The sequence below is a fragment of the Erythrolamprus reginae genome, chromosome 3 (assembly GCF_031021105.1).
Source record: "Erythrolamprus reginae isolate rEryReg1 chromosome 3, rEryReg1.hap1, whole genome shotgun sequence".
In the NCBI taxonomy this organism is placed as follows: domain Eukaryota; kingdom Metazoa; phylum Chordata; class Lepidosauria; order Squamata; family Dipsadidae; genus Erythrolamprus; species Erythrolamprus reginae.
This window is the reverse complement of record NC_091952.1, coordinates 217442596-217919109: the sequence shown is the minus strand read 5'-3', so window position 1 is coordinate 217919109 and position 476514 is coordinate 217442596. Positions and strand designations below refer to the sequence as shown.

Genomic DNA, 476514 nt, shown 5'->3' with positions numbered 1-476514 from the left:
AATTTTAAAAAATCATGATGTCTGATTTTTCCCCCCCTGCACTCAAGTCTACAATTATTTATTATTCGTTTTCTCATTTCCACATGGCTGGTTTTCTGATAATGATTCATAGCTATAGAATTTATTCAGTGCTGGAAGCCACCAAAGAACCATTTATCTTGAGATTTCAGAACTGTCAGATTCTATCTGTTGAAAACTATATGGCCATCAAAGTTGGGCTATTATTATGATATTGATATGGATGTAATGCTTTGTCTAAGAATTTTGTCTCACTTGACAGTTGTACACAGCAAGTCATGTAAAGAACAGAGATTGATAAGTAATAAGTTCCAATTTGAAACTATAGAAATTATAAAAATAAGTATTGAAAGTTTTGCACAATATTTATTTATTGTTTATTTATTTATTTATTGGACTTATATGCCGCCCCTCTCCGTGGACTCGGGACGACTTACAACATTTCGATAAAAAGATACAATATACAAAACATTTCTAAGCCAATTAATATTATAGTTAATTTAAAATTATCTTAAAACTAATCATTTAAAATCAAACAATCACATGCATACTATCACATCCAATACATTTACTGGGCAGAGGCTGGGGTCTAGTGACTGCAGGCCTGACATCATAAGTGCATTTTCAGGTTCTTACGAAAGGCAAGGAGGCTGAGGGCAGTGCGAATCTTTGGGGGTGAGTTGATTCCAGAGGGCCGGAGCCCCACAGAGAAGACTCTTCCCCTAGGGCCCGCCAAATGACATTGTCTAGTTGACGGGACCCAGAGAAGGCCAATTTTGTGGGACCTAACCGGGATTCGTGCGGCAGAAGGAGGTCCCACAGGTAATCTGGCCTTATGTCATGTAGGGCTTTATTTATTTATTTTTATTTATTTATTAGATTTGTATGCCGCCCCTCTCCTCAGACTCGGGGCGGCTCACAATATGGTTATAGGTTATAGGTCATAACCAACACTTTGAATTGGGTCTGGAAACCAATTGGTAGCCAGTGCAGTCCGCGGAGTGGTGGAGAGACATGGGTACATCTTGGTAGGCCCATAATAGCCCCATCTATATAGCTCCATCTATATAATATATGCGTCCATCTATAATCACCAAGCCAATATATTCTAAAACTCTCCAGATCATTTTTAATTTTCTGCTTTCCATATCAATAAAGTTGTGTTTGTAAATTGTGATACCAACAAAGTGCAAAACAGGATGATTGGTTGTACCTTTAAATGAATTCTGATAAAAACAGGAGGAATTTTTGCAGAAACACTTTAGCCAAAATTAGTGGATTATTGGGTTTCTAAATGCTCTGAGAAAAAAGTTCCCCAGATGGTTACATTAAAATTTGGAACATTTTTTTCTGCCAGATGGTCTCTACTGTTTTTTTAATCCAATTCTTTTTTTTTTAATCCGCAACATTGTTAAAAGGACTAGAATCTTTTTAGAAGAATGATTAGTTTTACTATATTTTAAGATACACTCATGCCTTATTATGCTGCAGCTATAAAAATGAATCATCTTAATTGTAATCTACATTAATTGCCAGATCCATGCTTTTAAGCATAAGTGACTTGACACAAATAAAAAATTCCCTTTGATCCACAACCTTTTAAAACTGTATGCACCTGTCACATAGTGTTTGTATCAAAAAAGAAATTTATGTAGTACATTTCTGATAAAGGTAAGTTTATGAACAATATATCACTTTCTGAATTGTGCACAAATATACTTGCAACACCAGAACAAATTATGTAAAGTGTCATGTAAGCAGCACATTTATGCACTTTTAGTTTGGGTATATGGAAGATGCCTGGTTTTGAGTAACAAATAAGGATTAATTAGTTCAACTCATGCTCAAAACTTATAAACAGTGCAGTATCATTAGCTCATGAAGAAAAACAAGTTTCTAGAACTAATCGTTAGAACTACCTCACACATGTATTAACGTTCAATTAGTAACATTATTTTGCATGCACGGCAAAGAAGAGTGAATGCAGAACTTATATGAGAAGAAAATAGACTGGCTTAAGACCATACAGGTAATGTTCGACTTATAACCACAAATTGAGCCAGAAATTTTGGTCATATCCATTGTGGTCATTAGTTGAGTCGTCACATGATCTGACCTGATTTTACAAACATTTTTATAATGTTCATTAAACAATTCACGTGGTTATACATTAAATCCGAATCTAATTTAATAATAATAATAATAATAATAATAATAATAATAATAATAATAATAATAATAATAATAGGAAGAATTGCAGCAGATTGCCAGTGATACCAGCTATAGCTAGATAATTGTGTAAAGCCAAAACACATGATCTCATTTTGGGCACTTGACAAGTGGCCTTTAGGACCATTTACCTATTGAGTGAATGATAAATTGAATGTTTTTAAGTTTTTAGCATGTTTTAAGTCTTTTAACTGGATCATAATAATTTAATTGGATCAAATTATTTTACTATGTATTTACTATGTTTTACTATGTTTGTTGTGAGCCACCCCGAGTTCACGGAGAGGGGCAGCATACAAAGCCAATAAATAAATAAATTTGCAGCATTCCACGCTGAGAGTGACAGTCATGTTCCATTCCTTCGGATCCTTCCATTCCCCACTATCCTGTCAGAGCTGAAGAAGCTTCTTGAATGAGAAGTGAAATGTCTTCAAAGAAAAAAAACCAAAGTCCAATTGCCTACTGAAAATGCGCCTTTGATTAGAACAATATAAATGTAGAACATTTTTTATAGGGCACCTTTTATTGACCATGAGTTGGCTTGCTTTCTATCATTACTACATCATGATAACATTGATTAGCTGGATGTGATTCTTGTCGGTTCATTTCTTAGTCAGATCTCAACAGTGGTAGAAACACCAACACAAATATGGTAAAACAGTAGGAAGACTGGGCATTATGAGCTGATATTCAGGTCATTTCAGGAAGATGACAATCACATCAACAGCTATAGAGAATCACATGTCCAGATCTTTTGGTTTTCCCGTCTCCTGGCCAGAAATAAGAATGAGTGCTGCCAAGTAAAATTTCCTATTTTATTTTGATAGTTGATTTTATGATTTAAGAGCACAATAACTCTGTTGTTTCAGAACTCCAACTGCAGGTCCTGCCAAAGGTAATCTAGGGTTAAATCAAACAATATAATCTCACTGCTGATTATGGAGAAGTGAAAGTTCTCTGAAAAGCAGCTGTGATATCACTCTTACATCAGAAACTGCTCTTATCAGGAGAATACATCCTTTCTTGTGTGTATATATAAGAAAGAGGAACATCTGCCCAAGATGTGGAGATCATGCACTTCAAAGTTATAATCAGGGCAGAGCAGCCACTAAAATGACAGCTATATATTGAGTCCTGCCTCTGTATAACGCTTAGCTTTTGTATGCCTCTCAAATGCAGAGAGGGCAGGGAATTGTACCATCTAATTTCTGCCTGTTTCTACTCTCGACTACTGTTATATTACAATGATTTACATACTAAACCATACCAGCACAATGAAAATAACCATTACTACAAAAACCACTAAAGTGTGGTTAAAATGATTATCTGGTAGCAGCTCTCCTGCAAAGATCTATATAAATAAACTGCTTTTTCTGAGAAAGTTCAGCATAGACTTGCTTGTTTTGACACCTTTTGTTAGGAGATCTGGTCCACCCACAAATGCAGAGAGCAGCTTTAATGTAGGAGGATTATATACAAATACTTGCAATATAGGGAAGCATATAGAATACCGTACATTACATTAAAACAGTGGAAACACATGTTCAAATCCCTCTTTAACCATTGGGCTGAGTCACTAAATCCCACTTTATAGTGTTTTGAGAATAAATTGCAAAACCACAACATCTATACAACGAGCCTGTTAATAAGACTTGAGATAAATGTTTATTATACAACACTGCAATTATTTCCTCCTCTGTTTCTTGCCTATTTAACACATTAATGAAAACATTTACGTTGCTGGACAGCCAGTCTGGTGTACTCATTAAGGCATCAGGCTAGAAACTGGGAGGACATGAGTTCTACTCCTGCCTAATCCTTCCAAAGCAAGCTGGGTGGCTTTGAGCTAGTTCCTCTCTCTCAAGAACCAGACAATGGCAAACCACTTCTGAAAAACTTTGCAAAGAAAAACTACAGGAACTTGTCCAGCCAGTGCTCAGGAGTCAACATTGACTCAAAGCACACACAAGTCACATGTGTGTGTGTGCACACACACATACACACCTTGAGTTGTTTTTGGTCTGATACAACTTGCATGGTGATTTGTGGCGTAACACTGGGGAAATGCTACCTGTATATTCCCTTTAAAATGTTTCTCATATTATGGTAATTATACTGCCTATAATCCATTTGACCACATATAGTGTGTTAAAGAATTAGAGCTGCTAATCCATAGAGTAGAGCTGCACTGGAAACAAAATCCACAACTTTCAGCTCAAGAACATAGCAGATGGCCGAATGCTACAAGAGAAATAATATTGATTCTGCTGATATACAGCATAGATGTTTGCATAAAACCCATTCACAATACATCCTGATTTATGCATGCACAATATAATAACCTGCAAGGGAAAAAGTGATCCATACATAGATCCTTGGCATTTGGAAGTTCTTCACTCTTGCAAGATAGGTATAGTACACCACAAATCTTTTTTCATATTATTGTGGGAAAAAGTTATGGACTCCCATAAATTACTCCCATGTTATTTTTTTTTATATTCCAAATATGCTGTGTCAAAATTTGATTTCAAATAAAGAAAGGGAAAGTTGCCATTCCAAAATAACTGGAAAACAAGACTTTTTTTTTTACTCAGTCATAAAAAGTAATTCAAATTTTCTGCACCTTATTCAGGAGGATCCAATTTTCCTTTTTTCAGCAATTATCTATTGTTCAGTGGTTCGTGTAATCTGAATTCTAATGCTGTGCTTTCAGAAAACCCAGGTCTTGCACATTGCTTTATCAGTGGTCTAATCTTACTGAGGTAATCCTTGACCTAATGACCATTAGTGCAACAATCATTCAAAGTTAAAACAGTGCTGAAAAAAGTGACCTATGGCTGGTCCTCACACTTATAACCCTTGCAGCATCCCTGTACTGTAGTCTTTTGACTAGGGTGGTTGGCAACCTGCATACAGATGAAACTCGAAAAATTAGAATATCTTGCAAAAATTCATTTATTTCAGTAATGCAACTTAAAAGGTGAAACGTAATATATGAGAAAGTCAGCATCCCCATACAGCTCAGCTGAGGAAGGAAGCAGGAAGCGCTTCAAAATCTCCAGGTAGACAGCTACTTTGACCTTGGACTTAATGAAGCATAGTAGACCAACACAAGCAGATGACATGGTCCCCCAAATCAGCACAGACTATGGAAACCTTTGCATCTCATTTGGAAACTAAGGACCCAGTGTATGAAGGAAGAATGGAGAGGCATACGCAGCAAGATGCTTGAAGTCTAGTGTGAAGTTTACACAGTCTGTTGATTTGGGGAGCTATGTCATCTGCTGGTAATGGTCCACTGTGCTGCATTAAGTCCAGGGTCAATGCAGCTATCTACTGGGAGATTTTGAAGCACTTGTGCTTCCTTCCTCATCCGAGCTTTATGGGGATACTGACTTCAATTTTCCAGCAGGACGTGGCACCTGCCCACACTGCCAAAAGCACCAAAACCTGGTTCAATGACCGTAGCATTACTGTGCTTGATTGGCCAGCAAACCTGCCTGACCTGAACCCCATAGAAAATCTATGGGGCATTGCCAAGAGAAAGATGAGAGACATGAGACCGAACAATACAGAAGAGCTGAAGGTTGCTACTGAAGCATCCTGGTCTTATTTATTTATTTATTGGATTTGTATGCCGCCCCTCTCTGGAGACTCGGGGCGGCTAACAGCAATAATAAAACAGCATATAATAATAATCCAATACTAAAAACAGTTTAAAACCCATTATTATAAAAACCAAACATACATACAGATATACCATGCATAAAATTGTGAAGGCCTAGGGGAAAAGAGTATCTCAATTCCCCCATGCCTGGCGGCAGAGGTGGGTTTTAAGCAGCTTAGGTGGGTTTTAAGCAGCTTACGAAAGGCAAGGAGGGTGGGGGCAATTCTAATCTCTGGGGGGAGTTGGTTCCAGAGAGCCAGAGCTGCCAAAGAGAAGGCTCTTCCCCTGGGTCCCGCATAACAACATTGTTTAGTTGACAGGACCCGGAGAAGACCCACTCAGTGGGACCTAACTGGTCGCTGGGATTCGTGCAGCAGAAGGCGGTCCCTGAGATAATCTGGTCCATTGCCATGAAGGGCTTTATAGGTCATAACTAACACTTTGAATTGTGACCGGAAACTGATCTGCAACCAATGCAGACTGCGGAGTGTTGGTATAACATGGGCATATTTGGGAAAGCCCATGATTGCTCTCGCAGCTGCATTCTGCACGATCTGAAGTTTCCGGACACTTTTCAAAGGTAGCCCCATGTAGAGAGCGTTACAGTAGTCAAGTCTCGAGGTGATAAGGGCATGAGTGACTGTGAGCAGTGACTCCCGGTCCAAATAGGGCCGCAACTGGTGCACCAGGCGAACCTGGGCAAACGCCCCCCTCGCCACAGCTGAAAGATGTTTCTCTAATGTGAGCTGTGGATCGAGGAGGACGCCCAAGTTGCGGACCCTCTCTGAGGGGGTCAATGATCCCCCCCCCCCAGGTAATGGGCGAACAGATGGAATTGTCCTTGGGAGGCAAGACCCACAGCCACTCCGTCTTGTCTGGGTTGAGTTTGAGTTTGTTGACACCCATCCAGGCCCAAACAGCCTCCAGGCACCGGCACATCACTTCCACTGCTTCGTTGACTGGACATGGGGTGGAGATGTATAACTAGGTATCATCGGCATATTGATGATACCTCACCCCATGCCCTTGGATGATCTCACTTCCTTATACCTCAGCAGTGCCACAGGCTAATAGCTTCCATGCCACGCTGCATTGAGGCAGTCATTGCAGCAGAAGAAGCCCAAACCAGGTTCTGAGTACATATACATGCTTATACTTTTCAGAGGTCTGATATTGTTCTATGAACAATCCTAGCTTTATTGATCACATGTAATATTCTAATTTTATGAGATGGTAGATTTGGGGTTTTCATGAGCTGTATCCCATAATCACCACAATTATGACAAATCATGGCTTGAACTCTCTTATCCCGCATGTAATGAGTCTCTCTCATATATTATGTTTCACCTTTTAAGTTGCATTACTGAAATAAATGAAGTTTTGCACAATATTCTAATTTTTTGAGTTTCACCTGACAGTTGCAGCATCATAGGATCATGTAATTGTCCTTTGCAATCTTCCCAGCTCCTTCAAATTTGCAAAGTCTGATTCACTTAACAACTATGGCAACAACAAAAAAAGGTTGTAAAATCAGACACAATTCACAGAATGACTAGCTGACATTCTGGTCCCACTTGTGATCACAAGCCAAGAATCACCCGTACCACAAGCTTTCACAATAACAGAAGCACAAGCCAATTATATTAATCAGTGCAATAATCTACCTACCTCTGCACTCTGGCTGCTGTAGCATCAAATATTTACATGCATCTATTGATAAAACAGTACAAAATTGAAATACAATGAGATCTTTCATAGGACTTAATGTAATTCAGTATTACTTCTAACTATTCTACATTGATCCACAGATTGTTTGAATAGACTAAGAGAGCTTAGATTTTCTCTTTATTGCTTTAGCTCTTCAGAGTGAATTTATTAATCATTAGAATAATGCTAATTGATGAAATGAGCTGTTTATCCTAGATTATCCTGCCTCTCTTTTTAATCTACTTCCATATGCCTAGCATATCTTGTCCTTTATGGCGATGCCTTTAATCATTCACTTCATAGCCACCTGTAATGTGAAATCTTTTCATCTGATATCTGAATCTGGGAACATCCTGAGAAGAAGTTCTGCATTGACTAATCTACTTTGGATCCTCTTTTATTAAAATCTGATTGCCAAGCATCACCAACTGTCTACATCAGCTAAGCTATAGCTATTTTTTACCTTCTTATTTCTTGGCATTTTGCTATCTCTGAACTTATTTGAGTCAGCCAGTAGCTGTTGAGGATGAGAAGAACTGTGTTTGTACTACAGGTAGATCAAAATTCTTCCTGTTTAATCTTCCTGTAATAGTATGTGGGAATGACCTGGGGAAATAAAGGAAAGAGATGCTGCCTAGGAAACTATCAAATAAAATAGGGGAGGAACCTGCAGCTGACAAGCAAAGAAAGAAATTTAGAAAGGATCCGCCTAACCTATCAGATGGTTAAAAACATGGCAGGAAATTTGTACTTTCAAATTTGCAAGATAATGCTAATGTAGCTCTACAATAAAGTGGCTCATCTTGTTGTGTTTCCTGTCTGGTTTTCTCGGGAGACTGACACTTCCCCATAATAAAATTTACTCTAGAGATTAAGACAACTTCTGCATGGCCATCTAAGTTGCTTGTCTCTTGTGTGTCACTTGGATGGTTCTGAAACTGATTTAAACAGTGTTGGAACAAATTGCAATGATTTGGAAATGGAGCCAGGTTAGTACAGATTATGATCACTGTCGCCCCTGCCCATTGTCCTACTTCCTTGCCTTGCCCAAAATAGACAAGCTTCATTGAGTTACCATTAGGTTCACCAGTGTCTTTCTACTATAGTCCCTTTAAACCAGCGGTCCCCAAACTACAGCCTGCGGGCCACATCCCTCACTTTTCCACATTATTTTCCTTTGCTTTCTGTTATGAATGCCCCTTGTCCACCTCTGGTAATGTCAGATTCTGAGGAGAATGAGCCAGGCCCTTCTGGATATCTTGGGCCAGTGGGGTTGCCAGCTGATGCAGAGAGTGAGAGTGAAGGAGAAATAAACCTGGATGAACCTGAGGAACCACCAGAGTGGGCAGATATGTCACTAGGGGATTGGTTCCAGTCAGATGATGATGAAGGAGACATTAGAGTTGATGAGCCACTTAGATGCTAGATATAGGAGGTTTCAAAGCAGACAACCACACTTGTATGGTAAAAGGAAGTAATTTGTAGCTTTAACTCTATGAGGTTTGCTGACCACTCCCAGCAAATATAAAAGCAAAGGATTTGGGGAAATTCTGGGTGGAGAGTCAACATTGCTTTCATGGACGCTGTGTTAGATCCAGGGCTTTAGAAAAAGCCTTCTAAAAACCGGATTCCTGCTTTGCAAAACACCCTTTGCAAAAAGCTGCATGCCGGGAAAAATGTGGTTAGCAGATTTATTATATGCTATGACTTTGTCTCTCTTATTTATTTTATTTTATTTATTAAATTTGTATGCCACCCCTCTCCGCAGACTCGAGGCGGCTCACAACAGCAACAGAAAAACAGTGTAAAATGCCAGAAGTTCTGAAACTGGGGCCTTTCTTGCAGCTTATCTGATACTTTTGCAACAGAGAAAAATACTCCCTGAACTTTTTATAATAATAATAATAATAATAATAATAATAATAATAATAATAATAATAATATTTGTATGCCGCCCCTCTCCAAGACTCAGGGTGGCTCACAATAACAATAAACAATGCAATACAAATTCAATACTTAAAACTATAGCTAAAAACCCACTATCATTTAAAAACAGTCAGTACAGCACTACTCAATCATAACCACACCTAAATTTTGCTAGCCAAAAAGGGGGTTCATCAATTACCCCATGCCTGGCGACATAGATAGGTCTTAAGAGTCTTGCAGAAGGCGAGAAGGATGGGGCCAGTTCAAATCTTAAAAGACTGATTCTTGCTTTCAATGTTGCTTTTGCTAATAAAGAGTATAATTCAAAGCTTGAATAGTGGTTTTGAATCAGTTGAGTCAATCTAAAAGCCCAGGAACAGAATACTTTCCTAGACGTTTTCACATCTAGATATCTTCACACACCCTTCTTTTCTTTGACTCTGTGACCCAATTTATACCATTGTCATTCCACATAAACTTTGTGACAATGAAGAATAGAAGACTGAGATTCACAGAAGCAAAGGCATACCATTCAGGGGTGGGTTCCAAGTTACCTCACTGCTAGTTTGCTTCCTCCCGGTACCACGTGGCTGCGTCCACCCGCATGCATAGTGCTGAAAACGTGGCTTCTGTGCATGCGCAGAAGTTTAAAACAAGATGGCGGTGCCTATGGCACTGCTGAAAGAGAGCCAGTTCAGGAATATGGCCAGCTGGCCATCGCTCCCAGTTTGGTGAGCGGGCAAAATTCCCGCTATTGGTTCTAAAAAACCGGTCCAAACCAGGAGGAACATACCTCTGATACCATTTCCTGAAGCTTTCTAGCTTCATGGAATGTTATATAAACATGAGAAACAATAATATATTCAGTAATGTTTGTCAAGTGGCATCTTTTACTTTACTTTTACAGTAGTAGCTGTGAAAATATGGCACTGTAGTGCCATCAAACTATCCAAATTGCTGCCTTTCATTACTATCTGTCACTGTAATAGTGAGATGGACAGCATAGAAATGTAATAAATCATATTTTAACATTCCAAATATTTCATTGTTCTTAATATTTAATATTTCGTAATGTGCTATATCCTAAATTTGTAAGCAAATTTTCAGTATCAGACAATGTAATAGATGCAAAGAAAGCAGGTTTTCAGTCAGTCAGATGGATGTCTATCCCAAGAAGTCAGTCTGTTGATTCACAAGCCTTCAATTTTTGTCCCCATTTCTAATCTAGTATTCAGTTTTTCCCACTCCTAGGCTTAGTGAAATATCAAGCTCACATACCCTCCTGTACTACATCATCAGATAATATTTCACAGCCTGCCAGCGTAGCAGGGCATAATATCTGCACAAGCCTAAGATCTTTAAAGATTTATGGCTCTGTTTTCCAAGCTTTTCATCTTGCTTGATACAAACTACCAAAAAACTGTGCCTACCCATAAAGATGTTATTTTCAGGAAGAAAAGGATTACTTCTCCCCGCATATTAAAGATTTTCCTCCAGCCCAACCAATAATTAAAGTCTGATTACTTTTTCCTAAAGATATAATGGGCATTAATCAAAATAAATCTGTAAAAAAAACATACAATCTAAGATATTTTCAGAAGTTTCTGGGTTATTTTTCACACAGCAAGTGCATAACTTTAATTTGAGCTAAAGAGGATGAAAAAATCCTTGCCCAAATTAGCACTTTTGCATTAAACATAGTAGGAACCTCAAGATTTAAGGCAGATATGGATCTCAATATGTAACTCTAAACTATACATATTAAGGCTTGAAATCATAGTTATGGTAGAAAGACCTAAACTGTATAAGATAAATAGGATTGTTAAGTATTAATACTGCAGGGGCAGGGGAAGCTTCCCATACCCAAATGGAGCTGGGAGGAGTAAAAAGCCTTGCATGCCCAAACAGAGTTGAGGTGGAATCCCTAAATATCTAGGAAAGCACGGGCCACAGAAAGTGAGGAGAAAGCATGAGCTTCTCAGACCTGAAAATCAGCTGGCCAGCGGGAGGCGCTCGCACATGTGCAGTGGAGCTGAGCTGGTCAACGGCTCGTGTGCCTGTAGAGAGGGATCCACGTGCCACTTGTGGCACGCCTGCCACAGGTTCCCCATCACAGCCATAGATCATAGGTGATGGAGAGAAAGATCATAGATCAGACCTGGGCAAGGGGTGGCCCACGGGCTGCATCCGGCCCACCCGCTATCTGTGACCGGCCCGCCCGTTATCTGTGACGGGTCCACAGCGGTCGGGGTCCGCTCCAGTGCGAGGAGGAAAGAGCTCACTGCGTCTGCCGGGACTTCTCCAGTTCCTGCTTTCCTGATGAATCATGAGGAAAGCAGGAACGGGAGGAGTCCCGGCAGATGTGGTGAAGTCTTTCATTCTCACACTGGAACGGACCTCGACCTCCTACCGAGAGCGGCCGAGCACAGAAACCACGCAAATACTCCAGCGCAGTGACTTTGGTGTACCGTATTGCCATAAAGCAAACAATTAGGGTCTGTACAGTGGGCCTGGGGGTTTAGTTCAGGCCAGGGTCTGGGTCTTTACAGTATTGGGTAGAACTGAGTTAATTATATTAGTCTGGCCCTCTAAAATCATCCCAATTTAATTGCCTACCCCTGTCATAGATCATAGAAACTATTCTCATGTAAACTATAATTATGGATTTAAGACCATACTGAATCTTATTTCTTTTTTTAAAAAATGTTTATTAATTTTTCCAAGTTTAAAAAAAAGACATTTCAGTTATTAAATACAGATTTAAACAAATCTTATATTTGTTACATTTCTTATATCACCTCTTTATAGATAAATATATTACTTTACACGTTTCTATAGTCCTTTTAATACATCCTTTCATATTTTATTCCTATCTTTACTTTTGTTACCAATCCAATCATACCAATTACTCCAGATCTCATAATACTCTGAGCTGCTAGTTCCCTTAATCTTATTTCATTACCCTACATCCGTGATGGCGAACCTATGGCACACATGCCACAGGTGGCACGCGGAGCCATTAAGGGAGGCACGTGAGACTTTGTCCTGAGTCAGCTGAGTCCAGTGCATATGTGTGTGCTGGCCAGCTAATTTTAGGCCTTTGAAAAGGCAGTTTCATCCTCTGGATCCTGAAACCCCAGAGGCAAAAAAAACCCCGACAACAAACCCACCAATGGACAACCCAGAAGTTCAGGAAAACACACTTCCAGTTGGTTGGTTGGTTGGTTGGTTTAGTTACTCACTCACTCACTCACTCACTCACTTATTTATTTATTTATTTATTTATGTATTTATTAGATTTGTATGCCGCCCCTCTCCATAGACTCCATTTGGGCATTTTTTTTAACCTACCAGTAGTGGTGGGTTCATGCCGATATGATCCAGAGAGCCTCACCAATATGAACCTACTGATTTTCCACAATCTTTTTCTGATGTCTTCATGTGGAAGAAGACATCAGCTGTGCTTCGGATAAAGAATAAAGGTTAGAATCAAGACAATGGCAGGCTGGAAGGCTTCTTCCACAGAGAGACGCCATTAAAAAAATGACCAAAAATCAGTAGGTTTATATTGGCGTGGCTCTCTGGACCACACTGGCAGGAACCCACCACTGCCCACCAGGCTTCAGAAAGGCCTGTGCGCATGCGGGGGGCAGCGCGGGAGGGGGGGCACATGCGGGGGGATAGGAAGGGATGTGGGCATGTGCACACACACACTTTTGGCCCACAAACCAAATAATAATAATAATAATAATAATTATTATTATTATTATTATTATTATTATTATTTATTAGATTTGTATGCCACCCTTCTCCGAGGACTCGGAGTGGCTCACAACAATAAAACATATACAAATCCAATGTTAAAAACAGTCTTTAAAAAGTTTCGCCATCACTGCCCTAGAGGTATCTTGTCTATAAACCTCCAATCAGGAGAAAGAATTTGGAGGTAAATGGCCTGGAAATATAACAGAGTTTGTAAAGAAACAAAAAAGCTGTTAAAATAAATATTTCCATAATAAAAGCTTGTTTCTTTTAGCAAGAAACCAATCACCCTTTTAGTCTTCCAGACCTGGTACTTTTCCCAGCATGTAAAGTTTATGAGATATCACAGCATTGTGGTTGGGGTTTGTACTGATGTTGGTCGGTTTGGTCAGTTTTATTTATTCTGTTTTATTATTATTGCAAACCACCTAGGATTATCTTATATAAGCGGCCATATATGTTTCTAAATAAATGCTAGCTGTTAGCATTTTGAGAGTCTTTAAGTGAGATCTAAGCATTATGAGACCTTCTGATCTAGCAATTTTTCCACACACACATTTCCAAGAAAAATGAACCATAGCATTGAATAGTTCGTATTTCTGTGTAAATGGGGACACCACTGTGTCAGATATAATATCCACTTGTTTTGTTGGGGTCCCAGTACCAGGGAGATTTATATTTGATGAAGTGAAGGTTATTATAAAACCAAATAATTCTAAATTGGCTAAAGTAATAACGTTATTTGGAAACCCAATTAGACCCACTAAGTGGACTAACCAGAAAAAACTGGTAATTGAGGTATGATCCATGGTTCCGAGGAAAATGAAGCAATAGGAAGCTGGGTTTGAATAACATGCCCAAATATGAGCAATAGAAAAAGGGCGGTCGATGTCATATTCAATACTACAAATATATCATTGTACTCATTTGTAGGGTATCGCAGTTTCAGCTTGCGATCCCATATATGTATACATATCTGGTTAATAGACATACAGTGTTCCCTCGATTTTCGCGGATTCAAAATTCGCGAAAGTCTATACCACGGTTTTTGAAAAAATATTAATTAAAAAATACTTCATGGGTTTTTTCCCTATACCACGGTTTTTTCCCGCCCGATGACATCATATGTCATTGCCAAACTTTTGTTTGCCTTTAATAAATATTTTTTTAATAAACTTTAATAAATAAACAGGGTGAGTAATAATCTAAATGGTTGCTAAGGGAATGGGAAATTGCAATTTAGGGGCTTAAAGTGCTAAGGGAAAGCTTGTGATACTGTTCATAGCCAAAAATACTGTATTTACTTCCGCATCTCTACTTTGCGGAAATTCAACTTTCGCGGGCGGTCTTGGAATGCATCCCCCGCGAAAATCGAGGGAACACTGTACTTTTTGTCTACTGTTTTTTTTTTCTTAAATAAATTTTTTATTATTGTAACAGAGCTCTGTTCGGATCTTGGATTTTTCTATCAATTTTATTGATATCAGACATCCTGTGATAAAATACACTAACTTTCTTTTTGCATGAAGTAGGTAGCCACTTAACCATGAAATAATATGTATGGAATCACACCACTAACAGTCTGAAAACACACTTCCAATGTATCCTGCTTCAGAGTGCTTCTGAATCCTAAATTCAATGCCTTGGAAAGAGCCCAAATTGCTAGGGGATGGTGGCACATGAATGCATAGATTGCATGCCTTTTATCAAGTTTTATTTACTACACCCCTACACTCTATTAAGCTAACCTCCATGATTTCCCAGCACTGGAGAAGCACATGAAAAAAAGAAGAGCAGAACAATTGTGGCTCACTGCTGGGAATGGGTTTTTTTAATGGTGTTCTGTACACTTCAGAAGATATAAAAGGCAACATTTAAAAGACTTCTAAAGCTCCTTTGTGATACAGTACAATTAATTTAGGCAGTGTCAATTGGAATTAGAGTCTAGGCTTTGAGGAGAGCAAAGCCCCCATCTCCTAATTGCTACGTGCCATGGCAACTGAAAGACATGCCTTGTGTTTTTTAAAACAATAATATATACTTTTGTCACTGGTGCAAGAATACATCATGACATGTAGCCAATTGTTCTGTGAGGTTCTTCCTGACTTTTCAGGCTTGTCCATTCAGCAGTTGCATACTTGGCTTTCTTTCTGATTATGGTAGGTAGTTACCACTGCATTATGCAGGTGAATTCAACCTGATAATGTTACTTAAAGCTCCAGCAGCATGGAAGAACTCTTTATTATTCTTTAGTTCACTGCTTTCAAAGAGAATCTCACTATACCCTGTTAAATTGTTCCCGGCAAAATGATGAATAAACATGTTCCAAAAGGGAGGAAGCATAAACCATCTGCAAGGCTAAGATTACTTGCTTAAGGAGAAAGACTACATCCAGGGTTTAGAGCCAATATGGGGAACCTTTAGCTCTCCACATATTGCTTAGGGTAATTACAACGCTTAACATTTGTGTACTGTTGGCTTGCTTAGCCACTGAAAGATTGAGAGGATAACCAACTTTTGTCTTTCCATCCATTTCAGCCATTTCAGCCATTACTTTGCCATCCTTTTGTGTTTATCAATAAAATGACTTCAAACAAAGTTGATGCTTAGGTAGCATATACAGTGATACCTCATCTTACAAACGCCTCGTCATACAAACTTTTCGAGATACAAACCCAGGGTTTAAGATTTTTTTGCCTCTTCTTACAAACTATTTTCACCTTACAAACCCACCGCTGCTGCTGGGATGCCCTGCCTCCAGACTTCTGTTGCCAGCGAACCACCCATTTTTGCGCTGCTGGGATTCCCCTGCAGCATCATAAAAACATGGAAGTCCGGAAGTGGGGTTTCCCAGCGAGGGGAGTCTCAGTGAAATCGCAGCATCGCAAAAACACAGAGGTACGGAGGTGGGATTTCGAGGACTTTGGTGCTTTTGTGATGCTGCGATTTCACTGATGCTCCCTTCACTGGGAAACCCCACCCCCGGACTTCAGTTGCCAGTGAAGTGCTCGTTTTTGCGATGCAGCATCACAAAAACACAGAAGTCCGGAGGTGGGGTTTCCCACGGAGGGGAGCCTCAGGGGAATCCCAGCAGCGCAAAAACGGGGGCTTCGGCTGGCAAAAGGGGTGAATTTTGGGCTTGCACACATTAATCTCTTTTCCATTGATTCCTATGGGAAACATTGTTTCGTCTTACAAACTTTTCACCTTAAGAACCTCATCCCAGAACCAATTAAGTTTGTAATACAAGGTATCACTGTATTCTATTTTACAAAATACTGCCCTCTATATAAAACCTGACTCCATTTGCAGAATAATTAAATGGCCTTGATTCTATCAATTTTTTGTTCCAAATTCAGGAGGAGTACCAAGCCAAGAATTCAAATTTCAATAATTATTCTTAGACCTACAGTATGTCTTATGTTGACACCTGCAAGTATTCAAGTGTATTTCCTCCTTCAGATTGTTTCTGGCTGATAATATTGTTTGGTCAGATGAACCAGGAAAGGATAAAAATATCATGCATCTAGGCCAGGGGTAGGCAAAGTTGGCCCTTCTATGAATTCTGGGAGTTGAGGTCCACATGTCATAGAAGAGCCAACTTTGCCTATCCCTGATTCTAAAGTACAAGATCAAGGAACTCACCAGATGGCAACAAAGGCTTGGAGTTTTCTGCGCTGCTTTGTTGACATTAGATTATTAGTCCTAGATTACTAAAAGGTTAAAAAATGCTATGACTCAACTCTACTTACTATGTTTGCAGTTCTCACTCCAGTCCTTCGCCTAGAGGGCACCACCCTCATTTCTGATTGGTTGTTCTGCTTGACAGTCCAGTATAAAAAGAGCGGGCTTGCTTGAACTCAGCTGTTCTTGACAGCTGAGCAAGCACTTGTTAGCTAACTCATCAGCAACCTTTTGTTAGCATTAAAAGCAGCTAGCTTTATTTTTCCATCATATCTCCATTCTTAAACCCATCATTCCCAGCATGGAACACTATTTTTGCAACCATTCTAACTTGAATGGAAGTTGATAACTGACAAAGATTTCTGAGGGCATAGCTGTGAAAAAATAGTGGTAATCAGGTTGGTATATGTTTCCTTTTTGTTTTGGGAAAACTTCCTTGATTCACAATACATTTCAAGGTGACAATAAACCAGGAGAAATATCAACAGGTTTTTCTCAGTAAGCATACTTGCAGAAATGAATGGTCACTCTTTTGTATGGCAGGGAACTATTCTGTATTTATTAATGGCAATAGGCATTTCTCTGATCCAGAACAGAATGGAAATGTGGATGTGGATATACTTTCATCAGGTAAATTACTCACTTATTTAAAATAGACTTTGAGTAGTGTCTTGGCTTGCAATTTATAATTGCATGAACTATCAATCTGCATTAGTCATAAGAATAAATGTCCCTATGACTATATAGTTTATACGACCTGGGGCAAGAATTTATTTTTATTTATTTGTTTGTTTGTTTGTTTTGGTGGTATACAAAGATATAATAATATACATGATACTAGTAAAAGAGAAACATTAGGACAGTGGACGCAAGGCACTCTGGTGCCCTTATTCACACCCCTTACTGACCTCTTAGGAATCGGGTGAAGTCAACAGTGGATAGTCTAAGGGAAAAGTTTTTGGGGTTATGTGATGATACTACAGAGTTTGGTAGTGAGTTCCATGCATCAACTACTCGGTTACTAAAGTCACATTTCCAGCAGTCGAGTTTAGAGCGGTTTACTTTAAGTTTATATCTGTTTCTATTTCTACTTTCTGCTTAAGAAACTCAAGGTAAATGGCTTGAAATGGATAAGGAATGAATAGACCTTACTCTAAGAATATCTTGAAAATCTTAACATCATGCAATTTCTCAAGTTAAATTTATGGATCTTGAACAAACAGACATGATGACTTCTGCTTCTGTGTTTTCATATCATGCTCTTGATTACTTATGAGAAACAACCATACACTTCTGGTCGCTGAGCAACAATTATGCCTGAGCAGGTTGGATCCAACAAGGTGTGCATAAAAGCCAAATGCTACACACAAAATATAGCATAGAAAAGGTACGGCTGCAAAACAAACAAATTCTATTAGTATTGGGGATAATTCCTATAGACTTTTTAGAACAAGGGGGAAAATATACACTATAATTGTTTTTGATGTCTTGTAGAGTATGGCTTTATCTAGAATATCTGCAAGTTGGAAATATTTTTCTATGGTGCTTCTACTTCTGATGTTTCTTTATTCATGTCAGAAGTGTCTTCAAATTATAATGATGCTTTGAACGACAGGCCAGTAATTGTTCATCGTACAATCCTACTCAAGTTCACTTGGAAGCAGATCCCATTCAATTTAAAAGGACTATGAAACTTTTTTCATGTGATATACTTCTTCAATGCAGTAGCCACATGGCACCAATAGTCCTCATATTTCAATTTTATGCATGGTGCTTCGGAATGTGGTCTGGGATTGTTCCCTTGTTTATTTAAAAAATGGTATACAAAAAGTCATCAGCAACGATTGCTAGTCACAATTGCATGAGAGCCCTTCACTGCTCTGAAGCCTTGCTGGGACTCACAGAGGGACAATGGACTGGTAAGCATCCCTACCTTTTGTTGTGGTTCCGTTTGAGGCCCCTCCGGGAACGGCTGACCTTCTGTCGGTTTCCAGCTCAGAGGGAGAGGCTGAGGAACAGGAGGTGCAGACAGACGAGGAGGAGGAATCCCAGGCTGAAGAAGAGGGAGGACAGCCAGAGTCCCACCAGGGGGAGCTCTCCCCAGCAAGCAGCCTGGATTCCTTAGAGGAAAGTGCACAAGCCATAATTGATCTGCGACAACGAAGAGCTACTCAGAGACGGAATCAATTGGCTAAATACTTTCAGCATTAAAGTGGCAACAGCTGGGTTTGGGTGTGGTGCTCTTGGGAAAGGCTAAAAGGCAGACCCACCCTTCCTGGCTTGTGGAGTTTTATCTTTGAGAGTCGTGGGACCTGACTGTGAACTTTGGCGTCTTGGAATCCTGGTTTGTGCCTTTGACTATTGAAACCTTGGGAGGGGGGTGCCAGCAAGAAGCTTGCTGTATTGTCTGGACATCAGGACCCTGCTGTACCGTATTATATCCTGTCTGTTGGGAAGAACAGGTTTTCCTCTGTGCTTATTTTTTCCAGTTATAAAATACTTTTGGCTTTTACCAGAGTGTCTGGCTGTTTTTTCCAGTTGGTGTTGAGGTCTGGGGGAACCCAGACAGAACACCTTTTAACTAACTTAATACTGATCATTGCCTTTCAAATGTTATACAGTGTGTTTATGCTTGAATATTTTATTTGTACGCTGTAAGGGGGATAGGCGATTTCAAAATTTGATAAATAAATGTGTAGTGTGATTTCAAAGTAGTTTTAGTAGGTGCAATCCACACAAAATTCATTATCCATGACTCCCATGGAATTTAGCGCCATCACATCTTCCAACTACACATCACAGAAACCTGCAGGTTGCATGGTACATGGAAACTGGAAAGATGGGAACGCTGCATTCCCATTCTCTTTCCTGCCTCCCTCTGGACCCTGCATCCAATCAGCTGGCAGAAGGCTGAGTGGCTGCTTTGGAACCAAGGCCAACATTTGAAATTCCTAATAGAAGTAGGCTGCTGATATTATACATGTGGAAAGCAGAGGTGGGTTACTCCTGGTTCGGCCCAGTTCTAAGAACCGCTAGTGCCATTGGTGGGAGGCTCCACCCACTCAACCACGATACTTTCGTGCATGCGCAGTAGTGCCGCACGCTCACATATAGTAAAGGGTTTTAGAACCCACTCCTTGTGGAAAGCCTTTATTATATGTGGATAGAAGAATGACCCTATGAGTCACGGATTGCTAATTGCTAATTTTTTTAGAATAGAAACACAGATCAATAGTAGTATATGTGATGTCATACTGCCATCCTTCAACACACATTTAACTTTTTCTTGAAAGCCCATTTTTCCATAAAAATGTCATTCCTAATGCATATATCAGCCATTATAATGCATAAATCCCAACATTATAATGCATAAATCCCAACATCCTCAATAAAGAGGATGAAATATGTAGACTTCAAATAGCCCAATCTACCTCCTGAAAATCTTAATGATAGCTATTATAGATTAATTATAGATTAGTTGGTGATCTTGTACAACTCTTACAATGCAATACAAAATATCTTCTTTTTTTCTGAACACTACTAAGACACTGAAAATTCTTGGCTAAAGCATCATTGTGACTTTGTGCCAATATGAATATGTTTTAGCATATTCTATCTTCTGAGTGTCAATATAAAAAAAACTATGCCCCTTAGCAAAAACTATTAGTTCAACATGCACTGAATTAATGAAATTCAACTCTCTCTCTCTCCCCCCTCCTCCCGCCTTCCCTTTCCAAATATTGCTGAAACAATAAAACATATGGATTGCTAGCATTTCTGTTTGAAACCAGAAAGTATCACCATAAAATATGCTGTACTTTGAATTCAATACCCCAAAGCATTTCAAAGAGTATCTGTGCACAAATATCACATCTGCCCCACAGCAGCAGCAATTCCATTAAAAGATGCAGCTACTTAAAGTCCTTAAGGTGTTCCCAAATGGTCTAAACCCATGATGGCGAACCTCTGGCACATGTGCCACAGGTGGCACACAGTGCCATATCAGAGGGTGCACAAGACATAGTGAAGGCCATATGTCCCTCCAGACACTTCAGGAAAGCTTCCCTGAAGTCCCGGAGTGCAAAAAAAACTGCTCAATGAGCAAACTAGAAATTTGGAACATGCACTTCTGGATTTGTATGCCACCCCTCTCCGAGGACAGCTCACTATTTGTTTGTTTGTGTGTTTGTTTGTTTGTTTGTTTGTTTGTTGGATTTGTATGCCGCCCCTCTCCGCAGACTCAGGGCGGCTAACAACAGTGACAAAAAACAGCAAGTAACAATCCAATACTAAACAACTAAAAAAAAACCTTATTATAAAACCAAACATACATACAAACATACCATGCGTAAATTGTAAGGCCTAGGTGGAAAGAATATCTCAGTTCCCCCATGCCTGACGGCAGAGGTGGGTTTTAAGAAGCTTACGAAAGGCAAGGAGGGTGGGGGCAATTCTAATCTCTGGGGGGAATTGGTTCCAAAGGGCCGGGACCGCCACACAGAAGGCTCTTCCCCTGGGTCCCACCAAATGACATTGTTTAGTTGACGGGACCCGGAGAAGGCCCACTCTGTGGGACCTAACTGGTCGCTGGGATTCGTGCAGCAGAAGGCGGTCCCTGAGATAATCTGGTCCGGTGCCATGAAGAGCTTTATAGGTCATAACCAACACTTTGAATTGTGACCGGAAACTGATCGTCAACCAATGCAGACTGCGGAGTGTTGGTGTAACATGGGCATATTTGGGAAAGCCCATGACTGCTCTCTAGCAACAATAATACAGTATAATACAAATCCAATATAAAAAAACTACATTAAAAACCCATTACTACTAAAAAAACAATCAATGTAGTAGTAGTAATACTTCAACAACAATGCTTCTACACATGCACAGAGCATTTTTAATGACATCTGGTTAGATGGACGGAGCCTACCACTACCACCGCTACTGATTTGCTCGATCCATGGCGAACTGGTAGCAACCCACCGATGATGCAATGATTACTTGGCATCTATCTTTTCCTTTATGGATCACATCTGAGTTTGATTGCAGGTGGTACAGTACTCTGCCCCATAGTTATAGATTTCTTCTATACATGACCTGTAAGATCACAGAGCATCACTAATGTGAGATTTCTCCCAACAGTGGGATAGTCTGTATGTATGCCAAGTATTAAATCATGATGTCATCTCAGTGCAATTTTGCTTTTGTATTAGACTTCTATATTATTCTTTTTACCTGAATGTTCTGGGGTCTCTCTGGATTTTCTTTAATTAACTCTTACTTTATCTTGCAAGCATCAGATGTAAATTAATAGTTCCTTGGGAGATCATCTTTCCAAGGTTAATTGGCACACCAGCCACCTGTTATTGCCTATCATATTTAAACCTACAAACTGCTGAGTTGTTTGGTAATGTATGCCATTTGCACATGCATTTACACCACAAACCATAGCCTGAATTTTGAACCTGCTTTATACACAGAGTAAGCTGAAAAATGTAAATCACAGCAGCTATCTTTTGTTAAGACATGATATAAATGTATAAACCCCACTTACAAAGATCGTGTTTATAATAGCATTATTATTATTAGTATTACCAAAACTATGTTTCCAGCTACTGAGTTCTTTTTCTAAACAAGGAACAAGTATGAATATAGATGACCAATATTTATAATAATAATTTTATGGATTAAATATCTTTCTCCAATATTATTTCCATCCAAATGTGGATTTTTTTTACCTGCATGGCTTTTGGCATTTTAGGTGGTAATGGGAAATAATTTCTTCTGAATGATACTCACCAGGGTTTTTTTTATGTTTGAATGATTATAACTGTTATACGAAAATATGGGGCTACGTCAGCCAATAACCTTTTTATTTTGTTTAGGAATTAAGTTTGACTGGTCATTGACATGATAAAGGCAGTGGTTATCTTTTATTTATTTATTTATTTATTTATTTATTTATTCATTAATTCATTCATTCATTCAATTTTTATGCCGCCCTTCTCCTTAGACTCAGGACGGCTTACAACATGTTAGCAATAGCACTTCTTAACAGAGCCAGGCTATTGCCCCCACAATCCGGGTCCTCATTTTACCCACCTCGGAAGGATGGAAGGCTGAGTCAACCTTGAGCCGGTGATGAGATTTGAACCGCTAACCTTCAGATCTACAGTCAGCTTCAGTGGCCTGCAGTACAGCACTCTACCTGCTGCGCCACCCCGGCTCTTTTATTCACCATGGACCTGCTTTAAATACCTTTTGTGGCCACGACCCATGGCCATGGATCTCCAAGACTTAACTCGAGATTTAAATCATAACATTTCTTTCAAGCCCTTGCAGACCATATATGATGACACCACAGCCTCCCAGAGTCTATGGACCGCAGGTTGAGAACCCACTGGGTTAAGACAAGGACATCTCAAGAAATCTCAAAAATGATCATAAAAGTGGAATCAGATGACAGTTCAGGGAAATCAACTTTATAGGTCAATTCATTCAACAGCATTTAGCACCATAGTTTTTCCAACTATATTTGACAGCTTGTGAGACAGCACTGGTTGATTCTTTTAAAGCAGAAAATATATTGTCATGATTATCTTGAAAGAGTACCAATGTTCTCGGTTTTCCCCTTTCCTTGACATATAACGTAACCAAGTGAACATCTTACAGATCATGGCATTAAGCAACTATCACAACTTTGCTCATGAGATAATTACTATAATGACTTAATGCACCACACACAGACAGAAAGCAAGAAATATTCTCAGTAGCTGTGCAAACTGATAAGATACTGTAGATGACAACCAGAAAACACCAGGAAAATATTTCTGTGGAGATTCTCAGTCATTAGATCAAAGTTGTCCCAAAGGTGCTTTTTCCCAGAGTCAACTGGATTGTCTAGTTTTTCTCTGAAAACATTTCATTTCTCATCCAAGATGCTTCTTCAGCTCTGGCTGAATGGTAGGGAATGGAATACAGTACAGTGTTCCCTCGCATTTCGCGGGGGATGCGTTCTGAGACTGCCCGCGAAAGTTGAATTTCCGCGAAGTAGAGATGCGGAAGTAAATACACTAATTTTTTGCTATGAACAGTATCACAAGCCTTCCCTTAACACTTTAAACCCCTAAATTGCAATTTTCCATTCCCTTAGCAACCATGTTTCTTTATTAAAGTTTATTAAAAAAAATATTTATTAAAGGCAGACAAAAGTTTGGCAATGACATATGATATCATCAGGTGGGAAAAACCGTGGTATAGGTAAAAAAAACGCAAAGTGTTTTTTAATTAATATTTTTGAAAAACCGTGGTATAGACTTTCCGCGAAGTTCGAACCCGCGAAAATCGAGGGAACACTGTATATTCCTTGCAAGACAGTGGTCATTTGCATTCTTTTAGCGAGTTGTTAAGGCCACCTGGAAGTTTATTTATGACATCAGGGTCATCTGATTAGTGCAAAATGGGTGTGGAGACTTCTTGGAATTGTGAAAAGGACAGTGTAATAAACTGGAGATAGATGATGTCATATTTCCTCCCTCTCTTGAGAAAGTACAAGTTTCCTACATATTGTTAAATTCTTTACCATGTAAAATAAATCAATAGTTCAGTATTTACTATTTTTTATCTGTGCTTCTGATCACCACAGTATAAAATGTGACAGAAGCTTAATAAATTCAACTTCCTCAGTCAGTCAAGCTAAAGTAGGAGCTATTTTCAGAGACAGGATATCTGGAGGAGGCCAGTCTGAAATACCATGTAATTTCCTATTTGTTTCATTAGCCTAAAAGAATTAGTGAGGTCAGTAATGATCTAATTTGTATTTTTTTAAACTCCAAATCCATTATTATCTTTTAGGGAAATGAAATAAATGAAACATAACAAAACAAAATGTACAACTGGAACTTCATGTAAACTATGAAGCTAGAATAGATTATCAAGACAACCATCTCTTCATAAACTCTATTCCCACTTCATTATGATTATTAATCTTTGGTTGCAATTGCAGAATCTTCAGAGAAGGGTGGCATACATGTCTAATAAATTATTATTATTATGTCAATACAACACAGCAAACGAGATCACTATGCTGGATTTCGTATTTCATCACCAGTTGGGTGATACATACAGAACATAGTTTGTTGGCTATGAACAAATAAACTGCCTTGAAATGGCCCTGGGGTAGGGCCTATAGGCAAAAAGGAACTGTGGCATTCCTTCAATATATCAGCGTGATCCAACAGAAAAAACATATAGCTCCTCCCTGGTACAAAGCTGAAGAGATCAGATCCGGTGGCCGAGGGGTTAATTCTCTGCCTTACAAGGCAGAAGCCCCAGGATCAAATTCCAGTATGAGTATGGCTAGCTGATGAGGCCAGAATAAGGCCGAAATAGCACTATCCTAGTCTCCCTTCATTTTAAAAATTTATCAGACACATGTGATATATATTGAGCAGTTGACAATATGTTGAGGAGACATTACATTGAGTAATCAACCAGTGGTGTTCTTTTTACAAAGTGGTGAATATGGAAGATCTTGCCAACTCATAAAACTGCTGACAGCTATAAATATGTAAAGAAATTGCTATTAAAATTATTTGTTCTCATAATACATTTTTGTACTTCTAACACCACTGTTTTTTAAACAATTATTTCAAATGATTTAAGACAGACCATGGGACAAGAGCTTGTCCCTGAAGTATTCTTGGGAAAATTTCCAAAAGTGGCTGCCATTGCTTTCTTGCTAGAGTTGAGATAGAATGACTATCCCATGATTACCCAGCTGACTTTGTGCATAAGGTGGGACTAGAATTCTCCCTGATGCCTTAACTAGTACATCAGACTGATTCCATTTAAGTTTTGTCTTTATTCATAGTACTTTCACTGTCTCTGAGGCATACAAATGAAGATGTTGATTTTAAAAAGTCTCTTCGATTGTATACTCTGATTGTGGAGTATATTCAGCAAAGGTTCTCCTGCAAATCTGAACGTCTGGACTATTTGTAACAGGAGATGCAATTTCTCAGATAGTCAGTTTCATACTAGAGTGAAACCCCATGAATGGTAACATTTTTATAAAAGCTGTGCTTCTAAAGCATCTCAGAATACTTCGGGCCTGAGTGCAAGTGCAGGATTTTTCTGTTGCTCATTAAAGTAGATAGATATTTTTCAGGCTTTTGCATAAGCTAAGAAAAAAGGTGTCACTGCTTTAAAGTTGCATAGAATCATACGCTGCAATATCGTGCCTGTCAATTACTAGTTCAGCTTCAACCACAACAACACAAGAGCACGCAACAGATACAAACTTAATATTAACCACTCCAAACTGGACTGTAAAAAATATGACTTTAGCAATCGAGTTGTCAAAGTGTGGAACTCACTACCGGATTCCATAGCGTCTACCCCAACCCCAAACATTTTTCCCTTAGTCTATCCGCGATTGACCTCTCCAAGTTTCTAAGAGGTCAGTAAGGGGCGTGCATAAGTGCACTAGGGTGCCTTCCGGCCCCTGTCCAATTATCTCGCCTATATCTCATATTTCTTTTCTTCCACTCCTATATCTCTATATCTCCTCCTCTATCCTCCATTGATGTATTGTACTTTATTCTTATATCTTCACTCCTATCCCTTCTTTCTTTCTTTCTTTCTTTCTTTCTTTCTTTCTTTCTTTCTTTCTTCCTTCCTTCCTTCCTTCCTTCCTTCCTTTACTCTCTTTGATATGTATTACCACATGATTAATCTCATTAACCTTCATTATGTATTTGAATCAATCAATCAATCAATCAATCAATCAATAAATGTAAGTAAGTAAGTAAGTAAGTAAGTAAGTAAGTAAGTAAGTAAGTAAGTAAGTAAGTAAGTAAGTAAGTAAGTAAGTAAGTAAGTAAGTAAGTAAAACTCACATTTAGTCTGGGAATAGAGAGCCCAGTGTAGATCGTGCTGAATTTAAACTCCCTAATTCTGTGTCTTCTGTGATTTAGATTTTTGTTTAGGAAGAATATCTGCTTCCTAGTCTTTCATCTTTTTGATGTCTGCTTTGGTTTTTACTTCATTTGAACTCCTGCTCGTTGACAACTGTCTCTGCCATGGGCTCTTTATACACATCACTCATTCATCTCTCCTGCCACCAGATTCTTCTAAAAGTTACATTACTGCCAAAAACCTGTAAATAGGTTACAACAACAACGTATCTCAAATTCATGTATTATTTGGTTTTCTGGGGACCTGGAAAAGAGGGAAGCCAAACTTCAGATTAAAAGTGGAAAAAACAGAATCTAGTTGATTATCGGCAACCGTCTGCGGGTGACAAGAACAACTTATCTAAACTCCAGGCCATGAAAAACAACACGTTCCCTCACTTGCGTTTCTCCTTTGTCTCTTTCTCTTTTTCAAAATGTGCCAGAGATCTCCCTGGATGCAATTCAACTCATTTGATAGTTAATTCTGAGTACCAGCTAGCACTGAGACATAAAGTAATGAAAGCAAAAGATCAATGTGCAAACTATTGATCCTGTCAGAGCTCTTTAAAGGTAATTACAGCATAACACTGGCTCCTGACAGCTCACCACAGACACATAATAAGGTCACTGGGCTATAATAAAGTACAGTCTTTGGCTCATATAATTCCTTGACTGTTTTCAAGCTGACCCACCTCACCTTCAGTTTATAGAACACATAATAGTCTTCATTTAAATACAAAGTAAAAATGCATGGATGGGCTTTACTTAGGCCATTAAAATGTTTAAAATAGAGCAATGGGGAAAATGTGGGGCTATACCACCACAATTTCATATTCTCCCATGAGAACATAGTTGTCGCCTGCATTTTCTGTACTACAGTATTTTGTACCACTGAGCACCATTAAAAATCAGAAAACTTTTGAGCACCATTCTTTACATAAGTAAATCAGCACACACACACACACACACACACACACACACAAAGATTCCATTTGCCAAGCAACAAATAGAGTCTGCCACCACCACCCCTTTCATTTTTAATAGCTTGTCCCCTGGGTTTGCTCCATTTCCAATCTTTGTTGGAGAAATCGTTAAGAAAAAATTAGCAATACATTTTGTGAATATACACACTAAATTCAGAAATCATGATTTGATGATCTGTAGAAATGACCTTGGGAGAGAAGGGAAATATGCTGCCTTAGGAAACAATCCTTAGGAAACAAGATTTGGGAAGGGGTGGGAGCCTGCAGCTGTATAAGGAGCAGAGAAAGAAACTGAGAAAAGACTCTTCCTAATTTATCAGACTGTAAAAAAGGAACAGTGAAAAATTAGTATTTTCAGGCTTGCAAGATTCGACTAATGTAACCTTTCAAATAAAATAGAATTAGTAGAATTAGCTCATCTGGTTATGTTTCCTACCTGGGAAGCAGTGAACGACTGCAAAGATTTTTACTACCACACTGTGGGCATGGCTTATTTTGTGGGTGTGGCTTGCTAATCATGTGACCAGGTGGGACTGGCTTGATGATCATGTGACCAGGGGTGGCTTAAAGGTCGTGTGACTGGCTTACAGGTGGCCAACTTAACATTACTCACGTCAGTGGTTTGCGTTAGGGTTAAGGTGTCTGGCCTCTCCTTGCTTCAAAGAGATACAATTTCCCTATCTACTTACTATTACTGAACATCCAAAATATACTATTTAATTCTATGTATATATGCCATATGTGTACATACATATTACACACATACACACAAAAATATGCATTATCTGCTATATAAACTATATGTGTATGTACACACACACACACACACACGCACCCACAGCTCTTCTAAAATTATACACATTCAACCTCATTTACTGCAATAGGAAAAATATACCCAGAGCCCAGAAGGGAAAAAAATTAAAATAATTTTTTTTCTACCAGTTCTGCGTACCTGACCAAAATTTTTCTACCGATTCTGCATACCTGACCGTACCGTAGAAGCCCATCACTCCTGGGATGACTGACAGATACATTGCAAAATTTAGATATTGGGCCCATTCCCATTTTACTGTCTTTTTTATCATTTGAGAGCCATATTGATAGCCCAAGAGGTACAAGTAATGTTCATCCTTTTTTTATTTTGAATAAAATGTTGGAAGATCTCAAAATGAAAATGTAAATCCATCCATTTATTTATGTATTTAAAATGTGCTGCTCTGATTCAATAATTTGCCATCAAATTTTAGAAAAAGTACCAGGAGTAGCAAGTAGCTAGAATCGATGCAAGTTGCGATCTAGGGGTTGGAAACATATTATAAATGTCTCTAGGATTTAGGAGGCATTTACATTTACATAATGATAAGATGATGATGATGATGATGATGATGATGATGATGATGATGACAACTAAATTATGTACAGTTACTTTATTTACTTTTTTTTCTATGATCCTGTAGAATGGTACCTCTACTTAAGAACTTAATTCGTTCCATGACCAGGTTCTTAAGTAGAAAATTTTGTAAGTAAAAGCAAATAATGTGTGCAAACCCATTAGGAAAGAAATAAAAGCTGAGAATTTGAGTGGGAGGAGGAGGAGGAAGAAGAGGAAGAGGACAGTCGCTTTGAAGGAAGAAGGTGAGGTGAATCAAAAAAATCCAAAACTTTAAGGCTTAAAAAAAAGGAGGGACTCTGAGGTGGCAAGGAGGAGCACACGCCTCCCTTACACCCGGGGCGAGGCTGCCTCCCATACACTGCATCAAAGAGAGAAACCCAGGAAGGTGAGAGGGAGGAACCTCCCTCTCCTTTGACCGAGAGATGGCTGCTGCTGTTGCTGCTACCTGCTTCCCCTTCCTTCACATACTGAAGGGCTCCCCTCTCCTCTCTCTCACTTGCTATGTAGCTGATGCCTTTCCTTCACTGTGGTGACTCCTCAGTTTGGCTGAAGCTGAATTGATCCAGCCTGGGTGAAGCCCCCCCTTTTGCCTTTCCATGCCCAGATGCTCTGGGAGGTAACCTTGTGCCGGGTGTATGGGAGGCAGCACGAGGGACAGTGGTTTATTCCCTCTCTAAGCACCCAGAGAAAGGAAAATGCTTCGTTTGCTCTGGACTGACAAAGCCTCCTTAAGCGCCACTGAAAGGCTCCTCTGGCAGCCCAAAAAAGCCCGAGGTGGCCAGGATTAAAGGGGGAATCGCAGGAAAGTGGCCGGGCCTTCATGCCGCTCTCAAATTTCCTGGGAAATTTTTCCAGACTCGGGTTCTTAAGTAGAAAATGGTTCTTAAGAAGAGGCAAAAAAATCTTGAACACCCGGTTTGTATCTAGAAAAGTTCTTAAGTAGAAGTGTTCTTAGGTAGAGGTACCACTGTATATGGTTTTAGTCAAACTCTGGTTCATCACTAGATTCTGCAACACATTTTCCACTTTCGACATTCTTTTCCTTTTATTTCACTTTTCCATCTTCTGCCCTATCATGCTACCAGGACATGATCATGTCAAATTTATTTCAGTCAATTCATCACTTGACTTGCTAAAATAAATCTCCCATAGACCAGCTTTCCATAGCACTTCCTGTATAATTAATATCTTTGGAAATTCAGATTCCTGTAAATGCTAATAGCCTGTCACATGGTCGGCATTATGTTAAGAAAAACAAACACCCATAGCTAAGATAGGGGAGATCAGTGTTTGGTCTCATTGATACGTAGGACTGTATTACAAGCAAGATACATACAACAATTAAATGCGAATGTAGACAACCATGTTCTAAATGACTATAATTATATTAGAGTTGGATTATTTAAAGCAACAAGCATCAAGAGTTAGGTAATGAATAAATAATCATATGTAGCCAGGCACTTATAGCAGTGATATCATTATATTGGATGCATATCTGAATGTTGAATAGTTTCTTTCTCTTTAATTCATCAATCAGATTTTCAGCTGAGATGAAGAGGCATGAAAGGGGCAAAAGGAAATCCCATTTCATATATAGAAGTACATATGCTTATATAACATTATATGTAGCTCATTGTAAGAGATTGTTGGGGGATGTTATGTAAGAAGAGCAGGTTCAAATGGCACACTATAATGTAGTGAACTATACTGCTCAAAAAAATAAAGGGAACACTCAACACGTCCTAGATCTGAATGAATGAAATATTCTGATTGAATACTTTGTTCTGTACAAAGTTGAATGTGCACAATAGCATGTGAAATTGATTGTCAATCAGTGTTGCTTCCTAAGTGGACAGTTTGATTTCACAGAAGTTTGATTTACTTGGAGTTATATTGTATTGTTTAAGTGTTCCCTTTACTTTTTATATTATTCACATTCACTTAATTATTCTTTCCCCAGAGAAAAAAGTCTTCAGTTCTTTCCTCTCATTTTCAGAATACTCCAGAATTGATTTTGCTGGGGTTTTGAGTTTACAATACAGTGATACCTTGTCTTACAAACTTAATTGGTTCCGGGACGAGGTTCTTAAGGTGAAAAGTTTGTAAGACGAAACAATGTTTCCCATAGGAATCAATGGAAAAGTGATTAATGCGTGCAAGCCCAAAATTCACCCCTTTTGCCAGCACCCGTTTTTGTGCTGCTGGGATTCCCCTGAGGCTCCCCACCATGGGAAACCCCACCTCCAGACTTCCGTGCTTTTGTGATGCTGCAGGGGAATCCTAGCAGCACAAAAATGGGTGCTTCGCTGGCCACAGAAGTCTGGAGATGGGGTTTCCCAGCGAGGGGAGCCTCAGTGAAATCGCAGCATCGCAAAAATACAGAGGTCCGGAGGTGGGGTTGCCAGCGAAGCGCCCGTTTTTGCAAGGCTGGGATTCCCCTGAGGTTCCCCTCATGGGAAACCCCACCTCTGGATTTCTGTGTTTTTGCAATGCTCCAGGGTGAATCCCAGCAGGGGAATCCCAGCATCGCAAAAACGAGTGCTTCGCTGGCAACCCCACCTCCGAACCTCTGTATTTTTGCGATGCTGCAATTTCACTGAGGCTCCCCTCGCTGGGAAACCCCATCTCCAGACTTCCGTGGCCAGCGAAGCATCTGTTTTTGCGCTGCTAGGATTCCCCTGCAGCATCACAAAAGCACGGAAGTCCGGAGGTGGGGTTTCCCATGGTGGGGAGCCTCAGGAGAATCCCAGCAACACAAAAACGGATGCTTCACTGGCAACGGAAGTCCGGGGGGCAGGGCATCCCAGCGGCAGTGGTGGGTTTGTAAGGTGAAAATAGTTTGTAAGAAGAGGCAAAAAAATCTTAAACACCAGGTTTGTATCTCGAAAAGTTTGTATGACGAGGCTTTTGTAAGATGAGGTATCACTGTATTGTTAAGGATGCTGGTATCTGTTTTTCTGATACATCACATGTGAGTGAGTGAGAGAAATCAAATGTTTGATAAAAGGCTGAAATAAATCTACTTGCCAATTAAAATAGGCTGTTTGGTTTCCAAAACCTCAGGATTTCCAAATGTTTAATTCACTTTCCATATTTAGAAATGGCAAGAAAGACAGATTTAATACTTCTTGTCTAATTAAAGTTCCCCCTATCTCCTTCAAGCCGTTCCTCTGGCAACTCAAATCCTACACGACACAATGACAGGATAGCAGCTTGTGTCAGAGGGTGGAAGATGTGTATTGATTTTTGTACTAAAAAAAATGTGTTTAATAAAACAGGTTGGGGTTTTTTGTACACTAGGTTTGTGTGTGTGCCTGTATCTACATTATGTTTCATTTTGGGAAATTCTGACAAAAATCCTGACAAATTAATTGTAATTAAAATGCAACACTGTAAGTATTGTATTACAATATTACATAAAACATAATGGTGACATTATTACATAATGTCACATAATTTAAATGTCTAAGCTGTGGGTTTCTTTCATCACTTAATAATTTAAGACTATTTTTTAAAGTTCACTTAATCTTTCTTAACATTACATATCTTTTTAAAACATTTTTAACATTATTTGTTATAGTTTAATCTGCTGATTACCAGTGTTTATACAGAAGGACTATAAACATTGCATCCGTTGTGGTTTATAGACAATATAATGCTGCACAAATAACATAATAAAACTGGAATTAAATGTATAAAAACTATTCCATGATAATGTGGATACTTAAACATTAAGAATACTAAATACGAGAAGGAAAGATTGTCTTAGTTTGGCACTGAGTAGAGAGCGAGATAGGTGCAGGGAAAGGAGAGAGCATTTCAGAAGTTAAATTCCATAACTGAGAAAGTAGCAGCTGGCCAAACTGATTTCAAAAAGTTAAGCAGAGTCAGACCTGAGTAGTACTTGGGTTCACACCACCACAAGGAAATATCATGATGATAATTCAGACAGAATTTAAAGGAAGAATAATGCTAGTGGCTGTTCTGTCTGGGTTCCCCCAGACCTCAACACCAACTGGAAAAAACAGCCAGACACTCTGGTAAAAGCAAAAGTACGTTATAGCTGGAAAAAATAAACACAGAGGAAAACCTGTTCTTCCCAACAGACAGGCTATAATACTTTACAGCAGAGTCCTGATGTCCAGACAATACAGCAAGCTTCTTGCTGGCACACCCACCCCAAGGTTTCAGTAGTCAAAGGCACAAACCAGGATTCCAAGACGCCAAAGTTCACAGCCAGGTCCCAAGACTCTCAAAGATAAAACTCCACAAGCCAGGAAGGGTGGGTCTGCCTTTTAGCCTTTCCAAAGAGCACCACACCCAAACCCAGCTGTTGCCTCTTTAATGCTGAAAGTACCTAGCCAATTGGTCCCTTCGCTGTGTAGCTCTTCTTTGTCGCAGATCAATTATGGCTTGTGCATTTTCCTCTAAGGAATCCAGGCTGCTTGCTGGGGAGAGTTCCCTCTGGGGGGACTCTGGCTGTCCTCCCTCTTCTTCAGCCTGGGATTCCTCCTCCTCGTCTGCCTGCACCTCCTGTTCCTCATCCTCTCCCTCTGAGCTGGAAACCGACAGAAGATCAGCCGTTCCCTGAGGGGCCTCAGACGGAACCACAACAGTGGCAAGACAGTGGCAAATCATTTCTATGTTGCTGCCAGGAAAACTACAAAGAAGTCAGCAATCTCGTTTAATTATAAAGAGATATAATTTCTGTATTTTATATTATTTCCTGCTAAGATCAAAAGGATTCCTGTAATGGCTAATCTTTATATAGTTTACATGAAATTAATTTTGCAGTCACTTACACAGACTCAGTGAAGGGCTGCAAAAAATTTACTACCACACTGTGGGTATAGCTTATTATATGGGTGTGACCAGGTAGGAGTGGCTTGCCGGCCATGTGACTAGGTGGGAGTGGCTTGACAATCATGTGACTGGGGTTGGCTTAAAGGTCGTGTGACCGGGTGGGAGTGGCTTACTGACCAAGATAAGTTTTCAAATACAGTAGAACCCCGACTTACGAGACTAATTGGTTCCGGAAGGAGGCTCGTAAGTCAGAACGCTCGTATGACGAAACATTGTTTCCCATAGGAAACAATGTAAAGTCAATTAATCCGTGCAACAACAAAAAAACCCGCTGCCGCCAAACGCGGAAGTTAGCGTTCAGAGACAGCTGCGAAGCGGCGCGCGTGTTTTAAAACGTGGCAGCCGGCCTGGGGGGCTCGGGGGCTTCCCCCCGAGCCCCCCAGGCCAGCTCTGACGTTTTAAAACACGCGCGCCGCTTTGCAGCTGTCTCCTGAAGCCGGAACGCTAACTTCCGCGTTCGGCTTCAGAAGACAGCTGCAAAGCGGCACGCGTGTTTTAAAACGTGGCAGCCGGCCTGGGGGTCTCGGGGGCTTCCCCCCGAGCCCCCCAGGCTGGCTCTGACATTTTAAAACACGCGCGCCGCTTTGCAGCTGTCTTCTGAAGCCGGAACGCTAACTTCCGCGTTCGGCTTCAGAAGACAGCTGCAAAGCGGCGCGCGTGTTTTAAAACGTGGCAGCCGGCCTGGGGGGCTCGGGGGTTTCCCCCCGAGCCCCCCAGGCCGGCTCTGATGTTTTAAAACACGTGCGCCGCTTTGCAGCTGTCTTCTGAAGCCGAAACGCTAACTTCCGCGTTCGGCTTCAGAAGACAGCTGCAAAGCGGCACGCGTGTTTTAAAACGTGGCAGCCGGCCTGGGGGGTTCAGGGGCTTCCCCCCGAGCCCCCCAGGCCGGCTCTGACGTTTTAAAACACGCGCGCCGCTTTGCAGCTGTCTTCTGAAGCCGAACGCGGAAGTTAGCGTTCCGGCTTCAGGAGACAGCTGCAAAGCGGCGCGCGTGTTTTAAAAGGTTGCAGCCGGCCTGGGGGGCTTGCCAGCACCCCCCCAGCCCCCCAGGCCGGCTGCAACCTTTTAAAACACGCGGGATACGAGCGCCAAGGAGCTGTCTCCTGAAGCCGAGACAGCTCCTTGGCGCTCGTATCCCGAATGTGAGCTCGGGAGGCAAACAAAAATGTCACTCCCCTCCCAGCTCTTATCTCGAGTAGCTCGTAAGTAGAACTGCTCGTATGTCGAGGTTCCACTGTAGGTGCTTGGACTCTTTTTCAGTTGATTAAGTCACATTATTTGAATAGCCACAAAAAAGACAAATGATAGACAGCATTATTTGCTGAGGGGCACAGTAATGTTTTAAGATTTTATAAAGATTCAATATGATAACAGATTAGGCAAGTAGCTCAAATTTCTTTAATTGCTATAAAAGTTCAAGTCTAGATAATGATTAAAATGATTAAAGCGTTTATAGGTAAAAACATACTATTTAATTATTTCCTATTTTAAAAGTAGTTAAGGATCATACTAAGGTACTAGAGAAGGAAGGACAATAAAAAAACTATTAAGTAAATAGTGCATAAACTTACCACCCCCACTGTGTCTCCCCCCCACACCCCAGTAGTGGCAGCATCCCATCACTGCCCGGACTCCACTATGAGAGTGAAGGTTGCAGGGTCGGATATACATACAGTATTAATAAGAGTTAATATATAGTACGCTTGAACTAGAAGTACTGTAAGTTGTTTGGTTTACTAAAATTTCAGGAAGAATTTGCACTGGTGCTTGCAAGAATTCCTTAATTACGTATTTCATTGCAATCAATTGATAACAATAACCCAACATACTATACTTTGTATAATATATTTTTTTGAAAAGGATGGTAAGCCATACAATCATTTCATATTTTTTTTACTTTAATATGGGTATCATAAACACTAAAATAGAATATATAAAGATACACAGTATATTAAAGAGGTATTGTGCATCATTTATTATAACAGAAATGTACTGATCGTCAAGTTAGATTTCCAGTCTAACCTGTCTTTTAGCACTGGTAAGTAGAAAAATGGTACACGGTATAGAGAGACCAACTTTGGAAAGACAAGGAAAAAGGCTAGGAAATGTGTCCAAACTCTGGATCAACAGTTCAGACTGGATCTTCACATCATGTACAGCCATTCTCCTTCTTAATACATTGGAATATAGCGACATCAGAAACAACATCCAGAAATTAACTTATGGTCATACAAACATCATGCAAACCACATACAAATGCAAAAAAAGTTGGGTGATCCATGGCTTTTCTGCCAACCTAATTCAAGTGAACACAAGAACAAGGGGACACAATCTGAAGTTAGTTGGGGGAAAGATCAAAAGCAACATGAGAAAATATTATTTTACTGAAAGAGTAGTAGATCCTTGGAACAAACTTCCAGCAGACGTGGTAGATAAATCCACAGTAACTGAATTTAAACATGCCTGGGATAAACATAGATCCATCCTAAGATAAAATACAGAAAATAGTATAAGGGCAGACTAGATGGACCATGAGGTCTTTTTCTGCCGTCAGACTTCTATGTTTCTAACTTCAAACTTCCATTTATCAATTGGGAAGTTCAAATCTAGGAAGCCCCTATGGACACTTGCACAACATCTGCTTCACAACTTTAACATTGATTCCCAATGAATGTACCTATCAGTTATTATTTTAAATGTTTTACATCACCTTGAGAAAACATTTATTTTGAAAGATATTAAATATTAATGAACAAAGCTTAACAAATAGAGTATTTCCTTTATTCTGGATCCAAAAACTTAAGAAATCCCTTAAATGTTTGGTATAAAGAATGAAAAATTTAGCAACATATATCTGCAGTCTTGCCTCATCTCACAAAGCAGGACAGGGAACCATTTCAATGTCCATTTAACTCGTTTATCAACAGAATTGTAGTATTGCTTTTAAAGTTATAGGCACATGAGACACTCCCTCTGTTGAACTTTCTTCCTATAAAATACAAGGGAATAGAAGATGCATTCAGCACTTTATTGATTCCCCAGTGCCTGTACATCTATTTGCACTGCTTGGTTAGCAGACAGAAATGGTGACTATGCAGCTGTCTCATAATACAATATGTAAAGTATGTCTGGTATGTTGGATGCTTTGTAGTCTAGCCATCCATGGTAGAAAATATTCCCGATCAGAGGCTGTTATGCTAAGTCTTGCAGGCTAGATTGGGGTCTATAAACAGCGCACAAAACACATACAAATGTAAATTGCATGATATCTAGATAATGGTACATTTTTATTATAAGTGGTGTGGCTATCAAAATCAGATGCACTTGTAATATCACTGAACTTAACAAATTCCTTGTATGAAAAAGATAACCTGCATATATCTTTGCATATAAACATTACATGACAGTACTTAGGCACTGAATGATACCATCTGGGTTTAAGTCAGCTCCAGTAGAGGAAAATATTTCTAGCTCAGGGTTGAATGTGGGATATTTGTTGCTGCTTTGATGCTCTTTGAGTTTGATGGCTTTCTTACCGATGTTTCATTACCAAACTAGATAACATCATCAGAGGAAAGTGGGGTTTGCTCTTATTTTTATATATTACTGTAGTGGCTTACTCTGTCAGTGACAGTAGGAGTGCTCTTGGTGATTTCTTGGTTAGACTATATACATTTAGCTTGTTAATCTGAGTTATTTATTTATATTGATCTTGGTATTATTCTCTCTTCATTTGGGTGTTGATTGCTTGGGTGGAGGTGTTTCGGTATTTTTGTTTTCTTTCAGGCTTTTTTATTGTATCTTTTGTGTGGAATGTAGATCTTGTTTATCTCTATGTGCCCACCAATGACCAATTTGTCTATGTGCCAGGCCTACAGGAATACTGACTTTTTAGCCTTGGCTTAGGCTAGGATTTTCACAATTTCCCAGTTGCAAATATGGTTGAGTCTATCCATTAGTTGTGAAATTAAGTTGTTGTCATCATTTCTTCTGATTGGAAGTTGATAGTCATAAAAGCATTCTGCTAGACCTCTGCCTGTGTATCCTACATAATGGTTGTAGACAGCATCTGCTTTTTCTTCTGGGGCTGCTGGGTCTTTTGGTTTAGGTAGGATGTTTTGGAGAGCTTTAGTTAGTGTGATACTGTAATGTGGTGTGGTTGCAATAGTCTGTTGATGGTTCTGAGTCAACTGCACAGAGGTTTTATCATTTGACACACAGGATCCATGTTAATCTGAGAAGAGAGAAATAGATTTATTGCTTTTATTATTTGGCCTGTCTTTCTTGACATGCTTGGGATGGGGAGTTTCCTTTTGGTTGCATTAGTCATTGTATAGAGGATTCTGTGACGTTTGCAGCTTTGCTTAGCCTGGCTGTGTTGCATCTTCTTCATGATCTTTCTTAATTCCAAAGCATTTGGCATGTGCGAAAGAATTTCCCTTGCCTTACTAACATCCCAGGACAAGAGGAGATTTCAGTAGGTTTAGATTGCTTGAATTCCCCTCTTCTACATGCCTATTAAAGGTACAGAAGCCCTGTCATCTTTTACATCTATCCACCCTATGTTTGGTATGAAGATCTAGTTTCCACAAATATCACAGGCATCTCTTGCTCAAAGATTCTACAGGAACATTTTGATTAGTTCCCCGTGTTCGGAGGCAACCCAGTTTCCCCTCTCCCACTAGCTCCTTGTTCTTATATATGGAACTTCTCAGATGTTCAAATCCAGTCACCTTGAATGACCCACAATTACAGGAGGAGTATTTTTACCCAGGAGCAAAAGGCAGTGAATATATAGCCGACAGTCACATAGCCCCATTAGAACACTGGAGTGACATAAGGTTGAAAGGAACAACTTGCATGTTATGAAATCTGGGGTGGCTGATTTCCTTTGCTTGTTTTTTTGACTGAAACTATTCAGATGTATGAAACCAGCAGGTGTTTCCAATACTCAACGACTCAAGAGAAAAAATGCCTCCCACCAGCATTTAATGAAATCTATGGAACATGTTATGAATCATTTTGGTCCTGGTAACCAATCAAGCCACAAAAATTGGGAATAGTAATTTTCCTTTTGGAGATAAAGCCAGACTAAATTACACATAAAACTCTGGTTCCCAGTTTCTCCACTTCACAGGAGCAGCAACTGTATGTACAGTATATATAAAAGCAGGAATAACTACTGTGATTCTTTAAAAGGTGCAAACATTACCATATAGCCAATACAAGTAGTGAGATAGGCAGCTATATAAATTTAATTATTAAATAAAGTAAGTAAGTAGCCTGTTCACCATTATACTGTGAAGCACTTCTTAATTTTTTTTTTTTTTTAACTATTCTTTCTTGAACAATAAGACAAAGGGATTTATAGAGCATATTCAAGCAACAGATTTCACATTAAGGTCAATTAACACAACTATATCATATATATTATATATCATGGATGAATTTTCAAATTAATTTCCTAAATTGTATTCTTCAGTGCCTACAGAATAATGGTGAGTGAATAACCTTTTTCAAACAGTGAAGTACATCACAGCCTAGTGGCAACAAGTTAAAGTGCAGCTTTAACACTGGGAACATTATGTGATCAGAATCCAAAGAACTACAGTAGTAGCCTTTTCATTTGGTTAGTCACCAATAACCCACCCGACCTAACCGACACATTTAATAAAGACATTCAGATGATCAGATTTCTACATCTGGAACCTTGAAAGATTTTAACTATGCCACCGACAGAGGTCTCTTCCAATCTCTACAGTATACATTATGCAAAACCAAGGTCTGTTTAACTACAATGTGTAAATAGCCTACAATTGTCTGAGTGTACAACACATGCTAAAGTATAAAACTTCTAGCATTTTTAAAACTTAGAAGCGATAAAATTATCAACTGGTGTTGTTTTGACTGTAAGATTTTTACCATAAACTATCTCCAATCCCATATTTTATTTATATAAATTGGTTCTCAAAATGACTCATATGTTCTTATTTTTCCGACATCCATGATAGGGGAAGGGAAATAAAGACAAATGCAATATCTGGCCATCACACAAATGGTATAAATAACATAGTTGAATTAAAAGTCATGATGCCATTATTTAATCAGGTCATTTGAATGATACCATGATGAATAAATCATTATTTTGGTATTATTCCACTAATTACTTGAAAATCCTTACTAAAAACTATTGCTTTTTAAAATTGTTTTGTCTCTTTTTCTATCACAACTTTCTTCTGTTTTATTATCACATTTTATCCATTGGGCATTGTATTATGTATGGAAGGTCCACTAACTGATGTATGTTATAATGCATATATTATTGGAGAAAAATTTCTGAGAAGCACCTGAATCCATGACAGATGTATTAGGTAAGATGGGATAGTGGAATAGAGAGTAAAATCCTCAGAATGACAACTGATGCTGGTGGAATGAGTGAAGATGAAGGGCATAGGAAGATGGAAGGAAATAAAAATTGGGGCTGATCTCTGAGAAGGTGGCAATGGTGATGTAAATCCAAATCTTGATGGGAAATAGAAGTGGGTCCGAGTGCTGAATAGTTTGTTGCAGATGAACAGGGGACTGCATATAGATGCATGGCACAGCTCCTCTTTTCCATAGACAAGAGGTGAGGAACTATGGCCCCTTTACGACATATGCACATGGCTGGCTCAGGAATTCTGGGAGTTGAAGTCCATAAGTCAAAAAAGGGCCATAGTTCCCCACCTCTACTATAGGCAGTAAGGAAGGTGACCTTGACAGAAATGTACAGGTTATTTATTTATTAAATTTATATGCTGCCCATTTCACTCTTGAAGTGACCCTGGGTAATTCACAACGCAATAAAATAATAATAGAGAAAAATTAAAAATGGTAAAAACATTTAAAGTCTTAATGTTGTTTTATGTATAAATATATATTACCACGTAGGGAAAGGAGACCAAAACATTTTTTTTAAGCTCTGGGAAACACAATGATATTTGGAAGCAGCTCTGGCAGATGCTGATTCACTAGTGTATGGGTGTGGGATGAGCTGTGAGTTTAGTACAGTCAGACTTCTAAGATGCTATTACTACAGCCAATGTCAGTAAAGACTTTGTGTGAACTTGATTTCCTGCCCTAGTCTACCTAAGGCCACTGACAGTTGCCCCATCCTGTTTCTAGGTGGCCTAATTAGTGGAAGTCTTGGATTCTGGTTGCTGCTGATTACCATTAGGTATATTTGGAATAAGAGAATGAGAGAATGTCTGTTATATTGTAACACATGGATATGCAGGTATGGCATGTATTTATCACCTCACGGTTAAATTATTCCAACTGTCTACATGGGACTACTCCTGAAGAACATTCGGAGACTACAGCTGGTCCAGAATGTAGCCGCGTGAGCAGTTGTTGGTGCACCTAGGTACACCAATATTACAACCTCTGGAAGCTGCATTGGCTCCCAATTGGTCTCTGTGCGCAATTCAAGGTATTGGTCATTACCTTTAAAGCCTTGCATGGCTTTGGGCCAGACTATCAGCCACCCTGAGTCTACGGAGAGGGGCAGGAATCCCAGCGACCGATTAGGTCCCACAGAGTGGGCCTTCTCCGGGTCCCGTCAACTAAACAATGTCGGTTGGCGGGCCCCAGGGGAAGAGCCTTCTCTGTGGCGGCCCCGACTCTCTGGAACCAACTCCCCCCACAGATTAGAACTGCCCCTACTCTCCCTGCCTTCCGTAAACTCCTTAAAACCCACCTTTGCCGTCAGGTATGGGGGAACTGAAACACCTCCCCCGGGCATGTACAATTTATGCATGGTATGTTTGTGTGTGTGCTTGTTAGTAAATGGGGTTCTTTTTAAACTTTTTAAAATATTTTAAATTTATTTGGATTTGTTACGATTTGCTATATTTTGCTGTGAGCCGCCCCGAGTCCGCAGAGAGGGGCGGCATACAAATCTAAATAATAAATAAATAAATAAATAAATAAATAAATAAATAAATAAATAAATAAATAAATAAATAAATAAATAAATAAATAAATAAATAAATAAATAAATACTAACTAACCAACCAAACAAACAAATCTTTGAAACTGCCTTCTACCACATAGCTCCCAGCGACCGATAAGGGCCACAAAGTTGGTCTTCTTTGGGTCCCATCAGCCAGACAGTATCGGCTAGCGGAGCTGCAGGGGAGAGCCTTCTCTGTAGTGGCTCCGACTCTCTGGAACCAGCAACCTCCTGAGATCCAGATATGCCCTCACCCTACTTGGCCTTACGGCAAGCTGTAAAGACCTGGATTTTCTGGCAGGCCTGGGGCCATTGATTGGCTGGTGTACCATTGAGATTCGGGCATAAATGGCATTTCTTTACAAATTGAATTAAATAAATAAATAAACAAACAAACAAATAAATAAACAAATAAACAAATGCATTATTGAGGTCTGGCTGGGCAACAGTGCTGGGGCTTAGTTGAAAATCTGATACTTTTGAGTGTAAAGCACCTAAGGAAGTGTCCAGAATTCTCGGCGATCCATAGACTTCATCAACAATCCTCTTCTGGCTACTTTGATTGGCTAAGTGAGGCAGCCATTTAGAAGACAAAAAAGGACACTGCATTTGCATACTTCCTATTCTAACCATTTTCAGGAATTGCTTATTAACCCCTTTATTTAAAGTTATTTAAATAAATTTATTTAAATATACTTGGGTAATATAAAAATAAACTTAAAACCACAGTTTTAAAGTGCTATGCAATAACATTTGTGACAATTGGATGAGTCGGTATTAATTAATAGAGTATACAATAATTTACTTATTGTATATAAAATCAGCAAAGATTGATGGGGGAAGGTAAGTCATTGTGCACCAAAAATATGAACTGGAGCTAGTTCAAATATCCTGCTTCTGTGTGAATAGGAGCTTGGCTTCACAAAGGCAAGGTGAGATACACGCAGTTACATCTGAGAGCAAGCTATATTCTAGTCCCATGCTGTACCACATATACATTTTAACACTGTATAGAATATGGTAGATTTGTACTGCTTGTTTTTATGCCCCTTTGACTTCTGCTCATTGTTGTTATGCCATATATCTGTCAGCTGAAGATAACATGTTATTCATCCAACAGACTGGGCTGCAGTCCTGAAAGCTTATGGCCAATAAATCTCTCTGATATCATAGAACTCTTTTTTTTTCTGTCATGGAAAAAAACCACCCTGATAATATTTTTTTAAAGATTATTTAATGGAAACCACCTGGCTGTGAAATAAGAATATGCAAAAATGAGCCCCACCTTGCTCTCTGATACAGCAACCCCTGTGCTGCTGGGAAAAGACACACACAAAGAACATCAGTGCTTTCTTGTACTTTGAGACAATGCCCTTTTGTTCTCAACCTTTTGTGCTGTGACACATGAAACACTGAATAAATGAAATTAATTGCCAAGTTCTGCTTTTTTCCCAAGCGGAACAGGATGGAATGTTGTGATTTTCCATCTGCATGCCTGCAGAAACATGCTTTGCTACAGCTTGTCATCAGTGAAATGTATTGTCTTTTGCTACAAATTAGGATTTCTCACCTACTTTGGGCTAACATGATATTGTTTGGAAAGTGTACGGTAAGAGAATCAAGGGAAGAGAGGCTAAAATCAGAGAAAAATGCCTCTGTTTTTCACATGCCTATCTCCAATCAGGTAGCAAAGGTAAGAGGAATTCATTACTGCCTTAGTTACACACCAAAGTAAGAAATTTAGTCCTGTATAGAGAACAAGAACCTAGAAGTCTTCTAGAAAAACTGAGATTTTCAACCATTCACCCTCTGTGTCATGCCATTTCATCTTTTATGAACCAGATAGTTTACTTTGTAGAGAAGAACTATCTTGTCTTCATTGACTAAGCTTTAATTTTCTGCTTTCACCCTCATTTCTTCTGTTTTCTTTCCAAATAAAAAAGACTATTCATTTTCACGAGTAATATTTTTTTTATTAGGCAGTTCTATGTTGAGAACCTCACAGATTGCTACTTCTGCTCATGGGGAGAGAGAAACATGAAGGGGAGTGCCAATAATTCCTTTTGAAGTACAGTGGTACCTCTACTTAAGAACTTAATTTGTTCCGTGACCAGGTTCTTAAGTAGAAAAGTTTGTAAGTAGAAGCAATTTTCCCCATAGGAATCAATGTAAAAACAAATAATGTGTGCAAACCCATTAGGAAAGAAATAAAAGCTCAGACTTTGGGTGGGAAGAGGAGGAGGAAGAAGAGGAGGAGGACAGTTGCTGCCCAGAGCGAAGGGAGCGTTTCTTTTCTCTAGGCACGGGAAGAGGTTTATTCCCTCTCCAAGCTCCCAGAGGAACGAAAATGCTTTGTTCACTCTGGACTGCCAAAGTCTCCTTAAGCACCACCGAAAGACACCTCTGGCAGCCCAGAAAAGCCTGAGATAGAAACATAGAAACATAGAAGACTGACGGCAGAAAAAGACCCCATGGTCCATCTAGTCTGCCCTTTTACTATTTCCTGTATTTTATCTTAGGATGGATATATGTTTATCCCAGGCAGGTTTAAATTCGGTTACTGTGGATTTACCAACCACGTCTGCTGGAAGTTTGTTCCAAGGATCTACTACTCTTTCAGTAAAATAATACTTTCTCATGTTGCCTTTGATCTTTCCCCCAACTAACTTCAGATTGTGTCCCCTTGTTCTTGTGTTCACTTTCCTGTTAAAAACACTTCCCTCCTGAACCCTATTTAACCCTTTAACATATTTAAATGTTTCGATCATGTCCCCCCTTTTCCTTCTGTCTTCCAGACTATACAGATTGAGTTCATTAAGTCTTTCCTGATACGTTTTATACTTCAGACCTTCCACCATTCTTGTAGCCAGTCTTTGGACCCGTTCAATTTTGTCAATATCTTTTTGTAGGTGAGGTCTCCAGAACTGAACACAGTACTCCAAATGTGGTCTCACCAGCGCTCTATATAAGGGGATCACAATCTCCCTCTTCCTGCTTGTTATACCTCTAGCTATGCAGCCAAGCATCCTACTTGCCTTTCCTACTGCCCGACCACACTGCTCACCCATTTTGAGACTGTCAGAAATCACTACCCCTAAATCCTTCTCTTCTGAAGTTTTTGCTAACACAGAACTGCCAATGCAATACTCAGATTTAGGATTCCTTTTCCCCAAGTGCATTATTTTACATTTGGAAACATTAAACTGCAGTTTCCATTGCTTTGACCATTTATCTAGTAACGCTAAATCATTTACCATATTACAGACCCCTCCAGGAATATCAACCCTATTGCACACTTTAGAGATAGCCGGGATTAAAGGAGAAATGGCAGGAAAGTGGCCGGGCCTTCATGCCGCTCTCAAATTTCCTGGGAATTTTTTCTGGGCTCAGGTTCTTAAGTAGAAAATGGTTCTTAAGAAGAGGCAAAAAAATCTTGAACACCTGGTTCTTATCTAGAAATGTTCTTAAGTAGAGGCGTTCCACCGTATTCCATAAATAGTTGGAAAATGGAACTCCTGATAATATTTGCATTCTCCACTCTTTCAGTGTCACTGTGTTCATGGTGATGAACATTCCTAGAGTCAGTTGGGGTTTTATGTCCAAAGTTTAGTATGCTTGATATATGAATTCTACACCCCACCAAACTGGTGGATATGCAAAGTTCCCCCAGCGATGAGCAAAACCTGCCTGCTTATCTTCTGGGATGAAACATAACTAGAGCATCTTGAAAATTATGTCTTTTTAATTGCTTAATTGCTTAACCACTGTGAAAGACAGGGATTTATCCATCTTATAGCCAGGTTAAAGGAGGATGCAACACACAACTAGAAATGTTGCTTGCAGCAGTGGGGTGGAGGAATCAGGGGAAACAATTTTTAGATACATAATTTCTATTAATATTCACAATGATAATAGTATGTTCGCATACAAACATAAAGAGTAGAAAGCACAAGAAAAAGGATAAAAACAGATTAAAATAATAATATAATAAAGAACAAATATTTAAAGCATATCCAACATTCATCACAACAAATATCAACAAATTTAATGACTCCTTATCCCTTCTAAGGTTCTAAGGTTCTTCATACCGTATCCAATCTCTTATCTAAAGGCAAATCCATAAAATATAATATTTGCAGCAGAAAGTCCATAAAGGGTTGCTAGAAGAAATAACATACAGTATCTTGTTTTAACCTTAATCAAATAATCAACTTTATATTCTTTCTTAATCTTTAGTTCATTCAAATATTGCCCTAGCATTTTATTTTTATTTATTACTTCTGTATCCCACTGCAGTTATTCAAGTCTTTTACGAGCCTCTTTTGTAATTCCATTTTAAAAAATTAACTAGCTCACTTTCTTAATCCTTTGTGTTCCCATTTTAACTTTTATAACCTCAGCCAGTTTCTTTTGTATAGAGACATCTTTTTCCATGTCATTATTTTGTCCTGTCACTTGAAATTCAAATTTTGATACCATCTCTATCTTATCACACAACATTAGTTCCATATCTGTTATTTCTTCAGTAACATCTTTTGAACATACCTATTCATAGAGGCAAGACATCATGACTGACACTATTGATATTTTGGCTACTAATTTTTGACTCAATTCTTCAAATTGGCAGGCCTAGGGGCCATGAATTAACAACTATCATGGCCAAATTGTATGAATGTTACGTATGTATGTTCATTATTTAGTTTATTATGGGTTTTTAATCTGGGTTTTATTGTTAGTTTGTATATTTGACTTCTTTTTAATTGTTTTTTGTATTTTATATTGTTGTAAACCACCCTGAGTCCTTCGGGATTGAGCGGCACAGAAGTTGAATTAAATAAATAAATATATTTCTCCGATACTATTTTCAGACAGTGTTATAATATTTTGCATTATTTTGTAGATCCCATTAATTAATACAAAACGTAGGTTAGTGTTATTCCCTCTACCTAGAATCTTTAACCCCCTCTAGTGTCCAGTTTTTAAAATCATAACATTATGTAGCTTTGCTGTGTTTTGCAAAACCCAAAACATTGTTTTCTGTAAGAAGCTTTTGTTCTTTATAATTAATTTCAAAATATTTTAGTAAATGTTTCTATAGTGTAAATTTATCTAGTACCTTAATCTAGCAGTCTCAACCTTTCCAATTTGGCAGTCTAGCAGAGAGGGGGAGAGGGGATTGTTCCATACAAGTGGCAGACTTGCATGCTTGTGAACACAACTTCATTTGTGGAGGCGCAGCAGGCGCATAGGGCTGCCGCATGTGCAAATCGAGTTTTGTGTTTGAGTGCCCCTGCAAGCACAAATAGAGCTTCACGTGTGAGCACTTGCTACTCACACAAGTGGAGCTGCACAGATACTTGCCCACCGTTTGTATCGCCTGGTTCCGAATGGGATGTAGCCTTGTAGTGGGGGTCTTGGTCCATTTATAGCTTTCTAAAATCTAAATTTTGTTTTAAAAATTTTGTTTATTTTAAATTGTTTAAACTCCTAAGCTTATGATTAACATTTTATTTCATTTAAGACTTAAAGCAAACTCATCTGGCATTTTCAAACTTTTTATTCTGAACAGCTTAAAAATACCAATTTAGTCATTCCTGAAAGTAATTATAAAGTTAGGTTAGGGAACTTAGTGTCCTTTAAAAGGCACCAACTGTGTTTGCAAGCAAGATGGTTATTTCCATCATATCCCTGAGTTCACACCCTTGGGAGATGACTCTCTGGTGATTTCCTCATGAGGAACAGCTATCTGGAACATATGTGGATGAATCTCTTTGACTGAAAAGGTTCTAAACAGTCAGTCTATTCATAAGTTTTTTATTCTTTGCCCATTCCAAACCCAGAAGCCCCAGGAGAAAAAAAATCTTTTGAGGAAGCTGATTATGTCCCTAACTAGTAAGTCAATTCAGCTTTGTAGCAATCGTGTGAGAACATTAAAAGAGCAACTAGTGTCAAATGTGGTATATAATGTTTAATCTAAATATAGTGGCTCACCAATGCAACAGATACATGAATCTCAAAATGTTTCAAAATCCAAACTGCAAATAGGGTCTTTTTTTAATGTTTCTTCATTGCTTATTTGACCTCTATTTCAATCATTGTGTATGTCATAATTCTTGACAAATGTATATTTTTGTTTATGTACACTGAGAGTATATGCACCAAAGACAAATTCTTTGGCCAATAAAGAATCACACTAGGCCAATAAAGAATTCTATTCTATTCTATTCTATTCTATTCTATTCCTATTCTATTTAAAGCAGTAATGAAGCAATGTGCTTGACATAGCGTGGACTTAATTTCCGCTGTGATTTATCTCATTTACATAATGATATTATTCTGCAGATAAATTACAGTATTTGCATTAATTTACAACCTTTGTTGTGACACAATCAGACAAATGATATAAACCCTCACAATACCCGATTCTCTGATTCAGTGGATTTTCTCCAATAACAGACAGCTCATCCTCCTACCAGTGAGTTCATTCCGTAGATGTTCATTTTAGTTCTGAGTAGCTCAGTCTGTTCTTGCAAATATCAAGTTATTGCTGCTTTTAGATCATCTGAAATCCACTGCCTGGCTCACCATCTGCCCCGCATTTAAAACTGTTTCATTAGATAATGTTATGTTAGCCTCAAATGACTTTAAGGCTGACTTTATATTTGACTATAGGCCACTGCACATTTCCTGAAATAATTTAAGGTTTTTTTCAGCAAAGGTTCTGCCCACTGAATCTCCTTCCCTTACTCCTCTCTAATTTTGCTATTATCTTTTGCAAATATTCAGGAGCAATTGTTGGATCATGGGTCCGGCCAAAATATTAAAATAATATTCATCATGCAGCCACATCTGCCATGTTGACTTCTCTGATCTCTACTTTACGTGAATAATAACAAAATAAAAACAGAGTTGGAAAGAATCTTGCAGGTCATCTAGTCCAGTGTTTTTTCAACCAGTGTGCCGTGGCACACTAGTGTGCCGTGAGACATGGTCAGGTGTGCCGCGAAACTCAGAGAGAACGCAAGAGAGAAAGAAAGCAAGAGAGAGAGAAAGCAAGAGAGAAAGAAAGCAAGAGAGAGGGAAAGAGAACAAGAGAAAGAAAGAGAGAGAGAGAGAAAGAGAAAGAAAGCAAGAGAGAGAGAGAAAGAGAGGGAGGGAAGGAGAGAGAGAAAGACATAGAGGGACATAGGGAGGGAGAGAGAAAGAGAGCAAAAAAGAGAAAGAAAGAGGGATGGAGAGAGAGAGAAAGAAAGAGGAAGGAAGGGAGAGAAAGAGAAAGAAATAGAGCGAAGGGAAGGAAGAGAGAGAGAGAATTATTTTGTCCAAACTTTTTTTAGCCCTCTTCCCCCCCCCCCCGGCTCAATGTGCCCCAGGGTTTTGTAAATGTAAAAAATGTTCCGCAGCTCAAAAAAGGTTGAAAATCACTGATCTAGTCCAACCCTCTGTTCAAGCAGGAGACCCATTACCATTTTTGACGAGTGTCCAGTCTCTCCTTGAAAGCCTCCAATGATGAAGCACCCACAACTTCTGAGGGTGTTTTGGAAAATAAGTTGTCCCCCTCCTGTTGTGGTTAGCTCTGCCCCAGCTCCTGCCCCAAGGAATGTGGATGGGGATGTGGGGGAGACATCCACATGCCACAGGCCTGTTTTGCTCCCAGTAGAATCTGCCGACAAAGTCTCTTCTGACCAAGGAAGCGTGAGTGATAGGGAAGAGGGGACTTTGGCAGACAGCCCAGGAGGAGATCAGTCATCTGTATCATCCCTGGATTCTGAACAAGAATTAATAAAACATCCACGCATGCGTAGAGTGATGCATAGGAGACAACAACTGAAGGATTATTACAAGAGAAAATGAGGCCACCTGTGGTTGGGTGGGGCTGCTGTAATTAGTGCTACAGATAAAAGTGCAGCCTGGTGTTTTAGCCTCATGGCAGTTTATCTGATTCATTGTTTCGTCAAGATCGTGGTTTTTGCTCTTCAGGATTGTGTGTGTGGACTCTCCGGACTTTAGAATTGGACTCAATTTTGCAGTTATTGGGGTGAGCAATTGGACTGCATTTAACCTTTGCCTTGTGTGTACCCGAAAATCCCTTTGACATTTAAAGAGGGAGCTGTTTTTGTTTTTCTGTTTATAAAAACTTTTGGGTTTTCCTTTTATTGTGTGGTGTGTATCTTCCTGGACTAATTACCCTGTAATTACGGGTGGTTGAGACACACCGGCAGAACACCTCCTTTCTATGATAACCCCTCAAATATTGGAATACTGATGTCATGTCATCCCCGGTCCTTCTCTTCACTAGATTAGCCGTACTTAGTTCTTCATATGGTTTAACCTCTAAGCCCCTAATCATGTTTGTTGCTCTTCTCTGTACTCTTTCTAAAATCTCTATTTTAGAAACAAATAGCCAATGAAAGTATTTTCCTTTCCATTTTTGAATGGTGTTCGATGTCTTAAGTTGCTTCTGGTAAATTTTGGCCAGGGTGAGTGAGAGGAATTTAAGTAAACCTTGCAGTGCTACAAATTATGCTCTTCCTCACTATTTGATCAACAGAATGAAATACCAAAACAAAACATTGTATGGACAAAATAAAAAAACTAAGCGTTCTATTCTATTACATAGCCATGAAACAGCGTTTCCCAACCGGTGTGCCGCGGCACACTAGTGTGCCGCGAGACACCGTCAGGTGTGCCGCAGCGCCCCTAGGAAGCTCCAGCTGGGCGGGGCGCTGCCGGTGCCGGACCGCCGTATTCGGCGTTCTCCTGCTGGGCCCCAAAGAAGGAAGGCGGGAAAAGGGAGGCAGGGGCAGGGAGGTGCGGCAGTAGGAGTAAAGGGAGCCGCGGCTGCCCCTGCCTCCCCACGGTGCCTCCGGCCAAACGCGCCCCTGGCTTCTCCGCCCTGCCCCATTGCCCGCCCGATCCGCCCACTCTCCTCCTCCGCCGCCGCCGCCTCAAGCCTTGGGGCGTGATCCGCCCCCTCTCCTCCGCCACCGTCTCCTGCCTTGGGGCGAGCGATCCGGGAGTCCGGGACTGTGTGGCTTTGCGCCATGAAGAGAAAACGGCCAACTTTTCCCTGCTGCCGTTTTCTCTTTATGGCGCAAAGCCACACAGTCCCGGACTCCCGGATCGCTCGCTTCTCCGGTCAGCAAAGCCATCTGCCCAGGAAAGCACTGCGCTGGCCGGAGAAGCGAGCGATCCGGGAGTCCGGGACTGTGTGGCTTTGCGCCATGAAGAGAAAACGGCAGCAGGGAAAAGTCGGCCGGGCTAACGGGAGGCGGCGCGAGGCCGGGCGCTGGGGACGTCTGGGAGGGCAAGGAGGCTGATGGCTGCTGCGCACTCCACTCTCTCTCCGGCTCTCTCTCGCTCTTTCTTTTTCTCTCTGTTGCTGGCGTGGTGAACGAGAGAGAAAGAGAGAGAGAGAGAAAGGAGGGGGGAGAGAATGAGAGAGAAAGAAAGCAAGAGAAAGAGAGGGAAAGAAAGCAAGAGAGAGAGAAAGGGGGAAGGAGGGAGAGGGAAAGACATAGAGGGAGGGAAGGAGGGAGAGAGAAAGAGAGCAAAAAAGAGAGTAAGAAAGAAAGAGGGAGGGAGAGAAAGAAGGGAAGGAAGGAAGAGAGAGAAAGAGGGAGGGAGAAATAGAGTGAAATGGAGGAAGAGATATTTTTTTGGTCCAAACTTTTCTTTAGCCCCCCCCCCCCCCCCCCATTCAGTGTTCCCCAGAATTTTGAAAACATGAATAATGTGCCGCGGCTCAAAAAAGGTTGGGAAACACTGCCATGAAGGATAGCTGACATTTATAACTTTATTATCCTTACATTCTAATTGCAACTTTAAATGCATGAGTGTATCTTTCTGATGTGAGGATGATGTTGATGTTGATGTTGATGTTGATGTTGATGTTGATGATGATGATGACGACGACAATAATAATAATAATAATAATAATAATAATAATAATAATTTATTAGATTTGTATGCCATCCCTCTCCGAGGATTCGGAGTGGCTCACAACAACAATACAACATGTACAAATCTAATATTAAAAACAATTTAAAACACTCATTAGCGAAAGAAAAACAATCATACAACCTAACAATCCATACGTAAAACCATAGTAGCTAGGGGAATATTAATTTCCCCATGCCTGGCGACATAGATGGGTCTTCAGAAGCTTTCGAAAGGCAGGGAGAGTGGGGGTGGTTCTAATCTCTGGGGGGAGTTGATCCCAGAGAGCCGGGGCTGCCACAGAGAAGGCTCTTCCCCTGGGTCCCGCCAGACGACATTGCTTTGTCGACGTGACCCAGAGAAGGCCTACTCAGTGGGACCTAATCGGTCACTGGGATTCGTGCGGCAAAAGGTGGTCCCGAAGATATTCCGGTCCGGTGGCATGTAGGGCTTTATAGGTCATAACCAACACTTTGAATTGTGACCAGAAACTGATCGGCAGCCAGTGCAGTCCGCGGAGTGTTGATGAGACATGGGCAAATCTGGGAAAGCCCATGATTGCTCTCGCGGTCGCATTCTGCATGATCTGAAGTTAATCCAGAGGCTAGGTTAAGACTGTTTTCTGTGCTTTATTTAGTACATTAAGGGAAAAAACACCACTTTTTCTTCATGATGGCTCATAATGTCCCTTGGTACACAGGCTTCCCTCAGTGACCTCCTAGAACAAAGTTTGAGGCCTGGAACGGCTCTGAAGCAGAGGAAGTCAAATCAACTAACTTCATTGTTTGAAGCAAAAGAACAACATGATGAATATTTGTCTTCATCTTACATTCATTTTTGGCTAATTATATTGATGGTACAATTCTACAATTTCCAGGACCAGATGCTATGAGGATTTACCAAAGCCTCCTCTTCAAAATAATCCCTATTTAAGGATCACTGTGTAATTCACACAAGTTACCAACTCTTTGAGACCTGTGAATATTTCGAAAATTGCAGTGTATTCCCCCTATAACAAAGAGAAAAAAATTAATTACCAACTGTAGAAAGACATTTAAAAAAAATATTTTCAAGCAACGATTGCCTGTGGTTTCAACTTATATTAAGTTTATACCTTTATAAGATACAGATATTTTGATTCTGCTCCACTGATATTCACAGTTGTGTTGATGGTTTCTGCACAAAAGAAATGTTGATCAAGAGTTTGCAAAAATAAAAGCTATTCTGTTAATTTTCCACATATTAACACATACTATAGGTGTCGTATCAAAAATAAATTTAGAGGCATAACAACTTGATAAGTTATTGCAAATGACAAAGGACAAAAGACAAAAAAAATTGACTGCCAATACTTTAATCATGCAAGAGCATTCAAATTATATTACTTGCTGCACCCCCATGGAAAAGCGATGCCACATGTATCATGATATAATCACACAAATATTGAAAAAAGCTATAATCTGCACGATGATGTAATAAGACACATAACATTATTGCAGTTTGTATGTGATGTCTATAATACCACCTCCTAGGCAGGAGTGCACAACTTTTGGATGGTCATTGCCAGGATTCATAATTCCAAAAGTGAGAGGGTCCTAGAACACAACCTCAATGTGATTTTATTTAAATAATAATAATAATAATAATAATAATAATAATAATAATAATTTATTAGATTTGTATGACGCCCCTCTCTGAAGACTCGTGGCAGCTCACAACAATGATAAAAACAATATTATAGTGGCACAAATCTAATATTAAAAGAAATAACTAAAACCCTATCATATTAAAACCAGACAACACATACATACCAAACATAAATTATAAGGAGCCTGGGGGAAAGATGTCTCAAATCCCCCATGCCTGGCGGTATAGGTGGGTCTTGAGTAGTTTACGGAAGACAAGGAGGGTGGGAGCAGTTCTAATCTCCGGGGGGCAGTTGATTCCAGAGGGCCGGGGCCGCCACAGAGAAGGCTCTTCCCCTGGCGCCCGCCAGACGACATTGTTTAGTTGACAGGACCCGGAGAAGGCCAACTCTGTGGGACCTTATCGGTTGCTGGGATTCGTGCGGTAGCAGGCGGTTCCGGAGGTACTCTGGTCCAATGCCATGTAGGGCTTTAAATGTTATAGTTATTCATTGACTTACAACCACAACTGAACCCAAAATTTCCACTGCTAAGTAAGACAGTTGTTAAGAGAGCTTTGCCTCATTCTACGATCTTTCTTGTTACAATTGTTAAGTGAATCACTGCAATTGTTAAGTTAGTAATGCAGTTATTAAGTGAATCAAGCAAATTCACTTAACAACTGACAACAAAATTGACTTCACCTGTCAAGAGGTTGTAAAAATGTAATCACATGATCCTGGCACATTAAAACCATCATAAAAACAAGCCAGTTGCCAAGCATCTGGATTTTGACCATGGGGATGTTGCAACTATTGTAGGTGTGAAAAACAATTATAGTTAAATGCTGTTGTGACTTCAAATTGTTACTAAACAAATGTATGTAAGTCAAGGACTACATTTACTTTTCTTCAGAGAGAGGCGGCATACAAATCTAATATATAAATAATAATAATAATAATAATAATAATAATAATAATAATAATAATAATATTGAGACCCTCTTCCCCCTAGACCTTTACAATTCTATGCATGGTATGTATGTATGTATGTTTGGTTTTTTATATTAATGGGTTTTTAATTGTTTCTAACATCAGACTACTATTGTACACTGCTTTATTGTTGCTGTTAGCCGCCACGAGTCTCCGGAGAGGGGCGGCATACAAATCCAATAAATAAATAAATAAATAAATAAATAAATAAATAAATGAATGAATGAATGAATGAATGAATGAATGAATGAATAAATAAATAAATAAACCTATTACATTAAAATTATTACAATTAACTTTCAAAAATTTAGTGATTCTCTTTTCTATTACATGCCAAATTATAATTTAATTGTACCTCCCCAATTTCTATCACTTTAAAATTATGTAATCTGGCAACAACGTCTGTGAAAAACTTTTTTAGGATGCACCTAAGGCTTAGTTGAAGCATGTGATTTAATAATCAGACTGTAACTGCGTGTTCACATCCTCAGAATTCAATGGCAGTAGGGACCAGGATTGCTGTCACTAGGTTTTGAGGTCATAAACAGGATACCATGTGTTGTAACCATACGGCAAATCTGTATGAGACATATCCATGGATTACTAACTGTTGTGGTTAGCTCTGGCCCAGCTCCTGCCCCAAGGACTGTGGATGTGGGGGAGACATCCACATGCTGCAGGCCTGTTTTGCCCCCCCCCCCCGGTGGAATCTGCTGATGAAGGCTCCTCTGACCAAGAAGACATGAGTGACAGGGAGGAGGAGAGTATGGCAGACAGCTCAGAAGGAGATCAATTATCTAGTTCCTCCTTGGATTCAGAACAAGAGTTAATGATACAGCCACGCATGTGGAGAGCAATGCATAGGCAACAACAACTGAGAAATTATTATCAAAGAAAATGAGGCTACCTGTAGTTGGGTGGGGCTGTGGTAATTAGTGAGGCTGCTATAAATAGCAGCCTATGAGTTTGGCCATTGTGGAGGATTATCTGATCGTTGTGTTTCATGACTGCTTTACTGACTTTGACCTTTTCTGTGCTGATTTTTCCCGCTTTGAAACTAAACCAGAGCAAAGTGTGTTTCACTTTGTGAAAGAAGAAGGACTGTGAATTGCCTCACAGCTGCAAGTTAAGTATCACAGAACTGATAAGGGACTTGTACAAATTACCAATTTGTTTGGAGACGAGTGCTCTTTGCTATACCAAAAGAAGGCTTAGTTTAACTGAATTTTCATTATAAAGAACATTGTTTTGAAGTTTCAAACGTGTGTGTGTCTGAAATTTGTACCTGTGAATTTTTGGGAGAAGTCTACCAGAGAGCCCGACAGAACAACTAACTTTGCCACAATTCAGTTCCAGGTATGTTTTCTGATGCTGTAACTATCGGGATCATTTTAATACATATATCTTAATTATAAGAATCCTAAGATCTTCCTTTGTGCTTAATTTCTTTGAGGTGTGACCCACAACAACCAAACCAACAATAACAACAACAATAATAGGAATAATAATTTCCTATTACTAATTACTAAGAATTGTTTAGTTAAAATATAGCAGTCTTCAGTTTGCAACAACAATTGGGGCTGGAATTTTTGTCATCAAGTGATGTGATTGTAAAATACCATGTCACATGAATGTTACTTAGTGATTGCAGTTCTGCCATTCCCTAGTTGTCAGCATTAAGCAAAACATCATGGGCATTACTTTTTTGTTTGTATTTTTATTGTGTTTTATTCAGTTTCTCCCTTATTCTGCTTTTTGAAGTTACTATTGCATTGTTTTTGCTGTGTTTGGTCATAGTTTCTTCTTTTTTCTTTTTTCCTTTTACCTTACTAATAATAGATCAAAATTATTTTGTAAGAAATTCAACACAATTTTATACTATAATTTTATCTGTTTGATTCTGAGAACCACCAATTGATAGTATGCATTTTTGTGAACGCAATCCACTTCATAAAATTTAGAAAACAGTATGTTTTCAGTATGATCTTTTCTGTTGCTTTCTTCATAAAAGGATATATTAGAAGTCTGGATAAATAGAATACAAGAATAAGAACAAATTTCATAGGTCCGTAAAAGACTGCACATTCATACTTACCTCCCTTCAGAGTTCCACAAAATGAATAGTCATCATCAACACCATGACAAAGAGTACTCTCCCATTTGAAGGTGTTTATAGGCCCATTTAACAACTGTACGCGCACATCGACAACTGTCAAATCAGCCTCTGCAGAAATATGTTACAAAAAAATCATTGATAACGTCTCTATGTAATTATATAATATAGGTTTATAACATATTCCTTATATCTGTATGAGAAAGAATGGGATTTTTGTCTCCAAGAAGATGGCATCAGTTGAAAACATATTTATGCAGGCATTTATAAATGCTGACAACAAAGCCAGAGGAATGATAAATACTTTATTATAGAGTCCAACTGCGTACCTTTATCAAAAATTTTCTATCAGTTCTGCGTACCTGACCATACCCGTAGAAGCCCATCACTGGCGCTAGGCCCTAATTTATTTGGGGTCTTCCCCCCTGCTGGGCTGTTTTTGGCTTTGAAAATCTTTTTGCTGGTCCTTTATGGACCAGTCTCCCTCACCCAGGAGCTACCCCATGCACATTTGTTTAATGGTGGCATCAGGGAGGGCATGGGTAGGATTGTTAAACAAGACTATCTAACTTAACAGTTGACACTACTTGCAACTGTAATGAGCAGGCTCCATTACTGTTGTATGTTGAGCACCACGTGTATATACAATCCAATGAAACACAATAGATGCAAAGTCTGGTGCTCGATCCTGAATAAGCAGAAGCACTTTCCACTCAAAGGAGGTTACCATAAGATCCAATCCAGCAACAGGAAAAAAATTGAATGGTATAGTTACTATGCAGGTAATCCTTATGAGTGGGTCGGTGTTCTGTCGGGCTCTCTGGTAGACTCCTCCCGAAAATTCACAGGTACAAATTTCAGACACACACACACACGTTTGAAAATTCAAAACAATGTTCTTTATAATGAAAATTCACTTAAACTAAGCCCTCTTTTGGTATAGCAAAGAGCACTCGTCTCCAAACAAACAGGTAATTGGTACAAGTCCCTTATCAGTTCTGTGATACTTAGCTTGCAGCTGTGAGGCAATTCACAGTCCTTCTTCTTTCACAAAGTGAAACACACTTTGCTCTGGTTTAGTTTCAAAGCGGGGGAAAATCAGCACACAAAAAGTCAAACACAGCAAAGCAGGCACGAAACACAATGATCAGATAATCCTCCTCAATGGCCAAACCCACAGGCTGCTATTTATAGCAGCCTTACTAATTACCACAGCCCCACCCAACTACAGGTGGCCTCATTTTCTTTGATAATAATCTCTCAGTTGTTGTTGCCTATGCATCGCTCTCCGCATGCGTGGCTGTATCATTAACTCTTGTTCTGAATCCAAGGAGGAGCTAGATAATTGATCTCCTTCTGAGCTGTCTGCCACACTCTCCTCCTCCCTGTCACTCATGTCTTCTTGGTCAGAGGAACCTTCATCAGCAGATTCCACCAGAGGCAAAACAGGCCTGCAGCATGTGGATGTCTCCCCCACATCCACAGTCCTTGGGGCAGGAGCTGGGCCAGAGCTAACCACAACAGTCGGTAAGCAAAGCACACCTGTAATGGAGAATAATTAAGTCTAGTAGAGTTTCGTAGGCAGTGAACTTACTTGGAATCCAGAAAATGCTAGCCCGCCATTTTCTACGATCCCATAACAAACATGGATCCAATGAAGCTAAAAAATTATCTCTCCCAGGACCTGTGAGGCAAACAAAATCAATTTAAAAATGACATATATCTTTGACCATTCTTGTTGGACTACTAAAATACACAACTGACACACTTTTGAAAATAAGTGTCAACCAATAATTTGAGTCTGTGCCAGGACAGAAGAAACTAGCAAGATAATACTTAATCAGGATAATATAGAGCAATTGCATTTAGAAAAACAGATCATATAGAAAAGAAATGCAGAGTTTAAGAGTTCTTCTAGCTCTGTAGCTAATTGAAGCAGCTAAGCTTGCAAGAGCGATTAGGTAGAGGTAGTATTTTAGAGCTTTCAAATTTACTTGTTTCTCATCTTTGAGAACATGCTATTTGTGGATTGTACTATTTTTGCTACCGAAATATTCTACAAAACATATGACCACTAAGTCATAAGATGTCATCTTGTCATAAATGGGGACATGCCAGAGCTTTCAATGAGTGAATGAAGTATTTATTAAGCCAACTACGGCCATATTCAATGGCTAAACCTTTCTGCTAAATCTCAATTTTCACATGACACCCAAAATAAATTTAATATAGTATTAGTTTCTGTTCCAAAGCAAATATTTTAAAAAGTTCTCTTTTAGCTTTGTAGATTATAAAAAGTGGTAAAATAAATGTAAAGGTATGTCTACTACTTGTAGTTAATAAGGTACTTCAGTCCCCACTGCTTGTTCAAATGTCATAGTAATTCATTAGTTCATTTTATTTAAATTAGAATAAATTGTTATGGTCATTCCACAAGACTTTTGTGCCAGTTCCAAAGAACTCATTAGCAAATGAATGGTACCAAAGGTGTCCATGAAAAAACACAGGCACAAATGAAGGCATAAATATGATCGCATTATCAGACAACCTACATATTTACATCAGATGCAATGATATATTTTAATTAAAATGTGGACTTCTAAAATAATATAGGCATGTTTCTACTAGAACCATGCTTTTTTAAAGTGTGGTCCAAGGATCCTTTGGAGAAACCTGATATTGATGATAATGCAGTTCCAGATATTGATGATATTGTAGTTCATGGAGCCAAGATGTTACCTGTGCGCTTATGTGCACTTATGTGGCCACATTCTACATCAGCTGAAGTTTCAGATATTTTTCAAGGGCTATATTTTTTTATTGCTTTATTTATTGTTTATTTTATTTTACATCGCGTAAAGACCCTCTTTGAGAGACATGGGTGGTTCAGAAATGTGAAATATAAACAAATGAACAAAGAAACAAACCACACACACACACACACACACACAATCTAGGAAGATGATGAGAATAGAATAGAATAGAATAGAATAACAGAGTTGGAAGGGATCTTGGAGGTCTTCTAGTCCAATCCCCTGCTTAGGCAGAAAATCATAGAAACATAGAAACATAGAAGTCTGACGGCAGAAAAAGACCTCCTGGTCCATCGAGTCTGCCCTTATACTATTTTCTGTATTTTATCTTAGGATGGATATACAGTAGAACCCCGACTTACGAGACTAATTGGTTCCGGAAGGAGGCTCGTAAGTCGGAACGCTCGTATGATGAAACATTGTTTCCCATAGGAAACAATGTAAAGTCAATTAATCCGTGCAACAACAAAAAAAACCGCTGCCGCCGAACGTGGAAGTTAGCGTTTGGCTTCAGGAGACAGCTGCGAAGCGGCGCGGGTGTTTTAAAATGTGGCAGCCGGCCTGGGGGGTTCGGGGGCTTCCCCCCGAGCCCCCCAGGCCGGCTGCCACATTTTAAAACACGCGCGCCGCTTCGCAGCTGTCTCCTGAAGCCAGAACGCTAACTTCCGCGTTTGGCTTCAGGAGACAGCTGCGAAGCGGCGCGTGTTTTAAAACGTGGCAGCCGGCCTGGGGGGCTTGCCAGCACCCCCCCGAGCCCCCCAGGCCGGCTGCAACCTTTTAAAACACGCGGGATACGAGCGCCAAGGAGCTGTCTCCTGAAGCCGAACAAGACAGCTCCTTGGCGCTCGTATCCCGAATGTGAGCTCGGGAGGCGAACAAAAATGTCGCTCCCCTCCCAGCTCTTATCTCGAGTAGCTCGTAAGTAGAGCTGCTCGTATGTCGAGGTTCCACTGTATGTTTATCCCAGGCATGTTTAAATTCAGTTACTGTGGATTTATCTACCACGTCTGCTGGAAGTTTGTTCCAAGGATCTACTACTTTTTCAGTAAAATAATATTTTCTCATGTTGCTTTTGATCTTTCCTCCAACTAACTTCAGATTGTCTCCCCTTGTTCTTGTGTTCACTTTCCTATTAAATCCTACATCATCTCATACAGGTAAAAAGCTCTTGGCTGGCTTGCATTTGCGGCGGAGCCGGATGCACTAGGCACCACCGCCGGAAGCTTGTAATGGGCCCATGAAACCTTGCGCTCAGCGTTAGGCATGCTGGGGGTCAGACGGAGAGCTTAAAAGCGACGGGGTGCTGCTATCTGCCCTTTCCATTTTGGACTCGTCAGCCCCCATTGCAGGCGCCCGCCTGCCCTCCCCAAGGTATCAGTGTGATTAATGGTCATCTTCGGGGGCCAAGTAGGAATTTTTGGCGGCCATACCACTGTTTAGGTTATGGCCATTTTTTTGCCTACTCCACACTGGACCTGGGGATAGGAAAGGTTAGAAGGTGCTTAGCATTAGTTCTTTGCAAGAAAGGGTTAATTGGCTTGAATTCTCTTGGTCACTAGGATGGCGGTATGGGGCAGAAAAAGGGGCTAGCAGCAACTGTGTGATCTCCTTTAGGGCATCTTTTGGAGTGTCATGGGCTCCCCTTCACCAGAAGCTCCGGGTAGAATCCAGCTGAGTGGATGGGGTGCCCTTGGGACTCACTTGCCGCAAGTCCACAAACAGGGGTGAGCCTTCCCACATGCCTTGGGCATGGCAGAGGGCAAGGGAAAGTCAAGGCCAAGGTCAAGGGTGACCTTCCCTTGTTCAGCAAGGAGCTTTCACCCTTAAGTTGCCCAAGTATGTTTGGAATGGAAGTTCCGTCCCATTGGTTTCCTCTGCATGTCCAGATTTAAATAAATAAAGTGACCCATAAAACCCAGCTCTGTGGTCCGTATGCTTACGCATCCGACACAAATGGTTATCCAACTTCTTAAAAACTTCCAGTGTTGGAGCATTCACAACTTCTAGAGACAAGCTGTTCCACTGATTAATTGTTCTGTCAGGAAATTTCTCCTTAGTTCTAAGTTGCTTCTCTTCTTGGTTAGTTTCCACCCATTGCTTCTTGTTCTACTCTCAGATGCTTTGGAGAATAGTTTGATTCTTCTTTATGGCAATCCCTGAGATATTGGAACACTGCTGTCATGTCTCCCCTAGTCCTTTTTTTCATTAGACATACCTAGTTCCTGCAACCGTTCTTCATATGTTTTAGCCTCCAGTCCCCCAATCATCTTTGTTGCTCTTCTCTGCACTCTTTCTAGAGTCTCAACATCCTTGAGTCTCAGCATCTAAAGTCTCAACAATAATGGCTGATCACTCCTGAATAGGAAGGATTCAAGGTTACTATGACACTGTCAACCCCTAGAATAGATCTAAAGAGAATTTTATTTTCTGTTTCACAACTACTTGACAGGAATTTCTACAGATGTTATTACACTGATAATGTAATGGAAATTAGATCATGTTAGGATAAAAGACTTGGGATATCTGTTTAAAATCTGAAAAACATTTTGTGAGGCTGTAGTCATAAGACAAGCCTGTAGGTGTAGACTTGACGCTAGTTTAGCCACGATGGACCAAATATTGGACACACATTTTGAAGTAAGGTGGAATTTTGTCATTTTAAGTACTGCATTTTTCTATTTCATTTTTGACTGGTAAAAAGAAAGTAACTTCACTTTTGAAATTTAAAATCTGTTGAGATTAACTAACAATTAATTTCATTTTTCTAACCAATAGCAATGATATTTTTTACTAACAACCTGAAATCACAAAGCATCAGACTATGGTTTTGAGTTTTACAGAAATCTGTTTTGACCTAGACGTTAAATCAGAAGTGAAATGCATGTGACATAGAAATGGCTAATGAAGAGCATAGTGGCAACCAAGTGCAATATACAAGTGTCTTAAAATGAGGAAGTTGTTTGACTCAGAATAATGGATAAATTACCTAAAGAAACAAAAAGGAAAAAAAAATTTTAAAAAAATTTTAATGTAATTAAAAAATTAATTTAAAAATTGGTTGTAAAGTTTTGCAAACTGAAGAGGTTTTCCAGTTCGAAAGCATCACAGGTGTACAATTTTCTAATTAAAATTGTGCACCCTAGATTACAAGTTATCACATTAAGAGTAAAGACCATACCGGTACATGACACTAAAGCTAGTTTTAATGGGATTACTTTATTGCAAAAATAGGGCAACTGGAAAAAGAGAATTCTACTTTCCTGGACATTTTTCAAGTGTCTGTAAGAATGTGTGTCTGTCTCTCTAGGTGAATCAGTGTTAATTGTCTTGTCTGGACCAGACCCAGGCAAAGGTTTGGGGAAGTGGTTTGGCAATGGAGGAACTTGGCTCAAAGTCACCCAGCTAGCTTTGTGCTTGAGGCAGGAATGGAATCTCCTGCCTCCTAGCCTGATGTCCTAAAAGTTATACCAAATTCTCCTGTTTCAAGTTATACCAAACTGACTCTCAACCTAAAGTTACACATGGCCTTTTTGTAAACATATAACAAGAAAAGGAAACAGTGACAGTGTTCCCTCTAATTTTTTTGGGGGGTGGGCAGAAAAGTATAGTGTCTGAGCGGCAGTCCCTTCGGGACTGGGCGGCACAGAAATAATAAATAAATAAATAAATAAATAAGTAAGTAAGTAAGTAAGTAAGTAAGTAAGTAAGTAAGTAAATAAATAAATAAATAAATAAATAAATACTGTGTGTCTCTAACAGTGAGCTCATAATAGGGCAACTCCATCAATATCAAAATGCCACTGAAATAATTGAGCTAGTTTCAAACTAGATTTTGATTTTCTTTCTCTTTTCCTTCCTCTCTTTTTTCTATCTGTTTCTCTCTCTTCCTCTCTTCCTCTCTCTCTCCTTCCCTCTCACTCTTTCCCTCTCGGCTTCTGGGCAGGTTTGGAAAACTCTGAGTTGATGACGATTTTTAAGTGAGCGATTGCTCACTGCTCAGCTTAGAGGGAACTATGGCGACAGTACGCAAAATAACTCTGGGTTAGTGACAAGCAAACACAGGAAGAAATCTAGTTCACCAGAATGAGAGTTCAATGATAACTTCTCCAAAATATTCTCTCACCTTCTGATCTATTTCCAAGTATTATCCAGGGCACAGTTTTCTGGCTATTTTTTTTTTTTTAAAAAACAGAGCAATATAGCCGAAAAAGAGACAAACTAATCTGAAAGGATTTGCAAATTCTGCTAAACAAAGGCATACAGCAGTTGTTCTTTACTTACCACAATAGGAATATGAAATATCAACGTCATTAGATGTACAAAGCAGTTGTTTTTCCAGTGTCACCACAAAGCCATACACAGAAAGAATGACAAAAAATTGGAAAAACTGTAGATATCGCAACACCATCTTGCCAGCAAGAAAGTAATTTCATTTTCAGTAAAAAGAGGAAGAATGTTATGCTTCGTCATCCTCAAACAAGATTTTTTTAAAAGGGGAAATAGCTATGTTGTTTCTTAAACGATACCAAAACAATTATCTGGAAATCTTTTTATTGTTTTGCCCATTGTTACAGAAGACACACAATATATTTTGAATCTCATTTGTGTAAAATGAGAGAGAGGGAGGGAAGATCACTATATTCACAGAAGCTTAATTTGATTAGGGCTGTCAGGAGGCAGACCCTTAAGAAATATTGGCTTCTCAATTCAACTTTATTTTGGGCTTCATTCATAATCATGATCGAAACATTTAAATATATTAAAGGGTTAAATAAGGGAAGTGTTTTTAATAGGAAAGTAAACACAAGAACAAGGGGACACAATCTGAAGTTAGTTGGGTGAAAGATCAAAAGCAACATGAGAAAATATTATTTTACTGAAAGAGTAAAATAGTAAAGAGTAAAGAGTAGTAGATCCTTGGAACAAACTTCCAGCAGACGTGGTAGATAAATCCACAGTAACTGAATTTAAACATGCCTGGGATAAACATATATCCATCCTAAGATAAAATACAGAAAATAGTATAAGGGCAGACTAGATGGACCATGAGGTCTTTTTCTGCCGTCAGACTTCTATGTTTCTATGTTTCTATCTAACCACCAATCTTTTCCTTCATTCACAAGCATGAAGGCACCCTTCTGGGACATACAGTGGTACCTCTACCTAAGAACGCCTCTACTTAAGCAGGTAGCAATAGCAGCTGCCGCCACCTTTCGATCAAAAGAACAGGAGGTTCCCCCTTCTCGCCCGCCTGGGTTTCTCTCTCTGGTGCAGTGTATGGGAGGCAGCCTCGCGCAGGGTGTATGGGAGGCATGTGCTCTTCCACACCGCCTCAGAATCCCTTTTTTTTTTAAAGCCTTAAAGTTTTGGATTTTTTTGGTTCCCCTCACCTCACCTTCTTCCTTCGGCAATTGTCCTCCTCCTCCTCCTCTTCTTCTTCCTCCTCCTCCCACCCAAATTCCAAGCTTTTATTTCTTTCCTAATGGGTTTGCATGCATTATTTGCTTTTACATTGATTCCTATGGGAAAAATTGCTTCTACTTACAAACTTTTCTACTTAAGAACCTGGTCACGGAACGAATTAAGTTCTTAAGTAGAGGTACCACTGTATATGCTGGAATAATCCCAACTACACAAACCTGACCCAGAGCTTAATTAGTTATTCCCATGGTGCCTTCCTTAATATGCTCAAAAATAGCAATTTAATTAAGCAAACCAAGTCTAATCAAAATCTGCCAGTTTAAAAGAAAAAAAGGAATAATTTGGATTGGTAGATTACTGTTGTGTCGTTCCTGTTCACATTTATACACAATAAGATTCTGATCCCAAAAATAATGGGGCTAGATTTTATATCTAGAAATGATATAAATTATGGTATACCTGCAAGAATTTTATCATAGACAAATATTATCTAAGATAACAGTTAAGTCTTATGCTATGCCCGAGTCTGCGGAGAGGGGCGGCATACAAATCTAATAAATAATAATAATAATAATAATAATAATAATAATAATAATAATAATAATATATGTGATGGAGAACCTTTTTTGCTCGGGTGCCAAAAGGTTCCATGTGCATGTGTGCCCAAATCCATAATGCAATGCCCTTCCCTCTGTGCATGTGTGCTGCCCCCCGCGGGCACACAATCCCCCACACTACCACCATCCCACGCACATGCACACGGGCCTCACAGAAGCCTCCGGAATTCCAGTAAGCCTGTATGTCGGGGTTCAGGAAAGCTTCCTGAATCCTGGGGAGAGCAAAAAATGGCCAACCAGAACCTTTCCTGAACCCTGGGGACAGAAACATAGAAACATAGAAGATTGACGACAGAAAAAGATCTCATGGTCCATCTATTTTTTATTTTATTTTGTTATTTCTGCCCTTATACTATTTCCTGTATTTTATCTTAGGATGGATATATGTTTATCCCAGGCATGTTTAAATTCAGTTACTGTGGATTTACCAACCACGTCTGCTGGAAGTTTGCTCCAAGCATCTACTATTCTTCCAGTAAAATAATATTTTATCACATTGCTTCTAATCTTTCCCCTACCTAACCTCAGATTGTGCCCCCTTGTTCTTGTGTTCACTTTCCTATTAAAAACACTTTCCTCCTGAACCTTATTTAACCCTTTAACATATTTAAATGTTTCGATCATGTTCCCCCTTTCCCTTCTGTCCTCCAGACTATACAGATTGAGTTCATTAAGGCTTTCCTGATAGATTTCATACTTAAGACCTTCTACCATTTTTGTAGCCCGTCTTTGGACCAGTTCAATTTTATCAATATCTTTTTGTAGGTGAGGTCTCCAGAACTGAACACAGTATTCCAAATGTGGTCTCACCAGCGCTCTATACAGCGGGATCACAATCTCCCTCTTCCTGCTTGTTATACCTCTGGCTATGCAGCCAAGCATTCTACTTGCTTTCCCTCCCACCTGACTGCACTGTTCACCCATTTTGAGATTGTCAGAAATCACTACCCCTAAATCCTTCTCTTCTGAAGTTTTTGCTAAAACAGAACTGCCAATACAATACTCAGATTGAGGACAGCGAAAAATGGTTGAAAATCAGCTGGCCAACACGCACATGTATGCTGGAGCTGACATAGGGCAACATCTCACGTGCCCTCAGATATTGCTCCACATGCCATCTGTGGCACAAGTGCCATAGGTTCACCATCATTGCTATATATGAACTTTTCAAGAACTCTAGTTTAAGATTAGGTTTATATGCAAGATTTTAACACCAAGGCAATGACCACGGTATCCTTCTCCGCCAGCTGGAGGGGATGGGAATGGGAGGCACCGTTTTACGGTGGTTCTCCTATCACTCTAGTTGGTCACAGTTGGTGTTAGCAGGTGGCCAGAAGTCAACTCGTAGGTCCCTCCCTTGTGAGGTTCCTCATGGGTCGGTCCTCTTGCCCGTTGTTTAATATCTACATGAAACTGCTGGGTGAGATCATCCAAGGGCACGGGATGAGTTACCATCAGTATGCTGGTGACACTCAACTATTCATTTCCACCCCATGTCCACTCAGTGAAGCAGTGGAAGTAACGTGCCGGTGTCTGGAGGCTGTCAGGGTCTGGATGGGTGTTAATAGGTTCAGACTCAACCCCGACAAGATGGAGTGGCTATGGGTTCTGCCTCCCAGGAACAATACCAACTGTCTGTCCTTCACTCTTGGGGGGGGGGTGTCTTTGCCTTCCTCAGAGAGGGTCCACAACTTGGGTGTCCTCCTCGATACACAGCTGAGCACGACTGTGGCGAGGGGGGCGTTTGTATAGGTATGCCTTGTGTACCAGCTGCGGCCCTATCTGGACAGGGAATCACTTCTCACAGTCATTCATGTCCTTATCACCTCGAGGTTCGATTACTGCAATGCTCTCTACATGGGGCTGGCTTTTAAGAGTGTTCCGAGAGTACAAATTATGCAAAATGCAGCCACGCAAGTTATAGTGGGGATATCCAGAATATCTTCCGGACCGCCTTCTGCCGCACGAATCCCAGCGACCGGTTAGGTCCCAGAGTTGGCCTTCTCCGGGTCCCGTCGACTAAACAATGTTGTTTGGCGGGACCCAGAAGAGCCTTCTCTGTGGCGGCCCCAACCCTCTGAAACCAGCTCCCCCCAGATATCAGAGTTGCCCCCACCCTCCTTGCCTTTCGCAAGCTCCTTAAAACCCACCTCTGTCATCAGGCATGGGGGAATTGAAATTTTCCCTTCCCCCTAAGCTTATAGAATTTATACATGGTATGCTTGTATGTATGAGTAGTTCTTTAAATTGGGGTTTTAAAGATTATTTTTAATATTAGATTTGTTCACATTGTCTTTTTATTGTTGTTAGCCACCCCGAGTCTTCGGAGAGGGGCGGCATACAAATCTAATAAATACAAATACCAAGATCTGCCCACATTTCAATATCACTACATGAGCTGCACTGGTTGCCAATTAGTCACCAGGCACAGTTCAAAGTGCTGGTTATGACCTATAAAGCCCTACATGGCTTAGGACCAGATTATCTTTGGGACCGTCTTCTGCCTCATGTATCCCAGAAGCCGGTTAGTTCCCAGTGTCGGCCTTCTTCAGGTCCCATCGGCCAATGTTGGTTGGTGGGGCCTAGGGGGAAAGCCTTCTCTGTGGTGGCCCTGTCCTCTAGAACAAGCTCCCTCCAGAGATATATACCACCCCCTCCCTCCTGGTCTTTCATAAAGCTCTTAAGACCTACCTCTGCCGGCGGGCAGAGGCCGTGAGTGATAAGATTGTCTACAGCAGATAATATGTATGATTGATTTGAATGGATGTGTATAACTGTATATGGGGTTTTTAATACTTTTTAGTAATTTGTATAATTCTTTTATAGTAATTTAGATTTCTTTAGATTAGATTAGATTAGATTCATATGCCACCCCTCTCTGCAGACTCGGGGTGGCTCACAACAATGGCAAAAACAGTACATAGTGACAAATATTTAACAATCTAATTAGTTTTGTTAAAAAAAATTCATAAAAGCAACCCCAATATATATAAAAAACAAGCACACAATCAATCCAAGACCAAAACAACATGGGCAAGGGGGAGATGTTTCAGTTCCCCCATGCCTGACGGCAGAGGTGAGTTTTAAGGAGTTTATGAAAGGCAAGGAGGGTGGGAGCAATCCTAATCTCTGGGGGGAGCTGGTTCCAGAGGGTCAGAGCCACCACAGAGAAGGCTCTTCCCCTGGCTCCCGCCAGACGACATTGTTTAGTCGACGGGACCTGGAGGCCAACTCTGTGGGACCTAACTGGTCGCTGGGATTCGTGCGGCAGAAGGCGGTCCCGGAGATATTCTGGTCCGGTGCCATGAAGGGCTTTATAGGTCATAACCAATACTTTGAATTGTGACCGGAAACTGGTCGGCAACCAATGCAGACTGCGGAGTGTTGGAGTAATATGGGCATACTTAGAGAAGCCCATGATTGCTCTCGCAGCTGCATTCTGCATGATCTGGACATTTTTGAAAGGTAGCCCCATGTGGAGAGCATTACAGTAGTCGAGCCTCGAGGTGATGAGGCCATGAGTGACTGTGAGCAATGACTCCCGGTCCAAATAGGGCCGCAACTGGCACACCAGGTGAACCTGGGCAAACACCCCCCTTGCCACAGCTGAAAGGTGTTTCTCTAATGTGATCTGTAGATCGAGGAGGACGCCCAAGTTGCGGACCCTCTCTGAGGGGGTCAATACTTCTCCCCCAGGGTAATGGACGGACAGATGGAGTTGTCCTTGGGAGGTAGAACCCACAGCCACTCCGTCTTATTCGGGTTGAGTTTGAGTCTGTTGACACCCATCCAGGCCCCAACAGCCTCCAGGCACCGGCACATCACTTCCACTGCTTCGTTGACTGGACATGGGGTGGAGATGTAAAGCATATCCATTACATATTGTTGTATTTAGAATGTTGTACGCCACCGAGTCACCTTGAGAAAGGCGGCATAGAAATCTAATAAATAAATAAATAAATATATTCCTGCTACATAATTAAGCAAAGATGCATATTTGGGTCGCTGCTATGGCACATTTGTTAACTGGCCAGCAGCCATTCTCCAAAACTGAAGGGCAGATAATGGTATATTGCAACCCTTCTATATGTAAATGATGCTGTTACCTCAGTTCCAATCGGCCAAGAGTAAGTTATACATTGCAATTTAGAAGCACTCAAAATTAATACCAAACCTAATGTTTAGGGTTTGCCAAGCAAAGAACCACCTCGTACTGTCTAGATTTAAATGTTATGATCCCACTTCCAAAAAATTAGACAGCTATCTTTCTAGCTATACTTATTAGTTACTTATTACATTACTGTTAAAAGAACTTCAGTCTTTCTTTTTGTGAAAATGATCAGCAAACAAGATTTGACTGTGATTCCAGATGCAGGAAATATGAATATAAACTACTTAACCAGAGATAAAGAGGGCGGGGAAAATATTTACTGACCCCTCACATCCTGGACACAAACTGTTTCAACTCCTACCCTCAAAATGTCGCTACAGAGCACTGCACACCAAGACAACTAGACACAAGAACAGTTTTTTCTGAACGCCATCACTCTACTAAACAAATAATTCCCTCAACACTGTCAGACTTTCTACTAAATCTGCACTTCTATTCTACTAGTTTTTCTCATCATTCCTATCACCCATTTCCACCCATGTTGACTGTATGACTGTAACTTGTTGCTTATATCCTAAGATTTTTATTAATATTGCTTCTTCATTGCTTATTTGACCCCTATGATAATCAAGTGTCATACCACGATTCTTGACAAATGTATATTTTATTTTATGTACGCTGAGAGCATATGCACCAAGACAAATTCCTTGTGTGTCCAATCACACTTGGCCAATAAAATTCTATTCTATAAAAATGTTGGGAATAGCTATGATGTTCTTCAGAGTAAAACTAACCATTCTTTCCATGTAATAGAAATCATTTTGAAGACTAAACTGGATTGATAAATGTACCCTTTTACTTGCTGACCATTTCAGATAAAGACAGTGCTGATGAGACGTTTATTCGGTCTTCTTGTATTCAAAACTTGTGCTTTATTACAAAACTACTGTATATTCCATCTTAAGTATGGCCAAAGGTCATAGAACCTGTATGTGCACTAGAGGAATCTTTGCATGAGTATGTAGAATGGAAGGCATATGATTGTGTAGTTTGTAAAATCCATCCTTCAAAGGATATAATTTTGAATCATTTTTATTAATCAGCCTTACAACGAAACAAATCTTGCCACTGTTGTCACTTATGCCAGAGGTAGTCAACTCTTGTGATATTTTATATGAAGTTGTAAAAAGTATTTACTGAAATCAGTATGTATCAAAATCCCAAAACACTGTAACTCTTAAGAACATTATTTTAAAAGAAAAAAATGTGCATTCCCCACTAAGTTATTTCTTATTAGTAAGCCAATTATGGCTCCATTTATTTAACAATGCATGCTTTTTGAGCACTCCATTAGAGGGACCTGCATTTAAAGGATAGTGGTTCAGGTCCCTCTAGTGGTAAAATATGCTTCCTTTACTGTAGTGAAGTTCATCCATTCTTTAGTTATCCATAATTGTGAATTGAAAGTTCCTCAGTAATATAGTTTTGGGAAAACTGAAGATGATCTCAATAGGCAAAAACTTAAAAATAAATAAACAAACCACATACTCCTTAAAACTGAGCTAGTTCTCAGAAGTGGGCGAGGATTCTCTGAAGATTGTATCGATCCATCTGTGCAATAGATGCTATTGTCACAAAAGTACTTTTTCAACAGGAAGCTGACTTTGTTTCTCCCATTCTTCTCATTCAAAATGGGAATCTGGTCATTAGCACTCTCTGTGGGCAACTTTGGGACGGGTAGATTCTATCAGGATCGTGTGAAATAGAATGGAAATGGTGGTGGAATCTTCTTGGAACTGCTGAAAGGACTGTGTTATAAACAGGAGACAGAGGTGTTGTATCCCTCCCACTTGGGAGTAGGCTGTTCAATTTTGACACAGATGACCTCTCTGACCCCTCTCTGTTCAGAATGTGAACTCTGAAAGAGGGGTCAAAGATGTAACATCTTAAAAGACCATCTTTTTGCTCAGCAGACTAAATGCCCATCCCGGTAAAAGCACTTTTAATCACGTTTATCAATATTTAAAATAACAAAACTATATTGATGAAAAAAAACATTATTAGGTCATATAGAATCCGTGAAAGACTTCTCAACATCAAGCAGAAATTAGGTAACATATAAAGACTTTGACATTTTAGAGTTCTATTTTTCTGAGTCCATAAAATTAAAGGGTTTGTCATAACCCATAAGATGGCTGTAGTCTCGAGCATAACCAAAATTCAGTGGATTAACAAGCATTGCTCTTCTTTTAACATAAAATGTTGTGAACATCTTGCTCATGTCTGGAACCATCACATCTTTCTGATGAAACAATTTTTTCTTTTCTCTCAAAATGCCACTGTATGTAATTGCTGTATATATGTCTGTTTTATCTTTATGGTACAGACGGATAATATACCTTCTAGTTAATAAGTGTAAGAGCATTGGTGTTAGGAAAATGAAGAATAGTGTGGCACTATATAAAGCAATTTCCGAGTAGAGTTTGTCAACATTTAAGCCATACTTGTGTATAACAACAAACACCATGGAAGCAGTAGCTATGCTGCTGGTAAAACAGAATAGTTTCACTCCTGCAAGAAAAGAAAAACATGTTAATAGTTAAGAGGTCCAAATTGGCTCCCAACCACATATTGTTACACACCCAGACAGTAATTCAAGAACTATGCAGTACTAAGAGCCATAGTTCCCTCTAAGCTGAGCAGTGAGCTATGGCTCACTTAAAAATCCTCATCAACTCAGAGTTTTTCAAACCTGCCCAGAAGCCGAGAGGGAAAGAGTGAGAGGGAAGGAGAGAGAGAGGAAGAGAGGAAGAGAGAGAAACAGATAGAAAAAAGAGAGGAAGGAAAAGAGAAAGAAAAAGAATGGGAGTAAGGAAGAGAGAAAGAAAATCAAAATCTAGTTTGAAACTAGCTCAACTATTTAAGTGGCATTTTGATATTGATAGAGTTGCCCTATTATGAGCTCACTGTTATAGACACACAGTACAGTATTTTATTTTGAAATTCTCTGAGGCAAAACAGGGTGGGTTTTTTATTTGTTTGTTTGTTTGCTTGTTTGTTTAGTTATTTATTTATTATTTCTGTGCCGCCCAGTCCCAAAGGAACTGCCGCTCAGACACTATACTTTTCCACCCACCCCCCAAAAAAATTAGAGGGAACACTGCTAAGAGCCATTGACATGCATTTGCTGGGAGGGCCATCTTCCTCAACAAGATTGGCTTCTGAATTGATATAGTTCAGTTAACAGAGCTAAATGAAATATTTAACAATATGTAGCAGTATGAAAAGGAAGGCAAAAGACTGAATGCAGCTGTTACCACTCCTGTAAAGAAAGAAAAGCTTTTCCTAGGCTTCTGTGGCTGCCAGAAAAAGCTGTACAAATAGTTCTTGTTTAGCAATTCCAATTATGACTAGCAGCTCTGCTAAGGGAAACAGTTGCTAAGTGGGAAGTCATGTGACAGGATTGCGTCTTCCTTTTCCCCCAAGCCTTCCCAAGCTTTGAGATGCTTGAATCTGCCAAGACTAATCAGTTTCACATCTTCCACTTTTGCTTCCCTGCTAACTACACCTCTGTAGCTGCCATAGCATAATGTTAGGATAGGATTTGATATCTGGACTTCTGACATAAATGCCTCATACACTCCGACTTCATTAGCCTGAACAGGACTGTACATAAAGGTCACATAGTGAGTCTGCATTTCTGGTAAAATCTGCTTAGGAAGTGACTGGCCATAAAACAGTTCAAAGCAACTCTCCTCGAATAACAAGAATGTAAACAGGACAAAGGCTGTGATAAAAGACCTTGCTTTGTGGTAAACAGGAGATAGCTGTATTAACAACAAAAGGTCCCAAGAAATTGGCCATGAGAGACATTTGTTCAGTGGAAACTAGTTACATGCCATATGGAGATGGAAAGGACTCGGAAGTTGTGTCATGTTTCGAATTATGTTATTGGATGTTTGTATATCACTTGACATGTATGTGTAATCACTCCCATTTGCATATGCTCAATAAAAGGAGGTGCACAGCTCAATACTGTGTCATTTCACCCAGAGAGAAATGTGTCCAAGTTTTCTTTCTAGGATTTGCGTTCGTGAGTGACCCCCCATGGCTGGGGTTGCTCTAAGTCCCTCTGAAGACATCGTTCCCCTCAGGGACTTTGCAGCACCCTCACACCTCCACTTTTAAATGATCACCCTGGCTGGATGCTGGGATGATTAACAGGAAGGAAATTAATAATTGTATTTACGTTTCTTGGAGAGAGATTACAAGAGGATATGAAGGCACACAATAAGGAATATGCATCAAAAGCAATGTGATACACCCGCAGCTATGAACGTACTATGCAACTAGTACAATATATTGCGCATTGTTGTGCCTGCTTAACTTTTTGTAACCTCTTCCATTCTAATTTCCTTCTCTGGGGAAGCCAGCAATTACTAAAGCAATCTCTCCTGGACCTGACAAACACCCAGAGTGAGAAACACTGGAGTAGAAGGGATTATAAGAGAGCACCCCCTTTTTAAATCAAGTTCTACCCTTCTGCTACAAACTGTTACCCTGTCAGGCATCTAAGACATATGGCGTTGATATGAAGAATGTTTTTAAAGTTGCTAGTATACTTCTAGATCCAATTACCACCTTTAAAGCCCTTTCTGGCATGGATCCAGTCTCACCCCAGGGGGATTGGCTGGAGGGAGTATGCTGCAGATCACATTGGCCAAATAATTTCAGCTGGCAGGATTCAGGAGAAAAGCCTTTTCTACCATGACTCCCGCCCTTTGGAACATCACGCTTTCATAGTGAGGTCTGGCCCTCCCCACTTAGCCTTTCAAAAAGCACTGAAAATCTGGCTCTGCAAGCTGACTTGGGCCTTCCACGTTGGAGGTGGTTACTAGATTGAGAGAAGATTCTATTTCTATTCCATTTACATATTAGTCCCTTTTTATCTAGTCCTTGGTTAATTTTAGTATTTTAATCCCTGATGTTTAATGTTCTTAATGTTTTATATCTTTATATTATTGTGAGATAGTTGGTGTATATATATGATAAAAACATAAAAGAATAGACGAAAAACAAACCAAATATTTTGTTTTAAAAAGGACTTTGGAAGGCTATTAAGTGGGCTGGTGTTTCTCATATTGACCCTCAACTACGAATTTGCAGCAGTTCCTGATAGCTATGATCAACAGATAGGGTTGCAGACTGGTATAATTCAGATGAAGACTTGGTTTTCTCTTTGCTTTAAATTTACAATAAGTAATGTAAATTTTAACAAGTTGTATGTTCTACTCAGAATTAAGCCCTTATCAGTTTAATTAAACTTGTTCCTCCAGATAACTGGACACGAATTCTCATAATTTTCAAAAAGCATGGTCATAAAGGCTGAGAGAATGGTAGTTAGTTGAATCAAAAGAGCATCAAGTTGGAATACTAGGCAGTATCTCCAAAACCCAGAGATACTAATGTAGTTGGCTATACTTTGGAGAGGAGTATCAGTTGGCCATTGTTCATTTTTCAGACATAAAACAGAAAACTTTATGGCAACTTATATTCAGAACATTAGAACATCTTACAAAGATGCCAGGAAATTCATTTCCATTTTTTTACTTAGGTTTAATTGAAAGCAGGAGAGAACCTTGTAGAAACCCAAATACTTCCTGGGTTATCCCTCTCCATCCACCAGCATTTTTTCTTTCAGCCACTGTGTTCCCCAATAGACTAAAGGGAGCCACCAAAGTGCTCCAAAAGTATTTTGCAGTTTTAGGAAGTAAAATATGTAATAGAGAAAGAATCTTAACATTTTTCTTTCTAACAATAGTCACAAATGCCTGGGTTAAGCTACTACATTAAGTAGTACTTAGATAAGATATTTCAATGCATAAATTTATAGCTCACACACTTCGGTGCTCACTCATGAAAAAGTTTTTTAAAAATCCCACACTTACCTAATATAGTTTTTGTTAAAGTTCCAGAATAAATTAATCGTCCATATTCTGGATGTTCTTCCGGGAATGAAGTTCCAAAGCGACACAGAGACACTGCCTGGAGAAATGGAACCTAGGAGCCAAACACCATATATAATCAGTATCAATATATCAAGTAGGTTTACTCATATATCAACATATATATGCAGACATGTTTTCTTCTGCAACTAATTTAAATAATAATCCTGAGAACCTGGTTGAGATTGCCAAATTGCTGCTCTATTGCTAACCATACTTCCTTTGGTTGTGTGAATGATGCATAGACCACATAAAACATAGAAGATTGATGGCAGAAAAAGACCTCATGGTCCATCTAATCTGCCCTTATACTATTTCCTGTATTTTATCTTAGATGGATATATGTTTATCCCAGGCATGTTTAAATTCAGTTACTGTGGATTTACCAACCACATCTTCTGGAATTTTGTTCCAAGCATCTACTACTCTTGAAAAATTAAGATTCCCTGTCCAGTATAAGATTCAGATATATTTATTCTGTAAGGCTTATATGGCCACCTATCTTCTGCAATATTGGGCGGCTGACAACTGCAATAAACATAACAAAATTAAAGCAATCACAAGCACCTTTTAGATGTCCCTCCTTAATAACTAGCTATTTCCCCTCTATGCAACACGTTTACTGATATACATGGATTTCAAAGCAACAGCAACAAAAGCATTGTGAAGTATTTCCTATCAAATTATAACTAAACCGTTTGCTTATATCTCCTGGTGGAAAAAGAAAACAAGATACACATCTCAAGATTTTGTTTCCAATTTCCTCCTCCTGCTCGGCTCTGATACCTTGATATCTTTCATCCCAAGCATTCCTCGGCTAAGCACAGGTAGGTAGCATGGATCATTCCACTTGGTGGCTCAGGAATTCTGGACCTGCACTCCACACATCTTAAAACTACCAAGGTCGAGAATCACAGATTCACACATGCAACAACCTGCAGGCCAGGAGACATGGTTTAAGCCTCGTTGCAGGCTTATTACGAGAGTTTATTTCTAGGACCAACACTCTTCATACTCTACATAAATGATCTATTTGATCATATTATAAGCAACTGTGTTCTCTTTGCTGATTATGTTAAACTATTTAATGCTGACAATGCTGCTACCCTTCAAAAAAAACCTTGACCATGTAGCAGAATGGTCAAGAATCAAATAACTGGCAATTTCAAATCTCAACCAACAAATGCTCTGTCTTGCATATTGACAAAAAGAATAAAAAATACAAAATACCCTATTCCACTAGACTTGAAATACTGGGATTAGACCAGTGGTTCTCAACCTTGGGGTCGGGACCCCTTTGGGGGTCGAACGACCATTTCACAGGGGTCGCCTAAGACCATGGGAAAAGACAAATTTCCAATGGTGTTAGCAACTAAAGTTTCTATTCTGGTATCTTGGAACATATTTTTACAATCCAACCAATCAGGCGTTTACAGGGGGGTGTCCCTCTGACCTCTTGCCAATCAGCTTAAAGATCTGTTGGAAGAATTGGCGCTAAACTTATAGTTGGGGGTCACCACAAGATGAGGAACTCGCCTCTGATCTAAATGAAGTTCATAAAATCATATGCCAAAATGTCCTTCCTGTTATAGACTACTTCACCTTCAACCGCAGCAATACGTGAGCACGAAATAGATTCAAACTCAATGTAAACCTCTCCAAACTCGACTGCAGAAAATACGACTTCAGCAATAGAGTGATCAATGCCTGGAATGCACTACCTGACTCTGTGGTTTCTTCCCCAAACCCAAATCTAACCTTAGATTGTCTACAGTCGACCTCTCCCCGTGTCTAAGAGGGGCATAAGCGCACCATTGTGCCTACAGTCCCTGTCCTCTTAATTTAATTTAATTTATTAGATTTGTATGCCACCCCTCTCCAAAGACTCGGGGCTGCTCGGCTTTTTACTTATGTTATATTTATAACATAAATAGGTGGCACAGCAGGTAGAGCGCAGTAGTGCAATCCACTATAACTGATTGTAGATCTGCAGGTCAGCGGTTCAAATCTCATCACCGGCTCAAGGTTGACTCAGCCTTCCATCCTTCCCAGGTGGGTAAAATGAGGACCAGGATTGTGGGGGCAATATGCGGGCTCTGTTAAAAAAAATGTAAGTTGCCCTGAGTCTAAGGAGAAGGGCGGCATAAAAATCGAATGAATGAATGAATGTCGTATTTATCAGTTATTATTTTAAAATGTTTTATATCACTCACCTGCTTGTTTTCTCCCAGCCAAACCCGGGATGCAAACGCCCGGGGATGCAAACCAAGCGGCGTTGGCAGTTTGCAATGGGAAAGAGCGAAGGGCTGGCGCTTCTCGGGGATTCCCGCCAACCTCTTCGCCGGGTCGAGCGCCCTACATCTTCCCGCGCTTTGCTGCCAGAGTTTGAAGCCGTTAGCGTGGAACCTCCTCAACCCGGCCGCCAGCAACATCTCCTCCGGGGGAAGCCGACGCTACTGGGGAAAGCAAACCGAAGGCAGCCGCGGGGCCTCCTCTTCCGGCCTACGAGAAGCCGAAAGCGGCGTTGGGAAAGTTACGGCAACGCGCCGCTGTGGGAGGAGCGCCAGTTTTCAAGTTCAGCGTCTCTGCCTGAAGGTGGGGCTGAAAGGCCTTTGAAGTGAGCGGGATGCCCGAAAATGCGATTTTTCCCAGTCGAGGGAATGGACCCCCGGGGTGAAGTGGTCCTGGCAAAAAGAGAAGCGATGGAAAGATGGTAGAAGAAGCAATTGGGCTATTTTTTTTTTTTAAAATAGCATTGCCAAATGAATAAAAAATACACCCTCAGGAAACTAATATAAATTTTGGGAATTCCCCCCCCCCCTTAGAATATGAGCTACATAAGTAAACGTGCTTCAAAGGATTTCCTGTTCTGTACCTGGAATAAAACGGGGGGGGGGGGTTAGAAGTGTGGGGGGGAATAATAAAGACTAGGAAATAATAATAAAAAAGCATAGCCTTTGAGATGCTTAAACGTTTATTTGAAGCTTACAATGTTTCAATTACAAAACTCAGCTTTCTGATGACAATCTAATCAACTCTGTTAAATCCTGGTACTAAAATTAATGATCGCAACTGAATATAAATGTGTGGAAGGAGGGTGAAGTGTACAAATATACAAGAGTATTACAGGTTACAGAAATTATTCTTATTATTCTTTATTAGATTTGTATGCCGCCCCTCTCCATAGACTCGGGGCGGCTCACAACAATAACAAAGACAAAGACAATGTAAGAACAAATCTAAAAAACACTAAAACCCCCATTATTAAAAGCAAGAAATGCAGGTTTAATTATCCTGTAAGAATAGCTTTTCATAGTCCACAACTCTTCTAATCACACTATGGGAAATCATCAGGTTGAGGAAGGTAGCTCAGAATATTTGCCTAATCAGGATGAAATGTTAATGAGAAATATATTAAATATAACAATTAAAAAAACTAATAGAAAAAGTATTGGCTAATGAATTAATATTCTACACAGCCCTCCTACTTAGTGTAATAAACTAGGAATTCTTGCCATAAGTCTATTTGGAGTTACTTTTTTCATATTTTTAGATTACTGTATATTTTTACTTTAAACTGAAGAATATAGTATGTATCTGGTTTGCTAAATAACTATTGACAAATAGAGGTTTCCTTTAAACTTCCTAGTGCTGCAATAATTTTGTTTAAAATTCAATACAAAAAAATTAATCTATAGCCCCCCCCCAAAAAAAAACCAATCTATGTTAGTAATTTAACATATAATCTTTAAAGATTGGATTGCGCCTCAACCCGTTGCTCCAATGTTTCCACAATGTTTTTCAACCGTTCTTCATCATTGAAGAAGAACACGTAGAGTTTTTCTTTCCATCTCCTGTACTTTATTATTCTCCAGGACGTCCCTCTTAGCTTTTATATCAGCAAGGAAATCTGTAATAAGCTGATTCATTTTATTCAACTGGAATTCCAGCTGCTGAAACTGTTCTGATAGTTGCTAAACAATAGGGGGAAAACAATAGTGAGTTCAATACACTTCTGTTCCACTATATCCTAGAAATATCATCATTTTAACTCTTATATTAATGCAAACACGAGCTTTTTCTGCCCACATCTTTTTGAAATATGGTTCTTTAAAATTAAAACTTGGCATTCTTGGCATTTATACTGTAAATCAGGAATATGAAAATTTTGATGTGATTCTACAGGCCAACTATTACTGGTCGTTGGCAAGAATCTTCTGCTGAATAAAAATCTATGGCTGGCTTCACACAATACATTAGATTGGGAGTCTCAAGCTCAAATAAATAAAAGTGCTGATGTCAACCCAACAGCCACTTCACTTTGGTCATGTAGTTTATTGTATATTTATTTATTAAATGTACATGTCACCCATCCCACTATCCAAACTCTGGGCTGCTAACAATATAATAAAAACACAAATACAAAAACATTATGATTAAGAAGAATTAGATGAAACTAAGAACCAAGTGGACGAGTGGCATGAAGGTGGGCTCTTTTACTAAAACACCAATATCTGGTGTAAGTAAGCGCAGAAGCTGAATCCTGTGCTGCACACATGCAGGCTCCCGGCCTGTTCTAGTTGCACCGGGAATGGTAGCCCGTCACTGGGTAAGAACCTCGGTGGCATAGTGGTTAGAGCACAGTACTGCAAGCTACTTCTGCTGATCACTGGCTGCCAGCAGTTTAGCAGATCGAATCTCAGTAGGCTCAAGGTTGATACAGCTTTCATCCTTTCAAAGTAGGTAAAATGAGGACCAGATTGTTGGGGGCAATATGCTTACTCTCTGTAAACCACTTAGAGAGACCTGTAAAGCACTGTGAAGTGGTATATCAGTCTAAATGCTAAATCTAAGTGCTAAGTGAAAGAAGCTGAGGTCAGAAAGTGTTTTTCCATTGTAGTGTCAATGCACTTGAAAGACTTCTTTTAAACAAGCACAGACCAAACCCTGAGAGAAGAGGGCTTTCAGAAAATTATTATTCACAATTGGTAGTATTTACTGAGTATTGCAATAATTCTTTATGAACCTGAATTGAATTATATTATTTGGAGTTGCAGATTATTTTTACTGTATACCCTCCACATAGCCGAGCCCTGCAATTTTATGTTTGGGTTTTCATTCTCATCCAGTAGTGGAAGTACAAAAAAATAACATTGGAGAGCCAGATAAAACAACTATGCTTGACTTACGACCATAAATTAGGCCCAAATTTATGTTGCTAAGTGAGAAATGTATTAAGAGAGCTTTGCCCCATTTTATGACTTTTCTTACCACATTTGTTAAGTTAATCATTGCAGTTGCTAAGTTAGTAACATGATGGTTAAGTGAATCTGGCTTCCCCATTGATTTCGCTTGTCAGAAGATTGAAAAAGGAATACTGAAACTGTCATAAAAATGAACCAGTTATCAAGCGTCCGAATGTTACTTGGGGATGCTGCAACAGTCATAAGTATGAAAAATGGTCATAAATAACTTTTTTCAGTGTTGTTGTAACTTTAGTCTCTAAATGAATGGTTGTGAGGACTATCTGTATTGTCACAATGAAGCAGGGGCTGCAAGCTTGGCGTTCAACAGATGTCAATATGAACAGCTGATAAGCACTGAGATGGTCAAGAAAAACGAACCAGCCTGAGTCAGAATATTAAGGCTAGGTCCGCAGTGTGTCACAGACTTGGAAGGATTTAATTCTGCCTACCAGCTTTGTGATAGTTTACTAAAGAGTTTAGATTAGACACATCAAAGTTATGTGAATAAGGTACTTCCTTATAATTACAGTATTAACAAATGTACCGCTGAATACACCATGAAACCATCATCTCAGATTATCATAATCCAATTGCTTACCTGATTACTAAGACACACACTTTCTCCTTTGCAGTATATAGAATCATGAAGAATTGTTAAATCAGCATCCATCTTTGACAAAAGAAGATTTTGTTCTTGGTCAGTGAGCGCTAATTGGTCAAGCACTGATACTGAATCCAAATGTAACTTTTCAGCCATCTCCTCAAGTTTTTCGTATGTTCTAAATAATTGCTTTGGATTACTTCCTTCCAGAAGTTCACACATCCTTTAAAATATGTGTAGAGGTGGGATAAAAACACAACAAAGTTAACAATGCCAGTATTTCATTAACAGTAAAGCATAAAATATTAAATTATTTAATAAAATGTGTAAAGTCTGGTGTCAAATCAGCAGTACAAAAGGTATTGGGCCTTTGCATCCATGTTATGCTTAGTTCCAAACTCACTCTTGACACTGTTTTTTGTGCCATCACTGGAATTCATTATTTTAAATACAGTAATCCCTCGCTACTTCAGGATTCATCTTTTGCGGATTTGCTATTACACGGGTTTTTTCAAAGGGTTTTTTCAATGGGAAAAGAACGCAGGGGCAGTGGCGGAGGGACACCGGGGGGGGGGGGAGGGAAACTGCAGCGGCAGCCTCAGTCAGCCCGCGTGGTAGCTGAGAGAAGCTGGTCTCTCTCAGCAGTCACCAGCAGTGCGTTGTTAACAAATACTCATTAAATACATTAAAAAATATCTTTCTTCTACTTTGTGGAAATTCATTTTTCATGGGTGGCCTTGGAACGCATCCCCCGTGAAAAATGAGGGGTTACTGTAAATGAGACTAAACACTGGCAAAGGAAGGCTGACTTGGAATGTATCCAATATCAGGCAGCTATTTTACTATATATATTAATACAAGGAGAATATTAATACAGGGAGAACATTAAACTATCCACTATTCTTAGTTGAAATTTTACCTAAGTTAGATGAAAAAATACACTTAATGTAAACTACAGTATAAACATCCACACACTCTTTTTATTTAAGGTAGGAAGTAAATTATACTTCCAATCCAAACAACAAATCCTAAATATATTATTATGTTATTATTATAATTATTTTTTAGATTTGTATGCCACCCTTCTCCTAAGACTCGGGGCAGCTCACAGGATACAATGTAAACAATATAGCAACAAATCTAATCAATTAAAAATTACAAACTAATCAATTAAAGGGGAACTCAAAAACTGTTTATCTGCAAAGTTTGGATCATGTCCATTTCGGCTTTCTATACCTTTGCAGAAAAATCATTTATTCAATGCAAGTATTCAGGTTAACCACTGTTTAACTAGAAACAACTTAAAATACTGTACAATAATAAGAAAGTAAATGTTTATTATGAGTTCATACAGCCACAGGTAATCCTCAACTGATGACCACAATTGAGCCCCAAATTTCTGTTGCTGAGACATTTGTTAAATGACTTTTTGCTCCACTTTACAATCTTTCTTGCCACAGTTTTTACTTGAATCAGTGCAGGTGTTAGGCTAACAACACAATTGTTAAATGAATCTGGTTTCCACATTGACTCTGCTTGTCAGAAGGTCACAAAAGGTGATCACATGAGTCAGGGACACTGCAGCTGTCATAAATAGGAGTCACTTGCCAAGCATCTCAATTTTGATCACACGGGGATGTAGAAACAGTTATAAATGTGAAAAAAAGTCAAAGTCATTTTCAATGCTGTTGTAACTTTGAAAAGTCATTAAGCATGGTGGATAAAAAATGATTTTTAGAAATATTTTATTTAAATTGGATTTTTTTAAAATTTTATCAAAATTATTTTAAGAAAATGCTTTTGGAGTAAAAATCTATCTAAATATAATTTTTCATTTAAGATACATTAATAGTTCAGTTTATTCAGCATGAAATTGAGCTTAGTTATGTAGCATGAGGCTGTATATTCTGCAATATTAAGATTGTCGGTGAATCAACAGCGGCTAAGAGGAGGAGCCGCTGCGGAACAGAGATGACAATTGCTCTTTAAAAATTATTATTTAAATTGAGTTGATTTAAATTGAGCCTTTTTACTAGTGATTTAAATCGTGATTTAATTCAACTTGATTTAAATCAAAGCCATCCTGTCACTAAGCAAACTGTTGTATGTCAAGGACTACCTATACATAACAATCTATGCTGGTTTAGGACTGTTACCAATAAGGAAGATCCTTTAATTTCAAACGAATGACAACAGGCCTTATGTTTAGTGCTTCAGTAAGTTTGAAATAACTCAGCTTCTTACCTATGTGCTGCAATGTCCTTTGGTTCAATAGTGCTTCTTGGTGTCTTTTGAAGGGCTATAGAAGGCTCAGACATTGTTTCTATTGTCCGTAATAAAATGTCATTGTTTAATTTCAGGTCTTGCACCATATTTTCCAGCAGACGGCTGTTTTCTCTATGTTTTTGAAATTCAATTTCATATGCCAACTGAAGGAATTCAAATGATGCCTTCTGTTTGATCAGCTGGTTACAAATCTGATCCTGCCTCGATGTATAGTAGTCCTGTCGAGCAATTTGTAAATCAAAATCCCCTTTAACCACAGGCATATTCAAGAGCTCTGCATTCTCCTTAATCAGTGAAGGTAGGGTTTCACTGTTTATTTGTGATAAATCTATTTTTATTTTTGCAATGTCATTATTTAAGCTAGAAATTTTAGCTTCGAAGTTTTCTTTTCCATGAACCTGCAAAATAGAAAAATGGTTTCTGAGATTTTGTTTAAGTGAATTTTTATTGGTTAAGTCTTGAATTCCAGTAGTTCTCTAATTATTTTGAGGTAATAAATATATATATTTGTACATATTTACAATACTATACCATTCATTTTCCTTCTCCTTCTTTCTGCCTATCTCACAGCACCCAACAGAGTTGAGGTTCTCTAGGTCAGTGTTTCCCAACCTTGGCAACTTGAAGATATTTGGACTTCAACTCCCAGAATTCCCCAGCCAGCGGATGTTGGCTGGGGAATTCTGGGAGTTGAAGTCCAAATATCTTCAAGATGCCAAAGTTGGGAAACACTGCTCTAGGTCAACAATATGAGCTGGCGTGGCGCAGCAGGTAGAGTGCTGTACTGGAGGCCACTGAAGCTGACTGTAGATCTGAAGGTCAGCAGTTCTAATCTCATCACCGGCTCAAGGTTGACTCGGCCTTCCATCCTTTCGAGGTGGGCAATAGCCTAGCTCTGTTAAAAAGTGCTATTGCTAACATGTTGTAAGCCGCCCTGAGTCTAAGAAGAAGGGCGGCATAAAAATCAAATAAATAAATAAATAAATTGAACAATGTCATCTTGTAAGACACAAGCATACCTTCTCTATCACAATTCCTGGTCTATGGAATACATTCTAACCCAATTCTGGTCTTTATTAAAAAATTCCCAAAGACCTGGCTCTTCCAACATGCTCTGAGCCAGGATAATATATACTGTCAAGTATGTTGCAACTACTTGAATTCTGTGGTTTTCTCTAAGGAAGTGTGTTTTATTTTCATTGCCTTCTTTACATAATGTGATGTGTTTAACCTTTACCAGCTGCCCAGAATCATTTGACAAGTAATCAGCTATATCAATTGAATACATTCTTTATTTTGAAGTATAATTACAACTACCCATCTTTAAAATCTGAGTTGCTGTAGACCTGAGCCAGTGAGAAGTATTTTTCAAAACTTCATTTGTTTATCAATCTCTTTATAATTATTTTATTTACCCTATAATGGACTTTACTATAATGGATTTTTGAAAGGCACCATAATGGATTGCAATGGAGAAACTATTTTATGAAGCAACTTCAGCCATCAATGTTCCATATAAACCTGTAGAAGTCTTTTGTTCTTTTATCAATTATTTTTCACCTCACTTCCAATATTATTGATTGATATGGACCGCACCCAGAGGCTTCATGTAGATGTTGAATAGGAAGGGACACAACATTGAGCCCTGTTGTATCTCACAAATGAGGGGCCTAGGGAGCTATTTCTACCATCCCTGCATCAATTGAACTTGGCCTTAAAGGAAGGAAAATGATCTCTCCAATTCCCAACTGCTAAAACAAGTCCAGGATACCTGGCCAATGTACTAAACCCTAGAGATCAAGGAGCACAAGAATGAATGCATCACCTCCATCCTAGTTCCAGAACAGATCTGTGAGTGTGGCCAAGATTGTCTCTGGCCTGAAATCTCACTGAAACAGGCCTAGAATTCAGGGGTAGGCAAAGTTGGCTCTTCTATGACTTGTGGACTTTAACTCCCAGAATTCTTGAGTTATCATGATTGGCTCAGTAATTCTGGGAGTTGAAGTCCACATGTCATAGAAGAGCCAACTTTTCCTATCCCTGGCCTAGATACGGTAATACACTTTCTCCAAGGTGCTCTACAGCTGCAGTCAGACTTCATTTTCAACAACCTTCCCTGAAAAGGAGTGATAACTACTGAAAGTTTTGGCTCCAGGGATGACTTCTTAAGCAGGGGTCCAACCACTGATTACTGCAAATCTGAAGTTATTATCTCCTCCTTCGAAGACCATTCCCTAGTGGCCAGGGAATCCTATTTACTTCAAAAATCGTTGTTTCAAACTCATTCCAGCTCAAACCTAGTCAAGGTCCAACTCAGCATGGATCGGAGCAACTTTTTCTTCATTTCTTAGGACTAATCTATTCTAAAATGCCAAATGAGTTTGCTCAAAATAATGAACAGCTTATTGAACACTTTAGGATGACATGTTCAAGTCAACTCACTATAAATTCAAAGACCATTTAAAATCATATCTTTAAGATAATAGTATTAAGCTTATGTAAAAAAATCACCTTACCTTTTTTAAAGGGCCGATACTCTTCTCTGCCCACTGAAGACCCGATCTCATACTTAGGTTCTTAGCTTGCTGTTGAATTAATTGATACTGAGCACAAATATATGCCATTTGCAACCTAGCTAGTTCTGATCTTTCATCAGATATATCACTGCTTCTGTCATAGCTGGAGGACTTACTTATATGTACAAGTTGAAAATTTTCTTCATTAGAACTTTCCACCAACTCAGATATACCCTGGAAAAACTGTTTTTTTGTATAGGAAGTAAGAGCTCCAGTGCTTTGTTCTTCTTGATACAAATAATTATCTAAAGGAAGTTGCGTTAGCAGCACAGGAGGAAAATCGAGATTTTGTCCAGCTGCAACAGCAAAAAAAGAAGCAAGTTTCTTAACTCCTTCAGTTAGCGTTTGAAGCTCATTGTTTATCTTTATATTAGTGGGTGTAAAGTTCCCTTGATCATCTTTCAGGATATTAAGTCCTTCCTCACCTCTTTCTTTAACCTTTAAGGACATAAAATTATTAGACGAAGCCATGACTTGAAGTTTGTTACGACGATGGATTTTTAGCTGTTTAATCTTTTTAAGAGCTTCAAATTCATCTTCTAACATTTTAAGGTTTTCCTCTTCTTCCTCACAATTGTTAGTGTTCAAATCAAAAGGCTCGGAAGTCTTGAGAACTTCGTTGAGAGCTTCTTCTCCTAAAATAGGTTTTGATGATTTTACGAGACTATTAAATGACTGCAATTCTTCTTCAGATAATACATTACGTTCATTTAAACTTGTACAGAACCATTCCAGAAATGATTTACTTTCCAAAGTTTCAAATAACCAGTCAAAGTCTTCTCCGTTAAGGGAATTTGCCTTATCATATCCAGTCCGCTTTAGAGTTTCAACAAACCTCGTTCCACCATCCATGACTGACTTCACCGGTTGTGGGATATTGCAGCTGTTCTCTACCACATTTTCAAGTATTTCTTTAAAGAAAAGTATGAGATAGTAAACAATAAATTAAGTTTATTAAGACCTGTATTTTGTCAACCTATTTAGAAAACCATGGCATAGTTTCAAATCAATTATGGAGACTCGGTGGCACAGTGGTTAGAGTGCAGTACTGCAAGCTTCTTCTGCTGATCACCAGCTGCCAGAAGTTTGGCAGATCGAATCTCAGTAGGCTCAATGTTGGCTCAGCCTTCCATCCTTCCAAGATCGGTAAAATCAGGACCCAGATTGTTGGGGACAATATGCTTACTCTCTGTAATGCTTACTGTTTAGAGAGGGATGTAAAGCACTGTGCTAATTAGAATTTTGCACATTGATAACAATGCATTTCAGTAGTCAGTGGCAAAATAATGCAAAAATGAACCTGGGTGAGTTAAGAAAAAAAAGCCACTGACTTTTTTTTGGGGGGGGGGGTAATTTTTTTAAATTTTTCTTCTCTAATCATGTGTACAGAAAAAAAAATACCATTAATTTTAAGTTACATTACAATATATCATTCTTGAAATTTCGGTATACATAGATTAACCAATGCCACCATTTGACATCTGAACAAAAAATAATTATTCAAATTCCTTATATGATAAGAAAGAAAAAAAACCTGTTAGCCAATATACATTTTAGGCTGTTACTATTCTTAGTCACATCAAATTAATTAGATCATAATGCTTCAATTTTCTCAAAATCTCCTCCATATCAATTTTCATATACAATATACTTTAAACCCTCTTCCATAATAAACGTCCTTTAGAATAAAAGAGAAAAGGAAAAAAGGAAAGAAGGGAAACGAAAAGGAGCCAAAAATTTCCAATTACCTCCATCACAGTATTTAAATTAAATCCAACTATTGCTAAAAATAGTTAATATATATATAAAGGGGGCAAAAAAGGAGAACCCACCAAATAGTATACCCCAAATATTGCCAGATTAATAAACCAAATTAAAAAAGAACCTAATTAAAAATAATCCCCTTTAATGAATAAAAACACAAAATAAAAATAGAGATTAAAAAAGATTTAAAAATAGCAAGGAAAAAATAAGAAAGAAGATAAAAAAAGGAAGACTACAAACAGAACTAAGTACTCCACTACAGTATACCCTACTGTGGTTATAAGGCTTTCAATCCATAACACTTTCAATCCAATAGAGTCATCCTACCCTATTCTAAAAGAAAAAAAAGTCACTGTAATTCCAGTGAAATCATCTTCCCTACTCTAATTATAACATTTTCAGTCTATCATCACACCCTATTCTCTGACTCTTTCTAAGAATAAATTGCTTTAAACGTCCTGGAGGAAAAAGTTCCTTTCTACTGGCTTCCTATTAAAGTCACTTTTCTTTGGAAATTAACAAAGTTACTTCTCCCCTTACCTATTTATTTTATTTTATTTATTTATTTTGTTATTACTTGGTAATAATCTGCAGTGTCCTTCCTAGATTTATTACCTAGTGATCACAAGGATCCACCCGCGTACGATTCAAAGGGATCTTGTAGGGCTGAAGAACACTCGCGCACCAATAGGTCCCAAAGTGGAAGAATAACTGCTCTGTTTTGGCGGGTGAGAGTGGAGAGGAATTCAAACTTCCGCCTTTTCAGGATCACGAGCTCTCAAAGCCTCGCGAGAGCCAGCCATATTTTTCTCCCGAGTTCATAGAGTTTGAGTGTAGCGCTGATTTCAGAAGGTAACGATTCAACCTAATTAAAATTCAGACTAATAAAAAATAATAATTAAAAAACTAATTAAAAATGAATTCATTTAATTCATTAAAAAATTAAAAGCGGAGCCTTAAGAACCCGCAGCTTTGTTTACTTTCACGAACCGTCTTTCCCATTAGATCCAGTGCACCCAAAGGTACAGATATGTTCCTCACTTAGTCTAAAACGGCGGTTTTTTGCAAAATACAGTAATTGTCAACTTTAAAACGAGTGAACTTCGACATTTCACGCGGGCTGGGAAATTCAGAGAGTTGAAGTGCACCGGTCCGAGTTTGAAAAAGCGTTGAGGAAAATCGTTAACGGCTACCAATTTGTGCTGATTTTTCTCATGACAAAGATCGAGGTTATTCAAATCGTTTTGCTTCCGATTTTGGTAAAAAGGTCCCTATGTGTGTATATTATGAGGGGAAAGTACCTTTGCTTATATCCATATGAGATTTATACCAGGTTTGTCCAATTTTGGCAGCTTTAAGCCAGGGGTGACTTCAACTCCCAGAATTCCCCAGCCAGCAAAGCTGGCTGGGGAATTCTGGGAGCTGAAGTCCCTCCGGCTTAAAGTTGCCATGGTCGGGGGACCGATTCAAACAACATATACTCATACTGGAATGCAGTGGTGTGAGTGTCTGATAAAGCATCCAATATGTATGGTTTTAACTGTTTTAATGGCTTTTAATTGTTGGTTTTCAAATTGTGTTAATTGTTTTTAAGGGGTTTTAATGTTACATCGTATGTTTTTTATTCTTTGATTGTGAGCCGCCCTTGGGTTGGGTTGGGCAGCATACAAATCCGAATAATAATAATAATAATAACAACAATAATCATCATCACAGTGATTATGATTTTCTTCACAGCAGAATTGAAGAGAAGTAGCTAGAGAAAATTGTGAAATATGAAGATCTGAAAATCGAACTGCAACAACTCTGGCATAAGCCAGTGAAAGTGGTCCCAGTGGTCCTTGGCACACTGGGCACTGTGCCAAAGGATCTCAGCGTACATTTGAAAACTATTGGAATTGACAAATCTGTCAATTGCAAAAGGCCGCTTTACTGGGATCGATCACAGTCCTTGGTGCTTGGGAAGCACCCGACTGGTGATGAAATACAGCATATACCCCTCTTCGGAAAGGGGCGGCATACAAATCTAAGTAATAAATAATAATAAATAATAGTAATCTCGTTTGCTGTGTTGTATTGTTAATGATGATGATGATGATGATAATAATAATAATAATTATTATTTTTTATTTATTCGATTGTTTTATGACACCCTTCTTCTTAGATTCAGGGTAGCTTACAACATATTAGCAATAGCACATTTTAACAGAGCCAGAATATTGCCCCCACAATCGGATCAATAATAATAATAACAACAACAATAATACGCTGCTCTGCTTTCAGCCAGGGAAGGGGTCACTCCAGGGCAAGCTTTGGGCCTCCTAGCTCTAATAATTCAAATGCGTACAGGACTGCTCATCGGCATTTCCTAATACAGTTCGGGAAACGGCTCTCCCTCCAGTCATCGGAGTTACTGAAGAAAAGATCCCCCCCCCCCCCAGTTGCCGCTCTCACAGCGTGTTACTGTACTCCAGTGTTTCCCAACCTTGGCAACTTGAAGATATTTGGACTTCAACTCCCAGAATTCCCCAGCCAGCGAATGCATTGCCAAGATTGGGAAACACTGCTCTATACCATATATCTCTATGGTATTGTCGCCTCCCCCCCTCGCGTTTCGCAAACCGGACGTCGCCATCGGTGACCTACAGGAAGTGGTTTTCGCGAAGGATTGTCCCGGTTGGAGTGGTGTCTTGCCTTGAGAAGCTGCCTCGCGGGTTTATTCTGCGGCTAGGGAGCGGTGAGTTGGTGGGAGTGATCGGCCCAGTAGACGCGTTTGTTTCGTGCGTGGTTCTGTTCGTCACGGAGACTCGAGAGAACCGTGGGAAGGGGGTGGGCGGAAAATGACTGAATACCCGGGCTTGAATCTCTTCAACCAGCCTTCCCCAACGGTGCTTTCGCATTGCATTGGAGAAAGCCGGTCTTGCCTGTGATAGGACTTATTGATCCCCTCTTAAAAGCAGCCCGTGTCTATTTTCCTCCCCGAAAATGACTTCGTTGTTCTCAGAGCTTCCACGTCCCTAGACAACTGCTTGTGAAAAGCAGCCTGTAAGGGTTGCTCCGCCTTCTTCCCTTTTAGATAGAATGGAACAGAATAGAATAGAATTCTTTATTGGCCAAGTGTGATAGGACACACACAAGATTTGTCTTTGGTGCATTTGCTAAGTTATGTATGTATTATGTACGTATGTATTATATATATGTACACTGCTCAAAAAAATAAGGGGATACAATACAATATAACTCCAAATAAATCAAAATTTTATGAAATCAAGCTGTCCACTTAGGAAGAATAGAATAGAATATAGAATAGAATAGAATTCTTTATTAGCCGTGTGATTGGACACACAAGGAATTTGTCTTTGGTTCTTATGCTCTCACATAAAAGAAAATATAGATTTGTCAAGAATCATGTGGTACAACACTTAATGATTGTCATAGGGGTCAACTAAGCAATGAAGAAACAATCAATATTAATAAAAATCTTAGGATACAGGCAACAAGTTACAGACATACAGTCCTAAGTGGGAGGAAATGGGTGATAGGCAGTGATGGGCTCCTACGGGAATGGTCAGGAACGCAGTTCCGGTAGCAAAATTTGGAGCTCCACCCCAGAGCACCCAATTTGCACTGAAAGATGTTGAAAACAAAATGCATAAGCCACGCCCACAGTGTGGCAGCAAAAAATTTGGTAGCCCATCACCGGTGATAGGAATGATGAGAAAAAACCTGTAGAAATAGAAGTTGATTGAAATAGAAATAGAAAACTGTCCACTTAGGAAGCAACACTGATTGACAATCAATTTCACATGCTGTTGTGCACATTCAACTTTTTACAGAACAAAGTATTCAATGAGAATATTTCATTCATTCAGATCTAGGATGTGTTCTTTGAATGTTCCCTTTATTTTTTTTGAGCAGTATATTATATATCTATAGTTAAGGGCTAAGAGGATTTTATGTCAATTTTTTTTTGGTAGGCTCGTCATTTGTGAACTGCTGGATGGATTTTTCTCTTGGGGTGACTTTGTCACACATTTTTTTCACTATCATTTCTTTCCATTATTTTCTAGCATTTTTCTCTGCTTCCCTCCCTGCTCCGTACCCTCTTACGATTAAAATGAAATGAACCACTCTGATAGCAAGATAACTCACATAACACTTGTGTATATTTGAAATCTAAGAAATCTAGCAGGGTATTTATTTATTTACTCATTTTGTAGGCCGCCCAACTCCTTAGGGATTCTGGGCAGCTCATAACCAAAAAATAAAACATAGTGTAATTTAAACCTCTGACAAAACAATTTTAAAACAATTTTAAAACAATGGTTAAAAACCATGCAAGCCGTTTATGGCTGGATCCCTATGCTATACCATCAGATCAACAGGGTAGCTTTGGTAATGCGATACTATTCCATTATTCTTGGAAAAACTATTATTTGCCTACAATTCCCAAGTATTTTTCAACATTATTTAAAATATGATCCATGCAAATAAGACTATAGATTATATTAAACATGTGCTTTCCAGACAGTGTTGACTCCTACTAACTGTCTGGATTTCTGCAGGTGGTGTTTGTTTGTTTTTTGGCAAGATTTAAGAAATACTGTAGCTTGTTATTGCATTCTTCCTAGAACTGAGAGAAAGTGTCTGTGTCATGGTCATCAGCTGTCTTTTTATCCAAGGCAAGACAGTTTTCCAGTTTCTCAGTTTCTAGCCTGGTGCCTTTACCACTGCACCAAACTGACTCTGTTACAGTACATATAATGCTAGAAAATTAGGTACAGTAATAAATTATGTATCATAATCATGAACCGGGGTGGCGCAGCAGGTAGAGTGCTGTACTGCAGGCCACTGAAGCTGACTGTAGATCTGAAGGTCAGCGGTTCAAATCTCATCACCGGCACAAGGTTGACTCAGCCTGCCATCCTTCTGAGGTCGGTAAAATGAGGACCCGGATTGTAGGGGCAATAGGCTGGCTCTGTTAAAAAGTGCTATTGCTAACATGTTGTAAGCCGCCCTGAGTCTAAGGAGAAGGGTGGCATAAAAATTGAATAAATAAACAAACAAATCAACGTGCAATATCAATATCTCAATATCAATCACCTTAAGTATACAATATTAGGACTATAACTGCCCCAAATTCTTCAGCTAATGTAGCCATCTGTCATGCTAGATAAAGAATTATAGATCTGAATGGTACCTTAGGAGGAAGAGCCACCTATGTAGTGTCACTTTGTGTTTGCACAAGCAAGAAAAACAAATCAGTTCAGATCCAGTTTGGTGAAACTGATTTTGATTCCGATTCAATTAGCAACTGTTTACAACCTAAGATTTAAAATGTCAAAAACACAAATCAGTCCAAGTTTATCATTTTGTTTTTCACAATGCCCAGGTCGTGCCTCTAGATTTCTTGCAAACAGGAGACGAGGGAATTACCCTTTTCATCATTGTTCTAAGATTGGTATTTTGGAGGTATGTGAGTCCCAAGATTAAAAGCCCTTAATATGTCTGTCCTTCATGAAATTATCCAAATCCTTTTTAAAACTATCCAGGTTAGTGAGCATTATTACATCTAGTGCTAATTAATTCAAGAATTTCACAGTTCTTGTTGTCTAGGATGAGCAACCCAAAATAACTAAAACTTTTTAAATATTAATCTGATATACTGAAACTAAAGGCAGAATGTCGCTTTCTGATGAGATGAAGCATGTCCACTTTCAGGGAATCTGAGCTTTTTGACCAATACATCTTTAATTTTATATTTTAAAAGATAGCATGTATAACTTTGGATAAAATTAGATTAAATATTCAGGTAGCAGTGCCCCTTCTACAGGAATAATTTCTCCCAAATATTCAAATAAATTGATGAAGGGTGCAAAATTATATTCAAAGTCATTTTCTATGCCCAGTGCCAGTTGTTTGGTATACTGATCAATTGAGTAAGCAGACATTCATACAATATTTAAGTATGGTCAGGCATTTCTTAATCTCAATTGTTTTATTCAATAGGTAAATCATGGAATTAGCTGATAGCAAGCCTTGTTTTTTCTTGATTCCTAGTTTGGCACATCACAGATTTACCAAGTTAAACAATTAAGTCCTGCTCTTGCTATGTGTATTTCAATTTTAAACAAGATTGCTATATCTGTATAGTACAGAGGGCAAGACAGACAATTCTGTCTTCCAAATGAAGACAATATTTATATAATGTACCTTCATTATTTTTAACAGTATTCAGCTGACTACATTACTTCTGGCCATTTCCCAGAAAAAACAAAATGCCTGGATCCACAAAACCTCCTACCAAGTCACATGACACCCCCCCCCCCAGCTATGTATACCCAGGTTTTGTGGTTCTATGTTTTCTTTTCTATGAGAAAAAGGTATCTCTCTTTTCTTTTCTCCATCTCTTTTTCCCTCTCCTATTTCTCTCCCTCCCTCTCATCTTTCTTTCTCTCTTTCCCTCTTACTATCTGTCTGTCTCTCTCTCCCTTTCTCTCCACCCATCTCTCTCTCCCTCTCCCTCCCTCATCTCTCCCTTTCTCCTTCTCTCTCCCCTTCCCCCTCTGTGTGCCGAGGAATGATTGCCACCCCAGTGGGGGCTTCTCTTTGGATGACCTTCCTCCCCCTCTCGTGACTCCCTGGCTGGCTGTGGCGCACGAGGGCAGTCCTTCCTCGAGTTAGTGCCAAAGCGTAGCAAAGGCACATGTGGAGGGTGGGCGGCTGCTTGCTTAAGGAGGTTCTTTGGATGTGGCTTCTCTCCTGCCCTGAGGATCCAGCCATTGCCTTGTCGAGTCCTGTCACGTTCCCCCATCCCGACAGCTCTTATTTGATCTCCAACTCAAAGCAGCAGAAGTGAAGGCTGCCTTACACACAGGTGTGGCATGAAGGAAGCTACAGAGCCGCTTCTCTCCTCTCCTATCCGGCCATTGCTTTGCCGTGCCCCCTCCACCCTGCATGAAAGGAGAAGGAAAGGGAGCAGGGTCGCTGGAGCGAAGGCAGCGTTCGCTTCCTGCTGCTTTGGGTTGGAGCTTATGCCCACCCTGCTCGGCTGAAGAGCTTCCAGGGGACAGGACACGGCAAGGCAATGGCAAGATCCTTAGGGCAGAAGAGAAGCTGCATCCAAAGACCCTCCTTAAACAAGCAGCCGCCCTTCCCTCCATGCACATATGCCACACTTGGGTGTTTGCTTGAGTGTCTCCCTGCACATGCCTCACCACAGCCAGCCAGGTAGTCGGAGTCGCAAGAGGGGGAGGAGGGTCGCCCAGAGGGAAACCACTGCCAGAGATGGTGAAGTTCCTCAGTCACTGCCAGAGAATAAACCCTGGACACCTCTCCATTCCCGCCATTACCTTTACCTTCTCAGGCCAGGTGAGGGAGGGGAAGGTGAGTCCAGGCATTTATGGGACAGGGAGCAACAGCAGGGGGCCCAAAGAGCCGCATGTAGCTCCAGAGCCATGGGTTGCCGACCCCTATTCAAGCAGGGAATTGGACTAGAAGACTTCCAAGGTCCCTTCTAACTCTGATATTTTATGTCCTATGGCAGTGATGGCTAACCTTTTTGTTTTGTGTGACAGAAGTGTGCAGTGCTCCCCATGCTCACTAAAACACCCCATGCAGGTACCCCATTTTGGGCCCAGTAGGCCTCCGTGCAGCCTCCTGAGATCAAAACAGGCCGTGGGGGAGCACATTGCACACACCCCACGTCCCATTTTGGACCTGCAGCCTTCTAGGACCAAAAATGGGCTGTAGGGGCGTATGCCACACACCTCCACATTCTCCCCTGCCCCCACACGATTCCACCCTGCATATGCACGTGCAAACCCCCATGCATGTGTTCATGTCTCCCGCATGTGCCCACCCCCCGCATCCCAAAGTGCGTAGCACACAAGCTGGACGACAGCTTGTGTGCCCACAGAGAAGGTTCTGAGTGCCAACTGTGGCAAGTGTGCTATAGGTTCACCATCATGGTTCTCTAGGCCAGTGTTTCCCAACCTTGGCAACTTGAAGATATTTGGACTTCATCTCCCGGAATTCCCCAGCCAGCTGGCTGGGGAATTCCAGGAGATGAAGTCCAAATATCTTCAAGTTGCCAAGGTTGGGAAACACTGCTGTAGGCTACAGTCACCAAGTAACTTGTATGATTAGAACCCATCCACTCTTAACCCAATTATTTTACGATCTTGGCTCTCTTTGCAAGCAATGCCATAGACATTTAAATAGTAATAGTAATAGCATTTAGATTTATATACCATTTTACAGCCCTCTCTAAGCAGTTTACAGAGTCAGCATATTGCCCCCAATAATTTGGGTCTTCATTTTACCCACGTGGGAAGGATGGAGGAATGAGTCAACCTTTCTAGACCTTTATCCTTGGCCTTTAGATAGTAGGAGGTATAATCCAACATATCTTTTTTATTATTATTATTATTATTGTTATTATTATTATTTATTAGATTTGTATGCCGCCCCTCTCCGCAGACTCGGGGCGGCTCACAGCAATGATTAAATGATATTAAGTTCTGCAAGACTGAATTAAATCATGACATGCTTGTTACTGATGATGTTCTCTAGTTTGCGTAGTGAAACATCTGCAAGGAAACAACCAAATTTAAAGAGCATCAAAGACCCACTCATTTCAATCCTGAACTACGCATATTCTCATTTATTAGTTTGTGTCTCTTATTTTGATAACATTTCCGGTTATAATTTGAATGTCTATTAAAAGTCCTTCAGGAAAAACTTTATTCAGTTAATCAATCTTCATATAACATCATAAAATAATCTATTTAGTATTAAATAGTTCTGGGATTATGACAGCAATTGAGAGTCGGATTGCCATTGCTATGCAGCCATAAAATGCAGTGTCGCATGACCATCCCTTAGCAATGACAATCCTGGCAGGTCCGGTGGCTGTTATGTTAACTGAGGACATGTGGATTGTTGAGGGGGAAGCAGAGGGAGTCCCAGGTAAGGAGTACAGAGTTGCCACAGAGGGTGGGATGGGCTTGGGATGCCTAGCGCATGCTGTGAGTGAGATGAAGGAACTGGGAGAGTTAATTAGTGGAGGTTTGAGAGGGCTGGGAGAGGTTGTGCACAGGCAAGAGTATCCGCTGCAGATGGGAACAACTTACCAGAGCTACTTACACCTTTCTTTGCTGACTTCCCCGTGTGACTCTGGTTGTGTGTGACATTGTAAATGAACTACATTGAAATCTATTGAAAATGTTTCTAGGCATACAATACCTAGATAAGATTTTAGCCAGGCATGTGATTGGACAAATTCATAATTGTACGTTAAGGATCCTTAGATAACCTTGGCCTCAAATTAAGGGGTAGTAATGTAAACACAGTGTTATATATGCAATGTTAATATAGTACGGTAAACATAGCTAAATCATGTTTTTCTTTGAGGTCACAACAATTGTAGGAAAGACTGCAGTTAGTGACCTTGTACTGCCACTAGACAATATTCTTTATTTTTTCATAATGAACTTGAATATGTATGTACTTTTCCATTTGTTTTCAGATCCTGTTTAAAAGCTCCAAAGGCATTTGTTAAGAAGAAATGGGTAAGGATATTGACAGAAATATCCTTTAGAAGTATCTTTGCTTTTTATGCTCATATTCAATATATCATAAAGTGCTAATTTTACTTCCAGTTGTGTTTCAATGAAAACTTGGGTGATATTTCAGAATAGTAATTAATATAATATTTATAATTGCAATTGTTTGTCATGGAGTATCTTTTAAAGTTCATTTTGTTTGCTGAATGACAAAATGACACTTTTCTAATCTAACATTATTTGGGGATATGTATCACTTCCTCAACACCTCCCTCCACCTTTAAAACTTAAAAAAAAATCCTCAAGTTATTTGGAGATAAATCAAGTTTCACAAAATTAAAGTAGGAATAAAATATGAATGAAAGGATATGAGGATTCTAAAAATCTTGAAAAACCGAAGAGGAACAAAGAAGAAAGATGGGCAAGTGACAAACCATCGGAAATATGCTTCCCAGGAAGGAAGTGGCAGTATAAGCAGTTCTGAAACTTGGAAAATGAAGGGAAGTAATTACCATCTCAAAGCCTGCACAATTGAACTTTTCCTACAGCCATTCTCTCTCATGAAGCTAATTTCCATTAACAGTCTGTAGAAAGAATTCTACAAATATGATCTTTTTATAAGCCATGTTGTGAGTACAGTGGTACCTCTACCTAAGAACGTCTCTACTTAAGAACTTTTCTAGATAAGAACCAGGTGTTCAAGATTTTTTTTGCCTCTTCTTAAGAATCATTTCCTACTTAAAAACCTGAGCCCGGAAAAAAATTTCCAGGAAATTTGAGAGCGCTACGAAGGCCCAGCCAGTTTTCTGCCATTCCCCCTTTAATCCCGGCCATCTTGGGCTTTTCTTTTCTTAGGGAGGCCTTGGCAGTCCAGAGTGAATGAAGTATTTTCCTTTCTCTGGGTACTTGGAGGAGGGAATAAACCTCTGCCAGCGCTCAGAGAAAAGGAACGCTCCCTTCGCTCTGGGCAGCGACTGTCCTCCTCCTCTTCCTCCTCTTCCTCCCACCCAAATTCCGAGCTTTTATTGCATGCAAACCCATTTATCCTAATGGGTTTGCACGCATTATTTGATTTTACATTGATTCCTATGGACAAATTGCTTCTACTTACAAACTTTTTTACTTAAGAACCTGGTCGCGGAACAAATTAAGTTCTTAAGTAGAGGTACCACTGTATTGTTATCCTGACAGGTGAATTAAAAAACAAAAAACAAAGATTGCCAGTATTGTAGGAAAGGTGGTTATAACAAAAAAACACTAGAATTCATTCTACAGTACTTCATTGTTGTCTATTGGAATTATACTGTGTTTTCCCAAAAATAAGACCCTGGGCTTTTTTTTTGGACCTGAAATAAGCGCTTGGCCTTATTGTCATGCACTCAAAAGCCCAACTGGCCTTATTATTAGGGGATGTCTAATTTTGTGGAAAACAAGGTATCCATATTTAAATTTTATCTTTTAAAATGTATTTCCTGTTATGAAATATTTTAGATAACTGTATATCAAAATGTTGATAAGGATGCCTTTTTAAAGTTCATCAGACTTGAATATTACCAAGGGATGCTGTAGTATTTTGAAAGATTTCAAGTTAATAGATTAGTGTCCATGTAGCATTAAAGCAACTTGAGATAAAAACTCTTACAGTATTTATCTCAAACAAGATAAGATATATCTCAATATCATATTTACATGTTGGACTTGCTACCATTCTCATATATATATTCTTTATTTTTATCCCACTTTTATTGCTTTAACTCAAGAAAGCAAACATATATAATACCCCTTCTTACTCCTATTTTCTCTCCAATAACAATCCTATCAGGTAGGTTAGATTGCAAGAGAGTGACTTGCCTAAAGTAACCCAATCATCTTTCATGTCCAAAGTGTGAAACTAACAATCTTCTGCTTCTATAGCAACACCTTAGCCACTACACCAAATTTGTTCCCCATACTAAACTATATATGGTATGCTAATCAATTCAGTGTTTTATTGTTTATTATTTAATTGTTAAATCTTCTAATAATCATAAATTGAAATTCTTCATTCATTTCATATTGTAGATGGAGAAGAGAAAACATATGGTGGGTGTGAAGGCCCTGAGGCTATGTATGTGAAGTTGATATCTTCTGATGGCCATGAATTCATTGTTAAACGAGAGCATGCCCTCACATCAGGAACAATAAAGGCAATGTTGAGTGGCCCAGGTTGGTATAATGCTCATTTCTGAAAAACTAGGATTGAGAATTTTGTCTTTGGTTTGTAATACTAGAGTAATCTATGGAACCAGTTTCTCAAAAGGGACAGTACAGTTTTGTAGGATTTAGTATTTCAATTTCAGTCAGAGACTATGTGTCCAAACAAAAGTGAAAATGATTTTGGAATCATAGGGAATTTCCAGTACTGTATTACCAAAGGAAAGATTCTAAGATGTAGATACTTTTTAATAGATCAAGTTTTGTTTTTTGTTTTTAATGGGATCAGTTTGGAAGTTAGCCATAATATCAGTTTGTGTCAATTATATATATCTTGGAAAAGCAATTTCCATATTAATTCTGCTAATTATAATAATTCTACAATTCTCTAGAGACTGAGTATGTATTTGTCAATACAAGGGATATCACTGGTAGGATGAATTTCCCTTCCTCATTGTAGCCATTTCCTAACAATATATTATTCTATCTGCCCACAAAATCCATAAAATAAATTTGTTTCTACAAGCAAGATTTATGGATGAAGGAGCTTATTTTCATATCACATTCATTTATATTTCACTACAATCGTGCTTACTACAATTTTATTCTAGGAATAAAATTCAGGGATAATATTCAGCTATCAATATCAGATTTAATTAAAATTTATGACAAATACATTTATAAGAAATAACATAGCATGGCACAATTCTCAAAATAAAATCTGATTCGTTTAAAATTCAGTTATTTTTAAAATTGCATTTAATATTGCTAAAGGAATAGTTTTTAAGTTTTAGTTTGATAAATATGAGTTTAAGTTTCTCTAAAATGTAGAGGTCTAATCTGCTCTTGGGACAGAAACAAAGTTATAAATGATAGATTCATGCAGCAATATCTGACAGAAAACAGCTCCCTCATACATAGTTATAGATATAATTTGTACAGGGTTTACTGAGAACTTTAAAAGAGATCTGAATGTTGATGTCTTGTTAGTTACCGTACATTTTTTGGATGCTTTCCCATATTCCTAATTTATGATTTAGGATAGCAGTTAACATCAGTCATTATATTTTTACGTCTGCAAGTAAAATAATAATGAAAATATCTAAATAAGATACTTCTCAACTATAAAGAATAGAATAGAATAGAATTCTTTATTGGCCAAGTGTGATTGGACACACAAGGAATTTGTCTTGATGCATATGCTCTCAGTGTATATAAAAGAAAAGATACATTTGTCGAGAATCATGAGGTACAACAGTTATTGATTGTCATAAGGGTCAAATAAGCAACGAGGAAACATTAATAAAAATCTTAAGGATACAAGCAACAAGTTACAGTCATATGTGGGAGGAAATGGGTGATAGGAATGATGAGAAAAAATAGCAATAATACTGCAGACTTAGTAAATAGCTTGACAGTATTGAGAGAATTGTTTAGCAGAGTGATGGCATTTGTGAAAAAAACTGTTCTTGTGTGTAGTTGTCTTGGTGTGCAGTGTTCTGTAATGATGTTTTGAAGGTAGAAGTTGAAACAGGATTAGCTAGCTTGGGTAGGCAAAGTTGGCTCTTCTATGACTTGTGGACTTCAACTCCCAGAATTCCTGAGCCAATCAGGCTAGCTCAGGAATTCTTGGAGTTGAAGTCCTCATGTCATAGAAGAGCCAAATTTGCCTACCCCTGAGCTAGCTGATCAACTAATGGATCAACCATATATCTCAATTTGCTAATTAACATCATAGAATTATGAATCAAAATGGGGCAGCCAAATACGTTTTTGTCAACTCCTTATTGAAAAGCCAGAATAACATAAAAACAACTGCTCAAAATTTTAGTGATGTAATGCAGCAATTATTATTTCTGGAAGCAGATCAACAATAGAAAACAGATTATTTCACATATCTTCTCAAATACCAATCAGCTATGTGGATTTGAGGTGCTTCCACCCCCCCCCCCCCAAACTTTAAGGCCCCCCCCCCCCAAACTTTAAGGGGGTGGTGGTCAATGACTAAATACAAATGCAACACACATACACACACACACTTCTGAATTAAATGTTTGTCAAAAAATATACTCATGAGTTATCTTTGTTTTTTATGTGCACAGGGCAGTTTGCTGAAAATGAAACAAACGAAGTGAATTTCAGAGAGATTCCTTCTCACGTCCTATCTAAAGTATGCATGTATTTCACCTATAAGGTTCGCTACACTAACAGCTCCACAGAGATTCCTGAATTTCCAATTGCACCTGAGATTGCACTGGAACTGCTGATGGCTGCAAACTTCTTAGATTGTTAAATAGAATAAATTATAATAAAAATGTAAACCACCCCCTCCCTTCCAGTATTTAATACATATGTTTAGTTGGCAACTTTTTCGTATAGCATGTTTTATATGTTTGGCCCAGAACTGTACTCATCACTATGGAGGATATTTCTCACAGTGCTTTTACATAGGAATCATTCATGCTCCGGTTTTGTTTTACTGCTTACACAAGTACGGACTTCTTACCAATTGAGAAACATGCCAAGTATTGCATGACTTTCGCCTTATCCTTCAACAAAAAAATAATAATCTTATCAACATTATGAATTTGCTGAAATTACTTCTTTCTGAGAAAAGATCACAGTTAAAGATGGAATCCTCTCTGGGGATGAATCTGACATTGCTCATTTGGAATGCTCAATATTGGGGTATGCTACAAATGTGCTGGGGAGGGGGATGGAATTTTATGTTAGCATATTCTCAGATTGTGCTAATAATAAAATTGATTTATGTTGTAATTGTAAGAATGGTATATAGCTATGCTTACAACACATTTGTTGCAATTCTTTACTGCATTTAGTTTGTATGTTCAAACTATTGATAGGCATTATTACATTTACTTAGTGATCTATCATGGCTTTTCCCATACTTCCAGTTCTTGTTTATTTTTAGTACTCTTTATAAGTTCATCTATAAATTTTATAAAGATGATTCCCAACTATATTGTCAAATGTAAAACAGAGGACTGTGACAGAATGGCATTTTTCAATTTAAAGAGCAGACTTCATTTTGAATAACAAGACTTTCAATCATAAATGGATTTCATTATGTGCACTAAATAATTTATTAAATCCATATGCCTCCTGACTCTCAGCGATGGTTTACAAATTGTTAAAAACACACAATGCAGTAAAAGAAATAAAAATCAAAGAAATTAACATAGCAGAGGAAACAAACTCGGATGGGAACAAGGGAAGGAAAAAACAGACATAAGCTGTCCTCACCAAATCCCCAATGAAGATCAGTATCTTCAAGGCCTTTTGAAATCTCATTAGGGTGGAGGCTTATTTCAGAGTGCAGATGCTGCTACAGAGGAGGCCTGCTTTCAGAGTCCCAAAATGCAGCATTATTTAATCAATGGAACCTGAGGCATGCCAGTCCTGCCAGATTGAACTAGCTGGGCACATATCATGGGACACTATAGCTTAGGGCAGTATTTTGTGTAGCAGTTCATACATAAACTTTAGAAAGTGTAGAGTATGAGAGAAATGCTGTTTTTATCCAGCATTGTTTTTGTTGTGTTTGAGAGCTAGTTACAATAAGCTCTATTAAGGTCATTTTGGATATTACTGTTTGGCAACAGAGGTATGCAAATGTTTCAAGGAATATTCTGCCATCCTGTTCTGACCATGAATCATTTCAACTGCACCAGGGTTAGTTCAGCCTTAACATTTATTTTTTTTTGCAAACCTCTGTTTAACAAGCATTACAGAAAAGACAATGGTTTTGAATAAAATACAATAAATGTATATGCATGGGTATAATGATCAGAGGTAAAAAAACCCTAAAGCTCCACAAATTTGATATGTGTTCAAACTAAGGCATCTGTTCAGTTTTTTAAAAATGGGGTGGGGAATTATGAAAGATTGCCTCAAATACTTGATTTTTTTAGAGTGACCTTACTTGTGAAATAAAGTTTTTATTTTCTTTTAGTTGTCTTTTGAGTCAGTCTTGACTCCTGGTGACTACCTAGACTAGTTGCTGCAATTTTCTTGTAACTATTTCAGAAATGGCTTATCAGTGCTGCCTTCTTAGGGCTAAGATTATATCTGGCCCAGTGTCACCCAACTGACTTGCATCATGCTTAAGGCAAAACTAGAAATTACAATCTCCCTGTTTCTAGTCTGCTGACTTTTATATCAGTTATAACACTAATAGCATGGTCAGTAAAAGATCTTGATAAATATGCCATAATTTTAAATACTTTTAATAATGTACTTAATTCAGGCCAAAAACACAGAGTTGATATTGGGGTGGGGGGGATATCTAGAGATCCAGCTTTTCTAGTTGAGCTTAACATTAAACTGCATACTAGTTCCCCATTTAGAACTATATGTAAACATAACTAAATACAGTACTACTTAAATTCCAAGTAGAAATTTGCAATAACAGTGTCTTCCGGCACAATTTAGTCTAGAACTAATCAATTTGTCCTTGATTTATTGATTTTTCCCTTCTTTCGCAGCTCAATATTCCTGTTCTCTTTGTCATACACAACTCAGTTTTTTTAATCTACTGTATTCTGAATATTGTTCAATTGTGCATGTATTCTGAAAGTATAGTGCAATGTGTTTATTTCAGGGTTATTCTCTTTCTCTTTTTGAAAAATAAGGAAGGAGCTGATATAGAAAAGGAGCATAGTGGAAACAAAAAGTATACCAAGAATTTCAGTTTTGTTTCCAAATGTTCCCACCCTCAGTAGTTTCTAGTTTGGCTGTGAAGATAGGAGAAACTGAAAAAAATCTGTTAAGATATACTGCTCATAGTGAGGTGGCCTCTTGGTACTGCAAATGTTAGTTGCTATGCAACTGGCCCAACAAAAGAATGTGAATATAAATCTTCCATTACATTAGATAAGAGGTATAAACAACTCTGCTGTGATGGAAATACAGAAATCTGTTAATTGTGTAAGATGTTCAAATATTCATTTATTTATCAAATAAATTGTGAAATTGATAGAATTTGAAACATCCAGGTCTATAGCTGATAGGAAACTATCTCTACACATACAAAGCTAAGAGTTATTTCTACATACAGTACTTTATACTGCAAAACTTAAAAGTATTGGTATTTATTCCAATACTGAAGTGGAACCACATATTCCTTTATGAAACAGGCTATTTTCCAATTTTAGTCTATTAGTCTTTGTCCAGTGTGTAGTGACAGTATGTTACTTACTGTACATGCTTACAGGATTAGTTGTACATTAGCATTAAATAGCAATTTTATGGATATTTAAAATTAATTATGCTTCAGAATAGTCTTAAATGTTTCCTTTTTCATATAGACCCCTTTTAGTGTCTCAGTACTGTAAATGGTAATGCTGAGCTGTCTCCCTGGTCTATTCCCTGTAGTTTAATAGTTTTACAAGTTTCTATTTCCCTGGAATTTAAAAAAAAAATTGCAACAAACTACCCATGCAATTTGAAAGAGTAGAATAACTTTTCTTAGTCTTGTCTTTGGAAGCAGTGGAACCCTTATAGCTAATCTAGCTTTGATAAAGCTAGTATTGCAAACGTTCCACAGATATATCAAATTGTTCAGGGACTCACAATGATTATATTTAAATATCTAATTATAAATATAGTTTGACCTATTTTGATTAAAGAACTGCTTTTTCCTTTCTCTGGGTGCTTGGAGAGGGAATAAAACTCTGCCAGCGTCCAGAGAAAAGAAATGGTCCCTTCGCTCTGGGCAGCGACTGTCCTCTTCCTCCTCCTCCCAACCAAATTCTAAGCTTTTATTTCTTTCCTAATGGATTTGCACGCATTATCTGCTTTTACATTGATTCCAATGGGAACAATTCTATTTACAAAATTTCTACTTAAGAACCTGGTCACCAACGAATTAAGTTCTTAAGTAGAGGTACCACTGCATGAACCAAATTATGGTTCATTCAACCAAATCTGGTTAAACAACACAAGGCTAAAGGCAGTTTGTAATGAAGTCACTTGGTAATGCAGTTTTCCCCAGGCAGTTATCCTCCAGGTACAGTAGCATGACCATAGAAATGCCTTTGGGCAACACTGCCTCCCTCACCTGCCCCCTAGGGTTGAACAATACTGGAAAGGGGAAACCTTTGTATTTGGGATTATGCTCATATAGCATTGTTCTTGTTTGCACAACAAAGTAGCCCAATTAAATACATATGCTTTCTTCCTAAGAAAGACAATTAAGCTCCTTAAGCAGCCTATTAACTTGTTCTATTAACAAGGTACCAAACTGAACTGTTGAAATATTAGTAAATTCAAAAACAATTTGAATCCAATCTAGATTTAGTTGGTTTCTTGTCATACTAGATCTATGGAAGTTTATCTATGGAATCTGTTTCTCTACTAGAATCCTGGGGTCTGTTAGCCACAATTAATGGCAAGTTCCAAAATCACGCTCACAGAATCTTTAACCCAAAACTCCAATTCTTGTTTTCCTAATTCAAATGAAAATAATTTAGTAACTGTCAAGACAGTTGGGAGTCAGAAATCCTTGGCAATCTATTCAAAATTGCTCTAATTTTTGTTCACTTCTTTAAAGCACACTAACTAGATTAATTGCTTCCTGATATATCTTAATGTCCATATATCAAAATAAGTTTGAAAATCATCATTTAGTAAGATGTTAGCAATATATTACACCATCATTAATGGCACTTCAGTTCTAAGAAAAACACTCATGAGCTATATGTTATAAATATGTCATTGTTTTACGTAAGAGTTTTAAAAAGGGAATGGATGTTTTGAACATATTATACAGGCTATAAAGTATTTTATTTATAAAAATATAATATCGAACATTTTAAAACAACTTGAAAAGGAAAATGGCATTTAGCAATTCTTGTATTCCAAACCAAACAATGAAGAGAACTTGTACTGATTCCCATATCAAGTCCAAAGTGTGTAATCTTGTGTCCAGTTTGTGTGTGTATTTTTGCCTTTAAGTCAGAGTGGATTCCTGGCAACTTTCTGGATTAGACCCAGCAATTTTCTTAGCATTTTTTCCCCAGAAATTGTTTGCCATTTCCTACTTTCTAGGGCTGAGAATGAGTGACTGACCCAAGATCATCCAGCTAGTTTCATACCTAAGGAGGAACTAGAATCAAGTCTCCCTGATACCTTAATCACTACATAAAATTACTCCATTACGGGAAATGCTTTTTTAAAAGTCAAATTCAAGGCCCATGTTAACCCATGTTTTTGTATATCATTTTCCCTATTAGCAAATGTTCTGTATGACAAAAAAAAACCCCACCATTTGTGGCAGTAATGAGAATTACAGGGTTGTGTGGTTGTGCATGTCACTTGGCTGGATGATAGGAAATATGAAGTGAAGAATCATCTCCCAATTGCTTATGTAAACATTAATTTTCATTATAAATAGACCAGTACTTGCAAACCCTTCCGGAATTGATAAAAATCATGTATTTTATTCCTGACAAAAACATTTAAGATTGCAAATTCCCTGCTCGGAGAGAATCTGCCCAAATATAATTGCACGATTTTACTTACTTTTAGATTATACTTTCCTTGAGTAACAAATATTACCAGAAAATAACCAGTCGTTTATCATGACATGAATGTTGTCGTTTCCTATACATTTCTGTTCTGTGATAATATATTCTGCCTAGAATAAACGAAAAGCTGTTTCTTTTTAATAGCCTGTCCAATGCAAGCACGCATTTTGAAGGCAGGTCTGTCTAAGTCATATGCTGTTATCTGAAGCGTAGGTCCACTTGTGATGTCATTGCCGGCGATATGGACGAGATTCCAGGCGGCAACCCAAATGCGTTTGCTTCTCCTCCAAGCTCACTAAGCCGAGCCCTACAAATGGGTGACCTCACGTCGTCCGTGTGGTTTTCGGGGCACTCCTTCCAGATGCAAAGCGGTAGTCGGAGAAAACCCTTCAAGGGCATGCGACGTCTGTTGCGTCCACGGATATATATGTGTATTTATACAGATATGTACAAGATATATGTGTATATACACACACACACATATATATACACCTATTTTCTTTTTTTAATAAACCGCCTGGCACCTCCCCACACACTCGAGATGCCGGCGTGGCCTACCACCTCACCGAGTCCTGACGCCGTAACGCGAGTTTGCTTTGGACCTTAATTGTTTTGTTTTTTTTAAAGGCAGGCCCGAATTTTCACCCGCCCGCCCGAAAATGTCCCGTGCCCACCTGGCACCGACTGCTCCGGGGCGCATGCGCGCTTTTCACGGGATGGCCGGAGTTCCCACGTGACCCTTAGGGGGGTGGGAGGGGGGAGGAGACCCGAGGAGGAGGTGGAGGAAGAAGAAGAGAAGGAAGCGACCGGGGGAAAGAGTGCCGGCGTTCCTGCCGCCCCCGCCGCCGCCCTGCGTCCTTCCCGGTCCGGTCCGGCGGCGCCGAGAGCGGACAGTGTGGTGGTGGGGGGGTGGGGAGCGGATCCATCATGGCGTCTATGCAGGTGAGCAGCCTGCGGCAGGCTGGAGCGGCGCGTCCCTTCGTCCCCAGGTGACACTCTCTCTGTCTCTCGGGACTACGGAGGAGAAGAGCGGGGCGCAGAGCTGCGCCGCCGTCAGCGGGAGTTGGTTGGACCGGAGGCGCTCTCTGACTTCCTTGAAGCGGCGGCGGTTGGGAACGGCGGCGTTTCCTCCCCGAAAAAAGCGCCGAGAGAAAGAGAGAGAGGGGAACTTCGTCCTGAAGGGGGACGAAGGCGAGAAAGCCGGGCGAGGGAGGGAGGGCGGGCGGGGGGATAGAGACTATGCCACGAAGGAGGGAGCGCCCTCGTCTCCCGTGAGGGAGGGAAGGGGGCAGGCGACGGGAGGGAAAAGCCGGGTTAGTCCTGCCACGATTCGGGAGGCGGCGGGCCAGGTTGGGGCTTCCCCCGGGCGAGAGCAGGTGGCAGTTGTCGCCTAGGTGGGGCTTCCGAAGACTTGAAAGGCTGCCCTCGGCCTGCCTTGGGTCGGCGGCGAAGGTGGGAAGGGGCAGTCAAAAGAAGGGGGGGAAAGGCGTCTCCTGGCTTGTGGCTGCTTCGGGAAAAGGAAATATCATTCCTTCGGAGTCCCGAGTTGCTCTGGAAGTTATGGAGGAGGCGAAGGAGTAGTTTGGATGGAGCGCCTGCGTGTGAAAGAGGGAGAGGTCAGGAAGTCTTGGTGCGCTTTCCTTTTCGCTTGTGCGTGCGTGCGCGCGTTAGTCATGGCACATTTGGTTTTTGTAATAGTGACAGTTAGCCGCTGCACTTAACCATGGGATCTGTCATTCTCTGTATGCAGGAAATGCGACTTTAGTAACCAGGTAGTTGATGCATGGAACTCACTACCGGACTCTGTAGTATCATCACCTAACCCCAAAAACTTTACCCTTAGACCAGTGTTTCCCAACCGTGGCAACTTGAAGATATTTGGACTTCAACTCCCAGAATTCCCCAGCCAGCATTGGTTGGGAAACACTGCCTTAGACTATCCACCGTTGACCTTACTCGATTCCTAAGAGATTAGTAAGGGGCGTGCATAAGTACACCAGAGTGCCTTACGTCCCCAGTCCTAATGTTTCTCTTTTACTAGTATCATGTATATAAATATTGTTATATCTTTGTATACCACCAATGCGTGCATGACAAATATAAATAATGGATGGATGGATGGATGGACGGACGGACGGGCCGATCGATCAATCGATCTTGTGGGACTTCAACTCCCACAATTCCTCCAGAGTCTTAAAAGTTGCCAAGGTTGGAGACCACTGCCATAGACCAATTGCCCTGACTTCAGGGATGCCTGTATAATTTATTTATTTATTATATTTTATTTATTTATTCTATTTTTATGCCGCCCATCTCTCAAGGAATTCTGGGAGTTGAAGTCCACAAGTCTTAAAAGTTGCCAAGGCTAGAGACCCCTGCCACAGACCAATTGCCCTGATTTCAGGGACACCTTTGTAATTTATTTATTTTATTTATTCAATTTTTATGCTGCCCAACTCCCTAGGGATTCTGGGAGGCTTACAACCAAAAATATAACATCCAAGTAGTACTAAAAACCTATAAAGCAGTTTAAAAACAATTAAAATAAAGCAGTGAAACCCGTGCATACCATTTATGGCCGGATTCTCGGGATTTCAGGGTCACCAATGAGCCAAGTTTGAAAAGAGAGGTGGACAGAGGTGAAATAGGTCCAGGATAATTTGTTCTCTCCCACTAAGTAATTCATTATTGTTATCTTAGGCACTTTGATGGCAGGCCTATTCAAAAACAAGTATGTATGAGTTGTGAAACTCTTAACTGACATTTCAGTTTTGCCTTTTATATTGGAATCAGGAAGTCAACCTCCTGCTGGCCAGCTAATTGGTCACTGCAAATCTTCTAATTTCCCATTTGCTTTCTGCCCCTTATCCATTGAAAAATCTCACCATAACAGTTTTCTGTAGTTTGTATTTGTTTTTATTGCTTTTTGAATTAATAAAAAGGACAATACAGTACCGAAAAATAATAGAGATAGTGATACATATATTGCCAAAGAGAAAAGAAAATATAAAAAGTACTCTTAAGTATTCTTAAGTGAAAAACATACAAAAATGTAATTTTTTTTATAACAATAAACAGTTACCATTCTATCTTTCTGATGTAAAGAGTAAAAACATCATTGTGATACATTTATATGATTATTTTTAACTTTATTCTGTATAAATGAATCCCATATTTCATTATACTTGTTCATACAAAGCCTATGTCTATAGGAAATCCACATATACCAGTGTAAAGTGTAAGTGTAATCAGATCTTCAATCCATTGAGTGAAAAGAGGCATGACTTTTATCTTTCCAATATTTCAATATTAGTCTGTGGCCTTCGTAAGAGCATGGAGAATGAATTTATGTTGTCCAGTTCTTACATTTAATGAATTAGATATGAAATTCAATATAATATTACCCTATGAGAATTTTAGTTTTATTCAATCATATTTATATAATCCACTACTTTCTCCCAAAAAATGTAGCTATAGGACATTATAAAAACATCTGTTTTAAAGAAACATTACCATTACTACATCTCCAATAAATACTGTTTTTGACAGTCCTTTCTATACAAATGTAACAGAGTTCAATGAATTCTAAATATTTTTTGTTGTATAAATTGTAATTGGAGATCTAATTCCACTGACATTCTTGCTGCAGAAATTAAGACAACTCTTCAATTATCTAGATCAGGGACCACCAACCTTTCATATCTGAGAGACCACTAAATTCATAATTTTAAATTCTCGGACAACTTAATATGAATGTCTAGACTCCCAGTGACGGGACGGGATCCTTTAGGCACTTATCTTGGCCACCTGTTTCTGCAACATTAGACATTCAAAGAATCATTTGGATCTGTTTCCCACAGAAAATAAAACAGTAGGAGCCATAAACCTGGTTGGGTATGGCCAACTCCAACCCAGTTACATGACCCCTCCCCACAGCCATGCCTACCCATGTTTTGCGGCTCCGGTTGTTTTCTATGGGAACAATAACATCTCTCTCTCTCTCTCTCTCTTTGTCTTGCTCTTTCTCTGACTCTTTCTCTGTCTGTTTCTCTCTTGTGTCTCTTTCATTCTCACATCTCTCATTCCAATTCTCTGGTGCTCTCTGGGTCTCGCGAGTGCTGCTTTGGCCTTTGTTGGATGCTGGATGCACCTCGGTCGCTTGGGGAGATGTACGACCTACTCCATTACCAACCTGGCTATGGCCAATGCTCCACATCATAATGGGGTACTGGAGGAGAAGGGGGCGTTGTCTCTCCCATTGTGAAGTGTGCTAAATTTAGCACATCGCCACCTCATGTTTTTGGCCTCTGTCATATTTTTCGCCTCCAAACATTCCATTTTATACTCGTTCCAGGCTCGTTCCAACACAAGACATTGCCGCCCCTATGCATTGTGTTTTTGGCCTCCATGCATTATGCTTTTGACACGCAGAATACTCTGGAGCGTCTTATACTCTGAAAAATATGATACACCTGATAGATGATTTATTTATCTTTGTACATTAGATATTTTAAAAAATATCCTTATCTATCAGTTGGTCCAAAGACCGTATGCCTGTTTCTAAGCTCTATTATTATTATTATTATTATTATTATTATTATTATTATTATTATTAATTAGATTTGTATGCCGCCCCTCTCCGTAGACTCAATCTTTGATTTCCCCATGCTGTGTTTTTAATAACATTTAAGAATTATTGAAGTTGTATTCTGCTCCTTAAAAATTATTTACGGAATTAGAATAATATACTTTCACACTGAAATCTATGAGCAACAAGGATCTGAAGACATCCTTTAAGTAGTTGATGAAACCAAAGAACTATAAATGCCCAGATTATCTAAATCTTCAGAAAGGCTTAGCAACCATAACTAGAGACTAACCTTAACCCTGTGGATATCTGGGAACATATATAACTTACATTAAATCTATTTTTCCTTTAAATGTATATATGAAGAATTAGTAATTGTGCAAATTATCATAGCAAGTCCATCATCCAATTAAAAATGACTTTGCCTATTAATGTTGGTTGATACATGCATTCAATAGTTTTCAGATTTGCATAGGGTAATTTATTAACTAGTTAGCTGTGTATAATAATTTGATTTCAACTAAAATGTTTACATTTTATACATGTATAATTTTTATTTTAAAGTGTAAACAATATCAACACAAGAACTAATATGAAATAAAGTGAAAGAACAATGAAAAAGAAAAAAAATGCAAACAAAACATGAAGGTGCTGATTTCAGCAAGTATAATTAGAAATAAAAAATAGGTCTTACTCTTTGGTTACAAAAATATTATCTTTATTATATTGCCTATTTCTGTCTAATTATCAAATCTGTAAGTCCTACATTCATTATTTTCTGTCTTTCCTCTTATGAAATAAATCAATTAACCTGTCTTGCAAATTCCATCATCTTCAACCACCATTCCTCTATTGTAGGTAACTTGAGTCTTTCCACTAATATTCTTGCTGCTGTTGTATAAAATAAAGTCCCATGACTTCTTTTCCAGTTCTTTGTCTATTAGTCTCAAAAGAAAACCTCTGGTTTCTGTTGTTAATTATGTTAATCATCAAAAACTTCTGCAGTAGTATATTCATTTGCACCCAAAAGCTTTTTTTTCTACAAATCCACTAAAGATGATAAAATGTCCCTTTATGTTGTTTACATTTCCAACTTTGGAAACTTTAAATTTACATCCTATGCAGTGTTTCTGATGCCATATACCAATGATCCACCACTTTGTAGAAATTCTCTTTAAGGTTGTAACAATGTAAATTTCATCTTGTCAAGAACTTATTTTCCATTTGTAGAGAGCTCTTAGCAATGTCTACTCTTTCACCCAAACTAAACAGTAAGCAGCAAAGTCCTATTTTAGGTCAGGTAAATCCAGTTCAGCTCTTTGTGTAGGAGAAGAAGAGGCAGAGCTGTAGGCAGAGTCAAAAGGGGAATCAACCTGGAGTCGTTATGTTCTCACAGTTGGTCCAAGTCCAGCTCTTCTTGAATTCTGTTAACTCTTATATGGGGCCAATTTAGTGCTGACTATTAGTAGACTTGATTCTTGTTTACAGGCATGAGCAATAAATCAGCTTGGTTCTTCATGCCTGACATTAATCAATTAAGAAGGAGAGGCAGAACTTGGAGGCAGAGTCCTAAATTGGCACTAGATGAAAGTTAATGGAATTCAAGTGTAAGGGCTGCCCTTATACTGCTTTTGTGGATGTAATGACAGGATTATTCCTCTCTTGATTCTGCTTCCAATCTCTGCCTCTCCTTCTCCTACATTTTGCTCTGCATCTTGTAACACATTATATTTAATTAGTGGCTTTCCCCATTTTTATACAAATATGGGTATGTTCTGCTATGACCACAGGAGTGCTTCAACTCTGCCCATCAGCTTATTTTCCCCATCTATTGCCCTTTGGCTTCCAGCATTCCGAGGGCCTTGCCAGGGTAACTTTGCTGTCTTTTTGTTGCTGCTGCTAACCAAGCATACCTGGCTTTTTTTGAGGCAGATGCTAGCCACACAAGGCTTTTTTTTTCTCAGGCAGTTTCTTCATAAGACATGGGGGAGATGGCCTCATATGGCCACCAGCTGCCTTGTGAAAGGCCAGAGTGGGTATGCCTTGTCAGCAGTGAGAGTAAGAAGATGGCAAGTATCAGCTGGGGTGACAGAGCTCAGGACAGTAGGTGTCCTGGAGGGGTGAGGATGACCCACACTGCTGGGCCACACTTTGTGCTGTGAAGGACTTTGTTGTGTGCTGAGCATCATGGTGTAATGGAATGTGGATGACCCTGGGGGACAGTCAGACAAGAGAGGTAGGAGCTTCTAATGGACTAACAGAGGAAGGACCTGCCCTTATGGATAAAGTAGTTAAAATTGGCAGTGGGAAATTTGTTCTTTCAGATTTGCAAGAATCTGTTAATGTTGCGTTACAGTAAGAATTAGCTGATCTGTTGGGACTCATTTCTGATTTACTTGGAAAGATGACATAGTTTTTTTTTTAGCATGCCCAGAGTTGTGCTGTGCCAAGAAACCTCTTTGTGTTGTGCTGCTAGGCTGGCTTGTAGCTCGGCGGCGACTCGGAGGTTTGTTGCACACCTTTGGTGTGTCAAGAAATCCCTGAGCAACAGCATGGCAAGCAGTTTAGAGCCATTTATGTCATATAGGATGTGGGCAAGGGTTTTAACATCAAAGGGTTTTAGTGCTGCCAGTATTCTCCACCCTAATTTAAAAAAAATGATGTTGATGAACATTCTTCAAGCCAACTGTGATAAATTCAAAGCAACTGTATTCCAGGTTCACACAGCTATCTTTTACGATCTAAGGCAGCTATGCTGGCTGGAGAATTTTGGGAGTTGAAGTTCACAAATCTTAAACTTGCCAAGTTTGAAGACCTCTGATCTAAGGAAAATATGTTTGACTTTTTCTGCTTTGAATCTGAAATATTGCATAGCCTTAAAATTACATGTGGAGCCAGTTTGATACAATGGTTATCAGATTAGAAACCAGGAGATCATGAATTCTAATTTCTCCTTAGACAGAACACCACTGGGTGACCTTGAGGCAGTTACTTATTCTCAACCCTAGGAAGGAGGCAATGGCAAATCATTTAAAAAAAAACACCTTTGCTAAGAAAACTGCAGAAACTAGTCCAGGCAGTTAGAACACAAACTTGAAGGCGTATATGTATTTCTTATGACTGCTATACAGAAGCTGCCATATTCACTTCAAAATAACAACACTATTTATTAAGAATTTCTTATTAAATTCTCTGGAAAAAGTATTTCTCAGCAATAAAATGAAGTAGGGAAAAATATAATAAAATATAACAAGAGGACTGCAAAACTCTTTCCATGTGTTTGAAGTTATATTGTACAGACCTATATTGTAAAGACAGAGAGACTTTAACGTTAGTATATAATAAATATTCTCTTTTGATTATCATTTGGTGAGATTGCTGGGATAGACTACAAGGGTGATTTTGAGAAGACTACTCAAAGGCACATGGAAAGCTGTATGAGAAAAGAAAGTAGAAGGGAGTCCTATTGGTCATACAGACATATACTCACATAAAATCTACCCCAAATTTTCCTATGTAGCTACTAGGATACTAAATACATTGTAACATGTCATTATTTTCTGAAATTCTAGAATAGATTTAGGAGTGTTATCCTGTAAATAAATTGGAGCTCACGTTTATTTAATTAACGTGCTTTGCAAAAGCATGTCAATCTTTAATAAACCAAATATAGCTTTATAAAAGTCAGTTATTTATAAGTACGTACATTTATAAATGTATATAATTAGTATTTTAATAAGGTCGGAGTTAAAAGTCACAAAATATTAACTGCTGCAACTCCCTTGCAAAATAACAACATAAGGGAGGGCTAATAGGCGATGAGACAGTGAATAAGCATGCTCATGAATGCAAAAAAATTGAAAGGTCCATTAAAAATGGAAAATAGGAAGTGAGAGTGAAATGAAATATACAGGAGAGAATGAAGTAGGTAGACATCCTGAAAAGAAGGGTTACTGTATTTTATTGGCGCATGCTACAACATTTTTTTTCTGGATGCACTGTTGGTCAGTGATTTCTATATATTTTCCCAATCTTAATTACTATTCTTTTTTAAAGCTTTCTCCTTAAACTTTGATGTTTAACTAAATAAGTAATGGACCATTGGCAACATATCAATCCCCCTATAGATGCCTTAATCTCCATAATGACCAGAGTGGAATCAAATTCTGGGCTCATAGAGTTTCATCATTATATGAATGTTGTGAAAGTTCAGGAGAGTGCATTATGTAGTAATTGCTTTGAATATGAATGTTCATTAAAATACATTTCTCTATAAGCTTTTCATGCATCTGCCTCATGTCTTTCAAGTAAAAGTATACTTTCATTTTTTATCCTCATGCTTATGTCAGCTCCTGTTAATTCCCCCCTCCCCCTCAATTTGACTATGGATTATAAGATTGTTAATCTAACAAAACTGGAAAGCACCAAGTAGTGGAGACCTAATTATCTGAATTTTCTGATGTATTTTTTTAGTCACTGAGTGCAGGGATATAATTTTACCCAGTCATGTACTACTATTATCTAATCAAACATGATCTATTTGATTTAATACTGTGTAAATAATAAAAACCATTTTCTACAATTTCCTTGTGCATTAATTAATTAATGTATTTTCCCCATTGAAATGTGTTTAATTATCAGATAATTGCCTTCACAAATCCCTGCAATTTTTTGACAAGATTTTTCTAAAATGGTTTCCCTTGCCTTCTCAGAGGTCTGAGGAATTGTGTCTGTAACCCCAGGTCAACCAGCTGGTTTTGTGCCTAAGACAGGTCTAGAAATCACAGTCTCTCAATTCACCAAGCTGCCTCTCAATATATAAATAGTATAATGCTATGTACGTTTCCTCTGAATTATCTCTATATATTCAGTTAAGTTCACTGTTAAGTTTCACATATTTTTAGCCTTAATTATGTGAATCAAGTCTAGATCTGTTTTGAAGTCATGCTACACATAGGGACAATTGCTCAGATCTACTGAGAACTCAGAATGACTTAGAACTACTCAGATTAGACTAATAATAAATTTAATTGGTGCTCAAACCAATTTGCTAAGTATTCTTTGAAGAATACCGTATTTTTTGGAGTATAAGACACACATTTAAACCCCCCCCCCCAAAAGAGGGTGAAAACTTGAGTGTATCTTATACACTGAATATATGTCAAGCCGGAGCCAGAATGCCTCGGCCTGCCACATTATGCTATGTTCTTTTGGAATGTTACTTGCTGTGGGAGTTGGGAGGATCAGTTGCATGAGGAGTTAGAGGTGGACAAAATAAATTTCTTTTAGAATTTCAAGATCGTCTTTTGTCAGTACTGGGCCAGAAGAAGATGGGGCTGTACGGATCCGGTGGCAGAAAATTAGTGGTCCATGTGATGAACTTGTGGGTGTGGAAGGGGAGAATGAACTGTAACTTGGAAGTAGAAATCCTTGGGAAATCAGACCCGGGTTTCCCCAGAGATATGCCAAGATGGCTCTAAGAATAAATTGGAACTTTGAGGAAGTCTTTGCCTTGGACTCTGATTTAAACTTATACGTTAATTGGAATGCTGACATTAACCCAGATCTGATTTAAATGCTGACCCAGTTACCCTGATTATGGGACGCTATGCAAAGTCATGAGCCCATCGCCATCCTGGCACCTGGGACAAGCCAGAAGGTGAGCACACTGAAATCCTACATCCTTGACCCTCTGAAAGAACAGTTGCCCAGGAACCTGGGAAAACCCAGCTGGCTTTCTCTCCGCTGGAGCAGACCTTGCAAGGGGGATTGGAGGGGTAAGTTCTCCCGTCAGCTGAGCGTGGGGCCTTCCAAATGTGAACTCCACAAGACTTCACTAGACTACTTAGGATAACGTATCTCCAGTGACAGGATAGAGATTGTTCCAGGGAAAGTGGTGCTCGATTGGCAGCCCCCATGCACCCACAAGCAACTGCAAAGCTTCCTGGCTTTCTCAAATTTCTATATGCAATTCATCCTGGCATTCACAGAAGTGCTGCTGACAGAACTGCTAAAAAAGAGGCCCGACGCCCACCAAACCAAAGACAAACCAAAGGCAAACCAGCTCATTGGATCAAATTTAAAGATCTGTAAAAGTATAATCTGAAATGTAACAGTGTCCTGTATAGTGTTAAGATAAGGCTGCTGAGTTAAACCCTGACTTAGACATATTTGGAGTAGATATATTTAAATAATTGGGAGGGGTTAGTGTGACTACATTTAAGAAAACTTTCTGGCATGAATATACTGCCATATGTATATTTCTCCAATTCTTTGCTATTTCTATGGGTCATACACACATGCACAAAAATACACAGCAAATCATGTACATCATTTATTTATTTATTTATTTATTTACTTACTTACTTACTTACTTACTTACTTACTTACTTACTTACTTACTTATTTAATATGTAACCCAACTCCATAAGGACTCCGAGCGGCTTAACAACACAATAAAATGAAATCATCTGCACTATTTGCTGTGTGGCAAATTGCTGGGAGGCAATTTGTCTTTTTTCTTTGTTTTTCTCCCCCCAAAAGTAAGGTGCATCTTATATTCTGTTGAGCCTTATACTCTAAAAATATGGTATTGGGATAATTTAATTAAAGTTTCTTTAGTTTTCTGATAATTATTGTGCTAAAGAAATATTGAACTTCATCAATAAACATTTTCTGTTGGATATCTGTTTCTTGTGTTGTACTGATTTTCTATATAACATGTTTTGTTATTTGTGATTACCTGTTTTTTTCTGGTTCAGAAATAATAGTTCTCTGGATGATAATCAGTATGATATTTATTTATTTACTTACTCATCTTACTAGGCTTATATGCTATTTGAGTCATTACCAATTCTTAGCAGCTTATGTATCCTTAACCTACCTTTGTAGGTAAGATTAGAACAATATCTAATTAAAAATAAAATGTAAGCTACTGTTGACTTTTACACAAAATGCAAAACAAATAATACACATAATGATTATGGTGTTTAAGGCATAAATAATAAGCTTGGCCATTCAGATTGAGCAATGTCTTATATAGATAACAACTTTAAGGACTATTCAAATATTTTATGAAACATTTTTAAAGATTTTTCTTTCTCTTTAGAAGAGGCTCCAGAAAGAACTGCTAGCTTTGCAGAATGATCCGCCACCAGGAATGACCTTGAATGAAAAGAGTGTACAAAATTCAATTACACAGTAAGTATATGTATTTTTATTACAGTTCTGAAAGATATGATTTGTAGGAAAATGCCATTATTATATCACTAAATACTTAGTTTGATCCACTTATCCTGTTTACATTGCTATCAGACTTGTATATATGCATATACAAGTTGTATACACACTTGTATATATCTTGCAACATGGTAACTCATGCTAAAAATGTATCCTTTTTAAATATGCATCTAAATAAACACTATATGTGTGTGTGTGTGTGTGTGTGTGTGTGTGCGTGTATAGTGTTTACTTAGATGCATATTTAAAAAGGATACATTTTTAGCATGAGTTAACATGTTGTAAGATGGATGGCTAATAAATTTTATAAATAAGCAAATACCGTCTTTTTATTTCAGTAAGGGATGAAGAGTGCTCTGATATTTTATCACAATTTAAACCTTTTAAACAATCTAGGTTTGTGATATTAGGGCATGAAATACTACTTTGTAACGTATGATACCTGTAAATGACAATCCTCAAATTTTCCTTATGAATATTTATATACATATTTTGTGTGAGTGAGATATTTTTTGTTTTGGGACATTGGCAACAAATTTTGTTTGTCCCCTGTCATGAACAGTGATTATTTTAAAGTTCTACCCATTCTGTACTACATGGTGACAGGGCCCTTACATAAGGGGGCCTAAATGATGGTTATTGATGAAGGAGTTGTTTTGCCAACTGTTATTTTTGCATATTATTACAATTGGTTGTTTTTATTTTGTTTTTGATTCTGTTAGCTGCCTAGAATTGCTGATTGCAAGATGGATAGCCATATATATTTACTTAAGGAAATAAATTTAAAAATGGTCCAGCAAGTGCCATATGAATTCAGTTGGGTTTCACAGGGTACTAGTTAGAATTCCTGATGATCAGCTGCTGAGGCCTTAATCACCACTTGATTAAAGAGCTGGTGATTGCACTGTACCAGATTATGCCTGTGTGGCCTCTATTTTTTATGGTTCCTTTAGGACCCCTTGGTTTTTACAGTTCATCTTGTGCATCTCACTGTTTACTGTAGTCATCCTATAAGAAGATTAATGCAGCACATTCTTGGTGACCACTAAGAAGCAGCAGCTGGTCCAGAATGCAGTGGAATGGGTAGTTATGGGGGTATCTTGATATGCTTGTATATATTTCTACTTTGTGAGCTGCACTAGTGATCAGAGTGTTTTTGAATATAATTCAAAGTACCTCTACTTAAGAAGTTAATTCGTTCTGTGACCAGGTTCTTAAGTAGAAGCAATTTTTCCCATAGGAATCAATGTAAAAGCAAATAATGCATGCAAACCCATTAGGAAAGAAATAAAAGCTTGGAATTTGGGTGGGAGGAGGAGGAAGAAGAGGAGGACAATTGCTACGGAAGGAAGAAGGTGAGGTGAGCGGAATCAAAAAAATCCAAAACTTTAAGGCTTTAAAAAAAAAAAGAGGGGCTCTGAGGTGGCGAGGAGGAGCATGCGCCTCCTTTCTCTCTCCGGCGTGAGGCTGCCTCCAATACACTGCGCCAGAGAGAGAAACCCAGGCCGGCAAGAGGGGGGAACCTCCCACTACTTTGACCGAAAGGCGGCGGCTGCTGCTACCTGCTGCTTCTTCCTTCCCATGCTGAAGGGATCCCCTCTCCTCTTGCTCGTTCGCTTTGTAGCTGGCGCCTTTCCTTCACTTTGGTAACTCCTTGGCTTGGCTGAAGCCAAATTGATCTGGCTGGGGTAAAGTGCTCCCTTTTGCCTTTCTGTGCTCAGACGCTCCGGGAGGCAACTTTGCGCCGGGTGTATGGGAGGTAGCGCCAGGGTGTCACCACAGCGAAGTGGTTTATTCCCTCGCCAAGTGCCCAGAGAAAAGAAACGTTCTGTTCGCTCTGGGCTGCCAAAGCCTCCTTAAGTGCCACTGAAAGGCTCCTCTGGCAGCCGAGAAAAGCTCAAGATGGCCGGGATTAAAGGAGGAATGGCAGGAAACTGGCTGGGCCTTTGTGCCACTCTCAAATTTCCTGGGAAATTTTTCAGGGCTCAGGTTTTTAAGTAGAAAATGGTTCTTAAGTAGAGGCAAAAAAATCTTGAACACTTGGTTCTTATCTAGAAAAGTTCTTAAGTAGAGCCATTCTTAAGTAGAGGTACCACTGTGTTGTATTTTCCCATAAACCACATTCTTTTGAGACTTGTATAGTCCAACCTTACCTGCCTTTCCTAGGGCATTAAAAGCCTTTTTCTCGTCTCAGACATTGGCTCTATAATTGGTATTACCCATTAGTTAATTTTTTGTTCCTGGCACTTATGTGTTTATATGTTGTTGTTTTATACTTTTATTGTATTTATATTTATATATTTTACTTTTTTATTTATATAATTTATATCATATCATTAAATATTTCACTTATGACTGTTGGCTGAGATTATTGAGATTTTTATTTCAGTAGTAGCTGGTGGATCAGCCACATATTGTTTACTACCATTTTGGTAAAAGTAGGATGGTTGAGAAATATATGGCTTTAAAGAAAGTGATTTGCTCTATATTTTAATTTCAATTCCTGTCAGCATCAATACATGTGTCCTATGTAAGGGATTGTGGAAGTTTAATTCCAGATAATCTGCACCAGATTGCTTGTTCTTGACCTACAGACAAGTAGAATTCTTCAATTAAAGTGGGTAAATATGTTGCAGGAAAATACTATGAATTGGTTTCTGCCAATTTTAGAATTGTTTCATTACTAGAACCACCTTTCTCACAACATGGAAATGTTGTTTTTTCTTCATAGCATTTTCCTACAAGTTTCCTTTCCCTCCCAAATCAACTAAGTGTTGATCCATTGATTATGACAGGAATTGATTGACCAGCTTGTTGTCTGAGCCTGATGTGGGTGAGAGATAGTGACTGGCCCATAGTCACCTAGCTGGTTTTCATGCCCAAAGCAGATTATAACTCATAATCTCCTGGTCTTGTAGCTTGCTGTCTTAACTACTACATCAGGTTTGTCCAACCTGTTGCCTGCGGGCTGCATGCACAGCCCCACAGGATATAATAAAAATATTAAAAACTTTAGGAATTTTGTTGTTTACATATATTAACTATATTATATATTTTATGTTGCCCCAAACAATTCCTGTTCGTTCAGGGTGGCCTAGGCAAGCCAAACGTTTGGACAACCATCCACTGGATGAAATTGCCTTTCACTCCTTACAAGAATTTATGTTCCAGAAATCTCAGCTGATCATAAATGTCTTCCTTCTCTAAGGCAGCAAACATAACAGTGTAGAAATAAGCAAGTAACAGGCAGTACTGTATATAAAGTCCTCAATGGAAGGCAGACTGGCAGCAATTGTTTTTTCTGCAGTTCTAGCTCAGAAAATAATTTAAAAAAAACCCTATACCAGGACAGCTAGAAATCTCTCAACAAGAAGAAAATACAAGAAATGCAGTTTAGCGGCTGCGCTCGAATGGACTTACTTTCCCCTCGGTGCCAAGGGGCTCCAAGGAGAAGGCGTGAGCCGTCGCGACGACGGAGAAAGGCAGGCGGCAGGCTGGGCGTGAGGGTCCGGCTGGCTGGAAGGGAGCCTCCCCCTGACCCTCCTCCTTCTTCTTCTCCACTACCACCACAGCAGCAGCAACCTGGGCCGGGCCGAGAGGCGGAGGCTCTCGGGAGAGCCCCCCCAAAGTTTTGCAGAGCGGCTGTTGCGCTGGCGGCAATGTGGCTGCTGTGGCTGTTCCTGGGCTCGGCGGGTGAGTGGGAGCTGGACGAAGGGGAGCAGAGGCGGGCGAGGACAGCTGCCCGCTCCAGCGGAGAAGAGGCGTGAGCTTGAGGGGCGAGCCAAGGGGGAGATGCGGGGGGAAGGGAAGCCTTAGGGCAGCGGGACGCGGGACTGCCTCCCGCCGTCTCTTCTCCTTCCCGCCCCCTTCTCACTTTGTACAGCTCTTGGGCGGAGGGCGGGAAGTAACCAAAACAAAACCCCAAAGTTGGCTTGCTTGGTTTGGGCTGTGTGCGTGTGTGTGTGCGCGCGGGGAAAAGTTGCTTAGCCGTCCTTAACAGGTTGGACAGAAGGGAGTGGGCAGCGGGCGGGCGAGCGGCGAACGCCGGGCGGGCGGGTGCCTACAAGGAACGGGGTGGGTCAGGCGGGCGGGCGGTAGCAGCGAGGGCGCCAGAGGCGCTGGGGGAGCGGGGGCAGCCAAAAATGGTGTTTTTACTTCCGCGCCGCTATATCGCGGAAAATCGATTTTCGCGGGAGGTCTTGGAACGTAACCCCTACGAAAATCGAGGGATCACTGTATATGCTCTTATTAAAAAACACGAGACATATTCGACCCTACTTGGACCAGGAGTCACTGCTCACAGTCACTCATGCCCTCATCACCTTGAGGCTCGACTACTGTAATGCTCTCTACATGGGGCTACCTTTGAAAAATGTTCAGAAACATCAGATCGTGCAGAATGCAGCTGCGAGAGCAATCATGGGCTTTCCCAAATATGCCCATATTACACCAACACTTCGCAGTCTGCATTGGTTGCCGATCAGTTTCCGATCACAATTCAAAGTGTTGGTTATGACCTATAAAGCCCTTCATGGCACCGGACCAGATTATCTCAGGGACCGCCTTCTGCTGCACGAATCCCAGCAACCAGTTAGGTCCCACAGAGTGGATCTTCTCCGGGTCCCGTCAACTAAACAATGTTGCTTGGCGGGACCCAGGGGAAGAGCCTTCTCTGTGGTGGCCCCGGCCCTCTGGAACCAACTCCCCCCGGAGATTAGAATTGCCCCCACCCTCCTTGCCTTTCGTAAGCTACTTAAAACCCACCTCTGCCCTCAGGCATGGGGGAATTGAGATCCTCTTTCCCCCTAGGCCTTTACAATTCTATGCATGGTATGTATGTATGTATGTTTGGTTTTTATATTAATGGGTTTTTTAATCGTTTTTAGTATTAGACTACTATTGTACACTGTTTTATTGTTGCTGTTAGCTGCTCCGAGTCTCCGGAGAGGGGCGGCATACAAATCCAATAAATAAATATTCAATGAAAACAGGAATTGAGGTTAAAAACTTACTGAATGATCAAGAAGTAGAATTTTATCAGTGAATGTTGTGAAACTGTTTAGTCGGGCACAATTAGGAAAGCAAGAAATATGAGTAAGGTATCTTTAATTCTAGTCTGGAATAAAAACAGAATCTTGTATACCGTTAAGGAATGTTACACCTTCATTTATAATGATTTCATTAAAGCAGAACCTCTGAATGATTTAGACAATTTCTTCACACTTCTTGCCACCTGGCTGCCATTTTTGGAAATGACTTGCTGGTGATTTATCTTATTTCTTTTGTTTGTCAATATCTATTCTTCTATTTTTTTTCTCAGCCTCCTCACAATTTCTAAGCGGAAAGATGATAATTTGAGAATGATTCAGGAGGCACTTAAGAAAATACCCTGTTTCCCCGATAGTAAGACACCCCCGATTGTAAGACATATCGGGGGTTTCAGGGGGGTCGGCTAATATAAGCCGTACCCCGAAAGTAAGACATATGTCTTACTTTCGGGGAAACACGGGGGTATTGCCGCCTCCCTCTCATCTAGCTGTGCGCCGCCTCCTGCCCACGTCCGCACCGTCCCCCTCTCCATACGTCGCCGCGTCTGCCACCTCCCTCTGATCTTAATGAGCACCGCCTCCTGCCCACTTCCGCGCTGCCCCCCCTCCATACGTCACCGCGCCGTCCCCTGCACTTGTCACTGCCGCCTCCTGCTTAAAATACGGTAATGCACACAGTATTAATCATACATCAGTAAAACATACACACTAGCATACTGGGGTATCATCTGCTGTTTTGTGGTGAATACAATACTGTTCAGGTTGTTAATAAATGTTAATTTTATGGTTAAAACAAAAAATTCGGCAATTTTTTTCCAATATAAGACATACCCCAAAAGTAAGACATAGTGGGGCTTTTGGGGATAAAAAGAAAATAAGACACTGTCTTACTTTCGGGGAAACACGGTAGTTATCCATTGCTCTGTTGTCTGAGAAATGATAAACCAGCTTAGTGATTCAGAGAAGGGGGATTAGAAATTGAAGAATTCTCTGCCTTGGATTAAACAGTCCAATTATTAATACAGTATTTCTGTAATCAAACTTCATTATTTTTTCAAAGAAGAATATATATGGAAATAGTACTTTTGGTAAAGTACACACAATGACCTTTTAAGAAGAAATTTGGAGTCCATAATTCTAGGATTTTTAAGATGCATTTTTCAAATTGGGGGACTATGGTAGCAATAACTTACATCAGGTTACATCAGGTTACTTACAGAAGATCAAATACTATAGTTATATGTTTTCATCATTGTAAATCATTTTCTTTCCTAAGGTGGATAGTAGACATGGAAGGAGCGACTGGAACATTATATGAAGGGGAGAAATTTCAGCTGCTATTTAAATTCAGTAGTCGGTATCCATTTGATTCTCCTCAGGTAATTTATCATATGTTCAATTAAATTATAAAATAGTTGGTAACATTGAATGCTTATTTTATTAAAATTTTGCATAGGGTAGCTCTTCAGAAAACAGCAAGAATGGTTTAATTATATATATAGTACCTGCAGGGGTTGGATGAAAAGCAGTGTGTTCAATATTGTAAGACATCAAAAGATAGCAATGATGATATGGTGGAATCTTTGAGGTGGTCTTCGAACCTGACAGCTTTTAGACTAGTGGACTTCAACTCCCAGAATTCCTCTTCCAGTCATGCATGTAATTAGAAGGCAAAAACAGCTCAGTTTTTGTGAAAAATGGGCCATTTTCTGCCCATTTTTTCACAAAATGGGGTGGTTAAGGATCTGGGAAGCCTGCAAAGAGTTCCTGGGTGCTGGGGGAATGGCAAAAATGCCCCCATTTTTGTGAAAAAATGGGCCATTTTTGCCTATTTTATCACAAAAATTAAGGGATTTTTGCCTTCTCACAGTCTCCAGGAGCTCTCTGCAGGCTCCCCAGACCCTTTGCCTACCCCACTTTTGGGAAAAAACCCTTGTGAAAAATGGGGCCATTTTTGCCATCCGCAGCACTCAGGAACTATCTACAGGTTTCCCAGGCCCTTTGTCCAAAAGTGGGACTTGGAGGACAGGGCTTTGAGGCAGCCAAAATGGCTGTAATCAGTGTATAAGATGCACTAACATTTCTACCCTCTTGGGGGGGAGGTGCATCTTATACTCCAAAAAATATGGTACATATTATTTTAATTGCCTGGAATTGCTACATAATATACTTTCAATTATTCGGTTACACAATATGTGCTTTATATAATATGTATTCGGTTACACAATACTGTATGTGCTTTATATAAATGTACTGGATTTTAAACTAAATAATGGAAGTTAGAGTAACTAGGACATTATTAAACCCTATGATTGTAAACTGGGCTCATCTGAAAAGACTGAGCAAGAGAAAAAAAAACTTGAACTATTTTATTACCTACCAGCTGTGTAATCACAGTAAAATGGGGGGGGGGGACTCCCTTAACAATGGTCACTTAGTAACAGAAATGGTGGGCTCAGTTGTGTTCATAAGTCGAGGACTATCTGATTAGGCGATAGTACCTGAAGTAACAAAATGTACATAACAGAATATAACAAAGAAACAGAGTTGAAAGAGATATTGGAGGTCTTCTAGTCCAGAAGACCCTATGCCAGTGATGGCGAACCTATGGCACGGGTGCCACAGGTGGCATGCGGAGCCATATATGCTGACATGCAAGCCATTGCCCTAGCTCAGCTCCAACATGCATGTGTGTGCTGGTCAGCTGATTTTTGGCTTGCACAGAGGTTCTGAAAGAGTGTTTTTGACTTCCAGAGAACCTCCGTGGAAATGGGGGAAGGCCATTTTTATCCTCCCCCAGATCCAGGGAAGTCTTTGGAGCCTGGGGATGGTGAAACACAAGCCTACTGGGCCCACCAGAAGTTGGGAAACGGGACGTTTCCTGCCTCCAGACGGTCTTTGGGGGAGCTGTTTTCGCCCTCCTCAGGCATTGAATTATGGGTGTGGGCACTCAAGTATGTGTGATAGCATGCATGCATGTTCTTTTGTCACCCGAGGAAAAAAAGGTTCACCATCACTGCCCCATGCCATTTCAGGCTGTCCATTGTTGGAGCACCCATAGCTTATGGAGGCAAGCCATTCCACTGATTAATTGTTCTCACTATCAGGAAATTTCTAGGTTGGTTCTCTCCTTAATTTCCATTCATTGCTTTTCATTCTGCCTTCAAGTGTTTTAGAGAATAGGTTGATCCATTCTTCCTTGTGACAGACCCTCAAATATTGGGAAACTGCTGTCATTGTTACCCCTAGTCCTTCTTTTCACTAGATTAGATAGATCCAATTCCTATAACTGTTGTTCATATGTTTTAGTCTCCAGCCCCCAATCATCTAATCATCATCTCTACACTTGTTCTAGAGTCTCAATATCGTTTTTATATCGTAGTGACCAAAACTGTTTGCAATATTTCATGTGTAGTCTTACCAAGGCATTATAAAGTAGTATTTCATATTATTCTATCTGTTAATATAGCCTGTGACTGCTGGCTTTTTTGTAGTTCTAGGACGCTGCTGGCTCATATTTAAGTGGTTGTCCAATAGGACTCCTAAAACCCTCACAGTGACCACTATTGAGCCAGGTACCACCTACTCTGTACCAGTGCAACATACTGAACAATAAAGTTTCATTAAATTCAAGACTGACTGACTGTGATATATGAAAGATCAAATTTTATTCATACCCTTCTAACATATTATTTTTTTATTGCCCATGTTTGAATTCAAGTGTTTTTTGTATTGAAATGGAATGGTTTACAGATAGTATTAAAATACTTTTTGATCTATTATGTTAATAAAATAGTAACTTGATTTTTACTTTATAGGTTGTGTTTACTGGTGAAAATGTTCCTGTTCATCCTCACGTTTATAGCAATGGACATATCTGTTTATCTATTCTAACAGAAGACTGGTCTCCAGCCCTTTCAGTGCAATCAGTTTGTCTTAGCATTATCAGCATGCTTTCAAGCTGCAAAGAAAAGGTATGAATTTAATGATAATGTTGTTGTAAGTTTAATGATAGTAGAATGCCCCACTCTAAACCAATGTAATGGCATTCAATGGATTCTAAAATAATGCACTTCAAAAAACTTCAGAAGTGTTGATTTATGTAACTGCAATGCAAACTAGTTTGATAACAGACAACTAATTTTATTTCCAACTTTTGAAGACCAACAAAACAGAATAATTGTCTTCAAAAGAAAGTTAATTACCTAGTTTCACTGAAATTGGTGAAGTTCCTGCTTCATGTTTCCACATTCCTTAATTCACATAGAGTTGTTATTTGAAGAAATCCTGAAAAGTTCATTGGACATCTTATGAATGTCACAGGCTGTTAATAGGCATTTAGTGAGATATTTACACTGTACACTTAGTGAGCTTTGATATTAATGATATTTTTAATGCTGTATCTGAAGCAAATTACAGATGTTTAATGGTTTTCTTTCTAAAATAAAATTCAGTTTTTAGCAGAGCCAACTTGGGCACTAATGAAATTATGATCGGTCTTTGTATAGTTGCAGATAATTTCATTGGTATGTTGCAGTGTTAGAATATTTAAATTGTGTCTTGCTTAGATTGAGACTATTCTTATATGGCTTAAAGAGAACAATGTAAAATACATTCAGGCAATATAATCTTTATGAATGCTATTCATACTTGGTATCTTTTACTAAAAATACATTATAAATTCTAGATTCATATGCAGAATACAGTTCTTCCAACATTTTCTTCTTATATATTCAAAATATGTGGTGGGCAAGGAGTTGGAGGAAGACTTCTGATTATTATTTCCTCTAGAATCTGCTATTTAAAGTTTGGTAGAGAAATATTTTCATCTATTGTTTACCCTGCTTATGTATTATTCACTTACTTATTTCTTTTTCCAGATTATTTTTTGACACAACTTGAGGGCTTTTCCAAACCTGTATTGATTACATGCTAGTTTTCTCTACTTTATTTAAATATAACTAAGAGAGGTATTGCCTGTATGCCTGTATATCAGGAATTATAAAGTCATCTGAAATATTAACAATTCAGTCCCTTAAGTTTTGTTAACAGTTGAGGAGCAGTCAAAAGTATTGCAAACTAGGAATAAAATCTTGGAAAAGAAAGCTATATGTTTTTTTCTCTCATTTCAATGAATGCATTTCTGAAATTTCTTCCCTTCCTTCTTTAATTTGTTACATTTATATCCTATTTTCAATTGAGATTTATATCCTGCTTTCAACTGAAAGTAGAATATAAAATTTGCAGTTTTGTATAATTGAAGTAGGCTTATAATTTAATATAATTTTACTTTATTGCAGAGAAGGCCACCAGATAATTCATTTTATGTAAGAACATGTAACAAGAATCCAAAGAAAACAAAATGGTGGTATCACGGTAAGCCTTTAGTTTGAAAACAATATTCTAAATAATGAATAATTAGTACTTAATTTACAAAGTTCCTGTATAATTCTTGAATAAGTTTCTTAATATTCACAAATAACACTACAAATGAGTACTGTTAAATTACTTAGACTTGTCTTAATGAATTCGTGTGAGAAAAGTCTATATCTTATAAACACACAAAAATTTCAGGTATAGAACGTTTCCAAGAAATCTGCTAGGGAAGGAAGCTTTGGCATTCTGAACTGCAGAAGCACTGAAAACAATCTTTCCTATATGTAATGCATATGTTGAGCTTTAAGAATTTTTCTCATGTTAAGAGGAAGTAGTGAAGGAAAAAAAGAGGAAGTGTAGAGAAGTAGGAGAGGGGAGAGAAGGTTCAAGAAGGCAGGAGAAAGAAGAGAGGTAGAAGTAAGAGAGTCCAAAGAAATGAAGATAAATAGACTGATTGATTGATACAAAATAAGGTACAGACATATGTTTGACTGGATAAAAATGTAAAATTGCGTATGTTAATAATGAACTTTAAGGTATATGTATTGATATATGTATGGAATTTTGGAGGAGAAAAAAATTTATATAATTTTTCTCATATTGAGAATAGCCATGAAAAAATTAACCAGTTAGTACCTTTAGTGTAAACCAGTGCATGATATCAGTAGGATGAAATAATAAATAACCTTACTGCTTGATCTATTGAATGAATGATCTATGATCTATGAATTAACAAAACGGAATTGAACTGAAGAAATAGGTTGCCAAAGCTAGCATAAAATAAAGTGCAATGAATAGTTCAAAATATAACAATTTGTTTAATCTTCACAGAAATATCAAACAAAATAATATTGAGGGTTTTTCTACAATAACTCATCCCTCAACCACTTTATGATGTAAAGGTACCATATTTTTGGAGTATAAGATGCACCTTAGTTTTTGGGGATGAAAATAGGGAAAAGAATCTGCTTACCAGTTATTCATCTGGCTAGCATTCTTAGTCTGGTCAGCTTTAGCACATTATTTTATCCCCTGCTTATGGCTTAAAAAACCTTATTCAGAGAGAGTAACATTGAAACAGCTTGCAAGCCAGTATGAGCTGGGAAAATCATTAGTACCTGGTTAGGGCTGGAAAGAAACATTCTGAGCAAGTACAGCAAGGAAAAAAAGCTGCAGAGTCCTAGGGCTTGGAAAACATTCTTCACAAAGAGTAACACTGAAAGAGCTTGCAAGTCGGGAACATTGTTAGCACCTGGTTAGGGCTGGAAAGAAACATTTGGAGCAAGTAGAGAAATAAAAATAATACAAAGACAAGGTTGGGAAAACATTCTTCACAGAGTAACAATGAAAGTACTGTACCTGCAATGTAAGAGCTGGGAAGATAGTTAGCAGCTAGTTAGAGCTTCAAAAAAAGCTACATTGAGAATATAAGACGCACCTGAATTTTCAACCTCTTTTAGAGAAGAAAAAGATGTGTTTTATACTCCAAAAATATGGTACTTGCACAGCAACAGATTCCCCACCCCCCACCCCAATCTTCCACAGTTTCTGAGCTTTTGGACTTATATAGTTGCATTTTTATTTGAAAAATCCACTATTTTACAGATTTGTTTGAACAGAACAAAGCAAGTCAGTGGTTCAGAATTATATTGTCTCTTCCAGAATTGTATAATTTTTAAACCTTATTTTAATTCATTGAAGTGGTACTGCTAAGGGTTATTCCAGCAATAAAAATCTTCGTATGTTTTGAAAATGTATATGTGCAGAATATAATGTTTTACATTTTGTTTTTCTTTAAAGATGACACTTGTTGACATCATCGTTCTATGATTCTCCTAACAGAAGATAGTCCTACTGAGAAAATGAGCACTTTGATCATTCAGTCTTTGAACTTTAACCTCCTGACTGGAAATGATAAATAGGCAATGAAGACTACTTCCTTTGACTGAATTTTTACTAGTATGCATTCTGGGCACATGTTGATCGCTGGTTCACACCATGCTACTGACATGCCTTTCGTAGTCATACAATGTTAATGCTGGAAGATGTCATTCAATTTTAATATTTGGAAGAATTCCAGGTCTTCATGTATTGTGCAATAATATGAATTTCTTGGTGGTTTTGGTACATCCATTGCCACAAAAGATTGTATCAGGAAACATATATGCTTTCCACACAATAGTTTAGATGCATGATAGGGCCTATGAAAAGTTTTAAGTATATTAGGATGATAAGTAACCTATCTTTTACTTTGAAAGCCACCTAATTTGTTCTGTGCACTGTGATCATAAAACTAGCAGCATAAGTTAAAACATGCTTAACCAAGAAATTAATAAGTTCATTGCATATTTACTGAACTGTCCGTGTCTTGACGAGCAAGTTTTTTCACGTTATGTCAGCAGAGAGGTACGTTCTATGGTAGAATAAATATCTTTCGTTTGTGTATGTTATATTTCTGAAGAGAATGTGGCAGAAGTGGTTTAATCAAGAAAAACCATGTTGTGAAATACAAAACAGGTAGCAGTGATAAAACTGAATTTGCTGCAGTCCATGATTGGGCTTGTTAATATGTATACTAGAGCTATTTTCCAAGTAGATTGCACACTGTTATTTCATACTAGCCTTCAGCATGAGCCCTGTTGCCTACACAATACTTCCTTTTATTTATGTGTCTAGAAATTTTTTGAGTTCACAGTTTCTTTTGTGGTCTTATATGTCATATTTGAATGTTACAAAACAATATTTTCACTGAAAAGATATCAGAAGATATTTTCTTGTAAATTATTTCTTTATTAACATTTATCTTGTCTTTTAATTCTGTACCATAAAGGAAGAAATACATTTTGGACAGAGATGAACTGTTTTGACAAAAAGTGTGGATCTTTTTATTTAAACTTAAGACAAATATATATAAATATATATATTTTTCTTATCTTACTTATCCCATACAGCCATAACAATTTTCCAGGTTTTCTTTAAAGATACGCAAAAACTAGATTTACCTTTTATACAGAAAAACAATTGTTAAACAATAGTGAATTGATCTTCACCTATATGTAATTTTATGATACTGGATCTAGGCTGTCTTTTTAGGAAGCAATGATGTGTCTTTTATAAACTTGCTACCTTTACACATATGCAAACTTTCTATTTCAATGTTATTTTTAATGTTGCCTTATTGTTGCACTAAAAAAAATCAAATCTAGTAGTCAATAAATGAATGTCTGAACTGCAGAATAAACTTCTTACTTGATTTTTAAAGTAAGAATCATATAAGAAAAACAAATCTCCCAGGATTGGCTGAAAATACTCTAGTGTGTGTGGATTTTTTTTAACTGCTGCATTGAATCTTACAAGTTTTATAGATAGGTATATACTACAGTAGCTATAATATTTAAAATCAATATAATTGCTAAGCTCAGGGGTGGGAAGAAAACAAATGAAAGAAAAAAAGGTGTTCTGTCCAGGCACTGAATTCCAAATGATTGGTAGAGCAGTTTTAAATAAGAGTATATTACCTTTTATGTTTTGAAGATTATTGGCCTCTTAATCAAAAATAAGATACTGTGGGAAAACTTGTATATAGATGTTTATATTTCTCCATTGCATTATTAATGTTACTTTAGCAATTTTTGTTCAAGCCAAAAATAATGTTGATGTTAAAATTTGTATTCCTACTTGATTTTCTTCTAGCTCTTTTTCCATTTGTAAATTAAATTGTGAAAACGTTAAGAAGTGTATACATGAAGGGTACCACTAAATATTTAAACGGAATCTTCATAGTTCCACAACCCACAAAAACTATGTATTCATACATTTAGATAATGTCAATCTCTTCTGTAATTCACTATGAAGAACCTTCATATGTCTGGAGGTTCAATTTGTCCATCTTAAAGATTAATGCAACTGTTTCCATATAATATCTGATTTTTATAGGTTGGTTACATAGTCCATGCTTTAGTCGTGCATGTATTTTATTTGCCTATAGATTTCTCAGTTTGGATTAAATCAAAATTGCTCAACAAAATATTATCTGGGTTGTTTTATACTATTTCTTGGGTGTGGAGGCTGTTTAAATATGTAATAAGGATTTTAAACTAGAATTGTATCATTTGGATTTTCATAAATTGTATGATCCCACAGTAGGGGATGAAGGCAGAGGAAGGAATCAAGTTTTGCTTCTTCTTTTTTTTGCTTTACCCTTAACTTCTGTGCCATTTGAAAATCTGTTTTGGGAAATTAGGAGATCATTGCAAAAATATATGAAATGACATAGTGAAAATGAAGGATACATACAAATATGACCGTTCCTTTTTTCGTAAAAATGGTGTTACCGAAAAGTATGTTCTCTATAACTGGTATATGCACAGTTAATTCTGTGCCATCAACAAGAAGTTCAGGATTTACTTTCTACTTAATCACAGTTTGGTCTGCAAAATATACATGGAAGATGCCCTTTTGGATTTGTTCGTTTTCCTGGAGGCTGCTCATCATTATGAATTGCACTTAGTAGCAAACATCACATGTTATTATTCATTTTATATATGGGATATTTTACATAGAATATGCAAGGCAACTTACATAGAGATGTTTCTTAATTTCATCCTGGTTATCAACCTGTGAGGTGGGTTGAATTAAAGGAAAATGAATGTCCTAAATTCAGTCACTGAATTCCTTGGTTGCTGTTAATGTTAACCACTCACCTCAATATCATTTTGAAATTTTATAGTCCACTTGTATGTTTTCTTCCTTATTTAATTTTGGTATCTTAGTAGCCTGGGTTATCTTTTCTAATGCCGTGAACAACTCAGAACCATCTGTCTTTGTATCAGTTCTTAGTTAAATCATGCTTATTGTTCTTAGATAAGCAAATACAGGGATCGATTTTCACTGCTGCTGATGATTTGAACTGGGTTGCTGATTGTCAGATGAGAATACTTACCGAAACTAGAATCAGAATCGAGCTGGAGGGGACCTTGGAGGTCTTCTAGTCCAGCCCCCTGCTCAAGCAGGAGATCCTATACCATTTCAGACAAGTAACTCTCTCTCTCTCTCTCTTTTGAAGAAAAAGGATAAAAAATAATCTGCCTAAAGATGTCTAAAAGCGGCATCTAGCTATACCTTATATGATTTGAATTTATATCCACATTTAAAAACTTGTTTATTATGGATACTATCACTTTTCATTCATTAGTACCAGGAAAGGCAGCCAAAGAAAGCAAAATAAAACAAAATATAAACATCCGGCATTCTAAAACAACTGAAAAGTTGTAGTTGAAAAGATATGGCCAATTGCTTTTCTAAAATTTATTATGGTAGAAATCTCTTACCCTAGAAAGTTTGTTTTCTCCCCTATCAAATATAAAATACTTTTGAAATTGGTTTTTTTAAAATTATAGATACATAGCTTAATTTATATAAATGACATGACTTTTTCACATGGGGGGGAGATGGCAATTTATCAAATGTAATCAATTCATCTTAAATTTATGGTATATTGGTAGAAATCACTTGGCACACAGTTTGTGCTTAACAGCATAGTCTAGGGGGGCCCTTTCCAAATTTGCCTTGTGCAGTAGTCAGTGTTCCCTCTAATTTTTTGGGGGGGTGGGCGGAAAAGTATAGTGTCTGAGCGGCAGTCCCTTCGGGACTGGGCGGCAGTCTTTCCCTCTCACTCTTTCCCTCTCGGCTTCTGGGCAGGTTTGAAAAACTCTGAGTTGATGATGATTTTTAAGTGAGCCATTGCTCACTGCTCAACTTAGAGGGAACTATGGCAGTAGTTATGCCATTCTTAGATTAGAATAGTCTAAATATATGTGCCTTAATCCGTTGATAGTTGGATTACTGCAACATATTGAAGCTGCTCTGCAAGCAACTTTAGAATGGTTCAAACTACAATGGGGCAAATGGATATGGGTACACCATTGGATAACCATGTCATATTGCTACTTTGTGAAGTGCATTGGTTACCAGTGAGCTTTCAAGTAAATTCAAAGCCCTGTTGGTCATAGAATCATAGAGTTGGAAGGGACCTCCAGGGTCATCGGGTCAAACCCCCTGCTCAATGCAGGATTCACCAAACCATCCCAGAAAGATGACCAGTCTGTTTGAAGACCTCCAGAGAAGGTGAGCTCACCACCTCCTGTAACGAACTGTTCCACTGGTTTATCACCCTTACTGTTAGAAAGTTTTTTCTGATATCTAATCTTAAATCTACTCCCTTGCAGTTTCATCCCATTGTTTCTAGTCCTTCCACGTGCTAATGTGACAGCCCTTCAGATATTTGTAGACAGCTATCAAGTCTCCTGTCAGTCTTCTCCTTGGCAGACTAAAAATCTATAAAGCCTTTCAAGGTATAAGGTTTAGATATTTGTAGGACCATCTCTACCTATTGTTTCTGCCTGCCTTAAAAGAAATATATCAGGACCAGCATGCTTGGGATTCCATCAATTAAAGAGTGCCATCTTAGGAGACACACGAAGTATGCTTTCATTGTTGCTGCCTTTTGGAATGGTATCCCCCACCCAAAAAAAATCCAAATGACCCTAATTGCTGGCTTTTAGGAAGACATTTAAGATCTGACTATTCCCACAAGGTTGGTGAAGATAATGTGTGGTCTTGCTAATTTCCAGGTGAACATAGTAGTTTGGCTTTTCCAAAGTTTGATCATACTTCAATGTTTAATGTTTTTTTACTGCTTTGAACCACTGCAAACTGTCTAGAATTATTGAGTGAGTAGTCTTAGATATTGATCAAATAAATAAATCTTCATGCAGAATATACAGACTGCTCATTGCACCATTGCAAAACAGTAAGTCTGAACTTTATGCAGCCAAAAGCTCCAGACTCACAGCTGATGATGGAGGCAGACAGATGTACCATGACAACAATTAAGTCATAAAAGAAGTCATTTGTGGAGTGAAAGATACAAGGGATATACTGACTGATATTTTCAGTCAATAGTGAGGGGAGATGGTGAGAGGATGCCAGCAGCTCTGCCCACTGTGGTCCAAGTGATAGCAGAAAATGTCAGCTAGGGAAAGGTTGATATATTGCTTGCTAGTTGCTTGGCCTGAAAATATATATCTTGTAGCAAAAAACTCCAAATGGAAAGTCCAGCTATGGAAAAATTGCAGCAGTCAACGACGTGGTAAGTAGAGTGCTAGCAAAGGAAAAGAAGGTGCCCATGTTCCTCCCTCTCTAGCTTAAAATTGATCATATTTTACTGATTTTATACTAATTCCTAAGAGGTCAGTAAGGACCATGCATAAGCGCACCAGTTATATATGTTATATCTCATGTTTTTGCTGAAATTTTAAAATTAAGGGAGACTAGATGGCACCATTTCAGCCTTGTTCTGACCTCATCAGCTAGCCACACCCTTACTGGGATGTGATCCAGCTTCTGCCTTGAATAGGCCACCAGACCCGATGCCTTCAGCTCTGTACCAGAGAGGGGCTATATGTTTTTTTAATGTCGGATCACCCTGGTATATTGAAGGAACGTCACAGCTCCTTTTTGCCTCTAGGCCCAACCCAGGGCCTTTTCAAGGCAGTTAATTTATTCATAGCCGACAACTATATTCTGTATGTATCTCATGTTTTTGCTGAAATTTTAAAATGAAGGGAGACTAGGATGGCACCATTTCGGCATTGTTCTGGCTTCATCAGCTAGCCACACCCTTACTGGGATTTGATCCGGCAGCTTCTGAATTAACCTCTAGGCCAGTGTTTCCCAACTAGTGTGCCATGGCACACCACTGTGCCGCGAGACATGGTCAGGTGTGCCGCGAAGAAGGAAGCTCAGCTTCTGGTCCCGCAACTTTTTGCTGAGAGTGCGAAGAGCAAAAAGTTGTGAGACCGGAAGCTGAGCTTCCTTCTTTGCGCCTTCCAAGTTTTCCAGCAGCTGCAGCGCCCCGCCCAGCTGGAGCTTCCCTGGCGGTGGCAGCAGGTGAGCTTTGGGGCCTGGCGGGAGGGCGGTGGTAGCGAGAGGGCGGTGGCAGCAGCGGCACCAGGCAGTAGCCGTGGGGCGGTGGCAGGGTGGTCAGCTGTGAGGCTCCCTGCCACCGCCCCATGGCTACTGCCCAATGCCGCTGCTGCGGCGTGGTGTATGAGAAAGAGAGAGAGAAAGAAAGAGATAGCAAGAGAGAGAGAGAAAGAGATAGCAAGAGGCAGAGAGAGAGCAAGAGAGGGGGAAAGGAGGGAGAGAGAAAGACATAGAGGGAGGGAAGGAGGGAGAGAGAAAGAGGAAAGAAGAGAGAAAGAAAGAGGGATGGAGACAGAGAAAGAAGGGAAGGAAGAGAGAAAAAGAGGGAGGGAGAGAGAAATAGAGCGAAAGGGAGGAAGAGAGATATTTTTGTCCAAATTTTTTTTAGCGGCCCCCCCGCCCCCTCGCTCAATGTTCCCCAGGATTTTGAAAATATGAATAATGTGCCGCGGCTCAAAAAAGGTTGGGAAACACTGCTCTAGGCCACCAGACCTGATCCCTTCAGCTCTGTACCAGGGAGGGGCTATATGTATATCTATGTATATTACCAATAAAAATAAATAAAAATCATGCAACAGCAGCCCAACTGTGATTATTAAGGGCTGTGTTTACATGATAAGTCCAAGTTCCTATATAGTCATATAATCGGATCCAACTAGAGGCAGGGAATGGAGGATACTTGCAAGAGTGGATGGATGGTGGGTATGAAGAAGTGGAGAAAATCTAGTTACATGAATCAAGTGGCATGTTACTATAGTACCTCAGAAGTGATAAGCAAGAGCTACCTGACCAAGGTGAAAAGTTAGACTTGGGATAGGCAAGGCCAAAATATAGGCTGTGCCAAAAAAAGAGGGAGGGGGAATTAAAATCCATGTCTGCTTTCTTCAAATGAAGAGTTATATTAGTTCTTTGATAAAGTATTATAGCGTGAAATAACTGACTAAAACGATAATCCAGGTGCTGGGTTGAAATGATTCTGAAAAATGCAAGAAAATATAGAATAGAATAGAATAGAATTTTTTATTGGCCAAGTGTGACTGGACACACAAGGAGTTTGCTCTCAGTGTACATAAACATAGTTACCTAGCATTGGGGGCAGGGTAGATGGGTGCAAGAAGGCTGATAGAAAATCCAGTACTGAAATACAGTTTATACTTTTGCAACAATAAAAGCCAATGTGCAGATATGCCGGTTAATAAAAGTAGAGCAAACGCGGGATTTAAAAAATCACAATACAATATACCACATGCCAGCAAGGTATACATGCCAGTTGTAAAAGAGGCGTCTTTTTTCCCCCTCCGTCCTAAGGACGGCGGTGCCTTCGGCGGCCATCGGGGGGCGCCAAACACCGCGTGGCAGTTTGGGACTGGGAGGCGCTGGGGAAGGTGATGCGGAGGCGGCCCTCCGCACAGTCAGAAGTTTTGTGTGTGTGAGGGGGGGGGATGTTTAGCAGCGGTAATAGCCCCGCGTAGAGACGCCACAGCTCAGCCCGGATGCGGTAGGCCCCGCCAGAGGTCGGATAGCGGGCCGCAACGTTGGCAGAGGGTCACTTCTTGTTAGCATTTGCCGAATTTTGACGACGTCTCCAAAATGACCCGCGAACCAGGTAACCTCGTGCCGCACGGGCCCGCCGGAAGGGACATCGGGTACCGCGAGGACGGCTGATGGAAAGGCTTCCACGGGGCAGAAATGAGAAACCCCCCGCCTTCTTCTCGCTTCCACGGGGCGAAGGCGAAGGCGGCCGGTGGAGAGGAATGGAGATGCGCAAGGTGGAGCCCCGCCTCTTTGGTTCCGCAGAATTTGAAGAGGCATGGGGTGGGTGGGTGTCCTCTAGCCTAGCAGGGGTCCAGCAGGGGTAGGCAAAGTTGACTCTTCTATGACTTGTGGACTTCAACTCCCAGAATTCCTGACCCAATCGTGCTATCTCAGGAATTCTGGGAGTTGAAGTCTACATGGCATAGAAAAACCAACTTTGCCTACCCTTGCTCTAGTCCAGGAGTTGTGGACTTCAACTCCCAGAATTCCTATGCCAATCATGCTATCTCAGGAATTCTGGGAGTTGAAGTCCACAAGACATAGAAGAGCCATCTTTGCCTACCCTTGCTCTAGTCCAACCTCCTCCTGCTCAAGCAGGACACCCCACATACACCATTCCAGACGAGTGGCTGTCCGGTTTCTTTAAAAAGTGGGGGGGGGGCAGGGGAGAGATGATAGCAGTGTTCCAATATCTCAGGGGTCTCCACAAAGAAGAAGGAGTCAAGCTATTCTCAAAAGCACCTGAGGGTAGAACAAAAAGCAATGGGTGGAAACTAAACAAGGAGAGAAGTAACTCAGAACTAAGGAGAAAATTCCTGACAGTTAGAACAATTAATCAGGGGAACAGCTTGTCTCCAGAAGTTGTAAATGCTCCAACACTGGAAGTTTTGAAGAAGATGTTGGATAACCATCTTTCTGTCTGAAGTAGTGCAGGGTTGCCTAAGCAGAGGGTTGGACTAGAAGACCTCCAAGGTCCCTTCCAACTCTGTTGTTATTGTTGTTGGGATGGCAGGGAGCCTCTCTGGTCGTCCCTTCTGGAGCTGCTTATCCGGCAGGGCAGGGAGTGGACAGGTAAGATCTCCCCACACACACACACACACCTGTCCTTGGAAGCCTTGTGGTGCTTCTGAAAAGACCAGTTCACATCAAGGGGTGTCCAGGAAACATGTCAAGGACTTGTTTGGTTATTTTTTTATTATTTTATTATTATTTATTAGATTTCTATGCTGCCCTTCTGAACTGACTCAGGGCAGCTTACAACAAAGTACAAATACAAAGCGTGTAAGAAATCTAATATTAAAAAATAATTCTAAATACTAATGTAGAGCCTTCTCTGTGGCCGCTCCGACCCTATGGAATCAACTGCCCCCAGAGATTCGCATTATTTCCTCCCTACCAGTTTTCCGGAAAGCTGTTAAAACCTGGCTTTTCCGGCAGGCCTGGAACTAGGATTGATTGTTGCAAGTATGGTTTTTATGATGCAAGTGATTTTAGTGATGTTTTTATTGTTTTTTACTGTACTGTATTTATAACTATTGTTAGCCGCTCAATGAGTGGCATATAAATGCAATCAATCAATCAATCAATAAAGATTCATTACCAATAGTAATGAAAGCTATTTTGATTATCCAATTTACTACCTGAGGTAAAAAAATCTTCATTTTCAGCAGGTTGTAATATATAGACATGGTCCCATTTAACATAAGAGACGTCCCATTTGACTTAATAAGTGGGGGCACATTTAACTTAACAAAGCTTATTTCTGAAATGTATAACATCACAGATAAGGAATGTTTTTGAACAAAAGTATACCCACATAATAAATCCATCCCAAAATGTCACCTGCAGAGGGTTGGTGGTGGTAAATCAAAACATTGACTTCAGCAGGAACACTTACGGTTACATTTTTTTGTGACAAATTATTCTAATAGCACGGATTTATTATTAATCATTATTCCCTCAAAACTTGACAAACTGTGACATCAACTGTGTACAGAAAGTAGAACTAAAACAGCAAGTTCATTGTACAGGGGTTTTTTACCCACTAAAGTCAAACTCATAGATATGTTAAATAATATTATTCCCAACCCCAAAAGATTTGTGTAAGAAAAGTTCTTAGCATGTTGACTGCAAAGATGAAAACTTCAGGAATTGAAATTTGTCAGCAATTGTTGCCACATTAGGAGAATATAAGTGAAGAATCACTTGACATCATGATGACAACACAGTAGCTCATCATTATGATCCAGAAATGAAGCAGTCACAAAATAATGTCACTAAAATGTCACCTGCGGAAGGGAGGTGGAGGAAATCAAAACATTGACTTCAGCAGGAACACTCATGGTTACATTTTTTTGGTGACAAATTATTCTAATAGTATGGATTTATTTGAACCTGATATGTTTGTCAACTCAGAATATTGAAAATTATGACTTTTGAAGCAAAGAAGGAACTTTTGCTGCAGTATAACAATGTTAGGCCTCATACCTCACAAGCCATCCAAAAGGCTATTGTGAAGTTGGATCTTGCCATTAATGGTACCCATCCCCATTTAGTGCAGAACTGGAAATATACAAATTCCACCTTTCCCCAAAATTGAAAGAATACCTTCAAGAGCATCTGTTTGATTCAAATGAAGAAGTAGCAATCATGTCAGTCTCTAATTGAAGAGACAAAGCACATAGTTCTTTCGTAATGGCTTTAAGATGCTTGTCTGTCATTGGCAGAAATGTATAATGAATAGTGGTGCAAATGGGTGGATAAGTAAATACAAGTAATAAAAGATTTCAATCCAGGCTATTTTCCTGCTTCATCTAACTAAACATTCCTTTTTAAATTAAAAATATGGAGGTGGAATCGTTGCTTTTCATTCAACCTTTATTGCTTAATTTTTTAAATAGTTTGTATGTATATCATCGGGCAATAGTTTTGATTCATTTTGCCCCGGGTTATGTTTAGACTGAAGTTTCGTAAGTGTGTTTTCTGGATTTTATTATATGTCATATGTTGTGGCATATACTGAATGTCACAAATCACAACTATTTGATTTATAGAAGTAAAGTTAGTGGTCCTCAGTTTAACACACAGATAAAAAGGAAGGCGAGAGCAAAATGCTCATTATATGTAATGACATTTTGCTTTTCCCCCTCTACTTTCTAATTGTGTGTTTGATTGAGGACCACCAGCTTTATTTTGTAAAATAAGTAATTGTGATATTTGAGAACAAACGTGAGATTAGACATTGTGGTCCTGAGATGTCAGATCTTTCTAATATTGTTTGGCATCTGAAATGTATATTAAAATAGAAAAGTATGCATTCAGTTGCTGTATGTTTTGGATCTTGTCTCTACTTTGAGGAACTTTGGGGTTGTTTTTTTAGTCTCAGAAAGTTGCCCTTTTAATTTCATGAAACAGATGCACATTTTCTATAAGAACCCTCATGTATCCATCAGCCATCACCCCACCCCCCTCCAAATAGGAGTCACTATTTTATTCCTTCCCAAAGTGGCCATTCAGAATAAATTAACTGATGATTAATATTTTACGCACAGCTGTAAGAATAGACATGTGAATTCACAAGCCTCTGAAGTTTTAATTTTAACGTTTTAGCATCGTAAATAAATAGCCTGCATCTTAATATAAACACACCTCATATTGTATCAGCCTCCATTGATTATGTTCAGTTTGACAATATAAACTTTCATTTTTAGCGTGCTTAACATCTGGAGTAGCCTTATAAATGAATGAGATTATCTCCAGGTTAGCATTTAGAGATTTTGTAAATTTAGATCTGAATGTTCTAAATCAGTGGTCCTTTTTGTGTATAATATTTTTTTATGATTCAAAGGTAGGAAATGGGAAAAAAATTGATCCTGGTATTTCTGTTATGCCTGTGTGCTTGTGTGTATGCATGTGTGTGTATATATATATTTATATCTATATCTATCTGTCTGTCTATCTATCTATCTATCTATCTATCTATCTATCTATCTATCTATCTATCTATCTATCTATCTATCTATCTAATCTACACATACACACACACATTTCTGTTTTTACAATCCGTATTACTCCAAAGTGAAATGGAATGCTATTGAAATGAAAAGAAGGGAGCCTGCCATCTCTATACCATTAGATCAAAAGGCAGAAAATTTTTGTGACTTGAATGATCAGAGATTTGTGCATTTTAATTATTGTAGCTCCAATAGCATTTTAAAATGTCAGCAGATTTTAACCTTTTAATTTTTGTATGCTGCATTTCATTATTTCATACCTACTTCAGGTATACTTTAGTTTCCAAATTTCCTTTGCCTTCACGGTGAGAGAATACATGTGAAAAATTATCAGAAAATGAAACAGTTTCTCCATCTCAATAGATATACTGTATATCACATTCTTTGGTTTGCAAATGTTGTTATTTGATAGCACTTGGTTTATTTATTTATTTATTATTTTTTTTAAAAAGCTCTTCACATTTTACAAATCCTTCCATTCAAGACAGTGGAAATAGATGGGCTATAGTCACTGTGTATGAATAGATTTCCTAACTAATCGCTACACTAAAATAAATTACCATTTATGAAAGTGAATTGTACATGCCAATGTGACAATAGAGAATGTTTAGAACGTATTTGAGTTTCCTTTTTTGCTATCAGATGACATGTGATTTCTTAGCACTTTGAGCCATTTAGGAGTTTCCGTTATCGTTAATATGGCTTGTAACTTAGTCATGTAAAACAGAGCTGGCTGCACAGTTCTTAAAAAAAAAAAAAAAGAACTGAGGCTTCAATTGATTCCTGATAGGCTACTTGCATTTTAAAAAGAAGTTGGGCCAGAGAAGGTGAAAGGCCAGGACTTTAATATAAATTTCTTATATTGAATAAACAAGAAAAATAGTTTGGACTGTACTGAAGATTTAAGATCCTTGAGGCCTTTCATCTTCTGCATGTTTTTTTCTGCCAATTATTAATTTGTTGAGAAAACTGAGGCTGCATTCATGACAGTAACACAGAATACCTGTGCTACATGATTGTGATGACATAGGACTCAGTTAATTTAGTTAATTTAGTTAATTATCTATGTATAGGACCAGAATATTTTAAAATAAATTTGGGACTGGGACACAGTCAGGTAGGGAATGGTCTGGCTATATGATCTGGGTATTAAAAACCTTGTGCTATTATCTGGAGTCATAACTTCAAACTATATATCATACAATCTCCTTAAAACCCACCTCTGCCGTCAGGCATGGGGGAACTGAGATATTCTTTCCCCCTAGGCCTTTACAATTTATGCATGGTATGTTTGTTTTTATGTATCTTTGGTTTTATAAATAAGGGTTTTTAAATTGTTTTAGTATTAGTTTTAGTATTGGATCTACATGATGTTTTGTACTACTGTTGTTAGCCACCCCGAGTCTACAGAGAGGGGCGGCATACAAATCAAATCAAATCAAATAAATAAATAAATAAATAAATAAATACAAAAAATGCACATAATCAGTTCAAGACTCAGTATGGCCTGAAGAAATGACATGGGGAAACTCATGAAAGTGCTGTCACAAAGCTCATATTCATGGTTTCTATTTGCCTAAAATAATATGAAAGTCAATCTGTGGAAAATAAGCTTTGAAAACAATGGTTATTTATCCATGCGAGAAGTAAAGTTTACAGGATCAATAGTCACTCTTGATTGAATTTCGAAAGTACTGTAGTATAACTTAAAATAATTCTTATTGGCCACCAGAGGGCAGTATGAATTTGTTTTTAACTTTACTACAGAAGCTAAGGCACTTTTTAGCAGACTACCAGTACAGTATATTGTTTTTAGACTGCATTATTTTGTTCTATGCTATGTTTTAAAAAAGGGATTAAATTTTTAACTCTTTGGTTATTATAACATTTTATAACAGCTCCCTATCCAAGATGTCAGAAAAGTTAAAGAACACACCAAAAGGTTTATTTACCACAGACATATTTTTAATTTTTGATGTTATTTCCTGCAAAATGCCTCTTTGGCACCATACCTATTTATTAAAAATAATTTTTATTAATTTTTAATAATAACAGATACACACTACATAAAAGACCGTGCACAGTGATGTGTGCTCCCACCACCCAACATCATTCATTCAGCCCCCTCCACCAAAATGAGGGTGTACTTTTTAATATTATTTTAAACCAAGAACATTATTATATTTAAAAATTATAGAGTGATTCCAGTTTATTCTATATACTTTGGTCTCGAATTCCACTAACCCTAAAACCTCTAACCCTGTCCCATCTTCCCATCAGTTCTTTCACTTTATTTTCATTAATCATATTCATCTTTGTATCCATAGGGTTAGAGAAATGAAGAGAAAAAAATTGCCTAAGAGGTATCATACACCTGCACAACTTGCGTATATTTATTGGAATGTTAAGGGTGCCTGTTGGCATGGATGCCAGGAGAGAGGGGTGTTCAGGCATGTGTTTTGGGAGTATTTGGTAGTGCAGAAATTCTGGAAAGAGGTGCAAGAGGAAATTAATAGGATGTTAAACATAAAATGGATGATTACAAAGGAGATGATCGAAACATATAAATATGTTAAAGGGTTAAATAAGGTTCAGGAGGGAAGTGTTTTTAATAGGAAAATGAACACAAGAACAAGAGGGCACAATCTGAGGTTAGTGGGGGGAAAGATCATAAGCAACGTGAGAAAATATTATTTTACTGAAAGAATAGTAGATGCTTGGAACAAACTTACAGCAGACGGGGTTTCTTGTCTTTCCTACAGGCAGATTTTAAAGTATAAAATTGAGATGAAAAATTGCCTAGCATTTTTTTGATACCAATTTTTTTTGTTTCTTTGACTTACATGATATTCTACAAACATTAGTAATGTTGTTAATACATTATATTGCAAATATTAATGTAAATTAAATTATTCTATTACAATTTCTAAGCAGTGGATAGAGAGGAGTAATCTGGCAGAAGTATAGAATAGGATTTTAAATAATCCATCAGTGGAGGAGATCTTGAAATAGGCCATAAAGATTGAGTGGGCATAGAATGTTGATATGGTTGTAGTTATATGTGTAAATAAGTAAAGCTAACAACAACAACAACAAAACCAGAGCATGATTTAAGCACAATAATCCTTTTTTCCAGGACATTTTGTCTTTCAGTGAATATAGTACTTTTTATATCAAGATCATTGAGAATTATGTGTAATCAAAACAAATCCTCTGCTAAACCTCTTGACTCTACAACTTAATTTTTTCTCATGAAAAGCTTGGGCCTTTTTATGCTTGTTTTCGTTCATTCTAACTTTTAAGCATTATGTAATAGGAAAACATTTATCTTAATAAGTTGGCCGAATTAGCCTGATGTATACTGCTCAAAAAAATAAAGGGAACAATCAAAGAATGCATCCTAGATCTGAATGAAAGAAATATTCTCATTGAGTACTTTGTTCTGTACAAAGTGCACAACAGCATGTGAAATTGATTGTCAATTAATGTTATTTCCTAAGTGGACAGTTTGATTTCACAGAAGTTTGATTTACTTGGAGTTATATTGTGTTTTTTAAGTGTTCCCTTTATTTTTTTGAGCAGTGTATATAACATCAACAGGGATAAATATAATACTAAATTAAAGGGTTGAAATATTTTGTTCTCTTTCCTTAAGTAGCCAGTATGGTGGCAAATACAGCGTTACGTTTAGTGCATGAAGATGGTTTATTTTTATTTATTTAATTCGACTTCTATGTCGCCCAATCATGAAGGACGCAGGGCAGCTGACAACAATATAAAATTACAATGAAAGATGTCAAATGCACAGTCTAAAACTATAAAACCCTAATTAAAACCCCTAGTTAAAATTATCCAATCAGCATACATGCATACCACTCATACAATTTGGCCATGAAAGCTGTTAATTCATGGCCCCCAGGCCTGCCCGCAAAGCCAGATCTTCGTGGCCTTACGGAAGGTCAGTAGGATGGGAGCAGTACGGACATCGGGGAAGAGTTGATTCCATAGGGCCCCTCCTCTGTGGTCCCGCAAACCTGCATTGCTTAGTCGACGGGACCTGGAAAAGGCCAGCTCTATGTGCTCTTATTGGTCTCTGGGAGGTATATGGTAGGAGATGGTCCCATAAATATATACAGTATTTTTTATATTAAATAAAAATGTATATTAAATTTTGAAGTATTTAGAAAAATTGTCTTTCTAACCATTGGCGTGGTGGTAATCTAGTTCATGGAAAAGTTTTATGTGCTGAAATAGATAATCTATGAAAAAGGAACGTTTTAATTTCTTGCCTACTTCTGATCATAATTGCCATCATAACTCAAGGACTACCTTTATAAGAAGTAATGCATTTTTTTCAGAAAAAAAGAAAGCATTATACATAGGAAATCTGAATTCAAAGTATGTAATTTGCATAATTTGTAATACAACTACATAATGCATTCAGACGCATGAATTTACTTGAAAGGGTAAATGTGCATTGTCCTCTATCTCAGATATGAGAATATACCTCTTTTCCTTCTAAGTTTCTATCAGCTTATGAAAGATATATCTCTGCATTATAGGGATAGGGTGCTTCTTAAATATACCCTAACCAGTAAGTCCAAAATTAATGTAGTATGACATGATGTCACTACATATTATTTCAGACTCTGAGAAAATGTTCATGAATTCTAGAACAACTTTGGGACTCTTGTTCAGACATTTTACATAACATTAATCTTATTAATTTAGGAAAGAGGCTTAATAATTCATTTTAAATATACATAGTCCTTGATTTAAGAGTAAAACTAAGCCCAAAATTTTTGTTGTTCAGCAAGACAGTTGTTAAGTGGGTTTTGTCCCATTTTACGACTTGTCTTGCCACAGTTGTTAAGTGAATCACTACAGTTGTTAATTTAGTATCATGGTTGTTAAGTGAATCTGGCTTCCCGGTTGACTTTTCTTGTCAGAAGACCACTAGAGGTGATCAAATGAACGTGGGACACTGCAACTGTCATAAATATGAGCCATTTGCCAAGTGTCTGAATTTTGATCAGGTGTCTATAGGATGCTGTCAATGGTCAAAGGTAGAGATGTTTTGCATGCATACAAGTTAGCTTAGGTCCGCATGTGTGCGTCCCAGCATGTTTTTGCTTCTGCGTAGCTGCAGGAAGCAAAATCTCATGAGGGGACACGCATGCAAAAGGGATTTTGCTGATTTTTTTGCTTCTGCACATATGGAGAAGCAAAAACACTCTGGGATGTGTTGTGGTTAGCTCTGGCCCAGCTCCTGCCCCAAGGACTGTGGATGTGGGGGAAATATCCGGTGGAGTCTGCTGATGAAGGCTCCTCTGACCAAGAAGACATGAGCGACAGGGAGGAGGAGAGTGTGGCAGACAGCTCAGAAGGAGATCAATTATCTAGCTCCTCCTTGGATTCAGAAGAAGAGTTAATGATACAGCCACGCATGCGGAGAGCGATGCATAGGCAACAACAACTGAGAGATTATTATCAAAGAAAATGAGGCCAACTGTGGTTGGGTGGGGCTGTGGTAATTAGTGAGGCTGCTATAAATAGCAGCCTGTGGGTTTGGCCATTGTGGAGGATTATCTGATCGTTTGTTTCGTGACCGCTTTACTGACTTTGACCTTTTGTGTGCTGATTTTTCCCCGCTTTGAAACTAAACCAGGGCAAAGTGTGTTTCACTTTGTGAAAGAAGAAGGACTGTGAATTGCCTCACAGCTGCAAACTAAGTATCACAGAACTGATAAGGGACTTGTACAAATTACCAGTTTGTTTGGAGACGAGTGCTCTTTGCTATACCAAAAGAGGGCTTAGGTTAAGTGAATTTTCATTATAAAGAACATTGTTTTGAATTTTCAAACGTGTGTGTGTCTGAAATTTGTACCTGTGAATTTTTGGGAGGAGTCTACCAGAGAGCCCGACAGAACAGGATGCAAGCGCACAAAAGCTAACTGAAGCTGCGCACGTAGCCCAGTTATTGCTACCGGCACACGGTTCTTTACCGTACTAGTAGCAACCCGCTACTGGGTAGGATCCAATTATATCTTTTCAAGAGGAGTACAGGAGTACACTCCAACACTGCTTTGAGGTTCCTTCAGCTATGGAACAAATTAGCTGCTTCTCCTTTTTGCTTCAGCTTTTGTCTTTGAAAAGGTGCAGTTTGTTTAAAGAAATAGAAGGATCAAATAAATGGACTGGTCTAAACAGTATACTAAGCTCTTTTGTCCCATTCATCAGCTATGGATGGATGTGAATTTTATAGGGGGAAAAGTCACTTGTTGAGATGGGCAGGTATAGAATTCCAATAAATAAATAAATAATAAAATAAATAAATAAAAATAAAGTAAAACATAAAGTAACTCAAAAGTAAACAAGTAAAACAAAAGTATCAATTAAAAGTAAGCAAACAGAAATAGAAATGACATTCAATTAGCAGAATTGAATGTCATTTTTATTTCTGTTTGTTTATTTTTAATTGTTATTTTATGGCCTTCGTTGTACAATCAAAATTAATGATTAAACAAACTGGATCTACTGAAAACCATTTAAAATTCTTCCATAGCAACAGTTGTGATCACAAAACAGATCTCAGATACATACATGACTCTGCCTTGAGGTCAAAATAAACAGTCAGATGCCTTTAATCTATTTTGTAAATACCCATTAATAATGTCATATAGCCAGATCAGAGAAGTGTTTAACAATATCATTGTTCTTGGAAACAAAGATGATCATTTTTTTAAAAAATAAGCACACAGACACACACGTGCTCATGCTCACACCATCGGATATATAACCAATGTGATCAACTGCATGGTTATGAAGGAGTCACCCTGTGCTAAAAGACAGTTACAGAATAAGAGCTTTTCTGAAGAGTATCAGAGAACACTTCCGCTAATAGAGCCGGGATGGCGCAGCAGGTAGAGTGCTGTACTGCAGGCCACTGAAGCTGACTGTAGATCTGAAGGTCAGCGGTGCAAATCTCATCACCGGCTCAAGGTTGACTCAGCCTTCCATCCTTCCGAGGTAGGTAAAATGAGGACCCAGATTGTGGGGGCAATATGCTGGCTCTGTTAAAAAGTGCTATTGATAACATGTTGTAAGCCGCCCTGAGTCTAAGGAGAAGGGCGGCATAAAAATTGAATGAATAAATAAATAAATAAATAAATAAATAGATTTTCTAAGAGATGTTCATTTTTTTCAGAGGTTCTTTTCTGGACATTCCTACTGAGGAATGTTAGATGCTTGACCCAACAAAAGGTCTTTTTCACATACAGGTACTGTATTTTTCACAGTATAAGATGCAACAGGGAGGAAAATAAGGAAAAAATATCTGCCTCCTGCCTCCCAGCAATTTGCCTCCCAGTAAACAGCAAACAGTACAGATGATGCACACTGTTCACGATGTATTTCTGTGCATGTGTGCCTGACCCATAATAATAGCAAAGAATTGAAGAAATGTACATTATGGCAGTATATTAATGCCAGAAAGGTTTCCTAAATGTAGTAACACTAACTCCCACTTATTTAAATAGATCTACTCCAAACATGACTAAGTCTAAGTTTTCTAGAAAATAAAGCAGTCTTTTAAAAATAAGTCTATTAATTTGAACATTCTACAGACATTTATAATTATTGACTTACCTCCTTGCATTCAGTTTCACACTCTGCCTTTACCTCCAGCAATTTGCCTCCTTGCAGCATTAGTTTCACTTTCAATTCTACCATATGGCTGCAGCTTCAATCAGCTGATGATCAGTTTCTTGGTTTAACAGCTCTTTTCTGTTTGCTGCAAGGAGGTAAATTGCTGGAAGGCAGAGGCTAAATGGTGGAGGTAGCTGGTGGGGCTTTATTCGGTGTATAAGATGTACCCAAGTTTTCAACTTCTTTTGAGGGGGGGTGGGATAAAAAAGTGCATTAATACTGTTTAGAAATACTTCCTAAAAGACTCAGAATTGATTTCTCTTTTATTCAGGGCATTAGTTTTCAGGCATTTTTATAAGCATTTGGATACTTTTTAAAAGTTCTGCTATTTTAAACAGTCCTAATTTAGCAACTGCTTCATTTAGCAATTCTTCACAATTGCAGTGATGATGAAAAACTAGCTTTACAACCAATCCTTGTATTTACAACCTTTGCAGGTCTGTAAAGCAAAGGAAAACTGAAATCAGATGATAAGCAGCTGTGGTTTCAGAGACCACTTTGTGGTGTGAGTTGCCAATCCCAATTATGGTCACTAAATGAGGACTATCTGTAATGTGATTTATTTACAGAACTCCCATCATCATATTGATTTAAAATGAAAACAAGATTTGCAGGACATTTCTATTTTATTTTTGTCAATAACTGTTTTGCAGTAAAAATAGAGAATACCCCAGAAATAATGTGACACAAATATATTTATCCAGGAACTTAATAAATAGGCAATTTATTAAGGAGACAAAGTGCATAAACCTAGCTTTAGATTACAAATTATAATATGAAAAGAAAATGCAATTAAGTACAAGCAGATCATACTGTTTTTAAATTACCCATTTTGCTCGAAGGTTTGTAAAAACATCTATTCTTTGTTGATGTTGATGCCATAGAGCAGGAGTGTCAAACTGGGCCAGATGTGTCATGCGCAGTCCACACCTACCCCAGCTCAACAAATGGGGAAAACATTGCAAAACGTCATGTGATGGTAAAGAGATGTGGCATGTTTGACATCCGTGTCATAGAAGGATCTGAAAAAATATGGGAAATGCAATAGATTGTTTCATAAAATAATACTTTACTTTTTATATTTAGTAACCATGCATGGAGAATTCTTAAGGCATGTTTAGTAAGTAATATTTGGCTAGAAAGTATAGGATTGATTCAGGCATGTTTGCTTTATATGATATCATACTCCATTAAAATTATAATAAACACAAATTTTGTTTGCCTCTGTGGCAAACCAAAATTAGCTTTGTAATTGCCAACAGATCATAACAATTTATTTAATTACAATGGCGCCTAATCACACCAACTTGAAGGCATATTATAAATCCCTTTCAAATGCTAAGAACGAGTTGTAAACATTCTTTGTTGCTTAAGAGCTTTATGCTGGATCATAGCTTAGAAACAGTTTCAGTTTAATATTTTTAGTTCTTAAATGGTCTCCTATTAGTGGTCTCCCAAAGAAGTTGTCTAACTTGAGCATTTATTTTAATTTTTATTAACATATTTTTAAAAACCTATGCTAAATTCATTAGGACCTTTGAATCTTACCCAGGCAAACTCCCTTTGATGAAATTTTCAACTATACTAGTAGGTTTGCCACAGAAAAAAAATGTCTGATCATTATTGCCTCTTCAATACTTCATAAAATGTCACACAACCTAGATAACCTAGATCTGGGGTAGGCTACAACTCCCAGAATTCCTGAGCTAGCATGATTGGCTGAGGAATTCTGGGAGTTGAAGTACACAAGTCATAAAAGAGCCAACTTTGCCTACCGCTGACCTAGATAACCTAAAGTTACAGCGCCTTCTATCTGATCTAAATGAAGTTCATTAAATAACGTACCACAGTGTCCTACGTGCACACAATAGATTCAAACTCAATGTAAACCGTTCGAAACTTGACTGCAGAAAATACTACTTCAGTAACAGAGTGATCAATGCTAGAATACACTACCTGATTGTGGTTTCTTCCCCCAACCCCCCAAAATTTAATCTTAGACTATCTACAGTTGACCTCACCCCATTCCTAAGAGGGGCATGCATAAGCGCACCATCATGCCTACGGTCTCTGTCCTACTGTCCTATTGTCCAAATTTACCAATACCTACTTTGCTTTTGTTTATTTTTAAACCGTTATCTTGTATACGTTTTGACAAATAAAAATAAATAAATAAACCAATAAGATAATGTGAGTAACGGCTTCAGGAGAGTTACAGTTCATTTATGTACTGTATTACCATTATTTTATTGGTAGTCACTCATAAATCTCTGCTTAGATTGATTAGAAACATATACTACAAAAATGAGCACCCTAATTAATAACGAAAGCCACACACCATATAAATACTTGTGATATATTTCACTTATAATTTATGTACAAATTGCTTAGTAGAGTGATGGTGAATCTACGGCATGCATGCCATAAGTGGCACGCAGAGCTATATCTGAGGGAACGTGAGGCATTGCCCTATGTCAGCTCCAGTGCTCATGCGCACACTGCCAGCTGATTTTCGGCCTTGGAGAAGGCTGTTTTTAACCTCTAGAGGCTTCAGGGAAGCTTCCATAAAGCCCCGGAGTGCGAAAAACGTCCCAAGAGGCAAACTGGAAGTTTGGAAAAATGGACTTCAAGTTTATCCGTTGTGGTGGTTTTTTATACTCCGGAGGCTTCAGGGAAGCTTCCTTAAGGCCTGGAGTACAAAAAACAGCAGAACCGTGCAAACCAGAAGCCTTTCCCCCCCCCAAACTTCCAGTTTGCCCCTTTTTTCACTGTCACATGCACGGGGGTGAAGGGATTGTGCGCATGCGCAGGGGACAGCACAATGTGTGTGTGTGTGCATGCGTGGGGAAAGGGAATGGGTGTGGACATGTGCACGCTGGGACGCACACACTCCCCCTTTTGGCATGCAACCAAAAAGGGTTTGCCATCAGTGGCTCAGTATGTAGATTTAACATACAGTGAAAAATACTTTCTTTGTGGTTGGCTCTGGGCCAGCTCCTGCAACGGGGAATTTGGATGTTGGCTTAGTAGAGTCCTCAGGTTCCCAGACACTTGTCTTACTGCCATCAGCTTCGGACAGTGAGGATTCCTTGCCAAGGTTAGACGCTGGAGAAGAATAATAATCTTTAGATAGAGAGATGGATGCAGCCAGCCCATTAGTTAATGACCCCATTATCGGACTCGGATTTGCAGGATCGGTGGATAGATGCCAGAATGCGCAGGCTCATGGCTAGAAGGGAACAACTGCGTAGGTATCGTCGGAGATAAGGGAGAACACCTGTGGCTGGGGCAATTAGGCTAATGGGGCTGCTGATAAATTGCCAGCATTGCAGAGAGCGCGTGTGGAGAAGGATACGTTATGTTTGCATTTTGTTCCTGGCTTTTCACAGACTCTTGGGGATATTTCATAGCTAAGTAAAAACTTGTGGACTGTCTGGAAGAGGTCTGGCTATAACGCTTCCACAGCTGCTCTTATCTGCTTTGCTTGTTTTTGTTCTAGCAACTTTCAAGGATTGTTATCTGTAATTTGCTCAGTTTAAAGTGCGTTGCACAGCTGTATTTTGGATAAGCAGCTTTTCTGTTTACTTTACAACAGCATGTGTGTTTGAATTACATTTCTGACTTAATTGGGGCTTGTAACATGAAGCCCGGTATAACACTTTCCCCCAATTTTTTTCTTAGATATCACCACTTAAGACCAGTAGTGGGTTCTAAATCCCGTCGCTACTGGTTTGCTAGTGTGTACACTTCTGGACATGCATAGAAGCGTCCCTGGCAGATGGATGGAGATGGCCGCCACTGCCACCACTACCAGTTTACTGAACTGGGAGCAAACCACCGCTGCCCAAATCTAAGGTTTTCTATCTTCAGTTACCTGGAGGTGAGCGTGAGATTTTTTGGTGAAGGAAAGACTACAAGTTGCTAGACACAATGCTCCCATAAAGCTCTTCACAATGAGCCAATCCTACCAAAATTATCTTAGGAGTGATTTATTTTTGTCCTCTAAACGCAGCATGCACACATTTTTAATTTATATATTTAAGTGATGTAATTGTAGGGAATAGAATTTGGAGGAAAGTTGGACGTTGCTGTACATACACACAGACACACACGAGACAGTGAAGTGGAATGTTGGATTAGAGCCAAACTTTTACTAGATTTACTACCAAATCTTTTGCCTCCCTTATCAGCCTTTGTTTCAAGTCTTAATTTTGTACTTTGTTGTTGGAGATCATGTTTCTTATAGATTCTTATAGATCACTTGTCTCAGTCTAGTGCAGTGGTCCCCAAACTTTTTAGTCCACCACCCCTTTGGGACTACAAAGTCATCCTCACTGCCCCCCATCTCCACCCCCCTCAGGTGGGTGTGGCCTGATGGTCAGGTGACTAGATGGGCATGGCCAATTTGTAAAATGTGGTAAAACTCACTTTACAATGTTCTTGCTTAGCAACCAAAATGCTAGGCTCAATTGTGATCATAACTCTTTCTTTTTTTCTTTCTTTTTTTCTTTTCCTTTCCTTCTTCCCTCTCTCCCTACCTCCTTTCTTTTTCTGTCTGTCTTATACACACACACATATATGAAGCAAGTTTATCAAACATTAAATTATAAAATTACCAGATATTTTTTTAAAAAACCTTTGTGGGTTGTTATGTTATGTTTAGTCATAATAGAGGCACTATCCAATTGAATGCCATTCCATGCAATTCCATTCCATATTAGAGACATTATAAGGAAGGAGAATTCTATTTAATCATAAAATTCTACTGTATTTTGTTTGTTGGGAAAATAATTATTAATGCACTTTGAAATAATATCTGTATCTTCTAATTTCAATTAAAGCCTCAAAAAATAAAAATGCAGAATGTTATATCAACTGATCCCAACTACCTACTCTTAAGAATTTGCTTCCTTCAGATCTTCGAAATGATGACATTTTAATGTTTTTGTGCATGAGAATGAGATTATAAAAACATTTTGACTGCGCTTCAGAACAGCTGTCAGATGGTTTTAGGCAGTCTATTAATCCCTTGGTATATCACTGAGCAGTTCTATGAGGCTATGGTTTTGTTATTTTTCCCGCCTCCCCCCCACAGCGTTTTCTAAAAATTGTGAAAATATAGGACTAAAATAAAAGGACTAGAATAATAGCATTTCTATATTTACAGAAATTTCTGAATGAAGATGAAAGGAGCAAAATAGATTAGAATTTTGAAAGTATATGAAGGTAGTTTTATTTTTCTATCATGCTATTTCCAGATTTAAATTACTTTCAGAATTTTTTTAGACCCTGTTCGGGATTTTCTCTGATTGCTAAACAGATTGTTAGGAGTTGTTAATGTTACTATAATTTCTCCCATCCTTGAGTCAAAAGGAAAGTATATTGCTATACGTTGCATTGCTTCTACATCTAATTTTAAGTGTCTTGGCATCAGGGCTAGGTAGCATTAGTATCCTCACATGAGTCAGTGGGAACAGTTTCATCAGGGGTAATGCATGGTAGATTCCATGCAGAGTGGGTTCTAGCAGAGGTTGGGCTACTAGCCAGAACACCCAATTGGGCTCGCCTCCACAGCCTCTGCAGCTCTGTGTAGAAGAAAAAACCTCGCTGGAGCATGGGCACATCTGCGTCTCCGTGCACGATTTCTCTACCTGCACAGGCGCAGAACCATAACTCCACCCCTGGTCCTACCTTACCTTGCTGCTAGTTCATTTCCTCCTGCACCATATGGGTGCACCACGTGGGCCTGTACACTCCTTGTTTGCCGCAATGCTGATTTTTTTTTAAAAAAACAAAAATTTAAAAAAGCCAAAAACAAGATGGCGGCACATGCGCAGTGCCAGAAACTCAGCTTCTGTGCATGCTCAGAAGAAATCTCCCCCAATTTAAAAAAAATTATGTAACATCATCATGACATCAGTAAATCGCTATCGCTGTAGGCAAACCGGTCCAAAACAGGAGGAACTCACCTCTGATTCCAAATTGTGATTTCGTATTCCATCCAGCATCACCTGTCGGCAGAAAACCCAACCACCAATTTCTCTCCTGAATGTGCAGCACATCAGGTTTAGGGATTAATGTCCTTTTAAAAAATGTACTCATTTTTAATTGTTATTATTATTGCATGCTCATTTTGTAAATCAATTTCATAGATACTTAAATATCTGAATAATTGAAACAATTGATTTGAAATACAAAACAGAGAAATTCAAACCAAAACACTCTCAGTGCCTTTATTATTACTCTTTGGATTTTTCTCCCTCCTGAGATCAATTTTCTGAGGAAATCTCTTTTGATCAGGCAAAGAACCTCTTTTCTTTTCACTTCCTGTTCTTCTTTGAGTGTGTGAATTTCAAAGGCTTTCCTGAATTGATTATCATCCCAGCACACACATATGCATGTGACTTATATGCACAGCCAGCAGCGTGTTTTCTGATTGACATTGCTGAGAGTAAACAAAAAAAAAAGTCTTTTTGCAGCCAAAAATGCCCAAGGAGGTACAATGCCTGGCAATCCAATAGAGAGGGGACATTTTTAGTAGTCTGGCAGATCACTGTCCCTGACTAGCTCATCTCCAAGCTTGTCCTAGTGTCGGCTTAGATTACTACTACTAAGGATGGCTCTAGGCGGCCTTAGCAGTGTATTGGGGATGACGTGAAGAGAAGGTTAAAAGGACACATCTCTCAAAAACAATTAGCAAAACACATTTCTGCAGTGGCAGGCATGCTGTGAGTCTGAGCCCTGAGAAATAATGCATTTTCTTCTGTATCCAGTACAATTTACCTGACTTTGAGTAGCTGCTTTTAACTGGAAATACTAAATGGATCGCTCATATTCCATCTAGCATAGACTACAGTGGTCCCTTGACGTTCGCGGGTCCAACTTTCGCAAAAGTCTATACCATGGGTTTTCAAAAAATATTAACACCACAGGTTTTTCTGCGGACGCCCGAAGTACAGTACTGTGCGTTTTAACTCTCCTCCTCCTCCCCACCCCCACCCCGGCCGTCCTGCATCTTTAAATAAAAGCTCCGCTTCTGCCCCAGCCTCCTGATCCCTGCCCTTTAATTCTCAGAGCGTTGGTGCGCTCCACTTGAAGCTAAACCTTACTGCAGCCCGCCACCGCCTCTTCTTCCCCTACCGACCTAAGCCATCTGCCGCCCGCCACCACTGTCTCTTCTTCCCCCACCCACCTAAGCTGACTGGCCTGGAATCTCGGCTTCGAGTCCTGGCCTGGATCCCTCTTCCCTTGAGCTTCCCCTTCCCCTGCCCTGACCCTGAGCACCGGCAACAAGCGTAGCAAAGCCTCCGGCTTGCTGCCCCGTTGCCCCTGCAGGTTCTGGGGGTAAGTGAAACCAGGAATGGAGGAGGGAGGGGGAGGAAGGAAGAAAGGCAGGGAGCATTTCTACTTCACGGAAATTAGACTTTCGCGGCCGGTCTTGGAACATATCCCCCGCGAAAGTCAAGGGACCACTGTATATATTGTGGCTGGATATCATGGTTAGAGCATCATCTTCAATGTGAGAGGTTCTAATCCCAGTTGGTATCTACCTAGTATCCTCTAGAACTCCACATGCCTTCCTCAAATATAACAGTGACACAAATCAAGAAGGTAATGCCATTTCAGCCGTCACCAGGATTAACAATGTCTACCTCAGAGGTTGAAAACCAGGGACAATCTGATGATAAGTGTGCCACTGGAACTAACCATATGTGGATGAGACAAAGGAACCTGGAATTGAGGAAATGCTGCTACAAGAGTAGACATAAGAATAAAAGATCTATCAAATGTGTGAGGGAAATATGGATGAAGATCTAGCTAATTATTCCACATGTCAATATAGTGAAGAGGAAACTGCTCTCACAACTTGCACATGTGCAGAAGCATCCTGGGTAGATGGGCGGAGCCTCCCGCCACTGGTGCTACCACTTTTAAGAACTAATTTGAACCAGGAATAACCACCGTTCACACACACACACACACAGCCTCCACAAACAAATGTACCGTATATTCTGAGCTATACTATACCAGCATTGACTAAACAGTCTCATATCTTGGGATTTATTTTTCAGTTAGTATGAAGGAAATTGGGTTACTTGCCTATGGAGCAAAATAAAAGGAGTTTAAATTGATTGTTTTCACATATAGTACAATACAACCCTGAATATTTTGCTTTTTAGAAACCCACAATATAATTTATACCACTCCTTTTTCAAACATGTCACTTATCCATTTATGACATTGTGAAAACAAAAAAAGTTAATTATGAAAGGGAAAATTCTTTAGAGTTTTTCCAACGAAAATTTAGTCCTCCTTAGAACTAATCCTGAATCTCCAATTTTCCGGTCTGTTTTGGAAGGAGGTAAATGAAATAATTTCATTTTTTTAAAAAAGTTCTTTATTACATATATACACATTTACACAAGATAAATGTTTTACATCATATATTGATAAAAAGCCAAATCAACACATAACAGACAAACAGACAAACAAAAACAAACAAACAAACAAAAGGAATTCTTAAAATGTAGTTACTTATTTAAGTACATTGTTAGCAATATCTATTCGTTTAGATTATATAGTATTTGTACTTATATTCCCTTTAGGAGGTAAGTTATGGATGATTTTTGATTTTAAATTATTTTCTGGTGAAGCGTGTTATAACCTCAGTATTTACCATTTTCTCTTGTAGGTTGTCACTATTCTTTAAATCATTTATTTTTTTCTTATCCGCCTTCTTTCATTCATGTTTAATTTCTTTAAGATCATACAAATCTTTCTTTATAAAAAATTTTTTTGTGTATATATCTTTTATAATTTTTCCTATGTAATAAAAAGGATATACTGTAAAGTATTGTTAGTCTTGTGTTTTCTTTTGAGTTTTATCTCTTCTCTTAAACCAATCATAAAGGTATTTCCAGGTTTTATTATGTTCGGAGTCTTCTTTGTTTTTTAATTTAATTGTTAGTGCATCTGATTCAGCACAGTCTAAAAATTTTTTTATTATCAAATCGTCGTCTGGGGGTTCGGGTTGCTTCCATTGTTGGGCTATTGCTATTCTAATTGCTGTCTGAAGTAACTATGTGTTTTTTCTTTATTCTCCCATAAGATAGCATGCCACCCAATTCTCATATCGTGTCCTTCTAGTATTAATAATCTTTTGTTTTCTAGTTTAAACCATTCTCTCAGCCAGTCCATGATCGATGCGTTGTAATATGTTTCAAAATCAGGTAGCCCAAATCCTCCCTGTTTAATATTATCTTGTAAATATTGAATTCTGATTCTAGTTTTTTTCCCAGCCCAGACAAATTTTGTAATCATTCTGTTCAATTTTTGGAAGAAGCTTTTTCTTAGTATAATTGGGATCGTTCTGAATAGGTATAATATTTTGGGTAAGATGGACATCTTAATTGTTGATATTCTGCCTATGAGTGAAATAGGCAGTTTATTCCATTTTTCTAGTTTCATTTTTATTTCTTTTAATAGAACTGTATAGTTATCTTCTTTTATTGTAATTGCTTTTGCCGTTAGTTTTATTCCCAAATATTTAAATGTTTTAACTATTTGTAGGCCTAATTTATCTTCTAATGTTTTCTTCTCTGTATTTGTTAAATTTTTTGTCAATATTTTAGTTTTTTGTTTGTTAATTTTTAGTCCTGCTACTTTGCCAAATTCATTAATCTCCTTTAATAAAATTTCACCTGATTCTATAGGATCCTCTATATGGAATACTAAGTCGTCGGCGAAAGCCTGAATCTTGTATTCCTGTCCCTTCAAATTCAACCCTTTAACATTTTTATTTGACCTTATCTGTTTTAATAAAATTTCTATGGCCAGGATGAATATTAATGGGGAAAGCGGACATCCCTGTTGTACTCCCTTTTCAATTTTTATGTTCTGCGTTAATTGACCGTTTATTATAACTTTTGCCGATTGTGTAGAGTATATCGTCCTAATTGCTCTTACAAATTTTTCTTTAAATTTCATTTTGATCAATTGGTTAATAAAAAATTTCCAATTCAAATTATCAAATGCTTTTTCCGCGTCCAAGAATATTAAAGCCAAATTTTTTCCTGGGTTTGCCTCGTAATGTTCTAAAATATTTATTATGTTTCTCAAATTATTTTTAATATTTCTGTTTGGTAGGAAGCCGTTTTGATCTAGATGTATTATTTCATTGATTATCCCTTTGAACCTTTCCGCTAATATTGTCGTAAAAATTTTGTAATCCGAATTCAGCAATGCAATTGGTCTGTATTGTTTTATCAAGTGTCTTTGTTCTGGGTCCTTTGATATTAATGTTATTAACCCTTCCTTCCAGGATTCAGGTATTACTCCTTTATCTAGCACTTCGTTTAGCATCTGTAACAGTAATTTTTTGACTGGCTCGTGCATTTCTTTGTAAAATTTGGCTGGTATTCCATCTACTCCCGGGGTTTTATTATTGTTTTGTTTTTTGATTGCTAACTCTAGTTCTGTCATAGTTATATTTTTATCCATCCTGTCTATGTTACTCTCCGATATTTGAGGTAGTTCGGTCTCGTTTAAGTACTGGTCTATGGTAAATGAAATAATTTCATTCTCCTCTTGCATTCAGTAATAAGTGTCCATCCATCCTTTGGACAACATCTCTTGCTTACCTGTTTTAATCCTATTTAATGTTTATGTTCATTCCTAATATTTAAAATGCTTTACATATTGCGGAGTTGTAATAATCTAAAAAAGACTAATAGTATTATTAGTTTAGTAATAGGAACATCCATGCATTCTGTAAAATCTGCTTCCATATAGCCCACCGATCAAATTATTTTGAAGAATGCTGCCCTAATAGCTTCTTTTGCAGTTGGTTGGAACAATCGTGGATCAAATAATGGAGCAACAGAGGTAATAGATCTTTTAAATTATACCACCTTGCTTGAGTTGTAGAATGTGTGACACATTAGAGACACACTTCTTGCTGAGCAAACAGTGTGTTTTCCCTTTGCTTAATGTTGGACACACAGTCTTTCCAAGTACTGTATGGTAGAACTTTTTGAGTTTGAATATTTATTGGGACTGTTTGGTAAAATCACAATGCAAACAACAGTGATGAAAACAGGGAGTGTATGGGAACACAAACTTGCATTCATGAAAGAACTGCTGTATAGTTGCCAGCTTATCCCTGCCAAGCAGTCAAAGTGAAGCCTGAGAAGGGAGTACACCGCCAAAAGTTTTAGTTTTGTGATGAGATCACACGTAAGTCAGGGATCTCTCGGTACCACCAATCATCCACCCCTTTCCTTTATTTTTGACAATGGCTAGGAAGCTGATGTGAAAGGGTCTCAAAGACTTACTGTTCAGTGCCAATGCCAATAAATAATGAAGAATAGTTGTGTCCCTATTTACTCTTGGCTTGATTTTTACTGTCTATTTTTATAATACAGTATAACAATTTGAGTGTAAGGAATTTAGTTTATCACTAACTTGGAACTTATGTTCTACTTACATTTGATTATTTAGTAAAATATAATATTGGTGTATTGATGTTCCCGTGTAGATCAACAATTGAATTTCTGTTGCTGAAATTTTATGAAAACATTCTTTTGCATGTGTAAGCTGGTCAGTATCAGGGTTATGAAATCATGATAATGTGGGTTTGCAAACCATTGCTTGTAGTAATAATAATCATTATTCCTACCATGAAAAACACCAAAATTGAGAACATTTCAAATATCTTTACTGGATGGGACTTGAGATTCCACTGTATATTAGTGGTAATATTGAGGATAAATACATGTTTTCTATCTCATTTACAAGTGGACAGTGTGTTGTTTTCTAGTTGCAAATTCAGCTATTTTCATAATAATAAATGGCAATCTTTCATTTAGCTATCCTATGTTTGGATTTCAGGAATTAGTGCGTTAAAACCGGATGTCGGCTGACTCAAAGGAAAAAAGGCAGGAAGCAGCTTTGTATAAAAATAGTTTATCTCTGCTCAAACAGTTAACAACAGAACTGGGGCTGACAAGCTTCCTTTTTTATGGGGAAGCTGAGGGGGAGGACCAATAAAAACTATCCAAAACTCCCGCGTACTGGCTGTTTAAGTTTAACTAATTAGATAATAGCCAGGGCAGTTATAAACCAGGATTTAACACCCCTCCCTCCTTAGAATGCACAAGTATAGTCCTTTAGATAGGTGGGGCTCCGCCAGATCCACCCAGATTTTCTCAAAACTGGTCCTGGAATTGAAGGAGGAAGAGACTGAAGGGTGCTACTCTTGCCCTCCACTGGGTCAATGGGAACTGGCATCCTCAGAGGCGAGAACGATGCTGGCAAAACCAACTTAGCAGACAAGGGTGCTGGTGGAAAACGCGATGAGCGAGGGTTGCAATCTGAAGGCTGGCTGGAGTAGGTGAAGGTGGCATACAAGGAGACTGGGTGGTACCAGGTTTGTGGCGGCGAAGCTGGTTTATGTGCCGTCACCAGGTTCAACCATCTTCTGACAGAACCTTATAGGAACAGGGTCCTGTTATTTGAGATATGTGTCCGGGGACCCACTTAGGCCCCATCCCTAGATTCAGTGCAAAAATGGGACCCCTCAAGTTGTAACAGTTTAGAAGTAGCCTTGCAGGATTGTTGTAAGTCCACATACCCAAGAGCTCAGAAGCTCTTGTCTCATTCAATGCAATAGTAAGATTGAACTCTTTTTTTTTTTGCCAATAAGCATCTCTGGAGCTGCAGATCTTGGACCCCACAGATCAATTGATCAAGAAGGAGGTCTTGCAGATCTGTGAATTCACAGCTGCAATTTGCAGAGCAGCAATATAGTTGTTTATCAATTTGCCCTCCTTTTGGAAACGTTATCTGAAAGCATGTCTTCTTGCCACCCTAGAGGCAGGAGAATAGTTTTGAAGCTTATCTATGAACGTATCCCAGGAAACAAGATACACCTCCTGAGGAGCAGTAAGGATCGTGCACTGGCTTGTTTAAGTTCAACCAATCAGATAACAGCCAGAGCGGTTATAAGCTAAGATTTAACACAGTGCACCTGCATAGAATCAGAAATAAGTTTCAATCCAAAGAAAATTCTGTTTTATTTGTGACTATAACTCTGTGTATGCTTACATGCAAGAAAGTTTTTTTTATTTTATTTTAGGTCACGTTAGGAATCATACAAAAAAAGAATCAGTCTTTGAACAGAAAAAACAATTTTCAACTTTTTATTATGCAGTAAATTTTACAGATTGCTTTTAAAATAGGTCCAAGGAATATGGAGAGTAAAGATGGCATGGATGGCAAAAGTAAACAGGAAAGCAACCCACACAATCTAATAGAGCCCTTGAAAATACGATTGATTGATTGATTGATTGATTGATTGATTGGACTTACTGTATATGTCTCCCTTCTCCGAAGACTCAGGGCGGCTGACAACATATAAAAATAATACAAAAACAGTTCTAAAGCCCAATTATAAAAACTAATATAAAAAACAGAAGTCTAAATAGAACCAAATAACCACATTCATTCACATCACAGTCCTACTGATGCCTGGAGCAGAGTGTTAAAGCTCAAATTTAGAGTAGGGCCAGTTCAGATCTTCAGGAACCTCATTCCAGAAGGCAGGTGCTTTTACAGAAAAGGCACATTTCCAGGCTACTGATAGATGGCACTGTGCAATTGAATTTTGCATGATTGAATTGGGTGAGCAGATAATAGGGAAAAGAGGTGGTCCTTCAAGTAACCTGGCCCTATGCCTTTATAAGTTTTTTTATTTGTTTGTTTGTTTGTTTGGATTTATATGCCGCCCCTCTCCGAGGACTCGGGGCGGCTCACAGCATGTACAGAAAAACAGGAAACAATAATAACAATCCAATTATACCTTAAAAAAATAATTAAAATTCTAATTAAAAACTATCAATATCAAACATTCAGCAATCAAACTAAGCATTCATCAGTCAGGGGGAAGGTCTAAGGAACACCAGGCCTGGCGGCAAAGAGGAGTTTTTAAACTTTTTTGGAAGGCAAGGAGGGTGGGGGCAGTACGAATCTCTGGGGGGAGCTGATTCCAGAGGGCCAGGGCCCCCACAGAGAAGGCTCTTCCCCATCGTCCCGCCAGCCGACATTGTTTGGTCGACAGGACCCTAAGGAGACCAACTCTATTGACCAGCAACTTGATTCATACCTGGAAAGAAACTGGCAACTAGTGCAGCTCACAAAGCAAAAGTGTTACCTGGGCATACTGAAGCATAGCCATCATGCCCATACCACTGCATTCCAGACCGGTGGAAGCTTTTGGGGTAGTCTTCAAGGGCAGCCCTGGGTAAAGCATATTGCTGCAGGCAAGTCAAGCAAGCCCCAGCTGCTTCTTCATTCCCTGCTGTCACCCCTACCTTCTCAGGCCAGGGTAGGAGGGGAAGGAGAGAGGCGGAGCCAGCCAGTGGTGGATCACCTGATAGGGAGCCATAGCAGAAGGTCCAAAGAGCTGCATGAAGTTCCGGAACCCCAGATTGCTGATGCCCGGTTTAGAGTCTCTTGCTTAAGTACGAGACTGGACTAGAAGACCTCCAAGATTCCTGATGATGATGGTGGTGGTGGTGGTGGAGGAGGAGGAAGAGAAGGAGAAGGAGTAGTAATTGTTCATTTTTATCTCATGGCTTAATTGATAAAGGACTGCCAAGCCTGATTTAATAGCAAAAATTAAGTAGGTTTCAAAGAAATATGGATTTTAAAGAATAAGATGGATTTCAGTAAGGAGTTTCATGTTAGTCTGGAGTAAATAAAAAGTCTTGCAAATTGTAATAGGAATCTCCCATAATGAGTTACGGCAGAGCCTCTTGGTAGAACATTTCCCCCAGATCTTTTAGCACCTGGACTGAGTTGCCATTTTTGAAGTAATCTTTCAAGTGATTTACCGCCACCCTTCTTCTTATCTCTCACATCAACATTTATTCCATTAGTGTTAGTCTCTATCCTTTATCAAGAGGAAAATGTTGGTTCAAGACACTGAGAGCATATGCACCAAGACAAATTCCTTGTGTGTCCAATCACACTTGGCCAATAAAGAAATCCTATTCTATTCTATTCTGTATTATAAAGACTGTATTCAAGTCAATTTATTGGCACCCACTTCCCACTGATATCAGTGGAAATGTTTGGTCATAATTTACATGTATGCTGCTGGTTTTAGTGAATATTAAGGGTATCTAATTTTCTGTCTAAATCAATATGTGGTCCTTTGTATAAATACATATAAGCTCTTGTCAAAATAGAAGCAAAAATAACACTAAAGTGGGAAACGCAAGAAAAGAAACAGTGAAATTAGCAAATAAGTAGCCATTGTCTTTCCTAGCATAGGTAGTTCAGCTTTCAGTTTCTTGTTTGGTCCTGACAGTTGCTGAAATACTTTCCTTTGGCCTTCAGCCACGATTTGCCAAAAAAAGGTCCGCTGTGATGCTAAGACTTACATTCAGGACAGTAGCCTGGTAGAAATTCAAAGGAATGGGAGAGCCGGATAAAGTTTGGTTTGATCTCCAGCCACTAGATGAAAATTGGTTCCCTACTTACCTCTTCCTACCTCATTCCTCTCTCTTGTATCCGTCTGACTTTTTGAAAAAGATATTGTTTATTTATTTTATTTTGTCAAGACTATCTACGATGACAGAAAAAGTGTAAACATGATTGTGAATCTTCATCCAGATCACAGTCATAAGAACAACAACAGGGAAATTTTGCAAGCAGTATTTTCTGGAAGTAGTGATTGTGGCACAATTTCGCAGAATGTTTTCTTCAGAATTACAGTTAACCCCATAGCTGGGATAGACCAGCATAAACACAAGATGAAATAACAGACTAATAATATGGGCTTACTCTAGTGCAGTGTTTCCCAACCTTGGCAACTTGAAGATATTTGGACTTCAACTCCCAGAATTCCCCAGACAGCGAATGCTGGCTGGGGAATTCTGGGAGTTGAAGTCCAGATATCTTCAAGTTGCCAAGGTTGGGAAACACTGCTCTAGTGTATAACACGAGATAATTACTTTTAAGGCATAGCCTTCACTTTGCAGCAGCGTCCTCTGAAGACATTATTTGAAATTACACTGAACTGCTAGCCTGAGTCATTATCTTCTTAGGTAAAAACTTTACAGAGTGCAGAACCTATTTCACTTGCTGCTAGGATTCAGTTTTGACCCAGATGTTATATTTGGAAGGTCAATTTTATTACATACAAGGACATGTTACATTGTAATTTGCCATAAGAGTTGCTGTAGTTAATAGGATTTTAAATTAAGAACTTTCAGTATTATTTCCTATCAAGACCTGCAGAAAATATTATATATCACTGTTCCATAAGTTAGCAAACAGTTAAAATACTTGAAGTTTCATGTAAACAACTTCTTGGACTTGCACAATATTTGATGAATGGGTAGGGTGTGTAATGTCACTTGAAGCCAAGTTCTGCCCAGTGATGTCAGCAACACAGCCTGAGGGCAAAATCTTGTCCTAAATATTAAGTCCAAAGGGATTATGCGGTCACCTAATCCCATTCACTCTGTTTTATAAAACAGACTTTAGTTTTATTTACCTTTTAAAAAAGAAGTGTCGTAGAACTCCTTGGTAAATTGTCTGCTTTTCCGTCATAGTTTTTCAAATTAAATTCTATTGTTGTCTGCTGTTGCTGTTCAGCATTGTAAAGACAGTTTTCCTAGCCTGCCACAATTCTGTTGTGTTGATTGGGATTGCATATGGACTAAGGTTTATCACATCTAGAAGGGATCAGGTCAGCATCCGTGCTTTTAAAGAAACCCTTGCTATGTAATGACCACTGCACGGATAAAATGAATAACTTATTTTGTCTTTTTATCTTTTCTATCTCTACTTTATATTATGTTAAACATACTACAATACAATACTATATTTGTATGACAAATAAATAAAATACATTAAAAAAATTCAAACAGGTCCTACAATATTGGAGTAACTGAAAGAAAAGAAAAAAAGTGTGAGGACTGCAAATGGAGAGAATGCAACTCCATCCCACTGAATAACTGCTGAAACATTTATTGTTGCAGTGGTGAAGTTATGGACATTTCTGGTACTAAGATGTGGACCTTACTTGTTAAGCAAAATTGATTTTTTAAAAAAGTAATGAAGAATTGTTAAACTGGTAGGATGCAGTGGAGAAAAGGATCATATTGCATAATATTTTTCAAGAGGTAAATATAAGTGCATTGATATTGGATACATATATGTGTATATTTGTTGCGTTTTCTTGTACCATTAAATGTTCAACATGTTTCCCATATTTTACATAGGAAAAAATATTTGGGAATAGCAGCGTGACTATAATTGCAAACAAGAGGTGTATCACAATGGTCATATTGATCTATCTTAGAAGCTTATGCTCTTTATAGCAATAGCAATAATCATGCAATTTTTAATAGCCGCCCAGAGTCATATTGGAGTTGGGCAGCAGATAAATACAAACAACTAACTAACTAACTAACTAACTAACTAACTAACTAACTAACTAACTAACTAACTAACTAACTTTTACAGCTATTTTAATAATTATTACCTGGCCAGTTGTACAATTTATTATTTATAGAGGGGCAATGGTAAAATCCCACCCCATTCCAGGAGAAATATTATTTCTGAAAGAGATAGTAGATGCTTGGAACAAACTTACAGCAGACGGGGTTGGTAAATCCACAGTAACTGAATTTAAACATGCCTGGTATAAACATATATCCATCCTAGGATAAAATACAAGAAATAGTATAAGGGCAGACTAGATGGACCATGAGGTCTTTTCCTTCCGTCAATCTTCTATGTTTCTATGTTTCTATTATCCTTTAACTGCTGTTCTGTTCGGGTTGTATGTGACCCGAAGCCAAGTTTGAGTCCCTGTAAAAAATTTTCCCTGCATATCTGAAACTTGAAATTTCATGTAGTTTCATCATTTCAGGGGGTCTCTCTATGAGAATTTTTTTGGGGGGGTGGGGGGCTTAGTTTTTGCTGGGCAAAAAAAGTTACAAATCTTCTGTTCCCGGGTCACCCTGACCCGGACCGAAAACTCTTCATTTGCAGTGCTTATGTTTGGTCTTTTTGAAAGCTTTTTTCACTTGGAAAGTAGTCTGAACATTTCTGCACACAATGATATGAAAATTGAAATGAAAAAAGTAATTCTTATTGGTTTATTTTGCTGATATAATGCACGCCCCCCCCGTTTTTGTGAAAGTTTTTTCAATTTATGGATAGTTTTGCTTGCAAAATGCATTCTATTTTACTGAAGTTGGTGTGGGATTGGTAGCTTGAACATTTCTGAATATAAGAAAAATATAAAGGAACTGAACAAAATGATTCTTACTGGTTTTTTAACATCAGAAATAAGGCCTCCCCCCCCCTCAGCTGCTTGCAACCATTTTCACTTTTTATTTTTTTATGCTCCAAATCCGAAATATTCTTTAAAATCTTAGGCATTCATTTACTCAATTTAACAATGCTGACCATCAAAAAAATATTTGTGGGGGTGGGGGAAAATTTTTTTTTCTGGGCAAAAAAAAAGTCACACTTAGTCTGTTCGGGTCATATAGACCCGGACCAAAATGATTTTTTTTAGGCACTTGAATTTGGTCTTTTTGAAAACCTTTTCAACTGGAAAACTAGTTTGAACATTTATGAACATAATGATATGAAAATTGAACTGGAAAAATTGAGACTTATATTTTTATTTTGATCAAAAAGCCCCTCCCCCCATCCTTTTTTAATTTCGTGTCAATTTCTATTTTTTAAGGCTACAAATCCCTAAGGAATTTTCCCCCAAAAGGTTTGATATACTAAATTGAACATTTCTGAATATAAGAAAAATATAAATGAACTGAAAGAAATGGTTCTTATTGGTTTATTTTTGCCACAAAAGGGCCACCCCCCCTCGGCCTTGCTGTGTGCCATTATTGTCACTGTTTATACATATTTGTCTAGAAATATTTGGAATATCCTTTTGAAAATCAACCACATTGTAGCCAGAGAACTAATTTTATGAAACAAATCCATTTTACTAAAAAAAAAGTATGTAAGTTTGAAATTAACAGCATAATTTTTATATAAATTGAAATAATTGAGGCATACTTTATGTGCAAAATAAACCAATATGCATCAATTTTTCCAGTTCAATTTTCATATCATTATGTTCAGAAATGTTCAAGCTACCAATCCCACACCAACTTTAGTAAAATAGAATGTATTTTGCTAGCAAAACTATCCATAAAGTGAAGACTATTTAAAAAAAACGGGGTGTGTGTGCATTTCATCAACAAAATAAACCAATATGCATCAATTTTTCCAGTTCAATTTTCATATCATTATGTTCAGAAATGTTCAAGCTACCAATCCCATACCAACTTTAGTAAAATAGAATGTATTTTGCAGGCATAATTATCAATAAACCTAAAGAAAATTCACAAAAACGGGGGGGGGGAGGCATATTTATGTGCAAAATAAACCAATAAGGATTAATTTCTTCAGTTCAATTTTCATATCATTGTGTGCAGAAATGTTCAGACTACTTTCCAAGTGAAAAAAGTATTCAAATTGACCAAACATAAGCACTGCAAATGAAGAGTTTTCGGTCCGGGTCAGGGTGACCCGGGAACAGAAGATTTGTTACTTTTCTTAAACAGAACAGCAGGGTTAAAAATTATTACAAGAAGCTGTTTGTTACAACTCTTCAAATCTGAAAAATTCAATTGGGGTTTCATAGTTGCATTATAATTATTACCTCTATACACATTGGATTGTAACCTGCTTATCTATCAAAGATGTGGGATTTTTTTCTTCTTTTTATTGAATATCGGTATGCTTTCCTGTGCTTTAATGTAACTTCTTTCTAAACCTGAATTCCTGTGATCTCAAGTTTCCTAAATGGAGTGTTTATTTCTGGTGGCAGTAGATTTATTGCCACTTCTGTAATTCATGAGCTTCAGGTTTTGTGGGGCTGGCCCTAATTTGTGTATTCATCTGAAATTCCTTTTGAAAATGGGAGAAAGGAGTAAATTTAGTTTTATCTGCATTAAATCTGATGAAACTCAGGTGTGTAAGTCAGCCACATGCCATTCTCTATATAATTTGTGAAACATTATCACTGAGTCTTCATCATAAAAGCCAATCTTAGCCTCCCAGCTAAGTAATCAGTTTTGTGCAAATTCCCTCTTATGTTATTTTATTGAAGTCTGTTTAGGAGTCAGGAAGAAAATAATAATGGAGTGAAGCAGTTAAAACTCTTTAACCATAAGTGATGCTTCTTTATATCTTGTTAAGTCATAAACAACAACACAATAGGAAGCAACTTTTTTCAGCATTAATTTCTTTCATTATAGCTACTCACTTTACAAACTGTATCCGAACAACAACAACAACAAAAAATCAATCCAGGGGATGTCAATTAAAGCTTATTTACTTTCAATGGAATTAATTGTCCCTAAATCCAATATTTACATGGGAATGTAATATATATTAATCATCTAAAAATATCACTTTCTAATTAACGTACTCTGTTAAAATAATCTATTTTACTTAAATTCTTTGCTTTCTATTTGGTTTTTGTGTGTCTGTCTCTATCTTTCGATGTATTTTTTATGCTATAGTGGTTCATTATTTAATGATATAACATATACCCAAATGAACATTATGCACAACTGAATTGCTTAAATGCAACAACTTTATCTTATCTGTTATACTGCTATACAAATCACTGCTGAAATCTGATTTCTTTATTAGTGCTGCAGTCCTACTTTATTTATAGCAATAGCTACAGCATTTAGACTTATATACTGTTTCATAATGCTTTTACAACCATCTCTAAGCAGTTTACGGAATCAGCATATTGTCCCCAACAATCTGGGTCCTCATTTTACCTGCCTCAGAAGGAAGGAAAGCTGAGTCAACCTTGAGCCAGTGATAAGATTTGAACTGCTGAACTACCGCTAGCACTTAGCTGAAGTAGCCTGCAGTGCTGCACTCTAACCACTGTGCCACGAGGGATCCCTTATATAGATTGTTTAGAGGAGGAGTGATGTGTGTCAGGCCTAACTTTTGATTCTATTGTGTAATATTGTGTAATATTAGTTGTGTAATATTAGGAAAGCTAATCATTCTGACCCTTCTCCTTTTTGCCTGTAAAAATAATCTAGCAAAATTTACCTATTATACAAGGTATGAAGTAGCCAGATGAAATAAATTAGAATGGTAGATTTGCTGTTAAATTTTTTGTACCATTTAAAACATATTGTATGTAAATAATGGAGGATTATTTAGAGTCAAGAAACCTATTTATCTTGATGTGAGACAGAAAAGTTCCTGTGAGTTAAGAAAGTTGACACAGAAATTATTTAGAAATATTATTTTGTATATTGAGTTGTCGAAGCGTGGAACTCATTACCGGACTCCATAGTGTCATCCCCAAACCCCCAACACTTTACCCTTAGATTATCTACGGTTGACCTATCCAGATTCCTAAGAGGTCGGTAAGGGGCGAGTACAAGTGCACTAGAGTGCCTTCCGTCCCCTGTCCTATTGCTCTCCTATATCTCCTGTACCTTTCTTCTATTCCTATATCTCTTCTTCTATTCTTTCATTGATATGTTCTATTACTATACCTTCTTTTCTATTATTTCTTAGATATATTTTACTATGAGTATCTCCTCTATAACCATCATGTATTTTACTATGTGTATATAGATATATACCCACTAAAACCCTCATTGTGTATTGGACAAAATAAATAAATAAATAAATAAATAAAATTGCATTTGTAAGAGGTCCCTGCCATCCCTTGGATGGGCTTATGTAGTTTATCTTTTCAGATCAGAAACTTTTTTCCTTGACTTTTTATAGTAGGAACTCTAGGGTTTTGCTATTGTAAAACTATGTTAAGTTCTGATGTATAGCTAAGTCACTCATGGTGACTGCTAAACTGTGATAGTGGGTACTTCCTTTTCACTTCACTTTAATCACTTCATCTCTAACATTATAGCTTTACATCTTGTTAATTGCTGTTTGCATTTTAACTTCTTCATTGTCTTTTCCTAGTCCATTTAAAAAAGATTATTAGCTTCCTGACTCGCTCAGTGTATTCATCAGTATAGCGCGGGATAGGCAAGGTTGGCTCCTCGATGACTTGTGGACTTCAACTCCCAGAATTCCTAAGCTAGCATGATTGGCTCAGGAATTCTGGGAGTTGAAGTCCAAAAGTCATAGAAGAGCCAACTTTGCCCACCCCTGGTATAGCATGTTTTAGAAGAATTCCTAAGATAGCAGATCATAGAGGCTCACTGAGAAATATGGATATAAAAATCTAAAAATTGTTTCCACCCCCCAACATATACATATGTATGTACGTATTTAAGTTATGTGTATGTATGTATGAAATAAAATTGAACAGATAGCTAAGGAAAAAAATGGAGCATGCCTCCAAAAAATCAATCCAGAATTCTTATTTGAGGCACAAATGACCAGGGTCAAATTATCATATTTCCAACACATTATTTAAAGACCCAGCTCTCTGGAAAAGGCTTTCAATGCTTAGGAAGGTAGAAGGGAAAAGAGCAAGAGAATGACAGTAGGAAGGTGGATGGACTCAAAAATGGTGGTGATGAGTAGACCCTTGGAAAACCTGGAAGATCATGTCAGGACAAACCATACAGAAAATCTATGTATTGTTTTTCATTTCAAATAACAGGAAGATCTTAATTTTTTCCATTTCATTTTCCATTCCATTTTTCCCCTCGATTTTCGCGGGTTCGAACTTCGCGAAAAGTCTGTACCACGGTTTTTCAAAAATATTAATTAAAAAATACTTTGCGTTTCCCCCCCCCCTATACCACGGTTTTTCCTGCCCGATGACGTCATATGTCATCACCAAACTTTCGCCCACCTTTAATAAATATTTTTTAAATAAACTTTAATAAAGAAACATGGTGAGTAATAATCTAAATGGTTGCTAAGGGAATGGGAAATTTCAATTTAGGGGTTGAAAGTGTTAAGGGAAGGCTTGTGATACTGTCCATAGCCAAAAGTAGTGTATTTACTTCCGCATCTCTACTTCGCGAAAATTCAACTTACGCGGGCGGTCTCGGAACGCATCCCCCGCGAAAATCGAGGGAACACTGTACTCTACTTATTGAGATTTAATAGCACATTCTTTTCCTTTGTTTGCCTTCTTTCTCCTAATACTAAAATTCCTGTAATAATTACTGTATGTACACTTTTATGTATACACTTCTCTAATGGGAAAAGGAAGCCTCATCAATACGAATTTTGAAGTTAGCTCTGGGGATTCACAGAGAAAGCTTCAAAAGCTCCAGCTTGACCCCTAAGTCAACAGTTTCTTCCAAACCACATATAATTAATCAACTTGGAAAACATCTCTATGTTTATATTCATGTTCCAAACATTTAATTTGTTTGTTTAGTTGTATTTGACTAACTTGTTTTGTTGTTTTTAACATTTCCTACATGGACTTCATTTATTCAATGGTTCAACGCTGTTCTTGGGGGATTTTTCTCCCAGATAAATCTTTAAAATGGTTAAAATGGTTAAAATAAAAGCCAGATATAATTGTTTTAGAAGTGAGATTTGCAGGTTTTAATAGACAGGCTAAAACTAAAGTTTTACCATTAGACTGTGTTTAGTAACATACAGCATAAACTTTTTGTACAGGTTGGGTAATTTTATCAGATTTAAATAACTTGAATCATATTCTAAATTTATTCATTTATAATTATTTGATTATTTGTAATTATTTATAATAATCAAATAATAATCAAATTTACTCATCTCACTAAAAGCGATTTTGTGTGGCATACACAAAACCTCCCAAAATCTACAGAAAGGATTCTTGAGCTTGTTGTGTAAGGGAAAGTACCAATTTTGATCACAGTAAGGGGGTTGAAGAGATAGACTTCATTTCCCAGTAAGAGGTCCTAGTCTTATAATTATTTAAAGAAAAACAAGTTAACATAGCTAGCTGTTGCAAGTATTAAACAAATCTCTTGTTGGGCCTAGGGATATAATCCAATCAGCGTCCAATACTTTCACGTCCTGTTGATTTCAGCCAGGGAATTAAGCATGGGTTTTAATTGCTCCCATGAAAGTCAAGAAGAATTAACGTGATTTAATGTTGTTGGACACTATTGTTTCTAGTTTGATTGCTTTTAGTAGTTATAAATAAACTTTATGGCTTGAGACATATAAGACTGTTTTCAAAATATTCACACTAAAATCATGTGATATCTGACAGAAACAGTGTCTTGGTAGATTTATTACTGCCTTCAAAAACTTATCAAAGCAAAATGACTTTTGTATAAAGTACTTAAACCTTGCTTTCATTTGTTTTAATTGAATGTGGAAGTAAAATATCTGGAGATAATATGTTCATTTTTATCTGTCACACAAAGAACAAGCTTAGATGTGATGAAATGGATCCAATTACTTATGCTGACTGTTAGATAAACAGAAGAAAACCTCTGATGACATTAGTTGAAGTCTTGTTCCCAAAGTTAATTTCAGAAAACTCTTTCTTTGTAGTCAGACCTTTAATCCTCGATAGAGGTTATAATAATACTTAAATCAGCTCTACAAGTCTGAGAAATGGCAGTCTATGCATCAGGCACTGAATTTTCACCTCACTATTTATTTTAAATGTTATTTTATTTACAGTGCAATCATAAACATGTCTGTTAGCAAGCATGACCTACTGAATTCAGGGGGGATTATTCTTTGGCAGCTCATAATTCTGTTCATTTGGTTATAATTTAATTTTAAAACATTTTTTAGCAATAGCGCTTAACATTTAGACTTATATACTGTTCTATAGTGGTTAACATCTCTTATGTGATTTATCATGTTAGATTATTATTATTATTATTATTATTACAGTGGAACCCCGACATAAGAGCTGCTCTACTTAAGAGCAACTCGAGATAAGAGCTGGGAGGGGAGAGATATTTTTGTTCTACTTACAAGCCCAAATTCGAGATACAAGCGCCAAGGAGCTGTCTCCTGAAGCCAAACGCTAACTTCTGCGTTCGGCTTCAGGAGACAGCTGCGAAGCGGCGCGCGTGTTTTAAAAGGTTGCAGCTGGCCTGGGGGGCTCGGGGGGGTGCTTGCAGCTTTCTTTCTTGCTCTTTTTCTTTCTCTCTTTTACCTTCCCTTCCTCTATTTCTTCTTTTCTTTCTCCTTCCCACCTTCTTCCCTCCCTCCCTCCCTTCACTCATTCCTCTCTTACTCTCCCCTTTCATAAGTTTCCTTGCTTCCTTCCTCTGTTCCTGTCCCTTCCCCCTTTCTTTCTTTCTTTCTTTCTTTCTTTCTTTCTTTCTTTCTTGCTTGCTTGCTTGCTTGCTTGCTTGCTTGCTTGCTTGCTTGCTTTCTTTCTCTTTTTCTTTCTCTCTTTTACCTTCCCTTCCTCTATTTCTTCTTTTCTTTCTCCTTCCCACCTTCTTCCCTCCCTCCCTCCCTTCACTCATTCCTCTCTTACTCTCCCCTTTCATAAGTTTCCTTGCTTCCTTCCTCTGTTCCTGTCCCTTCCCTCTTTCCTTCCTTCCTTCCCACCCTCCGTCCATTCATTCACCCATTCCTCTCTTGATCGCTTAAAGCCGGTCCCTGGTGCAAAAAGGGTTGGGGACCTCTGTCCTACAGGATTGGGTGGCAGAGAAGTTGAACATATGTAAATTTAAAAGTTTAAGAAAGTTTACAAGTTAAGTGAAAGAAACTTCATTATTCATTTATATGTACATGTACATTTCTTCATTAAAAACATGTCTTTCTGCATAATTTAGACTAACTTTGTGAGTTTTTTGAGGGCTGGAACCAATTAAAATTATTTACATTAATTCCTATGGGGAAAAGTCGTTCGAGATAAGAGCTGCTCGACTTAAGAGCCCAGGTCCGGAACGAATTAAACTCGTATCTCGAGGTACCACTGTATTAATAATAATAATAATAATTAGATTTGTATGCCGCCCCTCTCCGAAGACTCGGGGCAGCTCACAACAGTAATACAAATAATATAGTAGTGGAACAAATCTAATATTAAAAAACATATAAAACCCTATCATTATTTTTAAAAAACCAAACAACACATTCATACCAAACATAAAACAAAGTATAAAAAAGCCTGGGGAAAAGGTGTCAGGAAGTTGTGGAAAAATATATTTACTTCTTTATACTACTACTACTGTGTGTCTATACTATAAATACAATAAACTAGTATCTTACTAGTACCTTGCTACAACTATCTTAGTTCAATAACTCACAGGAACCAACTTGTACAGCATTTCAGCTTCTTCAAAGCATATTTCCACGAACAGCAACAGCACACTACTAACAACAGTGAACAGACAGAGGGAGAGAGCAGGGAGGTCTTGCTTACTTAAATACTTTTTCACATAATTACTAGGTTGCTGCACACTCAACCAGTGTTCTCTCTAAATTTTTTTGGGGGTGAGCGGAAAAGTATAGTGTCTGAGCGACAGTCCCTTCGGGACTGGGCGGCACAGAAATAATAATAAAATTTCCCTCTCGGCTTCTGGGCAGGTTTGGAAAACTCTGAGTTGATGATGATTTTTAAGTGAGCGATTGCTCACTGCTCAGCTTAGAGGGAACTATTTATTTATTTATTTATTTATTTATTACTTGGATTTGTATGCCGCCCCTCTCCGAAGACTCGGGGCGGCTCACAACATGTAAAAAGACAAATCATAAGTAATCAACAATTTAAAATTTTAAAGATTTAAAAACCCCCACAAACTAACAGACTCACACACAAGCATACCATATATAAATTCAACGTGCCCAGGGGGGGGATGTTTCAATTCCCCCATGCCTGACGGCAAAGGTGGGTTTTAAGAAGTTTACGGAATTACTCATCATTCTTAACTGAGGCCTACCTTCTGCATTAAGATATTACCCAGGGATTTTTAATTCCTGACACCTACAAATCCTTGACACTCCTTGCTTAGGACTTCCATCGCTTCCTGCTGAATGATCTGCATAGTTCTGGAATTACGATAGCAACTGGGACTTACCATTACCAAGTGATGAGGTTACATGCTGTGCCTTATGATTGCATAGCTTAGTAATGGCGATCTGGGAGCCAATTACCTATACAAATATCAAGAGTTGCTTTGATACCTGGCTATATAATGTGTTGTCGCTCTTCTATCTGTCGCTTTTCCACTATATCAGTTCCCTACTTTCCTTCTGATTTGAGGCTGATCATAATTTATTATTTGAACTATGATTAAAACTATATTAGTATCATTGTTATTGTTATGTTATCTCTTTTCTCTAAGCTTGTAGGCATCATATATGTAAAATATTACTTGCAACCATAATTAGATTAGGCTAAGACAAAGTGACTAGCTTAAAGTAGGTCTGGAGCTACATCTTAACGAGAACTTTGGTATTTTGCCGTCTGTCCAGAACCTAAGGAATAATATATCCTGGCAGTTGCCTAATGTACAATGTGAGAAACAAGACCTGAACAAAAACAATTCCTCATATATAAGTTGCCTTGTAGTTCAACAGAAGCTGAATGACAACTATTATATTGTCTGAAAAACCAGTGATGCAATGTTATTTTTTTACTTATTTTACTAGGTTAAAGTGGGACATGAAATTACAATTGGAACAGGATCCAAGAAGAAAATAGCAAAACGGAATGCATCTGAAACTATGTAATTACAACTTGGCTATGAAGCCTCTTCCTCTACTTAAAGAAGAGCCAGAAACGGTAAGGGTTTGTTCAGCTACAAGAAGAGAAATGCCATTGCCTTATGCTTCTTCAATATTTGTTTTCTACATATACTCAGTACAATTGCTGCTACAGTTATTTGTGATCTTCCCAGCCACATTCTGACAAGCAAAATAAATTTGGGAAGTTGGATTCGCTTAATTTTATAATTTCCTTAAACACCACACTAAAATGGCTGTAAAATCAATCTAGTCATGTGATGATTCATTTAATGCAGAGGTTTTCAAACTTGGCAACTTTAAGACTTGTGGACTTCAACTCCCAGAATTCTCCAGCCAACTATGCTCCAACTTCTGGGAGTTGAAGTCCACAAGTCTTACAGTTGCCAGGTTTGGGGACCCTTGATATAATAATGATGATAATAATAATAATAATAATAATAATAATAATAATAATAACAACAACAACAACAACAACAACAACAAAACAACAACAAAACAACAAACCTATTTTTAATAATAATAATAATAATAATAATAATAATAATAATAATAATTATTATTATTATTATTATTTAGATTTGTATGCTGTCCCTCTCTGAAGACTTGAGACATTTAATGACTGCATTTCTTAGCAATCAAAAATTTTGGCCCCAATTGTGGTTATAAGTTGAAGAGTACTTGTATGGCTATTGCTTTTTATTCGTGTATGGCCTTCTCCTAACCATCTGGTTGACTACTGGGGGAAATGGCATAGTAGAAGCACATACCACTCAATTGTTCTCATTGAAAAAACTGGTGCCCTTATTTTCAAAGCATCACACCTCCTATGTGTACATCAATAATATTTAATAGTAATTGTATTCTTTTGTATCATGCACATTTAATGTTCTTCTTCTTATGTATATTTGCCAGCTAGGGCAGGGATGGCGAACCTATGGCATGGGTGCCAAAGGTGGCATGTGGAACCATATCTGCTGACACACGATCCGTTGCTCTAGCTCAGCTCCATTGTGCATGTGTGTGCCGGCCAGCTGATTTTTGGCTCGCACTGAGAGGGCATTTTTGGCTTCCAGGGAGCCTCCAGGCGGATGGAGGAGGGCGTTTTTACTCTCCCCTGGCTCCAGGGAATCCCTTAGAGCCTGGGGAGGGCAAAACACAAACCTACCGGGCCCACCAGAAGTTGGAAAACAGGGCATTTTTTCCCCTTCCCCAGGCATTGAATTATGGGTGTGGGCACTCACGCATGCGTGATAGCACGTGCACATGCTCTTTCAGCACCTGAGGAAAGAAAGGATTGCCACCACTGAGCTAGGGGATGAAATGGTCAAATTGTTCACTATTCAGAATCAAAAAGTTAGCGAAACATTTGTATTTATCTATTTTTAAATCAGCTGTATAAAAATTTTAAGTAAAAGATATATTTGATATAACAGGATGCAATAATACAAATGAAGTAATAATCTTTTTAAAATGCAATCATTTTAATATTTTAATTTAAAAAATGTGATTCTGAAAAAAAACCCAGAATCAGTTGCAAATGGTGATCATGTGACCCCTGTACCTGTTGCTAAAGGCCCAGATTAGGAACATGTGACTATAGAAACAAGAGTTAGTTAGAGGTTGATCATAAGTCACTTTTGCAGTGCCTTTTATAACTAAAGGAATGGTTCTAAGTCAAGGATTACCTATGCTATAAAAGTACAGGTACTATAAAAATCAGTGGGAAAATACAAGTGACTCTTACCACCATTGTTTTGTGCCACTAATGTTTTGGGAGAAATAGAATTGAAAGACCTTTAGAAAGTTTATTCAAACTACCCCTCAGAAATTGTACATTTCATAATCATCTTGCTTACTAACCTAAGGACTATATCTTTTTTCATGCTCTTTACCCTTGTCAATCAGGAACATTCTGGACAAAATCTGCTAGAACTGTCTTCCAATAATTCATCACAGATAGTTCTGTTTGTCTACAAATTTCATTGCTTTTCAAAATAAAGTTATAATCATTAAAAAAATATTGAGGACCTGTAGCTTTACTGCCATTTAGTAAGTCTCTTAACAGTTTCTGAGACACTTGAGCTTGATTTATCTATGTAGAATATTCTAACATTGCTGAAAATGTCATCATAACCTGATAAGAAGCAGCATTATAACCATTCCTTTATGTTTTTTCCCATGCAAGATTATGAAAGGGTAAACTATGGATTTCAAGAATAAGAGATTGGTTGGAATGAACTAAGCCAAGACCAAGGCATAGTGGGCAGTTTTCCCAACTATGAGTTCTGCTTTGAAGCAGGTCAGGCTGTCCTTGTAGAGTCCTACTGTTCTAGTATCTGTTCTGTCTCATTCCAATTTTTTGAAAAGTAGCCAATTTTTTATTCAAAGCCCAAAATCTAGCTTTTAGTCTGACAGTTTATTCAGCTCTGCAATGGAAACAATCCAGACATTTTTGAATCAATATTTAATTGAAATATGTTATCAATATTTATTAATTTGACTTATATGCCACCCAATCCCACAGGACTCAGGGCAGTTATTGATCTGAATGTAGAGGAAGAAAAAATACATACGTTCTCACTCTTCGTCTTATAAAATCTACTGGGACAGATATTTACTGAGAATTATATATGCAAAAATTATATTCCATGGCTATTCCATAGTTGGTATTAGATTTCTGGATGACTTTATCTTTAGAGAAATATCTATCTCTGGACAATGTTTTCATGACCCAATCACATCTCATTGCTTATGGTTGTGATAGCATATGAGGTTTTGCACTAAAGCAATATTTTAAGGCAGGCAGCAGTGGGTACAGAAGAAAGTACAAATGGAAGAATTGTAATGCTCTCTACATGGGACTACCTTTGAAAAGTGTTCAGAAACTTCAGATCGTGCAGAATGCAGCTGCGAGAGCAGTCATGGGCTTTCCCAAATATGCCCATGTTACACCAACACTCCGCAGTCTGCATTGGTTGCCGATCAGTTTTCGGTCACAATTCAAAGCGTTGGTTATGACCTATAAAGCCCTTCATGGCACTGGACCAGATTATCTCAGGGACCGCCTTCTGCTGCACGAATCCCAGCGACCAGTTAGGTCCCACAGAGTGGGTCTTCTCGGGGTCCCGTCGACTAAACAATGTCATTTGGCAGGACCCAGTGGAATAGCCTTCTCTGTGGCGGCCTCGGCCCTTTGGAACCAACTCCCCCCAGAGATTAGAATTGCCCCCACCCTCCTTGCCTTTCGTAAGCTTCTTAAAACCCACCTCTGCCGTCAGGCATGGGGGAACTGAGATATTTTTCCCCCCTAGGCCTTACAATTTACGCATGGTATGTTTGTATGTATGTTTGGTTTTATAATAAGGTTTTTTTTAGTTGTTTAGTATTGGATTGTTACATGCTGCTTTTTGTCACTGTTATTAGCCGCCCCGAGTCTGCGGAGAGAGGTGGCATAAAATCCAATAAAAATAAATAAATAAATAAATAAATGATTTTTTAAAAAAGACTGCTATCTATACAAAAGCCCCAAACTCTCTCACTCTGGCTGACTGGATTTTTATTACAAAAGAAAAGCAACAGCAAATGTGGCAGATGTACCATATCACAAGCCCCACAAGGAGCATAAGGTAATCTAATAGAAGCAGAAAGGGAGGAAGCAAAACACACCCAAGTACCTTAGGATATATCCCTAGTACCAGGATCTCTAAAACAGGACTGTCATCATTAGGGCCTTGCTCACATCATCTATGCTGGATGCAAGCAGTTCTCCAAACAGTAATATTTGGAGCTTTGTTGTTTGCTTACATTTTGAAGTATATTGCAGAGTTTGTGAGTATTTTCACAGCTTAGGTGTGAAGAGTCCCTGCCAATGTTTTTTTGGCATTATTGATTGTACGAGGATCGCCTAGAAAGTAATGCATCACATTTCCCCCCCAGTTTACAGTAATGGTATGAATGCGAAACTTTAGATATACAGTGTTCCCTCGCTTTTCGCGGGGGATGTGTTCCGAGACCGCCCGTGAAAGTCGAATTTCTGCGAAGTAGAGATGCGGAAGTAAATTACACTATTTTTGGCTATGAACAGTATCACAAACCTTCCCTTAACACTTTAAACACCTAAATTGCAATTTTCTATTCCCTTATCAACCATTTAGATTATTACTCACCACGTTTTTTTTATTAAAGTTTATTTTTAAAAATATTTATTAAAAGCAGACGAAAGTTTGGTGATGACATATGACGTCATCGGGTGGGAAAAACCGTGGTATAGGGAAAAAACCCGCAAAGTATTTTTTAATTAATATTTTTGAAAAACCGTGGTATAGACTTTTCGCGAAGTTTGAACCCGCGAAAATCGAGGGAACACTGTACATTATTTGAATTGTCAGGAGTGTGTGTGTAAATTTTGTGTTCCTTCAGACAGATAGCGTAGTTGCAGCAGTGTTTCGAAATGGCACCTGTAAGTGATGTACGTTACAAGCAGCGTGTCATCACTGAATTTCTCACTACGGAGAAAGAAACTGTTGGAAACATTCACAAATGTTTGTATACAGTTTATGTAGAATCTACAATCAACAGAAATATGGTTAGTTGCTGGGAACAGAGGGTGAGGCCATTAGAAGACGGTTCAACAGATCTCTAAGATTTGCAGCATTTGGAGTGGCCAGCCACGGCGATCACACCTGACAAGACACAACTTGCTGATGTGCTCATTCACAAGGACCCATGCATAACAACTCAGCAGTTGGCGCTGAAGTAGTCAATCAGCAAAGGAAGTGTGGAAGAGGTGATTCGCATAGTGCAGAAATGGCTTCGTGACCAGAACAAGGTGTGGTACCTTCAGGACATACATGCCCTTGTGTCTCGCTGGAGGAAGGCCATAGAACAGGATGGAGATTATGTGGAAAAATAGGGAGTGTAGAAGAAACATCATTCTTTCTTGTGTGTAAGTTTCATTGTGTTCAATAAATAATTGTTGAAGAAAAAATGTAGTGCATTACTTTCTGGGTGAGCCTCGTAACATATATCACTTACAGATGCCATTTCGAAACACTGCTGCAGCTACGTTATCTGTCTGAAGAAACACAAAATTTGCACACACTCACTCCTGACAATTCAAATAATGTATATCTAAAGTTTTGCATTCGTACCATTACTGTGGACTGAGAAAAAAAATGTGGTGCATTACTTTCTGGGCAACCGTTGTAAATGCCTACAGAAAGAGTACTGTATTTGCAAGCTGTATGATGTAGCAATGGCTAGCTGGCCTGGGAGCCAATAAGCATTAAGGGTATGTGCTTAGCAGCTGTCAAGAGTGAATTTTAAAATGAATATCCTGGATTTTCTGGCCACTCTTCCCACTGAGTATCTAAGGCAAATGGAGGGAAACTTTAAAAACAAATCCAGGACTATTTTAATCAAATGCTCTACAACCAACTGGATTGTAGAATTCCCACAAAACAGTAACCCTAATTAAGCCTGTCATGGGAACACAGCAAGAATAAACAGTTTGTGGTTACTTATACAAGAGGTAATTATCTAGAGGAACTACTTTTATCTATAAAACAAGACAAATTGTATTGCATGCACACATTTCTCAGTTAGCCTTCTGGCACAGGGAAGGATAGTATTTTAAGTAGAAAATTTATGGGCAGTAGGGAAGCCGATCCCCTCTGTTAATTTTCTATAAGTGATTGGTTTGGGTTCCCCTTAGCTGACCTTATTTATTGTTGCAGAACTGTGGGGAGAGATTGTGATGAAGAATTCTTGGAGAGAAAGATCCATGCAAATTTTGAGAGGCCTTCTTGCCGTTTAGTGGGGTGGGTTACTGAGTATGAAGAAGAGTGTGTGAAATATATTGTGATAGAAAATTGCAGATGTTAAGGAACTGTTTAGGAGAAAATGCAAAAGTTGGAAATGTGAAGGAGTTAGCTTTAGAATTAAAGGAAATTATGAAAGTGGATTAAAATAGAAAGAAGGGAAGATACAAAAGATGGAATGTCAGAAGTTGCTGAAAATTGAAAAATGTCTCATTTAGAAAAGTTTCAGGGCTGATGAATTGTGAAAAATTGATTTGGCAGAGCACAGCCTGAGAAGAACAGTCCCCAGCTAAGGAATGAATAGTACCCACTGCTAGATGAAGAGCAGCATTAGCTGGGCAGTATGGAATGGGGGCTGCTAGAGCAGTGGTTCTCAATCTGGGTGTCGGAACCCCTTTGGAGGTCAAATGACCGCTTCACAGGGATCACCTAAGACCATGGGAAAAGACAAATTTCTCATGATGTTAGGAACTAAAGCTTCAATTCTTGGAACATATTTTTACAATCCGACCAATCAGGCATTTACAGCGGGGGTGTTCCCCTGACTTTCCTGCCAATCAGCTTAAAGCTCTGTTGGGAGAATTGGCGCTAGACTTATAATTGGGGGTCACCACAACATGAGGAACTGTTGTAGCATTAGTAATGTTGAGAACCACTGAACAAGAGAGAAAGTTCAGACTAATGTCAGTGTCAGAACACTATTGAAAGTACTCTATCGAATAACAGAGTTAGAGGGAGCAAAATTCACTTTCTTTGAGAATGGAGGATTTGAAGTTTGTTTTTATTGAGAAATGTTGATATATTTCTGGGTTTCTTATTGCTTGATACAAAACTCTCTTGGAGATAGAAATGGAGGTGGAAATGGAACCTGTACTTTTAAGACCTTGGCTCTGTCCTACACTGAAGAACATTCTTTAAAAATGCCCATACTGTTGTTCTTCCATCCTTCTGAAAGAGAACAATTTCAATATTGGATGTGCTTGGATCTCTGATTAGAGCAGCCAAAACCATCCACTTGCTTTATGGGAATCATCTTATGGAGCTTATTTCACTTTTATTATTACATCTTCTCAGATGGGTCAGAGATATTTCTCAAGGTGAACAACCACCAATTTTGTCTTGTTACTTGTATTCTGATGTAACTTTTGGCTCTGTTATAAATGAGATATTTTTATTTTAAATCTATGCCATTAATATAATGTAATTTATGTAATAAAATCTTACGTAATAAAAATCAGTTGTGTTATATTCAAAGCTTCCCTGATTAAAATTATGATAATAGAGGCATGCATAGCAATAAAATAATAAATAATTTGAGAGAAACCAGCTTGTAGTAGAAACATGTCATTTTTTTCCTCTCAATATTTTAAAAAAATTGTTACAAATAGTATTTTCTATGATTTAGAGTTATTAGAAAAATGTTATGACATAGATATGCAAATTTTAGTGTAATTGAAAATTATTTTAGTGATGAAAAATGCTAAAATAATAACTTAATATTTCTTTGTATTATTGCTCAATAAAACTATAACTATACCTCAAGAATCAGAGTAATTTTTAAAAAATTCCAAATAGTATATTTTCAGTCAGACAACCAAGTCTATCAAGTAATTTAGCTTTTGATCTTTAAAATAATGTTTGAAAACAATTTGCCAAGCTTGTTGGAATGTAATTTTTTTTCTGTCTGCATTGGGAATAAATTCTCTGCACATCTAAAATGTTCATGTGAAAATCAAAACCATAAAAAACCTTTTATTTCAAAACACTTGTTTTTCTTCGTAACTCATTTATTACTCTGGACTTATGCATGAAACCAGGAACTTTGTTCCTTAGGAGTCCATCTGCTCCTGCTGTTTGTTCACCATCTGAAATCATAATCATCTGTTTGTGACACACTAATCATTTTCACAGTAACTAATTGTGATGTCACAAACAGATGATTATGATTTCAGGTGGTGAACAACCAGCAGGAACTAATGAACTTCGAAGGAACAAAGAAGAAAAAGCATGGGGAAAACAGATATTCATGTCATAGTTGTAGGGTTTTTTTTGTTTTTTGTTTTTACAAATTCAAGTTTGCATGAATATAGTTATTTCTGGTCTTTGGATAGTACTAGGTAGGAAAACATGTCAAAACATTTTTAATCCCTAGTTGACAAAATCTCCCAGAAACATGTTGTCATTTACTTCATTTTTTGAATAAACAAAATACACCCAGACAGATACTATGAAATGCAGCATACTTGCAATTATTATATGTGAAATGAGAACCACATTTATAGAACTTGTGTTGAATAATTTTGTGAATTCTTTCGTGCATATCTCCACATGTTTCTTTTGATCGAGGGACAGAGAATGTTATTTGAGCCTTCCTAAGGCTAATGTAACACTTGTGAATTTTCCATGAATGATAAATACAACCTTGTAAGATTGAATAAAATGCCTTCCTTATATTTCATATCTGCTAATATCTGATCTGGTACTTAGGAAAGAGATTGTTTTATGAGTTGATATACTGTACAATTTTACTATGTCTAGAATAGAATAGAATAGAATAGAATAGAATTTTTATTGGCCAAGTGTGATTGGACACACAAGGAATTTGTCTTGGTGCATATGCTCTCAGTGTACATAAAATAAAATATACATTTGTCAAGAATCATATGGTACAACACTTAATGTTTGCCATAGGGGTCAAATAAGCAATGAAGAAGCAATATTAATAAAAATCTTAGGATATAAGCAACAAGTTACAGTCATACAGTCAACATGGGAGGAAATGGGTGAAAGGAATGATGAGAAAAACTAGTAGAATAGAAATACAGATTTAGTAGAAAGTCTGACAGTGTTGAGTGAATTATTTGTTTAGTAGAGTGATGGCGTTTGGAAAAAAACTGTTCTTGTGTCTAGTTGTCTTGGTGTGCAGTGCTCTGTAGCGACGTTTTGAGGGTAGGAGTTGAAACAATTTGTGTCCAGGATGTGAGGGGTCAGTAAATATTTTCCCTGCCCTCCTTTTGACTCATGCAGTATACAGGTCCTCAATGGAAGGCAGGTTGGCAGCAGTTGTTTTTTCTGCAGTTCTGATTATCCTCTGAAGTCTGTGTCGGTCCTGTTGGGTTGCAGCACCAAACCAGACAGTTATAGAGGTGCAGATGACAGACTCAATGATTCCTCTGTAGAACTGTATCAGCAGCTCCTTGGGCAGTTTGAGCTTCCTGAGCTGGCGCAGAAAGAACATTCTTTGTTGTGCTTTTTTGATGATATTTTTGATGTTAGGTGACCATTTTAGGTCTTGAGATATGATAGAACCTAGAAATTTGAAGGTCTCTACTGTTGATACTGTGTTGTCTAGTATTTTGAGAGGTGGAAGGGTGGAAGGGTTTCTCTTAAAGTCTACCACCATTTCTACGGTTTTGAGTGTGTTCAGTTCTAGATTGTTCTGGTCACACCACAAGGATAGTTGTTCAACTTCCCATCTGTACAACTATCCTTGTGGTGTGACCAGAACAATCTAGAACTGAACACACTCAAAACCGTAGAAATGGTGGTAGACTTTAAGAGAAACCCTTCCACCTCTCACAATACTAGACAACACAGTATCAACAGTAGAGACCTTCAAATTTCTAGGTTCTATCATAGAGTCTAAAGTTGTGTTTTACTAATTTGACTTTTATTTTTTAAAGTGTGTGCATTTTTTCCATTCAATTCTTCAATATGACAAAAATCATATTTAACACAAGTTCCATAATTGTAAAAAGGGGAAAATGACAAAGGTATCAGCAGTTCTGCACCTTGATGCTTTGTTGGGCACGATAGGAATATTCTCTTAAATTCCTTGACAGTGATATCCCTAAAACTTTATAAGTTTTAAAGGAGCTTTATAAGTTCATTTTTGTTACTTATTTTTAAGTGATACAGTCCATCTACTTTGCTTATTTTCAGCGCATGTGTTTTCAAAACCTAATTTTTATGGTCTAGGTCCGTGATGGTAGAACCTATGGCACTTGTGTCCAAACTGGTGTGCAAAGTGATGATCAGCTGTCCTTCGCATGCATGGCAGTGCCAAAAACCAGTGTGCATATGCGCGCCAGCCAGCTGATTGTTGGATTCACATGCGTGCCAGGACCCGGAAGTCTGGCTTTTATGGAGCATCGGCGGTGCTTCTTGCAACTTTTTCGGCACTCGGTACCAAAAAGGTTCACCATCACTGGTCTAGGTTCATATTCTGTTGTGAGTCACTTTCAGAATTTATAGTATTACCTTACTATTGATATCAGCATTTTTCACAATGTTCTCATTTTTCTCAAGGAATTGTTTTACTTTATGAAGTTGTTGGATAACTTTTGAGAACAGAAAAAGAATATTGATCTCCGCTTCTTTAGCTTTGTTGCATAGAAACTGTTGAGTTTGAATATGTTGTTGAAAATTATGTACACTTGACATTTTAATTCATGTTTATGGACTTCTCTTTATTCTTTGCAATTTACAAAAGAATTCAGCAAAATTTCCCCAAATTTTGAATATAGCTACAATGTTTCAACTCAAAGGAGTTACAAATTTTTTACCAGAACTATTGATAGGTAAATACATTGTACATTTTTTAAATTTCTCAGTAACATTTTCTAGAAAGTGCAATAACTGGAATTCATTTAATTTTTTCATTTATGTTTTTATTTATAGCCATATTAAGCTATTTGTTCACTTATCATTGGCTTTGTGTCGGCAACATCCATCAACAGGGTTAAGAAACTGGTCATCTGTCATATGAGAGATAAGATTGCCCTTTGATAGCATTAAGAAAAACAGCAATTTCCTATTCCTAGCTCAAGGCTAATTGTGAACAGATGCGAAATAATTTGGAGAATCTAAAGGTTGCCAATTTATATTTTCATTAAAGTTTGCTATCATATCTTCATGTTACTATAAAGGCGAGTGCATAAACATTTCATGGTCTTGTTTTTAGTTTCTTTCCTTGAGCTGAAGAGATTGTTCTTTCTGGGATTAAAAATGGGAGTATCATTATGAATATTGTTTATTATTGCTTTGTATCTGTTATGCTTAATATCTATTTTTACACTGAATCCTCCATTTTATGGCCAGGTTTTTGTGACCCATAATACATTTTCAAGTGATAATGCAAAAAGATTATCAATGAAAGCATTTTATGATTATCAATGAAAGCATTTTATGATTAGCTGTAATTTATCGTAGCTGTTATTCACACTTCGGAGTTTCCATCTATGTTTCTGATTCCATCAGCTGTGCATCTTTATCCTCCTTTTAGGTCATAAAATTTAATAATATATAAGGATAATGTCCCAAGATGTATTTTTAATTAGATTACAATTTCAGTTAGCAGATGTATTTTCATAGGTGAGTTCAGGGTTTCGGAGAATTTAGTTTATTCTTTATTAATTAAAACCTAGAGAATCAAGTATTTATTGATTGATTGACCAAACTTACACATCACCCATCTTAATCTCAGAGTGGTTCTAGGTGGCGTACAGGTATCTATGTATTATTTGTGTGTGTGTGTGTGTGTGTGATGCATGGATTTTTGTACACGTACACACATATATGTACATATGGAGGTCTGTTTGTCTTCTGTTGATTTATATCTACCTACCTACCTACTTACCTACCTTTCTATCTCTCTCTCTCTCTCTCCATTTAAGCAGATAGGTGTGCATATTCTTTATTCGTTGAAAACCAACTTTTAAGAGAGGTGCGTGCCAAAAAATATATTGGGCTGTAGTTATTGTTTTTCTATAGAGCATTTCTTTCAATGGAATGCATATACATCTTGCTGTACAAATCATCCAAGTTAGTCATGTATACATTCCTTTTCAGGGTATAATATAGCTGGACTAGATTTTTACAGTTAAATTAATCCCAGATATATGATGGATAATATCTCCGAGTCTTCGGAGAGGGGCGGCATACAAATCTAATAAATAATAATAATAATAATAATAATAAATTATTATTATTATTATTATTATTATTTGCAGTGACAACATCAGGGTGCTTTGCAAGGGATTTTATAATTATTTTATAGTTGCTCATATCCTTTATAAAATAGAGCAAACATAATTAGTAACAAGAAAGTGGAAAGGCATTCAATTATTTTTTATTAAATAATGTTGATAATTTAAAATGGAAATATATTAGTTAATGTTAACAAAGTTACTGTTAATTAATTAAGTTAATAGAAAAGCGGAACTAAAATCAATGTGTTGCACTGTTGCACTTTTGTCATTCATTAAACAGAAATAAAAGTGAGAATTCAAAAATGAGTATTTAAAATGTCAATGAAGAAAAAAACTTCATTTATTGAAGTTTTCAAATGTTATTTCTAGATAATATGGATAACAGAAACCTCAAAAGAGTATTGGGTGACATAATTTGTTTTTGTGTATACTGTATATGTTCCAAAAACCTCAAAATAGAAGGTGTTACATAAGTGGAAAGTCCTTGTCATTATTGCTAATTGAATGATCATATTACAATAATGTGGATGCAATTTAGAAACATATGGGATATTATGACAGAGAGCTTTTTATTCATCCTGTGATGCATATTAGTTGTTTTAACTTTTAAAGAGATTAGTAATCTGGAAGAATTCCCAACTATTGTTCCAGACAGCAGTTAGATATTTGGGTGGATCATGTAAAAACACTGAAAAGGCTGAGAGAGCATGTGAAATGTTTGTTTGAAGTGATATTACATCAGTGAACAAGACATCTGTACTTTTTGATGTGGTTTTAGAAGGTTTATAGTATTGTACAGGAATTTTAAATGGCCGCTCTTTCACCATATTAATTCTATTATTTCAGTATTTCTCAGTTCTGTTATTAAAGATGTGGCATCCTTATATATCTGGAGTGCTTTTATGTTAACTGAATTTGCACTGGTCCAATTGAAAGGAAACATGAGCACTTCCAGTTTTCCTGGGCTGTTGCCTTTTGTTTTCCTGTAGCTATATCAAGAAAATCTTGCTTCACCACTGTACTTCACTACTTGTTATAGAACAAAAAGATGAGTATTTTCTTAGTTATAATAAGTGGAAGGCAGGTAAGGCACAATGAAATTAATAAATTCAATATGTTGTGCATTAGGGACAGCGCTTGCACCTGGCGTTGCAGCTGCCACTGAGTTTTCTATGGATGCCCAGCTTGGATTTCCTCCCAAAATAAAAGAGGAATTGTGCTGGGTTAAGTCCATCAGTCCTATATTCTGTTCACATTGTGATCTACGTGTGCTTATGAGAAGCATATTGAGTGCAATTGTGTCCATCAGCAACTAGATTGGCTCACATATTAAATACTTATATAATATCTATCACATTGTTAGCTACTGTATTATTATTATTATTATTATTATTATTATTATTATTATTATTATCATTATCATTATCATCATCGCAATCCCAGGAGATAGCAGAATTGAGGAGAAGCAGCTAGAGAAATTAGTGAAATATGAAGATCTAAAAATCGAGCTGCAACGACTCTGGCATTAAGCCAGTGAAAGTGGTCCCAGTGGTACTTGGCAAGCTGGGTGCAGTACCAAAGGATCTCAGTGGACATTTGAAAACCATTGGAATTGACAAAATCTCCATCTGTCAATTGCAAAAGGCCGCTTTACAGGGATCGGCAAACATAATTTGCCACTACATCACGCAGTCCTAGGTGCTTGGGAAGTGTCCGACTGGTGATGAAATACGAAATCCAGCATAGTGATCTCGTTTGCTGTGTTGTACTGACATAATATTGTACAATATTATTATTACTATTTATTAGATTTGTATGCCGCCCCTCTCCGAAGACTCGGAGCAGCATATATGGCAGCATCCATAAATTTATATAACACTTTTGAAAACAGTATAAGCTGATGTCCATTAATCTCATAGTTGCAAAGTAATATTTTCATATTTCTCAGTCACAATTTTTGTTTCTTATAATGTGATTTGCTACTGCATTTTTAAAATCATATTGTGAAAAATAATCTGTTGGCCCCAGTACTTTATTTAAACCCTTAATTAGAGTTTTGTCTTAAGTCTAGATCTACAATTGTAGAAACTCCATATTATCAACCACCAATATATGTGTTAAAATATTATCTATGTAATAAAAAGGAGGCTAGACAATTGCTTCATTGAGCTGTATTATGAAATTGTCTAACAGAAGGAAATAATTTTCTAAGGTTTGAAGCAGAAATGTTTCTTATATATGCTAAATACTATGGCTTGGACCTTGGACTGTACATGTGCAAAATTGAGGTTCACTGAAGAAAACCTTATGGCCTCTCCATGTCACTAAGAGTGCTCAGACAGTGTGGTGAATTTAGGAATCATAGACCTAGCTCTATTGAATCACGCGGAAAATAAATGTAATTATATTTTGTAAAAAGCAGATATCTACTTATGGGATGATGACGGCTGATAGACAATGATGACTATTAGGAAAAGAACACAAATAGCCTGATTACACATTTTGGTTTGGAGTGTCTTACCTAAGCAAACAGAGAGGGATTACTGTATATACTACCTTAAGTAACTGAGGGAAAGACATTGTTTAAAATGACAAATAATTAAATACATACTAAAATTACATGAAAATTTTGAATGATCTTTGCTCTTAATTTTGGCACCCAAGGGAAATCTTCATATGCCTCCTGATGTTTATCAATGGAAACCAGCTGCAACAAAACAGCCCCCAGTGCCTCCATAAACTGACATCCAAGGAAATGAGCCAGACATCTATTTGTTTTTTCAGTATATCTCCTGCCACTAAGAATACAGCTACAATTGCAAGGCAATTCCTCATGAATGGAACATCCTCCAATAGTAAAGCTATAGGCCTAAAAGAAATGTCATTCAAATTGTTCTATAGTAAATTGCCCTCTACAACCTTTACTCACATATTTTCCTATTATAATTGTGCTATAAATAAAAACAAATCTTGCACAGCATTTGTAAACTTAGCCAGCTTTTTAAGAAATTAGAAGCTACTGTGTGAGGACTGGCAAAGGCAGCAGTAGAGCTAAAAAGAGGCACCAGTTTAGAGTCTTTTCAGAATTTGTACCCACAAGTAAGCTGAGTCCTGACCCACTTGATTGCTAGTGGACCTTATAGCTCTAAGTGGTGTTAACTGTTAGTTGGGAATAGTCCTGTGCATAAGCAATAATAGCAATAATCAGTTAAATTGAACCTTCACATGGATCTTGTCTTTCGTGCCCATTAAAATCACCCATTCCAGCATGTGATCTTACTTGTATATTACTTGTTACATTATTTGATATTGATTTTTTTATCTTTCATTGCTTTATTCTGCTTTGTTGTACATTGCCCAGAGTCTCAAATGTTTGGGCATAAAATAATATATTCCATATTCTAAACGAACCTGTAGATGTTGACCTCTGCCACCCATGCCAAAACCATGATGCTTTTGTTCAATTGAGGCTTACATATAATGCTGCTGAGTAAGATTGAGAAGAGATAAACTAGGAATCTTTGTCTAAGTTGTACACATGCTATATTTCCTATTAATGGTAAAGACAATATCAGTCAGTGTTGGCAAATTTTGGCCAGTAGGACTCAACAGTCCAGTTTACCCCAAGTGTGATGATACTATTCTATGCAAGCTAAATACTTACACACTACTTTGCAGGCCACATATTGAAGCCTACATTCTCCCATCATGGGTGGAGCCAGCATTCAGTATTCGGGTTGTCCTCGTCCACTCAGAATGAGGACCGAGTCTGTTACTTTGACCAGGATCTGCCCTGCTATGACCCAGTTTTGACTTTGTCCTCAGCAAAACGGAGGTGGCAAATTTTGCTGTCATCCTAATTGCTGATCCACCCACTTGGAGATTGAAGATATCGACTTTGTGAGTTTTGGAATTCTCGTTTACCATTCAGAGAATCCCAAGGAGAGCCCGGCAGGGCTTTGGCTTTGGCTGCATCAGTGGGTGCTGGGTCGTGCACTGTGATATTGACCGCAAGGGGCCTTGGCCCTAGTCTGTCACTGGAGTTTCACACTCCTGTCGTTGGAATAAGCACAAGCAAATAGGGGCTGGCAGGTTACGTTGCTGAAGCATTGCAGCAACGGCCATCTCTTGGTGTCAATTATCAAGCCAGTTTAGACTTCATTGCATGCACAAAGTGGGCTGCTGCAAGGGACAGTTTTACCATCACAGCACCATCACAGAAGTCTCGCACTTGAATGACATAGCCACGAGAGCTCATCACTCTCTAGCTGCTACCCCACCTGCCACACCAGGGAAAGTGTCAGCCTGTTGGAAGGCTGTCAGTGCAGGAGTTAAAGAGATTTCTCATTCTAGCTGTGTTGTAGAGAACATCTAAGATCTGCCTGCCGGTGATCTTGTCTCACCCCTGTGTGCCTCAAGTGCCTCAACCTTGCAGGGCTCTCTCTGGTCAGCACCAACGTCCCTCTCAGTCAGCTGCTGCCAAAACCATAGTGACAATTGGGGTGGCCATTTTGGGCAGTTATTCAGTTCCAGACCACTTCAAAACATCTCCAGCAGCAAGCAAGATGGCAAATGTCTAAAAACGATGAATCACCAGATTCCCAAAGAGGACGAGCCCCATTCCTCCAGTCTGGCCATGGCCAAACACCATCACCCCATCCCCAGCAGCTCCAAGTCTACGGGGAAGGCAGAGTGTTACAAGGATAAAGCCCTGCAGAAAATTTTTGACAGGTCCTCTAAGACTTTGACGGATCCCAATCAGAGTCATTCTCTTCAGACTCCAGATATCAACTCAGACTTGTGGAGATCCTCAGACGACTATTTGGCTCTCAATCCTCCAGGTCTCCCTAAGGCTAACCCAAAATTTGGTGGATGCCGGGTTTTGTTGCTCTACTCTTCAGCCTCCCCCCAGGCGGCTGCCCCTTCATCTGGCCCCTACTGAAGGTTCTGAAATTTCTGAGCGAGGGTTGGGCAAGAGTCTTACACCAAACATGATACGATGGGACATGGTAGTGTTATCATCTGTACTGTCATGTGACCAGGTCAACTCCCTTGCTCAATTTCCTACAGTTCATAGATTTTTATGGGGTCATCCAACCTTTGCCCTCCAATGATTCATTGCTACCTGATCCTGGACCTTCCCATGTGTTACAATCACTGACATGGTCCTTTTATGAGATGCTGAGGTCAGCCAGTCTCAGGTATTTGTCTTATAAAATTGCATTTTTGATGGTGATTACTTCAGCTCGCAGGATCTCTGAGGCATTCTACATTCGGAAGGACTTGTGTGGTTCTCCGGTTAGACCCGTCTTTCATTCCCAAGACTAAGTCTTTTATTTATTTATTAGATTTGTATGCCGCCCCTCTCCGAAGACTCTTCCTTCCATAGGGCAGAGGAACTTATTCTCCCTAATTTCTGCCCAGTATTTGGAGAGCTATCCGGATATAAATAGACAGGACTCTTCAGATCCATAAAATGGAGTCACTTTTTGTGGCCTTCCAGCTGCGGTCCTTGGCCTTAGGGTTTCTCCTTTGACTATCAGTCGTTGGCTACCCGATACTATTGTTAAGTCATACAAGCTGTGGTCAATGTCAAGACCTAGTGGGGTCATGATTCACTCTACGCATAGTGGAGCAACATCTGTGGCTTGGGCTACTCAGGCATCCCTGGAAGAGGTGTGTCAAATGGCCATTTATCCATCATTATAAGATTGACATATATACTTCAGCAGATGCAGCCTTCGGCTGGAGGGTCTTGCAGACGGTCCATGAGGAGGCCCACTAATTGAAATAGTACCTTTCCCAACCAGGAATGGTGGTGTTTGGCTTTGTTATGTCTCATCCTGAATGCTGACTCCACCCACAATGCAGAAGGGGCATTGGTCTTATCTGATACATCTCTTCTTATAGGGTGGCGCCAGCATTCAGCCCCACCGCAGAGAGGTTCATTCCTGTTGGCTACTCGTGTTTCCTGTTGGACTTGAGGACATTGCTGGATGGACAATCTTGCTTGGAAGGCAACGGACTATTTACTATCACCAGAGTTTTGCCACATCAAGTCTTCGGATTTGTCAAAGCTGGGTCATAGCAGGGCAGATCCTGACCAAAGTAACAGACTCGGTCTTCATTCTGGGTGGACGAGGACAACCCATCCTGAATGCTGGCTCCACCCTATGAGAAGAAGCATATCGGGTAAGACCAACACTCCTTCTCTCAGCTAGGAAGTATATGCAGTGTGCTCATACACATTAAGGATTTGTTTTAGTCTTATAGTGCCAAAACTCTGTTCAAGATCATGTTTTTGCCAAGTTATTTCCATACTACCCTAGCTGTGGGATACAATTACTAGACACCGATCATGTGCATGTTTCCCATTTCCCCACCTTCATTATTTATTTGAGCTTGTAAAATAGAAGCTTTGTTTTCTATTTGCCAAGATCGTAGCTGATCACGCTTGCTTCAATCTTACTGAACTTCGGCAGATATTATCTGTAATTCTCACTTATATCTTTAGAGTTTCAAGGAGCTTGCGATTTTGGCTTCCTACCCATATTCTTTTGTAAAGTTCAGCTTAATATCTTGGCTGCCTGATTTTTTGGAATGAGCAAGAAGCTCTGTGCTGGATCACTGAGCACCAAGGAGAAAGTTGAACAGAATCTCTGTGGGAAATGGCTTAGTGAGTTGTCAAATGCCTGTCATTGGTCTCTTCACTTTCTCACCACAGAAAGCACTTTCTGTTCATGATTTAAAAGCCTTTTCCTTTATGAGTTATTGTATTCCAGCAGGTTTCCAATTAAAAAATAAAACTATATCTACCAAAATACTTCACCATATTTTTAAAGAATAAAAGAAAAAGAAATTTCTGTTTTGTAAAGCAATAGTCATTAACTTGTCTATGTTTTAAATCATAAGCCTATCTTTGTTTTCTACTGACAATCCTTGCATGTACAGTTCAATGCAGTTACACTTTTAAGTTATTAAAAATGTAAACATTCAAAAACTACCTTCATTATTCACATAATAAAAGGGGGGGGGGTCATATGAATGCATAATCTCTAGCTAGAAAATGCAATATTTTATTTTATTATATTTAATAACCAGATGGTTATTTGATGTGAATTTTTCTTAATTCATATTACTTATAAAACAACACATGTCCTACAAGCAATAATTATTACTGGAAATATGACCTGATTATATTTATTGTTAGATAAGCATATCAAAAGATTCATTTTCTTCTTTAGCAATTTTTATATAAAAGCAGTGGTAGCATGCTTCGATTAATTTCAAGTGAATGGAGTCAAGTATTTAACAACATTTTGCAGTACTGACTAAAGTATTGTCATAGTTCAGTTTGCCTTGAATACTTAAACCATTTCTTTAGAGATTACCTTTAAAATCTTACTAGCTATGTACAAAAACAAGATTGCAGTTTGTAATGTTCAAGCACTTAAGTAGGATTTTTTTTTAAAAAAAGTTTACAACCACCATTCAAAGTTAAGAAAAACTGAACATGTGGTACTTACGACCAGTCCATGAAGTTATCACAGCATCCCTCCAGTCACATTATCACATTTGGGTGCTTGGTAACTGGCTTGTACTTACAATAGTTGCAGCATCCTATGGTCACATGATCACTACTTGCAACCTTCCCTGCCAACTTCCCACAAGCAAAGTCAAATTGCTTCCATAAATTGTTCCCACCACTTTTTCTGTTACGGAGTATGAGATCGAAAAGACAGAGATCCCTCCATAAGTCGCCCCGAGTCTATGGAGAGGGGCGGCATACAAATCCAATAAATTATTATTATTATTATTATTATTATTATTATTATTATTATTATTATTACCCCAAGAGCTCCCTCTATGTTGCGACTGTCATTGCACTTCCTCCTTGCTAACACATTGCCATGCATGTACTACCACAATGGCTAATCAAACCACTAAATGAGTAAAAACATATTTAGGATTTATTAAAAGGATATATTTAGAGCAGCATCTCTGCCGCTTGTAATTATGTAAGGAGCAGAATACTTGACAGTGAATAGAATGAAAAAAAGTCACTGTGAGGGATATGGGCAGTTTGTAAATGTGATAAACAAATACTACAGCGTTCTCAGATACAGTTTGGGATTATCATTATTTTAGTAAAAAGCCAAACCTACCAGTGTTCTGGTGTTGCTTTTAGATGATCAAAGTATGTGTAATTTTACTATCCTAGTCAGAAGATATCCTTGACAATCTTAACATTGACACTTCCTTTTCTTGTGAAATTTTACTACCAGCTCTCAAAGTTCTTCCTTCCCCTCCCACCAATACATTTAATTAGTAGGAAGTGTGACCTTCTCAGAGGTTAAAAGTACTGTAGTCTATATAAAGTTAAGTAAATTATTTTCAGTTCTCTACCTGCAAAGATTAGTTTTATGTTTAATGCATACAATATGCCTTGCAGTGCAACTGAACTATTTTTGCCACTTTTTGCAAATGTTCATCAGAAAATAGACAGTTTATCTGTATTTGGTGCACTTCAGAACAATTCTGTGAATGTCACTATCGTATTGATACTCACCACTGATTGCAGAATAAGATCTAAGGACTTGGGTTAGGTTAATAATCAACCGAATCTGGATTTCCCCCCCCCCCCCCCCTTTAAAGTAAGGTCATATAGTAAATAGGAGTCATAGTTGCGAAGCACATATAAATCAATATTTATTAAAGTGAACAAAACCGTACAGAGGGCAAAAATGTGTAATGAGCATTTTTACTGACTTATTATATACATTTTTATTTATGTTTTAATTTTTAAAATAGACATTTTGAATACAGAAGCTGGTTATGATTCAAAATAAATAAAAGGATATTCTATTCTTAGATATATTCATGTTGTTATGCAATAACATATGGCATTTTTAAGAACAAAAGAAGAGCCATGCTGAATCAGACCAAAGTCCATCGAGTCCAGCATACTGTGTCACACAGTGGCCTACCAATTGTATATGGGGATCTTGAGCAGAAGGAGAAGGCAAAACTCTCCCTTTCCCTTGACCCCCCAACAAATGGTACTCAAGGGAAGATTTTTTTATCAAGATTCTTATTTTCTCTAGAATATGCTAATTGGATTTGGAGCTGTCCATGCTATGAATAGCCGCCCCGAGTCTTCGGAGAGGGGCGGCATACAAATCCAATAAATTATTATTATTATTATTATTATTATTATTATTATTATTATTATTATTATTCTGTTAGCATAATCTGCATTGGTCTGAAATGGACTGAAGACTCAGGTTGTACGCATACTGTGACATGATTTAGAAAATCACCTGTAAAGCATTATAGTAATTTTTGAGCAGAGTGCATATATCATAATGATACCTGTTTAACTAAAAAGGTTTGTGTGTTTATTTGGTTTGTATGATTTAATCTCATTTTTTTGTGCTGTCATGTATTCATGGTAGCTTATTAACTTCAGAAACAAAAACAGAATATAAAGATATTTAAAACAGATTAAAAATAACAACAAAGTAAACATACTATAATCCTAAATCACTTAACAATTAACAGCCAAGCACACAGTGGGAGCCTAACATAATGTAGCTGGGGGACAATGCAGAAAAATGCTCCTGTATTCCAAACAAACCCTAGCCTCTGACAGCAGGACCCTCTTCAGAAAAAGTTATCCTGTTAATCTTAACAACTAGTTAAGGACATAACCTTTCTTGAACTATAAACAAGTCTGTTTCTCCCAAATGCTCGGCATTCTGAAGCTAATGTCATGAACTGTATTTTCAGAAAACTTGCTCTTAAAGATTAGGCCGATATTAATAGAATCTAGGATGTGTTCACATGTTATATGCATGTCTGTCACTTGGTAACAATAACCAAGAAATATCCTTAATTTGAGAAAGAAGAGGGACTGGTTATTCAACATAAATTTGCCAGTTTGAAGGCATTTAAGCACATTTATTTGATTTTGTTATACCTAATAATAAATTTTAGTTGTCATAATATATAAGTGCTTTTGAGAAATAGAATGCAACAGATCACTTGATCTCTAAAGTGCATTCCAGAGATGAATAACTCCCACCTTCTCTTCTCCCTAAATTAACATTTTATTTATTCTTTGCACCTTTGCTGGAGAATTCCCCAACCTTTTAAAGAAGATGAATGGAGATGACATTTATACCTTTATAACTCACCAGGCATATTTCATATTATTAGAGAGTTTGAGTATTTTTATGATTTTAGACGGATCTTTTCAGTGATAGATTACTATTTATTATTATTTATAGTGGTAGTTCACAGTCAAGAGGCTGGGTTAGTCTCATGCTAATTATTATTACTGATATTATTCTGTAGGATACCTTCTTTCATAAGTTTATTGGTATATTTGTATATGCAGATGGCTGAATAATTGTTGTGACAACAAAAAAACCACCACCTTTCTATTTTAATTTAATTGGATGACCCACTCCCAGAGCAAAAAAACCAATAGTCATTGGTTTAATTTTTTAGTGAAAAGGATTACAAGGATTACTTATTAGTTGTATTCCAATATTTGAGGGGTTGCTTCAAAAAAGAGGGGGGTCAATCTAATTGCCAAAGCACAAGAAGACAAGAAACAATGAATGGAAACTAATCAAGGAGATAAATAACCTAAACCTAAGGGAAAAATTTCCTAATAGTGAAAACAGTCAACCAGTGGAGTAGCTTGCCTTCAGAAGTTGTGAGTGCTCCATCACTGGAGGGTTTTAAGAAGAAGCAGGACATCCAATAAAGAATTTATTCTATTCCACTCCACTCCATTCCATTCTATTCTTCTGCTTCGCTCCTGCTCCCAGTGCAAGGTTGATCCGATCTGCACATGATAGCATGATATTTTCTTGTAGATGTTGCCATGCATTCTTGAAATTTGTAATGTATTTTCCAGATCTAGTCATGCTTAGATCAGACTTAGTGAACCCCAACTGTATGACTATTTTCTCCCATTGATTTCAGTAGGTCTTTTCTTTTGCAAGTTTTGTTATCTTCACCAGGAGCAGGGATGGGCAGCAGGCAGGACAGGGTGGAACACAGTTCCACCGGCGGAAATGAAGATGCGTGCACAGCTCCAGCTGATTAGCGGCTGTCATTTCCTGGATTACTGGTCTCAGCCTGGCTCTCCTTTTCTCCCCTGCTGCTGCGTCTGCACTCCTTGCTTTTTTCCTCTTCCCTCCTTCCTGGCCTTGGATGGGTTTCCTTTTCTCCTGCCTGGCTCCCCTCCAGCCTCACATGGCCCCCTCCCGCCTGAGGTACAAGCAGAAGGCGTGGGTAGAAGCAGCGTTGGCAGCATTTATGCTTCTGGCAGCACCTGTTCGCCTAGCTACCCAGCCTGAGGCGGGGGGTGTGTGACCCAGGAAGGAGCACACAGGAAACACGAAGCAAATTGTCACTCCAGCGAGTGACATTGGTAAGGTTGTAAATCGTGGACTTAACAGTTCACTTGAATGATGATGATCGTTCAAGCCACTCCTACCTGGTCACATGGCCAGCAATCCTCCTACCCAGTCACATGACCATTAAGCCACACCCACAAAATAAGCCACACCCACAGTGTGGCAGTAAAAATTTTGGCTGCCCATTACTGACCAGGAGGTCTAGGTCTTTATAGCTCTATGTAAATCTATTCTTCAAGATTTGAAGTTGTTTATGTTCTTTGGTCTGGCAAAGAACTTGGTTGGTCTTGTCATCCAAATTAAGATGAGAAAAACAACATAAACTGGATTGACTCTCCCTGGGCTTTTTTCTGCTTTTCATTTCTGCTTTTAATTCCAATCACAAGAAAACAATCATGCTTAGACCCCCTCCTCATTTCAACTTTGATCCCACATTTTAAGTTTGATCCCTCATTTCAACTTTGATCTATTCTCCTTCATTGGTTTCTGATTCTCTTTGAAACTTGGTAGTAGATCAGGGATGTGAAACTCGCATCGTCACAACAGTGTCACATGATATATTGACACTTTCCCCTCTTCGCTAAACTGGGTGTGGCATGGCCAGCACGGGACACATTTGGCCCACTGGCCATGAGTAGTTGATCATTTGATGCAATGAAGAATCATATTTGTTGTCACCTGCAGTACCTATTTCTTATAGCAGAAAAAGGCCTTTTAAATTTGGGTTTCAATATAAAATTAGCTTTATAGGCACATATGCATTTTCACATAATAATTGGAATTAAGAAGACTGGTAAACAGTAGGCATCTGGTTGAACAGTATTGCTAAAAATGAGAAAGAATTGTATTTTTAAAATATTTGAGTGTTCACATGTTCATATAAAGCATTATTGTTCAGTAGTTTAATTCTTCTGCCACATTGGGATACATTTCTATTTCATTTCAGTTCTATATGCTGCAGTTTAATATTGTTCAGGAAGTACAGTGGTCCCTCGATTTTCGCGGGGGCGAACTTCGCGGAACGGCTATACCACGGTTTTTCAAAAATATTAATTAAAAAATACTTTACTGTTTTTTCCCCTATACCACGGTTTTTCCCGCCCAATGACATCATACGCCATCGCCAAACTTTCGTCTGCCTTTAATAAATATTTTTTTTAATAAACTTTAAGAAATAAACATGGTGAGTAATAATCTAAATGGTTGCTAAGGGAATGAGAAATTGCAGTTTAGGGGTTTAAAGTGTTAAGGGAAGGCTTGTGATACTGTTCATAGTCAAAAATAGTGTATTTACTTCCGCATCTCTACTTCGCGGAAATTCGATTTTCACGGGCAGTCTCGGAACGCATCCCCCGCGGAAATCGAGGGAACACTGTATCTCAATTTTATGTGTAGCATTGTCCACGGATTCTGGGATAGGCCCATTGAAAGGAAAGAAGAGTTGCTCCCACATTTGAGCTGATTTTGGTGGCAGAGCACTAAATGGAATGGAAGTACTGGTACTTAAAATGTAAATATTATATTTAAGAAAATACAGGTGTAGCAATTTTGAATTGAATAATGTAATTCTGAATTATTTATTAATATGCTCCATAATATAACTCATTCCTGAAACTACTTTTACAGATGGAGAAATCTAAGCGACATTTTTAACACTGATAGACTGGAGTTGGTTAAAAAAAAAAAAGCTGTAAAACTGTTAGAACCTCTTACAATAATGTAACCAGTACGAAACAAAGCAGCTTGTATTTTCTGCCAAATTCCTGTTAAGCAAATCTTTGATAAAATTAGATGCCAACCTTTACCTGGAGTGAAGCCAACACTTCAAAAAGCTTAAGTTGCTACAGACAAAACAGCAAAAGCATAGTGCTGAATTGTTTGTCTGGTGATACTTGTTCAAAATTAAATTCAGTGCATTTAATTTATAAAAAAATATTTCTTCAAAAGAAAAGCCAGAAACATAGATTAAAATATGGATTGGGGGGAGAGAGGGAGAGTTGGACTGGAGAATATCAATTTGTAAACTTCCAGCATGTAGAGAACAAATGGAAATAGTTCTCGTTGCTCTATGTCATATTGTGAGGCTATAATTGAATTACCATCATAATTTTCAACAGTTTTGAACAGATTGATCAGTACCATTTGCCCGTTAGTTTGCATGCATTCCAGATCTAGCGTCACTAGCAAGCATAAAATCTTTCTTCATTCTCACTTTAGACAAATAACAGTCCTACTAACCAAGAAGAAAATTAGTAGCAGGTGAAAAACATTTTCACTGAGGCAGAAAACAAAATATTATTTGAAATACGATCTTTTTTTATTAACTAAACCTACTTTAATTCTTCACTGAGATTGGATGCAGCTTGCTCAGTTATTCAGCAGGAACCCATATTATGAAAAGAAATGTATTGTATTCTATACGTAGAGGGTTAGCAGGCTTTGAACTAGGGTTTTTTTAAAAAAAAATCTTTGTGGGTGTTTGCTTTGCTTATGATGAAATAGGAGGTAATTGAGACCTCTCTGTTTATTTGGCAATCTCTACTTTTTTTTATTATGAAATACTTTTTTAAAAAAAATAAGATTTTGCTTGTGGATATATTAAACTATTGTCAGCAGAATTTTTGCCATATAGAATAATAAATTTGGCTTTCTCTCTCTCACTGCTCTCATTCATTTTAGTGAAACCTGTCTAGTTTGATTTTATAGCTGTGATCTAGATGCATATTACTAACTTAAAGTTGAAACAGTGATGTTGGGTATGACTCAACTTAATAGAAACAGTTGGATGTCTAATAAGAATTTACCGTTGGTGGCTTTAAAAGTACACGTGCCACCAAAAACAGTCTCTAGAATTAATCTAGAGTTACTAAATTCTAATTTTGAACATAACAAAATGGATGTATAACCAATATCATATTAATGGCATTGAATTACTTGTATTTTTTGGAGTATAATATGCACCTTCCCCCACCCCTTTAAAGAGGATGGAAATGTTGGCCCATCCGAATACAGTCATTTTTGGCCTTCCAAAGGCCCCCCCCCCCATGTCCCATTTTTGTGAAAAATAGCCAATTTTTCACAAAAAAAGGCACACAGAGGGGTTGGGAGGCCTGCAAAGTGCTCCTGGGGGCCAAGGAGGACAAAAACTTTTTTTCCCTTATTTACCTTTTAAAATCTTGGGGCATCTTATACACTGGGGTGTTTTATAGTCCAAAAAATATAGTAAATTTAGATTATACTAAATCATAGTTACCTTCTCATCGTTGGTTTATTTATTTTATTTATTTATTGGATTTGTATGCCGCCCCTCTCCGGAGACTCGGGGTGGCTAACAGCAACAATAAAGCAGTGTACAATAGTAGTCTGATGTTAGAAACAATTAAAAACCCATTAATATAAAAAACCAAACATACATGCATAGAATTGTAAAGGCCTAGGGGGAAGAGGGTCTCAATTCCCCCATGCCTGACGGCAGAGGTGGGTTTTAAGCAGCTTACAAAAGGCAAGGAGGGTGGGGGCAATTCTAATCTTTGGGGGGAGTTGGTTCCAGAGGGCCAGGGCCGCCACAGAGAAGGCTCTTCCCCTGGGTCCCGCCAAGTGACATTCTTTAGTTGACGGGACCCGGAGAAGATCCACTCTGTAGGACCTAACTGGTCGCTGGGATTCGTGCAGCAGAAGGCGGTCCCTGAGATAATCTGGTCCGGTGCCATGAAAGGCTTTATAGGTCATAACCAACACTTTGAATTGTGATCAGAAACTGATCGGCAACTAATGCAGAGTGTGGAGTGTTGGTGTAACATGGGCATATTTGGGAAAGCCCATGATTGCTCTCGCAGCTGCATTCTGCACGATCTGAAGTTTCCTTCTGGTTTGCCTTCAGTCTGCACATATTTGGGATAATTGCTCTATGAATGGTTTTGTGCATATCTGTTCTTGTACAGTACAGTACTTCCCATTTTGTGCCTCTCCATATATTTTGAAAAGTGTCGCCAATGTAAAGAACTATAATCTAAAAAGCCTGTGAGGATGAAGATTAAAATTAAAATGCAGGAACAAAACCTAGCTATAGTTTTCACTCAGCTGTGAAGCTTTGTTGGGTGAGTCACATTCTTTTCTTAAACTGCTTTACAGAATTGTTGTAACCATGAAAACAGAGAAGAAAATAAGTAATTAGTTAACATCAGTCTAAAAGTTTAGAGATGTTTTATCAACAGGCCAAAGCCAAATATGAACATTATTCAATATTTTTGTACATTTCAAAGTATAATAAATACTACACAGCACATTAAAACATTTTGCAGTGAAATAGAATTCATTTATTCATAATAATGTCCATGGTATTGGTTCTAGTTATGTTGTTTTATTTTGCTCTACTTCTCTATGACTGTTTATGTTTTCTTTTCATAAACTCTTGTAATATCATATACAGTAATACCTTGTCTTACGAACTTAATTGGTTCCAGGAGGAGGTTCATAAGGCGAAAAGTTCGTAAGACGGAACAATGTTTCCTATAGGAAACAATGTAAAATCAATTAATGCGTGCAAGCAAAAAAAACAACGCAAAAATGGTGCTTCGCTAGGCGCCGCCACCCAGCTGTCACCGTTTGAAACAGCTGGGCGCTTCTCAGTGTTCTCCCGAATGCCGAACCCAGAAGTTCGGCAAAATTTCGGGTTCAGGTTCGGTTCGGGAGGCCACCAAGAAGCCCCGCCGCCTGGCTGTCGCCTTTTGAAACAGCCGGGGGGCTTCTCGGCATCCTCCCGAACGCCGAACCCGAACTTTTGCCGAACTTACGGGTTCAGCGTTCGGGAGACCGCCGAAAAGCCCCGCTGCCCGGCTGTCGCCTTTTGAAACAGCCGGGGGGTTGTTCGGCGTTCAGGTTCAGGAGGACACCAAGAAGTGCTGCCGCCCGGCCAGGAGGCTCAAATGGAGGTGGGGAATCCCAATAGGGAATTCCATGGGTGGAGCTTTGACGTCACAGAGACGTCCTTTCTGGCCGGACGAAACATGGACTCCAGGAAGGACGTCTTCGTGATGTCAAAGCTCCGCCCATGGAATTACCTATTGGGATTCCCCACTTCCATTTGAGCCTCCCGACCGTCTGACAGCTCCGCAGCTCTTTTGCAAAGCTGACAGCCGGGCGACGGGGCTTCTCGGCTTGCAGCTCCTGCCTGTTCCTATGATCATCCCTAACTACACTGCTCTAACTCATGCAATGTCATCAGTTTTCTTCTAGCTAACTTGTAGCTCCAAACGGGTAACTTGGAACTTTTTCATACATCTGAGAGTATTCATTTTGTTTCTGCATTTGTGTATTATAAAAAAGATTTAAACCCATTTTACACTTTATTTATTTATTTATTCATTCATTCATTCATTCATTCATTCATTCATTCATTTATTTATTTATTTATTTATTGGATTTGTATGCCGCCCCTCTCCGTAGACTCAGGGCGGCTAACAACAATGATAAAACAACATGTAGCAATCCAATCCAATACAAAAATAACTTTAAAAAACCTTATTATAAAAAACAGACATACATACAGACATACCATGCGTAAATTGTAAAGGCCTAGGGGGAAAGAATATCTCAGTTCCCCCATGCCTGACGGCAGAGGTGGGTTTTAAGAAGTTTACGAAAGGCAAGGAGGATGGGGGCAATTCTAATCTCTGGGGGGAGTTGGTTCCAAAGGGCCGGGGCCGCCACAGAGAAGGCTCTTCCCCTGGGTCCCACCAAACGGCATTGTTTAGTTGACTGGAGAAGGCCCACTCTGTGGGACCTAACTGGTCGCTGGGATTCGTGCAGCAGAAGGCGGTCTCTGAGATAATCTGGTCCGGTGCCATGAAGGGCTTTATAGGTCATAGCCAACACTTTGAATTGTGACCGGAAACTGATCTGCAACCAATGCAGACTGCGGAGTGTTGGTGTAACATGGGCATATTTGGGGAAGCCCATGACTGCTCTCGCTGAGTTGGAGATTGCTGAGTTGGAGATTTTTCAAGCATGGAGCTTTTCTAGCAAGACGCTGCCAGTATTTAGTTGCTTTGTACCTGTATCTCCTCCTTGATTCAATAGCTCAGCAGTGTGAGGCAGACACAGCAATTAATGAGTCTGAGGAGTAATCATCAAACATGTTTTCTTGACACAGTGATTGTATTATCTATCACATGTAAATGTACAGGCTTTTACAATTAATGATCTTGGAAGTGGCCTTGCATAAATATGGGCATTTGCATTGTACTTTACGTTTATTCCACAGGGATTGAGTCATTAGCAGCTCCCTTGTGAGATTAGCAAAATATCTAATTCTGCTATAAATCAAAACCCCCAGTATTTTCAGGAAATAAGGGTTGTTAAAAGATATTTTAATGTCATATTAAGAGAAATCAGACTAAGATTTTGGCATTCATCTGGTATTTATTGCACATTAGCATTAATTGCAAATAGCTTTATAATAGTTTCCAGATATCTTAATTTAGAGAGTTTTTGTCTTGCTATTATTGTAACCCAAATGGAGAATATGTTATGAGTGTTTTAGAAAGTCCTGTTGAAATAAGTGAATCTTATAGAAAAAATCATAGTCTGTACAATTATTCTATAATAGAATACATATTCTAATAGCAAAGCATAATAAAACTTACAACATGTCATATGATTAATATTTCTGGAAGAAAAAACTGGATAAGAATGTTAAAAAATAATAGAAATCCTCAAGAAAAGACAGAAACTAAAGTATGGATGAATTAATTGTTACTTCAGATGTTAAAAAATTTATTAATTTATTTATTAGAATTTAATCCTACCTTTAATACTTTATGATTAACTCAAGACAGCAAACATACCTAACACTTTCTTCCTTCTCTTTTCCTTATAACAACAACCCTGTGATGTGGGTTGGGCTGAGTGAGAGAAAGTGACTGATTTAAAATCATCTAGGCAAAATCTCCTAACCCGAACCCGAACCTATCATCTACACCAGGGTTATAAAACTCGGCTTCTTTGAGGACTGCATCAGAGTTGTATTTCACCTTAGAAGGCTGGGCTGAGTAACCAGGGTAGGAGTGGCCAGATCAAGGTCACTCATGTCCGTAAGGAGTTGGGTGGCCTATAAATCTCAATAATAAAGAAAAATAAATATTGGGGCTGGCTGTGGCAGGCCTGAGGGTTCTGGCTGCAACGGCCTCCTCTGTAAGCGAATATGGAGCTTGGGAGGGCTGCACAGACCCCTACTGAGCTCCATTTTCGCTGGCAGAGGCACTGCGGACTGGTCGTTCACTGTTACAGGAAGTCCTATGGGCCAGATCCTAAGCAGCCCATGGTCTGGATCTGGCCCCTGGGCCTTGAGTTTGACACCCCTGCTCTACACCAATCTGGCTCTTTTTGGTAGACACAAATAAGTACCAAAATATTTTTGATTTGTTACTATAAAATACCAACAGGTAAAATTAAAAATGCACAATGTTTGTAAAAAATACCAAAAAAGAAAAAAAAAACTAATGAGGAAACAATACTAAATATACAGTATAATGCAAATTACAAAAGCTTTATCTTGCAAATCACTCAAACAAAGGTTTCACCTGTACAGAATTATTCTGTTCACATAGAATCATACTGATCAGTTTCTTCATGGCATTGACAAGTAATTCAGTTTAAAAATGGAAAGTGACCATAACTGTAATTCAATTTGAGTAGTAACTTCTTTCCCAAAGCACAGCCACTGCTTTAGCTCTGCTTTAAGTTCATGAAATCCAAAAGTTTTCATAGATAAATTCCAAGGTTTGATATATAATTGAGCATGACTTTATTTAAATCTTATTCCTCTGGGCAGAATCATATTAATAAATGTTTAAATGTCGTCTGAAATATAATTACTCTATAGCAAGCCCAAATCATATGTTTAAAAATCCTCTCAAATACAGTGCACTGGTAGAGTGCAAATAGTTTTGTAACCTTAGTGAGCATCAACTGTCATTTTTCAGAAGTTCTCAAAAACTCTCCCTTGTTTAAGCCGTAACACATTTCCATATCTCTATATTGTAAGGAATGGATATTGATAGTGAATTCCTGATTTTGCTTTTTAAATGGGTCTTCCCACATTTGCATGGAATTATCATCTCATTGATTGACTTTAGCTTCTGCCTGAAATACTAGTTCAATAATTTTTCCACAATGAGTTTTCAATCATTTTCCAAATGAATAAATGGAGAAGACTTATTTGTAGTGATGGGCGAACTGAACCCGCACAATTCGGGTCCATACCGAATTTTGCAGTGTTTGGTATGCTGAACATGAACCAGAAATTTTTCCAAAGTTTGGGCAAAGTTCGGGCATTCGGAGCTTTGATGTCAACGGCAGGTTGCTAAGGACGCCAAGGTGATCACTTCCTGGATTCCATGGAATCCAGGAAGTGATCACCTTGGCGTCCTTAGCAACCTTCCTGTGACGTCAAAGCTCCGCCCCTGGAATCTCTTCATGGGAGGGATTCCCCAGCTCCTTCAAAGGGAGGTCTTCAAGTAAAAAGAGAGGGGTGGCATACAAATCCAATAAATAAATAAAATAAATAAATAAAAATTAAAAATAAACATTGTTATTTTTACAAAAAAGGACACCGCAGCGGCACTGCAAGCAAAGGGCGGTCCTTTCACATAAAAATAAACATGAAGTGATCACCTTGGCGTCCTTAGCAACCTGCCGGTGACATCAAAGCTCCGCCCCCGGAATCTCTTCATGGGAGGGATTCCCCATTCGGGTTCGAGTTCAGGTTCGGTTCAGGTTCGGCCAAATTTTCTATAAAATTCGGCCGAACTTGCCGAACCCGAACACCGTTGGGTTCGCCCATCACTACTTATTTGTTTAAATGAGCTGTCTTTTATTGAGTTTCAGTACGTGTGGAAAAAAGATCATGTTTTAGGTCATATGTATACTGAAACATTAACAATTCAAAAGAGTTCACAAACGAGTATCCGTATAACTATATTGCCAATTAAGTAATGATATAGGTTCTCTAATAAGTACTGACTTAAATCAGAAGCAGTATCGCGGTACTACATTGAAACTAGAGATTTTTTTCATTGTTTAAATAAATAAAAATTAGAGATATAATTTTAAGCAGATTTCATCCTGACAAATGGCAGTAGGTTGTCAATTGTTGGGATTTGTGCACTGAACAACATAGAGGTATTTTACTCTTACAGTTTATTTCTGTCTGACCTTCTGAACCTCCTGCTGGTGTTTTGAGTCACACAGGGTATGTTTCATAGGTTGGGTGCATGAACTTCGCTGTCACCCATCACTTTTAAAATAATTTTTAAACTAATAACTGTTAAAGGAAGAAAGCATCTAACCAGACAGAAATGTGTTTTCAAACTGTGAGCAGCAAAGCTTTGGTGTGGGAACATTTCTTCACCTAATTACATTTTTAATCTCATTGATAGCTGCTTAATGAAAGACGAATGCATTTTTACATAGAAATGCATTGAAATAAAACAGAAAATATGTTTTAATTATTTACAGTCAATAGATGTAATAGCTAAATAATAAATGGCTGCTTAAGAGTAAAAGATTGAAAGACTTTATTTACAGTTCCTGTTCTAAGCTTCTAGTTTGCCAGTTGTCATCTTGGACATAATTCTAGGACAGGAATATGGAAATACAGGACATGGCAGAGCATCTAAAACAGATAGAGTGAAATATAAAATCAGAAAACGAAACCAACAAATCATTATGTTGAACCCCTTCGCCTTTTTAGATTGTGAATGAGAAATCTTCAAAGAACCTCAGTAAAAAGCAGCTGAGTAAAATTAATGTATTTGGGTTACCACAGAGATTGAAGAATTACTTTCTCCGAGGGACAATGGATCTCGGTACACAAATTCTGAAATCAAGTATCTGGCATGCAGAAAAAAAACCCCCCACTTTGCGTATTGGGGCAAAATTAACTTTATGCCTAATTTAGATAGAATTTGTGCCATGTTCTTGGTTCATTTTTTGAAACTCTTTCAGATTAAAATATGGTTATTTATTTATTTGTTTGTTTATTTCTTATTATGTGGCTGCAATATGTGGTGAAATGTCTCAGCAGGTTAAGATGCTGGGCTTGTCAGCTGGAAAGCTGACAGCCCAGGCTTGAGATCCAAGGATCAAGGACAATGTCATTTGGCGGGACCCAGGAGAAGAGCCTTCTCTGTGGCGGCCCCAACCCTATGGAACCAGCTCCCCCAAGATATCAGACTTGCCCCCACCCTCCTTGCCTTTCGCAAGCTCCTTAAAACCCACCTCTGTCGTCAGGCATGGGGGAATTGAAATTTTCCCTTCCCTCTAGGCTTATAGAATTTATACATGGTATGCTTGTATGTATGATTGGTTCTTTAAATTGGGGTTTTTAAGATTATTTTTAATATTAGATTTGTTCACACTGTCTTTTTTATTGTTGTTAGCCGCCCCGAGTCTTTGGAGAGGGGCAGCATACAAATCTAATAAATACAATAAAAATACAATACAATCACGTGATGGAGTGAGCTCCTGTTATTTGCTCCAGCTCCTGCCAACTTAGCAGTTTGAAAGCATGCAAATGTGGAGGAATAAATAGGCACCGTTTTGGCGGGAAGGTTATTGCGTTCCATTTTCATGCTGATCAAGTGATGATGGAAGTGTCTTTTCGGCAACACAATTTCCCTCAGCTAAGAATCAGAGATGATCACGACACACCTGAGTTGATAATGACAGGGCAGGGAAAACCTTTTGCTTCTGCAAAACTTCTATACATCATATCTATACACAAATGACTGTGTGACTGTAACTTTATTGCTTGTATCCTTACGATTTATATTGACTGGTTCCTAATATGATTTGATTGCTCATTTGTACCCAGACTATCATTAAGTGTTGTACCTTATGATTCTTGACAAATTTATCTTTTCTTTTGTGTACACTGAGAGCATAGGCACAAGACAAGCATAAGACAAATTCCTTGTGAGTCCAATCACACTTGGCCAATAAAATTATATTATATTCTATTCATCAGTGTGGCCCTTTTTCTGTATTCTTATATCCATCTTTGTGATGCCCTTAGATGAATGGGCAAATCAGTTGATGTCACCATCTGAAAAACCTTTAGTTCCCTGAGCCATTGAAAAGCTGAGTGCTATTTAATATTCTGAAATCCAAGGATGAAAGCACAGGCTGTTAAATTCCAAATTAACACAAACTTGATGATGTCATGATTCATCCCGAAAATCTCTAAAATAATTTGAAAGGTTTTTAATGATGGAACCAATCTTTTCTCTAAGGAAAGTCTATAATAGAGAACAGGGACATTATGGGAGTTTAGATCCCTTTCATTTCCTGGAAATGGGACACTATTTCATCATAGGAGAGATGCCCTGATCCCACATATCTTGGTGGCAAGCCTACATTTCAAACATGCATAGAAGTGATTGGGCCAAATTGCTCCCAAATAAAATAAAAATATACACGGAATTTACATATTTATATAAAGTCTTAGATTAAAACCACAACCCTGGATAGCTCACCACCATTGATTCCTCAATCAATCACAAGAACACATTTTTCTTACTGCAGAAGTGGCTGCTGTTTGAAATACAAATAACAGCAAATATCTGCACTGTGTTAAGGTTTTGCACTGTTGCACTCATCTAGATAAGAAAAACCCAAAAGACACATACAAACTGGGCAAAAACACTCTCAACAGCAGTGAATGTGAGAGAGATCTTGGAGTCTTAGTGGACAACAAACTAATTGATTCCCCCTGGCCGTTCCGTTTTATGTATGGTTTGTTTGGGATGTATGGCTGTTTTTATATTAAGGGTTTTAACTGTTTTAATCATTGGATTTGTACTGTGCTTTGCTGTTGTGAGCCGCTCCGAGTCTTTGGAGAGAGGCGGCATACAAATCTAAATAATAATAATAATAATAATAATAATCATCATCATCATCATCATCATGAGCCAACAATCTGCAGCGGCGGCTAAAAAAGCCAACACAATCTTAAGCTGCATAAACAGAGGAATACACTCCAAGTCAAGACAATACCACTCTATTATACACTAGTTAGACCACACCTAGAGTACTGCATTCAGTTTGGTCACCACACTACAAAAGAGACATCTAGAAAAAGTGCAGAAGAGAGCAACCATAATGCAGGAATTGGGCATGGATAGTCTAGCAAAGAGGAGGTCCAGGGGGACATGATAGCAGTCTACAAATACTTGAGAGGCTGCCACAGGGAGGAGGAGAACCCATTATTTTCCAAAGCACCAGAGAGCCAGACAAGGAGCAATGGTTGGAAGCTGTCCAAGGAGAGATTCAACTTGGAAATACGGAGGAACTTTCTGACTGTGAGAGAGATCAACCAGTGGAATGGCTTGCCCGCAGAGGTAGTGAATGCTCCAACACTAGTGACCTTCAAGAAAAGACTAGACTGCTATTGGACTAGTGTGATGTAGGGTCTCCTGTACCAGCAGGGGGTTGGACTAGATGACCTGAAAGGTCCTTCAAACTCTAATAATAGTAATAATTAAAAAAAACCTGTTGTATCTGTCTTTCTAGCATACCAGAAAGTGAATGTGTGTTTTAAGTACTTTTCTCTGAAATTTTTCAGAAATGAAAAAAATCCAGATAATTGCTTGTGGTTCCCTTCTCTCTTAAATTCTACATTTCAATAGCTGCTTTCCTTCTTTGACTTTGGTGAAATGCATTGTTTTTCTCAAGTATAATAAAACTTGTGTCCTTTAATTGCTATACAAGACAGATGTGGGTCTAATAGATTCCACTAATTTTCAGGCTCAAATAAATAAATAAAATTAAAAATAAGCTTTTAGTACTTAATTGAAATTTTGAAATGAACACAAAGTTGTTTTTTTTAAGATACACAAACTAAACTGTATTTTATAACAACTTTAAAAGATTGTTGTTTTCAGCAGCAAAATACTGCCTTTTGGGTACTGGGAAAATCTGATATCTTGGCAACAGAAACATTGCTTGGAAGGGGGGCCTCTAGATTATATTTCATGTCACTGAGTGGGAACCAAGAAGGAATTTTAGTACAAAAAAACAAGTCATAGTTCAAAGGCGTATCTGTTAGACATAATCAGTTTTAAATCACTGAATAAAGGTTTGTATTTTCAGAGCAACTTTGTCACATACAGACATTATATACACATATATAATAGAGATGCAACTGTTGTTGAGTAATAAACGGAAATTATTAAATAACTGATAAATTATAAAGTACTTGTTTTAGAAAGACTGAAAGTAAAAAGAACGTTGTAAAAATATTTTGGTAAAAAGAAACTTCAGTGATTTGGGAGCACTTATTAAAAAGACTGTGAAGGAAACAGGCAACATATTTTTTATAAGGAACAGGAAGAACTGAAAAAATGTAAATACAATTTAGCTTGTCTACATAGTATAAATATGATGGGGGAGAGCATGTGAAGGAAGCAAAAAAAGGCATCAAATACAGTGATCCCTCGATTTTCGCGGGGGTTAGGTTCCAAGACCTCCCGCGAAAATCGATTATCCGCGATATAGTGGTGCGGAAGTAAAAACACCATCTGCGCATGCGCGCCCTTTTTTCCATGGCCGCGCATGCGCAGATGGTGGAGGCGGGGAGCGATGAAAGTGCGGAAGCCGACAAAGATTGCTTTGAATGTCGGCTGCCCCCGCCCCCCCAGCACCTGCTCGCCCGCCGTTCGCTGCTCGCCCGGCCGCTCTCTCGCCCGTTCGCTCACCCGGCCACTCTCTCGCTCGCCGCTCACCCGTTCGCTCGCCCGCTCGCTTGCCGCTCACCCGGCCACCCGCCGCTCCCTCGCTGCTCGCCCGGCCACCTGCCGCTCCCTCGCTGCTTGCCCGGCCACCCGCCGCTCCCTCGCTGCTCGCCCGGCCACCCGCCGTTCCCTTGCTGCTCGCCCGGCCACCCGCTGCTTGCCTGCCCTTCGCCCGCCCTTCGCCCGGCCACCCGCCCTTCGCCCGGCCACCCGCCCTTCGCCCGGCCGCTCGAGAGCAAGAGGGGGAGAGATAGAGAAAGAGAGAGAAGGAATGAAAGAGATGAGAGAGGGAGGAAGAGAGTGTGAGAGAGGAAGAGGCAAGAGAGAGAGAAAGAAAGATGAGAAAGGAAGGAAGAGAGTGAGAGAGAGGAAGAAAGAGAGAGAGAAGAGTGGAAGGAAGAGAGAGAGAAATGATAGAAAAAAGGGGAGAAAAAAAGAGAAATGAGAAAATGATTGAAGCAGAGAATGACAGGAAAGAAAGAGAAAGAGACAGAGAAGTGACTCTTGGTGATGACGTATGACGTCATCGGGTGGGAAAAACCGTGGTATAGCAAAAAAACCGTGGTGTATTTTTTAATTAATATTTTTTGAAAAACCGTGGTATAGCGTTTCGCGAAAATCGAGACCGTGAAAATCGAGGGATCACTGTATAGGGCGAAATAAAAGTTCTACTTCAGTTTAGAAACATAGAAGTCTGACGGCAGAAAAAGACCTCATGGTCCATCTAGTCTGCCCTTATACTATTTTCTGTATTTTATCTTAGGATGGATATATGTTTATCCCAGGCATGTTTAAATTCAGTTACTGTGGATTTATCTACCACATCTGCTGGAAGTTTGTTCCAAGGATCTACTACTCTTTCAGTAAAATAATATTTTCTCATGTTGCTTTTGATCTTTCCCCCAACTAACTTCAGATTGTGTCCCCTTGTTCTTGTGTTCACTTTCCTATTAAAAACACTTCCCTCCTGGACCTTATTTAACCCTTTAATATATTTAAATGTTTCGATCATGTCCCCCCTTTTCCTTCTGTCCTCCAGACTATATAGATTGAGTTCATTAAGTCTTTCCTGATACGTTTTATGCTTAAGACCTTCCACCATTCTTGTAGCCCGTCTTTGGACCCGTTCAATTTTGTCAATATCTTTTTGTAGGTGAGGTCTCCAGAACTGGACACAGTATTCCAAATGTGGTCTCACCAGCATTCTATATAGTGGGATCGTAATCTCCCTCTTCCTGCTTGTTATACCTCTAGCTATGCAGCCAAGCATCCTACTTGCTTTCCCTACCGCCTGACTGCACTGTTCACCCATTTTGAGACTGTCAGAAATCACTACCCCTAAATCCTTTTCTTTTGAAGTATTTGCCAACACTGAACTGCCAATACAATACTCAGATTGAGGATTCCTTTTCCCCAAGTGCATTATTTTACATTTGGAAACATTAAACTGCAGTTTCCATTGCTTAGACCATTTATCTAGTAAAGCTAAATCATTTACCATATTACAGACGCCTCCAGGAATATCAACCCTATTGCACACTTTAGAGTCATCGGCAAATAGGCAAACCTTCCCTACCAAACCTTCCCCTATGTCACTCACAAATATATTAAAAAGAATAGGACCCAGAACAGATCCTTGTGGCACACCACTTGTAACCTGACTCTGCTCAGAATACTCGCCATTAACAATAACTCTCTGATGTCTACGCTTCAGCCAGCTGCAAATCCATTGAACTATCCAGGGATTAAGTCCAATCTTCACTAATTTATCTATCAGCTCTTTATGTGGAACCGTATCAAAGGCTTTGCTGAAGTCCAGGTAGGCAATATCCATGGCACCACCTTCATCCAACACATTTGTGACATAGTCAAAGAAATCAATGAGATTAGTCTGACATGATTTGCCTTCAGTAAAGCCATGCTGATTTGGGTCTAATAAGTTATTGTTTTTTAGGTGCTGATTTATCCTCTTTTTGAGTAGAGTCTCCATCATTTTAACTACAACTGATGTCAAGCTAACTGGCCTGTAGTTACCAGCTTCTTCTCTACTGCCCTTCTTGTGAATAGGCACAACACTGGCCATTCTCCAATCCTCAGGAACTTGGGGTGGATGCCATCTGGACCCATTGCCTTATTTATCTTTAATCGTTCAAGTTCTTCTAAGACATCGGCTTCTAAGATCACTGGAGCTGAATCCGTACAGCTGGAAGCAATGCTATATCCCTCTATAGTATTATTTTGTAAGGTGTCTTTTGAGAAAACTGAACAGAAGTAGCTATTGAAATGGTCAGCGATCTCCTTATTCCCATTAATGCATGTATTATTCCCGGTACTAAGCTTCGTGATGCCGCAGTTTTTCTTCTTCTTATCATTAATATATCTGAAGAAGGTTTTATCCCCCTTCTTTACAGATTTGGCAATTTCTTCCTCTTTTGAGGCTTTAGCAGCATATATTATCTGTTTCGCCTCCTTCTGTCTCATTTTATATACCTCCCTATCAGCTATGTTATAGCGTACATATATTGTACAGTCACTATATGTCCTTTATTTATAAAGAATAATTCTTAATTTCAATCTTTAGATTTATTTATTTTTCAAAAATTCAGTTTTCCCCTTTATTTTGGTCATTTATTGTACAAATAGTACCACATTCTTCTGAAAAATATGGAAAAATATTGAATTGTCTTTAAATAAAATAAATAAATAAATGCCTTACATATACTGTTTTATTTTACATATATTTATTAGAAATGCACGACCAGCGGCTTAAACCGCCAGCCGAAATTGCCTACGGAGTAGGGGGACGCTGACGGCAGCTCTTTTGAGCTTCGAACTTCCGGGTTCCTTTGGAACCCAGAAGTTCGGCTTCTGGCAGCGCGCCAGGGAAGCGCACTGCCTGCTGGTCCGGAGGAGGTCTGAGATCGAATAGGACCTCCCCCTCTTGCTCCTGGCTCTGGAAGCGAACACCCGCCCACCAGTGTTCTCTCTAATTTTTTTGGGGGGTGGGCGGAAAAGTATAGTGTCTGAGCGGCAGTCCCTTTGGGACTGGGCGGCACAGAAATATTAAATAAATAAACAAACAAACAAACAAACAAAAAACCCACCCTGTTTTGCTTCAGAGAATTTCAAAATAAAATACTGTACTGTGTGTGTATAACAGTGAGCTCATAATAGGGCAACTCTATCAATATCAAAATGCCACTTAAATAGTTGAGCTAGTTTCAAACTAGATTTTGATTTTCTTTCTCTCTTCCTTACTCCCATTCTTTTTCTTTTTCTTTTCCTCCCTCTCTTTTTTCTATCTGTTTCTCTCTCTTCCTCTCTTCCTCTCTCTCTCCTTCCCTCTCACTCTTTCCCTCTCGGCTTCTGGGCAGGTTTGAAAAACTCTGAGTTGATGATGATTTTTAAGTGAGCGATTGCTCACTGCTCAGCTTAGAGGGAACTATGCCGCCCACCCTCCGCTATCAACAGTGTGTCCTATGGAGGTCGCCTTGGGGCCGAATAGGAATTTTTTGCAGCCTCCCCTTTAGAGGCGGACGTTTTTTTGCCTATTCCACACTGACGGTGCGGGCTGGATTGGTTAGGGGGTGCGGCGCACTTAGATATCAGTATAGGCCTCCCGTTGGTCACTGGGGTTTGGCAGGTTGGGGCGGAAATGGGCAATTACCGTGTTTCCCCGATAGTAAGACAGCGTCTTACTTTCTTTTTACCCCCAAAAGCCCCCCTATGTCTTACTTTCGGGGTATGTCTTATATTGGAAAAAAATTGTCGAATTTTTTGTTGTAATCATAAAATTAACATTTATTAACAACCTGAACAGTATTGTATTCACCACAAAACAGTTTTATAAAAGGAAGTGCCAAGAATGTCTTGTTACAACATTGCATAACATGTAAAACAATGAAAAATGGTAAGAACGAACAGTGGAATACTGGAAGATAAAACAGATTTATTCCATGACAACCATGTCATCATCCTCAGGAATATCATCATAAACATCCACACTCTTAGGTTCCTGTGGATTTTCTTGGGACTCTCGGGACGACATTTCTTGCCGAATCATTGGCCCATATTTCTCATGGGTAGCAACGGCACTGTCCTGAAATGAGCAGGCTTTGTCCAGGTAGCCAGCTCGCAGTGCATTTGCAACGCAGGTGTTAGTGATCTTATTCCAAGAATTCTTCACCCAGTTAACAATCTCTGGCAGTCTGGGCTTCACAAAGTTCCCACGTACATTTCTCCCCATTCGGTTTTCAATGTAGTCATTGATTTCCACACGCAGATAGTCCTTGAACGGCTTGTTAATGGCGATATCGAGAGTCTGAAGATAAGCCGTCATCCCTGCAGGAATCATGATTTGGTCGATTCTCCGCTCATGAAGGAAGTTTTTCATGGTTTTGGCGCGGTGTGTGCTGGCTGCATCCCAGATCAGCATCCCTCTTTTGTTCCCGCGCATTACAAGTGGCAGCATTAAATCAAGCCACTTTCTTATAACATCTTGTGTGGCCCAGGCTTTTTCAGTTTCCAGCACATAAATGCCAGAAACCCGCTCAATCTTCTCCTTCTTGCCCTTTGCAATGAGTAGCGGTGTTGCTTTAGTGCCATCCAGACGAATCGTCAAAATGCAGGTGACACATGCACTTTCATAAGCGGTGGAGGGAACGTACACTGCGGAGGCACCTCGTTGATCAATGGTGGTTTGAGCTGCTTGGCCCATGAACACGGCAGTTTCATCCATGGCGATCATGTTGCAAAGACTGTATTTAGAGAAGTCAATGTCATCCACAAACTTCTTGTAGGCTAATGCACGTTTAACAATCTCAGCATCTTCCAATCTAAATAGGGTTGTGGATCTTCTCAAAGACAGGTCATTGCGTTCAAGAAAGTTATCCACCCAGTGCTGTGATGCCTTGAATTGTTCAGGGGAAATGTCAAACTGTGGCGACACTGCAAGGGCATATTCCTGAATCTGAGCCCTGGTTACCACCAATGTCTTTGCTCTCCTGTCTGCAACCCACTCAGAGACCAGGCTTTCCAGCTCTGTATACATTGGTTGCCGACCACATCCAATCTTGCGCTTTTTAGCCATTCCGCTCTCCACTTTTTCACTCAGGTTAGTGTATTCTGCACGCCATTTTCGGACCAGTCGGTGATCCAACATTTTCTCCTTGCAGAACTGCACTACATTTTTGCCCCAAGATTCTTCGACAATCGCTTTTTTATACTCCACGGTGTAACTCCTCCTTTTACCACTGGAACCGGAAGCGCTCATGTCTAGGGGCAAAAAAACCTATTTTATTTCCTTCTTTGAAGCCACTCATACATTAAGTTCCAAGTTTCATAATACAGTATTCTAAATCTTTCTCTTTCAATTCTAATGTCAATTTGTCTAGTTCCAAACATTCCAAAATCTTTTTTTACGTTTTTGGTTGGTACCCCTCATTTCCAGTATTGTGCTAGTGTGATTCTTACTGCTGTGAGAATGTGAATAATAACATTATTATTATTATTATTATTATTATTATTGTTGTTGTTGTTGTTGTTGTTGTTATTGTTATTATTATTATTATTATTATTATTATTATTATTAACAACAACAACAACCCATTACCATAGGTGGTGAACCCATCCTTCTCTCTCTCTCTCTCTCATTCTCTTATTTTTTCTCTCTCTCTCTCTTTCCTTTCTCTCATTCCCTCTTTCTCTCTATCCTTTCTACCGTATCTCTCACTCTTTCCTTCTCTCCCTCCCTCCCTTTCTCTCTCTTTCCTTTCTCTCATTCCCTCTTTCTCTCTATCCTTTCTATCTCTCACTCTTTCCTTCTCTCCCTCCCTTTCTCTCTCTTTCCTTTCTCTCATTCCCTCTTTCTCTCTATCCTTTCTATCTCTCACTCTTTCCTTCTCTCCCTCCCTTTCTCTCTCTTTCCTTTCTCTCATTCCCTCTTTCTCTCTATCCTTTCTATCTCTCACTCTTTCCTTCTCTCCCTCCCTTTCTCTCTCTTTCCTTTCTCTCATTCCCTCTTTCTCTCTATCCTTTCTATCTCTCACTCTTTCCTTCTCTCCCTCCCTTTCTCTCTCTTTCCTTTCTCTCATTCCCTCTTTCTCTCTATCCTTTCTATCTCTCACTCTTTCCTTCTCTCCCTCCCTTTCTCTCTCTTTCCTTTCTCTCATTCCCTCTTTCTCTCTATCCTTTCTATCTCTCACTCTTTCCTTCTCTCCCTCCCTTTCTCTCTCTTTCCTTTCTCTCATTCTCTCTTTGTCTCCTGGGGCTGACTGTGCCTGCCCTGCACCCCCCACCACGGAGGGAAAGCATTTGGCATCGGCACCGCCAAACCCCCCCCCCACGAGCAGCAAAGCATCGGAGCCAAAAGGCAAAGGGCGCGCCCCGCCGCTTAGGCTTTTGCTGCTCCTGGAAGGGGGGGGATCGGCGCCCACCCCTCCAGAAGCAGCAAAAGCCTAAGCGGCGGGGCGCGCCCTTTGCCTTTCCGCGGAAGAGGAGAGGCAGCGGATCGGGCGGGCGGGGGCACCGCCAACCCCCCCCCAGCAGCAAAAGCCTAAGCATCGGAGTCAAAAGGCAAAAAGCGCACCCCGCCGCTTAGGCTTTTGCTGCTCCTGGAAGGGGGGGGATCGGCGCCCACCCCTCCAGAAGCAGCAAAAGCCTAAGCGGCGGGGCGCGCTGTTTGCCTTTTGGTGGAAGATGAGAGGCAGCGGATCGGGCAGGCGGGGGCACCGCCAACCCCCCCCCAGCAGCAAAAGCCTAAGCATCGGAATCAAAAGGCAAAAAGCGCGCCCCGCCGCTTAGGCTTTTGCTGCTCCTGGAAGGGGGGGATCGGCGCCCACCCCTCCAGAAGCAGCAAAAGCCTAAGCGGCGGGGCGCGCCCTTTGCCTTTCCGCGGAAGAGGAGAGAGAGCGGATCGGGCGGGCGGGGGCAGCGCCTTCTACTGCCGGCGCCTCCCCGCCCCCCCCCCTGCGGGCTGGCAGGGGGATTGGGACTGCGCGTCCATGGAAAAGGGCGTGGGGGGGTATTTTGGGGTCCGAAGGCAAACAAGACAGGAGTGGCAGAGGAGGCTACCTCTCCAAGCAGAGTATGAAATCACAGCCGGCTCCAGCGAAGGCAGAAAGTGACTGCAGAAGCGGCCAGCGGACGGCAAAAGCAAGCGTAACGTAACCCCCGTGTTTCCCCGAAAGTAAGACATATGTCTTACTTTCGGGGTATGGCTTACATTAGCCGACCCCCCTGAAACCCCCCATATGTCTTACAATCGGGGGGGTCTTACTATCGGGGAAACACGGTAGAAGCGACTGCGCATGCTCCTTTGGGCATCCTTTAAAGGGTGATGGACCGCCTCTCTCCAGGAACTAGAGGTTGGAACAACATCGGGGATTGGAGAGAGGATGTCCATGGGAATCACCGGATCTAATTTCCCACGGGGATTGGAGGGTGAACTCCTCCCACACGACGAAGGGGCGTGGTTTGGATCCAGGTGAAGGTGGCTACCTTCACCTGGTTCAGCAAGGAGGTTTTGCCCAATGTTGCCAAGGAATTTTCTGGTAGGAATTTCCGCCTCGTTAGTTTTGGCCTCTGCAGGTCTTTAGTTCATGTTTGAATTTAAATATTTAAATTTACGTATTCAAATTTATTTAAATTCATGTTGATTTAATAAAATGACCCTTATTTAATCCACAATACGTCTCAGCGTCTTTACTCCGCTTCGGGGGGGCAATATGCATTTTAAAATAATGACATGTAAAGCAAAGTGATGAACATAAATAGCTTTTTATTCTTATCAACCTCTTTTAGAGTTTTTAGCAGAGCTAGAGCCCTTTTCAGTTTATTTTTTCCAAGAAAATATGATGACCATAATATATTGACACTCCAGTCTACAAATCAGACCAGTTTTCGCTTGCTCTGTGACGTTAAAGTTCTCTAGGTATAGTTCTCCCTAGCTCTCTAGATATCCCAATACATTTTTTTCTTACAAGGGAGTTGGATGGCAAGATTGTTTTAAATCAGCCATCAAGCAAACATTTAAAACGAACTATTGGAAAGAATAGCTGATTAAAAATAATACCAGTTTATTTACTTCCACCAGTGTGGTCAGATTAAATTTATTTGTTTAAAATTATAAATATATTTCAATACTTCTTACTAATCTTTGTGAGTTAAAGAATTTATGAAGTCATTCTGTTAAGTTTATTTGCCAATTTTCTCATTTTTCCATTTGTGGCAGGTATGAAGCTATTAAAAATACACCTTCTGCTTTTGGAATTATTGTACTGCTCTGATCTTACCCAAATATTATTTATTATTCTGTTACAGATATATTATAGTGATAGAATGGCAGAGAATGCATTATCTATTTGATTCTGTCTCCTGTAAAAAGAATTTTTCATGGAATTGGAAGCCCGACTGAAGCTAGCTATGATCAGGTATGAATACATTTAATTGATCTCCATTGCTTTTGTTTGTTCCAAAATTATTTTTGTCTGCTCCAAAATACACTAATGTTCCAAATTATTTTATAATAAAAATTATTTAAAAATTGTGGTTATTCAATTTTGCATGCCTCATCGTGACAATGGAAAGATTAATTCCCTTCTTTCTATAGTAAAAACATGAATATTCTGCTGGCATTTTAAAATTCAAAATATGAAGAGTTGTTCACACATAAAGGTGTGTGTTCCAATCTGAATAAAGTGCGAGTCTAGAGACTCTTCATATATTTTCAGAATGATATAAGACATTCTTCAGGTATTTTTTCCAATGCACATTGAGATGAGAAATGTCCCCCGAGGTTTGTCTCCAACATCTGCTAATTACATATATTTCTTTACAACACGGAAGTTCCCTTTTTAGCTATCATAGAAAACAGCTGTTGATAGTCATGTCTTCTATTAATATAGCTAATCATTTTGAATGCCCTATGAACTCATAACTATCTTACATCCTGTGGTAATGGATTTCAGAAATTGTTTATTTGTTATTGGGTTATCAACTGAAAATCCATTGCTGTTTTCACAAGACTCCCCAGAATGCAATATTTTAATGTAGTTTTAGCTTGAACAAAATTAATAACTGTATATATCTTTTTCTTCTTTGTCTTTTTCTGTTTTATTACTTTATTTTAAAATACTATAAATATTTCTCAAATTATTGGTGTCCCTCAAGCAAATACTAAGTAATACATAATAACACAAATAATTTCCAGATGAGGCACAAAATATATAAATAAAACCATATTTAAGGCAATTAATAACAGAAATAGCTTTACAGATATATTTCAAGAAATAATCAGAATCAAAAACATATATATACACAGTATATATAAACATTGTGGAAGCAGAAAAATATTTACATAACATTCTTAAATTATAGTCAGAAGTACATTTTTTATCAAAATACTTGAATATATATATATGTGTATGTGTGTGTGTCACATGTTGTTGGGTTTTTTTTTTGCTGAATTTGAAAATTAAGGGAGAGTAGGATAGATCTATTTCGGCCTTATTTTGGCCTCATCAGCTAGCCATACCCACTATATATATGAAGTCCCAGTGGGTATGGCTAGCTGATGAGGCCAAAATAAGGCCGAAATAGATCTATCCTAGTCTCCCTTAATTTTCAAATTCAGCAAAAAAACATGTGACACATATAGATAGAATTGTCGGCTATCAATAAAATTAACTGCCTTGGAAATGGCCCTGGGTTGGGCCGAGAGGCAAATAAGGAGCTGTGATGTTCCTTCAATACACCAGGGTGATTCGACACAAAATGTAACCCTTCCCTGGTACAGAGCTGAAAGGATTGGATACTGTAGCCTAGAGGTTAATTCTCTGCCTTACAAGGCAAAGGTTGCAGGTTCAAGTCCCAGTGAGGGTATGGCTAGCTGATGAGGCCAAAATAAGGCCGAAATAGATCTATCCTAGTCTCCCTTAATTTTCAAAAATTCAGCAAAAACATGTGACAAATATATTCAATGTATTTTACGGATTTATAAATTGATCTTTTCCTGACATATGAATTTGCTCATTATATGTTAAATATTCCACACACTATTTAGCTACTTAGTAATCTCTTATCCTTTTCTTGAACTACAGTTCCCCCTAAATGTATCCTTTTCCAGTTATAAAATCTTTTTGATATGTGGTAACACGAAGTGTACGTCATATTATAAACTAAACTTTCGGGAGGTTTATATAATAGTATAGTAATTCCAACTTTCATTTTCAATACTTATTCCTAATGTTTACTTTACTTTTTTTTTTACTACAACAGAAAATGAGATGTTATTTTCCAGTGTTATATAACGTGCAAATGAATGCCAAACAGTGGTTCTTTATACTGTATATCCTTTGCAAATGTAGTTATTAAGTTTTCTGTCTACTAGTGATAACTTTATTTTCCTCTATTTGAAAAACTAAACTTAAATTCAGAAAATACTTCAAGTTATTTTAATTTATAAGAATTATCACATTTTCACACTCAAAATGTAAGGGTGTAGTTGACAAATCTTATCTTTCACCATGAAAATGTGTTGTTCGATCATAATGTCTCTGTTATTAGAGTCATCCAATAAGGTTTTACATGTGTCTGGAAGATTATGACATATTTTTTCTGATGATCTGGCATTTTCTTGGTTTTTTTTACATACCGTGTTTCTCCGAAAGTAAGACAGTGTCTTACTTTCTTTTTACCCCCAAAAGCCCCACTACGTCTTACTTTCGGGGTATGTCTTACATTGGAAAAAAATTGAAAGGGTCGCGTTCCCGAAGGCATCTCCCCAGAGTCCAGAAGGGCAGCCGCGGGACAGGAGCCTCGTGAGCCCTTTTCCAAGTTCAACCTCAGGGCTCCAAGCGGCATGCACGCGTGGAGCCATAGACGCGTATCGGGGAAGCGTGTGTCTGGAGGGGAGGAGCCGCTCTGCGCAGTTGGGCAGCCCCACCTGCCTGCCGGAAAGGAGGCGGGCGAAGGAGGGTGCAGCTCCGGCCGCTCGCCTCGGAGCTGGTCGGCCTCGCTGGCCGCTTGCAGCCGAGCGTCGGCAGGACTCGGTTGCTGGGACGAGCGCCTTCGCTGCAAGCCGCCGCCCGCTCGGCTCGCTACGGACCAGCGCCGTCCTTCGCTTTGCCAAGCTGGGGAAGAGGCGGTGGCGCCGCGGCGAGGCGAAGGGCGCGCGGGGAGCTTGGAAGCGACATCATCGGGCTCCCCCCCGGCAATACCCCCGTGTTTCCCCGAAAGTAAGACATATGTCTTACTTTCGGGGTACGGCTTATATTAGCCGACCCCCCTGAAACCCCCGATACGTCTTACAATCGGGGGTGTCTTACTATCGGGGAAACAGGGTAGAAACCATTATATATCAATCCTTTCTTTGTCTTCTGTTTCATATTAAGTTACTTTCTCTCTCATGTGTAGGAAATATACTACAGAATGTTTACTTTTCTGGCAATTGTTGGAGATATTTCTGGCACATAATCTATAAAAACAATGTATTTGCATAGGATGTCATATTTCTTCTACACAAGTTTATTAGTTGTATCCCAGATGCAATTAGAATATGAACTGAATGATTTAATTGGACTACAAAATAGAATGGCTACCATTATGAATCTTTTCAATATTTAGGCCAGGTTCATCCAGTCTGACATTCAAGATACTTTGAGATTACGATTTCTAAAATTCCTAGCCATTAAGCTGGGAGTTTTAGTCTAGTTATATCTGAAGGGCATTAGATTGGAGAAGATAAATCTAAGTAAACACAGAACTAAATGTTTATTATCTCACTCCTGGTCCAGCAGGCAGAAAAATGTGATAAGAATAGGGAAGATATGTAATAAAAAGTCTCAGGTTACACATGCATAAAATGTAAAGGAAGAGAAATCAGAGACAACTGAAAGCAGAAGTTGTGCATTTTTTCAGTCTATGTAATATAGAAAGAGTATCATCTCAGTATATACAACAACAAACTAATGGCAACCTCCTGTTCAGAGCGGAACTGCAGTATATTCTATAATTTAGTTATTAATAAATTTTCTGTAAGGTATGCATAATTGTGAAATGCTTTCTCTGTATTTTTATTCTTTTATTCAATAAATCATGCATGGGTATGCCACAATAAAGCAATACAAAATGCCACTTTGACCAAGAGTTCTTAATTCTTTCCTTTGAATGTTGACCAAGGATATTTTCTGAAACAGATTAAATAGTAGCTTTGCTCAAAGTTCTTCACTGATCAGGCTTTATTTTTTCCATCACTTTAGCTTGCAGTCTCATGCAAAAGCTTAGCTTTGGCTTTTCTTTCTGTTCTTGTTTTCTGTCCCAGGAAATGTAAGAATTTCATTAAAAGATGAAAGGTTTAACTGCAAAGGTAATAATTGTAGGACCAAGTGCTCTTCCACAGTTAGATCAGATTTATTACTCAATAGATTGTTTCCAAGCAAAAGTAATGTTTTGTTGTAATCTATTTCCTGAACTAAGACAGATTGCTTGTTCTTACTGTCAAAAATTCTTCTTAGTTCCAGGCAGTAAAGGGCTACCAAAAATTTTACTACCACACTGTGGGTTTGGCTTATGCAGGAAGCCCTGCATTTTCTTTCAACATCTTTCAGTACAGATTGGGTGCTCTGGGGTGGAGCTCCATTTTTGTTACCCACTGCATCCCCCCCATCCCCCCCCCCCCGGTCTGAGCAGAAGCCCACCCCTGGTTCTAGGTTAATTAATTACTGGAATAGCTTGCCTGCAGGAATTGTGGGTGCTCCACCATCACTGGAGGTATTTAAGAAGAGATTGCACAGCCATTTTTCTGGAATGATACAGGGTATCCTGATTGAGAAGGGTTGGGGATTGAACAAGAAGACCTTCAATGTCCCTTCCAACTCTTTTATTGTGTATTCTCCAATTAATTTAATGTCCATACATTAGGAGCATATTGTTAGGAACCAGACATAAATTTGGAAAAAGAATGTGATGCCAATTACACAAAAATTATTTAAATCCAGAACAAGATGAAAATACTAAAAATAAACAGACTGTATTTTAACATTCTTAAATATAATAGAGAGGGAAACCCTTTTCAGACTTCAAAGTTTCCATATCTATATTCTGTTTCCTAATCTGGTCTACCAGTTGATAGCTTTTGTGGATAAAACTTAGAATTTAGAAAATATTCAAAACTATAGAGACAGTATATTACAATTTAAGTAAATAAATATCTGATTAGAAGTATTCTGCTGTCAGTAGTATGTAGAACTGTGCATTATATAGTTATTATCCAAATAAATATTAATTCATGAAAAATTGACATTATTTGCATAATAAATGTGTAAGTGAATCTTTTTTTGATACCTAAACTATTACAAACTTCCTTCCCAGTATAAAAACTTGGCCATATACTGTATATGCACTCACTTAGGAAATGAGAAACATATGGATAATCCTCTTTATAGGTGTAAATAATAACTGAGGAATAACCATTGGTGTATATATCTACTTTTTTGTTTTATTTTCTCAGTATTTACAAGTAACAGTAGCCAAGCTAAACATCCTTAGAAAGATAAAATAATATTAAGCATTAGTTAATGCTTTCTCTCATTTGAGAAGTTACAAGAAGAAGACTTTTCTGAAAAGTATTTGCTTGAATAGTTTATTACTGTTATTTTCTTTGCGTGGGTTTTCAAAAGTTGATGTTAACATATTCAATTATGGTTACCTAATCTATACCTTCTCTATCTTATGAAAAAACATACCTGAAAGTTTTGATTGGCCAAAAAACAATGTACAGTGATACCTTGTCTTACAAACTTAATTGGTTCTGGGACTAGGTTCTTAAGGTGAAAAGTTTGTAAGACGAAACAATGTTTCCCATAGGAATCAATGGAAAAGCGATTAATGCGTGCAAGCCCAAAATTCACCCCTTTTGCCAGCCGAAGCGCCTGTTTTTGCACTGCTGAGATTCCCCTGAGGCTCCCCTCCATGGAAAACCCCACCTCTGGACTTCTGTGTTTTTGTGATGCTGCAAGGGAATCCCAGCAGGGGAATCCCAGCATCACAAAAACAAGCACTTCGCTGGCAACGGAAGTCCGGAGGTGGGGTTTCCCAACGAAGGAAGCATCAGTGAAATTGCAGCATCGCAAAAACACCGAAGTCCTCGAAATCCCACCTCCGGACCTCTGTGTTTTTGCGATGCTGCGATTTCACTGAGGCTCCCCTCCCCAGCGGCGGCGGTGGGTTTGTAAGGTGAAAATAGTTTGTAAGAAGAGACAAAAAAATCTTAAACCCCAGGTTTGTATCTCGAAAAGTTTGTATGACGAGGCGTTTGTAAGACGAGGTATCACTGTATTAGTGGACCCATATGATGACAACCACATCATATGCAAGATTATAAATTAGCAAAGGAAGTGGGGGGGAAAGGAAAAACAAATGACATTGTGTTCCTGCGAAACTAAGTAAAGTGGGAAGATCTTTCTCTACTGGTATTTTGAAGAACACTAAAGATCTGGCTCTTTGCTCAGGTCTTTGATGAAGATAATTGATGCCCTTTCTTCCTTTCTTGTTCTTTGCCATCATTGTTCTTGGGCTGTTTTTGTTGTTTTGACTTGTTGTAAATGTTTTAAAAACATTTAGAGTAAACCACCCATAGTCACAGGATGTTGGCAGCAGATAAATTTAATAAATTATTATTAGTTATCTACTAGATCTTAATGCAGTTATATTGGAATGGAGTTGATGGACACAAGGAGGAAAGAGTGTAAGTATAATTATAAGTGTAAAATATAAGTCAGAAGTACATATGTGAGAAAATATTAATGCAATTGTGTGCAGATATTAATAATATGTTTTCTAGAGATGAATTTTGAATTAATATGATCCAAGAGAAAAGATTATTTTGTTAAATAACATGCTTAAATCGTAAAAATGATAGAGAAAAGGCATTAAAGTGATTGCATCATTTCAAAATCCAACAATCAATGTTAATGGTGACTGTTGATATTTGCAGTGAAAAAAGTCTGGAGCCAGAAAAAGGCTGAAACATAAGTTTATTTTATTCATATTTTTCAGAAAAAACTAAGACTATAAATCTAAATTTGTGCCTTCTGCCGCACGAATCCCAGTGACCAGTTAGGTCCCACAGAGTGGGCCTTCTCCGGGTCCCGTCAACTAAACAATGTCGTTTGGTGGGACCCAGGGGAAGAGCCTTCTCTGTGGCGGCCCCGGCCCTCTGGAACCAGCTCCCCCCAGAGATCAGAATTGCCCCCACCCTTCCCACCCTTCATAAGCTCCTTAAAACCCACCTCTCTCATCAGGCATGGGGGAATTGAGATATTCCTTCCCCCTAGGTCTATACAATTTATGCATGGTATGTTTATGTGTATGTTTGATTTTTAATAAGGGTTTTTAGTTATTTTAAATATTATATTATATTATTATAGAGTCTACCAAGAGGAACGGCACACAAATCTAATAAACAAACAAACAAACAAACAAACAAACAAACAAACAAACAAACATGATAAAATATTGAGATAATTGGTGAAGGATACAGAGTGATGAGTACTTCTGTATGTGGTTCAAGCCATTATTTGGTAATGCCAAAAGTAGATCGTGAGGAAACAAATGATGGAGAGAGAAAGAGAGAATAAAAGAAATAATAAAAGTTGAAGAATTGGAAAGGGAAAAATATGAGGCTTATATTTAAAAGGTTAAAAGTTAAGTTAATGTAGAACAAAATGAACCGAAATTAGTTATAAGATAGGAGAATATGGAGAGTTACTTGGAACAGAGTAAAAAGAACTACATTATACAGTGCTAAAGAAGTGTGTAAAATTATGTTGAGGGGAGTATAAAGTGGATGATTAGTGGAGAGATGACATAAGACAAGCTGTGAATGAGGAAAGTATAATGCAATTTCTGCAAAAATGAGAAGAGGTATTGTATAATGTGGCTAGAGAGAAGCAATTGCATAAAATAATGAAAGATAGCAAGGAAAAGTTAAGCAAAATGCAGACTAAATTGGTTGGAAATAAAACATTGTGTATTTACTGCTTTGCCCACATTTATTTATTTATTTGTGTGTGTGTGTGTGTGTGTGTGTGTGTATGAATAGGTAGGTAGGTAGATAAAAAATAAAAAAACAGTTATATATATGAGGACTAGGTTTGCTATAAGCAATATAATAATGTAGTTGTAATGGGGTATTTAAATGTGTCTTGTAAAATATGAAGTAGTAGGGTCTAGAATGAAGGGAATAAATGAATATGGATTGAATACAAAAGTGAGTAATCAGTATGAAATAATTACATTGAGGTGATTTAGTCCTATTAGAAAATCATTGAGGATTGAATTACAAAATGGATATATGAAGGGCCGCTGCTCAAGAGGAATTGCAAGCTAGTGGATTACTAATTAGTATTTTTGCTTGATATATGCTTATGTCTAAGCACAGAACAAGGCCTCTACTCCTCATAATAACCATATTTTCCACCCAAAGTCATCCAGTGACCTTGAATGACTAGAGGAGGACTAGAGTCTAGAATCCTGCCGTTGCTAATCCATCAGTTTAACCTCTTCTCATCATTGAATCTGGTAATCACAATCGTGGCAGGCTGTCTGTCTGACAAAAGTATGGAAAAGAGATTGGTGAGAAATTTAATGAAGTCGTGTTTGGAGTTGGGAAAGCCAGGATAGTTTGTAAAGCAATGAGTGACATTATAAATGTGGTTTAGGTGAATTAGTTTTAGCTGTTTTTCTTTTTCTTACTTCACACCTTTAATTTTCTTCCTCTCATTTTTTATTTTGTACTTCTGTTCTGCGCTCTGCAAACATAGCTTATCATGAAAGGAATAGCATAGTGGGTGTGTATGAATGTGTATATGTAGAGGGTAACAAGATTATACATCTTTAGGTTATCCAGTGGTGCATTAACTAAACAAAAAAGACAGCTATTTGCTTTGGGAGGCTAAATTAGACAAGGAATTCCACACAAAAGATTCTCCTATGTTTAGACTTTATAATATAAACAACTAATTTAATGCATCACCAATGATACACAATAGATGCCATCTTACAATTTGACAATGGGTAAAACACTGATGTAATCTGAGAGAAATTTCAAAGTGATTAATCTGGAACAGAAAAAGATCTGTTGTGTAAATTTATTTACCCCCTTTTTTATTAAAAACATACAGTTAATGTAATTCAATTGTACATAATTAACAAGACATAATAGCTGATTTTTGCAATATGAACAACACTTTTGGGACTGTGGAAAATATATATATCGTGCATTTGTTGATTTTTTAAAATTTCATTTCTTTTTGGAGTTTAATTATAAAAATAGGTTATTCTTTTCCTAGGATGACTTTCTAACTATTATGACATACCTTTTTCTTCTACTTTTTCATAACACACTTTTTAATAATATGTCTATAATTTTATAGCCAAATAAATTTTATAATTTCTCCATATTTATAGCAATTATTTTTTGATATTAACACATTTAATAATGGGCAAAAATAATTTTTATCTCTCTTGGTACATTGCTTATATTTACATGAGTCCTTGTATATATTTGTGTTCTTATATCTATTTTCTTTCTCTGCTATCCTTCTGCAACTTGTAAAAAAACATTAAAAATAGATTTGGGCAATTCTTATTTTCTCATTATTTATTAGGTTTAGGTTTATTAGATTTATAGGCCGCCTTTCTCCTCGCGGAATCGGGGCAGCTTACAAGAATAAAATAGAGACAATTACAATAAATGGAATTTAAGACATTACAGATAATAATTTAAAAAACCACAATAAAACAATCAATAATCCTTCTTTCATGCAATGACCAGAGCATCATTACTGTGTTCTTTTAAGGAAACTTTTAAACAAAGTTCATGTTTCAAGTGGATATGGATACTAGCATGCGCTGGCTGAATGAAAAGATTGCTTGCCTTACCGGCTGCTTTGCTTGTTGCCCATCCCTACGTCAAAACATATTTTGAAGGTAGTAGTATTCTTAATTAAGAATACAGTACCAGCAATTTGACCTATGCTGTGCGAGGTAGAGGTTAGTTTAGAAATACAAAATATAAATAAATAAATGAATTCCAAATGAGAAATCCTCAAACTAGTTTCAATTTTCAAGATTGCTGAAGAAGACAATTAAGGGGTTTGTTGAATTTCAGGATATAAAATTAATCTTTAAAAAACAAATGATAATGAAACACCTATCTGGAAGAATAAAAGTGATCTCAAGAAAGAAGGGGGGGGGGATTTAAAGCCAAATGGCAGAATTTGAAACACACGGAAACAAGACCTCACGTTAGGATGTGTATAAAATTGCTCTTAAAATATGACAGAGGTAGGCAGAAAAAATAAGATTATGATTAAATTGTTGCAATTAAAAAGAAATAATTTCATCACAGCAATGGGAGAATTTATGGAAATATTCAGTAAAATTTACCTCAAGGTATGTATAGTTTAAGAAGAAATTGGGACAAAATGTTATAAAGTAATACATAACTCCACCCATAATTGCAAAAATACAATAAAATCATAGAATAATAAATATGGGAAAGAATTGGTACAGAAGTATAGTGGTATATATACAATAACATTAAATTGTCCTGGAAAGAAATATACAGGATTATTTAAAAAAAATAAAAATAATGCAAAAGGGATCTATTTTTTTCTACTAAGAATTTTTTCTATCTAATTTTTAAAATCACTTTTTAAATTATATTCCAATGGTAACACAAATTTGGCCCATATTAGAAAAGAGATAAGTTGCTAATAATAGCAGATAGGGAAATCAAGCTTGATGTATACCAGTAATGGCAAAATTAAGAGTATAATCTAGGGGAGAACTTTGACTTAATTTAGGCAAGAATGACTTCTATATATATTATCTAGCAAACTTAAATACTCACTACAGGTTTTTAACTTGGAAATATTTAATGTAATATTAATAGCCTGAAATAATTTTAATATCTATAAATATTTTAATGTAATTACCAAATACAATGGGAAATTTAGAACTTAATATTGTTTTTATTGGCTTTTTAAAAATTATTAATTTTGGGGGATTAAGTGCATTTATTTTAGGACAGTGATAAATTGTACCATAGTAACATATTGTAATATAAACATTAGTATTTTGTGGTCCTTGTCAATTATTTCTTAAGATGATGTAATGAGTCTAGTTTATATTAATTAATCAATGAAATGATAAAAGTTAAATTTTATGACAATTGTAAATACTCTGTTTATTTATTTCTATTTTATTTTTCATCTGCTATATTCTTTTTCATTTTATCCTTTTTCATTTTATTTTTTCTTAAATATTTTAAATTTAAAACATTAAATTTTTTTTAAATGTATTAAAATACATTTTAGGTGGTTCCCCAAAAAAAGTTTACATAATTTAGTTCAAGGGAGTTTTGAACTTTCCCTATTTAAAGGATGATATATGATTTCCTGCATATATTGATGTGAATTTTTTATTCATCCTCCAATGGTAGGGATTTATATCGTCGTGCACCCATTTTGGCACCATCTAACATCTGCATTCAGCATATACAGAAGAAAGAATAATTTTTCAGCTACATGGAATTAATATTTTCCAGGTGCCTCCATACTAATAAGTAATAGCCATTGAAAAGCTAAAATACAGTATACTCAATTTAATCATTGAAGCAGATACTATATACTTTCTTTATTCAACTTGTTGAATATTTTTGAATTTTTATAGGTGCCTTACATACCTCTTACTTAAAATTAGAAGAATAATTATGTGTCTGTGAGCATTAGATCATTTAATTTTGTTTGCAGGTACAAAGACGCATTTATCATATTTATGACATTTTACAAAGTATAGACACTTAAATATTATAATTGAATTCTATATAAGTTAAGATAGGCTTGAGTCGTTTGCTTATATATCTAATCCATTTTCTTCTTTTGTTTGTACCCACTAAACTAGAATCACATTTCCATCCAAAACTTTAGAACAAACTAGAATATTGAGGGATTTTTAAATGGAAGACAGCTTTATATTCAGTCCCAAATCTAGTAATCATAATTTTCCAATTTGAACAAACAAGAAAATATGGATAGAGTTTTTCTTGTTTCATTATTGCACATCGTAGGATGTGAAATTAAGGAACTGTTTATGAGACGGTATGGTTAAGTATAGATGACATTAATAACAAAATTGTACTGAGTTGCCCAGAATGTGGTCTGTAACTGTGAAGATATTATTTACTTATTTATTTTGCTAACCAAATTAGCATAACTGCCCATCTCCCCAAAGATGATTCTGAGCAATGCGCAATGATTTGTAGGTCTCAAGAATTGCACCAGAAAATCTGAGGATTCTGACTACAAATCTAATAAATAAATAATATTGTCAGAAGTCAGGAACAATAACAATTCAAACTGACAGGGTTTTGGAACACAATTCACCAAACTTCACAACTGTGGAAAAGAAAAAAGTGTGGATGTCGCCATACCAGGTGACAGTCGAATTGATGAGAAATAACAAGAAAAATTTAGCCGATATTAGGATCTTAAAATCAAATTACAACAACTCTAGCCTAAACCAGTACAGGTAATCTGCACACTGGGTGCTGTGCCAAAAGACCTCATCCAGCATTTGAAAACAATAAACATTGACAAAACAATAAACATTGACAAAACCATGATCTATCAGTTGCAAAAGGCCACCGTACTTGGATCTGTGCGCATCATATGAAAATACATCACATAGTCCTAGATGGGAAGTGTTCGACTTGTGATATTGTGATACGAAATCCAGCATGTAAATCTCATTTGCCGTATATTACTGTTTTTTATTAAGATGATGATGATGATGGTGATATATAACAGTAATAAATACAACAACAATAAAAACAACAACAACAATAATAGTAAAAATAACAACTGAGGTGCTAAACTGATCATTATGTAAAAAATACATCTTACCTGTATCCAAAAGATCATGGGAACACAAAATGGAAAAAGTTGTTGAAAGTGAGAAGGTGAAGATCTTGTGGGACTTTCGAATACAGATAAGATTTAGAACAATATCACAGTCATCAAAAACTGAAGTGTACAATTTATTGATATTGCTGTACCAGGAGATTCCAGAGTCGAAGAAAAATAACTTTTCATGTTCTTACTACCTCTGTAGTAAGAGGTAGGATGGGACTCTCTGTATAAGAGAAGGATGGGATACAGAAACATATGCAGGGCAGTTGTGCAGAATTCTAAGAATATGACCATAAAAATCATTTGGATACTCTCAGGTTTTCATTGACTCGGTAGATCCATTCAAAGCAAATGAGGCACAATTGTGCTCAGTTTATTTAGCCGCTAAGAAAGTAGACAGGATTCTTGGGAGAACCATATCTTCTTTGGTTGTTGAAGACATCCAGAGGTGACATATGATTAAGTCCATACAGTAATTTTGTATTTCAAAGGAAGGTGGTTCCATGAAGGGGCCTCACTCCTCAATAGATCATTGCTAAATTTTTGTTCAACTTTCAATGTCCTCCTTATGGAGAAGGTTGCAGGAAAGTATCTAGGCTGCAGCTTCAGAAGAACCCTATTCAGCCAGGATTCTTAGTGAGGTAATATACTGATATGACATTGGTCTACTTGTCAGTAACCATTGGTGGTACAACCGTTTACTGTTTGAGTTCTTGGTAGCTTTAGATTTAATTATGCGTATTCTTCTGGTTCAGTTATGAAAATTAGGACTAGGAGGCACAACATTTATGTTGTATCCATTTGCAGTTGGTGTAGATCAGTATTGGGTTGCTACCGGAACAGTGGGGGATGCCGCTTCGGTAACAGAAATGGAGCTGCACACACAGCTTCGGGTGACTGGTGGGTATGCATGCACATTGGAGCAAGATTTGGCTTCTGCGCATGCACAGGAAGTAAAATATTGCAAGAGGATGCATGCGTGAGAGATTTTTTGGTGATTTTTTTTCTTCCAAGCATGTGGGGAAGAAAACAAAATTGCCAAAATCTCACGGCCCACGCATCTTCTCATAACATTTGCTTCCTGAACATCTGCAGAAGCCAAATCTTGCTCTGACACATGTACATGCCCATCTGACACGCTCATGCGCCCACCGGTCACCTGGAGCTGCGCACATCAGCACCCGTAGCAGCGGTAAGTTGGAGCTCCGCCTGGTGTAGATAGGAGAGAAGAGATCAAATCCAAAGACCCTGATTTGCAGAGTGCCATCGGACTAAAAAGTTCACCCTCCTGTTTAACATGTTCATGAAGCTACTGAGTGAGATCATCTGTTGGCACGAGGTCAGGTATAATCAGTACACTGATGATTCTCAGCTGTATATCCTGACTCCTGGCCAACTGAATAATATTGTCAAGATCTTGTCTCAGTGCCTAGAAACTGTGGGGATCTGGATGGGGAAGAAAGTATTTAAACTCATCCTTAGCAATACCAAAGAAATGGACATTATATGGACCTTCCAAATTCAGGGACTTTCATATCTAGCTCTGAATGGGGATGCACTTCCCCAGACAGGACTGGTGCACCTTATTAGATCTTCCTGGGATTTCAGCTCCTTGTTAAGGAACAGGTAACATATTTAGCCAAGAAGGTCTCCATACAGATTTGTCTTGTGTACCAATTGCACTCTTTCCTGGATTGGGTCTCCCTCCTCATGGTTATTCCTGCATGGGTTATTTCATGGACTTTGCAATGTATTTTATATGTGGCTGTTCTTGAAGACCGTATGGCAGCTTCAGTTGGTACAGAATATAATAGCAAGAGAAAGTACGGGCATGCCACCATATAGCAATAGCAATAGCACTTTGACATATGTACCGCTTCACAGTGCTTTACAGCCTTCTCTAAGCAATTTACATATTGTCCCCCAAAATTTGGGTCTTCATTTTACCTATCTCGGAAGCATGGAAGGCTGAGTCAACCTTGAGTCTGGTAAGATTTGAACTGCCAAATTACAGTCAGCCAGTAGTCAGCAGAAGTAGCCTGCAGTACAGCATTCTAACCGCTGGCAAACTTCACCAGCTACCAATAGACTCCTGGCTGCAGTTCAAAGTGTTGCTTATCATCTTATATGGTGTATGTATTACAGTATTTGTGGGACTGTTTCTCTTCCATTGTTTTTGCCCTGAGTCAGCATGTTCTGTATCCTATTCATTAAACAGATCCTATTAAATAATCCAGATCAAGAAATCGAATCCACAGGAAGGCTAAAACAGGTTTTATTATATATATATATATATATATATATATATATATATATATATATATATATATATATATATATATATAATATTTATATTTATTCTTTGTCCAATATACAATACATATGGAAGAGAATAGACATTAAGTAATATATATAAAGATAGAAAATAAAAATAAGAGAAGTAGATGGGAGGGAGAGAATATATATAACAACAGATTTTATTATATATAATAACAGAAACTTTCAAGATTGTACTGCCTGAATATTTCTGTGTATGTGGACATGGACTTAAAATGATTTCATCATTTTGGTAGTAGATTTGCATATCTCCATCAAAATCATCTTCATTATACTCTACACACAGTGCCAGATGCTGGGACCCAGGAAGCATGCTTTCTCTGTCATAGTGACATTCAAAAACAAGTTTATTTATTTATTAATTATTTTATTTATTTAGATTTGTATGCCGCCCCTCTCCGCGGACTCCACCTCCTTTCCCAGTCGTTAGTCTAAGATGTGGATGTAGGTTTCCTATCTGAAACATTTTATGTCTCTTTAACTTTAACTGAGATGATCCCCTTCCTTTCTACTATTATTCTATTATTTTGATTCTACCTTTGTGCACTGCTCAGTCATCAAGACACTAGGCAGCGTTAGAAATAACCAACCAACCAATCCAGGGATTTTCTGGTGGTCTCCATCCAAATATTAACAAAGTCAGATCTTAGTTTTTTTCCTATCAGGTGGGAGTGAAGGTCAACTCAAGGGAATCTTTTCATTTTTCTGAGCATTGAACCATTGAAGTGAATGCTTTTCTGAGCATTGAAGTAACTGCCTGAAATATTACACTGTGAGATGCTTTTGTTCCAAATAATTTTGTCCATTCTGTCACTGAAAAACTGCTGAAACTCTCTATTCTACCCTAAATAAGCATTTGCAGCAGTGTAGCATGTTGGGGAGTACTATGCTGAGTCTCATAAGAACTCTCTTGTATCTAAAAAGATATTGAAATGCTTTGAAATAGTGAAATCAAAAAGGGAATTCCTTAAGGAGAAAATAACAATGATGGAGTTGGTAGAGGCAAGGAAGAAACAAAAGGACAATAAATCCCCAGGCCCAGATACCGGCAGAACTTTATAAGAAAATAGAAGAACCGCTGGACACTATAGTGTTGGAAATTTTAATGATGCACTAATGCAAATATACTACAATCTTGGACAGAAGCCCTCATTTCATTTATTCCCAAAGATGATACAGACCCCACACAAATTAGAAACTACAGGCCCATTTCGCTATTGAATGTGGATTATAAGATATTTGCAGCTGTCATCTCAGAAAGACTTTAAAAAGTTCTAAATGAAATAATACATACAGACCAAAATGGTTTCATTTCAAGAAGGAATATAAAAAACAATATAAGAACAATAATCAACACATTAGAATATTATGAAGCCTACCCTGGAAAACAAATACATGTATCTGTACTCTCTCGATGCCTAAAAGGCCTTCGACAACTTAAACTGGAAGTTCATAATTTTATAATTGGAAAAAATGAACTTTGAAGAACAGTGTAAAAGAATGAAATAGCAAAATAGCTAAAAATAGCAAGGATAATAATCAATGGAGATACCACTGGAAATTTTAATATAATGAAGTAAGTGAGACAAAGATGCCCTTTATCCCCGCTGTTATACATTCTGATCATAGAAGTACTATTATTAGAATTAGAGCTGATGAGGAAATAAATGGTCTTCAAATTTAAAAAGGTCTACAAACTCCAAGCATTTACAAACGATACAGTATTCATAGTAGAACAACCATTACAGACAGGAACTAAACTGCTCCAGCATATAGAAGATTACAGAAGAGTTGCAGGACGGAAAATCAATAAAAACAAAAGTAATAATGGAAAATCTCACAAAAAAAATAAGAAATAGAAAGGGAAGAAAGAACAGGCATACAGGTCAAGAAAAAAATATCTGGGAATTTGGATAACATCTAAATGTTCAGTCTTGAAGGAGGACAGCCATGGTAGACTAGTTCAAAAGATAAAAAAAGACCTAGAAATCTGGAAGAACCTTCAACTATCTTTTATAGGCAGGATTGCCTCCACTAAAATGAACATATTGCCCAGAATTCTATTCTTATTTTAGGTAATATGAATAAAACTAGGGAAATGATTTTTAATGAGTTAAACAAGATAATAATAAACTATATATGGCAAGGAAAAAATCATGAATTAAACTAAAATCCTTACAAGATAAGAGAAAAAGAGGATTTGGCATCCCTGGTTGGGAGATATATTATCATTCAGCAGCCGTTACCAGGATTAAATATTGGATATTACTCAAAAATAAAAGAATCCTGACCCTGGAAGGACATGATCTCCAGAGAGGCTGGCATGCCTTTCTATGGAATGTTAAAGTATGACTCATATCTACTTCCTAAGACAACAAATTAGAGATACACTTATACAATTTTGTCTAAAAATTGAAATAAATCACTACAATAAAATACCCATCTGGCTTTCAACAGAAATATTAAAGGAACAAGGAGAATTGAAAACAAGAATAGAATTAAAAGAGCAAGGTATAGAAATTGACTGGTGGCTGTATTTACAGATAAAATCTAGACAATAAATAAGATGCAGAACACTATGGGTTCCAGAAAGAAGAAAATGAATTAGATAAATTTATATTGGGACCAGAGGATAAATTGGACCACAAAAATTTTACAATTATCTATAATTAGCTATAAGATGGAAAAAGAGGTTATGAAGAAGGTGATGATCACATGGGCACAAAACTTCAGTCATAACATAAAACTGGAAAAATGGCAGAAAATCTTGCGTAAAAGCTATAAAATAAGTCTGTTGCATACAAAGAAAACATTTATAATTTTTTTACAAATGGCATCTTCCACCAGCAAGGATGGCAAAAGTGTACTCCAAAACTTCGCCAGAATGTTGGAAATGCAAACACAAAACCACAACATACCACATGTGGTGGTCATATCTCAAAGCAAAGCAATACAGTGATCCCTCGAGTATCGTGAGGGTTACGTTCCAAGACCCCTCGCGATACTCGATTTTTCGCAATATAGTGGTGCGGAAGTAAAAACACCATCTGCGCATGCGCGCCCTTTTTCCATGGCCGCGCATGCGCAGATGGTGTTTTTACTTCCGCACCTGGGAAGACCCAGGGAAGGTTCCTTCCGCCGCCCAGCAGCTGATCTGCTCGGCAGCGCCGCAGCAGCGAGGAGCCGAAGATCGGGGTTTCCCCGCCACTCACACAAAGGGGAAACCCCGATCTTCGGCTCCTCGCTGCTGCCACGCCTGCCACTTGTCCGCCCGCCGCTTGTCCGCCGCCTGCCTGCCCGCCTGCCCGCCGCTTGTCCGCCCGCCGCTTGTCCGCCTGCCGCTTGTCCGCCCGCCGCTTGTCCGCCGCCTGCCTGCCCGCCTGCCCGCCGCTTGTCCGCCCGCCGCTTGTCCGCCGCTTGTCCGCCCGCCGCTTGTCCGCCGCCTGCCTGCCCGTCCGCCCGCCGCTTGTCCGCCGCCTCGCTTGTCCGCCCGCCGCTTGTCCGCCGCCTCGCTTGTCCGCCCGCCGCTTGTCCGCCGCCTGCCTGCCCGCCGCTCGGTGCACGAGAGAGAGAAAGTGAGAAAAAGAGGGAGAGCAAGAGGGGGAGAGATAGAGAAAGAGAGAGAAGGAAAGAAAGAAAGAGATGAGAAAGGAAGGAAGAGAGTGAGAGAGAAGAAGAAAGAGAGAGAGAGAAGAGTGGAGTATTTTTTAATTAATATTTTCTGAAAAATCGCGATATAGCGTTTTGCGAAGATCGAGATTGCGAAAATCGAGGGATCACTGTACCTGCAAAAGACAAAAGAAATGGATTGAAGAGATAACTACCCAATGAATAGAAATGAAACAGGAATTATTTTTACTAGGGATATTTACAGGGAACCAAGATAAAAAGACTCAATATCTAATTTTACATATGATCATAGCAGCAAAAATAACATTTGCAAAGAATTGGAAGAACAATAAAATACCATCAGAGGAGTGTGTGATCAAAAAAATCTTAGAGTTTGCAGAAATAGACAGCCCTACACAAGAAATAAAAGACAAAGAGGAATCAGTTTACTATAAGATATGGGATGACTGCAGTAGTGGGTTCCTAATAATACGGCTAATTGCGTGTGGCTCCAACATGCGCACACGCATCCGAATGAGATGTTGCTTCTGAGCCAGGGTGGCGCAGCAGGTAGAGTGCTGTACTGCAGGCCACTGAAGCTGACTGTAGATCTGTAGGTTAGCAGTTCAAATCTCATCACCGGCTCAAGGTTGACTCAGCCTTCCATCCTTCCAAGGTGGGTAAAATGAGGACCCGGATTGTAGGGGCAATATGCTGGCTCTGTTACAAAGTGGTATTGTTAACATGTTGTAAGCCACCCTGAGTCTAAGGAGAAGGGCGGCATAAAAATCAATCAGTCAAACAAACAAACAAACAAATAAATAAATATGCAAGAAGCAAAATCTTGCGAGGGGACACGTGTGCTTTTTTTTCTTCTGCGCATGCATGGAAACAAAAAACATTGAAATCTCACGTGGATGTGTGTGCCCTCACGAGATTTGTTCCCTGCACATGCGCAGAAACAACATGTCATTCAGACACATGTGCCTACGCCTGAGCCACAATTAGCTGTACCGGTAGGAACGCACTACTGGATGACTGGTATAAATGGTAAAATAACAGATGGACAGGTCATGAATGATTAAAGTTAGGTAGCATAGAAGCATGAAAAGTGATAAAAAATTGTAAAAAAAAAAAAAGCAATATCCTCATATTTAACAGTACAATTTTAAAATTGATAGATAAGAAAGAAAAATATTATTGTTTAACATAAAAAGAAATTTATGCAAGGATGGATTTGTATGTATGTATAATTAATTGTAACTGAAAAGATGAAAAGTTTATTTTTTTAAAAAAAAAGATGCTTATCTCCATTGTCATTCTGCATTATAAAAATAGAGTATGAATAGCTGTATACTTAATCAGAATCTCTCTTTGACTGTGCAATCTCTATTCTGAAAAATTAAGTTGAGATACATATTGTATTTAAACAAATCTTTGCACTGAAGTAATATTCCGTACATTTTAGAACCAAGGTGACAGGAACTACCACTATGCTTTCATGTTCTTCAGCGATGTGGAAGAAATGTTGATGTACAGCCAAAGTGATCAAACTGAACTAATTTTATTTTCTAGTTTCATTTAACCTGGTGCTCAGAGCCCTTGGAAGTTATTAAAGTCTGCAGTGTGTATGGTCAATTTAACTTCCCCATGGAGATTGTTTATCAAACAATTATAAGAATGTACTTAAAATCAGAAACCTTATGGAAAAACTAATCCTTCATTTGTTTTTAATTTCTGATATTTCATTTATGATTTGCCACTTTCTTTGTGTGAAGGGCACTTTTAAATTTTATTTTCCTCAAAGTTCTTTAAAGAAAAAAAATCATTATTTTAAATATTTTAAGTTTAAAAAGCATTGTTTCCTTTGCATTATTTAGAAATACATTTTCAATCAGGTGCACCAGTTTACATTTAAATTTAGATCCAAACTATTTACATTGTTCATTGTATTAATTAAAATAAAATCAAAGATCCTATCTTTGTTTTTTACATGAACAGAATCTCCATGTTGCTCTATATTAAAAGAAAATGTTTAGCATTTTGATATACCTTTAAAGTGTTTAGGCTGAAGTAGATCTATATTGTCTGCAAAATTATTTTTTTCCAACTTTGATTTTGTATTATACTATGAAACTAGGATAGTGGCTTTCCAACTATTCTTTATATGAATGAATATACTATAAACATTGCTTAATTCCTTCAACAAATTAGCCGAAGCTAATTATACAAAGAGGTCCAGTAAATGATTTTTTAAATTCAGGATAGGGTTATTTTCTCCCTTTTTTCTTTTGATACCAAAATTAAGTTTGGATTATATAACTTCTAGCTGCATCAGAGATATTTGCACGGAAGGGATATCACAAAACCTAAGATGGCCATGTGATTAAATCCCTGACCTTTTTACATAGGTGTATGCATTAAAAAGTCAGGGCTTTGGTCATGTAGTTGTAGCCATCTTAATTTTTTGACATGCTTCTCTCATTGGCTACTGCTGAGTCTCTGATGTGTATGACTAATACAGTTCCCAAAATAATTTTACCCTAGTTTGTAAATTTGATTTGAGGGGGAAGGGTACTAGTTCAACCTGATGTCTACCTGCAATTTGTTTTTTTAAGTGAACATCAGGAAAAAAAATAGAAATTAAAATTATGCTAGAGCATTTTGTGTTTTTCTATTGCATTCTGAAGAATAGTGAAAAACCTCAGGCTTGGACATCAGAAACATATTTCATAAACAGCTTCTCAAATACAGCCTTCAGATCTGGAGCACCAACATATTGCTTTCAGTTTGCAGCAGTATGAAATTAGCCCCAAATTTGTTTATTTAACACTGTGTATACCTCTTGTATATCATATTGACTCCTGTTCTTCATTAAATACAAATCAATAATTAAAATTAACAATACAAGCAACATTGTTGATCTCCAATTTGTGGTCATTTGTAAGAATCTATGTAGAAGAATAGGATGTTGTGGGAGGAATGCTTTTGGACTATGATCGAGAAACCTGTTGAGAAAATAGGCAACTATTGACAGGCCTGATTCATGACTGAGTGGCTGTTCTGCTAGTCTTCACATGATCCCCACAGAGGGAAAGCTTTGACCACCTGCTAAACAAGGTCTGTTTGAAGTTTCTTCTTAACAGTTCCAAGACGTTAATTCAGCAGGACAGCTCCACTGGAGTTCTCAGTGTCACCAAATCAGCAGCTGTTGAGGTCCATTCACTCCAGCATGAAATGTTTATATAAGGGGTCCTCCTCCAATTCATTTTATTTGTGACTACGGAAACATAAATAGGAAACCGAAATGTTCACAATATTTAGCTTTTACAGAGGTGAAAATTATTGATGCCAATGCACTGATGGTTCTACTGTTCTTACGGTTTCTGTTCAGTTTTTCCAAACTTGATCTTCCCATAATAGAGAACAGCTAAAATAAAGTACATTACAGCACAGATTTTGATTCAGATGTCCTATTAAGTTTAATAAGCCTTAATGCCTTAAATAAAAATGTTTCTCTTTAAACAGTTAAGAAATGCCAGGTTGAGGAAAGAAATCCAAATACGAATGCCTTTGTTTCTTTTTCGTTATTTCATTTATCAATAAAGTACGGCCTGGGAGCAGGGACAGAACAACACATCCCTGTGTTCAAAGTTTTTGATATTTAAATGCTTTTATTCACTAGATATTCTGTGAGTTGCGAATATCATCAGGTGAACTATTTGAACCTTAGGTAATATTACCACATAACATTTTCTTTCGTACAACCAATTTGCTTTTCTTTTTATTGTAGATTTGTAAGTCTTAAGTGTATTTTTATAAGACTGTTAATGTGTTCTATTCTTTTTGTTGTGTTTTTTCCTCACTGCTATTATCAGATTTCATTATATGAGTAGAATTACCAGCTCAACCCATTGTACAGCAAAGCAGTATTAAGTCTGTCTGGAATTTGCTGCTCTTTAAGTTTACAGGAAAAAAATTGTGTAAATCAGGCTCTCTAGTTTCAGTGGGAGGCACAGGGTTGAACAGCATCCATTTGTCAAGTTGATTGCTCCTCACTGAGGTTGCCTTTGCTTGTCTTTGAACAGGAGTGAAATCCTATGTGAAGCTCCATTTCTGTCATTTACACTAACATCCATCCTCTTAAACCAAGGCCTCCATGAAAAAAAAACAAAGTGTTGGCACAATATAATCAGTCACTCAAGTTGTCTGTCACTTGTTTTTTAAAAAAGGAAGTTACTTTTAAGTTAGTGGAGCAGAAAATTGTGGAAAGTTGGGAATAGAGCTACAGTAAAGGGAGGACAATTTAAACATAAAGAGAAGACATCCTTTCTATTTTGTCCTTTTTTGTTCTTGTAACCAGAGAGTATTCATTCATTTGTACATTGATTTCAGTATTCTTGATAAGTATATAAATATTTTCTTTTATTTCAAACAGGTTTATACTTTACCTATATTATAGCTCACATGAATAATCAGGACAGGACTATTAGGCACTGAGTCAGAACAATGAAATTTAATCAGAATAAGGATTGGCAACAGACAGCAAATTCTACACATATAATGTTATTCTTTGTTTTAAACTTTTTTAAAAAATCCTACATTGTAATATGATGTGAACTTCATAGATATCACAGCTCTCTTTAGAGCAATCCATAATTCTTTTTCTTATTAAAGATATTGGTAACATTCCTTATTCCTCTGAAGAGGAATAAAATATTGTTCCACCTTCTGCACTAAAACTGAGAAAAAGTAGTTGGGTAACTTAATCTGCAATGTAGTGAAAACTTAAACTCAATGTTGAGTTTTACATTACCCCGTTACCTCATAATTCTTCTTTATTTAGTTAAACTTGGTGGTAGATTTTAAAATTAGGGTTTAATTGCACCAGTTTATTTGGAGTACTATAGGAATTATGCCCTAAAGCAATTTACAATGGGTTTTTATCCATGAAGCGGCAAGAGGATGATAATATTCTAAGTAAAGAAAGGCTTAATAAGATTAATGTATGCTCTGACTATGTATTTCATCTGTACATGTTTTTGGTTTTAGTATCTGTATTATGGTCTAGAACAGTAATGGCAAACCTTTTTTTCCTTGGGTGTCGAAAGAGCGTGGGCGTGCACTATTGCGCATGCACTAGTGCCCACACCCATAATTCAATGCCTGGGGAGGGCAAAAACAGCTTCCGCCATCCCCTGGAGGCTCTCTGGAGGCTGGAAACAGCCTGTTTCCCAATTTCTGGTGGGCCCAGTAGGCTCATGTTCCCCCCCCCTCCAAAGGGTTCACTTGAGCCGGGGGAGGGTAAAAACATCCTCCCCATCCCCCTGGAGGCTCTCTGGAAGCCAAAAACGCCCTCCCAGAACCTCTGTGCAAGTCAAAAATCAGCTGGCCAGCACACACATGCATGTTGGAGATGAGCTAGGGCAATGGTTTGCATGCCAGCAGATATAATAATAATAATAATAATAATTATTATTATTATTATTATTATTATTAATAATAATAATTATAATAATAATAATTTATTAGATTTGTATGCTGCCCCTCTCCGTAGACTTGATATGGTTCTCTGTGCCACCTGTGGCACCCGTGCCATAGGTTCACCATCACTGGTCTAGATGCTAAGGAAAGCTCACTTACAAGTAGTCTTTGACTTAGCAACCTTTTAAAGTTACAACAGACTCTGAAAAATGACTTAAAATCAGAATGCAAAGTTCTGATGTTTGAGACATTTGTATTTTGGGTGCTCAGAAACTGGTCTGCATTTATGGCCATTTACAATGTTTTTGCCAGAAAACAGTGTTATTCCTGGTTTTTGACAAAAAAATAAATAAATCACTCCATAGTAAATGGAGTGTAATGGAGTAATGCTAAATAAAACTTTCATTTAATGATTGTCTCATTTGTTTTAGAACTGCTGCAAAAAAGGTTGCAAAATTAGGCACAATCATATGATGACCTGCTTTATGACTGCCTCGACTTATCATTGAAATTGTGGGCTGCCAAGGACTCGATGTGGTAAGTCGAAGCCTGCTTGCATTATAATACGCTGTAGAATTATACATAGATGTTGCATGAAATATTTTGCATGGAATACTTTTGAAGTGTATACATGAGCTTTTTAGGTGTGAGCTTTTGATGAACAATATTTTCTACAGGTCTAGACAACAGAACCAGAGTGGAGAAAAAAATAGTGTGTAAGATCCCTTAATTTAAGGGTAAATTAAGGGATCTGATGTGCTGGTTTTTCTGGTTCTGTTGTCTAGACCTAGCAATGTATCATGAACACAAGTATGCTCACAGATTACTTGGCATCCACAAGGCTCCTTGCTTTATCTGATTTTAATTCTAAAATTCTTTTGATCAGAAAAAGTCAGAAACAGTATTCTGCACATCACATTTGACATTCCATTAATTTATAATACAGTGGTACCTCTACATACTTATTCAGGAAGTCACCAGGTTCAGGACTAATTTGAAAGTAGAAATACAAATACAGTGGTACCTCTACCTACAAACACCTCTACTTACAAACATTTCTAGATAAGAACCGGGTGTTCAAGATTTTTTTGCCTCTTCTCAAGAACCATTTCCCACTTACCAACCCGAGCCTCCAAAACTGTAACAGGAAAAGGCAGAGAGAAGCCTCCATGGTGCCTCTAGGAATCTCCTAGGAGGAAACAGGGCATTAATTAAACAAATTAAGCCTATAGCAAATCATGTAAATATCCTAATGGATATTTGAAAATTGTATTCATTTTTGTACAGTAAGAAACTGTCTATATTTTTAAAGAAATAATAAGTAACCCTCCCCAAAAATATTCCTGTAAATGACATGAAAGTAAAATTAGAAAAGTTATTTTTTTAAATGTTGATATTAGTTACATTTGTGCATAAAATTTTCATTTAATTTGTTTGCATTTGAACTTAGCTGTTTCTAGGTCTGTTCAAAACATGGTTCAAAGAAAGTTTGTAAATCTCTAAAAACATTCAGTCGAAAAATTATAACAAAAATTAAAAGGACAGCACTTTAATCTATGTAGACGAAAGAAGAAATGGCCTTGAGGGATAGAAGGAAGATATGATGCCAAGGCAACAGACAGAGAAAAGGCTTCCAAGTAAGGGGTAGTAAAGTAACATTCACAGACATCTCAGACAAGCTCCTTCCTTGTTCATGCAAAGATAAAAAGAGGGAGGCCCATTCAGATTTGGAAGATTCTGTTTCTATAACTTTACAACGAGAGTAGTATTGACCTACATGACCATGGTCTCCTAGTCCAGTCTACTGTACTTTGAAAGGACTGACGTGCATGAGTATGTCAAGTCAGAATGTGACTTTTTTCCCTCTTGAAATAGTGTGATCTCCATTTCATCTCACAATACAACATTATTACTCATATCTCTGATCTCCTGAAAGGATAAATGCACAGCAAATACCTATAATTGTCCTGGAATTATTATAAAATCCCCGTGCATCCATTGCTAAAGAAGGGTCAGCCAATAACTTTGGAAATTTAAAAGAGAACAGGTCCCAATATACTGTATAGTTCATAGAGAGGAGCCCAGGATTTTCATGGAAAATATATAAAATTGTATCAGGCATGTTATGTAACCTATTGAGGCTGTTCAGCATGTTGAGAAAGAATGCATGCAGGTACAGGTACCTCGACTTAAGAACTTAATTCGTTGCGTGACCAGGTTCTTAAGTAGAAATGTTCTTAAGAAGAAGCAATTTTTCCCATAGGAATCAATGTAAAAGCAAATAATGCGTGCAAACCCATTAGGAAAGAAATAAAAGCTCGGAATTTGGGTGGGAGGAGGAGGAAGAAGAGGAGGAGGAGAGTCGCCACCAAAGGAAGAAGGTCAGGTAAGTATAATAAAAAAAAACCCAAAACTTTAAGACTTAAAAAAAAAAGAGGGACTCTGAGACGGCGAGGAGGAGCGCCTCCCATACACCCCACGCGAGGCTGTCTCCTATACACTGTGCCAGAGAGAGAAACCCAGGGCGAATGGCAGGAAACTGGCCTTCATGCCGCTCTCAAATTTCCTGGGAAATTTTTCCAGGCTTGGGTTCCTAAGTAGAAAATGGTTCTTAAGAAGAGGCAGAAAAATCTTGAATATCCAGTTCTTATCTAGAAAAGTTCTTAAATAGAGGTGTTCTTAAGTAGAGGTACCACTGTACTGACAACATTGGTTAAAGATGGATTTGAAGACCATTTTACTTCTTTCTGAGAAAACACACAGCAATACTTAGCAGTAGATTTCATAAATAAGGTTAAGTTTCAACCTGGTATGGTGGATTTGGGGATTTTAAACAAACCTTTGTTCTTTGCCCAAGTGCTTTACATTTCTAAATATATGTTAGACTATACACCTGAAACTGCAATGTATGAAAAGGCTTTTATGTGAATGCGCAGCAGACAGATGCCAGTGTAACAAAAATGCTTTCATTATCATGAATCTTCATGGTAAAGTATTGATTGCATGGCAAATTGAGCTTGAAGGTCATACCTAAGGAAAGTTGGCATTGGAGAATATAAAGGCTGCACCTCTTTTGTGAGTATACTGTAGGTTTTTCCCCCCTCCAAATATCTCAAGATAACATCCCAAGAACGGACTGAAACATAAAAGAATATGATAAATACTTTGTGCCTTCATTTAATCTCTGCTATTCAAGCAGTATTTTGATCAGTAGTGGGTGAGGATTTTTTTATATATATTTAGTTGAGGATAAAGAGAAGCAAGGAGAAAAAAAATATTCATTATCTGTGTATCTAATTCCTCCCTGTAAATTTCTAGCTACCTCATTGCTTCTCTTGCCAATTTAATGAGTAGATAAAATTTCTTATGTGTGTGTAAGTGATTTTCTTTTCCTTTGTAAATGATGTGAACCTACGATCAAATGTTATCTTTGCTGCTGACGCAAGGAAATTAAAAGCGGTATTATCGTTCTGTTCAGTGTTCTTTTTAGAGAAAACTGCTGGTTAGGTCAATTTACTTGGCTCGATACCATGCTTTAATCTTAACCTGGGGCGTACTTCAAATACACGGCAGCTGGCTCAGACATCTTCATGCATGATTGCATGTTAATTTCTCTTCGTTGAGAGGTGGGAATCCAGCAAAAAAAATCTCTGCTGAATGAAAATCTTATGGGATTCCTAACGGGTGAATAAGCACTCTCATATGATCGAATAAACCTGGAATTGGCTGCCTGAACTTTCAGGGGCCTGATTCCTTCAGGGCATAAGACTTTAGTTGTATTATATTATGGATAGATTTGTCCCAACAATTTTCAGTCTAAGAATGTGGCAGGAACAAAGCATAGCATTCTCCTCTGCTGCTTTGCCCATTTTAAGTGCTCTAATTAGAACAAAATGTGCATGATTTTCCAGTAAAAACAAGAATTAGGAGGTTTGGGCATGTGACGGCTAACTGCTGGAATTACCTTTCTGTGATAAATATTGAGAGAGAAAAGATGCTGTAAACAACCTTTACCTGGTAATATCTAATGAGTAGCCAAACATCTCATTCAGCAAATTTTTATGGGCAATTCCTCTGATTGATCATGCACGTTAAACATATGAGGCTGAAGCTCTGTTCATATTGGTACAAGTGACTAGTTTTCAGTATAGGTTGGCAGACAGTTTGGCATCCAGAAGCATTAGCTGTAAAATTACCTTTATAAAAACTATATTTACTTTTCATGTTTTTATTACTGCATTTTCTAGTCCTCCAATATCTTTTTCCAGCCTCTTTCTTGAAACAGATATACAGAGCAGGCAAACTTCAGGAAAAATGCACTTTGCATTGGGAAAAAGTTTAACTCCTGAATAATGTTGTTGTTATTTTCATTGTCGTTGTCATCATCATCATCATGTACTTGCAATGAATTGTGAAACTAAATTACGAAACTAAAAAATCCTTCATCTGGGATCATGAAGAATTCAAGTGGATTTAGCAAGATTTCACAGATTTCAAAAATAATTCGATGAACAAAAAATTAAAAATTATCCATCTAATATTTCTACTGCTACTTTCACAACCTTGTTTGAGGGAGCTGCTATACATATACATATACATATTTGATTTTATTGGATTTTATTGGATTTATATGCTGCCCCTCTCTGTAGACTCGGGGCGGCTAACAACAGTAGTAAAACAGCATATAACAATCCAATATTAAAACCATTAAAAACCCTTATTGTAAAACCAAACATACATACAGACATGCCATGCATAAAATTGTAAAGGCCTAGGGGGAAAGAGTATCTCAGTTCTCCCATGCCTGGCGGCAGAGGTGGGTTTTAAGAAGCTTACGAAAGGCAAGGAGGGTGGGAGCAATTCTAATCTCTGGGGGGAGTTGGTTCCAGAGGGCCGGGGCCACCACAGAGAAGGCTCTTCCCCTAGGTCCGCCAAGCGACATTGTTTAGTTGACGGGACCCAGGGGAAGACCCACTCTGTGGGACCTAACTGCTCGTTGGGATTCGTGCAGCAGAAGGCGGTCCTTGAGATAGTCTGGTCCGGTGCCATGAAGGGCTTTATAGGTCATAACCAACCTTTTGAATTGTGACCGGAAACTGATTGGCAACCAATGCAGACTGTGAAGTGTTGGTGTAACATGGGCATATTTGGGAAAGCCCATGATTGCTCTCGCAGCTGCATTCTACACGACCTGAAGTTTCCGAACACTTTTCAAAGGTAGCCCCATGTAGAGAGCATTACAGTAGTCGAGCCTCGAGGTGATGAGGGCATGAGTGACTGTGAGCAGTGACTCCCGGTCATACACATACACACACACACACATACACATACACATATACGTTAGCCATTTGTGCATGAGCACATGCAGGCACCAATGTTGTTGAAGCCTCTTAATTTGTTATATGTGTCTGGATTCATACCTAAGCGAGCTAAACTAGTACAAAGCAGTACCAATAGGATCTGTTTGAGAAAGGGTCTGGATCATTCTGTTACCTTACAGACCATGTTTGCTGGATTCTGAGAGCTACTAGCATAGCATTTTGCAGAATCAGTTGCTTAATGAGCAGTCTGTTTTCTCTCCCTGTTAAATTAAGTGTTGCTTCTTTTAAGCCATGTGTGTCATTTTTGTATAAATTTATTAGGAAAGACAAACTTCCTTTGAATTGCTCATTATTGTTGTTTCCTGCTGCAGTGTACAAAGGAAAAGGCTGTCATCTCAGAGGGGTTTATGAATCAGAACTGTGGGGCATGTCATTGTCACATTGGGTTTTTTTTCCCCTCCTGACATTTCTCTGAAGAGTTTGCCAGAGCTCCCCATTAAATATTCTTATTTTTGGATGCAACTTGATTGTCACTTCTACTTAACCGCACTCATTTCCAGCCCCCAACAATGTGCATGCTTTGTTTTAGGACCGTGGAATTGTGTAAAGAAGCATTTTAACAAGATATAAAGTGTTGGAATATTTACTATACCCAAATCTAGAAATTAACTCTGTAAAAAATCCCTTAATAACAAATACACAAAACCCCATTGCTACATACTTTTATGTACCTCATTACATACCTACATACATTTACGTACCTTATTCATAGACATAATCTTCACATACTTTTCATACTTTTCTCCTTTTACATGATGTTTTAACTGTGTTCGCTCAAGTATAATGCACTCAAATTGATATAATGAAGATAAATTATCTCAGTATTTAAAAGCTGTTTTCATAACATGTGCCTTCTTTGTTTTTGAATAATAGCCACATCTCTTAATGAGTTCTGAGCTTTATTTTGGGTTTAAGTCACCACTAAAATTGAATAGTAGGTGCATTTTCCCCATCACTTAAAAATGTTACTGTTGAAAGAAAAGTTAAACTTAGAAGCGATCTTTAAATTAGAAAAAGAGTTGTTTTTGGTTGCTGAGATATCTGTTTGACAAGCAGTCATGTGGAAGTAGTACAGTATGAAAGTTAATAGTGTACATAAAAAAAACCCTGATCAACATTGGAAATAAATAACCTTGCCAAGATATACTTTCCTCTTAAAAAGATAACTAAGGCTAGAGGTAGGAAGATTTAAGAAAAAAAAAGTATTTTAAAAATAATTTGTGCTTGCAGTTTATTTAGATTTAAGCAGATTGGTATTCCAGGTTGTACAACAGTACCTCTACCTACGAACGCCTCTACTTACGAACTTTTCTAGATAAGAACCGGGCGTTCAAGATTTTTTTGCGTCTTCTCAAGAACCATTTTCCACTTACAAACCCCAGTCCCCAAAACGGTAACCGGAAAAGGCAGGGAGAAGCCTCCATGGGGCCTCTCTAGGAATCTCCTGGGAGGAAACAGGGCCTCCACCCTCCCTGTGGTTTGCCCAATCGCACACATTATTTGCTTTTACATTGATTCCTATGGGAAAAATTTGCTTCTTCTTACAAACGTGTGTATGTTTGATTTTTAATAAGGGTTTTTAGTTATTTTAAATATTAGATTTGTTATATGCTGTTTTTATTGTTGTTAGTCGCCCCGAGCCTACGGTGAGGGGTGGCATAAAAAACAAACAAACAAACAAACAAATAAATAAATCTGAATGTAGATCCTGGGACCATGGATACACAGTATTGCTGGAATGGTCATAAATATGAAAAATGGTAATAAGTCACGTTTTTCAGTGGTGTTATAAATTTGAACAGTCACTAAGTGAACAGTTGAAAAGTCAAGGACTACCTGTATGACTGTATGACTAATAAGGATAGAATACCTGAATATATTTTTCCACATTGTAGTACCTAAAGAATAAATATATGCAAAATAACTGATTTGTGGGGGGGAAATCTTGAATGTGGAGTTTTTAGAGGGATGATTAAAAATCAAGACATCACTGAGATTGCATTCTATGTACATGACAGTTATTAATGAATTTCAATGTGAAAATATTGACAAATTAAAATGATACGATGTCACTATAATTGGCTTCCTTACTAGAGGATTGGAATCTTACCAAGAGATCATTGATTTTTTCCCCCCTGAAAAGTACTTAGGAAGTTATTGCAACATTAAACTTAACATCTGTATAAATAGATTGAAACTACAGTTTTTATTAAAGCTACAGTTGTTAAACATAGAGCAGAAAATGCTCTGCCAAGAATATATCTGATTTTTAAAGAGGGAAATCCTCACTAATATTTTGAAATATTAACAGGGAGAAATTAAGATTTTGATAATGATGTTGGAACAGATTAAGTACACTTGGATTCTGAACTATCCTTCCAAAGGGTCGTGAATAAATTTAGAAATCATACAATAATCCATTAGTCTTAAATCTTTCGGACTGATATCCTTGATTGTCTTTCACAGATAATCTTTTTGTAAATACATGCTTCAAAGCAATTCCAGTTTCCCCTATCATGCTAGTTTTCACATATAAGCATAATACCGGACCAGATTATCTCAGGGACCGCCTTCTGCCGCACAAATCCCAGCGACCAGTTAGGTCCCACAGAGTGGATCTTCTCCGGGTCCCGTCAACTAAAGAATGTCGCTTGGCGGGACCCAGGGGAAGAGCCTTCTCTGTGGCGGCCCCGGCTCTCTGGAACCAACTCCCCCCAAAGATTAGAATTGCCCCCACCCTCCTTGCCTTTCGTAAACTGCTTAAAACCCACCTCTGCCATCAGGCATGGAGGAATTGAGACCCTCTTCCCCCTAGGCCTTTACAATTCTATGCATGGTATGTATGTATGTATGTTTGGTTTTTTTATATTAATGGGCTTTTAATTATTTCTAACATCAGACTACTATTGAACACTGCTTTATTGTTGCTGTTAGCCGCCCCGAGTCTCCAGAGAGGGGCGGCATACAAATCCGATCAATCAATCAATAAATAAATAAATCGATCGATCAATCAATAAATAAATAGATCGATCAATCAATAAATAAATACAGAGATAGTCTAAAAAGTGAGGGTAACTAAAGCATTTCTTTCTTCTAAAAAAAATTGCAGCATTAGAAGTAATATAAATTATTCAAATCAGGAGCACTTTTCGGCATTCAAGATTCAGGGCTGATTGGAATCTGCAGTGCAGAACCTTTGTCAGAGAAGAATAAAATTGGGTGGCATAAAGAACACTACATAAAGTAGTGTTTAATATTCCTTTCCTATTGAATTTCCTAGTGTTGCTTCTCTACTACTGCATTCAAATTTACTTCAATGTGTACCATACAATCTTTTTCTTATTTGGGTTGTTAATCATACTTTGCCAACAGTTTATAGATAAGGCCCAGCAAATTTTCCAAATTTGTTCCAGTTTTCTAATGTATTATGAGATTTTGAAATTTAGTGACTTGTTTCTGCAACTCTTTTAGTACAATTCTACTTATCTGAAAATATTGAAATTAGTCAGGTAGACTCTACCATTGTAAATTAAGTCTCTGAAAATCTTTGTCTTATTAATAATTAAACCTTGCAGACTAAATGAGCTTTAATGCTTTTCTATTTGTAGAAAAAAACATTTAAGAGCAAAACAAGAGAAGAGAATTTGGACTAATTGTTTTTCTGTGTTTATCCCAGACATTCAATTTTTTATTTAGTGTATGATCTTTTACACATTGTTTATTTAGTGTATGATCTTTTACACATTGTTTATTTCTGTTTATATAATCCCAAAGATATTTATGCAAACTCTCTAGGTGGATTCCTCCCGGTTCCGACCAGTTCTATGGAACCGGTAAAAACATGAGTCTGGGTCTTGAACCAGCAGTGATGCAGGCCTGTCATGCCCCCAAACTAGCTCTCTAGGTGGCGCCATAAGTACTGCTATCTGGATTTTTCCTTCTGCACATGTGCAGAAACTGGGTTTTAGCACTGTATGTGTACACACTCACATAAAGCACCCACATAGCATGTAAAGGAGCAAACCGGAAGCAAAGAAAACCAGAACCCACCCCTGATACAATCTCATTTGAAATCTATACAAGTAGCATGGTTTTCATTGTTGGGGTTTTTTTTCTCTCCATGTCTCTACATCATGTCTTTTGTTCCACTACACTTTGTTAAATTCATTAAAACAATTTTTAAACAATGCATTGCTTCTTTTTCTACTATCAATTATTCAGATTAAGGGTAATGCTTTCAATATTTTCTAGTAGAGTTTCACAATATTACTTAGTTGCAAGAGAAACACCAATGTGTTTTCGCTATCTTTAAAGATTAAGGATACATTGTGATGATTGTTATGGTCACTTTTCTTCTTCTGTTCAGTCCTGTCTGATTTTTGGATGCTACCCAGACAAGTCCCTGTAATTTTCTTGACAAGGTTTTTCAGACGTAGTTTGCTATTGCCTCCTTCCTGGGGCTGGGAGAAAATGACTGGCCCAAGATCACCCATCTGGCTTTGTGCCTAAGGCAGGATTAGAACCCAGAGACTTCCAGTGTCTAGCCTGATACCTTTACCACTACTGGCTGTCATTTTGGGGAATATAGTATACATCAGTGATTCTTAACCTTTTTTTTTTTTAACCACAGACCCTTTTTAAATACCTTTTGTGTCCATGGACTATGATTATAGATCCCTAAGACTTAACAAAAGATTTAAATTATAGCATTCAGGTTTTTGTGGACCCCCTGTCATGATATTGTGCCCCCCTGGGGTCCGCAGACCATGGGTTGAGAACCACTGGTATACATAATTAAAAAGCTTATGTTGCAGTAAATGACTCAATCTTATAGATGCTACACAAATTTTTCAGCCATGTCCCCCCAATGTTTCTAAGTTGACTGAGTTGGGAATTAAATGCATTATGGGAATCCTAGAAAGGAGCCAGCTAGGTTAGATTTAGTACCAAACAGATCCAGTCATGCTACATTAAGCTAACTGGTCAGCCAAGAGACACAACTCCAATTATGAGAGATAGAATAGGGTTTGAAATGAATGGGATATACCGTATATACTCGAGTATAAGCCGAGTTTTTTAGCCCCAAAAATGGGCTGAAAAACACAGCCTCGGCTTATACTCGGGTCATTGACAAAGTCACCACACGAGGGCGCCATTGCTTGAGCCAGAGCGAGGAGGCACCAGCTTTTGTCCCCTCTGGCACCCCGTAGTTCCTCTCCCTAACTCAAGCAAAGAAGGCAGCCATTTGCAATGGTGAGTCGGATTAAAAAGGCCCCCTGCTGTCAGATTCTCCTCCCCCTCCTTTGAAAGGATTTAAACTGTTTAAAAAATAGTATTTTGTGGTAGTTGCTGTCCTTGCTTGGATAGGATCTAATAATGTGTTATGAGGCAGAGCTAGATAGGAATTCTTTTTCTATCTGTCTATCTTTCTATCTATCTATTTTTCTATCTATCTATTTTTCTATCTATCTATCTATCTGTATCTATTTCTTTCTATCTATCTATCTATCTATCTATCTATCTATTTTTCTATCTGTCTGTCTATCTTTATATCTATCTGTCTATCTATCTATCTATCTATCTATCTATCATCTATCTATCTATCTGTATCTATTTCTATCTATCTATTTTTCTATCTAACTATTTTTCTTTCTATCTATCTATCTATCTATCTGTATCTATTTCTATCTATTATCTATCTATCTATTTTTCTATCTGTCTGTCTGTCTGTCTATCTATCTTTCTATCTCTATCTATCTATCTATCTATCTATCTATCTATCTATTTTTCTATCTGTCTGTCTGTCTGTCTGTCTATCTATCTTTCTATCTATATCTATCTATCTATCTATCTATTTCTATCTATCTATCTATCTATCTATCTATCTATTTTTCTGTCTGTCTGTCTATCTTTCTATCTATATCTATCTATCTATCTATCTATTTCTATCTATCTATCTATCTATCTATCTATCTATTTTTCTGTCTGTCTGTCTGTCTATCTTTCTATCTATATCTATCTATCTATCTATCTATCTATCTATCATCTATCTATCTATCTATCTATCTGTATCTATTTCTATCTATCTATTTTTCTATCTAACTATTTTTCTTTCTATCTATCTATCTATCTATCTATCTATCTGTATCTATTTCTATCTATTATCTATCTATCTATTTTTCTATCTGTCTGTCTGTCTGTCTATCTTTCTATCTATATCTATCTATCTATCTATCTATCTATCTATTTTTCTATCTGTCTGTCTGTCTGTCTATCTATCTTTCTATCTATATCTATCTATCTATCTATCTATCTATCTATTTCTATCTATCTATCTATCTATCTATCTATCTATCTATCTATCTATTTGGTTTTCTATGCTGATAACCTCACAGCAGCTAATGCTGAAGCTCTTCTTTGGATACACTTATTTGTTTGTTTGTTTGTTTATTTATTTAATTGGATTTGTATGCAATCCCTCTCCAAGGACTCAGGGTGGTTCACAGCATATATAAAAACAGAACAATAATGTAAATCCAATTAATGATGAGAAGGAATCCAGTTTTGAAGGATTTTAACTCTTAGGTTTTAGCTTTGTTCCTGATCGAGCTACTTTTTTTACTTTTTAATTTATTGTTAATATTGTTAATTTGTTTACCCTCTTTTAAATTTACAGAGCTAGTTTACTGGTTTTCTTTAAAGTAAATATTCTAAAACATGTCTCAATTAATGTAATTTTATTGTTTTCCATTTTTATAAGTTACCAGTAGCCACTGCATTTTCTAACCTCGGCTTATACTCGGGTCAATACGTTTTCCCAGTTTTTGTGGCAAAAATTGGTGCCTCGGCTTATACTCGGGTCGGCTTATACTCGAGTATATACGGTAAGCCCTTTTTTATGAATTGGATCTTAGAATATTGCCAGTTTTCCTGTTAGTTATCCTTTCTTCCTTCCTTTGTACGAAACCTTGTCAATACTTGTGTGGAGTCAGATTCTTGGGGTACCTGGCACTTCCTGGAGAAATTGGGTGACTTTCAAAGTGTCTTCAGTAATTGTTACCTACCAGACCCCTGGTAAATGAGACTAAGATAGATTAATGATTGACCATATAAGTGGGAGCATGGCTTCAGTGGTTTTGTTCTGTATGGGTGATTTATGTCTAATCTTGCCATAAATTTCTGCAGTCTTTAACAGTCTCCCCCCCCCCCCTTTATAATTTTATGCAATACAGAAAACAAGTTCCTGGAGCAGTTTCAACTCCCTCTACAACCGAGAGCTGCTATTATAGTAGAAAATAATATCTATTTCCTATATTTTAGACAGTGTAGTTTAATAAGAGTCTTATAATGTTCCAAATAAAGTTAGTTACTTTTAGAGAGGATGCAGGAGATAACCAAGACTGGTGGGAAATTTCTGTTAGCACATCATCAAGGCATGGTGTTCTGGTAGTTTTTATCATCCCTGCTGGATCAGGTCCAGTGACCTGGCATACTATCTAGAGAGTCTTTTTAATCTATGATGAAATAGAGGCATATTTCCAAGAAATGTTTGTATTTCGTTAACTTGTGTACACATTTTCTCTGGTACTTTTCCAAGGTTTTTAATGTTCCAAATTTCAAATAATACCATAAGGGAAAAGGGCAGGCTAGTATTATGCATGAAATTCAAAATAGTGGTTGAAGTTAGTCAGCAAAGAAACATTTTAACTTTAACAGAGTTGGAAAGGACCTTGTAGGTCAACTAGTCCGACCTCCTGCTCAAGCAGGAGAGCCTATGCTATTTCTGACAAATGGCAGTCCAATCTCTTCTTGAAAGTCTCCAATGATGAAGTTCTCATAGCTTCCAAAGGCAAGATATTCCACTGGTTGATTGTTTTCACTATTAGAAAGTTGCTCCTTATTTCTAGGTTGACTCTTTGCTTTGGAGAATAGCTTGACCCACTACTGTCTGTGGCAGCCCCTCATATTGGAACACCTGCTATCATGTCTCCCCTGGTCCTTCTCTTTGCTGGACTATTCATGCCCAGTTCATGCAAACACTCTTCGTTTGTTTTAGTCTCCAGTCCCTTACAAAAACCTTACAAAAGACAATTGAACAATTGATACAGAATGCCATTTACAGTGAGGCTTGGGCCTGGAAAAAGTATCCAATCTTTATCATTTCCTGATAAGCTGGGATGCCAAAATCAGAAGAAAACCTGACAGTCAATTTGAACAATATTGATCAAAACAATATTGATCTGCTGTTACCCCAAGGTTGCATATAGCTCACAAGCCCTGTTTATCAAAGACCATAGTTTCCTCATTATAATTGCTAAAAAAATAAGTTTAACTTTGCTTTTACAAACATACTTCAAAATTATTTGCCCAAACCATAATATAGAGAACTCAACAACCCAAGCCACATCTCTTTGCATCTTATTGATTGATTGATTGATTGATTGATTGATTGATTGATTGGATTTGTATGCTGCCCCTCTCTGGAGACTCGGGGTGGCTAACAGCAATAATAAGACAGCGTACAATAATAATCTAATAATAAAAACGATTAAAAACCCATTAATATAAAAACCAAACATACATACAGACATACCATGCATAAAATTGTAAAGGCCTAGGGGGAAAGAGTATCTCAATTCCCCCATGCCTGGCAGCAGAGGTATCTCTCTCTCCATTGCAGTCTCCAAGCTCTTTCCAAATGCTAAGTGCTGCAGTTTCAAAAGATTGTCCAATCTTGAACTAGATGGACCTAGCTTGACTTGTTTTAAAATATCTTATGTTCTCAGAAGTTATTGAATTAACTTTGAGGAGACCTATTACACAACCTGCTTGGCCTTCATAGGTGGACTGAACAAATAGTATCACTTCCTAGTCTGTAAATAATAACACTTTTGTTCTGAATAGATGAAGATTTATTATACCAAATCACAACTTTAGGTTCATACTCATTTTGTCAGTTTCTTGCTCATCCAGAATTCTCCTTTTTCCACAAATACAAATCCACATTCCATATGCTTTTTTGTCGTGGATGGTTTTTTATTTATCTGTCTTCTTGCAGAGAAAATAAAAGAAGGCATATGACAAAAGATTTTCTCAGATATTTAATAGTCTAATATTTAAATAAATAGGTATGTTGGTGCAACTGAAGTTCAAAACACCTGTTAGTTTGTCACAATAATAATGCACTGATTATAACATATTGAATTGAGATTTATTTTACAAGCAGTTTTTTCATGAATGAGCAAATAAACCAGATGTTTGTGGTTAAAAAACCTGAGGAACGAAAAAAGGAATCACACACTTTAGTGTATATTCACATGGTCTATCTGCCATACACAAATTTTATAAACATGCAGCAAGATGATGACCAGATGGTGACCAGGTGGTGGACAAATGTGAATAATCATACCAGATTTCTTGTGGGAATATGCATATTATACACAGATTATATGGGCTAATTTCAGCCCTAGGCTTTACATTTAAACCTCTGTCATTTGAACTGCAAAAGCCACTAACAAGCTTTTAAAAAATAAATGAGTAACAGAAATAACTTCCCCAACAAAATGCAAAGCACATTCTAGAAGACCACGTATTTTACCAGGCAGAGCAGCAGAATGACTAGACTATAACATTAGCTGGAATAGAGTTGTTATTGTGGGCAAAGTAGGAGAGAGCCAAAACTTAACAAATGCAGTTAAGTAGAATCAAATGATACAGTTCAATAAAGTATTCCTTGGCATTCTTCCTCTAGCAACAATTTTAACACCTTGGTGAAAGAGCTTGGTCCTAATTGTTTTCTGCAACATCAAAATGAAAGGCAGTGGGATGGAGACTTAATTGAAACGCACTGGATCTTGTTCTGACCTAAACCTTGAGTAGTATGGGAACCCTTAATGTTCTTAATATATCTGGTGTGTGGATGTGGATGTACTTATCAGCAGTTGGTCCACTGAAGATTAAAAATCATATTCTATCACACTGGTACACTGCAGGTTAACAGAGAGAGGTTTTTCAAGTTCCCAATCTAAGGCTGAGACAAAGTAACTGGCCATAAGTCACCCAACCAGTTTTCCATACCTAAAGAAGTACTAATTGGTGTCTCCGGTTCCTATCTTATCATTGTCACTACATTGGCTCTAGGATAATTGGAGGAAAAGTGGGGCTGCAGTTGTTGAGTTAAGCAGTGTCAAATACGTTTTAGCCAGATGGAAAAATGCCTGATAGCAAATAGCTCTAATAATTGTCCATCAGCAATTATTGTCTGTGTATCTAGTTCTCTACTAATGGGGAGCAGAAGCAATTAGTTTTCTGTGTCCTCCTTAGTCATAGAAAAAATTACATCAATCTAGGGCTCTTCAAATAGCTTAGAGTTTCAATGAAAATGTGTCAATGAAAATGTGCCTTAGAATTTCACATTGTTGCTTATATGTTTAAATATATGGAATTACTATTTTTTAGAATTAATGTAATGTTTACTTTCATATTCATCGAAACTAAATACTCAGTTAAAGATACTCCATGTGGATCTATAAAATATTCATACTTCAAAAAAAATGTTGGTTGAATTTATGATACTCTGCTAATTTAACTGTTTGGACCAGCTTTTTTAATGACTAAAACTCTGAAGTGTTTATAAACATATCATTTATCTATAATCACACAATATCATCAGACCTTGAAACCTAGATAATAGTTTACTAAAAAATACAAAACTATAAAAAACAATAGTTTCTTTGTGTTCTCCCTGATTTAAAAAATAGACACATTCTTTTCTGCACCAGATGAAGCAACTACTAAAGAGTCTTGAGATTGAAATTTGAGATATTTTTTCCTGGCCTATGATGAAGTAGTGCTATGCCCTCTTGAAAAGATAACAGCACCCACCAGGTTTATTAGCACTCTCTTGGTCTCCCAAAGATTGCCAGAAATTTTCAAGGGAGAAAAGATAGATGATGTTTAATCTAAGAAGGAGAAATCAAACAAGCCTTTTCTAACAATTTCTGTCTAAGTCCATTCCAGTGACAGAGTGAAATACTTACAGAATCTCCCTATTTTATTTTCACCACCACCTTCTTAAATGTTCAACTCTTAGCTGTCAAACATTGAAAGTTAGGTTTACTTGGCATTGTGAACTATATTAGAATTTACAGCAGGAGCAGCCAACCTGGGTTAAATAAATCAGCGACCAGGAACAAATGTGACCTTTCTTTCATATCCCTGTCCAAGCTCTGAGTTCAGTTTATACCCTTACCACCCCATACCCATGCACTCTATTTTTTCTGAGCTATAGATGCTTTCAGCGTGATATACAGTATATATGTAGCATTATAAATTAACACGGAACAGAGATGGACTTTGTTCAAAATTGTTGAAGCTGATTCACTGTCATTTATCCAAAAAGCATCTGCAATAAATAATTTATTTATTGTCAAGTAATATACCTTAATGTTATTATTACAAATATTAATTTCTTGATTTAAGTTAAGAGACGCACAACATTTGGGGGAATAAAACATGGTTTTTGAAATGAGGCAGCATCCCCAACGGAAGAAAGAATAAAGACACAGAAATGGCAAGGACTGGTCAAATATTAAATTTAATGAAGTTCGAATTTCAAATGAATGTGATTAATATAGTTAATATGATTACCCTCCCCCCTTTAAAAAATCATGTTCTATTGTATTAAATTACAGTGCAAAACTGTAATTTTTTTGTGGACCTTACCTCATTCCTAAGAGGTCCATAAAGAGGGCATACATGTTATGGTGGTAACTAGAAAGATCCGGCCATGAACAGTATGCAGGGGTCTAACTGTGAATTGTAAACTGTTTTTAACTGTTTTTAGTGGGTTTTGTATTATGATATTTCTGCTGTGAGCCGCCTAGAGTCTCCAGGGAGTTGGGTGGCATAGAAATTGAATAAATAAATAAATATGTGTGTGTGTGTATAAATGTATGTATGTATGTATGTATTTATGTATTTATGTATTTATTTATGTATATATTGTCTTTATGCAATAAGGAGTGTGGTGGCTCAATGGTTAAATAAACTGAGCTTGTCAAGTGGGAAGTTGATAGCCTGGGTTTGAGACCCAAGCACCATGCAAAAGGGTCAGCTTCCATTCCTTATCCAGCTTCTACCCATGTTCAAAAGCATGCAAATGCGAATAGATTAATAGGTACCACTTTGGTGGGAAGATAACATAATAACAGAGTTGGAAGAAACATTGGAAGTCTTCTTAGTTGAACCTCCTGCTCTGGCAGGAAACAGCATACCATTTCAACCAAATGGTTCAGACTTTTTTTAAAAAAAAAACACCTTCCAATCTTGGAGTATTCACAGCATTCTGTGTGCATTTGCCATATAGCCATGCTGACCACATTACGACAAAAAAAATGTCTTCTGACAACTCTTGGCCAAGAAACAGGGATGAGCATCATTCCCTAGAGTCCGACACATCTGGACAGAGAAACCTTTACCTTTCAAATTTATATTTAATTGAATATGGAACTACAGTGATACCTTGTCTTACAAACGCCTCGTCATACAAACTTTTTGAGATACAAACCTGGGGTTTAAGATTTTTTTGCCTCTTCTTACAAACTATTTTCACCTTACAAACCCACCGCCACCACTGGGATGCCCCGCCTCCGGACTTCTGTTGCCAGTGAAGCACCCGTTTTTGCGCTGCTGGGATTCCCCTGAGGCTCCCCTCCATGTTTTTGTGGTGATGCAGGGGAATCCCAGCAGAGGAATCCCAGCAGCACAAAAACGGGGGCTTCGCTGGCAATGGAAGTGCGGAGGTGGGGTTTCCCAGCAAGGGGAAATCGCAGCATCGCAAAAACACAGAGGCCCGGAGGTGGGGTTTTGAGGACTTCAGTGTTTTTGCGATGCTGCAATTTCACTGATGCTCTCTTCGCTGGGAACGCTGGGATTCCCCTGCAGCATCGCAAAAACACAGAAGTCTGGTGGTGGGATTTCCCATGGAGGGGGACCCCAGGGGAATCCCAGCAGCGCAAAAACGGACGCTTCGGCTGGCAAAAGGGGTGAATTTTGGGCCTGCACGCATTAATCACTTTTCCATTGATTCCTGTGGGAAACATTGTTTCATCTTACAAACTTTTCACCTTAAGAACCTCGTCCCGGAACCAATTAAGTTTGTAAGACAAGGTATCACTGTATTATAGAATAATTGCAATCTATTTCAGTAGCTTTAGAATCAACCACTACAATTCCTAGGAAACTGAATTGTATGGACTTTTTTTCCCCAGTTCCCTGAAATGGACCATGTGCTGGAAAATCCACTTCTTATCACCTATTGAGGAAAAAAACATTCTGTAGAAATTACTTTGACGGTTGCCAGCTGCATAAACAATATAGCAGCATTGTTCAATTTGAGGAGTAAATAAATTATCATCAGATTAGTGCAAATCTGTAATTAATATGACATCTTGTAAGCAGGCCGTGGACAGCTTTGTGTAAGGATAGGAAGCTGGCTGGGATTCTGTAGGGTGATGAACACATCCTGCAAAATGTGCAATCCTTTTGACTCCCACTGAAAACAGCATGTGATGTTCTTGAAGAAAAGGAGATCCTTTATTCATTAAGAGAGAAAGGAGGGGAAGGACCTCCTGTGAAATGCTTAGCATTCGCTGTACTAATTAACTGTGCTGGGGTAATGTGAGAGATCACAGGCTCACTGGGTGCCTGCGATTCCCACAGGATCTGGCTGATCTTGTAGGATTTGCAGTATCCTGGTCTGTTTCAAAAGACTTTATTTCAGCATTTTCAATAGAAGTGTGCACATCTGTCTTTATACCCAGCAGCTTTCCTGGCCCACAACAAGTCCTCTGTGAGTTTCCTCCACCAAGCTCAGTGGGATCTCTGTCAGCTGCAAGATTTATGTCATCTTTTTCAGTCCTGAGAACTGTTCCTTAAGCTTTTCACATCTGGATTTAATTGGAAAGACATTAAAAGACATTAAGTGTGCTGGAAAAGCATATTTTAAGGAGGATCTTTATAGACACTTCCATTAAAGGAACTAGGAGAGCTTGGAATGGGATGTGGACAGGACATCAGCTGTTATTAGGGACAAAATCGCACTAGCAATGGCTTCCTAGCAGTTCTTGAAGAAGACTGTGTTGTCTTCCAGTGTGAATTAAAGGGGCAATCGTGGAATTTTTAAATATTCATAAATCTGTATATTTGGAGTACTATTTACTATTGCTCATTGATTCTAAGTTTCACATTTTTAGGTTCTGTTGTTTGGAATCACTGTAAGTGACAATGTTCACAAGAGAAAAAATACAAAAAAATGGTACAGCTCTTTGGTAATAAACTAAGATGGTTTGGAAGGTCTGCTTTACAGATCCAAAGATGCTGAGGTGAGTCTTCCAGTTGGCCAAATAAATGATCACTTTAGGAAAGGAAAGATGTGTTTCATATCTAAAGAACGTTGGAGAAAAGGGTGATATGATATCTCTATTATATCAGATTCCTCATTCCAAATATGGGCACCCAAAAGTATATAATCTATTAGACTACAATGGAAGGAGAAAAGGACAGAGATGATTATATTGCGGACCTATTTGGATCGGGAGTCACTACTCACAGTCACTCATGTCCTCATCACCTCGAGGCTCGACTACTGTAATGCTCTCTACATGGGGCTATCTTTGAAGAGTGTTCAAAAACTTCAGATCGTGCAAAATGCAGCTGCAAGAGCAATCATGGGCTTTCCTAAATATGCCCATGTTACTCCAATACTCCGCAGTCTGCATTGGCTGCCGATCAGTTTCCAGTCACAATTCAAAATGTTGGTTATGACCTAGAAAGCCCTTCATGGCATCGGACCAGGGTACCTGCGAGACCGCCTTCTGCCGCACGAATCCCAGCGACCGGTTAGGTCCCACAGAGTTGGCCTTCTCCGGATCCCATCGACTAAACGATGTCGTCTGGCGGGACCCAGGGGAAGAGCCTTCTCTGTGGTGGCTCCGACCCTCTGGAACCAGCTCCCCCCAGAGATCAGCATTGCCCCCACCCTCCTTGCCTTTAGTAAACTGCTAAAAACCCACCTCTGCCATCAGGCATGGGGGAATTGAAACATCTTGTGTGTTGTTTTTTATATATTGGGGTTTCTTTTTTGGACTTTTAATCTAAAACTGTAACCTAGATTTTTAAATATTAGATTTGTTACTATGTATTGTTCTTCACCATTGTTGTGAGCTGCCCTGAGTCTGCGGAGAGGGGAGGCATATAAATCCAATAAATCTAAACTAATCTAATCTTACTAGCTGACTTTGACTTCCTTTATCCTAAATTATTTCCATTCCATATAATTCTATAATTCTATAGTTCCATATTCCATGATTCTTTCCCCATTTTTTTCATGGTTTTTTTTTTCATTTTAAATTGGGGTTGATGCTAGGCTTCTTTGGTCATATGACTAAAAGTATGTCTACCTTCCATCGATTAAACAAACCATTAAATAGGGAGGTATAGAGATGCTTGTTTTATCTTTTAAATTTAATGGGAGTGCGAGCCTACAATATAAAATCATATATATCCATGAATCTGCCTTCTAAATCAATATAAATAGAAAAGTCCTTCAACAATTTGGTCTATTAGTGTGTACTCAGATTTCCAGGGGGACAAAATAACCATGGAACAATCATAGACAGTTTTGTATAGTTTTCAAAATGTTGGTCAATTCTAAAAAGTTCACAATTGAAAAGGATAATACATATTAATGTGTAGATTTATACATTAATGTTGCATAGTTGTAATTACACTGTGACTATAAAAGCACTTTTTAAATATAACTTACACTAAAATGGGTAGCCTAACCTGGAATTAGAGTTTAACAGTTAGCTATTTGTTGCGGTCAAATAATTCGTTGCTGTTGACAAATAATTAAAGGTAAACATTTTTGTTGTGGAAGCAGAGTACTACAATCTTTCTTTTCTTGTTCTTAATATATTCTTGAAATAAATGTGATATTCAAAGACTTTTCCAAAGCAAAAGCATCTGTAGCTAAACAAACAGGCCTTTGAAATTATATCTTGCCTGTCTTTAAAGTGAAAAAAAATGTGTATGTGTGATGTTTTCCTTTTTATCTTTCAAGAAAAGCAAAACAAATAGTAGTAGAAATCTCCTTCTGTAAACCATCCCAGCAAAACAAATGGATTTGATTTATGACTCTTCACCTAAGTCTATTGGGTGGGGGGAGATGAGTTCAAGATTTAGAACACATAGAAATATTATTTCTAAATTATTTACTCACAGATTGCACTGCTCTGCGTCAATATCCACCCATCTGCATGCAGAATTTTGCATATTATATGTAATGGATGCCAATGAGAAGAGGGTTGTTGTTGGCATGGAAGAGGGTGAACTGCAAGCAAAGGATATTAAGAACATAATATTGGCTTGGTATTCATGTGGGGTCACAGTCCTATTGAGACATTTCATTAATCTATCCCATCTGTTCCAGTTATATACTTCCCTAAATGCTTGAACTGTAAGATAAATTATGAATGAATCAGAGGACTTTATAAAAAAAATTAAACAAGCAGTAGGATTTCCTTATCTTTAAGCCAAATACAAAGCTATTCATTCTAAAACCTTCAAAATGTTAATATCAATCTGTAAAAGCAATTTATAGAATTAGGAAAGAATAAAAATATACTAGATAACTCTTGCCCAATTGGGTCGATGTTTCAGAGATATTTTCTTACTAGAAACAGAATAACCAAGGACAGGCAAAAATATCAGTGGGAATAGGAATAACTCCCAACTTCCTGTGGCTTTCCCATTGAATCTCCTCCTGATATTTGTGGCAGGAGACATTGTAAATATCCCTTCCTTTTCTTTTCTTTTCCTTTCCTTTCCTTGAGGCAGGTAAGTCACTGCTGCTGAGTGGGGGAGTGAGATATTGCAAGAGTGGCTGAAAATGAAGATCATGTAATCACATAGCAGCACAGTAGCAGCCCTAGCAATGAAAACAGCCACAATTTCTCCAAATGTTTTTATTGGAAAACTTGTGTCCCAGATTTGAACATATTCTATAAGTTAGCCTAATTGAAGTACATTGATTCAAAAATTGCTGTCCCATGTACATACCATTTATACCTTAGTTAAATATCATGACAATGAGAGTTTTAGTAAGATGTAGATTTCAAAGAATTTTATTCCACATTAGAAAAGAAATCTTCAGTTAAAATGTAAATTGTGGTATAGATATCAATAATCCCTCGTTTGAAAGTCAGGTATAATAGTTAAGGTTAGGACTGACAACTTCTGAAAAATGTTGCCAAGAGAATTCCATTGAATTAAAGTAATTAAAACTTAATTAATTCAACATTATTAAACTTAATTAAAAATAAATTCAACTTAATTAAATATGAGTATTTAATAACTCTGCTTTTTTACATTATAGATAATGATTTGTTACCAGATTTTGAAGATGCTCTGGTGGCCATAATAAAAGTTGGCAAGAGCAAAGATGATTTTTAAAAAAATGAATGCTTAGATTATATTGCAGCACGATTTGTGTTGAATAGAAAATAATCTGGAATGAAAACCTTGAATTTCCTCCAAGTTATAAACAAGATAGGGAAAGCATGCAGAATATGACTACTTGAATTCTTCTCACTCGCTTTATCAGCAGCAGTCCTAAAAGGCATCATTATTTTCTTCCATGTAGTGATATAGTATTTATTATGTGTGTATGGTATATGTGTCTCTCTCCACTGGAAAGCTTAGGTTAGTCTGTATGTCACTTATCTGGGCCACATGACCAGGAGAGAGGACCATGGAGGAACCTACAGTGAAATGGCTGTCAACATCCAAACTATTGCTTAAAGGTATCTCCCATAAGGATGTATGGTGCAAATTTTGGGATAATTTTTCCTTACAGCTTCCCAGTTCCAACATTTGAATCCTAATAATGAAGAACATGAAGATTTGTGACATTATGGTTAGATGATTCTGGCTAAAAAATCAATTTGCTATAAGCATTTCAAACATAAATGCCTAAGTATTCATACTGACTTTAAATGGCTACAACTCAAACTTCATCTGAAGTTTTATACTGGGTTTTACAACCCATAAATCCACTTACATAAGTGGAGTTATAAAGGTTTTAATTACTAATAAACTTTAATTACCAGGATATTCAAAGGAAGACCCTGACAAATTTGAACAGTAAATTAATCTTGGTAAAAATGATATATGGTATGAAAAGTTGTTCCTGATATATATCATTTTTAAAAAAAAATATTTTCCTAATATTTTGGAAGTGTTCTGATATACAGTGATCCCCCGGGTATTGCGATCCCGATCATTGCGAAACGGCTATATGGCGATTTTGCAACCCGGAAGTAAAAACACCATCTGCGCATGCGCGCCCTTTTTTCTATGGGCACGCATGCGTAGATGGCGCCGGGCAGATCAGCTGCTGGGCGGCTTCCCTAGGTCTTCCCCCTCTTGCTGGCGGGAGGGTGAGCGGCGGGCATCAGCGAGGAGTTTCCCCACCGCCCACGCAAACTCCTCGCTGCCGCCCGCCCGCCCTTCGCCCGCCCACGCCGTTCATTCTCACCGCTTCCCAGCTGAGTCCTGAAGCGAATTGGCTTCAGGACTCAGCTGGGAAGCGGCGCGAGCGAGCGGCGCGAGCGAACGGCTTGTCCGCCGCCTGCCTGCCCGCCCGCCCGCCCTTCGCCCGCCCACGCCGTTCATTGTCGCCGCTTCCCAGCTGAGTCCTGAAGCGAATTGGCTTCAGGACTCAGCTGGGAAGCGGCGCGAGCGAACGGCGTGGGCGGGCGAGCGGCAGCGAGGAGTTTGCGTGGGCGGTGGGGAAACCCCAATCTTCGGCTCCTCGCTGCTGCAGAAGTAAAAACACCATCTGCGCATGCGCAGATGGTGTTTTTACTTCCGCAGCGCTACTTCGCGAAAAACCGGTCATTGCGAGGGGTCCTGGAACGGAACCCTCGCAATGATCGGGGGATCACTGTATACTTTATAACCCGAATATTTTGGAAAAGAAGGAATGTAAAGGGGAATAAAGCTTTTATTTCTTGACACCTCTTAGAGCTAAAGCAAAAAAAAAAACACACCCCACTGATAATGAAGGGTTATTGGGAAAGGATATTTTCTTGCGAAATTATTTTAGGAGATATTACAGGTAATCCTCAGTTTATGTTCATTCATTCAGTAACTATTCAAAAATATAGCAGTATTGGGGGAAAATTAAGATATGACTGACCCTTGAAGTTCAAGCCATCTAAGTACCCATGTGGTCACATGTTTAATCCAGGCACAATAGTCATGACTATGATGCTACAGGGAATTGTGGTCACATGACAACATGAGCTCTGCTGGCTTCCCAAGCAAAGTCAGTGGGGAAGTCAGCAGGGAACGTCGCAAGTTGCTCTTGTAAGGTTGCTCCCACTTATTCTCCCACCCACAGCATATGCATATGCATCCTCCACCAACCCTCCCCTGGCTCCCATGACTTCTATTTATTTATTAGATTTGTATGCCACCCCTCTCTGGAGACTCGGAGTGGCTGATGCAGCTGGCATCAACTCTATCAAGCCTTCCTAGGCCTACACGCTAGTAGTGGGTTCTAAAACCCATTGCTACCGCAGGTATCCCAGGTGGGCGGGTGGAGCCTCCCGCCACTGCTACTGGTTCGTAGAACTGGGCAAAACCAGGAACAACCCACCACTGCTGCACACCCACCCTCATAGCAGCCCTATACTCCTTACCTGGGACTCCTGCCTCTCCCTGCTTCCTGTAATCCCACACATTTTGGATATACAATAGCAATCCGGACTGTCAGGGATTGCTTTCACTAATTACATGATGTTGTGCTTTATGACTGCATCATTTAGCCACAGTAATCACAGTCCCAATTGCCATTGTAACCAAAGGATTTCCTGTATTCAACTAATTGCACAAAGCTTGCCCTTGGAATCCACTGGACTGTATGTAAGACAAATAACTAAAGGTAAAAGGAAGAAGAAACCGCTATGGTTTAGCAATGATGTAAGGGCTATAGTCAATGAAAAAAAGGCTGCCTATAGGAGGTATAAAGAGTCTGGAAGTATAGCTGATAGGGAGGTGTATAAAATGAGACAGAAGGAGGCGAAACAGATAATATATGCTGCTAAAGCCTCAAAAGAGGAAGAAATTGCCAAATCTGTAAAGAAGGGGGATAAAACCTTCTTCAGATATATTAGTGATAAGAAGAAGAAAAACTGCGGCATCACAAAACTTAGTACCGGGAATAATACATGCATTAATGGGAATAAGGAGATCGCTGACCATTTCAATAGCTACTTCTGTTCAGTTTTCTCAAAAGACACCGTACAAAATAATACTATAGAGGGATATAGCATTGCTTCCAGCTGTACGGATTCAGCTCCAGTGATCTTAGAAGCCGATGTCTTAGAAGAACTTGAACGATTAAAGATAAATAAGGCAATGGGTCCAGATGGCATCCACCCCAGAGTTCTTAAAGAACTCAGATCTGTCATTACTACCCCCCTGACTGATTTGTTTAACCAATCCTTGTTAACAGGAGAAGTTCCTGAGGATTGGAGAATGGCCAGTGTTGTGCCTATTCACAAGAAGGGCAGTAGAGAAGAAGCTGGTAACTACAGGCCAGTTAGCTTGACATCAGTTGTAGTTAAAATGATGGAGACTCTACTCAAAAAGAGGATAAATCAGCACCTAAAAAACAATAACTTATTGGACCCAAATCAGCATGGCCTTACTGAAGGCAAATCATGTCAGACTAATCTCATTGATTTCTTTGACTATGTCACAAAGGTGTTGGATGAAGATGGTGCCGTGGATATTGCCTACCTGGACTTCAGCAAAGCCTTTGATATGGTTCCACATAAAGAGCTGATAGATAAATTAGTGAAGATTGGACTTAATCCCTGGATAGTTCAATGGATTTGCAGCTGGCTGAAGCATAGACATCAGAGAGTTATTGTTAATGGCGAGTATTCTGAGCAGAGTCAGGTTACAAGCGGTGTGCCACAAGTGTTCTGGGTCCTATTCTTTTTAATATGTTTGTGAGTGACATAGGGGAAGGTTTGGTAGGGAAAGTTTGCCTATTTGCCGATGACTCTAAAGTGTGCAATAGGGTTGATATTCCTGGAGGGGTCTGTAATATGGTAAATGATTTAGCTTTACTAGATAAATGGTCAAAGCAATGGAAACTGCAGTTTAATGTTTCCAAATGTAAAATAATGCACTTGGGGAAAAGGAATCCTCAATATGAGTATTGTATTGGCAGTTCTGTGTTAGCAAATACTTCAAAAGAAAAGGATTTAGGGGTAATGATTTCTGACAGTCTCAAAATGGGTGAACAGTGCAGTCAGGCGGTAGGGAAAGCAAGTAGGATGCTTGGCTGCATAGCTAGAGGTATAACAAGCAGGAAGAGGGAGATTATGATCCCGCTATATAGAATGCTGGTGAGACCACATTTGGAATACTGTGTTCAGTTCTGGAGAACTCACCTACAAAAAGATATTGACAAAATTGAACGGGTCCAAAGACGGGCTACAAGAATGGTGGAAGGTCTTAAGCATAAAACGTATCAGGAAAGACTTAATGAACTCAATCTGTATAGTCTGGAGGACAGAAGGAAAAGGGGGGACATGATCGAAACATTTAAATATATTAATGGGTTAAGTAAGGTTCAGGAGGGAAGTGTTTTTAATAGGAAAGTGAACACAAGAACAAGGGGACACAATCTGAAGTTAGTTGGGGGAAAGATCAAAAGCAACATGAGAAAATATTATTTTACTGAAATAGTAGTAGATCCTTGGAACAAACTTCCAGCAGACGTGGTAGATAAATCCACAGTAACTGAATTTAAACATGCCTGGAATAAACATATATCCATCCTAAGATAAAATACAGAAAATAGTATAAGGGCAGACTAGATGGACCATGAGGTCTTTTTCTGCCGTCAGACTTCTATGTTTCTATGTTTCTAATCCATTTTATCATTCATACTGAAGGTATATCTTTCTTTTTTATGCAGATCTGAGATCAAGAATTGTAGATATGCTAATGCTTTGCTAAGTAGTTTGTTTAAAGTTTCAGGAAGCAGGCAGAAACCTGAGCCAGAGGCTAGTGAGGAATATAATCTTTAAAGGATAGAAAACTAAAATATAATCCTTAAAGGATAGAAAACTCAAAGTAATCTCATCCCAAGATTAAACATGCCTGCGCTGAATAGAATTCTAAATTATTTTAAAATGCAGATTTGCCTCATTGGGATGTATTTTAATCCAAACTACTTCCATATAAACCCTTAGTTTCTTCCTTCCTTCCTTCCTTCCTTCCTTCCTTCCTTCCTTCCTTCCTTCCTTCCTTCTTTTTTCCTGGAGAAAAAAAACTGAGCTTTCTCAGCCTCCACACTTGACTATTGTAATGAATCAAGTTTTGATGATGTTTCTCTTGGAAAACATCTACAGATTGTAGTTAGGTTTTAGTATCACCATTAGATTATTTTGTGGCAGGTAGAATGTGTATAATGTTTAAATGTTTATTTGTTTGAAAGTGCTGGCACTTTTATGGTAATAAATGGTTAGCTCAATGAGATAGAAAGTAGATCAGAATCTACCATGTTTCCCCGATAGTAAGACCCCCCCGATTGTAAGACATATGGGGGGTTTCAGGGGGGTCGGCTTATATAAGCCATACCCCGAAAGTAAGACATATGTCTTACTTTCGGGGAAACACGGTACTAAAAGCGAGGGAGCAGTTCTCAGCGCCCTGGCGGTGGTTCCCTCCGCTTTGACGGCGCTGGTCCGCTCGCTCGTCCCCGCAACCGACCCGTTTCCCCGACACGCGTCTGGAGGGGAGGAGCCGCTCTGCGCAGTTGGGCAGCCCCACCTGCCTGCCGGAAAGGAGGCGGGCGAAGGAGGGCGCAGCTCCGCCCGCCCGCTCGCTTCTACAACTTTGGACCAGCGCCGTCCTTCGCCTCGCATTTCCGGGTTGGCGAGCCTGGATTGTTTTTCCTGCGAGCGCTGGTCCCCGCTAAGCCTTCTGCGCCTGACTCTGCGAGGCGAGAGGGAAGAAGGAGAAGCGCTTCTCCTTCTTCCCTCTCGCCTCGCCGAGTGAGGCTTCAGACCAGCGCCGTCCTTCGCCTCGCATTTCCGGGTTGGCGAGCCTGGATTGTTTTTCCTGCGAGCGCTGGTCCCCGCTAAGGACGGCGCTGGTCCGAAGTTGTAGAAGCGAGCCGAGCGGGCGGCCAGAGCTGCGCCCTCCTTCGCCCGCCTCCTTTCCGGCAGGCAGGTGGGGCTGCCCAACTGCGCAGAGCGGCTCCTCCCCTCCAGACGCGTGTCGGGGAAGCGGGTCGGTTGCGGGAACGAGCGAGCGGACCAGCGCCGTCAAAGTGGAGGGAACCGAGCAGATCAGCTGCTGGGCGGCCTCCCTGGGTCTTCCCGACTTCACCCTGTCAATTTGGTTAGTGGAGGCGGGAAACGGCAGGGGGGGGGGTATGTAAGACATACCCCGAAAGTAAGACCTAGTGGGGCTTTTGCGGGTAAAAACACGGTACTGCTAACTTTCTGAGAAATGTAACATCAGGAAGGATTTAAGGCTTGCAATATTTTAACAATTGCACCTTCTAAAATAGGCTGGTGAAACCAAGAAGCAATTTAGCAGAAACTAAATTGTGAAATAATTTTGTGCAAATTTCTAGAGTGAGAGTAGCATCATGTCCAACTGCTTAGCAGCATGTTGTTCTGCATCTGCCTTTTAAAGCCATTTTTGCACCTAACTCCAGCCAGTGGTTTTATGGACCTAATAAGTCCCATAACTCTATCATCTGCTCATTCCTTCCTGGAAGAGAACTTTCTGTCCCACTGGACAATATCCCTCACTTATTTTCTCTTCAGTAACTGAGGTCTTATGCCATGTTCCCAAGCCTACCTGAAGGTCTGAAAGTAGCCTTGCAGGGTAGAGACATTTCATTTCATCATCTACCTCTAGTGATCTTCCCAAGGAAGCCTGGCTGCTCCAGATGATCACTATAAATTTTGTTCTGTAGTATTATTTGCTTTTCTTCCCCAAGTTTTTTAGTTTTTATTTCTCTCTCTCTCTCTCTCTCTCTCTCCTCTCTCTCTCTCTCTCTCACACACACACACACACACACATTTTGTGTGTTCACCCTAGCACAAAGCCAAAAGCACAAGCCTGAAGTTGATGAGTGGGACCTCATCGAAATGTCACCAGGAATCTCTGAAACATACACAGGAAGAAACCTGAATATGCCAATACTTTCATGCACACACACACAAACAAACACACACAGTGTGTGGCACCTGGGTGTCATACATTCTTTAGTATTATTTCTATAGTTTGCTTTGGTGGTAACATATCTGGTCTATGCCCCAGTTACCCTTTTTTGTTGTTATTGGCATTCGCCACCATATTACACCATACATGACATTTTTATTCTTTCACCTAATTTCATCTAATTTTGTAAGCTTCTTTACATAGTTGTCAAAAAATCTTAAGTCAGTTAACAATATAATGCCTAGAAATATGTCACATTTAACTCATTGCTATTTGCTTACATCTACTCAACTTGATCCAGCATTAGTGGGAAGATTTACTTAACAGCATTCTTTTAAGATCATAAGAATTCAGAATTAACTTAGAAATGGGCAACTGTAAGCCAAAACAGTGGATTGACTGAAGGTTTAGGAGCATTATTGCTTTAATAACAGTGTTTTTTTTAAATAACTGCTCCTAAAATATTAAGAGCTCTTAATGTACTGCATCCTTTAGTTTATAAGCCTGAAGGCAGGGACTGGGTAGCTTTGATTCTGTACACTGTTCTGAGAGCCTTTAGGCTAAATCTTGAAGTAGGCATGTTTTAGCTGAATTAATATAGAAATAACTAAATAGTGTCCTTTTTTATAGAAAGAATTAGATTAGACTTCCTTCCAATCTTCAGAATGTGTGCCAATTGTATAAGATAAATGTCATATATACCCAGGAGAACTATTGAGTCACATCTTGGAAAAAAACCGAAAAGCACTGCTATTATAATAAGAACCGTGCTCTTAAAATAATTAGTTAAGACAGCCACTACATATCAACTGAAAAATATTGTCATTATCATAAGAACCAAACTGAAACCATGTTTTTCTAGAGCAGCCTCTGTATTCAAACTGTTTTTAAGAGCAAGATAATGTTATTAAATTGTCACTACGATATCCAGTTTCCCACAAAAGAGAACCAAAGGAAAAGGAATTAACAAATTTAAGTATGATTTTCTAATTGTTAATTGGCTTAAGGAAAGCTAAAAACCACCAAGCTGATTGGAAACATGTATCTCCAGCCAAATCCAGACATATTTATAATAGTAAGAGGAGCCAAGACAAATAAAAAACGGAATTGCGCATCCTGTTGGCATTGTGCTTTGGCATTGCTATATCTGTACAGAAAACAAGCGATACATGAAATGTGTAAAGACATCTGTTTCATAACCTATGGGGCTTTTCTCGCAGTTATAAAATCTTCTGAGGGAGAGAAATATTTCTGTATATATATATATGCAGATGCTCTTTTGTTTAAAAAATCATTCAAGGAGGCTTTAGAAAAAGAATTTGTCCGTATCTGATATTCCGTCTGTCTTCAGTTTAACAAACATTGAATTGCATCAAGTTATCAAGATTCTGACCCAGTTCATTGCAAATATGCTGAGTTTAAACTCATTGTCTTTGGAACACTTCATGGATATGATTTTCATTCATATCCCCCCCCCCACACACACACATATATAGTGAAAAGATTATCAGAATATCACAGGGGAAGAGTTAAAAGATAGTAAAATGTATTATAAAAGTTTTATGTTTTGTTCAATTCTTTTACTCTGGTATTTGATTTTAAAAACCAATCCTCAAATTCCTATTAGATGCACAAAACACCCTGGAGAAAATTACATATGCTTCTATGATGAAACATAGAAACATAGAAGTCTGACGGCAGAAAAAGACCTCATGGTCCATCTAGTCTGCCCTTATACTATTTTCTGTATTTTCTCTTAGGATGGATATATGTTTATCCCAGTCATGTTTAAATTCATTTACTGTGGATTTACCAACCATATCTGCTGGAAGTTTGTTCCAAGGATCTACTACTCTTTCAGTAAAATAATATTTTCTCATGTTGCTTTTGATCTTTCCCTCAACTAACTTCAGATTGTGTCCCCTTGTTCTTGTGTTCACTTTCCTATTAAAAACACTTCCCTCCTGGACCTTATTTAACGCTTTAACATATTTAAATGTTTCGATCATGTCCCCCCTTTTCCTTCTGTCCTCCAGACTATACAGATTGAGTTCATTAAGTCTTTCCTGATACGTTTTATGCTTAAGACCTTCCACCATTCTTGTAGCCCATCTTTGGACCCGTTCAATTTTGTCAATATCTTTTTCTAGGTGAGGTCTCCAGAACTGAACACAGTATTCCAAATGTGGTCTCACCAGCATTCTATATAGCGGGATCACAATCTCCCTCTTCCTGCTTGTTATATCTCTAGCTATGCAGCCAAGCATCCTACTTGCTTTCCCTACCGCCTGAGTGCACTGTTCACTCATTTTGAGACAGTCAGAAATCACTACCCCTAAATCCTTTTCTTCTGAAGTTTTTGCTAACACAGAACTGCCAATACAATACTCAGATTGAGGATTCCTTTTCCCCAAGTGCATTATTTTAGGGGAAAAGGAACACTCAGGATCTAATGACCCTAGCCCAGGGGTCGGCTCACTGCTCAGGAGCTGCATGTGGCTCTGTAGGCCCTCTGCTATGGCTCCCTGACCCATCACTGGCTGAGAAGGTAAGGGTTATGGCAGGAATGGAAAAGTGGCCGGGGCTCATTCTACAGCGCTGGTTGAGGAATATAGTCACTCCCAGCTGAGGATTTCTTTCGGGCAACCCTCCTTCTGCTCTCACAACCCCCTGGCTGGCTGCGGTGGGACCAGTAGTGTGCACATGTGTGGGGAGACCCACAAGCGATCACCAAACGCAACAAAGATGTGTTCAGAGGGTGGGCGGCTGCTCGGTTAAAAAGAGTCTTTGGATGCAGCTTCTCTCCTATCCTAAGGATCTGGCCATTGCCTTGCCATGTCCCGTCCCATCTCCCCCCCAGCTCTTTGGCTGAGCAGGGTAGGCATAAGCTCCAGCCTGAAGCAACAGGAAGCAAAGGCTGCCTTTACTCCGCTGACTCTCCCCTGTGTGGAGGGGAGATGGGATGGGACATGGCAAGGCAGTGGCTGGTCCTTAGAGCAGGAGAGAAATGCATCCAAAGACCCTCCTTAAATGAGCTGCTGCCCGCTACCCACCCTCCATGTGTGCCTTTGAGCGTGAGGAGGACTCCCTGCATGCGCCATAGCCAGCCAGGAAGTCGCGAGAGGGAGAGGAGGATCGTCTGAAAAGAAGCCGGGGATGTCGATTGTTCCTTAGCACATAGCGAGAGAAGGGAAGAGAGAGGGAAAAAGAGAGATGAGGGAGGGAGGGAGAGAGAGAGAAAGATGGGTTGGGAGGAAGGAAGAGACAGAGATAGAGAGATTAGGAGAGGGAAAGAGAGAGAAAAAGATGAGAGGGAGAAAAAGAGATGGAGAGAGAAAAAGAGAGGGAAAAGAAAGAGATATACTTTTTCTCATACAAATAAAACAGACCCACAAAATCTGGGTAGGCGCAGCTGAGGGGGCGTAATGTGACTCGGCGGGAGTGATTATCAGTTGGCCAGCCCACCCAGGTTTTGTGTGACTCCCAAGTATTTTTTTCCTCTGGTAAACAGGTCCAAATAGCTCTTGGACTTTTTAAGGTTGCCAACCCCTGCCCTGGCCTATGTGACTTCAGTGGACACCCACCAATTCATCCTAAACATTTGTGCTATTCAGTTTCTGCAGTCTTCAAACAAGACTACTGCTCAGAGAATTTGAGGTTTTTTATTTATTTGTTTCATTATTTCCTGTAATACCTCAAGAAACTCAAAATGGTCCAGAATTACACTTTCCTCTTATAGAGGACAGGTATGGGATGTGCTGTTATCCACCGGCGCTCATGATGCACTCCATGCACTTGTGCTCAGACAAAATTCTGTTGCTGTGCATGCGCAGCAACCGAAATCTTGCGCGAGCGTCCTTGCGGGAGCGAGATTTGAGTGATTTTTGGCTTTTTTTGCTTCCATGAATGCGCAGAAGCAAAGAAATAGGCGAAAATCACCTACATTTCACATACATGAGTGTCCTTGCACGAGATTTCGGTGTATTCAAATTTTCAATACTATGGAGATTATTTTAAAAGTTTACCTTAGTGATATCATCATATATTGTTAATGAATTAAGGCTAATGGTTTCATGAAGTAGATGTTGTCTTCATGTTTTTTATAGTTTTTATTCTTAAAACCATGCCACATTATGCCCTAATCTTCCCATGATTAAAAAACAGTACAGTACAAAATGTGTTTTCATTAATGCTCCCTTCTTTGCATTGTGCTTTCACAGAGATTAAAAGTACTGTAACTAATTCACAGCCATTTCATTATTTTAATAAATCTCTTTCTTCATCCTGCATTGTTACTCAATCTAGTTAGGACTTATTTGGAAAATAACATAAGAATTCAAAGCCATGCTGTTAATCAGATGGGACTCTTAAGGTAATGCTACTTCGAATAAATATAATTGCCTTCACTCTGAGATTCTGAGAATATTAATTTCTTTTCAGTGCTATTTCAATCAGATCTCTCTAATTTGTATGTGTGTATGTGTCTGTAAAGCTCCCTGAAATTATAATATAATGAGAGCTGCAATGCAGATTGGCACCATTTTATCATATTCTAAAAAGTTTAGAACTAAGACGCCTTAAACAAGATCTAAGTATTGCCCACAAGATCATATGCTGCAACGTCCTGCCTGTCGGCGACTATTTCAGCTTCAACCACAACAACACAAGAGCACACAACAGATTTAAACTTAATATTAACCACTCCAAACTTGACTGTAAAAAATATGACTTCAGTAACCGAGTTGTCGAAGCGTGGAACTCATTACCGGACTCTATTCTGTCATTGATATGTTCTATTCCTATATCTTCTTTTCTATTATTTCTTAGATATACTGTATTTTACTATGAGTATCTCCTCTATAACCTTCATCATGTATTTTACTATGTGTATATAGATATATACCCACTAAAACCCTCATTGTGTATTGGACAAAATAAATAAATAAAAAAAATATATATTATATATCAGGGTTGTCAAACTCATGGCCCGTTTAGCAAAGGGTGCAGGAAGTCCTGAAACTGTATATGATGATGCCGTGATTCTGTTATTTTGACACCTCTGTTATATATCGTGTGTGTCTGTGCGCGCACGCTTATTTTAGTGCAATTTTATTAGTATAATTTTATTCTACCATGTAAAGTTTTGTAATAAATATTTTACTACTTTGTTTTAGCAAAGTCTTCAGATAGATACATGTGTTTCACCTTTTTATCCTTGGAATTCCTTAAATGGGAACTAGTGCTCTTATTCAAAGTAATTACTTGCTTTTGTTGTAATGTATTCTTCAAAGAAATAGAGATACATGTTGTGGGTAAAGAAAGAAAGAGAGGTTCCCATGAATGAATTATTTAAACTGCGTGAGAAACTGGGTTGATTTTTCATTAAGGAGTTACAAAATTGCTGAATAAAATCAGAAATACTTAACTGAAGTGACAATGACACTGTTTTATGTTAATTTTTTAAAAATGTATTCATTGCCATCATTTGTGAAAGTAACAACCAGAAAGAACTGTGAGAATATTTTAGAAAAATACTCTCCAAGAAGTGATCAGCCTATTGAAAAATTTTATTTAGCAAACTCATGCCATGTTCTTGCTTCAGAAAGCTCAGGGTGACATTCAAATGATTTCCAGATGGTCATTCTTACAACATAATGCTTATTTTCATCACCATCTTCCAGAGTTTATGTTTTGCTAGGACATTAACAATATAGGGCATCTCACAATCTTATTTTTGCTTTTATTTATCTAGGAAAGTGATCTCTATTAGGTAAGGTGATGAAAATTTAGTTTCTGATTTAAAGTATATAATGATAAAACTCCAATGGTTGATCAGATGCCAGACTGATATTCATATATAATAAAAACATGTCAGATTAATGAATAGGTAATAAAATATGGAAATATGAAAATACAATTTTTGGTATATTCTTAGAAGAGGATACTTCAACTGATACCAGCTTTTCATTTATTTTAATTTATTATTAAATTTACATGCTGCCCAAATAAAACAAATTATTCAAGCATAGGATATAATGAGATGATTGGATCTTATTCCTGCTTTTTTTGAATCTGTATAGCCAGCAGATATTTTTAGAAAGCGGGCAATGCAGAAGAAAGCAAGAAATGGATGAGAATTTCCAATTGATATGTAGTGGTTGTCTTAGCTCATTTAATCAGAACCATTTACCACATGATCTCACCAGCATAGTATCTGAACATAAATATTGTTGTTCAACTTTAAAAAGTCTCCCCTTGAGGTGACCTTTGAATCTCATGTGCCATTTGCTAATAAAAATGTCTTGAAGATGTGCAAACCTGGACTTTACTGCTGTTGTTAATGTATTAATCTTTCAGAAGCGTCAAGCATCTGAGAGAAAATTTAGACAATAAACAGACTAACTCAAACACAATTCCTCAGGACTGCAAAGATTCAAAGGCCATCATCTAGGAACATCCCAGCATCCCTGACTGTCACTGCATCCTTATAAATCTGTCATCAGGCAATATGATGTGTAAGTAGGAAGCAATAAAATCAATTATTAATGCTCTTATTTCAGTCTTATGTGGGGACAGTACCATAATATTCATGCTACTGTTTTTTGAGGAAGAGCAAAAGAAAGAAAATATTGACTTTTTTTCCTAGCTACACAGAAAAATAATAATTATTACCAGAAATTATTTAGACTGCTCCAGAGATATTAAAAATCTAATTCAATAACTGGAGTCCTTACAAAGCAAGTAATTAATAGTTGGCCCAGAAGGATAGATAAAAGTTAAGTTTACAGTTAGATCAAACTCAGGGAAAACTTGAAGTCAGCCATGAATTAAGTTTACTTTTTTGTAATGTAGAATAAATTCAGCTTTTCTCAAAAAAGAAAATGTTAGTATTTTCAAATTAACCAAGGGTATTGCTGTGACAACTGTACTTGTCTTCATATATCTTGTTTTTATGTCAGCATTATACACTGCTCAAAAAAATAAAGGGAACACTTAAACAACACAATATAACTCCAAGTAAATCAAACTTCTGTGAAATGAAACTGTCCACTTAAGGAAGCAACACTGATTGACAATCAATTTCACATGCTGTTGTGCGCATGCAACTTTGTACAGAACAAAGTATTCAGTGATAATATTTAATTTATTCAGATCTAGGATGTGTCATTTGAGTGTTCCCTTTATTTTTTTGAGCAGTATACATTGTTCCTACTATTACATTGTAGTTGTTTCAAACTGAAATGTAGATCATGAATACAGTGGAACCCCGACATAAGAGCTGCTCTACTTAAGAGCAACTCGAGATAAGAGCTGGGAGGGGAGAGATATTTTTGTTCTACTTACAAGCCCAAATTCAAGATACAAGCGCCAAGGAGCTGTCTCCTGAAGCCAAACGCTAACTTCCGCGTTCGGCTTCAGGAGACAGCTGCGAAGCGGCGTGCGTGTTTTAAAAGGTTGCAGCCGGCCTGGGGGGCTCGGGGGGGTGCTTGCAGCTTTCTTTCTTGCTCTTTTTCTTTCTCTCTTTTACCTTCCCTTCCTCTATTTCTTCTTTTCTTTCTCCTTCCCACCTTCTTCCCTCCCTCCCTCCCTTCACTCATTCCTCTCTTACTCTCCCCTTTCATAAGTTTCCTTGCTTCCTTCCTCTGTTCCTGTCCCTTCCCCCTTTCTTTCTTTCTTTCTTTCTTTCTTTCTTTCTTGCTCTTTTTCTTTCTCTCTTTTACCTTCCCTTCCTCTATTTCTTCTTTTCTTTCTCCTTCCCACCTTCTTCCCTCCCTCCCTCCCTTCACTCATTCCTCTCTTACTCTCCCCTTTCATAAGTTTCCTTGCTTCCTTCCTCTGTTCCTGTCCCTTCCCTCTTTCCTTCCTTCCTTCCCACCCTCCGTCCATTCATTCACCCATTCCTCTCTTGATCGCTTAAAGCCGGTCCCTGGTGCAAAAAGGGTTGGGGACCTCTGTCCTACAGGATTGGGTGGCAGAGAAGTTGAACATATGTAAATTTAAAAGTTTAAGAAAGTTTACAAGTTAAGTGAAAGAAACTTCATTATTCATTTATATGTACATGTATATTTCTTCATTAAAAACATGTCTTTCTGCATAATTTAGACTAACTTTGTGAGTTTTTTGAGGGCTGGAACCAATTAAAATTATTTACATTAATTCCTATGGGGAAAAGTCGTTCGAGATAAGAGCTGCTCGACTTAAGAGCCCAGGTCCGGAACGAATTAAACTCGTATCTCGAGGTACCACTGTATTTACTTGTATATTAATAATTAGTCCAAACATATTTCAGTTGAAAACTGTGGTGCTTTTAAATTTCTTTTCCCCTAATCATCTTTGTCGCTCTTCTCTGCGCTTTTTCTAAAGTCTCAACATCCTTTTTGTATCGTGGCGACCAAAACTGAATGTAGTATTCCAAGTGTGGCCTTACCAAGGCCTTATAAAGTGATATTAACACTTCACGTGATCTTGATTCTATCCATCTGTTAATGCAGCCTAGAACTGTGTTGGCTTTTTTGGCAGCTGCTACTCACTGCTGGCTCATATTTAAATGACTGTCTAGTATAACTCCAAGATCCCTCTCACAGTGACTACTGTTGAGCAATGTACCACATATACTGTGCCCCTGCATTTTGTTTTTCTTGCCTAACCTTACGTTTTTCACCATTGAATTTAATTTTGTTAGATGGCACCCATTGTTCAAGTTTGTCAAGATCCTTCTGTATTTTGCGCCTATATTCTGGAGTGTTGGTTATTCCTGCCAGTTTGGTGTCATCTGAAAATTTGATAAGTTTCCCATCTATCCCCTTGTCCAAATCATTGATGAAGATGTTGAAGAGTACTGGGCCTGAAACAGAGCCTTGAGATACCCCACTGCATACTTCCCTCCATGTAGATGATGATGATGATGATGATGATGATGATGATGATGATGAACTATATCTTTCTAGAGTACCTCCGGAACCGCATGCTACCGCATGAATCCCAGCGACCGATAAGGTCCCACAGAGTTGGCCTTCTCCAGGTCCCGTCGACTAAACAATGTCGTTTGGCGGGCCCCAGGGGAAGAGCCTTCTCTGTGGCGGCCCCGGCCCTCTGGAACCAACTCCCCCCGGAAATTAGAACTGTCCCCACCCTCCCTGTCTTTCGTAAACTACTCAAGACTCATTTATACCACCAGGCATGGGGGAGTTGAGATAGCTCTTCCCCCTAGGCCATTACAAGTTATGCATGGTATGTTTGTGTGTATGTTTGGTTTTATAATAGGGGTTTTTAGTTGTTTTTTATTATTGGGTTGTACATGTTGTGTTTATTATTGTTGTTAGCCGCCCCGAGTCTGCGGAGAGGGGCAGCATACAAATCCAATAAATTATTATTATTAACATCGACTATGACCGACCAGAGAGATAGGAGGAGAACCACCATAAAACGGTGCCTCCCACTCCCAATCCTTCCAGCATGCACAGAAGGATACCATGGTAGATGGTATTGAAAGCTGCTGAGAGGTCAAGAAGCACCAGGATAAAGGATAAACCCCTATCCCGACCGGCCAGAGATGTAGTTCCATTTAGCATTACAGTGATCCCTCGATTAGCGCGGGGGTTACGTTCCAAGACCTCCCGCGCTAATCGATTTCCGCGTTATAGTGGTGCGGAAGTAAAAACACCATCTGCGCATGCGCGCCATTTTTTTCATGGCCGCACATGCACAGATGGTGGAGTTTGCGTGTGGGCGGCGGGGAAGACCAAGGGAAGGTTCCTTCGGCCGCCCAACAGCTGATCTGCTCCGCAGCGCGGAAGCAGCGAGGAGCCGAAGATGGGGTTTCCCCGTTGCCCAGGCAAAGGGGAAACCCCATCTTCGGCTCCTCGCTGCTGCCGCGCTGCGGAGCGGATCAGGTGTTGGGCGGCTGAAGGAACCTTCCCTGGGTCTTCCCGCCGCCCAGGCAAAGGGGAAACCCCAAGATCGCTTGCCGCTTGCCGTATTGCAGCTTGGAGCCTTGCTTCGCCTCCTTCGCTGCAATACGGCAAGCGGCAAGCGGCAAGCGATCTTGGGGTTTCCCCTTTGCCTGGGCGGCGCTGGGGCCATGCGGAGCCGCTCATCTAGGGGGGCGTGGACCGGCAAGGTGCCCTCCGCTCTCTCTCTTTCTCTCCCTGTTACCGGTGTGGTATAAGAGAGAGAAAGAGAGAGAAAGGAGGGCGACTTGCCAGTCCACGCCCCCCTGGATGAACAGCCTCGCATGGCCCCAGCGCCGGGCTCCGCTGTTGCCTCCGCCCCCTTTCGGCTCTGCAGCTGAGAGGCAGTAGCTACGTTCACTCCTTTGTCCTCCCCAGCACCTAGTGTCCGGCCCCACGCCACCTCCAGCTCCCGGTAACACACCCGACCTCTACTTGCAGGAGGGGGGGAGAGAGAAGGGAGGAAGAGAGTGTGAGAGAGGAAGAAAGAGAGAGAGAAATGATAGAAAAAAGGGGAGAAAAAAAGAGAAATGAGAAAATGATTGAAGCAGAGAATGACAGGAAAGAAAGAGAAAGAGACAGAGAAGTGACTCTTGGTGATGACGTATGACGTCATCGGGTGGGAAAAACCGTGGTATAGCAAAAAACACCGTGGAGTATTTTTTAATTAATATTTTTTGAAAAACCGTGTTGTAGCGTTTCGCACTAATCGAGACCGTGCTAATCGAGGGATCACTGTACACGTTAAGTGTGGTTGGTTAACCAGTTTTGAATCCATACGGTGGTGTTGTACATCCCACATTTTTCTATTTTGAAAATGCACAGATAGAAGTGATATCCTGTACGCTGTATGTTGTTGTGCTTGAATAACTCATTCAAAGGTCAGTGTAGCAATGTAACTCCTATAAAATCCATTCAATCATTAACTATATAATTTTTCAGGAATTTAGGTATTGCAGTTTAGGTATTTTGCTGTCATTTTGGAAGCACAGGAAAGATCACTTCATTAAAAAGAGATAAAAAAAGATATACCATCTTTCAAGGGAAATTAACAAGGTCAAAATGGCAGGCGTGGCCAGGAATTGAAACTCTTTTTGTATACAGATAAAAAGTGATGGAGCTTTGTTGTCAGAACATGCCCACTATTGAAGTCTGAAGCACACATGCCCACAGATTGCCCTGCTATCCAGCTGCAAGGCTTTGACTATAATCCATGTCAAAAGCATCTGGACTAATATTTTAAGGCTATTGTTTGGCAATTTATATTGAAGATGAATTTCATTGGACATATGGAAATAAAGTCTCAGCAGTCAGAAATAGCACTAAGCTGTATTTTCAGTAGCTAAGAAGAGAGGTCTCAAATGTCATGGCTTTTCCCAGTTTGAAACAAGAGATTCAAATGGATGCAACATGCAAGTACTTGTAAGTCATAGAATCTAACTGTGGATTGTATCTAGTTCTTTATCTCCCACAGCAAAATAGATATTGCTGGGAAATTGTACCTGGCCCCAAATCATCTCCAAACATGAGCAAATATTTTCACTCACATAATAAATGATTGTTTTTTATATTAAGGTTTTTAAATTGTTTTTAACTATTGGATTTGTATTGTTCTGTTGCTGTGAGCCGCCCCGAGTCTTGGGCGGCATACAAATCAAATCAATCAACCAATCAATCAATAAATCAATAAATAAATCAAGAAATAAATAAATAAATAACTTTATATGCATGTGGGTGTGTCCAGCCATAGTAATCATATATTTTATTTTAAAATTTAGGACATAAAGCAATCCACTATCTCCCACTTGCTGACCAGAAATTATTTTAAATATAGTTGCTTTACAAATTAAAAATTTAATTTGGTAGATAATATCAAAATATCCACAATACTGATTGATTGATTGATTGATTGATTGATTGATTGATTGATTGATTGATTGGACTTATATGCCGCCTCTCTCTGTGGACTCGGGGCGGTTCAATATTCTTAGTCAAGTCTACCACTTAGAAACATAGAAGATTGACAGCAGAAAAAGACCTCGTGGTCCATCTAGTCTGCCCTTATACTATTTCCTGTATTTTATCTTAGGGTGGATATACGTTTATCCCAGGCATGTTTAAATTCAGTTACTATGGATTTACCAACCACGTCTGCTGGAAGTTTGTTCCAAGCATCTACTACTCTTTCAGTAAAATAATATTTTCTCACGTTGCTTCTGATCCTTCCCCCAACTAACGTCAGATTGTGCCGCCTTGTTCTTGTGTTCACTTTCCTATTAAAAACACTTCCCTCCTGAACCTTATTTAACCCTTTAACATATTTAAATATTTCGATCATGTCGTCCCCCCTTTCCCTTCTATCCTCCAGACTATACAGATTGAGTTCATTAAGTCTTTCCTGATAAGTTTTATGCTTAAGACCTTCCACCATTTTTGTAGCCCGTCTTTGGACCCGTACAGTTTTATCAATATCTTTTTGTCGGTGAGGTCTCCAGAACTGAACACAGTATTCCAAATGTGGTTTCACTAGCTCTCTATACAGCGGGATCACACTTCCTAAAAACTCCTCTGCAGTCCTGCTCAATGTCTCATTTTCCAGAAGCCATTAGACTTTCTTGCATGTGATCCAGGGATGGGTGCTACTTACCTTCTCTACTAGTTCACATCATTGTCAGAAGTGCGTGTTTTCCACGTGCAAATGAAGCGAGCACAGAAGGTTCTTTACCAGCTGCTTTCAAGGAGCGGTGACCGGAGGACCAGTTTTGAGTGGCAAGCTGGCCATTACTACCGGTTCAGCAAGTGATGTCAAATTTCCATCACCAGTATGGGCGAATTCCTTCCTTCCTTCCTTCCTTCCTTCCTTCCTTCCTTCCTTCCTTCCTTCCTTCCTTCCTTCTTTCCTATTTTGAATGAACCAAGAATTAAAGGGAACATGTATAGGATATGCGAAATAGGCATGATCACCAAGGAATTGCACAAATAAGTAAATTGGTAAAAAGTAACTTGGGCTAAAGCACTTAAGGAACAAACGCAACAAAATGGACTTCCTGGCTATGTAAGACTATGTAAAAGGAGAGAAAAGGAAGTCATAAACTTCTTCCTAGGATAGCAATAATAAGAAAATGGAATTCATCAATGCCTATTTTTTTCCCGTCTTCTCAAAGAGTATTGTATTATCCCAAAGCTTATCTGTGTTTAATCCTTTGCAGTGAGTAGAGTAGATATAAGGGTTCTTCATCTCTTCAATCAGTTCATGAAGACTTGGATCATTTATACAGTATATATATATATATACTAAATTATAAAACATGACATTTCTCATTCATCACTATCGATTTATCCTAAAGATAGTATTAGGAAATGTCTCATGCTGATTATTATAATATTTTGTACACACACACAAATATATTGTACTGAACCTAAACTAAAGAGGTACATGATGCTTTGCTTAGATGTCACTAACTGGATAGAGCACATATGCATGAATTTCTTCTGCTCCAGAGTTAGATGACCAGGAGAAATACAGATCTTGGCAAGTGGGGTAAATGTTGCCTGACAAGGCAATACTTCTTACTTAGAGAACGAAACAAGAAAGCCAAGTTCTTTAGAAACCAAGATCTTAGTGAGAACACTATCCATGGACCCACAAATTGGATACAAAAACTCTACTTGAAGATGGATGTTGTCTAACCTTCCATTTCTTATAGTGGTCAGCTGAACAAGTCTGGGAATCCCACCCTTGGGACAGAAGGGCAACAGCTTGCCCAAGGCTGTTCCTTAGCAACCAGAAAGTCAATGGCGAAGTACACTGACAGGATGTTGAATATGCATTTCTCCCACAGGACTGGAGCCTTTGCTATGGCAGTGCATCTCTAGAAATCCTCTTTGTTGTAGCTTTTTTTCTTTACTGACTCAGAATGTTAAACTCAAGTAATTTAAAACCAAAGCATAAACTTGAAAAAGCAGATTTTTAAATGGAGAAGGTGTTAAGAATATATAATATTATCATTTCTTTTGGCGGCTTTGTTAAAACTGTTGTAATTGTTTATTTGTGACTTGTGTTATGCTCTATTAAGAATTCATAGTTATGCATACCACATGGACAGAGCTGGTTTTAAAACAGCTAGCTCATCTTTTTCATCAAATATTTTATACATGACAATATGTTAATATTAAGAAAAGCATGGACACATTAAAACAAAGTCCTTTGATTGTTAGCAGCTCTGTATAATTAACCAAAATGTTTTCACAATACACCCTTGGAAACTGATTTGGCATAAGATACATCTTTGAGCCAGTTACAAGAAAAATTAACTTCACTATCATTTGAGATTCATGAAAATTAGAGACATCTGTGGGTGGATTAAAAAATTACGATGGCGATTTTGTGAGTGAAGTAGCCATCTTGATATTTAAAGTCCCTGAATAGAAACACTAAAGAATGGAGAGAACAAGAGTATTTGATCATTTTCGTTAATAGATGTTGTGATTCAGCCTGAGGCTCGTCAGGGACCGGCTGGAGCTCTGCCGGATCCATGCCCAGCGGAGGAGGACAGTGAACAGGAGGGGGAGGACCAGGCAGACAGGGAAGAGGAACGTCAGGAAGAGGAGGAGGGAGAGCACCCTGAGACCCCCGGGGGGGGCCTCTCCCCAGCTAGTAGCCTGGATTCATTGGATGAAGATGCACAGGCTATAATAGACATGAGGCAGTGATGTGCAGCTCAAAGACGGGGCCAATTAGAAAGGTATTTTCCATCCCTGAATTGGCAACAGCTGGGTTTGGGTGTGGTTCTCCTCAGCAGGGTTGAAAAGGCAGGCCCGCCCTTACAGTCTTGTGGAGAGTTATCAACTGGGAGTCCTGTGACCTTGCTTCGATTCTTGGCGTCTCTGATCTTGGCTTGTGGCCTAGAAGTCTGGAAGACTTGGGGGAGGCGTGGGTTTGATTATCTCAAGCATTGTTTTTGCCAGCAAGAACCCTGTTTTATTGCCTGGCCTTCATGAAACCTCTGTGAAGCTTCATAGTGTTCCTGTCTGTAGGAACATTTTTTGTTACCTGTGTTTGCTTTCAATTATATAAACTGCCTTTGCTTTTTACCAGTGTGTCTGGATACTCTTTTTGGTTGGTGTTGGCGTCTGGGGGGACCCAGACAGAACAATAGGCAATCACTAGTGTTTCTCACAGATACAAAAACAGTATAGAAACTTTTGTTTCCTTATAGACAGAAAAACATTCCTTGTTTTTTAAAAAATAATAATGATCAGTGCTTTAGTGAATGATTTGGTCCAGCATTCTGCATCCCAGAATGGTCATTTCTTTCTTCTAAGGATGTCTAAAATAGGACAAAGGGATACAAACTCAAAGATACTTCACAAGAAGAGCCCTTCATTCCTCCACTCATAACAGAATACCTTACGAAACTAGACTTACAGTCCTGGGTCTTGAAAGCTTAGAACTACAACGCCTTAAACATGATCTAAGTATTGCCCACAAGATCATATGTTGCAATGTCCTGCCTGTCAAAGACTACTTCAGCTTCAACCACAACAACACAAGAGCACACAATAGATACAAGCTTAACGTTAGCCGCTCCAAACTTGACTGTAAAAAATATGACTTAATAATCGGGTTGTTGAAGCGTGGAACTCATTACCGGACTCCGTAGTATCATCCCCTAACCCCCGACATTTTACCTTTAGACTATCCACGGTTGACCTCTCCAGATTCCTAAGAGGTCAGTAAGGGGTGTACATAAGCGCACTAGAGTGCCTTCCATCCCCTGTCCTATAATCCCTCCTATATCTCGTATTTCTTCTCTAGTATATCCTCTATAACCTTCATTGTATATTATTGTGTATTGGACTAACTAACTGAATGAATGAATAAATAAATAAATAAATAAATAAATAAAATAAAATAAAAACTCCTCTCCTCCCTGATGTAGCTGATTTTTAATGTATGCTGCCTGTGAATCAAAACCAGCGATGAGTTGCTCCTGGTTCAACCCCATTCGGCAAACTGATAGCGGCAGCAGCAGAGGAGAAAAGCTCTGCCCACCCACCCGGAACGCTTCTGCGCATGCACAGAAGCATTGCACACACATGCTTTCACATGCACGAACCAGTAGGAATGGGATTTAGAACCCACTACTGATCAGAACATAACCAATCAAAACAAGGTGCAATGTAACCTTTTTTCCTAATAATTTGCTTGATTCACTTTTAAAGCTACCTGAATTACTCACATCCTAATCTCCCTGCATTTTACTCCAATGTGTGTACAGTGGTCCCTCGATTTTCGCGGGTTCAAACTTCGCGAAACAACTATACCACGGTTTTTCAAAAATATTAATTAAAAAATACTTTGCAGTTTTTTCCCCTATACCACAGTTTTTCCTACCTGATGACGTCATACGTCATCGCCAAACTTTCATCCACCTTTAATAAATATTTTTTTTAAATAAACTTTAATAAATAAACATGGTGAGTAATAATCTAAATGGTTGCTAAGGGAATGAGAAATTACAGTTTAGGGGTTTAAAGTGTTAAGGGATGGCTTGTGATACTGTTCATAGCCAAAAATAGTGTATTTACTTCCGCATCTCTACTTCGTGGAAATTCGACTTTCGCGGGCAGTCTCGGAACGCATCCCCCGCGAAAATCGAGGGAACACTGTATAGCGTTGCTGGAGAAGATTTTTTTTAAAAAAACTCTTTCTACCTCCTGTCAGCCTCTTGTCTATTCTAAGCAAACCTTCAGATTTTGTATATTTTTTTCATTATAACTCCTGATTATTTTGATTGTCTCTTCTTGTTTTTTTCCATCTTAAAATATTCTTTTGAAGAAGTATGACCATTTATGGTATGCATAGTTGATGACTTTAAATTAATTTTTCAAAAACATCCAAAAGCAAATCAACATTTAGCATGCGGGCATTTTGAAAAAAAGCATATCAGTCATACACCATCGGTTCTAGGAATTGTAGGACTATGGGTCAATTTATTCTTTAAATATCTAAGCTATGAAATCAAGCTGTTCCTGTGCAACAAAAACATTAACAATAATAATAATAATAAATGCCTGAACAATATTGATCAATATTTAATACCATATGATTGGTAAAGGAGTAACATATGAAATTAGTCAGCCATAATTTAAAACAAAAATATATACCAGGAGCAATTTTATAACTCTTATCGGGAATCTTAGGAAGTGAGATTCCCTGGCTGAATTTCTTTAAGCTTAGAAGCTAAACAGATTTAGATGTTTGGAATATTGGACTTGTAACTTCTAGTTAAAGAGCAAACAATAGTTGTGGCCAAGTGGGCCTTTGCACTGCTTTGGTTGGCATGCCAATTGTGCCTATTCCTGAACTGTTTACCTATTCCTGAATTGTGAAACCCCTTAGATAGTCACTTATGCCTTAGTTATCTCACATCTGAATTTAATTAATTAATTAATTAATGGATTTATATGCCGCCTTTCTCTGAGGACTCGGGGTGGCTTACAACATTAATTATAGTTCATAATTAAACTTAATTATAGTTCATAAAATCATATACCAAAATGTTCTACCTGTTAATGACTACTTCACCTTCAACTGCAACAACACACGAGCATGAAATCGATTTAAACTAAATGTCAACCGCTCCAAACTTGACTGCAAAAAATACGACTTCAGCAACAGAGTAATCAATGCCTGGAATGCACTACCTGATTCTGTGGTTTCTACTCCTAACCCCAAAACCTTTAACCTTAGACTATCTACAATTGATCTCTCCTCCTTTCTAAGAGGTCTGTAAGGGGCGTGCATAAGCGCAGCATTGTGCCTACTGTCCCTGTTCTATTGTCTACTTTTTATCATTACTTATCTAATGTTTTATATGTACAAATTATCACACTATAATTGTTTGACAAATAAATGAATAAAATAAAATAAATAAAAACATAAAAAGAAACCATAAAATACAGTAAGCTAAATCCAATTAATTATATTAAAAATCAATCATACCCATTCAAACAACAACCATAAATAACATTCATCGGTCAGGGAGCTAAGGTCTAATCATCCCAAGCCTAGTGGCATAAATGAGTCTTAAAATTCTTACGGAAGACGAGAAGGGTGGGAGCAGTGCAAATCTCCAGGTGGAGCTGATTCCAGAGGGCCGGAGCCCTCAGAGAAGGATCTTCCCCAGGCCCTGCCAAGCGACATTGTCTAGTTGACGGCATCTGGAGAAGGCCGACTCTGTGGGACCTAACCAGTCGCTGGGAGTCATTTTTGAATTATTGCAGTGTTCTATACGGACCTGCTCTTGAAAATCGTTTAGAGGCTAAAATTAGTCCAGAATGCAGTATTGTAGGCAGTATGCCCATATGATACTTCTGTCCATGAACTACGTTTGTTACTGGTGAACCTCCAGGTACTATTCAAGTATTGGTTATTACTAGAAAGTTCTTCATGGCATAGTGCTAGATAGTTGAGGGGTAACCTATCTCCTGTATTTTCTGTCTTGGTAAGATCAGGCTGAGTCAATTTGCTTTGAATCCTTTCAATCAAACAATGGGAGTTGGGATTGGGAAGGAGACCTTCTTTGTGATTCTTTTGTTATTTGAAATGATAACCCCTGAAAAATCCATGCAGCTTCCATGCTAATTATGTCCCAGAAGTTTTTGGGGTAGATTTAAAAATATGACTGTCCTGTCAGACATTGGTGCTTGGTGTTTGTGGAACTCTGTCCATGCTGGGTTTTATTTAATGTATGGTATATGGATTGTCTCTCTAATGTATTTCAGTTTTTAAAGTGTAAGCCACAATTCTGGAGTTGGGCAGTCTCTAAATCTTAACAACGCCATCAATACCACCAGCTTGCAATCCTGTGCAGCACATGGTGGCTATCATTGTCTACTGCAAAATCTGGGTGGCAGGGAGGGGGAGAGAAGCAGAGGGCAATAATGATGCCCCATTTATCTATGTTTTATTATTTAGAAAGGGAATGCTTTAAGAATAACCAAACATCCTTTTTTAACACCTGACATTAAATGGTTTTGTTCCCATAGGCTCTCTCACAAATGCCTGTGATTTATATAAAACTTTCCTTTCCCTTAATTTCACCTACAAAAGCTTCATTCTTCCTGTATGAACCTGCTTTGTCAGTATTTGCTCTGATTTATGGAAGATTTCAACCAAACAAAATAACTATCCTTTTTCTTTTCATTAGAGCTAATCCCCAGAAAGACACTTTCATCTGCCGATTAGTCATGCCCCTACAAGCCTCAATAACCCGGAGGGTAAGTTATTGATGTGTTAAAGATGTAATCGCAAAGGCTCAAGGCAGCCAAGGAAATCTCACTTTTTTTTATCTAACCATGGCATCATTTTGAGTCATTTTAACCCTGATAGGAGATCCAATGAAGTAAATCATTCAATTGATCATCGTTGTTCTTACGTTAGCTCTTGCTGTAATTGGTTCATGGTTTTGAATACTTCAAAAGGTTAAAATGAGCAAGCAAAAAATGAAATGGCATCCAAATATAGCTCATTCAGGAGGTATGTGATGAAGGTTTGTGACTAATTGTATCACCGTCTCATTATTAAGCAATGATTATTGCACCCCAGGCAGTCAGCGATGAAAAAGCCCGGTTTTTAAAATAAGTGTTTAAAAGAATATTATTTTACTTTAAATAAATTAGCTTCCAATTCTGATATTTCTTTGTGATACTTGGTGGAGTAGCTTGAACCTGGTTTATTAAGGTAAACTAATGCAAGTAGTTCATGACATATAACTGGTCATTTTATGATTGTTTGGAGTTACAATGGTCTTAGAATGGGTCCTTTATGACTTTTGAAAAGTCGGAAGACCCCCGTAATCTGAAGAGGACTTTATTGAGGAACATACAGGAACGGCGGATCAGACAATAACAGGTTACAGTAGTTTTTCTATAGGACCTTAAATAGGCCCGGCTGGCTGAGGAAACAACCAATCAACTGGATTAACTTTTCCCGCTGAAACTGTAACTAAACTAGGTGACAACAACCAATAAGGGCTTCTAATAAACCCCTCCAATAGAAAATGTCACTAGGCAAACCCTACCGGGCAAGTTGCTATGCAGGAACATAACAACTTTCACTTCCAGCTATGGCAAAATGTTGCTTCTCCCTCATGGTTACATGCTCACACTTCGGTTGGTTGGCAACCGGCTCACACTTATGACTCCTTGCAGCAGTCATATAGCCATAGGGCTGTTATTTGCCATGGAATGAATTCATTTTGAAGATTGGGTTTGTTTAAACTAGAGGTAGGATACTGCCCAGACAGGGGGTGGGGGGAACACAGGGGGGCTAGCCAAAATGGAGCTGCGCCCCAGAGCACCCAATTTGCACTGAAAGATATTGAAAGAAAATGCAGGGCGTCCTGTATAAGCCACCCCTACAGTGTGGTAGTCAAAATTTTGGTGGCCCTCTACTGGTTTAAACATATTATTCCCTTAACAATTGTGATATGCTTAATAACTGCCATGAAAAATGTCAAAAAAATCAGTCCATTCACATGGGTTCTATTAAAGTTTACTGCAGAAAAATCAATTTCCAGAAGCACACACAAATGACTGATTCAGCTGAATTCATTAATTTCTTTATAAACATAGTACCAGCAGTATTTACAATACCATTTGCAGAGTTCTTCTTCAATGTAGCAATAGTTAAAAGTAAAACACAAACAGCTCCCAGTTCAGAGTAAACAGAGAGCAGATTGGACTGTCCCACATCCAGCTTTAAGGTTAAGCTTTCAGTTTCAATTCTCTGCACAGACTCAGAAGTGGTTAGCTCCCATTGCCTATTCATTGGCTAACCTTGTTAACATGGCTCTCCCAGTTCATAACTCAACTTATCAGGTTCCATGATTTATGACTGCATCATCTAGACCAGTGTTTCCCAACCTTGGCAACTTGAAGATATTTGGACTTCAACTCCCAGAATTCCCCAGCCAGCAAATGCTGGCTGGGGCTTTCTGGGAGTTGAAGTCCAAATATCTTCAAGTTGCCAAGGTTGGGAAACACTGATCTAGACTTCCATCCCAATTGTGCTCATAAGTCAAGGACTGCCTGAAGCTTTAAAAACTATTTTGTTTTCTTATTTCATTTTATGATAGCAGGTTTGAGTGTTCTATGAGCAGAAAAGTAGGATCATCTGGTTTATATGGTTGCTCATCTCATCTAAGTGGCTCTGGGTATCTTACAACAATTAAAAAGAACAATCCAATTAACAAGTTTTTAAAATAGTATTTGATATTAATCATATCAAACAACAACAGCAAAAAGAAATGAACTTGAACATATACCAGTATGGCTATTGAAATGTACATCTTGTAGAATTTCTGATCATTGCAATGAGAATACAAGTTATCTTTTTAAAAAACCTTCATGATAATAAAACTACATCTAGGATCAGGACTTCCTAATTCTCAACATCAATAAAGTGTAGTGGCTTTCACACAAACGTTGGTTCCTGAATATTGCAAAATGCTTTTAATAGTAAGCCAGAAATCAAATGAAGCATTTGAGAAAAGAGGTAGAAAGAGTCAGCATTTAATAATGGAAAACTTTGGAGTAAATGTAATGTATATTTGAGAGTGATAAATCATTAGTAGCATAAATAGTATTGTGAGGGGGGGGGGGGAATTGGGAAGGAAGTCAAGCGTTATTAATTTATCAAGGGACATTTGTGTATATATTTTGGTATCTCCTTTTTTAATTTGTTTTCTCTGTATTCCCTTATTTTTCTATTCCTTTCCAAAGAGAGACCTCATTCCACAAGTGCTCTTACAGTAATTGCTATCTAGTTACTGGTATTTTAAATTAACATGTTTGTTTTTCTTATGGAGTTTCATCTTCATGCTTTGTGGTCCAAGTTCCCATATTTCGGTCAATAAACAAATGACATCTGGCTTTTTACTTGGAAAGAGATACTTCCTGTTATCTTCCTTCCTTCCTTCTAACTCTACATTCCTGAAAATATATTTGAAAATGATTTTAATAACCTTTTATCACAAGCAGGGCTCTTCCCCAGTGGTGAAATCTAAAAATTTTCCCTACTGGTTTGTGGGCATGGGCTATTTTGTGGGTGTGGCTTGGAGATCAGATGGGCTTGGCTTCAGATGGGCTTGTTGGTCATGTGACTCATTGGGCATGCTTGGTGGTCAAGTGACTGGCTGAGCGTGCTTGGTGGTCAGGTGAAAAGGGGGTGTGGCCAACTGTATACATGGTATGCTTGTATGTATGTTTGGTTTTTATATATTAAGGGGTTTTAATTTGCTTTTAATATTGGATTTTATTGTATATTGTTTATGATTGTTGTTAGCCGCCCCGAGTTTTCGGAGAGGGGCGGCATATAAATCCAATAAAACTTGAAACTTGAAATGTGTAAAATGTGGTGAAACTTACTTAACAACACTCTTGCTTACCAACCAAAATTTTGGGCTCAATTGTGGTCATAAGTTTTTCTTTCTTTCTTTCTCTCTTTCTCTCTCTCTCTCTTTCTTTCTTTCTTTCTTTCTTTTTCTTTCTTTCTTTCTTTCTTTCCCATCCTCAAAGCTCCAGTGGAAAGAGCAGCCCCTCCTAGCACTTTCAGGGGTGCCAGGGAGCCCTTGCCATCCATAGCAAAGATGTGTGTATGCGCACCGCATCTCCTGCAGCCTTTCTTCCAGTGTGGACTAGCGTCCTACTGCATGTGCAGTCCCAGGACATTGACTTACAGGGCGAGCGAGTGGCAACCAGGTGCCAGTTTAGAGGCGTAGACAGCCAGCCATCGCTGGCAGTTCAGTGAACTACCGGTGGCCGTCGCTAGAGGTACTTCCAAACCAGTCCGAACCGGGAACATTTCACCCCTGCTCTTCCTTTATAGTCAAGAAACTTCTTTTGTCATTTTAGGTTCTAATAAGATAGTCAGAGGAAATTGAGTGGAATTTGATCGTAGAGTTATAACTCTTAGTCATAAATATGGGAATTTAATGAACCACATTCGTTAGCCAAAGAGGTCAAGCCTCTGAGAATTTTTTGCTCAAGAATACAAGTTAATTGCCTTACAGATAAATATTTTAGAAAGGAGAATATTTCATAAACCCTGGATTATTGACCCGCTTTTATAAAAAGAAATGCAAGCACACAACTATGCAGTCCAAGTGCTATTTTTTATTAATAAAATTAATGTTTTATTTTTACAGGCTGTAAAATTAAAAACACAAGTTCCTTGGAGACTACAGTTGCGTACTTGTTTTGTCCATGTGCTTCCTGTGGACAACAGTTTGAATGCCTTTGATAGTTACCAACCAAGAGAAATTAATGGGGTGGGGAGCAATCTTTTATCAGCTACTAGTTATGATGCACTAGTCGGTTCTAAATCCCGTCACTACTGGTTCATTCATCCCGGATGGATGGATGGAGCCTCCTGCCACCACTGCTACTGTTTTGCAGAACTGGGTTGAACTGGGAGCAACCCATTGCTGTAACGATGGCTATTTGTTGCTTCCAGCATCAAAGACAATTTGCCTCTGAAAGTTGATTATTGTGAAGAAGCACTTTTACCATCATGTTCTGCTTGTGGGCTTCCTATGAGTCACTATTAAAGGCCACTGTAAGAACAGAATCCTTGATTAGATTTCGCACTTGTCCTTATCTTCTTACACTATCACATGTGGTTATGTAGGGATTCTAGACTGATCCCTCTTTTCACTCTGCCCAGATTCTGCCATTCCTTCTCCTACAGGTAGAAATTGACAGACCAGTTTTTTTACTGAGGTTCACGGTTAGTCCATGTTCAACTTGGTGCCACCTTGCAGGATGATAGTTTATAGTCAACTAACAATGAGGAATAGCAATAATCTTTGAGTCCTCGGAGAGGGGTGGCATATAAATACAATTAATAAATAAATAATAAATAAATAGCATTTACAATTATATACCACTCCACAATGCTTTACAGCCCTCTCTAAGGGATTTACAGAGTCAGCATATTGCCCCCAATAGTTCGGGCTCCTCATTTTACTGATCTCAGAAGGATGGAAGGCTGAGTCAATCTTGAGCCGATGAGTATTGAACTGCCGAACTGCTGGAAGCTGGCAATCAGCAGAATTCGTCTGCAGTACTGCATTCTAATTACCGTTCCACCACAGCACAGCATACCTTGATGCAGTGAAGGGCTACCAAAATTTTTACTACCACACTGTGGGCGTGGCTTATGCAGGATGCCCTGCATTTTCTTTCAACATCTTTTAGTCAAATTGGATGCTCTGGGGTGGAAAATGGAGCTCCATTTTCGCTGCCACCCCTTCCCCCCCTGTCCGGGCAGCCTTGATGCCAGGGGCAAGCTGCTCACACATCTTGACCAATCTGGCATGCGCACGTTTGCTATGCTCGTGCGCGTCCCCTGTACATGCACAGGAAGCAAAAAAGTGCTGAAATCTCAAGAGGGGATACGAGAGTGAGACTTTGATGAATTTTTACTTCCGCACAAGCGCGGAAGCAAAAAATAGCCAAAATATTTCTTGCGCACACGTCTCCTCACAAGATTTTCCTTCTGCACATGCACAGGAAACAAAGTAAAGTAAAAAATTCAAAATAAAGATGGTGTTACGCAATGGCACCAGGTCGGTCTTCACTGGTCCCTCGGGCAGCACCATCTTTATTTTGAATTTTTGGGCTGCACGATGGACCAGTGCAGAAATATAATTGATTATTATACATCTTCACATGATGGCTGCTAACAAAGAACTAACAATATAAATGGAGAATATGAGGAGGACGGATGTGATGCATATAATGACGTGTCAGGATTTTACATCATAATGGGAGGACCTTAATAAAACACACAGTTAACTATTTAATTACTGAATTGCAAATTGCGCAATCCACGGGCTGCTACCGGAACGGACCTCCGAGGCGTATCGGTAGCAGCCCACCCTGCTTGATGCTGTGTTAGTATCTAATAAGAAGGTGGTAAAAAAGAAACACTAGAAAAGAGGGGAAATGGTAATGATTGAGGTATGTTTTGGTGTAGCTGGACAAATCTTAAATTTTAAGGAATCTTGAAATATGGAATGTGATTTGCTTAGGAAGCCAATGATATCCATAAAAACCACAATGATGTCAAAATGACAACATGGATGATTGCTTCATCATTCAAGCACAGCTAATATGTACTTCATCCTGACATCTGACAAAAGTATTTTAACTCAAAGCATTTGAGTGATTTCACCACTTGCCTCCTTCCCCAGATACGTATGTAGTAGCTTGCTCAATGCCTACACGAAGGCTGAATCTTATCATTAAAACACTAGTGTTACTCTTCTCCTATATAAAGTGATGGTGAGAATTGGGGGGGGGGGGGGTTCTAGCATTTTTCTAGCTTCATTATAGCTGGAAACCTTGGATGAAATATGACTAAATTAACCAGTACAGTTACAAATAACAGTGTAATAAACCTGGAAGCCAGCATTTTGGATGGTTATCTAGATTGAAAGAATTGTGGAAAGGCATACGTGATCTCCATTAGTAGTGTAGGTGGCCTTTGTGGTGAGCATTTTATTTGTAGGAAGTTAAAATCTATTGTTCCTTCAGGAGTTTCTGTGTTGTTAAAGTTACTAGAGAAAATGACAAGAGAGATGGTAGTCATCTGAGGCCTCAAATGTGACATGCAAGTGGAAAAATAAATTCAGTTACTATAAGTGAATTCAATCATAGGCAAAAGGCCAGTTTTCTTTCTAATAGTTTACATAGCAATTAAAGCTTTGCTCAAAGGTAGCAGTTGAGCTTTCTCAGAAGTGCAAAGGAAACCATGACAGGAAATAAACTGAGTCATTGAGAGAGGTATTATCATTTGGGCAGTGCTACAAAATAAAACTCAAGAAAAGTTTGTTCCGTGGTTCGTGAAGAAAGGGAAGATAATGCTTAGTACAACAGGTGTGACGAGGAGAAAATTAGATCTTAATATCTACTCAAATATGGAGAGATTATGGGAAGTGGATAATTTTAAATAATCTAAAGTATTCAGATGACTAGCTGTCATGACAAAACTATGAGACATCCTCCTTTAGGGAATAAGAAATATACCGGTACAAATAATTATTTTGGGCATTTCCCCAAGGTTGAATTGGGGGAGATTGCTTGGAGGCCATACATAGACCCTTGTCTTATGCACCCCTATAGGTATGAAATTGCTTCATCTGCTAAAGAATAGTTCTGCCTTCCGAGTTTCATAAATTAATTAGTTAGTTGTATGATATATATAGAGTGAAGTCAAATCAACGAGTAGGATCAAGAAGGTTGAGAGAGTACAGTGGTACCTCTACCTACAAATGCCTCTACTTACGAACATTTCTAGATAAGAACCGGGTATTAACGATTTTTTTGCCTCTTCTGAAGAACCATTTTCCACTTACAAACCCGAACCTTCGAAACTGTAACTGGAAAAGGCAGGGAGAAGTCGCCGTGAGGCCTCTTTAGGAATCTCCTGGGAGGAAACAGGGCCAGAAAAAGCGGGGAGAAACTTCTGTCGGGCCTCTCTAGGAATCTCCTGGGAGGAAACAGGGCCTTCCCCCTCCCTGTGGTTTCCCCAATCTCACACATTATTTGCTTTTACATTGATTCCTATGGGAAAAATTGCTTCTTCTTGCAAACTTTTCTACTTAAGAACCTGATCATGGAATGAATTAAGTTCATAAGTAGAGGTACCACTGTATTGGGAAATAAAAGTCTGAGTAAGAGAAAGCTCTTTGTGCACTTAAATCCTTTTAAATCAGGCTACTTTCCTAGAATTGTAAAACTCCGGTTTTACAATGAACAAAATCAGGAGTGGCAAATGTCCCTGAAAATCCAAGGGGCCAGATGCCAAGATAAAATAGATTCTGCTTTGGCAGGACCATCTGAATACTTTCTGATGAAATATGGTAGCCCATAGAATCCAAGCAGGCAGATCAAAGACACATTCCTCCAGCTTTTAATACAAGTACAATTGATGAAGATGTTGCAATCTAATTGAAATCACTTCAGTGTGAATAATTGGGTCTTCAGAGTAAATTAACTAGTCACCAGTAAAACTAGCTAACCAATATATTGTGAAATACTTCAAACATTGCATGAATGTGAGGGACTTATAAAAAGCTCAAATGGGATTACTCTGCATTCAGGTTAAAAGCAGGTTAAGTATTCATGCTTTACTTTCAGGTGAACCAGGATTGAGATGAGTCAGATCTAGTTTGGGTCAAATACGGTATGTGCCTTTCTAAAATATAGCTGTCCTAAACGTTTGAAAATTAGAGGAAACAGACAGTGATCCCTATTATTTACAAATAAGCAACTAATAAACAAGAGGTTACATTCTAATATATATACAATATATATAATTTTAGTCATCCTGTGTGATATCATAGACAAAATATCTCTTTTTCAATATAGTACTAGGTATCTTAATAAACTATTTTTCAATCATACTTTCTAGATTTATGCCTATATGTGGCTTCAATTTTTTAAGTTAATTGTTGGAATTTTAAAATCTATTTCTTTTTATATGACCGTTATATCCAGTGAAATGTTCCTTCTTTGTTTTGGCATTTGTTGTTATATGCTTTATCTATCTAGGTGATTATAAATCGAGTAATGTGTATGGTCTATATTTGAGCCCATATCAAGTTGGTTGTTCGTATGTTGGTTAGAAACATAGAAACATAGAAACATAGAAGACTGACGGCAGAAAAAGACCTCTTGGTCCATCTAGTCTGCCCTTTTACTATTTCCTGTATTTTATCTTAGGATGGATATATGTTTATCCCAGGCATGTTTAAATTCAGTTACTGTGGATTTCCCAACCACGTCTGCTGGAAGTTTGTTCCAAGGATCTACTACTCTTTCAGTAAAATAATATTTTCTCATGTTGCCTTTGATCTTTCCCCCAACTAACTTCAGATTGTGTCCCCTTGTTCTTGTGTTCACTTTCCTGTTAAAAACACTTCCCTCCTGAACCCTATTTAACCCTTTAACATATTTAAATGTTTCGATCATGTCCCCCCTTTTCCTTCTGTCTTCCAGACTATACAGATTGAGTTCATTCAGTCTTTCCTGATACGTTTTATACTTAAGACCTTCCACCATTCTTGTAGCCCGTCTTTGGACCCGTTCAATTTTGTCAATATCTTTTTGTAGGTGAGGTCTCCAGAACTGAACACAGTACTCCAAATGTGGTCTCACCAGCGCTCTATATAAGGGGATCACAATCTCCCTCTTCCTGCTTGTTATACCCCTAGCTATGCAGCCAAGCATCCTACTTGCCTTTCCTACCGCCCGACCACACTGTTCACCCATTTTGAGACTGTCAGAAATCACTACCCCTAAATCCTTCTCTTCTGAAGTTTTTGCTAACACAGAACTGCCAATGCAATACTCAGATTTAGGATTCCTTTTCCCCAAGTGCATTATTTTACATTTGGAAACATTAAACTGCAGTTTCCATTGCTTTGACCATTTATCTAGTAACGCTAAATCATTTACCATATTACAGACCCCTCCAGGAATATCAACCCTATTGCACACTTTAGAGTCATCAGCAAATAGGCAAACCTTCCCTACCAAACCTTCCCCTATGTCACTCACAAACATATTAAAAAGAATAGGACCCAGAACAGACCCTTGTGGCACACCGCTTGTAACCTGACTCTGCTCAGAATACTCGCCATTAACAATAACTCTCTGATGTCTATGCTTCAGCCAGCTTGAAATCCACTGAACTATCCAGGGATTAATTCCAATCTTCACTAATTTATCTATCAGCTCTTTATGTGGAACCGTATCAAAGGCTTTGCTGAAGTCCAGATAGGCAATATCCACGGCACCACCTTGATCCAACACCTTTGTGACATAGTCAAAGAACTCAATGAGATTAGTCTGACACGATTTGCCTTCAGTAAAGCCATGCTGATTTGGGTCCAATAAGTTATTGTTTTTTAGATGCTGATTTATCCTCTTTTTGAGTAGAGTCTCCATCATTTTAACTACAACTGATGTCAAGCTAACTGGCCTGTAGTTACCAGCTTCTTCTCTACTGCCCTTCTTGTGGATAGGCACAACACTGGCTATTCTCCAATCCTTAGGAACATCTCCTGTTAACAGGGATTTGTTAAACAAATCAGTCAGGGGGGTAGCGATGATAGATCTGAGTTCTTTAAGAACTCTGGGGTGGATGCCATCTGGACCCATTGCCTTATTTATCTTTAATCTTTCAAGTTCTTCTAAGACATCGGCTTAGTTTTCATTTCTGCTGTTGTATATATCGTTTATTAATAAACGTATCAATTTATTAAAGTTTATTTGATCTGCTTATTCTATCATTGATATTCTATTATTCAGAAACCTTATACATTCCTATCAAGTTATGCATACTGGGAAAACGTAATGAATGCATTGTGGGTGGGCATGGTAATTGAATGTGCACTGAAGGGAAAAGTGAATGATTGGCACAAAAGAAGTACAGTGGTACCTCTACTTAAGAATGCCTCTACTTAAGAACTTTTCTAGATAAGAACCAGGTGTTCAAGATTTTTTTGCCTCTTCTTAAGAACTATTTTCTACTTAAGAACCCGAGCCCGGAAAAATTTCCCAGGAAATTTGAGAGCAGCACAAAGGCCCGGCCAGTTTCCTGCCATTCCCCCTTTAATCCCGGCCATCGCGGGCTTTTCTGGGCTGCCAGAAGAGCATTTTGGTGATGCTTAAGGAGGCTTTGGTAGTCCAGAGCGAACAAAGCATTTTCCTTTCTCTGGGCACTTGGAGAGGGAATAAACCACTTCGCTGTGGAGACTCGCTCGCGCTGCCTCCCATACACCCGATGCGAGGTTGCCTCCCGGAGTGTCTGGGCAAAGAGAGGCAAAAGGGGGCACTTCGCCCTGGCTGGATCAACTTGGCTTTAGCCAAACCGAGGAGTCACCACAGTGAAGGAAAGGCGCCAGCTACAAGGCGAGTGAGTGAGAGGAGAGGGGAGCCCTTCAGCATGGGAAGGAAGAGGAAGCAGGTAGCAGCAGCAGCAGGTGCCTTTCGGTCAAAGGAGCGGGAGGTTCCCCTCTCTCTCCTGTCTGGTTTCTCTCTCTGGCACAGCATATGGGAGGCAGCCTTGCACCGAGTGTATGGGAGGCACATGCTCCTCCTCGCCACCTCAGAGTCCCTCTTTTTTTTTAAAGCCTTAAAGTTTTGGATTTTTTTGATTCCCCTCACCTCACCTTCTTCCTTCGGCAGCGACTGTCCTCCTCCTCTTCTTCCTCCTCCTCCTCTCACCCAAATTCCGAGCTTTTATTTCTTTCCTCATGGGTTTGCACGCATTATTTGCTTTTACATTGATTCCTATGGGGAATCATTGATTCCGAGTTTGCGGAGAGGGGCGGCATATAAATCCAATAAATCAAGCATATAAATCCAATAAATCAAAATTTCTTCTACTTACAAACTTTTCTTCTTAAGAACCTGGTCACGGAACAAATTAATTTCTTAAGTAGAGGTACCACTGTACTTTGAGAATCATGTGATGAACATATGAAAGAAATGTGAATAGGTTGAAAGGAAAAAGATTGACTGAAAAAGTTGTAGTTTTGGATGGAACTCATAAGAGTCTCAAAAAATAGAAAAATTGAGACAAATGGTAACAGCAAGTAAAACAAAAATTAAGTTTATGGATATATTGGATGGTTTGTAATATAGAAAGGTGTGGAAAAGGATAGTGAATACGTTATATTTAGCTATATTTCCTTTTCTCAAATATTAGCATAAATTATATGTTCCTGTTTATATAATGAGCTGAAATTTTGGCATGATTTTATGGTTTTAGTATATAATTAATATACATATAAGAAAAAATAGTACATTAAGTAAAGCTCAAATTTAAAAGTCCTATTTGTAAGGATTGAAGCTATAAATTTGGGGATGCAGATTTGTGGGCCAGAAAGAATTGCTGTGTAAACAATGTACGGATGAGCTCATTTAACATGTTCTCTAGTAGACATAAGGCATCTTTCTTGGAAAAATGCAGCAATTCATCTAGTAGTGTTTGTGAAGCTTCTCCAGTCATCAAGTTCCTAAATAAAGGACTGGTTATTTGTAGTAGTAAGAGTTAATGCCATGCCTAGTATGAAGACTAACATTATAAAAAACACGATTTGAGTATTTCCCACAAGATCATATGCTGCAACGTCCTACCGGTCAATGACTACTTCAGCTTCAACCACAACAACAGAAGAGCACGCAACAGATTCAAACTTAATACAAACTGCTCCAAACTTGACTGTAAAAAATATGATTTCAACAATCGAGTTATCGAAGCGTGGAACTTATTACCGGACTCAATTGTGTCAACCCCTAACCCCCAACATTTCTCCCTTAGACTCTCCACGATTGACCTCTCCAGGTTCCTAAGAAGCCAGTAAGGGGCGTACATAAGTACACTGGTGTGCCTTTCGTCCCCTGTCCAATTGTCTTTCCTTTCTATCACTTATATATTCTCTTTCTTTCATATATCCTCTCCTCTAAGTTCACTTTTACCCTTATATATATTACTACCAGCGTTCCCAGTAAGCTGTGCGCGTGCACATGTGCGCGCCCAAAAATACCCCCGCCCACCGTTTTCCACGGGCGTGTGCTCCCCATCCCCCTGCCAGATTGCGGGGGGGGGAGGCGCCGGCAGTAGAAAGAAAGGAAGCCGCGGCCGCCCCTGCCTCCCCACGGTGCCTCTGGCCCCCTTGAGCCCCTGGCCTCTCAGCCCTGCCCCCGCCCGCCTGATCCGCCCCCTCTCCTCCACCGCCTCCTTTCTTGGGACGCAACTTCTCCCGCGGCGCTGGCTGCGGCTTCTTCTCATCTGCGCTCCCAGCCAGGGAGCTGTGAGAGAGGGTTTTCTCCATGGGCTTCGGGAATGCCCGCCTCGCCCCTCTCGCAGCCCCTTCGCTGGGAGCGCTTTCATCCCGGACCTTTCAGCAAGGGGGCTGCAGTAGAGGCAGGGCAGGCATTCCTGAAGCGCTTGGAGAAAGCACTCTCACAGCCCCTTCGCTGACAGAGAGAGAGAGAGAGGGGGAGAGAAAGTAAGTGAGAAAGAGAGAGAGAAAGGGGGAGAGAGAGATAGCAAGAGAGAGAAGAGAAAGAAAGAAAGAGAGATAGAAAGAAAGAGTGAGAGAGAAAGAAAGTAATAGAGAGAGAAAGAGCAAGAGGGGGAGAGAGAAAGAGAGAAATGACTCTTGATTTAAAGCATATGGTAAAAAGCACCCAAATAATAACAGAGAAAAAAACCCCCAGCTGTTTGTGTGTGTGTGTGTGTGTGTGAACTCTTGAACCATTTCCAATAGCTCACCTGTTATTGGAAATGGTTCAATAATTCACACATACACACACACATACACACACACACAAGGGGGGAGGAGACAGGGATGGAAAAATAGGAGAAGATAGTAATAGTAGTAATAGATTTTGGTTTTGTTTTATTATTAATTTCTTTTAATAAAAAAGAAGGGAATTTTTTTCTTATTTATTTATTTATTTATTTATACTTCTATGCCGCCCAGTCCCAAAGGGACTACCGCTCAGACACTATACTTTTCCGCCCACGCCGAAAAAAAATTAGAGGGAACATTGATTACCACATGTCTATTTTTCTTCCTATGTATTTGTGTATTGGAGAAATGAATAAATAAAATAAAATAAATAAATTCTAGACAAATCTCGTAACTACACATGAGAACACCTTTATCGTGGTGGTTTGGGAGGGGCGGGGGTGTTGCAATTGAAAATTAATACCATGTTAGGGAAAATGATATCATGACAATATATTTCTACACAGGCAAATTTTTCCACAGTTACACATATCACCATATCAGATAAAGTATTAATTGGAAAAGAATCATAAAATGTGGAATTCTCCAATTATCATATCCATAAACACTTCTTCAACTCATCCTCCTCCTTTAGCTATCCTTAAATAATTCCCTTACCCAGATTCCTTGACACATTTCCTTTCGGAGGAATATCTGGGGAAGTTCCCCGAGCAATTCGTTGGAAGTGAAATGTGTTACTGAGTTCTATAAATGTTTTTCCCCCCATTTCGCATTCCAGCTTGGAGTGTTCATTGAAGATAAATCTCTTCGTCTATGGAGCTTATCTTAAATTTGGCATCCTGTCATAATGCTAAGCACCACATGGGAACAAACTACACTAGAAAGACTTTACTAAGAATTTTTTTTTTTAAGATACTGAGGAATTTTTGTCACTGTATGCAGTGATAAAGAAACTGATATATTACTTCACAAAATACCAGACTGTCTAGTAGGCGGGAAAAATTCCAGTATTTGTATTATCACTTTGCTACTCTTCATAGGTTTGCATCATTTTCTGTAATGTGAAAGAAAAACCCAGCTGAAGCGTTTTCCTCCCTCCTTAACTGCACACGAACACCCACACACATTGTAATTGGAAGATACAGTCATTGCTTATTCAGAATAGAGGCCAAGGTCCATTCTAACCAGCCTGCCAAAAGACAATATATGCTGGCTTTTCTTTTCTGAATCATCAGCAACCAATCAAATATCATTGCTTTTACTATAATCCTGTCAAGTGGAGGGAAATTCTCAATTTTCTTATAAATTAGTAGTTACATAGTTATGTTGTTAAATATTCTTTGGTGGAAGTACTTTGATAAATTAATAGACTCTGCTCATTGACGTATGCCACTAAATTAACATCTAAACTCCAGTGGAACAGTGAGAACTCAGTTCTGTGTCCCTCTATTTCCTTCTTCTTCATCAATAAAGCCTGTTCAATGCCATTTCAATTCCTGCTCAGTAAATATAAAAAGCCATTAGCTTTATGTAAATTTAAATATGACTCCAGGGTATAGTTCTGTACTTGTCAGAACTACAATTACTATGACAGAAACACCAAGTATTCTGCTATTATAAAATTATAAAATGATTGTAGTAGTAGTAGTAATTCATCTAGGTTTTCGTCTCTTTCTTTCTACACATCCTAATGGAATACTATCAAATTCACATAAAAAAAAATAGTTTGGCTCTCTATGCACAATAATGACATTACAGCCTTTATAGAAGTTGTTGTGGTTAGCTCTGGCCCTGCTCCTGCCCCAAGGACTGTGGATGTGGGGGAGACATCCACATGCTGCAGGCCTGTTTTGCTCCCCCCCCCCGTGGAATCTGCTGATGAAGGCTCCTCTGACCAAGAAGACATGAGGGACAGGGAGGAGGAGAGTGTGGCAGACAGCTCAGAAGGAGATCAATTAGCTAGTTCCTTCTTGGATTCAGAACAAGAGTTAATGATACAGCCACGCATGCGGAGAGATGCATAGGCAACAACAACTGAGAGATTATTTTCAAAGAAAATGAGGCCACCTGTGGTTGGGTGGGGCTGTGGTAATTAGTGAGGCTGCTATAAATAGCAGCCTGTGGGTTTGGCCATTGTGGAGAATTATCTGATTGTTGTGTTTCATGACTGCTTTACTGACTGACTTTTTGTTTGCTGATTTTTCCCGCTTTGAAACTAAGCAAAGTATGTTTCACTTTGTGGAAGAAGAAGGACTGTGAATTGCCTCACAGCTGCAAGCTAAGTATCACAGAACTGATAAGTTCAAATTACCAGTTTGTTTGGAGATGAGTGCTCTTTGCTATACCAAAAGAGGGCTTGGTTTAAGCAAATTTTCATTATAAAGAACATTGTTTTGAATTTTCAAACGTGTGTGTGTGTGTGAAATTTGTACCTGTGAATTTTTGGGAGGATTCTACCAGAGAGCCCGACAGAACAAGAAATAATACTTTTTTTCTCATTTATTGCACTACCATTACATGTAAATAAGCAGTGGGTTGCTCCCGATTCGGACCAGTTCTTAGAACTGGTAACGGCGGTAGCGGGAGGCTCCACCCACCCACCCGGGACACTTCTGCACATGTTCAGAAGATTTTGAACATGTGCAGAAGCGTTATGCGCATGAGATCTGGTAGCATAATCATTTACAACCCATCACTGATGTAGAATGTATAACACAGGATGTTACAAAATCTCCAGTTCATCTCCGTATTTCTTATTTTAGGTTAGTCAGTTATATCTGCAGAAGGATATTCTCCATAGTGGGTGGGGCTAACCTCCAAGAATGGGATGACGCCATCCCTTCAGCCAATGAGGACTGACTGTCAAATTGATATCTTTGTCCTCCTGCCTCAATTCTCAATCCTCAGGCAAGAAAGGACATATGTCTACCCTTCTTGAGGTTAACTCCAACTGTCATCGAGAAAACATCAGTGGAATTGTGAGTGTTCTCCCCAGCTGATTGCCTGTCCATTTTACTGAGTCCATTGTTAAATACTCCATACCAGATATGGCTCCAGAATGAAGACGGACTATTATTTCCTACACTGCCAATTATGCTAATGCAACTCATAGTTTTACAAGTTGCAAGTGACCTTCAGCCCACTTTCACAATCATTGTGATTTGCATCTTCCACGTAATATTCTCCATGGGAAGAAAAAGATAACCAATGTGCATATTTCCATCTACTTTTTGACATTACTTCATTTATTTTAGCCCTGCCCACTACTGATATTCTCTTGCAACAGCAGACTATCTACAAAGGGACAGGACTGCTAGTCTTTGCTTTAGAACTTTTCTACACTGCTCAAAAAATTAAAGGGAATACTTAAACAACACAATATAACTCCAAGTAAATCAAACTTCTGTGAAATCAAACTGTCCCCTTAGGAAGCAACACTGATTGACAATCAGTTTCACATGCTGTTGTGCACATTCAACTTTGTAAAGAATAAAGTATTCAATGAGAATATTTCATTCATTATACGTATACACTGCTAAAAAAAAAAAGGGAACACTCAAATAACACATCCTAGATCTGAATGAATGAAATATTCTCATTGGAAACTTTGTTCTGTACAAAGTTGAATGTGCTGACAACAAAATGAAATTGATTGTCAATCAGTGTTGCTTCCTAAGTGGACAATTTGATTTCACAGAAGTTTGATTTACTTGGAGTTACATTCTGTTATTTAAGTGTTTCCTTTAATTTTTTGAGCAGTATATTTAACTCTAGGACTTTTCATTGTGATGAATGCTCTGCTAGAAAATTCAAAGAAAACAGCCAACACAAAAGTGTCACTTTGTATAAACTGAACTTAAACTAATAAAAGTTGGACATATTTAAAAGGTGGAAAAACTGTATAGATTTTTTTCATATTAATTACATCTATTTGTTTTAATTTGATCCCAGACAGGATTAATAATAAGATATTGGGTGGGGAAATGGGTAGGCCAATGTAGAATAAACTACTGTCTGAAAGAGCCTCTTAACTATGCCAACAGTTTCCTTTCGCTATCTTTAAGGGTAATTTCCCTTTAAACAGGATGTCTTCTTTATTTTTATTTATTTGTAATCTACCTTTATTATTTTTACAAACAACTCATGGCAGCAAACATATCCGACAGGCCTCTCTCCTCCTATTTTCCTTACACCAGGAACCCTATGGGTTGAGGGGGAATGATTGGACCAAAGTCACCCAGATGTTTTCATGGCTAAGGCAGGACTTGAACACACTATCTCCTAGCCTGATGCTTTATGCAGTTTTCTTCTTTTTTCCTGACCCTACGGTAGAGAAGAACTCGAAGATGTCTCAACTTTAAACATGACCTAAGCATAGCCCATAAAATCATCTGCTGTCAATGACTACTTCAGTTTCAACCACCACAACACACGAGCCCACAACAGATACAAACTTAAATTAAACAACTCTAAACTCAAATACAGGAAATACGACTTTAGTAACCAAATAGTTGATGCAAGTAACTCAGTACCTGATTCTGTAGTATCATCACCTAACCCCCAAACCTTAGACTATCCACTGTTGACCTCTCCTGATCCCTAAGAGGCCAGTAAGGAGTGTGCATAATTGCCACAGATTGCCTTCCATCTCGTCCTATTGTTTCTCTTTTACTAGTATCATGTATATACATATTGTTATATCTTTGTATACCACCAATACATACTTGACAAAACAAATAAGCAAACAAACAAAATAAATAAATCAGTGTTCATAGAACATGCATGACTATGGATATATAGGTTGGATTATGACTGTGATAGCATAAATGTACATTCCTTCTCATTCTAGCTATTCTAATTTAATTTAGAATTTAAGATCCTGCTTTGAAACTAAGCCTGGGGAAAGTCAGTTAAACTAAGAAATTTATTGATATAAGGTATGACAATGGTCACCAGTGATAGCTAGTCATAAAAGGGAAGAGGACAATTCACTTAGATGACACTATTACCATATTTTTCGCTGTATAAGACCTACCTTTTTCCTCCCTAAAAGAGGCTGATAATTAGGGTGCGTCTTATACTCTGAATGTAGCTTTTTTTTCCCCAGCCCTAACTAGCTGCTAGCGATCTTCCCACTCTTATCTTGCAGCTCTTTCATTGTTTCTCTCTGTGAAGCATGTTTCCCAAGCCCTAAGTCTTTGCAGGGTTAGGTTCATTACTGTAACTTGCTCTGAGTAAGTTTCTTTCCAGCCCTAACCAGGTGCTAACAATGTTCCCAGCTCTTACTGGGTTGCAAGCTCTTTCATTGTTACTCTCTCAAAATAAAATAAAAAATTAAGCCCTTAACCCGGGGATAAAATAATGTGCTGAAGCTGACCAGTCTCAGGATGCTAGCTAGATAAATACCTATTTTCCCTATTTCCTCCCCCCCCCCCAAAAAAAACTTAGGTGTGTTTTATATTCCGGTGCGTCTTATACTCTGCGTCTTATACAATAATTACTAACCATTTCCAGCAAGTAAAGCAGCATGCCTGAACAAAACCTGGACTAAGTAGATCCTAAATAGGGTTATATTCATATGCAAGGCAGGCTTAGGCGTCTCATGTGGAAATGAGCCATGTGAACATTTGTATTTTGTGTTAGCCTGATGGAATTACTCCTCTTGGACAGTAAACCAGGAAAGAAACACACACCCGCACACATACATGCAGGAACAGGAAGCACCAGCTGCTATCAAAATTTCCCAAAGGGTTTTTAGCATTTTCTCATTTTCTCAGGCCTGGTGCAGATTTAATTTGTGTTATTCCAATATATCTCTGTCCTTCAACTTGTTTAGTTCAGGAGTGTTTAACGTACTAGACTATCTTCGGGATTTTGTGTGAAAGGGAAAATTTAGTAATATAGCTAACTGTATTGAATTTATTTATATATCACTCCTCCACGCCAAAAGGTCCTCCTCAATTATCTTCAGGCCCAGAGTTTAGACTCCCTAGGTGTATCCTAAAACATTTAACAATACAGTGCTATTTAACTGGTCAGATTAAGATTCAGAGGTAAAATAGGAAACCGCCAATCTCAGTTTTCAGGAAATGTTAACTATACGTGAATTATGGGAGAACTGTTGATTCACATAAAGTTTGGCTATTTTACTGAAATACAGGGCAAGGAAGCAATCACCAAATAAATCTGGGCTTTAGAAAGTTAAATAGTAACAGGAGAAAAAATATGTTAACTAATTTTTTAAATTGTTAATAATGAAATCTGAAGGCACCCACCAAGTATTCTCAAAGAATTCAATTTTGAAATTGCTAATCTTCCTTCCTATGGGGAGGTGGTAGTATCAAAAAGCCAAGATGACAATCATGGAAGCATGGTAAAAGTTCTCTTCCTGTTATGAACAAGTTGGCAACACAACTGCTTTTGACAATTCTCGCAGAGGTTGATACCACTGCCTGGAAGCCCCCCTCCCTCTAAAATTGAGTTAGACGATAGGTATTGTTATGCCCGTTTCTAAAAGAGATCTAGAATTGATCCAGGAATTTGTAGATTAGAAATTTGTTTCTAGAAAATTGGTGGAAATTACACAAAAGAAAAGCTAAGCATTAAGAAGAAAAAACAACGTTGAAAGAAAATCAACATGGTTTCCGCAAAGATAAATTCTGCCTTACCAACATTTTTGAACTTCATTAGGCATATGGATAGAAGAGAGCTTGCACATACTGTATTCTTGTATTTTCAAAAAGCCTTTGATAAAGTTCCTAAGAAAAGGCTCTTGCATAAATCTAAAGATTATGGATTAGAGGATTTGTCCTTTTAAATATTGTTACCTAATTAAAAACAAAAAGCATAGAATATTAAAACTAATGTGATTTTTTTTCCTCAATGGAGGAAATAAGGATACGGGAGCCTTCCTAAATTGCCTTAATTATGAAATAAGCAATGAGCTGGAAATTTGATGGATATAATCAAACTACTGTACTCAGGATTGTAAAGTCCAAATTTGACTGGATTATCCAGAAGGATCTTATTCCAGAATGCTTTTCAACAACCAACAGATCCAATTTGGTGTAGTAGTTAAAGGCACTGGGCTTGAAACCAGGCTATAATGATTCTCATCTTGGTCATGAATCCAGTTAGTTTTTCTTAGCCCCAGGAAGGAGGCACTGACAGTGACAAACCACTACCAATATACTGCAATCAAAAGTACACACTTACTCAGGAAGTCACCAGGTGTCAGGACTAATTTGAAAGTAGAAATACAAATACAGTGGTACCTCTACCTACAAACGCCTCTACTTACTAAGTTTTCTAGGTAAGAATCGGGTGTTCAAGATTTTTTTGCCTCTTCTCAAGAACCATTTTCCACTTACAAAATTGAGCCTCCAAAACTGTAACCAGAAAAGGCAGGGAGAAGCCTCCATGGGGCCTCTCTAGGAATCTGCTGGGAGGAAACCGGACCTTCACCTTCCCGGTGTTTTCCCCCAATCTCACACATTATTTGCTTTTACATTGATTCCTATTGGAAAAATTGCTTCTTCTTACTAACTTTTCTACTTAAGAACCTGGTCACAGAACAAACTAAGTTCGTAAGTAGAGGTACCACTGTACAAGCAAAGGGCAAATACAATAGATAAGTGTAAGTGATACACATCAAAGAAAACTGCCTAAATTTATACATACAGGTAGAGCCTGAGTTAATTAACTCAGCAAACAAAACGTTAATGGGGACTATAATGTATCGCTCAGAGAAGATATCAAAAAGCAAATTTTATTTTAGGTTTCCTTAGAAAAGGGAAATGAGGCTGTGAACATTGTAATGCCTTATACAAATCTCTGGTGCACCCATATTGTGATCACATTTGAAAGACAATACAACAACATGATAGATTTTGAAGTTACCGGTATATCAAATACTTATAACCTGCTTTTCAGTTTGACTGTTTTACATCTACTGTATATGCTTTAAATTTATTTTAATATATTTTAAATTATATTTACATACTTTATACATCTACTTTAAGTTTGATAATCTTTCATAACTTTTTTAATGAAACATTTTACTCAATAAGTGGCTGCTAAAAAGCACATAGTTTTAAAACATTAATAAGGGTTCTGATTTGAACACTTTGTACTCTTCCAAAATATTTCACCAACTTCAACTGTACCTTTAGCCCAATTTGTAGTGCTCAACTTCTATTATAAAGTTCTATATTGTGTGGATCTAGTATATCAAGGCAAGCTTACTTCACTTCTTCCTTTTTACTTCTATCTTAGATTGAGACCTTTCTCCAAATACCCAAAACTTAACAATATATGGTACGTGGTACGTGGCAACCAAAACAGAGGCTTTTTTCAGTTAGGGCATCCTGATTTTCAAATTCATTGGTCCATACTTGTCCATTTGAATATCCTATGCTCTGAGGGATTTATTATTTATTAGTTGTTTCAATCGTTTTTCATGGTGCTTATCTTTACTGCATTTGGTAGCTTGTTTAGTAAGAAATATCCAAAAAAGACCAGCTTGAATATATAACATGATCACTTTTCATGTTTTTATAAATATTCAGTTTAAAGATAATTTTAGAAAGATCTTCCAATCGTGAGTGCTCAGCAGTGTCAGTGATGTCTTAATGATCAGTTGTTTTTATTACACAAGAAGTGGAGAGGAAAAGTAGTAGAAAATGCAGAAGGGTGAATCTCTTGTGTCTTTAAAAACTAATCTCACATATGCATTAATGTTCCCTTAAAATTATATTAAAAAATAAATCAGTTTCTTTCATAACAGAATCTGAACTGGGTATAAATCAAATGTATGAATTAACAGATGCAATCCATGTTTTTTTTTAAAGTTTGGGATTTTCATTGATAACATAAAAACAGTGTTAGAAGGAACCTGGGAGATCTTGTAGTCCAAACTCCCTGGTCAAGCAGGAAACTTATCATTTCAAACAAATAGTTAAATGTGATCTCTTCTTAAAAACCTCCAGTTTTAGAGCACCCAAACTTCTGGAGGTAAGTTATTCCAATGATTAATTAAGATGTGGAAAAAGAGGTGAGATCTTCAGATTAGCGTGGCAAATAGAGAGTAGCATTAACCATAATGCTTGTTTACAAACAAAGGAAAAAATATCTGCTGTGAACTCTGCATAGGCATCAGGAAGGGCTTCCAGCCAGTAAATGCTCAGCTCCATCCTTTAACCCTGATTCGTAAAAAGGAAGCTTACAATCATAGAAAGTATGCAATGTTCATTTCTGTTTTTCTTTTTACAAGCCTCCAGACTGAAATGATGATTTAATTAATGTAAGTTTATTTATTTATTTGTTTTATTTATTTATTTATTATATTTGTCAAACAAGTATAGAATTATCAGTTTGTATTAACATAACAAAGTATAAAGAAGTGATAAAAAGGATGATAGGAGAGAAGGACAGGGATGGTAAGCTTGATAAAGGTTCTTCTTGTGATAAAGAAACTGAACATACAATCTGTTGATTTAAGGTTCTATCATTCAAAAAGACACAGCTAAAGTTTATAGATTTCACTTGGTTTAACAATCATTGTTCCTTTTTAGAGCTTTGGCATTTCACCGTGTGTCTGTTTATGCAAGGTGTGTGTGAAAGAAAAGAGTAACTAACAAACTATAATTACTGAGGTTTGATGCACTGCAATTAAACTAGTATAAAATCTATACAAGTGTATAGTACTGTAAGTTATTTCTATCCTGAAGTTGGAGAATTACTACCTCTGCTACATCCATGTCTCCCTTATTCTTTAAAGTAAAAATTTGGAATGGAGTATAGAATAGAACTACATGTATAGGATTTCCAGAAGAGTTTAGCTGAAGAGTAACCAGTAAGTATGATTATAGCTGTCGTGGCATTTTCAGTGATCTTTCATAGGGCTCTGATGGGCATATTTATGATTTTTAAAAATATTTTGTAATTTTTTTAGACTCAAGATTTATTCTCAACCCATTTATAGATCTACTATCTATAGAAAATGAAAATTATCAGGGCAGAATAGGAAGGCCCAAAAGTTTACAGCATAAACCTCCCGATCTCCTCAAAATAAGATATACTCAGTGTAGTTGGCATAAAAAAATATCCAGTCTCAGTGATTTAAATCTTAACTTACAGTTAAGTATTTACACAATCACATTTAGAAATTCTCTCTCTGTCTGCCTATTGGAGTAAACTATTCTTCTCAAACTTTAGTTATAATGGTTCTTGACCAACATTTTAAAAATTCTATAAACACACATTATGATTCATCAGGAGGAGATGAGGAAATATCAAATAGTTTCATTGTTGACTAGGCACCAAGAGTAGAATTATATCAATTTGTGGTAATGTTACAGTGTTTAGACACTGTTTTAGTCTGGGCAGCCACATACCCTGACTTTCATTCTGAAATACAGTGGTCTATAGTTTGAATAAAATACTCCAAAAATTTAGCATAAAATTCCCCATTTTAAACTACATGTCAAATTAAAATCTAGGAAGGAGTTATTAATTCAGTCATCTGGAAGATTCAGCACATGAAGTAAACACTATGTATAAATATGAGAAATTATAGTGTGGTCACTGTCTTATGTAATGGTATGCATGCATCCCTGAAAAGTGGTTACATCAGTTTGGCTGTTTCCTTTTATCTATTTTTTAATGATATAGTACCCATTAATAATAATAATAATTTATTAGATTTGTATGCCGCCCCTCTCCGAAGACTCGGGGCGGCTCACAACATAACAGTATCTAATATTAAATTTAAAAAGTCAATTAAAAACATTAATATAAAATAATCCATATCATAAAATCACAATTCAGACTTGCAGGATTGGCAAATTCCAGATTCCTTCAATTAAACAATGAAATCTATCAGGATCCCCAAAGTAGCACTCTCTGTAACAGTAACTATCCCTTGCAATGAGGTTCCTCAAGATCCAGAGGGCCCCAGTTCTGTGGTTACTTAGAAGGGTCATGAAAATCTAGCTCTTCATTCAGGCCCTTGGCAGGTGAAAGTGGGATCCCTTGTATCTTTCATTGTTGCCAGTTTTAGTCTTTTTTCCTTTCTTTTAAATATAATATTGTATTATCTTTGATTTTTGGGAACAACCCAATTGGGAAGGGAGGGGGGGAAGTTGGGTGGCATTTAAGTTTAATAATAAATAGGTGATAATATCTACGCATTCCAAAATTGGAAATCCCATACTTGGCTCAAATTTTGGAGGGGTCATTTTGGAAGCAATTTGGAGCGGTGTAGGAAGCTTTTGGGGGAGCAATTTTGGAGGCGATTTGGGGCAGTGTAGGAAGCTTTTGGAGGGGTGATTTTAGCAGCGAGATGGGGCAAAGGAAGCGGTAGGCTAGGGGGGATTTTGGCAGTGGGATAGGGCGGCTGCGGGGAGTAGAGGAAGCAGAGGGCTAGAGGAGAAAGTGGCAGGGAAATGGGGCAGCTCTGGTGTTCCCCGCCTCGGGACTGCAGGTTCAAGCAAAAGGAGGCGGGGAATCCCGGCGGGGGCAGCAAGCAAATGGGAAATCCCGGCGGTGGCAGTCACAAGGCAGGGGAATCCCTGCGGCAGAAAGAGAGCGCACGTGCAGCAAGAGAGCCCGTGCACCTGGGCTTGGGTTCGTAAGATGAAAATAGTTTTTAAGAAGAGGCAAACAAATCTTAAACACCGGGTTCGTATCTCCAAAAGTTTGTATGAAGAGGCGTTCGTAAGACAAGTTATCACTGTATATTTTATTTTTTAAAACTTTATTGCAAACCAAACTTTAGATGATATGCACCTGTAGCTGCCAGGTCTTTAGCTGATCTGGTTATATACGTTATGTAAACACAGCTGGTGATCAACATAGAACTGGGAAAAGCACAAGTTGGATATGTCCTGCCTGAGAATGCTTTTATTATATGGGTACTTTTAAAATACAATCAATAAGTTTTAGTGATCCACGACTTTTGTGGATTATTTATTTATTTATTGGATTTCTATGCTGCCCCTCTCTGAAGATTTGGGGCATCTTATAGCATATAAAAAACAGTGATTTACAATAAATTTAATCCAATTAATATAAAATTACACATTTAAAATCCCCAATTGATTAAAAGTCAGTCACACCCATTCTTACAACAATCATACAATCATTCGTTAGCCAGGGGCCAAAATCTAATCAGCCCAAACCTGACGACATAGATGAGTCTTAAGACTCTTACGAAAGGCGAGGAGGGTGGGGACAGTATGGATCTCTGGGGGGAGCTGATTCCAGAGGGCTGGGGCCCCCACAGAGAAGGCTCTTCCCCTAGGTCCCGCCAAACAACATTGTCTAGTTGACCTGGAGAAGGCCAACTCTGTGGGACCTAACCGGTCAAGTGGCAATAGGTGGTCCCGCAAGTAATCTGGTCAATTATGTAGGTTATTTGTTAAACGTTTTAAATTTTTAAATTTTTAAATTCTTTAAAAACATAAATATATATGTAAAAATTCAAATATATACTGTATTTTTCAGAGTACAAGATGCACATTTTCCTCCCTAAAAGAGGCTGATAATTTGGATGCATCTTTGTTGTGGTTAGCTCTGGCCCAGCTCCTGCCCCAAGGACTGGATGCGGGGGAGACATCCACATGCTGCAAGCCTGTTTTGCCCCCGGTGGAATCTGCTAATGAAGGCTCCTCTGACCAAGAAGACATGAATGACAGGGAGGAGGAGAGTGTGGCAGACAGTTCAGAAGGAGATCAATTATCTAGCTCCTCCTTGGCTTCAGAACAAGAGTTAATGATACAGCCACGCATGCGGAGAGCAATGCATAGGTAACAACAAGAGATTATTATCAAAGAAAATGAGGCCACCTGTGGTTGGGTGGGGCTGTGGTAATTAGTGAGGCTGCTATAAAGAGCAGCCTGTGTGTTTGGCCATTGTGGAGGATTATCTGATCGTTGTGTTTCGTGCCTGCTTTGCTGCGTTTGACCTTTTGTGTGCTGATTTTCCCCGCTTTGAAACTAAACCAGAGCAAAGTGTGTTTCACTTTGTGAAAGAAGGACTGTGAATTGCCTCACAGCTGCAAGCTAAGTATCACAAAACTGATAAGGGACTTGTACCAGTTACCAGCTTGTTTGGAGAGGAGTACTCTTTGTTATACAAAAAGAGGGCTTAGTTTAAGTTAATTTTCATTATAAAGAACATTGTTTTGAATTTTCAAACGTGTGGGTGTGTCTGAAATTTGTACCTGTGAATTTTCGGGAGGAGTCTACCAAAGAGCCCGACAGAACACATCTTATACTCTGAATGTAGCTTCCCCCCCCCCAGCCCTAACTAGATGCTGACGATCTTCCAAGCTCTTCCCAGCTTGCAAGCTCTTTCATTGTTTCTCTCTGCAAAGAATGTTTTACAAGCCCTAATTCTTTCCAGGGTTATTTTCATTGCTCTAACTTACTCCGAATAAGTTTCTTTCCAGCCCTAACCAGGTACTAACAATGTTTCTAGCTCTTATCAGCTTGCAAGCTCTTTCACTGTTATTCTCTGCAAATGTTTTCCAAGCCCTAAGTCTTTGCAGGGTTTTTTCCATTGCTCTACTTGCTCTGAATGTTTCTTTCCAGGTGCTAATGCTGTTCTCAGCTCTTACTGGCTTGCAAGCGCTTTCATTTTACCCTCTCCGAATAGAGTAACCAAGGGATAAAATAATGTGCTGAAGCTGACCAGACTAAGGATGCTAGCCAGATGAATATCCGGAAAGCAGATTCTTTTCCCTATTTTCCTCCCCAAAAACTAAGGTGTGTGTTATACTCTGGTGCATCTTATACTCCAAAAAATATGGTATGTAAAGTATGTATGTATGTATGTATGTATGTATGTATGTATGTATGTATGTGTATATATATGTGTGTGTGTGTGTGTGTACAGACACACAGTATATATATATGTACATACATACATACACACACACACACACACATACATACAGTATATATGAAGATCCTGGCATATTCGTGTTTCTTCCCATGTAAGTTTCAGAGATTCCTGGCGACATTTTGATGAGGTCTCATTCGTCATCTTCAGGCTGGTGCTTTTGTCCTTGTGCTAGGGCGAACACAGCGTGACCTGAGCTGCCTTCCCTCTATAAATACTGGTGGGTGGGTGTGGAGTGCTGGCTCAGCAGCTGCAAGTTGTGTTGAAACTTCCTGGTGAGTCAGTGGGGTAACACCTGGGGTCATTAATGTAATTGATGTATGCTGATTAGTTGATGTTTGTGGATTGGGGGTGATATCCTGAGTAGTTGAAGCTTGCAGACTACTTAGCTGTTTAGTAATGTGTGTCCGGGATGTATATACTGTATAAGGAATTCCCAAAAACAATTTGTTTGGATCTGTGACTTTGTCAATCATAATTGTCAAGAGATGTATCTGGCAACAGACTTTTAAAATTCGCACGTACAATCCTCCAGATTTTATCTTAATGTGAATACATGTGATGTGTGAAAAAAGAACAGAGAATGGTATACTAGTTATTCTTCAAAATGTGATGGAGACTGTAGCTTAAAATCTTCTGGGACAATAGAAAGCCAGCTGTAGAGAACCTTTATGTAAGCAGGGTACTGATGCTATCATGGAGATAGTGGTTATGGCTTTATCCAGGATGCTGCTCTTAATGATTTTAAGGGAGTGGATTGCAGTAGGCAGGACCATAAGCATCTAAGGTATTTAAATAAGATAAGAATATAAATGCATTTTAAACTTGGACTACAGCTTCCATGTGGTTTACATTTCAGAATAGTGAAAGTTGAAATATATCAAAGTAGTTGGTTTTTTTTCCTAATAGTTGCAAGAGTCATTTCCAAGTCTTCAAGAGCCAATTACACAGCTAGGGTTACAAGTAGCCCAATTCTGATTTTAACGCATTTGCAAATCTAGTCAACGGGTTTAATTAAATTATAGTTAATCAGGCTTGGCTTCATATAATGTGTGAACCAAGTATTAATTCCATGTAATAGAAGGACTGAACTAGAAGACAGCTTGTCACTGATTAATATCTATTCTTCAAACAATTAGATATACTTTGAATATAAAATTCTTACAGGTACTCCTTTCACAATTTTTAGCTACCCTTTTATACAGGGTGTCCAGGGGGAAAGCAATATGAAATTCCCTCACATTTCCCTGTAAATTGTGGTCTGGTTAAGGCACAGATGTAGATGACATCATACCAAACGGCCATGGAGAAATATCGGTAGCTGAGGAAGCAAGTTGTTGCCACAGTTATGCTCATTTTTGCTTGATTCTGCCAGGCAGCACAATCCAGATTTTTTTACATGATTTTTCTCTGACTTTTAAACATTTTAATACAGTTTGGTTTTCCCCCCTGATTTATTCTGGGTTTTTTTTCACGAATTCCCTGATAATTCCCTGATATTTCCCAAACCACCAATTTCCCTGATAATTCCGTTTTCCGTGTTTTCCAGGTTTGCTGGACACCCTGATTAAAATATTGAATATTCATTTAACATATAGCCATTTTTTTTTTACAATCTCTTTGAACTGTTACCTTAAGAAATAAATTTGTATTTGATTAGCACTGGGCTGAGCAGGATTTTCCCTTTTTTTGGACAGAGATTCAGTACTTTTAAACCAACAAGTACTGAAGATTGTTCAGAAGATAATCCCTCTACATGTACTAACTGAGCTATATATAGTAAAACGTATCAGAATAATCCTAATATATCATTATTTTATTAGGAAATCAGTATTTTATTCCTGTAAAAACCATGTTGTAATCATGTGTAAAAATCATGTGAAAACAGACAAGATTATCAGAAAACTTCCAGTGACAGAGGTGGAGCTTAAAAGCTATACTCGAACCAAAGCTGGGAAAAATAATTCCCATCATACTATACATGTCTTAACTAATTTTGGTTATTTATTGGATAGTAGGATATAGTACTTTATAATGGCCAGAAGAAGTGTTTAAAATATTCAGCATTGTGTCCAATAATTCCTTTTTTCTGGAAGAGTGTATAATTTCAGTAGTCTTCTACAGCTGCTTCTTGTTTTTAAAACTTTGATCTGAATTTTGTAGAATATATATGCAATAGAATTCATATTGAATTGAACAGCAGTGCATACTAAAGCTATCCTCCCATAAATAATGCCTTCTGAAACAAATGCACTGCTCCTCTAAAGGTCACTTGAAATAGTGGAAATATCAGGATTAAATAGGCCAAGTCATCAATATATGTTTTGATACTGTTACTACCATAGGAACAGAATATGAAAACACATATTGAAATGGAACGTAATTAGTACAAAAAAGTACCTCAAACCTTGTAATTGTAATTTTAAAAAATACAATCAAGCTTTGTCTTAAAGAACAAGTGGATAATTTTAATAACCACAAAAGTTGGTCAGTATTTAACATGACATTCTAAAAAAAAAGTCACAATTTTTAAAACAAATTTACAAATGAATGATATACATTTAGATATAGAGGTAGAAGTTCACCTTTACAATATTCTACTAATACAGTTCACCAAATTCAAGGCACAAAATTGTTCTTACAAAAAAAGGTAAAAAATGTTTTCTGCGCTATAATGCAATTAAAAAAACATTTTACAGTCTTTCTAATGTTCAAGTTGCATGTAACAATATTACATTTTGTTTATGTAACTCTTTAATGTGACAATTGGCAGGATGACCATGATTTATTTTTTTTCTTAACTCAATTTGCTTTTGAATTTTAAGCAAAAACATGGGACAGTAGTCAATGATAGGGAAACAGATTTCACTAGTCTAGAAAGACTATTTAGCTGTTTATCCTTTGCCCATCCAATTCCATTAAAGTTGGCTTTTATAGTGGTCGAATGTAAGTGCAAGCCATATATTCTTATCTAAGTAACAAAGAAATGGTGTGGATTATGACTTTCCCCTCTGAAAGCATTCCAAACTTCCTGTTACTGAAGACATATTTAGGTTCAATATTGCAACATTGAAAAATAAAGAGTAATTAAAATGTAGTCATACAGACTGAGTGAGCTTTTGAAGCACTGGCCCTGCTACATTACATAATGTAAATGACAACCCTTGAAAATATCACAAGAAAATGAACAATTGATGAAGCAATTGAATTGTCCAACTGCATGACCATCTCAAAAGAAATAATACAAAATTTCTCTCTATAAAAAGAATAGCATATTACTGTACATCTAATAAAGTTTCAAAAGAACAAGGGTGATCACTATTTTTAATAAATTTGCCTCTCGTGGTTCTCAGGAATTCTGATTACTCTACATACAATATGTAAAAAAAAAGTTTTTTTCCTGTTCACTATTCAGGTATAGGATCCAAGAGAATGTCATGATAAAATGTTAACAGTTGCTCCTGCTAAATGCAAGTGCACTCCAGAATACAGTTCTAGCATTTGATAATAATTCTGTTACAAATAACAGTCCTTTATAAAATGTTATATTTCATTCTTTGCTTCATTGTTATTTGTGGCCTGTTTTCGTTGAGCAATGAAAGGATACATACACTTGTCTGCTCCCAAAAACCGGTACATGCACACAACTGCTTCAAAAGGTAGGATGCTAAAACAAGGAAATAGATAAATAGGATTGTAAATATAGCGATAAAGACGTTTATTTGCTTTTAAAAAGTGCAACAACAAAGAAAATTTAAATAGTATCTAGAGCAGATTTTCTCAGATATGATAGGCTAAGGATAAAAGTTTAAGTTTCTAAAATTATTGCTTCTCGTCTACAAAATCAACAAATCAGGAACAAATAATTCCTAAGGCTAAAGTAATGAAAGTATCCATTATTATTAATTTTTTTGAATGTAACATAATGAGTCGAAAGCTTTAATAGTGCAAACCCTAACATTATTCCAAAGAGCTACAGGCTGTGGATGTTAATAAAACTATTCTGTACAAGACTATAATATGTTTTATGGACAATTAAAGGGCTTCCTCTGAAGCACAAACCCATCTGCTATTTTTCACTAAAGAATGCTTTCCAGGGTGGCCTAGTCTTGGCTGCACACACATTTAACTATTTTAACTAATGAGCTATTGACAATGCCTCTGTAGAATAATACAGTAATTTTATCAGCAATATCAATTCATCAAACTGTTACCTACTTTAAAACCAATATGTATTTCCTTTCTTAAGTCTTACTCATTTTTAGCTTTAAAAACTACTCAGAGATCAAGGCCAAAAGACCAGAAGGACCATTTGGCTGCATTCCATACTCAAAAAGGGCCTCACGTTGAAACATTTGCTAGCATTCGTTTTACTTCAAAATACTTGCGCGATGCCTCATTCTTTCTTTCCTTGGTACTTTGCTTTTGTTTTCGTGTGTTACTGTTTCTATTTTCACTGTATCTAGAGACTTCAACAATTGGAAATGGTATGAGCCCTTGAGGAATTTAGTAAGGCTTTATACAGATTTGTGAAGTTCCTTGAAAAGGAAGGTGGTTTTCCAAGAAATAAATAATCCATAAAATCAAAACAGGGAGAATATCATAGAATGTAACAGTCCAGATGACTTTGATTAAGGAGATGCACTGTTTCTTGATTTCACTTTTATGATTCCTCCCAAACACATTTGGGAGGGAACCAATATTGTTATGGATCATTCTCGGCTTACAACCAGTTGTTTGATGAATGTTCAAAGTTACCAAAGTTGCTCCCCCCGGAGATCAGGACTGCCCCCACTCTCCTTGCCTTTCGTAAACTTTTGAAAACCCACCTATGTCGCCAGGCATGAGGAAATTAGCACACCCCTTAGCTATTGACGTTTATGCATGGCTTGTTTGTTTGGCTTGCATGATTGCTTTTTTATAAGGGCTTTTAAACTGTTTTTAAATATTGGATTTGTATTCATTGTATTGTTTTTTCTTGTTGTGAGCCACTCCGAGTCCTCGGAGAGGGGCGGCATACAAATCTAATAAATAACAATAATACCACAGCTCAGAAAGGTTGCTTTAAGGTATATAATACACTTCTGGCCATCTGCCCCCCCCCCCCCCCCCCCCCCCGCATTATTACATTATCTTAGCATTTGGCATTCTATTCACATTTATAATTGATAACAAAGTTTGGATCTTTGGAATCTGAGCCCAGTTCACCTCACAGGGTTTTTGTGGGGACAATATCAACAGGAAGGTGTGCTGGACATGTTCACCACAATATACGAATAAATGAATGGAATAAAGCTATAAACTTTTCAGGGCTGATCAGCAATCAAGTGAAAATGGTTTAGTTAGTCTTATCATTTATTTCTATGGAACTTGTGCAGAATTCATGCCTCTTAAGATAGTAAGGCCAGACTATGTGTCCTTGTTATTCTCCAGAAACAAAAACGTTGGATATTTTCCTTTTTGTGAAATCTACTTTGTTTTTCTGTTCCTTCAAAAGAAATACAATTGCCCTAGTGATGACTCCATACTGATGGTCTGTTGTAGTAGTTCAGGGGTAGAAAAAATGCTTTGCACCTGAAAGAATCTGCATGCACTATCTCCCATTACCCCCAAAACATCACATAGTACATAGTGAAGGACTTCCACGTCATTCATTTTGCTAATGAAGAGGAAACAGTACTAGGAGTGACAGAATGAATGAACAGTGAGCGATCCCTGGTGCTCTTTGAACTTGGTTGTTTTCTTGTCTAGCACTGATGTTACCTTGTTTGGATAACAAAACATCTGCAAGAAAACAGCCAAAGTCAGAGAGCACAAGGACCTCTCATTTCAATCCTGAGCTGCAAATATTATCCTTTATAGAATGAACACTGCCTTATGCCAAGTTTCAGAACTTGTTGTATCAATCCCATTAATTGATTCATGGGCTTCTCCGTGCTATCACATTTTCTTTGATAAGCAATAATACATCAGGTAATTAGAAGTAAAAGCTGGATCTCTATCCTAAAGTCTGACTGCCCATTTATTTCTGAAATATGTCCATTTTACTGAGCATATCTAAATAATAACCTTTTCATGAAGGTAACCATGTACATCAAACGAGGTGTGCAAATCATAGGTTGATCTGTCAGTATAGCTCTCATAGCTTGCTTTACACAGTAATCTGGTTTCAAAGGTGGAAGGAATGACTCTATTTCTTTTCTGAAAAAATAAAAATAACAAGCCACATTTTAAAAATATATCAGATAAAACGTACACGAATACAGAAGTCAATATCAAGCATGTTTGTTTTACTAATTCAATAGGATGAGGTCCTTGCTTAGTACAAATCATCTTTCCCACAATATATGCACCCTCAAAAACTAAATAATACGCATAGCATAAAATCTAACATTGTAGTTGGAACTTAGTAGCATAATACAAATACCAATAATGAAGTCAAATTAAATTACCTAGAGAGGAAATTATAAAACTAGAATCTTACTGGAATTTTAATTGTTTAGGACATGAGCCATAATCAGGGTCACATAACATGATTACAAACTTCAGACTTAACTTTGAGTTATAACATAGAATGCTTTTTAATCTAAAAAGTTTAACATCTACAGTATTATATAAATAATAACCAATGTATTTAATGTAAGAGGCATTTATGCTACACTAAAAATGCTACCTCACAATTACAGCAGAACAATAGGTTGTTCTGGGAGTCTAATGAACTGTTTTAAACATTACCAGTTTAGAATCCGATCCGATCAAAGATATTAGACCATGTTTCCCATAATATAGGAAATATTATTATAATAGATATTTTATTATGATTTTGTTCATGAAGATTTTTTTAATCCAAGTGGAGTGATGCTATGTATAATGTATTTGATACAGCTGTATTATTTTTAATATGCAGGTAGTCCTCAAATTATAACCACAATTGTGTCCAAAATTTATGTTATTAAGTGAGAAATTTGTTAAATGAATTTTACCCCATTTTATGACTTTTTCATGCCACATTTATTAAGTGAATCACTGCAGTTGTTAAATTAATAACACAAATATTAAATGAATATGATTTTCCCACTGACTTAGGTTGTCGAATGGCCGCCAAAGATGATCACATGACCCAAGGACATTGCAACCGACATAAAAGTTTTCAAGCATCTAAATGTAAATCATGTGACTATGAGGATGCTGCAAAAGGCATAAATATGAAAAATTGTCATTAGTTCCTTTTTTCAGTGCCGTTGTAACTTTGAATGGTCACTAAGTGAACTGTTGTAAGTTGAGGACTACCTGTATGTACATAAAAAAAAACCCCTTGCCTACTTACCTAATTCTGCAGCCTCTGAACATTCCTGTATCTACAAGATAAGGGCAAACCAGTGTTGTTTTAATGCCATCTTTTTCAGCTGCCTTTAATTCATGGCTCAGGGACTCATGAAACCCCACAGCTCCAAATTTACTGGCACAATAATCCTAAATTGGCAATATAAAAAACAAGCATGAAACAAGTTACAAAATTTAAAAAAACAGACTTAAACCGATCATCTTACTTTTATTAAATATGTCTTTATGAAAAATTAAACTTCAAAAAGCTACACCAAAGAATGTTATTTAAGTAATAAAAAGCTCACTGTCTTTCAAGCAGCATTTAAAAAAAAAAAAAAAAACCACTTCTCAATTCAGCCATTGTTTTCTTTTAGAGAAAGAAGAGCTATCTCAAGCAATTTGGACAAACAGCTACTAAGCAGCATCTTTTTTCTTAGGTTTGTTCAATGGTTTTGATTCCAGAAATTGGAAGGTTTGGACCTTTTCACGTTAGTAGCTAGGTCTGAGCAGTATCAGGGCAAATCAGAATCTTAATCCATATGTAAAGTTTAGTTTAAAACTTAGAAGTGTTCATTAACGAAGTACTGGGAAAGAAAGAAGGTGCAGGGGAAGGAAGGAAGATTACAACACAAAAGTTAGACATACTTCAGATTAATACACTAACATTTATTAATTTGTCCCTTCTTTACGGGCCTAATTAAAATAACTGCTTGTGGTCTTTAACGCAATCTTCAGTAGTAAAAAAGGAAAATATACTGCTCAAAAATAAAGGGAACTCTCAACACATCCTAGATCTGAATGAATGAAATATTATCACTGAATACTTTGTTCTGTACAAAGTTGAATGTGCACAACAGCATGTGTAATTGATTGTCAATCAGTGTTGCTTCCTAAGTGGACAGTTTGATTTCACAGAAGTTTGATTTACTTGGAGTTATATTGTGTTGTTTAAGTGCTCCCTTTATTTTTTTGAGCAGTGTATATTGCTGATACTGGAAACCTGCTTCTGTTAAAGGAAGAATTTACAAATATCCTGGGAAAATATAAAATCACAGAGTTGCACTTAGGCTACTGAGTCCAACCACCATGCCCATAGGAAAAATATAGTTTGAAGCCTTCCTGATAGAATACTCTCCCACTGGCTGTGTCCACAATGTTCCTCCCAGCTGACTCTAGCTGATTTCACTATTAAAATAAGAAATGTCCTCCTTTTGATCAGATGTTTTAAGAACCTTAAGCAACAAAGAGATGCAGAGGAAATATGCGGGTAATGCTAGAGACAATACATGATGAATAGACTTGCTAACAGATCTCCTTATGTTAGCATCTTCCTGCTATCTCCTATCAATAGCCAGAAAAAATGTAACCCTAATTATATTAGAAACAATAATCATCAACAGAACAATTAAAAACAAAAGCCATAATTATTCAACTGCTTTTCAGGAAAGAAGGAAGAAAAGACAGAACAAAGGAAAAGGGGAAGGAAGGAGGAAGGAAATATGGCTCTAGTTCTACCAAAATATTAATTCTGATCAAATCCATCCTTTCACTTCAACTCTAAGTATTGAACCAGGAATGCTCTATTACAACATGTAGAATCTTCAAATGACACATGGTTGAGTGACAGATGTCCCAGGTTCATTTCTTAGCATCATTAGATAAAGCCTCTAGAGATGTGCTGCCATTCAACAGAATCGGCCTTCTCCGGGTCCCATTGACTAAACAATGTCGTCTGGTGGGATCTAGGGGAAGAGCCTTCTCTGTGGTGGCCCCGGCCCTCTGGAATCAATTCCCCCCTGAGATTTGAATTGTCCCCACCCTCCTTGCCTTCTGTAAGATGTTGAAGACCCATCTATACCGCCAAGTATGGGGGGATTGATTTCTTCCCTTACCTTTCCTGACTCAACATATGAGATTGGTATGATTGTTTTAGAATTTAGTTTTTTATAATAATGGGGTTTTTATTATAGTTTATATTGGATTTGTATTTTATTGTATCTATTGTTGGGAGCTGCTCCGAGTCCTCAGAGAGGGGCAGCATACAAATCTAATAAATAATAATATATAAATAAATATAATTATTATTATTATTATTATTATTATTATTATTATTATTATTATTATTATTATTATTATTTTGAGTTGGTTTGGTCAGTAAAAAGCTGCTTTATAACATATCCTAATAATACTTTGATATATTAAATTTAATTCTCATATTGAAATTTCATAAATTAGGGGCTGGTTTTTTCCTCCTTATTTTTCTTCCATAATGATAACTTTATAACAAACTTTTCTATAAAAGATATGAAAAAGCTGGTGGTAGTCTCATTGCAATGTCTATTGCTTTTAATTCACTGGTGATTTATTTTTCCAAAGAAACTAAATTAGTTACTCCTGACTGATGGATTCCTCAAAAGTTGAATTGTTTTGTCCAAGTGCTGCACATATTACCTTGCACATCAAATTTGATGATAAAAGCAAACTCTTTCAACATGCAAGAAACACACTTTAAGAAATTTGAACAGACCTCTACTCCAGCAGTACTAAAGAGGCCAAGAGAACTTGCAACAGTGACAATGTGTCCGTGGTTCAGTTCCAGCATTTTGGGAAGGAATGCTTTAGTGGTCTGCAAAGAAGAACACAATAAATGCCTTAATCTTTGATGAGTCGGCCTAAAGGTAAAACAAAATTGTCAAACTTAAGCAGACACACACAAACACACACAATTTGAAACCTGCTTATTTCATTTCAGGATCAAGATGAAAATTTAAGCAAAACATAAACTAGAAATAAAAGATATTTTAAGTAAAGTTATTGAAGCAAAAAGTAAAAATGAATTTACAAAAGTGCCTTACATAAAATTACACAGAATAGTATATGCATCTACTGAATTATTCAGTTATTGAATTAAGTCACACTTCTGCAGGATTACTTTACCTAAAACTAAGCTTATATTTAACACATATGTAATTATAATGTTCATTTGATTTGGCAGCTGGGGAGGTGAGAATATATCCAACTGTGGATTGCTCAACAAATATTGAATAAACATGATAAACAGGATCCTTTAAAGAAAATGCATTTAAAGATAAACATGCTATGTCATTAAATTAAATAGATAAAAGAGAATCTAGTTCTACTTAAAAAGTTCTGATAGGTATATGTGAAAATAATTACTATAGTTCAAATAAAAATGCTATCATAATCAAAGGGCTGTCACATGTGCTGAGTTAATAGTGATGACAGCTTTCAGATCCTTGCTTTAAAAAAAAAATTACTTTAAAATGAGGTTTACCATGGATCAGCCTTTCAGACACAGGGCAAGTTCAAAGGGAGGAACGTTCTCTAAAATGGCCATAGTCCACTAAGATAACTTCAGAAGATCTCTTCTGCTAGATATTAGTGGCCATATCCATAAATGCACATTACTGTATGAGTGAAAAGTTGTATTACAACACAGGAACTTTTATCCCAAAGATTGTCTTATTGCTTGCATTTCAAAATTTATAATTATTTGCAGCCTTTCAGAGCAGCATTTAGCCAATCCCCCCCTTACCAGTATACAAGTACCCAATAATAACAATAATAAAAAACCTCTATAAGGTTTCTTTTATAATCTCACCTCAGAACACCTGGATATGCCTCTGTGGAGTTTTATGAACTTCCTCATGCAGAAATCCATTTGAAATAGTAAAACATTTATAAGGTGTCACACTGCAGCTGCCATGTGGTTGCAGTAAGAGATAATGTGCTAGAATTGCATTTCTGCCAAATTGATTGTATATGTAAGCCAAAATAAAGGTTCAGTTTTGGACTGCCGTATATCAATTGTACACACAAGTGAATCCACTTGTCCTCCCCAACTTAAGTTTAAGTTTATTGGATTTATATGCCGTCCCTCTCCGAGGATTTGGGGCAGCTTACAACATATAAAAAAGACAATATACAGTATAATGAAATCCAAATGATTAAAATTAAAAATTACATCTAAAAAACTAAAGGACCATATTTCAGGCTGCACAAGACTCTGCCGAACTGTGTACAAGCGAATCCAGCAAAACCCCAAGCGCCCTCTGAAAGCCCTCTGGATTCATCAGGTGTCTGGGGTGGAATCTTCTAATTGGTTCCACCTCCCTGTGGGGGACAATTGGAGCTTTAAAATCCATCCATAGCAGAAAACGATCTGACCACGACAAAGCCAAGGTATCTAAGCCCCTTAGTTTCAGATCATTGCTCAACTGCTCTGAGAGGAATACCATATCGGAAGTGTGTCCTCCTTCATGAGTCGGGCCCTGAACTACTTGGGTCAGGTCCATGGTTGCCATGGTGGCCATGAACTCCTGCGCCAACCCAGAGGAATTGCCAAGTGACGGCAGATTGAAGTCCCCCAAGACAATAAGTCTGGGAAATTCTACCGCCAGTCCAGCTACCTCCTCAAGTAGTGCAGGCAGGGTTGTTGACATGCTGCTGGGAGGCAGATACGTGAGCAACAAACCCATCTGTATCCCTAGGTTCAACTTCACAAAGAGGGACTCACAACCGGTATCTCAGGATCAGCGAGCCTGCATAGGCTGGTGGTCTTCTTGGCTATGATAGCCATTCCTCTCTCTCCTTCCCCGGGGCCGTGGCTGGTGCCATACCTGAAACTCGGCTGGGCACATTTCAGAAAGAGGAACCCCTCCCTCTGAGCCCAGCCAGGTCTCAGTCACACATGCCAGGTCGGCCTCCTCATCCAGGAATAAATCCTAGATGAGGGGAGCTTTATTTACAACCAACGTGGCATTAAGTAGCAGCAGCAGCCTGAGCCAAGGGTCTGGATTTTGCTTGTCACCAGCACCCTGGGTTGAGTTCATGGGGCCAGACCAAGGGATCACTTTTAAGCAGTGAGCTCTTGTTCCCCGGGAGTGGCCTACCCCATGTCTCCTACCATATCTGCCTCTCCCCAGCAAGACCAGGATATTCTGGCCCTCTGCCACCCCAGAGATAGGCTCCTCCACTCCTACCTCTACATCGCCAGGCAAACTGACCCCTCCAATCATAATATTCATCCCAATCATTCTCCATCCAATCATTCCCAGCCATTCAGGTTAAGACTTCCCTCAATAAGTTAATTAAAAATAGCAATTGACAATATAAAAAACCCCAATATAAAACAAACCCCCCCTTACCATGCTTTCCATCCATTCGTACTCTATTCATCCGTCCCTAAAAATTAACCCTCCCGAGTTAATTAAAACATTAAAAATATAAAAACATTTAAAACATTAAAACTACAGTTAATATAATTAAATTGACAATTAAATTAAATTAATTCATTAATTAATTCATTAATTCAGGCCAGAATCTAAAACAGATATAACCCCCAGGTCAGCCAAGCCACAAGATCTTTCATTTGGGATATAAATTAAATTACCATATAATGCCATATGAATTTGCTCTCTAAATAATCTTTGGCTTAAATAATTTTACTAACTGCTGAATCAGTCTAATTTCATTTTTATGACAATTTTGTTTTTCAATCAGAAATGATTTAACATTTTTCAGATGTTCCTTGAATCAGAGTTTTGCTTGCAGTTATTAATTCTGAGCTCTGAACATCACACAAAGCATTTTATGTGCAGTTGTTGTATAACAAAATATTAAAGTTGTTCTATTCTTGTTTCTATTGATTAATTATTATTTTTTTCAGAATTAACCTTGCATCTTTCTTTGGAGTTCTTGAAAACATTCTAAAAACATATTGCAGAGCAGGTACTGATACTAATTAGAAATGCAAACTATATACTCAAAGCCATTATCAACTTGCAATTTTTAATGTAAGAGAAGGGAAAATAACATTAAGAACATGATTTGATAGTATTAAAACAGTTTGACAATATGTATTAACTGTATTTAATTTTAATTAAATGTCACTGGCATAAAATCAAATTTAGCTTTTTCATTCTCACTCCATTTTACTTCCACTATTTAAAATACAAGTATACAAGAATTTGCATGCTCCAGATTTAAATTATGAAATTGAAGTATATATTATGGAAACAAAATATGTTGTCACTTCTCCTAGTAACGTCTAGAGCAGACCTGGGCAAGGGGCGGCCTGCGGGCCGCATCCGGCCCACCCACTGTCTGTAACCGGCCCGCCCGCTATCTGTGACCAGCCCGCGGAGGTCGGGGTCCGCTTCAGTGCGAGGATGAAAGAGCTCACCGCGTCTGCCAGGACTCCTCCAGTTTCTGCTTTCCTGATGAATCATGAATCCGGGGACCCTAACCTCCTACCGAGAGCAGCCGAGCACAGAAACCACGCAAACACTCCAGCGCAGTGGCTGCATATACTGTATATAAATAGTATATACAGTATTGGGTAGAACTGAGTTAATTATATTAGTCCAGCCCTCTAAAACCATCCCAATTTTTCATGCGGCCCCATGACAAAATTAATTGCCCATCCCTCGTCTAGAGTATTCATTTTGTTAAATCTGAAACTAGAAAGAAGGTACAGTGTTCCCTCGATTTTCGCGGGTTCGAACTTCGCGGATAGCCTATACCACAGTTTTTTAAAAAAATATTAATTAAAAAATACTTCACGGTTTTTTTCCTATACCATGGTTTTTTCCATCCGATGATGTCATATGTCATCGCCAAACTAATAATTTTTGCAAATAAATAACAAAAAAAATAATTATTGTTAATAAATAATTATGTTTATAAATACCAGGATCACTATTCAATGGTGAGTACCAGTAATAATGATGAGTAAATGATTGTTAAGGGAATGGGAAATGGTAATTTAGGGGTTTAAAGTGTTAAGGGATGGCTTGTGATATTGTCCATAGCCAAAAATGGTGTATTTACTTCCGCATCTCTACTTCGCGGAAATTCGACTTTCACGGGCAGTCTCAGAACGCATCCCCCGCGGAAATCGAGGGAACACTGTATATGGTAAATCCTTCTTGTTCTACAATGGTGTTTGCCCCAGTTCCTGTCCAGTAGTTATGACTGGAAAATGCATCAGCTGATAAAAAAACCCAATGACATATGGACCAAAACCAAGTATTAGTATATAAAGTGATATAACTGTATGGTTCCTACCAATACCAGTACGTACTTAATGGAGCAACTAGAAGAACAACTGTTAAACATATTCTATGCAGTTGCAAAGGAACTGGCTCAACTATTTTTATAGCCATAAAAGGAATTCCCTTGATACACACATAGAAATTGCTTTTAACTCTAGTGTGGGATTCTGTATGCTGTGTCTAACAAAAAAAGTTGTGTGTCTAACAAAACAAAAGTGTGTCACGAAAATTCAGATCTTATTGCTATTAAGCCAAAGAATAGTAGTAGTGATAATGAATTATGATTCTATATCAAGACACTGGTATTGGGAACAGCATCACAAAAATGTTATTTCGTTTATATCCAGTACAATTGTTTTAGCCAACTACAAGGATTTATGTTAGTCAATAGCCCTGAAGCATTGTTATGCCATTGACTGTATACTGGAGAATATAAAATATTAAAATGGGGGAAAAACAACAAATGCATATTAGAAAAACCATGAGCTTTAGAGCAAGGCTTTGCTAGCCTATCTAGTAACCTGGCCTTGGTCAATCTAATCTTCATTTCAATTTCAGGAAAAACAAAGAAAAGTATAGGTTAAATAAAAATGTATAACCATATAGTATTTTTTTTTTCATTATAACTGTAAATATAGCAATGTAATGTAACATCCGCCAGTTTTTCAGACGGTATTGGCCTTCATACCCATTGAGTTCTTCCCAAGAATCTATGATGTTACAATGTATTGGCACAACTGCTTAGATACAAGCAGTTTTGATCTGCTTGGATCCACATATATGTGATAGAAATTTTTGTCAATGTACAGTAATAACTATAATAACAATGCAATTCTTATATTAGCCTCCCATCCCCAATGGGCTATGGATGGCACAGAAAACCACTACAAAAACAGCTATAAATATCAAATCAGGCAGACAATCCAAACTTAGAACCCATTGGGGGTGGGAGGCTAATATAATAATTGCATTATTATTATAGTTATTATTGTAATAACTAATAAGCACAAAATCAAATGAAACAGTTCAGGGCCCTAGAAAAATATTACAAGTCTCTTGATTCCACAACTCTCTTAAATGGTACCTGAGAAACTTTGGTTTCCAACAGCTCCTAAGAGTTGCAGTCAAAGACTAAAAACCTTACAAGTTGATTAACACACCCATTTTGTTCTTGAGAAAGATTTATGTGGTTGCAATGACACATAATCAATCAATCTACACAGGTTACTTACTGTGCCATCAAGAAAACAAATAAGCCAAAATGGAAAATGAGCTAAGAAAACAAATCAAAATGGGAAATGTGTTAAGAAATTAAGGGTTTGGCAATCTGCGTCTCTTTATATTTCCCACACACTTTAATTCAGGATGTTGAAGGAAGGAAAACAAAAAAGTTGGCAGAGACTTTACTAAGGAACAACAAAGAAAACATCAAAAGCTTATTTTTAAACTACTGAGTTCCAGCAAAAGGAGTCACCTTTTGTCTTTCTTGTTCATTACACATCAGAAGTTTCCTAGCACCTAAATCCTAAATCTCACCTACTAACACATTCAATTTCTAGTTGTGAAAATTCTTCACCTCTGTTCAATTAGCACCAAAAGCTTGTTGCCATTTGGTTAAAAATCAATGAATAATGCAAAAACGTAAACCTTGCCATTTACCCCCTCGGCTTAAATACCCATTGTTCAGAAATTTAAGCACACTATTGTGTTCATTTCCTGCTTTTGGAATTTTAATAAGCTGATCCCAGAAGACGCGGAATACTGGGCCAGCTATATCTCTGAGGTCTTCCAGTATGGGGCCTCACTGAGATGGAGAACAGCAAAAGGAAGAGAATCACCTGTAGCTCTACTAAGGCAGAAAACATCCATGGGTTTACTTCAATACATCTAAGAATGAGATGCATCACTTTTGCACAATGCTTGTAAAGTACAATATTAATCTAGAAGTTGAAATGAAAATAAATCAACATTATAAACCTGAATTGTCCTTCCACAAAGACAAAAGATGTTTCCATTTATGGAGGAAAACATTCCAGAGACTTCCCGTAAATACAAGAGAAGGGAATCCCCGTGGCAGTTCCTAGAGTTATTTTACATTCTGCTTCAGAAAGATTCAGTTGGAGATAGCCCTAGGAAAGGAAATCTGCGAAACCTATTGTCTAGACCAGTGGTCACCAACTGGTGGTCCGTGAGAAAATGTTGATGGTCCACAGAAAAATTATTTGCATTTTTATATTGCACTAAATTTTTTATATTGCACCAAATCAGGAGTCTTCAAACTACGGCCCCTGGGCCGGATACGTGCAGTGAACGCTTGTGTTGCTGCAGAAAGTCTTCCCCCTTTGGGTCTTTTGGTGCAGGTCGATGGGGGGGGCAGAAATTCCAACTTGTGGTCTGCTTCAGCCTCCTGGTGCAGGGCTTTGGGCAAAGGCTGGATGAAAGTGCTGCTGGTGGCAAAGAGCCAAGAGGGCCTTGTTCCAGTGGGACTGTATCATAGCCTGGAACGGGCTGACCATTTCAGCCTGCTAAGCCTCCAGGTACCGGTATACAGTGTTCCCTCGATTTCCGCAGGGGATGCGTTCCGAGACCGCCTGCGAAAGTCGAATTTCCGTGAAGTAGAGATGCGGAAGTAAATACACCATTTTTGGATATGGACAGTATCACAAGCCTTCCCTTAACTTTAAACCTCTAAATTACAATTTTCTATTCCCTTAACAACCATTTACTCACCATTATTACTGGTACTCACCGTTGAATAAGACACTTAATGATCCTGATATTTATAAACATAATTATTTATTAACAATAATTATTTTTTTTTGTTATTTATTCGCAAAAATTATTAGTTTAGCGATTATGTATGACGTCATCGGGCAGGAAAAACTGTGGTATAGAAAAAAAACCCGTGAAGTATTTTTTCATTAATATTTTTTGTAAAACCATGGTATAGGCTATCCGCGAAGTTTGAACCTGCGAAAATCGAGGGAACACTGTAGTTTAAATCCAAATGTATTTTTACTGCTAACATGGACCGATTTATTAAAAAATGAAAGTTAGATGAAGCTGACATTGCTGAGCCATTGCCTGATGTTGCATTCGAATCCACAGAGCCGACAGTGCAGAAAATTGATGCTGTCGATTCTGGTCGTAAGATTCGTCAGTACAGTAGCAATTATTTAGCTAGCATGATCAGTGATCTTTTTTTGCTATGCAAACCGCACAATTACACGATTAGTGGACTAGCTTTCTGAAGTGTGTGAGGAAAAAATTGCAGGCATGAAATGTACTATAGCAGTCTCCAACAGTCCAACTCGCCTACGAACATTTTTAGATCGAAAAAAATTGAGGGCTCGCCTTGAAGGGACATAAATGGTGCTGGTACACAGTACAGGTTCCGCCAGAAATCTGATGACACCAAAGGGTTCCCCAGAAGAAAAAAGGTTGAAAAACACTGGTCTAGAGTCTAGACCAACCAGCCAACAACTAAGTAAGCTTCATTCTCATACAATGGCCATTTATTGCAAAAATCTTTATCCACAAACTAGAGATGGAAAAACCACATTGGATCTGTAATTCTGTAGAAAATTATAAATAAAGCAAGAACATACAAGGTTTCTCTCAGAAATAAGATCAGACAAAAATATTTAATTAGGCCTTCCTTAGAAATACACTTTAAATGATTCATCAGCAAATATAAATATTGTCAGGCCGAAGCCATCATTTTGAGTTGGAGACTTCGGCCTGCCACAAGTAGATTAGTTGTGTGTGGGAATTGGGGAGGGTTGGTTGCATGAGAGGGAAAAATACTGGTCACAACAAATTCTTTGCAGAGATTGAAGGTCATCTTTTGTCCAGCACTAGCTGGAAGTACAGGGGAGGATCGTGTACAGTACATTGAAAGAACTGAAGTGGTCCATGTGATGAACTTGTGGGTGTGGGGACAAGGGATGAATCTTAACCTGGGTGGAGAACTGCAATAAAGGTTAGTATCGGGTTGACTACAGTTTGCAACCAACATGGCTCTGTTAATAAATTGGAACTTGGCAGAAGGCCAAGGTTTGGACTGTCGGATGTTAATTGGAAAACTGACAAATATGCAAATTTATAGCTTACAAATCAATGTTGCCAGAACCATTTTTTTCATTAGAAATTCAATTAAAGATAACTGATAATTGCATAAGACAGCCAGTTTACTTTTCAATTAACAGAAAAAAAATCCCCTACAATATACAGTAGTTGTTTTTTTTACCACACCTTCCTTTACTTTTTTCAGAAGAAAACTCTTATTATGTTCAACAATACAGTATGGAAATTGAATTAGTGTATGAAAATATACACCAGACCAAAAATGACTTTGTTGTAATAAGTAGATTAAGTTAAATATATAGGCCAAGTGGTGACAATAAAATGCTACATCTTTGACATAATGAGGTAGTGACATAATAAGTTTCTTACTCACAATCCCCACCCCCAAAAGTAAAATATTGCTCCCAGATGTATTATGTCGCGTACTTCCTAGTGTAATGTGTATCACTCCCATTTTAATTTGGTCCTGGGAACAAGCAGGATATGCACATATCCTACTATAATAAAATTCATTCCTTAAAAAAAAATAGGACATAGTGTTTGTCCTTTCTGCTGTTAATTTTGTGTAATTTCTACACTGCTTTTCATTGCAAGTAATCACCAATAGGTTTTTCTTAAGTTTTCTGAATAATTCTGAAAAGCATTCATACCTTATTTAGCATTGCAGAAAAATGTAATAGACATATTTTAAAATACAGTAAAAGGCAAAATTGGAAACAATAACAAAAATACAGTGATACCTTGTCTTACAAACTTAATTGGTTCTGGGACGACGTTCTTAAGGTGAAAAGTTTGTAAGATGAAACAATGTTTCCCATAGGAATCAATGGAAAAGCGATTAATGCGTGCAAGCCCAAAATTCACCCCTTTTGTCAGCCGAAGCATCCGTTTTTGCGCTGCTGGGATTTCACTGAGGCTCCCCTCGCAGGGAAACCCCACCTCCGGACTTCCGTTGCCAGAGAAGCACCCGTTTTTGCACTGCTGGGATTCCCCTGCTGGGATTCCCCTGCAGCATCACAAAAACACGGAAGTCCGGAGGTGGGGTTTCCCATGGAGGGGAGCCTCAGGGGAATCCCAGCAACACAAAAACAGATGCTTCGCTGTCAACAGAAGTCCGGAGGTGGGGCAGCCCAGTGGCAGCGGTAGGTTTGTAAGGTGAAAATAGTTTGTAAGAAGAGGCAAAAAAATCTTAAACCCTGGGTTTGTATCTCGGAAAGTTTGTATGACGAGGCGTTTGTAAGACAAGGTATCACTGTACTTTATACAAAGCCTATGGATAAGAAGAAAATTAATAAGAGTTAATAAGAGGAAAATTAATTAATTAATAAGAGTTAATAAGAGGAAAATTAATAAGAGTTTAAAAAAACCTTGGGGGATATAGGCAAAGATAGAATTGGCAGGAATTCTGGGATTTGCTACCTGAATGCATTTTGGGGTCACCAAATGGCCAACAGAAGTCCCACTTTTTGAAAGCACTGTTCATTAATTTCAATTTCAGAGCTTTCTGTATGTCTGATTGTCCTCAGATACAGATCTCATAAAGGACAGATGAAGTTTCAACACAAGACTGTTCCAAAAGAAAAAGTCAGAAAGTCCCTACTAGTGATATGGAACAGGCTGTTGAAACATGGTTTTTCCCCTTGTTCCTTGGGTTAGGCCCCATTTGCGAGCGCATTGTGCAAGAGAATGTTCCTTGTGTTTTCCTTGTCATCTCAAAATTGTTATAACCTGTTTTTAATACTGCATGCTGCTTAGAGTTGCTATGACATTAGGAAGCTTTCCAAACTGGAAAAAATAAAGAAATTGGTGCCAACAGATACTGTTATCTTCATATTGTAAATATGTGAAAATATATACATTCAATTCTGGCATCTCCAAAGAAAGAAACTGGGGAACAAGACTCGTGTTCAAGAGTTTGGAGGGCCATAGACAACCACAATAGATAAAAGGGAGATAGAAAGCTTCATTTCTTTTAACTTAAGATAGTTTCATCTGTATACCATTGTCGAGTTGAAAGGTAGTATCACAAGAGTGAGATCAACAAATACTAGTTAGGTCAACTGAATCTAATTCTTTGTAAATAGAGACTGATCAAAGGAAAGAATCAGAAAAGGGGCTTTTCAAAACTACAAATAGGGAGCAATGGTGTAAAATATTTTGAATTATGAGTTAAAGCTATGCAAGCCATAAAAGTCACCTTCCACTTTGTAGATATTTTAACAATGAAAACATTCACTCCTCTTATGAACTCCTCATATTTATGTGCAATATATAATTAAATCTCAGTATCATACTTGGGCTTTACATTCCAACTCTTTATTGCTAATCTGGAGCACCTAGCACAAACTAATCCAAGCAATAATGGAGTATCAAAAGATTTCAACTTCTTTCAACTTTTAAAAACGCAGCTTTCAGGGCTATCCATTTCTATTCACCAAGCATACCTCAAGTCTTAGATTTGATGTATACTGGTAGCGCTAACTGATTTAGTTTAATTCAAGCTTAATCAAAGATCAAATAATGCATTTGATGAGGAGTTTCAATATTAAGTGCTCAAAAACTATACATACAATAAAGATATGCATCTACGGACAAGCTTGCTAATTTTATTATATATAAAAATTGGAATGAAGATTGATGATGGTGAAAAAGCATATACTGAAGCAACTTAAATACATCTACTTTCAGCACTTTTTAAAGGGCAAAGGGCCACCATTTAACACTGAATTCAATACGTGCCTTTGGTAAACTATAGGACATTTTTCTATATGTACAGAACATTATAGAGACCATTTAAATTAATCTTTGGAATCATCTGAGTTTTCTCTGGAAAGGAAAAGAAATAATGTACACAGTCTAAATATGGGTTGATATTGGGGGCACTCCAAAGCTATTTTTAGCTTAGCCGTAAAAGTGTCTATTAAGCCTCAGATTAGCACACCAGAAAAGCCACGAGGGCCCATGTCCCCTTTTCTTTCTTATATGAATTTTCCCATTCATTTCAATATTATATTTAAATGTATTGTTTATTTAACAGTATTGCTAAATATACCATATCAATACTAATTCTGGAAAACAAAACAGTTATTGAGAAGGATGTTTGTAAATCCAGGATGACTCAGGTAGTCTTAACCATGATAAATACATAAAATGAATAATAGACGGTCCAATAATTTCATATAAAACTGCACTTAAACTGGTAGCACATTTTAATTGCTTAAATCTGCTGAAGAGGTAGGAAAACGTATGCTAACCAGTAATTGCAACCAATAGCCTTGAGTTTCCTTGAAAAATGTAATGTAGATTTTGCACAGCATGAGATTAAAGTAGATTAGCTAAAACAAAATTTGATGTATCAGATTCTAAGGTAGTCATCTAAGCAATAAATAAAGCAACAACAGAATAACTAGGTATACTTTTCATCTTCCTTTACCTTTGCTAGAGATACATTGATTAAGCTGTTTTATTGGTTTGCAGATTAAATGCATACTACAGAGCATCACATTTTAAACAATATTAATTTTAATTAATCGCAATAGCACTTATATACCACTTCACAGTGCTTTATAGCACTCTTTAAGTGGTTTACAGAGTCAGCTTAATGCCTCCAATAATCTGGCTCCTAGAAAGCTGAATCAATCTTGAGCTGGTCAGAATTGAACTCCTGACAGTGGGCAGAGTCAGCCTACATTCTAACCACTGTGCCAGCATAGAATAAAGTTTTAAGAAACAGATAATGTAGTCATAAATGGATTCCAAACTTGACCAAAAGGAGATTTGGAATCTTTTTTCACTTGACACAGTGAGATAATTATATGCTTATAAATATTTGAAGACTGGTACATTCTAATGAAGACTAAATGAAGACCCGGATTGTGGGGGCAATATGCTGGCTCTGTTAAAAAGTGCTATTGCTAACATGTTGTAAGCCAGCCTGAGTGTAAGGAGAAGGGCGACATAAAAATTGAATGAATGAATGAATGAATAAACAAATAAATAAATAAATAAAAACTGTAAGCATCATTTAAAAAAATACAAATCCCATATACTGTATTAGATAAAATACTTTATGATTAATTGGCACTGCATCTTAAAATTACACTAAGGATTGTATTCCATTGTGCCTTCCTTGTGGAAGAAAGCCCTCCATCAACAGAAAAACCAGTGACTCTCCTGTGAGAGTAATTCTGGGGGTCTTTATTTATTTATTTATTTATTAGATTTGTATGCTGCCCCTCTCCATAGACTCCGTAGTCTTGTGCAGAGCAAGGGAAGAAATCTGCACAAATCCCTCTTTCTACTAGGTAATATAGATGAATGGAAACCAGGTCTATCACCCAACCTCCTAGGAAGAAAGATTGCAGCTTAATCAGCAATTGAAGTCAAGATTGTAGAAAACAAATTGTTGTCACCATGCACGCTATAAATATTTGCTATAGTACTATTCTAAATGACATGTGTATTTATGATCATCAATAACAGATGTCGATAGCTCAGACTCTTTTAGTTTTAATTGTTTTTGTACTGTTGGTACTTTGGATTGGAAAACAAGAGACGCCTAAGTATCCACATATGAAAATAATTTCTTCCTAAAGACATTTTCATTGAACTACAGAAATCATGTACATAGAACTAAAGAAGTTGTGGTTGCTAACTAAAGCTATGCAAAGTTGTATAATAAGGTCTGAAGTCATTTTTAACGTATTATTATGTCTGTCTGCTTCAAATAAAACACTGTTGCTCCAGAGCAGAGAGAAAACCTAAGAAATAGGGATAAATAAAAGTTGCTGCAATAATCCTACATGCATTAGGATTACAACTAAATGTTCTATTAGTTTGGGATTTAGAAATTATTCCTTAAGCCAGGCAATTTCGTAAATAATTGATTTAGTTGCCAAAATGAGGAACAAGATAATTCAGGAATTTAACGAATAACAATGCTTATCATTTTTATATTTTTTCTTAAATCAAATTTGTAAAGTTAGCAGTTTCTAATTCTTTCCCTTTGTAAAATACTAAATTTCTTTAAATTATACAACTGGTATGTGCTGAAATGGGCTCTCGGATCAACAGCATACAGTATGGACCTAAAGAGGACCACAAAATGATCATGAACTGCTTGTCTGCTCTTCTCTCCTAAGATATTTTCAGCATGTATTTAAGATTCCCAATAGCAAAGAGCTACAAACTATATCAACAGGTGCTGGGATGCAGATGACTACTGTATAATGGTGTGTGAATCATTTAAAAAAAATCATGTTTAATGAAATGATACATGTTTACAGTTAGTAACAGAAATTAAAAATAGTATTCTCAACATTAGAGGATTTAAGACTGCCAAAAAAGCAAAGGGGGCCAAGGAGCCATTTCCACAACCCAAGTGCTCTTTAGATTCAATTGTTTATAGACTTACCTGGGAAGTAAGCCCCTCTAGGGATGCCAGTACAGATGATGAAAGCCACAGTCATTCAAAGTAGCAAACAGAGCAGATTATGAATACAGCATAGAACATTTACAGCCTTGATTGAAAACAAGGCTAAAATGTACTTCTGCTTGGGACTTCAGACAGCTGCTATTACTCAAAAAACGAATTATTCTGTTGAGCAATTATCATAGAGTGGTGAAGCTTCATGTTTTTGAGACAATAGTTTCTTGTAGCCAAATCCAACTAGATAAATCAGATAGGCTGTAAAGCATGTTCAAAAAGAAATGCCTTTTTCATTGTCATAACACATTAAATATATTTCAACTGCTAAAGAGCCAGCTATAATTCAAAAGGAGAATTAACAGAACTCACTAGTAAATGTTATTTCTTTAGTAATATGTCTGAACGGGAAGATCTATAACATCCCAACCCTTATTGAAACCTGTAGGAGAGATGTTGGTTTGACAAACGTGTAATTACTATTTTCACAGCAATATAATTTCTATGGATCAGACTCACTGAGTACAAAGATCAGCAAAAAGATAGAAGACAGTCTAGAGTAAAACCACCTTGCAGTGACAATATGCGCCAAAAAAATGCTATTAATTTTAAACATCATTTAACTTTAAGAGAAAGGACAAAGCAAAAATGGAAACATGAAATTGAACTAAGCATAAGTAAATAGCCTTGTTCATCTTCATATCAAAGCTTACTGTAACCAAGTCATATAGTCATCCCACTAGAAATAAGTATATTTACCCAGAAATGTGCATGGCAATTAACCATCATGGTCCTCTCAATAAGCTCATCAGGACATTCCAGAAGATGGTGGCCAGAAACAACACCAGCATTGTTCACGAGGACGGAGATTTCACCAACCTCCTTGCAGACTCTCTCAGCAGTCTTGTATACATTCTCTCTGTTGCTCACATCACAAGTGAATGTATGAACTTGTAAGTTGTAGGGTGGTAGCACTTCCTCTTCACCATGCCCAGCTGCTTACAAAAATCCAGAAAAGCAAAGGAGAGGGACAAATAAGAATTTAATTAAATATATATTTAGTGTTTCCATACCAGGAAATAAGAGGCAATTATTAATCTACCCAGTTTGACAAGATTCTTGTTAGTCCTGTTCCAAAAAATAAAGTGTGACAACTACATACCAAAACAATGAAGTACCAAGCCCTACAATGCTAATCTTCAGCAGTGTTCTACTGATGCCAAATGGAAGGTAACACGGCAAGGAATGCATCATCACTGATTAAAAAATGAAGTGGAGAAGCTCCAATGTCAGTAGAGACCTGTAGACCTACCTTTTCCATATTTGTTCAGAAACAAGCATTATTGATTATCATTAATTTATTTTGCAGGCTGCAATCTTTTGAGTTATTTACCTGGGAATAAGAGCTACTGTACTACTGGTTATTAAGACTTCCTAACAAATAGGTTGAACATTATTTAAAATTATTTATATCGTTGTGCAAAATTATTATGCCACTTCCTACATCCTTATGTCAAGAAAAGCACTTGACATAAGCACTTTTACTTATTTTATTGCAACTGTCTAATTCTTAAATTGTAGCAATCTGTTTAAAACAGCGTAGCTCCTACTATGATAGAAACAAATTCTGTTGTCACCACTGTCATGTTTCTGTAAGGTTTGAACCCTTAAATTTTAAATTACTTATCCGATGTTTTTTAGTCATTCAAAGTCATGGAGTAGAATGGCATGAAACCTTATTTATTTAATTTGCACAACCACCAGTTTTCACTATTGTGCAATAACTGGATGCAAATAATCATGAAACATTTAAAATGCAATAAAAAATAAAAGGAAATACAAACATGCAAGAGACATCATATTATAATGTTATCAACCTGAGTCAATTGAACAACAACACAAAATGCCCAATTCCTAACCTTCTTAGGTGGCAAGAATGGATAATATTTCCCCAAGAGCCATAGTTGCAAGGATACCCTTCAATGCTTCTCTAACCCTCCACTCCTAAACCCAAAACTTTTCAACAGTTTCAAGTCTGCTGACCTTAAGAAAGTCATTCTGGAGGGGCTGCAAAGCAGCAACACAACTCAGTGCACCTCCTAGTGACTTGTGCAAAAAGTCTCATGCAAAACATCTGGATATTCCTACCTTAGCGCTGGGCCAGAAACAGTCAATATTTTTATTCTAAGCAAAGAAAGCTTGGATACAATATTGCTTCTTAAGGTTTATTTAGATTTATATTGAACTCAGTGAAATAGGAAACTTCATTCCAATAATAGGAATAAAAACTAAGAGTAAGGAGCTGAAGAAACTTCTTGGATGAGAATCTTCAAAGAAAACCCAGAAAGTCCAGTTGCCTCTTGAAAAAGTACCTTTGGGGACTATCAAGAATAATACACAGCTGGAAAAAAATAAAGGAAACACTCAAATAACACATCCTAGATCTGAATGAATGAAATATTCTCATTGAATACTTTGTTCTGTACAAAGTTGAATGTGCTGATATAAAAATGAAATGTATTGTCAACCAGTGTTGCTTCCTAAGTGGGCAGTTTGTTTTCATAGAAGTTTGATTTACTCTGAGATACATTGTGTTGCTTAATTGTTCCCTTTATTTTTTGAGCAGTGTAGATTCAACTGTGGCAATCATCCTAATTCTTCCTCCTTCTCATTTCAGCGCACTTCAGCGTCAGGATTTAATGATACCCACACAGTCCAATTTCCCACGTTTGGAACGAAGCAATACCCGACGGTCCACTTTTCTTGACCACCTGGGAGAATTTCGCGCCGGTGCTCATCGCCCGAGGGATCCCGCCAACCCGCCTCCAGCCAAACCCGTTCAAGTTACCTTTCTGAGCCGCCACCACGGCTTCTTCCGAGATCTCCCGGTAGATGTGCCGCACCATGCCCGCCGTCTCCTCGTTGCTCTGCGTGTTGATGTCCCACAGGACCAAGCGCGCCCGGCGGCGGGCGAATTCCAGAGCGAAGAGCCGGCCCAGCCCGCTGCCGGCGCCGGTAATGAGGCACACCTGCCCGGCCACGCTCTTCTCTTTGGGGCGCATGAGCCATTTGGCGGCGGCCACCACGAACGCCCACAGGACCTTGAAGGTGACCACGAAGAACTCCAGGATGATGTTCATGGCTGCCGGCCGAGCCTCCCTTTCGACGGAGAAGCCTCGGAGGGTTCGGGGGAGTCCCGTCTGGCGAGAGCGCGAGGGAGCCGGGTTCCCCCCACCCCCTCACAGTACTTTTGCACCGGCTCGATAAGTCAAAAGCAGCGTGCGGGAAGAGCCCCTGCTCTCGCGCGCCTTGTCCCGAGAAATTCGGTTGAGCGGCTCTCACTCTTCAGAGAGACAGGCTAGAGTTTCTCTCTCTCTCCCACACACACACACTTTGGACGCACTCTAAAGACACCTGGCTGCCCGGGACGGACCTGTAGGAGAGCGCAACTCCTCCCCGCCTCTGACTCAGCGGTTGTTGGGGGTTTTTTACGTCGCGAACGCAAGCTCTGTTACCTAACGGCCCACCTTGCCTCTCTTGCAGGAGAAGGCGAACCTTACACGCGGCGAGAAGCCGGCAAAGTAGGGGAGCCAAAGTTACAAGTTCTTCCTGCCTCAACTCGCTCGCGCACCGTCGGGCTCCCCTCAGAAAAGGGCGCGCGTAATGCCGACCACCTTGCCTCGGCTAGGATACCGAAGGAGTCTTAAAGACTCTTTCTCACGCCTCCTTGCTCTCCAGCCCTACCTGCGACCTTTACCTCGCGCCTCACGCCAGGGCTCCCCGCGCAGCGCCCGCTTAAGTGAGCATGTTCGCACCGCTCGGGGCTCTATATAGCCCCGGCGCGAGAAGGCCAGCCCGCCCCCAAGCCTTCCCCACACACCCTCCGTCTGCGCTTCGCAGCCCGGCCCCTCCTCCCCGTCGCCCACTTTGTATTCCGAACCGTTTCTCCCCGCAAATTTTCGCCCAATAGCGCCACCCTCGCAATTTGGGCGACGACAACACCCCCACCCCACGACCGGAACTTTCCCTACTAGCCACCGCCGAGGAAAAAAAGCTCGCGGCTCCCCACCCCCTTTTGTTGGGCGGCGTCCACGGATTCGAACAAGCCCAAGGCACGCGTCCTTTGGCAACGATTCCCATTTCGGTCAAACAGACACCTGAGGAGAGTACAGCACCGTGAACCGCGCTTACAATGTACACAAAAAGGAACCGGCAGCTAGTTTAACGCGTTCTGTAAACCCGTCGAGAATTTTATGCCATTTTTGAACAAAAGTTACCATAGTATAAATGTGTATCAAATTGTTAATTTTCATTCCAGAACGAAAGGAGTGTGGGGGTTTTAAAGGTAGCTCGAGATTGCTGTTTTTCCTGCAACAGACTAACCCTGCCGGAAACTGTTCAATCGAGAACATTACTGCGTAGAACTCCTTATTTTTCCTTACAAGTGGAGAAAAGTCTAAAATGGAGCAGAGAGGCGCGCTGCTTTCTACCTGAAACCACCTCCGTCAACTGTCTGTCTATATCTATCTATCTATCTATCATCTATGTATCATCTATCTATCTATCATCTATGTATCAATCTATCTATCTATCATCTATCTATTTTTATTCAAGTGTATTTTTATTTGTCAATAAATGTGTAACTTTTTTACCCCATCACCATTCCTAATAACTGGAGATCTGATCAAGCCGATGCACAACGCGGTCCCAAATTGGGAGGACATTTAAAGTTGATTTAATTCCTATCTCACATAAACTTCCTCGTCATCTGCAAAGCAGTGGTTCCCCATGGAAATTACGGTCGAGATAATGCATGCCGACAGGAAACATTGGGAAAGATCAAGTTCAGAAAGGATTTCTCTGTGACACCACACTCGGCTGGATCGAGAAGCCTGAAGTTAATGAGATGACCTACAGGCACCAAAATTCCTAGCTGGTCAATGATGTAATTTCAGAATGCACCTGATTGTATGTCTCAATGTAGACATTACTCGCGTAGTGTGTTGTAACCCCATTTTTTTTCTCTTGCCCGCCTAGGGTTTAAATGCTGAGAAATGTAGTTTTTACATAAACATTTAGCTTTTCTCTCGTCTTTTTAAAGCTTTGCCATGCTTCGGATTCAGTTTTCCCATTGTACTCATAATAAACAGGATTTACTGTAAACTCAGGCATCTTTCAAGTCGAGCTTGATTCCCGATGACACGATGGACAGTCTGTATAATTTTCTTGGCAGTAAAATGAAAGATTACCTTTACCAAACTCCCAGCCAGTTTTTCATCCAAATGTTAAACAAAACAAGACACTTTCAAACCCAGCCACGTGATACTCTTCGTACAGGGACATCGAAATTTATATGGAGTAAATAGAATAAAATGTAAATCTGTGTAATATAATGTGATCCCCACGAAGTATTCCAATTCCATATAGTAGCCTAGTGAAAAAGGCACTTGGGAAAAGCTTTAGGCGAAAGCCCCGCTTAACCAACCTGGGTTATACAGTATATACAGTAAGGACAGCATATACGTCATTTATATCTAAGACGGCACTCTATTTGATTGCCTAGAAAAGGAAATACGAAGAGATAAAAGCAAGTAGTATTACCAATCAAATTCCAAAATAGGTTACTTTAATACACTGATAAAATAATATACTTTAAATCTGACCACCCCTTCTTATCGCCTACCCTGAAACATGGAAAAAAAGATTTCACCATTTGAAGGAGTCACAACAGCTTCCGCGTTCGTTTCAGCACTAAGCTGGTCACCAAGCTGCTGCAGGCATTAACTTAGACAGCTAAGCCTGAGCGGGGGCTTCTCATTCAGCGGTCCCTTCCATTGGCCCGCTAAGCGACAGTTTATGTTCTCTGCGCATGCTCCCCTTCTCTCTTTTTCCGGTAGCGACCATGGCGGCCGAGGAGTAAGTAATGCTTTTGGGAAACTATCCGTTGCCATCCACCACGTTAAGACCTTCTTTGCAAGACTTTCTTTTTAAAAAAAGTTTTATCATGGCTTTGTAAGTTGGAAGGTTTCCCCTAAACTAGTGCAGCAGTTGTTGGGAAAGATTAATTAGGGAAAGATGTGGCTGAGAACTGGATCCCTGCTGTAATGGATCGCCTTGAGTGTGGTAGAAACGTATTTTTTTCAGCGCGAGAGAAGCGTAAGGGAGGAGGGCTTTTGCGGCCTCCCAGGTCCACTGTTGTTTGATTAATGGTTGATTAACCATTTAATTGATTGGTGGTTTAATCTAGGCCTAGCTATTCCCTTCCGGTGCTGTACACGCATACAGTGGGGGTGAATGGAAGACAGCAAGGAACCTGGTCCTTCGCTCAAAATCAGGGATCCGAAACTCCGCAGGATTCATAGTTGAAAATGGCGAAAAAAACCCCAACTTGGAATTCTTATGGCTTTTTCCATGATTTTTGAAAATAAATGTCTTCCAACTTCTGTAAACCCGGTTTCTCTGTAAGTTTTAGAATTATTTTAGTGGGGCCAAACGTGTGCCATAGTAACAGGCATAGAATGGTTGATGATGCGTATTTGGGTAATTGGAATAAATTTATTTTATTTATTTATTTATTTATTAGATTTGTATGCCGCTCCTCTCTGCAGACTGGGGCGGCTAACAACAGTAAAAAGACAACGTAAACAAATCTAATATTAAAAAGTCTAAAAACCCCAATTTAAGAGATCAGTCATACATACAGTAATACCATACATACATTTTATAAGCCATGGGGAAGGGAATATTTCAATTCCCCCATGCCAGACGACAGAGGTGGGTTTTTAAGATCCTACGAAAGGCAAGGAGGGTGGGGGCAACTCTGATATCTGGGGGGAGTTGGTTCCATAGAGTCGGGGCCGCCACAGAGAAGGCTCTTCCCCTGGGTCCCGCCAAACGACATTGTTTAGTCGACAGGACCTGGAGAAGGCCAACTCTGTGGGACCTAACTGGTCGCTGGGATTTGTGCGGCAGAAGGCGGTCCCGGAGATATTCTGGTTCGATGCGATGAAGGGTGCAAAAAAATTAACTAAATAAATTAAGAATAAAGTACATCCGAGTTATCTGATGTACTTATACGCTGCTCAAAAAAATAATGCGAACACTTAATAGAATATAACTCCAAGTAAATCGAACTTCTGTGAAATAAAACTGTCCACTTGGGAAGCAACACTGATTGACAATTTCACATGCTGTTGTGCACATTCAACTTTGTACAGAACAAAGTAGTCAGTGAGAATATTTCATTCATTCAGATCTAGGATGTATTATTTGAGTGTTCCCTTCATTTTTTGGAGTAGTATATTTCTTGGTGTGGTGTTTTTTTGAAAAAAAATGGGTACATTTTACTAGTTATCAAACATTCTCATTTGAAATATTTTGATATATTTTTTGTTAATCTGCTGCTTTATAATTTAGAGGAAAGAAGAAGTTGCCTTCGGTGCCAGAAAGCCTTTTAAAGAAAAGGAAGGCTTATGCTGATTTAAAGGCCAGACGTATAAAGAGACTGTTGGTCCAAAAGAAGGTAAATATTATATTTTTAACCTTTGAGGTCTTTTCGTGTGGGTCCGAATTGGGATCTGCTTCAGCCTCCTGGTACAGGGCTTTGGGCAAAGGCTGGAGGTAAACGCTGCTGGTGGAAAAGAGCTAGCGGGCCTTGTTCCAGTGGGATTGTATTATGGCCTGGAACTGGCTGACCATTTCAGCCTGCTGAGCCTCCAGGCACCAGTACCTGGTCTTGCACTCCTGCAGGTCTTCCCTCTGCTTGGAAAGCCTATGCTCATAGTCCTCGGTGAGATGCTTCTACTGAGCCGCCTCCTCAGTTAGTTATTTTGCCAACTCTTTCTCATGGTGGCTGCTTAAGCTCCAACAACTGCTTCCTATTGGGGCCCTAGGGAGCCTGGGTGGGCAAGAAAGTGGCTGGGAGAGAAGGGTTGAGTAGAAACTGACAAGGCACCCCTTGATGTGAGTGACATCAAGTTGGTGACGCTCACCCAATCATATGATTACATAGCCACATCCACCCAGCCAATTATTAGGCAGATCATATTAGTGGTCCGCAGATTTAAAATTATGAATTTAGTGGTCTCTGAGGTCGAAAGGGCTGGGGATCCCTGGACTAGAAGCCCTCCAAGGTCTCTTCTAATTCTGTTATTCTGCTTTAGTCTTATCCTTGTTTTGAATTTACCAAAATTTGGGAACTTGCTCTTCCTGTCAAGAAAAAGGTAAAGATGGTAAAGTTTAAAAAGAGTAAGCATTTACTTCAAAATGAGTACTAAAATTGAGAACCAGCACAAATTTATTAGAAATGAGGATTTTTCATGAATTTACTGTCTTGGAGCTATGTTGTCTTTGAAGTGATGTAAAAAAAATAAATTGCAGTGATATGATGAGTAAATTGAAATTCATATTCATTTGACTTGATACCTAATTTTACTTGACAATATTCCATATTTTTCAGAGTATAAGATGCACCTTTCCCCCCCCCTTAAAACAGGGTTGAAATGTCAGTGGATCTTATATACCGAATACAACAGATTTTGCACTCCTGAAACCCCATTCCCGCATCCCATTTTGCAAAAAATTGGGTGGACAGAGTCTGGGAAGCCTGCAGAGAGCTCCTGATGAGTGGGGGAATGCAAACATGCCTCAATTTCTGTGAAAACTGGCCTGTTTTTTGCAAAAACTGTCATTTTTGCCACCCCCCAGCACCTAAGAGCTCTCTGCAGGCTTCCCAGGTCCTCTCTCGACCCAATTTTTGCGGGGGGCAAACTGTCCGTTTTTTGCAAAAAATGTATTTTTGCCTTCTAATTGCCTCATCTAGCATGACTTGAGGAATTCTAGGAGTTGAAGTCCGTTAGTCTTAAAGCTATCAGGTTTGAAGACCCCTGGGGTAGGGGTTAGAGGTGTAAGGGTTTTCAAACTTGGCAAGTTTAAGACTTGTGGGCTTCAACCCCCATTTCTGAGCTAGCACGACTGGAGGAGGATTTCTGGGAGTTAAAGTCCACAAGTCTTAAAGCTGTCAAGTTTGAAGTTTGTAAAACGCATACATGGTTGTAAAAAGTATTCTGCTACATTGGTATTTTATTACATAATATATTACTACATCATTTGGTTCAGAATACCCTTTTCCTTGTTTTCCTCCTCTAAAATCTAGATGCATCTTATGCTCTGAAAAATACAGTAGTTGTGAGATTAAATGGAGGATAATTGCTCCTTCTGATCCAAGGGGGAGAAAAAGATAAATTTCTCAATATAACTTTATCATTTCAGATGCGAAAAGAAGAACGAAAAGTCATTTATAAAAGAGCCCAAGCCTACCACAAAGAATATAGGCAGATGTATCGCCGTGAGATTCGCATGGCACGTATGGCTCGCAAAGCTGGCAATTATTATGTACCTGCTGAACCCAAATTGGCATTTGTGATCAGGATCAGAGGGTAAGGTAAACCTGTGTGTAGTACTATATAAGTCCTGGTAGGAAAGCCAATATTAAACAGTTAATTCAAGCCAATATTAATTAGACAATATTATTTAGATGTTAATATTTTTTATTAAGGCGATTGTTTATCACATTTTACCTTGTCCAATAAAACATTTTATAATTCTCTGGAAGTTTCCATGCACAAATCAGTGAGTTCTGTAGATCACTACATGTTTGCATTTCTGAGAGCAAGATAGTTTTTCTACAAACTATGAGTTAGTACCTGCAGCTGTCCACCAGTAGTCAAGTAACCAATGTATGCTATGATTGATCATCTATATTTTCATAATTATTTTCTAATACGACTTCTTAGTTTAGATTAAGCCATGCATTTCTAGGGTATAGGTAATCAAATTTTCTGGAAGTGTGTTTTGCTAGATAACTGGAATTGGTTGATACCATAAAATCAACCTTGGTTGATACCATAAAAAGTAAACAGGATTGGACCTAAAAAATCTTGTGTGTAGGTAGGCTGGAATGTTGGAAAAAACTTCCCAGAATAAGTTTGGAACAAGCACATTGAGGTTGTTCCTAAGAAATAGGAATTGCAACCTTCAATTAAAGAACAGATTACTAATGTAGGGCAGTAATTGTATATACTTTATACTATGCAACTTTTAGTATTGTATGTTAGCTTATAGATACAAGCTTATTAGTAGCAAGTACATTTGAATTTATATGCTACAATGTTTCTGTTTTGCCGTTTAGAATTAATGGCGTCAGTCCCAAGGTTCGTAAGGTATTACAGCTCCTTCGTCTGCGGCAGATTTTTAATGGAACTTTTGTGAAACTCAACAAGGCATCCATTAACATGCTGAGGATTGTTGAACCTTACATTGCTTGGGGGTAAGTTGAATCATGTCTAATTAGTGATCACTGATTTTTCAAAAAGGATTTATCATTTATTAAAATCTGATGAAATCTACCTTTTGTTAGTGCTCACATTCACTTTTTAGTAGTGTCTTTGCTGAATTGCCATTTAGAGAGTCTTTGATCCAGAAGAAATTTTACAAACTTGTCCTCAAACTAGATTTTGTTATACCAGACTGTATAAGACTTCCGGTCTGCTAACTATGGTTATAGAACTTGCCACAATTGTTATAAAAAAATTTCTTACTTTTATTTATCGAGAAACTATGGGTGTTACCAGCAAATACTACATCCTTCTTATGCTGATGAATGCCTCAAACTTGCCATGATGGTTTTGGTCCAGCATAAGAGTCTAATTTCTTTTTGTCTACCTACTCAGTCCTTAATGACTGCAGCCGGAAACGTAATGTCTTTACAATGTTTTAAAATAGAATTTGACACATATACAGTGGCAACCATAGACTATAGAAATCTCTAAGATTTCGCTGGATTTCTCTCTGTGAATAAGACACTTTATTAGAAAATAATTGGCAAGCAGGTATCTAAAAATATTTTAATAGCTATGTGCATATATACCTATTACAAAATAAGTAATATTCTTAATTGTTTATATGTGCAATTTTAAAGTTGAGAATTATGTTGTGTGTCATGATTTCAGTAGAAACATTTTTCCTAAAAATTGGTATATAATAATTTATAACAGGATTTATTTACTGTTATATACAGGTATATTACAGGATGTTTTTCCTCTAGCCCTCTTTCAATATATTTTCTGAGCAAGATAGGCAGTGCTAGGTTTTCCTTAATACCTTTAATTTCAGCACACTGGAAGAAGTGAGTTTCAGAAGCTTCAACCTAAAGTTTTTTTTACTAATGTTGTATCCCAAATGAATTTAGTATGTTTGAAGAGTAAATACTAAATACATGCAAATACGGTTTTGTGTTCCTTTTATTGATTGTATTTTTATTGATCAGTGATAGAAATAAAGTTCTGTCTGTAATTACATGAAATCTATTGCTTATCTTCTAGATATCCTAACTTAAAGTCTGTGCACGAGCTGATCTATAAGCGCGGATATGGGAAGATCAACAAGCAGCGTATACCTTTGACCGACAACTGTCTGATTAAGAAAAACCTTAGTAAGTACAATTTACTTTGCCATTGCTGTTTATCTAGTGATGGTTTTAAGTTATAGCTACACCTTTAAAGCTGAGGTATGTTTTCTTTGAGGTACATATTGTAACTTTTGTATGGTGTAACATGGTATACTACTTTGAATAAACTCTGTTGCATTTTGGGGTGCGTGTGTACAGAGGCTACTTTTCTCTGAAAAGTCACCCAATCCTTCTGCACTATAAAGTATATTTGCTCATATTAAGCTGCCTTTTCAAATTATAGTAACATTGTTTCATGAAATAGGAGCTAAGGAACACAGCAATAGATAGTATTCAGAATAAGCTTTTAGAATTCCAACTTCTGGTTGTTCTTGCAGCAGTTATACATGTGTTCAAAACATCTGAGATGAAAATGTTTCAATCTATAAACATCTAAGCTCAAACAATAATTTGGGTATATTTGTATTTAAAAGATGCAAGATCACAGATGTAATATTTTGTGTGTATGTGTGTATTAATCAAATCAGAACCATGAATGCGAAATGTTTTGAATTTGAAACATTTTGAACTTATAAGACAAGTTTGAAATGCTCTGAATTTTGAACAGCTATTCCAAATATTTAAAAAGCGTTCCAAAGTTGAGGAGGTACAACCTGGAACTCAGAACAGAGTGCAAGATCAGCACTTCTGAAATGAGTACTTTCAAAATGGCCAGAATAATCCATTTTGAACTTGAAAGCAGTTTTCAAGCTAGTATTATTTAAACTGAAACATTTTGCACATTTCCCATTATTTGAAAATAATTGGCAAATTTTAAGTGAATATGTTTTGCAGTATTGTGCCTATTTATATTTGGGACATTTAATATTTCACTGCTTTAACGTTCTCTGAATGGAAGGACTGTGTTAACTGGTAAAAAAAGTAAAGTACTGAGTAGATGGTTTGTCAAAGGGTCAAGTGCTAGAATATTTCTTCACCTGGGGACTCTGAGGCTTGTTTTTTGCTGTAGTGAGTACAAGACTTTTTCGTTTTACATAAGAGCAATCAAAGGCTATATCCTTCAAGTAGCATGGTCTGATTGGAATATTCATAGTTAAGATGAGTTTTTAATTGACTGATAGAATACCTCTGATTTCTACAAATGATGTATTTCATGTGGCTTGTTACTTCAATGTATAGTTGCAAATGCACAGGAGGTCCGTAGTGAGCTGGACTCCCTGTCATCCACACTGGGGTCTCTAGATTTCTAGTTAAAACACTTCTTCTACAACCTCCCACCCTCCCAGGGAGATTGAAAAGGAGAAGTTGTTTAAATTTTTATAGAAAAGTACCAATTCAAACAATGTCTAAACTTAACAGCTGCAGTGATTCAGTTACTAAATGTGTCAAGAAAAGTCATAAAATGGGGCAAAATGTACTTAGCTGTCTTATTTAGCAACAGAAATGTTGGGCTCAATTGTCATAAATAGACTACTACCTGTATTGTATTTTTATGGTTCTCCAGTTACAGCTTTTGGAGAATTTGGGGTTTTGTCTGACTGGCTTCTTGCTGCCTAGAAGAAAAGTGTTTTGCTCTTGTCATTAGGGTGAAGGCACAGCAAATCAGAATTTTATTTCTTCTTTAAAGGCCACCAGAGACAGGAATGTTCCTATTCTTGGTTCTTCAGAGTTTCATTTGTTCTCAGGACACTACCTTTATTGATGGCATAGATTTATTTAATTTCATATCCGAACCTGCTGGGATGGGAAAATTGAAATATTTTGAGATGGTAGAAATAACCAGGCTCAGTATATTTAATATGCCTATCATGAACAAGCAAGTGCATTTGGCAGGCTGAATAATTTTGATGTTCATTTTAATTTTCAGAAAAATATGGCATTATTTGCATGGAAGACTTGATCCATGAAATCTATACTGTTGGCAAAAACTTCAAAGCTGCAAACAACTTCCTCTGGCCATTCAAGCTATCTTCTCCAAGGGGTGGAATGAAGAAGAAAACAACTCATTTTGTAGAAGGTGGTGATGCAGGAAACAGGGAGGACCAGATTAACAGGATGATTAGGAGGATGAATTAATGGTAAGATACAGTTATATGATTGCATTTCCAACATACAAATTTTGATCCTTTCATTTTTTTTACTAGTGCTGTTATGTTGTTAATTCTACACTTTAAATAAATGCCAGAAAAAGAATTAGTTTCTTTCCTTAACGGGTTTTAAATGTTGCTTGTCTGGGGAAAAAAGAATAGGTTAAATTTTTATTGGGCATAAGCTAAAATGGTTAAACTTACATTTATATTCTAAGTATATTCTAATTTTGTATTAAATAAAATTTAGCTTTTGTACTGGCTTTAGCCAATCCATCTACTTTGTACGATATAGCCCTGAAAGTACCACTCAAAGGTGTGTGATCCTTGATTCAGAAATGGGAAAGTAAATGCAATATAGTACATTTGTGGTTTTCAGAAATTTTAATACATTACCTGTATTCAGTTTTTTTCTGTGAAATGTGATTTATTTTCTGCTTTTTAAATGTTAATATCTCTTCTCTTCTAGAGGCTCAGAAGATGACTGCACATTGTTAATAAAGAGAATTATGAAAACTACTTGCACTGTTAAATTCTTTTACTGATACATGAAGTGCTTCTGAATATTCAGATTCCACTAAATATTAGGTAGTACAATAGTGAAGTGAATGCTGTTATTAAATAAACTGAGAGTCATAGGTGTATCTGTCCAATGCATAAAAAGACACATGATGATTTCAGTTACCTAACAGTGTCAACACCTGTTTCACCAGAGTAAGTGTTTTACTGAAATAGTGTGTCATTCTGTTAAGTAACTTGTTCATTGATATCATACAATGCCTGCATTTCAAACACATTCACTTAATCCTGCTTCTTTCAATAAACCAATGGGATTAAGTAATGGGACTATAATTCAGTTACTGGAACAAAAGCATACATGCTTTATATTGTTAGGTTGAATTAATTGCTGAATAGCTCTGTGGTAATATCATAAATAATTTCTCACTTTATACTTTTTTAGTTAGGAAATTCTTTTCTAATTAAATCAGGATTTTACATCTAGCTATTTTTGTTTCGGTGTCCAAATGGCATTGCCTACAAAGAACTGGGCCGTGTTAAAAAGTAAAATAAAACATGTTACAGTATGAGAGTTAAATTCTGATTAGGTTGTCAATTAACTATTAATTATTAGCTATTAACTAAGTAATAATAATACCAGGATTTTTTCCCAATACAGTAATACCTCATGATACGAACTTAATTGGTGCAAGGAGGAGGTTCGTAAGACGAAAGATTCGTAAGACGAAACATTGTTTCCCATAGGAAACAATGTAAAGTCAATTAATCCGTGCAACCAAAACCCCCCCCCGCAAAAAAACAGCTTTCGGCGACTGCTGGGAAGCCGCGCGGCTGTTTTAAAAGGTGACAGCCGGCCTGGGGGGCTTCCCAGCATCCCCCCGAACCCGGGTTCAGGGTTCGGGGGGTGCTGGGAAGCCCCCCAGGCCGGCTGCGACCTTTTAAAAGAGCCGCGCCGCTTCCCATCTGTCTCCTGAAGCCGAACGGCAAAGCCGAACTTCCGCGTTCGGCTTCAGGAGACAGCTGGGAAGCGACGCGGCTCTTTTAAAAGGTCGCAGCCGGCCTGGGGGCCCTCCCAGCACCACCCCGAACCCCAAACCCGGGTTCGGGGGGTGCTGGGAAGCCCCCCAGGCCGGCTGCGACCTTTTAAAAGAGCCGCGCCGCTTCCCAGCTGTCTCCTAAAGCCCAACGCCAAAGCTGAACTTCCGCGTTCGGCTTCGGGAGACAGCTGGGAAGCGGCGCGGCTGTTTTAAAAGGTGACAGCCTGGCTGGGGGGCTTCCCAGCAACCTCCCGAACCGAACCCAGGGTTCAGAAAAATTTTGCCTCTTCTTACGAACTTGTTCGAGTTACGAACCGGCGTTCGGGAGGCTTCTGGGAAGCCCCGCCGCCCGGCTGTCACCTTTTAAAACAGCCGCGCGGCTTCCCAGCAGTCTCCGAACGCCGGTTCGTAACTCGAAAAAAGTTCGTAAGAAGAGGCAAAATTTTTCTGAACCCCGGGTTCGTATCACGAGTTGTTCGTAAGACGAGGGGTTCGTATCTTGAGGTACCACTGTACTTGGATATGAGGTATGGAAAAAGTTACATAGTAGAGCAAGAAAAGGAGTGGTTTGTAGTTTGTATTAAATGTTAAATACACAACACTGTAAAATGAAATTGACTACATACCACATTCAGCTCTTTTGGCTGTCCCTATCATGAGAGATCATTTGAACCAGCTAATAATTGCAGGAAATGGATAGAAATTATTTTCTATTCCTCTCGTATTCAGCATATTTTGGGTTTATGATTAGGTTGATAATCTTTGCATTATTGCAAGCAAAGCTAATATATAGATAATTTACTTATTAAATTCCTATGCTGCCCATCTTGCTATCCAAAGTTATAATTTAATATAGCCTAGTTTGGTGTAGTTGTTAAGAGATAAAGTTGGAAGCCAAAACACTGAGTTTCACCTTAAGCACAAAGCCAGCTAGGTAATCACTTTCCCCTAGGAAGGAGGCAATAGCAAAATATTCTGAAACAGAACAGTAGCAGGGTGTCCAGCAAACCTGGAAAATAACGAAATCAGGCATCAGGGAAATTGGTGGTTCGGGAAAAATCAGGGAATTTGTGAAAGAATCGGAATAAATCAGGGAAAAAACCAAACTATTAAAATGTTTAATCACGTTTAAAAAAACCAGATTGCGCTGCCTGGCAGTCAAGCAAAATGGGCATAACTGGCAACAACTTGCTTCCTTAGCTACCAATATTCACAGCTTAGCTGTTTGTTATGATGTCATCTATGACCGCAGCTTAACCAGATCGCAAGTTACAGAGATAAATGTCAGGGAAATACGGAATTTTAAAATGCCTTCCCCCTGGACATCCTGACAGGCTCCAAGAATAAATAAAAATAAGCTAATTTACATAGTTAACTAATCACAATGACTACGTTTGCATAGTATGCCTAGGTCATTATGCTTGCTGGGAATAAAACCTTAAATCGGGTCATTCTACCGTCATGACAGCGCCAGACATTGGGAATTTTTTTCCCTTTGCTAAACTGGGCGTGGCCAATGCATGATTAGAGAAGGATGCATGCGTTTAGATGAGGTTAAAAGTTGATTTTTTTTTCCCCTTCTATTTTGAGTAAACAATTTTTACACTGAAATTGGTTTGAACAATACAACCATGATAATACATTAAACATCATATTTTTCTTTTACATTAATTGTGATTCATTGATCAACACATGTTAAAGGAGATCAAACAAAAACATCGAATTGCAAAGGAGACTTGTTGCATAATTGGGGTCTATGCATTTTGTTTCTTGGTCTTCCTTACTATTCTGGTTTTCTCCTCATGAATGGTTGTGCATTCAAGAGCAGCTAATTCAGCAAGCCTCTGAAGGAATTCAGATGGGGCTCCATTGACAGGATCAGCAAATGGGTAACCTAAGAGAAGAAAAAACATTCTACTTGATTGCCTACCATTTTTATTTAATGATACATGTCTAAAAACCATGTGGAAAATACAAACTTTGGGTCATAATAAATTGAAGACTCCACTGATATTTCCTGTCCTTTTGGCCACAACAGAAATGGCTTATCTGTGCTTTTTGGGATGTTTTGCATTTTTAAAATAAACAGCCCTAGGTTTCATGATGGTCTCCCATTCAAAAGCGTAACCATATTCAACTATACAAGGCTAACTGCCTACTGCCAGTTGGATCCTGACCGACTTAATGTAGACTCAGCCTTCCATCCTTCCAAGGTGGGTAAAATGACCCAGTTAAGGGCAATATGTTGATGTAAACAGACTGCTGTAAAGCACTGAGGAGCAGTATATGCCCTGTTGCTACTTTTGAGATCAGCAAAAATTGATTAGCTTCTGCCAGTTGTTATGTTATGCATGATGATAACATAGAGTACAATTGCACAAATGTGTATTAAATGTGAAGGTTGCATGCTGGCACTGATTTTTGCAATCATGTGATTTATATCTACGGAGAGGGGCGGCATACAAATCTAATAAATATATAATTTATAGAATAGAATTGGCCAAGTGTGATTGGACACAACAAATTTGTCTTGGTGCGTATGCTTTCAGTGTATCTTTTATATAAGGGTCAAATAAGCAATGAGGAAACAATAAAAATCTTAAGGATACAAGCAACAAATTACAGTCATGCAGTGGGAGGAAATGGGTGATAGGAATGATAGCCTGGATGAAGGGACTTGAATTTATGTTGATTGTGATTTAGGTCAGGTAACGTAAGAGGTTGTTTACCCCCAAGGGTCACTATTAAATATTTAATTTTGATTCACTATACATAATCAGTAAATCGTGGCTTAATGCAGCATGTATGCAACATTATGTCGACAACATCTGAATTGGTGGCAAGCTAAATCATCTTTCTAGAGTATTTTGGTGGTGGGATGCTATCAGACAGATGGACTTTTCCACCCCATGTGTTTTTCCGTCTATTTCGAACTGGGAGTAGAATGAAAAGCAGAACAATCCCCCCCTTTTTTACACACATATTCATGATTGCGTGAACAGCGTGGCAGCTGGGTGTCATATATTCTAATAAAAATAAAGTTAGTAGTATTAATCATAGTTACTACATTCAACCAACTTATATATTTCTAATTATAGACATTTATATTGAGTTATAGTCTATTTAATTAGTCCATATTTTCTCATTTTTATTATATAAAAGTACAGTTATATTTACCTTTTCTCTTATTTCTATCTTGTTCTAATTTTTAATTATGTACCCTTTTATTAAAAGACATTTTTCTTTCCATCCTACCAAACATCTAATCGTGTCACCTACCAAAAAAAGGAAAGAGCGATAGAAAATCAAATCAAAAACAACAAAAAAGAAAAATCATCTGTCCATTGTCTCTTGTCCGCTTCAGTACTGTTTGTCATTTATTTGACGTGCCTCCCATATTCCTCTTTTAAATCTTTATCTCTGTGCATCTACTTCTTGGCTATTCAATATGAGTATTTCTTTCCAAAATTTCTGCCCAAGCCCCTGTCTCCCTTTCAAAAGTATCTTCTATTTCCATTTCTCTTTTCAACCTTAAAATATTTCCCCCCAGTTTACTTCATCAGACACAGTTATTTATGTTATTATCTCCTTGTTGCTTTCTTTTGTTCACTGGCTCTTCAATCTTTCCTTCCATTTCTTCTATTGGCTTCTACTTTTCCTGAGTGTGTTGGTCTTTACTCATCACCCCTCGCATAGTATTCTCCATTTTTTTCCATAATCTTAAATTCTTTCTCCATAATGTCCTTTGTATTTTGAAAAACGCTATCTCCTTCAAAGTTCCACTCATTCCTTGCTTTTGAAGCATCTTGTTTTGTTTTTAAAAGCCCAGCTTTTGTCTAGTAGTCCAGGTACCATATATTCAGTCCTAAAGTTGCCTTTCAAGAAGTAGCCTAATCACAGTTCTTTATATTCCATAGATAAACAATCAGTTTTGTTTCAGTAGTACCAGAAGTTATCAAAAGTCTCTTTACAGTTTCAATCTTCTAGCATAGCATTCAGGGGTCCCTTTAAATAACTTCCTTGTTTTCATATTTGAGTCTCCAGGACCAGGAGTCATGGAGTAGTTAGGTATAATCCAGTAAATATTTTCACAGTCCGTATAGCCCCAGACTTGTATATTTCACTTTTGTCAGCAGATGGTGCTCTCATTAAAAGTTCAATGTTGCCACTAGTCAATCATTTTAGTTGTACAGTTCAATCATTTTAGTTGTACAGTTCAATTAGAAAAGCTGGATAAGTTTTTTAAGTAAATGATTCCAGCATTTTAAAATGCCTTCCCATTACCATGTCTTCCCAGTTAGTCCAATTTTCTGTATATTTTAAAAATATATATTTTTCTCTTCTCTTTATATCTTTTCCTTCCGGTCTGGTATTTTCCTCAAAATGCTCAGTCACCACTAAAACAAATAATTCTGAGCAAATAGTTCTAAATTATTTCTTGGGGTTATGAGCAAAAAGAAATCCTCTCCCCCAGTTTCATTCACTGTTCACCTACTTCACTCCAGCACCAATCTTAGATGTTACTCAGTTGACTCAGCTTCATGGCAGCCATCTTTAGGCTGCCACTTGTTCTTGCTGTGGCTGAGAGGGAAAAAGAACTCGAGGTCAGAAAGGAGAGCTATGACTCTCCGCGATCTCACAGGATGCTCCTCTTTGCTTCACTACCCTTACAGGGTGGCTTTGGCTTCTTTCAGAGCCCACTGACGGGGAGAACTCTGCACAGAAGCGTGGAGGCCTGCTTCACATGTCCAATTCCCACCGCAACATCAACCAGAAGTCCCCCAAAAAGCAGAATTCTTAAATTCTTAAGAGGTAAGGTACTTCAAGACTTATGAGTGCTAAAAAGGGGGCTGTAATCCCCTAACTAACAATCTGGAGTCTATAAGGGAGTAAAAAGCTTGAAGTATCTTCCATTTCTACTCTTAACTTTGGGATGAAATTGTCAAAATTCGGCCATTTCCGTTACCAACTAAATGCAAGCATGCCACAAGCTATCTAAAATTGATAATATAGGACGTTAACATAAATGCACTTAAAATACATTAAAATCTCTATTTTGTAGCAGCATTGCAGAGTATTTTGAGAAATACAGAAATTGAAAATCATAATTATTTCTGGAATTTATGTTAGAAGAGAAGGGAATTGTATGAGATGGCTATCGAATTAGAGGCAAGAGTTATTAAAATTCAAAAATACATTTATATTTTTATTATCAAATAATTATAGTGATCCCTTGTTTTTCGCGGGGGATGCGTTCCAAGACCACCCGTGAAAAACAAGTGGAGGAAAGTTTTTTTTATGTATTTAACGAGTATTTGGACTTTTAAAACCCACCCTTTGCATTAAACAGTCATTCTATAATGTTTCTCAGCTGGAACTACATGTGATATCCTACCAGTTTCTTTAATAGAGTACAGTAGTACTGTAGAACAATTTTATGAATTTTTAATGGATTTAAAATTTTTAATAGATTTAATGGATTTAAGCAACCTTTGAAAAAACCTGTGAAATAGCGAATCCGCGAAAGATGAATCGCAAAGTAGCGAGGGATTACTGTACTCTTTCAAACAAATCAATTATAACAGAAATAAGCCCTCCAATGGGAAATCACAATGCCCAAGTTTTTTAATTGCAATGAAAGTGTCCAAAGCTGCTGAGAGCTCTGCTTTATAGAATTCCAGCAAAAGGATTTAGATCAGTAGTTATTTCTTTATCCTTCAGTGATGTTTGGGAGGTAACCAGTCTTAGTGTTAGATAAGAGTTTTTGCCCTCTTAATATGGCAATTTGAGTGCCTACAAAAAGCCTATAAGCCCTACTCTGGTATTGCTGTAAGGTTTAGAGAAAAAGTAATATAGTGAATATAAAAACAGGAAAAGATTTCATAATGTGTGATAGGACAGGTCTCCTGCAAAATGGCTAATACCTGTACTGCTGTTGTCGTGACCTTTTAAAGCCTAGTAGAAGTGTGGTAGAAGTAGGAAAAAGGAGAGCAGTGAACAGTGAGTACTAGCCTTTGAGTGCTTGTGTGTTGCCACAAGTGTGGTTGCATTGGCTCTCTTGGATTTTGGATCTCACAGACTCGGGTGTATGTAAAAGAACTTGTGATACAGTAAAATACAGTGAATACTAATTTGCTTAATTCTTTTTTAATAAATGCAGAAGTAGGAAATGGCTTTTTTACCAGTCCTGTACTTGAGCCTTCCTGGAAATGAAGCCAATCTGGAATACCTATTGAGTTTCTTCAATCTATAAATGTGCAAGAACATATTGGATAGCATATTTTAATTGCCAGTTTGTATGAAGTCAGCAGTGTGGAAGGAAATTAAAATATTGATTTAATAGTTAAATACAGAAATATTTCTCATGATATGATTGAGTAGCCGCCGTCACCCACATTTTAAATGGTACTGTATTCTTAATAAGTATTGAAATTACAGTTGGAGGTACAGAATTATCATATAAAAATAAATGCAGACACACTACAGGTTAGAAACCATTTTGAAGGTTTAATATTACTGAAAATAGCATTTATTTTCATTAGGTAGGATACTTTATATGCATTTATTGATTACATTTCCATTCTTGCCTTTATTTCAAGAGTTCATAATCATTTTAATTTAAGAAAAAAAGACTCACTCAAAGTTGTTCAGTACTTCCTGCTCAGTGGGATTTACTCCCAGATCAGAGTGTAATATTTAATATTCTTACTTGCTTTCATGAAAAATTATTGTGATTTTTATTCAGATGCAGTATAGTGTATTCCACAAATTTATCAGATACAATCAGTTAAGTAGATAAAGGAGTTTTAAAAATTTATCAGATCTTATTTATATCACTAGAATAGCTCCTAAATGCATAACAAATGAAATGTTGAGATCTGAATTGTTGAAACCAATCAGCTAGGCTAGTTTGTTGTCTCTCAATCAATTCAAAAATAGTGCTTAGGTGAATAATCTAGATTTTGTTTTTTACAAAAACCCTCACTTTCAGCATTTCACTGGAAAATTAAGTATCTTTGCCCTTTGAAACCACCTTACCTGATAGCATCCAACCGTCCAGCTTGACAGTGTGGTTCGGAGTTCTTCGGAGGTGCTGATATGCAAGGCATCTCTTTTTTGGTTGGTTGTTCCATGGCAATGTCTCCCCTGTAAAGAAAGATAATCACTTATTTTTCACAATTTGTAACGTGGAAAATGCTTACAGCCTTGTATCTTCTAGATCAGTGGTCCCCAACGTTTTTTCCACCAGGGACCAGTTTCAGCAAGACAATTTTTCTATGGCCCAGTGGGGGTGGAAAGGGGCGTGGTTGGGGGCGGGATTAAGCATGGGGGTGCTGGTCCTCCCCGCCCCTCTTTCCCGCCATCGTCCTGTGGCCGGCAGAACCTGCCTCCCAAGCCCTCTTGCCCAGCGGGAGCTAAGCGCTGGAGAGAGGGGGTCAGGCTGGCCCTCCTGCCTCCCCCCAGCCAAAAACGCAAAAGCGCCCCACGGTAGAAGCCAAAAGAGGCTTGAGCCTCTCGGTCCTTCCTGCCCCTCTGTCCCATCCATCGTCCTGTGGCCGGCAGAACCTGCCTCCCGAGGCCTCTTGCCCGGTGGGAGGCGAAGCGCTGGAGGGAGGGGGTGGCGGCATGAGGGCCGGCAGCTGCTGACTCCACGGACCGGTGCAACATGCCCCGCGGCCCGGTACTGGTCCGCGGCCCGGTGGTTGGGGACCCCTGTTCTAGATCAATGTTTCACAACTTTTAAGATGTGTGAATTTTAACTACAGTGGTACCTCGAGATACGAGTTTAATTCGTTCCGGACCTGGGCTCTTAAGTCGAGCAGCTCTTATCTCGAACGACTTTTCCCCATAGGAATTAATGTAAATAATTTTAATTGGTTCCAGCCCTCAAAAAACTCACAAAGTTAGTCTAAATTATGCAGAAAGACATGTTTTTAATGAAGAAATGTACATGTACATATAAATGAATAATGAAGTTTCTTTCACTTAACTTGAAACTTTCTTAAACTTTTAAATTTACATATGTTCAACTTCTCTGCCACCCAATCCTGTAGGACAGAGGTCCCCAACCCTTTTTGCACCAGGGACCGGCTTTAAGCGATCAAGAGAGGAATGGGTGAATGAATGGACGGAGGGTGGGAAGGAAGGAAGGAAAGAGGGAAGGGACAGGAACAGAGGAAGGAAGCAAGGAAACTTATGAAAGGGGAGAGTAAGAGAGGAATGAGTGAAGGGAGGGAGGGAAGAAGGTGGGAAGGAGAAAGAAAAGAAGAAATAGAGGAAGGGAAGGTAAAAGAGAGAAAGAAAAAGAGCAAGAAAGAAAGAAAGAAAGAAAGAAAGAAAGAAAGAAAGGGGGAAGGGACAGGAACAGAGGAAGGAAGCAAGGAAACTTATGAAAGGGGAGAGTAAGAGAGGAATGAGTGAAGGGAGGGAGGGAGGGAAGAAGGTGGGAAGGAGAAAGAAAAGAAGAAATAGAGGAAGGGAAGGTAAAAGAGAGAAAGAAAAAGAGCAAGAAAGAAAGCTGCAAGCACCCCCCCGAGCCCCCCAGGCCGGCTGCAACCTTTTAAAACACGCGCGCCGCTTCGCAGCTGTCTCCTGAAGCCGAACGCGGAAGTTAGCGTTTGGCTTCAGGAGACAGCTCCTTGGCGCTTGTATCTCGAATTTGGGCTTGTAAGTAGAACAAAAATATCTCTCCCCTCCCAGCTCTTATCTCGAGTTGCTCTTAAGTAGAGCAGCTCTTATGTCGGGGTTCCACTGTACTAGAATTCCCCAGCTAGCATCTTCAGCTTACCAAAGTTGAGAAACACTAATCTAGATATTTGAACTATAGTTTCCAGAGTTCATAACCATCTGGCAATATTGGCTAGGATAAAGGAAAATTAAAATGAAATATATCTAGAAGAACCAAGGAAACTATCTGAGAAAACTGTACTTTGAGCATATTCAATTACATAAAAATTATTCTTTATCACATCTGACACTTTAAGCTGCACTGAATTCAGTTGTGACCATTCTCTAATTTTTGCTATTGCACAAAAATATCAATTAAAATGTTTGGTAAAGGAACTGTATGCTGGGAAGCTTGAATGGATAAGTTTTTGTCTTTGGAGATAACGATTTCCCTAAGGTAACCTAGATTTCTGATAACTACTTAGGCAAGTCCATATAGTTTTCTTGGCAAATAGTCCAGTTTGCTATTACTTTCTTCAGTTTTTGTTTGATTAATCTAGAGGTGAAACTAGAAAAATTAGAATATCATGCAAAAATGCATTTATTTCAGTAATGCAACTTAAAGTTTAAACTAATATATGAGAGAAACTCATTACATGCAAAGCAAGTAATGCTCCCCCCCCCCTTCTGACTAGTAGGACCTGAGTATGGTGTAATTGTGTAGTATTGATTGTTTTTAATGATAGTGGGTTTTTTAACTTAGTCTTTTTTAACATTAGATTTGTATTGTATTGTTGTTGCTGTTGTGAGCCGCCGAGTCCTCGGAGCCTATGGTCTCTCAGTCTGGTTCAGTAGGAATTACAATCATCAGAAACTCTGCTGATCTGACAGTTGTGCAGAAAACCATAATTGACACCCTCCATAAGGAGGAAAAGCCTCAAAAGGTAATTGCAAACAAAGTTGGATGTTTCGAAAGTGCTGTATCAAAGCACATTAATAGAAAGTTATGTGGAAGGGAAAAGTGTGGAAGAAAAAGTTGCACAAGCAACAGGGATGACCACAGCCTGGAGAGGATTGTCAACAAAAGGCCATTCAAAAGTGTTGGGGACTTTCACAAAGAGTGGACTGAGGCTGGAGTCAGTGCATCAAGATGGATCCTGGACATGGGCTTCAAATATCTTATTCCTCTTGTCAAGCCGCTCCTGAACAACAAACAAAGTCAGAAGTGTCTTGCCTGGACTAAAGAAAAACAGACCTGATCTATTGCTCAGTGGTTCAAAGTCTTCTTTTCTGATGAGAGCAACTTTTGCATCTCATTTGGAAACCAAGGATCCAGAGTATGCAGGAAGAATGGAGAGGCACACTGCAAGATGCTTGAAGTCCAGTGTGAGGTTTCCAGTCTGATGATTTGGGGAGCCATGTCATCTGCTTCATTAAGTCCAGGTTCAACACAGCTGTCTACCATGAGTTTCTGGAGCACTTCATGCTTCCTTCTGCAGAGGAGCTTTATGAGGATGCTGACTTCATTTTCCAGCAGGACTTGACACCTGCCTGCCAAAAGCACCAAAACCTGGTTCAATGACCATGGGATTAATGTGCTTGATTGGCCAGCAAACTCACCTGACTTGAAATTCATAGAGAATCAGTGGGGCATTGCCAAGAGAAAGATGAGAGACATCTGACCGAACAATGGAGAAGAGCTGAAAGCTGCTATTGAAGCATCCTGGTCTTCCATAACACCTCAGCAGTGCCACAGGTTGATAGCTTCCATGCCACTCCACATTGAGGTAGTAATTGCTGCAAAAGGGTCCCCAACCAAGTACTGAGTACATATGCATGCTTATACTTTTCAGAGCTCCGATATTGTTCTATGTACAATCCTTGCTTTATTGATTGCCTGTAATATTCTAATTTTCTGAGATGACGGATTTGTCGTTTTCATGAGCTGTACCCTATAACCATCACAATTATGACAAATCATGGCTTGAACTATCTTGCTTTGCATGTAATGAATCTTATATTACGTTTCACCCTTTAAGTTGCATTACTGAAGTAAATGAACCTTTGCATGATATTCTAATTTTTTGAGTTTCATCTGTATAGCTCTGGAATTTCCCATCCAAATACTAATCAAATCTGATCTTGATTAGCTTTTGATTAGTTGATTAGTTCTGATCTAATTACATCAGCCACAGTTGGTTAGGTGCTGCCATCTATTGGATAAATCAGAATGAGTTCTTTCAAAGTACCATTCTTGTATAATTTTAATGTACAATTGCACAACAGATGAACACCAATATGCACTTTTGTCCTCCAACCAGAGTTATTAGAAAAAATGGGTTCAACTATCTTCAATATCTGGTAAGTAATTTGATTTTTTGGACTCTCCAGGTGTTTTCGGACCATATTTTTAAAAACATTGCTTTAGATATTTGCAGTTGTAGTAACAGTTTTCTTTATTATGTGTTTATCACTTGGCAAAAAATGGACACGTGGCCAGAGTGATTTCTAATACCGGTAGTTCTTTATTCAATACTGCCTGTGAGGCAACAGTACCCCCTGGCTGACACAGCACCTTTTATATGAAACGGATCAGCCAAACAACCAATTAGGAGAGAGTATTTTCCCACTCCAACAGAGGACTAGAATGAGAACTTCAACTGACAACTATGCACTATATACAATACATAACAAAATGCAATACATTAAAGAAAACAACTAAAACAATGCATTTCAATTAATCACACTATGAAATATGACCTGCTTTTAAACTAGAAGGCTTATAACTGTGTAAGTAGATCAGACCATGAAAATCAACCTCACAGGAAGACTGGGACTACACTTTATTTAGATTTGCTAAAAGAAGAGAATCTTGCAAGTCAGATTATGCTTTACTTCGCTTCCTTATACCTCAAAGAGCTAGGGAGGTACTTGCCTGAGCTCCTTATGTATATTATCTTGCTTCCCAAGACTTAAGAACTTTTCAGCTTGCGGAAGTTGTGGGTGCTCCAACACTGGAGGTTTTTACAAAGAGATTGGACAACCATTTTTCTAAAATGGCATAGGGTTTTCTCCTTGAGCAGCAGACCTTCCTAAGTCCCTTCCAACTCAGTTATTCTGTTCTGCCAGTCTGCTTTTTTGCCTAAGTAACAGATCTTACATATTTCTTGCTCTTTACAATAACGTGGAATGACAGGTAAGGTTTTTTTAAAGTACGGTAATAAAGCAATTCAATAAGGGCCCATGGAAAAGAATGTTTATGTTTTTTAAATTTTAAATGATCTGATTCTAAGTGTAAGCCTGATGGAAATCTTATGCCTATTCAAGCTACCTCTTGTATTGGCTTTTTTAGAACAATGTGTACCATAAATAGACTACCTACGTCAATTGCTTTTTTTAATGCCTATATGTCAACGTTGATTCCTAGCAAGTTGTTTCAGAAATAGTTTGCCATTGCCTGCTTTTTAGGACTGAGAGAGAATGAATGACCCAAGATCCAAAGCTGGCCTTTTGCCCAAACTTGGATTAGAACTCACAAGTGTCCTAATTTTAGGCTTGGTGCCTTAACTAGTACTTCAAACTGGCTCTTGATCTTAAGGTTTGCAGACTTCAATTTGAGGAAGATAGATGAGGGGAAGTATTATGGATCAGAACATATCTCTTCAGTTTTCAAAAATCTTCCAGGTGCTCCAAAAACAACCACCTCTTCCTAAAAGGGACAAAAAAAATGTCCTTGCCTATGCCAGTGATATTCTGGGGCTGTAAAATAGGTATGTAGGTAATATATGCGACCTACTGTTTGCTCACATAAAAAATATAATATTACAGTAAAGTTAATTCCTTTCAAGGAAATTAAGCCTTACCTGCTTTTGTAGTAGCTTTCAAAAAAACTTTGGGATAGAGTAGATGAAAACAAATATAAAGGTGGCAATCTGGAATCTTCATTATTATCAGAGCTAAAAGGATAAAAATAATAACAATAAAGACCAGCATTAGCAGTTGAAACTCTTATGAAATTGACAATGGTGACTGTTGCAAATTTGCTTTATTGTTGCCTTGGCCAGGTGGTTTTTGAACTATCCAATTTTAGTTTATCGAATAGACTGACTGTTTATCGAACAGATTGACTGTTCAGATGTTATTCAGATATTAAGCTAGTTGTTCAACCTCCCAACTGTATGCAGATTCATTGTTCTCTCAGATGGGGCCAATCACAATAATCTGAGTCTATAAGAAAGTATTTTACTCAGGAATAGCATCTTGACAACAATCATAGTGACTCCTGGGTGCTAACCACAAGTGGGATTCAACCGGTTCCCCCCCCAACCTTGAGTAAATTGCTTTTTCTCTCTCTCTCTCCCTTTTCTCTCTACTTAACAGTTGCAGATGGAATGCAGCCATATATACTGAATCAAATCAATAAACAAATTGACAGGATTAGGCAGGGAAACCCATCAATTACCCATCTAGGGATGGGATTAACCTCTTTCCTCTAGGAAGGACAAGATGACAAACATATTCATTATAAAGAGTATTAAATAATAACACTTCTGTGAGCAGCTGATGCTCCCTGGAGTTTTCCAAGACCTTTTATAGCTGCTGCAGTATTGGCTACTTCTTGTTTCTCTGTGGGGGGAAAGATACAGGGAGAGACAATAATGCAGCTTGATCATACAGGCTGTGAATTTAATGCATGTGGGGTCCAACAAGCTGTATTGCTTCAGCTGGGAAGCACCCAATTTAGAACATACAGAACATAGAATAAGAGAGTTTGAAGAGTTAATGGTTTTTGGCAACATGCCCAGACTTTCAATTAGCCTGAGCAGCTGCTCTTAGTTTCCCACTCAGCTACTGCATTTGTTTTGAAGTTGACTTTTTTTAAAAAGGGGGAAATGTCTGTTTTAAGTTTTTTGCATTGTTTTAGTGGTTCCTGGCATTGTCCTTAGTGTATACTTCCCTCGCTCTTTTTGAAAGCCTCTAGTGATGGAGGACCCACAACTTCTGAAGGCAAGCTATTCCATTGGTTTATTCTCACAATTAGGAAATTTCTCCTTAGTCCTAGGTGACTTCTCTCTTTGGTTAGTTTCCATCTATTGTTTCTTGTTGTGCCTTTTGGTGCTTTGGAAAATCGATTGACTCCCTCATTTTTGTAGGAGCCGCTCAAATTTCCTGACAGAACAATTAATCAGTGGAAAAACGTGCCTCCAGAAGTTATAAATGCTCTAACACTGGAAGTTTTAAAGAAGAGATTGGATAACCATTTGTCTGAAGTGGTGTAGGGATTCCTGCCTAAGCAGGGGATTGGACTAGAAGACCTCCAAGGTCTTTCCAACTCTGTTATTCTATTCTATTAGCACTATTCGGACAGTGCTATTTTATTATGAGTTGAACTAAGGAGAAATTTCCTATGGATGAGACCAATCAAATTGGCCATGCCCACCCAGTCATATGACCTATTTCCCATGGAAAAGATCAGGAGCCATAAAACCTGTGTAGGTGTGGCTGGGGGGGGGGGGGGTTATGTGACTTGGTGGGAGTGACATTGAGTTAGCCAGGCCCACCCACTCACATGATCACTCACCCACGCCCACCCACTCACATGACTACCATGACTACTCATCAAGAATCAGTAGTAAAAAAAATTGAATCCCACCACTGGTGCCAACCCTTATTTTGCTATAATTTCTAAGAACTGTCAGAGTTAAAATCAGAAATATAAATACAATAATGGGATCATTATTGATCCATGCATCCTGGGAGCCGTCCGTCCCTATTCTTTGTAGTATTTTGATGGTATTAAATGAATCATACCAACAATGATAATTTGGAAATGAAATGGCACTTATTAAATTATTCCATGCAGTACAATCTGAGAAATAACATTTGCATATTCCTCATATTAAAACCCAAAGTAAAATAATATACCTGTTTGGAAATTGATTAGCACAATTTTGTATATTTTGTATAACAGGAAGGGGGTTTGATATTGCAGGATATTCCTCTGTACTCTGAGAAAGACACTGCGTTGCCGTATTTTCATTGGAATCACTCAAGCCATATGCAGAAACATACTCTGCTTAAGGAAATAATTCAAAAGAGAAAACATAAAATATCACATCAGAATTTCAAATATTCTAACTTTAATTATAAATGTATAGAAATCAAGCACTGAAATCAATGAGAGAAATATCTCCAGAATAAAAAAGGACACAGATACTTTCAATTGGGCTGTCTAGGGAAAAAATCCAAAACTACAAGAAAAACAATCCTCAACAATGGGAGCACTTTCTATGAAATCATTTTTAGATGTACTGTATAAGTGCTTAAGCCAAAATAGAAGAGAGGAAATGAAAACTAAAAATTGTCTTCATTACGATAACTCCACATTAGAAACGTAAGAGACTAAATAACGTGTTTATTATGATGCACTGACAGTTCCCATCATTTGCTTGAAACATGAAGGCAAGAAAGCTGCAACAGAAATATAAACTACACAGAGCTCCATGAGACTTACTCCCAGGTATGTTTATAAAGATATTACTTACAAATTTTCAAGTTGCGAACTTTTGCTAATGCGAATAAATCTGTCCACAACTGTAATTTAGAAGGTTCCAGTAGTCGGCACAGTTAGCAGTGGCACAAACCAATCCTTTCCCATCCTCTCCATATTTCTACTTATATAATGTAAGATAAGAACTGGGTATGCTTTTTATACTTATTGGACTTGGAAAGGAAAGAGAATTTTGAATAGCCTCTTGGAATGTAACCTTTTTGTAAGTAGACTGCTGTCTTATAGAACTACATCCTAAGTAGATGGACCTAAATATATCCATCGCAGAAAGCTGTGAATGACAGTATCCTCAAACATAAGGAAAAAGCCTTAAAAGGGGGACTATGCTGATTTTAACCACATGATGCTAATATTATTAAAGTTAATATTTAAACTGTAAATATAACTAATTTTATTTACATAAAAGATTTATATAATTGCCTTCGGGGCCTACTTCCCAAATAATTAACAAAAGCCCATATGTAAGACATTAAATATAGCAAAGCAATAAGAACTCAAAATACTAATAAATTTGTGGAAGAAAAACTCTATGAATTATTTTTAAAATATGTAACGTCATGGCAACACCTGTATAAAAATACACAACTAGATTTGATAAGTGTTTTCACAAAATTCCTGCAAAACTTGTGTTTTACCTTGTTTAATTCTTTTTGTCTTTAAAACCGCATTTTTCCAACTATCTATAAATGGTTCACTTTTAAATAATTTTCCTTTATGATCCTGGAATTTATTATCAGGTGTCAGGAATGGCAATTTTCTCTCTTTGGGGATTGGTTGAAAAGTAGCATGTTTCCTATTTCAGACAGAAAAATGGAATATCAGGGGCATATGTAATAACAACAAATAAGTAATGCTTTTCAAGTTATAAAGCACAAATATACTGCTAAAAAAATAAAGGGAACACTTAAAAAACAGAATATAACTCCAAGTAAATCAAACGTCTGTGAAATCAAACTGTCCACTTAGGAAGCAACACTGATTGACAATTTAATTTTGTTGTCAGTACATTCAACTTTGTACAGAACAAAGTATTCAATGAAAATATTTCATTCATTCAGATCTAGGATGTGTTATTTGAGTGTTCCCTTTATTTTTTCCAGCAGTATATATTTCAAATAAACAAGTCACTAAGAATCTGATTACAATGCTACCTTTCATTTCAAACATACCTTCCTTCAGCTTTTGGTACCCATGGTAGATCTGTGCATACTGTGTTCACAGTAGAATAATTTGAGCCAGGGCACCTGGCTCTAAAGTGGGAACACTGGCTGGATTTTGCTCAATGATCTATTGGTTGTTGTCAACCTGCGTTTTCTTGGCTGTTCATTGTATTTTCAGGAATAACAGCAAAGTTTCAAAAAGTGCCCAAAGTATTCAATTCTGCTTCTTCACAATCCAACTTTTGCTTCCATAGGGTGTCTACAGAATATGATCTTTGTAGATATGGACTCATCATGGCATTTGTATATCACTTCTACAGCTTTCATAGATGTTTTCTACCAAGTACTAGTGTGAAATGTATTTCTTGATCAGATATAGCAAATAGTAATTTAGGAGAATTTCATGCTCTCATATCACTTATCTTTGAGTCCCTCTCTTTATCCCACTCACTTATCTAAAAAAAGAGTGAGTTGTCTGCTTCTGTTAAGAGCTAAAATATATATTTATCTGGAAATACTAGATTAGACTAAAAATATCATGTTTTCTATAAAGAAACAATAAACCATTTTAAGATTTAAAAAATAATTTAATTTACCCGGGTTTAAAATACTTACCATTTTCGAACACAAGAAATCTTCGGGAGTTTGTCATTATCTACCTGTAAATCTGCAATGAAATATTTTGCTTTCATTTGAAAATGTAAAAAAAATTCACTACTTTTAAAAAAATCTGTAGTGGGGAAAAAAGTAAATATTTTATAGAATAATGAAAAAAGTATTTGTTTTAAACATACAGTAGCTATAATTTTTCCCTTCTTTTGTAGGTTATATATCTAAGATTCAAATCAGGCTAAATATGTAAGATTCAAATCAAAATCTTAGTTATATAATTAAGCAAAGGGGAAAAGAGATATTTTATCAAATGACAGCTATGATTTTGTTTAGCAACAAAACACTTTGTGTAGTATTGTAAATATAACAACATAGAACATTAACTAATAAAGTTGCACGTACTGAAGAAACAATTTAAGGCATTTAGTCTATTTATAAAACAGATCTATGTTTAACAAAACCATACTAAAATATTTTATATATCTATGCCTAAATCTAGATTCCACACAAGACAAAATAAATCAAAATCAGTAAAAACACAGAAACCCAAGAATATCTCATTAAATCTTTCTTGCAAGGTGCTAACATAACTTTCCCAGCTCTGATGCTCCCTGGATAAGGGGGATTGCTATTCACATCAACCCTAGCCCCAAACCTTAGGAGCAAATAAAATACTAAACTGGCAATAAAACATGTTGAAATATCTGGATCATAAAAGTAACCTCGAGGTTCGACTACTGTAATGCTCTCTACATGGGGCTACCTTTGAAAAGTGTTCGGAAACTTCAGATCGTGCAAAATGCAGCTGCGAGAGCAGTCATGGGCCTACCTAGGTATGCCCATGTTTCACCATCACTCCGCAGTCTGCATTGGCTGCCGATCAATTTCCGGTCACAATTCAAAGTGTTGGTTATGACCTTTAAAGCCCTTCATGGCATTGGACCAGAATATCTCCGAGACCGCCTCCTGCCGCACGAATCCCAGCGACCGATTAGGTCCCACAGAGTGGGCCTTCTCCGGGTCCCGTCAACTAAACAATGTCGGTTGGCGGGCCCCAGGGGAAGAGCCTTCTCTGTGGCGGCCCCGGCCCTCTGGAACCAACTCCCCCCGGAGATTAGAACTGCCCCTACTCTTCCTGCCTTCCGTAAACTCCTTAAAACCCACCTTTGCCGTCAGGCATGGGGGAACTGAAACATCTCCCCCTGGGCACGTTTAATTTATGCATGGTATGTCTGTGTGTATGACTGTTAGTATATGGGTTTTTTAAATATTTAAATATTTTAAATTTGTCTGATTGCTTATGATTTGTTTTTACATGTTGTGAGCCGCCCCGAGTCTTCGGAGAGGGGCGGCATACAAATCTAAGTAATAAATAAATAAATAAATAAATAAATAAATAATTGTTTTCCTGAGATCAACAAAGGTACCATAACTGGTACTATGTACTTTTTTTAGGGAGGATATTCCATGTCAATACTCAGAAAAGGCTGATCATTCTGTGCTGAACATAAAGTGTCAGGAGACACAAAAAAGAACAGATGTGATAGGAAAACTCATAAAATGGGATAAAACTAAACATTGTTCCTAAATGACACATTTTTATACACATGAGAGGTCAACATAACAATTATAAACATGTGCAGTACTATTATTCCTGTTAGCATTTGTCCCTTACAAATAATTGGTACTCCCGTTCTTTTTACATTAGTGTCATGTTTTACTAAATCACTTTTGTTAGTTCCGGTCTGATTTTGTAATGCTTCATTTTTGGCAAGCTTCATTCAGGCAAAATGAAATTTGTTTTTGCATTAACTATATGTAAAATAAAGTGAATAGAGTAAAAAGTATGTTTAAGCAGCAGTAATACATTATTTTCTGCAGCTAATCATCTATTTTCTTTAACGTTTGGCATTTTTAGGCTACCGCCCAATACAGTACTCCATGACCATAACTAAGCTCAACATTTCTGTTGCTAGGCAATACAGCTAAGTGAGTTTTGCTTCATTTTACAACCTTTCTTGCCACAGTTGTTAAACGAAACAAGCCAATTTTTAAGTTAGTTAACAACCTGCATGCTGTATTTTGAGTATCAATCTTATTTACTTTAGTTAAAGTTGTGACTGACTGGGTTAAAACATTATTCTATATAGCTTTTTGAAATGGCTAGACTCACAAGGTATGGTTTACATATAATAGCTAGACAAATACATTTCACTTACTTATTTTTATTTATTAAATATATATGTTGCTCGTCTCACTATCCAAAGTGGACTGTACTTAGCATTTGGAAGAGCCTGAGAGCTGCAATTAAGTGAGAGCAAGAATTTTGTTTTTCTTTGGTCTTTAGAAAGTCAGACCTATTTAGTCCTTAGATAGGAGTCTATAAAAACATCTGAGGTTAGAAGACAATTTATTTACTGAAATGGCTATAATTGACCTACCTGTTTAGGAAGGAATTTTATACAATACTGGAAACTTTTTACATACTTTTTTATGCTTGAAACTTGATAAAAGTTATACTGATATTTACTGATTAAAAAGTGCAGTTTATGGGAAGAATGGAACCATGTTACATCATTAGGGAGAATGGAAATGGTAATAACTATGTTTGCAAAGTGCTGCAAAGAAGTTTGCAAGTAGCTTCTTTAAATATTTTTCTTTCCCTTTTTCCCCTTTTTCCTCATTTTATATCTTTTCCCTTCCAATTTTTTCTTTACGATTCTTTAAGTTTTTAATCCGGTCTTTTTCTATAAAAATTATACAAAAGAAAACACCCCCGTCTTCAGGACAAGAAAGCAACATGGCTACAGCACATCCCGGCCTCCTTAGGATTCCAGTACAACTCAATGTACCCTTTTGTTACTACAACATGCAAGACTGGTGCCTCAAAATGTTGCAAAACTCTGCCATCCCAGGTCAGATGGGCAATGAAAAGGAGGTTCAAGAGGCTGCCTACCTGGATCCGAACCCCGTGTGACTTCTTCCTTTGCATTCATGGGTGCTTGCCGTTTTGTGATAAAAATTCAAATGCTCCGTTCTTTTTATTAAAAAGAAAAAAGAAAAAACAACAACCTTGTAAGGTAAGCTAGCATCGTTAACGCCTGTGTCAGGTAACCCTCCCAACCCTTTTACTGTAAAGGAAATAGTTTACCTTAACCAAATCCACTGTTGACCTCTCCCATTTCCTAAGACAGTGATGGCGAACCTATGGCATGGGTGCCACAGGAGGTACACGGAGCCTTATCTTCTGGCATGCAAGTTGTTGCCCTAGCTCAGTTCCAATGTGTATGTGTATGCCAACCAGTTGATTTTTGGCTCAGACAGAGGCTCTGGGAGGGCGTTTTTAGCTTCCAGAGAGCGTCCAGAGGAGAAGGGGGAGGACGTATTTACGCTCCCCTGGCTCAAGGGAAGCCTTGGGAGCCTGGGGAGGGCAAAACATGAGCCTATTGGGTTTACCAGAAGTTGGGAAACAGGCCTTTTCTGGCTTCCAGAGGGCCTTTGGGGGGGCGGGGAGAAGCTGTTTTTGCCCTTCCCAGGCATTAAATTATGGGTGTGGGCACACGCGCAATAGCGCATGCCCACGCTCTTTTGGCACCTGAGGGGAAAAAAAGTTTGCCATCATTGTCCTAAGAGGTCAGTAAGGGGAGTGCATAAGTGCACCAGAGTGCCTTCCGTCCCCTGTCCTAATGTTTCTCTCTTACTAGTATCATGTATATAGTTATGGGCTACCAAAATTTTTACTACCACACTGTGGGCGTGGCTTATGCATTTTTTCCCAACATCTTTCAGTGCAAATTGGGTGTTCTGGGGTGGAGCTCCATTTTCACTATCCCACTGCACCCCCCCCCCCAATCCGGGCAGTAGCACACCCTGATTATCTACTATATAAAGTGTATGTACACACACACACACACACAGCTCTTCTAAAATTATACACATTCAACCTCATTTACTGTGATAGGAAAAATATACCCAGAGCCCAGAAGGGGAAAAAAGAAAAAAAAAATCAAAATTTTGCTACCTGTACGGTGTACCTGACCAAAGTTTTGCTACTGGTACACTGCATGTATATAAATATTGTTATATCTTTGCATACCACCAATACCTACTTGACAAAAACAAATAAATAAAAAAATAAATATAAATGGAAATTTAAAGTCGAGCAAATTTACCGTAGAAATATTATAAAATTGTGTGTATTTGCATTTGTTCACTTGTTGTTTGTATTGTACTGTCTAAATGCTTGTATTTCAATGTTTTAATCTTTTTTAATATTTATAATCAATAAATTTAAAAAAACCCTACTCCAAACCCTTTTGGCCAATTTCCCTTTTCTGTCATGAGGCGGGAGTAAACCCCTCCAGCTACCCTCTCCCCCGTGTCCCGCACCGGCAGGGGCTCCCTCACGCACCGCGTTGCTCGAGGTGGGCGCGTTGCTGGCTGCTGCTTCTAGCGGCCCTAGCGCCGCGCTCCCGGGGACGAAAGGCAGCGGAGGACGAGGGGTGAAGCGATACCCAAAGCCCTCGTCTCTGCAGAAGTGGGGGGGACGGAAGCCACCCGAGACGCTCATGGTCTCCCGCGGCGGCCAGCACCCTGAGGACAGCGGCGGCAGCACCGGCAATAGCAGCACCAGCAGCAGCATTGCTGCCCTTCCGGTTTTGGTTACCGCGTCGCCGGCCGGAGCAGGCAAAGAATCGAGGCCTCCCAGTTGCTAGGCAACCGGGAAGCCGTAATAAAGAAGCGAAGCTCTGGGTACAATCCGAACGCTTGGTGGGCGGGGAGATGGTCGTCTTGGAGACGCGATTATCTTCTGCCCGTCATCCCCCGTCCTTTCCGGGACGTTTCGAATTCTTTTTCGGTGGGGGAGTACGGTGTTGTAGCTACGCGGGGCTGCAGCTCCTGGGAGACCGATGGTTTAAGTCCTCTTTTAAGTTTCCCGGGGAAACAAAGGCAAACAGTCTTATGTGCCAGATCCTGGTTGTGTTTATAAAATGGAAGCAAAATAATATATACTGCTCAAAAAATAATAATAAAGGGAACACTCAAATAACATCCTAGATCTGAATGAATGAAATATTCTCAGTGAATATTTCATTTGCACAACTATTCCATTTGCACAACATGTGAAATTGATTGTCAATCAGTGTTGCTTCCTAAGTGGACAGTTTGATTTATTTGGAGTTATATTCTGTTGTTTAAGTATTCCCTTTATTTTTTTTAGCAGTGTGTATATATTTTTAGCAGTGTGCCAACTCTTGTTATTCTATATACTGTATATACATATAGAATAACAAGAGTTGGCAAGGACATTGGAGCTCATCAAGTCTAACCCCTTGCTGGAGCAGGAGAGTCTCTCTATATGATTTAAAGAGCAACAGCACCCATAGCTTCTGAAATCAAACCATTTCACTAGTTGATTGTGCTCACAATAAAGCAATTTCTCCTTACTTCTAGGCTGCTTCTGCCCTTGATTAATTTCCATCCATTGCAGGAACTGGGCATGGCTAGATTAATGAAAAGAAGGACCAAGGGAGACATAATAGCAGTGTTCCAATATCTCAGGGGTTGCCACAAAGAAGAGGGAGTCAGGCTATTCTCCAAAGCACCTGAGGGTAGATCAAGAAGCAATGGAGAGAAGTAACTCAAAACTAAGGAGACATTTCCTGACAATTAGAACAATTAATTGGTGGAACAGCTTGTCTCCAAAAATTGTGAATGCTCCAACACTAGAAGTTTTTAAGATGTTGGATAACTTTCTCTGAAGTAGTGTAGGGTTTCCTGCCTAAGCAGGGGATTGGACTAGAAGACCTCCAAGGTCCCTTCCAACTCTTATTATTATTATTATCATCATTGCTTCTTGTCTGGCCCTCTGGTGCTTTGGAAAATAGTTTGCCCACCTCACATTTGGGGCAGCACCTCAAATAAATTTGACTGTAGAAAATATGACTTCAGCAAGAGTAATGCACTACCTGACTCAGTGGTTTCTTCCCCAAACCTTCAAAACTTTAACCTTAGATTGTCTACTGCCGACCTCACCCCATTCCTAAGAAGTCTGTAAGGGGCCTGCATAAGGCTACCAATGTGCCTACAGTCCCTGTCCTATTGTCCAAATTTACCTATACCTACCTTGCTTTTGTTTATGTTTATACCTGTAATGTTGTACATGTTTTGAATAATAAATAAATAAAATATCTCCCCTAGTCCTTCTTTTCACTAGACTAGACCTATCCAATTCTTGCAACCGTTCTTCATATGTTTTAGCTTCTAGGCCCCTAATCACTTTTGTTGTTCTCCTCTGTACTCTTTCCAGCATCTCAACATCATTTTTATATTGTGGTCACCAAAACTCAATGTGGCATTCTAAGTGTGGCCATACTAAGTCTTTGCAATGTGGTGCTAATATTTCACATGATCTTGATTCTATCCATCTATTAATGCATCCTGCAATTGTATTGGTTTTTTGTCTTTGGTGCTTTATGGGGAGAGATATTTGCCTTATTTATTTCTATGCCTTAAAGAACAAGCGTTTCCAAGTCAGCTTAATGTTAAAGGCATAGATAGACATTTTAATGAATCAGTAAAATGCACAAGCATTAATTAAAATAAATTGTTTAAACTTAATTAAATTAACTTAAAATTAAAATCAGCTGCTAAGAAGTTAAACATTCCCGTGAAACATATAATCTATCCATTTAAATTTAACTGCATTGAAAGAATAAAAATGCTGATCCCAGGCAAATCGCCTGAGAGGGATTCATGTGCATAGAGCCAGGGTGGCGCAGCAGGTAGAGTGCTGTACTGCAGGCCACTGAAGCTGATTGTAGATCTGTAGGTCAGCAGTTCAAATCTCATCACTGGCTCAAGGTTGACTCAGCCTTCCATCCTTCTGAGGTGGGTAAAATGAGGACCTGGATTGTGGGGCAATATGCTGGCTCTGTTTAAAAGTGCTATTGCTAACATGTTGTAAGCCACCCTGAGTCTAAGGAAAAGGGCGGCATAAAAATCAAACAAACAAACAAACAAACAAATAAATGGACAGCACTTCAATCCATGGTTTTGCCTACCACATTGACTTCTCCATTGTGGATAGTTCTACCACGACTGAGTTCCAGAATGCTAATCATATACTTACAATGCAGGGGGGGGGGGAAATCCAAAGGCACTTTGTGACAATATAAAGCTCAGCAAATATGGGATACTCCTTGGTTATCCTACCTGATGTGGTACACAAAACAAAGCTGAGCACAGTAAGCAAGTCATCACATGACCAGACATAATTTTTGGGCATTTTTATGATCATTTTTTACCCCAGTCATTAAGCAAATCTAGCTTTCCAAATTGGCATCGCTTTTTGGAGATCAGTTGGGAAAGTTGCAAATTGTGATTGTTGACCACTACACACTTCAATCCATTGTAAATGTTAGCCATTTGTCAAGTATATACATTGCAACTAGGTGACTGTGGGGTCAATGCAGTGATCAGAACTTCACAGATAGTTTGTAAATCACTTTTTACAAGGCTCTTGTTACTTTGAATCATTGTTAAATAAACAGTTTAGTCAAGGATTATAGTCCTTGACTCAGGGAAGGGCTACCAAAAATTTTACTACTACACTGTGGGCGTGGCTTATATAGGATGCCCTGCATTTTCTTTCAACTTCTTTCAGTGCAAATTGGGTGCTCTGGGGTAGAGCTCTATTTTCGCTACCCCACTGTGTTCCCCCCCCATCTGGACAGCAGCCCACCTCTGCCTTGTGGTAACAGTGGTAAGTCAAGGGCTCCATCTGTGCTGAGAGCAAGTGCTGAATAGATCCTGTCACCATCCCCAAGTTGACCGAGAGCCTATCTATAGGATCATGCAGAGGAATTTTCATTGATTCCCAGTTGGATACACCAAATGTGATACCTTTGGAGATGCCAAGGAAGCAGACTTACCCAGTTATCTGGGAACAATTTGATCCTGCATGGGGCCAGGCTAGCTATAGAACTGTCTTTGTTCTTTGCATCAGCCCATCCTACCTGGTCAGACAAGGAAAGTACGTTGCAGACTTTGTCACTTAAAGAATTCTGACTTAACTTCTAGGAAGAAAGCTTTCTCTGCTGTTACTCCTGCCCTATGGAATATTCTTCCCATGGAAATGAAGCAGGCCCCCCTCTCCTGGCTTTCTGAAAAAGCTTATTAGTCTCCTGAAAAGAGCTCTCCTTCACTTTTTAATTTTTAATATCTTGCCTTCTTTTAATTTTTTTAAAAAGTTTTTTTAACTTTTATATATGTTGTTCAATATTATAACATTTTATTGCACACCTCCCTATCTGCGGGAGATGTGAAAAATAGACAAATAAATAATGCATAAATTTTGATTTCATCTCACATTTTATGTAATTTCCTGGTCATATACTCTCACTGGAATGATATATATTGACATCACTTTCCTCAAATGGTTGTCCAGAATTGATTTATACCTTCTGATAGCAGACACAGAACATTTTGTCATGTCTCCGATATTTAAAGACAAATGATTCCCAGTTGAAAATATACCATCTGGCTGTCTTGTGATTGTTATGTGGAGTCTTCGTTTTCATGCTTGCTTTATCTTGAAAGGATTAGCTATACAAAGCTGCCCGGCAGTGAAAAATCTGGAGCTCCAAAAGCATAAAAAATATTTTCAAGATGAACAACATTGAGGCTGAAAATATTTTTGTGTATTTGTGATGGTTATGAAAAAACAGAAACACAACTGCCTATAAATGATTATTTTGAGAGAAGACGAAAACAAAATTGACCTACTTTAACATAAAAATGATTCGATAATGGCAATTGTTTTTGGGCAGGAAACAGAAAACAAAATTTGTGGTTATCCAACATGAGACAATCTGTAATCTGGATCAACTATAGCAGAAACAAATTACAAGCAGTGTACATGTATCTGCTTTTTTGTCTGATAGATTAATCAAAGGCTTAATAAAATAGTTTGGTAAAATGTGTGCAAAATAATTACTCATATCCCATAATCTCAGAGTGCTTTTCTTCCATCCCATTGCTAAGCTGTGGAAAAAGTAATACTGGTACTATCAACACTCAGTGCATGTGTGATATTATGCACAAAGTATTTGTAACTTTTTGTACAATAAGCTATAAGATACTATTTAGCAAATTGCATGATCTTCTGAGATTGATTGCTCATTTATAGTGCTTGCCTCATAAAATGTAGTTATTTTTCACAAATCATTTTGCTCTGCGCCATTGACAATTGTTTCTCCGTTCTTTGGCATTTTACTGTTATTTCATGCTTCACAACATCAAGTGTAACTGGTATAGTCTAAAAGCACCAGATACTTTCTTATTCTAAGTTGGGTACTATATTTCTAGTACCAGTATAACATACTTTCCAGATGTTTATTTATTTATTTATTTATTTTGTCCAATACACAATGAGGGTTTTAGTGGGTATGTATCTATATACACATAGTAAAATACATGATGAAGTTATAGAGGAGATACTCATAGTAAAATATATTTAAGAGATAATAGAAAAGAAGATATAGTAATAGAATGTATCAATGAAAGAATAGAAGAGATATAGGAATAGTAGAAAGGTATAGGAGAGATAGGAGAGCAATAGGACAGGGGACGGAAGGCACTCTAGTGCACTTGTACTCGCCCCTTACTGACCTCTTTGGATAGGTCAACCATAGATAATCTAAGGGTAAAGTGTTGGGGGTTTAGGATGACACTATGGAGTCTGGTAATGAGTTCCATGCTTTGACAACTTAGATACTGAAGTCATATTTTTTACAGTCAAGTTTGGAGCGGTTAATATTAAGTTTAAATCTGTTGTTGTGTGCTCTTGTGTTGTTGTGGTTGAAGCAGAAGTAGTCACCGATAGGCAGGACGATGTTCCTCAACTGATAACCATACCTGAGCCTGGCAATTACAGATGTAAATCATGATGGTCATAAAGCATGTCATCATTTCACTTACCTGATCTTTTTTGCAGTGATCATTCAATAACCTGTTGTTTGCAATGGGCGCGTTTTTGTTGAAAACCAGAAGTAAATGCCAGCTTTTGCCAGAAGTGTTACAAATTGTGTAATATAACCATGGGATGCTGCAAATGGCAATAATTGTGGGATGGGTGCTGAGTGGCCAAATTGCAGTCACATGACTGCGGGGGGGCCACACACCATCAGAACTTCATAATTGACATATCTTAAAACAAACGTCTGTGTTTTGATAATCTAATTGGGGTAGCACAGGAGGCTGCTTTTTCTACATGGTGCAGAATTATATGACCCACTATTAAGTAGGGATAACATGCTGTAAAAAAAACTTTGTGGCTTGCTGTCAAAGTCAAAGCAAGATTCTTATTTATTTATTCAATTTAGATGCTGCCTTTTCTGGTACTTTACACCTGTCTTTCTGGGAAAGGATATAAATGGCCATTACTGTATCAGTGGAAAGAGAGAGGTATAGCTCAGGATTGACAAGGACAATCAAAGCCTATTTTAAGGAATTCAAGGCTCCAGGGCCAGATGAATTACACTCTAGGGTATTGCAGGAACTCCTGAAGATGATTGCAGAACAAGTAATTGTGATCCATAAGAACTTCTGGGGAACTGATGAAGTCCTTGGAGGAGACCAAGTATTTTCTTTATCTTTCAAAAAGTGAGGAAAGAGGACCTGAGAAATTATAAACTGTGAGGTTCATGTCTGAATTGAACAAGGTTCTTGAGTAGATTGTTAATTAACATACAATATTTGTTGCACTTAGAAATAAAAATAAAAGAACAGCCTATTAATTATCTTTTTATCTCCTTTTTAAAAGAATTATTAGTATAAAAAAGATTTGGGGAATGCCATGCAGATAATGTACTCTGATTTTAACAAAATGTATAAAAAAATATTGTAATATCCTCATTTATAACATTGTACACTGTATGAACTAGATTATACATCTATTAGCTGGATTAATAGCTGAATGATTGCAAAAAGAAAGTACACAATAGATCCATACCACGTGTAAATTAAAATGCCATAGAACATGGTTCAATATTTCTCTTAAAGATGTAGATTTAGGAGTTGAGAGGGTGATTATCGAATATTTAATTGATGCAAAATTAGGAGGACTAGCTAAATACTTAGAAGAAGAACAGAAGAATGAATGAGTTTGAGTTCCATATTAGGAAAGCTACAACTAAGCATTCATTCAATAGGTGAATTGAGTGTTTGAAGAAGTAATAGGAACATTTCTTTCTCTGTTGCTGCAGTGTTCAATCATGAACAGAATATTGGGTGAACAATCTACGGTACATGCATTTATAGAAACATAGAAACATAGAAGTCTGACGGCAGAAAAAGACCTCATGGTCCATCTAGTCTGCCCTTATACTATTTTCTGTATTTTATCTTAGGATGGATATATGTTTATCCCAGGCATGTTTAAATTAAGTTACTGTGGATTTATCTACCACGTCTGCTGGAAGTTTGTTCCAAGGATCTTTCACTCTTTCAGTAAAATAATATTTTCTCATGTTGCTTTTGATCTTTCCCCCAACTAACTTCAGATTGTGTCCCCTTGTTCTTGTGTCCACTTTCTTATTAAAAACACTTCCCTCCTGGACCTTATTTAACCCTTTAATATATTTAAATGTTTTTATCATGTCCCCCCTTTTTCTTCTGTCCTCCAGACTATGAACTCAATCTGTATAGTCTGGAGGACAGAAGAAAAAGGGGGGACATGATCGAAACATTTAAATATATTAAAGGGTTAAATAAGGTCCAGGAGGGAAGTGTTTTTAATATGAAAGTGAACACAAGAACAAGGGGACACAATCTGAAGTTAGTTGGGGGATTATCTTGGACTTTTCTATTCAAAGCATGAATGCGCAAGAGCTTTGAGTTTACTTTAGTCAAAGTTGAAAAAGAGGTACTATGAAGAAATACTATGATATTGTAAGTGCTTGGAGAGATCAAATGTAAAAGTGATATTATATCTTGGGTTTCACGTTAATGCCCTCCTGCTTAGTAATCTATTTCTCCCTCAGAAACTGGAAACGCAGCAAATTTGCCTGACTTCTGAGAATATTTTTTTAAATGTGTCTTTCAAAAATGGCTGCGCTCTTCTAAAATCAAGTCCAACAGTGTCTCTGTTGGTATACCAAGATCAAATACTGTAAAACCCAAATTAGGTTCAAAGTTAACAGTTGGTCAGCATCCCTAGGATTTGTTCTGTCGAGCTCTCTGATAGAATCCTCCCACAAATGCACAGAGACAATTTCAGACACACACACACGTTTGAAAATTCAAAACAATGTTCTTTATAATGAAAATTCACTTAAACCAAGCCCTCTTTTGGTATAGCAAAGAGCACTTGTCTCCAAACAAACTGGTAATTTGTACAAGTCCCTTATCAGTTCTGTGATACTTAGCTTGCAGCTGTGAGGCAATTCAGTCCTTCTTTTTTCACAAAGTGAAACACACTTTGCCCTGTTTAGTTTCACAACGGGAAAAATCAGCACACAAAAAGTCAGTAAAGCAGTCACGAAACACGATCAGATAATCCTCCACAATAGCCAAACCCACAGGCTGCTCTTTATAGCAGCCTCACTAATTACCATAGCCCCACCCAACCACAGGTGGCCTCATTTTCTTTGATAATAATCTCTCAGTTGTTGTTGCCTATGCATCGCTCTCCGCATGCGTGGCTGTATCATTAACTCTTGTTCTGAATCCAAGGAGGAGCTAGATAATTGATCTCCTTCTGAGCTGTCTGCCACACTCTCCCCCTCCCTGTCACTCATGTCTTCTTGGTCAGAGGGGCCTTCATCATCAGATTCCACCAGGGGCAAAACAGGCCTGCAGCATGTGGATGTTTCCCCCACATCCACAGCCCTTGGGGCAGGAGCTGGGCAAGAGCTAACCAAAACAGGATTGAGCATGCCTAACACAATATTATGCATTTGAATTATTTTCCTGCCTGAATTATACATTAATGTCAGAGTTAATTTTCTAAAAATATTCATGTCATTCCAAGGCCATTATTGTTGACATATCTTGAATTTTTTTACTTGACAAGATGCTTAGGCATGTTCTTAGGAGGCTTGTTGAATTATACAATTAGCCGCCAGGTGGGGCAAAGAAATAAACTGCTTATAATATTGCAGCATTTACAGATCCGTCAGTCTCAGATTTTGAGTAGCAATTTATATTTGTATCCTCTCCTTATAATATTGTACTTCTTTTTAAATATTCTCGGTGTGCTATAGAATATTGCTGATTGCCATAAAGCAACCTCCATAGCAGTGAAATCTGGATGTGTTAGACTTTGGGTCTCTTTAGTATAGTGGTCAAGGTGCTGACCTAAAAATCAGGAGACAGTGAGTTCTAATCCCACTTAAGGCATAAAAACAGCTGCGTATCCATTGGCCAGTCACTCTTACTCCCAACCCACCGCACAGGGTTGTTGAGCAGAAAAAGCAAAGGAGGAAGAAATATTATGTTGAATTACTTGATAAAGTAATTATAAAGTAATAAACGCAAGTTAAAAGCCAAATAAATAAGTTCTCAGCTAGGTGGGCAAAAATTCATATTGGCCATACATTAAAAACTAACATATTTGGATAGGTTTAAAACAGATAAACTAAGTACAGTGGCACCTCTACTTAACAACTTAATTCATTCCGTGACCAGGTTCTTAAGTAGAAAAGTTTGTAAGTAGAAGCAATTTTTCCCATAGGAATCAATGTAAAAGCAAATAATGTGTGCAAACCCATTAGGAAAGAAATAAAAGTTCAGAATGTGGGTGGGAGAAGGAGGAGGAAGAAGAGGGGGAAGACAGTCACTGCCGAAGGAAGAAGGTGAGGTGAGGGGAATCAAAAAAAATCCCAACTTTAAGGCTTAAAAAAAAAAGAGGCGGTGAGGAGGAGCACGCACCTCCTATACACCCGGCGCAAGACAGCCTCCCATACGCTGCGCCAGAGAGAGAAACCCAGGCAAGCGAGAAAGGGGAACCTCCCTCTCCTTTGACTAAAAGGCTGCTGCTGCTACCTGCTTCCTCTTCCTTCCCATGCTGAAGGGCTTTTATTATTTATTTATTTATTTATTTATTTATTTATTTATTTATTTATTTATTTATTTATTTATTTATTTATTTATTTATTTATTTATTTATTTATTTATTTATTTATTTATTTATTTATTTATTATTTAGATTTGTATGCCGCCCCTCTCCGCGAACTCGGGGCGGCTCACAACAAGGCATAAACAAATCGTACAAATCCAAATAGATTCAAATAAATTTAAATATTTAAAAAGTTTAAAAAGAAACCCAATATACTAACAAGCACACACACAAACATACCATACATAAATTGTACATGCCCGGGGGAGATGTTTCAGTTCCCCCATGCCTGATGGCAAAGGTGGGTTTTTAGAACTTTACGGAAGGCAGGGAGGTTAGGGGCAGTTCTAATCTCTGGGGGGAGTTGGTTCCAGAGAGTCGGGGCCACCACAGAGAAGGCTCTTCCCCTGGGGCCCGCCAACCGACATTTTTTAGTTGACGGGACCCGGAGAAGGCCCACTCTGTGGGACCTAATGGGTCGCTGGGATTCATGCGGCAGGAGGCGGTCTCGGAGGTATTCTGGTCCAATGCCATGAAGGGCTTTAAAGGTCATAACCAACACTTTGAATTGTGACCGGAAATTGATCGGCAACCAATGCAGACTGCGGAGTGATGGCGAAACATGGGCATACCTAGGTAAGCCCATGACTGCTCTCGCAGCTGCATTCTGCACGATCTGAAGTTTCCGAACACTTTTCAAAGGTAGCCCCATGTAGAGAGCATTACAGTAGTTGAACCTCGAGGTGATGAGGGCATGAGTGACTGTGAGTAATGAGTCCCGGTCCAGATAGGGCCGCAACTGGTGCACCAGGCGAACCTGGGCAAACGCCCCCCTCGCCACAGCTGAGAGATGGTTTTCTAATGTGAGCTGTGGATCAAGGAGGACGCCCAAGTTGCGGACCCTCTCCGAGGGGGTCAATAATTCCCCCCCCAGGGTAATGGACGGACAGATGGAATTGTCCTTGGGAGGCAGGACCCACAGCCACTCCGTCTTATCCGGGTTGAGTTTGAGTCTGTTGACACCCATCCAGGCCCCAACAGCCTCCAGACACCGGCACATCACTTCCACTGCTTCGTTGACTGGACATGGGGTGGAGATGTAAAGCTGGGTATCATCAGCGTACTGATGATACCTCACCCCATGCCCTCGGATGATCTCACCCAGCGGTTTCATGTAGATATTAAATAGCAGGGGGGAGAGGACCGACCCCTGAGGCACCCCACAAGGGAGAGACCTCGGAGTCGACCTCTGACCCCCCACTAACACCGACTGCGACTGGCCGGAGAGGTTTCCTTCTCCTCTCGCTTGCTTGCTTTGTAGCTGGCGCTTTTCTTTCACTGTGGTGACTCCTCCATTTGGCTGAAGCCAAGTTGATTCAGCAGGGGAGAAGTGCCCCCTTTTGTCTTTCCGTGCCCAGACACACCAGGAGCCAACAAAATGCTTTGTTCACTCTGGACTGCCAAAGCCTCCTTAAGCGCCAGTAAAAGGCCCCTCTGATAACCCAGAAAAGCCCAAGATGGTCAGGATTAAAGGGGAAAAGGCAGGAAACTGGCTGGGCCTTCGTGCTGCTCTCAAATTTTCTGGGAAATTTTTACAGGCTCGGGTTCTTAAGTAGAAAATGGTTCTTAAGAAGAGGTAAAAAAATCTTGAACACCCAGTTCGTATCTAGAAAAGTTCTTAAGTAGAGGCATTCTTAAGTAGAGGTACCACTGTATAATGCTGTATGTATATGTAACCCTTCTATTGAAACAGTGAAAACAGAGAAAGTTCATATAACTCTTCCTGCTATATGTGTACACAAGGGTATACTTGTTATAGATTTAACATTTTTACCTATGGTTCTAGAACTTGCTAACGTAACAAAGCATTATAATTATTGATGAATAATGTATCATAGTCTTCCAGAGTTAGTGCAGTGTTAAAGACATCATTTCGTTAAACAGTAGCCATGATGTTTGGATCTGATTAAAGTTAAGGTAAAGGTTCCCTCGCACATGCGTGCTATTGTTTCTGGCTCTAGGGGCAGTGCTCATTTCTGTTTCTAAGCCGAAGAGCCAGTCCTGTCTGAAGACGTCTCCATGGTCATGTGGTTGGCATGACTAAAAGCCAAAGACGCATGGAGCACTGTTACCTTCCTATCAAGGTGGTCCCTATTTTTTCACTTGCATTTTTACGTGCTTTGAAACTGCTAGGTTGGCCGAAGCTGGGACAAATAATTTGAGCTCACTCCATCAGCAGTGAGCTATGAGCTGGAATGTTAAATTGTGCTCACTGCCACGGCTCGTAAATTCTTGCGGGGCCAGCACGATTTTGCTGCTGCACCTGTGGAGGTAGCAAAATCGCACACGGAGCCATAGGTAAACCTGTGTTTCAGTGAGATTTTATCTGCGGCTCTGTGTGTAATTTTGCTACCTCCACAGGTGCAGCAGCAAAGAACCTATGGCCTCGCAAGAACCTATGGCCTCGCAAGAACCTATGAGCCATGGTGGCAAGCACAATTTAGCGTTCCAGCTTGTAGCCCACCGCTACATTCCATTATGCGGCACTAGGGATTTGAACTGCTGAACTGCCAACCTGCTGATCGACAAGCTCAGAATCTTAACCACTGAGCCACTGCGTTCCTATTAAAGACTCTGGTTAAAGATATATTAGGCCAAAAATAATGCAGTATTCAGGAACAACTTGAATTAAAAAGTTACCTTGACCATTATAATAAACCATTCTGAGATGGTAAGGTAATGCTGGATTAAAGAGGAATTAGCTGAATGAAATCATATCCCATTTTCTTCTTCTCCTTTCTAAATATCTTATAACTTGTTATGCAGCAATCCAACTAATACAATTCAAGCAATAAGGAAAGAATTTATGATAGAAGATTATCAATAGGCCAGTTAAAAAGCAATGCTTTGCACATAAAAAGCCCAGGGTTTCTTTATCCTAATTCCTTTCTTTTATGGAAAGAGATTACAATCTTATTTCTAGTTATGATAATTTGGCCAAAAGAAAGGAAAAAGTTTTATAATTTTATAAAGGTATGAGGTCTTTAGGATACTCAACTGTATGAAAGCAAAGCCAAAGGCATCTTTACCCTCCTCTGCATCTCATTTTGTAGAATGGCTGTTTAATTAGAAACAAGTTTCTCCACTGTGGGAAATATTGGCAATGGTATAAACAATAGAACACATTCAGAAGCTCTTGAATCCATCAGTTGCTTACATTACCTGACCTCTGTATGAACTAGAACTAGGCTACTGTTCGGTGAATTGCAGGGGGGGGTTTTTTCATTGGGAAACCAGGACTTTATAAAATAAATATTTAATTGAACATCCAGAATGACTGCTGAAATCACTAAAAAATATGATGCAGTATTAGTTTGGTTTTTGCAACCTCATAGGTACATATATAATATAATATAATAATATAAGGACAATCTTGACAAATAGCTATATTAGGTTTTTATTTATTTTTGGACTCCTGCTTTTTTACATTAAATCCAGAACTAGGAAGCTTCTTGTAGAATTGTAAAACAAACCAATTTCAATGAATGTTTGGTAACTGCTAGTTCCAACAGAAGAGAATATCTATAGCTTCATAGTTGAACTGTGAAGTCCTTGGTGCTCTATGAGCTTGCTTGCAGATAGTTGACTTTTAATTGCCTGGTTATTTATTGATACTGGGCTTTAAGGTTAATTAATGAAACAACTTTGCAACAATCTTAATTTTGTGTAGAGTTAATTAAGAGACTGTTGCCAAAGGATTTCTCTATCAAACAATTCTAATCTTTATATTACTCAATTGTATCATCAGTTGATGAAACAATGTACAAAATAATTGAAACTTTATTTAGACATACATTTATTTGGATAATTTAAGTTCTTATATATTAATAAGTGGTGCTCATTAAAATTTAAAAAATCAAACAACAAAAATAACATGACTAGAAATGTTGACTTATAAACCACCCAATCCAAGCTAATTCTGAGCAGCAATTATCATTCTTGTCAATTCAGATTAAGACACATAATTAAGGTAACCATAAAACAGCCCTAATCCAACAAATCACGAAGAAACAATATATAAAATATGGGAATAAAACAAACTACTCTAGCTTAATGTTTAATTCTATTTTTCTTCACAGCATGGTAAGGGGTTGTGGGAGGTGTTTGGAACATCTTGAAGCTACCACTGAACATGGTTTTTGTTATGTCCTGAAAATGTTGGGAAGTTTTCACTCCAGTCCAACAGGGGAGTAAAGTAGGAAAATTTTGATTGGTTCCTTGCTGGATTGGCCTTTTGTATACTGCTGCTGCTTGGAAGTTAATCCCTGAGTCTCCTGTCTCTTCAGTATCGGAACTTAACAGTTTAGGTATCATTATCAGTAGGTTTAAGTCAAAACATCCCCTTTTGGGGCAATTTTGCTTTGGCAATGAGTCCAGATTCATATATGGCTATAAACCAAAGTGTAATTTGTTTTATATTAACATGTGTGAACCTAGTCATTACAATTTGCAAATAATGATCTTTATCTTATTAGGAAGTGTGATCTCAACAGTATTATACCTTAAAACTCCAGGCACATTTTTTTTTTGTTTTCTTCAGCTTGCAGTACATAGTTATTTTTTTTATTATATGAATTATTGTTTTCACTCTGATCCTGGGTGCCTTAGATGATTAACTGCTGTGTTTATGTGACTTGGCATTGCATTTGTTCAGACAAGCCATGCAAATCTATTTAAAATACCTGGGTAAATTTCATGTAGAGAAAAAACCCAACACAATGAACCTTTAGCTTTCCACCTGAGAATAGACTAGCTTTCATCTTTGTGATTGAATACTAGCTTGAGTTTAATTCAGATTCATGTTGTGCCAGAGGATCCTTTGGCCATGCTTGTTGCATTTTGAAAATGCAGACATGGGTATCTCTTTCTTGGATCCTTGCCTATCAGGGCTTATAATAGAAAATATGACCAAGCAAGAATGAAACATAGAAACATAGAAGTCTGACGGCAGAAAAAGACCTCATGGTCCATCTAGTCTGCCCTTATACTATTTTCTGTATTTTATCTTAGGGTGGATATATGTTTATCCCAGGCATGTTTAAATTCAGTTACTGTGGATTTATCTACCACGTCTGCTGGAAGTTTGTTCCAAGGATCTACTACTCTTTCAGTAAAATAATATTTTCTCATGTTGCTTTTGATCTTTCCCCCAACTAACTTCAGATTGTGTCCCCTTGTTCTTGTGTTCACTTTCCTATTAAAAACACTTCCCTCCTGGACCTTATTTAACCCTTTAATATATTTAAATGTTTCGATCATGTCCCCCCCTTTTCCTTCTGTCCTCCAGACTATACAGATTGAGTTCATTAAGTCTTTCTTGATACGTTTTATGCTTAAGACCTTCCACCATTCTTGTAGCCCGTCTTTGGACCCGTTCAATTTTGTCAATATCTTTTTGTAGGTGAGGTTTCCAGAACTGAACACAGTATTCCAATGAAGGTTTTTTCAAGAGAAGAAATTCTGATTGAATTAAAGGAAGAGAAATTGAACTTTTAATAACCAGAAGGAGTCTGGGATCTTTTTAGATAACATGTTTTATTTAAAGGCAGAAGTTTTCATGATCTGCAATATTACTTCATCAGGTACATAGAGTGGTTAGGCACATCGCCGCCAATCTCTGCCTCCACGTGTTGCAGTTTTTGCCTCCACGTGTCATGTTTTCAGCCTCCGCATGCCCCACTTTTGGCCTCTTTACATTGTATTTTTGGCCAATTCCAGGCATGGGGATCGCTACCAATTCATGCTGTCTGCAACCTGCTGAAAACGTGATGCTCAGAGGCCAAAAATGGGGCATGTGAAAACTGAAAATGTGATATGTGGAGGCCAAAAACACGGCAATCAGCGGTAATTGCTGTGGCGATCCCCACAGCCTAGAACCAGACACAAACGCAACACATGGAGGTGTTGATGGGCTGTGGCAATCCCCGCAGCCTGAATCACGCTGTGATAATGTGCTGAAGCTGACCAGGCTGTAAGGATGCTAGCCAGGTGAATACCAATCGATGCTGGTAGGCAGAGGAAGATTTTTTTCCTTCTTTTTCCTCTCAAAAAGTGAATGTGCGTATTATACTCTGGAGCATCTTATACTCCAAAAAATATGGTATTTTCATTTAGGAGAAATTAAAGTAATATTTCTTCAGCATATTGAGAAATGGGGACTTTGGCCACTAGGAGGCAGAGAACAGTATGAAATTCATGACATCCCATATTTTTGGGTCTTGAAATGTTTATGACAGTTCTGTTCCATTGAAATTAAAAAAGAAAACTAAAACAGTTAAAAATAACCATTTAAATTAGTGCCGAGAAGATATTTTTTTCTTTTAGGAAACTAATTGATACAATGATATACCTTCCCCAAAGGGGGGGAACCTTATAAATGTATTATGGTTTTAATTAATTTTGGCATGAATCCAAAATAAATTCTGCAAAGGTAACAATATTACATGTAATCAAATTGGTAGGCAAAATATGCAATCATGCATAATTTTCTACAAATATTTGCTTCATTGTTTCACATTATTTCACTTCTATTCCATTATATCTGTTGCAATTTTTGCACTGTCCACCCACAATCCAATTTTACAAAACTTTGGATCCAGCATTTGCATTCCATAGTCCGTAAGATTGCAGTAGCAACAATCCACAACCACATGATGAAAAACCAGCTAATTATCATGATGGGGCATTTGGGGAAACTATTTTGGAATTTATAATGAACAATCAAACTTCACTGGGGGAGATAATACAGGTGACAGAAGCTGATCCTTTTGCAGACAAACAAGCTTCTGCACACTCAAAATGTATATTTTGCCTTTCCTCTTCAACCTCAGAACAGCATTCAGTTTTCCAAATTTTATTTTCTCAGTCTTGTGAAGGAAGTGGGACTGAGAAATAATGTCTGATCCAAAATCATCCATGAAGCTCCATGGTCCACTGGAGAACTAAAATTGGATTTCCTTGGTCCACATTTGAAATATTATATTACTGCCTGATATTACAGGTCTCAGCCAATAAGTTAATTGTATTAGCATCCAGATAGATTTAGGATAGCCACACCTGGACCTCTCATTCCAAAAAGCTAGGAGATTTATGTCTAGTAGAGTGGTATCTCTACCTAAAAATGCCTCTACTTACGAACTTTTCTAGTTAAGAACCGGGTGTTCAAGATTTTTTTGCCTCTTCTCAAGAACCATTTTCCACTTACAAATTGGGCCTCCGAAATTGTAACCGGAAAAGGCAGGGAGAAGCCTCCGTGGGGCCTCTCTAGGAATCTCCTGGGAGGAAACAGGGCCGGAATAGGCAGGGAGAAGCCTTCGTGGGCCTCTCTAGGAATCTCCTGGGAGGAAACAGGACCTCCACCCTCCCTGTGGTTTCCCCAATCACACACATTATTTGCTTTTACATTGATTCCTATGGGGAAAATTGCTTCTTCTTACAAACTTTTCTACTTAAGAACCTGGTCACGGAATGAATTAAGTTTGTAAGTAGAGGTACCATTGTTGTTGTTCCAGATTGAGAAAGAAGTTGAGAAGCAAGATGAGAAATACATACTTGGATCAATTCCAGAATCCTTGCAAACAACAAAGAAACTCTTCCTTGCAGAAAATACTCTTGTTTTGTCATTCCTACTGACAAAATAAGATCACTCCACTGGAGGTGGAACAAGGGCAATTGTAAAACGTTCTAAAATGCAGTACATTTGGCTTATGAATTTCCTCAGGCTTCAGGAATTTTCAGCTTTATTATGCTTCAGCCCACGGAGTGGGAGTGTTTGGGGCAGCCTGTACTGATTTTTGTACAGGAGTAGCGTTACTGAGAAATGCTTAATCCTCCACAAAGAAGTATGCTCTGGGTTTGCTTTCACGTAAAACCTTTGCCGCAGCTCTCTGGCTTCTGCTGCTTGGGTGATTTACATGAATGGTGGGTGGTAAAATATATACCATCCGTGGATGAAAAACCTAAGTCCTCCTTGCTCCCTGGTCAAAACAGGTTCCTTTCTCCCCAAAGAGCTAATGTTATTATTGAACAGAAAATGGAGCATTGTGTATATTAAAAGGACTTTAAAACTTGTACAAATTGCTCATTTCCAACAACAGATTAAATGCTCAAAAATGTCAATGCCATCAGTTCTCCTATTAAAAGAGCAAAGGCTTCTCTTCAAAATCAAGAGCTTTGCAAAGAGCAGTTTCATAAGATAATGGTGCCCTTTCAGAGTTGTGGATAATGCCTTCAGGAAATAGCTATCCCATAAAAGCGATGATTTCTACTTAATGTTTCAACTGCATCATTTTAATGAGTTAAGAGGATACATACCAAGTCATTTCCTTTGTAAATTACAATCAGGCAGGCAAGAAACATTTGGCAATTACAGGCAAACTTCTTTCTTGACATTCTCAGGTTGGAACCAAATTTCCTTATATGAAATAATTATTAATTAATGTCTACCTTGGCTGGATTTGAATAAAGCCATGGTTATTTAACCACAATTTAGTGAATAAACCACATTTGCCTAGGTCAGGGGTAGGCAAAGTTGGCTCTTTTATAACATGTAGACTTCAATTCCCAGATTTCCTGAACTAGCATGATTGGCTCAGGAATTCTGGGAGTTGAAGTCCACAAGTCATAGAAGAGCCAATTATGCCTACCCCTGACCTAGGTTCATTCAACATAAGCCATATTTTACCATGGTGCCAAAACCAAATACCCCCACTCTTGCTCAGTGTAATGTATGAATCGAGGGGTTCATACAGCTGTCTCTATCAGCAACATTCACTGATGAATATCCAGAATTAAACTTGGTTTATGAGAGTTTTTCACACGAATCATGAATCTCATGAAAACATAGTTTTCTTGTTCTATGATTTATTGAATGAGCTTCAACTGGTTACTAAACCAAAATATGAAAAATTACATCATGGTTCAAAACATTGTGCGAAACAGTTCTAAAATGAGGGGCAGTACAAATAAACCAAGAACATGATGCAGTTGTTTCAGCTGTAAGATTAAAAAAATAAAAAATAGACTTAATCAGGGTAAACAAACTAGGCCGATTGACCAAAGTATTTACAGAAAAGGTAGATTTGAAGATGAGGTTTGAAAAGCAAGAAAAGTAATATCTACTTGGTAGTCTTGGAACTACATTTTAGCCTGTTTCACAGTATGCACGAAATCAAAATAGGATTTACTACAGTAAGGATTAGCGTGCTGTATAAATCTAGGCCATTAGATTCAAAACCCTTCAGCTTACCAGGCAGGCCCAACTGCGCATTAAGCAAAATGAAGCAATTGCTTCAGATGACCGATGTTAGGGATCAGTCTCCATTTACTAGTTATTCTTTCTGAATATTCATTTTTTAAATTTTATTTATTTATTTATTTATTTATTTATTTATTTTGCCCAATACACAATGAGGGTATATATACACATAGTAAAATACATGATGAAGGTTATAGAGGAGATACTCATAGTAAAATATATCTATGCAAGAATAGAAAAGAAGATATAGTAATAGAACATATCAATGAAATAATAGAAGAAGAGATATAGGAATAGAAGAAAGGTATAGGAGATATAGGAAAGCAATAGGACAGGGGACGGAAAGCACTCTAGTGCACTTGTACTTGCCCCTTACTGACCTCTTAGGAATCAGGATAGGTCAACTGTGGATAAGCTAAGGGTAAAGTGTTGGGGGTTTGGGGATGACACTACGGAGTCCGGTAATGAGTTCCACGCTTCGACAACTCGGTTACTGAAGTCATATTTTTTACAGTCAAGTTTGGAGCAGTTAATATTAAGTTTAAATCTGTTGTGTTCTCTTGTGTTGTTGTGGTTGAAGCTGAAGTAGTCGCCGATAGGCAGGACGTTGCAGCATATGATCTTGTGGGCAATACTTGGATTTTGTTTAAGGCGTCTTAGTTCTCCATGATGATTTGTTACCAACCTTGTCTTTCAGATATTTCAATAGTAAACCTATCATTATTGAAACTGAGTCTGATCACCTTGCTGCTGGTCACCCTCTTTCCTTCCACCTTTCCCAGCATTAGAGCCTTTTCCAGAGAGCCAGGTCTTCACAATATGTGTCCAAAGGATGGTTTGAACCTGGCCATTTTTACTTTAAGTGAAACTCTGGGTTGATTTTGTTCAATGATCCATTTGTTTATTTTCTTTGCTGCCTATGATATTCAAGTACAACTTCAGCACATAGGCAGATTCAAAATGTATTTACAAAATTACAGTGGTATCTCTTCTTAAGAACTTAATTTGTTTCGTGAGCAAGTTCTTAAGTAGAAACATTTGTAAGTAGAAGCAATTTTTCCCATAGGAATCAATGTAAAAGCAAATAATGTATGCAAACCCATTAGGAAAGAAATAAAAGCTCGGAATTTGGGTGGGAGGAGGAGGAGGGGGAAGAAGAGGAGAAGGACAGTCGCTGCCAAAGGAAGAAGGTGAGGTGAATTAAAAAAAATCCAAAACTTTAAGGCTTAAAAAAAAAAAGAGGGACTCTAAGGCGGCGAGGAGGAGCATGCATCTCCAATACACCCGGTGTGAGGCTGCCTCCCACACATTGCCTCCCATACACTGGCTGCTGCTGATGATACCTGCTTCCTCTTCCTTCCCATGCTGAAGGGCTCCCCTCTTCTCTCGCTTGCTTTGTAGCCGGAACCTTTCCTTCGCTGTGGTGACCCTTTGGCTGCCCAGAGCGAAGGGAGCGTTTCTTTTCTCTGGGTGCTGGCAGAAGTTTATTCTCTCTCCAAGCGCCCAGAGAAAGGAAAATGCTTTGTTCGCTCTGGACTGCCAAAATCTCCTTAAGTGCCACCGAAAGGCTCCCCTGGTCACCCAGAAAAGCCCAAGATGGCTGGGATTAATGGGGTGAATGGCAGGAAACTGCCCGTCCTTCGTGCCGCTCTCAAATTTCCTGGGAAATTTTTCCGGGCTCAGGTTCTTAAGTAGAAAATGGTTCTCAAATGGAGGCAAAAGAATCTTGCACACCCGGTTCTTATCTAGAAAAGTTCTTAAGTAGAGGCGTCCTTAAGCAGAGGTACCACTGTATATTCTAGATATTTTTAGAACAAGATAAATTACCTTAGTAAAACCTGAAGAATAAAAATCACCATCAAAACAAAATTCCGTGCATATTTCAGACTAAAAATACTTTACTGTACTGCCTGGATCATAAACAACTCTGCTGTTATGCTGAATGAAGTTGTCCTCCCAGTTAGCAAATTACCAAGTTAGCCGGGACGACAGCACTCAAGAAGACAAAGAGGAATATTCTATGCAGCCTGCTAGGCTAACCCTCTAAATTAATTTACGGTCTTTGGATTCTTTCCCTGCCAATTTATAAATAACATTCAACCACGAATCTAATCAACGGAGTAAGTGGGATGGGGAGTGAGTGTGCCTTTTTGCCTGCGGCTCTGAGCAAATGTCTTGGCCTTGCTCTAGCATGAATCTCAGTTTAATTTCTCTAGCCTGAATGGTTCATAGTTAAACCAGGACCATATTGTTTTTGTCCATGGATCCTGTTCTAAAACTATCTGAAATAGGGCTCCTCAGGCTGGGTGGTCCATACAAGAACAAAGATACATTATTGATATGCAGAGCCAAGGACTTAATGGGAAATTATTAGGATCCTACATTGGGTTAAGACAAAATATGCTCTTGTGAGTTTGTAAAACAAGCTACCACTATTCTGTTTGGGGAAAAGTAACTTTACTTGGTTACCTGTAATATTTTAATAAAATAATATTTTAATAATTTTAATAAAATACTCCATGTTTTGTTCATTCACACTTTTACTCCTTTCACATATACGGCAGAAGACTGGCGCATAAGTGCACCAGTGTACCTTCCGTCCCCTGTCCAATTGTCTCTCCTTATCTCATTTATCTTTTCTTCCTTTCAAATATGTTCACCTATACTTTTATATCTTATCTTCTATTCTTTTCTTTACTTATATTATTACATATCTTTCTCTTCAATGTGTATTATGTATCGGACAAAATAAAAAAATAAAAAATCTGATTATGATATCCAAACAAAATATAAAATTTACTTCCTTTGCCCAGTGTTTAGACTTTCAGCAATTCAAGTGCTAGAATTCTTAACAATAGCCCTGCTGACTGGGCAGTTCTTAGCACTGGAAGCAATGCAGCTGGAAGTCACCAAAGTTAGGAAACTCAATGCTGCCCTGTCTCTTCAGGCCCATTTATTCTAATTGACATCTGCTACATTAATGGTAAACAGTACATTGAAGGTGTCACACTGTACTCACTTGCTATAAAAAATGACCCATAGCATTGGAGGAATTATAGAGATGGTCCTGAAAATGGGGATGCTAGAATTTTATATAAATCGATTTATAAAAAAATAATGATGTGATTGCATCTGGAATATGTGCATTTCTGGCCAGCACACCTCAAAAAGGATGTAGTGAAGCTAAAGAAGATTCAGAGAAGGGAATAAGATGATCAAAGGGCTGGATCAGATTCCCTATCAGGAAAAGTTCTGACATTTGGATCTTTTCAGTCTAGAAAAAAGGCAATTAAAGGGTTTGATTAAGCTATACAAAAAATATGGGTGGTATGGATAAAGTAGAAAAGGAGAAGCTATTTTCCCCTTCCCAAAATACTGGATGCAGAGCCTAGCCAGTGAAATCAAGACAGACAAAAATAAATTTATCTTTTTTACACTGTCAGAGAGAGATTTATCAAGTTAGAGGCAAGAGTCAAGGAAGGAACTAATCTGGACTCGGTACATAGGCATAAGAGGGCAGGGTCTGACCAGGGGCTGGCAGCTCCCGGGATGTGGGGGACGCTGTCCTGGAAGCTCCAACTGACTGGTGGTTGGGTGCACATGCCCGGCGTGAAATTTGCTTCCTATGCATGCCCCGGAAGTGAAATCTCACGCAAGGACGTGAGCGACCGTGAGTTTTTGGTGATTTTTGGCATTTTTTTTACTTCCATGCATGTGCTGAAGGAAAAGACTGGCAAAAATCACTGAAATCTCACCTTTGCATGTGTCCTCGTGTCTCCTTGCCTTTCGTAAGCTCCTTAAGACCCACCTGTGTCGTCAGGCATGGGGGAACTGAGACATCTCCCCCGGGCATATACAATTTATGAATGGTATGTGTGTATGTATGTGTGTTTAGAAAATGGGGTTTTTTAAATGTTTTTAGTAGAAATTTAGATTTGTTATAAATTGTTTTTCACTTTGTTGTGAGCCGCCCCGAGTCTGCGGAGAGGGGCGGCATACAAATCTAAATAACTAAATAACTAAATAAATAAATAAATAAATAAATAGTGATGGGCGAACCCAATGGTGTTCGGGTTCAGCAAGTTTGTATGAACTTTATGCAAAATTCGGCCAAACCCGAACCAAACCTGAATCCAAACAGGGAATCCCACAAAGAGATTCTGGGGGCGGAGGTTTGATGTCACATATACCGGCAGGTTGCTAAGGATGCCAAGGTGATCACTTCCTGGATTCTATGGAATCCAAGAAGTGATAACCTTGGCGTCCTTAGCAACCTGCCGGTGACGTCAAGGCTTCGCCCCTGGAATCTCTTTGTGGGAGGGATTCCCCAGCTCCTTCAAAGGGAGGTCTTCACGTAAAAATGAACATTGTTATTTTTACGAAAAAGGATGCCACAGCGGCGCTGCAAGCAAAGGGCAGTCCTTTCACATAAAAATAAACAGGTGCACCCATGTTTCTGCATGCGTGGAAGCAAAACAAACTCGCCAAAACACGGGTGCACCTGCGGCTCCGTACGTGATTTTGCAACCTCTACAGGTGCAAAATCAAAATCGTGCTGGCCCCGCAAGCATTTACGAGCCGCGGCGGCGAGTGCAATTTAGCATTCGGGCTAGTAGCACACTGCTGGTTGAGAACCACTAACATTTTTCTTGTCAAGATTTCAGAAGTGTTTTGCCATTGTCTCCTTCGTAGGGTTGAGAGAAACTGACTGGCCCAAGATCATCAGCTTGCTTTGTAGCTCAGGCCACAAAACAGAGTCTCCCAATTTGTAGGCTGATACATTAACCAACTAAACTGGCTCCTGTATAAAATACTTAAAAACTAAATAGTATGCAATTATGTTTATATTTACTTTCTCAATATACAATTAAAACCTTATTCCACACTTTCAACGAATTGGAAATAGTATGTTAGTATGGCTGCTGTCTTACAGCTTGCCTTTAGCAGGAATACAGCAAGACATTTTATGGGGAATACAAATCGTGCATCTGCATTTAGTAGACAGTGCGCTTCCCTACTTGTGCCTCTTAATTTTAGAATTACTTTGAGAATCCTTTTTATAATCTTTGTTTCTAACTTCTTCGTGCCATGAAGGATTTACTTTCACTTGACATATGAAGTAAATTTCATATTTCAGAAAAGGTGTCAAAACAGCCTTTCACTATAGTGAGTAATGATCAGAATTGATCTTTGACCTATGTATGTGAAAGAAAGAAGGAAAGAAAAAAGAAACAAATTGGGAGGTCTGTTCTCTAAAAAGAGCTTTGGCACTTCAAGTACTTGGAAAAAAAGGGAAAGGAAAGGAATTTAAAGAGTATACAATCCGTTGACATTCTGAGCTAGGAAACACAATCTGCAGTGTTTAAAAGTACCCATATCTCCAAACCAAAATTAAGTAGGGAAGAAATATTCCAGAAGACTTCTATCCAAAAGATAGGGAAAGGACATCTTCTGGAAGAACTGCTCCTGCTCCTTCTTAGCTAACTTTGAAAGGGGAGTGGAAGATAAACTTTCATGCTTGTTCAATTGTTCCTCAGTAAGGGAGAGGTAGTCAGAGATGAAAAATGGTGATAGTGCATTGCGGCGCAGGCGGAGTAACACTCGGACACAGAAGGTTTTTGGGTATAATGGGGTCACTTTATTAAATCAGATATCAATTAATTAATTAACCAATTAAACCACGTGACCTGCAGGGGTCATAAATCAAATGGGGGCGGAGTCAACTGTCACCAACCTCATCTGAGCAACTCTCGGGCGAAAGCTCCTTGCCTGGGCGTAGGGGAGTGGTAAAATTATGCCTGCCCCCTACCCCGTGCCACGCCCCCATGGCGTGTGGGATGGCTCGCCCCTGGTCTCTAGTAAGCCCCAGCCAGCGAGCCCCAGGAGCGACCCCCTCCCCCCATCCAAGCCGGTTGAGCCCTGTAATACGAGAAGGAGATCGCCCCTCACCTCACTAGAGGCGCCCCTAAAGGAGATCACACAGTTGCTGCTTACGCCCATTTCCGCCCCCTTTCGCCCCCCCCGTGACCTTGGGGGGGAAACTAGTTGGTGAGTACACCCCCTAACCACACTCCCATGCACAAAGTGGAGCAGGCGAAAAAAAAACAGCCACAGTTCAGCCAATCTACTGTGACTGCAAAAAATTCCTACTCGGCCCCCCAAGGAGCGACCCATGGTTGCAAAACAACTCCAAGCCATCTTGGAAGAAAGATGATCTAGAACAGAGCTGTCAAACCTGTGCCTGCGGGCCGAATATATCACGTGCTTGCCCCGCCCCTGCCGGGTTTAGCGAAAGGGGAATCCTGATACGTCATGTGACACCACTGTGATGCCATGACTTTGACATCCCTGATCTAGATCTCTTTTAATCCAATCCTAGATTGGACTACAGTCCCACAAGCTAAAAACTTGGAAAGCTGCAATTCCATCCTATCTAGCAGATCAAAGAAAGCTCTTATAATAACGAGCCTCCATACTCCCAGATCTGGACTTGTAGTTTAAGAGTGGTTCTTTATCTGTATGATCTTGTAAAGATGTTAGCCACATGCTGTGCTCTACTCTTATAGTACAGGTCAGGCAGCGGTTCCTACCTTTTGCTGCTATCAGAACGCTCCAGGAGACCAATAGCAGATGGGCCCGTCCTCACGTGAGATTCGGCTTCTGCGCATGCTCCAGAAGCCAAATCTCATGTGAGGACGCACACGCAAGTGAGATTCGGCAATTTTTTCCACGTGTGCAGAAGCAAAAAAATGCCAAAAATGGGAGAAATCTCACATGTGAGAGTGTCCTCGCATGAGATTTCGCTTCTGGCGCATGTGCAGAAGCCAAATCTCATTCAGGCACACATGTGCAAGCCTCAGGGGCGCAGAGATGCATGCACATCTCAATTTCCGCTAATGGATCACCGATCCTACACCTACCGGCTGCAACCCAGTACTGGTACAGGTGATTTAGAAAGCAAATTATTTCTTGCAAATTAAAGCTGGTCCCACTATATGACTTCCAGCATGCAACTTTCTATTTGATTTAGGTAATTAAAAGGTTTTCAAGCATATGTATTCTTTCATAACTGATTTTATTAACTTAAAGTTTAGGTTTTATTAAGTTTATATTGAGAAGCAGGATACCACAATTCGCTTCTTACTCTGCTGCAGAGCCCCAGACTACGACATCGAACATGCTAACAAATTATCCACATTACTAATGTGGGCAACCAACTGCCCATACCCCATTATCTTCCTTGGAGACCTCAATCTACCACACATCAACTGGTCCTTAAATGTTGACCTATCCAGATTCCTAAGAGGTCAGTAAGGGGCGAGTACAAGTGCACTAGAGTGCCTTCCGTCCCCTGTCCTATTGCTCTCCTATATCTCCTATACCTTTCTTCTAGTCCTATATTTCTTCTTCTATTCTTTCATTTATATGTTCTATTACTTTATCTTCTTTTCTATTATTTCTTAGATATATTTTACTATGAGTATCTCCTCTATAACCTTCATCATGTATTTTATTATGTATATATAGATATATACCCACTAAAACCCTCATTGTGTATTGGACTAACTAACTAACTAACTAACTAACTAACTAACTAACTAACTAACTAACTAACTAACTAACTAAATAAATAAATAAATAAATAAATAAATAAATAAAATTGTTGCATGGCATTTTTGGCTGAGTTCAACCAAACACAATGACAGAGTGTGTATGAACTCACCTAGGAAAACCGGTCTTGTGCATTTGTTTTGCTGCTAGTTTTCCCCAGAGCTCCTATGAGGATACCGCCTGCTCTTTCGATGTACCATTCTGTACCATGAGGAGAGGGCTTCTCTTTTCTCTTTTGTGTCCTCCAGAAACAGGTGGGGCTGACATTCCAGAAACCGTAGAGGTTTGACGAAATTGACAGAATGAAATATATCGGTTTAATGAAGATGGATTTCAAGACCTGGCTAGTATCAACGATTCAGCATACCTCTGGCAAAGTTATTTAGTGCCTAGGATTGCAATCTAGAAATGAAGAGTGACAAATCTGCCTTTAGAGATGGCGTGAAGCCCTTTCAGCAGGAGCATAAAGTCATAGGTTCTGACACCGGACTGATGTTTATTATTAAATTTAAATTTGGTATGTGTTAAATCACCTGATTTTAGGTTGCAATGAAGAACAAAGCAGTATGGTGTTCTTGTTTGTAGCTATATTCTGGAATATTTAATGTTTAATTATACTACATTATTATTTTATTGGTATTACTTCTTAGCTTTCTGATTAATACTGAAAAGTGGAACAGCAGGGTATCAATTTCTTAAATAGATACTGATAAAAAAGGAACTTTCCTAAAATAACATATGTTTTAGAACAATACAGAATTAACATGCAGTATGTCAGAAAGAAATCACATGGAATTCAGTAGACTTAATTCTCAATTAAAGAAAGCATAAGTTTGAAAATTCATGGGCTTAGATTCCAGCTATTGGTGTTTAATGAAAAGTGTCGGTATCATTGTTTCAGTTAAAAGCCTTTTTAAACTAAACAAAAAGAGTGGAAAAAGACCCACAAACTTGGCACAAATTTATCTTTCTCTCTATTTTTGGACTCAGTTTTGGAACTTTAAATATTTCCTTTTATGGTTGAAAAGGAACATAGTTTCCAATGGTGCAATTGTATAGTTAACACTGTTTTACTCTGCCAACATATATGTGTGTGATTTTAAACACCCAGTAAAAAAAAACTGAAAATGAGAACTATGCTATAAAATCTCACTCATTGTTCCACATATGGTGTGAACAGAGGGAATTAGTTTAGACAATCTGCAGCTAATGTCTGGGAAATATTACATTTAAAACTATATGTGTTGAAGGTCTCTGATGTTTAAATACATGTTCATATAAATATTATGAAAACCTCTGCTCCTTTCATGAAGTCAAATGAGATATAGTCTGCTTGTATCCATCTTTTCCAGCAGTGTTTTATCTCTCTGTAAGCGTTGGTGCACACCTACCCAACTATTTATTTGAGCAAATTTCATGTATCAAGGTGCATGCTGGACCTGAAAATACTTTTTAAAAAATAATCTTACTCGCTGGAGTTTTATATTCAACTTTAATTATCTCTTCTATGTTTTTAAGGTTCTAGCTGAAAGTTTTGTTGATTTTGAGATCTACACCATTAGATCCAAACTTTCCTATCATTACCTCTGAGAAAACCAGAGCTGTGGAACAAGGCTTAAAGTGAATCATTTTATGGCGAGAAGGGTGACCTATTAATTTAATAAATAAATACGGCTTCCACATGACTGTTAAGGACACTGGAACCCACGGGAAACACTATAATCAAATGACCATGGGATTACTGTCCTTGATTGGCCAGCGAACTCACATGAACTGAACCCCATCGACAATCTATGGTGCATTGCCAAGAGAAAGATGAGATACATGAGCCCGAACAATGCAGAAGAGCTGAAGGCCACTATTGAAGCATCCTGGTCTTCCATAACACCTCAGCAGTGCCACAGGCTGACAGCTTCCATGCCATGCTACATTGAAGCAGTAATGACTACAAAAAAGGGCCCAAACGAAGTACTGAGTGCATATGCATGCTTATACTTTTCAGAGGTCTGATATTGTTCTGTGTACAATCCTTTTTTAGTTGATTGCATGTAATATTCTAATTTTCTGAGATGGTGGATTTGGGGTTTTCATGAGCTGAACTCCATAATCACCAAAATTATGACAAACTACAGTTTGAACTCTCTTGCCTTGCATGTTATGAATATCTTTCATATATTAAGTTTCACCTTTTAAGTTACAGTACTGAAATAAATGAATGTTTGCACAATATTCTAATTTTTCAAGTTTCATCTGTATGCTAATTTGATAAAGAAAGTTATGTCAAAAAGCAAACAATTTTGTGGGGGAAAAAGAACATTTTAATTCATATTATAGTGAGATACTTAATTATTATCCATGAAAGCTTACTGCCATACTGCCTGAGAATTTTGGATGTTGTAATTCCAATGCATCTAGTGAAGTCAGGTTACAAAGAGCTTCCATTTAGAATTAAATAATCTGGTAATACCTTTCATTGTCCTTCCCTTCATTTTGTTTTGTTCTGATTATTTTTCTAATTGTGTAATCCACTTAAATTAGAGCAATCAATGTTGTGTTTTATTGTATGTCTTACCATGCATATCTTTAATTCTTGTTTTTATTTACATCTATTAAACATTCATTACAGGCTTTTCCTATAATAAACTTTGGAGGAAAACTAACATTGAGTACATTATTTTATGTACGCTGAGAGCATATGCACCAAGACAAATTCCTTGTGTGTCCAATCACACTTGGCCAATAAAATTCTATTCTATTCTATTCTATTCATTACATCTTATCTTTCTGTTTCTCAAAGGAATTCAGGATATGTATAATTTTCTGTCTCACAACCCTGGGAAGTAGGTTAGTCTGCATGAGAGCTTACCCCCTAGGTTTCATGGCTGTGTAGAGATTTGAACTAAATATGTTATACCTTAATTAAAATGCTAATTATTGAATTAAAACATGTTCTCCAATATTGAATGTACAGTTTTGTTTGTTGGAATCATGTCATATACTGTACATGGGAAATATCAGGTGCTTAAATTATTTCTAAACTATTAAGCTTTTGTAGAGTTTGCGTTCTCTTGTTGTGTGTTTCCTGCATCTGAATGGCAGGATATTGCATAAGTGATTTTTAAGAATAATAGACTACAAGAATTGGGTTCAGTATCTGCAAATGCCCATGGTAGCATATAAACTATTAGGCAGAATATAGTTGTTGGTACGATCCTGCGACTGAGTGATAGATATCCGAGTTTGGGTTTGGGTCCTGGAATATTGGATCGACTAGGCAAACTCAGGCCCTCAGCAATTGGCTGCCTTTACAGCCATTTACAGTGTTCCATTATCATATTTTAGAACAGATTTCCCAAAAATTGGCATTAACTTTGTTTTTAGAAAAATCACACTCATAAGTTCACAGATGCTAAATTCACTTAATGGCCGCTGTCAAAAAACTCTCATAAAATTGGGTCAAGATAAAGTCTAATTTTAAGACCATCACAAAGTACATCCATTATGGGCAGTCCCCTTTCTAGTCATAACTCAAACACTACCCACAAACCTTTTTCAAAATATTTGGAAACATATTTTAGATTTCTAGTGTTAGAACTGCCCATGTCTTTTTTATTCCTGAAAATGATTTTCAATAATATTGTTCACAGATGGAATACTTTCTGTGATTAAAATATTTTTATTCATTTGCAAACTTGATTACCAATCCTTTAGCTAGATGTAACTGGAGGATTAATGGAAGGTAGATAAATGACTGCTTGCTCTAAAACAAAATCAATATAGAAAAAATAAGGTCATTACTGACGTTTTTATTCCACACCTGCCAACCTACAATTCATTTGTGTGTGTTTGAAATGAATATCTTTTCTAAAATTAGCATTATAATACCAAAATACATGTTGATGCCTTATTTCTATTCCTGTGAAAGCCAACTTTCTTTTATTGGAAATAATTGTATGCAAACAAGCCTGGAATGAAAAGAGACATGAAAGAAAGAACTTTTGAAAACTTCTCATTTGGTGCCATCAGCTAAATATTTCAAAAGCAAACAGGAATGAACTAACTGTATTTTTGCAAGTTTGGTCTGAACATATGAAGAGGGCATTTAGATCTGGAATTCTATCAACTAACAGCTACTATACAGGGAGCATACTTTAAAATTGACCTGAGTAGTTCGTATACTGAATATTCAGTATTTTTTGTGGCTCTTGAAATTTGAAATAAGCTTAAAGGTAACAGCTGATAAAGTTATTGATCATTAAACAAAACTTCAACATTTCCAAAATAACATCATTTCCATTTACTTTCTATTTGATTTGTTTCAACCACTGCAGACCAACCTTAAAAAAAGAACTAAGGGCAAACTTCACGCAGATTCAAATTTAAGGATTCTTTTAGTAATCTTAGATTGTAAGGTCTACAGGTATTTTTATTGAAGCTCAATTTTTTTTCCTGTAAGAGACTTCTTAATGCAGATGCCTAGCTTTGGTCTCTTTATAATTTAATAACACACACCTTTTGGTTTATAATTACAGTATGTTGGTTATGTCCATATGTGAGAAATTAGAACTTGGATTATAGAACCTTACAGCAGTAGAAAACTGCTGAAATCTTTAAGTTTCCAGCTTAGGGAATAAAATGCATCTTGCAGAACCAGAAACAAACTACTGGAGAACAGGAATATTTTATATCATTTAATTGTGTTAAAATAATACTTGGGTAATTCCTATTTCCCAGCATAGTAATGCTTTTAATGAATACCAGGCACTGACAAGATATACAGTATCTTGGAAATTTAGATAGATAATTTTACATGGAGAGATAATCTTTTTAGGCAAAGGGTTCCAATCCCTTAATCATCTTGGTTGCTCTTTTTTGTACCTTCTCCAGAGTTTCAATGTCTTTTTTGAAGGTCACCACACTTCAAAAAAGACATTGAAACTCTGGAGAAGGTGCAAAAAAGAGCAACCAAGATGATTAAGGGATTGGAAACCAAGACTTACAAAGAGAGACTGAGGGAACTGGGCATGGATAGCCTAGAGAAAAGGAGGGCCAGAGCGGATATGATAGCAGTCTACAAGTATACGAGGGGATGTCACAGAGAGGAGGGGATCACTTTATTCTTCAGGGCACCAGAGGGTCGGACGAGGAACAACAGCTGGAAGCTGACCAAGGAGAGATTCAACATGGAGATAAGGAGGAACTTCCTGACGGTCAGAGCGATCAACCAATGGAACAACCTACCAGTGGACGTTGTGAACTCCAACACTCTGGACATTTTTAAGAGAAGATTGAACTGCCACTTGACTGGTGTACTATAGGGTTCCTGCTTGGGCAGGGGGTTGAACTCGATGGCCTTCATGGTCCCTTTCAACTCTAACAGTAAATAAATAAATAAATAAAAATCATGTTCACTTCCTGGGTGATTTCTTTGACATAATGAACTTCCATTTTAAACCTCATTTTTAAATCTTAATTATAAGACAATGGATGCTGGCATTATTTCTAACTTCTTGCGAGGTGTCAGCAATAACAGTCTGATGAAATCGAGTGGGGTAATTAAGTAGCATTAAATATGAGGAGAAGGGTAAGATAGGTTGCCACATTGCAACAATTACAAAGTCATTAAAACCCCTTTAAAGTAGTTTCCCTAAGAAGTACCAAATAAATATAAATGATGCTAAAATAGCACATGGAAGGAGATGATGAAGCTACAGCAGCATCATATTATTTGCACGGGACAAAAAGAAACCTAAAGCCACAATAACTGCATTATCATGTCGGCCAGGGTCTCCACTATTTTCCTGAATAACAAAAAATTGGCTATTCTGATGTTGGGATGATGGTGAGTTGCCCCAGAGTAAGGCTGTGTGTGTGATGGAGAGGACCAGTTTTCAGACTCCTTACTAGCTTGTATCTGCTTGTGTACGTAAACTTGTAACATGTTCTCTTGCTCTATCTGTTTGATTCTCCTGAAGCAGATGACTGGTCTAACACCTGGCAACTTCAAATATCAACCAACAAATGCTCTACCCTCCACATTGGCAAAAAGAATCCTAACCGCACATACGAACTGAATAAACAACCTCTCACTGCTAACCCACATTCTGTAAAAGACCTTGGAATACTAATATCGAATGACCTAAGTGCTAAAGCCCACTGCAACAATATCGCCAAAAAAGCCTCTAGAGCAGAGGTCCCCAACCTTTTTAGCACCAGGGACCGGCTTTAAGTTAGACGAGTTTTCCACGGCCCGGTGGGGGGGGGGGCTTTGGTCATATGGGGGTGGGGTTATGGAGGGGTGGAGCTTAGTGACGCAGCCCTCCACACTTCTCCACAGGGCGGGGAGAATCAGGAGGCTCCTTTGGCGGCTGGGGGCTGCCTGGCTTTGTGATTTTGGCTGGGGGGGGGAGTTAGGAAGGTCCTACTTCTCCCCCCCCCAGCCAAAAATTCAAAGCCTATCTGCTGGATACGGGCGATGAGTGGGACAGAGCGGCGCGGAAGCCTCTTGCAGCAGCTGCCACAGCCACCGGCTTCGGCGCCGTTCGTCCCGCCCATCGCCCATATCCAGCAGAAGGTGCTGCCCGAGTGCTCTTGGCCGGCGGGATTTAAAGTGCTGGGGTGGGGGGTGTCCCAGCGGGAGGCGAAGCACTGGGGTGGGGGGGCTGTCAGGACACCCCCACCCCAGCACTTTGAATCCCGCCGGCCAAGAGCACTCGGCCAGCAGCTTCTGCTGGATACGGGCGATGGGCGGGACGAACGGCGCCGAAGCCGGTGGCTGTGGCAGCTGCTGCAAGAGGCTTCCGCGCCGCTCTGTCCCACTCATCGCCCGCATCCAGCAGATAGGCTTTGAATTTTTGGCTGGGGGGGGGGAGAAGTAGGACCTTCCTAACTCCCCCCCCAGCCAAAATCACAAAGCCAGGCAGCCCCCAGCCGCCAAAGGAGCCTCCTGATTCTCCCCGCCCTGTGGAGAAGTGTGGAGGGCTGCGTCACCGCCCGACGCCCCACCCCGTCCTGCATAATGTTCTCTGCCGGGAGGGCAGCGCCGCCGCGGACCGGCTGAAAACCCCCAACGGCCCGGTCCCGGTCCGCGGACCGGCGGTTGGGGACCTCTGCTCTAGAGTTGTTAACCTGATCCTACGCAGCTTCTGCTCAGGCAATCTCACTCTACTCACAAGAGCCTACAAAACTTTTGCCAGACCCATCTTAGACTACTGCTCATCAATCTGGAACCCATACCACATCTCAGACATCAACACCCTTGAAAATGTCCAAAGATATTTCACCAGAAGAGCTCTTCACTCCTCCACTTGAAACAGAATATCCTACGAAAATAGACTTACAATCCTAGGCCTAGAAAGCGTAGAACTACGGCGTCTAAAACATGATTTGAGTATTGCCCACAAGATCATATGCTGCAATGTCCTACCAGTCAATGACTACTTCAGCTTAAACCGCAACAACACAAGAGCACGCAACAAATTCAAACTCAATACGAACCGCGCCAAACTTGACTGTAAAAAATATGATTTCAACAATCGAGTTATCGAAGCGTGGAACTCATTACCGGACTCAATTGTGTCAACCCCTAACCCCCAACATTTCTCCCTTAGACTCTCCACGATTGACCTCTCCAGATTCCTAAGAGGCCAGTAAGGGGCGTAAATAAGTGCACTGGAGTGCCTTTCGTCCCCTGTCCAATTGTCTTTCCTTTCTTTCACCTATCTTATATATTCTCTTCCTATCATATATCCTCTCCTCTAAGTCCACTTTCACCCCTTTTTATATTATCACATGTCTATTTTCTTCCTATGTACTTGTGTACTGGACAAATGAATAAATAAAAAATAAAATAAATAAAAGGCGTGGAGATTTCAGCCATAGAGGGCCTGGAAGAATTCAGCACCTTGAATTGCACCTGGGAGCCAATCAAGTGCAATCCTATGGTTTCAGAATCACCTTGTTGTACTGGCTTCCCCTATCAGCAAGGAGGCAGCTGTGTTTACCAGTAAGTATCTTCATATTTGGGAAATAATAAAGACACAATCCATACAGTCAATACTTCCTGCTTTGGGAAAAAAAGATGCAACTGACAACCAGCTAGTTTGATTTGTTGGCAAACAGCACCAAGTCAAATGGGTGCAATTATTTTTCTCATTTTAGCTTTTGTTCCTCATCAAACCTAGGAATATATCATTTCCAATATCCCTCTTTTTTTTACAAAGAACTGGCCAGCTATATGTTCTATCTTCCTTGACAGAGGAACCCTTGCAGCTATGATTCAACATAAGCCAGCTGGACCTTTTGTAGTACAGTGGTACTTCTACCTAAGAACGCCTCTAGTTAAGAACTTTTCTAGATAAGATTTTTTGCCTCTTCTTAAGAACCATTTTCTACTTAAGAACCCAAGCCCGGAAAAATTTCCCAGGAAATTTGAGAGCGGCACAAAGGCCCGGCCAGTTTCCTGCCATTCGCCCTGGGTTTCTCTCTCTGGCACAGTGTATGGGAGGCAGCCTGGCACCAGGTGTCCTCCTCCTCCTCGTTGCCTCAGAGTCCCTCTTTTTTTTTTTTAGCCTTAAAGTTTTGGATTTTTTTGATTCCCCTCAACTCACCTGCTTCTTTCTGCAGCGACTGTCCTCCTCCTTTTCTTCTTCCTCCTCCTCCCCACACCCAAATTCCAAGCTTTTATTTCTTTCCTAATGGGTTTGCACGCATTATTTGCTTTTACATTGATTCCTATGGCAAAAATTGCTTTTATTTACAAACTTTTCTACTTAAGAACCTTAGTCATGGAATGAATTAAGTTCTTAAGTAGAAGTACCACTGTATTTCATATAATTCATTATTCTCTATTATGTTTGGAGGCATGCATTGAAACAGATGCCAAGTCTTATATGTTTTCTTACTACCTTAGTTACTGTGTCACATCTTTCACCAATAAGCTAGCTGGAATGATGGAACCTGTCCCTTTCATTCCTCACAAAAGGGCTTTGAGATGGTTTCCTTGTACTTTGTTAAAGAGTTATCATAGAGCAAGGAGCTAGACACAATTAAGTGACATCTTCTTTTCTAAGTGACCTATTTCCTATCATGTCATTTTTTATGACAGTTCATATATTTATTCAACATGTATTCCAGAACTGTACATATTTATAATAGAAGCTCTCAATTTGTGGCATTGTTTAGGCAAAATATTTCATCAATTGATGGAAAGTTCCATCTGTCCTCTTTCCATAATTCAGAATTGGATGAGATGACATTACCTAAGAACAATACCTTTAATTGGTTCATTTTTTTTTTACTTGTGTCTTCATTCACTTATACTCAATTCATTCTTCTACTCTAATGTTGCAATTTTACCCATGGATATCATTTTCTGTTCACAAAATGATTTCCAGTCCTCTCCCATTCGGGTGGGCTATTTTTTCCAGTAACTGCAGCTGCTAGGTGCTGATTGTTAGAAGCCTATTATGGTTTTCCATCACATTTCTCCACTCCGCATTATTTGCCTAAAAAGCTGGATGGAAAATTTCCTGTATTTGTACAGGGTAATCCTGCGACTTTCCCCCTGCTATATCACTGCCCATTCTGCCCTAGTCCTGCATCACACCCATCGTTCTATGCACACTTGATCTCAATAATTCAGTGTTCGGCTACGAGCTGGAACGCTAATAATAATAATAATAATAATAATAATAATAATAATAATAATAATAATAATAATATATTAGATTTGTATGCCGCCCCTCTCCGAGGACTCGGAGCGGCTCACAACAAGACAATATACAATGTACAAATCTAATCGTTAAAAAACAATTTTAAAAACCCTTATAAAAATAATCATACAGCTCAAACAGACCATACATAAATTATAATAGCTAAGAGGTATATTAATTTCGCCATGCCTGGCAACATAGATGAGTTTTCAGAAATTTACGAAAGGCAAGGAGGGTGGGGCTGTCCTAATCACCGGGGGAGGGGGGGGAGTTGTTTCCAGAGGGCAGGGGCTGCCACAGAGAAGGCTCTTCCCCTGGGCCCCGCCAGATGACATTGTTTAGTCGACGGGACCTGGAGAAGGCCAACTCTGTGGGACCTAATCGGTCGCTGGGATTCGTGGGGCAGAAGGTGGTCCCAGAGTTATTCTGGTCCGATGCCATGTAGGGCTTTATAGGTCATAACCAACACTTTGAATTGAGACCGGAAACTGATCAGCAGCCAGTGCAAGCCGCGGCGTGTTGATGAGACATGGGCATATCTGGGAAAGCCCATGATTGCTCTCACGGCTTCATTTTGCACGATCTGAAGTTTCCGAACACTTTTCAAAGGTAACCCCATGTAGAGAGTGTTGCAGTAGTTGAACCGCGAGGTGATAAGGGCATGAGTGACTATGAGCAATGACTCCCTATCCAAATAGGGATTCGGCATGCACGGAAGCAAAAAAACTTGCCGAAACACGGGCGCACCTCTGGTTCCATGCACGATTTGGCTACCTCTATGGGTGCAGAAGCCACCGCAGTGAGCGTAATTTAGCGTTCCGGCTTGTAGCCCACCGCTGCGATAATTCCATCAGTAGGCAAGAAAACCCTGAGGTTACGAGGTTCTGGTTCTGTGGGAGAAAGGAGAGAGAGCAAATTATTCAGAGAGGAAGAGGCACTTATATGTCCACTTAAAGAGAGATGGAGACTGCACTGAATTTGTAATATACATACTGTATTTTTCGGACTATGAGACACACCTTAGTTTTTGGAGAGAAAATAGGGGAAAGAATCTGCTTCCAAAAAAGCTACATTCAGACCCACCCAAATTTTCAGCCTCTTTTAGGGAGGAAAAAGGTGCATCTTGTACTCCAAAAATTATGGTATATAATGTACGGTATACATAAAGATGGGTAACTGATAAGAGGGAACAATTGGACAGGGACGGTAGGCACACTGGTGCGCTTATGCACGCCCTTTACTGACCTCTTATGAATTGGGTGTGGTCAACAGTGGACAATCTAAGTCAACAGTGAACAGTCTGGGATTGAGGGCGTTCCGGATGAAGATATACAGTGTTCCCTCGATTTTTGCAGGTTCGAACTTCACGAAAAGTTTATACCACGGGTTTTCAAAAATATTAATTAAAAAATACTTTGCGGTTTTTCCCCGTATAACAAAGTTTTTCCCGCCCGATGACATCATATGTCATCCGCCTTTAATAAATATTTTTTTAATAAACTTTAATAAATAAGCATGGTGAGTAATAATCTAAATGGTTGCTAAGGGAATGGGAAATTGCAATTTAGGGGTTTAAAGTGTTAAGGGAAGGCTTGTGATACTGTTCATAGCCAAAAATAGTGTATTTACTTCCGCATCTCTACTTCGCGGCAATTTCTCCCAGAGAACAGATTGCAATCCTGCCTCTTATAATATTCCTGGGCAGGAAGAAAGCTTCAGCCAACTAAGAAATGGAAGATGATGATGATGAATGGGAGAGAAAAGCACAGAGAAATTCTAAAGCAGTGGTCTCTGTCTATTACAAGTGAAAAAGAAACAGAAATGGAAGAAGCACCATAGCCCCTAGCTGATGGAATTCAACTTTGCATACACCAGTTTTTGACATCTCAAAGCCTCTTCACCAATACAGCAATAAATATAGAGACTTTTAGTAGATGGACCCTGCACTCTAATGTCATGTCCTTGTCTAAAAGATTTATTTTGCACTTTGGTCCAACAAGCCACCTACAATATTGGTTAAGCTGCTATTTCCAGAGCTTTTATTACTTCCTCCCACAGTTCAGTCATCTTTCTTTTCTGACATTGACCTGTGCAGGTCAAGTACTTATCTGATTTCTTCTCTCTCCATAATGCAGGTGAGCACATTATAGGCTCTTAGCTGTAAATACTATACACTGAAGTCAATTGGGCTTTCCTAGCACTATGCTATTCCTTAAATAGAGTTTGTCTTTATTTTTCTTTCACACAAGTAATAAATTCAAGAATGCTTTCAGATAAAAGCTTTAGAATTTCCTTCTATTCATTATTTCTGCTGCGTAAAACTATACGCTATCCCACAAGGGACTATTTGGGGAAAGGAAGGGAAGAGTAGGCAGAAAGGCCAAAATTATGTTTTTATTCTAAGAACTGCTGGGTAGCAAGATTTATTAGACTATTGGTGATTTATCAAAGACAGCTGACTTGATGGAGATGCTGAGCAACATAAATGGCAAAAAATGATGCGTTTGAAAGGAGCTGTTGAATACTCTTGGGGCAGCACATGTTCTGGAAGAACAAAGATCAACAGAACCCATGAGGAAACAGTTCACATGGGTGGGGAGGAGATGAGGATGCACCTGGTACCTCCAGGTTGAATGAGGTGGATGAGAAATTAGGGAGTGAAGGAGGTGAAGCTGATGAGGCAGGAAGTAGAAATTCTGAGGCCCAATAGATTGTGTAAACATAGCACAGGTGCATTCCAGTTTCATGGCTGGGGAAAAAGGACCATTATTCTATTGACCCAAAAATGTTGCAAGAAAGGGCTTATGATGTAGGCAGATTTATTTCTATGTTCTATATCAGATAAATCTTCTACATTATATGACTATTTGCTTTGACTTCAGTAAAACAGCTAGCCTAGTAATACTGAATCCTTGAAGTTTCTGCTATTAACTAATATGTAAATAACAATAACAGTAACAACAACAACAGCAGCAGAGTTGGAAGGGACCTTGGAGGTCTTCTAGTCCAACCCCCTGCTTAGGCAGGAAACCCTACACTAAGTTATACAAATGGTTATCCAACAGCTTCTTAAAACTTCTAGTGTTGGAGCATTCACAACTTCTGGAGACAAGCTGTTCCACTGATTAACTATTCTGACAGTCTTAGTTGTAAGTTATCTCCTTGTTTAGTTTCCACCTATTGCTTCTTGTTCTACCCTCAGATGGTTTGGAGAATAGGTTGACTCCCTCCTCTTTGTGGCAACCCCTGAGATATTGGAACACTCCTATCATGCCTCCCTTAATCCTTCTTTTCATTAAACTAGACATAAACTGTCCCTGCAACCATTCTTCACATGTTTTAGACTCCAGTCCCCTAATCATCTTTGTTGCTCTTCTCTGTACTCTTTCTAGTCTCAACATCCTTTTTGCATTGTGGGACCAAAACTGAATGCAGTATTCCAAGTGTGGCCTTACTAAGGCCTTATAAAGTAGTATTAACACGATCCACAGCAACATTAGAAAACCATCTTTCAGCTGTGGCAAGGGGGGCGTTTGCCCAGGTTCGCCGGGTGCACCAGTTGCGTCCCTATTTGGACCAGGAGTCAGTGATCACAGTCATTCATGTCCTCATCACTTCGAGGTTCGACTACTGTAACGGTCTCTACATGGGGCTACCATTGAAGAGTGTTCGGAAACTTCAGATCATGCAAAATGCAGCTGCGAGAGCAATCATGGGCTTCCCTAGGTATGCCCATGTCACACCAACACTCCAGTCTGCATTGGTTGCCGATCAATTTCCAGTCACAATTTAAAGTGTTAGTCATGACCTATAAAGCCCTTCATGGCATCGGCCCAGAATATCTCTGAGACCGCCTTCTGCCGCATGAATACCAGCGACCGGTTAGGTCCCACAGAATTGGCCTTTTCCGGGTCCCGTCGACTAAACAATGTCATCTGGCGGGACCTAGGGGAAGAGCCTTCTCTGTGGCGGCCCCGACCTTCTGGAAGCAGCTCCCCCCCGAGATTAGAATTGCCCCCACCACCCTTGTTTTTCGTAGACTTCTTAAAACCCACCTCTGCCGCCAGGCATGGGGGAGCTGAGAAATCTCCCCCGGGCCTATACAGTTTATGCATGGTATGTTTGTGTGTATGTTTTCTTTTTAATACGGGGTTTTTAGTGACTTTTAATGATTAGATTTGTTATATATTGTGTTATTATTGTTGTGAGCCGCCCCAAGTCTACGGAGAAGGGCGGCATACAAATCTAATAAATAATAATAATAATAATAATAATAATAATAATAATAAAAAATAACACTTCACATGATCTTGATTCTATCCCTCTGTTAATGCAGCCCAGAACTGTGTTGGCTTTTTTGGCAGCTGCTGCACACTGCTGGCTCATATTTAAATAGTTGTCCACTAGTACTCCAAGATCCCTCTCACAGTGACTACTGTTGAGCAAGGTACCACATATACTGTGCCTGTACATTTTGTTTTTCTGGCCTAAATATAGAACCTTACTTTTTTTTAATGCAGAGATAAATTTGTGGAAGAACAGAGATGGATAGTTGTGCCTGTCTTGAAGCCTCCCTTCACTTCCTGTTACCTAAATGACTTTTCTTTTTGATTTTCATTGCTCTCAGAAGAGTCATCACTCAGCTGCCTTAAAATCTTTTTGTCAGGCATACTGTAGCTGAGCTGCAAAGATCCAACTGACAACTAGATGATGTATATCATGTCGAACGGTGTTTCCCAACCTTGGCAACTTGAAGATATTTGGACTTCAACTCCCAGAATTCCTCAGACAGCATTCGTCAGAGAGTTTTCTGTATGGAATTATTGCTTTCTATTGATAGACCTTGACGTACAACCTCAATTGAGCCCAAAATTTCTTTTGCTGAGACAGTTAAGTGAATTTGACTCATTTTACAACCTACCTTGCCATAGTTTTTAAATGAGTCACTGCAGGCGTTAAGTTAGTAACACAGTTGTTAAGTGAATCTAGTTTACCCATTAACCTTGCAAAAGGTGATTACATGACCCAGGCACATTGCAGCCATCATAAATGTGAGCATCCAAATTTTGATCAAATGACCATGGAATTCTGCAACTGTTGTAAGTGTGAAAAACAGCCATAATTCACTTATTTTCAGTGATGTGGTAATGTCAAACGCCATTACACGACATGAACTCTTGTAAGTCAGTTACAATACTACCTGTACTTGGATTTTCTCTGCAGATATTTATTGGATTTTTGCTTCCCAGTTATAGTATTCTATTCTTCTCTTCTTAGACCTTCATAACCAGTGATCAAGGAGGTGAATACTAGAGATTGCCAGGGCAGCTACTAGGCTTCTGCTTCTTGAATCTGTTGGAACTGCTGCCAGAGCAACAGGTTTGGGCAGCATACAAGTCAAAAAATTTTAAAAGCCACACTTCATCTGGACACCTGTGAATTCGGCCACTGTAAAAAACTGGAATCTGTCTTCCAGTGGCTTAAATTAATTTCTTTTTGAGGCCATTTTGCTACTAATTTTCACAATGCTTGAAATTTCATTCAGGCTTTTCCAAGCTTATTTTATTTTTTTAAACTGTTTTGCACCTGTATACGACCTTGAAGCCTACCCGACTCTTCACATTTCCAGGCCTAAAGTAACTCACCTGAGGAAATTCCTAGCTATCGGAATATCCTCCGGGAGGCAGCTGGAAAGGTGGTTGTATTCTGAAAGACAACCACGTTCACCTTCCCTTGGCAACCTCCAGGACCCAGATTGTTGGGGTCAATATGCTGATTCTGTAAACCGCTTAGAAGGCTGTAAAAGCACTATGAAGTGGTATATAAGTCTAAATGCTACTGCTATTTTTTTTTCTGAATGGGCATACTTTAAAGGGAGGACTTCGTAGGTTAAAAAGAGCCACTGATAAGTGGTATCATACACCTGCACAACTTGCGTACTTTTATCAGAATGTTAAGGGTGCCTGTTGTCATGGATGCCAGGAGAGAGGGGTGTTTATGCATATGTTTTGGGAGTGTTTGGTTGTGCAGGAATTTTGGAGAGGTGCAAAAGGAAATTAATAGGATGTTAAATATAAAATGGGCAATTACAAAGGAAATGGCAGTACAGTGTCCCTCGATTTTCGCGGGTTCGAACTTCGCGAAACGGCTATACCACGGTTTTTCAAAAATATTAATAAAAAAATACTTTGCTGGTTTTTTCCCTTTACCATGGTTTTTCCCGCCCAATGACGTCATACGTCATCGCCAAACTTTAGTCCGCCTTTAATAAATATTTTTTTAATAAACTTTAATAAATAAACATGGTGAGTAATAATCTAAATGGTTGCTAAGGGGATGAGAAATTGCAGTTTAGGGGTTTAAAGTGTTAAGGGAAGGTTTGTGATACTGTTCATAGCCAAAAATAGTGTATTTACTTCCGCATCTCTACTTTGCGGAAATTCGACTTTCGCGGGCAGTCTTGGAACGCATCCCCCGCGAAAATCGAGGGAACACTGTATTAAAAATATTAGAAATAAGGAGTGATATGGGGAAATTCAGAGAAATTAAAGAAGCAGTTATAGAAAGTGCCCAAGTGGTAATAGTTTTAGGTTGGAAGGATGCAACAAAATGGACAATATAAAACTGGTACACGGTGGAACACATTCAGTTTGAAATTATGGATATAAAGATGAATATGATTAATGAAAATAGATTGTAGGAATCACCCTGGTATACCCAATTATGGGAGGAGCATAATGTTTCCTTTTGCCTCTCCGCCCAACCCAGGGCCATTTTCAAGGCAGTTAATTAATTTATGGCTAGCTGATGAGACCAGAACAAGGCCGAAATAGATCTATCCTAGTCTCCCTTAATTTTCAAATTCAGCATTTTTTTGATTCCCCTCACCTCATCTTCTTCCTTTGGCAGCAACTGTCCTCCTCCTCTTCTTCCTCCTCCTCTTCCCACCCAAATTCCGAGATTTTACTTCTTTCCTAATGGGTCTGCACACATTATTTGACCCCTATGACAATCATTAAGTGTTGTACCACACGATTCTTGACAAATGTATCTTTTTCTTTTATGTACGCTGTGAGCATATGCACCAAGACAAATTCCTTGTGTGTCCAACCACATTTGGCCAATAAAATTCTATTCTATTCTATTTGTTTTTTCATTGATTCCAATGGGAAAAATTGCTTCTACTTACAAACTTTTCTACTGAAGAGCCTGGTCACAGACCGAATTAAGTTCTTAAGTAGAGGTACCACTGTAAGTATGTGTGTGCATATAATGGTATGTGTATATATGTACATACGTACGTACGTATGTATATGTGGAAGTGTGTGTGTGTGTGTGTGTGTGTGTGTGTGTGTGTGTGTGTACACACGTAGGTATAGAAAAAGAGTTAGCAAACACTGTAGTTAATTAAGGGCAAATAAAGTTAGGCGCCTTCCAGATAAAACGCAGAGCTGAGGTTTCACCCTCACTTAGGAATGAATGGCCCTATAAGAAAGGGCTGAGGACCCGGAGAACGAGGTCAGCCGCTGTTGCCAGAGAGAGAGAGAGGCGGGGCGACGCTGCCCCTGGGTTTTTGGCGCGCTTCTCTGCCAGCCGCGCCCGTTCCCGGCCCTGCTGTGAAAGGACGGGCGGTGGCGGCGGTGGCGGCTCAGAGCATCCCTCTCTCGTGGGAGGGAGACGAGAGGGCGGCCGCGCAGAATTCCGCCCTTCCTGGAAAAGAACAGCGGCCACTTTTTGCACGGACCGACTTTTCTTTCCCGCCCTCACGGCTCGCCCCGCATCGCCGAGGGAACGACGCGAGGGCGCGCGCACACACACACACACACTGGGCGAATTCCGTGCCCTCGAGGCAGGCTGAGATGGGCGTCGGGGCTGCCTGGGGCGTCCTGGCTCTGGTGGCGCTTTCGACGCTCGGACGCCTCGCCGGAGCGGGTTGCGTCGAGGAAAGGCGCTGCTGTCCCGGCCGGGATCAGACGTGCGCCGCCGCCGGTTGGCGCCTGGACAGAACTTACGGGACCTGCTTCTGCGACGAGGCGTGCGAACAGACCGGCGACTGTTGCCACGACTACGCCCAGGCGTGCCCAGGTAGGCTGGGAGAAGGGACGGGGCTGAACCAGCGCCTGGAAAGCACCTGCCGCCGAGCCAAGTTCCACGCTGGGGTGCTTTGCCTCCAAAACACTCCTGATGACGGGGGGGGGGGGCATCAGTGGTCCTACAAGTAGAGAAAACTATGTGTCCTCCCCACTACCCTCCAAATGTTTTCGAGGAGAACTAAACTTTGCTATTGGAATAGGGATAAAAAATAAAACGCATCAAACTCCAGATAGGGGACTTCTTGTTGGCAAATGTAGGGTGTGTTTACACAACTTTAGAATAGAATAGAGTTCTTTTTTAAAAACTGAATTTTATTGACAAATGCACAATACAGAACAGAAATCAAAAAAAGATATGAACACATTTGAAGAAAAAAAGTAAGAAGAAAATATAAAAAAGTAAGAAGAAATTTACAATAGAATTCTGTTACACAACTTTAGAATAGAACAGAATTCTTTATTGGCCAAGTGTGATTGGACACACAAGGAATTTGTCTTTGGTGCCTAGGCTCTCCACATACATAAAAGAAAAAGATACATTTGTCAAGAATCATGAGGTGCAACTTTGAAATCTTGACAGCAGAACCACTGCCTTCACAAAATGTAATTTATTTATTTTTATTTGTTAGAGTTGGAATGGACCTTGCAGGTCATCTAGTCCAACACACACACACACACACACACACACGCTCAAACAGGAGTCCCTATATCATTTTGGACAAATGGTAATCTTCCCTTGAAAGCCTCAAGAGTTGGAGCGCTCACAACCTCCGCAGGCAACTTCTGTTCCACTGGTTGATTGCTCACACCATTAGAAAGTTCCTCCTTATTTCCAGATTGAATCTTTCTTTGGTCAGCTTCCTGTCAGTTGTTCCTTGTCTGGCCCTCTGGTGCTTTGGAAAATATCCAGCCCCTCAGGTATTGGAACACTGCTGTCATGTCCCCCCTGGTCCTTCTCTTTGATAGACTAGCCTTGCCCAGTTCCTGCAACCTTTCCTCGTATGGTTTAGTTTCCAGTCCCCTTATGCCAAGCCATTATTCGCCAATAAATTGTGTTGTTGTGCTCTAGTCTGTCATGGGAACTCAGCTTTCCCTGCTATTTCCTTTCCCTTGCCACCTATTCCTACTCCTCAAGGGAAGGAAAGTTCTGTAAAGAAACCTTGGTGCCAAACTTAAACCCACCCACTTTTTTCCTGGCTTTTCCTGTATCCAAATAAAGGACAAATATGTAAGGAAAGGACTCAAGCAAAATTCAAGGGCAGATTTAAACTTTAAAAATGAAGGCAGTGAATTCTTCTGCGGAGAGGGGCGGCATACAAATCTAATAAATAAATAAATTGAATTGAGTTATTAAAAGGTATGTAACTAGGTATGGGTGCAATAACTTAGTTGGATTTGTGATTTTTTTTTTTGAGAGGGCAGGGAGAAGAGTGACAATACAGATTCTCTATACAGTATGTTTCTCAATTTTCGTGGGGGATGCGTTCCGAGACCGCCCGCGAAAGTCGAATTTCCGCGAAGTAGAGATGCGGAAGTAAATACACTATTTTTGGCTATGAACAGTATCAGAAGCCTTCCCTTAACACTTTAAACCCCTTAATTACAATTTCCCATTCCCTTAGCAACCATTTAGATTATTACTCATCATGTTTATTTATTAAAGTTTATTTTAAGAAATATTTATTAAAGGTGGACGAAAATTTGGCAATGACATATGACGTCATCGGGCGGGAAAAACCGTGGTATAGGGAAAAAACCCGCAAAGTATTTTTTAATTAATATTTTTGAAAAACCGTGGTATAGACTTTGCGCGAAGTTCGAACCCGCGAAAATCGAGGGAACACTGTAAACCCCTTGTGAAGTTCAAATAGATAACAGTGTCACTTCTGTGTAAATGCAACAGAGGAAATTTATTCAAAATTTAAATAAAATGGATATTGGATCACAGAATAATAAATATGTTCAGGGCTATAGGACAGGGGTTTCCAATCTTGGCAACTTTAAGAGTTGTAGACTTCAACTCCCAGAATGCCTTAGCCAGATGGCTGAGGAATTCTGGGAGTTGAAGTTCACAACTCCTAAAGTTGCCAAGATTGGAGACCTCTGCTAAATGAAAAACAACTGTATTCAGATTTTTAAGATCATGCTATCCTTTGTATCCAAAATCATAATAGATATATTGAAAATGGACTTTCCTACAAATAAATGTGCTCAATCTCAAATCCTTTTCTGTTATATTTATATTTATTTATTTATTTATTTATTTATTTTGTCCAATACATAATACACATCGAAGAGAAAGATATGTAATAATATAAGTAAAAAAAAGAATAGAAGATAAGATATAAAAGTATAGGTGAACATATTTGAAAGGAAGAAAAGATAAATGAGATAAGGAGAGACAATTTGACAAGGGATGGAAGGCACACTGGTGCACTTATGCACGCCCCTTACTGACCTCTAAGGAACCTGAAGTGGTCAATCATGGATAGTCTAAGGGAAAAATGTTTGGGGTTAGGGGTTGACACTACTGAGTCAGGTAATGAGTTCCACGCTTCGACAATTCGGTTGCTAAAGTCATATTTTTTACAGTCAAGTTTGGAGCGCTTCCGTATAAGATATAAACAATTAAACTACACAAGGATTTTTATAGACACCCTACATATTAATAATCCAATAAAATAATTTGTTTTCTTCTTTCCTTTTGTGATTTTCTTACTCTCAGTACAATTACTTGATTTGTGAGTTCCAATATGATAGGGGCCATGATGGAGTTCAAAAGACTCACCTGCCATTCTACCTCTGGCTCCCTCTATAATTCATGATAGTCAACCTTATAGTCATTTAAAAATCAAAATAGGGAAGATCGAAACGCATGGTAAGGATTGTAGCTTTAGCTATATAATACAGTACGGTCATTGAAACTGTAGTACTGACTAGTCAGTGTATGCAAGAAGTTTTGGTTTTTGTATTTTTAAAAGTACATTTTAAAAGCCAGATCCAAGCTACAGAAAGAAAAATTCCTTGCTTTCTCATTGGAACAGGTTTTTTTTTTTTAAAAGAACATGAAGTAATTCTTTTTACATGGCTGGGGAACTAGGACCTGATATAGGAATATGCCTGTTGAATGAGAATCCTAGAGGCAATATTGTCAGCTCAAGAGGCAAATGGAAAAAACACATTTCATTTTGTACAATATTTCATAATCACGAGTTCCACTTGCACTGTTGGCACAAATCTTTAGGGCCTGTCTGCTTTACCAGCATCTTGGGCTGATGCGCTAGTTTTGTTTCTGCTCTAATTGGTGCTTTGTGAAATAGATTATATGGATTAATCTCTGGAGCACAGAGGAAGGATCCCACCTCAGAGAAGAACAGAATCCGATTGACAAATGGCTTCACTGAATTCATTCATGCATGGTCATGAAATCATTTAGACAGGATGCATTTAATCAGGACTGGATGTTAGCTGGAGATAGACAGAAAGCAAAGGTAGAATTCAGGGCAATGGATTTCACTCTTATGAAAACTGTGGTACTGTGGGCACTTTTGCACGTTACAGGAACTTAGCCCTCCTTTTATCTGTTCTACTCTTCTCAAAATTATTATTTGAGCTGTCCAACTACATATGTCTGAAAACAAACAATGGGGGGGGGGAGTTTGGAGATTATTGGTAGCCAACTATCACTGGTGACACAGGGATAAGATTTTAAAAAGAAAAAGTTTCAACTTTTCATTTTTGTTCCAATTTTAATTTTTTATCCAATGTTTTTTAGCCATGCTCGACATTTGTAAATGTCAGTAAACAATAACTTGGCTTTATGCCTGTCTGCCAAACAAATGCTCAGATTGTTTTTCTCTTTCCTCCATGAGCTGTTGGCTTAACTGCGTGAAAACTGTGTCCTTTTAACTGAGATTGGATTTTCAAGAGGCATTTCAAGCAGCTGATGTACTTGTGACATCAGAACTAAAAATGGGATTTAAGGATGCATATGCTTGGGAAGATAATAGTAAATGACAAATTTAGGTTTAGAGTACATGAAACTGCTGGGTAAGATCATCCACTGGCATGGGGTGAGGTATCAGCAATACGCTGATGATACCCAGCTTTACATCTCCACCCCATGCCATTTCAGTGAAGCAGTAGATGTAATGTGCCATTGAGACTGTGAGGGTCTAGAGTAGTGATGGTGAACCTTTGGCATGGGTGCCACAGGTGGCACATGGAGCCATATCTGCTGGCACGTGAGCCGTTGCGCTAGCTCAGCTCCAATGTGCACGTCAGTTGATTTTTGGCTTGCACAGAGGCTCTGGGAGGGCATTTTTTTACCTTCCCCCAGCCTGGGCAGGGCAAAACATGAGCCTACAGGGCCCACCAGAAGTTGGAAAACAAGTCATTTCTGGCCTCCAGAGGGCCTCCACGGGGCGGGGGAAGCTATTTTCGCCCTTCCCTGGCATTGGATTATGTATGTGGACACTCGCGTATGCGGGATAATGCACGCACATGCTCTTTTGGCCCCAGAGGAAACAAAGATTTGCCATCACTGGTCTAGAGGCTGTGAGGGTCTGGATGGGAGTTAACAGACTCAAGCTCAGCAAGACCAAGTGGCTGTGAGTGTTGCCTCGTAAGTACGATACCAACTGTCCGTCCTTGGTTTTAGGGGGAAGAACAATAATCCCCACAGATCGGGCTTGCAATTTGGATGTACTCCTAGATCTGAAGCTGACACTCGATCAACACCTCTCAGCTGTGGCTAGGGGACCTTTGCAGAAGTTCACCTTGTGCACCAATTGCGGCCCTACCTGGACCAGGAGGTTCTTATGCCCTTATCACCTCACGGTTTGACTATTGCAATGCACTCTACATGGAGCTACCCCTGAACAGCATTTTGAGACTTCAGGTGGTCCAGAACGCAGCCGTATGAGATATTGTGGGTGTGCCTAGTATACCCACATCACACCAATACTCCATGAGCTACACTGGCTCCCAATCACTCTCCGAACGCAATTCAAGGTGTTGGTTATCACCAATAAAGCCCTATATGGCTTATGGCCAGACTATTTTTGGGACCGTCTTCTGCTGCATAGCTCCCAGCGATCGATAGGAGCCCACAGGATTGGCCTTCTTCAGGTCCCGTCAGCCAATGTCGACTGAAGGGGCCACGGGGAATGGCCTTCTCCGTGGCGGCTCCGGCTCTCTGGAACCAGCTGCCTCCAGAGACCTGTACCCTCGCCACCTTACCGGCCTTCCACAAAGCTGTAAAGACCTGGCTGTTCCACCCGGCCTGGAACTGTGGATTGAATGAGATACTGTCCAGATACAGCCATGAGTGATAGTGAGAGTTATGTATGTTTTTATTAGGTTTTAATTAAGTATTTTAAACTATTTTTATATATTGTTTTTCTTTGCTGGAAGCCGCCCAGAGTTCTTCGAGAGTTGGGGGGCATATAAGTAGGATTAATAAATAAATTAATTAATTAATTAGATGCATATATTAACACATGCATATGAACAGGAACTTTCAACTAATTTATAAGATGATGTTACATAGCAGGGCTGTCAAAGGCTGGATAAGTCATGTGCAGGCCACACCCACCTGCTTCACAAATGGGGAAAAGTCACAAAAGTCACATGACAGCAACATGATGTGAGTTTGACACCCTTGTTATAGAGCAGTGATGGAGAACCTTTTTTTTGCTCGGGTGTTGAAAACGTGTGTGTGTGTGCTATCGTGCATGCGTGAGTGCCCACACCTATAATTCAATGCACGGGGACAGCGAAAATGGTCTCCCCCCCCCCAGATGCCCTCTAGAGGCCTGAAACAGCCCATTTCCCAACGTCTGGTAGGCCCAATAGGCCCATTTTTCACCCTCCCCAGGTTCCAGAGGCTTCTCTGGAGCATTGGTAATGCAAAACTGCCCTCCCCCATCCCCCCGGAGACTCGCAGGAAGACAAAAATGCCCTCCCAGAGCCTCCGGAAGAGCTGAAAATCAGCTGGCCAGCAAGCACATGCACAAAGGAGGGACAGAGCGGACATGATAGCAGTCTACGGGTATACGAGGAGTTGCCAAAGAGAAGAAGGAATCACTTTATTCTCCAGGGCACCGGAGGGCCGGACGAGAAACAACGGCTGGAAGCTGACCAAGGAGAGATTCAACCTGGAAATAAGGAATAACTTCCTGATGGTCAAAACGATCAACCAGTGGAACAACCTACCAGCGGACGTTGTGAACTCCAATACTATGGACATTTTAAAGAGGAAATTGAACTGCCATTTGGCTGGGGTGCTATAGGGTTCCTGCTTAGGCTGGGGGTTGGACTTGATGATCTGCATGGTCCCTTCCAACTCTAACAAGAAAGAAAGAAAGAAAGAAAGAAAGAAAGAAAGAAAGAAAGAAAGAAAGAAAGAAAGAAAGAAAGAAAGAAAGAAAGAAAGAAAGAAAGAAAGAAAGAAAGAAAGAAAGAAAGAAACAAACAAACAAACAAACAAACATTGGAGCTCAGCTAGGTAATGGCTTGCATGCCAGCAGATATGTCTCCATGTGGCACCTGTGGCACCCGTGCCATAGGTTCGTCATCACTGTTATATAGTCTATGTTTAAATCTGGGTGTCACTTTAGCTTTAAAAACTATGTATTTAATCCTCACTCCTAAGCACTTGTTAAGAGAGGGATACAATTAAGATCAAGTGAGGTACTAATATCACTCTATAAAGCCTTAATATGACTACACCTAGAATACTGCATTCAGTTTTGGTCAGCACTATAAAAATTTATTTGTTTGTTTGTTCGTTTGTTTGATTTTTATGCCACCCTTCTCCTTAGACTCAGGGTGGCTTACAACATGTTAGCAATAGCACTTTTTAACAGAGCTAGGCTATTGCCCCCACAATCCGGGTCCTCATTTTACCCACCTCGGAAGGATGGAAGGCTGAGTCAACCTTGAGCCGGTGATGAGATTTGAACCGCTGACCTTCAGATCTACAAGTCAGCTTCAGTGGCCTGCAGTACAGCACTCTACCTGCTGTGCCACCCCGGCTCAAAATGATGTTGAGATTCTAGAAAAAGAGCAGGGGAGAGCAACTAAGATTATTAGGGGACTGGAGACTAAAACATATGAAAAACGTTTACAGGAACTGGGCCTGGTTAGTCTAGTGAAAAGAAGGACCGGGGAGACACGATAACGGTGTTCCAGTATTTGAGGAGTTGCCACAGAGAGGAGGAGCTCAAGCTATTTTCCAAGGCACCTAAAGGCCAGACAAGGAATAATGGATGAAAACTCACTAAGGAGAGATTTAACCTAGAAATAAGGATACATTTTCTAACAGTGAGAACAATCAACCAATGGACCAGGTTGCCTTCAGAAGTTGTGGAAGCTTCATCATTTCAGGAAGAGATTGGACTGCCATTTGTCGGAAATAGTATAGGGCAGTGATAGCGAACCCATGGCATGGGTGCCACAGGTGGCATGTGAGCCGTTGCCCCATCTGAGCTCCAGCGTATACAGTGTTCCCTCGATTTTCGCGGGTTCAAACTTCGCGAAAATTCTATACCATGGTTTTTCAAAAATATTAATTAAAAAATACTTTGCGGTTCCCCCCCCATACCATGGGTTTTCCCGCCTGATGACATCATATGTCATCACCAAACTTTTGTCCACCTTTAATAAATATTTTTTAAAATAAACTTTAATAAAGCAACATGGTGAGTAATAATCTAAATGGTTGCTAAGGGAATGGGAAATTGCAATTTAGGGGTTTAAAGTGTTAAGGGAAGGCTTGTGATACTTTTCATAGCCAAAAATAGTGTATTTACTTCCGCATCTCTACTTTGCGGAAATTCAAGTTTCGCGGGCGGTCTCGGAATGCATCCCCTGCGAAAATCGAGGGAACACTGTATGTGTGTGCCAGCCAGCTGATTTTTGACCCCACACAGAGGCTCTGGGAGGGCATTTTTGGCTTCCAAAGAGCCTTGAGGGAGATGGGGAAGGGCGTTTTTACCTTCCGCCAGCTCCAGGGAAGCCTTTGGAGCCTGGGGAGGACAAAACACGAGCCTACTGAGCCCACCAGAAGTTGGGAAACAGACCATTTCCGGCCTCCAGAAGACTTCCGGTGGATGGGGGAAGCTGTTTTCACCCTCCTCAGGCATTGAATTATGGGTGTGGGCACTCGTGCATGCGTGATACTGTGTGTGCACACTCTTTCGGCAGCCGAGGGAAAAAAAGGTTCGCCATCACTGGTATAGGGTCTCCTGCTTGGGCAGGGGGTTGGACTAGATGACCTACAAGGTCCCTTCCAACTCTGCTCACCTAATACTTTAAGTTATGGTTTGGGCATTATTTTATGAAAGAAGAGGAGGAAAGTTATTGAAGTATGGGGCCCAGATAGGCAGGTGGAAAATTGCTTTGTAAAGCAACTTTATTTCCACAATAGTTTTTTAAAATGACAGATCACTGTTAACTTCTGAGCTTATAAATCTATCTCTTCAGGAAAAAGCAGGCTGTGTGATCTACTAAATTAAGTTTTGCTAAATGTTTATAGAGAAAATATAAATCTTTTAACAGTAGCAAATGACTCCATGAGTTTCATTGTGACAGTTGTTTTTACAATTCTTTTGCAGCTGTTTCATGCGTTGTTGGGGAATGGAATCACTGGAGTGGCTGTGCAGAGCAATGTAAACCCACCTTCCGGATGCGTACACGTATTATACAACAAGAGCCAAAAAATGGTGGGGAGCCTTGTCCTCCGTTGGAAGAAAAAGCTGGCTGCCTGGAATATGCAACTCGTGAAGGGAAAGATTGTGGAAATGGTACACATGCTTCCCATTTCTCTCTCTTGCACACAATTTGCATCCTTATCGAACAGCTTCCAGTGTCTTATAAACTTGTTTAATCCATTGTGTCTAGTCAGACTGGTTAATTTTGCCATCTCTAAAATCCACTCTTCGACAGTGAGCACATCCCCTTCCTACCACTGTAATACTTAGCATATTACAGTGATACCTCTACTTAAGAATTTAATTCATTCCATGACCAGGTTCTTAAGTAGAAAAGTTTCTAAGTAGAAGCAATTTTTACCATAGGAATCAATGTAAAAGGAAATAATGCATGCAGCCCCCTTAGGAAAGAAATAAAGGCTCGGAATTTGGATGGGAGAAGGAGGAGGAAGAAGAGGAGGAGGAGGAGGACAGTCGCTACTTAAGGAAGAAGGTGAGGTGAGGAGAATTTAAAAAATCCAAAACTTTAAGGTTAAAAAAAAAAGAGGGACTCTGAGGCCTCCCATACACTGCGCCAGAGAGAGAAACCGAGGAGGAATGGTAGGAAACTGGCTGGACCTTCGTGCTGCTCTCAAATTTCCTGGGAAATTCTTCCAGGCTCGGGTTCTTAAGTAGAAAATGGTTCTTAAAAAGAGGCAAAAAATCTTGAACACCTGGTTCTTATCTAGAAAAGTTCTTAAGTAGAGGTGTTCTTATGTAGAGGTACTGCTGTACAATTCTTGCAGCAGTCACCATGTAAAATAAGGCTCCAAAATGATTTTTGTTGATTTGTCCATAATACCTAGAAGAAAAGCTTCAAGTTTCACTAATATTTGTAATTTAAATATTTTCTGCATTATCAATGATATTTATCCAGTATGATAAATATTTTCGGAGAGGGGCAGCATACAAATCTAAATAATAATAATAATAATAATAATAATAATAATAATAATAATAATAATAATAATGATTTAGTATACTTTCATGACCACCGTGTATTGTTTGAATATACCTGGATTTTGTTTGCATTTCCAACTTGTTGGAAATCCCTTTATACATTTTTGCAGTCTATCTAGAGCCAAATTCCAATAGTTCATTATCATATAAAACCTTTATTTCAAACTGTAATTCACAGTGAATTTTGAACCATTGATGCATAAATTCTCCCATTGGTCTAGAATTATATTGTAACCAAAACTTTTCACCCATTTAATAAATTCATCTTCCAGATTTATCAGAAGTAACATTTAAAAAAAATTTAAGCAACCAGGCTGTCATCTCCAGTACATTCATGTCCAATTCAGATTTAACTCCCGCAAACACAAAACTTTTAAAATCAAGTTTAAATTTTTCAAAAACAGTATAATTAAACCAATCGCAAACAAATCCTTCACTTACTAATTGTTCTCTTATTTTTATCTTCTTCAAATATCAGTAAGTCTCAATATGTCATCCATTTGGAATCTATTAGCATCTCTTTTCTGTCTAATGCATCATAGGTGATAGCCAAAGTCAGTCAATCTTCTATATTTCTATATGCCCAATTGATTGTTTAATAACACGAGTCTGAAAACCATGTTTTTTACTTTATTGTACCAAAATAAGCATGTCACCCAAATCCTAAATCAGAACCTTCAAGGTGTAATAAACTTGAGTTTTTAAAATTATCCAATCTTTTAATCATACCAAAGAACAGGCATCATAATATACCATATTTTTCCGAGTATAAGAGGCACTTCCCCACCCTAAAAGTGGATGGAAATGTCTGTGCATCTTATACAACCAAAATGTTGTCAAAGCCCCACCCAGCATTTGGCTGTTTTTGGCCTCCGCATACTCCATTTTAGATCCGTTTCAGGCTGCAGGGATCACTATCAGCATATCGCTGCTAGTTCATATATTTTTGCAGCACAAAAATGTGATTTGGATAGTTTTTGTTAATAAATAAATGAGCAGTAAAGTTTTACTTATTTGCTTAATTAGGTTATCCAAGCCAGGATTATCTAGTTTTAGGATTTGGGTAGAAAACTGACCATATTTTACCTCATGTTTATGTAGAAACACTGAAAATTCAAATGGGTTCACAAAGTTTTAAGCACAACTAGATACCAAAGGATGGAGCAGGCAGTTTTAACTTTGTCCAGTTGTATATTATTTTATACATCTTCTACTCTCAGTTAGTTAAATACCAACACCAGCTTTACAAATTTTATTTTCATAATAATTGTGTTCTTCCTAGTTCCTGCATTCATAACTACTTCTGAATATAGTAAAGAGAGAAAAAAGACAGCTGTACATCCAAGGTGGTCTTCAGAAACAGAAGATTCTAGGTAATTATTGCTAAATCTTTTACCAGTTTCCCTGGAGATAAATTTCTTTGAATTCTGTTAAATTTGTCTCAGAGTCAAAACATAGATACATATATACATTTCAAATTGGAAGAATGTAATTTTGTATAACTATCCATACTGGATGGATAAAAACAGTTTATGTACTAAAAGTATAATCTGAAGTCTTACGTTGACATTGCTTTTCTTCTTCACACATAATTTTCTTCAATTTGTTGCATTATTTGTTGAAAATTGCAGTTCCCAATGCTAGTAACACAAGCCCAATAAGCTTATCCCTACTAGAGTCATCGCCTTCCTCAAGAGCTTTCATGTAGTATAGAGATGGACAAACTATTATTTGCAAATGATTTTTGAAATGAGGCAATCTCATGCTATCAGTAAAGGCAATCTGTGCCATCCGAATAGTCCGCTGCTAAATAAAGAAAGGAAAAAAGAAAACAAAAGAAGTATAGAAAGATAAATGTGTTTTATTAAGAAAATTGTTGACCTCATTATTGGCAGATGTGACTCAACAGAATTTGTTCATCTCATTCTGATATTCGCAGGATTGCAGCCGGAGGTGTTATTCAGTTGGTTCAGGCGAATTGGCAGGGGAAATTTTAACTAGTTTGCCGAACTGGCATATACTACCTCTGGCTGGCTCCACTCCTGGCCACCCACTCTCCCAGCCCACAGAATATATATTTTGCCTTCACCACATGACCCAGCTAATTGCCTCACCTCACCTCTGCACCTCGCCCGTTCTGCTCATGAAAGGTAACGTTAGCATGTCACGGGCTCGCTGTTTGCCTTGGCCGGGGAATGCGTCATTTCCCCGGCTCTGGCCTTCCCTGAAAAAGAGCACCTGCTGCAGGCTTCTTGCACTGAAAACTATTGGCCGAAAAAGAGGCCCGTATTCTCATCGCTGTGGTCACCGCTGCCGTTCTTTGCAAGGTCCGCACACTGCCCTGTTCTTTGCAAGGCCTGCACACTGCAATTGCCTGCCGGTGCATAGCCCAATGCCAGATCCATCCAGGAGAATGGCCTGCTGCGGCAGAGGGACTGCATGATAGCGGAGCGGCTCAGCAGGCAGCCAGACTGCGGTGTCCGTTTAAAGTACTTCAACATCGGTGGGAGGGGGACCATAAACACAGGCCTCTGGACCTACCTTTTCTGCCAGCTCTGCGGGCATGGCTTGGTGGGCTGACATCAAGTTGGCCATACTCACTCGGTCTTGCCGTGAGTGATGTCGAGTTGGTCACGCCCACTCAGTCATATGATCACCAAGCCAAACCCACATAACTGGTAGAAAAATTGAATCCCACCACTGATTTGTGGTACAAGGAGTTTAGCGTCCCCATTTTCTTTAGTAATTTTAATTACACACCAGAGTCTGAGCCATAGCTGCAATTTATTTTTCAGGAAACTACTTTGGCTAATGACTTCATAAATATATGCTATTTATTCTTGCATTAGTAACAAACACTTCTTCCCCAAAGGAGTTACTGTGTGGAATTTAAAACAGAATCATTGTCTCCTTACTGCTCTATGGAAACTCGCCCGTATGCTCGATGGATGCAGTACCTTCGAGAAGGCTATACAGTATGTGTAATCTGCCAGGAGCCAGCAATGCACAGAGATAGCTATCGTTGTCCTGGAGATGGCACCGATACTGATAGGTAAGCAACTAAATTTTTTATCTGAATCTCTACTAATAATACAAAGTCCTTAGCATGTATACATTGTTTCATTTATGAATTTGTAGAAAAAATTCTCAAACCAACGCATGTATTAGATTTTTATATATATTTTCTTTCAAAAATCAGTTTTTTTGTGTTTAGCTTTATCTTCTCAATTTTCCCCAAGCCTGTGAATTTCAATGGTTAGAGTACTTTGTTCAAAAATTGCTTTGAAACCTTTATGTCTTTGCTTAGATTTCTCAACTAGAATAAGCAGTGATTTAGACACGGTATTGAGGCCAAAATATCTCTTTGAAAATATTTTTTATGGTAAAGGCTTTGATATAACCTTACCCAGTTGAGAGGCGCATTATAAGGATCTGGGTGCATTGGCATGGTTTGTGCTACATAGTATTTATTATTTATTTATTTGTATGCCGCCCTTCTCTGATGACTCGGGGCAGCTAACAGCATATAATACAGTACAATGGCAACACTAATTAAATTTAAAATTACAATATAAAATCCAATATTTAAAAACAATCATACCAGTCCAATCATACAGCATATATCTCATTTCATTGGCCAGGGGGCTGAGACCTAATTGCCCCAAGCCTGGCAATATAGTTGAGTCTTAAGACTCTTATAGAAGGCAAGGAGGGTGGGGGCAGTGCGAATCTCCAGGGGGGAGCTGATTCCAGAGGGCCGGCCCCCACAGAGAAGGCTCTTCCCCTAGATCCCACCAAGCGACATTGGCTGACGGGACCTGGAGGCCAACTCTATGGGACCTAATTGATCGCTGGGACTCATACGGCAGAAGGCAATCCTGCAAGTAATCTGGCCTGATGCCATGTAGAGCTTTATAGGTCTAAGTATACAGAGAAAAGTATAAGAATCTGGTCTTGCATATCACACAAGTAGTCCTTAACTTGCAATTATTTGTTTAGTGACCATTCAAACTTACAACAGCACTGAAAAGCAACCTAAGGCTGTTTTTCATGCTTATGATCACTGTAGTAGCGCCAGTCATCAGATCAAAATTCAGGCTCTTGGCAACTGACAATGCATCTATGATAGGTGCAGTGTCCCAGTGGCCTGTGATCACTACTTGTAACCTTCTCAGCCAGCTTTCAAGAAAGTCAATTGGGAACATAGATTGTCTTAACATAGTCAGGATATTCTCTTACAGAGTCAGCATATTGTCCCCAACAATCTGGGTCCTTTTACCGACTTTGGAAGGATGGAAGGCTGAGTCAACCTTGAGTCTGGTGGAATTTAAGCTGCCAAATTGCAGTCAGTCAGCAGTCAACAGAAGTAGCTTGTAGTCCTGCACTCTAACTACTGCGCCACTGAGGCTCATGGAACTCCTCACAAATTCAGAAAGTACTCTGATTCAGTAAAACCATAAAACGTTTAGTCTTCCCAGATAGATTAGATAAAAAAACATAACCAGTCTATTCTAATTCACTGTAAGATTACATCAATAACATTTTGCAAATCACCAATTTGTCTTTTTTCAAGCTGATAACTTAAGAGAGGATTCCTTCTGAGTTTCTTTTCTTTTTCTCTTATGCAGCTATAGGCTCCTTCTCCATTCTTACCTCTTCATTCCTTAGGCAGCACTTTTCCATCCATCTCCCACATACCATCATTGTCCCCACATACCATCACAAATAGAGTTAGATTAAACATATCCCTTAGAAGAGTTCTGCTATTATTGGAATGGGCAGGCAGGCCATTCCTCCTTCCACCTGCAGTTATTCAAAAGTTGGAAAACTGGAAGACCATTCAGAGAAGCATGAGAAATATCAATGATTGCTGTGAATGTTTTGCACAAAATCCAGCAGAGATATTTAGAAATAGGTGGGAAAATAAATACAACATCTCTGTAAAACACACACATTTATTTTCAGGCTCCTAAGGAAGTGGGAAAGGAAACATGAAAGATGACATTGTCTTAATGAGTCATTTTGTTAAAGCATCATTTTTTTAACATCACAGGGAGATCTGCTTTAAAGGGCTCCCATTCCCTAGACTTTTGAAGTATCTCTTCAGAACCATTTCAAAATGACACATAGATGTACTATGATCCTCTTTTCAACACCATCTGCTAGAAAGCAGAATCCTGAGTGAGAAAGAATCTTTATGTTCAAGAAATGTCACTGTTTGCATCCTATTGTATTTGTTACATGTTTGCAACTCTTTCAGTCAAGAACGCTATTTGCTCTTATGTTGATAGTGAAAATTACTGCAGTGTTCTTGCAATTGTGTGCTATCTATGAAAATATTCAAATAGGGAAGTCATTATTTACACCATTACCTTAATAGGATATTAACATTCTATGAAGGAATATACTGTATATACCATTAAGACATTATTTCCATTCTATCTTAGGAATGCAATTCTCCACTGGCAAGCAGTTGGAAACCCATCCTGTTATGGAACTTGGAAGAAAATTCAGCAAGTGGAAGAATGTTCATGCCCTCTTGTACATAGTTTTATTTTTACATAGCAGAGTGAATATATACTTTAATATATTTACCTGAAGTATGAAATCTAGCACTGGACCTTTGTAAAGATTTTAAGCATCAAATAAATGAGAAATCAATTTTTGACATTACAGGTTTTTCTATGAATGAATAAAGTTAAATGAACTATATAAAATTATATTGGTCTTCCCTGAATTCAGTACAGTGTTCCCTCGATTTGCGCGGGGGATGCGTTCCGAGACTGCCCGCGAAAGTCGTATTTCTGCGAAGTAGAGATGCAGAAGTAAATACACCATTTTTGGCTATGGACAGTATCACAAGCCTTCCCTTAACACTTTAAACCCCTGAATTACCATTTCCCATTCCCTTAACAACTATTTACTCATCATTATTACTGGTACTCACCATTGAATAAGACACTTAGTGATCCTGATATTTATAAACATAATTATTTATTAACAATAATTATTTTTTTTGGTTATTTATTTGCAAAAATTATTAGTTTGGTGATGACATATGACGTCATCAGGTGGAAAAAACCGTGGTATAGGGAAAAAAACGCAAAGTATTTTTTAATTAATATTTTTTGAAAAAACGTGGTATAGGCTATTCGCGAAGTTCGAACCCGCGAAAATCAAGGGAACACTGTACTAATAATTATTGTGAAATGCCATTAAAAGATAAGCTGGATAATCATTTACATAAATCAACTGTAATATGGCATTCATTCTTTTGAAAGGTGTCTGCTTTATTTGTACTGTAATTGAAAATAAATATTTGAAGTTATTGAGATTAAACCAGAAGTATGTTTAGTAACACCACAGTTCCCTCCCCCCTTTTTGGAGGGGGAGTCTCTTTAAATTAGTTTTTGACTTTTGACAACTAGCCAAACTACTTCTACAGTTGCATTGCAAGGTTTTTTTGGTACGTGATTTGCCGTTGCCTTCTTCCTAGAGCTGAGAGAGCTGGCTTTGTGCCTAAGGCAGGACTAGAACTCATGGTCTCCTGGTTTGGGGGTTAGTCACTGCATCAAACTGGATTCCTCAGCTCCTTAGAAGGCAAATCTGGAACTAGGCCATTGGCAGCCTGTCTGCTCCATGTGAATTAAAAAGATAGTAAAACTCCATGCATAGTAGGGAAAAATCAGAAGCAGATTGTAGGATAGGATACTGTAACTGGTATCCAGAGTTGATAGCTGTATCATCGAAAAGTCATCCCGATGAATATACTGAAGGACTTCTATGTAGTTAAAAGTTTGAGATATATATATTTAATACTGTTCAGAGAAATAAGCTTTATAACTTCATTCTTAATACTACAAGGATCAATCTGGTACACTTGTTATTTTTGGCATCAGTGTCATTGACAAAAAGATTTTGTAGGAAACAAGGACATTATGTATCCTCTCCATGACCAGTTTTCCTTGTTACCTTCTTGGAGGTGGCTTCATGTTTTCCTATGTAGAACATTAGATTCAGTTTCAGCTTTGTCCCATAAAGTATCAACCTTGTGAACTCTCGTTTCCTCTTTCCACTAGGTATTCAAAATGGACAGTGATTAAGTTGTGTGTGTGTGTGTGTATGTGCGCACACACATGCATACTTTTTTGAGAGCAGGCATCAGAATTTCATTTTTAATGTGTGCCAATGTGTTCATAGTAAAAAAAAAACCCCGACAACGATTATTGTGTGAGTGGTATGTTGTGATTATTTTCTTATCTGAAGGATAGCAGATAAGCTATCCTTTGCTATTTGTGAATGAATCCCTGGAACGCCTATAAAAATAGTGTTATTACTGATCAAAGTTTCACATCAAATGACAACCAAATTTGGAAAATAAGTTGACTTTCTGAAACAAGACTGATATTGAAATAAATGTCTATATCCACGAGCAAATATTGCTCCCACAAAATACTATACAACTACTATGTAGTTCTTTGGACATTCTTTAAAATAGAATTTCTGATTAAGAATGCAAAAATATTTAATATGATTGATCACAAAAAACTATAATATAGCTAAGAAATTAAAAATGCAGCACTCTGAATTGAACTTAGAAACACAATGTATCGGCATTTGTAAGAATTAGCAGAATTACAGTCTACATTTCACTTCACTGTTGCCCACAAGTTGAACATAGAGGGTTCATATTTGAATAGTTAACTCAATAAAGCATTGGAGGCAACCAAATTATCAGTCTCCGAGCCATATAAAAAAGATTATGGAAAGGATTTACAGAAATACTTCTGTGCTCTAAAGCAGTGGTCCCCAACGTTTTTTCCACCAGGGACCAGTTTCAGCAAGACGATTTTTCTATGGCCCAGTGGGGGCGGAAAGGGGCGTGGTTGGGGGCGGGATTAAGCATGGGGGTGCTGGTCCTCCCCGCCCCTCTTTCCCGTCATCGTCCTGTGGCCGGCAGAACCTGCCTCCCAAGCCCTCTTGCCCAGCGGGAGCTAAGCGCTGGAGAGAGGGGGTCAGGCTGGCCCTCCTGCCTCCCCCCAGCCAAAAACGCAAAAGCGCCCCGCAGCAGAAGCCAAAAGAGGTTTGAGCCTCTCGGTCCTTCCCGCCCCTCTGTCCCATCCATCGTCCTGTGGCCGGCAGAACCTGCCTGCCGAGGCCTCTTGCCCAGCGGGAGGCGAAGCGCTGGAGGGAGGGGGTGGCGGCATGAGGGCCGGCAGCTGCTGACTCCACGGACCGGTGCAACATGCCCTGCGGCCCGGTACTGGTCCGCGGCCCGGTGGTTGGGGACCCCTGCTCTAAAGCATGATTTCTTTGTTAAAGTTTTTCTTGCACTGAAAAATTTAGTCTCCTTTGCACAGAATGAAGATGTCCTTATTAAACAAATCCAAAATGAATCTTAAACTTGTCTGCTTAAGACTCTACTTATGTCTTAACTCTGCAGTATTTGCATGATCCTGCAAAATATTAGGCTGAATTTTTTACAAGCTCTCCAGAATGAAAAGTTAAATTAATTTGAAGCAGCTTTATTCAGATGATTGCTAGGTAACAGACCTTCAATTTAATATTATCATCTTTTCAAGAATCAACTGAGCACACCAAAAATTATTTTAGGAACTATAATTGCATAAAATGGTTTCTGTTTTAAATTCATTTAAGACATGACCTTGTACGTCTATCACATCATCATCAAAATATAAAAAGATAAATAATAGGCTGAGTATTTGAGGAAAAAACAACTTAGACCAAGCCTAACTTAACTAAAGTTCTCCATCTGTCTTTTAACATAACATTGGTTCTATCATCAAAATCATAATTCTGAAGAATTTTCTTCCATTTTCCAACTCCAAACTTCTGTACACCTTTTTTTAATTTCTGGTCTTCTTCCCACTTCCATTGCTATAGAAAATTAAAATAAAATATTATAAAATGTATCTTTTTAAGTACTTGAGTTATTAGCCATTGCTGAAAAACATTCTATTTCTATTAACACATTCTTAAAGCATTTGCATTTTACAAGAAATCAGCATTTTAAGAACTATTTCTTATATTTCCATTGTAAAGAATTAAAACCAAATGATTATTTCAGATGAGAGAATTACAGGAGGAAAATAAACATTACTTTTATTATTTCTAAACATACATCTGTTCATATTCATAAAACAGACACTTACATATTATAGTAATATTTTTTAAGCTATAGCAATTTCTTGATTTCTGTATTTATCATGTCTTATCTCCAATATCAATGTAGTGATTGTCATGATTTTTAACATTTCAATTCAAGTTGTAAACCTGTTACACTGTATCAAAATACAGATTAGAATGTACAGATTATTTAAAAGGAGCAGGACAATAAGCAGAAGTCTACAAAGATCACTGCTTATATACATTTAGATTTGCATTATAAAATTGAAACTAAAACTTTTCTGAACAGAGTTCTCTTGCATATGTATTTTACTTTTTACTTAGCAAGTTCAATTTCCTTGGAATATCATATTATTAACACCAAAGAACTTGGGACAGTTGAAATAGAAAGCTGATAAAATCCAACCAAAATTTCAGAGGCCAAAACTACTGACAAATGTTTTCATTTTGTGGGTCTGAATATATGAGAATTACCAAACATGAGAAATTCTTTGCTTTTCCTTTTGCTCTGTCTGTAATAAAAGTGCCAAATGAAACAAGGCACCTTGGCTTTTTCACTGATAATTGGCTAGATATACACTATTATATAGTATAGACACCACCTTTTGGGCAACATGCAAAGATCCCAGTTTCAACATCATGTCAAAGATCATTTGTGGGGTGACTTTAGATATGTTGATTTTAATTCCGATAAGCCAAGCCAGCAGTCTTCAGACATATTAGCTGTTTATATTACACAAACTGAATTTCCAGACATTTGGAAAAATTGGGGGAGGTTGCTTTCCACCACTGTATTCTGTGTCTTTTATTAAATGTCACCGTTTTAGGCTTTATTTTTATGTCCTGGTTGTATATTAACCTAATTTTTTTAATTGTACATCACCCCCCCCCCCCCAAAATATGTATTAAGAAATACCTGCATGTAAAGAAGTAACTAAAAATGTAAATATGAACACTACCGCACTTCTTCCTATTACATTAGGTTTTACCATTCTACATGGCGATGCTGGATTGGAAATAACAAGGTACTTTTATCTTGTCAGATCTTGTATGTACCAGACTATACTTACAGACAGGCAGTCTTCTTGGGCAAGCAGGAAAATATTTTGGAAAAATGTTTCTTTGGTTAAATTCACCAATATTATTTTATACTAATATATTATTTTGAACTTTTCTTATTTATACCTTTTTCTTCAGACAAATGGCAGATGGCAGAGACTCATCTTGTAGAGCATCCGTAGTATTTTGCAGTTTTTTACCTAGTTCAGAAAAATAATACAAACACCTCTTTTAAATCCTGTGCATTTTAATGGCTAAATACTCATTAATTAAATATTAGGGGGTTAGCAGAAGGACTGCAACATATATAACAAATAGAACAAAGTGAATCAATAAAAAATAAAACAAAGATATCATTTTTAAGAAGGAAAAAGAGACCCTATTAAGGCATGTTCTGAAAAAGGAAAAATATGTCTTTAAGATTCAAAGGTATATAGAGATTAGTGCAAGTAAAGTTGAACTTAGTCAACTTAAATGGAAATACATCAAGCACAAACACGCCAGGATACAGAATGATCTTTGATACCTTGGTCTATATTTTGCTTTCAATGAGAGACTATATTTTAAGTGAAAGACAGGACTCTGAAGCATGGATTGTGGGAAAGGAAATCTGATTCCCTCCATATTTCTAATATACCCATCTTGTTCAGATATATTGAAATTATGTAGTACTTACATTGAAGAGTTTTTCGTTTTATATTTTGGGGCTTGGATGAAATCTTTATCTGACTTGGTTTCCAAAATGATTGACCAGGTAAGGAACAGGAATGTTTATGTAATCTATAAGAGAATGAAAGAAAAGAGATATGATAGAGAACACCTAGATGGCTGTTGAAACTTTGCATTATACTGTTCTTTATTAAATTGTACTATCAGCCTACTTTCCTAACATATAATACATTAAAAAAATTTAACTAGGAAGTCATTTACCGTATTTTTCGGTGTATAAGATGCATCTTTTTATTTAAAAAGTGTACAAAAAACAAGAAAAGGAGAAAGAACGGGGGAGAGAGAGAAGGGGAGAGAAGGAAAAAGACGTAGAGGGAAGAGAAAAACAGAAATGAAAGGGAGAGAGAAATGAGGGAAAGATTGAGAGAGGATGAGAGGGAGAAGAGGGAAACAAATGAGAGAAGGGGAGAGAAAAAGGGAGAGGAAGAGAAAAGATAAAAACAAGTGAGGAAGAGGAAAGATAAAAACAAGTGAAAGTGAGAGAAATGAGAGCAAAAGGGGGAGAGAGAAACAAATGAGAGCAAAAAGGGGAGGGGAGAGGTACACAGAAATGAGAGAGACCTGGAGGGAGAGAATGAGAGGGAAAAGAGAGAAAGAAGTGGAGAGAAAGAAAGAACAGGGAAAGAGAGGGAAAGAGGAAGGAAGAATAGAGGGAAGGAAGGAAAGAAAAAAACACAGAAAACGCCAGGAGCCACAAACCCAAGCCCTCATGGCTGGAGAGGTTACCATTACACTGCCCCCCAAGACAACTAGACACAAGAACAGTTTTTTTTCCGGAACGCCATCACTCTACTAAACAAACAATTCCTTCAAAACTGTAAAACTTTTTACTAAGTCTGCACTTCTATTTCTACTAGTTTTTTCTCATAATTCCTATCACCTATTTCCTCCAACTTAGGACTGTATGACTGTAACTTGTTGCTTGTATCCTAAGATTTTTATTAATATTGATTGTTTCTTCATTGCTTATTTGACCCCTATAACAATCATTAAGTGTTGTACCACATGATTCTTGACAAATGTATCCTTTTCTTTTTCTTTTTCATGTACATTGAGAGCATATATGCACCAAAGACAAATTCCTTGTGTGTCCAATCACACTTGGCCAATAAGGAATTCTATTCTATTCTATTCTACATTACTATTTAATACTACACCATTTGGTTCACAATATTTTTTCCTTGTTTTCCTCCTCTAAAATCTAGGTGCATCTTATACACCGGTGCGTCTTATACACTGAAAAATACAGTATTTACCAGAATTTGTTAAAAAGATGAAAAGAAAACTCTGCAATCCCCAAGATAACTACTCATGTTGATATAAAACTAGCGAATTCCAGGATAAGTCATACTTTAGCATGGTCTTTGGTGTGTTTTCCAAATGATTTTCTTTGTTGGTTTCAACTGTACTGTCACATTGTGTGGGTACCATTATGTTTTCCAAACTTTTTGTTTTAACCTCTTTTGTAGCTTCCTGTAAAACAGCAACATTTACTTAAGAAATACTAATTTTCATATCTTTCCCAGGCTTCTTAAAACATTTTTACCATATACTGTTAGAGAGGATTTAAAACACAAGATTAATAAAAATGTAAAATGAAAGCAATATAATTAATAGTTAGAGTTGTATAATGCTTCCATTCAGAAAAGGTGTTTTCACCCAGGATGATGTAATGAATCAGAGACAAGTCCTGTGTTCCTGCTACTATCTCGATAAGCTCTTGTAAATCATATCCAGAGCAAGGCAAAACCTAATATCTGTAGATTCAGATCAAAGTTAAGATGAATTAGCCATCACACACTTCAGCATCATGGTATTTACAGGGTGACCAGGGGCAAAACATTTTGAAATTCCCTGATATTTCCCTGACATTTCCCGTAACTTGCAATTTAGTTAAGGCGTGGTCTTAGATGACATCATATCAAACGGCTAAGCTATGGAGAAATATCAACAGCTGAGGAAGTAAGTTGTTGCCAGTTATGCTCATTTTTGCTTGACTCTGCCAAGCAGCGCGATCCATTTTTTTTACATGATTTTCTCCTGAGTTTTAAACATTTTAATAGTGTTTATCCCCCCAAAAAATTTATTCTGTATTTTTCACGAATGCACTGATAATTCCCGAACTGCCGATTTCTCTGATATTTCCCTGATTTCCCAGGTTTGCTGGACACCCTGTATTTAGTCAAGCAAGGAATAATTAGGTTTTTTTTCACTCCATTATTCCCCCTTCCAAAAATAACAACCACTTTAATGAGATTTTTTATGTAGGATTTTATAACTTCCTGGATCTAGCTACAGCTGCTTACTAGATATGACAAGCAAGGGGCAAACAAAAATGATTGGCTACATTCGGTCAACACATCTGGTGGGAACTGAAAGTAATGCAAAGAAAGCACAGAGGATAAGAAACTGGATGTACCTATTGATTGAATCACTAGAATTGTCATGAAAGTAATTCTGCCCTGCAGGCATCTTTAACATCCAGGCAGTTCAGAGAGTAATCCTTTAAATAATTCCATCCTAGCTATGAATTGTTGCAATGTTATGCATTTGGTCAACTGCACCTATTATTTAAAATCCAGTAGTTTCTATAGTATTACAGTCTTAACTATTAGAACCAGTCGTGGGTTCTAAAACCCATTGCTTCTGCGCAGAAGCGTCCCGGGCGGGTGAGCAGTCTCCCACCACCACTGCTACCGGTTTGCAGAACTGGGCTGAACCAGGAGCAACCCACCGCTGATTAGAACATTTCCAATACTTTCCAATATTTTAATGAGTAAGACATTCAGTCACTTATAGATATACAATGTTAATATGTTGTATAATTAACATTTATATAATTAAATTAGTATATATTACTTTTATTCTACTTTACCTGCATTAAAAAATTGTTGATTTCTTTTTTCAAGAAAATATTGATATAAGTTTTAATTCTCTCAGTCAAAAGATTAAAACTGAAAAATCGAAGAAATGGATGATATACATCTTTTTGTTTTAATATTGCAGAAAGCCTCGTTCTTAAAGTCTACAGGAAAAAAAAGTCAGAATACAATAAATACTACATATTGTGCTTGTAATGCCAATGGTAAATATTTTAAAAGAAGCAGAACGTTTTGCCTCCAGAGACCAAATGTAGGAAATTAAGTATATATTATTCCATTATAAATAATATAATACAACGTAAGTGATAAGTACATGCAAATTATCTTTCCTAATAATGTGAGGCTCCACGGAGAGGGGCAGCATACAAGTCCAATTAATAAATAAACAATTAATAAATAAATTCACTTTTGTTAAGATTTTGTAGCAGCTTTCAGTATTTCCTTATGGTTTCACACACTGTGCACCAACAACATGTAATAGCTTCTTTAGTTCAGGGTTTTCAATTCTCTTTGGTCAAACACCTGGGCAATGCATCTCATGCCAAACACCCTCCTCTAATCTTCCTTTACATTCGTCCATTTCATAGTATTCTTTTTAAAATATCCACATCTCAGTTAAATATCCCATCCTACATATGCCATGATTTGTATTCATTTTTGTTTTTCTTTCTGCCTCTAAGTTTATTTCCTCTAGTTTTCCAACCCAGTAATAAATATATGGTGTCACTTTCCAAGGTTTTATAGAAGTGAAGGAATCTTATTTGCAGGAAATCATACAACATAGTTAAATATAATGATTTGGGGGGGGGGGGGGGGGAATCGTATGCCAATGTCACCAGTAAGAATTTTTCCTCTTTTTATTTTATTAAACATATTTATATGGCTGCCCAAATCACAGATGGTGACTCCAGGTATTTTAAAATCCATAATCTAAGTTTCTTAAACTTTGATTGAATTATGTTAAGTTCAGATGCCAGTAAAATAATATTTGAAATTATTACAGAGAAATTGAAGGGAAAGGAGACATGAAATTGGCTCTGAAACTTTAATTTGGTAAGGTATGACTATACAAAATTCCTGGAGGTTTTAATGTCTGTTTTAACATAGAATAGAGGACAACTTTATTTTTGATACTTTTCATAGTTGTACTTCAAAAGACTGCTGGTTTACCGTAACTAGAGTCAGTAAAGCTGACTGAAAATAGCTGCATTCAATGTGCCAGAAATGTAATGCATCTATTTACAATCCAAAATGTAAAAGATAAAACAGTGAAAATATTGCAGAATTAAAAAAGCTTTTAATCACTGATTTCAGTAATGCATCCTGAAGGTCACAAAACCAGGTTGTGGGAAAGGTTGCTCACCCAAAGTATAATGCCTTCATAGATTGTAAATTAGTAATGACTAGAAAAGAGTAATTCTGAAAGTTGTTTTATCACCTTAGTAAACCTGTGCATTGATCATTTAAGAATATTACATGAATTTTAATTTCATAAGGCTTCAAAATAATTGTAGGGAAGGTTTGCCTATTTGCCGATGACTCTAAAGTGTGCAATAGGGTTGATATTCCTGGAGGGGTCTGTAATATGGTAAATGATTTAGCTTTACTAGATAAATGGTCAAAGCAATGGAAACTGCAGTTTAATGTTCCCAAATGTAAAATAATGCACTTGGGGAAAAGGAATCCTCAATCTGAGTATTGCATTGGCAGTTCTGTGTTAGCAAAAACTTCAGAAGAGAAGGATTATGGGGTAGTGATTTCTGACAGTCTCAAAATGGGTGAGCAGTGTGGTCGGGCGGTAGGAAAAGCAAGTAGGATGCTTGGCTGCATAGCTAGAGGTATAACAAGTAGGAAGAGGGAGATTGCGATCCCCTTATATAGAGCGCTGGTGAGACCACATTTGGAATACTGTGTTCAGTTCTGGAGACCTCACCTACAAAAAGATATTGACAAAATTGAATGGGTCCAAAGACGGGCTACAAGAATGGTGGAAGGTCTTAAGCATAAAACGTATCAGGAAAGACTTAATGAACTCAATCTGTATAGTCTGGAGGACAGAAGGAAAAGGGGGGACATGATCGAAACATTTAAATATGTTAAAGGGTTAAATAAGTTTCAGGAGGGAAGTGTTTTTAATAGGAAAGTGAATACAAGAACAAGGGGACACAATCTGAAGTTATTTGGGGGAAAGATCAAAAGCAACATGAGAAAATATTATTTTACTGAAAGAGTAGTGGATCCTTGGAACAAACTTCCAGCAGACGTGGTTGGTAAATCCACAGTAACTGAATTTAAACATGCCTGGGATAAAAATATATCCATTGTAAGATAAAATACAGGAAATAGTATAAGGGCCGACTAGATGGACCATGAGGTCTTTTTCTGCCGTCAGTCTTCTATGTTTCTAATTGTCTAATTTAATTCGATATTGAACATACTACCTCATTGGAGGATGATTCTGGAAAAAGTCTTGCTATCACTTCTGCAGCCTCCTGAAAATATCCTTTTTCCATATATATAGCGACTGCCTACAAAGACACAACTTTTCAGTAATGACTTCCATTCTTTATAACAAATCTGGGAACAAAAATAACTTATGCAATTTAATGTTATGAATTTTAAAGATGCAAGGATGAATCTGATGAAAACAAACAATTATCTTTTGTATTTTATGAATGGTAGGTTTTCCATGGAAATTATTGTGGGGATCGCTTACACAGTGATTACTTTGAAATAGTTTCTAACATAGGAACAAAAACCTTAAACTATTAAACATTTTCCATTCTGAATCAAAATGAATATACTGATCTACAAACAAACCTGAATCTGAATTAAGTCTGTGATTTCTTTATGCAGTTTATCTTGTTGGCTTTGTGTTTTTAGAAATGAAATCCAAACCGACAAAGCATTTTCCAGTGGTGAAAATTTTTGATCATCTCCAAAGTCAGAATCTTAAGAGAAATGAGAAGAAGTAAAAATAGCAGTGTAGTATTTTAAAGATTAAAAAAACCTTCCATATAGAAAAGATATCAGTCATTATACCAGAAGTCAATTTCTTCCTTTGATTTTTGGTTTACAGAAGAAAGCTTTCTAAATAGAGATAATCAACTATTCAACTGAGGTGGTTAGGAAGATTATTGAATAATATTAGGAAATCTCTGTTTTGAAAGATTGTCCTCAGGTTCTTTTTAATATCATGTTATTTAGAACTTGGTCAAACAAGGCTTCCGGTTTGGCGGTGATCGCGGCGGGACATCCTTGGCAGGGCTCTGCCAAGCGATCCCTTCTACCCCCTTCGAAGGTCGCATTCGCGATCGGATCGGGCTCGGATGGCCCGATCCCAGAACAGGGGGCTCCCCTCTGCCCAAGGAGCCATCGCTGAGACTCCAGAGGCAGCGGTTCGCCCCGCAGCTTCGAAGACGGGAGAACCGATCCTCTTCGTCTGAGAGGACCGGCCAGCGCTTTCTCCCCTCACCCAGCGGGAAGCTGAGAAAAAGCTCTAAATTGAAAGTTCTACATTTATCTAACTGAAAAAGAATACATCCGATAAAGGACTCAAGGTAAAAAATTTCCTCTTTGTTTCAAGACCAAAATCCGAAGATTTGATCGTTCGCAAGCCTCAAGGGAAAGTTTTTTTTTTTAACGAGGCGAAAGTGAAAGTTTTTTTTTTTCTGAGTCTCATCCGCAAATAACAGCCGAGACTAAATTCTCTCATCTTCATTGTTTCCATCTTGTATTTGAATTTTGGAATCTATAAAATATTTTTTCTTACTCTATGCTTTAATAAAAGATTTTGAACTGGAAATGGCTATTTAGAAGATTTCAATGCTTAAAAGAAGTTAGTAAAGATGACTAAAATTTCTTTTTTATAGTCTGTTAAAACATTGTGTTCTGGGCTGACATCTTAACTGCGGAGGAATATAACTTTGTTGCCTTATTTTTTTTTCTCTCATCCTGTTGTCTTTGCAACATAATATCATTATATAACAACTTGAAAATCAATGGGAAATAGAAGGAACTGATACCTTTCCTTTGGAATATTTACTTTTGGATTAACCTACTTGGATTACTTGCTGATTGTCTTTGAACTACTTTGGATTACTTGCTGATTGCTTTTTTTCCTTGGGATTATTTTTTCTTCTGAGAACCTTTTCACATCTGCCTGATCATATGAACTTCTGACTTCTAACCTGACTCCATCTTGGGATCTAATTTTTTTGCCTTTGTCTTGAATTTCGAAAAGAACATAGACTCCATTTTAACTACAAGAAAATTATTAATTTGACTTTTTTTTTTTCGTGAGACCTGCAATTGGGATTAAGTACAATTGTATTTCCTGACATTGGGATTCACACTCTTTATTCATCTAATATAATTTCCTGATTTATAAGAAGAACATAACTATACATATTGTGTTTTCTTTTTGATTAATTAACTCTTTCTTTGTTCTCCTTCTGATTTTCCTTCTTTTTATTTTTATTTTTGAAAGAAGTTTGAATTGAAGACTATGCATTGTTAGCAAACCTTGGTTTCCTGCTCTATTTTAATTATTTGAATTGAAATACTCCCCATTTCTTTTTTTTTCTCTCCCTTTTTCTCCCTCTTCTTGCTGCCTTATTAAATCTTTTTTCTCTTCTTTTTTTTTCTTTGTACTTTCTCAAACTTTCCCTTTTTAAAATAGTTATTACTCTTTCTTTGCTGTCATTTATTTTGTCTTTTAATTAGACCATTTATTTTTAACTTTTACTGGTTTTTCATTTCTAAAAGTTTTATATTAGTTTCCTGAGGTATTATATCTTTAAATTTTTAAAGACAATTTAAATTTTTAAAAGAATTAATAACAATATATATTGGATTTTGAATTTTGAACTTTTTTGATAATTGAATAGTTATAATTTAAGCGTAACTGCTAATAAAACAGATTGAATAGATTTGGAATTTATAGAAATTTTCTCCTTTTCACTATATATAAATTTAGATTGATTTAAATTAACTCAAATTTTAAACAGCGGATTCAAAATTGATAATGTCAACTTATTCAACCGTTGTTAAAACAGTCAAAAAACAACCTACTGCAACAATCTCTTCTCCACAAGTGTCCCCACGTCCTTCCCCGACACACCAGGCCTCAGCTATGTCTTCCAAGGATAAAGAAAAAGACAAAACAACGCAGCCCAACTTTGCAACATTACAAGAAACTTTAAACAATATGCAGGACTCTATCTTTAAATCTTTAGAGAATGCCACTCAACAAAGAGAGGTTATAAAAGAGGATGCAACACAACAAAGGGAAGCTATAAAAGCAGACTTGGCAGAATTTAAAAAGGAGATGGCCCAACTGAAAGCTGATATGGGCGAGGTGAAAGACCAGATAAAGGAGATCCAACAAACACTACAAGAAAGTGATGATCGAGTGAAAAAGGTTGAAGAGAAATCCGACAAAAACGCAAAAAGAATTGATTATCTCGAAGGGAGAGCTGATGCAAGACACAGAAGACATGATGAATCAATTATTCAGCTGGAGATGCAACGTGCTTCGTATGGACTACGATTTCAGAACATGAAAGAGGAAAAAGATGAAGATTTAAAAATGACTATGGCGGAAACGATTGGAGGTATACTCCAGGAGGATCCTGCTGCGCTAGTGAAAGAAATCGATGAAGTTTACAGGACTTCGAATAGTTACATCCGTCGCCACAATCTTCCAAGAGAGATTCATATCAAATTCACCAGGAAAACTTTGCGAGATGACATACTCCATTGGGCAAGAAACTCCAAACTCCAACATCAAGGAGTGGAAATAAAAATATTAAAACAAGTTCCAAGAAGTGTCAGAGAGAGCAGAAGAGATTACCAGTTTCTTACCAGAATTTTGATCAAAGAAAATATAACCTATCGTTGGTTAATCCCACAAGGTCTTTCTCTGACATGGCGTTCTACAAGATACAAGCTGGAAAATGTAGAACAAGCTAGGTATTTCTTTGAAAATAGTGGCATCAGCCACATGGACTTTTCAGATAAACAACAAGAGGCTCATCAACAACCAGCACAACAGCAATCAGGGGAGATACTAGCAATCCAACAAGAAGAACTATTGGGGGCCACAGCTCTAGCAATAGAGCAGGACCAAGGTGCTATAAGAAGAGTTCAGCCTCAGCGAGAAACCAAAAAACCCACTAAATGACAACAACTAAAGATCTAAAGATCTTTTCGGTAAACGTTAATGGACTTAATGAACCAAGGAAAAGGAAACAAATCTTCTCTAAAATCAGAAATCAAAATGCTCAAATTGCAATATTACAAGAAGTACATATCAAAAAAGATAACCAAAAATTATTGTTGAATCCCAAAATTGGAAAAATGTATGCTGCATTAGCAGATCAAAAAAAAAGAGGTGTGGTGATGTATGTAGAGAATTCTATAAATTCCAAACAGATATATAAGGATAATGATGGTAGAATATTGATTGTACAAGTTGATATTGAACCTAGACCCATAGTGGTTGTTTCTATTTATGCTCCCAATGAAGACCAAATGATATTTTATAAAAATTTACATCAAATAATAATAGACTTAGCTATTGAGAATGTATTAATAATAGGTGATTTTAATGCTATTGTGAATAGGCAACTAGACCATTCAGGGGGAGGGAGCCATAATAAAAGGAAAAAAACAAAAAGAAATCTACTACCTAGTACTTTCCAAAAAATGAAAACAGAATTATTGCTAAATGATATATGGAGGGAAAGACACCCCCATAAAAGACAATTTACGTTTTATTCCAATCCCCACAAAATCTGGACAAGAATAGACATGGTATGGACATCAAAAATGGTTGCAGAAGAAATAAGGGAAGTAGAGATAGATGTTAATACATGGGCTGACCACAACCCAATAGTGGTCTATATAAGAAGGAACAACAAACAGAATATCTGGCGGATGAATAGAATTATACTAAATGATAAGAAATATAAAGATTGGATCGAAAAGGAATTAAAAATATTTCTTGAGATTAACAAAACCCCAGACACCACTCCACAGAATATATGGGATACACTCAAAGCTTATATAAGAGGGTTAACAATATCTTACACAGCAAAATACAATAAGGAAAATAAATTAAAGTACGTACAACTAATAAATGAATTAAAACAATTGGAATTTGCATCGCAGCAACACACCAAAAACAGAGACTTTAAAACAGAAATAAATGTAATTAAACATAAAATTAGAATTATAGAACAAAATCAAATAACTGAAAAAATTAAAAGAGCAAAACAACATTATTTTGAACATGCAAATAAACCAGGCAGATGGTTAGCATATAAACTTAGAAAGCAGAGTCAATCCAAATTGATAAAAAAACTAGAAGACAAAGATGGTACAATAAAATATGATACAGAAGGAAAGGCGGACATTGTTTATAACTTTTATAAAGATCTTTATGCCAAAGACAATGTTAGTGAAGATGAGGTTTTTAATTACTTACAGGCTTCAAAATTACCACAAATAACAGAAGATCAACAGACTATGTTGGATGGTCCAATAACAATGGAAGAACTCCTAACTATAATTAAAAAACAGAAAAACAACAAGGCCACTGGTCCGGATGCTATACCGGCAGAATGGTATAAGATAGACAATGAGATAGTAAGAAACTATATGTTAGAAATTTTTAATTCATGTAGACTTGAGGGTAAAATTCCGAAATCTTGGTCAGAATCGCTGACAACTTTAATACACAAATCCGGCACTGACCCACTAAAAATCAAAAATTATAGACCCATATCTTTATTAAATGTAGATTATAAAATATTTATTGCCATTTATGCAGATAGACTTAAAAGAATTATAAATGGAATAATACACCAAGACCAAAATGGATTTCTACCAGGGCGACAAATTAAAAATAACCTTAGAACAGTAATAAATACATTAGAATACTATGAACAACATCCAGATAAGACAGCATCCTTAATGTTCTTAGATGCTCAAAAGGCCTTTGACAACGTTAACTGGACATTTATAAAAATGCAATTAAACAAAATGAGATTTGGCTCAAAATTTGTTAATTTAATAGATACTATATACTCAAAACAAACGACTAAAATAATATTAAATAATAACCAATTACAAGCACTTGATATAAACAAGGGAGTTCGACAAGGATGTCCTATATCACCATTGTTATTTATTATGACACTTGAAACTTTATTAATTAAAATAAGAGCGGATTCCGAAATAAAAGGTTTAACTATAGGAGACGAAACTTACAAACTCCAAGCTTTTGCAGATGACTTAACGTTTATAATTGAAGAACCGATAACAACTGTCCCTTCTTTATTGCAAACTATTGAACAATACGGAAAGGTAGCAGGTTTAAAGATAAATAAAAGTAAAACTTCTTTCTTAACCAAAAATATGAATAAAATACAAGAAACTAAATTAGAAAATATTTCTGGAATAAAAACCGTAAAGAAAGTAAAATATTTAGGAATAAATTTAACAGCGAAAACAATAACCTTAAAAAATGATAATTATATAAAATTATTATCAGAAATTAAAAAAGATTTAGAAACATGGAACAACCTGAAAATATCATTTTTAGGAAGAATTGCCACAATCAAGATGAATATTTTGCCTAAGGTTTTATTTCTCTTTCAGGTAATTCCAATAAACCCAGGGGGAACTTTCTTTAAAACTTTGACAAACTTAGTTAAAAAATTTATATGGCAAGGGAAAAAAGCAAGGATAAAAATAAACTGTTTGGAAGACATTAAGGAAAGAGGAGGATTTGGTCTTCCAAACTGGAAATTATATTATCAGGCCGCCGCCTTAACATGGATTAAAGATTGGATAACCTTAGAGAATAAAAGAATATTAAATTTAGAAGGACATGATCTTATGCTGGGTTGGCATGCATTTATATGGTATGACAAGGAAAAAAATCACTCATATTTTAAAAGACACACATTAAGGAAGTATTTACTAGAGGTTTGGAAGGACATAAAGAAAAACCACTTCTTAAATGTTCCAGAATGGATAGCCCCCCTAGAAGCAATAACACATCCAAAATCTATAAAAGACACGAAAATATTTTATAGATATAAAGAATTATTAAATGATCAGATGAAGCTAAAGCTTAGGAATAAACTACAAGAAGAAGGGATAATAATAGATTGGTGGCATTATGCCCAGATTCGATCCAGATACCAGAAGGATATAACTCTTTATACTTTTAGTAAAAGTAAGAATTTGCTAAGTCATTTAATTATTAATAATTCAGTAAAAATGATAGGGAAAATATATAAATTTCTTATCGCTCACAAAAATATAGAGTTGACTCTAAAAGATACCATGATAAGATGGTGCAGAAATATAGGCAAGGAAATAGATATAGATACTTGGGAAAAAGTCTGGATTAATAATTGGAAAATGACCAAGTCAGTTTCATTAAAAGAAAACCAAATTAAAATGTTTTATAGATGGCACCTTCCACCTAACAGGATAGCTAAAATGTTTCCTAAAACATCCCCACTGTGTTGGAAATGCAAGAAAGATATAGGAACTTATTACCATCAATGGTGGACATGTAGTAAAGCGAAAACTTATTGGAAGATGATTGAGAAGATATTAAAAGAAATATTAAAATATGACATAGACAACACCCCGGAATTTTACTTATTAGGAATTACTAATCAGACTTATAAGAAGGAAACTCTTTACTTAATTATACACATATTAACTGCGGCTAGAATAATATACGCGCAAAACTGGAAGGGGGAGGAAATCCCCAAGAAAGAAGAAGTTATAGCTAAAATATTAGATTGCGCTGAAATGGATATGATGACAAGACGATTAAACGATCAAGAAGATACAAAATTTTATGAAACATGGAACAACATATATAAATGGTTAGATAAGAAAAAATAAGAGATAGATCTGTTTTTATTTAGGTAATAACAATATTAGATGTATTTGTTGATGATTTTGACATAGTTGTTTACTCACAAGCGATATATTAAAAATTTTGCTTTATGTATGCTTAGTAATTGAGATTAGTTTGAATGTTTGATTAGATGAATATATTACACTTAAATAACATATTAAGCATTTTTACTTATACCGTACTAATATTGCATTTAAGATTTGAAAATTTTTTACTAGACTTTTTAACATTTAACAAATGTTTGATTATGTATTCTTTTTTCTATTTGAATGTATACTTTCAAAAGAAGTGGGGAAACACATCCCCATTTTATGTTTAATGTTTGTACGTCTGTATGTCTGTTTTATGAAAAATAATAAAAAAATTGTTAAAAAAAAAAAAAAAAAAAAGAACTTGGTCAAACGCCAAGCCAAAATGTGGATATAATTTACAAATGGAGCAAATAAAAGAGCAGAGAATAAAGTCCTTTAAATTTTATTTTACTGCTCATTGTTAACAGTATTTTACAAACTACACTATCTAGGATCCTCAGCCCAGGACAATAGTGCTAAACAAAATATGGGCTTATACCTGATTAAAGACAACATGAACTTATATTAAATGTATTACTGGTATTTTATACGTTTAGCCCTACAACTTTCTATATTATTTGTCTTTGAGATAGGAATTCAAGAACCATAGCAATCTATTGAAGCAATCAGAATAAAATAATTTTTGTAACTTTTATTGAAAGTGGAGGAACTTAGTAACATCACTGTATCAAAATCATACCATATTGTGCTCACAGACTGTAATTCTTTAAGAGAGAACTAGGATATACAATCAATCACATCAAGAACTAATGCCTAGTCTCGAGCCCAAAACCTATGTAGCCTAGCTTCTTTATTTTTTGTCTCTATATGTTCCATTCTGACCTCAAATGCACACTTCTTGGAATAGGTTTATGAGTGCACAGTATTTGTGGAATTTATATAAAGTTACCATTTAAGTAGTATGTTGGCAGTATTAGCCTACCAAGGTTAAGAACAATTTGTTTACAAATACTAAATATGCTGCTGACTTGAAGCTGCCACTAGTGCAGAGCCAGATAAGGCTCTTTTCCAGAAAACTTTTGATTTGTTGCTATCAACTTACCAAATTTGGGGATCTCTTAAATTGCTTTTATTAACAGTGGTTATTTCTAATAATTTTAGTTTATATTTTAACAATTAAAGATAAATGACAGATACAAATGTGTAGACTATATGTGTATATATTTTTGCAAGAGCTATTTTTGGTTCAAACAACACATTTTTCTATCAATAAGCATATAATTAGCATTAGATTTCTAGTATCTAATTAAGAATTCTCTCTAAAGCCAATGCATTAAAATATTTTACCAAATACTTTTCCTTCAGCAATATATGTCAGCAGCTGACAGAGGCACACTGTTTCCCTTTGATGAGTTTCTATTTTGTGCAACCCTTTAATAACAGCTGAAAAAAAGAAGACATATCAGTTATGATTTTGTTCCTACAGTGCCACTGTGTGGTTATCAGTAACTTTGTCTATAATACTAAATAGATTTTACTCCCACATAATTTTATTTAGGATAGGAACATTTAGGAGCAGTTTATACTAAATATTTTATACTTATGCTAGTTAGTAAACATTAACTTGTCTGTCCCCACAATATGACAATTTGAAATTTTTGAAAAGTTTGACATTTGAAAAGTTACTTCAAATATTTCAAAATGGGAGGATACAAACTTAAAGTAAACTGCTCCAAACTCGACTGCAGGAAATATGACTTTAGTAACCGAGTAGTTAATGTATGGAACTCACTACAAGACTGTAGTATTATCACCTAACCCCCAAAACTTTACCCTTAGATTATCCACGATGGACCTCTCCCAATTCCTAAGAGGTTAGTCAGGGGCGTGCATAAGTGCACCAGAGTGCCTTCCATCCCCTGTCCTAATGTTTCTCTTTTAGTACCGTGTATATTGTCATTTATTTATTTATTTATTTGTTTGTTTTTTTTATGCCGCCCTTCTCCTTAGCCCCAGGGCGGCTTACAACATGTTAGCAATAGCGCTTTTTTAACAGAGCCAGCATATTGCCCCTGCAATCCGGGTCCTCATTTTACCCACCTCGGAAGGATGAAAGGCTGAGTCAACCTTGAGCCGGTGATGAGATTTGAACTGCTGACCAGCAGATCTAGCAGCCAGCTTTAGTGAATATACCGGTGTTCCAGTGGATAGTGCAGTCCTGCACTATATCCACTGCACCACCGTTATATCTTTGTATACCACCAATATGTACTTGACAAAACAAGTACTGCTATTGTACACTACTTTATTGTTGCTGTTAGCCGCCCCGAGTCTCCGGAGAGGGGCGGCATACAAATCCAATCAATCAACCAACCAATCAATCAATCAATAAATAAAACAAATAAAATAAAAAAATATATTTTGGTACCTTCCACACTACTGCTTTGTTCTATTGCAGAGGTCCCCAACCGCCGGTCCGCGGACCGGGACCGGGCCGTTGGAGCTTTTCAGCCGGTCCGCGGCGCCAGGGCCCCCTCGGCCTTTCCGCATCACCAGCGGCGCTCCCCCCGCCAGCCAGCCAAGCCCCGCGCCCGCCGGAACCGGCTCCTCGCTCTCCCCCCGCCGCCCGCCGCGTTTGCAGGAGGTGGGGAGGGTTGGGCGGCCCGCCAAGGCCAGGAGGGACGCCGCTGCCCCCCCCCCTCCTTCCCTCTCTCCGCCCGCCGCTGCGCCTCCTTGACAACGAGAGGAAATGCCGGCAAAGGCTTTCCTCAGCGGGGGCCGGCGAAGGTGATATTGAATGTCGGGGGAGAACGGGTATTTGCACGCGCTCCCTATCTCCCTGCTAGCCCACTCGGAATATTCAAAATAAGAAAAGCCTTTGCCGGCGAAGGCTTTTCTTATTTTGAATATTCCGAGTGGGCTAGTAGGGGGATAGGGAGCGCTTGCAGCCGCCCGTTCTCCCCCGACATTCAATATCACCTTCGCCGGCCCCGCCTCTCCTCCAAACCCCCTTGCTGAGAGCCCGGGGCGAAAGTGCTCTCGCAAAGGTGAGGCGGGCAGGGCGTGCGCGCGTCATCGCTGAGAAGAATGGAGAGAGAACGAGAGTGAGTGAGAGCAACAGACAGCAAGATAGAGAGAAAGTGAGAAAGAGAGAGTGAGAAAGGGGGGGGAGAGAAAGAGATAGCAAGAGAGAGAACAAGAGAGAGAAAGAGCGTGAGAAAGAAAACAAGAAAGAGTGAGAGAGAGAGAAAGCAAAAGAGACAGAAAGAAAACAAGAGAGAGAAAGTGAGAAGAAGAGAGAGAAAGAGGGGGAGAGAGAGAGAAAGAGAGAGGGGGGAGAGAGAGAAAGAGAGGGAGAGGGAGAAAGAGAGAGGGAGAGGGGGGAGAGATAGCAAGAGAGGGAGAGAGGGAAAGGGGGAGAGAGGGGGAGAGAAAGAGAGAGGGAGAGAGAGAGGAGATAAAGGAAGAGGAGAGAGAGAAAGGAAGAGAAAGAAAGAAAGAGGGATAGAAAGAGAGAGAGAGTGAGAGATGCTCAGTGAGCCTTTCTTTGAAGTTGCCTTTCTTTCTTTCTCTTTCTTGCTTTCTTTCTTGCTCTTTTTCTTTCTCTCTTTTACCTTCCCTTCCTCTATTTCTTCTTTTCTTTCTCCTTCCTACCTTCTTCCCTTACTCTCCCCTTTCATAAGTTTCCTTGCTTCCTTCCTCTGTTCCTGTCCCTTCCCCCTTTCTTTCTTTCTTTCTTTCCTTCCTTTCCTCCCTCCATTTCTTGCTTTCCTTTTCCTTCCTCCCTTCCTTCCTCCCTCATTCCCTTCTTTCACTCCTTCCTCTCTTACTCTCCCCTTTCACACCTTTCCTTGCTTCCTTTGCACCCTTCTTTTGTTCCTGTCCCTTCCCTCTTTCCTTCCTTCCTTCCCACCCTCCGTCCATTCATTCACCCATTCCTCTCTTGATTGCCCCTTTTACGGCGCCGCTGACAGCTAGCTCCCCCCCCCCCCACCGGGCCATGGAAAACTGGTCTAGCTTAAAGCCGGTCCCTGGTGCAAAAAAGGTTGGGGACCTCTGTTCTATTGTATCACTAATTGAACATCAATGAAGAGAGAAAACAGAACTCTTCAAATACTTGTCATTCTATAGTGTCCTGTTAACAAAAATGTCAAAAATGACAAATGGAGAAATCCATTTTTTTTTTGCCACAATTTCAGTGAATAAAGCTGCATCTTGCCCAGGTCTGGTCTAAGTATTGTTGAGAGCTGCCAAACCCCCATTTGTATGAGATAGGCAGCCACCTATACAAACATGCTCCAAGAAACATTTCTTTAAAAAGGCAGCACATATATATCTAAATCATTGTTTTCCAACCTTGGCAACTTGAAAATATCTGGACTTCAACTCCCAAATTGCCAAGGTTGGAAAACACTGGTCTAAATAAAGCAAAACAGTGTAAAAAAACCGTCGCTACGGTTGAAAAGAAATGCAGCCGTTGAAGGTCTGTCTGACAGAACCGCTGCCCCAATTGCAAAGAAAGCCGAAGCCAGCAGCTTCTATATTCTGCTGAACCGTGCATTATGGGCTTGGGGGCACCACCACCAGCAAAGGGAGTTACCAGGGACCCCAACTCCAGCCCCCCACATATCCCGCCAAAGAGACAATTACTCAGGGCCAGGTCTCTGCTCCTTTCGAAGTCGGTCCGGTTGCCTTCGCAAAAATGGCGGCAAAGGCAGCGGCAGGCAAAATCCAGCATCCACCCGGCGGCTATCGACTCCACCGCAGCAAAGAGACCCGAAGAACGTCCCTCTGCGGTGCCGCCATCTACCAAGTCCGCCTTGGCCGTCTTTGGCGGTAATGAAGCGACAGGGCTCGCGATAGTCCAATCGCCTACCTGCTCCATTTTTTAAACTCTCGCAACTCCTTTTCCAAACCCCGCCCCTTTATGACGACGGGTCGTGTCAGCGAAAGACGCTCCACTCTTGGCCACGCCCACCCTCCCCAGCGATTGGTCGAGCGGGTCCCCTTTTTTCTGGTCACGTGCCTTTATTCGCGCTTTTCACTCCGCTGAGAAGGAGACGTTGTCCGAGTCCCTCTTGCAGGTTCCGTTTGCGGGGAGAGTGGCAGCGTGAACCATCTCAGCTTATATCTCGCCCTGTTTTCCCACGTTAAACATTTGTACTTTGTCACCGTTTGTGGGATCGCATAACGAAACGCGAAAGTTTTCGTTAGCGGTTTTCGAAGTTTGACATGTTCCCCATCCAGTATACTGGAAGGATACACTCCAACCTAGGCAATTTAAAGCCTTTAGGCTTGCTGAGGAATTCTGGGAGTTGAAGTCCACAAGTTTTAAACTCCCCAAGTTTGGAGATCTCTGATTTAGAAGGTCTTGTAGTTTAACTCTCTATCAAGGCAGGAACCCTTAAGGGTTATAATAAGATATAAAGCAGTGGTTCTCAACCTTTCTAATGCCACGATCCCTTAATACAGTTCCTCACGTTGTGGTGACCCCCAACCATATTTTCCAGAGTGAAAATTGGCAAGGACATCAATTTTCTGCTTGTCTGCCTGCCTTTTTCCAACAACCACATTTTTGTTCCTAAACTTGGAGATAAGTTGAATAAATGCAATCTTTTTTGTGTAGGAAGATAATGTTTTTAAAAAACCTATGGTTAGGGTGCATAACAGTTAATGCACCTAAGGTCGTGTGGAAAATAACCAGAAGTATTTGATATATAATGGTTGCTTATAGTTGGCAATTGAGACTGGGAACTCTATAGGTGATGCAGTTGTAATGCATGAGGTCATGTGACCATACAGTTTATGTCACAGTTCTGGCAGTCCTAGTTGCTGTTGTCTGATGGATCCTGCATGGTCACAATCGTGATCCACATTTGCAACCCTCCTGCTGGCTCCCTTGTTGGCTTCTCTTGTCGTAGGTCTGCAGTGAAGGATGCAAATGCTGATCATTTGATTACGGCATACAGCAACATCATGATTGTAAGCCAGTTGCCAAGTGTACAAATTGTGATCATGTGAACACAGGAGTGCGGCCACAGCTGGAAGTACAAAGACCCAATATAAGTTCCCTTATTCAGTGCCGTAACTTTGAACAGTCATTGAACTAGTGGACATTAAACGAGGGCTATCTGAATATTAAAAAGGAAGGATAACAGTATAATAATAATATTTTATTTTAGTAAAAATGTTCAATATCTTAATTTTTCAATATTAAAAAGTCTGTTTTAGGAAATCTACATTGTACCCATTCCTCAAGAAAAATAAAATAAAAACATGAAAACGTTATTTCACAATTGCTATGTGCCTTCCACCATTTCTCCTTTGTTATCTCTCATACAGATCTGTCACTTTTTTAATGCTTCAGTTAGAATGCATTTATTGAATTGTTATTCTATAAATATAGTAAATAGTATTTGCTTTTCATTATGAGTCATTTACTTGCCACAAACATGTTGATATATATTCTGCTTCACACACATTTTTCCCTATGTACTGCTCTAATAAAATGTTTAGGGTCAGGTGTACCTAAACCCAAAAAACAAACAAACAGCTATGGGACTAAAAATCATGGAATGCTTGCTTTTTGTATAAAAAGTGATTACTGAGCATTCCTACTGAATAGACAAAAGCAGTAAATCTTGAGAACATAAAAAAACAGAACAGAACAATCCTGTACATTACTTAGAAGTTGACTTAAATTTCTATTTAAGAAATTTAAGAAACTTCTTAAAGTTTTCTATCATGAAAAAAAGTGTTAGGTATTTGTTTATTCATTTAATAATTGGATATGGCTGCCCATTTCATGAATCATGGGTGAAAGGCTTCCAGTTTGCTCGTGTCAGTCAGTCATCAGAAAAGTAGTTGCGAAGGGTGTGCAAGGCTTCACCCACCCACCACAGGCTGTCATTTGGGCTCTTTTGGTGGCATCCGGGGCCGGGCAGGTGGACGGAATCTCTCCCTCCTTTTGTGACCGGCTCCCCATGACAGACAGGCACAAGCGAACCAGGAGCATTTCACCCCTGATCTGGTAGTAGCAGTTAAACGGAATAAAAACATAATTAAACAACAGAAATAAGATAAAATGGCATAGCAAGCTGCGAAGGTAACTATGACAGAGAAGAAAACACTACTATTTTACATGAAGTGTAACTTCTCTGGTCGATTGAAGAGGAAAATAGGTGTCTTTTGGCAACTGAACAGTTTAACAAATCCCATTAAAATATCACCATGGTTTCAGTAGTGGAAATAATAGGACAAGGATACCGCATACTAGAAAATTTTATTACTTTGTAATCATTTTAGGTACCAACGTAAAGAAAATTTAGCACCAAAGTATATAATTGAAGATATTTTTAAGCCCTACTTTGATGTTACGTTTTCATTCCACATATTCTTCTAATAAAAATCCAACTGTAACGGTACCCAAGTGATTCATTGTCATATGAAGATGATACAAGGAACATGGAAACAAAAACAAAAAAAAAAGAATTGAACATTTGCTGTTCAATTATAGTTAATTGAATGTTATATATTAGTTGAAATATATTCGCTGGCTGGGGAATTCTGGGAGTTGAAGTCCAAATATCTTCAAGTTGCCAAGGTTGGGAGACATTGCCATAGACAGATGATCATGATTTGCAACCTTTTTTTCAAACACATTTCCAGGAAAACAAAAACAAACCATTAGGGAAGCTGGATATGTTTTATGACCATCATAAAACTGGTCATAAAATCAAGTCTGATTTGACTTATGGCTGCAGTAATGGAAATTCTAATCCCAATTGCGTTGTAAGTTAAGGACTACCTGTAGCTACTTGCTGTAAAGAGAGAAAATTACCTTCCCAGATTATTTAACCTTTTGCAATGCCTCTTCCTCAGCTGTCATAAACTTTTGATAAGCAAATTAAAATGAAATTTGATGAGGCAGGGACAGTGAATCAGTCGGGTGGAGAGGGGAAATCAAATTAGAAAAAAGAAATGGGTTTTTAAAAACATGATTCTTAACGTGGACATTGACATACATAACATGATATCCAAAAATGATTATCTATCATCCGTGGGTATGAGTAAGAATATATACCGTATATGATACTCTTTAAGCATGTCAAGCATTTATTTTGACCACAGATACTTTAATTAATAGAGAAATAGTTGTGTTTGTTTTTGAACAAGTGAAAATATTAAGTTAGCTGCCACCTGGAAAATTTTGGAGGGCCTTATGTAGTCCAATATTTCAGGAAGGGATTGACTGCTATGTATTTGAAGGCAGAATTTTTTAAACGTAGCAAATACTGTAGGTCTTTCATAATTTAACATGACAACTGTGTAGGATGGGACCTATGGGGAGTCTCAGTCATCCAGGTTATGGTTGTCCCAAAGATGCTTTAAAAGCAATTGGACTTGGATTTTTTTGAAAACATTTTTGAGAAATGAAACCTCTTCAAGAAAAAAAAAAGCCCAATTGCCTTTGGAGAGGGCAATTTTAGAACTATATGACTTATCTGACATTATGCCTTTTACATGGATTGAAAATACTTGAATTCCCAATTAACACTTATAGAAATGTGTAATAATAATAATAATAATAATAATAATAATAATAATAATAATAATAAAGCAGTCAACAAGATACACTTTCCTGCACTTTAAGAAATGACATTGGGATCAAGGAAAGATAGTGACAAATTGTTGAAATTATTAATTACAACATGCTTGAGAGAATATTACGTAGTAGATGTTTGTACTGCCTAACATAAATGCAGCTCAGAAAATTGATGTGATGCCTAATGAATGTCTTGAATCATTGTTAAATACACAGTGTTTTCTTATTCAATCTGATGCTTAATCTGTCTTGTTTAGAATGGAAAAAACAAGATTTTAGTTTTTGCATCCACTTTGCAAGATAAAACTACTGAATGTCGCTAAAATGATGCAGTTTTTTAAAATCATTGTTACGGGGGGATGTATGTTTAATTTCAGCTTGGACCACACTACCAAATTTTAGACAGAAATACAAAGAGATTGTGGTGAAAGAGAAAATTTCAATAATTTCCCAATAATATGAACCTAAGAACCTGTAAAACATATTGTTTGTCCAGATATTATCTCTGGCTACCGCAGAAGAGATGGAGAAATAAATAGAGGAGTTGGAAAGCTAGACTGCATCTTAGTGTAGTCTTAATATCCTGACTGCAGGTGACTGGTGTTGCATCCAGAACAACAGGGGTTGATGTAATGCTACAATTAGCTGGACTTTTATAGCTACAGGATGTTGTGTCCTCAATGCCAAATTACAAGTAAGTGAAATTGCACTTTGACTAGCAGTATTAGCAAGCAAAGGAAGAATAGTGACTATGTTAGTTAGATCTTTATATGACATATTGTGGAATACAATGGGGAAAGGTGTTTTGCTGCAAATAGCTGAAAGGTTAACTAGAGTTATTATAAGCCCAGGTAAGATAATACATAGGCAAAATACATAATCCAAACAAATATAAATACATAATCATCCAGGGACTATCTTCTGCTGCATGAATCCCAGCGGCCAATTAGGTCTCGTTGACTAAGCAATGTCATCTGGCGGGGCCTAGGGGAAGAGCCTTCTCTGTGGCGACACCGGCCCTCTGGAACCAACTCTCCTCGGAGATCAGAACCGCCCCCACCCTCCTTGCCTTTCGTAAGTTGTTGAAAACTCACTTTGCCACCAGGCATGGGGAAAATGACACCTCCCCTAAATACTGCTTTATGTATGGTTTGACTGGGTTGTGTGATTATTTTATTAACAGGGTTTTTAAATTGTGTTTTTAGATATTGGATTTGTACTGTCAGTCATGGACACAATACATAGAGGCATATAAGCAAATTATAGTAATGAAATGCATCATATCCCCTATGACCAAAACTGATTTTGGTCAAAGGGTTGACTTTCTTGTCTGGCTACTAGAGACACTCCTAATTGAATGGATGCTTCCATCCAGTGAAATATAATTTGATTTTTTAAAATAATCTCCAGCACATTTGTAGGATGTCAACACTTTAGAAATCCAAAGGGAATCAGAACGTTGTGGACATTTAGTTCTGAAATGAGACAGGTGAAGCTGAATATACAGTGATCCCTCGATTTTCGCGATCCCGTTCTTCGCGAAACGCTATATCGCGATTTTTCCCACCCGATGACGTCACTCTCTTCCTTCCTTTCTCATCTTTCTCTCTTTCTCTATCTTGCTTCTTCCTCTCTCACACTCTCTTCCTCCCTCTCTCATCTCTTTCTTTCCTTCTCTCTCTTTCTCTATCTCTCCCCCTCTTGCTGGCGGGCGGCGGGCGGGCGGGCGAGCGGGGGCATCAGCGAGGAAGACCCAGGGAAGGTTCCTTCGGCCACCCAGCAGCTGATCTGCTCGGCAGCGCAGCGAGGAGCCGAATCGGGGTTTCCCCTTTGCGTGGGCGGCGGGGAAACCCCGATCTTTGTCTGCTCGCTGCTGCTGTCTTTGTTTTTACTTCCGCAACCCTACATCGCGAAAAATCGATTATCGCGAGGGGTCTTGGAACGGAACCCTTGCGATAATCGAGGGATCACTGTACTTTATTCCAGGGCACTTAAATTGGATCCAAAGTACACTGCTCAAAAAAATAAGGGAAACACTTAAATAACACAATATAACTCCAAGTAAATCAAACGTCTGTGAAATCAAACTGTCCACTTAGGAAGCAACACAGATTGACAATTCACATGCTATTGTGCACATTCAACTTTGTACAGAACAAAGTATTCAGTGAGAATATTTCATTCATTCAGATCTAGGATGTGTTATTTGAGTCTTCCCTTTATTTCTTTGAGCAGTATATTTCCCTTATGTGGCAAATATGAATATCTTTTAAATTTAAGCCATGAATTTTCGCTTGCCTTCTTCAAATTGTTTTCTCACTCAGAACATTTGTCATACAGCTAATCCTCAATTTATGTCCAAAACTGAGCACAAAATGTCTGTTACTAAGCAAGACAGTTGTTAAGGGAGTTTTGCTCCATTTTATGACCTTTTTTGTCATCGTTGTTATATGAAGCACTGCAGTTATTAAATTAGTAACAGTTGTTAATTGAATCTGGCTTCCCCATTGACATTGCTTGTCAGGTCGCAAAAGGTGATCACAGAACACTGCAACTTTCATGGGATGCTGCAACTGTTGCAGTATGTAAAATGGTCATAAGTCACTTTTTTCATTACTGTGGTAACTTTGAGTGGATACAAAATGAATGGTTGTAAGTCAAGGACTACCTATATTACAATTGGGGAAATCAGACTGGGTTATTTCGTTATGAATTCATATAATGGTGGACCCTTTGTAAAAATAAATGTAGGGGCACAAATAGTTTTTGGATGTTGGATTTCTTTGTTTTATTTCAGAACAGTTTATAAAAATGTGAAGCATAATGCATAATGAAATATTTGGACATAATTTATCTTAAGGAAAAATGTGTTAAAGCACATATTTAAATTAACATTTTCTTGCCAGTATTTGTTGTTTATACAAAGTGAATGTTTGAGTAAATGTATGCAAACATCATACAGATACAAATGAATAGAATACCAATCTTAAGTAGAATGATCAGTGATGACTGTTTATACATTATTTGTAGACTATATAGAGTTTTGGAATATAGATAGGGCTGAAATATGATTCCTAACAATGTCTAGCATTTCATTGTTCCATAATTGTCTTTTACTCAGTACTCAATACTCAGTATTATGGGGAGATTAATGGCAACATTAATATTAGTGGCTCATGGAATACATTTTGAATTCAAAATTAGATTTTAAAATGAATTTGTATAGTTAATATAGTTCTTCATTTGTTGAAAATCTGAAGGCGTTTCTTTCAATTGTTTAATTTTTTGAAATAAATAAATTAAATCACCTACCTCAAGTGTCTTCTTACGCTTCTTTTTTCTCTTCTTAACCAGGCTAAACATATGCTTACAGAATGTGTGTCGCTAACATTTTGATGAGACAGAACTTCTCTGAGGATGGGCTCGAACACCAGTCTGAAAACTCAAAAAACTAAACCTCTGGTGACCAACCCAGATTGGGTCCCGCAATATTATCCTGGGAGATGTATATTTGTCTTCATTCATAAGATTCACCAGGCTGATTTGCCACTGCCTTTCTGAGGGATGTTTGATAAGACTTCCCACTCAAACCCCAGTCGAGTCCAACTCTGCTTAGTTATTGTTGAGATCATCCATGATTAGTTAGAGGTTGGTGCATGAGCTGGTGAAGATGTTAAATATTATTATGGACAATGTTTTTCTCCAGAAATATTGATCATTGTGCACTTGATTCATGTTGTCACCAGTGTACTGTGTTCATTAATCCCCATTCAAGCCTCACATTTCTTTCAAATGGCCACTGACAGCTTAATAAGTAGAAAAGAGTGAAATCTCCCTAGTCTTTCCAGATATCCTTCCTTGTTCCTCAAGGTACATTGCACCCCCAGCCCCCCAAAACCCTACAGTATTATAAAGGTAAAATAATTATGATTTTGTAAATAATTCTTCTATATTGAACACAATGAGATCTACAGGTCTTTGTTGTGCCAGATGACAATCATCCTACTGAAGAGAGAGATATACAAATTCTGAGGAAGCTCTAGGATAGGGGTCTCCAATCTTCTGATGTCTCCTGGGGAGCCTTGTCATTAAAGAAATGACTGCCATAGGAAACGTAACTGGCTACAAAACATACGTTTGTCACATTATTAACTGGTAATCTTATAACTTCCCCCCCTACTTTATTCTAATGTTGTTTTTGCTATTTTGGTAGGCTACTGATCCTGCTTACCAATATCAGACTACGGCCAGGGATCTTTTAAAACAATGATGGTGAACCTTTTTTTCCTTGGGTGCCGAAAGAGAATGTGCACACGCTATCGTGCATGCGCAAGTGGCCACACCCATAATACAAGCCGGGGTGGCGCAGCAGGTAGAGTGCTGTACTGCAGGCCACTGAAGCTGACTGTAGATCTGAAGGTCAGCGGTTCAAATCTCATCACCGGCTCAAGGTTGACTCAGCCTTCCATCCTTCCGAGGTGGGTAAAATGAGGACCCGGATTGTGGGGGCAATACACTGGCTCTGTTAAAAAGTGCCATTGCTAACATGTTGTAAGCCGCCCTGAGTCTAAGGAGAAGGGCGGCATAAAAATTGAATAAATAAATAAATTAAATAAATAAATAATTCAATGCCAGGGGAGGGTGAAAACATCCTCCCCCACCCTCCCGGAAGCCCTCTGGAGGCCAGAAAAAGCCTGTTACCCAACTTCTCGTGGGCCTAGTAGACTCATGTTTCAGCCTTCCCAGGCACCAAAGGCTTCCCTGGAGCCAGGGGAGAGTACAAATATCCTCCCCCATCTACCTAGAGCAGTGATGGCGAACCTATGGCACCGGTGCCACAGATGGCATGCAGAGCCATATCTGCTGGCATGTGAGCTATTGCCCTAATTCAGCTCCAATATGCATATCTGTGCCAGCCAGCTGACTTTGGGCTTGCACAGAGGCTCTGGGAGAATGTTTTTTGCTTCCAGAGAGCCTTTGGGGGATGGTGAAGGGCATTTATAACCCTCCCCTGGCTCCAGGGAATCCTTTGGAGCCTGGGGAGGGTGAAACATGAGCCTACTGGTTCCACCAGAAGTTGGGAAACAGGCTGTTTCCGGCCTCCAGAGGGCCCCCAGGGGAAGGGGGAAGCAGTTTTCGCCCTCCCCAGGCATTGAATTATGTGTGTGGCCACTCGCGCATGCACGATAGTACACGTGCATGCTCTTTTGGCACCTGAGGAAAAAAAGGTTCACCATCACTGCCCTAGAGGCTCTCTGGACGCCAACAACGCCCTCCCAGAGCCTCCGCGCAAGCCAAAAATCAGCTGATCGGCACACACATGCACGTTGGAGCTGAGGTAGGGCAACATGGCTCCATGTGCCAC

General features: G+C 38.4%; 10 protein-coding genes and 1 long non-coding RNA gene across 19 annotated transcripts; 5 read left to right on the top strand and 6 right to left on the bottom strand.

The window, feature by feature from the left end:
* Positions 1 to 52159: 52159 nt before the first annotated feature.
* LY96 (lymphocyte antigen 96) lies at positions 52160 to 64071 on the bottom strand. The gene is made up of 5 exons (XM_070749193.1): positions 63945 to 64071; positions 58445 to 58534; positions 56833 to 56961; positions 53235 to 53296; positions 52160 to 53129 (listed from the first exon to the last, which is right to left on the bottom strand). Exons 1-5 carry the CDS (start codon positions 64069 to 64071, stop codon positions 53046 to 53048), a joined length of 492 nt encoding a protein of 163 aa, XP_070605294.1. The 3' UTR covers positions 52160 to 53045.
* A 6817-nt stretch (positions 64072 to 70888) lies between these two features.
* Positions 70889 to 78368, bottom strand: TMEM70 (transmembrane protein 70). Its single transcript, XM_070749192.1, has 3 exons — positions 78031 to 78368; positions 75761 to 75872; positions 70889 to 72383 (listed from the first exon to the last, which is right to left on the bottom strand). Exons 1-3 carry the CDS (start codon positions 78247 to 78249, stop codon positions 71956 to 71958), a joined length of 759 nt encoding a protein of 252 aa, XP_070605293.1. The 5' UTR covers positions 78250 to 78368; the 3' UTR covers positions 70889 to 71955.
* Positions 78369 to 79480: 1112 nt separating this feature from the next.
* On the bottom strand, positions 79481 to 88995 carry LOC139165947 (HAUS augmin-like complex subunit 3). Its single transcript, XM_070749191.1, is given in 6 exon segments — positions 79481 to 79658; positions 79660 to 79791; positions 81662 to 81887; positions 83909 to 84348; positions 86467 to 87437; positions 88906 to 88995. Coding segments are annotated over 5 exon segments (1803 nt in total). The 5' UTR covers positions 87379 to 87437; positions 88906 to 88995; the 3' UTR covers positions 79481 to 79565.
* A 127-nt stretch (positions 88996 to 89122) lies between these two features.
* ELOC (elongin C) lies at positions 89123 to 104021 on the top strand. Of its 3 annotated transcripts, XM_070747931.1 has the most exons (5): positions 90924 to 91027; positions 93683 to 93762; positions 97820 to 97862; positions 99918 to 100061; positions 102152 to 104021. In XM_070747931.1, the coding sequence occupies exons 3-5, from the start codon at positions 97859 to 97861 to the stop codon at positions 102340 to 102342; spliced, it is 339 nt and encodes a 112-aa protein (XP_070604032.1). In that variant the 5' UTR covers positions 90924 to 91027; positions 93683 to 93762; positions 97820 to 97858; the 3' UTR covers positions 102343 to 104021. The 3 variants fall into 3 exon arrangements, with proteins under 3 accessions (XP_070604033.1, XP_070604031.1, XP_070604032.1); XM_070747932.1 differs by lacking the exons at positions 90924 to 91027; positions 93683 to 93762 and adding an exon at positions 89123 to 89142; XM_070747930.1 differs by lacking the exon at positions 93683 to 93762 and having other exon boundaries at positions 90920 to 91027.
* A 4308-nt stretch (positions 104022 to 108329) lies between these two features.
* UBE2W (ubiquitin conjugating enzyme E2 W) lies at positions 108330 to 133874 on the top strand. The gene is made up of 6 exons (XM_070747929.1): positions 108330 to 108538; positions 119293 to 119384; positions 125748 to 125850; positions 128290 to 128445; positions 129772 to 129847; positions 131648 to 133874. The coding sequence occupies exons 1-6, from the start codon at positions 108524 to 108526 to the stop codon at positions 131659 to 131661; spliced, it is 456 nt and encodes a 151-aa protein (XP_070604030.1). The 5' UTR covers positions 108330 to 108523; the 3' UTR covers positions 131662 to 133874.
* Positions 133875 to 139274: 5400 nt separating this feature from the next.
* Positions 139275 to 352443, top strand: LOC139165048 (uncharacterized). Its single transcript, XR_011558734.1, has 6 exons — positions 139275 to 139439; positions 178723 to 178855; positions 224169 to 224278; positions 248683 to 248788; positions 297122 to 297191; positions 350739 to 352443. It is a non-coding gene; the product is annotated as an uncharacterized lncRNA (long non-coding RNA).
* RDH10 (retinol dehydrogenase 10) lies at positions 326596 to 352667 on the bottom strand. Its single transcript, XM_070747941.1, has 6 exons — positions 350910 to 352667; positions 348821 to 349056; positions 334002 to 334100; positions 331476 to 331621; positions 330218 to 330349; positions 326596 to 327815 (listed from the first exon to the last, which is right to left on the bottom strand). Exons 1-6 carry the CDS (start codon positions 351199 to 351201, stop codon positions 327692 to 327694), a joined length of 1029 nt encoding a protein of 342 aa, XP_070604042.1. The 5' UTR covers positions 351202 to 352667; the 3' UTR covers positions 326596 to 327691.
* A 1206-nt stretch (positions 352668 to 353873) lies between these two features.
* Positions 353874 to 362134, top strand: RPL7 (ribosomal protein L7). Its single transcript, XM_070747942.1, has 7 exons — positions 353874 to 353977; positions 355478 to 355583; positions 357332 to 357498; positions 358251 to 358388; positions 359443 to 359552; positions 361396 to 361606; positions 362085 to 362134. Exons 1-6 carry the CDS (start codon positions 353931 to 353933, stop codon positions 361602 to 361604), a joined length of 777 nt encoding a protein of 258 aa, XP_070604043.1. The 5' UTR covers positions 353874 to 353930; the 3' UTR covers positions 361605 to 361606; positions 362085 to 362134.
* A 2141-nt stretch (positions 362135 to 364275) lies between these two features.
* Positions 364276 to 384856, bottom strand: C3H8orf89 (chromosome 3 C8orf89 homolog). 6 transcript variants are annotated; one of them, XM_070747936.1, is made up of 9 exons: positions 384593 to 384856; positions 383138 to 383218; positions 380185 to 380236; positions 379045 to 379202; positions 377764 to 377911; positions 375702 to 375794; positions 370210 to 370317; positions 369354 to 369418; positions 364276 to 365065 (listed from the first exon to the last, which is right to left on the bottom strand). In XM_070747936.1, the coding sequence occupies exons 2-9, from the start codon at positions 383175 to 383177 to the stop codon at positions 364926 to 364928; spliced, it is 804 nt and encodes a 267-aa protein (XP_070604037.1). In that variant the 5' UTR covers positions 383178 to 383218; positions 384593 to 384856; the 3' UTR covers positions 364276 to 364925. The 6 variants fall into 6 exon arrangements, with proteins under 6 accessions (XP_070604037.1, XP_070604035.1, XP_070604038.1 ...); XM_070747934.1 differs by having other exon boundaries at positions 377764 to 377914; positions 384593 to 384818; XM_070747937.1 differs by lacking the exon at positions 384593 to 384856 and adding an exon at positions 383333 to 384273.
* Positions 384857 to 428481: 43625 nt separating this feature from the next.
* SBSPON (somatomedin B and thrombospondin type 1 domain containing) lies at positions 428482 to 445085 on the top strand. Its single transcript, XM_070747928.1, has 5 exons — positions 428482 to 429025; positions 437652 to 437840; positions 440029 to 440119; positions 441619 to 441798; positions 444194 to 445085. Exons 1-5 carry the CDS (start codon positions 428800 to 428802, stop codon positions 444309 to 444311), a joined length of 804 nt encoding a protein of 267 aa, XP_070604029.1. The 5' UTR covers positions 428482 to 428799; the 3' UTR covers positions 444312 to 445085.
* A 1168-nt stretch (positions 445086 to 446253) lies between these two features.
* TERF1 (telomeric repeat binding factor 1) lies at positions 446254 to 467529 on the bottom strand. 2 transcript variants are annotated; one of them, XR_011558732.1, is made up of 10 exons: positions 467195 to 467529; positions 463892 to 463987; positions 455384 to 455514; positions 455005 to 455091; positions 452557 to 452706; positions 451033 to 451154; positions 449629 to 449732; positions 449079 to 449152; positions 447037 to 447644; positions 446254 to 446533 (listed from the first exon to the last, which is right to left on the bottom strand). XR_011558732.1 is itself a non-coding variant. In XM_070747927.1 (9 exons), exons 1-9 carry the CDS (start codon positions 467427 to 467429, stop codon positions 447486 to 447488), a joined length of 1158 nt encoding a protein of 385 aa, XP_070604028.1. In that variant the 5' UTR covers positions 467430 to 467529; the 3' UTR covers positions 446254 to 447485. The 2 variants fall into 2 exon arrangements, 1 of the variants encoding a protein (XP_070604028.1); XM_070747927.1 differs by having other exon boundaries at positions 446254 to 447644.
* Between the last annotated feature and the right edge of the window lie 8985 nt (positions 467530 to 476514).

What these genes read in the sequence shown, in the direction of transcription:
- RDH10 (XM_070747941.1), bottom strand. Translation starts at nt 351,201, where the DNA reads ATGAACATCATCCTGGAGTTCTTCGTGGTCACCTTCAAGGTCCTGTGG. An exon ending in ATTGCCATGCACATTTCTGG is followed by an intron (nt 334,101 to 348,820) that starts GTAAATATACTT and finishes TCTTCTTTGCAG; the next exon opens with ACCACTAAAGCATTCCTTCC. An exon ending in ATGGTTACCTTCATGAAAAG is followed by an intron (nt 327,816 to 330,217) that starts GTTATTATTTAG and finishes TCCTTGTTTTAG; the next exon opens with CATCCTACCTTTTGAAGCAG.
- TMEM70 (XM_070749192.1), bottom strand. Translation starts at nt 78,249, where the DNA reads ATGTTGCTGGCGGCCGGGTTGAGGAGGTTCCACGCTAACGGCTTCAAA. An exon ending in GGCTGGGAGAAAACAAGCAG is followed by an intron (nt 75,873 to 78,030) that starts GTGAGTGATATA and finishes TTTGGCTCCTAG; the next exon opens with GTTCCATTTCTCCAGGCAGT. An exon ending in TTTAACAAAAACTATATTAG is followed by an intron (nt 72,384 to 75,760) that starts GTAAGTGTGGGA and finishes CTTTTCTTGCAG; the next exon opens with GAGTGAAACTATTCTGTTTT.
- UBE2W (XM_070747929.1), top strand. An exon ending in ATCCATTTGATTCTCCTCAG is followed by an intron (nt 125,851 to 128,289) that starts GTAATTTATCAT and finishes TTTACTTTATAG; the next exon opens with GTTGTGTTTACTGGTGAAAA. An exon ending in TTTCAAGCTGCAAAGAAAAG is followed by an intron (nt 128,446 to 129,771) that starts GTATGAATTTAA and finishes ACTTTATTGCAG; the next exon opens with AGAAGGCCACCAGATAATTC.
- ELOC (XM_070747932.1), top strand. An exon ending in GGCAATGTTGAGTGGCCCAG is followed by an intron (nt 100,062 to 102,151) that starts GTTGGTATAATG and finishes TTATGTGCACAG; the next exon opens with GGCAGTTTGCTGAAAATGAA.
- TERF1 (XM_070747927.1), bottom strand. Translation starts at nt 467,429, where the DNA reads ATGGAGCAGGTAGGCGATTGGACTATCGCGAGCCCTGTCGCTTCATTA. An exon ending in AAAACGAAAAACTCTTCAAT is followed by an intron (nt 449,153 to 449,628) that starts GTAAGTACTACA and finishes TTTCTGAACTAG; the next exon opens with GTAAAAAACTGCAAAATACT. An exon ending in CCATTTGTCTGAAGAAAAAG is followed by an intron (nt 447,645 to 449,078) that starts GTATAAATAAGA and finishes AATTTTCTATAG; the next exon opens with CAATGGAAGTGGGAAGAAGA.
- SBSPON (XM_070747928.1), top strand. Translation starts at nt 428,800, where the DNA reads ATGGGCGTCGGGGCTGCCTGGGGCGTCCTGGCTCTGGTGGCGCTTTCG. An exon ending in AGGGAAAGATTGTGGAAATG is followed by an intron (nt 437,841 to 440,028) that starts GTACACATGCTT and finishes TGTTCTTCCTAG; the next exon opens with TTCCTGCATTCATAACTACT. An exon ending in TCAGAAACAGAAGATTCTAG is followed by an intron (nt 440,120 to 441,618) that starts GTAATTATTGCT and finishes TCTTCCCCAAAG; the next exon opens with GAGTTACTGTGTGGAATTTA.
- LY96 (XM_070749193.1), bottom strand. Translation starts at nt 64,071, where the DNA reads ATGGTGTTGCGATATCTACAGTTTTTCCAATTTTTTGTCATTCTTTCT. An exon ending in TATTTCATATTCCTATTGTG is followed by an intron (nt 58,535 to 63,944) that starts GTAAGTAAAGAA and finishes TTTGCCTCACAG; the next exon opens with GTCCTGGGAGAGATAATTTT. An exon ending in AATATCTGTATCTTATAAAG is followed by an intron (nt 53,130 to 53,234) that starts GTATAAACTTAA and finishes TCTTTGTTATAG; the next exon opens with GGGGAATACACTGCAATTTT.
- RPL7 (XM_070747942.1), top strand. Translation starts at nt 353,931, where the DNA reads ATGCTCCCCTTCTCTCTTTTTCCGGTAGCGACCATGGCGGCCGAGGA. An exon ending in TTTGTGATCAGGATCAGAGG is followed by an intron (nt 357,499 to 358,250) that starts GTAAGGTAAACC and finishes TTTGCCGTTTAG; the next exon opens with AATTAATGGCGTCAGTCCCA. An exon ending in TCTGATTAAGAAAAACCTTA is followed by an intron (nt 359,553 to 361,395) that starts GTAAGTACAATT and finishes TTTAATTTTCAG; the next exon opens with AAAAATATGGCATTATTTGC.
- C3H8orf89 (XM_070747934.1), bottom strand. Translation starts at nt 383,177, where the DNA reads ATGAATGCAAAGGAAGAAGTCACACGGGGTTCGGATCCAG. An exon ending in ATTTCTTGTGTTCGAAAATG is followed by an intron (nt 379,203 to 380,184) that starts GTAAGTATTTTA and finishes TGTCTGAAATAG; the next exon opens with GAAACATGCTACTTTTCAAC. An exon ending in GAAAGCTACTACAAAAGCAG is followed by an intron (nt 370,318 to 375,701) that starts GTAAGGCTTAAT and finishes CTTTCTTTACAG; the next exon opens with GGGAGACATTGCCATGGAAC.